We start from the raw sequence: 416,988 nt of genomic DNA on the forward strand, positions 1-416,988 counted from the left end.
CATTATGCTATTTGAAACTAGGAGGTTGAAAATTCTAAATGATTTTTAGGATTTGGTACGTTGGATGTCTGGCAGATAATTGGGCACATTTAGTATATACTGTTTAAAAATGCTTTAGTTATTCCAGAATTTTCATGCCTCTCTATTAAAACAGAACAAACAAAACCCAGAGAATTCCATACCTGCAGATATTTTATAAATGTTGTAAGAGTATGTACCTTTTTCCCTGTGTCAATCACCAATCTGCAAGTACTAGCACTTAGGAAAGGGCATCGTGCTCATGCAGAATGTAGATTGTAGCTCCAGAAGCCATGGTTTTTGATGTGCTGACTCTGCGCTGTTGGCCTTGCCACCTATTTCATTAACACTATGTTTCTCAGGTATTTTTTCTTCTTTGTTGTCTTTGTGCATACCCTATTAAATGCATACTGGCTGATAAAAAACATTTTATATCTTGTATGCTTATAATTAATTTTGTAAGTGTTCTTATTTTTACTTAGTAACAGAAGTGTTTTAAATCAAGTTATATCTAAATAATATATTTAGGGGTTTTTAATGAGCAAAATCTATTATCGACATAAACTAAGTATATAAGTATCCATATATATGCCCATCAGGCTCAAAAAAATCAAACCAAAACAACAACAAAAACACATAGCAGAAATCTTGTTGAGACTTTAGGAAGAAAGGCTATACATAGACCAAAAATGACAAATTTTTCAAGCCAGAAGGGGAATGTTTTGAGATATTATAAGCATAATAAGGAGGGTGTGAGAACTGAAATGGTCACAAGTCTCATTCTGTAACAGGAACACTCCAAGGTGTTTGCAAGACCGGGTCTCTATTTTTATAAGGAGCGTTACATAATATCTAAGTGGAAAAGTATCCTATCCAGTGGAAATAAAAACAAACTGCCTTCAAGATTACATAATAAGTCAGCAAAATATGACTCATTAGTGTTGTGCTTTTATTTGCTGAGTATCTATAAAATAAAGAATTTTAAAAGAAGTGTGTCAGAAGTACTATGCAGTGAAAATCTGGAGCTTATTTATTTTGCAGTACATTTACGCGTCTTTTTCCCGTCACAATATCATTTTACAGAATCCTGTAGTACAAGATTAGTTTACTTACTCCCTTTGGGTTTTACTCTGCCTCTATCATTCATATGGGGAACTATGATGTGGGGGGGGTAATGCTGTCGTTTCCATATGACTACTAGTGTATGCAGTAAGTTAGTGCCAAATAAATTTAAGGTTGGCAGCAATTAGGAGGTAATGGGTATTGCAAAACATAGTCACAGGCTAACGTGCAAACAGCATAAGAAGCAGAATGTCCTTAGAAAGCAAACCCCAATTTTTGCCCAAAGAATACGTTACCCTGACACAACAGTAAAAGCCTATGAACTAGACCAGTGTTCCCAGCTGAGTGAGACATACCGACAATAATGGTGGTTTTCTGGTCCTGTCAGCTTCAGCTCTGCACACGTGCTGAGGAGATGCAAGCAGCAACTCAAAGCAGGCCTGAGACATCACAGGAAGTCTTCAGGAGCAGGAAGGCCATGTTGGAAAAGCCCCAGCAGGGGCAAGCAGCAGCAGGAGCCTGGGACATGTGCAGGAGGACGGAGGCAGCGGCAGCAGCCCAAGGGTATTGGTGCTCAGGCATTAACTCTCTCACAAGGACCTCTGTGAGGCAGGGCAGGCTGAAGTGGAGCTTAGAAATGTAGAAGAACTCACATTAAATTCAATAAGACTATATAAGTAAGTAAATACCACTCAGCCTGCACATGGTTGTGGAACCAGACACAACGGAAAGGTCATTAGGGTAGGAGCTATAAATCAATGTATATGTAGCACAGGGGGATGCCTGCCTGGCCTTTTGAAATCCCTAATTGCCACAAAACTAAAAACGTCAGAAACAAAAACTGGCCCTAGTCACAAATTAGCTTCTAGAGTAAATGAGCAGAGGGTGAACTGCAGTTCATTCTTGATGCACGTGGGCAGGTTTATCCCCCTGCACTCATATTTGTGCACAGAAAGAGCGTGGAGTGACTAGGCCAGGAAATCATGACCATAGGGAGAAAACTGCATCTCAGATTTTTACGAGCGAGACAAAGCTTTTCTTAGAAGGTTAGGTCAGACTGGACAAGGACAGGTTAGCACCTATAGAGCTATGAGGGTGAGAGAGTGCCTGTGAGTTGCAGAGGTGAGGGACCAGGACGGTAATAACACAGGAGAGAAGTGAAGAGCTACAGCTTGGTCTTGCTTTGGGGATAGAAGTGTCTCCTCTGTAAGTTATTTGTACTGTTATCTGCTTTGCTGGTTCACTCCTCATAATCCAGCCCATTCTGAAGTGCCTGGCATCTCCATGGACAGGGAAAGCACATTCACTCTGATTCTAATTCAGAGAAATATGAAAAACAGAAGAGAAGTCCTTTGACTCTACTGAAATCCTGAACAGAGTCCACGGGACAAACATTGTGTTTTGTAAGGAAAAGCTAGCTTAGTTCTCCTCCTTCCTCACGGAAAAAACAAACAAACAAAAAACAAACAGACAAACAAAACCTGGCTGACATCTTGTTCATTCACTGACATCTACCTAGGGTTACTCTAAAATTAGAGGCTCTACAAGGTATTATGTAAAATTACAAACCTAAGTGTCCTCGCTTCTGTGTTGTCCCGATTACAAATGAGTATATACTTTGTTGTGTCTGTTAGCATCAGGAGTTAAAAAGCTTTGTAAATACTTCGTAAGGACGTACTAAAGTAGGAAAATAATTTGCAGGTTATTTAAAGTATTCATTCATATTACTGTGAATTTTAATGCAAATCACTGTTAAATCACATTAAATTAGAAACAAAGTCATATTCATAAAAAAAAAAAAAAAAGGGACAAAGCCTGCTGTTAAAAGTTGGTTGTTTTGGAATAACCAAAGAGCTGTCAACAAAGAAAGTGTATGGGGAGGATTTCTTTCTTTATCATTACCCAGGTAGAGGCATAAGAAGATAAATTTAAGTGAAATAGCTGAGAACCTAAGACCAAAGGCTGATTCGTGGCCTGCTGAAGTAACTCCCTTGGACCTAACTCTAAACTGAAAATCCTGGTCACATTATTTTTGAGAAGAGATGATAAGTAGACAGGAGAAAAAAAGAAAAAAAAAAGATTTTGCAATTTGGACAATCTGTATATAGTAAAGCCTCTATTATTTACAGAGAAAATAATTTATGTTGGTAACTGCTTTTGCAGTGAAACATTTGCGGCATGGAAAAAGTATGGAAAATATGATGCGAGCACATAGCTTTTTTGGTCATCCTGCACTTGCTGATTATCTGGTACTGGATAATGAATCGCCCACTAAGCCAACCTTCTCCAGGGATGACTTCTTTCCCCAAAGAAAGTTCACAAATGAACAATTGCTGTTTCATAGAGTTTCTAAGTATTCAGAAGAGGTATGCATACAGCCTAAGCAAGGCTGTCATCTGAGAAAATACGATACGTTTGGCATCGTCTTTTCTTATGAAAGAATATTAATGGTATGTTGGAGACAGTGATACCTCCCCAAGGTAAGGCAGTTCTTGAGGACGAATGACTCCACAAGCCATGAATGACTCTTTCCAAGCCACATCATTAAAAAAGTAATGATTATGGAGACCATATGTTTTTCTTGTTACAGAATTAGTCATTAAATTGTGCCTTTTCCAGTTGTAAACTGATCTTGTAGGCAGGACGACAACTTTATGAAGAAAATAAAATAATCACAGAGTTATAGTCTTTTTTATATGTATGTATTCTAGTAAAAGTTTTTTTTAAAGAATATGTAGTTGGGTTAGTATTTTTGCCAGTTTCATATACTTCAGCAATGAAATATGGACCCACAAATTGTTCAATTTTCGGCTAGTGGCTAGCCAAAAAGCAAAGTAATAGGATATAAATTTCCCAATTGGCTGTTAGTACAAATACATCATAGCAGAAAGAAGAATGCCAGATAGATTTTAAACATACAGGACTATTTCAGGAATATTGTCTGACAATTACATTTCAGCCAATGACACCGAAAACTCCTTTATCAATAGCAAATGTGATATCTGATAAGCAGAAGCAAGAAGCTGTTAAAGTAACACGAAGCCCATCTAAACCAGTAACTACACAACAGCAACAGGCACACCTAATAGGATTTCTCCACAAACTAAAACTTTTCAAGGCAAGATCATAACCACAGTTGATGCTGTGGCTGTAGCTCACCATGTTGCTTCTTTTGCCTGAAGCAAGTATATTTTTTGCTTCTGAGGTACACATCTGGCAATCTGCACCTGCACACATGACAACATACAGGAGCAACAATTTCACTGTAGACCATTCATCCATCAAATCTGGCACACACAGGATCTTTGCGAGGCTTACCACGTTTTCAAAAGCTTCCTTGGACTTCTCTTTTTCTCATAACGGTCCTGGGTAGGTCAACCTGTGAAACTTTGGAAATTTCAATTTAGAAAGCCACAGTTCATACCACCACCCTAAATTCCTAGCCGCCAAGTTGTCACGGATGTTGTTGCTTTCAAATGCTGCCATTTGCAAGCACAGCCCTTCCTTTCCCCAAGTTTTGTTAGTGCTCACGTGAGACAGCAGTTTGCTCCACAGTTACACTTTGAGCATCTTCATCGCAATGCGTGTATTGGTAGACATGAGACTACCTACAGCAGAGCACTGATTCCAAAAGTAAGCTACCTGGAGAGAGGAGTAAAGTCTTGTCTCTTAATGACTCGCTTTGACTCTTAATGCGTTAAATCACTGGCCAAATGTCAAATAAAACTGAAGTACTAAGTAAGCCCTCTATTACTGTTGCCTTCTGCTCCATTTACATTACTTGATTTTTTTTTTTTCAGTAAACATTGTAATCTGCTCTTCAGTGCCATTAACTCTTCAACAAATTGAAGAAATGGCACCTATTTTGAAAAATCTCCTAAGCATCACAAAAAAGACAAAGTCAGCTTAACTTTAGTTCCACCCTCTGGCATTAAAAAAAAAAAATAAAAGAAAAAAGAGAGTCCAATCCTGATGCTATATTTAAACACAATAGGAGGAGCTATTGGGTCAAAAAAGCTGCTACAATTGTTCTTGTAAGGCTCTCCACTTAAAAATAGAGTTCTCAATGATAAAAAGACCTTGACTATTTGAAATTGGTTGTATAAAATCAGAAGATCTTCATCTCTTCTAATGAAACAAGTTTTATCAGATTAAAAAAAAAAAAAAAAAGCTAAGATGACAAAATGGATTACAATATAGTTTTCATAGATTTTAGGATCCCTTTTGAATTTAAACTTCTGGATATGACTGAACACCCAATTCATGCAGGCACTTTGCAGCATAGCTTATCAGACCACAGATTTATAAAGGCCGTTTACTTGTATCAGCTCTGACTCAAAATTGATACATTTTTAATGGATTGTTATTGACATTTGCTGAGACCAGCCAAAACGATGCAAACCAAATTGAAATGGATTTAAATACCCTTAAAGTTTTCTACTGTCTTCTTAAAATCCACAAAAAAATGGACACTTTTTATTTAGCATGTAAATTTCCATGTAGCCCAGACTCAGATTTACACATTTTCTTTTCAAAAAGGTTTAAAGCCTTTTATAAATTTTAGAGCAGAATTCTGATTTTAATTTCAATTTTTCTGAAATGTAAATTGATGGAAATATTTATCAACATACATTTATCATACGAAATATTATCATGGATTTTAAGAACCCTAGTTTTGCTTCATTAGATGACAACATACGGAGCCACCAAGCTGAATGAGCTATTCTGTAAATCTCCATGTTAAGTCATGCTATCTTCTGCTTTGAAAGTAACCACCCTGCAAATATTTACCTTCTTGTTATGCTGCATACCATGGGATGGCTTGAGACCGACAAAAAGATCACTGCTGCAAGTACAATAGCCAAGCTGCCTAAAGCATATTCAAGAAACTGTGTTTTACACTACTGCTACTCCTTTTCTGTTAGGATTTGAATTCCGTCGTGGCTAAAAATACCAGCATGGTTTGCCACTATAGTTTCTTTACTGATACTTACAATTCACATTATAAGCAGCGCCCCAGAAAGCGAATAAGCAGAGAGTAACACTCCCACTTTCTTTTGCAAGGATTTGGCTTGGGCAGGGTTTTAAGAAGAATCTGGGCACAAGTGGAACTGCATGACATCTTCGGCATGTTCTTCTAAAAGGATAGAGAGAGTGGAGAGACTGAATGTGAATGAAACCCTTGGGAACTTTTAGAGCTTTTCTTCGATGTACAGTCATTGGCCCATCCCTAAAATGCTGTATGCTTCACTGTGGTAGCACGCAAACTAGACTCAGTGACTTATATTGCTCTTTTCGCTTTCATGTTTCTTCATCTGACCCTAGTGGCAAGGAATGAATATTTCAGAGCTAGAACCTGTCACATCTCCCTTGAAAGTACACTTGAAATCACACCACGTAGTTCCGCTGAACTCAGTCAATACAAGGCTTCCATTTTTACACAGGGCCAACAGGCAGATCTTCAAAGAAACCGAGAAGCTAAAGGTGCAAACTGACATCTTAAAGCATCCTGCTAGGAGCTAAATCTCAGTGTCTTTAGGAAAAACAGATGCATGGATGGTCCACAAGTACTCTACACACATACCTTTGTCAAGCATTCCCTGATGCTTTCAGTGCTCTGGTCCCAGGTGACTTCTGTTGACCCATTACACTTCTGAGTAACTTACCCAGCTGGATGGTCCGCAGACCAAAGTGTAACTGCATGGGGTTAACAAGATCAGACCTCAAATGCTCATAAAACAGCTTCGTTTCTAGTGCTATGATGTTGCTGGTTTCATACATTGGTTTCTTAAAAAGGCTTACAAAATCCAAAAAGAACCCAATGCGCTCCTCTGTATCATTCATTTAATGAGAGCTGCTTACCTTGAGTCTGTAAATTTTTATTTGTTTTTACTAAAAGGCAAGTTATTTAATCTGGCAGGATCTACACAGTCACAATTTTTTGCTGAAAGACATACTACAACTGCGTGTTTTAAATCAAGAGAGTCTCAGGCAGAACAGTAAAAGAAAAGTGTGCCTTAGTATGGTTTTCAAATGTTTATTAAAAGAACACACAAACTTTTTCATCCAAACAGCGATTCTGCCTGCAGTATCCGTAACAATATTACCCCAAGTTGCTGATTACATAGTGATGAGCTTAAAAACCCAAACAATCCTCCCCCTCCTTCCCACTGGGCACTTTTGCTATTGTCCAGGAGCAAAAATAGTTTTATTAATAGCTTAGCTAGCAAAAGTACAAAGGCGCCAATGGGAAATGTCACTACGTTGGAACAGACAACAACTTTTTGTCTGCTTTAGAAACACGCTCTAAGAAACCCTGCTCTTCAATTTTGGATCTGAAACTGCAATCGCCGCTAGAGCTCCTTCTTACTATAAAAATCTGCATCAGCATTCTCAGGATCTGACATAAGCCTTTTTGGCTGGCTCTTGGGGTTACGATAGCTCAGAGTCACAGATAAGCAAGACCATAAAGAGTACAAATCCTCCTGGAATAGATCCCGTCTCTCACAACGCAAATGGAAATCACAGCTTCAAGTTACGTAGTAGAACAACATTTTACACGAGTAGAGTACATGCCGTTACAAAAGTTTAAGAAAGTTAACAGAGGGTTCACCCCGAACGAGGGGGTAACAACGAAGCGACCCAAGCTTCTGCTCCGCGCGAGGCTGGCGAGGACCACGGTGGGCGACGAGGCGAGGCGTCGAGGGGCGCTCCGTGGCGAGCACGGGGGGCTCGCTGGCAACCGCCGGGGCGCTGCACTGCGGGGCAGTTTATCGTCGATACGTGGATGTTAGCTTCAACGTACCCCCGCCCTCGGGTTTCACAGAGTTTGGGAAGCCCTGTGCAATAAATAGGCGTTTCCAGAGCGCTCCCTCTGGCCCCGGGGCTCAGGCGCGGAGATAGTCGTTCTTGAGGCGGCTGAGGCGGGCGCCGTGGCTGCGCACGGTGAGGGCGAGCAGGTCGTGCTTGTCGCGCAGCCCGCTGGAGATGTCGCGGGTCTCGCGGAGCAGGGCGCGGGCGTGCAGCAGCAGCCCCAGGAAGCTGTCGCCCAGGCGGGCCTCCTCCCGGCCGCCCTGCTCCTGGCCCTGCCGAAACTTGCCCTCCAGCTCGCTCAGCGAGCGGTCCGAGCTGGAGTAGGCGTCGCTGATCTGCGCGGACTCGCGGCGCAGGTAGGTGCTGTAGCTCTCCTCGCCGTCCAGGTCGTAGGAGATGCTCTTGCCGATGCCCTCCAGCACCCGGCCCGCGTCCTCCACCTGCCGGCCCAGCACCGTCAGCTCCTCCCGCAGGCTCAGCCCGCCGCCCGCCGCCGCCGCCGCGCCGCACCGCCGCTGCTCGCTCACCCTGAAGAGCAGCTGGCACCGCTCGGGGTCGTCGTTCTCCTCGTAGTCCCCGTCGGGGACGAAGTAGTGGTGCAGCGTGCCGTTGGACATCTCGGGGTACAGCGGGCCCTCGAAGTACCCGCGGCACAGGCTGCACAGGCAGCCGAGCCACAGCAGGCGCAGCGCCGGCATGCTGCCCGCAGCCTAGGGCCGGCCGGCGCCGCGCTGCCCCCGCCCCATGGGCGCCCTCCGGGACGGGACGCGGGGCCGCCGCCGCCGCTTCGGGCCGGGCCGGGCCGGGCCGGGCCGGGCCGAGGAGGGCGGGCGGCGGCGCGGAGCCTGGCGGCGCTCTGGTGTCGGGTTGCAGCGCGCCGCCCTTAAAAGCCGGGCAGCGCACGGCGAGAGCGGCCCCCGCCCGCCCCCGGCCCCGGGCATCGCCCTCACGGCGGGGCCCGCCCGGCCCGGCCCGTGGGGGCCGCCCCCCTGTCCCCTCCCGCCCGGTGCGTCCCCGCTTGAACGCTTGAAAGGGGAAAAAAAAAAGCGGGTTCGAGTGTAAGGGGGAGAGCGCTGAGCCCTGACAAGGTGGGAAAATTAATGCAACGTGGGCAGGCGCCGAGCTCTGCTCTGCAACAGAGCCGCTGAGGCGGCTGAGGGAAACCCAGGCGCCGTGGGTCCTGCCGGGCTGTGCACCTCTAGTGCTTCTCTTTGGTGAAACAACGTTGCGTGTGAATCCAGCAGCTGGATTACAGCAGGGCTGAACGTTGCATGTTGCACGTATAAATCTGCCCTTACCATTTTTAAATCGTCAAGGTGAGACCACAAAAGGAAGGGGTCTGTAAAGTCGCCAGGTCCTTGCACATCGTCTGTTCTCTTTCATGGAAACAGCCACCAGCCAGCAGAGATTACACCAAATCCTGCAGCCGTCCCCAGTTAAAACTCCCACTGCAGTTCATGAAAGCTTTGCACGCAGAAATATTTATACCATCTCTTTAATATAAATATTTAACCAGCATCCAGTGCTGATCATCCCCACCTTCTGCTCGTTGTAATAACTCATGTTTACGATAAACTTTGCTGGGAAACAGGTTGGCCTCTTCTGTTGTGTCTCTGCTTTCTTCACTGTTAGGTTGGACGCTGTAGGTTAGAGCCTTACAGGGCCCTAGGGACTGTGGCCCTACCATCTGTTATGCTGCCACTACTTTAGACACCTGCATTTCAAACCCCTTCCCTCCTCTTGGCTTCACTCTGTAAGCACAAGCTCTTGGGCTGCCTTCTTCAGGGCAAACACGAGGCAAGGAGCTGCTGCAGAGGCCAGCGGCTCTTCTGCACCTTAGAGCCCAGAGGCTACCCCTTTCTTGCCCTGCAGCTCCTTTAGAGGCCCCAGTGAGGCCTCACAATTTTCTTGTGGCTCACTTTCTGGAAAGCGTGGCTCAGAAATGGCAGCATAAACCACCCCTGCTCTGATAGCCGCCTGGCTCCCCTAACCCAGAGCAGGTGGTCACGCGTCGGCTGTGCCAGCAACAGGACCCCGAGCCCTGCTCTTAACTGAGCACCCTATACAAGGCCCTGCAGAAATGCCTTAGCTCTTTTTGTTCTCAGTTTTGATTATTCCATGCAAACTGGAAGAGTTTCACCCTAAATTAACTGGTTGCTGACAGACTAAGACACCGGTCAGGAAGCACTGGCCTTGTTTCTCTTTGGACCACAGACCTAACCGAACCCTCTCACATCTTTGCTGAACGGCCTTATGGCAGGGCTCAGAGCAGAGGGCTCTGGCTTTATTTTATCAGAAGGGGTGTGGTAGGCCTCTTACTCCAGGACTGCAAGTCCCAGTTGCTTTTCTCAAGCAGACGGCTGCACTTCCCTGCAACCTAGAGATGAATGAGGCTTAAAACCCATCGTCTCGGTATTTCTGTTTGTCTGGCATTGGTGACTCTGCCAATTCTGTTTTCAGGTGCCTCTGCTACCAATTGTGATGTCAGTATGGGTTCCTGGGAGCTCAAGTAATGGGCTTAAGGACATCGACAGGTCCTTTAAGGTAGGACACAGCATTCTGAACGCGAGTCCTCATGGTGAGCGTGGCCCAGAATATTTAATGATAACCTACAGTGTCAGTGTTCCCAAGTATTGACCTGAGAACCTACTGAAGCACTTTATATAAACACTGAGAAACAGCAGCAAAAGATAAAACAACCAGTCAGCCAACCAAACAAAAACCTAGCCCAGGACAGCAAGGGTAATAGCTGGACCCTTCACCTACTGGATTGCTCCAAGTAGTCCTTCCAAGCCCTGGAGTCCATTAAAGCTGCATACGTATACACCTCAAGGTGTGCAGTGTTTGCAGAGTGTGGGCAACTTTTTTGCACTGCTGAAAACCCAAGCCAGACAAGCTATCCAAACAGAAACACTCCACACATTGGAAACATTTTAAATTTGTAATTAAGCTCAGAAAACACTAATATAAATAGGTTGGATTAGGCTAAGCTTTTGTGCTTCAGCTTTCTATAAAAGGTTTAAAGCTTATTCAATGGAGCTTGCTTGGCATTTGTACTTGGTCTCTGTTTGCCAACAGGGACTCTTTCAAGCAATTTTATTCCCGGGGTGCTCTTGTTTCACCTAATATTTTATTTGGTTCCCAATTCTTTGCCAACTGTAGTATTTTATCTACATAAATTTCCATCCGAGCTGGCGTTACTGCCAGTTGACTGGTTTGGCTGAACTTGAGCTGTGGTGGACTCCACTTTTGAGGTCTCTTCGTGGAAGTACCACACTGTAAATCTCTTAGCTATAGCTTTGTCAGCATGGTTATGCTTTCACCAGTGCCACAGTAGGTGAAAAACTCAGCCTTAGTAAACAATTTTTTTCCCCTCTCTTCATATGTTAAGAAACTAAGAGGTGTTTGTTGCTCCCTGCTGCAGCTGCCTACTTCTGGCCATTACTGTTTTCAATCCAACATGCATTATCCAAGTTTGTTTAAGTTTTATACCAAAGTAGTCTGTCCCTAAGTAACCCACCTGGAATGTCTGCTGCTTAAGTAAGTCTATAATATGGGATCTGCAGCTTTGGTGACTCAGTGGGCAAACCATTCATAAAAGTTTGAACTTGATGAAAGACACTCAACAGCCTGCACTATGGCAATACTTTTATAGATCAGGATTACAGTGCAACAGAATCCTATGTTCTAACTGAGGACATAGGTAAACATCAAATAAGGGAAAAGATGTAGACTCATGCTAACAGAACAATATTTTGTAAAAGTAGCCATTATCATTCCAAAATCACATTTAAAAGAGAGAGCCTTAAGAACGTATCAAGATAATCTGGATGCTTTTACACTGTCCATAAAATTATGGGCATACAAATGAAAATCAGATTTTTTTATATTTTTTTTAAGAAAGATAATGAAAGTAACATTTACCTTTAAGCACCAAGACCTGAGTTGAAGGGTCAGATATTTTCATTGTAGTTACTGTCATCAGCAACACCATAGCAATGGCTGAAATAACAACGTAAAAATCAGTGTCAGTGCAGAGTTTTTTAAAAAAAGTTCTGCCATTATCTGCGAGGTGCATGGGGAGGACAGAAGGGAATTTCTCTGGAATACAAGAAATGCAGGGTGGAGAGAACGGACAATTTTATGCTGAATGTTGCATTTTCTGCTAGGAACCCATAGGGGTAGTTCTGTGAGATGAGAGATCTGGGGAGTTTTGGGGATGCCTCCAAGAAACAGATGTTCTTTGCGGCACGCTTGCATGAAGGCCTTCATTGAAATCCTAGCATTGTCAAAAGTCCCACTGATTTCACTATGACAGTATTTTACCCTGTGTGTCTGCTCAAGCAATTTTACATAAATTCCTTTTCACAAAACAAAAAGAAAGTACTGGAAACAAAAATAAAGAAGGATACTGATACTGCCTTTTTACAAATACTTGGCATTATATATTCTGCTATGGTAAAGCCATTGTTTTTCCAGTGGACAGCATTAGTTTTATAATAATGTGAAGAACAGCAGAGTTTGTTCTGCTGAAAAAGTTCTTCCTCTTTTGCAACAGCACCAAAATCGGCCTCCAATTTTGTCCAGAAATTGCCAATGAACTGGTCGCAAATATGAAGCTTAGTGCTGGATTTCAGGCAACGCTTGCATAATCTTTCTCTGCAAGCAGTGCTTTATCTTCAGTTCTTGGCTCGCATGTGCTTGCTATTTCTGTTGCAGATCATGGTAAACTTTGCAGCATCAGAATATTTCAGATGTAAGCAGTCAGTAATTTAGGGAACAGATATATGTTATATGGTCCTAAAGGCCCCACAGGCTTTAAGGCATAAATGCTGTTTGCTGACTACTGCATTCTGTTTTCCTGCTGTGAACTGTTATATAGTTTTTTTATAAAAAGGTACCTTGTTGAAACAGGAGACCAACAAGTATGTAAGTGTAATTTCTAATTGTAGGGCGTAGTACCAAATGCTCAAATGCCATCAAGTTAGGTGTGCAATAATAGCTTATATATTTACCCCCGCTAATCACGTTCTTCATCAGTTATTGCTACTGTTATTCTATTTGTGATTACATACATACATATTTTTTTTTTTAAATGGGCCACAAAGTTACTGGAAAAATTTAATTGGGCACATTGCTAACTTTTCCGAATGGAACATGCAAATAATGTATGGGTGGTGTTTGGGTGAGTAAGATGCTAATAGGAATATCAAGAAAACTGAATTTAGGGGCAGTAGATTTGCACTGTCAACGGTCAAAGTTACAAAAGGCAAAATGAAGAATAGGCTTTATACTTAGATATTGTATCTACATATTAAATGTACAGAACAATATTATTCTGACTCATTATTTGTAATAATTTTCAGCAGTTTGCCAATATCCAGCTGTTACAAAGCTCCATAGTAATAGTTTTTAACATGAATAATGCCCTATTCAAAATTTAATAAATTGCCTTCTAGATGTATACTTTGCTGAAGTAAAGAATTTTGTTTGGATTATTAGTAGTTTGCTGGTTTATATCCCTTAAATGCACTAGCAACTTTAATAGTTCCTCACAAACGGGAATGTTGAAAATACTGCCAGACTGAGCAAATGCCGGACAACTTAAACACATGAGTAGAAATACTGGCTTTTCCCATGTGGCTCTACAACAACTACAGCAGTCACCGCTGCTTCATTCTGTGCTTTCAGGTTTATCATTATCAGTTGAAGGGTATCTGTTAGGGATACGTGTAAGAATAATGCCAGTTTTTCACACGAGTATTAGGAACATTGCCATAAGAGTATAACTAGAGATCTTGTAGAAAAGATTAGATTTGTAAAACGAAACTTTTATAAGACACTTAATATTCACTCATTCAGTATAAATTTGGAATATAACACAAACTAGGAATGAATATGCTGAAGTATAACCTGTGCCAAATGTTCCAGTACCAGAATGCTATCTGTGCCTACACTGAAATTTGGAGTTTTTCAGAAAGGTAAGCTTAATTTAGAGTTGGAACACCTGAACAAGAGATTTCTCACATACAGACTGGTAAAGAAACTTATGCTTTAGCTGACAGATTCTGATAACCTTCTCTTTCTTTCAGGATCAAACCATAGCTGTGACTGGGCACAGTCCTCTGAGTCCTCCAGCACTAGCCCTTCTCGGATAAGTAATACAGAAAATTGAATTAAAAAAACATGAGTACTTACAGGCAGCATCAGTAAATACAGCTAAATGTAAATACAGCTAATAAAAAGTGTGTGCCAGGCTGGTTGTCTCAGAAGAATATGCAATTAGCACTGGATCTACCTCAACTTTAGCCAGCACCAAAATGATTTCAACCTTGGCAGAAAAATGCAAAGAAAAACATTTTAACACAGCCTGTCTCTGTAGTGGCTGCTGTTTATATAAATATAATTTGGCTAAAGCAGAAAACTAGGGATGTGCTTAGGTTATTTTTGAAAAGAAAAGATGTGTGCTTCCTGGTAAGGGAGAGGATTAAAAGAGAGAAGAGGAGCGAACGTTTACTGGTATTATACTAGTGCTGCTGTTGAAAGCCCTCCAGCCCCATAAGGGATATCTCTACTATTTCTTCAGTAAGGTTCCTGAAGTGGAAATAATAACACTTCCTCAGTGGAAATGAAAACGCTTTAAAAGCATCATCACTGGCCAGCACATGGAGAAGTTTTCCCATTACTGTAAATGTGGTTTGTCACAGAGTCAGCATATCATACTGTTAAAATGTTGATTTGATTTTCAGTCCTTTCTATGTTATTTTTAACGCTGTGTGTGAAAGTGAAAAGGCTGTATGTGAAAATATATATTTTGCAAATGTTACAGAAACATCGTTGACTAATTTCTCATGATAACATATTCTCCATGCCTCTAAACGTGTCAGGAGAAAAATTAGACTCATTTTAGGATTTAAAAAAAATACTCGTCTTTCGTTTTCTCCTTACCTCATAAAACAGAAAAAGCTTAAAACCTGGCATGTTCTGCTCTGGCAGGGTTGGAAAAGAATGTGAATAAAAACTTTGGAAGAAATCTAAGACAGTCCAGTGGGGAAATGCTGATGTAATTTCAAATGGGATTGAAATTGATTTGTGTGACTGTATCCCATTGATACAGTTGCAGCCCTGTGATCAAATACATTAATTTGATGTAGGATCTTGAAAACATCTAAATTTTCAGAAAGCTGATTTTCACCAGTCCTGTTTTCTAGGTCAGTTCCCTGATTATTTAAGCAGATTTCACACCATATAATTTCCAGTTTTGCCACCTTTATGAGGATGGCATTTTCTGATATACACACATAATCTTATCTATTAAGGTCAGGGATGAATTCCTGAACAGAAGTTAGTTCCTGACAAATTTTATACCGATTAGTCATTAAATTTCCTCTTCTCACCAATCCTTTAAAGTCCGTAGTGGTGACTTTAGAGTGTGAGCCTACATAATCAGCCTAACCAACTGCATGAAGTTTTATTAAATGTGTCTCCGCAATAGTTTAATTTTTCTACGCTCTGTTGCAGCTCAAACTGAAACATTCATGGTAGTATCTTTTGTGCAGTTAAAAGTAAAAGATGGAAAGTGATTTAAAAAAATAATCATAGGACTTAACTGGTTAATCTCCTCTCCCATACTCTTCCCAATGTGGCAAATAAAAAATAAAACAAAACATGCTTCCATAGTAAAGTTCACTAGTATTCCCAGATCTGGTTTTTAGAAGTTGGAAAACATCCATTTTGTATCCTAGCACATTCACTCAGATTTTTCTTTGGGTGTTTTTAACAGTGTATTAAATTTAAAACTAAACTCACTTTATATTTGAGCAGCCTAAGAACAAGCATATGGTTTCAATTGAAATATACCAAAATCTCCTTGTTAAAAAAATCATTCCCTTTAAGAAACATTCTTATAAAATTCTGCTTGAAGAAGCAGGTGAAGGGATACTATTTACGGCCTGCTCTATATTTATTTTTGTGCAGTCATGGTTGACTGTTCCACAGGTTTTTAATGACTTTGTGCACACAGAGCACTCATTCAGCAGTCCTAACACTGTGTTATTCTCTTATGCCTGAGGTTTGCACAGAATATTGATAGGGAATTTGTGCCTCCTACTGCAATTTATGACTTTCATGTAGAGTGGCATGACTTCGGACCTCACACTCGAGACGACTTGCTTCTGGTGTTGTGAGCCCTTCTATGGGCGATGCAAAACGCACCGTGATAAACCTTACCCCAGCGCTGTCATTTATGAAGACCCCCCTCAAACTGAAGCACACAGGCAGCTCTGCAGGAATGCCACGCGCCTGCTTCCACATTCATGGTCAAGAAACCAAGACATATGATTGGCTTTAATGGAAAGAAGTTGGATTGAATAAAGTTTGTGGGTTAATTTAGGTTTAGGAAATATTGCGTGTGTTCCCACTTGGTTGCCTTGGATGAGAAAACCCTGGGCCCGCTGCAGGCATCAGAGCCTCTGCTTGAACACCACATTCGGTCGCGCAAATCAGTCCCTTATGGAGCTATAGCCCCCCCGAAGTTAATGGAATTGAAGTTTGTGAAAATGACGCTTGAATGACTTTGCACAAGAACACGACTGAGAACTTTGGTGAACTGAAACCTCTCAACACAGGAAGGGATGGGCCTTGCTGCCAATGCCACCGCTGTCCTACAGAAGCGGGTAATCGCTGGGTGCACCCCTAGGGGGGAGCGATGCAAGCTGAAGAGCTACGTGTGCCAGCTGCACTGCCTCCCACCTCGAGTGGGGTGAGCCAGGACGGGGCAGTAGGTTTATGCTCTCAGAGCCTGTGGCAGAAGACGAACCTGTTTTTTCCTGGGGCTTGTTTTGCCGAGAGAGCAGTTATAGAGCTGTGGAAGACTCGAAAGGATTTCCTCCAGGATTAGACAGATGATGCCTGAGCTGAATGTGCTGAAGGGTCACAGCATCCAAACACACCCAAGTGCAAAATGGAGCAGCTTCTCACTAGTAACAGAACAAATGGCTTCGTTTTACAGTGGGCAGCTTTGGAGGTGTTTAAAAAGCTTTGTGGAGCCTTAAGAAGGTTCAACCAAACCAAAACAGTGCTGTGATGACTGTTTGAAATGAAAATTCAGAGGGTACGTCAGGAGAATGAAAAGTACCTGGAAAGGGTACTAGGGCAGGAAAACCCATCCTCTACAAGAGTAACTCTCATGCAGAGTACCTCTGCAGCTTAAATGGCTGCAACATGCTCTGTTTGCTCTGGGCTAGCAGCGTTTGGAGCAGAGGGAGAGTGTCAATACGTGGTTCCCTCTCTTTCACCTCCCACGTACAATAGAAGAAGCGATCTACAGAATTAACTTTCCAGCAGTAAATCTGCAGGTGGCAGCACAACGGCTGAACAGAGAGGAATAGCAAGAGTGTGTGGCCTCTTTCACCATATTTTCCAAACAGCTTACGGCAGACACATCCAGAAGCACAAACAGTGCTTTCAAAAAGTCAATGCGTATTCCCCTTTCTGGCTCCCCAGTTGTATGTTATGATATACCAGCCATAACTCCCAGGTAAATCCTGGCCCCTGGCACTGTGCCATCCATTTTTTCTGGGAGGTGGGATTTCACCCTTGGTTTCAAAACGGCTAAATCGCTAATTCTCTAATTACTTTGCCCTCTTAAAATATATTTTGCAGGTTATGTTCCTGTAGTAGTATGTCACTGAACTTCGGTTCACTCCCTTTTTGTAGAAAGTCTGCACATGAGATGACAGCAAGGGACGACCCATCATCTGTCTTCTTAACCTCTTACATTTATATGTAAATTTGATGAAGGGGTAGTTTACCACAAATAAAAGTGCTTGGAATAGCAGCAAAGATTTCTTTGGATAATGAAACCATGCAGGTTTTCCTATTTTCCACTTATTTTCACACTTACCTCACAAAGATCCTTTTGCAGAATACAGTTTTGCGATGTGCTTGACCTTTGTTGCACCAGGAACTTCTGCTTTCAGAGGCACTGCGGGGTTGGCTCTTGTCTCAGGTACAGTTCTGATGACTTGTCATTCCTGCTGCAAATTATGGCATTGCCATTACATGTACTTACATGCTGTTATGTATTTAACTTCAAAGAACTACATTTTGATCACATTCTCCTGTTGCTGAGAAATATTTAAAAAAACACATTATACATATGAACCGATTGAAACTACAAAGCGTTAGGCAAAGCTAACAGTACTTTCTGAAAAACCATGGAGAGTAGATTGTAATCTTTTGGTTACTTTTAAAACTGAAGAATTTGAACTAACAAGGAGATCTGATTATTGAGATGGATGCACTAACCAAAGCATACTCAGAAATATATTAAAAATAGCCAACCTTTCTTTGTAGTTGTACTCTCCTTGTAGAACTATGAGCTGCAAGCTGCAAACTCAAGCTTGTTTTGTGATGTTTTCTGACATTCTTGAAAATGTATACACAGGATTTTCAAGAGTGTTAAAGTGAACAATGAGCATTATACTACAGCTTTCAGGAAGACTTGCAGGTTATAAATGGTAGCTAAGACCACTAGTTCTGTGGAAGTTATTTAAAACTTATTTGCACTTCAGAAAATTTCTGTCTTATTCCATTAGTCAACTTCCCACCCCCCCTTTCTTTTTTTTTTCTTAAAGGGATCAGTTTAGTCTTAAGTCATTGTTGAAAACGTGAGCACACCTCTGAGCATGGTAGCTGGACATTTGCTGCTGTTGCTTCTACAACATAGACAAAAAAGGATCAGGAGTCCAAAGCTGCTTCAGAATAAATGGATAAAGTACCTACCTCAATAACTAAGATACTTAGAAAGAGATATTGAGAACGGTATTTTCTAAAAATATTTTCTTTAACTTGCTGAAGGTAATGAGAACTTTACCTGTATCTTCAATTGGACAGAGTCAAAAGGGAATCTTGGAAATATTTTGCTTTATATTGTAACTGGCTTGCTTGCACTTGGCTTACTTGCAAATTGCTTGCAGACAGTAGCCTTTTTTCCTTTCCTTTTTTTTTTTTTTTTTTTGGTTTGACAGCCATTTGGGAACCAACACAGTGAATAACAGAGGAATCATTATTTGTTTCTGGAAACACAAATTTCCAGAAATGCTAGGCATTTCCAGATATGAGTAATAATTCCTAGATTGTTCATTGTGTTAATTCCAGATGATTTACAACAAAGAATTTGTTATTGATCAAATTATGGCTTACATAATGCTTCCTAGCAGTTCTCTTTGACCACCAGCTATTTGGCAGTAATTGTTGATACGTGACGGTTAGCCTTGGGACAGAGTTGTTGCATAAGAAATAGCATCATAGCGGAGAATACTTCTGGAGCAGATTTTCGGACGAGTTTCCTTTCTGCTGAGGTGTACAAAAGTGTTGGCATTTACAAGAGTTTTTGGTTATCAAATGTTCAAACAATTATCTCAACGATTTGATGAAGAACAGCTAGGTGATTAAAACATTCTCTTGGCTAATGCAAACAAAATACTTGATCGCCTTATGCATACAACTGTAATGATAAAAAAATGTAAATCTGGTCTAATTTGGAGACTAAACTGTATGCTCTGAAGCCCTGTTTGTTATTCTGGTGCTCTCCTGCTAAAAATTCCATTTTCATCTCTTCATCAAATATAGAAATCTGTTACTGTAAGTAACTGCACATATAGTCAGTCATGCACAGTAATGCAAGAACAATCCCCTCCAGACATCCTAACTTTTCCAGGTTACTTCATTGGTTACCAAATATCTCTTTTGTCCAGATGTTACAGCAGTAAAGATATTGGAAGTGGAATGCACTAGCAAATGAAAACGTGTCTAATGTTCTCTGGAATGGCACAGAACATTCTCTTTCATCATATTCCCTTTGTCTATTAGAAGCAGAAGGGCTTGTAGGTGTAGTATGACTGTATGAAGAAAACCACATCCCACTTGTTGAAGCTAATATATAACAGTTAATAAACAGAATACGCTAATACTTTGAATATGCATAACAGTTCTGACACAAGAAGATGGGACTTGAAGAACTCAGAATAATGATCTATCTGATGTGCCTCTAGAATCATTCAAACCATAGTAGATCTCAGTGGATTCCCCAAGGTCACGCTTCTGGGCACTAGCATCAGCAACTGGGGGACCTGTGACAGACTGAACAAGCACAGCAAATACATTTCCAGTCCTACCTCCTCTCCTGATTCGGACTGGATGTTGACAGGAGGCTCCACTGCCAAGTCCAAGGCTCTGGGTCTTGCAGGTGACTCTTTGGAGTGGATGCACACCAGAGTTTGAGGGGGATTTGAAAGCAGGCTTTTCTTCACTCACGGTCATAAGCACCAAAGCATTTGAGACCAGCCAGCACACATTTCACTGTAACAAAACCCAAACCAAGAGTTCATCGGTAGTCAACACCTGTAAATCAGTTGCGACAGTGAAGAACAGCACTAGATTGCTGGACCTCTAAAAAAGAGGGCAGCAGAGAAGTATGACAGGCAATGTGTGATTGGAGTTGTGCATTGTGCCTTGCCCAGACAGGCAAATGCATCTGCAGTGCCTGTTTAGGAAGAAACGCTTTGGGCAGCATGCTGGTTTGAGAGGAACGTGTAGTATTTGTGCAGGGTGAGAATAGTGGTAACTTTTTTTTTAAAGGAATCTACAGGAATTCTGATTTTCTGCAAAAGAATGGGCAGTGTCCATCAAAAAGAATAGAAATATTTAAGGCTATATCTTGGCCATGTTGAAACCAAAGAGATAACAAGAAGTGACTTTGGACACACCAGTGTTCCATCTGTGCACACTGCTGTATGAGAAGATCCTTTCAGCTATATCTCAGTGGCTTCCAGACTGACATGAAATCAGGACACATTCCCAGCCCTTCTAAATGCTGTCATCATTTCCTTCTGTGTGTTTATGTATTTTATGTGCCTGGCTAAAATAGTGTTAGTTCCTACATACGCTGAGGTGGGTGAGGGAGGTCATTCTGACGTGTTAATTCATATAGACTCATAAGGAGAAAAAATGGACCCGCTTTTCCATCTGTGCCCGGGGACAAATTAAGGCTGAAGATGACATTCCAGTGTGTATTTACCTGTGTCCTACCAAACTTAGCAGTGTTAGTTGTATTCAGAAAGCGAAGCGTATGCTGAGTCCTCCCAAGACAAGGGTCTAAGGCAGCAGATGTTTTTTGTATGATCATCCCCACCAGCAGGTCACCCAGGTGAGGCAGCAAGTTTCAGACACCATGGGTGATCTGCTGAGAGGAGTTCCAGAAAATGTGGTGAGCCTAAGTCCCTTCCAGGCATCTCAGCCATCTTTCCCTTTCCCACTAATTGCTTTATATTTCTGAAACTGTACTGGTCAATTTAAGGGTAACCCACAAAACAATCACAGAAATTTTGTTTTGCCACCACATCTTTTCTATCTAAACCACAAGTAATACTAGAAGCTGACCATGCCAGAACAAAATACAAACAAGTATAAGCCAGAAAAAAATGTGGAAATAGCATTTTCTTACCATGACCCTGAAGATGAGAAAGATAAGTGTGGACAGAAATGCTTACAAATCAGAAAAAAAAAAAAAAAAACACAAAAAAACCACCATATGTCAGGCAAGTATATTTTTTCATTCATTTAATGGTGAGTGTTAGCTATTTTATTTCAGCAAAAATCAATGTAACAGATCAATAGCTCAAATTCATGAACAACTTCTAAGGCTGACAGCTATTTAACATTATTAAAACATTGTCTTTCAGTAACCTAATCTACTAAAAAATAATACCCAGGATTGCTGCTACGTGCGCTACTCAGACATGAAAAAGAAAGTGTCAAATCTTTCCTGAAAGCTTTGCTGGATCCCAAGGCACACTTGGATGCAAGCTTGGATGCTCCCATGCTGGCAAAGGTCAGAAATACCAAGGCTTTGTACAGCTGCTTGCTTGATTTGTTCTTGCTGCACTTGGGCCAACTGTAAAAAGCTCAAAGGCTCGTATGAACACGTCAAAAGCAGGTACAAGTAGGAACAGTCTCTCCCTCCCCATTTCTCATCCCCGCTGCTGTGCTAGGTCCCGGGCAGCGTGTGCACTCGGCTGAGCAACACACGTGGCCTCTGTTCAGCACGGGGACATGGGCAGGAGGGCAGCTGTGGCAGCCTGGCTCATTCGCAGGCATTCGAGCACTTAATCTGTTTCTAAATCCAGTTTTAAAAGAGTTTCTTTGATCAGGCTGAGTGCAATTCTCACAGTGTATTATAGTCTGGAATCATCTTTCATTTTGCCATCAATACCTAACTGGGTCTGGTACATGGTTTGGGATATTTATCACAGAAATTTCAGCTGCTCTTAGTGTGTATGAGACTAGTTACCTCCTTGAGAGGATACCTTGATATCCAGGGAAGCACTGGAAGTAGAAATTCATAGATTCAGAGGTGTTAAGACTATTTTCTAAGCAGTCACTGACACATCCTCTCTTTTTGGCTCATCCCGTTGTAGAAGACAGATCACAGTACATATGTTTTACCTTACTGGATTTTGCAAGGATTAGTTAGTGGGTTTTTTTTTATGTGTACTTTGACTTTTGTGGACTGTATTTGGCAATGGGAGAATGGCAGCGTAATTCCTTGTAACCGCAGGGGACCTGTGACTTGTGCACCAGGGGTGTGTGGGGATGTATGGTGTGCATTACAGCGCAGGCACAGACCCAGCTGCTCCGTGCAGCACACCACTTAGAGGCAACGCGGTAGCTGTACAGCTGAAATATTTTCTTACCCTTTCCATTAAGTTTAAACCAGCAAAAATAAAGAAAAGGACTCACTTCCTGCCATGACATCACTATGAAATATTTAAACCATACACATTTCCTCAGTTTAGTCAACTTTCCCCTGCTGTTTGAATGCAGTCCCTTTTATTTTGCTAAAATGTCTGAGGACAAGCAAATGTTCAGACAGCATTTGCTGCCAGTCTGTGCCTTGCACTAATTCTTAGCCATGCACCCAGCTCGAATCAGTCTACAGCAGAATCTCTTCGGTGGCAAACAACCAAACTTAAACATAAACAGGGGCAGGCTCGCACAGTTCAGAGGCTCACAACTGAAGTGCCTCAGGGCTCAGTAGGTGCTTGCCCCTGGCCTCTATTTCACACAAGTTTTGTGTTTTAGCCACAGTCTTTGCTCCCCACCAGCAGGCTCTCACACCTCTGCCCTGGCCAGGCTGCTGCCACCTGCGTGCCACGGGGCTGGCGGTGCTGCCGGGCACTCCCATGTCAGTCCGAAGCCATCGCCCTCCTGCACGGCAGCCAGCTGACACAGGAGGAAGCCTTCAGAGTCCCTGCTTTCATTTGCAGCTCGGGCAGCTGTTCCTTGTCTCCTCCAGGAGAGAGGCTGGGGCCACATCTGCCTGTGGTGGAGCCAGCTGGTTGGACCATGCTGACCTAAGCCTCAAACGCCTTCGTAGGGCAGCCAACTGCGTAGCAGCTACGTTCTGCTTTTCAACAGGACAGGAAGCATGGAGAACGGCTGCAAACAGATAAAAGCACTCCAACGTGTTCTTCCTATCAGAACAGGGTGGAGACCCACTGTCTCTCTCTAATATCACTCCAAATCTTGTCTGGTTGATGTCGTGATCCACAGGTTGCTATAGACGTCGCACACAAATACACAAGATGGATAAGCTGTCCCTACAGAAGGAAGCTGTCTCACCCCACAGCTCAGCACAGTGCTCCACTGGTTGTTGCAATAGGACCTCTCCAGCGGATGTCCAGCCAGGCCCAGAAGTCCCCCAGGTGGCACCTGCTGTGCAAAGGCCAGCTGACAGGCACTAGCTGCACACTTCAGCATGCTAAGTAACAGCCTGGGTGGAGAAGCTGGCAGTCCCAGCAGCTGCCTGAGCAGTTCTTCCTGTTGAATTAACCAAGCCGTGCAGAGAGAATTACAAATACTCAGTAGGAACTGCTCTGACTGATACAGGAATGTTAATGTAGGGCGGTCTTCTGTACGTAGCTAATGTAGTCAGGAGATGCCTTTTTTTTTTTTTTTTTTTTTTTTTTTTTTTTTTCCAGTTTAAGCTAATCAGTAGAAACAGCTCTTGCATTTAGCAGGGTGGTCTGGTGGTAGGACCACAGCCTGGCTGGATGTAAGAGTGCAGCAGAATAGCATTTTGGAGAGGCTCACCTGATTGGGCCAAAAGATGCTGTTCCTAGGACCTTTGCAGTGGAGTCTCCCATCACCATCCAGAGAGCAATTGACCATCATCCTCTTGAAAAGATCTGCTCCCTGATGTATCACCTGTGCAAAAGATACCAATTGGTTAGGGTTTTTTTGTTTTGTTTTGTTTTGTTCCCAATAAATGCTATTTCCACAAGTCTGTGCAATGGGAAGGAAAACACGAGTGCTGAAAGTCTGCAGTTGCAGTACTCAGTATTAGACATCAAAGCACAGCCCAGAAAGTCCATTCTGTCATACGTGGTCCATGGCAGGTGGGTTCAGTGCTGAAAGCCTTCATGGCATGAAGCTAACGGCAGCACTCATGCAAGATAAGGTTTACTGGTAGGCCGCTGAGAAGCAGTGGCCCCCCTTCCTCTTCAAATTTGCCCAAGGGGAAAATGCAATGGCTTCCAGGCAAGAGTGGGATGAGATTCACTATTTTTACAGTTTTTTACCCTCTGAATTGCTAGGTCGCTTTCTCCCTGAACAACAGTGAACATGTGACATGCAGCTGTTGCCCCAGAGTGAGAGCCACTTGCTTACTTTCCCCAAATGACTATTTTGTAATTCTCCTTAATAACAAGAATTGTTCTATGACAGTTAAGTATGTGCCTCTGGAAAAAGAAAGGATCTCAGTTTTATGGACCTCATCGTTGTTTAGGTGCAACAGCATGCTCCACATCAACCACATGACTCTTCTAGGATATGAGCTAACAAAGATCAAGCCATACAATTCTTGCTGTATTTTTCTTGGACACTTGCTCTTCCTAGACAGCAGTGGGAAGCTGTCTTGAAATTGCTTTTATAGTCTGCAAATATGGCAAATTTCTCTGTGATCCTGAGTGCTGCCTGAAATGAAACATATAATTGCATTTGGAAATGATGGACGTAGTGGCACGAATCCAGCAATTTCTGAGAACTTGGAGACGTTAGGGAAGAAACATCAGTTTAAAGCAAAAAAAAAAAAATAAAAATACTGCCATCAAGAGTTCAGCGAGACGTGCTCTTCTAACTAATTGCCTGCTGAAGGTATAACTACGAGTCCTTGGGGGAGTCATCAGAATGATAACCTTGGAAGCTGCATGCCGTTAGCTGATAAGTGAGATTTGGGCTCTATGCTGGGGAAATCTTTGGGATTCCTGCTGTCTTTGCCAGCAGTCAGAAAGCACCAGGCTGCCATATACAGGCGTAGCTTCTAGCCTTGCATTATCTTGGGTACTGATAGCAGCTGTTTGTGGCCATATTTCAGGTCAAGATAAACATCCAAGTGTTTACCTAGCTTCCCCCATGACACTGCAGATTGCAGTGAGGTCTGTACTGCAGAGGCTGTGCTGCTAGCAAACAGTTATTGAGCTGGCTGCTTTACAGCTAGCCCCTCTGGCTGCCCAGCTGCCCCAGCGATGCTGACATTAATGCGACTAGAAATGCCTTTGCAAACTTAAAGCAAGGTTCTGTCCCAACACAGGGTAAAAAGGATAAAGCACAACCTAGCCTGGAATCGCTTAAAAGAGTCTCCCTGGAAATACCCCGTGGGGATGATAGCAAGGGCAAGGTTAAGCACTTTGTCTTCCATCTGTTCATTTTTTTAATCACGGCCACTGTGAGAGAAAAACGAGAGCAGCTTGTATGACAGAGGCACCGACAGAGCATGGGAACTTTAGCCGACATGGAGATTTCCTTTATCGCCAGCTGTTATCAGTGAACTAGGAGCAATGATGAGGTGATAAAAGCCCAGGCAGCCTTTATGGAGAGCACACACTGAGGAATCAGGCAGACTGAAGAAATCAGTCTGGTAAGTTTAAACCATTTACAGAAGGCTTCCACAGAACCCAGAGGAAAATTAAATTCCCACATAACTCACCGGGCCAGCACCATGCTACTGAAAAGCTGAAACCCCCCAAATCTTTTCAGTTAAAACCCCAGAGCTTTCAGCTTTTAAGCCCTTTAAAACAAAATACCTGAGAGGAACAAGGCAATTGTTAACAACAGCTCAAGCAGTTAGCAATCGAAAAACCATCTCGCCGTGCTTCAGACCGGCTCTGAGAAAGGGCTGAGACCACTTCTGAAACTAGGCACATTTGCTTTTTCCAATACACTGCTGAACACAATTATTTCCCTGGTACTTTCCACTTGTATATAGGGGAAATGAGAAGAGATTCATTAACCATTATGAATATATTAGTGTAAGCAGTTTTCATTTTAGCATAATACTGTACACTGAAATAAGATGATTTATCTACAGGGAGAAATTTGCTGGATTTGGAAATAAAGGTGTCTAGGAAACCTGTAAATGCAACTCATTAGGATTTATTTCTATTAGTAGTTAACCTTTCTGCTTTACTTATACTTGTCTTTTCCATAGAGCTTCTGCTATTGCAACCTCCTACTGCCTGGGTGTGCAATCCCCTCCGATTCTGTGCTAGCACAGCTGCAGCCTTACCATTACTGGGCACAAAAGGGAGCATCAAGTCCAAACCAGCTGAAGCCTTGTGTATGTGTAAGCCTTGTGTATTGTGTAAGTGCTGGTTATGTGAAACGTGAAGAACAGACTGACATTCATCAGGCTGTTGGGTAAAATTCTTACCCTCCCGTTGCCATTTCTTATTTTCTTTGCACAGCGAGTTCTGCTTATAAGACTATGCAGCAGTAAGTTCTGAACAAATGACAAAAAATGACAGTTTCTGCCCAGAATAACTTATACACTAAATCATCAGATCTAAAAGAACTAAAGGAACTCCTGTTTAGATAGACTTCAGAAACTTTTACGTCTTTTACTCAAACCAAAGAAATTAAGACTTCTGTCAATTTTTCCAATGGGAACTTTCAGCTTGTTTTTCACAGTTTTTTTTCTTTTTTTTTTTCTTTTTTTTTTCTTTTTTTTCCCATTTTAGGAAACTACTACTTTCTTTAGCTTGTTTAATGGTTTAGTCTAAAATATTCTATTTCCTTAAACAATTCTTTCTTGTCTCTGACCAATGTTTTGAATTACCATACTGCGGCTTCGTGCTCATGTGACCAGGAAATAAAGCTGTAGGCTGTGGTTGCATAATTCATTATAGACTCACAAGCTCACTTTACCAGCAGCACTTTTCTACAACAGTCTAGTCTCATTTTTTTGTTTGCAGTTACCATCATACCTCCATATATTTCTCCAACTCTAGGTAGCTTCTAATGGATTCACAGTTCCAGTGCTCCTGGGATAGGAAGCAGGGATAAACTGAAGGAATACAGTCTAAACTATTTGACATTTTCGTCATATCAGGAAAAAAAAAAAGACACAACAAAATCCTGTGTCAAAAGTATCAGCTAGGAAGGACAGAGCTTCAGTAGGCATCCAGCACAAAAATCAATGAAAAATGCCAGGTTGAGATAATATCATTCTTCTCATAGCAGTGAGAAATGCTCATGTTCAGTTTTCCCAGCATGTCTGACCCAGTTGTGGCAGCTTTGCCAGTCAGGGATTGCAAAGCATTTTTGCTTTTAAGGGGCTTGAACTCAGTTTGCCCTGAAATTTGGTATGCATTGTTTGGTGTGCTCCGGGTAGGGCTAGTCTCCCAAATTTCAGACATTTGGCTAAAAGAGTCTTCAAAGATACATATCCCCAAACTCTTATTTTTTCTTAAGCTTGGCAAATTATAGCTATTTGGGTATGTGCATACTCTGATCTGTTCAGACCCCAGACAGCAACCCCATCTCCTGCAGAGCACTCACTCTCCGGGCAGGGTAGCACTGCTGAGACTCATATTCACAAAAGGGCTTTGTAGCTGCGAGTCTCAGAGCTCAAAACTAGCTTGAAACGGTATAGCTGGGCCAGAGGAGTCAAAAAACTTTCCAGTTCATCCATTCACCTCTGAATACGTGTCATTTTTATACAGCATACCGCTGCTTAAAATTGAGTGTAGGCAAACACCTTTACACAGACAGTTCTCGTCTGGGTGCAATTTTTTTTTTTTTGCTCTGATGTCTGAAGACGTACAATAAAATATGTCTTTTCATCAACAAGATAGCCCTGCTATTGCTACTTTGTTCTTGCTGCCTTACTCTGCAGGAAACATTTGGTCTATTTGCATCTGTTTATGGAAGGAGAACAAGCATTTCAAGGGAAACAGAAAAAAGGACAGCAAACTGGGAAAATGCCTTCTCTGTCAGCACTACCATATTAATAGCGCTTGCCGTTTCACTCAGTAATAAATAACAAGCCATTCCTTCCTTAAAAAAAGAAGCAAGAACACACCCTCAGCCAAAAACATCCCAAGCAGAAAGGCCAAGTTTCCATAAGTGCAAGACTACATTAATTATGTGTCTAAACAGTCCATGGCGTTTGCAGAAAGCAACCCATCTCTTTCTGAGCTGTTACTTTTAAAATGTATTTTCAGCCCTCTACAAAGTGGTCGCAGTCCCTCAGCAAGCAGATTTGCTTTTAGCACTGTGCAGAGCTGCAGGGCTGGGAGGGAAGAGGAGGGAAGGGACAGCCCCCACGCCCTGCCTGGGCACCCCAGGCACTTGGCTCAATTTCAGTTTCCTCTCAAATCAAACAATTCTGACTCGAATCTCTGGTTGCACTAATTCATAGAATAAGCTCAATTAGCTCCTGCTAATTCATCGCTGCAAAATATCAGCATTTGAGCCTCCCGTGGCTCAAGTTTCTTTCTGCATCCATATATAGTTGCAGAGCCTCTGCCGAGCAGACTTGCTGATCTATCACAGCTCTTTCCTTTGGAAAGTCTGACATGGAAAGCAGCTCTGTAAAAAGTTAAAAAGGCAGTGTTGAATGTACTCACAGCAATATTTATTTTCATGTTTGTGTTTATCCTCTGTTGCTAATGGTAAAGATTCAGGAGTCTGTAAACGATCTCTTTCTTTGCTGATCAGGCCCATCCTTCAGCAAGTCAGTAACATGAAGATTTAACTCCAACAAAGTGCTCTAAGTTAAGCATAAACTTCTTTATATTATGAAATGAAGAGCAACTATGGTGCAATTATTTTTGTCTTTTTTTTTTTTTGTGTGTGTGTATATAGCAATTCCTTTTGCAAAAGAGGAGAAAAATTCTATTTAATTATGGGATTTTCTACAAAAGTACATTAAAAATGGTAACGTGTGAGTAATACATACTTGTGCAAACACATCTGAGGTGTGATTAAGTTTATAACCTTTTTCCTGCTCTTTTCCAGACACAGAATGAGATTTGCTATTGTTTGCCTCAGTCAGAAGGTACCGATTCTCTTTACATATTGGAGCAGTTAACCAGTATAAACAGTGTATTCTGAATCAAATTAACTTTAATCACAGGGTCTAAACTAAATTGCATTCATTGTATTTCTAACATGCCATGGCTAAGCTTTTTATTTTATGAAAAACCAGACAGAAAGAAAACATTATCTCAAAGATGTCAATGGCTTTTAATGTAGATGAGTGATTTAGTGGCAGCCCTTCAGGTGGTGAAAGCTTTGCCAACGGCGCACTAGCTTTAGGCAGATCTGCTCCAAGACCAGTTTCCACATCATGAAAAGGCCCATGAAAAGGATTTTGCAAAATGATAATACTGATCGCTATATACTACTCATAACTGAAGTTGCAGTGACATGTATCATTTTCATCTTCGCATTGGCTGCTGTAGCAAACTAATAGCAGAGAAGAGATAAAACAGATGCCATGTGATGAAATCAAGGCATCTTGCTTGATGCTAAGAAGAGCATACAGCCTAGTTCCTGGCCTTTACGCATGTTCTTAGCTTAAATGTACATCTCCCTATACACCTTTGCTTACAAAAGCACTTATCTCTACAAGTTAACAGAAGGCAAGTTAAAAAGAATTGGAAAATTACGGCATTATCTCTTCTCTTCCTCTAAGCTCACTTAAGCAGCGCTGGGACTGGAGGCCACGCAGCTCTGCAAAGCCCAGGGGGAGAGATGGCCTGGGGGCCAAAATCTGTTATCACTCTGAGCCATCACAGACACTTTTTTTCTTTTTCTTTTCGTAGTCCTAGATTAGATTATAGTGAAATATTTCCCCAGATAACAGTCATGTGCATAAGTTTTCCCTCCTACCTTTCTTCCTTATTTAAGAATGAAAATCTTGCATTCCCACAATTCTGAGCTGTGCACTGTCACCAACGTGTACCAGTTTTGGTGATGAAAGACTACGCTTTTTCCCCGACTACCAAAACGTACTGCATAGGACAATCGGTTGTTTATCTTCCTTGATACTTACACTATCATAATTTACTGAGTGGATGTCTCCCTCACTCGACCTTGCAGGGGTTTGCAGGTGAGAAAGAACTTCGCCTGTTCTGCCTGATCACGGCAAGTGGTAGAGGCAACATGAGTTAGGAATCCCTCAATTTTCCCTAACCTGATGTATTCCTGGCTCTGCCATTGATTTACTCTATACCTGCATGCAGGCCACTTCATTTTGTGTATTTTATATTTTGGGAGCTTGTGGGTGCTCCTTAGCACCTTTTTGAACAAATCACTGTAGGAACACAGTTTATCTCATGCTTTTGAACTCATGACCTGACGTTAAAATTTAGGTTATTGGCAGCAAGGTATTAGAAAACCACATGGGATTATATATATCTTGATCAGATATTACAAAGGTCTCACCTTATGGGGTCCAGTTCCTGGCACAGAGACCATCTCTAGTGGTATCTGAGCTTATGGACACAGTTGAGTCTCCTGGATGTAACTGCAATTCGAATAGAGAGTAACACTTAAAACAACATTGTGGTGACTAGCCATAGGGAATTCAGACACAAACGTGAACACAGGAAAAGAATCAAACAAAAGTATCCAGTAAAAGACTGTTTAGCTATGCTTTGTTGGAGTGTCTCAGTTTCAGGAAGTTTTCACTGACACCAAGGTAGGGGTTCCTGGATCCCAGAAGAGCTGTTCCCCTGAGCTAGGAGGATGCATTCCCAATTGAGATGCAGACACTACAAACAACTCTTACTCACTAGCAACAACACAGACAAGAATGAGTACTCCAGTGAGCAGCTGGAAGATCTGCCTTGTTAAAAACAGAATTGGACTCGGTTTGATTTAACTCAAGCTAAACACGAGGAAAACTTTTCCACGGGCTTGAAACCTGGCTTCTCAGGTTGCTCCAGAAGGGACTTTCTCATCTCTGAGGCTGGCCCTTTGCTGCTAGAGGGGCCGAGATGTGTAATCTTTTCCTTAACCTGACTGTACACCTTCTTTTGCAAGATACAGCTAAGAAAGACAGACACCTCAAAATATATTATGAACTATTTTACAGGAGATCAGAATTTATTAAATCACCTCTCACATAAGAAAGTATCTAGCTCTATGAAGAGAGCACTCTTCAAAGGCAGACTGTTTTTTGGTCAGTTCCCAGAGCTCTGCTTAAAGCATATCCATGTTCTGGCTCTGCTCCCAGTGCCCAGACCTCTCCCTGGGTACCCAAGGACTGGACACCAATTAAGTTTCCATTTCTAAGGCCAAAATGGCACTCAAGCGTTGCCTAACATTTATGCTGGTCTTCTACACAGGACAAACTTCCTCCTAAGAATCCAATACTCATACAAATAAATTGTTTCTTGAATATCATATTATACTAAATACTATCAAGTATGTTTACATTTCTAAGATAAGACTGCTATACTGTATTTCATCCTTTGATTACAGCTTTTCTAATAGCCATCTAGAATATGAAAAAGAAATAAGAGAAACTATAATATGGAGATCTTGTGGTTTACAAACACATCTTTTGGTGCCGGCAATGACTATTCCACGATCCCAAATCTGTGCAAGTACTGGCTGCCAGTTACCATCAAAGCAATGCACATTATCAGAAAACACTAGCTTGCATGTACATCTTTGAACTTACACAAAAAAAAGTTTTTGTCTAACACTAACTTGCCAGGCAACAAGATCACAACCAAAATTTAAGTAAAGAATTGTAATTAAAATGATTTTTAAGGACAGCTCACCCCTTAGAATTAACTCACATATTATTGCATTCTTTAAAGGTGGAGATAACATTTCAGATTTGAGGTAGGTCATTTTCAGACCCATTTAGTTAGACTGGCATATGCCTTTAATACTCTAAAGTACATTAACTATTTTCTGATAAAAACTAAAGTTCCTTTTTTTTTTTTTTTGATTTATTGATTATTCTATACAATTATTTTCTATAAAGATAGAAGATATATGAAGCACTGATACGCTTCATCCACTCCCTCTGTCCTAAGATGATGCAGATCAGTTTTGGCAAAGTTCTTTGCTGTGACCCTCTCATTTTGGCAGGAGGTAGCACGACTAGCTTATTTAAAGTGTGAAGAAAGACTTATGTCAAACCCCCTTCCTTTTACCACGCATTTTGGTTTGCAATGAAAAGAAGAGGGAGAATGCACACTGCATTGTCAGTCAAGCAGTTGAAAGCAGCTCATGAATTCATATTCTTTGAATTTTAGGCTAAGTTATAAGTTTCAATGGACCTGAAAACTGAAATTCAAACGCAACTGAGATTATCAAAACACTAATTCTTCATGGTCCTTGACATATCTCTTGCATGCACTAAGCAGAGTTGGGGAAAGTTTTGAGACTCATGATGAAAGGATTAAGTATTGGAGGATCTAAACATACTTAGAAGGATGGCAGATTTCAACTACAAATAACATTTGGTTGGTGAATGATGTTCTTCATGGCTTCAGCATTATACTGTCTCAATTGTCTCAAAAAAAAAAAGTACTGCATTGATAGGATTTTTTTTTATTTGTTGTTTTAAGGAAATGCTTTTAGGGGTAAAATCTTAGTTACGTTGGAGTCATCCACAAACCTTATGTAACTCTAGACAAGTCTCTCTTTCCAGAAACATTTAAGAGTTGCTAAGGGGTGGTAGCAGATCCACTGGTACTTGTATTGTAATAAGCTAAGGATATCCAACTTGAACAAGAAGTTTTTGAAGAAGTTATTGAGTTCTTCAGGAACTGCTCTTGGAACTAATATTTTTGTTAGTGATTTTGGTACAAAAACATCAAGGATATTAACAAAATATGGTAGTGCCATAAAACTGGAAGGCATACTCAATACAGAGTGGATCAAGAAGAATTTATCACTTGCAAACTGTAACAGAAATAAGATGAAATTTGGCAAAAACAAGTACTCTGGAACCGAGAACAAGAATTTCTGCCTTGAGCTTGGAACTCGGCAAAATAAATGGCAGAAGGAGAGAAAATACTTTGAGTATTACTCGATCACAGGATAACTAAACCACTCTAATGCAGCTGTGGAAGAACCAGTGTGGAGCCTAGTGTATTTCGACCAAGGTATTTTGGACAGAAACAAAGAAGTATTAGTGTGATTGTTAAAGTATTAGTTGGAGTTTATCTTGAAGTGAGTTAACAGTAATTTCTTACTAAAGCAAGATTATTTCAAAGTGCACAAGAACAGAGAAGTCTGTTTTATGGGGGACTGGAAGACACTCGATGCATTAAGCTTAGTAAAATAAAGCCTGAGAAGCAATATAGCTGCTTTCCATAAATACACTATGAGCTAAACATTAGGAACATATGAGAACCATTTAAGCTAAATGACTATATATACACACATACATGTAGCAAATAGACATAAACTGGATGGAAATGAGCCATCAAAGAAGAAAAGTTCTTGAACACTCTCCCAGTAAAACACCACAGGCCAAGGACTGAAACAGCTCAGAAACGAAGGTTGAGCAGTTTATGAAAAGAATTATATGCCACTGTTATCCCCCATGATATGGAGCTGGTTTCTATAAACCAGAGGGCTGACGGGGAGTGTGGTCCAGGTTCCCGCTGAGCTCATCCAACCCATTTTGATGAGCAGAGGAAAAGCCCAGGAACTGACCAGCACAGCATGACTGTGGCTAGCACATCGTGAGTGCTCATCACCACGACCCGTGGGGAAGCCAGGGTGGCATTGGGGAGGAATGCCGAAGGTTAATCCCATCAAGTATTGTCTCTAGGGGAACTAGTGCCACACAGACTGGTGCCTGCACGGTAGGCAGGAGGTGCCTGGAAGGGGAGTTGCAGTTGGCCAGAATACCAACTGGAAAATGACGTCTGTTAGTTCTTATTTTCCAACTGCTTAACTTGACAACCTGGACTTCATCTTGAAAGTACATGAACCTGAAAAATCAGATCCTTCTTGCCTCACACGGGACACCTCTGGATATTTTGTAAGTTAGGTTCTCCCTACCTCAGCTGATTTAGAATCTAAATGTAAACATTCAGTATCTTCTGTGAAATACTCTCTCACAAATGTTTCATTTCCAGTTGAACAAACGTTTAATTTAAGGATGTATTAGCAACCAAAACATTTAAGCTTCATAACATTTAAAGACTTTTCCCAGGAACAAAGTCCCTGTGCACTCGAGTGTGTTGTTTCCCAGGCTGGCTTTACAGGAAACCAAACTGAGCCTCAAAATACATTATTACAGCTAAAATATCAAGATCTATACCACAAACTTGCAATATCTGATTTAACTGATGGCAGAAGTGGCCTTATTTGTGTGGTCAGTATAGTGAGATGAGTCACATTTTCAGAAAGAACTTTTGATTATTATTAATTAAAAAGCAGAAAAGTACTGGAGTAAGTAAGAGGAAGTACTCTGTCTCTGCTGCATTCTGACAGACTATGCCATCCCTTGTATATACCCCCCCCATACTCTTTTGCTCTTCTGCCTTTTTGTCCTATGGTCATTTGCCACCCAAGACAGGCATCAAGTGTACTTAGGTTCCACAAGTTTGGTCAAAATTTGGTATAGCCATCATGACTGCTGGTAAAATCTCTCAATTAAAAATGTAGCTTTAGTCTAGACATGCAAACAGTTTCATACTCATATTTGCGGAGTCCAGATCAGCTGGAAACTGGCAAACACCATACTTTAGGATGAAAGACATTATTTTTCAGGTAGCACGGAGTTTTTTGAAAGTGTAATGCATACCTGAGAGAGATTTTCTGTTTGCAGTGAAACAGAAGTGGAGCTCAGGGCTGGACACAGTCTGCACCAACTTGCATTTGGAAGTCTCGCACCAACCGCATTTGGAAGACGCGGTAATGGTACTCTCAGCCTGAACTGATTGGCAACCTCAAGAGAGCTGCCAAATCAGGTAAATACAGACACCCCTCCCCAGCCCATCAACAGGCCGTGCACTGCAGCAGGAGCAGTCAGGCATTGACTAGAACAAAGACATGGGCCTGGCCAGCAAAAGCTCATTAGTTCTCCCAGACTATTAATTTCAAAACTCAGGCTTAGAAGCTATTGCAGCTAAGCAGGTGGCTGTACCCACTGAAGAGTGCCCTGGCAGATGCTGGCTCCCTCCAGAGCAGGAGCAGCTGGCTGAAATGTGCTTGCTGGAGAGGAAGAAAGCCACCAGAGAAGCTCTGAGAAAAAGGGCTACAGCAGTGACTAACATCAGCATAGCCTGCAAGAGCTGAGACCACACAGGAAGGTTTAGATTTAATGCTTGAAGCCTTTGATACGCATACTGTGTTGGGCATGCTGGACTGGAGAATTTGCATCCCGAGGGCAGGGGGAGATGGCAGAAGGAAGCAAAGAGATGGTACCTGGAAAAATTGTTGCAGTCTTCCTAAATAGCTGCCTCACAACAGAACTACTGCCAGCACAGTTCCCATATATAGCGCTCTGACGCTGGCAGCTGACCAAGCCATTTCAGCCTTGCTGTCCATATGTGGCTCCTAGACAATGTCCAAATGCAAGCCAGTTTTCAGCTGTCCAGGTAAGTATCTTCCTCAGCAGACAGAGCACAGACAAACAGGACTTTCAAGAAGATTTGGCAGTTCTCGCTCTCTTCTCCCCATAGTCTGCTGCGATGCTTGAACAGCTCAGTTACTTGGCGGTTTCTCTGGACCCTTTGCAGTCTCCACTTGGGACTGAGCACGTGAGTCTAAAAAAGGCGATCAGGACCCGACTATCTGAACTGGGCATGGGCATTGCATAACCTCACAAACTCCCTATCCACAACTATCAAAAGGGGCAGAGCCAAGAAGATTCAACTCCAAAGCTCTGAGAAACCTGTAGGTAATATATTATGGATTTATATTATATATAAATCACTATCAACCCTCCAATTTTTCCTGCTTCTCACAAATGACCATAGGTCCATACACAGTTCCCTATATTTCTCAGGAGTTCCCACCTCCCACCTGGGATTTTGCTTTCCCAGCAGAAAAGCCTATGTCCTTGACTAAAATTGTTAGAGAAATCAATTATCTGATTTGGCCTTGTGTGATAATAATTAGGAATTTGGATTCTTGTTTGATTAAGTTTATTTGAAGTTACAAAAAATAAATAAATGAATAAATAGAGAACCATAGCAATTTGCACTTGTTTGCAGGCTACTTTTTATAATAAAATGTAGACTTTTTCTGTCTGGTTATCTTAATTTGTTGGTTGTCTAAAAAGTTGTACATACTATAACTAAAATTATATGTAAGCTTTACCAATAGAGCAAATTGATAAAATCCTGTGGTTGTTCCCTCTTTGAAAATCTAGTAAACATAATTGGTTACAAAATCCTATATATGTACTTGTGCAGATGTGGCTTTAGGCAATTTCTAGGTTGCGTGATTTTAGATGAAGTAAGTTAATCTGTGATGTCTAGACTTTCTTTCCCACATGACTCCAGTATGGAAGGTTTTGACCAGCACTGTCCTAACCTGAATAATTTATACATCTGTAGTGTATTTGCACTGTACACAGGCCAAGTTCCTAGAGTAATCTTTGCCAAGGAGCTTTTCCAGGTCTTGTTTGATCAGTCAAGCCACGATTCTAACACCGAATCCCTTATTACCAAACAACAGGAACCAAGTGCAAATTTTCTACATAATGTGTTGTCCACTTTGTTTAAAGTATAATACAAAACAATCTGATCTTTTTGTTCTTGCTTCTGTAAAGGATTTTTTTTTCCTCTAAACTTGTCAAGATATTTGTTGGTGATAGAAGAAAAAATCTGTTTGATTGCTCAGTAGCTTTTTATTACATTTAGATTTCTTGCAGAGATTCTTGACCTGATATAATACATACATTATATTATAATAATATAATATTCTAAATATATGGAATATAAGATATATGTTTGGTTCAGGTATTTCTGCCTAGGGACAGTCTTAAGAGTTCTACTAAAAATAACCAACCTTAAAAGATATTTACAAAAACTACAAAGAGAAAATACTGACAATAAGGCAAGTCTAATCTCTAACATCATTTCTCTTGTAGGTTCAGACCTCATTTGGACATACAAATAACACTATGAAAATATTTTTATTCACTATTAAAATGATTGGCTTTGTGGAAAGGAACAGAGTGCCTGCCTTGGATTTACTTTAGCCTGCAATTTTGTGTGCTTTGATTTCACCTCACTAACTTCAGTCTACTGGTCCCACTTAAACAGTGCAGGGACAATATTACATATACAAAATACTTGAAGTGTTTTATCAGAAATATGACTGAAAAAGACATCAAAATGATTTTACTTCTAGGGCTCCGTATTAACCATTTTTGTAGCAGCTCATTAGGATGGGCATCTTGTGCTTAACTGGCTGAGCTGCAATCTTGAAACGAGGATGTAAGTACCATTAAGGCCTGTATTTATATCCTCCTGTAGCTCACGAAGCAGTAAGACTCTTTCGGAAAACAATGGTTCACACTGAAGTTCATTACTATGGGTTGAAACACTTGCTGTTATTAGAGTAACCTGAATGCCCAACCTTTTACTTGTGGCTGTGTGTTTCACCAGCAAGAAAAGGAGAAAGGCAACTAACCCTCGAGATACTGACAGTTTCCAGCACAGTGAATGCTCTCTAAGGAATTATGCAACGAAAAAGAGAGATGAAGTATATCTGAAGAAATGATGTATCTCCTTTCTGAATCCTTCCCCTATCTCCAGGGCCCAGCACTGCATTCTGGTCCTAACGTGTCTGGCTGCATCTTATCTACCTTTTCTGCCAAATCTCTGAAGTTCCTCTGGGGTTTCTGTAACAACTCAAGATGATGAGATAGAGCAGATGTCTTCTTCCCTGTGAGATTTCTGGTGTCTTTTTGGAGACTCAGGAGGTCTGGGACCTTCTAGCCCATTTTGGCTAACCCTGCAGCTCTTGCACTGGGAATGGTGCTGGCAGGGATGTCTTGGGAGCACTACAACCCTCAACCCATGCCGCTCCTGAGCGCAACATTTTTATTTGTCCTGTTCCTGAGCTGAAACCAGGGCACTTTGCACCATCACTGTTAGAGAAAGAGTGGATTTGACTGGCGGTCTCAAGTGCTGCATGCCCAAGGCTTGGCATAACACATTTCACTCATCATGTAATCCCACAACAAAGCCTGTGACCTGACAAAGAACTATCCTGCCACCCTTCCAGCCCCCAAAGAAACCCTCCTGCAGCAAGTAAGGCTTGGTTATGCTTACAAATAAATGTTTCCTACTTCATGATCCTCCTGACACCAATGTTGGCAGCACCAAGTGCTTCTGGAACAGCCTTTTCCAGGAAAATGGGATCATTTTCGTTAGCAGTCCTCCATGGGCTCATTTGGGTTTGAGAGTGACATGTGGAAAATCCATGAAATCATACCTGTCATTATGAAAGCTTCAGAGCTGTTGCTGTGCTTTAAACAACCTGTTTCTCATGGATAGTTTTTACTAACTGATTGTGCTGCTGGCAGGGTTTTCCAGTCTTACAAAACCGATGTACCAATCATCTCCTCAAATCTGCTTGCCTTCAGGATGTACATCGTGCTCTTGGGACTCAGAAAGAGCCACCTGCATCCTGCTGTCTGGGAACACTACATGCATACACACATACACGCACACGTTTATAAATACAGATATAAAACACAATCTTGTTGTTGTCCCTAACCAGAAGATACTTTAAGGGCTCCCACTTATTTTTCTTTGAAACAAATACTGATGTAATTAAGTAATTTGTGTTTATAATTACAAACATCTTGCTTTACAGCACTGTTACAAGCTACATTTTTCATGATATAGCACATGGAGAATGAGCCATATGTCTGCAAAATGAACCACGTAGGTCATTATGTAGAAGCAGTATTTTCAATTTTAAACATAATTCACAAGACCCTTTAGGTACTTAATCATTCCTACACCCTTTCTCCGTGGATGCATAGCCTAAGATAATGTAGTTCAGATGAGTTTGCTGTGATTACATCGGTGTGAACGCGTTTCAAAATCTCAAGACAAAAGTTTATAACACAGACTCTTCCAAATGATAATAACCACGCTACCGATGTGCTGCACGCAGGAACACGAGGCTCGTTCTTCTCTGCAGCCACCCACCCTCCATCATCTTCCCTCTCCCTAGACAGATTCATGGCAATTTCCCTTTTAGGGTGAAAGCTTATCCCTCCAGTCTAGCCATAAAAACTTCCTCCACTGGGGTAGTGTGGGTAGTTGAAAACAAAAGAGACCTTTATTTTCCCTGGTTTCAGTGATAAAGGATCCCTCCGGCACAAGGTTAAGCCAGTTCCCCTGTGGCCCCCAGCACACAACTCGTCCTGCTGTCCGCACACAGCAGCCAAGGGAGATTTCTCCCCTCTACCCAGAGCTCCAGCTCAACAAAAGGGCTACACTACTAGCAAATTCCTCTTTTCCACAGTTCCTCTCAACTATTTTTAAGTCCTCCTTGAGGACTTAGCTAGGACCATTCTGGATTTATCAGCTTTTTGGCAGAAAATACAAAAATTACTCGTATAAATAGAGAGGAAGTTTACAGATAAACTTAGACTTACACAGCTTTGACTGTCACAGAAATTGGAGTTCCTTCTTTTATTGGCTTGCCTTCAAATTTGAAGACAGCTTCTATGAATAAGAAACTTTCTGTTTACTCTGGTGACTTGTAAGATACAGCCACCTGAGCGGCTGAAAGAAAATGCAAGCTAATGATTTTAAAATGATTCTGTTTTCTGTAACAATCATGGCTGATAGTTACAGTTTTCTAAAATATGCAGAGCATAAAGAATCACTTGCATATGCTGAGTATTTAAGGTTTACATTCTTCGGGACGCCAAAGAATGCCATGGAAATTACGTGCTGAGAAGCAAAGCTAACGTTCTGGGGAAGGCAGGGAGGGAGGGCAGTGGGGCTTGTAGTAACAGTAGTGAGTTACAACCTTTCGGCTCTACAGTTAAAGTTGTGAAGGGTTACTCTTTAGTTCATGAGCCTTGAAAAACTTTTTTTGGTAGCTGCAAGGAAGACTGAATTTGTTTTAACAGATCCCATTCAATTTTCCATGCTTACTGAGCTCCTGACATCAGATAGAAAAAAAGAGTTTGATCCAATATTTCTTATCTGCTGTTCTTTGTTAGCTACGGTAATATGCTAGCTAGTCTTTGTTTTATGTTCCTGAAAACAGAAAGAAAACAACAACAGAGAACGGCTTGATTTGTATTTTACAGTTATTAAACTTTGCCTCAGAATAGTCTAGAAGCAAAACATCTCCGTATTGACATTGCTACGTGGTGCCAGTTGTAGTAGTCAGATGCAGAAGCAGGTGTGAAATGTCAACATGCTTGAAGCTTTTTCTATGCAATCATAGTTTAGTATTACCTGCCAAATGTAAATTCTTACTTAAAATAACTTATCTCAGCTTGTAAGAGCTTTAGAGGAAGACCGTGACTGGCAGTGAGAGCAATGGTATTGCAAAGTTTGCTATAAAGAAATCACATGAAATAGCTTTAATTTTATTTTGTTTTGTTCCTCTCCATCAGGCTTCAATCTTCAAATATTGTTTCCTTCTGTTGCACAACTCCGCAGTATTTGCAGAAGATCAAATGCCTGGCATGATGTCTGTTGCCTTCTTTAAATATCTAATTGGAGAATGATACAGACCAATTTAATATAGTGGGTCAAATTTCACTTGGACCCAGGTCCTCAGTTCTGTACAGAACAGTCAAAATAACAGCATGTAGGTATGCCAGAGTATGGTTCCAGAACATGAGGGTTTTATCCTGAAAACACAAGTGCAGATATATGCCTTCTTTTCGAGCGCAGTTACATATTGAGTGCCTCATGCATAAAGCCCTGACAACTCACCTTGGTTCTACACCTTTTGGTATCAGGTTGAAGGGTATTTGCTTTCCATTACAGCCAAGGGTGAGTACAATTTAAAAACTGTCTCTAGTGCTCCCCTGTTTTAATTATTAGAAGAAATATGCCAGTAGAGCCCTGAATTTGTTATTAGCCTGCAAGATAATTTATTCCTCATGATGATGCAGCAACCTCGGAGGCTGGCTGCTGAGAAATCTCAATTTGCCTGCTGTAGATTTACCTGCAATTAAATCAGTTTCACTTGAAACTTGTTCTGAAGCAAGTAAATTGCACACAAACTGTGAAAACTTGCAGCTCAAGGCAAAATGGAAGCCCTGAGCACCAAACTGCTCGCTCACTTGTTCAGACTGCAGAGTGCCAGTGGCTGGTTTAGCTCACCTGCCCCAGGTCGGCGCTGCTGGCACAGGCAGCAGGGAGCTGGGCATCAGCCCAAAGTGAAGAAACGAGGTTTTATTTCTGGTCTTAGCCTGTGGTCCCTCAGCAGACAGACTGGTGCCAGAAAAGGAGCATCTGGCAATAAAGCACAAAGTACCGGTGAGTTGGCACTGAAGCGACATCAGCCCAGGGCTCCTGGACAGGGCTGTCCCCCCCACCATCGGGTCCACGGGCAGGGGGAGAACAGCTCCTACCCAAAGGCTCGCCTCCTCAGACTTGTCCCTTCTTTCTTTCTCTCGGGAAAGAGAGGGACCCAAAGCAAGAACTGTTGGCATGATGCTATTACAAGTTTTCAGTATGCAAAGAAGTAGTAGAGGTGCCCCTTGATGTAGATTACAAACGAGCACAGGTTTACAGAAGCATGCTTTACAAGCTTCCAGCAGTGCTCAGAGTTAAAATGCATGCTCTGATCCAAATCCTAGCTCATGAGGTGGAGTTCACTACCTGCTGCTTTCAGAAATGACAAGAATAATAGGAGAAGTCATACATAAATGCCAGGAATAAGAGGAGAAGCCATACCGCTCTAGCTCTCGGTTGCAAAGTGATAGCCACCCACTGGGACACTATAGCTGCAGGGCAGACCAAAGAATATTAGTGGCTTTGGGATTTAAGCCTCAGGGTTATAATAGCCTTACCACAAACTGAAATCCCAGGAGTGTCCTGGAAAGAAGAAAAGTATGATGCCTTTGGTTTTGCATTCTTTCTTCAAGCAAGATAGAGCTTTAGAAACAAATGTTATATTAATCTGTTCCACTCTGGAGCACTTTTTTTTTTTTTTTGAAAGGGAGATGGCTTGTGTTTGCTTTCCTCCTTGTTCTGCAGAATGATCCTAACAGATAATAATTGTGAAATGTGTAGTAATCCCAACACTTATATATATATATACGTATATATACACACGAACACACACATGTAAGTATAATAGATTAATGCCCCATTACAATAATATATTATTCCCAATATTAGAGTGAATATATTATGGCTTCAATAGCCTTGCAGGTTGGGCAGCCTAACGTTAGGGATAGGTGCACAGCAGCACAGAAGGTGCTGCAGGTGCTGCACATACTAGCTCTAAGACCCTGTCACAGGAGCCAGGTTGAGCTAACGCTGGGATGTTGCATGCCCCGGCTCAGGCACCAGCTACACTCACTGCATTCGATTTCCTACCACGGGGTCCTTCAACAAGGTCCCAGCCACAGCTCTTAGCTAAGCACAGGCAGAAGTGGGAGACGTCAGAAAGTCTGAGCTCAGTTTGGAGGGGCTTATCCGTCTGGCAAGCAGTCCCACTCCAGCGGTAAATTGTCTTACTCTTGGCCAGCAACCCCAGGGCCCAGATGCCAAAGCGTAGAGGCTATTTCCCCAGCAGCAGCTAAGCTGATGACTGCACACAGACCTTATGTTGCCAACTCTTGTTTCATATCTGTCAGGAAGAGCTCCCACAGCTGCCTTGTCCTCCCAGATGCTAGATGCTTTCGATTGACACCCTGTAGTATTTCAGGAGAATTTATTGCACTTTCCTGACATAGAGTTGCTACTCTTTGTCACTTGAAAGTGAAACAAATGCTTATTGACCTGTTCTCTCTTTTTCTCTTATCTTTAAATTTCAAGACCGACTCATGCTGTCCAATCAGGAACTCTCGAGTGCACCTTCCAACCTCTCCTTGCACAAGCAGCGCTCCTAACCACATCACCCAGCCTCTAAGACTGGTGTGGGACAATTACTGACTTAACTGCCAGTGCCTCAGGAGCATACAGAACATCATCGTGGCATGCATAGGAAGGAGCCTAGTCTGCCATTTCACTCCCCTGCTTACCTACAAACCTCACTTTTTTTTAGGGTTGCAAGACAGAATTCAAAGGGCTGACGCAAACAGCAAACCATTGTTTCCCCTCAACGCTGCAATTATGTGTTATCTGAAACACACTGAACAAGAAATGACATGAAATTTAATATCACTATAGGGCAGCCATGCATTATTCATTGAAGGGTAAAGGTCCTAACAACATAAGCATGTGCACTGCTATCATCTTTCCTAGAAAACCATCCCCCCAAAGCCAGCAGGAAAACTTCATAGGGTAAAATTTCACATGCTATTTGCAGTTTCAGGTCCTAATTAATTGTACAGATTTCTAAGTTCATTAAAAACAGAGCATGGGGACTCAAAATGACTTTCATAGACCACAAAGCATGGCCATGATCTGCTCAGCTGGATCAACCCCAGCTCTGCTGCCGTGAGAGCGCCCTGGCTAGAGCAGCACAGCACAACCATCCCCGAGCGGGCTGCTCTTGGCTCACTGCAGGATGGGGCACGCAGCTGCTGGCAGAGTTGGCATTGTGTAGCCAACATCCAACAGCAGAGTTTCTATGGGGCAAATCAAATCTTTCATCTAATATCGGCATCTTCCCAACACCCCCTGCAAAAATTGCCACGAACACTTGTGTTAAATGCCTGCCACATCATACCTCTGCTTTCTGTCTTGTTTAGATGAGCTTGCTATAGATGAATGCATACTAAATAGTGAAGATGGTGATAGTAATTCTTTTTAGTTGTCTCATATCCACTTCAAGGCCCACAGCATGATGATGATAATCATAAAAAATCCAAACCCTTGTAAGTATTGATACTGACTTTCTACAAAAGCATTCTCTGTCTCAGTCTCAGCTACTGATGGCTGTTGTGACTTCGTGCGTTGTTTCTCCCGGGTGATGCCTCGAATCACCTCTCCCATGGCAGTAAACAGATTAATTGAAGATACTGAGCTGTGAACATTTCACAGAGAAAACACCCTGGTACCATACAAGATTGTTTCAACATCAGATTATGATTTGCAAGTAATTCAGAAACTATGTCACCATCACTAAACCAGTTCATCAGCTCTAATCAAGTTAAACTCATATGCATAAGCATGTACTGGTGACTGATGTAATTTCTGGAACAGATTCAGAAAGCAGTCACCAACGTCTCAGGCTTTTACAAAGTCTGCTTGACTTTGCTTCCAGACTTCAGAGCAACACGCCAATCAAACAGTGCTTGTTTCAGCTACATTCAGTTATTGCACCGCCCCGTATCAGTACAATTGTACCTCTACAGATCAGAGGTAGTATTCCCAGCATGATACAAGTTTCCAGGGAAATGTGCATTCAAGGATTTCAGAGACTTTCACAGCAATAAGACAAGCCTGTTAGGGTTCTCAGCTTTACACATTGTTTGTTAACCTGTCCATCTATGATAACTATTGAAGTGGTCACTCAGACCCAAACGACATGAACATTGGCCAACAGCCGTCAACGATGCTCCCCAGCCCAGAAGATCTCGCTCCCAGCAGATCTGATCTAAAAAGGATGGGAGGGAGGCAGGAGCTCAGTCACTCTTCTGCAGGCAAGAAGCTAAGGATAAAAGTGACTCAACTGAAAGCTCCAAGCATACCCTGGGTCTTCTCTGCCTTTCACTTGGGCTTCAAGATTATGTCTTCTGCGGTGACAGAATGAACTCTGACAGCTTAAATAAGGATAACCCTGAATCGCTTTTGTAATTAAAAACATTAGAGAGTGCAGCCTTTTAAATATTTATTAATTTAGAGTTATTTTGTGTTTAAGGAAAATATTGGCCCAACTCCAGCAGGATGGAGCATGCAGATGAGTTGTTGCCATTACATCTTGTCTGGGCAGACGAGATGCTTTGGGAAAACACCTGTGATGCAAGTACACATCATGCTGAAGACCTTTGCCAAAGTAAATCTCTAATCCATGCGAATGCTGCACTGCTCAGTCCTTTCTTCTTTCCCCTCTTTTACTAACAAACCCCTTCTCCGCTAATTATAGAATAAAAAGTAAAGATGTACTTAAAGTAAATGAAGCCCCACAGGCAGGACTTGCTCACTCAGGAAAAACAAAACAAAACAAAACAAAAAAATGGAATAAACATCCTCATATTCTTTTGACATTCAGCACAAATGAAAACAGCTCGGGAACAGGCTTGTGGCCAAGTGCCAGGACTGCAATTCTTTGCAACTGGAAACACTCGCTTTTGAGTTTCTGAACTTGAGGTCTCATTATTGCTGTACAGTGGCAACTCCTTGGGCAACTGCTGGGCTTTACAGAGCACATTCCGCTGGCTTGTCTGAGGCTTCTGTTGGACAGAAAACACTTAAAAGCAAAGGCTTCAAAAGAAGACAAAGGGGGAATCCTTACCCTCCCACGAAAGAAGTTGAGCACTCTAAATTGAAAATAACAAGACTAGAGCATGTTCTGTGTCCAGAGACTGCAGTACCGTTCTGCACAAGCCACAGTACGAGACATACGATGCCTAATCCTGCTCTGGCCCTTTGACACTGATCTGCTGTAAAAGAGCAGCTGAAGCTCTTCTGGGCCCTGGTTTAAAGCCATTTGTATTTTGCTTACTGTGATTGCCAAGTTGAGAAACCTGCCAGAGGTCTTCAGGGTTAGCAACCATTTTTACTAAGCTGACAGGAAAATGATGAGTTCAAGTTTGTCTGTTAATAAAGGGGAAGTTTGCAGAGGCAAGAGGCATCCTGTATATACAGCAGGGAGCTAGATACAATTGGCTGCAATTTTTAATAGACTGAAGTAAAGGGGGAAAAAGGGATGATCAGGAAGGCTAACACAGTCCCCGTAAACGTGTTATGATAGATGTTAAGAAGAAATGTTTGTGAGACATGAATGAAGAAGTGGAGAGTAGCTGAGCTTTTTAATCATTCTGGAAAACATCTGTTTGCTCTTTGTTACCTCTCTTTCATCTAAATGGCTTGTGGGAGCAGAATGATGCAGGCACGCTCTGGGGACATTTCTCCCATCATAATCAATACTTTTGTTTTGTTTTGTTTCCTGTTAGACCTATGATGTACTAAGCATTTCCACACTCAAAGGAATTCATGGTTCCAGCCTCAAGATGCTCAGTTTCTCTGTAAATGATATACAATTAATTCCAATTGGCTCCTTGCATTTGGGAAAAGCTCTCTATCAAATCAAAAAGGGAGACGGAAGTCCTTCTGACATAAAATCCTTTTCATTTGTTTCTAAAGGGGATCTGATTACAATTCATTCCAGGTCATACTGACAGCAGCTCTTCAGCTGGGAGCAGCAGCAGCACAGCGCTGCTGCGAATCCTGCAAGGATGCCTGTGCATGGTACAGGGACTGAGCTGGGAGGTGGGGAGCAGGGGCCGTGCAGGTGGTGCTGTGTGTGTGCTCTGCACTGGCTGCACACCTGGGACACAACGGGGCACCTCAGCACCCCTGTGGGCTGCCACGAGCCACAGTTGCACGGTGTGGCCTAGAGCAGAAGCCCACAGCTTGCTGGTGATGTAGCTCCAGGAGCCTTTGCCCCGACCACTTCAGTCTGCTCATCCATGTCACTCACCCATGTAGATATAGTCTTATGTCAACGCCACAGCACCCGCACTCAGGTGTAGTTTTTGAACAAATAAAATGGATGTCTGAAAATGTAGATACCAGATTATCCAAAACAGGTTGCAGACTGGTTCAGAGTCTTGTGTTTTGTCTGCAAAGTGAGCTGCAGTTTTTGTTATCAAACAGCAAACATCACAAAAGACCCGCTGCCATCTACATTATGACTTCCACAGGACCTAATTCAAAGCACATTAAGCTCACTCACTGAAGAAATTCATTGGACTGCAGCTTCCTTCATTTCATCTTATAATACTCCACATGTTTGGGTAGAAGGGAATGCAGGACAGATTCACCCAACACAAGTTTTCCAGTTCAGGAGAACACAATACATTTTCTCATATATATGAGCCAATGAACACCACATTCCCTTTCTGACACCAGCTAGATTTCTTTCAAATGACACAAGATGACACAAAACTGGCAGGTTTTGGTTCCACAGAAGCTCATTCCTGTAAAGCCCTGATCACCTTTCAAGACTCTGATACAAGCAGGAAGGCGGTTGTGTTACCTGTACTGACACGTGGTAAAGTCTCACTCTTGTCATTCCATTAAAAATACCCTGCAATACAGGAATCTAATGAAAAGGGAATGTAAGATAATTTATCAATGGCAAATAAAATGGATATATCTACATATTAAATTATTATTCACAACCTTTGCATCAGTATAGCAAAACCCCAGCTTGCAAGGCCATTCCAGTATGAAAAATGACAGAAGAATGGCTATAACAGCTATGAACACAAATAATTTTTCACAAATATAAGTAAATTATATGTGCAATTGTCTTCCTTCAATGCTCAGATGCTCTAGTTGCACAGACAGCTTCATAGCCTTGGCAAAGTGTGATCCTGAGCTTTGCATGAGTAGTTTAAAGCATTATCTTTGATTTCAGTGCAGCTGGTCCTGAAAAGATCTCCTCTCTTGTATTTTCACAGCAAAATATCTAAATGAAAATACATGCTCAAAATAAAGTAAGGGTTTCGGCCTACATCCATTCCTCTTTGCGGGGAAGACCTTGCAAGTTATAAACCATGGTAGTAGAGCCAGCTTTAGAAGTGCCACTACAATTGCACATTGTGCGAGATCTGACTACAGGTCTTTCTATTTGTGCTAATTCCATTGGTACAGTTTAAAGAAATATAACTGATGGGTAGAAAAGAGAGTTCTTGTAGGGTTTTAAGCTGGAATCAGAACCATGTGGTTATTGCCAAATTGCTTTCAGCCAGCCACTGTCCCAAGTATGCAGGACATACATCATTCTTCTTGCCAAAAAGAGCCTGAACATGCAAAATGTCAACAAAACCCTAAACAAACACAGAGTGAAAAATGAGCATTAAGGACAGTGGTTTTAAGTTATGGAAATGTAGATGATTTGTTTTACTTATGATGATGGTAAAATATAAAAGGCTGCTTTTGTAAATAATAATAAGAATGAATTCACCCAGTGCTAAGCATAAGTGCCCAAAAGACAAACCAGTAATATTCAGTAGAGCCAAACAGTTGAGGAGGGAAGGCAGCTGCTTGAGAGAATTGTGAGGTGTAATGGCTGCGGAATACGTTCAGACAAAGAAAGTCTGCCTGACTTTGCTGGACTACCCCTCTGCGAAAAACATTCAATACAAGTACCTTTCAAACACATTACAAAGACAGACACATGTTTAATTTTACATATGAGAGCATTCCCTCTGACACCGGGATGGAAAGTCACGTCCCATGCTACTAGGACAGGTTTTTTTTTTTTTTCCAAGCTGTAGTCATAGCAACTAGCATTCATTTCAATGTTCTTAAATTGTGGAGCACTCCCTCTTGGAGAGGGATGGCTTAATCAAAGTGGATGCAAGAATGTGTGCATCTCTGTGGTGCCAGAGAATATGAATTGCATATGGAATATATGTGTCTAAATGGGATAGGTAAAGCACTGGTTGAAATGATATTGGTTACAGGAATGGACATATGTTAAAATACTTCGCTGAATTTGGGACTATAGATAGCATTCAGAGGAAGATTACCCTCAAATCTGCATTACTGTTTTTCTTTGTATTAGCAAAAGACTAAAATAAATCCTAATAGTTCAAATAGCTTCCAGAAAAATCCTAGAGGATTTAATACAGAATAACTCTTTTTGGTGTCTTCTTCGAGAGTTCCAGAGTATTAAGTTTCCTCTATAAATGGTTAAAATACCTACAGAAAAGATCCCATTATTTCTTAACATGCCAGGTTTTTGGAATAACAATCTATTTATCTATAGAATTATAAATAAAATCTGTTTCATCCTGTTAAACGTGTTAGCATTTTACCAGATCCATGAAATGAGAGAAAGTGTGATTTAAGGAGTATGGTTCTTATTGTAGCGTTAATGGAAGAGACATCAAGCAATTATGCACTGTCAGTTCCACTAATGTGTAATATATAACAATCAATGAGAATCACCAAGGAGATTTCAAAATTATTTCCAATATTTAACGAAGAATGACATTTTTATGAAGTTCTATTGTCTATGGGCTTAATCTTAAATAATATGCTCCTATTTACCTTTCTAAAGCTGTAATCAAGGACTATATTTTGTTTCTGTTTAATTACAAGATTAAGCCTATGTTTGACATGTTTTTTGTAGAAAGTAAGAAAATCAAATAACAGTATACCATAGAGTCTATAATTTTTAGGCAGCACTGCAGTTAGTATTGCATATGGCTACTGCTAATGTTTTTTAAAGACAGCACCCAAAAATCTCAGCAGAAGTTGTATATAATGTCATTTACACATTGCCAAAGTGTACGTGCGTTTCAGTGACCAGATGAATGTTTGTGAACATAAAGCCTACAAAATCTCTTGGTAAATGACAGCAAAATTCCCCAAAGACTGTAAAAAACTCGTGCACCCTTTCTCTTCATCTTTGGATATCTGAGCTTTATTAAGTGACAGAACTGGAGCATCTACCCCCACCCCTCAACCCCCACTTCCCCCTCTTTTTTTTTTTTTTTTTGTCTGGCTGATTTTACTGTCTTCTGCTGCTCTCTTTTTACACTGCTCATATGAATGAAGGAGACCATCAGTTCAGCACAGGGGCTGAGCAAGCGAGCTAATGAATTTCAGAGAATTGTTTTCCACTAGTAAAACACATGGCCAGCAGTTTCTGTTCAAAGGCGTTAGAGTAATGTGCTCGTGGAAACGTGCCAAACCATTTTACACACGGTTATGCCCTTGCTTTAATGTGAAATCTTGGGAGTTTTGATCACAGCTGCATTGTAAAGTGGTGAGTATTCAGTGGTCAAACACTGAGATAAGCAGTTTGCTATGACGAGATGAACGTATACGCTGGTATGAACGCATTCTGAGCACCAGCAAATGTAAAAACAAGACTTTATCCAGAGCTAAGTGATCCATTTCCCCCCTTGAGGATGGAGAAAGGTATTTTGCAGATATATTGAAAGATATATTGACTTGTAGAAATAAAAGATATAAAAAACAGAGCTTGAAATCCTTGGATCAAATTCAAATGATTGTGCACACCATCACCATACAGGCAGGAAAGTACAGACTCTTCGGTATATGTAATAATGCAAAAGAGCCTCAGGAAAGTGATTTAGTGTGTATATGAAAAATAACTTCAGGTTAGGATTAAAAAGACAGTAGGTTAACAGCAGTCCGATAGCCAATCCTCTTGCACGCCCCAGCTGAGGAAGCATTTGGGGCTATCAAGGCACATGTTTCCTGCGAGCAGTACTTTTGTGTGTGTCAGGGAGCAAAACCACTATGTCAGGACTGTATTCCCAGAGAAACAGCAGACGACAAATGTCACGTTTGTGCTCTGAACTCACGTTTCACATTGACAATATTTTGATATAAGGCACTATGACAGCATGAGCCCCCCCACCCCACTCCTTTCAATCACACTGATAACCAAGCAATGTGGCAGGGCTTGTCTACCTTGAGATTTCGGCTGCTACTGCTGTGCATTTGCTACTGGCACGGTCCAAAACATCTAATTTCATTTTCTTCCTACAAGGCATGGAAACCACCAAGATTTGTGTCATCTCAGTCCAGAACAAACATAAATTTGGAAGGCGCAAGCAAAAAAAACCAACAACCCCAAACCAACTTTCATATTCTTTCAAGTGGATCTTTTCTCCAGAACTGAAGCTATTTTTAAATCCTATTTTCTCAGCGTTAAATATACCTTGTCTTATTGCAGGGAAAAAAAACCCTCCTTCATACCTACAAATAAAGTTGCTTCCTCTTTATTTGCACAGGCCACTAAACCATTCCTATGTTCTTTAAACTGCACAAGGTACAGATTGCACAAGGAACTGTTATATCTGGATTACATCAAGTAATATTAGCTCCAGTTTGCAGACGGCAATTTCCTTGCCAAGTTTTATGTTATTAATCCCTTGGTAAGCTGAAAGGAAAAATATCTGGTTCTAAACTCTTCATAAAACGAAGAAGGGAAATCCATGCTTTTGGCAGGGGGCGGTGGGGATCAAACCCTTGGAATGTTAACCATATTTATTTATGACCACTGCTGTTTCAAGAAAAAGAATAGGAAGAGCTGAAGTAAATTTCATCTACTTATAAATAAGTTATAGTATTTACTAAAAGATATGGATTGTTTAGGATATTGAGATGATTCCAGATTCACAAGCAGGTCTTAAATAAAATAATTTGGTCCAGATATTTTAGGTATTGCCTTTCACCCATATATTGTAAAATTCATCACCTAAGCTTCCCTGGCTGAATGAATGTAGAAATGACCTAGGTGTATGTGGAAACAATTTGCTTTGGGTGAAGACATTCCAATACAGACATGGAAAAACTGCTGAATGTGCACATGTGCAGTTTATGACAGGAGGTAACATTTGGCATGTCTTTTAAATTTGTATATTTAATAAAAAAATCTTTTTTTTTTTCTCCCCTTCTGAAAAAAATAAAAACTTGCACTAGTACAACCCGTTAGGCTAACCTGACTTCTATCCAAAGGTCATTGATCCTTAGCAATAGGGGCTGTAAGGATTTTTGGCTGGTGGAAAGCACAAGTAGAAATTTTGCAGTAGGCTTTCTTATAAATGGGAGTGCATTTAATGTAGTGGGAGGCAAGAACAGTAGAGGTTATTCATTATCAAGATAGCACTGACAAGATGAAACTAGTTATTATGGGTTGGAAAATTTAGAAAGCCATAATCTTTTTGTAGGCTGTGCAGCTTTCTCCCACGCGTGCCTGTTTGGGGGTTTGGGAACAGCCAGGTTGTGGGTTGCTCCACAGGACAACACATACCCAGCAACTCTGCAACAAGTTTAGTTATCAGCAATACCCCTAAATGAACGGAAACCTGTTAATGCTCAAGCTGGACCCTCACCCTCACTCTATCTGCCCAGGCAGGAGGATTTGGGGAGCTTTGCAGGCTCTCCCTTCTGCCCTGGCCCCGAGCAGCTGGACACCTCCTGAAGCTGTTGTCCTGAAGGGTCAGGAAGCCAAAAGGTGGTCTGCCCCCTGTGCCCGCCCACCAGCCTGGCCCCACAACATGATACTGGTCTGCGGCAGCACTGATGATGGTTAGCCCCGGGGAACTTGGTAGCAGGTTGTGCCACCTCCTTGGCACCAGGACACGATTTCACCTTATTAATGTTCCAGTGGTGCTGCTTCCTCCATCACTAAACATATCTTCTCTACCCAGACTTTCCTTAAAAGGTTTCTTGGAAATTTCTTTCATACCAAGGAGAAAAAGAGATGCCGGTATATAATTTAGCTTGTGGGATCTGATAGCTAGTGATGACATGACAAAAAAGAAAGACATATGGATTAGGTTCCTTTGGGACATCCATGAGAGCAGAACAAGGTTATTAGGCAGAAGGCTACATACACATGGATGCCTAATATTTCTGAAAAGTTTAAAGTTATTATTTAAGTGTAATTTAGGATTTAATGTGCCTTTATGTGCCATACAGCTAAGTGACTTACACAAAAGCATGTATCCCTTTTAAATTGGAAAAAAAAGAGTTAGAAAAATACTGATATTTCATGTTTGCATCACACTGCTTCTCTGATTAGGTTTATGAAAGCTTTTTTTTCAGACAACAAGAAAATTGCCTGGGCAAATCATCTAAATGAGTGAATTAAAAGTTAATAGTATGGCAAACTCCAGCATGCAATTTTGAAGTTAGTCATTTCTGAAGAATAGCACTGCTTGTGTGCCAAAAGGATTTGAATCTATACAGACATTTGCAAATGTGTACACTTTAAAAAGAGTAATTCCTCCCACACTCAGTGTGCGCTGAATTGTGATGACTGCATTTGTGTTTTCGTAGCCCAGTAAGTCAGCAGCCTGCAGTGCCCTCGTTGCTGGTCCCCAGGTACAGCGCTCTCATGGGGGGCACAAAGGACATGCATATTTCCCTCCCTGCATTACCCAAAATAAGAAACTTGTGTAGGCTTTATATGTATATATATATATATGTATATATATAGGACAGTCTTTATGTTACTTAAACCTTTCTGAGGGTGTTTGTAAGAGTAGCAAGAGCCCACAGGGCAAATACTGTTGATACTGACACTGTGCGCATTTTCAGGCACAAACCAGCAAACAAGTAACACTTCAGTAAAACTGCATTTCATTATTGCTTACTTCATCAGAACCTGTTTCAACCCAGGCTCTCAGAGGTCATTGCTACAGTGGCAGATTGTGCACCGCAGTCCCAGCACGCTGGTGGGTGCAAATAGTGCTTGGCGCAGTCAGAGGCAAGAAATGTTTGCCTTGGCGTTAACTAGCAGCCCGGCGTGGATGCTTGGGTTGCACGCAAGCCAAAGACAAACCACCTATTCAGCTGCCTGGTTAGTTAGCTCCAGCACGCTAAGTGAAAATGCAGGTTTAAGCACTGGAATACAGCACTATAATGTATAGGATTTCAAGAAGAGTTAATTTTTCCTGGCGTTCAGTTTTCTTCCATATTATCCCACTACCTTAAATCTCTCAAATACCCCCTGGTGTAAACTATATGTCTATGAAGTTGTTACCAAAGTAACATTGCAAAGAAAATACCTTTGCAGTAAATGATATACCAGAATATTTAGGATCATTTGTCTAGATGATGCTCACTATCAATAGCAAGACTGATGCTACCGAATAAATGCCCAGAGGCACAGGTTTGGGTATTTCACCTGTGCTTCCATTGCTACAATTCTCCTAGCTCCTTGTATAAATATATTAACTTCTCTTTTTGAGAAATTAGTAAACCTCTTTGTACTTGCTAAGCTTGTGCAGTGTACTGCTTTTCTATTTGATGGTACACAGCCCAGATCAATCTCTGTATGGAAAAATAAAGGTAAAGCTCAGTCGCTGCTCAGCCAGCAAGGCCCCTCAGACCGAGCCACCTTCTGAAGCCTGACTTCACATGTCCCTTTGCAACACAGAATACCTTTATTTTCATTATCACACAAGACTGCTAAAGCATACATTTAGGTGGAAAATGAATTTTCCAGCTTTCAAAACTCTGTGTGAACCACTACAGAGATACAAGCATATGGTAACTTCCCTATGGGACAGGTGATTAAACCTCCACACTGAGATGAATGCTGTACAAACTCAAGATAGCAGAGGGGTGTGGTGTAAGGAACTTGAACGGGTCCCCAGGAGCTCTGAACTAACTCCGCATTATATCTCCTAATCATGAACAAAATACAATGAAGTACTGTGCCTCTTTGGGCAGCCCTTCCACAAAGCACGCGTCTTTTCCTTCATTTAAATGGTCTTAACAGAACATGCTCTTAATGGTTACTGAAGTAAATTTTTTTTAGGGCTTTATCAGATCCCAGTAAAACGGATGGAAAAACTGTTTCAGAAGCCTAGAGCAAGTAGTATATAACAGTTATAAAAATAAGATGCAATCATTATAGAAAAAAAAAAAAGGAAAAACCACAAAACCACATCTGTTATGCAGTTTGCTTGAGCTGATCATAAATCATCATTAAAGTAACTACTAAAACACATGAGTTAAGCCCATTTCACCTGAATATGGATAACAAGGTATGCATAGATGAAGTAATATTTTTTGCCTGGGGTGGTATTCCAGAATTTCTACTTCTGATCTCTTTCATATACCCCATTGGGATGAACTGCTCCATAGAAATGCCTATTTTTCTCCACTGACTAGATCTAGAGCAGAGGTCTTAATGTAGGTTTTGTTCTGTACAACTTTTATATGGTATTACCTTTACTTATGAACTCAAGTGCAATATTCTAACCTAGTTCATTCATATTTAAAGAGCAGGATGCAAGGCTGTTAGAGAAAAGAGGGCAATAGCAACCCCAAAAGTCATGCTGCATAGCAAAAATGAGAGCTTTTCATGCCTGGTGTGCTCTGTTTTTCCACATTAAAAAAAACAATACAAAACAAAACAAAAACACACACACACACAAAAAAAAAAGCAGCACACCTCTCTCCAACCCCACGGTAGCATTTGCTGCGTCTGACAGGTAGTTGACTTCCCTGAAGCTGGAAGATGCTTTGCTTTGCTCAGAGCACTCCTAGGACACATGCCATAGCATGAGGCTAAACTCAAAGTTCATTGCTCCTAAGTGATACAGCTATCACTTCGCTAGTCTCACAAGCGTTGGTTCCTTAACGAACACAAAACATAAAATACAGAATAACGCAGTGGGTAATATTCATACAGTTCAGTGTCATTAATTTTCAAGAAAGAAAGCTTTTATTTCTTGGCTTCAATTTCTGTAAGCTAAGCCCTTCGCTGGCTTATACGTAATTTGGTTGTTTGAAGTGTAAATCAATCTGAACAAATGCAAGATCTACTTTTTTAAGTTCCTGATTCATTGAAATTTTTCAACCCACAGCTGATTATAAATGTGGTCCTAATACCATTAGTATTAGATAAAAAAGTATTGAAGTCGTGAAGAATACTTGCACAGGTCTGTACGAACTGAGCACAGATACATCCTATATATACATCCAAAGTTCACATAAAAATGTAAGATCACAGGATGGGTCTAAAAGAGCCATCTGGAAGAGTCCTACTACTGAATGACATAAAAACAATATTGTTGCTTACATATATGTACAAAAAAAATTTACATGTCATATCGTTAGACTTATCATTACACGTAATGGTATTTATCCTTTTTTTTTTTTTTTTCTCCCCAAAAATGTCCTTAGATCGCTACCTGCTTTACATCTCTACAGCTATGGACTGGTGACATAAAACAAGTGTCACAGGACTCTGACCTTTTCAGCCAGAATCACAGAAGCCCCTGTGTTAGCGTAGGAAGTGTCCCTGCCCCAGATCCAGGCACAGGCGAGCTGTCTGCCACCTCGGCCCACTGCTCCTGATCAGCAGGCAGCAAACAAGCTCTCTGGCCATCATTCAGGAGTGGTGGAAAAATTTAAAGCTGCTAGAATTTACTGTGCCAGAATCAGGTAGAATTTATCTTGATTTTAAATTGAAATAGGGATTTATTATTATTATTTTTCTAGGATAGGGGATTAACGTGGTGACAGAGCAATAAATAGTCTTGCGTCTTTTCAGATGTGAGGTATATTATTTACACAAAGTCTCAGCGTGTTTGGAGGGTCACTGTTGCAAAACAATCCTGAACCCAGTGGGTATAATAATAAAACATTTCATAATTTAGTTTACATAACTTATTGCTATAATAGATCACTGCTTACGTTTACAATCTCTGAAGAATTTAGCTGTATTTTAGTTCTGCTTTTTTATTAAATTAGATGTCCAGACAAATAAACGATACCCCAGAAATATTTTCCTTTTTGTTTGCCACACAAAAATTCTAAAGCATCCAAAAGAAAGAAAAAAAAAAGAAACCACTATTGTCAGTAATCTCCTACTGTGGGTGTGATGTCTTTGAAAAGCAGGGTTTTATTATTTCTGTTTTGCTTCAATTTTCTTTGCTGTTCTCTTTTACTTAATTTTAGGAAGGCTATCAGCTAAAACTGGCTGTTGGAATCTTGACTTATACACAGGTTTTTTTTTTTTTTTTTTTTTTTTTTAATTCCCCTTTTTCCACGTACAGATAGCACACATCCTTCCTTAAGTGGCAAAACCATTTTCTGGTCAACACTGAACTGAAACCCTACTTTCATAGTGTAAAGTAGGCTTTTAAACAGGATGCCAGTTCTGAAGACAAGGGATGCACATCTCTGAAATGAAACTCTAAGTTGCTTTAGAGTTCCAGCTTCTCAAAATGCAAGACTATTCTATCATCTACAGTACCTATAGGCATATACACAGTAGATGGGGTAGTGGTAGTGGTCGCAAAGTTTTGTAATCACATTCATAAACCGTCTTGACCCATTATGTATATATTTAAACATTTTTCATAATGTCTTTTCAACCAAAAGCTGTATTTGAAGTCCAAAAATTGTCTCATAACAGGTAATTATTTTATAAGTACTATAAGCTACTCAAACTGAAGAAAAACTCTAACTACTAGAAAACACTGAGCCAAATATGTTGCTTATTTTTGATGCATGTTTTCATGCTAACTCTGGTGGTTTCTCTTGGAGATGTATATTTGCAAGTGTTTCATATGAACTGTATGCAACAACCTGGCACTTTCTTTATGTGAACTGGGAAATTAATAGGTGAAAATATTTGATGCTTTACCTCTATATTGCTTTATACAGCTGAGTGTAATTTTTTTCATTAATTAAAGAATGGCTTTTTGAGAACTTGTATGTACAGTCATCATCAAAGTTTAGAAAATTGAGCTTCCTGTCCACATATTTTAAAAAGAGAAAGTATAATGATTTCTTGAATTGCGGTTAAGTTTAAAGATATTTTTAGAAGATTAAGTATATATAAATTTATTCCAATTTCACAGTTGGAAATACAGCTGTACAAAATATGCCTGCTTGGATTAATGTAAACATAGTTTTAATTTAGGAAGTTAAGCTCAGGAAATATATTATGAAAAAAAGAAAATGCTAAGGATATTAAAACCTTAAAGGTAAATACTGTCATTTTCCCAACAGCAAAGGTGAGTGCAAATATGCTGAATATACATTTAACTCCCCCTTGAGCTGTTTCCAAGACCAGTCTGTTACGAAACTGTGCCAATGAATAGTTAACCAGAACAAAGTTAGAGTCCAGTCAGACGGGAAAAATGCTTTCCTTCTGCGCGAGTGTAGGAATCTCCAGCCTGAGGAAGCTGCGTCCTCCTGCTCTGGCTGATTTGCAGTGAACATCCTGTCCACTGCAGCCTGCAGCTCCCAGCCAAAAAAATCAGCAAAGAGCAAAAGATGCGACAGCGTCCAGGCCTCCGCATCCCTGGCCGTCAGATGGCCTTGCCAAGCTGCCCACCCACATGTGGTGGTGAGATGAGGCTGGAAGACATGGCTGGAGAAATGCGACTCAACGTTTTTTTTTTTTTCTAGCAGAGACTTTTAGGGAACAGAAGTTCCATGGCATGGAGAAACATGAGCAGGTTCTCTGGTGAAATATTAAAACGTTTAGAGTGTATTGCAGGAGATAAAACTTGAGGTAGCACTTGGGAAGCAGGGAGAGGTACAGGGCATTAACTCAAAGATTGTGTCTCCCAGCGGAGATTTCTAAGTGGTTGACAAATACTGGCTTTGCTCATATAGGAACAAGTGAGAGTTTCTTATTGCATTTGTATTCCCCCTGCAAAGGTTGTTCTTACTGCAAAATGCTAATTACTAGAAGAAAATAATTTTTTCCTCACCAAACTTCACAACGGATCTGTACATGACAAAGGACTTGCAGATCACTGGGGGAATAGCTTTGTTAACATATCACAGGCAGATCTGATCCAAGAGAATGTGTCTGGAATAATCATGGTTTATTGATTTTGTTCTGTCATGCTTTTAATTCTCCCGTTCTTCAGTATTGAAACTAATAAAAATTAATTCTTGGGATATTCTGGCTTGTCTTTGATCATCACGTCGCCTGAGGGATTGTATAAAGAACGCACATAACTAAAATAGCCAGAATCACATACTTGAAACAGCATCAAAGATAGGCGTTTACCAAGATCCTTATTTTCTTCTCTGAGGATGCAATGTGATGCAATCAGGCAGCTACTTAGCAGAAATAAGAATTGTCAGTTACTGAATACAATACAGCTCCAAAGAAGCAGGAAAGGATGGGAAATTTTTTCACTAGTATTTTTTTTTTCCTTTTCTTTCTTTGATAAGGTCAGGTATTTCTTCTTTTTGAAGAAGGAATTAAATATCAGTTACAGGCCTGATCTAACTTCACAAAGGAGAGCACTGCTGTAATTCAAACGACAGCATGCTGAAGCTACAGATGGAATCTATAAAAGAGAAAGAAGGAGAAATAATCAAAGATGTGAGAAAGGAAAGAAAAATTTCAATTCTTATGACACTATAAAGATCTCCCTAGCATAAGAGATTTCAATTGATTTGACTCATAAAGCAACTTTAACAGTTAAATAAAAGTTATTTAGCAGAACAGTGGCTTCAGAGTAGCTTCACTGCATCCTGCCATCGCAAGGTCGGGGCGATGTACTGTGCAGTGTTAGGAAGGCAAAACAGTTTTACATCTGTGAAGAGAAGTCAGAATTGCATGGAGACTGCTGCACAAAAAAGTTCAGCAAGTATGTGTCGGTCACCTGTCTCCTTGAGGTATGATCTGATTTAGGGGAGGAAATAGTGTATCGAGTTTAATCCTGATGTTTGAAGGGCTGAGTTTTATTCTGTTGGCAGTGCTATAGTGTATTCATATTCAGTCGCTTTATTCATTTTATTTTCTATTTTGATTTTCCTTTTTTTTTTTTTTTTGGCATGGATTTAAGATGATGCATAGACCTATAAACTCTTGGTAATATGTTTACACTAAAAATGAATTTGCTTGGAGAATACATGACAGTGCTAATGTGTGTCTCTGGCTGAGAGGCACCTACATGTTCCAGTCACACATCCCTTTGAATTCAGCTAACCAAACAGAACTTAGAACATTGCATGTTGCTCAGCTAAACAAATACGAGATGAGAATAGCCTAGAACAGGAATAGCCAATATTTACTTAGATAGAACATTAAAGAAACAAGCAATCTTGTTGATCAGCCCCACAGCTGAGGGCATATATTCCTTCAGATTTATTTATAAAATCTAATAAATCTAATATATATATTTCCATAGTTTATCTGATCAAATAGTTAAATTTAGGCCCTGCGGATAATTAGCTCTTGCAAATTAACTGGCTTCCTACAGAAATATATTTGACTAATAAAATATCAATTCTTAGTCCAGTTTCTATTAAAATAGAAAAAAAAATACGTTTACTTGACAACTTTTAGTACAGTTCTGTAAAACTATACCCTCCATACATCTTGTCCTCTTGTCCATAGCTCACTGGCAAATCCTGAAAGCAGATACTGAATTATATTATGCTCTACTGCTTGCAGGTTTAATTCCCAAAAGGGAAAAAACCAAAAGGTTTTCCACTGAGCTGCATGGGAGCATAGCTTAGCTCATTTTGTCTGCTTTTCAGCACCCTCCGCATCATACGCATCTCCAATTCCTTCTGAGAACTTCATGAGGCTGTATTATATTTTTATTTTTCAGTTGATTCAAACAGATACTTCCAAACTTAGTTATCCTGCAATAGTGAAGGCTATAACAAGGAAAGGCCCTGGGTAGAACTGTGGAGGAAGCTAACCTCCCAACCTCACGACTTACATGTTCCCCTCACCCTTCCCATCAGTGCAGTCTGTAAAAAAATCATGTTTTTAATTTTTTAAATTTAAATTAAAAAAAAAATAAATGAATCATGGCTGTGCAGGTGATGCTATTAACAACTGCATGGCAATGGATCGAGTAGCTTCAAATCATGTTTCAGACTTTTAGCTTTCTTGAAACAGAGAAATGTTTTTCTTATTTCTGAATATATGTTTTTTTGAGTTTACTTGTAATGAGACCCATTTCTCATTTGTGACCTAAAACATTCCAGAAGGAGGAGGCATCAGCAAGGCAGGTGAATGCTCTGTAGTCATGCAGTCTTACTGAAATCTCCAACAAAATGCCCAGATTATGACTCTTTAACGCAAGCTCAAGTAGCTACTAGGTAAGCAGCTAGTTGAATAAAGATGAAAAGGCACCCTAAAACTGAAATCTGGTGGAAAAACATCTGGATATGTGGAAACATCAGCTCCTTTACATGGCAATAAACCAAAAAAATAGCCTCCTACTTTAGGAAAAAGCTTGTGGGCTTTTATTTTGGAACAGTTAATGCAGAGTACCTAAGACTATTTTGGGATTTCCAGATAATTTGTATACTAGTAACAGTAAGCACAACAACATCAAAATCACTTATTTACTTCAGCAAAAACAATCCCGTGAAAGTTAACACACAGCCTATGTGTAACACGTAGTTATTTGCGTTATTTATAGTCTGTACAGATGGCTGAGAGAAATAGTCATTTTTCCCTTTGTTTACTTAATTTACTCAAATTGCAGTTTCTGCAGGGATTTTCTCTTGCCAACTAATTTTAATGAAAATATACTCTTCATGAAGGAAATTTTCTATAACTTTCATTAAATACGAGATCAATGAGAAATGTAGTTTGCTTACAAAGTCTTAAATGTCAATGTAGAGGTGAACATAAAAAGCACAGCTCAACTACAGCTCTGATAAAACACTACAAAGCTCATTTGTGCTTTTGCAAAATCAAAATATTCAGACTTCACATTGCAAAAAACTGTGATATTTCAGCTTTTCTTCCTGCCTATGGACAGCACCAACACCTCTCATGAAAAAGAAATTCTGCATTTTGAACTTAATTAATCTATTCAATCTGTTTATTTTCAGATCATGAGAATAAAAATTAAAAAGATACAGGTCATTATTTCTAACCTAATGAATCTCATTTGGAGCTGCAGCACAGCAGCAAATGCCAAGTAGATACACTCTTTGAAGTACTTGAGTATTTCATCTGGGATTATGGCCATTTATTTTATTTATTAGTCTATGTGGAGCAGTTTAGCTTTAATTTATTCATTTTCAACTAATCTGTGCTTGAGTAATTTCTGATCTCATGTTGTGAAGAAGGTTGAGAATGGATTCTGGTCTCCCCACAGTTGTAAAACTAGGAATTTTCTTTTCCTCATTTCCTTGTAAAATGATGGAGAGCAAAACACACTGTACTCCTGAAAAAGGCCTTGTGCATTAGTTGACCTTCCGAAACAAATGCATGGAAATTTCTTAGTACAAAGATGTCATATTTAGAGCCATACAAGTATCATTTAACTAAGGTTATTAAAACAAACAAAAAAAAAACAAAAACAGAACAATCTATATGCTATTTTAGGGGCAAAACCATCTTTTCCAGAGATGGTTCAAAATACTCTGCACTGTCCTTTCCCCAGTAATCAAATCTGCACTGGTCTGCAGGTTTGTTCCCTGTCACAGGTCTGATTAAGCACCAGTCCCAGTTCCTAAATTCACACTTGACTGGTTACATTATTTTTTAATATAAAACAGGCCTTGCTCATGCTCTAGCTTGCCTAGTTTACCCCAGAGTTTTCCTTCCTCTCTCTCTCTCATTTCTGCCATGCTTTTGTGTCTCTGTTCAAGAAAACCAATTTAGTTCAGATTCTGCCTAAAATCCCAAGTTTCTCTGCTTCATCAGCCTTCTTTTACCTTTCATTCCATGCATATTATTGTGTGCTCGTCTTTTTTTTTTGTTTGTTTTGTTTTGGTTAAAAAGAAGGGAAAAATAGAGAGAATTAGCCACAGAGAAAACACACAATCTCCGTCCAGCACACAGCGGAGATAAAAAAAAAAAAATCCAGACAATGAATTTGTTTCACTTTCCAAACCCTTCAAAACCTTTCACTGTTCTAAAACTGGGACAGCAATCATATAAAAATAGATCACAAGTACAACAGAAGTAAATCAAAGCTTTTTTCTTTCTTTCTTTCTCTTTCTTTTTTTTCTCCTCCCAATAATACCTAAAATGTATTTATGTCATTTGTATCAGTATTCCTGTTAAGAAACCTGCACCAATATCTTCTTTTGAGCTTATATAATGGTTCTGCTTGGCTTTTATGTAGCATTCCCTCTTTTGGTGTGTTGGAAACAATCTGGAAACTGCAGGAAAATTGTAAGCTGAGTAAAAAGTCTCAATTACAGGATATATTTTGGCGAGTGTCAATGCAATGAACATCTGGTAAATATTTAATTGGCCAACTTAGCTGTTGATGTCGTCAGACCATAGTATGAGTAGGAATCACTTGTTTGGGGGGCCCTTTCAAGACTCAGTAACGTGAAGTTTGTCTGAAACTGCATACGCAGAGAAATAAAGGTGTTGCATAAATTGGGAACAAGAACCTGTATTTTTTTTTTGAGATTGGAAAGTCCAGAAAGTTTATATTTCCATTTTCAGTGTCTGTTTCCTCCCTCTGAAGCAAAAAAAGATTGATGATTTCCAATTTCATTTAAGTTTATAATGTGTTTTTAAAAGCATAATTACATATGCCAAACATTTGTCTTTGTCCTACAGAGTCTATATAAACTGCCAGTAGGATTCAAATAGACTTGGCATCAAATGACAAGTGGACAATCATTTGGGCTCTGAGCAATTACTGGAAAAGTGGCAAGGAAGTGAATATCAATTTGCTAATTTTGACTTTCTTCTGGAGAAAAGGATTCTTTCTTAAACCCTTTGGAAGAATTAGAAAAATCAGTACAACAAATTATTACCACATGAAGAAACCCAAGCTAGCTGAACAAACCTACGACTACAGTGTCATGGAGTGGGATGGACTTAAATGTCAGAAACAGCACAGTCTCTGCACTAGGCTGTCCTCCTATAAAGATTAAAAAGTTGAAAAGTCAATGGCTTAGGGTATCTAAAACCAACAGATGCCTTCTAGAAAGCTTCACAGAGCTCTTGCACCTCTTCTTTCATTAATGGAGCCTCCAGGAGCATTGCACAAGCCAATGAGAAAATGCTAGGTACTAGATCACAGTTTTCTGTTTTGAGTGAATCAGCCTGACAGAAACCTGAACATGAAAAATAGATGACGGTTCCGCATATTCTCTCTTGAACTTAGCAGATGAGCAATCCAGAATTTTATTGCATATTGATTTCATTAAGTATTATATATTTAAGTGAACTTTGATACATGCATTATGATATTTAGTGCTATGGGCTGAGCAACCGATTTATTGGCATTTCCTGAAATGATAAGAAATGAACTGACTTCTTTCTGCTACAATAAAGACACAATGTACTGAAGATAACTTGGGAAATTACTGAAAGGGTTGTTTTTTATCAAGCTTATTGTACTCTTTTTATTTATTTGTGATTTTATTTCAGTCTAATAAGCTAATAAAACTCCATAATATAATTTATCCTGTCTCGAAGAGGATTTAAGCACCCTGATATCCTCCCTCTGTTTAGAACACAAGACATCTCTGTATTAGACATAAGCCTTGAAGAAATTGTATGAAGTTCAACAAGGCCAAGTGCCGGGTCCTGCACCTGGGGCGCAACAACCCCAAGCAGAGCTACAGGCTGGGAGATGAGTGGTTGGAAAGCTGCCTGGCAGAGAAGGACCTGGGAGTACTGGTTGATAGGCAGCTGAATATGAGCCAGCAGTGTGCTCAGGTGGCCAAGAAGGCCAACAGCATCCTGGCTTGCATAAGAAAGAGTGTGGCCAGCAGGGCTAGGGAAGTGATTGTCCCCCTGTACTCGGCTCTGGTGAGGCCGCACCTCGAGTACTGTGTTCAGTTTTGGGCCCCTCGCTACAAGGACATCAAGGTGCTCAAGAGAGTCCAGAGAAGGGCGACGAGGCTGGTGAGGGGTCTGGAGAACAAGTCTTACGAGGAGCGGCTGAGGGAGCTTGGGTTGTTCAGCCTGGAGAAGAGGAGGCTCAGGGGTGACCTTATCGCTCTCTATAGGTACCTTAAAGGAGGCTGTAGAGAGGTGGGGGTTGGTCTATTCTCCCACGTGCCTGGTGACAGGATGAGGGGGAATGGGCTAAAGTTGCGCCAGGGGAGATTTAGGTTGGATGTTAGGAAGAACTTCTTTACTGAAAGGGTTGTTAGGCATTGGAATGGGCTGCCCAGGGAAGTGGTTGAGTCACCATCCCTGGAGGTCTCCAAAAGACGTTTAGATGTAGCCCTTAGTGATATGGTTGAGTGGAGGACTTGTTAGTGTTAGGACAGAGGTTGGACTAGATGATCTTGAAGGTCTCTTCCAACCTAGACGATTCTGTGATTCTGTGAAACCAGTATTATAAAAAATAAGCACAATTCATTCTGTATCTAGAGCTAAATATGCTTCACTCCTTGTAATGCTAGTCCTAGTCTACGCTGTCATGCAGAAAGCCGCATCTGGTACCACCCTCTTTGTGGTAGAAATGATAAATGAGAGGTGAAAAACAATTTATTTTGACATTTAAAACATTTTTATATATTTATTTTCAAGATAAAATCTTATTATTTGGGAGACCTGGCTCACATGTTTAAAACATTTGTAATTTGAATCACAGTATGAGAAACAATAGAAACAGTTGTTCATTAAAAAAAAAAATAAATCTCCAGATGAACTTTTTGGGATGTACACATTCAGCAACTGAAATAATATTGCTAGCTCATATATTCACCATCCTAGCATGCAAAAACATATGGATGTAGTTATTAGTAACTTGAAGCTGCTTTTAAATTACAGTAAATTAAATATTTTTGGACTGTTGAAATTGCAAGTCGTTCAGACACAAAATTAGGAGATATTGTTTAGGCATGTTTTGATAACATGGACTATACATGATTTCTAAATTGTCTTGCAAACTTGAAATCTCTGGGACTCAATCAATCTGTTACAGTAATAGGGAGTTCAAAAGATGAGACAATAATACTAAACACGAGGGTCTAGAAACTGCTCTCTGCTCTTTCTTTACTGTCCTTTTTCAGAGACATCCTTTACAACTATCAGCATGCTTTTGCCTGAACAAAGACCCCTGACTGCATTTACTGATAAAACTAGAATCGATGTGTAAACTAAAAAAAAAAAAAAAAAAAAAAGTACTAATAATTAAGTACTTTAAGAGTACTTTAAGAAAAAAGAGGTCGCTACAAGTTGCATTGCATGAAGCAACTGGCTAGACCAAGGCCATTTGAGGCTGAAAGCTCTAATGAGGCTGAGACGGGCTACATTAGATTTACGTTCCTCTCCCAACTGTGAATCGCCTCCCGAGTCGTCAGCTGTCTTTCCTTGGGTCAGTAGGCAATCTATCTGCCCCAGGCACTGTCATGATGACACGGCAGCTGCCAGACCCATGCCAAGCCCCGTGCTAGCCCCATCAGCAGGTCCGGAGGACTGCCACTAGGCGTGGGACAAGGCCCTCCTTCAGGAATATGAATTTTTAACTCCACAATGTTACTCCAGTGAACACCCCAAAGCACCTGAAAACCCCATAGCGTGATTGGCAGCAGCCACACTGCCAAATTCCTCCACCTTAGCAAAAAGGGAACCTATGTTCCCTGAAGGACCCTCTGCTGCCCCTCCCCAGGTGTGGATGTGGTGGTCCACAGCAAGCAGCTATTGTGCAGATGCCAGCACACTTGGGAGTGTTAAAATTTCATGCAGGAGCTTTCCCGCTGGCTAAGAACTAAATAGCCTTAAAGACATGCTCTGGCATCACTAAACCTGGCAGCTATTAGGAACTCGAGAGGTACAGCAAAGGGCTGAGACGCAAAGCTGAGAGATGCTTGTCCTTTTTGTTCTACACACGAGTCCAGACCTGAACCAGGCAGGCACGGTGGTCACACACGGGTTGGGGTAGCTCGGCTGTGTTTTCCGTCTGAAGACCAGTAATTACAGGCTTCCCACTCAGAAATTCAGAGATCAGAAAATCCCCCTGCTGCCTCCCTGAGATGGTCAGTCCCGGCTGTGGTAGAGCAGACTTAGCTTGTGCTCTCCAGCCTTCCCCACTAGCAAAAGGGGAGCAGAGGGAGAGGGGACCATTTGGTAATGGCTGTCAGGGCTCCATGTGGTTGAAACCACCTCTCTGCTGATGTGAAGATGGAAGAAATTTTTTCCGTAGGATACTCAAGGCTGTATGCCTTCTGAACACATTCCTGCAGATTGATCACAAATGAGAAACAGAGAACAGCTTTTCCAGTGGTGGAAGGAGGTGGAAACATTTGCAGGTCTCATCTGCAAACTTGTTTTTGAAACCTTTTCTAATTAGGTCCTAGGAACAGACTCAAAGGCCAAGAATTTAGAAGTATCTGCTTGTCTGTTTTATTCCAGCTATGTTCCGCTTTCAAAGACGGTACAACGTGCAGAAATTTTTCTTATGTTAAAACCTGTGTTATCCCTACACTAAAAGTGTTACCTACTTTCTGTTAATGGTCTTGTTCAACCCCTACGAGTCTCCCAGCTATGCTAGATTTACAGTCAGCCAAAAATATTTCTGTGTTAAATTCTCTATTTCACTTGAACATGAATGACTTATTTCCTCTCCTTGGTATTAATGAATACTCAAGTCTGGAAAAGTTCAGGCTGCTTCGAAATGCCAAGATAAACATGAGAAAATCACGTGCTTCCAGTTGCCCCCTCCAGCTGTTCCTTAGCTGCTCTGAACCCGTGTCCAAGCAGCCCCGTCGGTGAGATGATATGTATGTCACATTGTGTGAGCCTAGGGAAAGGGCACATTAATAGAACCTCTTCGGTAGAAAATCAAATTATTCAAGAAATTAGAAACAAAACCTACTATGAAGATCAAGGCCTTTCCAATGTTGCCAGGAAACTGCAGAGTGCATATGTGCGCATGTTTACGTACAGCACGTCTGAGAGGCTACACACATACATTTCAGAAATCTGGAGGCCACAAAAAGAAAACTTGCAGTTATTTACTGGGAGCTGCCTAAAAAGCTTTCCAAAGTGTTTATGGGCCTTTCACATCTAAACCTTAACATGTTTCTGTGATCAGCAGGCAGGTGTCCCAAACATTTCATTTCAAATGACTCAGTTGTTAAGGACCCAATACTCCACTCATTTGTACTCAAACATTATTGATATGTGGCCTGATCAATCTGAGGACAGAAAGTCACCTCATAATTTACAAAAGTACATTGGAAAATTTTTAACTTGCCTTGCACTCCACAGAAACCATACACGTGTGCATATGCAGGTCTTGGCTTTGACTCAAGATCCAGTTCTGCAAGGTATGCACTTCTGCAAGAACAACACCATGCCATAGCAACCACCGAGTTCACTGCATTAATACCACCTGGACAAAAATTTAAGATGAACTTTACCTTTGTATCAAGATCATAAAGTCTCTTGACCTACTTGCGAACCTCCTACTTGGAGGTATTTCATGTTTGCTCAGGTTAAGCCTAATTACTGGGAATTAGGGCTGCAGCTTAGGGTGACGTAGTGATTAACGCAGACATGACACCAGCAGATGATAGTGACTGCCATTAGTCTGGCTCCATCTGATAGAGCAGTATGCCGGGGTTTGTCTTTAGAAACCAACAAGTATAATGTCAGTTGTCTATGGTTTGCACTTTTAAAAACATTTTAATTAATTTATGTATTTTTATTTAGGACTGCCTTTGATTTTTTATTTTTACTGAGAGCTCCATCTGTTTCTTACTGTACAGCTGCTCCAAAGCTCCCTGAGGGCAGAGAACAAGGTACCTACTGAAAGCTACCCATGGTGATGCAGCTGACTGAGGCTTCTCCTGAAGGGCCAGGAAACAGCAAAAATATATTGGTAGTCAGGAGATACTGCAAGATTGAATAAACACCAGAGCAAACAGTAGCCACAAAACCAGCCTAGGTAAAATCAGCCTGAAAAAAATATTAGAACTTTTTATTCCATAAAACTTTTTAATATTTTGACCTCACTAGGAAGAAATCCTGCTTCGGCATCAGCTCCAGTGAACCACGAGGAATGCTCTACCCTCCTCCAGAGGAAAGCAGCCAGAAGGCTAAGTCTTCAATTCAACCATCAACTCATTGGTTGCCATCACTGACTTATAGGCAGCAGCTCAAATAAAATCACATTCTAGAAAATTCCCTGTGCAGCAAAAGTGGAGACACTTCTCAATGTAATACTGCATTCAGCTTTTCAACCTGAAGTTGCATTTAACAAACCCCTAATGATGTGCTGAATCCACTGAGTTTCTTGCCATGTTGGGAAAAACTCTGTGGCTTTGAAACTAGAAATGAAAAATATTTCTGCAGATCAATTTGTTTATTCTATTTTATAAATGAAAAATAGCAGAACTGGCTGCTGGTTTGCTAGACTGCAAGAGGAGTATGTGAACAGGGTGCCCTGAGCCAGGAACATGGGACTTGAAGTTCATGAGATTAAAGAAAACAAAAACCTTCCCCAGCCTGGCACAAAAGAGCATCTAAAGTACATACTGTGAACTGAACAATCAGAGAGGGAACCCCGTAAGCATTTCACCAGCACCCTTCACCGTACAGGTTCAATGTTCTCATTACCTGTCACTTTTGACATGAACAACACCATACGCACAAAACCTTGGAGCCGCAGTTCCCTGAAGTGAGCGCTACTAACTTATTGAAGCAGCTGTGTTTGACTTTTTCTTTCATTCCTTTTAAATTTAATTTTATTATTTTATGGTTTCTTCCAAGGAAGTAGAATATATTGCCGTACAAGGAATAGCCTGTGACTCTGCTTATCATAAAAAAATATATGCTGCCTCTCCAGAACAGGTGATCAGAAGCCAAGTGCAGAGACAATACAGCAATTAGAGAAATAGCTGTTCCCTATTTTCTTATGTGTGGCCCTGAGCCTTGCCTTAAAGGAGGCAATTTAAGGGCAGACAAAGCTGCAGAGACCTCAGGACAGGAAGGGCTGGAGGCAGCTCCTGGAGCGAGAGGCTCAGGGGCAGTGCTAGGAGAGGGTTGGGCTGCACAGGGAGGCTGCTTTCCCCCTGTCCTTACCCACCACCCCTCTCCTTCCACATGACTCCTCGAGACACAGAGTCACCAGCTTGTGCTAGCTGTGATCGTATCTCCAAGCATGTTTCAAGAGTGTTCTCAAGTACTTGGGAAATTCAAGCAAAGTGCCAGAAACCTGCCTAACTGAAACGGATTTTCTACAATTTAGGATAGTTTCTTCAACATTATGAACATACTCTTCACTGTAAACTCACCATATACTTCCAGATTACTTTAGTCATCAGCATCTCATTTGCTTGGAAACAAGATACCGAGATTTTTCATTGCCAGGGAAGTTGTCACTGCAGCGGGAAGTGGAAGGGCACAGGGGAACCCCCTCGCCCCTGCCTCTTAATTCCTAAACACTGCTATCCATCTAGAATGTGTCAGATCCCCAAATTAGGCTCCTTTTGTTTACCTTGGGGAAATCAACACTCAGACGTGCTGGAAAATGCTCCATCTGACAATGCTCAAAAAAAATGTTTTCCCATTAGCACTGTCAAAGGCCCTACGAGTTTGCATTGAAAAGGAGAAGACTGACTGCAATTTGTACAGTAAACTCTTTGCTGGGATAAGTTGTGCCTCCTCCTTGCCACTGGGTAACTCTTGCTGTTGTTTTCAAGAACACATGAGCTGCATTCAGTTTCAGTTAGTCACTGAAATTGATTCATTTCTTGTGCTATTACTTGACAACCGGTTAGGGTGCCCAGGGTATAATCTTATATGCATAGAATAGAACATTACGTGTACGGATATCTGTATACCTCTCTATATAGATGTACATACTTGGTATTTAACTTTGCTTATTCTTTTTGACAGAATCAGAAATCAGGAACACCTGCTTTACCGTTAGACTAAAAATATGTTCTTGCTAATTTGCCATTTAAAAGCTGTGTTTTAACTTCAATAGTGAATATTTGCATTACCAAACACAACATTTTTGTTGAATTATTTCTTATACACAATAAAATAATTTTAGATACTGTTCTAGTTTTCACTCTGACGTATACCTCACCAAATATTCTGTAACATATAAAAAGCCCTGTTCTTTCCATCATTCTTCCCACTCATTTATGAGAACTGTCTGGAGACTTCAACTCCCCTGTCTTCATTATGAATCTATATAGATGTTACGTTATATTTTAACAAGTCCTACAGGCTCCAACCTCGTTATGCTATGCACACATAAATAATCAATAGCATGTCCCACCTCACATCTCTTACTATGTAAGAATGAGACAACAGGTTAATACAGGGAACAAATGGGAGAACACAAAATTCAGAACATTGTAACATCAGTGATCACAGTGCAACCACCCGTTTGACCACAGTATTTCTCTATCCGCCCCCCCCCCCCCCCCCCCTTTTTTTTTTAAATCTTGTTTAGTTGTCCTAACAAAGATGAGTACAGGACATGGAGCCCAAGAGCCAAAGGTTGCCTTGCAGGTTCCGTTGGGACATTTCAGCCCTATATAGGGAATAACACCTTTCCATCCTTTTGGCAAAACAGCAACAGAGTCAACAACAGCTAAGACACAGATGTGAAGCAGTACAGACAGAGACAAGTACTTGGTATAAAACCGGTTGTTGAAGTCCTCTTAATCTTATCAGTAATGTATAGCATGAGTCAGGAAAACTGTCCTTCCTGTAATATTTTGGTAGAAGTTTCAAAGAAGACCAGACTGCATTTCTGAACTCCTTGTAGTTAACAAGGAAGGAGAGAAGCACACAGGAGTGAAGATTATTTTGGGAGTGGAGGACTGTGCAGCCCAGCCTTGTCACAGTGAATTTAAACTAACCTCTAGGCCCAGGGAGATATCTCAAACAAACCAAGATTTCAGCCTGAACAGAAGTAGCGAGACTGAAAACAGAGAGGTCGGTCTGGTAATCATCAATAAAGAAATGCTAGTAGAAGACATATTCATGAATGGCTTTGGTCAGCAAGATACAGACAGAGAAAAACAAGAATCTGAGGACGGAACCAATTTTAGAAATATAAAAAAAATATCTTGGAAACGAAAAATGAATCCCCATAACAAGTTAACTGAAAATATCTTTCCATTTTGAACAAGTTCATCTCCTAGCCAGTGTCTTCTGGGTTCTAGCCAGCTTACAATAAAATGAACCATTTTTCAATAAAAATACCCTTTTTCCATGATTCTACAATTTAGGTAACTCATGCAACTGCCAGCACAAAATCTCCAAGCAGTGAGATATTCCAAGTAAGCATTTAAACAAAGTTTGAATTATTTTAGAATTAGAACCAAATGTTGCTCGAGCCCCGACAGCATTCCCTTGCTCCAGATCCAAAGCACTATACATAGAACCAAAATCTGGACTGGACGTGAACAAGCTTGTAGAATTACAACACGTTTAGAGTACAGTGTCATGGAGGCTCTCTCTTCCAAGTGTGCTAAGGCAAGAAAAGTGATTTAATACAATTGTGTTTGGGAATAACTCTGAAAGCCCTCAGATGAGATCAAGGTACTCTCTAAGCGAAGTCCTATGAGATGGATGGTGAAAACCCTATATCCAAATATCATCGAAATGGATATGAGAGACAAAAGATGGACTGGGAAGCAATCTCTTGAGCTGCGTTCAACAGGTCAGCACTAGTGACACCTAGTGACACTCCTTCGGCCAACCCTCCTTCCTCTTCAAGCAGCATTTTGCCGGTCCAGCTCTCCTTGCACTACACTACAATCTCCACAAACGATTTATACATACAGAGCTTTGCAGTCAATCTCAGAAACACACGTCAGGTTTACTGAGAGCTCGTCTGTGGCCCTTCAAGCTGCCACTGTTTTCTAAGCTGCACGATACTTGCAATTCTGTCAAAGAGATTTGGACAAGGATTTGGATAAAGCCGGTGGCTTGATAAGGTAAGGCTTGGCAGCAACTTGCATTTTCTTCATGGATTGTGGAGGCCATGTAATGACAGAACTGAAATATTTCTTGTTTACTTGATATAATTACTTATGATAGGACACACCACAACACTTACGACACCAATCCAGCTACAAGCAATTTAAAAAAAAAAACAAAAAAAAACAACGAAAACACAAGCCAGCAGAGTATAAACATAGAAATAACTAATATTTTGATTGACATTACAGAAAGATCACAACATTCCCAGTGAAATATGCATTCTGATCTGAACATACACAGTAATTTTGCTGTTTAATGACTAAAGAGTGAATTCCCAAGAGAAGAAGGATGTCACCACCTAGCCTAGAACAAGAAGCAGTAGTGGTTTAGTCCTGTGTCATTCTGTCCCTAATCTGATGTCAGCACTACAGAACAGTCTCTCATGCTGAAATCTTATTGGACTCTTTTTGAAATGCAATGTTAATTACAACACTTGCATATCATAGTGTGTGTACCAACTGAAACAAAACAGCACTACACTTTTCTTTCCTAAGAAACATTTGTTGTCTGCTACACTATTGCTACATTTGTACTCTTTTGATTTGCCCTAAGTATTATTTCCATGCTTTTTTATAAGATGCAGATGTTAGACTGATGGTTCGAAGTGTTTCAAAGTGGCCCTCCGCTCCCCAGCAATTATTGGAATATTGGTACCACATTTATAACCATCTATATGTACCAAAACCTCGCATGAACTGAGAAAGTTTGCTGGCTTTCATTGCCTCCAAAATTTTCCTTCTCCGTCTCCTTTCAAAACCCATGATGAACATGCTTGTAAACTTGCTGGTTATCCAAGATTCCTTCCTCCCCTAATTTTATTCTGAGGTTATCCTGCTCTCCAGACATATACAGGAGCTACTGCTGAACAGCAGCATCTCTACCGTGTCATAAGATGTTCATGCAGCAAATGCAATGGCCCAGGTTTTAATTAAAAGCACCACTGCATAACTTTTTTTAAAAAATTATTTTTAATGTATTTATGTAAAACAGTGAATTTAGCATATTGCTCTTCAGAAGACTTCAGACCAGTTTAAACTGTGAATATTACTCATCCGAGGCTGGCCTCAGCGGGCTTCCAAGATGTGCATGGCTATGGGCGCCCCGGTGTTCTCCAGGGGAAGGCCATCACCATCTCCTGAGATGAGATCAGGGGCTTGGAAGCCTTAAAAGCATGAATGTTTATTATGTATCCTAAGAGCACTTGTTATTACTTTTGAGAGGGGAAAAAAAGATTTCAGTTTATTGTTTCGGATTCAGTAAAACTCAGGCCAGGAAGATAAATTACTTGGGTGATACAACTATAAGAAGCATCTACGGTATTAAATTATCTCCTGTCTGATCTATTTTGACAGAACCAGTTTTACTAATACGTTATAAATCTTCTGTATAAACAAGATCCACCCCCCCCCGCCCCCCCCCCCCCCCCGGACAGCATTCCTTTCAATCTGAAAGAATAATTTAGGTTAAATGAATCTGCATTGTAAAGCATACAATCTGCACACTTGTTAATTCCTCTCGAGAAATGCACACTGCCCTTTGCTCCATCTTCTCCTTTAAAAGAAACAGAAGGCTTTACCCAGGAAACCTTAATGTGGTAGCACCTGAAAGTGGCTGTTCAAGTTTTTGAGCAAACAAGAATTTGGACTACTATAATGAAGTTTACCTTTTGTACATAAGTAAACTAAAATAATCCCTGTAGTCAAATTTTCAGCCTTCAGACACATACAGCAAGCAGGAACACAAATTTTTCCCTACAAGACATCCACAAATCTTCATCAACTTTAAGAGGATTTACTTGTCTACTGCAGAAGGAGAATCAAAGCCCTGGGCAGAAACAAATTGCATTCCTAACTCTCAGTCACAGGACTCAGAAGAATTGAGAACATTAACAGAAATGGCTAGAGTATTGAAAAAATGATCTGCTTCTAAAGCTGAGGCACATAGGCATACCTGCATCAACACACGTACACAAGGGTTTCAGACAATTGGAAAACCAGGTTACATGATCCCTACACTAAGCACTTCTGTCTCTGGTCATCTTTTTCCATTTCTTTTGATTTCTGTTTTCCAGATGAGGAGTGGAGGGAAGGGAGTTGAAAAACTAGAAAAAATATTGGAGAAGGAAAGATTATTTCTGTAGTCTCCCCTTCTAACTAAATTAACATTAACTTTATTTTTTAAAAGTCCAAAGTGTTCTTGATTTACTGTTTTCTTTCTACCTGATTTATTTTCCAGATGAAGGACTGTAAAAGGCAGACAATTTTTCAGCATGTTGTGTTATTTCCTGCTGTGTTATTTTGTTAACCTAAGGAGTTCTCAGAATACGGGAAAGAAAATGAACATATGTCACGGTACCTGAAGAATACACATGCAGCCAGAAACACCTAGGGCACGGAATGACTTCTGCACATCATGGCATGATGCTGCAAGGGGCTGAGTGTTTTCTTCCCAGAAGAAGGAAAGACTGCCATTTTCTGCGGCACACTTTCTGGGTGCATGTGAAGACAAGCCTTCCGTGCATTGCTGGGTTCCCTAAGATCTTCCATGTGTTTGTGAGACTTTTAGTTTCTGGTACAAAAACTGGAATTATTGAGTGTTGTGGTTTAACCCGGCTGGCAGCTAAACACCACACAGCCGTTCGTTCACCCTCCCCCCTCCCTCTCTGGGATGGGGGAGAGAAACGGGAAAGTGAAGCCGGTGAGTTGAGATAAAGACAGTTTATTAAGACAGGAATATAATAATAACAATAATAATAATAATAGTGATAACGATAATAGTATTAATAATAATAATGTGTAAGAAAACAAGTGATGCACAATGCAATTGCTCACCACCCGCTGACCGATGCCCAGCCTATTCCCGAGCAGCCGGCCCCCCGACCCCGGCCAGCCACCCCTATATATTGTTTAGCATGACGCCAGATGGTATGGAATACCCCTTTGGCCAGTTGGGGTCAGCTGTCCTGGGTCTGTCCCCTCCCAGCTCCTGCTGCACCCCCAGCCTGCTCGCTGGCAGGACAGAGCGAGAAGCCGAAAAGTCCTTGGCCTGGTGTAAGCACTGCTCTGCAACAATTAAAACATCAGCGTGTTATCAGCGCTCTTCTCATCCTAATCCAAAACATAGCACCCTACCAGCTACTATGAGGGAAAATTAACTCTGTCCTAACTGAAACCAGGACATTGAGGAATAGCTACATGCATTATTCATTAACATTTGCAAAGTCCTTGCCAGAGCTGTACCAGAAGAGGTTTAAATATTGTAATAAAGAAGATAACTGTAAATAACTAGGCCATCATGAACAGCTATGACCACCCAGTCAGATTTCCTGTGTATGAATACGTTTTGTTTGAGTTAGATTAGATCTTAAATTGACAACCATTCTTGAAATAAAATTTTATGTAATAGACAGATTTGTGTGAGCAGTTTGGAAGCTGAAGAACATTGCATCCTTTGTTACGGTTTAGAAACTAACATTTGCAGTATGTTACATTGCACATTAAATTAGAAAAATGAAAAGATTAAGTCAGGCCTTCTTTCAGTCAAACAGTCCACATACAAGAAGTGTTATAACTCGGACTGCATTTGAAAAAGGCAAGAATTATGAACTGTTAAGACTAGAGCAGGAAGAAATATTCTGTGTGCCTACATGGTACTACTAAGAAGAGACAACTGCTATTTCTTTCATTCGCATGTTGGTATTTAAAATCAAGATAATGAACCCATTTCAGTAAGTAGTCTCCAAGTGGGGAGTCCAAGTCTGACATCTAAACGATCAACCTGTAACAGTTAGTTTTATGTATTTTGGCCAAAGGCATGACAAATAGCAGATTTCAACATTCATTTCTCTCAGGGTTAGGCATCTCATAACCTTAAAAGAACATGAATCTCAGAGCCACGGATGTCCTACAGCTTGGAGAATAAAAGGCATTCTGAGGGAAGTATGGTATTTTGACATTTTACGTATTAGTGTATAAAGTAAGAATATTGCACAAGGAATTATTTTTGCTATTGCTAGTGATAAATTGAACAGTCTTCCCAGACTCTACCAGATAAACACAGTGGGTCTGGGGGACAGCGGTGTTCTTTTTTATTCAAGTATTTTACTCTGAGAAGTAACATGATCAACTGAGGACTCCTTCCTGTACAACTGAGAACAGAACAGTTACCTACAATTCTGCCATCATTTTCAACTTTCTTCAGTTTTCAAAATTCACTATCTTCAGCTTCAAAAGCATACATAGCATGGAACAAATCTTAAGGTGTAGATTGAAAGCACCAGATAATGGACTATCCAAGAACAAATCAACACTGCCCCACACCCTGAAAAAAAACAAATCAAAACCAAAAAAAAACAACGCAGACCCCACAATCCCCAATTGATCTGACTATATATACACATATCTACCACTGCACTATCACTGATTAAATTTTACTGCTATCCATAGATCTCTTTTTATGTCTGCCTGACACACTGCCTGCTGTCTGACAGGAAAGGCATCTGCCCCAGAACATCTCTCTCAAGCTGTCTCCTGCATCTCATATATTTCTAGAATGATGACATCACAGATCATAGCAACTACCTTAGACAATGACGGGGGACATGCCCATGACTAAATCCTCTGCATTTTCCATGTCACTGTCAGTTCTTAGTGATGGGGAGATCTGTCAAGCAGATGCACTGCTTCACTTGAAAATCGACTGACACAATCAGCTCATCTAGTTTGCTTTCCCTGAGCAAGGTAGTCTGAATCAGTTTGAAGAAACATGTATTAACAAAGATACTGAGGTTTGCTGTAGTCATATATGAACATTTTTCAAAACCTTTCAGTGAAGACTTCTGGGGAGACCTTACACTTTACAACTATATTAGTACCAGATGCTGCCTGCAGTAGCGTATAAAGAGACATTTCCATTTTGCCCCTCCGTCTCCACCCTTCCTCCCCCCCCCCCTTTTTTTTTTATAATTGTAAACGATCAAATATTATCCAACTAACAGGCAGTAACAGGGCAGGACAGGGCATCTTACAAACTTACACACGCTTGCACACACATATCCCTTCCATCTTTGGTTATTTATGATGCCACAGACAACACCATCAGTAATATTCAGAGTTCTAAAGAAATAGCAGTGATTTTAAAATAATCCCAGTGTAACATACAGAAAGTAGTTTCATGAAGTCTGGGTCACAACTGTTCCTTTTACGGTGATGTTGCCCTAAAATTTATTAACCTAAAATTTATTAATAAAATTAAAAAAAAACAAATACAAAACACCTAAAACCAAGACCCTGTAAATTTTATAAGGACCCAAGTCCTCCGTACTCTACTCTATATGGGATTTTAATCGTAGCCCCTTGGAATGTGCTTTTGCCTCATCCCACCTTTTCTTTTGACTTACAAATGTCTTCACAGAAATGACATATATCACTAAAATGACACATGCACACTCACTATCACCAAGGATCCCGTACAGAAATAGGTCTACACGTTCAAGGACTCTGCTGAGTTCCTTGAAAAACAATTTCATTTTTTCTGTGCATAAAGTCTGGGTAAGGGAGTCTGGAGGCTCTATTTTCCTTCTATACTTCAGGTACTGGTTAATGGCATGCATACTATTTTCATTACTGATATACAAGATACAGATGAAACACTAACACTGCAAATTAAATCAGATTTTCAGATTGTTCTGTTTTAACAATTTAGGACACTGTTTCTTGCTCAGGCACGCTGAGATGGGATCTGAGTGCCCATATACAGAACCCAGCTGATTTCAGTGGGATTTACACAATTTCTTAAAAATAAACAAAGCAGAAACAAACAATAAGACAGTTGTGGTGGATGCCAGGGTTGGTGGACGGAAAGGAGCTCTAATGAATTGAAAGCAGTGACTGTCAGAACTCTTTTAGTGATGTTATCTTGACAAGCAATTTTGAACTCATCAGGACTACTTTGCAGTCTTAAAAACACGGAATTACACTCAGTTCTGAGGTCCTCTTGGCATTTATTCCCTCACAATTTCTGTATAATTATAATCAGGAGTGAAGCTCTGCCTTTCTGAGAAATAATATGAGTCCTTTTCCTCAAAGAATTTACAACTTGTACAAAGTCCCCCTCCCCCCCGGAAAAAAAGAGTAGAGAGAAAGGTAAGAGAAACAGGACTCACAACAAAGCAGGAAGAGAAGAAAGACAACATCACAAATATTTCCATTCTGTTTTGGTGCATTAATTAGTAAATGGAGATTTAATACCAGGAGCTTCATATACTGAAGAATTAAAACATACTGAAATAGCTTATGAAAAAGATCTAGAATTAATAAATAGCAGACATGATATGTGAAAGTTGAGTATGAGAAAAGTGCGTTAGTATGAATGTAGTTCATCCACAAAATCATCTTCAAAGCTCGGTAACCACCATTGTCAAAGTGCTCCTGTTGGGAATGCCAGTGGCTCTTTGGCAATTTATTTCCTAAAAATTAAGAGAAATCCTTGATTTGTAGTTTCTTATGTATAGAAACATATGTAGTTAATTAAAAGACCATTGTCTATGAATCAAAGTAATGTATCCTGACATTTACTGTGGCATCAAGTAGGTTACTGGGCACACCAGTCTGTTGAATTAAAAAGCAATTCCATTGTTTTCAAAATGTTTCCTATTGATTCACACAAGACTTAACTGAAAACAGAGTTTGCACTAAAGCCGTGGAGAACTCAGAGCTTATGAGATTGGGCAGCAGTATCTTGTTTTGAGGTATCTTGAGAATAATACAATCCCAGTTCTCCAATCTGACACGTTAAAAAAAAAAAAAAAAAAAAAAAAGCAACAACAACAAAAAACGTTTGTTTTTCCCCTCCAAACACTTCCAAAGATTGCCTAAGGAAATAATTTGTCTTTCATTTCACGTCATCCCACATGGCAAACCCAGGCAGCTGATTTGCAACAAGGAAAGCCATCTAGATGGGTTCTGATTTCAGTCCAACAGATGAAGAGTTAGGGCAGGGAAGCATGGCCTGTCCTTTTCCAGACAGCTTTGTACAGAACAGCAATAACCAAAGAAATCTTTCACTGAGCATCAAAATTATGTTTTACCTGAGAGTTATCTTAGGGATGACTGTAGCACAGGTTCCCATCAGTTGGCTCTTAGACAAAATTCTAATCATTGCTTACCAAAACTTAACTTATTTTTGGCTTCCGTTTATTAAATGTTTAAATTCAAGAGAGCCCAGTCACAGTCTTGACAAGTCTTTTACTGTTTTCTTTGCACAAAACTGCTCCTACTGAAATATTTGCTACACCTGTAAAAACTGTCTTAGGAGCTGAGATGGCAAACAGCAAAAAATGGATTGGGCAGCTGCAGTGCAAGATGGCAGTAAAATTATACTCAGTGTCAAGTAGCTTGTGAACCTTCAAAAAGAAAAAAAAGTATTTCCTCAATACTGATCGATTCTGTGTAACCCTGTGGGACGCCACTGAGAATTTTTTACATGATATATCCATACCTTGAATTATTCCAAACAACGGAGCACCTGATATCACAGCTCAGTATGGTTTGGGATTTAGCATTTTCTATTTTAATATTATTTTTAGACCATCTGAACAAAACGTGGCCACACTTACCTCCTGAACTATCAGGCAACTAATTTAATGCTGATACAGAGGCAGATAGCATACTGGCATGTGCCTGTACAGCTCCACTGACCTCTGCCCTTTTTATGTTATCAGAAGTTTGGTACGCTATCTCTTATCTCTGTGCAATAAGAATATGTCTGATAGATCAGTGTTTAGAACATAATGTTCCTAATATCACAGATGCTGATATATACTCCCAATGCCATTTATTACCTCAGAGTTATTTAATTTTGTCGATTACTGTTGCATTTAATTATGTCCTGCTTTCAGAGTTCAACTTCAGATTATCAAGCTTCTTTTGATTCTAGAAAAGAATGGAATATGAACATAGCCAACCCTTTTATTTATGACATCTTTAACTACTGTAGGTAAAACTTATGACAATGAGGTTACTTTAAAATTTTGTATCATTCTAAATCTGCATTTTTTTTAAAAGATATTATTAAAAAAAAGCTACATAAGAAGAATTTCTTGACTCACTAAATAACTTTCAAGTAGAATATAATACCTGTTGAATTCTGATGTTTTAGGACATGAACTGAATGACTGGTCATTCATGTCTCTTACGTTTTGTACAAATTGAAAAAAAGAAAATAAAATGCAAGACCTTGATGAACACAGCATCAGAGAATCACAAAAATAATGCATATAATTTTCCTTGCATACCATACATGCCAAAGGCTGAGCTTGATTTGAGGCTTTTGTGGGAGAACAGACCCTCTGTCTAGCTCAGAGCCTCTGAGCAGCTCAGCTGGCTACGCTCAGTCTAACATAAGCACAACCTCCTCTCTACCTGAGGTCATTTTTCTCCATTTCCACTTGTGTATGTGGGAGTCAGGTAAGATGAGAAATTAATATTTTGGGAGTTGCATCCCAGCCAAAACATCGCTTATAAAATATTATACCTTGAAGGTAATCTTACTGAAAATAGAGTGAGAGATTGAGTGTGCCAAGCAGCTACGGGAATGAGTTTTGATTTTCATCAACAGAAGAAATGGGAGCAAAGCCCCATTATTTTAAGGTAATGATTTTACTCCTCCATTTCACAGTCTTCTTGTCATATACCATAAGGGTTTGTATTTCACTCAGATAAAATGATCCTTCATCTCCACTTCCTTATGTATAACATTCACCCTGTGACTCAATTATTGGAAAGTCCCATCACATAACACCTCAATTATTGGAAAGTCCCATCACATCACACATTTTTCAAGGCTGTCAAGAGCTTGAAGTATTTCAAAGTGACAAGGACTGTACGTGCTCAGTTTGAGGAGCAGTGATGGAGGCTCTCCCTCCCCAGTCCTCCCGATGCCAGTGAGTATCCATTTTTAAAAACTACTCCCCCCAAATCCTACCCTCCCCCCCAGAAAAAAACCAACAACAAAACAACAGCAAAAAACAAAACTCCCCAAAAAACACCACAAAACCCACCTTCAATAATGTGTACTTCAGTTAACTGTATAGAAAAAGACTTTGGTTGTCCAAGAAATGAGCGATCACTGTAACACATGAAATGTATTTTTCCTAGTTTAAATTTTGCTATGTAACAGGCATCTTCAAGGTAGGAAGGGGAAGTTCTGTCTGCATCCAGACAGAGCGTGGGCTCTGATTTAGGAGGAGAGCCTGACTGTATTGCTATAGAAGAGCAATAAAAAGTCAGTAGGTATTAGGCAGCAAAATGTGAGCTGAAGAGGTTCTGTCTTCTGCTAACAAATGGAATTATTATGGGAATTCAGCTAGCACAACACGTGAAAGTGCACCAACAAGGAGGCTTCTGGTGTCTGGTCCAGTCCCTCAGTCCCTCCACCTTGTCCTGAGGCCATACGATCCAAGATCAAACAGTCCTGTGTGCCCAGTCCTGGCTTTCCTGCCAAGTTCCTGGGTTGGTTCCTCCCAAGTTTTGTCTTGGGAGCAACTACACTGTCTGCCACATCACCGTTTGCGGCAGCAAAGCTTTGTAGTGAAAGGAATAGGGAAAAAAACAAACAAACAAAAAACCCCACACCCTTAAGAGTACAGAAGCACTCTCTTGTGTACCACAGCAGCTATGGAGCACTCCGGAGCCAGGTGCGTGTGGCTTTGCAGCTAGCTGTACACACACTGTTGTGTTTGGTATATCAACACAGTAAGTTACGCCAACAAGTACCAGATAAACATGGACAAACTTCACCTAGCATCCATGCCCACACACACAGAGAGCAGCCCCTTCCAGTGTCTCTGAGACTCCTTATGCACTTTGCTCTTGCACTGAGAAACTACTGTCACTAGCCCCTAAGTGTTCAAGATGACGAGTAAATACATGTATTTTTCTCAAGGGTTTAACTGTACTTACAGCCAGTACAATCTTCAGGTAAAAACTGTACTTACAGTCAGTACAATCTTTAGGTAAAACAAAATTAACATCAAACAGCATTCAGGAGAAAGGTGACCAAGAAAAAAACATTTTGAGCTGCAAAAGGTTAAGCATTTGTAATTAATTTTCCAACAGTTAGACATCTAATTTCCCTTTTTCTGTTACATTTACATTCACGTAAATTAAGCACAAACGAAGAAGGAAACCTAAACATGCACTTGTGTATGCCAAGATTCATTCGTTACATCAAGACTGTTAAAACAGGCTTTTCTCATGCCAAAAAATCACTAACATAGAACCTTCACCTTCAGAATCAAGCCATGATCTTACATTAACAATACATCTCAACACATGAAGCACGCCTTGCCTTTCAAAGCTGCTGCTCAGCAGCACCGTGTCTTTTTCTGCTGTTATTTTTGAGATGTGGCCACTCACACATTTATACATGCTTTACCCCAATCATACTCAAGATATTATATACAGTCCTTAAGACCTTTCTTCTAAATTACCCAACTCTTAAAGAAAAAAGTTATGATATAAACATGAAAGTGAAGTTCAAGTCTTTTCCTGTGACTCTTGCTACTACTCAAATGTAAGCAAGATGCTTAATCACACTGCCTTCATTTCCTTTGGATCATGTAAAAGCAGAGGAAACCCTGTTTTATAAATTTCCCTCATGGCCCCAGTGGGAAAAGACCGACTCAGCCACTTGTTTTAAACCAATATTAGTCCAAGATTTAAATACAGCTAAATTCTAATTCCTATATTATCATTTCCAGATCATTTCTTTCTCATTTCTCCTCCAGCCACATCAGTTATCAGCTGTTTTTGTGTTATGGATTTGTACCTAGTCACCAAGCTCACCTTCTAGAGAAAAGTGAAAATGAATCATACGCTCTGCAAAATGATTTCAGAAAGGCTGAACGCATGCAGTGATAGTTGAGAGCAACAGCACTTCCATGAGTATTCATCTGCATTAGCATAATTGAAATACCAGATTAGATAATATTTTGAGAACCAAGTGTCCTACAGCTTGTTCCACAGTTTTAAATCAAAGCTACACAGCGTGTAAAGAATATTCAGGTCCTAACTCCAAATGCCTGCTGAAAGCTACAGATGGAGCTGAGAAAAGGAGTAGGGACAGAGCAACATGGGCATTTTTGCGTTATGAGTGGGATCTGGACACATCTGAAAGTGTTTCGCTGTGCAGCACCACTTAAGTGAGCAACAACCTTTGGCTACCTGTTAAAAGGCTGATTGATTGTGCCTTTTCCTACATCTCCATTTGCACATCTGGTCTTTTTTTTTAAAAATTATTATTATTAAAAAAGAAAAACACTTTTTCCTGCCCTCCTTATGGAAAAGGGACATGAAAGACTGAATTACCAACCCAGAGCTGTGCAGCCAGTCAGGAGGAGTGAGCATCAGATCAGAAGTCCTGTTTCCAAGTCTTCACCCGCACTCAAACACTATTTGAAAAATAAAACCAGAGAAACAGCTGCCTCTGTTTTGCTTTTTCCTCCATTCCTCCAAATGAAAAGCAATAGAGAGCTGCTGTTTCACAGATGTTGCTGTGCAAAACAACACCAAAAATAAAACATAAAAATATACAAAAAGCAGAAACAAATCCCCACCAAAACAACCAGGCTTTGAACCAAGCAGGGAAAAACCCAAACAGTCGTAGTAAACAGATTATCCAAATTTCTGCATACTGCTACTATATGCTGGGGGAACTATGTCCGGGAGGGAGCAGCAACAAGGTCAGTTGCAAATTTAAAAAGCCAACCAAACAAACAGAAGGCTGAAAAACAATTCATGACCAAAACAACCCCACGTCCAAGATTCTTGTGGTGTGAAATTCTCCGACTCCTCACAGCAAGCAACTTACCCTGAATTTTTTGGTTAGCCTGTCACAAATTCAAAAGAAATATAAAGAAGGAGAAAAGTAACTGATCCATTCTCAAGCCTGCAGAAGATTTATTCTACCTCTCATTTTCAAGCTGTTTGTCTATCATGGCACCATAGAGCCAACGTGCACCAAAGAGAGACGTCTTGTTTCCATTTAGATAAAAGAAGATAAAGGAAATGTTTTTCTTCTTGAAAGATGTGTTTCAAATCCACCATGTCTCATATGAGGAATAAAACCTCATCTTTCCTGTACAGAATATTCTGCATTTAAAACTGCAATTTCTCCACTGCAGGTCTTCATATGTAGCCAACATTTAGATCCAGAGTCTGTCAGTTAACCTAACTTTACTTCCAATACCCTTAAATTTCACTGCCTAATTTAGTACCGGTCCCGGACCACATGCTATCATTATATCTTTATTTTCCCAGCTTAACTTCAGGGGTTAGATTTCCAAAACTGTTCAGCATGAGTCAAGATTTTGGATGACAAAATGACCCAGCCTGAATGAGAATATTGTTCCATCTCTACAGTTTACACTAAGAACCACCCCAAAGAATTGTGGTATATAAACAAAACCACACAAAGAAAAAAAAAACAAGAAAAATAATGAAACAAACAAACAAAAATCCCACAAAATGCAACAACAACAAAAGTTCCCAAACAAACACTATCAGTGGCAGAAGAAACACACCAAATCTGAATGGCCCCTCTAATTCTCAAACATACATACAGGTGGGTACTTTATGTGCTTATATATGTACACACACACCTCCTCACACAAAGGAACAAAACAGAAGGGGGGGAACCAGGTAACTGTGAGGTTTACACTTCTTTTATAAGAAGATATGGTCACATGCAATATGATACTTGGGACATTTGCCAGCATACAAGAAACTTATTGCCAATAAATGATGATGCAAAACCTCTGCGATTCAAGAAGCCACCTAAACAGTAACACGATCTCTTCTTTTTCCATTACTTGTGAGAGAACAGCTCAAGCAGGCAGCCAGGAGGGAAGTTAGCAGCTCCAGGAGCTCAGCTAATTCAGAATGAAGCCCTAATTTTTACTGTAATTGTCTTGACTTCACATGGGGATTTTTCATGCAGAGTGTGATCCCAGCCCCCATCTCCCACCCACTGGGGGGATTTGCAGAGCCCCAGTTGCACCTCTGCTACTGCCACGGGCATGGCCCCAGTACCCCGTAAACACTTCTCCAGGGCCTCACCAGCATGCTCATTTTTGAAAAGGGAGCTTTTGTTTATGTACTTCAAAAGGAAGTAAAAAGGACTGCTGACGTGTGCATCCAGCTGAGAGGGCCTTTCCTTCTCTGTGGCTCATGCTAGCTGGGGCGACCCCGAGATATTTCTCTTGCTCATCCTGCCAAGACTGCCCAACGCTGCTGTGAGCTGGAGTCCTTCGCCAGAGCACCCCGAGTCGGTGCCTGACATGCAGCCTTTCTGCTTCCCCGCCTGCACCCTCCACCCCAAAACAGCAGGGCACGCATTACTTTAAGCTACCCCTAAGTCACACCTCTCATTTCCCCAAACGAGTTAAAATAAGCATCCCTGCTATCCTGCAGTCAATAGCACATGAAGAGCAGAGCGATTTATCAGAAAGAACAAACAGCTGGAGGAGTAATTGTTCACATAAGCAAACTGCAGAGGCTTTCTTACAGCTCTTCATGCTGCTGTGACATCCCTCTTCCTGATTTCAAAGCGATGACTGCGGCAGCACATCACACGTGCAGCTTGACAAGAGGAACAGAGCACACATTCAGCTCTTACAAACACAAGCTAATGTGGCGTGGTACATGAACGTGGCTGCTATCTGCTGTCTAGGGGCTCAGTCTGTTTTCCATTAAGGCAAACACATTTTCTCCAATTCCTACCGCGCGCTTCATGTCGCGTTACTTTTTGGTACCCTCCAGAAGTTTCTCTCTCTCTGCTTTTTGGCCCTTCAGGGATGAATATAGAGAGAGCAGTTTTCTGCAGCCTTAAAGATGGCTGTCCTGGTTCCAGTTAGGACAGAGTTAATTTTTCCTCCTAGTGGCTAGTAGGGTGCTATGTTTTGGATTAGGATGAGAAGAGCGCTGATAACATGCTGATGTTTAATTGTTGCAGAGCAGTGTTTACACCAGGCCAAGGACTTTTCGGCTTCTTGCTCTGTCCTGCCAGCGGGCAGGCTGGGGGTGCAGCAGGAGCTGGGAGGGGACAGACCCAGGACAGCTGACCCAAACTGGCCAAAGGGGTATTCCATACCATCTGACGTCATGCTAAACAATATATAGGGGTGGCTGGCCGGGGTCGGGGGGCCGGCTGCTCGGGGATAGGCTGGGCATCGGTCAGCGGGTGGTGAGCAATTGCATTGTGCATCACTTGTTTCGTACACATTATTATTATTAATACTATTATCGTTATCACTATTATTATTATTATATTCCTGTCTTAATAAACTGTCTTTATCTCAACTCACCGGCTTCACTTTCCCGTTTCTCTCCCCCATCCCAGAGAGGGAGGGGGGAGGGTGAGCGAACGGCTGTGTGGTGTTTAGCTGCCAGCCGGGTTAAACCACAACAATGGCCCAAACAAAGGTGTGTACAAAAGCTCATTTAGCACAATTTTAATTAATTAAGGAATTATAGCAAAGCAATAAGTGCTTTAGGGCTTCGGATGCAAGACAAAAGAGAAGGTCTGCTGGGCACAGACCCACAGAGAAGTGGCACGACTCTGCTCCTCCTCACCCCACACATGTTAGAGGCAAGACCAGACCAGGCGAGCTCTCTGCCTGGGCCTTTCAAGAGAAATATATTGTCTAGTTGCAGGCAAACTTGGTTTCTTTTAAATATTTTTTTTGCTGGACTATTTGTAACCATGACTAGCTTGTTATTTAAGGTTAGGAAAAAAATAAAGAAGGGCTAATAATTTGGAGATTACAATGATGATATGGAATATCAGAGTATTTCTGCAGACCAAGAGAAGCTATTCTTTTTGCAGAACAACACACAAAACCTTTTTGTAATGTGGTATTGTCGCTCAGTTAGCAACCTATATCAAGATAAGGATGTGCGTACATAAGGGGAGTGAAATTATACAGGCAAAACATGATGAAGAGATCCCTTAGAAGTATGTTCAGAAAGAAAAGTGAAAGCAATGCAAAAAGTAAATAAATAAAAACATGTAAAAGATCAACGGTTGATCTCCAGGTCCTGCTAAAAAAATCTCTTCCTTTGATTTGCGTTTTCTATGAAATATACAGGGAAAATGTACTTTGCACAGCACAATTTCATTGGAGTACGTGAAGCCTGTAATTCAATGAAAGATGCCAGGTCTATTCAGTGTTAAGCCACTTCGTTCCTCAGGAACTGTCTGAATTTTCTCTTCTCCTTTAGTATGATAATGCAGGGGTATATGAAGGTGGGTTGTGATCCTCAGCTTTATGCCAAGTGGAGACACTTATTAAAGCAGTCCACACACAGTACAGGATTTCATTAATGGTGATCCTCAAATGTACATCATTTTTGTATTCCTATGTTTGCTGTGAAACTGTTTCTAAGTGCTTTTTGCAGAGCTGAAGCAGTATTCTTACTGCTTATTAACAACTGAAGAGCAATGTTGAGATTACTTTGGTTTCTGAGGCTTTTAACAGCACAGAAATAGCGAAGCACACACTGCTTTTTTTATCCTTTTCAAGTGCACTCTGTGCTTCCTTATCCTTAAATCACCTGCAGCAAGATCTCATCTCTCTGCTTCCTTCCCAGTGGTGACATACTTCCTTAAGTGCTTTTTGACCAGACTGGTAACTCAGCATACATGGTGTTCTACTTTTGCTGCACGTTATCCTCATTTTAAAACAAGCTAGGGCACAACATTGCAATTTTGTTCAGTCTTTGTCTGCTGCCTTTTGATGAGATGCTCTGGGCTCAGCTGGATCATCCTGCTGTCAGTCCATACATCCTTTGCTAACAGGTAGTAAAACTTGTACAGTTAATGTAACAAAAAGCCAGCTAACAGTCTTCATTTGCTAAGCTACTTCTGTATTGAAATGAAATAACTTTTCTTATTTCATTAATACTCTGCTCTTCCTTGCCAAGCCCTGCAAGAATCTGAAACAGCCAATGCAGTACCTTTCCCCAGCTATGCCTTCCTTTGACCCCCTTCTCTTTGCCTTGCTCATCCTCATGTGCTCTCCCACTCTCTCTCTCTCACACTCTTTTGTTGGGAAAATTGGAAAAAAAAAAGAAAAAAAAGAACAATTCTCTAAGACCGATTTTGGAAACTTGCTCTGAAGCCTCAGGACTCTCAACACTTCCTGAACACAACAGAACAATCACAGGACTCATCACAGATAAAACATCCCAATGTGGTAACTGGGGAGCGATCCAAAACAGGATGGGATGTCCCCTAGTCCCACCTTTTAAGGAGTATTTGCCACAGTGTCTAGGTGGAAGACCGATGATCTGAAGGACAGCCTTATCTCCTCAGTGACAGCACCGTCCAGTCACCAGGAGCACCGCAGCCTTCCTGACTTCTTCGGTTTTGCAATCGGGTCAGCACCTCCATCCAGCTCATACCTGCTACAGGAGCTATTGCAGGGGCTCCTCGGCCCACGGGCTTGGCTGCAATACCTGATAACTTATTTTGACCCATATTGGGAGAAAAACTTCCTTCTGCACCATATCTGCGTCATTATTGGAAAACAAATCACTACCCTGGGTAGATAAATAGCAAGCTACTTTCCTATCCACTATTTCTCCCTCTACAAAAAAAAAAAAAAAAAAAAAAAAAACAAACGAAACTAGGCAGATTTGGGAAGGGCTGAAAGGCACAGCTGAGACTTCATCTTTTTTTCCCCAAAAGGAAAACACTGAGTTTTCCTAACTGTAACCCAGCACTGCCTGTACAGACATCAGAGTTCACAGAGTGCATTTTGGACTGAAAGTCAACCTCAGCTGATTTTTTTTTTTTTTTTGAGAACACCCCAATTATTTGAAATCCAATGTTCCAGATTAAAGCTTATTTTAATACAGTTCGCCAGCTCAGTGCCGTTGAAGAATAGGATCCTATTCTCGGTGCCAGTTCTGCGTTTTTCTCTGTAAGCAGGTATGCAACAAGAGCAGCCCCCGTGCAGCCCGAGTGACCCTGCTCAGCAAGCATGCAACTGGCTTTCCACATCTCTGGCCCCGTGCACCCAGGCATGCAGGAGGGGACGTGGGAGGAGTGCTGAGACTTGGCTGTGCCGGTGGGCACCCCTGGCTGGAAGCCTCACGCGACCCGGTGCCGCCAGGGAAGAGCGTTCCTGCGGGGAGGACTTCGTGTCCCGGAGGAATAAGCTATTTTGAAACTATATGCAATACCTCCAGTTCCCCAAATTACCAGGTTGTAATGATCTTTGTATAGATAAATAAGCGTGTCTTTGTGAGGAAAAAGTAATCATTAAAGAGGAGCCTCTTAAGAAAAGACAAAGTCCACCATAAAGGAAAGATTGTAACCTGTAAGTTTAACAGCGACTTCTTAGTGACACACCTTGGATTTTTAATGCATTTTGCACTCCAGAAGTTTGCTGTTTCTCAACAAATGAGTTACCATTTCCTTTCCAGCCACTTGCTTTAATACCTTTAATCCTCCAATGACTTTTTCACAGTTCTGTATTGAAATGTATTGAGTGGCAAGCTGAAAAATAAGTCAGTCGGGGTGCAGTGAAACACTTGCCTACTATATAGCAAAACAATCAGTTCATTATCTGCATTATCAGGGGGAAGAAGTGTTTTTCAAATATTTCAGCAGTGAACAGTTATTTACCTGACAGCCACACTGTAAACGCTTTTTGGTGAAAACAATATATACCAAATAGAGGAACGTCCTGATCCAAGTGCAAGAAAAGAAGCATTTAGAGAAAAATATGCAACATGTATTTTTATAATCCTACTAAGAGAGGCTGTCACTCTTTATGAATACTATTCAAACTCGACAGCCACAAGAACAACTTAATTTTGAAAGTTGAATTAGATGTATGTATAGACCTAGGCACTCGGAGCAGCACCAGCAAGTCAATGTCCAATGTTAAGCCTGAGTTGGTATTATCTTCCAGAATGACTCTCATGATTACAATAATTGACAAATCCCAGACTTGAGCATTTAACTCAAGCACCAGAGTGCAGAAACTACAATTTTTTTAGGCCACTTAGGAATGGAAAATTCAACCTCTTGTCAGTACTAACGATCAGTCTGTGATCAAGGGTCAGGATTTGGACCTGTTACTCATGACAAAAGTATTCAACAGACCAACTCAGCTGAAGCTAGTGAGAATATTCATGGTCTGATGATCGAGCATCAGACTACACGATACTTGGCTGCCTCAGAGAGGTATGACTTCTGTCATCTGAAACCAGCGCTTACTCCAGCGGGAAACATCTCCCATGCAGAAAAAATAATTTTTTACTTTCAGGGCAGTATGATAGGCAAGACTAGCTGCCAGTATTCGCATGTGAAAAACAGAAGTTTTGGAGCCGTCACAAAGAAAAATCATACCAGAAGATTCATAAGAACAGAAACACACTCAAACTTCTGTAGTAGCAGCCTGTGCATGTGTGCCAGCTTGTGTACTAGAAGATGCTGTCTGGACACCATTTGACTTGATTATGAAGTGCACTGTTCTTTATTCAGGATAAAAAATACAAAATAGGTAAAATCTGTTTGTCAGATTCAATATTTTATATATGCATTTGTAAAAGAGAATCTTAAAAATCTGTGTTTTCAGATACTTGGCTGCATTTTTGAGCTTTTATGCATAACATTTCCAACTTTTATCAATAATAAATAGACAACAGACAACTGGTACCGCAGGGGAAGGAATTCTTAAATATGCACTGCTTCCCCGTTGAGTTAGCCACATTACCTGATCAGGTTCCATAACTACTATTAGAGGCAAGGTTTGGGCTTTTTTCTTCCCACACCATGCCCGCAGGGTAAGCGACTGGATGCAGCAGGTCACCCTGTACCCTCTTTAGCACTTACTGTGTGTCAGCACGCTGTAACTTTTCCTGCTCAGGGAAAAGTTGGTATCTCAAGACAGTAACTCTCCAGTGCTACATGGGGATTATCATACAAGAAAAGGAATTTATCTCCAAGACCCTGAATTTCTCTATCATAAGGGAGAGAGGGAGAGAGAGAGCAGAATTTCAGGATGCACTTGTCTGTCTTCATTTTATGGACTTAAATAATAAAGTTACATTATTTCTTCCAAAAGCAAATTTTCTGTGACAAAGAGAAAGCCACTTCAGCACACCCTTATCTTGGATTAATTCTGTTGTTCGTGTTTGGTCCTAGATATCTGTTTAAGTATCATTGTGGCTACCTAATGGTAGCAAGTAAGGAGGAGGGGCTGGTCAAAGAGGGCACCATCTGGCCAGCTTTGTGCCACAGATCTACTTCCTCAATCAGATTCGGGTCCCATTAATTCAAGCCCTATTAGGTGTCTCAAACAGACCATTTGACCATCCAAGAGCATCTCCTGGCATTTATTGCTTTATACATTTACCTGCATGCACCTTTTACAACATACTTTGTGTTTGGATTTTCTGTGGGCTCTTCTTGTCCTTCTGTTTTGCAATCAGCATGCATGGGACCATTTTCACCATTACCTGCCCTCTTCTTTCACCACATCTAAAGATGTTGCCCAAAATCACTGGGAGTACTGAGTCCTGAATGGGCAGTTGCCAAAACCCCAACCTGTCACCTAGTCATCATTAACTGAACTACTGAATATGTTTTAGGTACTTCCTTAAAGAATATAATGAACCCTGCTTGTGATTTCCAGTATGTATTTATGTATTTACTGCTAATGAAGAAGGCTAGGATCAAAGAGGCAAGAAGAATAAAAAACTTTCTCAGCCTCAAGAGGAAAGCGTCATGGAAACTGTTCACAGAGCATTTCTTTATGCTTGTGAAGGCTGACTAACCAATCACTTTAACAGGGATGTTTCTACAGAACACAAAGGGATATTTTTTAAGAGAAGTCATTGGGCAAAACCAGGAAGGTGTTTGGGACTGAAAACTTATATTCTAGTGGTTTTGCAGTAAACTGTTTGGTCCTCTGTCCATGGTTAGAGCTCACCATTTTTGTAGATGCTGTCTTGCAGAAAGACTATCGCATTTTTTTTTCTTTTTTAAACAAAAGTTGTTACTTTTCTCCCATTGTTGAAAAGGAGATTCTACTTTACCAAAGAGTAAGGTTGATCTTAAAATTCTTAGCGTCTTTTAAGATGCAACAGGCTGCCTCTTATAACAAGAACCCTCTGCCCAAAATCAGACCCTCAAGACTTGAACACATATCAAGACCAATACTTGATATATCCTACTAGTTACAAATGAGCTAAGTTAGTTTAGGAGCTGTGATCTAGAGGGATATTTCAGATTGGTGCATTAGAATGTCATGCAAAGTTTTGATTGAGGAGTTTGTTTTACTCAATATAAACCACAAATATAGTTACGTATATGCAATTCTACTAAGCAAAGCTGCCTCTTCCCACACAACACACTCCCCAATGTGGAACTATTTACTAGAAAAAGGTCTTCCAAACTGAAATATGACTTAAAATTTTGAAGAATCTATGTAAGCATTAATATGATAAGATTTCAAATATTACCAATACACTAAAAATCTATTTACAACGAAGCTATTATCTCCCTTTTCAGACTGAAAAAGGGTTACAGCTAGAACTTGGGTTAATGGAAGCAGAAACTCCACTAGAGAAAAGTCTGAAAAATCAGTCCTACATGATGACATTTATTGAACAAATAAGACAAATACAACCAATTATTTATCCCACCCCCCCAAAGATGTCAAAATAGGTAACAAAAGTACTTAAAAGAATCTCACTGAAATGAACAAAAGCAGGTAACACACACAGCCTGAGACAGGATACAATTCCAAACAAATACCTGATGAAAAATATCCTCCTTTCATATGCTATCACCTGTGAAACACCACAGCTTCGGGTAAAGGATGCTAACTTAAAATATAACGGTAAAACATAACTCTTCAGAAATTCTTCACCTTACAATTTCCAATGATTTCATATATTATACATTTTCTTCTCTGGACATCTCTTCTCTTCTCAAAAGCCTTGAAGTCCTGCCATCAGTAGACTTCATTAGCAAGCAGCACGGAAGTCCATAAAAAGCATTTGTTGCAAGTAATCTCCCCAGCTATCTGAAAATCTACCGACAAATCCCTCACAGTGAGAAAGTTTAAGTGCTAATCACTTTTGAAATGCTAGTTAGTCATTGAGTATTGTCAAATATGGCCTTGAAGTGAGTGGTTTACACCCAATGCATGTTGTCAGTGGTTATGCAATATGACACCATCCCACGTGGATGGCATGTGGGCACCAAACCTTGGCAGATGTCTCAGTTCAAACATGTTCTTTCTATATTAATATCTAACTGGCCTCATAGCCTAATATGGATAGAAAGCAAAAGGACTTAACAAATTCAAGCTTGGAAGGTTAATTCGCCAGAAAATAAGGAAATCCCATAATTATTATAACTATCCAGATATGAGCTATCATGAGACACTACAGTCATTGAATTGATAGCAGGAGGATTTTTCTCATGCTTTAATGGAGTCTCTAAAGCAAAGCTTTTAATTGAAATAATTGCAAATAAATAATTGTGGCTAAATTAATTTAATATGATGAAAGAATCTAACAAGTGCTTAAATACTATCAGTCCAGACAGAAGAATCTAACAGATGCTTAGATATTATCAGTCTAAGTCTCCTCATACCTCTGCTCACAGAAAAAAAGCCAAGACAGTTGGATACAAAGGTGATGGTCGCCCCAAACACACAACTGCTTCATGCACTCGTGGCCTCACTCCATTAACCTGTGCAGCAGCAGGTTTTGACAACCGTGAGAATCCTACTGCTGAACCAGAATCTTCACGTTCATGACACGTGAAATTCAGCCCTGGATGCCCATCCAGCTGCAAACAGCCTCTAGAGGAAAATCCAAATTCTCGAGTTGGATTTCTTGTTCGGTCTTTTGTGGAAGGGTTATATGGAAACTTCAAGATATCAAGCTGCTTCCTTGGGCTGTCCTGGCTAAATGAAACTTCCATTTCACAGGGGTTTCCACAGGAAAAATATAAAACTATCATATTTTCCCAGGAAATACAATTTCAATTATTCCCAGCTAGGGATATCATCAAGAGAATACCAAGTGCTTGGTACTATTTTAAAATGATATTTCTCCTTTAGAAATTGTATTTTTAAGCTCTCTTTTATTTAAAGTGGAATGTAGTCTTTTCTGAACAATACCAGTAAGATATGCTGAAAATGTATCAGAGGGCTATAGCATCCTAAACATACAACTGACATTTCTAACTTGATTTCCAGTTTATTGTCCATTGACTTTTGCCTACTTTCTGTGCAAAACACAATCGCTCCAAAATACTTTTCTTCTTGAAAGACCATTTAAAAAAAAAACAAAGAAACAAAAGAGATCTCTGTAGGCCTACATTTATGCTAATAGGAATATTACTATCTGGAAAAGCTTCCTGGAATCAAACCCAAATTCCTGTGTGCTGAACCCATATTAGCCAACAGGCAGATTTATTTGTCATTGGGTGACAGCCTGGTCGGCCCAACTACTAATTAGCAGTACTTTTTGATGGCAAACAGACCATTTTAATAATGTGCTCAAGCCAGTAATAATATATTACAATACACTTCTTTTCCTAGAATAGATGTTACAGTGATCTTGTAACATGACTGGCACAGAAATCTCCTGACCCAGATTGCTGGTTTTTTTTATTATTATTTTAAATCCCAGACCCTACAAACCATGAACAGTTTTTCACCCTTTTCAGTTTTAGACTGATGCTGCCTTACTACAAGAGATGCAGTTTAGTGGCCCATTTTTAAGAGGAAATACCCACAAGTTCGTTTCTTTACAGCTTTTTGTGAATTCACGCGTCATCGTCATCACTGAGCTTGCACTGAGCTGTGGTTCACGGGAAGAAGCACGCAGACGCTCTGCTCACTTAGCCCTACATGCCTGCATCCATACCCCATTAAGTCAGCCTCCTGCCAGCCTGGGTTGATGTTTGACCCCAGAACCTTGCTGTTGTAATAGCATGGCTTTTACCGTTGCCAAAGACATTTATTAATCAGACTCTGTAGGTATGAATCAAAATCTCAAACCTGCAGCAAACGTCCATGCTCTTGCAGTTATACGGAGAGGAAGAAGAAGAAAAAAAAAAAGCAGAAGAAAGACTGACAAGTGAAAGTTAATGCTTTTTTGAAAGTGGACACACCTTAAGACATGTTCTGTACAAAAGAGAAATATTAACCAGTGATGGGGGTACACTTAGATAAATAAATTACTGTAAGGCGGTCAGATAAGTTTACAGAGCACTACCTATAACGGCTCGCTTTGATTGAACGCAAGTTGGTTTATTGCTCTCTCATCTGGTCCCTCCATCACGCTAACTGCAGGTTCCAGCACACAAACAATTGCTGTGGCAACAAACGTGGCTTTAATTAATAGCCCAGCTTTCTCAATGGCCTAGATTAGACCTCACAAATGTGTACTTCACTTTTTAAAAACTTCTGGGGACTAAAAGTTTTTCAGCTATAGATGAAGCATTGCCTTTTGAGAAATATCTTTGCATGGTCTTTTTTAAACTCACACTCTGCAGCAGCAACAGGCTTGGCCATCCCCCCTTTTATACTCAATCTTGCTGAAATCAGCTGCAAAAACTTTCCACACTCTGCAGAACACAGGGACAGAGGTGGAAGTCAGATCCAGCCACAGGCTGGATTTTCTTTGACTCTGCACCAGGAGCTGAGGGTGGCTGTGCATGTACTTCTCCTGAACAGATGGATAGGATCAGGCAAAACATCAGCTCTGGATGCCTACTAACTCACTGGGTACAACCGACACAGCAAGACCACCTCAGTTTATGGATAACTTAAGTAGGTGTGGTGGAGTGCATCCATCCTAAGGCAAGGCTGAAAAGAAGGACTTTGGCTATTAAAGGCTACCCCAGGCTACTGCATCTCTTGTGAGCATCTCTGCAATTGACCCTCCACCCTCACCTCAGGACTATGACTGCACACACCGCCTCTTTCTACAAGAAGTCCATCCTTTGGAATGACAAGTCATTGTCTGCTTTGGAAAAATGTATTGCCATGCTGTAGGCTGTGGTTGAATGAGTATTTATCTACTTAAACAAAAAAAACTAGGAAAACCTAATTCATTGAATTCCAGAAATTATGGCAAAGATTTAGTTAAGAAGTGTTGCTATTGTCTAAGCTGCTTCTCTTTGGCTCTGCAGGTCTGACCAAGCTGTCCATGGAAAAATGAAATCAGCACCTCTCACACAAATCCATATAAGCTATAAGTAAAACTGCTGTTAGTAGCCAACAGGGAAACTCAGGTGGTAAATGAAAGTCATCCTCAAACACAGCATGGCCCCTTTCTGCCTGTGCTGTCTTTTCAGCACATTTTGGTTCTGACATTGCTGGGGTAGCCGAACACATTGGGTTACCCAGCAAGAGGGCTATGGGGTTGAGGGAAGCATTAGAGTTACTTTGCATCATTAAAGCCTCCGGTTCTCTAGGGCAGAGCGTCCATCAAGGAACACACTTAAAATGCCAGAGGACAAGTGCAAACCCTATCGCTGATGCTCAAGTTTAGATTTTAACCATATGAAGGAATTGCTGCTTTGAAAACAAACTCACCAGTAGGGTCATAGGTCTGTACAACAAGCTTTCCTTCATTTCCCTCTCCTTTATTTATTTTTTTATTGCTCTCATTTTATTATTTAAAAATGCTGAGAGGTCAAAAGAGAGTCAGATCAAGTCAATATGTCAGGCTAATATTTAACCATAAATTAAAACCTCGCAGATAAAAAGGGAGTGTAGTACAGGTTTCACAGCTACGTCCCCCGGCCCAGCCTGCCAGAAACATCAGTAGCACTAGGGTCTAAGTGCATGCAGCACCTTCCGAACTCATCCCGAGCCATTTTTTTTTTCCCCTCATCAGAGGTGACCAGGATAGAAAAGTCCATAGCTGAATAGTCTGTTTATTATTTGTCGTTGATAAGCTGTTGATAAGCTACACCTTTGCTGCTAAGAGTAGATCTGCTCAGAGCAACAGCTACAGTATATCAGAATCCTCTATCAGAGAATTGCCCAGCTGGTGCTATGTCGAACTTTATAGCTCCAGAAATTAAAAAATTTGTGGCTTGGGACTATGTTGTTTTTGCTCTACTATTTTTAGTATGTGCTAGCATTGGAGTCTTTTTTGCAATTAAAGAGAGAAAAAAGAAAACTTCAAAGGAATTTTTGGTGGGCGGTAAGCAGATGTCATATGGACCAATAGCTTTCTCTCTCACATCTAGTTTCATGTCAGCAGTAACAGTTCTGGGGACACCCTCTGAAGTTTATCGCTACGGGGCATCCTTTGTTCTTTTCTTTCTTTCGTATACCATTGTCATCATTTTTACTGCTGAGCTTTTTCTACCTGTATTTTACCGATCTGGCATTACAAGCACTTATGAGGTAAGTAAATATATATACATTTTTTTTTTTTAAATGGCTTTTATTCCACTATAAAAGACAGTATGAGGAATATAGATATTTCTAGAGAACAATCCATGACAGAAAACTTTCTGCAATATTTTACAGAAAAAATGTACTGATACAAGAATTATGCTTAAAAATGGGTTGCATTATACAAACTAGTTAGTTACTGTGTAACTTGAAAGCAGAAGTTAAATTTTAAAACGCTTTTGTATATTTGGGGAACCCCTCCAGTCACTTTAATAAACTGCTGTAGATTTTGCTGCTCATGTTTATGGGAAGTTTTGGCTGAGCAAGGATTGAATGAGCAAAACTACGTTAGTTCAGAAGGAGCTTCTTGGTAACGGGAAGGCTGTCCTTGTTCTCTATGCCCAAACCTTTCTGAGGTTTCTGTCCTGTCAAACAGTTCTGCCAGGGTGTTTGGGAGTATTTCAGTGATAGGCAGGAAAAAATAAAATTGACCATCTATTCTCACTGCTAGGACTGACTGCATTTTCTAGCTGGTTTTGATGCAAGATCTGAGAAAGAATTACTTTTCTTATCTAAACCACGGGAGGTGTCATGACAGTCACAGTCCCTTGAAGTATACTAGAAAGATGGCTACTGAATTCCTGAATTAATTTTGGAAACAAGTCAAATTACATAAATAAGCTATTCATTTGTACAGCAAAGTGTGGGGCCTATTATGCAAGAGACAAAAGAGATTATCATGAACAAAATTAGTAAGAAACGGGCTGCTTTTAAAATATTATGCCTAGAGATGTGTAAAGGCCTGTGTCCAGTGTCTGATGGGGAACGCACAGGGTCATGGCCCAGGAAGAGACCCAGCCCACACAGGGCTGCCACATCTTTAGCAATGAAGACTTCATTTTTTAGTCAACTCTACGTAGAGATGTTAGGTGGTGATTATGGTTTAAAATTTGGACTTTTGGGGCTAGAGCTCACGTTTAAGTCGCACAATAATAAAGAACACCTCACTACTTCCACTGGGAGCCTGGAAGAACCTGACTTGTAGATCATAGGCAGATTTGGCTTTAGATTAAGACAAAGCAAATGACAAAGCCAGATTAGCTTGGGGGCAGTGAAGGCCTCTACACTGCTGCTCCTCCATCTGCTCCACCACTGTTTTTGTCCTGTTTCAATTAAAGATGACCTTAAGTTTCCTCTTCCGACAGTTGGAATATACTTCCATTTGAAGTTTTAAGTTCCTTTTTCTTTGTAGCTTCTGAGCTTTTTCAGGTATATCCAGTACAAACAGATACTGAATACTGCAACCCAGCATATAATTTTAACTATATTTTGTGGAGGAAGAGATTTCTGAAATGTAATTATCTCTATGTGTGACATCAATTATGCTCTCCTGTTCATTACTCACAGCAGTAGTTTCAGTTGCCAGTGGTTTTACTTGCACAGCAAGCTGTTACTCAGGAAGAACAGAAGGTTAATAGCTGTGTCACAGATGCTACATGTGCAATTTACTGAAATTCCTCTTTCCTAGTATTTGGAGTTAAGATTTAACAAGATTGTCCGTCTTGCTGCAACATTGATCTACATCCTGCAGACGGTAAGACGATATTGCCTCTTGGTTTGTGATAATTTCACTCAACATATTTATTTTGAAGTACTCGTGTTAGACTGCACTATTTTTTTTTTAAAATGAGATGCTTTAATGAGTTTTCCTTTTTTTGTACAGTTGGACTGTGAATATTAAAAAAGAAAGGATAGTTGCTTTCCTACTTTCTTCTTCCTGCTTATGATTAAAAAGGTCATTCTTTTTGCCTTTGACACTCGAATGTTCCGCTAAACTCGCACATCTTCTCCAACTGTCGGTCCCCCTGTTTCCTTGAAATCCCTCTCTTTCCAATAGAGTGAATTATATCTTTCTTAAGAAACTAGATGAGCAATATTAGGTACACTTAGTGCAACCATTACCAGTTTACAACACTGGGATGAGGCTATCCCATTGCAAGGCTGCTGCACGCAGCACCTCCTGGGGGATGCCCAGATGGCTCCAGCCCTGTGACGGTCCCACTGGCAACCCTCTTGGGGGGTAGCTGGGGTTTCCTCTCAGTCTTCTATCCAGGATAAGGGAGAGGCAGATGAGTTGGCAGCACCTGCCCAGCTGCTCCCACGCAGCAGGAGAGGTAGGGTCATCCAATCCCTGGTCCCAAAAGGGCTGATCCCAGCAACAGGTCTCGGGATCAAAGCCCAACAGACCACAGGGCAGAAATCACTGCTTAGCATGTACAGACTTCCACATTTATAGACTGCTCTACATTACCACACAGCACTGACTAGACAGCCAGTCCACACCGCTGCATATACAGATAAAAGAAATCATAACGTTCCTGGCTGGTGGGCAGAGAGGCTGAGCGGAGACTAGCTTTACTTACCCCAAAAAACACTTATGGAACTACCCAAAACACCACTGTAGACATCACAGAGCTTTTTTGCCCTTGGATATAAATGTTCACCAGGCTTCTCAAAATATTAATAATGTATTCGATGAAAACCTTTGGGACACTGGGTGACATTTCTTTTTACTTCCAATCCATTTTTATTAATTCTAGGACTTTTAGCAATAGATACGAATGCTCTTTTGCTTTCAGATTGTTTCACTTTCAGTCTGTCAGAACATATACAGGAAGGCATGAAGGGCATCACGTTAGCTACTCCGCAAGCAACTGAACAAGGGCAGTTTTATTTCCAAAATCCAATACAAGATATTCCCCCATCAGTGTGTTTTACTGAGTCCTCCTCTTCGTATTTGACAAGGATATTTTGGATGTCTACTCATCTTAGCAATGAATGAAATAAGAAATATCAAGATGGATAATAGTCCTTCCATGTGAAAGGAATTAAAACAAGCATTTTTATCTTGTAAAGATAGAAACAGTAATGCAAAGCAATCTAAAAAAGCCTCTAGATCTGGTATTCTGCTCTAAGCCCCTTTCTAAATAGAAGCATTATCACTGATGATTCACATACACTTTTGTTTCATGAACTTTTTCTCCTTCAGATCCTTTACACAGGAATAGTGGTTTATGCTCCATCACTGGCTCTCAACCAAGGTGAGTTTCCATGCCTACATGGCTACCCCAAATAACCACACCACAAGACAAGCAGAGTAACCAAAGTGAGCAAAGTAGATAAAAGTCATCTAACAAGAAAGTTCTCAAAACTTCTGTAGCAAGGTTTTTGCCTGCACCTAGAAGCTCTCAGTTTCTGACTCATGAGGCCCCTCTCAGACCAGTAAAGTAGCCGGTGTCCAACATTTGCTGTTGTGTTCTGCTTTGCACTTAGTAACAACACAAAGAAGTTAGCGATGAGCAATTTCTCAACATCCTGACAAAGTTCACAGTACAAGCTGACGATCCAAGACCATATTCTGTACTTTGATTCCTCCGTTCCCTGTCTCCCTGTGCTGCTATTACTGTTAGTACCTATGGCACAAAGCTGAGATTCTTCTGTCTCAAGGTGTTTGCAACTGCACAGCTGTGTGTATAGATGTGGGAGAGTAAGGCGTCTTACCAGTCATTAAAGCAGCTGGAAGCAGTTTCATTTAGAGATGATACTGAGTTAATGCCCCTATGGATGCTGAGGGAATTTTTTTCTGGCAGGGATGTAATCTTTCAGGCAAGATGAAAGTCGAGCTCCTGGAGGTAATGGTTATGTTGAAAGATCCTACTGCATTTTTGACACGATGCCAGAACTTGAACTCTCATTCTGATTCCCATGGGCCTAAGCCCATTCCTTGTAGCTGGATGCTGTGCTGCTTCACATACTTCTTTCATTTGTCTTGAAAACCAGGCATACAGCATCCATCACCATAGAAAGGATTAGTGAATTTACCATCACAGAGCACAGGGAACCACCCAGGCCTAACTCCTGGCATACCTGATTTAATTAAGATTGATTTGGAGGAGATTAGGAGGCTCTTTGCATTGTTCATCATTTAAGTTGCATTTGATTTGTCTGATACCACCTTTCACATGCCATCAAGTTTCCTCCCTCTGGAGCTCAGCTGTATGTTGTGCGACAGATGTGAGTCGCTGAAGTTCATGTTCATTATTAGGTCATACTGATAGAACCTTTATAAGTAGATGTGCTCTCACAAACTGTGCCTGATGGGAGAGATTTCATTATAACCCAATTGAAATTTGTACATCTTTTATATAGAAACTTTGTGAAGTGAAATGTACATGCAAAATACTATGCATTAAAACAATTCATCAGCAGTATGGTTTAGCATTGAAATGTTCTGAATCACAGGGAATGGATTTTTTTTTTTTTTGCATTTATTCTTATGCATTACTTCTGCACACTTGAAAGCTAATTTGCAAGAAAACAACAATGCAAAACAGTATCTAGTAGGGTTAAGAAACCTGAACAATCCAGCAAAGCTCCTAACAGACACAGAGATTATTATTTACGTTCATCCTTCTAGGGCTAAAGGATCATAGCTTTTCTGTTACCGTCCAGATAGCCTATCCCCATTTCGCTAATCAGTTGTTTTTCTTTGGTTTTACAGTCACTGGATTTGATCTCTGGGGCTCTGTTGTTGCGACAGGAATTGTCTGCACTTTCTACTGCACTCTGGTATGTAACATGCATAACCAAACAGCTTAAATACAGATTTTTAATTCAACCATCCTTTACACATGACAGCCTATAACAGAGGTAAGGTTTCTAAACCATGGTCTGAGTGTTTCAAGTAGTAGAACATGAGAGAAATTTCTTTCAGACTGTGGTATGAATAAGTCTATTCGGAGGGAAAAAAAACACTTAAATACTCTGCTATATGTCTCAAGGTTTAAGTCAGAGTGCAGATAAGGAAGTGATAACCTTCTTTTGCCATACTATATCTTTTGAGGTGTTTCCCTTTATCTTTTACAAGTTACAGACTGAAAAACACCTTAATAAAAAATGTGCCTCTGGTGTCACCCCAGATCAAGTGCAGAGTGATAAAACCTAGGAAGGATGGCCAACAGGTCATGGAGAGAGCTTTGCTTCTGAGAGGAAGCATTGTGAGACTTTGGGTAACAAAAACAAGATAAACACTGCAGTGGAAGTGGCAGAGCACTTAAGCTCAGGACACATGCAATTTCTAGTTGTCATGACATTACTACCACTAATGAATTTTGTCAGTATCTCCACTCATGCTGGAAACACTACTTATGCTGCTCTAGCACAGATTTGATAAAATATGAAAGTATCTACAGAAGAAAGCTGAGCTGCAAACATTCTGGGGGGTATTCTGCGTCATTAGTCTAATTGTGGACTACAACTAGGCTTTAAGAAATATACAGAGTGCTATGGGAAGTACAAACATTGGCCAAGTTGTACTCCCTAAGCTTGTTCCACACCATGATATATTCTTCAAATGTATATTAAGAAGGCAGAAAAAAAAGCATTTAACTGGAGGTCAGATATTCTCATATGATTCTGGGCAAGCCATTTAGGCTCTGTCTCATCATTTGATCTGCAGAAATACAACCTTTGTGGGAGGATACAAAGGAAGTTTAAGAAAAGGCCTGATTTGCTAGACAGACAGTAGTCCATGAGCTCCTGAAGTAAGGGGTACTTTTACTTGCTGCCGTATCTGAGCAACAAGAAAGAAGATGAAAACATACAGTTTCTGTTTGTTTCAGGGAGGATTAAAAGCTGTTGTCTGGACTGATGCATTTCAAATGGTGGTTATGGTGCTTGGCTTCGTGACGGTCTTGATTCGAGGAACTATCCTGAGTGGTGGATCGACCAAGGTCTGGGAAGATGCCTATGAAGGATCACGACTAAGCATATTTGAGTAAGAAACAAATGGTTCAAACCCTTTATTTTTGTACACTTAGCATATAGAAACCCTATGCTGACCAAGACACAAACACTCTACCATACTATAGTTACATACTAACAGGCAACCATCTCAGAAAAGCCTAGTCCTTATTTCTTCAGTTCTTGGGAATGCAGTTGACCTCCAAGGAGAGATAAATTCCTCTTTCCATTGCCTACTCTGAAGAAATGAAAGCCCTACCGAACTCAAAGGAAGCTCCAGCATTTTTCTTTGTGTAGTTACAAACCTACCCAATTATTACTTCCAATTGTATACATCTGTCATTTTCTGTTCATAGAAAAGGCACTTTATTTGAAGTACACTCACAACAGCAGTTAGAAATGTTGAACCAAGGCACTGGGATAGCAAACTTACCTTCGTTTTGCTGTATGGGGCATTGACTGAAAAGTTCATTGATCAAGGCAAGTCACTGACAGAAAATAGCAGCAAGGTCAAATGTTATCTGCAACGTGTATTAACAGAATTGCAAAGACGACAGATGTAAGACAGAAAGATGTTCTTGTAATGGTTAGAATTGCTGAGTAATGAAATTTCATTGTTAAAAAAAGATAACACTGCAGCTGAAGCAATATCTTTTAAAGAAAATAATACTTCAGGATGACATAACTGAAAGCTTGGTGGATTTTTAAGAGTTTAGTGTATGGCTTTATTCCTTGCTGATAATGGGGTCCCAGGCAGGATGGCTTGCCGGTCGTTTGGTGTAACATGCAGATCTGGAACTTGAATATAAACCTTCTAGATGTTATTTATTTCTTAGTCCTGACTCAAGCTACATAATATATATTTATCCTGACTTGACAGTACTATGTTCCAATATAAAAAAAAAGCTCTCCAAACCTAAAACAAAACACATCAGATAATATCTGTACTGCAAAACAGCATTATTAGTGCAGTACTTCTGATTCAGATGATAGAATGGATAAAATATTCCTGGAAAATCATCTACCTCTTGCTGAATGAAACTGTGTCACAGTAAGTGAACTGCTTCTCTTTTTCTTTTGTAGCTTTGATGTAGATCCTTTAAGACGACATACCTTTTGGACAATTGTTGTTGGCGGAGCATTTACATGGCTGGGACTCTATGGAGTTAATCAGTCCACAATACAGAGATGTATTTCCTGCAAATCCGAGAAGCACGCTAAGGTGTAAGTTACCTATCCTTAACCTATCCTAGCAATCAAACATACTGGCAGACATGGAATTATATCAACAGTTTGTCTAAATAAATATTGGAACAATGTTGGGTGGTAGTTAGCCAACTTTGGCCTATCAGTCTTTTCCCTCTGGTCCTAAACTACATAAAGTACATTAAGAAAGAAAAATGGGTAAGCTAAATTTGCAGTTCATTTATCTGGTGTCAAGCTGCCAAATTAATCTTCAGAAGCAGAGTTTGAATAAGACACCCAAAGAGAAGAAGCACTGACTGTACCTTTATTAGAAAAGCATTCTTTCAGGAATTCTACATTGTATTTTATTGATATTGGTTATTGAGTTAATGGAGTATGATAGAACAAGGCATCATCTAAGTAAAATAGGATCATGAATTATTAAAATTATAAAGCATACATTAAAAAAATGGAATTATTGGAGAAGAGTGAAACTTGACAATACAGACATCTAGGTTTCCAGCATGATAGCTTCCTAAAGTTCAATGTCAGTATGTGCATAACTAGACACACGTTGTACTAAGCAACCAGACTTCTTCATATGCCTAATGATAATTGCTTGCCCACTTGGTTAAAATAGCAACATTTTTTTCCTAAATTCTTCAAACACTTAATTTTTATTTTTTATTTTTGCTAGCTGTAGTCATACTCATTTTTCTTAACGTTATGATAGATTATATGAATTTAGCCTACTGAAACTCAGTCTACAAATGTTTGGAAGTGACAACAGTGAGAATGTCACTAGTTCCAAGTCCAGAAAGACCTTTGAGTCCCAGCAGCATAGCTCTGAACTGGAACTGGCCCTAGCCAGTGACCTTGTGAAAGGTGATGACCAAACAAAATGTAGGCTGTATAATATCTGGCAGCTCCCTGGAACTACAGGATTACTGAACCATAGTCAGACAACCTCCCCAACAGATGGTACCATTCATGTCCATTTCCCTGACTGAAAAAGCACGTTACTTCACATGGTAGCATCACAACCACAACAGAATCCATGCGCAATAAAATTCTGTACACCTTAGAAGGAGAAGAGCAACAACTCCGAACAGACAAAAATCCTCTCATATAGGTGAGTGGAGGGACAGTCCCAGGGTCTGCTGCAGCCTGTGCTGCACAGAACAGTTACTGACTTTGCATGAATCTTTTCCAATGGTACGTCATTATCTAGAACATGTATTTTTGCTGTATAGGTGAAAAATACAGCCCGTTTGTGCTTTTTTTTGTAGTACAGATAGCTTTGATCAAGGTGTCTCAAAAAATTATGAATAATTAACATGTAACAGTTTATGTTTAAAATAATAATATATTATATATATATAAAATATACATAATGTGTATTTATGTTGTATTAAATAGAATTTCTCTTCTGTTCTAGAGCACTTTACCTGAATTTATTGGGACTTTGGATAGTCCTGGTGTGTGCAGTATTTTGTGGTTTAGTGATGTACTCTCATTACAAGAATTGTGACCCTTGGACTGCTGGTTTCATTTCAGCTCCTGATCAGGTACAGATACAGATTATAATCTTTTGGAGCTGCTTTGGGCCTAGATATTGCATGAGTAAAGACCATTTAGATTTTGTGGGATGCTTCGTGTCTCTCTGCAGGCACTGAGGTGATTGCTCAGTCAGGACTAGTATCCATATATTCTAACACTCCTGCAGTATTAATCTGATAGAGTGTTTTTGCTACACAACATCAGCTTTTTTCAAAAATCCAATAGGACTTGTTAGCTGGAACAAAACCAGAATTATCCAGCATGATCAGAAGCAGCTAATTCTCTTTTGTTACCCAGGAAAATCTTAACTGATTTCTTATGTTGGTCTTCTGTGTCTTCTGCCCCAGCTCATGCCATATTTTGTTATGGACATTTTTTCTTCGATGCCAGGAGTCCCAGGACTATTTGTTGCCTGTGCATTCAGCGGAACGCTGAGGTATGAAGTGACGTTTTAGCTACACACCACTGATTTCTTGAGGACATAGAACAGGGCCAAAACAAGAAACACTAAGTAATACACAGCTGTTTTCTTAGCACATTCCGGAAAGAAGCAGTAGTACTTTGCCAGGTTGCATTATATTATACCAAAGTTTGGCTCCACATCTCCAATACCTTTTTTTTATCTCAAATATGTTTTAGAATAATGTGACCGACAAAGAAAAGTGTATAATAAAGTTGAGGAAATGCTTGTTCTCTTCAAAAAAGAGCTCAGTTAACTGAAATAACTGAAAACCTGACAGCCATAATATCAGAGTTAGGAACAGAAAGCTTTTTAGCAAGCCTATCTGTACGTGAAACAGACTAGAAGAGAAGTCGACAGAGTAGTTTTAGAAACTCAGAGGGCTGCATGCTATTGCAATTTCTACCCTCTACAGACCAAACGTCAATACTTCATAGGACATTAGAAAAGAGAAGGTGCAAATTCACAATGACATCCATTAGATGCCATAGAGTCAGTCACCAACACGCTGTTTTAAAAGACTCTCTGTATCTGTAGAAAATGCACAGCAAGGAGAGCTATCGAGACAGGGAAAAATATGTGTAAAGCCCACTGGCTGCTCTGGGCAGGATGGTTTACAGAGCAAAGAACACTGAGTACCAAATACTGTGATAAAGGTATTGATGCTGCATTTCCTACCATATTGTCACAACAAGGTCACAGGGATTGTGCTTGCCAAATACATATTAACTCACCTAGCTAAGAGTCAGACTACTTCTATTTGATATTTTTCAGTTGTGAGGGAAAACAACAGGCATCTTGTGGCAGTGTAGTACACTACCTCTGGAGTAAGCAGTACTGCGTATCTCAGGTTAAGTCACACCCCTTGGTATGAGATGCCAGTGTGCAAATACATGGTTGGGAGGATCACAGAAGTTAGTGCCTGCAATTATAACCCTGCAAATTCAGTGATGATTTTTCTTGATTTTACTGGATATTAACATTCTTTTACATAGCTGAGGGAGAATAAATTTGCAAGCCAGGACCCTTTACTACACATGCTTCAACATAATAAGGATGATGATGTTATATCCTAAATAATCACAGAATTGTAGGGGTTGGAAGGGACCTCAAGAGATCATTGGGTCCACCCTCCCTGCCAAAGCAGGTTTCCTAGAGCAGGTTGCCCAGGTAAAAGATGGTTATTCTCCTCTAGTAACGGTGAAGACATACTGCCCACATATCCATAGATGTATAGTCTGACTTATAACTGAGCATTTTCTTCATTTTGAAAAATCACTAAAAATTTTAAAATCTTTGCAGCTAAGTAAACTGAAGGGTCAGTTAGGATGAGTTTCTATCTTGTTCTGTATCAGCATGAAGCAGGGACCCTAGCAATCACAGAATGAACCAAAACCTCACCAGCATCTGCACCATACATAGCCAGACACAAGAAAACCACCTACACTTTTGGAAGGAGTTAGTCTTCATAAGATCTCATGCCAAACCTAAGCTTGCATAGTTTAACGCTTGCTATGAAAACAAATGAATCACCCTCACCCCTCAAATCCCCATATCCTCAGTGAAAACCTCCTCATTTGTAAAAAAAAAAAAAACTGTTCAAGAACCATACATTTTATAGTATTAATGCTGAAAAAGAGGCAGCATTTATCTATAAGTACAACTTCATTTCAACTTTGCATTTACTTAACATCATTGTTCTCTCCTTTGCAGCACAGTGGCGGCAAGCATCAATGCTTTAGCAACTGTTACCTTTGAAGACTTGGTCAAGCAGTGTTTCCCAAACCTCTCTGAGAAGAGGAGCACATGGATCAGCAAAGGTTTATGTAGGTAGCCCAAGTGGAATCCATCTGTGTAAAGGCAAAGGTCTCTGTCCCTCCCAATTGCTGTTATTACAGCAAAGAATAGTGCAGGTTTTTATATACTCTAGCAAGGAGCTTTATTGCCTTAAGCTTTCTACTCGGTCTATAGCAAAAGAAAGGCTTATATAGAGAGTAATCAGCCTGCCTATGATCTCTTCTACCCCTTGGAAAAGCTTCTTACTCCTACTCATATCTCTGTTAACCACAGAACAAGCCATCAGAGATGACGCTTTTAACTTAATTTTAGTTACTTATCTGAGGAACTTAAGTTGAATAGCAAGAAGTTACACTTCTTGGAACTGTGTGTCACAATATGGTCTACTAACATCTGAACAACCACATCACTAAGCTGCGATGTTGTCTCTGTCACATGAATTCAGGAAGTTTGCTAGTGAACATACGCAGTACCTACAGAATTGTGCTCCCTTCCTTGGAGTAAAATTAAGGACTGCATTGCAAGAACAGCCTTCGAACTATAAAGCTAAAGATACTTAAGCTAGTCTTTAGTTCGGGGACTAAAAGTGAAGAAAGGGAGGAACAAAGATGCCCATTGCTAGCTTGCAGAAGCCTGCATATTATTTCACATAGGACAATGAAACTGTACTGCAAAGCAAAGAACACCCAGCACTCGTTCAAGTAGTGAAGGGCAGTGCCTATACTGACCGCTTCAGAAATTCATTTCTGCTTTCAACCCCACCTCATCCTTTAAGCCTTCATCAGTCTAATGTTTCATTAAAGTTTCGCATGTTCTGTACCATATCTCATGGTACAGAAACAAATATAGGCTAACATCAACAAGGACAAAACACAATCTTTTTGAAAAGTTTCAAGTTTTTTTTTTTTTTTTTTAATGTACTGAAGATACTGGAGAAGATTCTGGAAACTCCTTTACAACACAAAAAGAATATCAGTGTAATTACCACATTGGCCTATAGCAGTATTACTGAATATTACTGAGTATTACTGAATATTACTGAATATTATTATTAAGTAGCACAATAAGACATTTCTGTTCAAGTTTAGAGAATCATATAAGCAGGTTTTCAATTTTTTTTCAGAAGACAACGAACATGTGAAAAAGAAAAGAAAAACTGTCAAAACCAAGTCCAAAGTGGTTTGAATTTCTAAGATAAGTTTTAGAAGCATTGCAGTAATGTCATAACCCTTGTACAAGTATTGTATTAACATCACAACCCACAATTGGCATTTGATAACATAAACCAGTTGATAACCAACCATATGATAACATAAACCAATTTGATAACAAAATCAATACTCTGTTTCCATAACAACTCCAACATTTTGTTCCTTCTTACTTCTTAGCTTTTACAGTTAGTACAGTTAGAACCATTTTTACATCCAGTATCAAAGGTTTGCTAGCACATAAGAAATTTTGTTGTTGAGTCTTGACTCAAGACTTCTACAACAGAGTTGTCTACCACAAGGTTAAAACAGGTGTAAAATGAAGAAAAAGCCATTTTGTTTATCATTGTTCAATTCATTCATTAGATCATTTAAAAATATTATTTCAAGTAAATAGCAATTGAAACATTTCTACAGGAAACATAACTTCTAAGTCAATTCCACTGCCAGATTCTACTTCATAAGAACAAACAAACAAACCCAATCAACTAGCAAAACCAACGTAACTTCACACAAGACACTGCTGAGTGCTTAATGGTCTGCTTTACATATCAAAACCCAAACTGCAAATTCCTCCCCGCTGCCCGGTCACTTATGACACTACATCAATTACAAATGGACTGCACTATGAACCAGCACTGACAATTATTCTGCCTGTTCTTTTTCAGGTATATTATACGGCGCCCTGTGCACTTCAATGGCTGCAGCAGCATCACTGCTGGGAGGAATCGTGCAGGTATCTAGTGCTTCAGAAATACAACAAACTGAACAGTAACAAACTGAAATGCAATGAACTGAACCAATAATACTGACATCCCTGGGGCCTTCTAGCTTACCTGAACAATTCCTGTAGATACTCATATTAATTCCTCATCTGCTAAGAGAAATAACTAGAAAAAAAAAAGAATCATAAAAAAGTCTCTTTTGCTACTTACTCATTGCTGAGAAGTGATATTGATTGCAATTCTTTCATGGTGTGCCAAAGTTACTGTTTGTCCTTTCTCCTCCACTGAAAGTTGCAGATGGCAATCAGAATTGCTTAAGCTCCCCCAGCTGTTGCTTAGGCTTACGTCTCTTCTCTATGTCCACAGGCTGCACTCTCCATTCATGGGATGTGCGGGGGTCCCATGCTGGGATTATTTACCCTGGGAATTGTCTTTCCTTGTGTTAACTGGAAGGTAAGAAAAAAAAAATCCTTATTAACTGAAAGAACACCTCAGTAAATTTTGGTTAAGACCCCACCATGAACATTATTTTGTGGATTTAGACTTGGATTTAGAGTCCAAGCTGGCTATCAGATTTAGAGCCTGAGAACTGTTTAGAAACCCCTTCTCACTGTCTGCATGTATCCAGTTTGAATTTAACTAACTGTGGAATAATTAGATGGACATTTGCCTTTTTTTATTAAATATTTCAATTTCTTCTCTTTTATAAAAAAAATAATATTCAACATAACATATGCCCCCCCACCCCCAAGCCCATACCCACCTTGGGAAGTGCACAATGACTTCAATCACTCTGCCTTCGCTACCTTGGGTTTTAACTCAGGTAAAGCAGAACATGAGCTCATTTCACGCTGCCCAGCGGGTGGTCCCAGCACATTTACCTGGTGATAAGACTCTACTCTGTCACTGTGGTTTTGATCAACACCATTTTGCTGCATCTCTCCTAACTAGAGGACAACAGGTGACTGTGTTTGACACCTTGGTCAAGAGAGAACCCAGATGATACACGCTGACAGGGAGACCGTAAACATTTGCTGAGATGTGCTTCCCAGATGCTCGCTGCCTCTGACTGTTCCTTTCTCTCCCTGCCAAGGGCGCTATCGGTGGCCTCCTAACAGGGATCACCTTGGCCTTCTGGGCTGGCATCGGCTCTTTCGTTTATCCCGCGCCGCCCACCAAGACCCTTCCCTTGGAGCTGTCGACTCTCAACTGCACGCTGGCAAACACTACGAGCCTGCTGACCACAGTGGCCCCCACAGCAGCTGCTGACAGGTATATCCCCCTCACCATAGGTTCAGCCCAGCACGAGCATGCCCCTTGGCAGCAGCCATTACAAGCGGCTTTTCTCTCTCTGTCACGTTTCCTCAGGCCGCTGCTGGCAGACACTTGGTACTCCCTGTCCTACCTCTACTTCAGTGCCATCGGCTGCCTGGGCTGTGCCATCACAGGGCTGCTGATCAGCTTTGTAACAGGTTGGTGTTTTATAAAAACAAAGCCCTGTTACACAAGAACCCAGCTCTGCATCTGAAGAGCAGCAGGGGGGCCTTGTGAGCAGCTTGTGAAGCCCAGCCTGAGGGGAGCGCGGCTGCTGCGGCCCCACCTCACGGGCTGGGGCAGCCGGAGCTCACACCTGCCTTTCTACAGCCGTACCTTCAACTTCCCTATCCCCTCCTTTCAGGCCCTACCAGAGGAGAAGACATCCCCCCAGTGCTAATTAAGCCGGTCTGCAACCTGTTCTGCTTTTGGTCTGAAAGGCTCAAAACGTTGCTGTGGTGTGGCGTGCGGCACGACAGCCAGGACGTGAGTACTCGCGCGGAACTGAGGAGCCATCGGCAGCCCCCTGTTACGGTCACACAAAGGCTGACTGCGTGACTGGAAGCGAGACTGGCCAAACCCAGGCTCAGCTCCAGCCAGCAATAGGTTACTTATTTCCCCATGGGTGGACAGGGCTGACCTCCCCCTCAGGCAGCCGAGCAGGGACAAAGCCGCACTTTACACCCTAGGGAGGGGTTCACCCAGCTGCTGCCTCCTTCCACCAAGTACAGGAAGAAAAATTTTAGCACTCACATGTCCATGGAGCTCTCCCGCTGCCATCCCAGCCTCCAAAGCCAGCAGAGCTTCTCCATGCTGCAGCCATGCTCCTGGCCAGCCCATCACGCAGAAAGGCAACCACAGGCACCTGGGCTACTGCCGGCCCCCTGGGGGAGATAATGGCTCCTCCCCAGGTGTCCCAGGGCTCTGTGGCTTGTTAGGGAGGAGCACCCCATTTTCTTGTGCTATCACAACATTTTGCATAGAAACAACATTGCTCCTTCTTAGCAAAATCTGCTAGGATCAGAAGTACAAGTCATCTACAGAGACATCTATGAGTATCTCAAAATCTTGAAAGTAATCTTTAGCCTGCAAGGCTTACAGTATTTGGCAATAAAGTCCCTCCCCACACAGCTTGCATCAAGTTTGACGCTACATTTGATGGTCTAATTTGGAGAACAGCTGTGGCTCTAGATTTACTTCAGCTGTTTGACTTGGCTTTCAGGTGTTCAACTGAGACTTTCCACAGAGAAATAAATCCCCATGTTAATAAAAGCAGAAAAAAAAAAGCCACACATGCATTTATCCCCTTGTATTTGCTTAAAATATAGAATAACATAAATTAAGTAGTTGCAGTGTGAAACCACTGAGGCAAGCGTAGGCCAGACAAAAAGACAGACCACTAAAATGCAGATAAATATGCTAACGATAAAAGAAGTTTCAGTGATTGGGAACACACCAAAAACATATTCCAAGACTTGTACATCAACAGAAGAGTTCTGAGAAGTTGTTTCTGTTGCTTTTATTTGATGCTTTCATTAGAGACTTTCCATGGGGGAACGAGAAAAATCAGTGACTGCTGGGGGGATGGGGTGTGAGTGTGGGGAGACGGGACACTAAACAGCGCACATTTGTGGGTCTGACAGTCATTTTAAGTAGTGAAGTACTCAGATCTGCAGGAAGGGATGTCAAAATTTCACCATGTAATGTGATACCCTCTAAGCAAAACAAAAAAAGCAGTTCATGCACTCTTCAAACTACTAGGGTATTTTTGTTCCTTTTTCAGGTGGATTTTGAAAAAAATCTGCCTACAGTTACTCCAAATAAAACTGGAACAGAAGATATCACCTTCAAGAATAGTGTCAATGAAGAAAACAGAAGCCAATTACCTGGTTATAATCCTGAGGAAAAATCCTATACTAATATGAACAGAGAATCTCGTCTCTAGAAGCGGAGGAACAAGGGACATTTAATCAAACTTTATTTCTCCAGCTTCAGAAATGAAGAGCTCTTTATATTGCATTTACCAGCTTATAGATGACCATGAGAGAACAATTGCTCTCTATAGCAATAAAGGCCAGATTTTTATGAATTTCATGACAGAACTGGGAAATCATAAAACAATAGGGTTTTGGAAGCACTGCTATTTCAGAAGAAATGTTTCATGAATCTTTCATGGAAACTCCTACTAGGAAGTAGCTGCGATACGTCTATACCACATTCTCTGTTCAGTAACTAGTCATTGAAGGGAAACGTGCAAAGGTGAACTTGTGATAAAGCAAGACTTCAGATAAGCTTCTAGGGTCTCTCACTAAGGTGAGACTGTGAACTGCCCTCTGATGGAGGGCATGCTCTCTCCACGGCTGATGGAGAGAGCCCAGGGGAAAGGATGGAGGTTAAGCTGACCTAGAATGTGCCTATTCTTATGTATTACAAAAAGCCTCCTCACAGGAACGTTGTATAGACCAGACTGGTCTTTTGTTGACTGAGTTAATCGTGCTTGCTTCCTCTGTGGAACAAATGTGTCTTTATAATGTCTTATTCAAAGCTATAGGAGAGGGTAACAAATTTTACTTCAAATCCAGGATTGTTCTTTATCCATATTAGTCTTGGAAAGACATCCTTTCAGCTTGAAAAGATTATCTTCAGGCTTATTGTTTGGTTGAATGTTTGTATATCTGTTTTTTTTGTTTGTTTGTTTGTTTTTTTAAGCTGCAGAATCCATTTACTAACTGTATGCAATAAAGAAAATAAACCCACATTCTGTGTCTCTTCATTGAGAATCCATGAATCCATGTTGAATTTTGATTAAAGGCACATGATTAGGTGAAATAATTTCTGCAGTAGAATGTCTTGCAAGAATGTACCTAGTCCACTAGGTTGTAAATCAAACTCAACAGACTACCTCTTACCTCGATAAATTTATGGAAGAACTTTTTTTTTTTCCAAATCCACCATTAAATGAAAAAGACGGAAAATATCAAAGTCAATTCAGCCAGTTACAGACTCTGCTGATACTTAGCTCATGTTTCTTTGAAGAAGTCAGTTCTTGTTTTTGTTTAATCAGGGACCACCTTTATGATGAAGATATAGTCCTACCTGGTCCTCCAAATTACATCCCCTGTCTGTATTCATGCCCTACCTCTGGGAACAGTCCCAGAATACTCAATTAGAAGACAAAAATAACAGTTTCTAAGTGACACTGTCTTGCTTGTGGGAGACACTTGGTCAACAAACCGAGAGTTAAGTCAATATTTGCGTTAATCCCTTTCACACCACTTTTATAATCTCATAAAAGCTTGCAGCTGAATCCAGCTGGCAGCCTGCTGTCTCACGTGGCATGCTTTCTGTTCCTGCTTCTATCCTTGATACAGTTAGCAAGACAGAGGTCGAAACTTAATGACCACTACTGCTATAACTTTTATATCTCATGGCCATACACATTATCAGTTAAGCTCTTTTAATATAATCTGTTATGCTTAAGGATGTAAGTCAGTGAAAGTTGTTCAAAACACCAGTGTCAAGCGACATAGCTAGACAGTGGATTAAGAAATCCCTCTGTACTGGTAGTGGGAGGATATGTAAGAGACATCCAACTGTGGAAACAACCAAATCCACTCTGAATATTTATTGAGGTATCTACTCATTGCAGTATTCTTCCACTCTATATGTAAAGAATGCCTGGTTTGCATTTTTCAATATTTTTTTCACACGTTTAACAACAGCTTTGCATTATATTTGCCAGAGACTTCGTACCTTCCAAAGTCCTTGTCACAAATAAATAAATAAATAAATTCTATTTGCCTACTTAATGTGAAAAAAAAGAAGTGAGAACTGCATTCTCTCAGAATGCCTTTGCAGAAATATGCTGAAGAATCTATCTTTAATGCTGTATTTCTGGACTAGGTTTGTTTCAACTAAAGCTGCACATTGAGCCCAAATGTGTTTTGTATTTGTAAAGGGGTCAGACATTCCACAGGTTTTTGCTAAGTTCAGCATGTGGCCTGATATTTGATGGCTAAAATTGTTAATCAGTAGTTCAATATTCAGTCTTTTACTAAGATTTAAGGCTAAATTGGAATTCAGAAAAAATTACCATTCTGATTAAATATTCAGTGTTGATTAAAGCTGTCATCTTCTTGCTTGTTATATGTCCTGAGCCATTGATCTTTACAGAGTAGAGCTAGCCTGCGCAGCTGAGTGGGAAAGAAAAAGAGATTAAGAAACCAGAAACATGTCTATTCAAACAGGAGCTTAAATTTAAGAAATTATTAGTCATTAGTGAAAGCAGTAGACCATAAGTGACTGAAAATTTGAAAAGCGAGTCTAAAGGTACCCTGAGACCACAGTATTTGTTAAATGTTTAACAAGTGTCTGACTCAAGTTTAATCCTAAAATTACTTCCTTACAACATATGACTTGAAGGCATATGAACGCTCACTATTAGACTGTATATTTTTTTCATAACTTTGAGTACTTGTAATAATGAAGCTCAGTCTCCTCTCCTTCAAAGATATCCAAGTTTATTACTGAAAAATGCAATATTCAAATGTGTATGATACAGTAAGTAGTTGCATTTGTACATGTAAACCTTGATAAAGTAAACAGCATCTCAAAGACAAATTTATGCCAAAAGTGTCTTACAATAGTTAATCAGATCGACAGTTTTTTCCTTAGTGAATTCTTTTAGTTCTGGGGTACATACCGGCTTGTAAAAGTAATCTTAAACACAAAAGAAAATGAAAGCTGAGAGGACAGAGGAACTTCTAGCTTGTAGTGCATAAAAGTCACTTTTTCTGAGACACTTGGTGGTAATCTTATTCTAAATACTACTTACAAAGTTTGGATTTATGAATAGAAAAAATAGTTGAAGTTGTATTCTAATTTCTTACTTAGAAACCAAGTTGTATTTAAATATTACATAAATTTCAAATATATACACACTTTAAGAAATCTTTTACGATCATGATATTGCAAGTTAGCCAGGACTATCAGAGTAAAAATGACTGAACTATGTTACGTAGTTAGATTTTACATGAGATTATTTCAAACAACTGAAATTTCAGTGATACTACTCTAGGTAAAAATTAGAGTCAACAGTTTCGTCAATTTTTCAGTACAAAATTCTCAGTCATCTAAATAGGACATAAAATAAAAAGGTGATCTGATTTTTTTTTTTTCATTATTAACAGAAAAACCATCATGTTCTCACTGTTTAAAACCTCATTAGCTTTGGACTGCATTGGGTTTAATCCTAATTTCTCATCTAGTAGCATCTGAACAACTATTTCATGTCAATAAGAGTGCAAACTACAGGGAACATTTAACATCACAGAGGTTACGGCAAGAAGTTAGAACACGCCAACAGAACTGACAAAAGATAATTTCCAGTGCAGCGAGGAGGGAATATACCATTAACCATATACCATATAAAACAAAATCCCAGTCCCGCATTAAAAAAGTTCCTGCATAACACGGAGCAGCAAAGTGATTTCTCTAGAGTTCTTTGTTGTGCTGTTATAAATTTGTGCTGCTGTGGGAACATTGTGCTATCGCAACTATGCCAAAATCATGCCAATACTAATTTTTAGTAAATGTGGTTGCAAGGTCAAAATTAGAGAAAATTGTCCATACTCATCTATTCATTTACATTTAAAAATGCCAGAATTGTGTAGGGTCTTCAGGATGCACGTGTGCGTGCAAGGAGGGACAGAAGGAGTGCAAAATGCAGTGCCTGGGAAAGTGGCAGACGGGACAGATGTAGCAGCACTTTGTGACAAAGGTCATGAGACCTTTGCTTCCTCATGAACATGGTCCCACGAACATGAGACCTTTGCTTCCTCTGATCATCCCCAGCCTCAAAATGCTGGTTGGTTCCATGTCACTCTAACAGGAGGTGGGCTCTGCTGGCAGGAGGTTGAGTACCAACAGATACAGAGAGCTTTTAAAGCTGCTACATTTTCTGCCACAGGAATTAAGGTTTGCAAGTCACTTAAACATTTGGAGAAAGTGTTACTACATACATTTTAGTCCAACTAGACATTAGAACTAACAAAATAACTTCATCTTTCTCAGAAGTCTAACTGGTGAACTCTGAATTCTAGTGTCAGCTGTAACACTGAATAAACATTATTACGACAGGTTGCTTTTAGATTCGGTTCAATCTTTACCCCCAGTAACCAATGTTAGCAGTGGTTCATGAGGATTACAAAAAATAAAATGCTTCTGGAGGTACTACTGTAATTGTAAGTGATCACTGGTACATGGATTGTTATTTTTCCGAAATTATCTATTTTTTGGGGGAGTTTCTTCTCCAATATGCAACACTCACTAGAAAATATGATTGATTTTCCATTAACTTTACTGCCTTCATATTTAGCTGTTTGTACAAAGTGAGTTTACTTAACCATTGCTCAGTGTATATAAAAATCTAGTTTGTAATAGTTCCAATAAAAAATTTGTAATGCATTCAAGTTAACTATGTGAGAACAGCTCATTTTGTTTCCTTCTTATGGACAAGGATCATTTTCAGTCAATCAAAATTGTATGATGCTTCTAAATAGCTTCTAAATAAGGACGTACTAATTTGCCTCTGTACAAACTCAAAGATTAATAAGCCCCATGATGTCACATGGGACCTCAGAAGTAGTGTCACCGGACTCCATAGCTCCAGCAGTTCTCTCTGGCAGCACTTGCATTTGGAGTTTGAAGCAGAAAACAGCTGTGAAGGAAACTGCAGATGTGTACTACTTACATTAGACTGGTCATCTTAATAAGGTTAGAAAAAAAAAATCGCTAATTTTAACCTTTCCGCTTATTAACACTCACCCTAAAGCTGTGTTTCCCAGAACATTTTTCCTCCTGTACAACTTTTGATGAAGAAAACCTCAGGAAATGAATGAATTGATGCATTAAGGTAAGTACCTATTAACCTACTTCCAACTAGACCCTCTAGACTTTTTTCTTTTGAGTTTTCTTTAGATCACTATGGAGCTTAAATGAGATCCTCAGAACATAATTCAAGACTAGTTGCTGTCAGAAAAGGGCATAGCTGATGTGTCTGCTTTGTAGGTCTGAAGATATGTACTTCTAAAGAAACAAACAAAAAAATCAAACCCACAAACCACTTATCGTCCATCATCACACTCGAAATTTTAGCCTTGTCATCATCAATATCAGCTTAAAAGTTCAGCTAAATTTCCTCTATAAATCCTTAAATATAAAGTGGATTGGAAAGATAAAAAAAAAGCCATTGTGTAGTCTGCTTTGTTTCCAAATATTAGCACTCTATCAGGACACCCAATCATTGCATTGTCTTTTTGGTAAGGAAATTAGATGACAGCATAACAAACAGAGAGCCTTTGCTCAAACTACAGGCAACCTTGCTGGCACTCAGCTGTGAATACTGAGCAGTGGATGAATCCCTCGCTATGGAGAGGGACGCTGAGCCCTAAGAAGGAACTTCTCATTAGGAAGGCCAGTGAAACAGAATCTTTGTATGCATTCAAATTCCACACATTTTTTTTTTTTCATTTTTACTAACCAAAATTCAGATCCCACACATTGGGCACAAATTTAGAATGAGAAGTAAATAGAAACGTGTATAATGTATGTGGATTTTTTGCCATTTCTGAAATGAAAATTTCTTTTGTCTGAATCAAAACACTGATTTCGGTTAGGAATCATTAAGACATTTTGGACTAATTCTTTGTATTTAAAAATATCTAGTTGCTCATGCAGTCTCTGTAAGGGCGCATGCATAGAGCAAAATTGTCAGATTAGATCTAAAGCATTTTTGCACAAATTGAAGTTCTAAAGCTTTGTCAGATTTCACAAATGCAGCTTGCATGCACAGTCTATTCATACTGGTCATTTTTTTGGAAAGACAATACTTAGAATATGAAAAGATCATTCACCATTCATAAAATACATTATTCCTGAGGACAGTGTGTGCCTTATACTTTAGTAAAATGACGTGCAGTCTATGCAAACAGCATACTAAACGAAGTCTAGCAAAAAGTTCTCAGCTTAAGCAAATGGCTACTAGTGGCAAAACTTCAGACATTGTTCATGTCCTTCAGAAACAAAGGAACACACACAGTGTTTCTCCAAAATTTCTTGTGCTTTTCCAGTGCATAATCTGCACTATGTCAGATCTACATACTTGCCTTTGATATATTTCTGTACACCAGTGCTGAAAATCATTAAGAATATATATATATTTAAATCCAAAATCATACTCAAATACAAAACATCTTTCTTTCATATGCACTTGGAAATTCAGTTGCAATTTGCCTAAGTATATTTTCACATGTGGCAATATTGACATCAGAAATGAGAAAGTATAAAATAATCAATATTTCCGATTTTTGCCAAATTTTATCCTAAATCTTTATACCTTGGGCCAGCCAAGGCATTTTGTTTTTAGAGAAAACATTAAAAAGAGAGCTCATCTGTGACCTTTTGAAGAACTGAAGTATTATCACTACCTGGCACAAAAATGGGACCTGGGACACCTGGTTAATGCTGTCAAGTGGTGCTTGATACTCCACAGTATGAAACAGAGAGAGAATAAATTAACTTAAATAGCAAGAACCTATGAGCACTGAGGAGAGGGCTGATATTTCTGATAAGGACTCCTGAGGAACTTAGCGTGCAACCCAAAATATGAAGGAAAAAACCCAGCCCTTCCAAAATATGGAAAGCTGAGTTCCATCAGCCCATTATCATAGATCTAATGGCTAATACATCTGATTTGATCATACCTTCCAATCTCCTTCCTCCTTTTTGTAATAGTGCAGATATTCCTATAGTTGCCTTGTCTGGTCACAGAGAGCTGGAATTAACCACAGAATTTCATGAATACGGTGAAATGAGTAAAGAACTTAAGGTATGATGCTAGGTCCACTGGCAGATATTACTCATCTACTTTGATGGGCTCTTGACTCTTAAAAATCATTTTTATATAGCATAATACAAAAAAAAAAGTGATTGTTCTAATATATGCAAGTGAGTACTGGAATCATACTTTTTGGCTCAATATGTTATTTTAACAAGTAAAATTTCATGTCTTTTCATATCTGTCAGCAGTGATTTCATTGCAGCTTTATCCCTAAAATAATGCTAAAACTTGCAGCCTTTATAGTTCATGTGCTTTTGTTGGCTCTTTTATTTTTTCTCACCCAGTATAAAGAACGATTATTAAAATTGCAGAAGATAAACAGAATGACTGTAACTTGGTTTCCCCACTCCCTTCTCTGCAAGTGAACACTGCCCGCTTGTTTTGATTTTTTTAAATTAAGTGCTTATCTATTCCCAAATTATGAAACGTTAATACAGTTCCATCACCAAAATGTGACTGACCATAAGCAACACTACCCCATACTGTATGCACATAAAAAATGAAATTTGATTCTTTATATATGAACATCTACTTTTTAGAGTGATTTTATCCAAAAAGGCCCCCAAAACTGTAAGAAGGCATACAAATAATAATAAAAAATCTAAAAGTAACCACTGTGTGTGTGTGCTTTTATATACAATCTGTATAGATATCTGCCTGCATCTAATTCCCATGCTTTGACTTATTTAGCCCAATAAAAGAAGTGCACATTACTGGAACATTTACTATTACAATAAGAAGAGCATTGTTATAAGGTGCTCTGCTTCTCCTTCCCTGAACAAGCAAGTCAAAATGTTATACGGTATGTCTGATATATATCTGCATAAGCTTGCATACTATAAATAGTTAATTTTATATTCAGAACAAAGTCATTTGCACTGTATTAGAATATTTCAAGTTAGCATTCTGTGAAGTCATGGAATCACTGCTCAGACAGTTCAAAGAGAACAGTAACACAGTTGGACATCTGCATGATACATTAGAGCATGGAAATGACAGTTCTTTCATCCTGGATGTGTGTGGAGGTGGCCTTTCTGCACATAAAAGTGGAAAGACAACTCACAGCCATGTCATTTTCAAATACAGCTGCAGTGTGGGCAATGCAATGTGTTCTCTTAGTGCTGCTTTCTCTTTGAATTTAGATTTTTTGGTTTTCAACTAGAAGGATAAATTAATGACACTGATGTGCAAATCTTAAACTGCATAGTATATATTAAGCAGCCATATACCCCTTTTCTAGGGTAGGACCACATCCACAATCTCAACAAGAGACTAGGACAAACCTGACAAAACAGTAAGCCTGAAAGCTCATTTATATCAAGTTATGGCCACAAAGGCAACAACTGCTTTTTTCTTCAGAGGCATTACAGATGCAGCTGAGCAATCAGAAGCTGTAGTGGATATCATGTAATTTGTTTTTGTCATGCCCATACTGTGTAAGTTTACAGGCAATTTTTTGTTTTCATTACGCTGTTAGTACCTTCATGAACAGCACAAATGTTCATTGCCTTTTTAAAAAGCAGTATCCAAATTTTTAATCCGTCTGCACATTCCTGAGTGCCAGTACTTGGTGCTCCCCACAGACCAGTTACTGATAACGCTCTTCATTTTCTTCATTGGAAGCACCTGTTTTCCGCTTCCTACCAAAGCCTGCAACTGTACAGCCCAGCAGGAACATATATACATTGCCAATCTCATAGACTGATGACAGACTGACTTCATTTTGAAACTGCACTCTTCAACTTCCAAACAGCGTTTCTGTTGCAGCATGGTATTGACTAAGGCCATTCATGGTGATATTGTTTCCCATTCTTTTTTCTTTCTCTCTGCAAATGCTCTAGTTCAGCCTCATACATCATTTCCTGGACTAAGTATTTCTCTCTCCTCATTCTGTCGCACAAGTCTTTGGGCATGTCTGGAATCAGGTAAGCAATGAAAGACTTGATTCCAAAAACAAGGTGCTGAAAAGAAGAAAGAAAAGAATTGCTTCAAAGATGCGTAAATACTCATTTCTAGAACCAAATTTTAGGGGCCTAAAAATCAGCGGCAAATCTGTAACAGGGATTCGATTCGTGACTGAAAAGTGACTCTTTTTTTTAAATCTCTCTCAAAATAATATATATTCACACACACACATGTGTAAATAGTCTGTCGGGAATGGGAAAATGCTGCAGTCTTAACAAAAGTAAAACTAAGGGTATAAGTAGTGATCGAAATTAATATGAGACAGCAGGATCTGCTGGTTAGAGTAATGATAGCAACCATTACATATAAGCAGTCTTTGTTAAGAACTTGTAGTCAAAGTAATTAACCAGTTCCCCACACAGCATACCGTACCTTCTTCAAAATTAGTACACATTTCTAGTTTTATATCAGGGTACAATCACGCATCATTTTTCTGACACACACTTGAACTTGTAATAAGTTTAATGTACACAGAAGTTGAATGTCTGATTTTTCAATTAAACATCAATGGTTTTGTTGAGAACCAACATTATTTATAAGATTACTTAAGAAAATATGATTTTGGAGGGACTGAAATCTGCACATGCTCTGTCAATTCACTTTGAAGCAGTTGATTGACAACAGTATGGGGGTGAGTGATTTTTTTTTCCTCTTTCAACTATAACGAACAAGCAACTAATGATAATGACACTTCCTTTACAGGACTATTATAAAAAATCAACTTGAACTTCAAAGAGATAGAAAGGAATTGCTCCTTTCCACGACTAACCTCAAAAACTATAATGAAGGCCAGCCGTGCTGCCAGGACATGCCAGAACTGCAAAGTGAATTCATATGGAGTTGAACTCCATGGTGGGGCTCTGTAATCTCTATACCTGTAAGACAAAGAAAAACTCATTAAGTTAGTCTGCGCTCAAAACCCAGAACATGATGAAGAGCTCTCAAGCTTGTCCCAGAGCTGCCTAAAAGGACAGAACTTGAATTGAAAGCATACTTCAAGAGTAATTCAATGAAAAGTAGTAGTCTATAATACAGGTATTAAATACAGCTGCTTATAAGATGGTACTGTTTGGTTCCAAAAAGCCATAGCAAACATTTCCTTTTCTTGTTACACAGCTGACACCTTGGAGTATCAAGTTCAAATTCACTGGCTCTAAATTGATTCTCATCTTTTCTTATAAGCAGTTGAGATTCTCAAGACAAGTCTTGTATAAACATAGCATGACTGTAGAGCTTAGCGAATCCAAGATAACTCTCACTATAAAACTAAATCCGAAACCTGAAGTAGTAAAATTATGCATTGTCATATTTAATCTTTATGCTGAATTTCTCGTATTCATCTTGCATAACTGTTTGGGCTGGGTTACACGCAAAACAAAGATTTTACTTGCATATTTTAATTAATAGACCTCAGAGTGCTGAACCAAAATGAAACAAGACTTTTTAGCCTTATTTACAGCTGGGGAAACTCCCAAATGAAATAATTCATACAGGCCTGTAACACATGGCTTACTGGAGTCCTGGAAAAGCTAAGAATAGAACATGGGTTTCCAGCATCTTAGCATTGCATCCTGCAACACAGCTTTAGCATCTGAGATTTCCCTGTTGAACAAACTTGAACTTCAATACTTTTACAGGCAAAAATTAAACTCTTCTGCCAGTAATTTAATCACCGACTTTCCATTTAATGCCTATAATAATGTCTGTGTCTACATTACAGCAGGGGGAGCATCTCAATATACCGGCAGTATCCTGAGTATCCCATTCCAAGTTCACTCAAATCAAATACTGATAAGCTGCTGTTGACATATCCTTTTAAGCATCTGAAAGAAAAAGACATAGCATCAGGATTTTTTTTATAAAGTGGTTATATAGCATAAATTCTGTATGTAAGCGTATTCTGCCATCGCATATCGTGAACATACTGTTTTATTTGCTTATTAAGACAAAAGCAATTCTAAAATTTTATACACAGAGGCCAAGTGTTATTGGAAGAAATCAAGTAACTTCTGTTTCAGGGATAACACAATTTTAAAAAATGTTTTGAGCACTTCTTGTTTTTTTGACTTATCTACTAGCAGCTATAAAACAAACCATTTTGCTACAAACAGCGTTCTTCACTGTTGCCTCTTAAAAATACTGAACTTACAAAGATGGATAGAGAGAAAGAGAATAGAGTAATTTCATATCCTTGCATAATCTGCCACTAGTCATGCAACATATTCTAAAAAAAGACAGGTTTTATGAACCAAATCAAAGAACAGTAGAGAGAACAGTGTATATATACCAAATAGACATTTGGAGGTAACAATTTTTTGGTGTTAATGTCAGAAATCACTTAAGTACACTGAATTATCACTGCAGGAGTGTAATTTTTTCATGTCCCTGGAAAACCAGACACCTAAGCCATCCTGTCCTACTGAAAGTGTGTCCTGTAATGTAAAGAAGGGGCTCCTGAAAGGCAAAGAACATTTAAAAAGACAAGGTATCTGTTATATCCCCTGAGGTTTGCTGTACTGAGCCCTGAGGACTTCCAATCACAACAAGAAAAAGAGTAAATAGGATTACACAGTTCTCTATTAAACAGGCAGTCCTCATTAAAGAGAAGCCAATGAGGAGAGGTGCTCTGCTGGATCTTACTCTCACCAACAAGGAGGAGCTGGTGGGGATTGTGAAACTTAAAGGCAGCCTAGGCTGCAGTGATCATGAAACAGTGGCCCGAGAAAACTGGTTAATGTTCAAGGAACACCTCCTTCAAACTCAGAGACGTTAGTAAGTATCTGGAGAGAAGTTTAGGAAACCGGCCTGGTTATGCAAAATAGGAAAGATACTTTGCTTGAGGCCAAGAAGCATTATATAAGGAACTAGTCCAAAGAATGTCAAGGCCAATCTTTCCGGACCTTGGCAGAAAGTATTTCTGGAGAGAAATAGACAGAGAACGTTAGGATACAAGAGTGTTTGGGAACATAGATGTGTGTGTGGGAAATTAGTGGGAGAACACGGAACAAAACCATGGCGGAAAAGAACAATTCATCTAGGAAGTGCCTGAAAACTGTGGGCAATGTATACTGAATTATGTAGTATGCATTTAGAAGAGAAGCAAGGATTTTCTGCTGATATAACTGTGGAGCTAGTCAGCAAACACTCTGGAATGGCTAAGTTACTTGCACCAAACACCTGAAAAGGTTTGTAAAGATGTAAAGGATGAAATATTACTGATGAAGTATGTTAACACAGAAAGACAGTAGCACAAGTGTGCTTCCACTGAAATATGCATGTATATTTAAAAAAAATCTTCATTACTTTTCTTGTCTGTATCCTTGATCTGTACAGGGACCATATTTGTATGCATAGACAAAACGTGGAATGTAGTCGGAAGTAATGGCAATAACAAAGGCATTAGTGATGACAGCCAGAACTCCAATTCCTTCAAGAATCCCATACCAGATACCTAGAAACAAGATAAATAACAAAGCCATTAGTTTTTAATAGTGATATTGAGTCACAAAAAGTCATACTGGTGATATTATTTGTCACATACTTTTCCTTGCTTCTTGAAAAAGAAACATTGAGTCAGAAAAAACAGTCAAGATTAAGCCACGTCCTCACATTCTTGCCATGACAGGCTACACCCGAATGAAGTGCCTGGCAGAGAAGGACCTGGGAGTTTTGGTTGATAGTCGGCTCAATATGAGCCAGCAGTGTGCCCAGGTGGCCAAGAAGGCCAACAGCATCCTGGTTTGCATAAGAAACAGTGTGGCCAGCAGGTCTAGGGAAGTGATTGTCCCCCTGTACTTGGCTCTGATGAGGCCGCACCTCGAGTACTGTGTTCAGTTTTGGGCCCCTCGCTACAAGAAGGACATGGAGGTGCTCGAGTGTGTCCAGAGAAGGGCGACGAGGCTGGTGAGGGGTCTGGAGAACAAGTCTTACGAGGAGCGGCTGAGGGAGCTGGGGTTGTTCAGCCTGGAGAAGAGGAGGTTCAGGGGCGACCTTATCGCACTCTACAGGTACCTTAAAGGAGGCTGTAGCGAGGTGGGGTTGGTCTGTTCTCCCACGTGCCAGGTGACAGGACAAGGGGGAATGGGCTAAAGTTGCGCCAGGGGAGGTTTAGGTTGGATGTTAGGAAGAACTTCTTTACTGAAAGGGTTGTTAGGCATTGGAAAGGGCTGCCCAGGGAAGTGGTTGCGTCACCATCCCTGGTGGTCTTTAAAAGACGTTTAGATGTTGAGCTTAGTGAAATGGTTTAGTGGAGGACTTGTAAGTGTTAAGTCAGAGGTTGGACTAGGTGATCTTGGAGGTCTCTTCCAGCCTAGATGATTCTGTGATTCTGTGAAGTCTGGCACACCCTATTGAGAAGAAATATCTAGGCAATGAACACAATAAAGGCCAAGTACAAGACTTTGGAAAGACACTTCTGTATTTTTATTTAATTCCATTGTGAAAAAAAATTGAATTTAATTCTTATATTTCATTTTAAAATTCAATTGATTTTGGAGAGCACCTTGGATCTGGAGTTTCAGAAATCAGAAGTCTAATGCAAGGGCCATTTAAGCAATACCATTTAAGCATCTGAACAAATGGCCTGTTTTCAAAATTTTAACTGTTACAATCCCTTATCGGAAATGGAAAGAAAATCTGAAAAGTCCTTTTAGCTAAGCAGCTGAGTATGTTTTTGTTGCTTAACAGGACAGTCATCCTTGATATCTGTAGGTTACATGCCAGTTCAAGTGACATCAAAGACGAAAACAAAGAGAGATGGTACCAGACAGTGATAGTTAGGTTCTCTCACCTATATCTGTTGCTCTTGCAGGCATAGGTCTTCTCCACTGAGTGACAAACTTATATGCATCTAACCTTATTTCTATGATATTGTTCAGCAATGCCAGGAGAGGTGCCAGTGGGAAGGCAGCAACAAAGATAGTGGTGAAGCCAAACTGTAAAACTAGATAAGCATTTCTGTGGTTAGAAATTGGATGTGCAAGAAGTTCTTTTAACGTAAAACGTTCTCCTCCCACTTGCCCAGCCCCTTCTCATTAAAAAACAACAACAACAACCCTGACATCTCTATAAGTTTGCTTACCCATCTCCAAGTATTCATCCATTAAGCCATGGAGATTCATAGGCTGCAAATTCCAATCTTTCTCCCACTGAGGTAGAGAAATTTTATGCTCCATTGATTGTCCTCTCCTCTTCATTTTGCGTCGTGACCACCAATTCTGTAATAAACTGTATTAGACGAAGTATTATTGACTGTTCTTGCTCAGTAATTTGCAATACTAGCTGCTATTGTTTTGAATGGCACCTAAGTGTTAGGTATTTTTTTCTGGAAATATTTACAATATTGTGTAAGATAAATTTCAAATAGTTTTCAGACCTTTTCAACTTTTCATGATGATTTAAATTTTGTCTTTAACATAGCATGTCAGGCATTGTACAAACAAGCTTTTCAGAATACAGAACCTGCCTTTTTTTTTTTTTTTTTTTTAAGGATTTTTACCTGTATCAATAAAAAAGAACAGGAAATAATCACATATACTGAAAGCATTAAAAGAAAAATGCTTTATTTTTAATACTGTAAAAGACAAACCAAGTAAGTAGAGCTCATTAGGAACACTGGCACTAGAATATTTTGAACAGTAGAATATAACTGCTATTTTTTGAACAAACCTATAAATCTAAATGTTGTTCAGAACATTTTTCCTTTTGAAGCAGGACATGGTATCCAAAAAGATGCTGCTAAAGACTTTTTTTATGAAGCTGTGCAGAGGTCCTTTCACAAAGCAGTTATAAATATTAAATGGTCTTATACACTGAAGTGTTATACATAGGAAAATATTATCTAGTACTGACAAAGGTAGCACTAAAAGGCTATTATTTGTTTCTAGATATTACTGAAAGAAAAAAGAGACCAAATATGGGAAATCATTTTTATAAGTATTTTTATTATTTTTTTCTGCTCAAACTGATTTAGTGCTTCACTCTTGATTGTCTTGTTACTGAATGACCTCAGTTGCAAACAATGGTTTTGTGAAAACAAAACACTGCTTTCCGTAAAGGAACACAAGCACGTTCTAAAATAAATTCTCGACAGTGTTAAGATACTGCTGGGCTGAGAAGACAGGAAGCCTGATACTTCAAGTAGATTTCTTCTTTTCAGAAATGCACATCTCAAAACAACGCAGTAGCAATGATTTGCAGACTGCCTGCACATTGTAAGCGTAACCTTTTCTGACATTATCAAGGTTGAGACTTGGATTAAATTAATATTTGATGAGCAACCTTTTCTTTGGCTGAAAACATATTTTTTCAGTTTCAAAAGAACTGTAACTCTTAGCCCATTACTCTTTTCAGTAGTTGGACAGCTCTGTTTGTATTAGGGCAAATGAACTTAAAATAAACAATTTAGCTAGTTAATGTAGCCTGAGAAACTTTTTTTTTTTTTTTTAAACTGCTTCCCTTGGTAAAGAGTAAATTTACAGTATGTGATGGTGAGATGCAAACACTATAAACATTCTCCAGGCACGTGTTGTTCTTGAAACAGTTATTTTGGCAGAAGTCTACTATTTTTACTCTATTTTTTCTTACAGCACGTAGGGAAAGAACATAAACCCAGTTATGTATTTCACAACTGTATTTTTAGGCCTCAGAGCTAGTACTGAACACAAAACTAAGTAAATACTACTAACAATTTCTTGTCACCCTTTGGGGATGGCTGAAAATCAACACTATGTTTTGAGTGATAAAGCAAAACACTTAAACCTGAACCTGCTGAAGAATTCCATTTTATGTCCTTCTGAAAATATACTTCTAGAGATCAGCAATGCACCTGCACATGATTTTTGTCAAGACGATGATAAATTTTAATTAAAGGTGATATTTTACCCTCCATTCATATGAAGACGTTCCCCTGTTGCTGAATCAGCACTAATATGGAACCACTATCTGTAAAACAAATATTAGCAACAGAACTTACGGATAGCCTAGCTCCATGAAATTGTTCCACATTTGTTTTAAAACCATAATAACTCCCATCTGCAGACACAGATCTATCAAGCAGCCACTGGGATGACACTGAAATGAAAAAGGAAAAGATTAGTAGTTCAAGTCAGAATATTCTGTTAATTTTTATTTTTTTCACAGGGTGAATGGAAAATACTGAAATAAGTATGGAGAAAAATACTCAAGAAATATTAAGAAAAATATTAATAACAGAAGTATTAACACAGAATTTAATGGAACACTCTTTAGATATTTTATTTTTCAGAGAACTGGAGCGTGTTACCTGGCCTAAGGGCAAGTGTGCTAGATATATGTTAAACAATATAGTTCATTTCATTTAGACCAATACATATGTTTTGATTTAAAAAGAATGAAGTAATATTTTATTTGTAATAGCCTAGATCCAAACTGAGACTTAGCAGCAGAATCTCTGCTGCCAGTATGTTAACTATATCAATTGCCAAAACAGTGTATGCTAAATTAAGTAACATATTAATGTGTGTGGCAATTACAGCGTTTTTTTTAGACCACAAAGTTATAGTATTTACTCTGTGGCTACCAAGTCTCTGCAGAAGCGTGTTTTTCAGAATCAGGAGATAGCTTCAGCCATGCTACTCTTCCCAAGGAAGGTGCAATTCTAACATACTTTCAAGCTAAATTTTGAAAATATTACTTTTCATCTTTTAAAACATTTCATACCGGTAAGAACTTAAGGAAATGATAAGGAAAGCTGATGGCATTATGTATATGTCCTCTATCCAAAAATTCCACATACCTAGGAGATCACCTAGGACTCAGTAGTGCCAGGAAGGTAAGAGAGTATCACTGTTTGCTTTTCAAAGAGAGAGGCAGAAGGGATTGCGTGTGTTGTGCAGTCACTCAGCACAGTGGAGAACACAGAAGGAAAAACACATCTCCTGTTTCCTATCCTTTGCTATAAATAAGAGTTTACACTCTTCACCACACTTAGATGGAATAATAACTCTTTCAAACTGGACATAGTTCATGTCCTACAGCCTTTTCCTTTTTACTCACGTAAATTTCACAGGAACACAAAACAGGACTGCTTACCTCTTCCAGTCTCCATCTGTTAAAAAGCTTGTTGTACTTTCCTGGGCGGCCTGCAAATCTAGAAAATAAGATTTCTGCTTCTCAGTGAACATTCCAAGAACGCTCTGTATCAGTAGTTATTTCACAACATCCACTGAGCAAACTCATGAAATATAAACAGATTAAATCACACAGGCTTAAATCTGGTATCTGTGGGATATGGTAGTTTCAGAATGCAAACAAGCAAAGGAACCATCATTTTGCAAGCAATCCTAAGCTTTTATTATGTCCGGAACAAAAATCCTAGCTTCAGAGGTTTTAGATGTTAGATACTCAAACTCTCTAATCTGCTTTTAAGAAGATAAACTATTGCAATATGTAGGAATTTACTGCAGCACAGAGATCTACTTGGCCGAGTGAAATGTGCACTGGATTGCACCCTCAGACATAAAAGCATAAAATGACTTCCAAATACATCATGACTAAACCTTTCTTAGAGATCTAACAGATTCTTGCATAATGAACTAAATCAAAATTCTTAATAACCTCAGTGACAATTGCAGATGAGAAAGAAAAAATAAGAGGTCTGGTCCTAAAAGACACAATACACAGCAAGACACATTAATTTAGAAATTGTATGACGAATGTATTGCTGGATGTAACAATCAGGTGTTACCAACAATCTTTACTTAAGTTTTTTTCTTTCAAACAATCTTGAACTTAAATTACATTATAAAACATTACAGAAGCTACTCAGAAATCATCTGTAGGTTCTGTCAGAAAGGCAAATCTGATGGTAGAGCAACTCAGGTGAAGATGAGGTTAGACCTGTCTGGTAACTCCTGCTCTAAGCTGAAGAGACACACAGGACATGGATCCAGAATTTTTACCTCCTAATGTTGTATAATACCTTCCAGTGAATAGTTAGTATTTATAGAAATGGGTCCTAGGAAAAGTAACCAAAAGTGAATAAGGGAGAAAAAAAAAGAATCAAGTTTATTAGTGCAGCGCTGAATACAGATGCACATTTAGGAAGGAACTGTATTTTCTTTCACTTAAAAAGTAGACTTTTCACTGTCTCGTTTCTGAGATTTCAAGAGTCCAACCCTTGCATGCAGTTAGAAACAATTTGTACTATTATTTACGCTCAGAAATGGTGTCAAACCTAAATCTTAAAGTTTGAACTGTCAATGTATTTTCTTGAAACCTGTAAAATTACCGAGGATTAGAGTTCTGTGTGAACTTTACTTTAAAAGCAGTTAGCAAAGATAATTTACCTGCCCAGAAAAAAGGCAATGTAAAAGATAGAACTGTTCAAGTTGACAAACTGGAAGAGGAACATTTTCAAGGCAAAGCTGTTTTCCCATTCGGATTCTGTTCTTGGGTGCTCTATGGAAAGACACAGTATATATCATATAAACAAAAATTAAATTGAGTAATGCCTTACTGCACACAGATCAATCAACACTAACAAAACAAGTGATGGTTTCAAGCCATAGGGCCCCACCCAGTTGCATTTAACCTTTTTTTTTTTTTTCCCTCCAAGTATTCCAGCTGCAGGTCACAAAATGCCCAGCTCAGGCTAGGATGGCTCTGTGCGGGAACAGAAGAGACAAGTCCTGTGGTACAGGATAGCTCAGAGCGAAGATACGTCTCATAGGAGGTATATTTTCACTTCTATGAAAAAGTTCTGAATTCAGCGTGAATGTTTAATTTTAAGGCTAGAGGAATCTTGATTTTTCACAGTTACACAAAAGCATGTGGTATCAGCAGATCAATAGACAGGGACTGCCAGGGAAAGCAGATGGAAAAGAGACAACCAATGGTCAGTTGGTTTCTCACTCAAATATCTCACCCTCCAAATACTTCCATAAGACCGCTAATTCATCCTTGACACTTCCTCTATCATAATGCTTGTGAAGTTTAAAACAATTTATAACACAATGAAGAAACAATGGAGTTCCTTCTGTGCTTTTGGAAAGAACTGTAGAAATGTTTATCAGGATTACAAATATTCTGTGTAGGTTTACACTGACTTGGATGTTTTTCCTTACAGTTTGCAGAATGTAAAGAAATCAGAACAGAATGCAGAATGTAAGGAATTAGAACAAATGCAGAATGTAAAGAATTAGAACTAGACACAAATGATTAACTTTTGTGTGTGTGTGTGTAAAAATTTCAAATTTCTTTGATGCATCAAATTTGGAGTATAGTACATTGATTAAAATTTCCAAATATATATATGATTCAGAAATCCAAACTGCCTTGATTTTTTAAGTTATATTTTGTACTATGTGATTGTTTACCTCTAAAAATGCAGTCTGCTTTGAAATAAAACATTATACAAATTTAAATATACTGCCTCTCCATATGGACACTGATGTTCCTCAGAAGGTAGGATTCTCTCCTGCTCTTGGAAGCAGAACACTTTAGGAAGAGCTACCTATTTCACATATGGAACCTGATGTTTCATCATGCTTAATTCAAGACAAACTGTTTTTATTTAAAATGTATTGTGGGAAAAATGAGGTCATCTATGTAAATAAAATCACTATTTTCTTTCCCATTCTCTGGTATGTAACAATGTATTTTAAAATTTTCGTTAAGAGAGAAAAAATTGTGATCTGAAAAAAAGTATTTTAGTATTTTAGTAACTTGAATAAGTTGACTACACATACTGAATCTTTCTAATCTGTTCAACTGCTTGTTACCCGTAATGCACAAATTTTTAAGCATGTTGTTTCATGTATGCTCTTCAGTATTTGAACCAGAAGAGGGAGCTAATAAATTTAAGCAGCGAGGTTGCTTTTAAAATATGACAAGATCAGCTGTGTACTTGGACATGGGATAAAAAAGACACCGTGTGAGAAGAAACACTGAAAGATAACATTCACATAGTAGGAGATCTTAAATGCTGTCTGGAATTTCTTGTTTTCTATAAATTAAAAGCGTTATAAAGAGCAAAGAGAAGCGTTAGCATAAATTTGTAATGTTACAGAATTAGAGCTACTTTAAAATTTATGACAACATTTTTATCTTAGACCATGTAATTTTATCTTAACATAATTTTTCCATAGTTAAATTCCAATTAAAAAAATGACAAAGCTTTTGGATAGAACTAAAAAAAAAATCTGTTTTAGTATTGTAACAAAGAAAATGTTTTGATTTTTGTTATAACAAGTTTTTTTCATTTTACACTATAAAACATAAAAAGTATGTTTTCTTTTTCTTTTATCTTATTTCCTTAACAAAGTCGTCATAACATTTATTTCTCAGATATTACCGATATGCTAACAGAAATGCCAGTACTTTGGTATGCATAGGTGAAGTTTTCAAAAATCTATTTTATAGAAGTATGAAGATATATATCACTGCTAGTAAGAACCATACCAGTAATAAAGACGTACATACCTAAATCTGTCAGGAGATAGGCAACCTTCTCGTATACCTAAAGCAGAAATAAGAGGTAGTGTAAGTACAGAAAATCCTGTATGTTGTGATGTCAAACACAGAATGAAAAAAACATCAAAGCATAGCTGTTTTGTTGCCCTATGGCATCAAGTTATCAGGACAGTGAAGGGAGTACAACATCTTAGCTTTGTCCATAATTTTGGTCTGATTGTTCACTTGAATGAACTTTTTATGACATAGGATTATCATATGTAACAACAGAAATAAATATATGACAGCTCTATTTTGAAGATTGCTTTCTTACTGCATTAAGTAGGCAGTGTCCTTAACAGAAAGAAAAGCCATTGTTTGCTGTGCTACTATTCTGTCTTACATATTTGTGCCTGCACATGAATAGAAAAATAATACATGCTCTTGCACTTAAAGAAATAAGAGTTTATATCAATGCACAGTGTGCTTCCATAACCAACAATTAAAGCTGTGGTGTTACATGACAGGAAAAACTTAAACCAAAATCATATATCACAGTCCTTCTAGGACTAGGCAACAATGGTATCACAGATGCATTTTGAGTAAGAAAGGGGAGATTTCAGAAGCAGTCAATGAAGGAAAAAAAAGAAAAAGATTTTACTTCAAAAAAATAATTTAGATCCATTTGGAGAAATGACGTTTTGCAAAAGGTAATGTGAAAAATAAAAATGCAAATGTAGAAAGAAGTACTCTGTATGAATGTGACTTGGTGACATAAGCAAAGAAGTGTAGTGACAAATTAAGTAGGAAGTAGAGAAAAACACTGACAAACACAATATTAGAAGAGGAAGAAATCCCTGAAATACTAGCTTTGAACATTGCTGTATAAATAGACAAGAACATGTATACTTCTGATATAGAGTAAACTCAGTAACCTTGTATAAATTGCTTTTAAATGAATCCCTCCTTTAAATGAATTGGACTTACAACATTGAGTGACATGATGATCATAAAATTGATACAGACTCCAGTGCCAGATGTTGCAAACTGCCAATACTTCTTGATGAAATACCACTTGAAGGAAGCAAATTGTTCCATGGCTACCAGACGATACACAACAACTGCAAACACTGCAGTGAGGACCAGTGAAATCTACAGATAAATGTATATGAATAGAAAAATTAGAACAAAGAAAAACATCTGAAGTAATTTCTACTGACTCAATAAATTAACAAGTGTTTTAATGACTCCGATTTGTTTTGGTGAGCAGACTTTGAGAGAACCAAAATAGTAAACTTCTGAATTCCAGTATTTCTTTGCCGTACTTTTACAACGTAACTATATTACATCTCTTAAAAACAAGATATCCCTAAACAAGCAGTAGGATTGAGCCGAGCAGTTCTCCTGATATTACGTATATCCACTAATCTTCAGGAATGCATTCATGATGTATATTACTATCCACATCAAGATAAGATTAAAGACTACAATAATTCCAATATTATTAAACATTACCATGAAGAATATTCCTGAGACAGACACCATCAGTCGACTGAGCTTATCAGGGAAAGGCTGAAAAGGTTCAGGTTTTCCTGTGATGGGATTTACTCTTTCCACTTGGGAATATTTAGCTTCAAACTGGGGGCGCAGTTCTTCCTGGAATGACAGGAGATATTCCATTTGTTGTACCTTTTATGTTATCGAACTATCAAAACCAGACATATATCTGATATAAGAAATTTATACTGATACCAATTCTTTTTTTATAGTGTTCCAACTCAAATATCCAAATAACTTGCTCTTCTGAAAACGCTCAGACACCATGCCAGAGACCGATGAAGGAGAGAAACATTACGAGCCTTCCCTACTATGTGAGAGTATTAAAAGGATCGTGGCTCATAGTGTTTAAACACTAGTTTCTCTGCAGAAATTGATAACAAAACTATAAATTAATGTCAGTTATGATGGTACTTTTTGTGATATGAAACCATTTATTAAAGCCCCTAGCTTGTATCAACAAGTCTGTGGAAAGCTATGAACTAAGTCATGATACAGTCTCTATTGACTTATGCTGCACGTGAATCACCAGTTAAATTACATTAAAGCTATACTCACTAGTGCTTTATAGAGTGAATAGAATCATTTGACCAGTGCTGATACTGACAGCAGAATGTAAATGAATAAGTTATGCCTCTCAGAGGGATTTAAAATCTACTCTCTGTGCCTTTGTTTGTCCTGGTTCTGTTTCTAGACAGGATTAGGAACTTTCAGTACAAGAGACCACAGAATCGAGAATCTTGTAAGGATCTGTGCTGACATCAGTCATAGCTCCTGTCCTCTGTATATGCAGCATTTCACTTTCTGTTGTCTAGTTTACTTTCACTGTGGCATCCTTGCCTAGATGTGTGGCTAAACTGAGCTGTCCGTTCACCCAGAGCCCCATTCATTACGAGATTGGGCCTCTTCACAATCTTGTGTCCCAGGAAGGAAAACCATAAACATTCTCCCCTCTTTCCCAGAATATACTGATGTCCATTGCAGACATCAATCACTCCAAAAGACTTAGAGACTCGATGGCTGGGCTTGCCAGGAGCAGGACAAAGCTGAAACTTAGAATTGTCCTCATCATAATGAGGATCCACCTCATTATTACGGCTATTACAGCTGGGTTTATCATCTCTGTTCAAGAAACCTTTGCAAGCTAAACAAACAAATAAACAAAATATTTGTGCTCAATTTTTCAAAGGACACTTTTAGTATTTAGAATTGTATTTGTAACGCTAGCCTCAAAATACACAAGTATTCTTGTATAGTCTCAAGTACACTGGCGTATTCTACAACTCGTGTAATAAATGCAAATACAATTTGAATGGCAAATTCAGATTGCTGTCATACAATGTGTTGTTATTTACACTTAAACAGTGGTCATTGCAAGATCTACAGATTTACTTCTGCTTTGTCTTACCTCTTCATCTTCCCAGTCTATAAGGTCCCAATCATAGGTTAATACAGCTCTCCTTCTTTTCCAAAACTCTAGAAAGACTGTAGCTGTGGAAATGAACTGCATTTTAATTATGAAAAAAGAAAGAAAAAAAGGCCATGCAGATCTCAAGAAAATCAACAATACATAAGATACGTAACACGGTAACTTTCCTTAATCATTTCCTGTCTGGTTTCCCACAGAATCTGAAAACTGTAAGTAACTTCAAGATAATGACTGTTAAAATTGGAAAATTATTTGACTATGTTCATCTAAGAATTTCCATTTTTTTTTTTGCTTTCTGCTATATCTGTAGAGATAGGCACCTGACAATACATCACCCTTTTTACGTTATTTTGCTTTTAATTTTATTCAAAATATATTGTACAGTTTAAAATATTTCTCTGAAGAAACAAGCGTACGCATATGCAATGGTATCTATTAATGCAGAGCTAGATTTTCATCTTGATTTATTCATTTTGAGTAAGGACAATGATGCTTCTTTCACAATTATACCAGCTTTGTATTGGTGTAGCTTTGCTATTAAGATTTTTTTTAAATAAATATTTTTATCTGCATAAGAACATAATCATAACCTTCACGTACTTAGTGTTTTTGGTAGGTTCTATCAATTACAACCAATAAATAACTCTAAGATTCCCAAACAATGCAGTCTGCCATTGAGGCTGCCTATTCCTTACCAAAGAAATACTAAGAGAACAAGAGCTAGAAAGGGTAAGACACCTTGTTTTGGTGGGATTCCTTATAAAACGTGGGTTTGCCCTTCCTGAGAAGGACTTTTTATGCAGGTAGATAGTGATAGGACATGGGAGAATGATTTTAAACTACGAAAGAGGAGATTTAAATTAGATGTTAGGAGGAAATTCTTACTCAGTGAGAGGCCCTGGAAGAGGTTGCCCGGAGAAGCTGTGGCTGCCCCATCCCTGGAGGTGTTCAAGGCCAGGTTGGATGGGGACCTGGGCAACCTGGTCTGGTGGGAGGTGTCCCTGCCCATGGTAGGGAGGTTGGAACTGGACTGTTGTTAAGGTCCCTCCTTCCAACCCAAGCCATTCTATGATTTTATAATTAAGCAGCGTAATCCTTCAATAATCTAAGGTTAAAAAAGCCTTTTCTCACTGTCCTTGGAAATGCTATCACAAGAAGTACAGTGTGAGACTCAGAAATGTTACAAAACCCACAACTATGCAAGAAAAATCCTTTCCCAGCATGAACTCTGTGAGGACTCAGGAGCAATGTAAGCCCATGCCATACAGAAAACAAACAATGATTTTCTATGTGACCAAAACAGGTAGGAAAAATACAACACATTCTGTAAAACAGCGTTAGATGGTCCTCTATTTGTCAGCCTGCTCTAAGAAGCATTCCCAAGATATCCATTAGTCTTCTGTCAGAATAGATATGCTTGTAATTGTACAAATTAAGTTGTTCACTTAGTTACATTCGGAGGTAATAGAAGTTAAGGCAGTAGCCCATTTATCACAAATAAAATAACAAATCCTAAATCCCACTGACATAAAATACCTGAGTCAGAGAAACCAAAACCAAGCAACTGTCCAGTTCTAGAGGAAGCATGTATGTTTCCTGGTTTGCCTTTATTTCGCTCTATTACTCTGCTAACGTCACCCGTCAGACCTCCTTGCAATCGAGCCCTTCCAGTCCCCAGTTGCTAGGCACTTCTTACTGACTCAGCTCAGAAATGCCAGGCCTTGACTTTTATCCATTACTTCGGTAGAAAAACAAGACATACAACAGATGACTAATCCAACCATCTCGACAGCAAGACAAAAACATTCTTGATCTAACAAGGCGTTGACAGGGCAGAGCTTCTTTCTGCCTAATCTAGCTGCTCAACACTTCCGGGTAATGGACAATTTAGAGGATCAAACGCAAGCTTCTAGTTCCCTAAAGGACACATTCTCTGGTGCCTCCCCTGCTTTCCCCAAGACACACTGCTTCCCATTTTACAGCTCCTATTGTAATTTGGAAATGTAAATCTTGGAATATGTAAGATTTTTTGTTTGTTTGTTTGTTTTTGGTACAGCATTTTGGTATAGGCGCACTCACTTAGGACTTTACTATTAAGGCTTTGCAATACAGTTTGCAGTTCTGTCAGTTGTGCACTTGTAAAACTTTCTCTCAATTCTTATTTCAATTACTTTATGTTTACTGCCCTTCCACCACCCCTACTTGTACTGAACTAAAACCTCGAGGCATGTGCTTTACTCAGTTTTTAATCTTCCAGTAGACAAAGGATAATGTTTGCTGGCTAGGAAAGGCAGGAAAGATTGTGGTTGTGCTTTGATACAATCTTAAGTATAACAAAAAACTGACATTGCCAAGAAGAAGAAAAGACATATGGTTGCTGTTAAATGCTATTAATGGAAATAAGACAGTGGAGAAATAAAACAAAACAAAATCTGGAGAACCCAAGACTACTACGTGAACATGTCTCTTCCGATTTTTTTTTTCTAAGAGTCACTGCGTCAAGATGAACGGTGTGCTTGTTTCCCTAAAAAAAAGTCATTGCAAAGAGGATTTTTAGTAAGGAGTAAGGGAACCATCTCCACTGCCTCTCTACAGAGCTTGCCCACGACCAGGTAGGTCCTTTCTGAAAAATCTGCCCCACTACTTGTTCAGTTTTAATCAGAAGGGCTCCTTTACAGAAAATCTGTGCAACAAAAGCAGTCCTACAAACCTGGTACCACACAGACACGCTCTTCAGAATTGAATCTGCTACTTAATAGATGCAGGTTACAGCTGAATGACAGCCTAGTCTCATCTCCCATGCCTGGAGTACCCCAAACCACCCTGTCTCCAGATGGCCACAGCTCTGCATCTGTTAACACTTGTGCTCACTGCAGGAGATCTCGTCTTCCAGGAACAAAGGGCCAGCATCCTGGCACTGCACTGCAGGTATAGGACACTTAGCCAAGAACTGACTCACAAACCGAGCACCTCCCCATTAGGCTGTAAGTCACTCACGCAAACAATTTTTACTTTTCATAAGAGGTGAATTGAACTGCCAACAAACCAGAGAGAGAGCGCACCCTAACACGCCCCGTGCTGAAACTGAGGGCAGCACTAGAGACTTTCACACAACTGTAACATTTCAACAGAACTGGAGCCCTTTTAATGCTTTTTAAGGTCTTACTAGTTTCAAATACCATGTGCCTATAAAAATATTAATGTTTGTGCTAGTGGGAAGCATACTGCTGACCCTAATAATACCACTTGTCATTTGGTTAATGCTGCACAAGATACAAATTTGGACAGAAATCTGTGGTGTTTGTTTTCACATATCCCGATCAATCTGTTAGATGCAAATTCACCCAGACAAGCAAGAAATTTAAGTTTGAAGCTTGTTGATAGACACTGAAGAAAATCTCCTTTATGGGAATGCTAGAATTCAAAGAAAACCAAACTCATAGGATCAGACTCTGTACTCCCTCCTCTTAACAGACCACCACCTCGTGTCAGACAATTAACTTAAAGGGTAGAACTTGATCCATTCACAGAAATCCTTCTGCTTGTGCACTGCAGTATTTCAGGAAAACGCCACTACTCGTTCTATATAAATATCTCCTTTATATGCCATATCCTCAACACTTATCTTGATGACAAGTTATGAAACAGCATTTGCACTTGATTCTTTAAAAATTTAAAGTGGATACAGATAACACCATCATGGCATTCCACTCAAAACAGTAACGCAATACTGAAAACACTTCTGAGTCACTCTACACCACATACCAGTCTAGAATAAATACACACAAAGAGCAAAAGAATAAAAAAATGATAAGCTAAATCAGTACATAACAAGTTAAAATAGATACAACTTTCTAACAGCATACTTTTCTTAACTTATTTTTCTGCTTGATTTTGTAGAAGCCTTTTTTTTTCAGTTTTCCTCTCACAAAGTATACAGTAAGAAACCCTGTGATACTAAAAAGTTATTTTTTGTTAAATTATTATTTGTATAGTACATGGAACAATAGTTCCTACAGTTTACAAAAAAGCAGTCACCCTTCTGAAAGGGTTCAAAAGGCTTTCAAAGGATTAAGCAACAAGTACTGCCTACCCACTTTAGCATAAATACTGCAATTTCTGTGAACTCTGTAATGATAGAGCTCAGGCATGACAACGGGGAAGTTGTTCAGTCTGGTTCCCAAATGCTCTGTTGTGTTCAGAAAAGCACTGCCCCACCTAACTTTACCTGTACTGTGCATTCCTGACAAGTGTGACACTGTCACATGGATAGCACCTGCACTCCAGTGTTCCCACCAGACCAACTGCACTCTGTGCCACAGCAGTATTTCAACAGGGACTTGCATATCTCGTAGAGCTCAAAGGTAAGTCTGAGGCGTGTTTTTAAAGCTTATTAGTAGTGAATCTGATTAATAAATACTGTATTCTTTTATACGGTGGTCAGGAAGGCACTAGGTACTGCTGCAGCCATATTCTATGTGGAGCATACTTCTGAGTCAGTTCAGAGTCCATTTTAAATTTTGGGGGTGGGGGGGGTGGGGAAGTATTCTATGCATGCTAACTTATACCAAATTTCTGTAAGGAAAGGTACTGCTGGTCTATTATTCTTTGTGCTTTTTAGTGACAATGCACACTTAAGCAGCTCCGCTAGTACATACATATTACGTCAGGTTGCTAGCTATTAACAGAAGAGAAAAGTTAACCAAATTATAGAATACAGTATTTATACTCCATTTTATAATTTACTAAATAGTTATAAATTATTTTCTGAGTTCAATACACAGATACATTTAAGCTTGAAAATTTTAATATTCATTGCTTAATAAATTTAGAAATATCTAATCCTTGGAAAGCAATCAATTTCAGAGCAAAGAGACACTGGAACAAACATCCAACACATTTCTGGCACCATCATTTGTTATTATTTCTTCCTGAAATCTAGAAGAGAAACAGTCAATATTTAGCTTTATATTTGTTCCATCTATTTTTTTTTAAGTAAAGGTAAAAATCTACTTTTGTGAAGCTTAAAAAGCACAGTACATATGCAAGCTCTGCAAATCCGAACACTTTACTCCAGACCACGAGAAACAAAGAAGTACCCATTAATAATTTGCTTATCACGTTATTGTTTACTACATAAATTATAGTACTTTCTAACCCCTACTGTAAGGGAGGAAAAAAGTACAAGGCTCAGTTTACTGACATGCAAAAAAAAGATCCTTTTAATTTATAGTTCTAAAGATTATATTATTTACCCATAAGAAGTTTCAGTGATTATTTTCTCAATAGCTGCAGAGTTTTTGAAGACTTTACACCTACCACTGTCAGGCGCTGGGTTGGTGTATTCATAAAATACATGTTGCGATTTTACTTATTATGCCAAAAATCTATTTTTAAAAACTTACAATACCACTGAATATACACAGAAAATAACCACATAAGCATTAAGATATATTTTTCAATGTGTGGAAGAAATATTCAGTGGAAATCTGAGCTATTTAAGGAGAAAAAGCCAGATACAATATCAACACAACCTTCATGGTGAAGTCCATGACCCCAGTGGAGTCACAAGGAAACTTGACTTGAAGGGAACCAGGGCTTCCTCCAGAGCATAGGTGTGCAGATGTGCATGCACATATACTAATAGCTTCAAATTGACTCTAGCAGCAAAGCAACAAGTGAAGAGTGAAAAATCCACTAAAGAAACATGGTGCTGACTGTCTCACGTAAAAATTTCATTCTTCCTGCTAAAAAAAAATAATCTGCATTGATTTCAGCTGAATTGGTACCGGTTAATGTGAGCACCCGTAAATCAAAACGAAAGACTTTTTTTTTTTTTAAAAAAAAAAAGCTAACAATTTATTCATAGCTTCCTTAAACGCTTACTTGACAAGGTAACTTAAGGTTTGGGCTCTTCTGCAAGTTTTTACTAGTCTACAGTACTGCTCTTTTTTTGGAACAGCACTATTTGCATATTAAGCTCCAAGGGGGGTGAGCATCTTCAAGGAACTTCAGGGTTTGTCTAAAGTTTATGAACATTAACATTGCAGTCAAAGAAGAAGAGTTAATTACTACACACCAAAGGGTTTACAGGAAGCACAATTCATTACAGCCTTAGAGCTACAGTATGCAATATTCAAAGTAAAGAGGTTTCACTGTTTTGGTCCCCCATAAAGAGAATTACCAAAGAAAAAGACAATCACAAAAAAAACTACAAATAATTTGTTCAGCAAGGATGTTGACTCCTTTGTACACTGCTCTACAAATGAAAATTGCAGCTAGAGTCCACTGAGTGCAATTTCCCTACATAGCTAAGTTACAGCAAAGGGATAACAAGACATGACAAAATTCACTTTGCTGCCTAATACGACTGTTAATACAAGGAAGGAAAGGTGATGTCACTGACTTAAAAGCAGCGTACTGTCAAAATGAAAGAATGTTTGAAAACTTTTTAATATTGACTATTTTTTTCATTGTTTTGTAGGTATTATGAGCACTACCAAATAAAAATCTGATTCAGATTACACAGCATTTCATAGTCATCTGACAGCCTATCACTCAAATTGTAAACATAACTGGGGCTCATCATTGAACTCCAGAGGGGTTTTCTTTGGTTAGCTCATTTGGGGTCAGAGTGGTTATCCTGAGTTTAACTGAAACAGAAGTTTCATTTTTTCTTATTTTTTGCTAAATAAGTTGCATGTTTTTAATGAGCATGGATCTTCCCTGCCATTTAAGTGACCTTAACTTAAGAAACAAGGAGTTTTGAGAAGAGGATCAAAATGTTAATAAGCCGATTAAGCAACATTTTATAAACACACATGCATTTCAAGTAATGGTACCACTTTCTAACCACAAAACTCAGCATTTAATAGAGCACAAACAAAATAAGAACAGATCCAAACTGAGATACATTGACATGATAAGTAATTACCATCTACCCATTGATATAACATTACCCACAGCTGACTGGTATTTACTGTTACTTTCAATTGCCCTGACCACGTAACATACAAAGAAGCTAACCTGGTGAAAATGCATAATTAAATAAATAATAATAATAAAAGACAGGAAAAAGTACAAGACAGTAGGAAGGGAGGCTGAATATGAAAAATATAAAGTTACTTTTCCCAGATGTACACCTCCTTTCTTCAGACGGTAAAGTACCCACATACAGGGACACCTAGTTAATTAATGAAACTGAAGATACAACTTACCTATAGTTTTTACTGCGCTGTCACGGAATAGGTTATGTATGGCAGTCAAAAACAGCACGATCTCAACTTGTCTCAAACATAAAACTGCCCCACATCCACCCCCCCAAATCCCTGATATACTGAACAGGATATCTGCTATGATGAAGGGACTTCAAGATGAATATCCCTCATTGTTCTCAATATATTTGAAAAAGATAATGTATAATATGAAGCTTCCAGTTTTCTATAGGAAAAGAAGCTTCCATTTCACAGATTCAGCATCCTCCATAATTCCTGGACTGAATTAGCTTTCCATTTGCTCCTGGCAGCATTCACATGACACTCTATTGCCCAGAGTCACAAAACCTTACCCACCAATTTTCAGGGCTAATTGTAACAATTTTATGTCTTCACAATGGAGCATAACTCTTTAGTATGCTCTTAGAGTTGCTGCCTGCCCAGTAAATATTGCCTTGAACGTGCCATCCAAATATATATCACTACTACTTTGTATACAAAGTGGCTCTGGATTATTCCCATCTTATTATGAAGCTTTTTTATAGAAGCATGGAAGTTTTTGTGCAAAAAGCTTTTGTTGATAATCAGTACTGTTTTAGGTCAATGTTAAGGTCATTAATACTCAATGTAAAGTTTTCAGCATCAACATGTGGTGAACTACTGAGTTTTCTACAGTATAAGACTTTTTATTTTTATTTTTAAACAAGCTTATGTGGGTCTTAACCAAGTTGTTCTGTTTCTCAGAACAATAATAATAATAAAAAACAACAACATAATTTCTTTTCTTGCAGGTTCTCTGTGTAACAAAACAAGTTTTCAAGTCAATACTATGCAGCCCTCCTATGGAATCACTTTTATTTTTCTGTTTGCCATAAAACCTTTTGTTTTCAGTTATGCTGCACCAACAAATGCCAGTGCAAATGTAACGAAAGGAAGAGAGATGAGCAGTCAAACAACCAGCACACCTCTGATGTCCACTACTGAAGCTACCTATTTATCTTCAACATTCACGATGGTATTAAAAGATGGAATAAATAACTCTGCCACAAACTTCAAAAGAAACTCAACGTCTTCATCAACGTTTACAATACCAGGTGACTTTTCTAGAGTCACCACAAATGCTGCAGCTAATTCTACTGGTCTACCACCCACAGTGACACCAAGCAACTCCACAGTCACTAAGGGTACCCATTCGGCTGCAGCACTCCCCAGTTACACCTCTTCGATCAACCCCACCACATTTCCCATAAGTACTGCTCTGACATCCCCCATGGTGAAGCAGGACAGTCCTACAACAAACTTCAACACCATTCAGCATACTACAGAGCTGAATTATAATTTTACCAACACTTCTACTATATCATCTAATCCAGAAGGTACCAATGAAGGTAAACACCTAACTAAAGTGGCTTAATAACTTATAATGCTGAAATCAAACTTTTTTTTTTTTTTTTTTTAAAATTGAACAGAATGCTACACAACCTGTGTAAATTAATAGGTAACCTAGTCCAGACTAAAAGTCACCCAAAACAAAACAGAAACATATATTTTGGGAGTTTTCTCACACGTCAGCTATAAATTAGCTGACTCTTTTTACACTTTATTTAGGCATAAAATCACAGTTCATACAATCCTGCAATACCCACTTTCAACATCTCTGGAGTTCATCAGTGTGGAGCACAGAATAAAAAGTGATTTAATAACTTGTTTTAAAAAACAAATTATTTGATGTTTGCTAGTTTGTTTTACAATTCCAAGAGCAAATAAACATAATGACAGACACTGCTCATTCATCTGGACCTACAGTAGTGGACGTAAAAAGCAGATGTATAGAAATAACATTTTAAATGTTAAATATATCAACTTATGTAAGTTCAGAAACTTTTGTGACCAAAGATGACTTCTTATAAATACTTCCAAAGGAATTACTCATTTTGCATTTAATTAAGTTGAGTATGTGTGGGAAAACAATGGAACATAAAACTGTCAACGCACTTTTCTATCCTGCTGTTCTGAATTAGGTCTTCAGGAAAAGATTACAAGATACAGTAATTTTTGCCCTGAATAAGCTTTCAAAGTTTTTCACACAGGACTGAAAGGCTTTTCCATGATATCTAGTAGAGTACAGTTTGTACTAAGAACTGAAGGAGTTCCATGCTTTCACATTTTCTATCATAGTTCATATCTTATCATAGTTCTAACAACTACAACTTTCCCTATATTTAGATAACGTGACTGAAAAGGAAGTGGGGTGAGAGAGTCAGTTCAATTCCAACAAAAACAGAATACCTTGAAGAAAAGTTTTACGAGATCTGAGGAAAATCTTGAGGAATGCAGTTATTCTGCTAACTGAACAGGTGTAGAAAGCATTATTGGACATCTTACCTTGGATACTTAAAAACTGGTACTCTAAAATTTAGTCACTTGAAATTCAGAGACTGCTATTTTAACTGCTGGTTTACATATTTACAAGTAATTGCATTCAGAAAGTGGTTGTTGCTTGTTTCTTTAAATGAACGGAGAGCATTTGATTCTGCTATTAAACTAGGAAGCTTGTTATTTGACTCAAACTCATTTGGCCATTTTTTTTTCCCTTCCACTCCCGGTTACTCCCTTCAAAAGGAGGCAGATATCTGTTTTCCTTTACAAAGGCAGATAATTTCAGCAGAGAGTTTGCTTTAGTCATAATCTGCAAAGTGTTTCAGATCCTTAGAGATTTCATGCCACTGCTATAAAGTGCGGGTGAATTATCTGATTTTACAGTTTATTATTCTCATTAAACTATCCCTTCCTTTCTTTATCTCCTAGAGAAAACCAACAAAGGAGGAGTAATATTTGGTGTCACAGTAGGAGCCATTTTGGGATCTATATTAATTGGTCTGATTGGATATTTTATATGTGGTAAGAAAAGATCTGAATCATTTTCCCACAGACGGCTTTATGATGATACAAGAAATGACCCAGGTAAGAAATAGCACAAGAGTTTTGCCTAAGAACATTTAAATTTCTGTACATAGTCATTTAAATGATCTGGTCTTATTGAATTGTTAAGCATTGTATAATTGACTCCAGTCAAACGGTTTTTTAACTGACAGTACCTGTTCTTTTTTCTTTTTTTTTTTTTAAATTATAACAAACATTTCTCCCCTTAACTCTCTGCCACCCTCTTCCTTCCCAATAACTCCTTGTAAATTACTATAAGACGGAAAAAGTAAGCGCTTTCTCTCATTCCAAACAACCCTAAACATAATACTAAACCTAACCCTAATTAGGACCCTAAAAACATGTACGTCGCCAGATTCTCCCATCAAAAAGTGCTCCCAATGGAAGCCTTTGGGTGGACCTGAACTCCCTTTGGGAGCCTTTACGCAACCCCACACACAACACGACTGTGCTCTTTCTCTGTTTCCAAACAACCCTAAACATAGTACTAAACCTAACCCTAATTAGGAGCAGAAAGTCAGATTAGGAACTAGCTTTTCAAGTCGACCACCCATGTAGTGCTGAGTGGGTGTTCCTGGGAGGATATTTTATCCTCAGATTTTGTGTCAGGGCCTTCACCTTCTCCTTACTCAGACCTCCATACGTAGAAAAGAAGTTAACTGGATTTAGCTGTGATAGACTGCTGAACTAAACCGTGATGGGGATAAGAATCTTTCAAGGAATATATAAACCATAATCACATTACCCTTACAGTTCTCCACTTAGACAACTCGCTTGGACCATATGATACAAGCTTTGGAAGTGCACTTGGGGACCAAACCAGCACAGCAGACAAGGCAGAGGGAGACAACGCAGGGTGCCCAGGTGATGGCATTCCTATGGCTGACATGACACCATCCCATCCTGCACCGTAATGTTTGCTTTGGATTATATTCCCACTTGTTACCATGAGATACACTGACACTTAACAGGCAGGCAGCACTCTTCTGCTTTGTAATTAGATGATCGACTCGCAGTTTTCCTGGGAAGATATTAGACTTGCTTTCTCAGGAATAATACCGGGAAATAGTACACAGGTAAAATTCTCCCTTGTGTAACTTTAGCCAAAAATGCAGGCACTGCAACAGAGCAAAATTCAACTAGGACTACAATGCTATTTTAACAACGATACAACCTGCTTCTTTCTCTCCCCACTCACCCAGTTTAACTACTTTAAGGAGAAAGTATTCCAAATATCACTCCAATCTGATTAATGACTCAGGGCATTATTTTCCCCACTCCATGTTTGTACCTCCCTCAGAGAATAAGACAAAAAGAATTAGTTTTATTTGCATTTGTCAGAGGCTGAAGTTTGCTGGGGAGAATGGAAATGGAACTACCAAGTAACATGGACTAAATTTAACCTCTGACTATGACAATGCAGTTAGAAACACAATCGAAGGGAAAAATGAAAGACAATTTCTATTCATTTGTAAAGCTGATCTGTTGTTTGCATTGCAGGCTAGATCTGTAGAAACGATGCATGAAGTCTTGTAAAGGTTAGACAAGAAATAATTGTCTCAACATGAATGAAAAGAAACCATCTCTGATATGTATATAGGTATCCTAAAAAAAACATGCTCTGTTTTTGTCCAGCTAACAAGTAAAATTATGGCAATAAAATGCAAACAATTGCAAGGTTTGTTTATCTGTTTGCAATTTCCAGAAATGTCTACATAGAAAGAAAGAACATGAAAAAGACACAACTGTAAAGACAATAACGTAACAAAAGACATAGCATAAAGAGAACAAAGCGCAGAGAAAAAAACTACTCACATGGAATACATGCTTGGTAATATATATCTTACAGTGTTTGAATTATTGAGGAGGCTGTGGGTAATGTTGATGGAGTGATCTCACTAACTCACTGGGAATGTTGCAATGTGGGTTCATGTAATTTGTGAGTACATTACATGCTTGCACACACCAGACAGAAACAATGGCAGTCACACAGCAGATGAGTGAAAACACATATTTGTTTCAACTTATTTCAAAGATTACAGAACTGGGTGTCTAAGTGCAGTGCTGCCATTCCTACAGTGGTCAGTCATGAAATCTGCACGTTTCCCATCTAAATCAGAACCTGATTTCTAACATTGTTTCCAGCGTGCTGTTTACAGACTGAAAAATTGAGACACAGTCACCTTCTTGAAATGACCAAAAACGTACTGCTCAGATTTTGGTTTTATTAGCACACATTATGCCATCTTTCACGATAACCATAAACAGCATCATGTGTGAAAAATTCCTCACACTTTAACCCTGGCCTCAGCTTAAAATGAAGAGTTCTCTCTAAGGAGAACTCAAAGATAGATACAAGGAGACGCTAAGAAGCTACCAGTGTTCTCTACATTATAATGAACCGTAACACCTATAGTGCAATGTACTTTAGGAATTTATGAAACAAATTATTAGTAATTGCAAGGCTTAGTAATTATTATTACAATTAGTAATTGTAATTAGTAATTATTATTATAATTACTTATTAGAAATTGCACAGCAGTATCAGGAGCCAATGAAGAAATATCATCAAGGCAAGCAACTGAAGCGTGCCCTTCAGCTAGTGTGTTGATTTTTAACAATCAAATTATGATTTTTTTGTGTGCATGTGTGTGCTTATCTTATCCTGTGCTTTGATGTTTTGCTTCTGCTTGTATATTGGTTTTAATTTTTACCAGGCCAGCCTCTAAAATTTGTAACACGTTCGTCCTTTGTTGTAAGTTAGAATCATTAATCCTTTCTTGTACATGCTATGTAAATAAAGATGTTTTGTGCCATTTGACTATTTGAAATTGTAAAACACTGGCCTCAATTCAGACAGCTGTATGTATGTGATCTGGTGTTTTTATCTCAGGGTCTGCACAGACAAATGTTTATACAGGTAAAAATTAATCATGTCCTACATTTAATACCAGTCTTTCCTCCTTTTCAACAGCGAAGTATTATTGTATTCATTGAAAGCTAATTCCTCCAAATATTTCATGCTGGAACCATCGCATCTGTCCTGCCACCCTACTTCATGCCCCATGACGTGGTGTGTGACGTTAGAATGAACATAATGAATAGATATTTAGACAGAGATTTTGAATATAAGTAGTTAAACTGCTGTAAACATTTATCATCAAATCTTCCCTTCATTTCCCTCTAATTAGCTCCCACAAAGCACTCATTTATTCTACAAGAATTCTCTATAGACTGTGATTTTTGTATTGACTCCAGACCAGTAAATTACCCTATGTGTTTGCCGCTGTAAAAGACTCTTAACATGCATGGTATAAAATTCGAGCTTAAAGATATATAAGATACTAAAGACAGTCATCACATTAACAACAAAAGGTATTACTTTCACATACTGTTAGCAGAGAAATTGAAGCTGATGAAAAGAGGAAAAAAATGTTTGTGTGACAAAATCATTCTTTAATTTTTACCATGAACTATAATCTCCTTTAACTCAGCAATCCCCAAAAGGGTCAGTTTGATTAAAACCAAGTAAATTAAAAATTACTTACCCCAGATTGCCATGAAAATAGCAAAGAAGACAGTCCCTCCATTATCAAACAAATGTGTAACCTGAATAGAAAATAAATACATCAGGAACAAACACTATTGCCACCTTAACTTCTGCCCCAAAGAAGCCCAGAGTACGTAACTGATGGCAGAACTTAAAAGCCAAGCATTCCAGCAAGAAGGCCTACTCACACGTTTCTTCTACCAATGTTTGTCCCACTCTTTGACTGTTGTTTTCCAGGCTATCACTTCAAGCATCTCCAGAGCACTTGCTTCAGAGACAGTAAGATCTGCTCTCTGTCCAGACAGGCTAAAAATTGCTCCAGAATTCTCCTCGTATCCTGGGTCAAATTTCCATTTGATGTTTTCTATTTTAAGATTTTCATAAGCTTAAATCGCTTCAGACTTTTCACTTTTCTTCTTCTATATATTACTTAATGTCCCTTTTGATTTCATTTTCTACTTCTAAGCTATCCTGCAATTTCTCTGTAGGTAAGAATAATATATATTCGTTTTCATCCAGAAATCTCAGCCTCTAAAATTGTTAGCGTATTCTACTTCTTAAAAGGCTAGCGTCCCTCAACTCCCACAAATATAAAATAAATTCTAAAAAACTGTTGGAGAAATGCAAATCTAAATTACACACTTAATTTCACTTCACGAATGCTTTCCTTTTTGTTGGATTTATCTTTTATCTCATGCTTCCTTAGAAGCTCATCTGCTGTAAAATCCAAGATTTACCAGTAGAAAATAAGGAGTAAGTAGTTTTTGTAGGCCTATGGAACGCACTAAGCATCTGAATGAGTGAATGTGATGTCTCAGTTCTTATGCAAACATCAGAATTTATATTACAAAAATCCAGAGCTTCTTATATTCAAGCCATAATAAGAAACAGTATTTAAGAAGCTGAAATTAAGATCAATGCACTTTCAACAGATTTAAGGTTGCCAGCGGACAACAATGTAATTTATCCATGGACAGCGGGCCTGAATTTCTTCTAATGAAATGTGGTTTAAGAAGCTGCTGAGCATTAGTAAACGAAGCATAGGTTTCACATTCTTATATTTATATTCACATTCTTATATTTATATACATATAGGTTTCACATTCTTATATTCTTTTAAAAAAATTTAAAACCCACCCAAAGCACAAACTATTGTGAGATAATAGAGCAAACCAACTTGTCAAAAGGCATATGTTAGAAAGAGGATCACCTGAAGAAAAAACAAATAAATAATAATAAAAAAAAGTGCAGCAAATTGTTCTGAAATGTATTGTCCTAAACCATTCAAAAAGTTTATGACTATTTCCCGCTCTCTGAACTCAGAATAGAACATCATATTCTTGAAAAGAATTTACTTTCACTGGTGTCAACTCTAATGAAGATTGAAGAACCAATCATCATCTTCTCATGAAAAGGAACCCTTCCTTATGCCAATGGAACTGGGCAGGTAACCAGACTGAGTTGGGCTGTACCACGACTTTCTCTCCTATCTGAGGTTACTCTGGCCAGCAGGCACATCCTGCACACAAGGTGTTTGGGGATGCAGCGGCTGGCAGCCCGCCTCCAGCAGATTACCTAACGGGCTCCAGCAAGGGTTGCCCTTGCCCATGCGGACGGATTTTCATTCTTTCAGAGAAAGTTGGCTTCACTGGGTGAGCAAGATCACTTGGTAGAGAAAACTTAGGCAAGCAAAAAAAGTTAATAGTAACAGTACTGCTTTTGCCTCTATTTTATTTCTTATTGAGTAAATTGACTCTCATATTGTGAGAATTTACTAAAAATACCACATAGATTTAATCAGTATGTCAGTTTTTTGTTTTGTTTATTTTTTAAGCTTCTGAAGAAATGGGAATTTACTATCCATATTAGGTATTAGGTATCCATAAATCCAAAATGGTCCCTGTATAAATCGTATAGTGGGATCACTTGTACGTAGAAATATGTCCAAATATGGTTCCATAAAGGAAAATACAACCATAATGGGTATGGTGCCAAAAATGTGACAGGTGAATAAATGCAGTAGAGTACACTTGATGAATACTTTCAGTTTTGAATATACATGCGTGTGAGCAAGTGATTTTGGATATTCTGTTCAGTAGAGTGCATCTTTCCAAGGAAATCAAACAAATAAACAAACCCAACCCAACCCAGCATATTTAGTATTGTTAAAAGTAGAAAATATGTATCTTGCTCTTGACATAGCTCTGTCTTGAGGAAAGGTGTTTGGGCTATACTATTCAGCACCACACTCAGAATTAAGATTTGACTGTCTTACAGGCTAACTGCGCAGTTGGAGTAAGTGTTGACCAGAGCCCTCCAAGCAGAAGTGAAGTACTCCACGACTCAGTGCCAGTCAGTCAGCACACCTGACTGATATTGTCACCATCACACATGACTTCACACTTTTCAAGTCCACCCTGATTTAATACCCTGCTGCTGGGCCCTAGGGCAAGGTGTGCTGGGAGCAGTACCAGCCAAAGAGCCGTTATGCATTGTGCTAGTCACCTCTGCTCGTCAAAGAATCCACCTAATGTGGGCAAGAATGAGAGTTAGGGCATTCAGCAATTCAGATTACAACTCAGACGTGGCATGCCCTTCTCTTAAATTACGAACTTCATTTTTAATGGGGTATTTTTAAATGGATGAAGAAAGAAGGGAGGGGGTGAAAGAAATGGGCAGGAGCAAGAAGGAAAAATGCACCTTTTGTATTTTGTCTCCCAGCCTTGCAAGAAACTTGGATGAAAAAAACAATTTCAAGTATGTGATTTGTTCTGCATTACTTTGTGTTATCCAAAATACTACTCTAAAGGGAAATTTGGGAAATTTAGGGAAAGAAAGGGAAATTTAATGAAGGAAATCCTGACAGCAGTTCTAATAACATGAAATATGAACCCAAGTCCTTGTCTAAATGAGGCAGGTCTCATGACATGAGCAGACCTGAGGAGATAAACTTAAAAGTTACTCAAAACTACTCACTTTTCCTAATAAACTCAATGCCTTTCCCTGGAATGAAACAGGAAAAGCTTCTCTTGCAAACAGCCCTTTGATTGTGTGTGGGGAAGATGAAGAAATAAGTCATGTTCCTACAGCAACAAAACCAGAAGGAAAGGCAGACAAGCTCCATTTCAGGAACAGGAAAGAAAGGAGGAAACACCATTTTCATTTCTCAGAAGATTTTATGCCTTATTTTCGAATCGATTATTTCTGTCTATATTATTAATGGTGCTTCATAAAGTACAAAGGAATATGTGAAATCAGACCGTAGTTCTCTAACATTACAGATAGCTTTCATTCACTGCTTTCTGTGCAGGCACAGAGGAATTGCTGACACACGTTTGGGTATTTGCCGCTCCACTTAAGCAACACAGCAGCAACCAGCAGGATCACAAGCCCTTCTGGAAACCTGGTGTTTCCTAGCGAGAGAAACGAGTGAAGTTGCAGTGTAATTTTCTTTAGAGACAACATGGTGAATGAAGGCATTACAGTTATATCCTCAGAGTTATAAAAGGTTCATTTATTTGCCACTGAAATGGCCAGATGGTAATCATATTCCTTCCTAAAGAGAAGTCTTTCTCTGCCCCTTGAAAATCAGTTTTTTGAAGTACGTTACCCATGTATGCAGAAAACATACATAACATGATTAGACCCAACTGGGGAAGATCCAGAACAGACAAATCCTAGTAGAAGAAAAATTTTGTTTGTTTTCTGTGTAGCAATCTAAGGCTGGCCAGTTTTTCAGAGCAAAAACATTGGCAGGAAAAATTGGGAGCCTATGTTATTTTCCCCAGGTTTTGCGGACGTTGGGAGAGTGCTTGTGAAGACGGAATATGAGTGCTTACTACTCATCTTCCCCACATATCATCTGATTTTGTTTCAAGGTGACTGGTTTAAAAGTGTGCAGAAGTACGGATGAAATGCCACATTTTTTCTGCTACATTTAACTATTCACAATGTGACATTAAAATGCATGACTTAAGCACAAGATAGATGTAAGCGTAAATATACATGAGAGACAAAATCAGCTTCTATTAACTGGGGATGTTAAAATAATAGGACCTAAAATTAAAGGGATGCTGCAATACTAAATGTACTAATTTTCTGTCACGCTGGAGTGGACTACTGAATAAGTTACTCGTCATATTCTAAAAAGAGACATTTCTCACATGGGATGTATGATTTGCATAATGTTATTTTAATTAAGAAAGCTTTTACCTTTGGTACATGTAAAAACTTATGAAATGAGTTTAAAAAGCTAGGAAAAGAAATTAATGCAGCCATATTTCGCTATAAAGTTGCAGCAGTATTTAAAAATGAAACACAGGTTGGCCTTAAATATATTGTATTTATATAATATATAACATTATAACATAAATGAAAAACAACTTGTTCATTAAAAAATAGAAAGCTAAATTAAAAAAAATACAAATAATTTCTGTCAAGATCATATGTTTTTCGAATATTGCTTCACACATACTTTTGAAACATTGAGTTTCACTCCAAGTCCTGTCTAAATACCAAATTTCAAAATCTAATGAAAATTGATTTTTCTCTTCCACTTTGCTTAGTTTTGTTGCATTGCCACAACCTAGAGACAATCACCGTTCCATAAATGTAAACTTCTGAATAAGATTTGTCTTATGGGCTAAAGAATTCCAAGAAAAATGGCAAGGCTGCTTTTCCAGCGTTATGAACACACTAGCACGCATCAAAATATATATTACTCACTTGTTAACATTGCACATCCACTGAAGTACTTATGATTAGTTAAGTCTGAAGGATAGCTTCTTGTAGCAAAATATTTAATTGTGTAAACTCTTTGCATTAGTTTGAAAAAGCAAAGCACACCACAGACACATTGAAATCCTAGGCAATGCTAGAGAATTCCTTTAGCAGGAGCAGAATTTCAATTACCAAGCAACCAAGGAAAACAAAGCAAGAAGTTAATTTTAAGGGAAAGTAGGATAAACCTTCCAAGAGAAGTTTTGTTACTCAGGCGACTTTATAAGTCGATCAAAATATTAAGGATTTTGGAAGGAAATGTTTTAAAAGAGTAAAACAAGTTTCAGAGTCATCTCTGAATATTTCAGATTATTCGTGTATTAGAAGCACGGATTGCAGAGGCTGAAAACTCTGTAGATAAACAACACATTTTGCAGTCTTTGCTGGAACAAGGGCTGCCATTACATAATAAAAGTGGACCTTGAGACAAAAATTATCATGATAGCAGTAAGCTATTAATTACCTTGGCATATATGCAGCTTTCATTGAGTTTTTGTAGTGTGCAATTGCGTTCACACATAGGGCACATGATGGTTTCATTTGCCTCGCAGATCTCTTTGCTTTAATATAAGATAGGAAAACAAAGATTACAAACAGGCGTTTAGTATTCTCAAGATTTTCTGAGGCTGCACCATTTGTGGCCTCTATTTGTCAACAGCATGCCTACACCATAAAACTGACTCAATAAAATAAATTAGAAGTGAATGTTTGGCATAAAAAGTTTAATCCCAACTTGGTCACCACCCTAAAACTGTGGGCCCTAGAGTTGATGCAATATCTTATTGATATTTATCTGATATTTATGCTTGTAAATACCCCATACTCTCCAAAAGAAATATCACAAACTGAAGAACAAAATTCTGTTTACTACTTGCCAAGCAAATTACTGCATGTTTATCCATATGATGTAGAAGACACCAAACACTAGCAGATGGACATCACCGATTTCAGTCGATTATCCCACTTTACATCAGCTGAAGGTCTGTCCCACAGTATGATTGCATACGTACCTAGGTCAGGAGGTCACCGTGTAAAACCCCACTGACAGGCATTTCTGGCATTAGCAGTTTAAGTCTTTGCATTTTTATTACCTACGGAAGAACTTATGTTTATAGCTAATAAAAAAAAGAACAATTTACTATCCTGTTTTGGGGTAAAATACCTTCAAACGACATTCTACTGCTTAAAGATCTTAAGATTTGGGGGTTATGAAATCTCTGACTTCACTGGGATTATTCATATTGAAAACATAGTACTTAAGTGCCTTGACATAGGCAAAGTAGAAGCACCAGAAGTGCAAAAGGAGTTTAAAGGCAAATTTTAACTGCAGTGAGTAAGTAGAGAAACTCAGCAATCACCTTCAGCAATGTTGACATGCCTGAAATCCTATGTCACACTAGGAAAGTAGTACTATAAAGCAAATGCCAGGAAATTACTCTCTTGGTTTGTTTTAATAAACATTATGCTTTCATTCTCCTCCTCATAAAACCTGAATTTACAGTTCTAATACTATATGGAAGATTATGTTTATTACCAAATGAATGCATCTATTAAATCCTGTCCAACATAACAGTATACAGAAATAAAAGATTAGTGTTACCCAGATGTCACATTTGTGATCTTTGCTCATACTGCACATAACATCACAACCAGTAATTCACTAAAACAGTACAACATAATGTGGGCTTAAGAAATTGTTCTAAGCAACCCTGAAAGCCAGAAAGAGCACAGCCCGTCATTTCAGAAGTGCAGAGTAACAGCTTACAGTGTGTCACAAACGAGAATTTTCTTGATTGCATTTTCATGCGAATAAGTAAGCATAGAAAATCATATTTCAACAAAGTGATATAATGGTTTGACAGTAATGTAACCTGTTGTCACATATAAGGCCAAATTCTACTCTATTTCAAATTTAAATTCAACATTATAAATGCTATATTCTATACCTTGAGTTACAGTCTATGTTTGTTTTTGATAACATGAAGTTTCAGCAAATTGTACTGCCAGTGACAGGCTACGTGCTTGAGCACTAGTCTGTGAAGACACGCATTGCACAAGTGTTCATGACAAGTGCTATGTTAATTGTTACTGCAATTCAAATCTTCACCATAACAGAGCAAATAAACATCTTTGGACTATTCTCACTTACATATCTGAAATCTGACAAGAGCACACGTTGTGGATATGCCTAAAGCTGTGCTGTGTTCATGCCTGGCCTTTCTGTTTGACTGACAACAGTGTGACAAATTAGACCAGTGATAATTAATGATGCGTACAGATGCACTGAAAGCAACCTTCTTTAAAATCATCAGACTTATTTTATATAGAATAATCAACATGTAATAGCTTGATAACTAACTTAAGAATAAAGATGTGTAACAGATACGCCACATAATTTGTTTCAAAAAAAAAAAAAAGAACCCAAATGAAAGGACTTCTAAAGGACTATTATTTAAGCCCTTCCATATGACAGACCCATTGTTCACAGTTTAACTCAATTAGGGCAAACAGATCAAAATATTTTTAAAAGTGTATGAAACCAGATATACATGTTCACATTCTTCATTTTTTCTTTCTGCATGTCTGAGACTTAAAAATGTAATCCAAATTTTCTGGAAGCTACTGTGGAGTTCTCTTCAACTCGAGACTCTTTGATTTTTGGTTATGTTAATTTCACAACTGAATCCTAGAACTAGTGGTTGACACACAGTACCCTGGGGAACCTCAGTGCCAAATCCTGGCAACGAGAGTATTACCAAGCTTTATTCCGAACTCATGCAAGAAAAACAACATCTTCCATCCCAAACTGCTTTCAATAAAACTGCCATTCTTATGTAACTCTTTTACGTTAAACAAGAAAAATGTCCCTAACTGGGGAGAAACTTCTGCTTCTAAACATGGGACACAGGTGCTTATTTTCTTATAACAGTATATGGGCCCTGATATCACAGTGTATCAGGGTTTTTGTTATCTCATCTTACTATTTCACCTTCTTCCTCCCTGCATAATACATCAGAATCATTGAGTAATTCCGTTTGATCTAAAAGTTTATTGTTTTCCTAAAATTATATCTGAGGAAAGGAGGGATCCTCTCCAATAAAGGGCAAAAGCAGCATGTGAGAGGGCTACTTGCCCAGGAAAAGAAGGAAGGGTACCACCAAAGGGGATCAAATATATCCTCAGCTTCTGACCTGCTTGTGGCAGCCAGGGATGAGCTACACAGACTGTCTTTATACTGCACGGGGCAGGGACTGACAGCGCCGGGGTCCTGGGCCATGGGCATTCAGCAGCGAGAGCTGCCCCGTGACAACCTCATACCAGCCCCTGGGCATGGTGCAGAGGCAGGCACCCATAACATTTTGTAAGCAAGACAAACTACTTATTGGATGTGACAACGTTCTTCACAACACCCTAGTTATTGTTGCACAAAACCTCTGGCTGGCACCGCAATCAATATTCGATTCATGGCACCGTAACATGTATGTGCTCATTCTCTGCTGAAAGAATAAAACGTTCGTTTTCTGCCTGCAGCCACTAGAGGGGGATTCACGATAGCTACCTGCAAGCCAACCATCCCGAAAGGCGCCCGGGCATTACTGAGAAGAGCATGCTTCCACAAAAATAATTTGATCAGTTGGTAAGTTCAAATTTCGTGGTAAAAGGACACATGAAAACCATTTTTCCCCCCCCCCACAGAATTTATCATACTGTAAATCAACACTTCCTAACATCCACTGATTCCTAATTACAGATATTAATAGGATGAAACCTCAGTTTCACATGAAAAAGCACTACGCTGAATAATACTGAAGTTGGGGTAATGCAGCATTTAAAACATTGCCATAATGCCCTGGCACTAAGCCTTAATTCCGAATTGTGACTGCAATGCCTGTGCTTAGATTTTGCCAGAGTCATGTATCTGACTCAGTTTCTTCCGGATGGCTGATAAACATAGTTGTTTGCATATATTTGTAGTGGCAGTGCTCAAAATCAAATAATATATATCAAAACTAACATGAACGTTTACACAGTAGTTTCTTTAAATGATTGCAGACACAGCAGAACCAATCAGCTCACATCCCCAGAATATGGTGATAACAACTTTAGGTTGTGTGGTCTCTCTGCCTGCTTATGAATGGCTCCTGTCTCCTCTACAGGTGTAAAGTTTCTGTCTAACCCTCACTACCTTCTTCCAGGTTAAGCAAACAAATAAGGCAAGGAACAGCATCTGCTGTCACTGTCCATTAAAATTACAGAATTACAGAATGGTTAAGGTTGGAAGGGATCTCTGGAGGTCATCTGGTCCAAAGACCCTGCTCAAGCAGGAACATCTGCAGCAGGTAGGTAATGAGGTGAAATGGGTGATACAGAAAATATCTACATACGTTTTATCAGGTCATAACAGTCAACTTGAGTTAGGTAAGCTCTGTTCTTGAATCTGCATCTCACCGCATGTCTTACTCATTTGGTCATAGCAATGCACTGAGCTGACACTACTGTGTCACGACTAGTCAGAGTGAACGCATGGATTCACACCTTCGTAAACAGAGATGACCTTCTGCCCAGAATTAACACATCCAGATTACAGATGTTCTGGGACTGCCATAAGCACACACCAAGGGCTTCTGCATTAACACACCCTCTATCAATATTTTGAAATTAACACTGGTTCATGTTAGCTATAATAATATCACAGAATCATAGAATCATCTAGGTTGGAAGAGACCTCCAAGATCACTGAGTCCAACCTCTAACCTAACACTAACAAGTCCTTCACTAAACCATATCACTAAGCTCAACATCTAAACATCTTTTGAAGACCTCCAGGGGTGGTGACTCAACCACTTCCCTGGGCGGCCCATTCCAATGCCTAACAACCCTTTCATTAAAGAAGTTCTTCCTAATATCCAACCTAAACCTCCCCTGGCACAACTTTAGCCCATTCCACCTTGTCCTGTCACCAGGCATGTGGGAGAACAGACCAACCCCTACCTTGCTACAGCCTCCTTTAGGGTACCTGTAGAGTGTGATAAGGTCGCCCCTGAGCCTTCTCTTCTCCAGGCTGAACAATCCCAGCTCCCTCAGCCGCTCCTCGTAAGACTTGTTCTCCAGACCCCTCACCAGCCTCGTTGCCCTTCTCTGGACTCGCTCGAGCACCTCCATGTCCTTCCTGTAGCGAGGGGCCCAAAACTGAACACAGTACTTGAGGTGCAGCCTCACCAGAGCCGAGTACAGGGGGACAATCACCTCCCTAGCCCTACTGGCCACACTGCTTCTTATGCAAGCCAGGATGCTGTTGGCCTTCTTGGCCACCTGAGCACACTGCTGGCTCATATTCAGCCGACTATCAACCAATACTCCCAGGTCCTTCTCTGCCAGGCAGCTTTCCAACCACTCATCTCCCAGCCTGTAACCCTGCTTGGGGTTGTTACGCCCCAGATGCAGGACCCGGCACTTGGCCTTGTTGAACTTCATACAGTTGACCTCAGCCCATTGGTCCAGCCTATCCAGATCCTCCTGCAGAGCCTTCCTACCCTTGAGCAGATCGACACACGCACCTAACTTGGTGTCATCTGCAAACTTACTGAGGGTGCACTCGATCCAGATGATCCATCCAAATCATCGATAAAGATATTAAAGAGATCTGGCCCCAGCACTGAGCCCTGGGGGACGCCACTAGTGACCGGCCTCCAACTGGATTTAACTCCATTCACCACGACTCTTTCGGCCCTGTTACCCAGCCGGTTTTTAACCCAACGAAGTGTACACCAGTCCAAGCCATGAGCAGCCAGTTTCTTGAGGAGAATGCTGTGTAAAACGGTGTCAAAGACCTTACTGAAATCAAGATAGACCACATCCACAGCCTTTTCCTCATCCACTAAGTGCATCACTTTGTCATAGAAGGAGATGAGGTTCGTCAAGCAGGACCTGCCCTTCATAAACCCATGCTGACTGGGCCTATTGCCTGGTTGCCCTGCAAGTGCCACGTGATGACACTCAATCTGCTCCATGAGCTTCCCTGGCACTGAAGTCAAACTAACAGACCTATAGTTTCCCAGGTCTACCTTCTGGCCCTTCTTGTAGATGGGTGTCACGTTTACTTGCCGCCAGGCGACTGGGACCTCTCCTGATAGTCAGGACTGCTGAGAAATGATGGAAAGCGGCTTGGCCAGCTCTTCCACCAGTTCTTGCAGTACTCTCGGGTGGATCCCATCTGGCCGCATCGATTTGCGTAAATCTAAGTGCTGTAGCAGGTCACCAACCATTTCCTCGTGGATTATGAGGGCCACATTCTGCTCCCCATCTCTTTCCACCAGCTCAGGGTACTGGGTATCCAGGAAACAACCGGTCTTGCTGCTAAAGACTGAGGCAAAGAAGGCATTAAGCAGCTCAGCCTTTTCCTCATCTCTCATCACTAAGTTTCCCCCCGCATCCAGTAAAGGATGGAGATTCTCCTTAGTTCTCCTTTTCGTGTTTATGTATTTATAAAATCATTTTTTGTTATCTTTAACAGCAGTAGTCAGATTAAACTCCAGATGAGCTTTGGCCTGTCTAATTTTGTCCCTGCACAGCCTTACAACATCCTTATAATCCACCTGAGTGGTCCGCCCCCTCTTCCAAAGATCATAAACCCTCTTTTTTTTTCCTAAGCTCTAGCCACAACTCTCTGTTCAGCCAGGCCGGTCTTCTTCTGCGCCAGCTTTTCTTTGGGCACGTGGGGACAGACCGCTTCCGAGCCTTTAAGATTTCCTTCTTGAGAAGTGCCCAGCCTTCCTGGACTCCTCTGCCCTTCAGAACCACCTCCCAAGGGACTCTGCCAACCAATGTCCTGAACAGCTCAAAGTCTGCCCTCTGGAAGTCAAGACAGCAATTTTACCGATCCTCCTCCTGACTTCGCCAAGAACAGAGAACTCTACCATTTCGTGGTCACTCTGCCCAAGACAGCTCCCGACCACCACATCTCCCACCAGGCCTTCCCTGTTTGTGAACAGCAGGTCCAGCGGGGCACCCCCCCGGTAGGCTCACTAACCAGCTGCATCAGGAAGCTGTCTTCCACGCTCTCCAGAAACCTCCTAGCCTGCTTCCTCTGAGCTGTATTGTATTTCCAGGATAAGTCTGGGAAGTTGAAGTCCCCCAGAAGAAAAAGTGCTGGCGATTACGCCAGCTGCCTGTAGAACTGGCTGCCAAATGGCGGCGACGCCTGATTTGAATGGCCCGCTGCTGCTGCTGGCACTGCCTACGCCTCGTCAGCCTCCCTTGAGAGGGCGGCCGGGTCCTGGCGGCTCGCTCAGCTGCTTCGAGTGGCCTCGATGTGGGAAAAGAAATCCCTGTCTGCCTCGATCTCCAGCTCTGCTGCACAACGTGTCTGCCCTGGAGCCGATCGCCTAGGCGAGTGGATATATAACTACTCCCCTCCCCTTGTAGGCATCTGAAGCTATACAGCAGATCATCTAACTTTCAGGCTCTTGCTTCTGGAATACAGTCCAGAGCCTCTGGTTGGTTCCTCAGCATGACACTGAGGCACCTCAGGACAGGATCTGAGACAACCAACCTCCATGGAGAGTAAGTGAAAATCTGCCTCTTCAGTCTGCAGCTGCTCAACTGCATCCAAAAGGAAAGATGGGAAAATATGAAAGCTAGCCTACCTCTGCCCTCATGAGATTCATACCCTGAAGCCTCCTGCAAGCAGGGTAACTGTGCATAGTTTCCTGGCTGATATTATTGCATTTTATTGCATTTAATGCAGTCTGAAGCTGTCAAGTCTCTCAGGAGTTTGGCGTAAAACAAACTGCCTAAAAAAGCCTTAATTGCAGCACTGCAGAATATAACAACTGTCAGAAAATAAAGACAATTCCATAAAGAAATGTAAAGTACTGCTGCTCAAAGGCCAAGAAACACTTTGTATGAAATCTGATTTCATTGTGCTTACTGCCTAAGAATTGAAACTGCTTGGAGCAACAGCTGCAATTGCAAAACCACTGATACCCTTCTGTCTGATGATACCTGATGTAGTAAGGGCGCTTCCTCCTGTAACGGTTCCTAAAAATACAGCCAGCATTTAACTCTAACACTCTCATCACTATTTTTAAACTGACATAAACCACTCTCAGAGCAAATCACAAAAGTGATTGCAGAAACTGAACAGAAACTTGAAAATTTGGTTCATTTCATGTGGTGGCAATGTCCTTGAAGCTGTAATTCCTGGCCACAGTTTACACCAACAGAAGTAAGAATTTTCTAAATTTAACACTATTAACATTTGTATAGAAAAAAAAGCATACCCAAAATAAGTTGAAGTTTTACAGCTCTACTACACTCTAGAGGTTAAAAGCAAAATGGAATTAAAGAGTAAAGTATGTCTGTATTTTTCGCCCATGAGCCTTGACTAGAATGATAACCATTGCAGTACATGTGACATTAGAATCAGTATTTGTTCTTTTCTCTTACAGACAGAATTGGAATCATTGCAGATGCAGTGGTAAGAGCACTTGCTGTAAATGTTATGCGCCCAACTTGATGTAAAACAGATATACAAAGTGGATGCACTTGATTGAAGAACCCACTGCTCTATTTGGTTAGAATTATGATTACCATATCTGAAAAGCATTTAAAAATAAAATGATCTAACTTGTGCAAGACTGTTAATATTCAACAGGCTATTATAATATTTTTAAATGGCATTTTACCTTACTTGGCTGGAATCCATTGTAAATAATCCATAAAGGAAAACAAAGAGCCCAACCAGGGCAGCGGGAATCAGCATTCCAGTATACCATCCCAACCAGGCAAAATACAGTCCAATTTTTTCACCAAAATATCGCCTACATGAAGAGGAAAAGCATACATTTTTTAAAGTTAAAACTTGTGGTGAACAGTATCTACCTTCACAGTAGCAGAATAACTTTTATAAGCCATCACCATTACAAGCTTATAGTAAAACTATTGTCAGGTTACCAAAATGTTTTAATTCGGGCTAACACAACATTCTAGTGATACTAACTGCAGACTTACTAGAGCATGTATTTTTTAAGGATGTAACTGAAGCGTGCTGCAATTTTCACGTCCTTGCAATGACTAAGTAGATGCATTAATTTCAACGTTACTAAAATGCAGGAGACTTTATTTACACGCACAAATACACAGATACACACACACAGTTTCTCAAAAGGAATAATGTAAGTTTGTATGGCCTAAGTATTCCATTATAAAAATAATTTATGATGGATAATCATAGAGTATGACATATTTCAAAGTATTACCAGTTAGAAAATAATAGATTGAAAACACAAGCTGAAGTTTCAGCTTTAATTCTTCAAAATGTGGATATCAGTTACTGTAAAAGATGAAGTAGCAGTGAACAAAAAGTAAATCCTGGATCTGGATGATCCTATTAGATTAGCACAGAATTGTTGCATAGCACATTCTTAGCTCCACAGCCTTCAGTGGAACAATATTGGGCATAATGATTGTTTATGATTGTCATATCAGGAGTAAAAACAGACATCAATGAAAACTGAATTACTGGTATTCAATGTCCAAGTTGAGGAAAATATGAAACCCAAGCAACCCAGTTACTTAACTGCAATTAAAGATATTTCTCTGCTTTACAGTTGGGAACCTATGACATTAATTATATGTATATAAACAGAATTTTATTTAAACCTACATGGAAACTTCAGATCCCCAGTGGATCTGATAACTCTGTCCATGTGGGTAACAGTCTCTACGTTCAAAAGTGCTGTCATGAGGGGCAGGTGTCTCTGATCAGCAGCCCACTTCATGGGTATTTTCACTCTGTGAACTGTAAAGCAGCCGGATCTATGTGCCTTTATTCAGCCTCACTTGAAATCAATAGCCTTGCACAGAAGACCATCCATAAGAAGCAATTTAGAGAACTCCAGTCTTCCCTAATCATAGAGAATAGCTAAATTTTACAGTGAAGTGTAAGGACAATGGATTTAGCAGTATGGTTTACGTGTTGTTATCGGGCTACTTGTATCACAGAAGCAAGCTGCTTTTCAAAGTACTAATACCTGATTAAATCAAGAGGTTGGTATTTGTACCACATTCCCCACCGTGCCCAACGCTCGTATAAAAGGTGTCTGTGATTCTGAGCTCCATGTGTTTTGATGGGATGTCTGCTTTTGTGGCTTCCCTGAAAAACACAAATAAATAACAATATATTTCCAGACTCTATGGAATATAAATACATTTCTTAGATATTTGAATATAATTTTAAATTATGATTTCACTATGCTTATTAAATAAGTTTCAATTTGTTATGGACAACTCTAGGAAACGTCACCTACAGATAACATGTGAGCCTATGAGAGAGAGATGGTAAATACACTTCTGAAATGGCCAATTTCTCTAAGAATTAATGACAAAATCATACTAGCACAAGGCTATAAAGAACTACCCAGCTCTATATTACTTCAAGAACAGTTTTTCTACTTCAATTTTTAAAAAAATTTCATGAGATGTGTTTGTGGTATCTTTTTGTTTTTCCTATAAAATTTCAGAAAATTCTGGTAGGTCAGCCTGATCCTCCTCTCCTAGACATTTCCTATGACTGTGGTACATATTCCTTAAGATGACGGAAACAACAGAACTGGCATTATTTTGAAGCCTGCACAGAAGTCTCAGAGGCATTAAAATCAAAACAGAATCAATCTGGCTCAAAAAGAGTCCTTGCCTGACATTTACACACCGCCTGACAGCCTGAAAGAACAGCCTCATGCCCAGCAGCTGAGAAGTAACACAGATTCACTAGACCCATCCTAAACAGAATTGCTTGTATTTGCCATTTTACCCCAATTCTGAGGCAGGACGTTTTATTTCAACTTCTTACCCTCGAAATGTCCTTTCATTAGACAACTCTCAGTTATGGTAAAGAAAATTATTCATCAAACAACTGCAAGTAATCCAAACTACTTCTTGGTAAGAGACAGATTCGTGAACCTGGTAAACTCAAGCTGTTTAGCCATTTAGATTTTTATAATTTATTTGAAATCTTGAACATTCCTCACACTGAAAGAACGTTATTTACTTGTTGGAGTCTGCTGACCCCTCTGGTTTAAGAATGACTTAAAAACAATGTTCTGCATTAAAGTTGGCAAAGAGCCATACCAAAATGTTAGCACAGAGTGGCCTTTGCAACATCGAGAAGTTTCTAGGAACAGAATATCAGCTTATTCTCACAGTCACCTGAATGAGTGCAATACATAAAGCATTAGCCAGCATTGTACATTTTAGGTATTTTTTTCCTGCTTCTTTCTGCACTGCTTATCTATGACAGAGTCCAAGTCTCACAGTGTTCACTCTGGGACTGAATTTCTCATTTTCCTGTGTGATTAAAAAAAAAAAAAAAAAAGCGGAGGGTGTTTAACCACTATCCTTAGCACCAGTTAAGCTGCAATTAAGATGAGTGGCTTAAATATGTGACTTCATTAAGCTTATACTGAAACTCTGAAATTGAAGCTTGTGACATAACAAAGGAATATATACAGAAAATGCATATGAGAGCATGGATTTGGAAGCCAGAGAAAGCTTCACAGTTTTTTTTCTGGCAGTATGACTAGCTTTTTCCTACAGTCAGTAATGCCCTACTGAAGCGTTAACAATTATATTCAATTATTTATCTAAAATATTCTTTCTCTGTATTCCCTGCATTTAATTATTTATACCATATAAAAAATTACTTTCAATTTGTAAAGCATAGGCCAATCCTTTGAAACACAAGATCAAGTCACAGTATTCAGCCAATCAACCACAGTTCACGGCTGCAATTACAGCTACTGATCAGCATTTATGATGACCAAAGATCTGTAGCTTACTTCTTTCCTTTCAATGCACAAAGACTCTCTGATAACCCTCTGAAGACAAAGACAAGTTTTTCACTTATTTCACAGCTCTTCAGTAGACCTTAAACTAGTAGAATTATCAAGTAGAAGCTATCCTGAACTATACAGAAAGGATTAAATAGGAAATAAGTAAACTGCTTCCCTAAATTTTATCCATTGAACAACCTATTTAAAAAAAAATAATATTTTGAATGGTGTCAGGGATAAATAATTTAATGCAACTAATTGCAACAATTTAGAATAATTAACATTGCCGTTAAGAACTCCGTAGGCACTATCTGCTTAGAAAAAACATAGTAGTCTAGATCAGTAAGAAAACGTTCCAGGATTATTACAATGCATTACATAAAAATAAATATATATTTTTTTTTAATTTCAAAAAGCCAACATTAAAGAGCTGTTAGTAAAAAAAAAAAAGTCTCAATGCTACTTAGTGAAATAAAACATTTGCAAGACAAAATAGAAAACTATAATAGTGAAATACTAATGCAAGCTTTTATCAAAATATAAATACAAAAACAAAACTAATGAGTTTACCTCATGTGGTGGAAATGCTGCTTCATAAGTTCCATTATTTAGTAATCTATTAATACCTAAAAGGAAAAAAACACATTAGTTCAAACATGATTTTTTAATATATATTTAACTTCAAGCAGCAAGAATTAATTGTCAGGTTATGAAACGAGGATGCAACTTCACATTAGATGCTCGGGATGCTGTTAAACATGACAGTCATCAATTGTTGCACCGACCATGGGTCTTACTGATACCTTAAGCATTCTAGTTCTGTCAAACTACATCTTTCTGAGGGCCAGTGTCTTCAACTTTGCTTTCATGGTCGGGTTCTTGTGCTAGATCAAGTGTGAGAAGGTAGTTACACTCATGTTGTATTAATCAGAGCATACGATACAGATTTTATGGGTGACCAAATGATCTGGCACACACAGAGTGGCATGGACAATCTTTGAGGCAGCAAAACCTCTGCAGGGTTAAAAGCTAACCTGTTACTTTTAAATATGAACCAGCTGAAGGAGTTTGTATCAGATCAATGCTCTGCTGCAACATTTTGGATCAGTTCCTAGAGTCCTCCTAAAGCCAGATATATTTTACTATCAAAGCATGTTATAAAAAATAAAGTAGTAACCATAATAATAACAATAAAAAGATTCAGTTGCCTGTGATAGGATACCTATATAGCCAAATTTACCCAAGAAATAAATTCTCATGACACATTTCAGATCTGTCCATTCAAACATAACATACAAATTACACTAATCTCAAGATGAAACTTGTCGTCACCAATTTCAATAGCATTAGATTTCAACCCTCAGTTTCTAAGATTTTCTTACTACTGCTTTTCTCCCAGAAACTCAAGCAACAACTTTCTGTAATTGATATCGTCTTTATAAGGCTTTAGGTGTCTATGTATGTATTAAATTCTTAATTTAATTCTCGTAAACAAAACAGAAGATCATACACACATTCCCTGTTAATTGCAAATGAAAATGAGTAACTAGACCTTCTGAAATACAGTACTGTAATAGAAGTGTCAATAAAAATTGAATTGCCTTTAAATCAACCGTCTCTAAGCTGCAGTGGAGATCTCAAATAATTTAAGTGCAGCTCTGATTGATTCTGCTGGACTGGCACTGCTGGGTTCTACCAGTATCAGGGCCAGTCCTAAAAAACTCTTGTAAGTTTTCTGGGGTACACATTATCTTTCTTATGGCTCTTGATCATATAAAGCTATTATAATCTCTCATATTTATTTTAAAAATGAGTATTAAGTGAAAACTATTGCTATTTTTCACTGAGTTATTTAACAGAGCAATTGCTTGCAGCTTTCATTCAACTGTATTACTGGTTGAACAAAGATTTCAAGAGCATGGCAAAATTAATCAAGTTTACTCCACTAAATACTATTTCAGGCAAGTAAAGATATAAAACGGGTTAAAAAAAAATAAAGCATTCTTACCCATTTTGGATTTTCCATCTTCATACTTCGTTCTCTGTAGCATGTGATGCACGATTCTACTTCTCGTGGAGTTGCTGAAGAAGCTGTCTTTATTGTTTATTGTAAAACTATAGAAATAATGAATGTCTTTCAATATTCAAAACAATGCACAGGTGTTGAAATATAGCTGCTCAATGTTTTCTTCTTAGAGTGATTTACTGTATCTTTACACTTCTTGGTTACTGCACAAGACATAATATTTTGCATTCCTAAAGCATCTTCTCAGATAACCCCCCATATTTGTCTTTATCACAGATTGTTGGGGAAAATGAGCAAATAAACTAATTCTTTTCTAAAATGTCCTACTATCTAGGTCATTTCCATGCTGGATATAAATTAAAAAAATAATATTCAGAAGTAGTGATCATTCTGAAATTCATGTTACTGATAAATTGGCAGAGGTCCAAGTCATAGAACTACTACCATTGTTACTTGGGGAAAAACAAACAAAAACAAAACAAAACACGCTTAGCTCCAGGCACTGGACACTTCAGTAGCAGCTCCACAGAAAATCCTAGGATGGAGCCAGATAACGCAAATATCCTTTTCCCAGATGGCTCAGGATTCTGAATGCCAGAAATCTGACATGCAGGAGCTTTTTCCTACTCAGCTGTGCCAAAGATTACACTCTTGCAATTCATAACGTCAGCTGAGCTGGTTGAGAAATAACACTGTGAACAACTGATTGTCCCAATGCAATATAGCTAATTACTAAAAAAATAAGAAATAAGATGATAATGCAATTATTCTGTCCTTGTAGGACATAGTCAGTCCACTAGCATATAGCTTCTTCACTTAGAAGAAAAAAAATCTGTTTAGCCCAACTTACATTTCTGTTTTATATCAACTTTCATTTCCTGAAAGACTTATCACAAAATAATTTAAAAATAAACAAATAGCTAGAATATTCAAGACTGCTTTTGTCCTTAAAAAAAAAAATTACGAAATGGTTAAACTAGATCATCATCAAGGTGGTGATTTGAGCACATAGTTTTTATTTGGGGTATATATATATAGTGTATATATATAGGTGTAAATATATATACTTATATATATACACTGTATATATTATACTATACATACTATATATATATATATATCGATTCCTTCAGAGACAAAAGCATTTTTCAAATGCACATTTGATAACAAAAACCCTGGCACTATTTTTAGCCCATTTCCAGGTGTTTCTACAGTTTCTACAGCTGTCTCAGGTTTTGCCTAAGTAAAATACGTTATTAAGCTAAGCAAACTTGAGCAAGTATTTGCATTTTGTAATGTAATGGAAAGCAAAACTTCTAAACCAAAAAGGTGGTGTTGATTTTTCAGTCAAATTTTTGTTCATACTACTCACTGTGACTGTCATACAGCAAGTAACGGAGAACAGATTTTAGCTTTAAGAGTAAAACCATAGAAAATACCAGACATGATACTGGGTATTTGCCAGTGACCATCTGTTAATGGCTGCCTGTATGGCACTTGCTTAGTAGTGAGAAAATAAAAAAAATCCTTCTGGTCTCTGGCACTGTATTTCTAGTTCCAACACTTACTGGTGTATGCGTGCACGGCTAAAGGGTGCTGTGTAGCAATCCGTCTCTTCGAGATCAGGTAGGGCCTCCTTATCAAGCTTCATTGGATTTCTGGGCAGCCAGCTTTTCAGCTCTCTCATATTCCTCTGCAAACTGAGATAGCAAGAAATCAAATTTACCACCTCTTACCTGCTTGCTATTTCTAACTCCATCACTGTATATTTACTGACATCATACTAGAAATGAAATGAAAGCAGGAAATTTCCCCATTAAGTAAAAGAATATAAGGAGTTAAGGAGTATAATTAACAGTTGTTTTATTATTTTTATTTTTTCATTTTCTATTTTTTTTGTGTGATCTGATCTTGCAGAATTGACTCAAATGCCTCTCATTCTAAAATCAGTGGGATTATGGTTCTCCCTCTCTTCCCTGGCTCCCTCCTTTCCCTGGTATTTGGATAGTAAAATTCAGAAAATTTAAAGGTGAATACAAGATTTCTGTGTCAAATTCTTCTGTTTTTCTGATCTAAATAAAGCCTTCCCCTGCCTTTTCATCAGAATCCAAGGGCTGATATTACCTTAGGAAACCATATACTGATACATCAAATGAAGTAAAAGCTACACTACACAGAAGTTGTTACACAGTCTTTAGATAAGCAAACAAAAAACTCCAACAAAAACAGCAAAAACCTGGTATTGCTTCCTGCAGTTTCCTAAAAACTGGCATTGTAACACAAACAGAACATATTTTTTTATTCCTGATCAGATCATATACTGGTAACATAAAGGTATTTCTTTCACTGACATCCTGGCTAAAAAGTATCTCAGGACAAGTTTTAGAGATGGAAAAATATGGCGTAGTGCAGTTAATTTTCAAGCAAATGTTAGAAGTTACCTTATTACTTCCATTTTGCACTCCTTGCTGACCTTTATTTTTCTCATATCGAACTGCTATAAAATGTGGCTATTTAAGGAATAGGTCTCATTACAGTATGCTGTATTATGAATCATGTCTGAGATCTTGACAAAAATTGGATTTTGGAAAAACATTCCCCATTTAATAACGGTCAGTGGGATATGGGCCTTACTCAATTACCATGGATGCATGATATATAAAGCATAGAGATCTCAGAGCCACAAAAACTGTAATGCTTAGTACTAGATTTTTATTTGAGTGGAGTAAGTAACTGCTTGTGCTAAGCAGAAGCACAGCTCCCCATTTCAAAATTAAGAGGAATAAATGATAGCAGCAAATTGCTCTCAGGCAGTAAAGCCACTTCTGTGAAAATGTGCCTCTCATTATCAACAAAAACAGCAAAAGGTGTACCTCTGTTTAACACTATGTCAGACAGAAAGCTAAACTAAATGTCGGATCATAATTTTACATTTACATTTAAAATCCTCAATATATTCTTCTTGCTATATATTACCAAGGAGTACGTGCACACTCCATATTTAATTGGTACTGCACTTGAGGGACAGCACTCTATTGATACTAAGCAGTATGAGACAAAGAACTCATGTGAACTATATTCATAAAGCTGAAACACAAAAACCAATTCCTACGCAGGTGCATCCCTTCAGTGCCTCCTGTGCCAGTTGATTATTTTAATGGTTTCAGTGGAAATTCTTCCAGCACAAACTTATATACAATCCATGCAGGTAGCTTGCACTTGATTTTCTTCATTTTTTTTCTCGTTATACACATGCTGACTTTTTTTTTTTTTAGATTTAAAAACAGGCTTTTCTTTTTAAGAGGAAAGTACACAGATACATCAGGAAGAACAGTAACCAATGCAACTGATATCAGATTTTTGGTTATGAAATTACTTTAGAATTGGTCATGCAAAAAACCTTGACCGTGTTTCATCTCCAAAATTTAAAAAATACTAGTCAATAATTTTTATCTTAAAGAAATCCACCCTTTAAAAAAAAAAAGTCTACTTGTTTCAACATGCAATGTGATGAAGACCACTATTGGAATAAACTAAAAATCATGTCTATGTTACATATGCAACTTTTCTTAGGAGACAAGAAGACTTACTAATCTAAGGTGCGATTATTTTTCATTACCTTACTTATGGTTGGTCACTCCAAAACCCAGTCTCTTCAGACAGCATAGAGTACGTCCATTGAAATTTACATCTTTCCTCATACAAAAACTAATTCAGCAAACAAGCCTCTTTTCTTGGCTCACATGACTCTACAGTTAATGAAGACATTAAAGATTCATGGAGCTTTCATTCAAAGCGAAAACAAATTTCAGATAAATGTTTGACTGAATGTTTGAGGACTATACATTAGCACGCTTAGTCAGAGTGACTTTCCAGGTCAAAACTAGCTGTTCAGAAAGATTCCTGACGATCTGTTCAGTGTAGCGTATTCAGTAGGAGTGAAGGCAGACAGATCTGGTCTGGTGAAGTCACTGTTGAAGTCAGTTCATGCAATGAGATTAAAAACGTCCTACTGGAAACACTGCTGGTCATTCAGATACACTCTTACTGAAACTATGAGACTACAAGACGTTATTCTGAAACATGCAAGCATTTTATTCTTAGACACGAAAATAAATATTTTTGAAGAAGCTTGTAATTTCAGCTTTGTTCAACTTTTGTGCTCAAATGTACTGTTACATTCTGTTTTGTTGGTTGTTGTTTTTGGAGAACTATTTAGTCCAAAAATCCTTGTAGATTATGTTTCCTCAGCAGGCTCCAATGCAAAGAAGCACCTCAGAGGTGAATTTGGTGCACTGAGAATTAATCTAACATGACTAGGCTGTCCAGGGTGCCTGCAGTTTCTAGGAGTCAAGGAAGCTTGATCTACAATACATCCATACTACTGCTTTATTTGCAGAACAGTGACCTTCTGTCACTCCTATCTCTTTCTCACAGCCTTTCACTCTTTAACCACACTGACTGAAAGGAGCAATTACTTCTTCTTATAAAACTGCTATTGGAATTTTCTGACCAGGATTCAATATTATAATGGAACAAGACACCAGAACTGAGCAACTGCCATTCTTCAGGAAAGATATTTTTGACAGTGATCACCAGCCAGTAGCTTGCTCAGTGTTTGCCTCTTGTACACTGACAAAAATGCACAAGACTGTGGTCAAAATCGTCAACCACATGCCATCAAATTGCATAGACCTTGTGGTATGCTTTGTAATGGTAAATGCATTATGGTTGACAATTTCAATATAGGGACACAATACTGCAACATTTTCGCCACCAAAAAAAAAAATCCACAATATGTGTCCTATGGAATGATATTAACAGATTTATTTCAGTGTGCAGTTTGAAATCAAAAAGGTTTTAGAAGTCTTTTTGCAAAGCAGGATACTGCAGCTAAGTTGCTAAACAAATTCATTTTTGGTTCTCTAGCCTTACAAGTATAAAATTATTTTAACATTTCACCAGGAAGACTGAACCTGCATACTGTAGCAACTAACTTTTAATTTTCTTCTCCTTAATGTTATCCCTTAACCAGTGTTGGGGTGTCTGATATGGCACATGTAAGACTGATTCATCAGATTATTCAGTCATAAATCTGAGGGAGTTCAGACTATTTTTGATACATGCATTATTTACTTAAAACTATTAAAAATTAAATTATTAAATACAATTTCTGTAGAGTAGCCCTATGAACAGAAATCAAACTTCACACTACTGAATACAATTTTGCCTTTTTTTAAGCTATGTAAATAAATAAATAGGCTGTATATAGACACCATGTAGACATCACATATGAGAAACAGTATATCAATAAGCACTACATTTACCTTCATTCTTTTAACCACGCACCTAATAATCTTTTGTGGACTTAAAGACATGTATAGACACATATATCTACCATACTACCACATCAATAAAATTCAGGGAAGTGTACATGTCACAGCAGGGCCTAACGTAATAGTCTAAGCCCATATTCTTAATTATAGAAACTCAGTAGCATCAAAATTTTACCTTTGATATACAAATATTTTTACACATTCCTCATCCTAGCTGTTGTTAACTCCACTTAGAAATATTAAAAACTATTTATTAAAGTACAGAGAAGTTAGATTTGAAAAGCTTTTAGATGCAGGGAGACAATGACAGTAGCAGAAGTTAGAATGATGAGAGCAAAAAATGGATGTGTCAGCAATTTTACAGTTAGCTTGCAACTTCAGACACAGCTTCTTTTTCACACTGTTCCTCTGTGCACTGGATTGTATCAAGTGCCAGAGAAAATATTCAAAAAATACAGATTCCCAAATTCCAGGTAAATTCCAGGTAAAAACATTTCTTCCGAATGTAGAATCAATCTGGCACTAAAATTGTTTATTACTTTGTTCACGGGTACTGCGCAACTTCAAAAGCATGTTTCTGTCCTTCTAAATAAGGAAAATAAATTGATTTCATATCTAGGACTCACCAAATGGGTTTCAGAGAAATTAAGACAATTTTGCAATAAAGCTCTGTTAATTTTGCCTTTTCATTACAAAGCACATCACTTACATTTTTCATAATGCACGATAAAATGGAGCAAGCATGTGAATGACTGGGAAGAGGAAAAATGCAGTTGTAAATTTATGTAATATTTTGTTTTATTTTAATATATTTTATTTGCTTACGCATTTTTTTCTTACTTTGATGTTCAGCAGTGCTTTGTCTATTTTTGTTAAAACATTATCTTGCAAACTGATACCATGAGACCATATAAATTATTCCTGAGAAATAATGAGAGTTCTTCATCATCTAAAGTAAAAATGGGAGAACCTAAATTAAATGTAATCAAGATTCATCTCAAGAAAACCCACCACAGAAAACTCTTTCGGGAGTTTTCCCTCACATAAAAAAAATCACATCTTTTCTGTTGGTAATTTGGATTTACAAGACATCATTATGCCTGACTAGAGCAAGAGGGAGCAGTTACAGCTCACAGTGTCCCCCATCCTAGCTCCTCCAGGCTTTGTTCAGCAAACAGCAGCCGCAGGTGAGGTTTGTGTGCACTGGCCTTCATCTGGCAGCCCTGACATCCCAGCCTGGTTACTCACTACTAGCTCCCTGGGCATTAAATGCTACAGCTGGACGGTTTTCAGGAAAGAACGCCACTTATGATAATGACAGACTGAAAGATATTTTAGAAGATAGTAACCTCATGAAATCTCAGAGTTAAAAGTCTTTCACTGCAGCAAAAATGTTACTGTCAGCTATCAAATAAGAATTCAAACCAGCCTTCAGGGCATCATCGATGCAGTCCTGATCAACAGGATGCACATGAGAGAAGTTACATTTATGCATTTAAGGAAATAGCTGACTACCAGAATTTACTTAAGACATGCACTCAAAAGTATCTTCCGTGCTAATGTAACATGTCTTAGTAACAGCAAACGTAACTGTAGAGATAGATCCAGTATTAAATCTTTGCTGCCAGGATAAGGGCCACTTTTTTCCTGGCATAAACACTTTTGCATTTCTAAAATGAGAACTGGCAAAGCTTTAGAGAAATGCATCTTGTTACAGATGAATATTTTATCACTTGGAGCTAACATATCTTGAGTTTTGAGGGAAATAATCTAATTTTCCAAGTTTCCTGGATAAATTTACAACTGCAAATGGATTTTCTTTAGCAGGGCGACTATTTGACAAAATTAGAATCTACACATCACCCACCAACCTGCCCATGGTTTTGCTCCTCCAGTCAGTGTAATAACATTTTTTCCTGAAAGAACAGCAGAAATCAGCTGAGAATAATCAAGCAGGAGACAGTTGAAAAGGACATGTACATCATAAAAGAACATTGGACATTTAAAAACATACATTTTCATAGAAAGATGAATAAAGCACTTTAAAATACTGAGACCTCACATATTTTCAAGTTTAAAATTTGCTCCAGAGTAAAATTTACTTCTTAGCATTGTAGCTAATAACTAATCCATGATTCATTCACGAGACACCCTTTAGAGAAGGATCAAATGCTGTCATGCTTGTATTCATTTCATGACATCTTTCTTAGCATTTTTTTATTCCATAGAACTAATTTTAGAAAATTACCAGGACTCCCATGCTAATAAATGCTTTTTGCACCCTGTGCATTAAATACCATAAGCACTTAGCACCATTAGATCCCACTCTCTGAAGTGGCGTACCATCACCTTCCCTTCCCTTGGCTTTTTGCGTCCAACTGAAGAACAGCACATGGCCCTCCAAATCTAAGAGCACTAACTGAAACAAAACACAATTATGTTACAGTTCTTTTCTCTCCACCAGTCACTGGTCACAGTAACTTCAGAGAAACAGTATCAGAAATTGCCAGTGAAGTCTTCTGAGTACAGTTTGTTTGGAAAAAATATAGAGACATATTTGCTGCAATGTCATACCTTCCATAACTTGTTTCAGTTTTTAATTTTCCTCTGGCCTTCTTCTACCCTTTCCTGCCGCATTTCAGCTAAACAAAGGCCTAGATCCTACAAATTCCTTGGGGTATCTGCATCTTTACCATGGCCACCATCGGGGACAGTTAAGTTTGGCACCAGGACGTTTTTTCCTTGCTTAATTCATGTCATACTTTACATGTGCCTAAACCTTTTTGCCTTCTGCATATTTTATTTTTTATTAGTAATTAAAACAAGTTTATGTAGATACATTAACATGAGGGCTTAACCCTGTTGTCAGTTGCTATTTCCCCCGACCCTTCATGGTAACACACACAAAAATGGCACTTCCACTCTGGATACTTAGTGAATGAAATCTCCATCAGAGGAGAACTTTACCCAGAACCAACATAGTTAACAAGATCTGCAACTGCCCATCTCAAGAGTATTTGAGATTCATTAAGGTACATTACTTACATTAAAATAATAATAAAATGATTATAGTGAAAAGAGTGAAAAGGAAACAGAGTCTAGGAAATAAGTGGTCATAGGAAAATTATCTACCAATCTGTAGACTGTTGGCAGCCTGATATTTAGTACCACTAGGCAGAATTTTAAATGAAATAATGAAGAATTATTACAGGATTTTGACATCAGATATTTGAAAAAACACTTTCTTCATTTCCTTTAATCACCCTTAGCTGTTTTGCACAGATTGGGTCCAGCTAAGCTACAGAAACAAATTATTTCTTCATTATACACATTGATAATTTATGTTTCACAAGAATTTCCTTTAGACACTGGTAAAATGAAACTTTTGTCCGGGTTTCAGAACCATATCAGAGAGTTACATTTCTCCTGTCAGAACACATATTTAACAAAAATATCTACAAATTATTTAAAATCAAAGTATAATCCAGTCATAATTTAAACACTGTCCTGTTTGAAAGCACATAGACTGTAATGGTGATTACTGTAATCTGTTGAAATGCTAGAAAACTTTCCTTTTGTAATTGAAACACTGAGATACCATCTTAGACCGCATATATGACGCATACTATGTATCTGCCAACACATTTAGGCATAATGCCATGCTAAAAATGAGTTCCAGGATGCTGGCTAGTCCCTTGGTCAGATAAAAAAAAATTACTGTTACTTTTCAGTAACAGAAATACTTCTCGTGTAATAAGAATACTGATTTTGTTTCAATTCCTAGATTGAGCAGAATGAACCTAAAAAGTACGAGTATAATTCAGGAGACTTCTTCTTCATGTATTATTCATACGTGGTACTGATATCTCCTATTTTAAGGAGTGTAGCTGAAAGCCAAAATTTTGCAACACTGTGCAAGAGGATAAGGGTATACTGCACTGAAGCACTGCAGGGAAGGTTAGCTCTCTTCTTCAATTACGCATCCAAAATAGACAGACAGAAGCTGCTGATAAATCAGACAAAGCTGAAGAGAAATAATCTGCTCTTAGAAGGGAACACTAGTTCAATGCAATTACAACACAATGGTATGATTTAAGCTTCTTCTGTCCACTGAAGAGAGAAAATAGTTACCTCAGGAAAAAATATATGCCTTCCAGTTTAGTAAGGTTTAACTTAAATAAGCAAGCTCAATACTTAAGTGAATGACAGTGCTTTTGCCAAAACATGTAATGAAATTATAAAATGTGTGACCATGTGATGCTGTAATAGAAGCACAAGTGGCTATTTTTACATCCATGAAAAGGCCATCAGGGGCTAATAAAAACACACATGAAGACAAGTGCTGTCTCAGAAAGTCTCTAAACCATAGAATTCTGGAACCAGAGAGCATCATGAAATACTTCTCTGCTTCTGTATTAAACATCCCAGACTGGCTGCTGGCAAAGCAAGGTGGACCTTTGTTCTAATCTGCCGTGTCCACTTTGTGTTCACAATAAAACTACCACACTTATTGCTATTTTAAAAAGTACAGAAATGAAAGAAATAGCTTATTTGAAATATTCACACAAGTCTGACATTGCAATTTCATTTTAATTCCTTCTTAAATCTTTTCTCAAGACACAAAGAAATGGTGATCAATTTCATATTTCTCACAGAGCTGGAGGTGGGCAGCAGGCTTCTTTCTTTCTTACCAAGTAATTGTGTTTTACTCTACAAACTAACGAAGTCAAACAGTAGAGTTTAGCATTTTAACTACTTTTTGTGTATCTGAAATGCCTGGGATAGAAGAAAGCTGAAGCATCGACCCCAAACCAAAGAAACATGGCTCAGACACTTTGGAAAAGACAATATATTTACACGTCAATTAATAACACAACAACTAAGAATGGCTTCAAAATGAAGTAGTGTTGTAGAAGTTAACCAGTATTTTCTGAAGGGCACTACTGATCTTCGGGTTTACTAAAATGAGGAAGAATTCAAACCACGGCTAAAAGCTATCGTTTGTGACTTCAAGTATTAAAAGCAAGAAAGAACTCTTTTGGGAATTGGAATTTAGTTTGTTTGTGTGCGTACACATATGCAAACACTTCTATATTTAAAATGTAAACAAGAATTATTCAAACCAGGGAAGCTCAAAGGGCACCATAATAATATTCGTAAGCACTCAGAAGATGACTGATACAGAACACATTATTTAATGGAAAGGACTTAATGCAATGATGTGGAAACTCAGTATAAAACTGGGTATTTGAAACCAGCTTTGAGCTAAGGACGCTTCACAATGACTAAGTTTCTGGCTTAGGACTAATGCAAGAGAGCTGCATTGTGATAGCTGAAGTCAGCAGGGACATAAGAGGTAGAGCAGTTGGCAATTTAAGTGAGAAAGGAGTTCTGTAAGGGTATTTTCTGTGAGTCACACAGCTTTAGCATCTGGTTACCACTTTAACTCCTGATGAAGTTTACAGCACACAACAAAGCTCTTCTCTCTGGAGAAACAGCTTTAACCGAGTTTGAAAGGAACACTTTCTCCTTTTAAAATCTGTGTTATTACAGGAGATATTATCTTGTCCTACACTCTTTATTGCAAAAAGGTACGATAAAGTTTGTTTGGCACACGGATGAGGAACTGAGTTGAGGTCATTACTCTGGCAAAGGAACATTAGAGGACCAAGAATTTGAGAGTTCTCACTAACATGTCAACTATTAATAATACTTTCTAACAGTCTATGTTTGATTTGACTTGGAAGATAAGCCTGAAAACAATAACCACAGGCAAACGTGAAAAAGAGCAATGCCTATTTTTTGTTTCTTCCTCTCCTCTTTCCTTTTCATCTCAATAAATTAAAATATAAACATGCCTGACCATAGTGCAGCAAGTGGACTGAATTTTAGCGTTAAGGTAAGTAACAAAGTTGTAATATTACAAGTACTAAATTACAAGTTCCTTAAAATGGTTTCCACAATACCTGAAAGGCATCCTGATGTTCATTCTTTCTGCGTATTTGCACAAAGTCTCCCATGGACAGTGAATTTTAACAAACATGATATCACTGTTTGTAACAGCTGGCTGCAAAAAGAGGTAACAAATAAACACATATTAATAATTCAAACCCACATGGCATTCATGTTTCTAAAAGCATTCTTCAGGGGCAAATTCTGCTCTCCTGCATGAAGTTGCTGTGCAGATCTGAAAACACTCTAAGTGCTCTGACCCGAACAAAGGAAAATTGATAAAAACCACTCCCCAAATCTTGTAATACGAATAACCTAGAAACTGTCAAAAGGAACCCGCAGGACAGATCTTTGCTTATAAACACACCATAAGTAGGGAGAGGCTTTATGCAGCATTTTGGCATAGAATAAATTAATTTAACATCCCCTCAAAATCATCTTTGATGAGCCATTTCATGACCAATCAATGCATGTCCAATTCAAGAAGAATATAAGAGCCACAAAAACAGCTGAGAGAATTCTGCAGGTCCCACTTGGCCTAAATGGAAAACCCAGGAACAGTTAAGTAACTGTGATGCCTTCTATCAACTTATAAATGTCATCTCTGTAAGAATTGAGATCTTTCATAAAATTACAAGGAATATTCTACACAAATGTTTTGTGTAATGTATTTATATGAACACAAAACAAGAATTTCAGCATTACAGGTTCCTAAATTTATATTTTTTAATCAATATTTCCATTTTAAACTCCTCTCCCAGCTATATTTGCTTAAGTGTTTGGACAGCGCTCTCAGACTCATGGTCTGATTTTTTGGGTGGTACTCTGGGGACCCAGGAGTTTGACTCGATGATCCTTGTGGGTCCCTTCCAACTCAGGATATTCTATGATTCTATGAATTTTTATGTGTAAATATTTTGGTAGAGTTGAGTCTGATTAAAGCCACTCAAAAACTTAAGTAACACAAGGTTTGTTAAGTAAAGATAAAATTCAATCGAAGAGTTAATACAATTATAAATGTTCAAAATTTTGCCTATTAGTGACATAAGGTCATGTCATAGTTCTAAAATATTGCTTCTAGGATTTCATTTTTTGCAAAAGATGTGGAAAAAGTAATATTGTAAAAATTTAAATAACCTGATATGTAGAATTACTATCTTATAAAAACACATTTTGCCTGAAAGGTCAGTGCTTCTGAATTGACTCCAGATGACATTGTTCTAATTTCAGTAAATATCCCAAGATCAGATTATTTTTTCTATTAGACTCCAATCTATTTTTAAAAACTTAAAAACAAGTTTTACAATACCATCAGGTCAGTTATTTATGAATATTTAACATGCTTTATTCTCAGCCAGTACTTGCAAGGACTTCCAACAGTTAAAACCTCATTGCTTTAATACAGAACATGCAAGGTAATTCTGCTGAGCTGAAGAGTATAAAACAGGATAAAAGATACGTGAAGTATAGGAGCTTATTTCAGGATAGAGTCAATACACGTCTGCTTTTTAAGTAATTCATGAAACAGCAAAATTCCAAGGCTGTTTTCCTGACTCTGTTTTCCTTCATTTTTATATTAATGTTCTTACTGATATCCCAATGACAACAGCAACAACTTAACACTTTGAAATATTGCAATGTTTTTTCACATTTCACAGTAGGAAAATGAAAATTCATGAATATCTACCACAGTGCAATACAGAGCAGCACTCAAACTAAGACACAGAAAGAATGGAAAAAGAAAATGGAAGCAGACACAAATATATATATTTTTTCTGACAAAGCAGAGAACATTTAGGTTTTAGTATTCATTTGAAGATTGACTGTGAGCACACAGAAACAAATGTTAACCTCCGTAGTATCAGCAATTGTATTAGGAGCCTAAGGAGACATTCACTTGGAATTTGGGGAAAATAAATTATTACAGATCGGAATTAAGATGACAAAATTCTTCCCTTATAGCAACAACAACAACAAAATAATTCCCCACTAATACCTGAAGTTCTTAGTCTTTAGGAGTTTCAGCATTTAAAGAAAAAGGGGGATAGTATTGAAACTTGGCACAAAATCAGGTTTTCTTCTTAATACAATCAGAGTAACAGGCTAGTCTTTTTTATTTTATTATTTTATTTGTTTTCAAGTGTATCGTGGAAAATTTAGAAGTCTGAACAGTAGCACTTAAATTGTAAACTATTGTAGCTCAAAGAGCACAATGCAGATTAGGACACACAAAGTAGGGATGGATTAGTTTGACATCTTTAGCCCTTTAAACATACAGAGGGATTTAATACCATGCATCCTGCTGAAAGACATAGAGGTTATATATTAAAATAACAATATGGGTTACCGAAGCTTCTTCTGTTTTGTAGATGTCAGGAGCCGGAAGTTTTCCTCGATACTGCACTAAACCTGCTCCTATTTAAAACTGATTCTATACTGGCTGGGTGCATGCATGTGCACATACGGATATAAGCAGGAGCAAAACATGTTAAACACATGCTATCAAACAACTGTTAATATAATAGCATTAAACAAACAGAGGGACCAGCCTGACTGCAAAGACTTGCAAGACACCAGGAAGTTTATAAATTCAACCAAGTAAGACAGTATTTTAAATACTTTATACTATATCTAAATAGATAGCTTTATACCACGTAAGCTACAAAACTCACCTCTCGTTCTAACATCAGCCCTTCTGCTCTCAAATTCTTCTCAAATGTGCTTCTTTTTTCTACCTGTAGACTTGACTTTTTGTAGACCAAGATGTAATCAATGCGCTTTTTTCCATCTTTGAAGAAGAGACCTGATGATGCCATGGCATCAGTCTGGATAAGATAAAATAAAAATATGGTAAATATGTCACTCATGAAGATGAACAGACCCGTCATGAATTCCGTGCAACACAGCATTTCCTAAAGCATGGAAATGTCCACATATCCACAAGATGAATATATAAAGAACAAGTCACAAGAACAGACAGTTCTTATGCATTGTTAGTCCAGGATTTCCAATCAATTAGAATAAAACAAACTAAAATGACTCTATATCAATCATAATCTAGCCATTACTTTCAGCTGTACAACCCCCCTAAAATTACTGTATAGTACATATAGATGTGAGCTCCTGTTAATACTTACTTTCCAGTTGGAATTAATAAAATTTAAAGGCAAATAAATTAAACCAAATTTCAATAAATTAGAAGACAAACACGATTGATGTGAATGTTTACTTGGATATTCCAGTTGAAGTGCTTTTTAATGCCATGTTAGCGATGCTTAAATCTTGTCTAGTTCCTTCCCACCATGCTTGTAAACACAAGGGATTCTCTGACCTTGATATGGAAAACCCTGCTTTACATGCTGCTGCTGAAAGCTATTTTTACATTGTTTTTGCATGAATCACAATAGACAGTGACTATATCAACTGGTGTCATTCTATGAAGAGTTTGAAATTTGAAAAAGTAAACTGAGAAACAGTTGTTGACTTCTGGAGAATGCAAACTCATTTTAACAAAAACTGTCCAGAACACGTATGGTAGTTTTACGACCGATGTATCACACACACGTGCATGACCATAAGTCTATTCATAATGCATTATCTTTTAGCAAATAGGATGTTAGCCATGAAAATTCACTGTATTTGGATCGTTTGATATGAAATTTATAAAACTTGGAGTTATATCCAACGATAACACTCTGCTTTGATAAACAGAACCATATGCTAGTGTGTGATATCAGCAGTACAAATACTGGATACCAGCTCATTTGTTTTTTTTTTTGTTTGTTTTTGTTTTTTTTTACTCCCACATACCTCACAGCTAACTTTACAAATTTAGTGTTTCTGAGAATCTCTCTGTCTGCAAAATCTGAAATTTTTAAAGAAGATTCTTCTTCGTGGGTTTTTTTTTTTTTTTTCCCTCCCAAAGCCAAAACCAAAGAAATATTCTTCTCAGACCACCCAGCATTACAAAATTGCATCATCACACCTCTGGGAACATTATTAAAATACATTAAGCTTCAATATAAGTACAATTAAGCTTCTTTTTCTCCTCAGCAGCTGGCAATGGCATCAATTGTCTTTCTTTTCCAGATGTTTTTATGGTTTGTTTTGAAAAGTGTCATCTGTTACCTCCTCTAAGCATACCTGCTTGTGTATTTTATTAATGAATATGTAAAAACAAAATGTTTTAGAAATCCAAACTTTGTCCTACTTGCCTGAACCTTTGCTGCCACTAATTCTTTTAATCACCAAAACCAAACAAAAAAACACAAGCAGAAACCCACCAAAAACGTGAAGAAAGGCTTTTATCCCCCCCACCCCTTTTTATAAACATTCCATAGACATCTGACCAAAAGATAAAACATTGAAATCTTCAGTGCAAACTTCAAAGTAAATTGGAAGATGTTTTAAAACTTATACTAGAAATCCAACTTGCATTTCAAATTATGACTGGAGTAGCACAATCCTTATACACAGGCCCACCCATTCTCATCCCGTACTCATTCTATTTAAAGAATGAAATGCCAAAAATAACATGACATCTTCTATACTGCAGAAATCCTGTTTCTATACCATTCTGCCCCTGGAAGACAAAATTCAACAATAAAGCAGGGTTGCTGGATTTTCCTAGTTTTGCCTATCTTTCTGGGCTTTTACAGTTTGGATTTGGCACATTCTCTGGCATGGTCTTTACTGGCATCACTGGCAGGTCTAACTACCCATTGTCTTAATGACATCCCTCTTTTTAATAACTCAGACCAATCAGACAGCCTCACTGAAGATGACAATCTTCAACTTGCTCCTATATTCTTCAAAGGGTACCAGCATCAGTGCCAAAAGTGCTCATTTGTACATTTTCCTTGCTGCTTGCAAATTATCTTTCATTACCCCTTCTACCTGTTACGTCCTCCATCTACCTGTCCTCTTTGCAATGACTTGACTGCTTTGAAAAGCATACAAAGAAGTATGCTTCTTTGGAGCAGAAGTTGCTCTTCAGCAATGAAGCATAAGTAAATCACAAAAGCAGACTAGAACTGGCTTTTTTGGTCCGCACATGAGGCAAAATCACATATGAAAAGTCTGCTCAAAAGTTCCCCACAGGGGAGATCGGGAATATTTCTTACAGTTTCTGCTGATGCAGTTTCTGTACAGATATTCTGCAAATTAAATTTACTTTCTTTTGTAAGACCCTTCCATCTTTTTTTTAGATGATAATTTTTAGCCTTTTTTTCCCCCCCTCAGTTCTGAAACACATGCTCTTCTTCTGTCTTGGGAAAAAAACACATTACTGCAAGGACAATTGACACAAGGTGAATTAAGAACTATTGTTTCATTATTCTGATTAACAGCAGCATGCAAATATGCCCTCAGGTTCATCTGCACTGAACAGAAATCTTTGGGGGCAGCATTCAATAAATAATGATCTGCACTGTCAGTAGGAAGAAATTTTCCATCTGTTCATCTCAAACCACTTTCACGGGATCTTGTTCTTACAAATGCACAGATGAAACGTGCAATAGTGCAGCCATTTACCACAACTGTGCAGTGAACCCAAACTACATTGATTTCAGGACTTCAGTGCTACTTCCACTTGGTTAGTTGCACTTCAGTGTAATTCTCCAGCAACACTCTCCACCTATGCTAGGAGGAACACCTGTGCCAGTAAGATAACTGATCTGGTGACTAGATGCTTCTTGGGTTTATCTGAAGGAGCTCCATAGTGTGTAAGGAGAACATGGAACAGTAATTTCAATTAAATGTACCAGTCAAGGTATATTAGCCACTAACTACACCTAGTGCAGTGAGTCAGTCTTTTGGTATAATGGGCAATAGCACATTTATTATTTAACTGTTGGCTTAGACCAATAACTCTGAGATTCATTCTTTTACCCTTTTGTAAGCACAGTGGAAAAGAAAAGCATTGAAGGAAATATTTTGTGCCAAGTCCTTATCTGCCTCTTTCTTTTCAAGATTTTCACTTGGAAAGTTTATTTGAAAACAAACAGACCAATGTTCATATTTCTCTCTAATCCTGCTCCTCCTTCCTATCATCTTAGTTTCCCAGTTTTCCTGAAACAGTATCCACCTGCCTTTTTTTTTCTTTTATTAAAATTCCTTTTGGAGTCTTGCCATATAGTTCATCTTGCAAGCTCAAAGTTTTAACTTCATCTTGTTCTTCAAAAATCTTTAAACTCGAGAACTTTAGAGTATCTAGGCTGTGAAGCATTTCCTCACAAAACTGTAAACTTGTTTGTAAGACAGAGGTTTGCATCAGAGTGAAATACTGAGGCTTATCCACTACAGATATTCCAAAATTCTTTGATTTTCTTCATTATTTGCCACTTTTTTTTTTTTGATTATTTAAATCTTTATTATACACAGCATGACACATTGCTTTGAAGTCTGAAAATATACAATTCAAAATACTGACCTCATTCAATGAATTTCACGCAAGAGAAATTTTAACAAAAAAAACTAACCTCTGTTGGCAAGAGGAGGAGCTGGATGGTTTAAAATATTTTTTACCCTTCTAATCTGCATGCAATATACTACTACTGCAAACACTATCCCTCAAGACACTGCCTGAATTGCTCCATGTGAGTAGCACAAGCAGGGCTCATATCACATAGCTGTGACCACTCAGCATCTGTTTGCCTTAGAAGACAGGCAGTGTGGAAATCCGTATACTGGCTCTGCAGTAGCCACTGAGAGAAATAGGATGCAGTTTCTACTCTTTTTCCATTCATGCTTTGGGGAAAAGTGGTGAATAAGCCTCTTCGTGTACAGTGCATGTAACTGCATTTCATTGCTGATTCTAGATCAGTGTATATAAATACATATATATAACTTAAATGAAAATAAGATAGGTTAGTAGAGATGGGCACAAGCAGTTTTAGGAGATTTATTGTTGAAATCTGATTGCAGATTATATGAGACAGAAAACAAGTTGATTGATTTAAGAGAAAAAAACATCTTTTTTGTCAACAAAAAAAATCAAACAAAATGTAACATAAATATTTGCCAAAGTTATGAAATAAAAAGAGTTTGCATTTCTATCCAAATCTGATACAAGTAGAATTTCCTTGGATTTAGCCAACATGATGGGATTTTTCAAGACACTATTTTTCAGATTATAATTAATATGCAAAGACCTCTTTACAGATTGGGAATAGCTGTTTTACAGGCCTTTTCTCTCCCCATTTAATTTAAATAGCATCACTTAGAGCAATTAAAAATATTTTAAATCCACTGATTTCAGTATAACATTCTGCTCTGTAGATTAAACTTCTGCCAACTTTTCACCTGACACATAGCAACAAATATTCTAGAATAGCAAGATGGAAGCCTTTCAAAAACAGTAAGCAAAATTATAGAAGCATTTAAGAACGAATGACATGTTATGGTAGGCTTCAGGTTCAGTGTGTTTCATTAATAGAAAAACCACTAACAAATTTTGAAAATTACTGAAAATTACGCTGCATTGTAATATATCGGTACACTGTCTTTTTTCCCCACTTTATATTACTGAAAAGTTTAACTTAAAGATAGATTGCAATGTAGCTTTTCCACTAGATTGCAGCCCTATTTTCCCTTCCTGCAGTTATTTCAGGTCCCTTGGTGGAAAGGTACCACACAGGAACTGAGAATGACCATTCCAATAACCCATGAAAGGTCAACAAATTTTTCAGAAATCAGCAGAACCTTTTAGCAATAATCACAGACTAAACGAAAATATTAGCATTTTTTAAGAGACTCAGTTCCACTGAATAAAAATGATGAAAATAAACAGAACAGAATAGAAACTTAGATGCTCCTCTTATAAAACAACATCTAGCAACAGCTGGACAGCTGAACTCAGGAAACCGTACATAAACATAACAACAACCTCTTTGAAAAAATCCACGTTACTAGGTTTTCATTTTCCCAGTTATGGAAAAGTAGCTGTGCTCTATAGTAGGAATATAGTAGGAATGAGAGATTCCCATGATATCTCTAGTGAAGCACTAAATATACCAAATTGAGTTCATTGGGGATTGGCAGCAGCTTGCTGGAAATCCTATCAGTACATGACAGGAGAGAAATCTAAGAACCTTATTTGCTATTATAACATCCTGAATCCATGCAGTATGTTTCACACTTTTCTGTGACCATAATAGCATTTCCATTACTAATTCACAGATCAGTTAGAATCAGACAAATTAATTAATCAATCCCCAATGAACTCAATTTAACATTAAATTAATTAAAATCCACGTGTTGAGTTCCTGCTTTAAAGTTAGATAAGAAATAAATAGAAATGCTTGAAAGCCCCACTGACAACACTGATTTAACATAAAATCAAGCTGTGCAGAAAGAAACCTCAGCAAGGCCACCAGCAACATTTGAAGCCTTCTCATTTACTTAGGTTACCTGAGGTGATTGCCAAAATTGCTCAGTTTCAGCAGAGTAATAATGCCACGTCCAACCATTTAAAAGTCAAATTTTGCAATCACTAGAATGCCTTAAAATGCAACATAAAATGAATATATTCATAACATAACTGTAATCAAACTGGGGCAGGAGATTGTTTTTCCGATGTTTTTTTCACTAATCTTCCATAAAAATACTTTTTTTTTCTTTTTTTTTTTTTTTTCTTCAAACAAAACAAAACAAAAGCAAAACCAGAAAAAAAAACTACAAACTTTGGGAAGGGTGAAATGGAAAAATACTTATCCTAAAGCAACACCATGATTGCAGAAATGGCAGTTCAGAGAGGACAAACACCCCCACCCAGATACAGCCAGAGATTCAATAAAAAATAAGAACCAAGATGTGAGAATGCTGCAACATTCTCAGCTTATTTTCTGCCGTGTGTGTAGAGGTATATTCTGCGTATCATAGAATCATTAATGTTGGAAAAGACCTTCAGGATCATCTGGTCCAACCATCACCCTACTACCAACGTCACCCACTAAACCACGTCCCTAAGCACCACGTCCAACCTTTCCTTGAACATCCCCAGGTACGGTGATGCCACCACCTCCCTGGGCAACCCGTTAACTAGACCCACATACAGAGACGACTTGTCTGTTGTAACCATTTCGTGTTCACTCAGCATTCAAAAAGCCTCAACAAAGCTAGCATAACAGCAAACGCTTAAAGGCTGACAAAGTCTCTGTAGGTTTATTTGTGTTTTTTTATTTATTTTTTAAATCTTAAATAATTATTTGCTTGTAGATGTGGGACTTATGAACTACCCTGTTCTCAGACAGATCAAGTGGTATCTAAATGCAGATACTCCCACTCCCCCCTGCCTATAATTCTCAGTCCCCTGGTTCACAGGGGGATGATGCTCCAAATTCTTCACTATCCCTCTCCCAAGCTTGTTTACTCTATATCACAGCCTTATTTGCTATAGGTAATTGTATTTCCATAAATACCTCACTGAACATTGTTGCACTGGGCAGAACAGTGAGAAAAACCTGCTACTTTTCAAACCAATATGCAAATTCCCATTGACTTCTTCAAATTTTTACAACTTGAGCTGTGCAACAGCAAAACCACAATGTTTGAAGTATATTCAAACCATTATGAAGTGTTATCTCTAATTTGGTTACAAATAGAAGTTACAGAAAGAAACCTGTCTAGGAGAGAGCGTGTACTAGGAAAAGTGCTACTTCCTTCTATTTCCAGCCCAATATTCAGCTAATTTCAGCTCATCTTTCTGTGTATTTGGTAATATCCTATGGAATTTCTCTTACATAAATAACGCTGTCCAGCTACCCCTGAATCCATGTAACCTTTAAGTTTCCACAACACTTTTCATAAGGATTTCCACAGGTCACTTCTGGGAGAGCCATCTTGTTTTCTTCGTTTTGAACCTGGGTGAAAGTAACTTCAATTGCTGCTTCATGGCCATAATCCTACAAATATATGTGGTTTCTTAAAATATGTAATATCATTACTGTGTAGTGGGTTTACGTGGCAAGGTTTTGGTAGCAGGGGGCCATAGGGGTGGCTTCTGTGAGAAGGATCTAGAAGCTGCCCCTTGTTAGGTAAGGGCCCCACTGCTGACCAGAGCCGAGACAATAAGCGATGTTGTTTGCACCTCTATGAGAGCATATTTAAGAAAGGGAAAGGAAAAAAAACAAAAACAAAACAAAAAATGCTGCCACACAAACAGCCTTGCAGGTGCCAATGTCAGTGAAGAAGGAGGGGGAGAGGTGCTCCAGGCGCCAGAGTAGAAGTCCCCTGCGGCCTGTGCTAAGGACTATGGTGAAGCAGGCTGTCCCCCTGCAGCCCATGGAGTACCACCGTGGAGCAGGGTTCCACCCTGCAGCCCGTGGAGGAGACCACGGTGGAGCAGGTGGACCTACACTGACGGAGGCTGCGGCCTGTGGAAGACCCCTGCCGGAGCAGGCCCCGGGCTGGAGCTGCAGCCTGTGGAGAGGAGCCCACGCAGGAGCAGGTGACCTGGCAGGAGCTGCTGCCCATGGGGGATCCAGGTTGGGGCAGTTTGCTCCTGATGGACCCCGTGGTACAGAGCCATATCTGGAACAGTTCTTGAAGAGCTGCTGCCTGTGGGAAGCCCACACCGGATCAGTTTGGGAAGGATGGCATCCCGTGGGAGGGACCCCACAGCACAGGGGATGAGAGGGACTGAGAAGGAGTGGCGGAGACGAAGTGCTATAGACTGACCACTATCCCCTGTTCCCCCGTGCCACTCAGGGGGAGGAGGTGGAAGAGGGTGGATAGGGTGACAGATAGGGTGGATTTATGGTGACAGCAGGAAAACAGTCACTAAAACTTCAGCCCTGGATATGGGGAAAGCAGACTTCAGGCTGCTCAGGGAACTAGTCAGCAAGGTCCCCTAGGAAACTGCTTTTGAAGGCATTGGCGTCCATCAGTGCTGGTCAGTCTTTAAGCACTGCCTCCTAAAAGCACAAGATCGGGTGATTCCAAAATATCGGAAGTCAGGCAAGCGGGGCAGAAGGCCAGCCTGGCTGACCAGGGATCTTCTACTGGAGCTTAGGCAAAAAAAGAAAGTGTACGGCTGCTGAAAGGAGGGTCAGGCGACGAGGAAGGAATACGGGGATGCTGTTCGTGTTTGTAGGGAGAAAATTCGTGTGGCCAAAGCCCAACTAGAGTTGAAGCTGGCCATGTCTGTGGGAGACAATAAAAAAGGTTTTTTTAGATATGTGAACAGAAAAAGGAGAACCAAAGAAAACATAGGTCCTCTACTAGATGGGGAGGGTCTCCTCACAGACAATGACATAGGCAAAGCAAAGACATTTAACGCCTTCTTCGCCTCTGTCTTCAACACTGATGATGGGCTTCGGGACCCAGGGTACCCTGAGCTGGTGGACCGGGATGGTGGGAACGACAAACTCCATGTGTGCGGGAATTGCTGCTCCACCTGGATCCATACAAGTCCATGGGTCCAGAAGGAATTCATCCCAGGGTGCTTAAAGATCTGGCTGACGTCATCGCGGGGCCTCTCTCAATCATTTTTCAATGATCTTGGGAATCTGGAGAGGTCCCATTGGACTGGAAGCTGGCAAATGTTGTGCCAATTTTCAAGAAGGGTAAGAAAGAAGACCCTAGCAATTACAGGCCTGTCAGTCTCATGTCAGTGCCTGGTAAAATTATGGAGAGGATGATCCTTGAAGTTACTGAAGTGCACCTGGGGCACAATACAGTCATTGGTCCCAGCCAACATGGGTTCATGAGGGGTAGGCCCTGCCTAACAAATTTGATTTCCTTTTATGATAAGATCACCCATCTAGTCGATCAAGGGAAAACAGCTGATGTGATCTTTTTGGACTTCAGCAAAGCTTTTGACATGGTTTCCCATAGGATCCTACTGGACAAAATGTCCAGCATACAGTTAAACAAAAACGTCATGCGATGGGTGAGCAATTGGCTGACGGGCAGGGCTCAAAGGGTTGTGGTAAATGGGGCCACATCTGGCTGGTGGATGGTCACTAGTGGGGTCCCTCAAGGCTCCATTTTAGGGCCAGTCCACTTCAATGTTTTTATAAATGATTTGGATGTAGGACTAGAAGGTGTTTTGAGCAAATTTGCCGACGACATCAAATTTGGAGGAGTTGTGGACTCGGATGAGGGTAGAAAGGCCTTGCAGAGAGATCTGGACAGATTGGAGAGCTGGGCAATCACCAACCTCATGAAGTTTAACAAAAGCAAGTGCTGGGTCCTGCACCTGGGACGGGGCAACCCTGGCTATACGTACAGACTGGGCGATGAGACGCTGGAGAGCAGCCCCGCAGGGGGGGATCTGGGGGTTGTGGTTGACAGCAAGTTGAACATGAGCCAGCAGTGTGCCCTGGCAGCCAGGAGGGCCAACCGTATCCTGGGTTGCATCAAGCACGGCATCGCTAGTCAGTTGAGGGAAGTGATTGTCCCGCTATACTCTGCGCTGGTGCGGCCTCACCTCGAGTACTGTGTGCAGTGCTGGGCACCACAGTACAAAAAGGACGTGAAACTGTTGGAGAGTGTCCAGAGGAGGGCGACGAAGATGGTGAAGGGCCTAGAGGGGAAGACATATGAGGAGCGGCTGAGGTCACTGGGCCTGTTCAGCCTGGAGAAGAGGAGGCTGAGGGGGGACCTCATCGCAGTCTACAACTTCCTCATGAGGGGGAGTGGAGGGGCAGGTGACCTATTCTCCATTATCACCAGTGATAGGACCCGCGGGAATGGTGTTAGGCTGAGGCAGGGGAAGTTTAGGCTAGACATCAGGAAGAGGTTCTTCACCGAGAGGGTGGCTGCACACTGGAACAGGCTCTCCAGTGAAGTAGTCACTGCACCAAGCCTGTCTGAATTTAAGAAGAGATTGGACTGTGCACTTAGTCACATGGTCTAAACTTTTGGGCAGACTTCTGCGGTGCCAGGAGTTGGACTTGATGATCCTTATGGGTTCCTTCCAACTCAGGATATTCTAGGGTGAAGGTATTTTTTTTTTTTCCTGTTTCTCGCTTCTCTAGCTTGTTAGTAATTTATTGCCTATCTCCCTACTCTGTTTTGCCTGTTACGATAATTGTTGAGCAATCTCCTGGTCCTTATCTCAAACCTTGAGCTCTTTGTGTCATATTTTCTCCCCCTTCCTCTTCGAGGAGGGGGAGTGAGAGAGCAGCTGTGGTGGAACTCAGCTGCCCACCCGAGTAAAACCACCACATACTGTAATACTGTTAATGAAACAAATTGACTGAAATATCCATTTAAAATTAACTGCACTCTTAACATACCTTATTTAAATGAAAAATCATTGTTTCAAAGCAACCACTACACTTTGGCTAAACGTGCAGTCTTCCTCTTAAAACAGACTTCATTAAGAAACTTCACAATTACCTACACTCAGACACAACCTAATAACATAAAATATGATCACAGGACAAATATTATTATTTTCATTACAAATATATACAAAATACACATATACAAATATATACAAAAACACTTTATGCATATGCTATATATTATAATAGTATTCTATAATACTTAATACTGAACAATATATTAAATATTAAAAATATTAAAAATTGCCTATATTGTAACCTGAAGTCAGATTTTAATGTTGAACCACACTAAAAGCATTCAAGCCAAGGCAAAAGACCTCATAAAACCTCATAAAATTTCCCATCACGATAAAAAGGAACCTCTTCATTGAAGTTTCATTTTCTTAAGCTCGCAATTTCAATCAGTATTCATTTGACTGATTTTAGAAATAGCCCATTGCAGTTTGTATTCTTGTGTTCATTATTCTAAGGGATTAATTAACACCCATTTGAGGACTCAAATTTTCTTTGCATTCATTTATACAATGAAATAGTACAGACAACAACTGACCAGATACACGGAAATCCCCAACTGAAGTTTTACTTCCACATATTGGATTCATCAACCTAACATTTCCCTAAATTCATGTCATAACTGACTCTAGTTTGAACAGTGACAAAATTTTTATTCAGGCAAAACATCAAAGTACCTAACTGTGAATTTAACCTAGGAAAAGCCCTATTACTAGATGCCACGTGTTTCTCTAATAAATTCATTTATTCTAACTTACAATGTGCAGTAAATCAGGTCTGTCGTGGAAGAAATTGACTAGCTTTTTCATTTTACATATGGTTTTCATTTACATAATCTAATATATGCAGGCTAAATGAAGAGCTGGAAAGTAGACCTTTAGTAATTATATTTTAAGATTTGCTTCATAGGTTCCTGAAATTTGACAACAATGACAATGAAAATGAGCACAATTTCTACTTAGTTTATACACATATACATATCAACACAGAGGCTGACAACTATTATTGTTAGCAGCTTGCCGCTGATGCACTTCTAAGTTGCGTTAAAATATATTTCAGACATAGTTTTGTCTACCAACCTCAAAATTAATAGTCATAAATAACACGCAGACAAAAGCACAGGGCAAGTGCTAGTCTGGCAGCATGCGCAAAGTGTCTTGGACTCAGCCCAGAGCAGGTTATTCTGACCCAAGGTACCCATATAGCAAGAAACAACATTTACATTGGGGTGTAGCTCAGGCAGAGAATAATCTGTGTTTCAATTTCTGACTTAAAGGACTGTCATGTTCTTTCTAAAAGGAACCTAAGGAAGTTTCACATTTATAAGAACATACAAGAATATCATTTCCCAGCCATAATCAACAATGGAAGCATTCCGTTATGTTAGTGCTGACCAATATAGCACACAAAAATTAAGACCCCACAGAACGTTGTTTATTTTGCCTCTACAGTAGACACGAAGTTCAACTTCCTTCCACATAAGTGGTGTAATTTGGATTTAAATTTGTAAAATTATGTAAAGAAAAAGAAACATACCAAGAAAGTAGAACCTATGATCCAAAATATAGACGGCTGCAGACAGCTGAGCCCCAAAATTCTTCTTACAGTTGAAATTTACTAAATTTCTGTCTTCAAGATCTCTTTATTATAAAGATTTTGAACATAATTTCCTTCCTAAGACAGCTGGTGAATTCTAACAGCTAAGTGTGTTGGGGAATAATAATTTTGATAAATTTACCATATTAAAAACGGACTTATTCAAATGCCTTTGCTTCCCCCCAGTCCACCAGGGAAACTATAAGAAGAGAAGGGAAAGGAAGAATGCAACAACAGAAAAAGTGATGCTGCTACTGGATGTGGAAGCACTGAATCCAGACAGTCTCTCTGGTAATGTAATGCATGGTATTTAGCAAAGACAATAAAAACAGAGGTAACTTTAAAGAAGACATGCGAGAGAAGAATATCAAAAACTTTTAAATTTGGTTTGATTCTGGTAAACGGTGTGGCTCATTTTTTTTCCCTTTCATAAGTCACAATGTTTCATGCAGACATTTTATGATGTATTTACAATTCACATTTCTGATGTACAAAACAATCTGTATTTCAAATGGTAAAGATGACTACATAAATTAAACATAAAATGAAGTTTTAATTATATAGTCTGTATAAGTGATCTTTTCTGTGTTACCTCTTCAAAAAAAAAAAACAAAACAAAAAAACCCCCCACAAAACACCACCAACAAAAAAAGAAACTAAACAGCAAACCTTAAATATTCTTAATACAATTTCTTTGCTAACTGACACTCTAACGCATACAAAATTATAAACATTAGCATAGATTGAAAGCAGCTAATTGTTCTCTTGCTTGGTCAGTTCCTACTACCCCTTGGGCTTTGGTAAGGCACTAGGTAAGGTGGAACTTACAGGTTTCTGTTTCCAAGTTCACAGCTTTACTTTCTTTAATATTAACACTTCCCCGCAGATAGTCTGTTAGCTGTCAAGGTCACTTCAACCATGTCTAGATAATGCATAGTATCAGTTAAAGGAGCAGAAACAGAACTCCCACACACAAGAGGGCCGTGGAAAGCAATTGACAATATTTCCATCCAAGTCAAAAAGGCTAAAGAGAAAGTAAATAATTTGTCCAGTATCATTCACAGACAATTGGTGGAATCACAGAAGGAATAGAATATAATTCAGGTAAACTAATTTTCGTGCTTTACATTAAAGGTTAAAAGTATTCCTCTCTTGAATTCTGTAGCACAGTATTTGTACCTTTGTCTAGCATCTATACCAAGTTTAAGGTCAAATTTCAAGTGTCCAGGTTTGAGAAGTTCACTTGAGGTACAATTTACCCATCTAACATCCTATTTTATCATAAAAAACAATCAATCAATCAATCAACAACAAAAACAACAAAAAAAACACAAACAGAAAATATCCAAATAATATATGAAATCTTGGATAAAATACTCTGTGCTATCCAAAATGGTAGCAGTTACTCTGTGAATACAAATTATTAGCCTCCAGCGTATAAGCAAATGTGTAAGTATTCATTAGATATAAGCAAATTAGTTTACAAGTGAATAGTTGTTCTCATTTTTAATAGACCTTTCAATTTTATCTTCAAATAACAGACATCACTGTAGAAACTTAATTGAGAATAATCTATTTCAAGATTTTGTTAGTACTATATCAATGCCTTCCACATATAATAAAGAGCACATACATTTTACTCTGTCCCATCATCACCACTCCATAATAGCACGACTTTGACAGTAGCTGTAGAACCAAAAAACATTTGAAGAACACTGATACAAACCTAAATAGACCTTGAAATGTTTTTGCTTCCTCATGGAAGCAACAATATGTTCACTGACCTACTGATGACACACTAAACTCTATTATAAACATCACCATAAAGCTTATTGGCATGGAGTCTTACAGCCTAAATAGGGCTGTGCAGAACACTCTACAGCATATAAAAGCACTTTGTGTGCTTGCAGAGAAAATCTGCTTGCAATGGAGGAGTGAGAGAAGAAGAAAGAAGCTTACAATTAAAACACACTGGTAGTCAAAGGTGAGGCAAAGAAAAACAGTTTTCTGTATCTCTTCATCTCTTGATTTTTAAGAGATGCTTCAGAAATAATAATGGATGAGTTCAGGACTATTAAATCATGTATGAGATTGATGTAGCCATGGAAACAATTTGAGGAACTAGGGCAGAAATGTGCTATGTGAACTTCTTAGGTGATATAACCACCTAAAATTGCAAGATCTAAATGAACAGCTTTCCCATTCTAACTGTAAGCAGAATGGTTATTCTACCAGAAATACAAGATTTTTTTCTGTCAATACAATTTACTCCTGTTCATTAAATGTTATTACATAAAGAGATTATTGGCTGGTTCATGAAAAACACCTCTCTTATTTTCATTACTAATTCTCCCTAATACTGTTACCATGAACTTAGCATTAACATCTTAAGTAATTTTCATGCCTAAGGATATCATCATTTCAACGGTTTGTGTCTACATTCAGATTTTATGACTCAACTCTTAGCTTTAAGTATTTTCCGGAAACAAATATGTTACTAAAGCTAATTACAACAGGCTGATTTCCATAACGAAAGTGAGATTCCAAATTAAAGCTTACTTTATTTCAGGATGTTTAAAATCAAACCTGTAACTCCAACAAGACAACAGACTTCTTAAGTTACATGGAACTAGCAGTGAAAACATTTTAAAAGATTTTAGGCTATAGCAGTGCACTTAAATAAAATAGTACTAGACTCATTTTTAACATTTTTAAAATCATGTTCTACTTAAGAGTAATCCAAGATGTGCTTTTTGAGAAATTTTCTAAGGATATGGCTAATTTAGTAACCATCTTGTGCTTAAAGAGTTTGGGAATGGATAAACTAAAGTAGATTTTTATGTTTATCCTTTTCATTACCTAATTCCAAAAATATAGAATGATTGATCTTAAGTGTATATTGCTCTCCCCCCAGCCGTGCTTTTTTGAATCACCACAATAAACCAGAACAGAAAACTGGGGACCTATTTGTATTTGCAAAGTTATCCAGACTATCTTGGGCATCAGAGACAGCATAGCTTGGTTAATGTGACATGCTGCCGTAATTACCCATGCTAATGTATTTCTGCATATACCACATTGTACTGTGCAGAACTCAGGCTGTTCTCTGAACTGAGAGGAAGAAATATCTTATCTCCCCAATAAAACTGTAGTTTAACGTTTAGGAATAAACTATACAACTAGTCGTTACCTTATTTTTTTCACTTGTTTTTTCCTTTTTGCTTTATTTAGACTTAGGATGTACGTATGAAAAATACATGTGTATATAATATGAAAAATACATATATTTTAGTTTCAGGTTTATGGGATCTACTGCAAAATATTGAAAGTCTGCTCATTATTACTATAGGGGGAAGTGGCAATGAAGGATGCTTGGACAGGAGGAGGCTTTTCATTTTAAATATTCAATCGCCTCTATTTGCTCTTTAGGTCTAATAGGAAGACCTAAAGAGGAACTGACATGACCACTGAACATTTTTTTTTTTTTTAAAAAAAAAAAAAAAACTTTCATCTTTCACTGTGATTAAATTTCTCACTACTTTCCCTTCATTTCCTGATTTTTTATTTTTTATTTTTTAAATCACACCTCACAGCAGAAGAGAACCATGCACTGGAAGCATAAACATGAAGTTAACTTGTGTTGCACTTGACCATGTCATTCTATTCTGGGATAATGATTTTATCTGTTATCATTCCTTTTAAACTTTATTTACTTTTCTGTTATTAGAACGCATTAGCAGACTACTTATCTATTAGACTCCCTTTGCTATTCTCCTTTCCAGTACATCGTTGTCAGCTGACAACATCTTGTTCTTATTTATACACTAAAACAACTCTTCTCTTTGAGCATGCATGTCTGGCCTCCACTGAACACAACAGCAAGGTTATGAGTGAAATTATGTAGATGAATTTAGTGATAAATTGACAGGATTAGAACATATAGCACAAATCAAGTTTAAGAAACTGTGCAACTCAATCACATGCACTTAAACATGAAGAAAATGAAAACAGAAGATAACTATTGCAAAAGAGTGGAAAAGAAAAAATAAGATTAAAAATATACTTATTCTATAGATATTAAATTTGATTTACTCAAATTTTCCAAACCACTGACATAAAATTTTGAAAAGTAAATATTTGTTTTGCATAAAAATGTAATGGATATGTTCAGAGTCCAAAAGAATCCAATAAAAAGCATAAAAAATATATTTCAGGTTTTTACTGGTAGTTTTAACTTTTAATAATAACTGTAATAATCTACGCGGAACACACTGAGTTTTGCTCAAATTATATTGAATTTTCAGCATTATGTTCAGCTAAATGGAAACAATTCTCCATGTTTTAGGCAATTGTTTATTTAAGGTCTTATTTAAAGTTTATTAGAAGTCATATAACATTTCCAGAGACTAAAAGAGAACTTGTGTCAGATCCTATCCAATACAAAGCTGGTTTGGACATGCAGTATTATAGCAGGTATCAGTGGATACTACAAAAAGCAGTAAACTAGGGTACTATACAGGTACATGCTTTGCAGTTCCTGAACCGATAGTGATAAATATTGGAAAATATCTCACATATTCCTCTCGCCACTGTACATGTTAAAGTCATTGGTACAGAAAGAATTCACTGTTACTGACCTCATTACTTCATTAGGCATATGTTGCTTCCCATTTAAGTGATAAAATGTGTGTAGTTCACTTTCCTTTCTTCATGAAGCTAGAACATTTCAAATATCAACTTTACCATTAGGGACCTGCTTGCTCCCTACATTTCATCACAATAGCAGATACTACTTATGCCATATTCTGCTCAGCCGCTACCTGCTGGCATTACCCATCTGCATGAGATCCCATGATGGAATCACATACATGAAGTCATACTTCCTACACAATCTCAGTAGCAGTTGGTGCTGAGAAAACAGCAGAGATAGCTAATGAAGATAACTTTTTAATGGTTCTGAACAATTTCCAGTTTGTCAATACAAAATTTGTGGATTTTGTACTGATCTCACCCTATCACACTAAAGGGGATTATGAGTTATACATCATAACAAAGGAAATGAGTAAAGTAGATGACTATCAAGATGAATGTTGGCATCCAGGTGCTATATCTAAATTATCTGATGTTTCTAAAGATTTAAAACTGCAGTGATGCAAGTTAGATTTATGGAGAGTGCACATCATATATGCAATCTGAAACACCAGACAATTAAAAAAAAAAAAAAAAGAAGTGTATTGTCTTTCATTGTGCCAGCAGGACACTGTCCCTGAAACTCTCAGGCGTTATAAAAAAAAAAAAAAAACACCTTCCAAAGCAATCCTAAATTAGAATCATAAATAAGCAGAGAAGAATAACGAGCTTTTATCCTTGTACACTTTGTCAAGGCAGTATTTCTGATCTTCATTTTCTGATCAGACTAAGAAGATTTTTTTTTTTTAATATAATGATAAATCAGTTAATTCTCCAAATATATGAGTACTTACCAGCTGTAAAGCTCTCTACTCTGCTTTCCACTGTAACTTTCAACCATCTCAAAAGGAATCAGAAGACTCCTTTTGCTAGTCTTATATTGGTTTAGAGAAAGTTTCCCTTCAATATTTTCCACTAACTGCCAGAAGGACTTGCACAATATTTCAAAGGAAGACTAATAACCTTCTCTTCTACTACATGACTAATAAAAATCTCCCTTGCTTTTTTCCTGTGGAGGCAGGCAAACAGTAAAAAGGAGAATCTTGCTTGGTTGCCTCATTTACAAAAACAATAGAAAAGCCAAAGGAAGCTTCCTAAGTAATTGCTGTGATAAAAGTTGCTGTCAAGGTTAAAAGCCAGGTGTGGCTTCAGAAGATTTAGATTTAGGGTAAGGAAGTACAAATACAGACACAGAAAAACTTTTGTTTAAACTTCATATATATACAAGGGTACCCTTTGAACTTTGAAAGAAAGTTAACTTACTGGTTGGCTATAAACTTTGTATCAGTCCTAAATGCATTGCTTGGGGGAAACACAGGTAGTGGTTGTTTTAGATTTTACATGAATATAGAAGAGTTATCTTGTGTTAGCAGAATGAAGAGTCAGTTGAAAAGTCTGTTACTAGACAGACATTATCTGCCAACTAAGCCTTTTTTTTTTTTTAATCTGCCTTACCTGTTATGCAAATTATATGTCAATAACATACTTTAAATCCTGTAAATTCTTCATTTTTTTTCTTTTAGCTCACATTTAAGATATTTAAGTAATTACAGTAATTAATTTAAGTCATTACAAAATCAAATGAAATTTTGTTAAAAAATAAAATGAAAGAAAAGCTTTTTCTGTCTTAACTCATCTAGCCTTGCAAAAACAAAGAAAAATCTGTCAACACAACAAGTTCTCATTGCTGTGGTTCAGATTAAAATATAAACCTTCTCTGCCTTTACTAAAGCTTCATTTTCAGGTTCTAAGTTTCCAAACTGTAAATACCATTATCTGCAAACCAATCTAAGTGATTAGGTAGCTATTATAATTAAAACAATAATAACAACAAAACAACAAAAGAACAACTTTTTTTCCAAAGCATCCCATAAAATGTGGTCTCAGAGATCACATCAATCTGTCTTAGAGAATCCTGTAGTAATGATAATACAGCGTGACTGAGAGAATAAGCCTTACAATGAATAAAAGACTCTTCATGAAGCATGCATTCAATGATATAATCACGAAGTACCACAAGCATAATGGGTGCCAGAACTGCGTAATGAACGTCCTGCTGATGGGTACAGTCAATGAACAACAGACTCTTTAAGTAACTGAGGTGGTTCTAAGATCCATAGCACAGTAGCATAGTATTACCGACTTTTTTTTATATACCAAAAAACATAGAATTGCTGGTAAAAACTGTACTGCAGATTCCGCTACTTGAAGATTGAAATCACTAGTGCTTGAAGAAAGAAATAATTCAGAATTTCTTGAGAATAGGTCATTTGTCTTATGTTTACAAGAAATTATGCTTGATAGAAAAGAAAATTAAGGGTCTCCCAGTCCCCAACAAGAAAAAAATAAACAAAATCTGTTTTGAACTGAAAATCAATCATAATTCTTTGGCATTAGAAAGGATGAAGTGTTGTAGAAAATGCCTTGTGATGAATACTATGATTAGCTAATTACTAGGTGAGATAACTTGTCAGTTTTATCTGGAGAGATGTTTTTTTCACTTATTTAGTTGAAGTTCCTACACTTTCCTATAAGCAAGTGAATTTTGTCTTTCATTTAATGTTTCTACCTACCATGTGGATTTTGCTTAGAATGAAAACCCTACACACTTCAGATCACTTTTGACTGATCATCTGCAACACATAATAATTTTTCTAAACTCTCCTAATTTCTTGAGGCCTCCCAGCTGACATAATTTTTTTTCACTCCATTCTGGGAGTCCTATGTCATAAATGCTCTAAATTATATATTTTTTAAAAAGAAGACTACCGTAATTTAAATGAGTCAATGCAAATCATTAGAACCTTCGATCCTACAAAATTTTGGTCACTTTTGCTACAGAGAATTCTATTCACTGCTTCTGTAGGTCAAATTGTCATACAGGAGCCTCCTACATTTCTTTCTGTGAGATGTCTATTTATTTAAACATTAGCTTAACCAGCCCATTAAAAATCATATTTTAAAAAATATCTAAGCTATTATGGCAATTGATACAATTTAATAAAGTTTTCTGTCCATTACCTTTAAAGATGATTTAGTCCGAGGTTCTGTTTTCTGTCTGGCAAGCTTGTTTTGAATAAGCAATGACTGATCTGTACGAACATCGTAATTCCCATGCTCTGAATCATCTGTGTATGTGTCTTTGTCCTTTCCTACATCTGAAGGAAAAACAGAAGAAAACAGTAGGCTCATTTTAGGTTATCGTGGAAAGAAACTGACAGTAAAGTTATATCTGCAGTGGAATACTCCTCTTAAGTGTTAAGTTTTCAATAACTTGTATTCTATCCTTTCCTGCAAAAGCTTTTCATTTGAACTGGTTGTCTTAAACTAGAATTGACTTCCTTTTCAGTAGAAATCCTACTGACAATTCTCCTCTACTACCATTTAAATCAGAAAATCCCACAACATCCTTCACAGTAGTTAAAACCAACCAAACAAAAAACAACCAACCAACCAACCAAAAAAACACAATGCAAATATTCAGCTCTTTTGTGCTTGACTCATAACTGTCAAGACTCAAAATGTGTAATTAAATTGGCAGGTGCATCCTGGATATAGGGTAACGTTATTGCATGTTTTTTTAATTACAGAAGCAATGAAAATGCTTCTGCTATACACATGCTGCTCATCATTACATATAGTATTTGAAAATTTGCATATTAAGGTATTGCGGTGAAAACTTAAGAGGTGTACCCAAAGGTAATAGAATATAGTTGACACCATGAAAAAAGTACTCTTCTTCAGTGGATTTCCTTTTAATCACTCAACAAAAGCGTTTATAAAAATATTTGCATACTCCAGCATAGTTGCACATGACTGAGGTCCTTCATCAAAGCTTATTAGGATCCACTATTAGAAGTTAGATTTCCTTCTGCATCATGACCGCAGGCAAGACTGTAGTTAAGTCTCTGAGTCACCCTATATCCTCCATTGGAAGGAGAATTGTTCTTCAGTCATTGAATTTCCTTTCACATTCTCCATCTAAAAGATCATGACAAGGCTTACCATACACACTCAGAGGAGTAAAATGAGGGATAATGCCTGTACAATGTTGGATCATATAACATCTACTGAATGCTGGAAAATGGTTAGCTTTGAAAAAAAATATTTTAAAGATAAAAAGATGGAATAATTATTCCCACGCAATTATATCTTGGACAAATTGCAAATAGAAACTATTCAGACCAAAAAGTTACCCATAAATCCTGAGCCAAGTTCTCATCTCAGCTTTCATATCAACATGGGAAAAGTCAAGGGAACTGGGAACAGCATTTATCCCAGTAATTCTAAACCCTAAATAGAAGCCAAGAAACAAGCCATGGTTGCTGTGGGAACCACAATCTTGAATTTCCTGAATTTTATATTCAGAATAGCTCATCTACAACAACAAAGTATTTTTCATTAAGTTGTCCCTTAAATTCTCCACAGTAAATATTACAGAAAAAAAACAATCACAATTATCTCATGTAGCTTAAACATTTCTGAGAAGGAATATTAAACTGGAACATTTACAGAAAGCTGTTTTTTTTTCCCTGCAGTTTAGCTACTTACATTATAATTGCACAAAATGAGCCCTCAGTGATTTCCGATGTTGATATTAACCTCAGTAAATCTGTGAAGGGACTTTTTAATATATGAAATAGCCTGTTTTGATTGTGAGAGCACCAAACTTAGCCTTTATTTAATCTAAAGAAAGTTTTAACCTAATATACAGGTTACTCTCCAGACAACAAAAGGGAACGTAGTAAAAAGACTGCAAAATGCTTTAAGTAGTACAAGGTAGGAAATAGGATACTTAAGCAAATGTGCTGATCTGACTCACTCCCAGATGTGTAAAATGAAAAGAAGGAAAAAGTCCTATGAAACCTAACCTCTTACACCTAGATAAGCCATTTGAGTTGAAAGAAAGACTTTACTTACATTAAAAAGTCCACTTATACAGGGAAAGTTTTATAGGATTAGAGACTTCGAGTACATCTCAAACAAAAAAAACTTTGCAAAAGTATATTGTTTTATTTAAATAATCTTAAGTTATGAAACGAGTTTTATTGCTCAATATACTTTAGTTACTACACGTTTTTTAAATTTTCAACGCCATGACTTTTAAAATGTACCATCCATTTTCTGTAAAAAAGATTACCTTCCATCTAGAGGAACCTGCTACGTTGTCTGAAATGTAGACTGGAAAGATTTTAGCAATGAAAAAAACCACAAATTTAGAATTAAAAAGATTATAAAACTTAACAAAATCTAGCACTGTACATTTTAACAATCGATGACTTATTTTATGCACTGAAAACACTATTCCGCAAGGTAATGGTATCAATATAGTAAAAATGGGAGGAATTAAGATTAACACACATTTAATTATTGCACTAGAGTATATATTACTTGCTTGCAGGGCAAGCAGGCGATCAGGCCCAGTCAGCATGGGTTTATGAAACGCAGGTCCTGCTTGACGAACCTGATCTCCTTCTATGACAAAGTGACGCGCTTGGTGGATGAGGGAAAGGCTGTGGATGTGGTTTACCTTGACCTCAGTAAGGCTTTTGACACAGTTCCCCACAACATTCTCCTCAAGAAACTGGCTGCTCGGGGCTTGGACTGGCGTACGCTTCGCTGGGTTAGAAACTGGCTGGATAGCCGGGCCCAGAGAGTTGCGGTGAATGGAGTCAAATCTGGTTGGAGGCCGGTCACTAGTGGTGTCCCCCAGGGCTCGGTACTGGGGCTGGCCCTCTTTAATATCTTTATCGATGATCTGGATGAGGGCGTCCAGTGCACCCTCAGTAAGTTTGCAGATGACACCAAGCTAAGTGCGTGTGTCGATCTGCTCGAGGGAAGGAAGGCTCTGCAGGAGGATCTGGATAGGCTGGAGCGCTGGGCTGAGGTCAACTGTATGAAGTTCAACAAGGCCAAGTGCCGGGTCCTGCACCTGGGGCGCAACAACCCCAAGCAGAGCTACAGGCTGGGAGATGAGTGGCTGGAAAGCTGCCTGGCCGAGAGGGACCTGGGAGTATTGGTTGATAGTCGGCTGAATATGAGCCAGCAGTGTGCCCAGGTGGCCAAGAAGGCCAACAGCATCCTGGCCTGTATAAGAAGCAGTGTGGCCAGTAGGGCTAGGGAAGTGATTGTGCCCCTGTACTCGGCTCTGGTGAGGCCGCACCTCGAGTACTGTGTTCAGTTTTGGGCCCCTCGCTACAGGAAGGACATGGACGTGCTCGAGCGAGTCCAGAGAAGGGCGACCAAGCTGGTGGGGGGTCTGGAGAACAAGTCCTACGAGGAGCGGCTGAGGGAGCTGGGCTTGTTCAGCCTGGAGAAGAGAAGGCTCAGGGGCGACCTCATCGCTCTCTACAGTTACCTTAAAGGAGGCTGTAGAGAGGTGGGGGTTGGTCTGTTCTCCTACGTGCCTGGTGACAGGACGAGGGGGAATGGGCGAAAGTTGCGACAGGGGAGTTTTAGGTTGGATGTTAGGAAGTACTTCTTTACCGAAAGGGTTATTAAGCATTGGAACGGGCTGCCCAGGGAGGTGGTGGAGTCACCATCCCTGGAGGTCTTTAAAAGACGTTTAGATGTAGAGCTTAGCGATATGGTTTAGTGGAGTACTTAGTGTTAGGTTGAAGGTTGTACTCGATGATCTTGAGGTCTCTTCCAACCTAGAAATCTGTGATACTGTGATATTACACCTGTCTGAAAAAATGTCAGAGACATAGCATACAATCGATATTTAAAAAGTATATCCAAGCGTGCACATTTTTCTTAACATTAATATGCATTAATGTCAGGAAGCATGCTTTGCAGATGCTTTGAATAAACTTGCTGTCCTGTTTGTCTCTTCTGCAGCATACTTTAAGACAAAATATTTAATATAAATAATAAAATTCCAGAGAAAAATGTAAATGGATTGCATGGCATTTATATACCAGAACAGGCTAGATAGAATAATTGAAACGTGTATGGTTTTGGGAGGCATGTTTTGTTTCTTAAGTTGAACTTCTTATAAATTTCTTTTGAACAGTTCCAAAATTTGTGAAGAATACAAAATGAAATTCGTTCATTTTAGAAAAGGATCTTGGGAGATCATGAGATGAAACTTTAAAAAAGCAGTCAATGCTATTAGTGGAATTCTATGACCAGGTGCTTCTCCTATAATAAGGTAACCACCACTTCTATTAAAAGATAAAGTCTCTCTTGGGCAATTGACATGCTCTTAAAGATAAAATTATATGACCTAAGTTACTTTAAATTCAGTTCTTACTAGCATCACCAAGGCATGCTACATTTTATACAAACACAGTCATTTAGCTTCTGCAACCTTTCCTAAATAACTGCAGTTTTAAAACTTCCATGACATTTTTGGATTATTTTAGTCTATAAAGTAACACTATTTTCTGCTATCCTTTCCTCTACAATCTCTATTATTTATTTATTTTTGCATTTTAACTGTCATTTGGGATCATCACAAGCCAAAACAAGATAGCATCTCTGGATGTTGTGGCTGGAGCTGTACTGCTCAGGGATGAAGGATGTTTTTAATGCAACATAGCCCAAAGGCAGTGAAATGGACTGTTTCTCTCTTTCTCTTGCATTATAAGCACCCACCTTTAAATTCAAACACAGAGACTTGATTTGGCTGCAGCTCCACAAAACATCACGAGAAAAGCTCGTGAGCTTCAAGCTCTTCACTCTACACTGTGGGAAATCCACTGTTTACTTCATTTCATTTCTTTATTTCCCATCATGCCTTCCCTGGCCTACAACAACTAAATTGGTTGTTATTGGTTGTTACTGCCGAGAACAACTGCCAGCTTACACCGCTCTTGTGGTTCTTGGATGGACTCTAGTGCCAACCACTAACTAGCCTGCCTGATTTGGGGAGGGGCAGAGAGTAGGCAAGAAGTCACCAGAGGAGCAAAAAAGGAAAACTGAGTTCACGTTGCTCCTTAACAGACCTCAGGCAACTGCCTGCCTCCCCCCAAATTTGTTCTCTTTTCTGCTGGTAACAACTCCTGTCCTACATGTGCTTTGCTGTTGTGGTGGTTTTACCCTGGGAAAAAGCAAAAGATTAAATTTTAAATAAAGACGAGAATATTTAATCAGAGAAAAGGGTGACAGATCCTAATTCTAGAGGCAAAAACCAATGATATTTCAATTTTCAATGAAGTCAATGGGAATTTCTCTATTCAATTCAGTAAATCAAGGACATCTCTTTAATTGGGTATGTATTTATAGCACTGACACAATCGTTAGCACATCTGAACATTTACGTCCATCTGTACCATCAACCTGGATCCAGATTTAGGTACAAAATGATTTTCTTTTAAAAAAATTAAGCATTAATCAAGCGGATAACATCTCTTACTCAAAGCAGTTTGAAAACCTACTTGCTAGTCTGTTTTTTTACCTTGAACACAGGAGCAAGATGAATAACTTCAGTCTTTATTCATCACAACAGATATCTACCATTTCTGACATACAGTTTTATTAAGATTGATGCATGATAGTGAGACTTACCCTAAGGGCACTTATAAGAAAAAAAAAATGATGGAGAGATTTTCATTTCTAGGAGTCTTTTACCCAACAGCACAGAAGCACTTAGAAATTAATTTCCAGGTCCACAGTTTGCATTTTCACCTTTTGTCTTCTTCAGTCCTTAGCTACCTTTCTTTCTATCACATAATTCTGAAGGGCCAAGAGTGCATTTTAATTTTATGATAATTACAACATAAAAAGTATTTGTCCCAATTTCCCTGCAACATACCATCCATTAATATTTTAGATAACTGGTGTAGGATAGAAGATCTTTTTCAACTGAAACCTGACACTATTACTGAAAGGGAAAGTCATATAAAAATTATTCCTTGATAGTTTTATTTCACAAATTCTGATAAAACGATTATTATTGGACCTTGTAAGCTTTAGAAAGAATTAGATTATTGGTCAAGAAGTTAATCCCCTTTTGCCCCAATTTTAGTCCCAGAAACAACAAATAACCTGCAGGAGGATATCACTAGACACTCAGATAAATGAGGTTGTGATGAATTTAGGCCATCTTAGTTTATTCTGGTAGGTACCTGGAATGCTATATTGTAAACATACCATTAAAGGCTTTTCAGCTACCTGCATATGCATACTTATATACCAAATGCTAGCATAGTTGACGACTGCAGGCGTTTCTTAGTGTACAATTTCTCACAAGAATTGTAACCATTACACAGAATATATCTAATTTTTAAAAAGGGAGCCAGGCAGGTTTTTAGCTATCTGGAGGAGTTAAGATGGTATACAGAATTGGTACAGGCAGATTAAACACCCAAAGTACTTAGATATTTTAAACCTCAATATTTTACTTTCAGAAGACTAATCCTTACCTACTTCCAGTAAGCACTACACTCCTAATGGATCGCTTAGCTGCATTACTCATGCTGCCAGCTCTCCAGGTGTGAACCAGCTCTAGTGTGGCAGCTGGACAATGCCCTCAGACACTGTGTACATTACAAAGTATCCTAAGGCAGATTTTCAGCCATCTCAGCACACAGTCAGAATAGATGTCACCACACTTAACCCATGGTGAACGTTAGCTGAAGATCAAACAAGCTTTTGAAAAATGTATTCTAAGCATCACAGTGGAAACATCCCTTTTCTGTTGAAGCAGAAATTGAGCCCGAGTCATATTCTTGAATCATATTCTTCTCAATCTCTGCATTACCATGCATAAAGCACTCATAATTGACCTAATTCAGAAAAAATAATATGAAAAAGAATAAATGAATTACAAAGTTTTGTTTTAATTGCTAATGAGGCAGCTGATAAAAACTGCCAAATAAATTAAAATTAGATGCTCATTATAGCTAAACCCTGAATGCCAATTTCTATTGATTGTATTATCCATTACTCGTTTTTGACATCTTAATTGAAATGAGACATTTCAGCATGTCATAGTTCTGCCTACTTTGACACAGTTTAGAAAGCTACTTATATGCAGATATTTCTGTTAGAACGAGCAAATTGGATTTTCAAGTTAACAAGTAGACTGAGCATCAGATTCACAAGTTTTTCCTCCTAGTTTAACTGCACTTTCAATATGGTCTAACTTCTCAAAATCTTCATGCCTTAGCTACTTATGCGATAAACAGGAATTTAAAAGGCCTTAATCTGTATTGCAATAAGAAAACCCTTTGTGAATCTGTTTTACAAGTTTTGCAAGTGGACATAAAAGAATTCAAACCTGGCAACACTAATGACAGTAGTTTTAACAATGTAAATGAACCTAGCAGGTAGAAAAACATGCCACCTATCTGTCCAAATACTGCCACTGCGCTTCTGCTCCTACTGCTGAACACAGAGGATGACTCGAGAAAAGAACACACTACTCAGTGGAAGATTATTTCCTGTTTCTGTGAGCCTTTGCACCTGACATAGTTCTTTTTTTTTATTTTATTTTTTATTTTTTTAATCCATACTACGCATTACAGGAATGAGCTCATCTCCTTTTTGGCATTTCACTTTCTGTATGTGGTGGCTCCTACTAAATATTTCCCACTTAATTACTTTTTCTAACTCTAACTAGAGCCACTATTATTGGTAGCTGCAGTAAAGGCAAATTTAGTAACTGAAATCAAACCTTCTATGTCATTTAAATCCAGCTGGCACTACTGAACTAATTGCTGAGCACATCTTTCAGAAGAAAAACAAAGCACAACAAAATCAGAAAAGGACATAAATACACACCAGTATTTTCAAGCAAATATCCACAGGCAGAAGACTTAGAAAGAAAGCAAAATGCTGAATTCCCTTTGAGAGGGTGAATGACAACTGCTTGAGTTTCATTGGTGTGACTTTCAAATCTATTAAAAAATGGATGACATCGTAATAATATTTTGTCATGGTAATAAGTTCAGTAATATTAATGTCCATGTTCTTGTGTAACCCAGATTTTCATGCATCTACATATACAACACATGTATTTTCAAATTTTCTTCTATTTACTTATAAGATCCTGACACTCAATTCTAAAATAGCATGGGAAAGGGTTTTCTCATGTTGCTATAACTACGCATTTTAGGTATTTGTGACTATCGCATCAACATAACATGCATTGTCTCCTGAAATTTAATTTGTGCAACATGACACAAAGTCATACAGAGCCTGTAGCTTTCATCACAAAACGTATGGCCATATTGTTAATATGAGAATGCACCGCAGGTAAGTGCTCTATCACAGACATACTGTTCTTCTTACCTGAAATACCACACTGAGACAGCCTGAGTGTTTTTGTCATCCCACATAAGCATCTCCCCCATGTCTGGCATCAAAGATTTTAGCTAGACAGTAAATACTTCTACTGTCTCTACATCAGTTGCTCTGAAGTTTTCCAGTTTGATACTAGAACAAAAACTTCAGGCATCTTTCAAGAAAAATTCCAGGTATTACAGACTGTAACGATGTCACCAAGTTGCTGTGCGTACCACTCTTGCAGAAATCTGTAACTCAACTCTCAGCCTTCCACTCCCTGACAAACTGCTTGCCTGTCAGGGTACTGGTTACTCTGCACGTCTCCCCCACTGTCAGAAATCTTCTTCCACAGATATTTTCAAAGAAGTCTTGACGAACTGGGATTTTCTCATCAAGAAACTTATTCAGAAAATTCCCCCAGATGCGTGGTTACTGGATTTGACTAGCTACTTGTAGCTAAATGAGTTGACATAAATTTATTTCTGTTGAGAATAAATTTGCTGTAACTGGTTTTTCCACGTACTCATCCAGAATTGGAGCCATACTATATTGGTTAGCAGGCATATTTGTCTCTTAGGGAGGGTCTTAGGTAAAAAGCCATTTTCTCAACAATCAAAAATCAGGAATATTTAACTCATTAGAAAAGTAGAAGTCATACAAGAAGCTGCCCTGAAGCTTGAGTGATTAATGTCCTTGGTGAACAACAAGCTCAGATTTTAGATTTGTCTATTGAAAACTCAAGCTAAAATAAGCGACAAGGTCAGACAATTGACAAAAAGAACCTAATACTCTTCAATAATTCAAAAACCTAGGAAGAGAAGGAACATTTTCAAGGAAGTCGAAGCAACAGCATGATTTTGCTCTGGAGAAAACAGAAAATTTCTACAATCACCCTTTGAGAAATACAATGGATCCTGTTTATTAAAGGTCTCCAGAACCAAGCATCGGGTGTTTTCCACCTTGTGTAAGATCTGAAAGCCCTGATGTTAACCTTTGCTGGATGTGAATTTCCACCAAGCTTTGGCTAAGCACGGAGCATTATGGCACATCTGAAACCCCACAGATCACATTATACATTACAGAAGCTCAATGCCTATTTCTTTCCTTGAATTCCCTGATTCCTCAAATTAAAAACACTACTTACCACCTAAAACTGACAGAGGAAAAAAAAAAAAACAACACATAAAACCATTATGTCCTCGGTTCTGTTTGCCTGTGTTATCTGTAACAAAGGTGTAATACATGATTTGCCTACTTTACAAATTCATCAGCATTACTGACTAAATAAATCCAATACATTTATGGCCCTAGCTACAATTTCAATTAATTAAAGGAGAAGCTTTCCATTGAATTCAAATAGTTTATCTGATGCCTATTAGCCCCTTTCTCACAAAGAGGTAGAAGACCCAGTCGGTTACAATTCTGAAAGAGAAGAAAGCCATTTGGTCTACTTTGTGTACACTTCCGCGATACTGTCTAATTAAAAATTCACCACATTCACTTAATTCAGCATTCTTTCATGTTCTCAGGAGAGCAGTTTGAAAAGGTTTCTTAAAAAGATGATACCCATTAATCAGACTGTTTTGCAAACTCCATCCAAGTGCCAGAATGCCGACCAAAGCTTGGAGCAGCACTGCATCATTCTCACTTCCTTGGTGATCAAAGCTCAAGCAGCAATACTCCCTTGACTGTTCAGATTCAGGAAAAAAAAATCTATTTTCTCTTTGGTTTAGAATCACAGAATGGCTTAGACTTGGAGACAATTTCTTACCCACATAAACAAGATCCTCAAAAGGAAAAAAAATGAATTTTGAAGGTTTATAGAAAGTTTTTTTTTTTTTTTTTTAACTGTCTCTGATTTCTCTTGGTGAGCTTAATGCTGATTTTATCTAATACAATCCCTACTACTCCTTTCTGGGATTTATTTATAAATACTGTTTTGTGCCTGTAGGTGAAGATCCCAACCAATCACACTTCTCTAAACAACCAATCACACTTCTCTAAATATATAATAGTTCCACTGATTTCAGTGATATAATTGGGGAGTGTCTCGATTTACACACGCAAATTAACAAACCATTTTAGAAAAAGGCTACCATTTAAGTATTTTCTTCTGTCTCTTCAAATAGCATAGCTATAGTCAGAAAAGAACATCCACAGAAAAGTTTAATATAATTTTGAGCTGATGGGACTCGATCTATCTTTTCCTCAATCTCTGAGGTCTCCACGTTTATTTTCAGGTGAAAACTATGTGAATATGAACGAAAAATAGTGCATCACTTACTAAAAAAAAATTTCCTCTACCACACATAAATATGCAATAATATCAGTATGTGTATATGTGAGCAATTAGTTGAAATAAAATAAAAGAACAGGATTAAAAAAAAAAAAGAAACTAAGAGTAACAGTGTAAACTTCTCATACCCATACTTGCCTACCCAATGAAACCAATTACACTGAGGGACAGCACTAACTTCAACAGGAACCTAACTGAGACGTGTGGTTTTCTAACACAATCTTCATGCCAAGTTTTTGGACTCTGTCACAATTTTGAAACATTTTTACTTTGTTTTGGAGGAACTATCAGGTTCACTCACATTTCCAGTAGTCACTGCTTTAGGAGACTTTGAAGAGTTTTTTCTCTATCATATATTTTAGGAAGCAAGAAAAATCAATACAAAAACAAGTGAGAGCTAAGCAGAAATAGCTTTCTAAAAGCAAATCTCTTTCCTTCAGCATGAAGATACCATTTTTAGTTGGATGCTACACTGACTCTGAACAAAAAGAGCTTTCACAGTAGTTATGCAAGGTACAGCAAAATCTTTATGTACTTCTAATGGGGGATATATAGACAGGGAATTTAAAAAATAGTTTTGGAACCTACAAGTTATTCCTTTTGTGTGTATATAGTCTCTGACATTGCAAGGATGACATTATTTTAAGGCTTTTCTACTTTCTTTGGCTTTAAGCATCTGAATAGCATAAGTGCAGGTACAAATATGCCCCAATTACAGCTATTTTTCTGTGTAACCTTTTTTTTTTTTTTTGCCAGATACTTTGTTTGTGAATATGTAGAGCAAAAACAACACAACAACTGCAACCATGGCAATCCTGAACAAAGTAATATACAGGAATAATAATAATAGGAGAAAACCCCACAATTTCAAATGAATTTGTAATGTATGCTTCAAAGTGGTTGTATTATGAAGGACTGTTATGGAAACAGGTTACATTAAATGTATGAAAAAATACATGTCTCTTTAATCGCTATTTACTGTTTGTCTAAAAATTGAGAAAGTATTACGAAACTTTCTGAAATGTCTCCCTTAAAATATCTATGATAGCACACATTTCATTAGTCACATTTATTCTCCCATTTCAAAACAACCTGGCAGTTCAGGATAAGTATTGCTCTTCCACACAGAAATACCACAAGTGTAATGGAAGCATCGGCAATTTGTTATTACTTGAGTTCAGACATAAACTTACCTAAAAATGGATCATTGTATTCTGTATTAGACAGCTTGATCAAGTTGTTTTCCAAAGTCTCCATCACTTTAGCTGGAATAAAAGCAATAGTCATATCATCATACACATGTATGAAGGCAAGATATGCTTTTTAAAGCCATCAGTGACTCAAAACATAAGAAATACGCTCAAGTGTTGATAAGTACTTTCCGCTGGCAGAAGAAAAAACAATCACTTTACTGAAGACTTTCACTCTTCCAGAGAAAAGTTTAACTTGGTAAAATAACTTACTAGAGTAACATTTAGTGCCTATCGACATTAAGGAAGGACTTTCCAAAATTTAGCTGCAGAAACCAGCCAATTCAATCTATACAGGTTCACACAGATTTGACAACAGTGTTTGGCAATAGCTGGCAATAGGGTACATACACAATGACTGAAATCTCCAGCTAGACTAGTCTCTCTGTTAAGGCACGCTTATCTATTAAAATAGCGATCATAAAATAAAAGTAGAGCCTGTGCCAAATACAAGCTAAAATTCATAGATATTTTCTCCCTTCTCTCATTCTCTTCATAGCACTCTTCCCTGCATCGTGACAGCGAATGAAGAAGTCTGCTCCAACATGTTCATACTTAAAGACTTTTAGTACAGAAAGCCCGGTATTTTTTTTTTTCCTCTCTCTCCTAGGACAGATTACTGAAACTTTCATGCTGTTTCACAGCATATGTGAGCAGTTCCTTGTCTTATTTTCAGCGAGCACAAATAACTTGCAATTTAGACAAATAAGCAAAATTTTTTTAAGCCTCACTTCAAACATTATAGGGATTACACTCAAGAACTCAGCACCAAGGTTCTTCTAGCCGTTGCATACAACTCTGTCACTGTCTCTTCAACAAACTGTACATACCCAAACATATCAAAGCTTATCAGATGCCTCTGTAATTTAATGGAAGATGCTAAAAAACTGATCTAAGGTATCACAGGACTATGAATAATGTTCCCAAAGATCCCTTCCACACCCAGTGTTGGAAGAAGCTGCTGAGAGACAGCCTCTTACCTCGTTCTGACACTACATCCACTGTAGCTGTAGATGTCCCTGCACTTAGGGGCTGAGGCCGAGGCTGTGGCTGCACACGATTTGGCTGCAGAAATGAAGAATGCTTGCTCAGACTCTGAGGATGAGTTTGGCTCTGAGCTAAGCATGGCAGCGATCTTCTAGAGGGTTGTAAGGGATGTTCTTTCACCGTCTCACTCTTGCTGGTATTCATACCTGGAAAAGCCAAAAGAAAAGGAAGCTGTATTAAGCAACAACGAAGACAGACTGCTTATTTTGAAAATTCAAGTTTTTTCATCCACTTAATAAGCAACTCTCCGACTAAACAAAAAATGTTTAAAATATTTCAAATTTGAAAGAAGAATGTTGAGCTGAAAAGAGAATCCAGGAATTCTTCACCTACTCTTCCATCAAAAACCAAGGATTCACACTGACAATATTCTTAATCTTGTACTTCCACAGTACATATGTTATCCAGTCATTAGGAAGCAAATGACAGTACCCAGTGTTAACCCCGTTACAATGATTTGTCTACCAAAATTTCATGAATAAAAATACTCAAAGACACACACACACACAAAAAAAAGACATACAAGCAAAAAATGTTCATGAACTTCCCAAAGGATTCATGACCAGCTTCTTCTTTGAAATATACCTAAAAAGCTTCTGAGTTATGACAAATCTATTAGCTAATTCTAGTTTTTTTCTTTTGAGACGCATGCACAATCATGGGCTTTCATATGTGTTGCCTAGCTTCAGGTTCAGGTCATTCATTGACACTAGTCAATTGTGTAAAACCAATGAGAACACCCGAAAGAGCAGATTGTTAATTTAAATGAAAAAATGTGAATTGCAGATCAATGCTTTCAGTGAATCATCTAAAAATGATGCAAATATCAATCCCTGTTCTGAGTTTGCCCTATTCTAACATCTCAACTCCCTGTTTCCAAAATACATCTCACAAATTTTTAATAATTAGCAAGTTCTCTAATTGTATCTCCATGTTGGGGACATAACAAGCGATACTATAATTGCATATATTTCCTGTCCACAAACAAGAGATCATCTACATTTCCTAGACTTACGCTTAAAGTATCAGACATTAAGATTGTTACCAGCCATTTGAACATCTGCAAAATATTTTTAACTCATTTAATCCTGAAAGACTTTATATAAATTGTAAAGCTTGTTAACACTAAATTGCAATAATGTAGTAATAATATCTAAAATTCATATTTTTTCTAGAGATTGAGGGGAACGGTAAACAATCCAAGTGCACTTGTCTAAGAAAAGTACAATCGATTATATTATATTCGCAAGAAATAAGGGGAAGACAAGACACAATTTACGGCTTCTCTGCATAAAAAGTTCTTTGCCAGGATGCTCAGAGTCCACCTTAGTCCAACATCAGAACATCCCCAGTCATGGTCACAGTACAGAATTGTTCAACACACACTAAAAGAAAGCATTATCATCATCTATGTTGGCATTATTAGTCTTATAACTTCAGATTTAGACATCAAGATACCATGAAAGAATTATTCTTTCCTTAATAGATCGAGCACTTTGAAAATTTCTCATATTACTTCAATTACACTGCAGAAACGCAGACATTAAATAATTTAATGGCAATTAAATACACACACTCACCGAATAGCAGGCATTTCATGCAATAGTGTGTGTCAGAAAATATAGTAACTTGCTTTACTGACTAGATTGCGTTTGTTTTGTTTCTTGCAAATGAAACAGACATTTAAATTTAATATTTTATTTGTCTTTTTGAAGGCATTTGAAATGAAATGCTAGCTACAGGAAACGAGCTTCTTTGAGAACTGCTCTTCCTATGGAAATATTGACACTAGAAAGTCTTAATGAAAACTCACAATTCATTTTTCTGTATCAAATGCAAATTAGTTTGTCTCAAAAAGAAAACCAAGCTTAAGATTCTGTGCTTCAGTACCTATTAAAAGCAATATATCAAAGAATTAAAAAATAGCAAGGAAAATGATTAAAATGAAAAACTAATATACCACTATTTGTTGGTGACATGACTTTCTTGTCTCGCGCATTTCTGAGTGGACATTAAATCTTAAGATGAATATTGCAAGTCACATATGTTCATTAACATACTGGGTCCTCCCAAAACATTGCTTTTGACTAAACTTAGCACGCTGTTTTATTTAGCACTCATGTTTCCATCCTTTTTGATGTGAAACTGATTCTCAGTGTTGTACAAAAAAACAAGAAGGCCATATATGTTTTCAGAAGACATGACAGGTCAAGCATTTTCTCAAGCAGTAATTTAAAATGTACAATTTATCTCTGCATTGGATAGTCTTATGGCTTGCTTATGAAGAATGCTAAGGCCCCCTATCTGTATAAAATCAACAGATCTTCTGTGATCGCTGTACACAGTGTCAAAGATCCTCAGACAATTAATGAAGAGAGTCCACTTTACGACATTACTTCTCTGCTTGAGTGCATAATTTACACTGTAGCACTTCCTTAAAAATCCTAGTCTCTTAGTACTGTATTTTACCTCTCTCCATTTGTGCTATGTAAACAACTAAATCAAAAAACAACAACAACAACAACAACCCCACCACGCAATCTAAACCTATCTGTTGCTTGGAGTGCCATGAAATTCTGAGGAATTGTCCTCAACAAAATCTGTGCCACTCGAAGAAGCACGTCACACTCAGCAAGGATGTCTCTTCTCTGAAACTCAAATGGGAGTCCATAATGAAGGTCCTTTGATTAGCAGGATAGTTCCAGTATTAATCTACATTGGCTAAAGGCTTAAAAGAGCCTTTCATTTCAAAACCTCCCTGAGCTCACTGACCATGCTTTGCACCAGCCTAAGCATCGCTTCACCAGGAAACGCAGAACTTCATCAGTCCAATGAGGACAGTTCTTCCAGATCTGCCACACAGTGTAACTGCTCTTGGTCTTCCTGCCTCGGAAGGTGCCATGCATTCTTAAATAGCTATGAGCAGAAAGGGCTCTGCTTTTAATGACTCTGAAGTGAAGGCTCAGTGCCAACAGAGTGCGCGGTGGCACTGGGCTATAGCCCCCACCCTGTCCTGGTCAGACAGAGCAACACCAGACAGTGGCTGCCAGGCTACTTGCAAGTTTTCTGGGAAGTCTTCTTTGCAGTGCTTCATAAATGGACATGTTTATAAGGCTGAAATCTACAGTTAGAGCAATGGATACTACCAAATAATATATAAAGAGATGTATTTTGTAATTGTTCTGGGTACTGATCAGTTTCTTCAGCAGCCACATACCGACAGAAATCATGGACCCTAATGTATAATTATTCATGTTGGCAAAAAAACGTTTTTTTGCATTCTTATTGGAATCACTGTACGTAGCATGATGAATCATTTTATTACCAAAGAAATTTAAGGTAATGCAAATAACACACACAGTCATTCAATTTTGACAACAGTTTAAGTGATACACATTTTAAAAAGTACAATTCTTTTATGAGGCACTGCCTCAATTTAAATGAAAATTACTTCCTTTTGCTCTCTCTTACTTCGTATTCCTCCACATCATTTCAAGCTGATTCCTTAATACATACAATGCTGCTTCTGCTTAGAGAGAATGAGTCACATGAGAGGATAAAGAAAATAACCTCATTGCACGTTTGCACACAGCAGTATGTTCTGCCTCCATGATTCAAATTTAACCATTTAATCCATTCTCTTCTCTGGTAAAGCATCACAGTCCAGATCCGTGACCTGCTAGTTTTGGTGGCATTTGCTATTGCACGCCAATGCTTATTCAGCTCTGGCACACAAACAACTTGTGGCTACCATCATAAACTGGGTCACTAAACTGATTTACTGAAACTCTCTTCCTCTCTTTGCCGTAAGTTTTTGTTGTTTTGTTTTGTTTTTCTGGAATCTGGACCTTTTCAACTGCAACTTTACAATACTTCACTTGCTCAGTCAAGGATATTTGGAACTGCAATAAAAGACAAGTAACCACTTGTCAAATTTAAGGGAAATGGGATTTCATGGAGGAAATGTTTATGACCTGTGCAAAAGTTTTCGAACGTGGTAAAGATGACAATCATTTGTATTGTAGCAATATTAGCATTGCAACGAAATGGTTGAAACACATGGTTTAGACAGCTTTCAGGCATGCAAGACCATGACCTGAAAAAAATTCATTTGTTTTTCTATTCAAACTGCATTCATTTTATCTTTTCCTATAAAATATTTCCACTGCACTTAGCATGAATATGGAAATGAGCGCAGCATGAGTACAGAAATTTCTCACATAGGAGAAAAAGGTGGTTAAAGTTTATGGTGTAAGAGAGAGTTTTTTTTTTTCTGCGGGAAAGGAGGGGATTCCTGATATGTAGGCAAATCCCCGCATGGCTCAAAGCCAGAATAGCCAGCTGTACTACATCTCATAGCTTCCTGGCAGAGCAGGCAGGAAGGATGGAGCTAGAGTGTGATGAGCTTTTCTGATCGTTAAACCAGTACGCACAATTTAATGCACACTCAACATTATGCCCATCTTGATAAATGCTAAATAAAGCCAGCTCTCACATGCCTTCTGGATTTGGCCATTAAAAACATAAAGGAAAAATTCTCCTAAGCCTCATTCTGCGAAATACAGCTAATTGTTTCTACTAAGAGGTAACAAAAAATTTATTTGCATTTCATTTGCTCTGCATTTTATATGAGGAAAGTTTTACGGGTAGCACATACGCACTGTCAGCCTAATGACAGAAGCACACTTAGCAAGACCGGATCGGTGATAATTTCAAAAAGAATAGCCTAATAACTATTGCCTATTAATCCAGCATAAAATTTAGTTTGAAGCAGGACTAACTGCTATAAAAGCCAAATCAATAGCATCAACTTTAGAGATGCAGTATATAATAACGTCCACAATCAATATCAACAACATACAGGTCTTACCAACAATTCACGTCATCATAAGTTTTTCTTGACAAAAATGCCCTCTTAATTGTAAAAACAAAGCAAAAAAAGGAAGAAAACCAACTATGTAAATCCTTTGGCTTCACATACCACACCAGTCTAATTAAAATGAAATAATGAAGTGTCATTTGCAAAACACATTAAACAGACTGAGAAACAGAAATTTCAAATGTTTCTGTCAGTGTCACCATAATTAGGTTCTCTAATGAAATACAACACAAAGAGAAGTTGCAATGATTTTCATGACATTTAAATTTTATGTGAAAACATATTTCTAGAGTATGAAGTAGAAAACAGCTCCAGTCTGAAGAGCACTATAAAATTTAGGCTTCGATAATCAATGGATATAACAGGTACTTATTCCTAAAGAACAAGTTTAGTCTGGTTGGCAACAGTGACCTCCAAAAGAAAACAATGTATGATAATTTCTTTATAAAATTCTGGAAAATTATGATCGAAAGATACCTAATAATGAAGAAACAATAAACTATTTCAGTACCACCAGATACTAGTTTTCTCATTTATTTGTAAGATCTCAAGAAATACAAAGGGTATTATTCAGTTTCATACATTAGAACTATAATTGACTAAGAAATTTACCCATTTTCCTTTTTCATAAAAAAGGTAGAACCAAACTGGAGAACATCAGAGCTCATTTATGTTCTTACAGAAAAACAAACTGATGTCAAGTATTCTTATTATATGGTAAACCCAACTAAAAAGCCTGAACAAAACTAGAGAAAATTAGCCAACCCTTTCCTTGTGAAGAGAAGAAAAATAAGACACACAGTAACCAGGCAGAAAATAGCCTTCAAAGATAAATCTTATTTCTCTTTTATACTATCAGTGCATCAAGCAAGCTTATGAATCCCAATTTTCTAAAGGTATTTTTCCAGATTGCCTTTAACTGTCTTTTCCATTATGAAATGAATAGGTCAACATTATTTCTATTAAACGTTCAAACGTAGCCACTGGGCAAATGTAACTCCTAGGCTAACTAATAAATACATCCTGAATGATAACTCATTGTTAGGGTATTTTTCATTTTCATCCCACACCACAAATAAAATTGATTTATGAAGGTGCTTATGAAATAATCAGAGGTTTAATGATATCATCAATCACGCCTTTTAAGATTGTTTCCATTTAATACCATGATTTTTTTCCCAGTTACAAATATTGTGAAAAGAGGAACAAAAATGAATAAGTAAACTGTAAATGCCATACTTGTGCTAGGTTTTCTTTTCCCCAGTTACATGTGAGAAATAACCTTCAGAAATGGGAAAGGAATGAACTGGTGGGATCATCTAAATGATCTTCAGTACAATATAAAAAATAAGACTTCAAAAAAAAAAAAAGAAAAAGTTTAGTTAGTGGTTATTTCAAAATACTGATTTGTGCTATAGTGGTTTTCAGTGGTGAACTGGATTTCCTCCAGATGTCTTTCCAGTAATAAAGTTTTGTTATGCTTCAGTTTCTAAACTTTGATTTTATAGTGCTTTATCTAATAGATTAAGAAGCAGAAAGCTATTACTTTACTTTTTCAAGTAGCCATAGATTTTCACATTAGATCCAATTTTTTATCTTTTTTTTTTTTTTGATGAGCTATTACATACAACTACAGTATAAAACTATAATGAAGGACTAATGGAACCTTATCAACATTTTGTGTTTCTTTCTTGATTTGGCAGTAGAACAGCACACAGCTTTCCAACACCACTGTAACAGTGGCAAACACAAGGGCTCCGAAGTCATACTAGCCCTCCTGGCTATAGGTCTTCCACGGACAGTGATGATCTGTTGTAAATAGCTGCCACTTGCAAAAATATAAATCCAAGACACTGTTTCCCAGGAAAAGCCTCCAACTTCTGTAGTGAAATGCTTATTGTTGGCCGGTACTCAATTTAGTGCTTCAGTCCTCATGACCTCTGCACACTACTGCAGCAATGATTTTAAGTAAACTTCCAGTTCACTACTAAATATAGCAAGTATGGTTAAAAATGATCCCTAGAGGACTCTGCTGGGAAAGAAACCTAGCCAATAACTGTTTTACTATTACTAAGTCTGCTATTTGGGCTTGGGCTTGCATTTAATATCCCTATCAATATGGAACTCTTTTTAGTCTCTAACGAAACCATCTCCACCCAGACACGTCGCCTTTGTGCCAACAGAAGCAAACCAATAATGCAACAACACTGCAGGTTTTAAAGAACCTAGGTTTAAGATGTTCCTCCCATTTAAGTTACTTTTGGGAACAATATTCTCTGTTTCTATAGCTTTGATTGTAAACTCTATTTAAACAGACACGGCCTTATTTTTGTCCTAACTATACCGAATGGAGAGTAAAACAAACAAAAAATCCAACAAAACACACACAGATCTACCACATGATCACAAAGAATAGGAAATTATGTTTCTTCCATTCTATATACCTCATGCACTCAGGCCTATGAAGCAAAGACCTATTTCCTTATGGAGCAGCAGGAAATTTAGCACCAGAATCAACAAATTACCTACATCTGCACAAACCTCTCCTAAATTTAGCAGATGCCTGACCTTGATCCCACATGGTGTCTATTAGGATAATTCCTATAACGTAACAATCAACTGAAAATTAAAAGGAGGTCTACTACTTTAAACAGCTTGATAAAAAATACATAATTAACTCACAGGATGAGAGACAAAAAAGTATAGCCACGTTTTCATGTATGATTTTATCTAAGAAATGTATAGAAGTTGTCCCAGATTGCAAGATTTATAGAAGCAGCCAATACCAGCCAATGAAGTGCCAGTACTTAAGGGTCACTGTAATAAAACACCATTAGAACGCTTTTTTTTGAAATAACAATTTATTTCATGAAATCTGTAAGCATCCCTTTGTACCTTATGTTCATGGAATTGGCAAAAAATGCAGGATTCTATTATAAAACACCATGTGTAGGCCCCTCTGGCTCTTATTTGAAGACTTTTAGGCCCCTGTATGGTCTGGATAGCCACACAAAGAAAAAACTAGTAGTGTTCCCATTTAAGAAAAACTGCATTACCTCATTCAGAATCAATAATATTCAGCTTACTTTAGAAAAATGCCTTTTTTTTTTTTTTCCCCCAGATCTTCACACCTTACTTCTTCCCCTTATATTCTTGATTACATAATACAGGCCCCAAATCCATTCCTTCTGTATATCTGAGAACTGGTTTAGACCACCTATATATTATTTTTAATGAAAAAGGTATTAGTTGGTTTTTTTTTGGAGAGCCAAAATCAAAGGAAAAAAAAAGGACAAAAATAATTTAAATAATGACATCATTCCAAAGCTTTATACAGTACCTTCTATAAAGCCTATCTCCAAGAATATCTGGTCTTATGTCACTTAAACATTAATTTCAATGGAATGAAATGGGTGCCTGAGTCATCAATAACACTTCCCATGAAAATAAAACAAAATATTTTTGTGCTTAACTGAACACGGGAATTAAAAGGCTTCAGCAGGCTGCTAACTAGTCTGGAATATCTCCAACGCTGTAACAAACACTTCTGCCAGAAAACACTAGAAATGAAACAAAATATTGTATTTTCTCTTCCCCCCGAAAAACAACAGTAAATCTTGAGAATATTCATCTCAAAGTAGGCTATTCCACAGGCCTCAGTCTTGAAATTCTTCTGAAAAGGCTTTCTCAGAGAATCCTCAGGAGACCAGAACTGCTACAATTGCGTTGATTTAGCAAGAACATAATGAGGTTAAGGAAAAGGAAGAAAGTGCATTATTGCCTTTTAATAGAGCAAGATATTGCTTAAATGCTCCAAGCATAAAATTAATAGGTATCAAGGGGTTTGAGTCCAGTTTTTTTTTTTTTTTTCCAAATAATATGTATGTGCTAGCCAAACAAAGGAAAAATAACAACAGAAGCAAAGAGCCCCAAAAGGAATAAAAGTCAGGAAGTTGGTGCTTTCTCTCACTGTATCCCAAATGGCTCCACTTCCTTTTCACCTTACAAGATGAAAGGTCTGTAGCAGCCAGCTCCTTTACAGGCAAGGTTGACTGTGACATGTCCTTTTTGAACACCTGTGTTCTGTCATGGGTGGTCAGATGAGAAGTCAGCAAGACAGAAACAGGGTCTTAAGACCTAATGCACACTGTAACTGCTGGTTTTGCTCAGCTTTCTGCATATTCTTTGCAAAACAATGTATCAAACCTATGTGAGATCTGCCTGTGGTAAAAAGGACGATGTGGTGTGCAGAGCAACTCTGAGTTAAAATGAGTTGCTTAGTCAGTATAGAAATACCCTGGTATTCCTCAGACTTTGGCACAAATCTCTATGGAATTTAGTTCTTTAAGAGAAGTAGGCAACATCATCTTGCAGATTACATGAATTTGCATTTGAATTCCAGAAATCGACCCCAAAGTAGGAATGGCCGGTTAATTACACATCACATTCAATTCAAATTCAAAGAAACCTGCAAGTACATGGATTATATTCTGTCGACAAAGTAATGCCTGCAAAATTACAGTTGAGAATTCCAGGCAGTTGGAAGGTACTCTGAATGATGACTTGACTGAGGCTTGCAATTAAACTGCTGCAATGAAACAAAACAAAAACCTGAATTTGTGTCAATAAACAAAAGAGATTTGTTTTGGAATAATATTCTGCTTTGGATTAAACGTGACTATATTGAAGAGCAACCATAAAACTAGTGTTCTCAGAGAAAAATCCAAATATTGTTGAGGAGGATTAGTATATGTTTGGCAGATGGAATGGTGTAACCGAAGAGACTATGGAAAAAATACAAATATGGTGAACTTTTAAGACTAATGAGTAAATAAAATAAAGTTTAACATTTTGTCAAGTAATAATAATAGTAGTAAAAAAAAAGCTCTCTGGACATTTTCACATTTGTCAATAATGTTAAGATGAAAAGAGATCAATGCAGATGGTAATTGACAGTTTTGCATGGATGGACAACATAGCAGAAGTCAAAAGCATTGCACAGTGCTAGAAATAGACTTTTTTGTGTAGTGCAGAATGAATGGGCCTTTTGCAGAAGTAAGCAAGCAGTTCTGTAACAGGCACTTCAAAAGCTGCAAGTAGTTTCTTACGGCCAGGCAGGTTACAGAATACGCAGCATGCAAGACAAAGCCCTGGAGTATGAAATAAACTATTTCTAGATGCAAGTATACATGCAACTCCAATGGCTGTAAATAGTAAAAGATGAGATTTGGTATAAGACAGCACTAAATCTTAATAGGTGTAATTAATGATGGGCTGAGGCGAGCTGTATGAAGTTCAACAAGGCCAAGTGCCAGATCCTGCACCTGGGGCACAACAACCCCAAGCAGAGCTACAGGCTGGGAGATGAGTGGCTGGAAAGCTGCCTGGCAGAGAAGGACCTGGGAGTACTGGTTGATAGTCGGCTGAATGCGAGCCAGCAGTGTGCTCAGGTGGCCAAGAAGGCCAACAGCATCCTGGCTTGCATAAGAAGCAGTGTGGCCAGCAGGGCTAGGGAAGTGATTGTCCCCCTGTACTCGGCTCTGGTGAGGCCGCACCTCGAGTACTGTGTTCAGTTTTGGGCCCCTCACTACGAGAAGGACATCGAGGTGCTCGAGAGAGTCCAGAGAAGGGCAACAAAGCTGGTGAGGGGTCTGGAGAACAAGTCTTATGAGGAGGGGCTGAGGGAGCTGGGATTGTTCAGCCTGGAGAAGAGGAGGCTCAGGGGCGACCTTATCACTCTCTATAGGTACCTTAAAGGAGGCCGTAGCGAGGTAGGGATTAGTCTGTTCTGCCACATGCCTGGTGACAGGACAAGGGGGAATGGGCTAAAGTTGCACCAGGGGAGGTTTAGGTTGGATATTAGGAAGAACTTCTTTACCGAAAGGGTTGTTAGGCATTGGAATGGCCTGCCCAGGGAGGTGGTGGAGTCACCACCCCTGGAGGTCTTCAAAAGACATTTAGATGTAGAGCTTAGTGATATGGTTTAGTGAAGGACTTGTTAGTGTTAGGTCAGAAGTTGGACTCAGTGATCTTGGAGGTCTCTTCCAACCTAGATGATTCTATGATTCTGTAATGTAAAAAAAAAAAAAAAAAAAAGAGAGAGAGAGAGAGAAATTGCTACTTTTGCCGAGGTAGGTCTCACAATAAAGGGGCAAGAAATGGTCAAAAATACACATATAACCTAAAGATCAGTATCAAAATAAACTAAGATGAGATATTTGAAAAACAAAAAAAACAAGAAACAAACATCTAATAGCTTTAATATTCTGTTTAGATTGAGGTGGTTTTTTGTTTGGTAGCTTGATTTTTGTTTTCATTTTAAAAAAGCAACGTAAAGCAAACAGTACTGAGGAAATAATTTGGACAGGTCTAGCTGTCTTCCTTCCTTCTCCAAGGGAGCCATTTGTGCAAGTTCCAGCAGAACTCACGCAATGGATCTTCCTGTCAATCCTTATGACTGAAAAAATCCCAAATCTCAAAGCAACATTTTACAGAAGGAATATGAAGTAAAATATAAATAATCAATCTAAAAGTTCCTAGGTTTGACAGAACCTGTGCTACATAATTTCAGTCACTTTTCTTGTTGCAAGAGAATTACTAAGACATTCTTAAATCTAATTACAATTTAAATCATATTCCAAATAAACACATGATTTAAATAGATTTTTTAAGAGACAATAAAATAATTTGGTATTCTTGAACAAAAGGTTAACCTGGTAAACATGAAGAATGACACATTATTTTTTAAAGACATTAAAACTAAAAACTTCTCATTTGAACACTACGCCAATACAATCACAGAGCTCACACTTTTCCACTCCTGTCTGTAAGTTACCCTGTTACTATTCTAAAGCACATTTCTCTTAATTTTTATTTTTTTCATCTGTCGGATAAGAGAGAAAGATAATGAGCTCATCTAGCACCTTAACACTGATTTGTTGCTTATACTAGCCATGCAGATGAAAGGGTATATGTGTTTTCTATAGGATGCGTCAGCCTAATAATTTGTCACCAGGAAGGAGCTGCTGTACCTTATTTATTTCTCCTCACGTGTCCGAAAATATGAAGATAGTGGCAGGAGCACTGCTCACAGAATACAACCTAGTGAAGAGCTCTGAGATGTGATTCCATTTAATCACAGCACTGTTCACTTATAAACATTGTGAAATTGTGGGAACTAAATGTGCCTATACTCTTTGCTGCACAACCAGGTGTGCAGTTACGATGCAAACACATTAGTGAGGACTTTAGGGTCAGCATCTAGTTACATAAACCAAAAGATGCTCACCGACATGATTACATGTAACAAAACGCAAACAGATTTTAAATGTGTTATTCATATACTGCAGTTTGGATAGGTATTCTATACTGAACAGGACCTTATAGGCCCCTCCAAAAATCTAAGCTTTATTGTGACAACAAGTGGACCTTTAAGGGCGCAAACTGTTTCTTGATATGGTGCCAGATCATCCCACACTACCCACATGCCTGCAGCTCTCCGTGTTGCAGAAAGCAAAGACAACTCTGGTGCGAGTTGTGCTACTGGAAATAGCAGAAGGAAGAATTTTGCTTCTGATGTGAATCTTCTCGTCCTCCTCTCTTTGTTATGTAGATGTTCCTCTCCTGGCTTGCACTAAGTAACAGTAATGGTGTTAGAAAATTTGGGGAAAATATACCTACCCGAGACAAATTACAAAAGGCACCAATAAAATTAATGCCTAAAAACTCCTATAGATTGACAACCAACACTTTACATTTTGAAGTTTCATACAATTTTGACTAAGTGCATCCATTTTGACAACATTTTGGGGGGAGGGGGAGTGATGCAACCAAAAAAATGCTTTATCTGTTTCAAAAGTGTTGGGAAAAACATATTTGCTAATGTTAAAAAGAATTCTTCTGACATTTTCACTGAATTGATATCTTGCCCACATGCTTTAGGAAGGGGATATATGAATTTGCAAGAGCCTTGCTTTTAAAGTGTGGAAAAAAAAAATACACCCACATTTGGTCAAAGCATAAACTCCTGAAAATCTCTAGTATATATTAAATAGTTTATTCCACAGTTATGTACTTCATCCATTCTACCCTCCACCTTTTTAACCTTGTACACTACTAAATCAGACATGCTCTAGCCTGGTCTTTTTTTCCAGCTTTATTGACACACACATGAGGGAACTCTGATAAGCAACTAAAAGCACACTGCTGGAGTCCAGGAAGATTATTGGAGGTGGAGTGGGGTGGGTGGTGGGAGGAGAAGAGGGGGGAAAAACAAAAAACAAAACAAAACAAAAAACGAAGACATATGACTGTAGTGAAACACACTGAAAAAGGAATTCTGGTTAAAAACCTTTGGAATTACCAGAAATACAAACACTGATCACAAAAAGAATATAATTCTCTGAGAGAGCTTGCTTACATTATTTTTCCTAACCTCTTCAGATTGCAAGGATCTGTGGATGGTCGGTTGCACACCGCTGACCAGAAGGAACCCAGAAAGTCAAGTGGATGCCAGTACGTATATCTCAGGGACAAGTCATATCACCCTGCCCTGTTTTTATTACTAAAATAGAATAACAGGTCTTGTGGATGTAAGGGAAGCATACTGTATATCCTCTTATCCTGATTTTGTAAAGATTTCGATTATACTTTTTATGCAATTCTAATTTCAGAGACTATGCAAAACTGTCATTGCTTGGATTCAAAAGCAGTCGGCCACTACTCTGAACAAAGGTCAAACATATATATGTACAGGCTTTCTCATTAATAATGTATGACACTACGAACTCATTGAAATACTTAGCATTTCTTTTCAGAAAGGAAAAATGGATCACTTAGTCTACAAAGCAGGATATGAGATGGAATTAGAGTGAGCACACATGACCAGAGAAGAAGTATTGAACAAACTGGGGTTGTTTAGTTAACAGACGAAAGACACGGTAATAGTCTTCAAGCGCATAAGCTTATGCATTTAAGAGAGCCATCAATTGTTCTCCCTGTTCGCAATGCTTAGGGAAAAGAGTAGTTAGCTTAAGTCACAAGAAAACCAAGTTCCATACTAGGAAAAACTTCTTAACAGGAAAGATTACTAGCCCTAAAAGAGTGCATTTTTTTTTTTAAACCCCCCCCCTCCCCCCGCTTTTTAATCATTCTTGTTTAGAATAGGTTGAAATAATATATCAGAAATAATAAAGTAATCACAACTTATGGATGAGGAATATTCTAGTGATCTCCTGGGGACCCTTCCAGCCCTGTGCTGTGATAGAACGACGGCATTTCCTGACTGCGGCTGTTAACAGGTCCCCTGTGAACTCAAACCCAAAGTGAAGCTGCTTTAGGCTTGTCTGCCTAGGTGTGCTGGCAGTGCCTCACACTTGAGCATCATCCAGGAGCATTTGGATGACGCTCCACTGTGTTTGCAGGTTCTTCTTCCAGTCAACTGCAAGAGAGCTGATTAAACGTGGCAGGATGTGCCATCCGATACCTGCAACGGAGGCCGCAGAACCCACTTACCTTCTGGCATTTCTTAATGGTTCCAGGAATAACTGAATAAGTAAGAGTTAACATAGCATTATATTAAATACAATATGAAAAGTTTCAGCTATTTACAATTTATGTTCGTAGCGAGTTCCCTATCAACTTTTGTAAGATCTTAAGACTGCACCTGGTGTTAAGCCTTAGTTGCATTTAACACACTGAAATCGCATCTTCTAGTTTCCTTTTACCTGGCTTTTTAATCTAAAATCAATATATTATTTTAAAGTTGCCTTCAACAGATGATTCGGGAAAGTTCTTCTCCAGCCTCCGGTACCCAAACTACAAAAAGGACGTTAGTTGATACGCTTGGAGAAATATAAAAGAGTGGAGAAACTGAAGATGTGCTTACACGGTGCTTTTAAAGGTTGGTACAAGCAGAAGTCTTTCCTTCAGATGGCCTAGTTTTTACAATAGTTCCATTAGGATTTCACAGCCTCACAGGCTTTATCTCCACGACAAAAAACGTGCTACAGGCTTTAACTCTTTTGGAAGCAAGCTGTGGACCAATCTTCTAGACAAAATCTAACGTAAGATGGAAGTTTCAGGGGTGGCGCGGGGTGTTTTCAATTTTGTTGTGTGCTTCCACAGCTGAGGATCAGCCAGTCTTCCCGATTGCTTAACTTACCAGTTCTCATCTACTTTCAAAGATGACAAACGAGTCCGCTGCTAAACTCAATGATAAGCTAATCTGTAATCACCAAAAAAACTGTACTAAATTTCACATGAGGATTTAATAGCTCATCATGTGAAGCAGTCAAATAATCCCTGGATATAAGAATCCCCAAGTACTTATCTACAACAGTGGCACTAATGGTTTAAAAGCTCTTTGTGCAGACTTATAATATGCATTTATATGGTTATGTGCTTTTCAAAATGCCTCTAAATACTGTCACAGTAATGAATACTTAATAAAAATACGCAAAACATACAGAGCAAAGACTAGGAATCATCATGATTTATTTGGTGAAATAAAATTTCTCAAGTATATCAAGAATAAACTCAATTAAAGAAAATTGATCCAAATCTGTTAAGGGAGAACTAAAGCACTCAGTATTGCAATCACTCAATATTTTAAATGAGCATTTAAGATGAAATTATATTACCCATTATTCATTGGGGGATGAGTAAGATAAGGGTTCAGGATAAGAAAAACTAGGTTTCTTGCATGGTTTTCACCAGCTTGATAGACAATCCCTGACAAATGGAGAAATATTGCGGTCATCCTTTATGAAAAACTGATTCAAAGTCTATATACACTGAAAAGTATTTACTATGGAAAAACAGAGGTCACCATGAATTCAGTTGTGCGCTCACCAAAATCAGTATTAAATTTCACTCACCCCATACCGTTCTTCTCTGCGTACAGGTGGGCTTAAGCTCATGGTTTGAAAAACAGTCAGGATGCTCCAGTAGACACTGAAGCACTACTGAAACACTGCAACCCTACTCCCACACTTATGTATTACTTCTTTTGTTGTTGTTGTTATTGAAGGCACATGCACTTAAAGCTGTCAATTTTGTCTTCAGAAATTATGATTGTTATCTTAACAGAAGATGTTTGAATTTAGTTCTAATTGGAATTAGTAATTTTCAAGCCTAGATGCACAACAAATAATTTATCATACGATAATTTAGAATTTAAGTGCCATGCAGGAGAAAGGCAATCTGCAATATCCTTTATAAAATATTTAGAGGTAAAACCTGATAAAGATGACTAGAGCATACGCTTAGTAACATAATTCCCATTTGAGAAACAGAGAAAACTGCTGGATTTTTTTCACTATTCATCTGTCCATGCTTTTCTTACTCACGCTGCCCTTTTTAATTGCGTTAAAATCTATACCAGCAATTTTAGAAATAGGTGATTATTAATTCGTGCATGCTTATGTCACCCTGCACCAAGAAAATCTAAGCCTGCCTTCCCAATCTGAAGTGAAACCAGCTGTATTTTTTTTAGAAGCCTCTATTGCCACTCATCTGAATCACCCAAGACATTGGCAGGGACCTCTGGAGGTTGGCTGGTCTGAACCCCTGCTCAAGCAGGTTCTGCCCCTCTGCTGAAGGCTGCTTACCCACTGTAGCATGCCAGCACTACATTCAGTACTAAACCTGATACTTGCTGCCTGGCTCACCGTCTGTCCCACTAAAGCCACTTGGCTGTGTAATGAAGCAGCCATGGCGATGCGATCACGTTCCCATTTTTCACTCTCCTGGGACTTAACCCTCCAGCAGACACTTTTACTCTCCCAAAGCAAGAATGTCCATAAGCCATCGCCGTGAGCCATATTTCTGTTCCCTTTGACTGTGAATCATTTAATGACACAGACTGAGACAATAAATGTCTACCGGAAAATACTTATGGGTGTGCAAAATTTATGCGTCCATTTGAGCATGACTTCTGTACTCTCAGAGCTTTCAATGTGGTGACAGGAGAGAAATATTGATGCCTACAGTAATAAAGATGATGTTGGATGAAGCAGGCTATTCCAGTAAAACCCACAGAGACAGAAACCAAAATCTTCTGCCAGAAGTTGGCTGCATTTTTCTGGAATATGTGGACTACTCAATCAATACTGTGGACCACCGAGACAGATTCCAAATCAATTCCTACAAAAAAGAACACTTACGTGCTTCAGAAAGTGATGACCTTTCACAGTTTGAGTCCTGCTCATTTTCTGAGTATTTCTGCAAATCACAAGCAAGATGCCAGATACTGGTTGTTTGCAGTCTGAAACCACTGCCTGCTCAGTCAAATGCACACTGAAGGCATGACAACATTAACACATTAGTATGAGGTAAGAAAAGGACATGGAAAAAGAAATCAAAATCTGAGGAAGTCTCAACATACAACTGTCTTCAGGTATTAGCACTGAGGGTAAAGGCTACATTATTATAGGTATTTCTCCCACTGGGAGAAAGCACAATCACAAGTGAAGCCAACACACAGAGTCATTTAAGCGATCGTTTCTTCTTCTTCGTGAGTTCCAAGCGCAGTGATTTCCAGTACTATTATATCGGCTTTATTTGTGCTGATAGGAAGAGTATGCTCAGCAGAATACTAGAAATGGAGAAACGCCTGGTTTAAATTCGAAAGGCTGGATATATCCTTTTATCTCATTTACTCTCTGACATCTCTGTTTCCATGAGGAAAGGACATATATTGTGGATGGCTTTTAAAATCAATTATGCATGTATTTTTCAAGTTCTTTTGTTTCCAAGACAGGTCAGTATCTGCAGCTGTGTGGGCACATGCTTTTGAGAAAGACAATGGGAGCTGGTGTTTGGCACTCTGCCATAGTATCTTTAAAGTCTGTTCTTATTCTCTTAAACATTAATATCATCCCTAAGGAGACTTTTGCTTTACTCTGAGTTATAGCCGCTATTATGTAACTTGTTCTCCTTTCGTATTTTCCTGCAGCTTGGAGTGAAGCAATTCTGTTCAGATTCCTTACTACCTGTACAAATGATTATACGTGCCCTCCTATGAAGACTTTTATGTGCTTAGATTTAAAGCAGTGACTGCTGCCTGATGGCTGGGTAAGAGTACTTTGTATGCCAAGCACGCTCCTGAGTAAAGTAAGATAAATCTGAAACAGATGTGGTATTAGACGGCACTCAGAACTAAATCATTGGCAATTCCTACTTTGCTGGTACATTGTTTCTGGAAGAAATTTGATAAAATATGTCATGTATGAGACACAAATGAGGTATTATAAATGCTTATTATTAATATTACCTGGTTAGGGGATACAGTACTTCCATATTTCATTAAAATCCTTTAGATTAGAATCAGAATTTTACAAGAAATGTGTTTGAATGATTGCAACCTCCATTTGGTTTTATACATCACATACATATCACTCTCCCAGTGTTTGGAATCTAGGCAAAGTCTCAGCCACCTTTGGCTTTTAAAAAAAGACCTATTAAATCAGTCAGAGAGCCTCTTGAATTACATTGGAAATGGAGTAAAAAAAAAAAAAAAAAAGTAAAACCATTGACACTACCCTTCTTTATGAAGTCCCTTAAGCCCCTGACTGGGTAGCATAACCTGGATTTCCACGACCAAGCCACGAGACCAGAGAGCTAGCCAGGCACTTCTGAGCTGTGCAGCCAGCATCGTGGTGAACTTGCTGTGCCTACTGTAAGGAATGCAAACAGGCAGACAGCTTCGAGCTCCTGACAAGGTCTCAACACTGACAAGAAACCACTACAAGCAAGAACTTAATTCTCCTGCTCATAGTTGGAGCTCTACAGCTTTCTTTTCTCTTACTTCAACCGTGCCATGCAAGGTAGAGCTCTGGCAATTAGCCTGAGGAGCACATGAAGATAGCTGCTTGATTATCATCGCAGAGAAGGAAGGAAAGGCTGCACAACTGCAGCAGTGACTTAAAATACGAGCCAGTGGCAAAACGTGGAAGCTTTTTCATCACTTTGCAAGGAACAGCCACACACTCTCATTCCAACAGACAGAAAATAGACACGATCCCTTAAGCACTGTCATAATACCTCTTGTTTTGAAATTTGTTCTCTGTATTATGGAGCTGTGACAAGCATCTATACCATAAAACAAAAAGGCGATAAAACAGGAAACAAACAGAGCAGTGCACGGCACCCTTCTCTGAGCTAGCGACTAACACCCATGACAGAGCCCTCCTGCACAACAGGATCAGTCACGTTGGGTTTCACAAGCATGTAAAACAGAGTGCTATTAGACTGCTCCTGGTTTTATTTTTTAATACTAAACTATGTTTGGACACTGGTTTGCTGATATTTAACTAGCACAGGCATTTCATAATGCTCACAATCAAAAATAGTTTTATAAATTCTGGATAAAAAGTTACAATCTTTGGCACTTCAGGAAGAGAAATAGGTTTTTGACTCAAAGTGCAAAGCATTTTGATTCCTGCAGTCAGAAGAATTTCTTCTACATTCTAGGTACGCGTTTTCACTAATCAATTTTATTTACTAAAGAATCTACAGAGGACTTGACTAATATCAGTTATATATTTGGAAAATTTATCAGTGAAAACTGAGGCATACCGTTTGTTTTTAACAGCACATTGCTGAATTAGCTACAGGGTACGCGTGGCACAGTATTGCCAAAGCTCTTCAAGTCTTGCCAGGCTTTTGAACATATGCTTTGCTATTCTGGCAGGTATCCACTAAATCAGTGTTCAGCAAAGATTAAATCTAAGAAATTGTGGTTGGAGAGTTCTTTCCTAAGGCTGTGTTTCAGATTGATGCTATGCAATGGTATGTATTACTTACGCTTATTTTAATTATGCCAAGCAAATAGAAAGATACTGCAATATATGTTATTGCATCATGGTTTTCCTGACCTTAAATTCCTGTTAAGTTGCATTAGTATAGGACTAAATACGTTTGAACAATATATCAAAATAGCTGTCTACACACTTAAAATACTCATCTTCCATTCCTTAACACTAAAACAGAAAAGAAGATAATGTTGCTTCAAAAGGTGGAGTGCAAAGGAGGTGCAGGCAGAGGGCAGTGGGGAAGCCAACAGCCCTTGGAACACAAAGTGACTTGATCACCTTTGTACAGACCAGCCCATAAAAGCGCTTAGGCAGGGGAGCTGATTAATGTAGACCGATCTATGGCCTTACCCATTATTAAAGGCCTTATCCAGTATGAAGCCACAGTTTCGAAATATTTAAACCACATTTTCTAAGCCCCTTTGACTTTCAAGTTCCTGAATTCCCAGTTGTCTGTTAGGTTATGTTGATCCCCGAAGTACGACACAGCCAGAGGCAGCGCTTCCCAGCAGGTTTGATGTGCGCCCAGCCAGAGCAGAGCACTCTCCAGTTGTCACCAGTGGCATCCATAACGAATGCTTCATTAACTAGACCGTATCCGAGTACCCAGGTAGAAAATTCATCTTGTAAATACAGGAGAAATTTCAAACAATAACATGAAAGCACAAAACTAGATTACACCTTAGTTTCAATCAAGGCAACTAGTTAATGCCACGTAACTCCAAGTGTTGTACTCTCCCAGCTCCCCAGCTCGTCATGCAGAAACAAAAAATAATTCCAGCATTTGTTTGCATATTTAAAACCCTCTGTTGCTCACACAAATGTTTTTTTCTTCCCATCCAACGCAGCTATTTTCACTAAGTCCCTCTCCAAACAGCGTTTCCCATGACCCCACTGCCAAACCCACGCGCCGTACCTCCAAACCCGCAGCCTGGGTAACTCCGTCTGCAGGTCGTGCACATCGGGACGTGCTAAACACCGCCGGACGCAGGCAGCTGGCCTCTGACAGAAAAGGTGGTGCCTTCTGTCGGTAGCCTAACAAGTACCCCAAAGCATTCAGTACTGCAAAAGGCAAGGCAGAGACTCAGCACAACCACAATGTATCTGTCTAGATTTCAGACTGAAGCTGTTTTGCATCCCACTGGTTTAGAGTATAGAGGAAGAGCAAATGCGCATCCGCACACGTTGCCTAGACACATGACAAAATTCTTGAGTCTAAATGATCCAAGCTGGCTGCTTGTAAAGTCTCTGAACAGCTTGCGAACACCATCCGTTGTTACAAAAGCTAAACTTTCTATTCCTCGCACAGCATCACATCAATGTTTGTATTCTGCTTCATTCCAAACACAGAAATATTTACTATTTTGCCTTGCGTAGCCCTTCACGATCTCAGCCTGTAACAAATAAGGGCTCTTTCCCTTATGGCAGCATCTTATTCACTTTATGTCATTTGTGATAGTTTTTTTTTTAATGCTTTCTTGATGCCTTTAAACCCTACTGACCACTGGTATTACATTAGCTGCCTTATTAGCCATTTGAATTTTACACTGGCAACTTAGGTTCATTGCTGTTCGCTTCCCCTCTCAATGCAGTCTGTATGGTGGAAGCGCTGCTCCCACAGTTCCTTTCTATCCGATGGAGTTTCGCCCAGAGTAATTTGCTTTGTATTACTGGAATTGTGACTATGCAACAACCAGAGGGATGTCCTGAAACAACTAGTTTTTAGTAATACTGCCCAATATAAATTTCGTGTTCTTACTTGATTAAGCCAGTAGACAGACACTTCAAGCCTTCAATGGCTCATTTTACAAGGTTTTCATAGCTTGCTGGTGCTATCTTTTGTTTGAACAAAACCACTATTTTTGGCACAAGATGAATGATAATATTGTGGATTTTGTTTAACCCTCAAGAGGAGGCCCATCACTATATTTAACTGTTACTGGTTAGAAAATAAAACTACTTTTGAGTCTTATTTCTACTATAAAATGTGACAAGGAAGGACTGGCAGCATGAATGTCTTCCAGTTACTTGTCATATTTTTCTTCCCGTAAGAGAAAATGTTTACATTCTTTCCTAACTACACCTGGCATATTTCCTATTTGCATCTAGAAGATAGGATAAAAGCAAAACTGTTTTAAATGATTTGAGTTGTATCATGTACTCCATCAGTGACCCAATTGCTTCAAGTATTTAGAAGTTCAATTTCTAAATATTTCAGATCCTCAGGTTCTGAATTATCTCTCTCTTGAGACTGACTATGTCAAAGATGCATTCACCCATTTATTTTATTTTAAGTAACAATTTTGCTTCAGTAATTTGTTGCAGTTATCTGTTAGCATCCGTTTCTTCTTCTAAAAAACCAGGAAGACACATCAGACAGACCGACTTGCAGCACCTGATCCCATGCGCCCCAAGTAGAGACTCCCTCGAATGACGTCCTTTGGATCCCAGAGCGTATGCACTGGTCGGAAGCTGAAACAATGTCTATGTATGCAATAGCTATGCTGTAGATAAATTACTTAGCTCAGTCTTGAAGGAATTCAGTCCAATATGTTTTTAACTTAATAGCATTTTTTTTTCTTTAAGCGCACTGTATATCGACAGTTTGCTTTTCAGCTGCCGTGGTGATACTTTTTCACTGTCACATGGTTATCTGAAATGCTTTGGTCTTATTATTAAGGGTAAAAAAGATTTTGCAGAAAAAGCACATATATTTTACTACTACTTTAAAAACACTCCTGGTAAGGTTAACATGAAGAATATAAAGCCCTGAGAGAGCATAACATCTGTCATTACTAATGGCTACACCAATTAACTACCTCATGAAAACAATCTCCATTTCTCCTAATTAATAATGTCTGTAATTAAAAGAGACAGCTTTTTCACAGTCACCTCATCACTGAAAAGCATGACACAGAGGAAGAACACTAGAAACACTGTGCAGACAAGTTCTGCTGAGGAACTTAAGCCAGCCGAGACTTCCTTGGTTCTAAACTGAAGATGCCTGCAGCCTCCGCTCCCTACAGGTATCTGTAGATAATGAGGTAAGCTCAGACGCATTTCTAGGACAATAATTTCTGAATTTGCTTGTTATGTAGGTCTACTCATTCATGTGAAAATCTAGTATAACTCCAGAACTTTTTAAAATGGCAACTTTCAATGTTGTATAAAGTGAACACTGGTGACAGAACCAGTAAAACCCAAGTATTGCATAGCACTATTTAGAACCAGTTACTCACATTTCTCCTGAATGCCTTCAGATATGGTACAGAAGTGGATGACTGCAAGCCTGAGGTTACAGAAAGAGGCACACAAAGGCTGACCAAGCCGATACAAGACCTAGAAGAATTGACAAGTTGTGGCACCTAGAACAGAAAACTGTCCTTAACCCCAGTAGCCAGTTTGCCTCTATGCAAGTGAAATTCAGTCTATGTTCTCACATGTTTGTGCACACAAACTGAGATGTGATTCTCTTGCTTATAGGCCAGAAATGAGCTACCAGCACATGATGAAAATGGATTTCATCGCCGTGCAACTCTTGTTTGCCTGCAAATCACCACAGCTGGTGATGCTGCAGAACTAAAGAATTTTTTCTTTACCAACTGTGGTGTAGCTCCCTGCTAGCTTTCAGTGACTGACGAGATTTAGCATGTGACAAAGACTTCTTAGAGCAAGATACAATGAAAAGCCTGTTAATTAGATGGCTTTCTTTAGCCCCCTTCAGCAACCTTTGTACCAATTTCGAGTCACCTACCTGAACATCAGGCCCACGTAAGACAGCTCAATGTCTCTTGAGACATGCTGTGGAGGTGTACAGAGCTATTTTAAAAATCTGTAATTTTATAATTTTCCAAAATTACAGGGGAAAAGTTGAGATCATTACTAAGGCACTTAAAAACTCTAAAGGTTAAGTATCTGAAAAACAATTACCAGTGCTCTTTTCAAGTCTGTGATTTAAAAAGAAAATGATATCCTTTCAACAAATACAATTAAGCCAACTGTACAGAACTATGCAAGTTTTCTCTATTCATCTATGCACCTAATTTAGATTTTTGTATTACTTTAAGATATTTTTTCCTTTCATGAATAATGTCTTTTAAGAAATCAAGAATAATGTATTTTATGAATATTTTTTAACTTTATGAAATGGCAAAATTGCTCAGCTGGAACATAATTTCTATTTCTCTATATTAAACCCAAGTGCAAATACATTTTAACCGCTATTTTGTCACATCTCATAATATCCACTGCATCTCTTCTCACAGAAAGTTGAAACATCACACACACAAGAAATTAGTTTAGATGACAAAAGGTCTTTCCAGATAAAGCTCTTCCACTGAAAACAGAGAACAGGATCTAGCTACAAAGACTGAGCTAGATTATAAACTAGATTGTAGACTTTGTACTAGATTGTGACTACAAACAAAGCATCCTCCTGAACCTATCATGCATATTACGTTATCCTTTAAGAGTGAGACAGATTTTAGACTCATTCTTAGAAAAAGATTTTAGTCTGACCTCCTGCTTAGCCCAGTTTTTGAACTGAACATATTTTCATATAATATACTGTGGTCACATCAAAGAGAATTAGTTTACAAGAAGATGACAGCACAGCAAAATGGCTGCAATTTTACTCTGTATAAAATGCTCCAGAAAATATGCTTTTTTTCTGTTGCTATATAGTTATCTAACGCTAAAAGAAGAAATTAATCATAGGTGATGCTACTATATTGTTTATCTGTTTGTTAGAACATTTGGTAATAGAGAAAGTATTCATTTGTGAAAAGTTAAGAGGATAATGGAGTGCAGAAGAAGAAAAAAATCACGTTTAATACGAGAGAGAGAAGATGTTCTGGGTAAGGCAGAAAAATTCACAGATATTAAATTCAAATACGCATCAAAAAATAGTTTCTGACTTTGTTTAGCAAGCAGCTCTCAACAGATACTGCAGCTGGAGTTGCATAAAATTTAGTGGAAGGTATTCTGAAAGTAAAATGTACTTTGAAACTATTCAGTACATAACTTAATACTTCTATTAACCCTCAATTGTTTGACTTCATACCTAGAAACAGAGACAGGCAATCCGAAAAAGTTTCAACCTAGCTTTTATGTTAGCATTTACCTCCTTAACTACTACATTGCAATGCTCCATAGCCTCAACTTAATAATACACAGAGCCACCCATTATCTGAGAGGACTACTGGTGTGCTCAAAGTTAACAGACAAGTATTCAAGATTTTGAAAATTATTTCATTAACATCAAACTTTCCTATAATAAAACAAGTGCATGCCCACAGCCTTCCAATATCACAGCATAAAATTCGTAACCACAGTGGCATAAAAGTTATCAAATAGCAAGAAGCCCATGATCAATTTAAAATTCAGTTAAATCAATTAGACCTTCTGAAAGACAAGATAGTGGACGCTGTTTAATACGTTACTAATCTCACAACTTTTTTTTATTTAAACTTGAAGTTCGCAGCTTTTATTTAAGACTTTAAAAACTGCTTACATGCTTAGAAGCTTGTCTAACTTTTCTAATTAGACTAGCTAATAAAAGATATCTCTCCCACTGCAAAACTTGCCTCACTGTGCTCTTAGAGTTTTGATGTTAGAATTAATATCATCACATACTCTGTGCGATTAATGATCTATTTAAGGTACCAAATGAATACTCTGTGCAATTAATGATCTACTTATTTAAGTTATCAAATGAAACCCTTAAGCTTAATATTTCACTCACAAAATTCTATGCTGACCAATAATTGTTTCTAAAATAAAAAATAAAGAAGCCATGTTACATTGTATGGTGTAGACATGAGCACATAGACTTCATTACTAGAGTGAGGCACTTCATTCCTCAGAAAATTAAACCTTTGTCACTATGTGAGGTATTTTTGTACTATTTCAACATAAGTAAGTTAATGTGGAAGCAAAAAAAATAAAAATTATGGGAGCTGGGCATGCAGAACTATAAAAATGGAATTATTTAGGTAAGGAACAGTGATTTCTATATCTTGGAAGTAACCTATAAAGAAGATTTCTGTAAGAAGGAGTATCCTTGAATTTAGGGATCTTTGTCAAAAAGTGTTCCTGATAATCAAAGTCTCAGGCAAGAAAGCAGTTCCCTCTCATAAACACGTTAAAAATCTAATCTGCTTAAATTTTTATCTCATTTTGACACACACTTTCCAGAACTAATGGTTAGAATTACATTCATAAAATTTGTCAGGAGTGATGAAATGTAAGACAACAAATACTTTTTTTTTTTCCTATTTATTTTTTCTCTGAAACAGACATGCTATAAAATAAGCTAGTAGAAAGAAAATACTCTCACATTTGAAATCATATAAATGATTTGCTAACCACAAGTGGAATACAGCTGCTTTGAACATTGTAAAGATTTGACTGTATTTCCAGACAGTGAAGGCAGGGATGCAGATACATAACGATTTGAGGGTTTAAGTTGTAAGAGTCTCAAGTAACTTCTACTGTCTTGAATAAACTGATGCAAATGAAATTCTTACCATGACGGGATAAGGAGGGCTACATACCATCAACTAGTAAACAATTAAAAATCAGACAATTGGTTTTAAGGGACGATAATTTTTAATGCATATAAGACAATTTGGTGAGTTTTCCTCACCTAAAAGACGACAGAGAAAAGGCATGGGAAAAAAAAAAAAAAAGATGCTATTTTATGAGGGAAAGACCAAAGCAAGAGAAGAGTTTTGTGAATATCCTACGTGTATTCATTGTTTTCAAGTGTTTTGGAGTTTGGCTGCCAGAAACATGGGGAAGAATCCACATCTTACAAAAACGTTTATTGTGAACTAATTCAATAGATCACTCCTTTAATACTGTAAAATTTCTGTATTCTTACTTGGCTTTAACCAAAAGCTATGCAGCTGCACTCACTATTCTGCATTTAAATTTGTTCAGGTAATATTGCAAAAGAAATAGGAAGGCATTTTAGAACAGAATGTGAAATGTCAATACTATTGTTTCATCTTTTCTTCCCTCAATTAATGTACGTAGTAAGGCAAAATAATTGCTCTTATTTGAAATTTGAGTGGTATATAAAGAGAAAAATAGCTTTCAATATCAACTACATTTCCACTTACACCACAAAAAGAAATCCAAAACTTCACAAATGAACCAAGTTCACCAAATGTATTTTCTGCCCTGCTACTGAATTAATACTACAGTACTGTATCTGATTAAATGCTTAGATTCAATATGAGATAAAATAAAAACTAATCTTACTCTGTACTTGCAGGAAAGCCAAAAGGTTAAATATTTCTGCTGCAGTGATTCCAACTGTCTGTCTTCACAATCTTACAGCTTTTGACTTCAAATGCTGCTTCTGGATACTAAAGAAATGACATTCTGCTGATGGAAAACCTTTTCACACTATCCTTAGAAACACTTTATCACTAACTGTTCATTTTGATTACATTCTTGCTGGACTTGTTACTGAAACAACAAATATCGATGATAATGTAAATAAATATCATCTAATTTATCTGAAAAATAAAACTTAATAAAAGGATATATGTATTATTTTATTTTTAGAAGGGTATAACTCTACTGATTTCAAGAAGATGACCTCAAGACTTTATACAACAAAATAACTAGAGCATCCAAAATATATGTAGACATTTTTACGTTAAATTATTATTTTTAAAGAAGAATTTGGAGACTTGCATTTTCAAGTCTTTCAGATTAGATACTGGCAGGTATTATAGCAAAAATAAGAATTAATTCAATAAGATCAAGCAGTAAGAACAGAATTTTAATTTTCAACTCATTGTCCAATCAAATGAAATTTTAAGATACATCTTAAAAACTGCTACTTAAAAATTTTGACTTCTTCAGAGCTTTGTTCGCCTAAAAAAAAAGCTGAATGGAAAATTGCTTGCAATCACATACCTCCTAGTATTGCCAAACAAAATTGGAAGAAGCAGTAACAAGAAAGTTTACATTTCCATAACTGAAATTTTCTTAAAGATCTTCAGTTGTGCAGAGGATGGAATGGTGACTGAACTCCGGTTGGCAAACTAACTCTTGTACGCTTAGGAGACGGATCCTTGAGCTAAATATAAAACATGCCTTGCCGTTACAAAATCTATGTTGTAGAAATGGATGTTAGATGCAACATCTGAGAAGTCATTGCATACAAAAGTGTTGGATTTATTCCATGTAATTGTGTCAAGTGAAGGTGTCTTAAAAATTCTGATCTCACTGAAAAATTAATGTGATCTTCATAAATAAAACTCTTGTAAAGGTCCAGTAAAGCTATGTCTATTCAATACAGCCACTGTTAACAATCATCAAAAAAACATTTTTAGCAGAAACTTTTCTTTCAAACACAACCAGTAAAAATAAAAAAAATGTAACTTTGGGTTTAGCCAGCACATACTTGAAGTGATTTGAATCTAATGTGATATCAGTACACAATAACAGAACGGTTTAATAGCGTCACAAAGCTTTTATTATATATACACTATTATATACATATACTTCTTAAAAAAAAATAAAACACTGTAAACAAAAAGGCTTTGCAAAAAAAATAAGTTCATACTTCTTGTTGCAAACTAGTATCAGACAATACCGCCTTGTGGCAAACAACATCTAAATCCTTCTGGCTCCCTCAACAACTTGAACAGCTATGGTCACAAATATGTATTTTATATCTCTTTAGGCTCATTAGCTGCTTCTGTTAGACATAACTGCTCCTCTTTAGTGCACTCGCAGTTGCCTTCAATGTTTTGCAAAGCTCTCTCTGCAAACTCTACTTCACTCCAGGAGGCTGGACCACTTTCCCTAGCAGCTCAGTGTTCTTAAGCACGCAAATTTCTGATAGAGCCTGACATCTGACAGGCAAATTATTACCAACAAACTAATGGGAAATGTGCTATTAGTGCTTCCCCCCATCCCAAACAAACAAACAAACTCAAAGGTTGCTTTGGGGAGGGTGGGTTTTGTTCTTTTTGTTTTGTTACTGGTAGAATACATTACTTGATTTTAAGTGCTGGCTTTTTTTGTTTGTTTGTTTTGATGGCAACTTTTGAGGCACTACTCTTTCAGTATGTTGGGTTTAAAATAAATAAAACCAGCAGAGCTCATCTATAGTTGATGACCTGCCCTTCCATGAGTCATCCACACCTTTGAGAACTTCTGACTGCAGCCAAAATGTCAAATTAAAGGGCATTCAGTATTTGGAGCCTTGAAACCAAAGTTTTCTATATGACCTGCTACCTGTTCAAACCCTTAAAAAGTTTCGGCATCTCAAGACGAAAGCTAGCCAGTCCAGCAGCCAAATCAGTCATCATCCCCCATCTGGTCAAAGGATAGAAACATCTGTATTTCTTTTCAATGACTGTTGGTGAAAGCTGTAATAATTGTTGGAGCGAACAAGATATACTTACTATAATTAATTTAATTTAGAAATTAATGGTGATGGCTATTGGCCATAGCAGCTGTCAGCACACCTACCAAAATGTTGACTCCCAGTGCAGTCAGCAGTGAGCCCCTGCAGAAATGAAGGCTGAGTCCTTGTTGAGCTACTTTGGCAAAAGCGCAGCCGGCACACCATGGGAAGAGAATATTCCCCTCCCTTGATGCTGCTGTGGCCACATCTGGAACAGTGCCCAGTTTGGGGTCCTGCCTGTACAGGAGACATCTACACCCTGCAGAGACTCCAGTGGGGGGCTACCAAGACGGTTAAGAAGCTGGGATGTACGGGATAGGAGAAACCAACACTTAGCACAGCAAAGAGAAGTCTGAGAGACAAGCTAACTGCAGGTCCACTCCACTATTTGCAGGTAAGTCCACCACCTAAAAAGGGGAGTTACAGAGAAGAGAGAGACATAGATGCCCAGCAAAAGGACAAGAGGCCACAAGGTGCAGAAGGGAAAATTTCCAACAGGCATAGGGAAATTATTCTTCACTGCGCAAGTAGTGAAACACCGAGACAGAGAGGGCTCTGGAACAGTGGATCTTCAAAACCTGACTGGATAAGGCTTTGAGCAACATGACATAGCTTTGAAGCTGGGCTACTAGGAGCAGAATTTTAGAATAGATGCCTCCAGAGGTACCTTCCGACCCAAATTCTTACTCAATTCCAGAAGCTTTTCATCAGGGGGAAAAAAAAAAGAAAAATAATGGAAGCAGAAGGGGTTAAACAAGTAGAGCAATTGCGGCAGAATGAAGATGATATATAAATATATATATTATATACTTATTTGAAGTGAAACTGGAAGTTCAAAATACGACAACAGAAGGGGAAACAAAGTCAACAACTACAGATTAAGAATAGTGTCCTGAGTTCTGCAAACTAATGGGGAAAGAAAAAAACACAAAAAAGAGAAGTTGTGAAGGGGTTGAGATGTCCTTTGACATGATCACAACTTGCAAAGAGTTTCCTGCAAGGAAATTACCTTTGCTAGTCAGACCTCCATCAAATTCAAGGTGTCTGTTACTGAAAATTACACCAATTAAAATTAAAACTCTACCTTCTGTTTCTGTAAGATTAATACTGCAAAGTAATATGGCAGATGATCCCACTGAACTCTATCTTCACAAGATTTGTTAGGGATATTTTACTGTTCAAACTGAGCAATCTGGTCTAGTGGAACGTGTTCTGTGGCAGGAAAGTTGGAATTAGATGATCTTTAAGGTCCCTTCCAACCAAAACCATTCTACGGTGCTATGAAATATCTGTCTACCATTTCGTAGTATTTATGCAGTTATTTTAAAGATAAGTGTATAATTTTTTACCTTGTGGTAGTTAATAGCTTCTTATTAAATAATAGCTTCTTATTTTAGAGTTCTGCGAAAAACATAAAAATTTGTAAAATCTGAAAAAATAGAAATCCTGAGTCTTTAGATTTGCCCAAGTGGTCTTTTGAGAAGTGCTGTTCCTCCTACACTTTTTAATAAAAATATTGATGTCCATTTTGGAGAACTTGGCTACATACAAAGTTGCCTGAACTCTGCAGTTACAGTTATATACGCAATACTCCAGCTGCATCTAGTCTCAACGAAGCAACAGCTTCCAAACAGCAAGATGACAGCTCTGTGCAAAATCTCACTGCAGAAGAGAGTCAATGCTGCACTTCAGGCAGTTCGTTTCCCATTATCAGACTGAGTTTTCACATAACCTCCTGCACTGGAAAAAATACTACTTGGGGAAAATTGACTTTGTGCCATGTATTCATTCAGCATCTACAACTATGAGACTGAGAAACAGCTCTGTTCCTTAAGCAGTTGTCCCATTTCCTAGTACTGGCCTCAAGATAACACTTTTTCATAAAACAAAATTCATGCAAAACCTAATCCCTCGGCACTACTTTATCAAAGGTTTACAAGGCAGATTTGCATTAAACTGAGAGAAATTCATCACAGAAAAATAGAAGGATTGCACATCAATGCTTTCCTGACAGAATAACTTCTCACACGTCATTTATTAAAGAAGTACCATTTTCCTACATTGACAAGTAGCGATTTTTCCTGCACTGGGAAAAAATATTCCCATGGATATAACCAGCATGCATGGGATCTTCTCTTTCTCTGTCTCTTTGTGGGCTCTTGGATGGGAGCCATCAATAGTTCTGTCTGCATTGGCTTCTATATAGCAGTATGATAGAGCATTTACCTATTGGATGCCCAAACTAGTGAATTATTAGGAAAAGATGAAAATGAAAAAGAGCGATTAATTAGTATAGTGAGATTTTTTCAGCCACTGTCTGTCTATAAATGACTTGTGGTTTTTGGTCAGGTTCTTGTGAAAACTGAAGACTAGGAACATATTTTACAAATCTGAATTGGACCAGAAGTGCTGTCGTTTTAAAACTTGGACAAAGAATAGGCAACCTGCTATCAGTACCCTAAAGCTATAGTGTACTGCTGATAGATACTGAAGTAGTTCGCATCAAAGGGATTATGTTGGTTTACTTCTTAGCATACTAGGCCTCAATAATCAGTTATTACTTTATTAGTACCCATAAGGCTAAATTTTACATTGGAAAAAAAGAAAAAGTTCTCAATAACAACATACAATGAACTGCTCACTTACAACTGCATATTCACTTGTCCAGCAACATCCAGAATTACTTGCAAGAGAAATGCAGATTTGCATCTGCTTTTTGACTCGTTTTAGTATGCATTTAAAAAACATAACACAATTACTGACTCATCATTTACTGTTTAACATAAAACGTGTTTTCATCCAACAGTTATAGACAATTTCTACATTTTTTAAGATTACTTCAGCGCTCATTTCTCAAATATAAAATGAAAATTCAACAGAATCAGTAATGAAGACATTGTGATTACAGAAGATATATTATTACAAGAAATGAACACAAAAATTAAAAAAAAAAGGCAAATAAAAGAAAGCACATAACCAAAACTACTCTAATACACACTTTCCTGTGAGAAACTTTAAGAAATTACCATCTCATAAACACAGGGAGTAAAAATGAATGGGAGAAGTAGCAACAACAAAACACGCAAAAGGAATTTTATTCCTCTCCCTTTGCTAATCCTGAAAACAATGAATTTTAAATGAACAGAAGAAAAAAGAAGAGCAAAATACCCTAGTAAAGCTAAAACTAAGAGGTTAAAGGCTAAAATCTCTTAACTAAAATATATTTTTCTTGAAAGTATACTTTTTGGAGATATTATTGATGCAATCTATGAAACATTTTGGACAAAACTGCTACTGGTTTGAATTCAGCTGACATGATTTTCTTCCTCACAGTGTATTACTGCTGACATGATTAACGTACAAGTGATGGTTGAAGAGGCTAGCATCTTTTTGTAGATGGTTTCTCTGAGGTATGGTTATGTGTACAGGACATATAAATGTATATTTGGCGGCTTAACAAGTGTTCTGGAAATGAACTAAAATCTCCTAACTACACAGAAATAGGCTGTGTAGGCCCCAGTGTTACACAAGGATCTGCAGATGAGTGCAGAGGAAGAAATACCTTCTCGTGCTCAACAGAAAGAGACTGCTACCAAAGCTTTAACCATGCTTTGGTCACACAGAAGGACCTAGTTAGGAACAACACCAAAATAAATATTGATGTGGTAGGGAAGCCTAGCAATAAAGTCTTCTCGTCCTTGGTGAGGCGCACACTTTCATTCCCATCATTTCTAACACCCACCATTTCAGGCATCAACAGATAGCATAAAGCCACTAATTTTCTTTTGGCTCTTCGCTATATGTTCTGCTATCTGGTGTTATGTGGTATTTTTTCCAACACCTGCAGGTTTATAAAATTAGATTGCCTGATCACTTCAGAGACAAACCCTCTCTCTTTGGCTCTATATTACAGCTTCAATTTATTAAATACTTTCTTGACAGCATTTCCCAGTTGACCAGACACCAAGTGAAGTATCCTTGGAATCCTTCTGTCACTTTATGCTTTTTGGTTACCTGTTCATCAATTGGTAACTCCACCACCAGAACTGGTCAGAAATGTTCAAAATGGTGAGTCTGCCACGGTAAGACCACATTTTCAGGGGACCAGAATATTCTCGAAACATCATCAGCTCCTCTAAATGGTCACACTAATGCAGCTTTAAAGTCAGCTTATTAAAAAATCCAGTAAAAAGAAAGTGACTGGCAGTAGAAACAAGTGAATAATTATCAAAACCAGAAAGAAAATTAAAATAATGATATCCTAATTATTCCACCTCTGCATAGCACTTGAAGTTGATGCCTTAAAATCCATGTCTTCTGGGAGCCTCAGCATGAACAGGAGAACTGTTCACAGTTAAAAGTTAGAAAATAAAGCAAGTGTTATTTCTATTTTTTTTTTCTACAGTAGAACTAAAAAAAAAAAAATCCACAGCACAGCCTTTATATTCTTGTTCCCACTGATGTACTCTAAACTACAAAAGTCATCTTCCCTCCACCCCCCCATTCATGGGCAAGCATCACATTTCTATTTCTTCCACTGCCTTTTGTTTTTACCTAATGATTTCTGTATTTTTGAATTAATTGCTTTACACTGAAAAAAAAAAAAAAAGGAGAGACTGAAGACCAACCTGAGTGCTCTTTCTTTCAGGTTGAATTTTGAAACTTATGTGACATCTTAAAAAATACCCAGATTTCAGCTGTTTCTCTTTTTCCAGTTTTCTCTTTTCTTTTTCCTGGTACTTTATGAAGTATTTAGTTTAGAAGTCACATGCCTAATACTTTTACTGATTGTACTAATCATTAACCACCCATACCAAAGACGTTAGTTAATTTTCTTTTTATTACAAGACTTTCAGACCAGCCCAAGGCTACTTTCAAAGAAATTAAAACAACTGCAGGACCTGAGTGGAGATTGTTAACCTCAGACAGAATTCAGCACTTATAAAAATGCTTTTCTAAGTTTTCTTTTCTAAGGCAGATTTCTTTTCAAGGCCTTTCTCTTCCTCTTTTCCTCTTTTTTTTTTTTTCCTTCTTAAAGGAAAAAAAAATCATTGAATGGCAGCTTTCATCAAGTCCCTTGCCTTTTCATTCCATCTTGCTAAAAAAAACTTGGATTCCATCTGGATAAAAATTCTGACCGTGAATACCTGCGGATGTCCACTAGATCTGAAATGAAAGATTTCTATGAGATTACATATAAACTAGATGATAGAAATAGTAGGTAACAAGCACAGCTCCTTTCTCTGCTTTAGCTGACCATGAGCATATCAGACGTGGTCAGATCCTCCAAGAGCAGCAGCTCACTCATCCTGCTGCCGAAGTGATGCAGGATTTGAAGGGGGGCAGGATGGCGGCTATTTGCCTGACCGACTGACACACCTGGGAGAGATGCAGCAGCATCAGAAAGGTCTAGGGAAGTCCTGTGTGATCTAAAGAGAAGCATTAATTTCCAAATCTTACCAAACTGCATCATTAAGTCTAATAAAGGTTAAACGAGAAATGATAAAATAAATAAAAATAAAATAAAATCACTAAGATGTCACAAGACTGCAAAGCCACGGTGATATTGATTTCTTGTGATAGGTATTCAGACAACAGTACAGAGTTGTTGTATAACTCTTTTCAAATAAAATGAATATTGGCTTTTCAGAAAAAAAGCACTTTTTGGTTCATTTCATCCTGTGAGAAATCTGGTGGTTCACGTGATTTGCACTTGTGGCGCTTGTCTACATCGCCAAGCAAGCAGGCATTGCTTCTACAATGTACAAGTCTTATTTATTTTTTAAGCACCACATATTTATTTCTATTAGCTCATTCCATTTTAATTGCTGTTCTCACTATGCAAATTGTGCAGAAAACCAATATGTGATGACAATGAAAAGCAGAAAAAATTACGAAAACCTATTAATAAGTATCCTGAACTAATTTAGGATAACTTTATAACTCATAGTCAGGCTTCTTAGTCATCTAAAAAACAAAGAAACCCTTTAGCAGTCTAAATATATTTATTAGTAACTCACGAGTTCTCATGTTAAACCTTAGCTGAGGATCACCATAGCTTCCTTCCTATTTATTTTGCTTCCATCTTAATCTTGCTACTCCAATTACTGAAAATGTTACAGAAGCTCTGTAAACCTTCCAGACGCAAACATATCATTGCAGGCTAATTAAGCAATGGGCAGTATAATTTTCTGCTGCAAGTCAAGCAAATGCAAGTCAAACTCATCCTTATTTCTAGATTTCCTACAACATATAGCAACTGAAAGTTGGAGAGGCTCCTTTCCTACAGTACAAAAGAAAAGCAAGCTGGGATTGATCCCTAACAGCATGTTATTTTTACTTCAGAGTAATATCCTAAAAAGTAGTTCATTCACAAGTCAAATTCCCAGGCACAGCACTGAAATCCCATTGCTATCAGTGAGAGTACGTGGGGCTTCTGTGTGGAGTCCATCCATAAATGTATTTATTTATTTTTAATGTTCAAGGATGCTCAAGATAGCTTCCAAATCAATTGTCACGAAGTTTTTGTGATGGACCTTTGAGCCCAAGCAGCTTTCAGGCAAGACAGCAGTAGTAAGTGCTTCCTTTTGACAGGCTGTTTTTCCATTCAGCTTTTCCATTTTACTTAGATGCTGGATTCCTCAAACAGCAACTTCAAAGCTCTGCATTTCTGAAAAGTGTGAATTATTAATAGCAATATGGTTAAGCTCCTGTGCATTATTCATTTATTCTTATGGACTATTTGTGCTTCTGAAAATTCTCTCCTCCTTTTTTGCTCAACCTTACATGCTAAGGTACCTCACAACAGCATGAGCAATGCATTGGCGATTGCTGGAAAGACAACAGCACCTACTTATTGCAATATAAGCAAACTGCCAAGCAAAACTTTTTTGCTGAAAAATCCTTGCTTTTGCACATGAAAAAGAAATAAATTATTGTGGTTGTAAAACGCTGATCCCAAACCATGCTGATCCCTCTTTTCCTGCTTTGCTTCTTCCCCTGGTAAGTCTGGTACAGTCCCCAGATGCTCTGCCCCTGCATCCCCAAATGTGCCCCAGAGAGCAGCTGCCAGCGACCCATGGTAACGAGCATCGCCCCCAGCCCACAGGACCGATGGCTGCACTGGGACAGCCCTGGGACTCACCCCAGGGCACTTGGGGTTGCCACCGTGCCTCTGGGCTCCTCTCTGTGTGTGGGGACAAGCCTTCATTGGGCTGATGTCTCTGCCGTGATTGGCCTGGCAGCAGCTGGGGCAGTACAGCACTGGGTTTCCCCTACCCGGCACTGTGCTGATCAGCTGCTCCCCGTATGAGGAGAACCCAAAAGGTGCGACCTTCCACCCGCACTTCAGCCCAGTGACAGCACGTTCAGGTAGATGCAGGCTGAAGCTACCCAACACTCCTGCTGTCGCAAGCATACGGCGACAAAACTTAGCAGAAGATAACCAGGAGAGGCTGTTCCACCAGTCCCAGACAGCATTTTGTCTTCTTAGGCTGCATTTACTTCAGTGATACTCACACGCACTATCTGCAAGTTAGGCTCATAAAGATGGATGACCTAAGATAAAATCTGAAGCTTTTCTGAGATAGCTCTGGCTGTAGCCATGACTATATGAGGAAGAATGCATCTATAAAAGAGTTAACCAGGAATAGTTATTCACGTCTAAATTCATATTTTTGGGAAAGAATTGACTGTTCTGGTTAAGAGACTCCTCGTTTAAAAAAAAAAAAAAGGTTTTATATATTTAAAGGTCAACTTATTAAAGATGTAATTATTGGACTGCATTGAATTCCAATATCTTTTAAACAGCATTAAGTATGTAACTCCTAACAACTACTGCACATTAGGCATCCAAGTGCCATTCAAATTCCTGACAGAATACTTGCCTGCATCTTGGAAAATCTTAAAATCAAAATCTGGTTGTGAGCAATCCAAAACCCCTAGGTGCTACAGCACTGAGTGGAATTTCACCCGAACAGCTTGGAAATCACAACCTTCCCCTACAAAGCATCAGCTTACAACCAGCCTTTAAAGATGTACACATGTTCATTTAATGCTTCATATATGCTAAAAGTCAATTTTTGTATATAGACTAATCTCTTATCTATCTTTAAATGTATCTACAAGAGGGAAGTATTCTGCACAAGGGGAATTTTGACCCCCAGGCCTCTCCACCTCGACGATTCAGCATCCAGCAAGACATGTCACCACACTTCATTTTTAAGTATGATGCCCACAAAGCCACATTCATTTCAAGTGGGAGGAAAAGGTAGTGCACAATGTTGCGTTTTCCTTTCAGCTGAGAAATCCAGCCTCTGCTGTGTGTTCAGCCATACTCATTTTGCATTCAGATGATACCTGTTTATTTCTCCATCTCAAGCCTTTGGCTCTACGCCCACCTGCACAGGATACTATTCCCATGCTCACTGTATTACCCCTTAGCAGAAAACTGTTTCTATCAGCTACTTTGTTCCATTTCTTTTGGCAACTGACTTGGAAATCAATACTCATTGCAGCAGCTGGCTGCAAGGCAGGGAGTGACGAGGCTGCCATGGTGCAGCAGCTGAGCGGCGCTGCTCACACGCACGTCTGTGCTTGCTACCTGCTACTAGCTACTATTCTATCTACCTGCCTCTCTCCCCACCTACCATCTCTGTGTCTCTGCAGTACTACTCACCTTTCTACATTTTTTCATTTACTCTTCTGTGCTTTTAATTTTCCTCCCTCTAACCTCTCAATGTGTTCCTAAATTCAGGAAATTCTTAGGACTGACTGCTTGTTCTACCATTTTCACTGCTCAACTCCCTTTGCTCTTTTGCTGCTATTTTCTCATACCACGAAATTCCTTTTAGAATGACCACACAGAAAGGAAAGGGAACGGAGTGCCATGCAATAGCCCTGAGATAACAAGGACTTTTTTCTCCTAAAAATTTGATTAATGGTTCAGGAAAATTACATGGTCAAAGGTACTAACTCCACTGGTTTAATGAAGCAGAAGGAAAACAATGCCAATGTTGCATATATCACACCTTCTGACTTGGAAAGGCATATCAAGTAAGTTGCTAAACAAACAGTAAGAAGTACGTAGTTTATCTGAGCAAGAGTAATTGTACTAAGTCAGACCAGTAGTGACATTTCAAACACTTTCCAACTCAAAATCTTTCCATCGTCACAGTAATTATCTGGAGTGTGCGTGACTAGCTACAGCTCTTCAATAACTGTGATGTAATTATGAATTTTTCAATGTACATTTGCGAGCGCTCTACTTTCTTTTGTTTGTGCATTTCCCTTGAGCAATCAGTGCTATGCTGAAATCCAGTAAGAATTGCAGCAAAGCAGCAAGAAAACCCATGCGTCGTCTTGCTGTACTTTATTACTAAATAAAAAAACAAACACCATACAAACAGTGGCATGCCGTTGTTCAAAAGTGATTTTTGCAGATACTCTTCATACAGAGTGCTCTTCAAGCTATACTCCCTTCCTCTAACTGCAAAGACAAGCTAATTCAGCGTGTTTCCGTGGGTTCTGTTTTTTTCAAGAGCTCCTCCCTTTAAACAGATCAAATAGTTGCATCATAAATGTTACTGTTTTCCTGGCTCTTGCATATTGGAGATGACCCAAAAGCATAACTAAGATATCATCCTCTTCAAAACCCCATTTAAAATAGTCAAATGAATCGTGAATTAAGCTGCGGCCTCACCAGTCAGGGAAATGAACAATTCCTCACTTAAGTAGTCACACTGGCTTCAAGCCCTCACAAGCCAGATGATAACCCAAATTGAGGCAGACTCAGAATCTCATTCTGAGCAAACAGAGATGAATTTGCATTCATTGAGGCTCAGAGTTGTTAAAACATATTGCTGTACACTGTAGCTTAGTTTTGAGTTACACTCATCTTCAGTAAATAGCCTACCATAGAACTGAAGTGATTATAAAATGAGCTTGTAAAGGGAGTGCAAGATTTGTATCCTGAGTAATGCTATACATGTATCATTCTTTCTGCAAATCTCATCCAGTATCCAACTCTAGACAATACAGCCACCCTACCTTCTTCACTGTAGACAGGCCCAAGCAGAAAACCAGACTTGTTGCTTGTCAAACGTGGATTTAGCACAATTAGTTTCTGCTATCACAGCATACCAAAAATGCAAGTCGTTCACCCCAACTTTTCAATGAAAAAACACATCACTTCGTTCACTGCTACCTAACTGCAGAGCTTGGGATTTGGGACTGCCTCTACTTGAGACAATTGTTCAGTTTGTCACGGTTGAAGCCATAAAATATACTTAATCACAAACTGCTGACTACTGCTAATTTTTTTTGCAAAATTTTATAAAATCAAATCCAGTATACTAAAACTATTATTACAAATACTCAAGAGAATAATTCACACTGCCAGACTTGTTTCATTAATCTTCTTCACTTAGCAGATTTCAAAACTGAAAAAAAAAAAAGTGAAAGAAACCAACCAAAACATGGAGACAGGCCTGGAACTTGTACTTTTGTGGTGATGTGCAATGAAGTATAAACGGTAAAATGAGAGCCCTAAAGAAAATCAGTTTTGGCACAGGATGCCTATTTTAACAGGTCCTTAGTGAGGGAGATACGAAAAGCTCTGGAACAGGTACAAGGTTTGACCACAGATAATACCCTGCTAAGCTGTACTTAAATCAGCGTGTAGGAAGCTAATACCCAGACATCTTACCACAGGGTCATCATCTGCAGCCAGACAGCAGAGCAATGCGGCAAACCAGAAACTCAGATTTCCTTTGGTTTCTCATTTTAAATAGTTGCTCAGTGAGGAAAAACATAACAAGACTTCTAGAGCACTGTATAATAGGAGGTTAAACATGCCATATTTAATGACTATTTTCAATTAAGTTCCATACCACAACAGCACAGTCTGGAATAAAAAGACTGATTATGGGCTCTTCTAAGATGTTTGATTGAAAAAGACGAAGCGCACCTTAAACTGCGTAGCTGTACCAGGCAACAAATATAAGAGCAAATACATTCAGGTTTAAGTCTTTTTAAAAAATTAGGCTTGGCTTTTCAGTGCACTGACAGAGCATTATAAATGGCACCATTTGAATATGGTATCCTTTTAAAGGAGTGTATTAATAGCTGTGCTGGTCTCAGCTTTCAGAGTCAGGATGAGGATAGCTTTGAAATTTTCAGTAGATGCTAGTTTGCTCCTGGGAATACAAATGAAAGAGTTGAGCCCTAAAAATTCTTTTCCTCATGCTAATATGAAAACTTGTTCTTTCTGCTCCTGCGAAAAACAGGTAAAAGACAACTTCTCATGAACTTGCAAGACAGAATGCATCTTCTAGTAGCTTTCAGCAGCTTCTTTGGATTACTAAGTGTACTAGGTCCACCAGAGCCAATGAAGTATCAAACATCCTTGGAGAATTCTCCAAGAAAATCCTAATTAGAACTCTAAATTTCTGAATGCTGAAAACTCTGGAGCACTATAAACACAGGTGATCTTTACAAACCCTCCTTTAAATTCACAACCTGGATGCAAATTGAATTCACAAGTTACTTTAGAAGTAATGCAGATCATTAAGATCTTAAAATTACAGTAAAAAATAACAACAAAAATGCTCTACTCCAAAACAGCAGTGCTCCTCTAAGAAGCTCAAAGGTGTTTGTTCATTAACAAAGAGCAGTTAATGAAGTAACAAGTGCTCCCATATAGGGAAGACTGTAGATTTTTAGAGGTTCTCAATCCAATCCTCAAACTATCTAAAACACACTACAACTTCAGATAACAAATTTAAGAAATTAAACAAAATATTTGGCACTGATCAGTTCAGATCTTGGAGTACATCCTTTGTGGAAATGCCCAATTTGCTCAGAAATCAGGCAATTCCAAGATAAATCCCTCGAGGAGCTAAATCAGCACTCACTAAGAAAAGCCACGCTGTGAATTGAAGTTGCTGAACACCTTTCTGTCCTGTTACACAACTTGAACAGAAAGAATGAGAAGTACCTCAAGCTAGGCACTGGATTTAATCTGCAATCCATGTCCCTAAAACTCATACAACATGCTAAAAAAAATCCTCAGTTTTACAGCAAGAATATATTTTCTTTTATTTCTCCCAGCCTTTCTCTCTCATTAAAAAGCTTTAATAGAGGCATTAAAAAAGAACAACAGTCAGTAAGAGCACCCAACAGAGCACACAGGAAATTGTGGTCTGTTTATCAGGGCTAAAAATCTAGATTCTAAAATTTGAAGGCATCACTATGGCCTTGACCCACACCCAGAACGTAGGTTTTTACCTTCTGTCAGGCCAGAAACATTCAAACCCACTCACAATGAAGTGCCTGTTAAAAGAAGAGCCTCTTCCAAGCCTTGGGTTGCCTCTCCTTCTGAAGCATTTTTCAGTGAAGCTTCTTAGGGAAACAAGCAGTTGCTTTGCACCAGACCCTTATCCATTCCAAGCTCCACAAAGTCTACCATAAGGCCACCACACACTTTGATCTTCTGCATTTAAAAGGATGCTACTTGACTGTGCTTGAGATCAACTACCAAATCCCAGCCAGCTGTCTTTCCCTGGAATTATTAAGCTACAAAGTGTCTATGGAGACAGTCTTTGTCTTCAGCAACTTTACCTCATTCTTGGTTGTCCTTCCTGGACAGTTATTTATTACTTAGAGGTATTAAGCAAAACTGCAAATTAACATCTGATGGGAGATTTTTCTCTTCTAAAGAACTAAGAAACATTTCTTCCTTTTCCCCTCGACATAATTCTTATGAGGCCATAGGTTGAATCCCCCTTTGAAAAGATAAGAAGTATAAAGGTACGGCATAGTATATGAAATAATGACATATTTGAGAATATTTCCGAGGAAAGTAATTTCAGAAAAAGCAACTTCTGCCACAACAGAAGTTAAAAATAGCAATATTCTACAGATGGCTCAACAGATCTAATGCACTACTGTGCAGACACATGGATTAGTCTACCTTCTGCACATTGCTCTTTTTGATAGGGATACCTTCAGATAGGAGAAGGGGAACAAAAATTGTAGGGGTGAACGAGATTCTTTCTTCAAACCTCACAGCGTTTTCATAACACTATGCTGTGCTATACTGCTGCTTTTGAAAACTGAGAGTTTCACTCTGCGTATACAACCTGAAGCGGCAGCAAGACACAACCACACTGGCACGTTACAGTGGCAGCCTCCTACTGTGAACACCTCCTCACTCTGCCAAGGAGGAAAAACAGAAGAAAGAAAACAAACTCCAACGAGAGACAAATCCTTGGAGTATAAATGCATTTTTCTTGGTTTTCTTCTCTGTTGAGGACTCCCACACACCCAAGAGCCTGGCGAACTTGGTTTTAATTCTCTCAAGCCTTGTAAAGATAGCTTTGGTACAAAAAATGCTATTTGTCTTCTCAGCTAGTAAAAAGCACTCAGAGCAGGTAAGGTAAAGAAACACAATGCTATCTAAGCCATTCAATCTCCTATCTTAAATGTTACCTCTCTTCAAGTTGGTTTGAATATTGCATTATACGGCAGCAGGTATACAGCCGCTGCATCTAAAAAGGTTAACATCAATTTCTGGTTTTTTCATCAACTATTGTTTTTGTTGCTTTATACCTTTCCTATATGATTGAGAATCCACATTAAAGTTATGCCCCTTCAATCCCCCGCAAAAGAAATGAAGCTTGGTCTTAATGCAAGTGAAGCATGTAAGGCACAGCTGTGATGGGCAGTTGGCCATTTCGTGGGGATTACCACTGATTTTTTTAAAAAAAAAAAAAAAAAAAGGGAATTTAGGGCACAGTTCTGTGAGCAGCTAGAAAAAAAATAGAGCATTTAGTCAAAATCTCAGCTACGCTAAGTTAGAACAGAACTTTACTGGAATCTTAAAGTAGGAGAATAACATAAAAGACCGAGTTTGGAAAAACTGAAGGCAATGACATGATGCTCAGCTTCTGCGATCAGTTTCCGCCAACGACAAGGTGCCAGATTCTCCACTTCTTTCAAACACCTCCTGATTAGATGATGAGTTCTTGATTGTGATTTATGTTTTCTTAGTTTTTCTGTAGCCTTTCACCCAAGATTTCATGCTGTCCTCCCGCATCCCCAGAAGCAGCAGGTTGAGAAAAGCTGAGACCAAACTCATTCAGATAGATTTAGCACACATCACACTGCAGATGAGGTTATCAGGAAAGCGATGCACAGCCCAGTTGTGCTGTTTAGGCTACATAGCTCCACAAGAGCATTCTCCCTTTTTCAAAATCTCAGTACTGGCTCAGTACCTTACTCAGGATTTCTTCAGGTGTAAGGAAAAGAGAAGGATCTGCTTCTCAGTAGGTTACTGGTTAAAAACACTAGATTATTATTAAGTTTTATGACTACCACAAACACACAATTTCTTAAATTGTGCAGCGCAGCTTGGTTTCAAAGCAATTAAACATCTTCCCTGAGCTAGAATATGACGAAGTTAGTTTGGGGCTATTTTTTCCCCAATATTATTACAAAGCAGCTGAACAGCTCCTGAAGAGCCTTGACAGGGACTCCAACTAATCATTACTGTAATGTAAAAAAAAGTTTTCTAATTAAAAAAAAAAACAACAAGAACAACAAAAACCACAGATTTACAACATAGATTCAAATCACTTGATGCTTTTATAAACGCATCCATGGCACTTGAAAAAAAAGATTTTCTTATCCTGTTTAATTAACTTTGTACTCGATAAACTAGATGCAATGTGTAACAGCACTGCTTGTTACTGCATGTAAGATAGGCAGTAAATGCAAAACCTCTACAGCAAGGAACTAAATTTATCATGGGATTACCAGAATGGAATAAGTGCTTTGAATTATTTATTTCTCACTAGCCATTCAAACACAAGAACTTGAATGAGGGCAAATCCAATAAGTGAGCCCATGACTTATGTATGGAGAGCGCCGTATTAAATCATAATTTATGACATACTGTACTCCAAAAATAAAGAGTTGTTTAACAACTAAAACTAGAGGAAGCATGGAAAGATGCTGATTGTGAAACAAATCTGGGTTTCGTGTTACCTGGCAAAGGAGAATTAGAAGAAAAAGAAAAATATAACGCAGGAAAAGAGCATGGGTTCCACGATTAGGAAAAAATACTGGGAGTTTACTGGGGAAAGGACCGTTTACCATCGCAACCACAGCAAAGGCTTCGCAGCATCCCTAACCCCAGCGGAGGACGTATTCACCATAGCGCTTGCTGGCCAGCACAGCCCGTGTTCTGCCAGCCAAGGGGACCCGAGGGGTGTCCTAGGGGTGTCCTAGGGGTGTCCTCTCTGCACCCCTGCCCCTGGTGGGAGCGCGGCGGGCAGCCCCCCGCAGCCGCTGCTCCGCTCCCGCATCCCAGCGATGGACCGCCCGTCCTACGGGGGCAAAACTTTTCTCCCCGAGGAGAGGGGAGGGGAGGGGAGGAGAGGGGAGGGGACCCCGGCCCCCTGCAGCCGCCGCAACCGCGGAGGGCGGCGAGGGGCTGCGCTGCGCTGCGGCTGCCGGCAGGCACCTGCCGCAGGCGGCGCCCCCGCAGCCGCCCCCCGCCCTGCCCCGCGCCGCCACTGACCTTTCTGCTGCCGAAAGGACTGGATGGAGCCCGAGTGGTGCACCATCGTGCCGCCGCTCGGCAGCCCGCCGCCTCTCCCTGCCCGCCGGCCGCGGGAGGCGGGAGCCCGGCGGCCCGGCCCGCCCCGCCCCGCCCCGGGCTCGGCCCGCCCCGGCCCGGCCCGCAGCCCCCGTTGCTGTGGTAACGGGCGGCCCGGCCCGGCCCGCCGCGCGGCGGAGGCCTCGGAATGGCGGCGGGCGCCCCCGAGGAGGGCGAATGGGGTCGGCTCCGGGCCCCGCTCCCTCAGCCCCAGCCCCAGCCCCCGTACGCCGGCATCGCCCCCGGACCCGACATCACCCCCCGCTGCGCTGCCCCTTCCCTTGAAAAGAAATCAGGTGTTACACGGGAGGCTAAGGAAAGTCACCTAGAGAAATCGCACCTCCTGCACGCAGCAATAAATGCCCTTACATCTGTGTAACTTGGTATGTCAGCCGCTTCTTCCTGTCATCACTCCATAAACTCCTGTTATGTCACCAGATTTTTTCACGTTTACAAGCTTAGTCTTCGTCTTGCTACACATAGCTTTTTACAGAAAGACACTACACTGCACACTTGAGGCCTGCTGCGTCCCATTGCTATGTTATTTATGTTCTAATTTTCCTTTTCTCCATGACGGATGCCAACAGGATCATTCAAGATAATGAAAAATGCAAAATTATAAGCGTTAATTTCTTTCCCTACCTCCCCCTGCTCAGGGCTTGTGCTGCGCTACGTTTCGAGGTAGCGTCACTCAACCTCTGTTGAATGTTGTGTTGCCATTTTTTTTTCTGACCACAATAATCTGTTTCCTTGTTCTTCCTAAATTCGCTCAGTTGCATGCTCAGTCCGGTATTCCACCCCGCTTCCAGCACTATCTAGCAACCCTTTTCTCCATTGAGGGTCACACGCATTACTTAACTCCCAGAAGTAAATCACCTGTGCAGCTGGTGACAAAATTTGTTTCGTTCCTAAAGAGTCAGTAGGTCTGCTTGCGTGCTAGAAGGTGCACTAGAGATTTGTCTGGTAGTAAAGCCAAGCTAAAACTTTTCCACAGTTGACTGGGGTTTGTAGCATACCATCTGCTTAACAAATGACATGTTTGCCACCCCTTACTACAGGCCGGTCTGTACTAGGAAGTTGTACTGCTTGGTCTGTATCAGTGCAGTTAAAAAACTACTATATATATATATGTATATAAATATTAAGATTTTTTTTTACATTATGAAAACATACTAAACAGCTGCACATAAACAAATACATCCATACAAAGGTGCTTGTACATAGACAGGTTTTTTTAAAATGGCAGGGAGGTATTCTCCAGGAATTTCTTCTAGAGTATACCAGGCAGCACTTATGTAAGACGAAGCTGACAGTTCCAACTGTTATCGTAATTCAAGAAGAAAAAAAAAAAAAAAGTACTTACCTCCTCAGGATAGCTGACCAAATGTTGTGGGGTGTTTTTTGAACAGTTGTAAAAGGTTTGTTGTCAGTTTAAGAAAAGATACAGAAGCTATGGTGCTGTTAAGACATGATCCTACTCGTCTGTCAGTCTCTGGTGTCCTTCTGCACACTGAACGTAAGAGATGAGACATTGCTCTGCACTCCTGCAATCTCAGGAAAACTGCTTCCAAAGCTGCTGGGAACAGCTCTTTCCTGCTGAGAGACAGCACTATTGGTGTTGCACAGCAGAATAAAGCAAGCGGAGCCAAGAAGCCAAGCTGGCTCTTGGTCATCAACCAATGCTGAAAAATCAGAAGCAGGCCAAAAGAAATGGTAGAATTAAGTTCTTTGCTTTCAAGCTCTAATTACAACATTAGAATGAAGAAACAGGGAAGTAAAACTTAAATGTAAACCCAGTGACTGACAGACGGGGGGGGGGGGGGGGGGGACCAAAAAAAACCCACAAAAATATAACATAAAAGATACTATAAACTTAATAATAACCAATCATATATAGTCTGCAAGCAGCAGATGTAGTTCTTCATTGTAATAGTCTAAACCTTTGTAAGGCTGTAGAGGCTAGACCTATTCCTACAAGAGACCTTGGCTGACACTTCTGACTTAAAGGTGAAGTAGAGGAGAAACACACTTTCAACTCCCTTCATTAACAGAGTAAAACCATAAGAGAACTGCTCTTGTATGATAATAACCTACAATAAGGAGAAAGAAAAAAGGTGCTAGTAAGTAAAAATACAGCCTAGAGAGGTTCTCTTGCACACCCTCGGAAAAGAGTCCATCAGCTACGTGGTACTCTAGGCCATCCATCCCATTTCTTGTCCATGGTCCCATACGGAGAGTTACAGAACTCCTGAATTCAGGTTGATCCAACCCTATTAGTACACGGAATGATGGGGAGAGAAAGACTAAGGCTAAAACTAAGGCTGTGATCAGAAACCCAGCAGAGGAATTAAACCCGAGGACAGAAAAGTGTTATTCTTCTACTTGTTTCTTAATAATGCAATTCTATTTTTAGCAGTATGTAGCACATATGCATGAAACTACAAATACAACAGCTGGGGGTAAGATCTGCAAAGAGAAATAAAAATACCTCTACAAAGGTGGTTTAAATTAAATGGTTGACACTGTCAACTGAGTAAGCTTGATAGCGTTAAAGTATGGTAATATCACAATCTGGAACATTAATTCTTCAGAAAAGGAGAGATATTGGTCCAGTTTAGATAGCTTTTTTATATTATAGATAACAGAACAATATGAATTAATGGCTAAGAAATATAGGAAATGCACAAATTCTTAAGCTTCATATAAACAAACATTGGCTCTGAAGGTTAAAGTAAACTCAAAAATCCACCCTCACTCCCTAATGAATACTCTCTCTTTTGAAGTCATGTTAAGGTAAGACTCACACTATCCTTCAGTGTGACATTTTGTAAACCGTTTCTACAATAGATCAAAACTGTGGACTTGATGAAGAGATCAGGATCAAACAGAATTAGACTTAAACTCTCCAAGTCTATAATCACCAGAATCAAAATTGTGACTCAAAAGTTAAAGTTCATATGCCTGTACATCATCTTGAGTTTTTGCTCAGGTTTGAGGTACTCAGTTTCGACATGAACTCTGTTTTATAGATAGATTTGCAGACTCAGACATGTCTTTTTCATGAGACGGAGTCTTTGTCAGGACAGATTAGAAATTAAGAGTTCCTCATTTGGTTTCATTTGATCACAGAACGTGTAGCTTTATGTATATATCTACTTCTTGGGATCTGTAAAAATTTCACCTGATAAAAGGAAGATTGAGTCTCCAGATTTTACTTTCGACTTATCAGGATGTTGTTTTGCTAGGAAAACAGGCTATGAGAGAGAGATGATTTAAACTGAAATTTGTACTTTCACAGTACTTTTCAGAAAGCCACATGAAATTAAAACTTTATATTAAAACATAATTATCCTGTGATAAGTGGCATACGCCAACTATTTCCCTGAGAAATGTAGCCATATCAAAAAGTAATTGTAGCCAGCTGTTACCTATTGCCCAGAAAGAGAACTAAACTTCCTCCAGCAGAAACTCATGAGGTTCAACAAATGCTGAATTCTGCACCTGGAAAAACCCCGTACATCAATTCAGCCTGAGCAGCAGCACTGATGGGAAAAGACCTGAAGGTTATGGGAAACACCAGCTTGAACAACAGCCAACTAACAGTGCACTTGCATCACAAATAAAGCAAACCTTAGGAGAAATGTGGCCAACAGACCAAATGGTTATTAACCTTCCCTTGGCACTACTTGAGCTGCATATACAATTCTGTCTAGCTTTGCTCCTCCACACCCTCTCAGTTCAGGAATGGTTTTGAAAGACCGTGTAGCTGTTCTATAGAACTTCTCCAAGATGATCAGGGGTCCTTAATATGTGAACTGCAACAATTATAAGAAAATGAACTCAATTGGAAAAAAAAATAAACAAACTAAGGACTTCTAGCAGCCTACAACTAACTTGAAAATAGTTACGTGGATGACAGTATAAAACTCTACTTAGTGCTAGATGATCTGATTAATGACAACAGCCATGTGCGAGGTTTAGATTGAACATTAAGAAAAAAAATATTATATTGGTAATGCACCATAAGAACAGGTGACAAAGTAGTGAAATATCCATTCCTGAATATTTCCAAAACAAGGCTTGACCAAACTATGTCTGACCCAGGTTAGTAATGACAATGGTAAAGCTCCAAAACAGGAGGGTGGATTAGATGACCTCCAATGGTTTTAACAAAATACATAATAAGAAGCAAATTCAAAGAAGTGGGAAATAGCAAATTTAAATTATGAAGAAAACACACAATTTGGAACTGTTATTAAAACAAACTATGAAGTTATGCATTTTTTTCCATATGTTTAGTGAAGGACTTGGTTGAATGCATACTTATGTCACTCATTGAAGCGTGAAATAGAAAGATGATGCTAAATGGTAATATACGGTAATATTTTGCAAGACCTTTGAGAACACCAGAGCAATTCCTTGGTCTCAAATGTTGTCTGACACTGCACGTTTACAGCACCATCCAAAATTATTGATTTTCTATCAACAGACTTAAATAGTATGAAAAAATAACGGTTAGAGAATTGTTGAGCACAACTCTTGCAAGGAGGGCATTTCTGTACTATTTTAAAGCTCCGCAATACAAAATTCATCTTGTTTGATATTTGCCAGTTTTCTTTAGCAGAACAGTAAAATTATTCGCAAATGTTCTGTTCTTACTGAAAACAGTAGGAATTTTGCCATAGGCACGAGCATGATGAGGAGGTCCCTCATTAAGTCTGATAAAGCTGTCAGTCACAATGGAGAAGGTCTAGAAAGCAGATTACAGAGCTAAAGTTTGTAATAGATGAATTAAAAAATGGAACATTTCTATAAAGATTTTACTTTGTGTTGCTAAGACACAAACCCATGAAACTCACTGATTTCCATATTTTAATATTTAATTTCTATGGTAATTTAATAGACCTTTTCTCTCTAACTAGGTAGAAATTTCTTATATCCACAAGGTCTGTGTTTTCTGCCTGATATAAAGCATTTGGGCTTTGATTCGATAGCTCACTGTACTTGCATGCATATTTTTAGGCTTATGCTTTATAGATTCATATTTACATCCTTAAATAGAATTACTTTTCCAGCTTTGGCCATAATTTATCCATCTAAAACAAGGAACAGAGACAAACTTATAGTTAATTTTTACCACAAATTATTATTTTTTAAAATTTATTTCTTCTTATTTTTTTTCAGCAAAGAAGCTCCATTTTGTTATAAAAGATTTGGGCCAAAAGAGAGTTTGGGATCCTTGAACGTGGAACATGCTGTAATCCTTGGAACAGACCTTTACAGAAGTGATATAATCCTACTGCAACAATACTAAAAGATCATAGAGAAAGCACTGAAGTCACGAAGCAGGTGAAGAGCATGAAAGATAACTATAGTAACAGCATCCGATATATAACCCTATCCAAATTTCCTAAGTAGGCAACTTTCAACAGTCATTTTTATTTCATATTATATGTGTGTTTTCTTATTTTGCTTCTTATCTGAAGTAAACAGCACAAGAGATTAGTGTTCTCCAGCTCTGCAGTATCAGCCTATGAATTGCTGCAATGCAATTCTGTTTCTGCTTAACAGCCTAATTTGTTAAGTAAAGAACATATAATATTGTTTATATGAACATAGTCCATAATTTGACTAAAAAAATCACTATCAGTAATAAACCGATTGTATGTCTGTTTCCACTGTTTAGATCTATTTTGAAAATCTGTGCATCTTTTCTTTAAAACCATGTTCCTTGACAATGTCTATAACAATAACTGAAACTTTTAAAATTTGTCAGTTCTTAGCCGTGTAGTCTAAATCTACAGCAAAAAAAATAAAAAAAAGAAAAGAAAAAAAAGTTATAAGATGTTGCTTAGAAGTTTGCTCCTAGATTTGCTACTGTTTTTTTGGGTCATCAGCTTCTTGGCTTAGATATCAGTCCTCTGTTCCATTTCTGAGAGCCGTTCATGACCTCCAAGCTAGTTTTGTTTAGAATCTCATAGTTATTATTTGGAATTATTTGGCCACAGACCTGATTCTTTTCCAACTACAGTTTTTTACTCCCTCCTGCAAACAAAAAAAGTCAGGAAAAGGCACCTTTTAAACTCTTAAAAGGAGCAGAAAGAAAACGGAAAAGAGAAGAAGAATGAACATGGTTTATGAGCATAGCCAGCCACTTCATACACAAAACCTCTACCTGCAAGTCATTTGGCTGTCTCCATGCACAGCAAGATGAAAACAGTAGGGCAAGGGTACAGGAGTTTGTCACACTACCTGCATGTGTGGAAGAAGTGAAATTAATTGCTAAGGTTCATTCAGGAAAGGCAGATTTTCTTGCTTTGCGATTCTTCAAGGAAGTCAAACCAGCAATCTCTAAGTCTGCGACTGCAAGTCCTAGGCATTACAGTAATGCGGACAATAAAATGTTTGAACCAAAAAACTGATGTATCCTCTTGGCAGCAGCTAGCACAGCAATGTAATGCCACTACACAGCAATATCAGACTTCTCCTTTCCAACTTGTATAAAGCATTGACGCGATCAGACATAGGTTCAGACATGATAATTTTACTTTTAAATTTATCTCACAGCATGCCTGCATTCCTTGTCAGACAACCTGCCATCCTCTGAAGCAAAAGAAACCACTGAGAATTTTTTCAAGGATGCCTATTTTTTCTTTGCATTTTCATCAACAAAATTGTAACAGGGTGTTTCAGTTAGCATCTTCACAGAAATTTCTCTCTTCGGTATCATGCTCACATACAGCTTTGGCCTTATTTCCTGCTGCATGATTAGGCTGTTTTATGGCTGCATAACCCCATGCTGGGCCTTACATCCTCATTCGAGCTCTGCCACTAGCATGTATTTTCTCTGACAGCAGCATCTGAGAGCAGATCGATGCCAAACGTGTGAGCTGTGAGCCCCCCCACGCATTTACCATGCATCAATCACCTCCCCGTCATTTTGGAACAAACATACTGAGGTGGGTTAGCCCATCCCACGGACTTCTGCGTTCCACCACCACACAACTTGCCTGCTTGGCTATACCAGGTCAACTCCCACAAGACTCATGCCTCCTGCCATTAGTGCTATAGGCAGTGTTCTGTATCCAAAGTGGTATGGTGCCATCTGGTCTAGCCATCCTATATCCTGACCTGGGGGGAACTATACTGTTACCTAACCAGAAAAGAGGCAATAATGATAGCGCAGATGCTCTTTTATATATTATGAGTGTCCTTAAAACTACAGAATTTAGCATCAAATCCAACTGCAATAATGTGGGTTTTCAAAACAAAAGGCTTTTTTGTTGTTTTGTTTTTCTTTTATTACAGAGCTTTGTTCCATAACTGAGTATTTTACTTAGATTTTCATAATACCTGTGGCTGATAGAAAGGTGATGCAAGATTTTCAAGCATACTTATGATCTCAAATTGCTTGTGATTTGGTGGTGATGATTTATCAATCTGGCTGAAAGTGTCAAATAACAAAAATATGCTTACATATTTCCCTTTTAAATGTCATGAAGAAAAATATTTTAGAATTCAAATACCGTCTTGTCAATTTTCAACCCAGAAAGTCCAAGTAATACATGACTGCATGACACCCAAAGAAAAGAGAGACATCAGGAAGTAGATGATGGGAAAGGAGAGCTTTCCTTATCTACAAGCACCACGCTGATTTAATGGCACTGTCATAGACCTCATGAGCTAAAAGGACTTGAGCCAAAATAAGCCGTAAACATTCTCAAGGATGTATTTAAAAAGGTAACTAGATTATGCTTTGTTCCTATGCACGCATAGTCTATTTGTCTGTAAAATACGACTTGTCCTCAGAAGATACATTTATTTCTACACCTCTAACATGATCCAAGCAAACTCACTGCAGACAGGATAGTTGTACATTACTTGCATCCCAGACAAATAGTTATTACATGCCAAACACTGAAGAAAAAAAATTCTTGGAATATATAGTACATACTGTTAAAGAATAATATACTACCGTATGAATGCTGACACTTGTGGTCTACTAGCTAGATGCACCTGCAAAAACAGAATTCAGGTCAGAATTACCTAAAATCATATACATATTTTTTTCCTCTTCATCCCCACTTTCTGAATTTAAATTCTTATTCTCAGTTTCTCTAAGTACTATATTTTCATGGTTATCTCTGTGTATTTTTGCAGTTGCCTACAAAAATAGTCTTATCCTCAATCTTTTGCATTTAAATGATGTAATATTCTGAAAAAATAAGTATACATAATATATATTTATTTTATATTTTATATTATATATAATATACATATTTATTTTATATTTTATATTATATATATATAATATATAATATAATATATATTATATTTATTTCTCCTAAGAGAAAAGTGGCATTTTTCTTTTTGCTTTCGTGGTAGATGGAAGGGCATAGAGCAGTTCTAACATGGTTTTCTTTAGACAAAGCAAATAAAAAGTGAAGAATTTGTTCTGCATCCCTTCCTCACACTATTTCCCTATAAGACAACTGTGCAAGAAGCATGATATCCTTTCATACCATTTAACTGTGGGGTGAGAAGATGAAGGAATATATACAGGTACAGATAGTATGTCTATATCTAGTCTATAGGCATTTGTGCAGGCTCCTACGAGTTGGCGAGGGGACCAGTTAATGGCCAGGGCCCATGCTGGAAATGAGGAACTTTCCGATTCTGTCCAAGTTCAACAGAGAAATAGGAAAAATGGATGCTTCTTCCAAAACTTGTCCTCTACAGCTTGGGTTGCTAAACTAAGCCTATTAAGAAACTTATTACCATATTGTTTTACACCTTTCATTTCTGGGGTGGGATTAGAGGAGAAATAGGAGTGTATAAGGGGTCTGTAGTTCAAGACTGGATGAAAGTCCACGAGGTTCTTGCCTTTAATTCATAGGATATGTTAACTATCCTGAACTAACAAAAACCTAGAAGCATTGCATACAATATCTTTGTTTTAAATATAAGAGATTATTTACCTTTGAGTCAGTAGGAAAATAAAGTGTGCACAGACACTGCTTCCCAAGTCTACCTTTCCTTTGTTGTATAAAGTCTAGTCTTCAAAATTCTAATTCAATTCAAAATTCTAGCCTTCAAAATTTTTAGGAACAGTAACGTTGTTGTTATACATATATTCATGATTATTATGCAAGCTTGGAACTATCCTGATTACTAAAAACAAGGAAGCATTGTGCAACTAAATTATCCATGATAGTTACTCTGAAAAAGTATTCTCATAAATTAAAAAAACTTTTTTGAAATGCTCATCTGTAGCAGTTTTGGTCTCTCAGTTAATTTGCATGCATTGTATTAAGAAACATATGCTTGGTAGTGCATGAAGAGACATGAGTAATCAATTCTATTTCCATGATCATCACAAAAAGAAAATTAAAAACCAACATGTACCTATTTCTTACTTGCATACTGCATTTTGATTTTACATGTTCTAAATTGCTGTCTCAATAGCCTGCTCAGCTGTGCTCAGCTGTTTGTATTGCTCTTTAAGCAAACACTGTTCCTGAATATTTCTGCTGCAAATTATTATTGCTGCAGAAGTAAGGTGAACTGTCTGCATTATATCTTATTTCAGCATCGTTTAGAACTTCACAGTTGAAGCAAACTATCAAGATCAGAAAAAATATTTGTCAGTCTCAAAGCACCCAAGGCAAAATCTGCAAGTTGTTTCCACACACTCGTTGTAACTTTGTCTTTGAAATATATACAAACACTTTGCACTTGAAACCAGTAGATATCATTTCCCCCTACCAAGTGAACACAACAGCTACACAGTACTTCTGTAGCTCCTCATTGTCCAAATCCAAGCACTGCAGTTTCTCAGAATGAACGTGCCAGCTCACCTCAGTCTGTCACACACTTCTTGTTTCTGTGCATATCTCAAAAGCACATGCTGTCAGCACACAGCAGAAGCACTCAATGGCTTTATGATGTGCACTCAGAGCCGTAAGAACAGTGGTATAATATTTAAAATGAATACTGAAGCATTCTTCTTTTCCTTACTCCTTTAGAAGTACGAAGAGATCATATTTCAGCAAGATTGCATTAGGAAGCTTATACAGTGTCTCTTGAACCTAATCCTTCAGTTTCCCAAAATATTGTAGGAGAAGAATGTTCCAGAATATGTCCCCAATACAACATGCATGTGGAGACAGAGAGGCTTACGTGGCAAACATTTTTCTCCCCGCCAGCCTGTATTTGCATCAGAAAGGCCAGTAGGTAGGTAGGATTCAGCCAATATACCCTCTATTTTAAGATTCATTTTAAGATTCAAAAAAGCAGTATCATATTTTTAACTACTTCAGGATTTTTTTTATTTATTTTTTTTTACCAGGTTACTAGCAAAACCTGATTTTCTAATTTGGTTAAGACGTGTAAGATGGCATGACTAAAGCAAGAGGCTCTGGAACATAAGAAGAAAAGTGGCAAGGTGCTTGTGGTGAGGCAGCAGCATCCCTACAAATTGGACATTTTAAGAGAGGTAGGGCACACTGTCAGCACCTTGAATTTAAACGGGTATTGCCCTAAATTAAAAGCCCCATGTTTTTCCATGTTTCTCCTGTTAAAGGTCTTAGGAATCGAACAAAGCTCAGTTCAACATCAGCTTAGAACTTTACCTGGGAAACCTTATAGCTGCAAAACCCATAGTCAATGAAAGCTGTTAAGAACCACCTGGATGGTTCTGGACAGCATGGAGTGGAAAGGATTGCTCAGGGAACACCTGCGGATTGGTGAGAAGTTGAGCTCTTTACTTACACAAATACGTATGTACAAATATACATATGCATATTTCTCACTGCTTTTTCCAGGAAAAGAGTCACACTAACAGGACAGTCTTTACAATACTTTACTATGTACCCTATCAAGGGACTGAGTTGGGATTTAAGATTCTTCAGGGGAGATAGATGTCAAGTAATCTTCAGAGCCCCCTGCAACTCATACTTTTTTCTCACCACTCTGCCATCTCTCTGTCTCTAACAGCAACACTTTTTAAGTCATGCATGACAGCTCAGACAAAAACTTACATGCATTTTAAATATATACATGTGTGTATATATACATAGTCTGTGTGTGCGTGTGCATATATGGCTTAGATTTGGCATACACCCAAGCAATCCTTCTGTTTAAACTAACTAGCATTCCAACAGCAACGAAGAACTAAAGCCATGAGTTTTGTGACTGGTAGTTGACTGACAAAAGGCAACAAAAAGCTGTCAAGAAGATATCTTAGTCTGCTACCTCATGTTGATTCTGCTTTTCAGTCCACTGTGCCATTACACACTCCAAGATTTTATTTATATATATATATTTTTATCTTTGCCCAGTATTTTTGGAAAGTAGCTTAGGGTACTATCTATTGCCATATTTTTCAATTGTAAATGTAGCTTCTGTGTAGAAGATGTTTCCCTCCCACCCCATGAGCGGCTGCAGAGGACCGTTACCTGCCTCTACTCACCTTCTTCTCTCCTACTTAAGGGATTCACAGCAATGACAGTTTATAAAGAAATGTGAGCTTTTTTTTTTTTTTTTTGATTGATGGCACTATACGACGTTACACACGGCTATTTTTAGTCAGATTTGTATCGTAACAGTGACATCCACAGGCCAGTATAAACAGCACCAGGTTCTTTTCTGCTGAGTAAACTTCGTAACTGATAGGGATTTTACATACCTAAACAGATTCACATGGAATAGTGTAAATAAAACTGACTGTAAATTATCCAGAAATATATGAAATTTTTGAGATATTACGGTACTGTACTACCATGCATTTTACATTTCGGCTTAGTGTCCCCAGGTAAGGTTAAAAAGTATAACTAAATCACATATTGCAGCAATAGAAATCCAGTCTGAAAAATAATCCTTATAAAAAATAGTAATGATTATAAGATACTTTTTATTCTGAAGACATTAGCTTTTTGGTCAGTCTAATAAAAAAATGCAGAATTTCTTGGCATTTCAAAATTTAACTTCAGGATATTTCTTCTTAATTCTGGATATTTCAAAAGAGAGATTTATTTTTCACTAGGTCAAACTAATACCAGAGGTAAAGATAGTGTCATAACGATATAATATTACTAGCACAATAAGCAATGGCAAGAACAAATCATGCATCTGTTGTAATGGAGCAAGGACCAGAGCCACCTCTTTAGAGATCAGCTGACGCTTTAGGATTATGAGTTTGCCAGACATTTACCACCCCCCCAGAATGTCAGAAGAATAAAATATTTGAGAAATCAGGTGAAAGTAAAATTGGAAAAAAAAAAAGAAAAAAAAGAAGAATATAAATTACTTTCCTCTTTGCCCATAGCTCATGAAACCATCAAATGGAAAAGAATAAAAAGATGACTATGTATAAAAGCACTATATACATGCATTCGTCTTCTGAACAAAATAATGGAAAAACAGAATAAACCTAGAAGAGTTAAGCTAACTTCACAGCTGGCATTGTCAAGAGTGGTTAAAGTGAGTTCAAGTTCTTCACAATTTCTTTAAAACTTAGGGCTCTGATGATACCCCACCCTCTGCCCCCCAAAGAAAAATCACGCTGTACTCTCTGCAAACTGTCTCTCCTGTTAGGATGGGGCACAAACCAAGACAACCCCTACTGCTACAAACATTGTGTGCCTGGAGCTCTTCCCTCTACTTCAACACGAGGACCACCCCAGCGACACGTGGTGGGGGCAGGAAGAGCACAGCAAGGATGGCAAAAACATACATCAGTTAATCGTGGTGTTGACGGGTCATTCTGTAGGAAAGGGCTCGCAGTGGGGAAACTGTTTACACTGCAGCAAGGAGCCTGTGCTCGCGGAAGAGAGCAGCAGATGAGAGTGGGAGGCAAACGAGGAATGGAGGTTGGGTAGCTGAACTTTATTCTGATCTTCATTTGTATTCTTTTTTCAGTACTGGAGAAATAAAGTGTGCCAACCCACGGTAAAGTATGGGGGGTAGAGGGAATGCTCACTGACATCTAGCCTCAATAGCTGTTTGTGTAAACACGAGGCACTTGTCATTTGGCCGCCACTGCTTTTGTCCGAGATGCAGATTTTGAGACAGGCGTCAGGAACAGAAAGCTTGCTGCGGTTTCCTGGTGAGCCTCAGATGTATTTGAGATCAATCAGTTCATTATTTCCGTGAGTTACTTGTGCCATGGGGTCCTCCTTCAGTTAACAGACTGAAGCATGAGTAGTGAAAGCCAAAAGTCACCCTCTCAGGGAAGAGCTGACTGCTACTGCTCTTCCTCTTTGGCAGGGGTTAGCTCAAGCTGTGCCTGTTCTACTTCATCAGTCTAGCACCTAGCAAGCTACGTGCACAGAGACTGATTTTTTTACTTCTCGAAACCAATGCAGGCATGGGTCCTGGAGTAGCCAGAGGACCCTGGGAGAAGAGGACTACACAGAGGTGGCGGAGCTGGCAGGAGAACATTGACACAAGCTTTCTTATCTGTAGGGGGGCTGGAAGCAGACCCCTGCCTGCAGAAGGCAGGAGCTGACAGGAATTATTCCACCCTCAGAAAGGCACCCTGGTTCTATTTCCTTAACCGGCCTCAATTAAAAAATATCGAGCCATTCACGGTTAGTACTTGCATTTCAACCTTATATTTCTAAAGAGATACTAATACACGAAAGTCTCAGCATTTATTTCTTTTTGAAACAAGCTGCTGAAACCTGAAATTACAACCAAGAGTGATGAATATAACCCAAATACAAGTAATTGCAAAGAAGACAAACCTAGAAAATGTATACCGTCATGATCCACCTATTTTGTCCTCTGTGAATCAACAGGACTAAGGTTATCCCTATTTTAGCAAGCAGCAGAATGAGAAATATAAAGATATTAAAGGCCAAGTTTTCAAAGGAACTCTAACATTTCCTTCCAATGCCTTCCTTGGCTTGGGCACCGTCCCACACCTGTGCGTTCAGCCCTACATTTTCCTCTCCTTTTCCATGGTTATTAATTTAACTGCATCTGCCAGCACTGAACAGCCATGAGTCTCATGATTAATGTTGTCCTAGAAAGCATAAGGAATAACTCAGACCAGCTCTCCCCAAGTCTACTTCACTTCAATTAAATATTTGTGACCACAGGAGAAGGTGTTTGATAGAATGGGATTTCAGCTGGGTGAAAATTGCCATTATGATAAATACTTAATTTATACAAACCAGTGCCTCTTAGAACAGTAAGAGGAAAGGAAACATCTGCTAGACAGGAGACACCTGGAATACAGATTTACTCTCAGCTACATGCTCTGAGACATAGTGCTCTGAATCTTTTAAGATCAGTGTTGCACCCCTGCTATCACAGACAGCTACGACAGCTTCTACATTTTTCTCTCCAAGGCCCATGACCTATCCAGCTGCTTTGCTGAGGTGGGAATGCTGGTATGCCGTTGTGCAGAAGCTAAAAGCATTAAAGCGTTTCCTGAGGAGCTGGACTCTGTGAGTTACATCCAGCTGAGGCTTTGTGTAAACAGGCAGACAGCACCAGGCTCCAACAGTAAAATGAGGCATGGGGTTGCCCACTTCCCAGGTTCGGGCTGCTCTGAATATGTCTGTTCACAGAAATGTAAGCTGGGGAAGCAGCTTCCCGGGATTCAGGCCACAGGTGGTGCTGTGGAGGCTGGCCAAGTCTCAAAGGAGGCTAGGTTCCACTCTCACTCTTGTTCTGTGCAATACCTTGGCAAAAATCTCTTGCGCCTCTCAGATACAATTTTTCCTGTTAGCTTTACCAAAAGATAGACACATGGAGAGCAAAACTAGCTAAATATAATTTTAAATTGCTAGAAAAAAAATCATTCAACGTGCTCAGATGTGCAACACATGCAAATCCCTTATATCCTGTACCTGAGTTGTTGAGCAGGGTTCCAAATATGTGGGTTGCAATCTACACAGGTGACACAAGGAAAATGCAGGATGGGGATACTGTATGATATGAAATAAAAGAAAATATAAAGAAGAAACTAAATCAACAGATTTGAAATCAAAATTTTATAGAGATATGGAAGGTAAGATATGTTTATGGATGTATTGCCCTCTATACTCTTAGCATTTTGAATCATTGGGAGATGTGGTTTAATCAGACTGTTGAAACAAAGCCATTGGCGAACAGCCTCTTCCTTTGTTGAGAGTGCATTAAGTTTAGACTCTCCTAAAAGATTAAAGCAATAAAAAAATGAGTATTAATAAAACGTAATCTCATAAACTCAATTTATAAGGAGTTCAATAAAGGACAAAATAGCTTAAGGGCAAATGTTTACACTAAGGTTACGTGTAATTACTTGAGCACCTGCAAGGCCAGTATCTAAATTAAAAAAAAAAAAAGTCAGAAACTAAGAAGGGATTATATAAAGTTTAAGTAACAAAAATCACTGGTAGCAAAGAACTAGAATCATCAAATTCTTCTGCTTGGTCTGCTCTAGAGCTAAATTAAGATTATGCAGTAACAAAAATTTGTCTTCGAGTTATTTTATTGCACAAATTGAAAAATAGCAATGAAAGAGTGTGAGAAAGGAAAAATATCAGCGGTCTAAAAAACTATTTGTGGAACATATCAATTCTCCTACTGCCTAAACAAAGCAAACTGTTATCTTGCCCGATATGGGGGGTCAGCCAAATATATATGGTATTTTAGACCCATCTTTAATCCTCCAGACCCAAAATCTACTAAAGAAATAAAATGACTATGTATATTAAGGCCATCTAATCCCCTCCTGCCAGTACAACACTATTTTACACAATATATTCTGGAAAAAAGTTAGAAAGCAAAACTCATTTTTCCCTCTTGCAAATGAGATCTTGCAACTAGTCTTCCTGTCAGCATTTTAGGTAAAACAGATCTATGATTCCAGTTTCACATTATTCAATATTTGAAAACTGCGGGCAAAGAATGGTTCAGCTGAAGGAACAGATCCTTAACTTGCCCTACCAAAGGTAAGGTTGAAGATCGTAGTCTTTTTTCTTTCCCTCTTTCCTTTTAAATCTACACATTTATTAAAAGGATAGCATATTTCAGTTTTTCATAACTAAAGTCCTTCCAGCAAAATGTGATAATGTACCACTGAACTATGAAGCCTTCCAGTAAAGAGGCCTCAAACCAGTGATCTTTCCTACTGTCATGTCCTGTTATCATCAGACTATAATCCATATCTACATTATAATGCCTTTATATGTTTTTAATGCATATTAAACTACTCATAATGTGGTTTAACAAGATATTTTACTTCCAGAAAATATTAGACTTCAGTATTTTTTCCATGAAAGTGGGTGGAAATCTGCTGAAAAAATGAACAGAACTAATGCATTTGGCCTGATTGCTTAATCTCTATGGTCTTCTTTCTACAATTAATGATTCTTTCTCTCATCCTTGTAAATGCATTAAATAGATATGAGAAGGAAAGAAAAAATGCTTTGAGATTTGCAAAAACATTGACATCGTATGATGATAAAAGCTAGAATCACAGCTACATTAACATACTTTGTTAGACCGAATAATGAATCTCTAGTGGAGAAATTCTTTCTTCCTTTAGCAGTGATATAGCTTTTTATTTTATTTTAAGAAAGAACAGTTCCAGAGTACAGAGAACCAACGCTTTTCTTAAAGTGCAATTCAACTTACACATGGAATAAAATTAAAATGTGCTTTTACATCCAACTAACAACATACAGGGACCATTCAAGTCGATACTGTTCTAGTCACAGTAAACCTAACAGAAAAGTAAGAGCATGGTGAAGAACCATTCATTCCCTCTGGAGCTAGTCTCACAGTTTTCCGTCTAGCTGATAGCAGAGCAGTAGAAAGCACTTGGCCTTGAAACAGGATAATCTGCAAATAGTAATAATTCCGCTATTCAGGCCAGTCATGTTCATTTCTAATAATTATTGGCTTGAGTGAGCGAGCTTTAAAAGTTTAAGTTTTCCCTGGAAATTCATTCTAAGATACCCATTATATTCCTATTTTACTGAAAATCTTTTTTCTTCTAGTAGGATACCGTTCCATATTTCTTCTTCTTCATATCATTAGCCTACATGGGGATAGTAGATTGAATCTTCCTTTTGGGTGTATACTTCTACTTTAAGTTGTAATTGTAGTAATGGAAATTGTAAGTCTCCTCAATACATTTCAACATTTCAAAAAAATCAAATGAACATATGGGAAGACTTACTGAAAGCTGAAGTGTAATGTCTCTGGACCAAGAATGGTACTTATGACAGTGAAGCACATCCTTTACTTTTCTGTTCTTTGATATTACCAATTTTGATAGTATCACCTGAGCACATCCTCAAAACTCTGCAGTTTCATGCACACAAATCAAACTTGCAAGGCTGCAAACAATCTCACTGGATGTAGCATGTTGTAGTTTCTTGTTTCTGCTTCATGTCACAGTTTTCTGGTTTGCCAGGGTGCTAGCAAAGTCCTTCAAATCTGTCATCCCAGCTTAACAGCAGCTACCAACTGCAGCTTCGAGGGGGAAGCAAGGCTGAGACAACATATTGAAAATTCAACAGGCCTACTTTGTCATCTTAACAACGAGGAAGAAATTTCTTTCTGAACTTATGGTTGGCAAGTCATACCTTACCCTTTGTAACTTAAAGAGGCGGATGCCATTTAAGAGGTCTGGCCTGATGAGCCAGGAGGTTCACGTGCTGTTGTTGTTCCCAAAGCTTTTAAGAGTGAAACATGGATCATTCCTACCTTCATCACAGTGCTAAATTTCATAGCTCGTGGAGCAATGTTTTCAGCTTTCAAGTTTTTTTGACAATTGAGTTTAAAGAACTTGAGTCAGTTTTTCCAAATTAATATAAACTGTACTTCTGTTTTCCTAAAGAGTGGCAAAAGAAGGTTCCATGATTTTTTTTCTCCCCAAGTTTGTCTGCTTTTCTTTTTTGAAATACCAGTTTAACATCATCCTCCCTCACCCCCCCCCCCCCCCAACATAAATCCATATTGTGTCACAGTGGATCCCAATCCACAATCAGCTTTCCATACTATTTTCAGAGTACTAAATTTGAATGTAACCATCTAAATATTTGGTGAACAAGTCCCATGGAGGAGGTAGTGTATATGGATGGCAGGGCATTCAAAGTACCCTGCTGGGTGCTAGCTGTTGAAATGATTCCTAGAAAGTGCTTAGAAACTAAGAGAAAATGATTTTTACATTCAAATTGTGGACACATTTTCCCTTACTACTGCACAAGCCCAGAATAGCTGAGAAGTGTAGCTTAGAATCTGCCAAATATAGAAAAAAAATTTCCTTTTATTTTTTCAATACATATAAAGTTTTGTATATATATGATTGCCTTCATACATTTCTTCCTTTGCATAGTTGCTGCCTCCAAGCACGCAGGAAATATGGCCAATGAGAAATAAAGAAGTACAAAGAAGAAAGCAATTACCTATGCAAGATTAAAAGTAAACTGACAGGTGTTCAACATACTACCTATTTACAACAGGTTGATGCATCAGCTGTATGATTTATTAAGTGTTTGAATTTGTACAAATGTCAACAACATTAAAGAGGGAAACAATACATAATAAATCTCTTAAATGGAGTGCACAACTGAAATCAGATCTGAAATCAGATTGTGCAGATGAATAGTCCTGTCACACTGCGGTGCAATCCCTTGCAGTGCTGGGAGTTGGTTTTGAATCATTACAGAAATAAACTTCCTATCTAGTACTGATATGTCAGCAAAGAGTATGTTGAAAGTTCTTTGTTTATTATTTCTTTGAAAAGTCTGTAAAAATCTCCAAAGACTTGCGAAAGGAAAACCACTTTTCTCTAAGAGAGAAAGCAGTCCACTGCTTTGTGAACTTTTCCATATGAAATATTCTGTGTAAGTCTGGTCTTACTCACTAGACTCAGTGTGGCTGGGGAGTGTATCAGAGGTAAGCTGGACAGTGGGTCTGCAAACCTCTTTGCTAGAGGATTGCAGAATAAAATGTGCAGTTCTAATGTTTCCTGTAGCAAACATGTCTGCAGAATTACAGAAATCAGGAACCTGGACCATGATGCCTGGACTACTTCAGGCACTGAAACCAAATTGTCATCTTTACCTGTTCACACCCCTGATAGATTGAAAAGGGTCCAAAATCTATAGCATGGCATTTCTGTAGTTCAGATTATACAAGCTAGCATTTAGTACAAACCTTACGAAAACACTTCAAAATTTGTCTAAGAAATATTAAACAAAGTAGAGCTCCTGGACAACTTCTGAATGTTGGAGGAAGACAATTCAATGAATTGAAAATTTTTCTATGAAGGAAGCAGGCAAACAAAAGAGTTTTTTTGGGGTTTAAGCCACTCAAGCACCCTGGGTATTGTGGTGAAATATATGGGAAGTGCTGCTGAACAGAAACAACAGTATTACCCTGTGACTATATAAAGAAAAATCACAAAGTTTTAGAATAGTAGAACAACAGAGAGGTAAGTTGGAAGGGACCTGTGGAAGCAATCTAGTCCGAACTCTTTCTCCAAGCAGACCTCTCCATGTCAGGGTGCTGGGCAGCCTCTTCCCCTGCCTGGGCGGTGGGTGCTGGTACCTATGGCCGCTCTGCTTTGGGCAACCACAGCCTGGGACCAACTGTGGGCAAGGAGCCACGTGAGACCTCAGCAGGGGCACGGCCCCAGCTCGTAGCCCTGCATCATGCTGGCTGCAGGCCTCCTGACACCCTGGCAGCCCAGCTGCAAAGGCTGAGCTGGTCACTCATTGCCTAGGGGATGTACAGCTCTACAGCCTCCCTGAGCAACTCTTGCAAGCAAAGAATTTTTCCTTAAATCCCTCTGAATTTTTTCTTGCTGTCTCTTGTGACTCCTATCCTTTTGCTGGATACCTCTGATGAGAGTCTGGTCCTGTCTGCCCCGTCATGCACTTTAGTTAATGCAAAGTAGCAATTAGATCCTCTCTCGGACTCCTCTTTGTGCTGAACAAACCAGCCTCTCCTCACAACTGACTAGGTAGGTCTACCAAACCTTCTCTCATTTTGTCAAAAAAACGATGTAGTTTTAATGAAATATATCTGCTTCTGTTGTAGTAAGTCTGGCAACAAGAACAGTCATATTTTTTCCTTAAACAGTATAATTATATTCAGTTCTGCTTGCCATTTAGCCCTTTACAGACATCTTGTCAAAATGTGCTTTGACTCTATGATTATCTAATCAGAATTTCATGAGACTTCAGTTTATTAAGCTAATAAACACATGAGAAAAGTTTTAGAACAACTTCCACATGAAATTTATGTCCACGGATCAAAATTGTGCATGCTATTAACTCTTATACCCTCACTGCTGCTAATGGAAAGCCTCAGGTCTCTTTAATTTTTGTATTTCCATCGGTAAAATTGCTGCCTCTGGTTAGCAGGATATTTGGCTCTATGTTGCTCATTGCACCATATATAGAAAGGAAAGAAAAAAAATTGATTGCAACCATGTTAATTTGGTTTCTAACAAGTTACATCACCGTTGTGCATTTTCTAATTCTCATTTCAACATTAAGTAAGATGAACTACTCATCTAAAGCAGTCCAAACACCATTTGCTTGGAAAACCCATCAGATCTGTGTGCAGAAGTTTATCGAAAGGCATTTTATTCCTTTAGCTATGCTTAAATAGGAAAAGCACACAAACCTATCATCTTTTTACTTCCCTAAGATACATACCATTATTCCATTATCCAACAAACAGCATTACAACATGAAAGAAAACTGCTGAGAATCTTTTTCACAAAACTTAGCTAAACTCTTCCATTTAATACAAGCTTATTATTCCTTATTGAATAAACAATTTGCAACTGCAAAATTCCTGCACATTGTTTGGACGGGGCGCCAAAACAGCAATAAGTATTAATATTTCAATACAATGACCTCGCAGAAAGAGTCCTCAGAGGGACATTTGAAAAGAAAGCAGTAGGATAAGGTCCTGAGAAATATTCCTGATACAATTGTTCATTTCCTGAGCCTGCACCAGTTCTTCAAAGAGCACTTTTTTTTCTTTTTTTTAAAGAAACATCCAGTAAAAAAGATTTAATTTAAAACTCATACAAGACGACTTTAAAAATGAACTTTAAGTAAGTTGCCAATTTTCATTCTAAGTACTATCTCTGTCCTAAAGTGGGAGTATTGCCATGGGGGTCGACAAGTTCCATGGTTGGTGATAACATCGGACTCTTAATGATGAGACCATGAGGAATGTAAAGAGTTTAGAAGGAACAAAGAAGGATGGTTCAGGAGACACCTTGCTGTCTCAGACTGCTTGTTCTCCAGCCGTTAAGACACGGAAGTTGCTGGGTGTTTGCTGTTGCCGAGCAGTTATGGACCAATGAATAGTTAGTGGAAAAGTACTGCTGCAGAGCGAATGGTATAAGAAAGGAGCCTGTCCTCAGTAAGAGTTAGTTGAAGTTATGTCCTGAATAAGAGAGTTGAAGTTATTGTCATCAATAAAGAAGAAGTTCTTGATCCTAAAAGAACCCTGGTGTCTGTGTGGTCCTTACGCCACAAAGGGCGCCCGAACGGGGACATGAAGAACATAACGCCACATCCTAAGGAAAACATATAATAAACCCATCAACTTCACAGATGTTCTTTCAAGAGTATATGCAGACTAAGAAAAAAAAGTAGAGTCTCTAAAGAATCACGTACTGAAGCCTAAATAATGTTTCAAGAAGATATTTCTCCTGATAGCATAGGGAACAAAAGAGAGCCACGCTCTTCCTGCAGTTATCCAAACAAAAATTCCCCCAAAGCGAGAATCTGGTACTGCACCGTATCTAGCAGAAACTGCTACTGCATTAATCCTACTTCCATCTCTCTGACAAAGACACATGAGGGTCAGAGATCCTGCAGATCAGTGATAAGATTAGGGGATCATACAAATCAGCTCAAGTTGAAACAACCCTTTGAAAGCACCAATTAATAACATGGTCAGCACAGACAAGATTTGTAAAACTAACTAGGAGAAGCTAACTTAGAGAAAATCCTATGGAAAAGACACCATACCATTTCTATTTTTTAAGTATTCTTATAGAAAAACTTAGAACCTCTTGATTCCTTTCTGTCTCCCTTAAGCACTTTATTAGGCACAGGCACTCAGTCAATCCAAACTTTTGCAGTATTTCACTTTATAAGTGAACTCTAGAAGGTGTTTGCTTATGCACTTTCAGTGCTGAATGACATTTACTAGCTGCAATTAAACTCTGAACTTTCATAACAAAGTCCAAACTGAGATTTTTGAGGGGCAGAAGCATGCTTAATGAATGCCAGCATGATCAAACCCAACAGCTAGAATTAAGCTCGTCTGGATTTGGCCTTAAGTAAGGGCTACAAATTGCTGTCAGCATCAAAACTGAACAATGTCTATTAGCAGAAAGAAGCATTTAAGTAGGATGCAGTCAGTAAGTACCTTGATTCAGCTGTTTCTGAGGCAGCAAAACAAGAGCCTGCTGTGGTCCCGTACACTTTAAACACACTGACACAGGACTGCACCCAAGTGGAGATGCCCTTTCTCCTTGTAAGTGTTGTTACTTCAGGCAAGGAAGCTCAGGGCTAGATAAAGCGAGCCCATCTGTACCTCTGCCCAACAGAAAGAACAAACCTTTTTATTCTTCTATAACAGCACTTCCAACCATATTTTTCCCCTATAAAATGGGATGATACCACTTTCCCTTAGGTCTTATCTATGCTATATTTAGCTCATAAGCACTTTGGAACACTGGTTATTTCTCATACAAAAACGCATGTGCCTTTCCTATTATAGTGAGTGTCTGATTTTGTTTGGGCTCTCTGGGCATTGACAGAGTGAAGAAAAAAAGACTGGGTATAGGCAGACCGGATACTTCTCTTCCCTAAGTGACTTGGGACAGATCTGATTTTGGCCTAAAATAGAGTTTATTTATATCAACTGACGATCTGAGCCTTCCCTGTCCTCCCCCTTCCACCCTCCAATTATTTCTCAAAACAAAGCCAAAATTAACCTAATTGAAGGACTCCTTGACAATTCTTCATATTCACAGCTGTCAACATTGTTGCGCCAAAATATCACAGGGGAGGCATTTTGCAGGCTAATGACTGGAGGCAGGAAATAATGGAAAACCCATGAGAAACCAGATTTGGCAAGTTTACAGGCCCAAGTTACTGAGACACTGTACTTAAAAGTAAAAACTTATGATTTCCCAAGCTGAACCTGAACTATGAAACTCATTTATAAATAGTCCTTGAAGTCCCAGAGAAAAGAAACAGAGAGAGGGACTATAAATTGGTCACAGGATATTGGGGGTGAGAAATGGGAAGCTGCAGAGCACAGCAGTGAGGTTATCTGGCTGGTTGGCCACAGAACATGAAACAACCAGACTGCACTTCAGGACTCCTAGTGGGTGTACTTCCAAGAAAGGGTGTTGGATTTAGAGTGGGGGAAAAAGTACATCCATAAATTTGCCTGGCTAATTGGCTTGCTATTGGCTTGTGAGATTTACAATAAAATAATAAAAAAAATCAAGCAAATACGCTTTGCCGACTGAAAATATTTAAGTCTAAGCACTGCTGACAATAAATTGCATTGTATACATTTTTATGTCCAGCTGTGCCTATTTGCATCTTGTTACAACATAACTTCCAGACATTAAATCAGGGATGAATTTAATTCAATATACATTCACACTTTATGTTTTAGTTTATGCAAATCATAACAGTGTCTCAACAATCAGTGGGTTTTAGAAAGCAATCATCTTTCTTGTGTTCTGTGCTGAGGTAGTGTTCATTGCCAGCAGAGAGCCTTTTTAAACCCTTTCCCCTAGAACTACCCAACGAGCAGACTCCTTAAAATCAAAGAAATGAGGCATTTGTGAAGTGTCAGCAGTAATTGCTGGAGAATGAACACCAAGTACAGTTACAGTGCTATGCTCCTGCATTGTAATGAATACTTGTCAGGCATCTCAGAAGTGATACGATGCTTCTAAAAGGAGAGAGGATGGTATCATGGCCACGAACCCGTCCACACGCATGCACACGGATGGACACCTTCCACAGGACACCCACTGTGGCAGGGAGCTGCTGGCAGGGCCCATGTTGGCACCCGTTGCTCCAAGGTCACCAGGTCCTGGAGACCTGGTGGGCTGTTGCTGAAAGTCACTGTGCAAGGCACTGTCAGTACTAAAGCCTCTGTACTCAGTTCACCTCCAGGTTAATTACTCTGTTCAATTTCTGTGGAAGACATTCACAATGGAGAACATAATCACGTAGGAATTTCATCTGCCTTCTCCTGTTTATCTGTGCTGTATTCTTTTATCTCTAAGTGGTACAACAAAGTTGTGTGTTTCTGTTCACATTGCATATAATTCCTTATGAAAACAAAATCCATAAGGAAAAAATGCAGTGCTCGATGCTCTTAGTTCTCTATACGGAATGGACTTGTGGTCTGTTTTTGACGGAGTATAGTTACAATAACCCTGTACAGAAATCAAGGAGGTGTTAGCAAGCCATAAACAGTAGCAAAAGGTACCAGTCTGTGAGATTTAATTGTAATGCTCAACAAAACTCATTTTCTACCACACTCTTGCATTAAAAAAACATAAATAGGTCAAATCACGGCTTTCAGCATTCCAAATAAGTTAGATATTATCCAAAACCTGAATTCAATAAATGCCTTCATGATTCCTTTTCCTTTACAGCAAATCGTGATAGAGCTTTCAATACTTTCTTTCTGCTTACTTCAGCTCAAGTTAGCAACTGTGATCTTCCTCTTGTTTTTGTTGTGATTTGTGGTGGTTTTTTTTTGGTTGGTTGGTTTTGTTTTAACCATTACCATTGTCATTTGATTTAGCTACTGGTACAAGCCAAGGTACAATTTCTGTTTAGCAAATACAAATTCTAGCTACATGTAATAGCTACTGTACAAGATAGTTATTTTCCCTATTCTAACATTCCTTTCCGTTCTTTAAAGCCCAATTTACTTCATACTTAAATATAGCATGCCAGATAAATGTACTGAAAGATCTAACTCAAGAAGCAAAACCCAATTACAGTTAGTGCAACTACATAAGCCATGTGCACTAAGAAGCATTCAGTCTCAGAAAAAAACTCCCTGTGACTATAGTCAAATGGCAGTAGTGTTTGTTTGTTTTTTTTTTAAGTTCATAACAACTTGCTCAAACAGCTTAATAATGTGACATGCTCCTACATTTGAATTATCCATACTTGTTTAGTAGTTTTTACTTGATGTACTAATGTTTGGTTTTACTTTAAAATTTGAGAACTCAAAGAAAACACTATTTTGAAATCTCACTAGAGGGAGCTCTAAATTTATTTATAACTAGGCACGTATGGAATCGCACCTAGTATATCTTAGTACAATTTATACGAGCTTCAATAACTATTTTACTCTCTATCCAATTATTTCAATAAGCAAACCAAAGGGGAGAAAAAAAAAAAGGAAAAAATCCCAAAGCTTCACTCCAGTATTCCTGGGATGAAGTGAAAGATTACAAGCATTTTCCTTTTTCCCTAGTTATGTTTTTCATTTTTCTCTCATAAAACAAAGATAAAGCCCCTTGTTTCAGTTTTACACTACCTCAGCCAGAAGACATAACATTTCATAGCAGCCCTACCACAATTTTACTACCGAACAGTATTCTGGATTTGCCAAACAAACAAATCTGAGAGTCGCAGAATTTATGCATTTTATCATTCACGAAATATTATCTTTTTTTTATACGTTATGTCCCCTCCTAAATTTACATATTCACAAAAAGCTAAGTAATCATATCATCTGAGTTCCAATTACTTCAGATATTGACTATTTCACAAGTTTTCTAAGATCATCTACAAAATGTAATAGGAAGTGGTTTAAAACTAGAACTCCTTCCCCTGTTCCACCAAAACACACATCTGTCATAATTTTTACATAAAGTCTGTTTTAGTTATACTGTGGGTAGCAAGTAATATAGAAGATAAGATTTAGGGGAAAAGAGGCAAAGGGACCTTGAAGTTCATGCCGGATGCGTTCAGAACAGCCCAGGGCTTCCCTGGGGGCACGTATTCAGATTCCCTAAAATTCCCTACACTAGAAAAGGTTTGCACAACCACCTAGGGTGCAAATGATGCTACTTCTGTCCGATCTACTTCTAAAATGCCATATTTCTGTCAGGTGTTTCTTCTATGTGTCAGGTGATGAGGAAAAAAAGTCATTTAACACTGCTACACTGCCCTGTAACATAGCCTATCTCTGCATCATCCTATACAGAACCAAGATCACAATCAGTACCCTGGAGGAGGTACTAGGAATGAAACACTATAGCTTCTCTGAACAGATTTCTCTGTCTCCAGGAAAAAAATAAAAAAAATCCACTTCTTATTTCACCCAGAGCAGCTTCAGGAGTCTATGTGCAAAGATTCAGAGATGAGGATGGATGCAATTCTAACCATGGAAATTTATGTATTTTGGGTAAGCTAGATTCATTTGAATGAAGCTTAACGTTAAGGTGTTAAAATTGTGTTAAGGACTTATGATGAATGCATTTGGAAAAGAGCAGTCCAGCAGTCAATAAAAACTTGCCCATTACTATCTATCTACATCCTCATTTCTGGAAAAAAAAAAAAAAAGGAAAAAAATTTTCACTGTAACCTCTGAGAAACAGAGCCCAAAAGAAATAATCATAAGGCCAAACATCCAATGAATGGATGAAGATCTTTCTCTTACCATCTACCCAGAGCTCATGCTACACATCCCCACTGCATGATAATGAATTACTAAAAATAATTTCTAGTCCTTGGTCTCGATTTGGAGAGTTTAGTTCCTTCCTGAAATACAGAGCTTCATCCGGGTTACTTGGCTTCAGGAGAAATGTAGCTGTGTCATTATCATGAGGTGAAAACGTACAGCCATGTGTGTCCATGGAAGCTTATGATCATGGCTTCCATCCTTTCATATCTATGTTTTTTGTTGGTTTGTTTGAAAGTATGCATATGCATGAGAAAGACCCATGTCAGAAAATCAAATGGTCACACAAGCTATACGTGCTAAAGAGAAGAGAGCCCTGGCTACAGACAAGCAGTTCCCCTCTGTTTCCCCAGCAGGAACAGGGGGACACAGCGGTGCTTTCCATGGATGTCATTTCACTGAGATTCTTCAAAGACTCATAAACACAACATTTTAACTATCAAAGGAGTATACTTTTTTTTTTTTTTTTTTTTTTTAAGCATCTCAGTTTCTCATTTGAACGTTTTACTGAACTGGTAACTACAGAATTATTGCCAGAGTGAAAAACCCACACCCCAAAACACTTGAGAAAAAAAAAAACAGATCAATCTGATTTTGAAATCTGGTCTTTAAGATGACCAGCTTGCCCCTGACCTCAGATGGGAATTTCATCACAGACAGTAATATGCTGCCTCGTAGAATTCATTATTAACATCTCAAATGGAAGGTGTTCGAACATATTATAGAAAACCATTTCCTCTCCTGACTAATCCCAGCTTGAAAAATTGCATCTTGCCATGATTTTTTCTGCAGGCATAAACTGATTTTGTTGTGTGCAGAGCATCAGCTGCAGTGTCTTAAGTGAGCCGATGGCCCCACAGTGCACTTAGTTCTGCTTTCCACAGTAGCATAAAGGCTTGAAGCCTGTTCTGACCCATGGATCAAGAACATCAAAATGACCCAACAATTGCATTTGCTGTAATTTTTCCTTTCCTTTCCTTTCCTTTTTTTTTTTTTTTCCATGAGCTCTAACATTCATTTTTCAGTTCTGTACTCCAGCAGACCTGTAGATTAATCTAAAAATTGAACTTCGACCTGTGTTTCTGCTAGGTTTTTGGTACTGATTAGACCTACAGTTATTTATTTATTTTTTTATGTTCTCTAGTGACAGTACCATTTGACCACGTAGAAGTGAAGCAAATTAACAGGAAGCTCAATGGCCCTCTGGAACGCTGAAGATAAAAATATAGGAAAAAAGTGAAAACCATAAAATGCTGTTTCCCCACAGCCCATTTTCTCATCATTTCCTTCCCTTCTGTTTCTTAGTGTGAGGCTCTGACAGCATGATCCTACTTCACTGCATAGCTCCAACAGTTCCTGTTATATTTATCACATTAACAGCTGGAAAGAGAATCTTTTAACACAATTGTGTTAAAGGCTTACAGTCCTCCTAGGAATTTCTGAAACTGAAGAATAAAGGAAAAATAGTTTTAAGCATGGCTAACATACATACATGTATTTAAACAGAACCACACAAACTACTCCGGAATGGTCCTCGACTATGTTTAAAATAAGACAAGTTCCTGAGTTATTTTTTTCCCACCCTGAACAAATAAAGGTCTTCCAATGAAGTATCACAAGAAAAGCAGATAGTCCAGTACTTCTAAATACTTGATGCATTTTGGGAAGATATCTTCATTCATCTTTTTAATTATTTTTGCAGCCTGTTAGTGCAGTTTGCACTCACTTATGGTTGCATAAAATTTAGAGTTGCACATCCTTAGTATACAACCAGTTTTTCTCATAGTATATCCAAGATTCTATAACACTTTTAAAGTAGCTAATAAAAAAATGTATTAGTGCTGTATTTGACATGCCTTCAATCAAAAAAATCACAAAAAGTTGCAAATTCAAGTGCAATCCAGATTAACATCTTCTGCACACTGTCTTCTATTATTTAGCACACACTTTTTCACTCCCGTGGGGCAAAATTGCCCTGGATGTAATTCAAGTTAATTTCACAGGGGAGAACATCTATTTTTGCATTGTCAGCTTCAGGAGCACAATTTTCTAATCCTTCACAGAATCACAGAATCGTCTAGGTTGGAAGAGACCTCCAAGATCATCTAGTCCAACCTCTGTCCAATGTTTTGATTTTGCAAGATTCTTTTAACACTAGCCTTAAAAATTTAATCCAGTCATGTAAAAACACATTGACTTTCTGCCTTGGTCATCACATTGCTGTAACCACTTGTTTCACAACAAAGTAATCTCCATTGAAACTAAAAGTTTGCCTTCATGTCACACCTAAAAATTTCAAATAAGTAAGACTTATACATTTTTCCCCAATCAATTGTATTAGAAATTCTTCAAAGTAAAATCTATCATAGGAGCAAATAAACAATAATTACTAACAGATCACAGAACTATATTTACTGTACACTTCCAAAGTGATCAAATTTACTTTTTGTAGTACTGTCATCTGTTGGAAACAAATTTTACAGATTTAAACTGACAGTTACATGGAAAAAGATTTTTTAATCACTATATATTTATTTCTGTATCATGTTTTTGTTATACAGCTTTTGCATTAACTTGTTATCACGGCATCTTAGAGATAATAGTATTGGATTCAGAAGATGAACCTGATAGCTATTCTGATTTGAATGGAAGCTCAACAGTATCTAATATGACACTAGCTTAGTTCCTGTCATGAAGAATAATCATGTTACTAATCAACCTAAATCCAAACTAGATTGAAATTTCTAGGTATAAAACATGCCAAAGTACCACAAAAATACAGTTCTCAGAATGAAAAAGGATAAGATCAACTAGATAAGGTCAACTTTTCCCAGTATGAAAAACTATGTGAACCTCTGAGCAGAAAAGAGCATCTTTAAATTCCTCTTCATGAATCTGAGATAATATTTTAGTAATAAGCTGGTCATTTTCCTCGGAAAATGAATAAACTATTCTGTAGATTGCTTCTTGCATTTTCCTCTCCAATCAACAAAAATGTTTGGGATAGTTGTATCAGTTGCCTTCATTATTGGTAAATATCTAATGATCGCTTTTTTTTTCATATTGATTTATAGGTCAAACAAAATGTATTCAGTTTGTAGGAAAGACTGAAAATTTATCTTATCCCAGTGAACTGTTGTGATACTAATTAAATTCTCAGGTAATTAGTAAAATCGATGCAGAGTGAAATGCATTCATAAAGATGAGTGAATATTTCTTTTATTCATCAAACAAAATGAAGCTTCAAGTGGAATTGATAACTTAAACAGCATCATAACTGTGAAAAATGGAGGTCTGCAAACATATCTAATGTTACAACTGCTGTCAGCTGATGCAGCAAAAACCAGATGTGCAGGCTTGTGCCTTAACAAATAAGAAGCCTTTCAGTTCCTTCAAAGGTCAGTTATGGCATTTGCGGGGCTAGGAAGGAATGCATAATTATGATTTACAGTAAACAGAGAAGTTGCTCCATTCTAACAAGGAAAAGTCATGTAGTAGAAGATTAAACTGATAGATGTACTTGACATTATATTTTATTTTCTCATGAGGAATTTTTTATAATGTTTATTTGAATTATAGGGCAAGGACTAGTTCTGCAGTGAGTCTGGAAGATGGGTGGTCTGAGCTCTTCTCCTGGATCTGCAATGAACATACGGCATAATAAAGCAAGTTATTTAACCTCTTCCAGCCTTTTTTTTTTTTGTGGATATGAGTCATGACTCATAACAAAGGGAATGAGCACATCTCATATGAAAGGGAATAAGCATGTAACTTAAACCTTCATGTAAAGTGCCTTGCAAATTGACATAGCCAAATTAAACCAGTGGATTATCAATTGGTTATCTTAGTTATTAACCAGATATAGACAATCTTGACTGAAGATCTGTGCTTAGTGTTTTCTTTAGTTTAGGATGAACACGTAGCATAAGAAGAAGTTTAGCTTGATGAGGACTGAACTAGCTACTATTTAAGTGTGTAGTCTGCTATCATGCTTAAAAGACAGAAAACAAAGAGAAGCTATGTAGGAGGACTTCCTGAGGTTCTGTGAGCTAAGTCTAAACATCAGAAGATTGGGTAAGCAACAACAGAAGTCAGAAAGTCTCGCTTGGGCCAAACCTACTCAACTTGTCCTAAGATTTTTCCCATGGGAAAGGCAGATTCTCAGCCCTTCAAATGGCACGTGTCAGTGGTGTCACTTGGAAGTAACTCACAGCTCTAAAGACGTCTCAGTCATTTCTACAGTCAAACACAGAAGGATTTATTAGAGCTGTAATCTCATAATTTTAAGTGATTTATATAAACTCATTTGTTTAAAAATAATAGTATCCAATAAAAATGCCAAGAGTTGGTACTAAAACTCTGATATATGATGCATTATTTTTGTATGTATTACTAATTACATCAATATGCTTCTGAAAAAGAATCCTTTATTCAAGGAAAAGGCCTGTGGGATTGCCTTGGACACCAGCAAATACTAGTCATCTTCTGTATGAGGAGAACCTAGGTTGCAGAGGTGTTGATTGCAACTAAAACTTATTTAAATTTGTCTTCCTTTGCATTGATTTCAAGAAAGCTTTGGGCTTACTTGGTAAGAAAAACAAACAAAACAACAAAGCAGAAAACAAAAACAAAAACCAACCCATCTTCTGTTGTTCTCAATCCATACTTTCCTTTACCCTGTTAGCAAGAAAACCCAGGAACTGTTGGTTTCCTGCCCAGGATCTGTCCTGTAGAATGCCGTCTGCGTTAAGACGTCAAACAGAAGGATGTGCAGCTTAAGACATACAAACTCTCCTCACTTTACAGGCATGTTTGCTCACCGACCTTGAACTGCCTGAGATGCAAGCATAGAGCTCCATCACAGTGTTTTTTCTCACAAATATCCGTAGCGAGGAGCAGTTGGCTCACCTTTGCTGTCCTCTGCAGAAGAGCAACGTGGCATCCAGTCTATGTTGCAGCTGAACAACTAGACTTCCATTAAAAAAAAAAACAGCAGAACTCTGTGGGTGCCTGTGGTAGCATTTTACATAAACCTGCCTCACATGTGATTGAGATAAAAAGCATTCCTAAGGTATTCCTCACTTAAGCATTGTATATCTCCAGAGTATGTACCTGGGTTTCCTTAACAAATACCATCAACCATCCTGCTTTGTATGTAGAAGATTATGGCACAGCCCCCCCCCATTTCATCTGGATCAATTTGTGAAGAAGTGGTCACACAGAGGCAACGGGACAGCCAAATGTCTTCCAGTGACCACTGTGACACTGCAGGCTTTCTGAGAGACTGGAAGATACTGGGGTACATGAGACTTACAGAAATAGCCATTGCCAGGCTGACCTAGCATAGCTTAAATCCTCAATGGACTATCAAGCGCATGCTGGCTCAGGAAAATGCCTCTCTAGCCTAGTTTATGAGGGGTATCAGCAGAGAGATATTGGAAACAGTATACGGAAAAAGGTCAGATTGAGATTATTTTTCTCCTAGCAAGGCCTGCCAGCTTCCTGCGGCGTGAAGCTTGCAGCTCTCTCACATCAGTACCAGGTTTTCTGTGGTCCCGACATACCCTCTTTATCTAATCCCATTTCAAGTCTCTTGAATTCTACAATACATTGCAGCAAGGCAAAATGTCTCCTTTCCTGTTTTGTTTTGTATTTCTGCTTGTTCAGTCCTGTCACAGTACATCTTCCAATGCCTGGGTTACATAAAAAAACTGCATCCCTCCCCTCATCACCTTCTATCTGATCTTAGTTGTCAGATCCTTTCCCTGTCCGATTGCTTTTAGCCATTTCTCTCCTCCCTGGCACTTTTGGCTCTGCTGTGCTCTATTTTAGATGAGGCATCCAGGACCACATAGCGCACTCAGGATGTGAGTACACTGTGTTATGCTAACGCTTAGTTGTGCTTTGTTTGGGTTGCTTTTTTATTTTCTCCAAAATTCTCATTTTCTGGGCATGTGTTTGTTTGAGAAAACAACGGTTCTGGCAGTAACAGAAAATAGAGTTCCTCCCTCTATTGAGGCTGTATTTGTTTTTTCCCCTCCAGCATTATTTTGATTTTTATTAAGTGAGGAATCCATAGGTGAATGTTAAGTAGCCAGACTTCTCGCACCACACAGAGCAAACAAATATGGATGTCTCTCCAGAAAGATCTTGCTATTACTTTTATCCCAGTGGGGTCAGCAACATTTTCAAGGATGCTCAGTTAGATCCATTTCAAATCATTGTACTAATAAAATCAGTAGTTACAAACAAATGAATTCAAACACGAAGTGCTTAAATACATTTTGTTTTTCTAATAGTCTTGTCAGCATGTTTAACTCTCACTGACAAGATCAACATTAGAAAAAAAAACAGGTAAAATAGAATACTTTTAGCCTAGTCTTTGATATTTTTTTTCTATATCAGAAAGAAGTTTAGCTTATTTTTTAGCTTTAGATGTTTTCACGTTCTATATATGTAAACATTTACATAGCACAATTTGTCTCATATCTAATCCTTAATAATCTATTTTCCTTTCAGTCCTCATTGCTTTGATCACCTTTTCTAACAGTGCTATGAGATGTTCCACACCTTAAAACAGTTTCCCAGATTTCATTGTATTTGACACACAGGGTAGAAAATTAATGACATTTAAGGGTATGGAGCCAAAGTTACATCATCCTGAGTTGATCTGACTAACCTCAAGGATACAACAAATACTTTTTTTCCTGTTTAATCGTGCGTTTACAAATTTAGCTTTTTGTTCTTCAAAGCCTGCAAATTCTAAATGCACCACAAAGAAATATCAAACAACAGAAAACAACCGGTATAATCCTTAACTTATAGAAAAAATGGAGCAATCCCACTGGCACAGCAACAATAGCAAGAGATTTTTCCTATCATTTTTGATTTCATTGACAAATATATCTACTATTGAAATAAATATTTACTAGATTCGGTAAATAACTCGGTACGTCTAACTGCATATATATACAAGCCACCAGATCTATCATGGATGTTTACATACTCATGTATTATGAGAACATCTTGATTTTTTTGTGGGTGTTTTCCAAAATATCCCCATCTTTTAAAAAATCTTCTAGTTAGAATTTCAGTTGTGAATACCAAAACCTGAGTATCTGATTTGCCATGTTACAGGGCAGAGGATATTACTTTTTAACCTTAATTTGCCTGATTGCCTGTATGGACAACACATGCTCTTGGTAGCTTGTGAGTTTCCATAAATTCAGAAAACCAGTGGTCAAAAGATGAAGTGTCGCTCCCATACACTGCTCATTTATATTTCACACTCAGCTTAGTTTTGTGATGCTATAAATGCATTTCACAACACAGCAAGGAAAGTACTTGCCAAATCAAAAATAGCATGCCGTAATGAAATCAGATTCTTTCCCAAAGCTGTATATTTCTTGCTTACTGTATTTGGCTACAGGGTTTGGGGAATGGTTTTGGTTTACCTGAACACAGTTATTATTAATTTCTTAAGTCGAAGGATCAGAAATGAACGTATAAACTTCTGTTAATTCAGTGTGAGCTCTGAAAAGACTCAACAGATGTGATGACAGTATATCATATCTGACTCGTTCATACAAGTTATTTACTCTTTGATCCTCCAATAAGCTGTTTTCAAAATGTAACAGTACTTTATGACTATCTTTCCTATCTTATCATGATTCAAACCAGAATGAACATTTTCTGATCCACAAGAAAAACAGCAGGTTAGGCAAGATTGAATTGTACTTTAGCATCATCTCTCTCTCAGTGAACAAAAGTGACATTTTATCTGTACTTTGTAAGGAACATTGTGTCAGCACAACTGCAGCACACAGTAATTCTCTTGCACTGTCTACTCACTGCTTACAAAATTAATGCCTCTACTGTGACATACAGGGGTTTTGTAGAATTGGGAAGATCCAAAGATTTGCGTGTTTTAAAAGGGAAGAATCGCTCCTAAAGAGAAGAATACAATCCAGTTCTTTTTCGGTATGTGTCCACTCTGCATAAATGCAATGGAGGAACATGGTAAAACTAACTCCTGCATTCCAGAGCTATTTTCAATTTTGATTCTCTGAAACTTGTCTGATTTTGAAACTATATCCATTTGACCAAATACTTTTTTCCAGTTGGTTGCAGGAGTATGATTTATATTTTGTTTTATTAATCATATTTTGAGGTGGATAACACACGATGTACAGTTTGTGTCATAAAACCACTGCAAGTGTGGAGTGGTTACCAATTTTATCCGTCAAAAAAAATGCAAAAAGTGCATGGACAGAGCACATTCACCTAAGGGCACTCATTCTACCAGTCTGGAATTAATCACATGCTTCAACCCAGGCATTGCCTTACAGTCATCTTTTTCACTGGACTAATCACACAAAATAGAAATAATAAAAATTAACTATTAAAAGAAAGCCAATATTTCCCAGCCTTTGATACACTTAATGAAATAGAGCTCAGAGTAGTATTCAGGAATAGGTCTGTCTGAAAAATCAAAATAATTAGAAAACTAAAAACAAGTATCTGTTCCGATGAGAATTTTAAAATTTGTTTTTATTTCTGTATAGAAGGATAAATAGGAAGTTGTAGGACTATCTGCAGTGGCCTATCACTTGAGATGGCCCCCGTGTAACAGATATGAAGAGATCAAAGGTGACTCCGCTATTTAAACAGATCTGTCAGGTACACCCTGGAAATGCTGCACAATAGCTATTTACCAATAACAATACAAAGCCTCATGTATTAATTAGTAATTAAAAAAATAAAAAATTAAACAAACACAAAAACCCCAAACTACAAACATTGGTCTTGAGCATACAAGTCATGTCTCAAAAAGCAGAGAAGCATACGACAAGCATCTGACCAAGCAGACAAGCATGTGACTAGTTTTTAAGCTCTTATAGTACGCTGTTGTTTCCAAAAACCTTTTAACAATTTATCAAGTGTCTTAAAAAATCTCTTAAAAAAACACAACAAATAATATGACATGAGATACAATGAGCTTTTTCCTTAAATAGATTGATACCTATTAGAAAGATAGTAACAAAAAATAAGAAAAAATGGCTAAATTGTATGAAGGGATTAAAATTATTAGTGGATACTGTAGTGGGACCTAAGTTGTTAAAGGTATTTGTATATGAGCAGGAAAAAAAGGGTGAAACAACATCACTTATTGCTGATAATAAACCATTCATGGAATCAAAGGTCAAAGAAGGAACTGCAGAATGACATCATGGTGCTGAGTCATTGGGTTAAAGAAAAGTAAAATAAAATTCAGTGTTATTTCCGCTTTAATAAGAGTAGCATGGAAAAAGATTTTTACTGCCCCAACCTATTTAAAAAAAAAAAAAAAGAAAAAGGTTTAAAACAAAAAGCTTTTTTCATTCAAAGCCTGATTCAACCGCTAAGCTGGTTGAACACAACTATGATATCATGACACTGTGAACTTCCCTCATGTATTTTGCGCAAGTGAGGTTTTGGGAATGAGTTGAGTAGATACTGATTTTGGGACCTATCTAATACCTGGATTAAAGCCGGGAGACTCATGCTGTGAAGCAGTTGTGCTTCTCAAAGGGCTTAGAGAGTACAGAAAATAGTTTTTGAACAATACAAAATAAAGCTAGATGTGAACCAAAATTAATTCACTTCATTTGACAGACAAGTGAGGATTCCATTTTTCGTAAGGAATGAAAAGATAAAATGAAAAATATTGTGACAAAACAATATCTGAAGCCATCCAAATCAACACTAAGTCAACAATTCTTTATTAGATAACTGAATTCTTATTTTTAAAGCATTTGCTATCTCTGATTAGCAATTCAGTGTTATCAAACTTAGCTTCTCTATCTCAATGGCTATGGCTTTTATTACAGTTGACATAGAAGACAATTAGCTAAAATCTTTGAGTACTCAGTAACAAGGCAAAACAATAATGCTTGGAACGAAATCACAGTAACTACTCAGGGAGGCCATCCATGGCTTAGTGGATTATGCCATAGGCCCAAGTCTACTAAAAGCAATCCTAAACACCACTCAGACATACAATAGGATTCTTTACATGGGCAAATATCAAGTAGTGTTTAGCAGGAAGCACTTAATTCACCTGGTCAATCAGTCATTACAGAAAGCACAACAAAATCCATTTAACACTGAATGCTACAATACAAGAAAACACTGGTGCATACACAGCTACATTAGCTGGTGTTACAGGAAAACAGCAAAGCTTGTGCCTACTGATAGGCATTCTCCAAGGTGTGATATTAATGGAAATACTTAGGTCTACCTTACACTCCTTTATTCCCCCCCCCTCCCCCCCCTTAACCCACATGCACGTTGTACTGTAAGTCCACAGGATTCTATTGATTTCTTTTCTGGTACACTTATTTAATCTCAACTCCAATATTTCATTTGGACAGTTCAAAGCAAGCAGTATTATCCCACAGAAAATCCATTGGCTTTATAAGGACATGAATAGCTCTAGTAAGCTATGTGAATTAAAGGAAAGAGTACATTTCAGCAACCAAAAATTTTAGTCCTTCTTCTATCCAGTAGAAGCATATTCTAGCTGTGGAACAAACATATTTTTAGACCCCAGCATCTACAGCATACAGATGAAATCTCTTAAAGGGTTTAGACGTGTACAACAAAACCTCATGTCACTTCAAACTGCTCACGGTTTTTTGATAGGTATAAAACCACTTCTTTTACTACAGATGTGCATTTGATGATACATTGATGCTGACCTTCAATTTTTCATCAAAAAGCACGAATTTGAAACACTACTCACATACAATAGGTTCATGGCACGCTTAAACCATCCTGTCAGAAAACTGCAAATCCCACAAACGTTACATCCTCTCACTGTTTCAGACTCTACAGTATCCTGCTCTGAACTAATAAATGTCAGGGTTCAAAATACTAATGCTCTTTAAATTGATGAAAATGCTTGCGTTTGACAAAACATTTGTACAAAAAACACATATTTGTTGTAGAATGAAGGGAGAAGCAATATTAGAGATGTCTTTAATAAAGATGCACATATCTAACCCTTACATGTTTTAAAACTCAGAACTGGAAGAAGAATATAGCGGTGACCAAGCCTTCAATTTTATTAGATTGCTGCACTATAAAATACGTGAGAAATTTTAAGAACAAAGTCTGAAGGAGTGTGTACTTTTACACATAGCCTGATCCAAAATTCTGCAATGATAGTCAATGCTCCTGTACATTAAACTACTGAAATTTTCCTAATTCAGTAGGAATAGAATAAAATCTCAGCTTTCTCTTCGATACAGAGCAAGTGTGGTAATATATAAGGACAGGAAGTACAAAGCAAATAGATGTCAGCAGGACTTCTCCTACGCTCTTTCCAACTGAGCCACAAGTAGCACAGTCAACAAGTGGAGAGGAAGTTAATGAAATTGTATGTCATTGTGCTTATCTGTACTGACAACAGAAGTTCTCGGCAATGATGAACATTTTGTTAATGCTCAAAGCATGAGAAAATAACTACCACAGTCTCCTTTAGACAGCCTAGGGGAACAGTTTTGACCTGAAATATGAAGAAACACAGAGCAAGAAACCTTCGCACAGTACAGGATCTAGTTTACCACAACTTGGATTTACATGGCACTAGACTCGGCCTTGGTTTGTACAAGGGTAACAAGAAAACATGTTCTCAGGTGCCATTAGAGTCTAAAAGAGATTAAAGCATCACAGAAGATCACCTGGATTGTTCAGCCCAGAGCAGAGCAGGCCAAGGGGAGGCCTCATGGCGGCCTGCAGCTCCCTCACGAGGGGAGCGGAGGGGCAGGCACTGAGCTCTGCTCTCTGGGGACAGCGACAGGACTCGAGGGAATGGCATGGGGCTGGGACAGGGGAGGGTCAGGCTAGGGGTTAGGAAAAGGTTCTGCACCCAGAGGTGGTCGGGCACTGGGACAGGCTCCCCGGGGAGGTGGTGAAGGCACTGAGACTGCCGGAGTTGAAGAAGTGTTTGGACAACGCTCTCAGACATAGGGTTTGTTTTTCATGCATAGACCCAGGGGTTGGACTGGATGATTGTTCTGGGTCCCTTCCAACTCAGGACAGTCTACACTAAGAACAATTATGTGCTGAAGGAAAACGGCCAACTGCTCTGTTCATTTGCCCCATATCAGTGTATCATAATAGTTTGTTAGTTTGTTTTGAAAGAGTGCAGTTATAAGAAAAACAATTGATCTCCCACATTTCTGTGAGGAAGCTTCCATACCTGTTGTTTTGTCTTTCAGACTCTGCAACTCCTTATGAGTCACACCTGATTAACCCACATGTTTATGGAAAGAGACAGAAAGGGAGCAAGTATAGCCCAGCATTCCGATGACTATCTCGCCTGCCATTTATGTAGAAAATTCTTAAGAACTGAAAACACAATAGCTGTAAATTCAATACAACAGAGTAGGAAAAAAAATGTTAATGGTGAGGAATATTTTGAATTCCGTGTAATGTTGCTGTCCACAAGCATCTAAGAAGGGAAGAGAACAATAGAGCCCACGCTGCACATACTGTAACCTCCAAAGGCAAATCTGGGAGCTATCAAACACGTGCAGGCTGACCACCCACTTGAGATGATGTACTGCAGGATTTCCTCCAGAGATTACGGATGTTGAGAAGAAAAGGGGAGGAGAAAAGTACCTTTGTGTACAGAGAAGCTTAATAAGCTGTTACCTGCATTATCATTTTACTTAATGATCACAGTAGAAAGTCATTACAGTTCAATAAAAGAGTAAAGAAGGAAGACAAAATGAAAGACAGAAACAATCTTTATAAACTTCAGGATAGACTTCAAAATCTGTCAATGCTGACATCTGCCACAAAATGAGAAACTGGTGATTTAAGGAGAACAAGCTATATACAGCTCTGGCAGCAGTAAGTCATTCCAGCTGGTAACAAAAAGCATTTTATTTCTGCACCCCACCCCTATTCCAGCCACACGCTCCTGCTCTGGCATCCATCAGGCCCCTTGCTGGGCTGCTGCAGTTAGTTAACATCAGCCAAAAGAAAAGGCTTGTCTGCAGGGTTTGCAAGTTGAATCAGCTCAGCAAAGAGCTCAATGCACGTAGGAGCTTGTGCATATTGCAGCTGACAGTGAGCACAAGGAACAGGAGGGAGACGAATGCGAGGATGCCGCTCTGCTGCCACAGGGTATTGCTCGCTTCCATGATGCCCACCAGCATCACAAGTCCTACAGACATGCCATCTTATAACACTGACATCATTCTAAAATCCACATTCCATTTGCATTAAATCAGAAAACACAAATACACCACGCGATGCTAGAAAAAGATTGTAAGCACATTTGCAAAAGCGAAATTATTTGGTACTTAAATGGAAGTGGCTTTCTAGGCCTTTCAGATGCAGTTTAGCTTTTGCTGATGTGCTCCAAATAATGTCAAGGATTCTCCTATCATTTTAATAGTAAATCTAAACATAATCCAACACAGGGAATTCTGCCATACCCCTTCAATTGGGCTGGCATATACTTACACAGAAGGGTAAACTTTCACAAGTTATAAGCTCAGCACCAGTTCTACTGCTGTAATTAAAGAAAATAAGAGTATAATAACAATAACCTTTTTTCTTGATAGCCCTATCATTTCTGTTGTTTTGGACCTTCAGTTCCATGCTGCTGGCACTTCATTAAATACCTGTAACTGCAATGACAACGCAGTTATATCATGTTACTTTGATATAGATAACCTGTTTTTGTTATTGTTTCATATATACATATGTATATAAAATTTGCCTCCCTATCTCCCTTTTGTGAATACATTTCTAATTATCAGCAATAGTCGTATAAAATATAAAGTAAGTTCTTTTAACTTAAATAGCAGGAGGCACACAACAACCTTAGACTGCAAGTATCACAGCATTTTTATGAATGAGTAAACAGAGTTTTAAAGAGCTCAGCTGATTTACTCAAAGCCACCCAAGTAAATCTGTAGAAACGTTGAGAAGAGAATTGAGAAGCCCCAACGCCCTGATCTAATCACTGGACCCCAGTCTTTCCTTTTGTAATGCGCCGTTAAACTTCATCAACACTGCCATAGTTCAGCAAGCTTGTACAACCTTACTTCTTGCATCAATGTTTACCACTTTTCATAAAATAACTCTGTTACCACAAACTAATGCTACATTTGCTTCTGGAAACTCAGCTGTAGCAGAAAAAACATATGAGTTACTGAAATAAGCAAAAGCATTGAGGGGGGAAAAGACCCAACATCTGCTGAAAAATGGACCCATTAATTCCTATTTCAAACCCTCTACCTTCTTTAGTGACTGAAATCAGTGTAATACATAAAACTGATATAGCTAAGCTGATTAGAGAGAAGAAACTAACCTTTGTTTAAACATTACGGCATAACCCCAGGAAAATGCATGGTGCCCCTTTTAAAATATTGGAGAACTTAATGTAAACTAAAAAGTAGCCCAGGAAAACATGAACATTAATCATGGAAATGGGGCCTGCAGCCATCTCTCATCTTTCCATTTCCATTCAGCTTGCAAACAGCTATGTGCTGGGAACAGTGCTGACCTTCCACGAAAAAGTGAGCCTGTGTTTCACAGCATACCTACATCCATCAACTGCCAAAAAAGAGTGATTGTGCCAGGAACTGGTCGATAGGGAAAATTAAATATTGCCATGCAGAGCCTACAACTGAAAGGCGAGCCCTGCAATTGATACGAGAGGCCAAGACAAGTGGAAGAGGTCAGAGGGAATCCCTGAATAGAAACTGTACTACAGTCACCTTGCATCAAATAATTGGAATTGGTTAAGCAAAAAGAACATCAGGTAATCTAAAACAGTAACTTATGGAGACAGATCAGATCATAAATACAACAAGAAATGCAAACTATTATAAGTAAAAAAAGAAAAAACACCAAATGTTGTGGTTTAACGTGGCAGGTAGCTAAGCACCACACAGCTGTTCGCTCACCCTCTTGTCTGGGATACCCCTGTAACTCCAGAAATATAAATGGGTTCTGCCCCTTTATAGCTGGATGACATTACAGTACATTGTGCACCAGTGTCTATGAAAGCCTTATACTTCTGTGGGTCTGACGTGCCAGGCCATCAAACCCATACGGTCCAATAAACCTGACTGTCCCTTTCCTCCTGCTGGCTGGAGGCAGGATGCCTCTGTCCTGGTCATAGTACTCACTACTGCATCTGGGGGACTGCCCACTAGAAATTGGAGCAGCAATTTTGTCAGACAACCACCCTAAGTTGGTGGACCTCTTGGTAAAGCTTCTCCCAAGCATTCTCTTTGAGTTGGTGCACCTCTTGAGAAAGCTTCTCCTCCGCCAGCCTATTTGCCCTGCTATCCCAGCAGTAGAACAGCCAGGTGACAATATGCTCACCTGGACGAGGACTGAAATCTTTTCACGTATCTTGTAGCTCATGCTGGGATAGGCATCAGGTAGTTATTGATGCTTTTATGGCATCTTCTTCTTTGCCCCCCTGTTGGTCCGACAGCCCAGCCACTTTGGAGTAGCCTGCCTTGTCGTCTTCTTCCTCTGCTGTCTGAGAACAAGTTCCTTTGCTTTCTAAACAACCTGACTTTCTTATCCATTGTTTCACCCTGCATCCAGGGACAACAGATACTGGCACAGTTTGGTTCCCTGGCCCAGCCTTGGGGTCTGTCACACAGGTTGGAGTGGCTGCAGGGCCTGTCGCAGGCAAGGGTTGGAGTGGCATTGGTTGTGGCTCAGTAAGCATAGGCCAATACCCAGCACATTGCAGCAATTTGTGTCACTTTGTAGCTGTCACCTTTTTTAAGCATTCTGCCAGTATTTATTTTTTTTTTTTTTTTTTAGGGATTATGCACTTGTTCAGGAGTGAAGTTCCAAAGCACTGGAGGTGACCACTGTTCTAGGTGCCTGCCCATATCCTCCCACACTCCCTGCCACTCATAACTATCCTGCCTCAGGACAGATCTCTGGATGGCATTCTAACAATAAGAACATGCTGGTTTGAACATCCCAAGGATATTCAGAGTTTTGGAGAGCTATCCTAACTAGCCTGAGGAAGGGGGAGGTGAAGGAGAGAGGGAGACTGAACAATACCGTTTAATAGGACAGAAAAAGAAAGAAAAAATAATCATGATGATACTACTACTACTACTATGTACAAAATATGTATCCTCAATCCAAAACACAGCACCATACCAGCTACTAGGAAGAAAATGAATTCTATCCTAACTGAAACCAGGACACAAAAAAAAAAAAAAAAAAAAAACCACACCAAGGTGAAATGCATTTGAAGTCAGAATAAGCACAAAGGTAAAGACTTTCTACAATATCTCTGTGCATCGAGCATTCCCAAATTTTTTTGGAGATATTCTTTGACTCAAACAATGTTTTTCCAGTATCTTCACTTAAGCAACTGAAATGTAACAGCATCACAGTTTGACTCAGGAATCTAAAAAGTCCCAAAGGACAAGACACTGCAAAGCATTAAATGAGGTTACAAGATAGGGAAATATAATTGAGTTACATATATTATTCTAGTGATGCTATTTTAAAGCGATAAAAATAAATCCAAATCCTTCACGCTGGAAAATCAGGCCCAGAATGTTTAACAAGATACAGCGCAATTGTTCTTCTATATAAAAACATTGGCATCTTGCCAGACGGATGAATACCGAGCTTTCATTAGTTTTTCATTTTTGTTAACACGGCTGTTATTAAACCTGAATGAATTAAGTGATCAAAAAAGTAGAGTTGTCCTTATCATTATCTTATTGTGTAATTTCATGCAAACTCCTAGGCTCTGTATTCAGTTATCCATTATTATCCAGGCACAGCATAAGGCTCAATTTGACTAACATTTCTAATATTTTCTACTACACTTCAGGCATTTTATGCTTGAATGAAGAATGCAGAGAGTAACTACTTAGCTGTGGAAATCTTTTCTGTTTTATCAATGTCTTCATTTCAATGCAATTTACTTAAAATGTAATTTTCACATATCACCTAAAGAAACAATAATGATATAAATTTTACCATGCAGAATTTTATAGTGTTTCTACTTCTATTCACTGGAAAAGGTACCTGAAATAGCTGAGTTGCTAAATTATAGAGTAACGTAAAACAGACTGAACTCTATGGTGGCTGGTAACGCGGGGAAAAAAATCTTATTTTATTATTGCTTACAAGATTTCAGACACTGCTTAGATGGTTTTCAAAAAAAAACTATGCAGCTTTCACTTCTAATTGTCACTGACTAGATGAAAGGAATGCATTGCTGTATTGAAATGCATTTGGAATGGATTTTAGTCTGGATATCTTACATAATACTACTGGTCTTAGTTTTCCTTTGTTTCCCTTATACGGGATTGGAAAGAAATGGAATAGTTCTAGTGACATTATCCTGAGGTCATAATATTCTTAGAGGAAATACCAAGTTTAGTGACTTTGTTCCTTCCAAGAACAATTAAAATCACTAAAGGTTTTTTACAGTGCTATTTGCAATAGCAGTCTTTAAGCTCCCATAAACTTTATTTTGTTTCCAATAAATCTGTTGAATTGCAAATACCAGCAAATTATAATGGGAGGACATATTGTACCATTTTCCCTCCATATCTCTGGATCATCTGAGCTGAAGTTTCAAGCCACTTGACTTTCGATCCAAGATGACAAGAGTTCTCCTAAAAATACTAATAAGGAGATAGCACAGCTGTGTGTAAACTGAGGTCAGAAAGAAGTAGAACATACCAAGAGCTTGGTGTTAAAAAAGAAAAAAAAAACCTTAAGTGACCCCTTATCTCTGTTCCATAAAGCCAGTTCAGAGGATTGACCACTCAAAATATAAAATTTAAGGCAAATATTACTGCCCAGTCACATTCCACTCATCTTATATGGTACAGTTATAATTTAACATATATTAACCCGAATGCTTCCCAAAACATTTCAAAGAGCACAAATCTCCTCTAGTACTACTGCACACACAATCCAAACACGCATCTTTATAGCATGCTATAGTTCAGTTATGAAAAATAATACCATGCAGAATGAATTCTGTACAAAAATTGAGCATAACTATTTTAAAAATTGAATGTAGTCTATGACTGTCACAAAATTATTAACTACGTATTTTGCAAATAGAAAAAAGTCACACTACTGTTATTGACCTAAAACATTAATCAGCCAACCCCCCTATCATTTGAATTCAGTAATACTAGAACAAAATACGCTACACTCCTAATGGTAAATAGGAAATACCAACATTTGCTGAATCACCTTTAAACACTGAAGCTACCTGCATGTGGAACTGTTGGGATATTCTCTAATGGAATACCTTAATGAACAGAAAATGACTATTTGCCCAAATTTAAACATTTTACAGAATGCGCTGGTTTTGATAAGTTTATGGCATGCTATTTCTCAAGATCAGCAGAAAGCTTCTCATGAGAAAAACAGTAGAGTACTCCCCTCAGAACAGCTGACACACAGATTGTCATGAAGAAGCTTTGGAAATAATTGAATGGGGAATAGAAGTATCAGTAACTTCATTTTCCCATATTTCAGGTGGGTACTACAGTATCTAGTTGCTACTATGGTTGAGTTTCTGTCTTGCCCTTTTTTATTTTATTTTTTTTAAATTAGCTTTCCAGAAAAGCTAATTCTTCCAGAAAAGTGTTGTTTTTGATCTGCTCTCAATAGAACTGTTTTTTTTTATTATTATTATTTTATTTATTTGTTTTTTTCTGGAGGAAAAGCTATATTCTACCTAGGCGGACTCTACCAGTGGCTGTGTTAAAATTAAATCCGTGGTATAGAGCCATGAAGACTAACATTTTCCCTCCAAATTGTAATTGACCACATAACTATTTGTAAGCAGATAGCTGTGCATGCATAAGCTAACAAATGTATATGAACACCTACACAGAATTAACATTCCTATCAAATGATGCAAACTGTGAAGTTCAAAATAAATGCAAAAATAGACCTCAAACATTTTATTGCCTATGTTGTTTTAATTACTGCATTTTGCGTGCAATAGGTTTTCCTAAGAAACCTGCTACTGTCAGCTTGAGACTCCTAGGCAGACCCAGTACAACAGCATGTTCAGAATACTTTGGTGCTCTGGAAGATCTGTTTTCACAATAGTTAGGGTATGTAAAAGGAAATAACTGACGTTCTTAAAAACATTTCGCTGACACACATTACAGGAATATATATATATATATATATATTCCCATTCCATATACTTTTTCTTTTGTAAATGTATAATGAAAAGATCTAGTTTGGCCTGTATCACACATTTTACCTCTCCTAGATAGTTCTTCATTGGAAAAAAGGCAATGACAGCATAAATTGCCTGTATTTTCAAAGCATGTAGTGTGGTGAAATGTTTAGAAGTTATTTGCTACTGAGGTTGCTGCTTGGCATTTTTCAAGGACATGTACTACAAATTTGTGTTGGTCACGTTAGCTGTTTCACACCACACTTCTGTACTATAATGAGTATTTTAAGTGTTATGTGAGTAGTAACAAAACCATTCAATTTATTAAGTAATTATGACTTTAGCAATTGTCTTCCTGTTATTCTGTATTTGAAATTCCTCTGTATGCATGGGTCTTTTGCTCATAAACACTGAGACAAGGCTAAGCACAAAGCAGCAATCAAACCTCATAAAATTGGGGTTTGGAAATACATTTTCTATCTAATTCAGAGAGATCCTTCCACTTATTTTATTTCTCTGAATAATTAGTAAAGTCATAATAATGACTTTCCCAAGCAAAAACAAAGAAACAAACAAACAAAAACCAAACCAAAACCCCAACACCCTGCAACCTGGCCTATAAGACTCCATCTCTTATCCTTCAGTTGCTCAACTCTATAAACAGTTATGCTTACATTAGCCAGAGAGATTCGAGGTTTTATTTTAAAATCCGGATGGTGCTTGCTGGAAGTGTAGTAATATAAAGTGAAGTTCATGTAATCTCATCTGGAAAATCATGCTAAGAAGTGCTACTTAAACATTTGCAAGAGTGAACTATCTGTTGAAGCTGTAATTGTTGATAGATAATAACTACAGGTTACTTATAAGTAAAGCCTTCTTGGTTTGTCTCTGCACATAGATCTTGGTCAGATCACTCTTACACCTTTCCTCCCAAATGTAATCACATCTTTTAACAGTATTTACAATATTTACACCTACTCTCAAAGGCAACACACACAGGATTCTGCAGGACATTATGCCAGCAAGCCATCTACAACACCAGATGGCAGGGGATTTCTTTAATGTTTCCCATCCCATCATCAGTCATCTCTGGCTGCTTTATATATGTGCGTTGGGCCTGATCCAAAGTTCATTGAAGTGTTTTAATTCACTTGGGCATGGTTTGTAGCAGACAGTATTTCCATCTCAAATCTTCCCAATGCTGTCACAAGCATCCAGGGATGCTCCAGCACAGCAGAGGACTGTCCCCGGGACAGCCAGAGCACCGAGCGGTGCAGGGACAACAGCTGGGAGAAGCAGTAGGGGCCCTGCATTCTTGCAGCCACAGAAGAGCCCAGTTTGGTGAGCTAATGCTTCAAGTGTGTGGGTAAAGTACAGTTCCCTTCAGAAAATTCTCTGTGTTCTGTATACTGTGAAGGAAAGCAGATAATTTTATTGAGAAATTTTCTAAACTGTTTAAAGTCTGCAAATCTTTGGTTTAAAAGGTTAACATGTGGTTTACATAATGCATAAACTGTTAATTGTATTCAATTCTTCTCTTCAAGAACTAAACACAGCAGAGTTTCTGTTTATTTTAAAGGCAGAGATGGCATTTTATCAACCGCTGACAGCGTTGGGCTTTTGAAATATGACATCTATCAAGCCAAGTTCAGTTACACCCTTGCAAGGAGACCTTGGTTATTTCGTTCTGGCATCTAAGTCAGGAAGAACTTCTGAAGGACTGAGTTCCACTATTTGTTCCTTTGTGCTACCCTCACATTGATTCCAGAGACCTGAAAATAGCCAAAGGCCAGTGATCTCTGGTCAAGGTCTCTCCTGGGGTAAGAACTAAGGGCAGGGGCAGCAGGAAAATATTAGGTCAACCCTGCAGTGGCTGAGGTGACATCTAGGCAGCCTGGTAAACCTTGTCTGTCCTTCCTCAAGTCACTTTTATGTTTCTAAGGTAACACAAATAGCAAAAGCCATGAAAACAGTCTCAAGGTGGTCAATAGCCATAACAATTTTCCCCCTTAAATCCCTTAGTCTTCAACACCTCTTTATGAAAGAGGACACTATTATACAAAAACTAGAGATAAATCCTGACAAATGGTTCTATGCACAGAAAAACAAACAAACAGAAGTTAAAAACATAGGTTGAAAAGAATCCTCTAATCACCTTGTGCCTCACAGGAATAAAAACAAACTTAAATTTGTGCTATTAAAAAATAGTGAAGACAGCTTTTCTGACACCCAATGTGTTTACAAAGAAAGTTGAGCTTTCCATCAAGAAAATCAGTCCTGCACAGCACAAGAAGTTTTCAAATACCTTTTAACATTTTGAAAATTACCTTTTTATTACTTTGTGAAAACAACTGGTATTGAGTATAACTTATTTGCCAGGAAGTTCATAACATCAGTTTTGAAATCCCTTTTGCAAAGGAAATTGGCTACCACAGAAATAATTAATGAATATACTTCCTTATAGTAGATGAAATATTATATTGCAGAACAGTAGACTGTAGAATAATCATATGAAAAAGCTTTAAAAACATGACAAAGGCCAGTTTTTAAATTTGAAACCTGTTGTGAACTATAAAACCGTGAGGCTTCTTGATGCATAGATATCCTAAAATACCATACTTGTCACTAAAATGATATTTGAAAGACAGAAGATAGCATAAATGAGAAAAGATAGCTTTTAAAAATCAGTTTAAATGAACCAGGGAAGCAATTACTGCAACACAGGAATGACATGACAAAGTGCTGCCCTGTCCTTTTTATAAAGGTAATTACCTAATCCCAGACAAACCTGAGCCAAGTTCAGAACTATGGATGAGATTTCGATCTTCTGCAAAAGCACCACGTGCTAATCAACACCATTTTGGTTTATTGCTAGCTAAATTACTGTTTAGTCAAAGACTAGAACTGAAGCTAACAGACAAAGGTAGGCTACACTGAAGAAACCAAATCACTTAAAAAAAAAAAAACCACAGTGAGCAAGTCTAGAACTGGATAATTATTTTTTTCTGCCATTAAAAAAAAAAGTTTCCTTATTGTGAAGAAAGATCCATTTAGATTAGACTTAAACATATACATTTTTACCTTCTCCAAAAAAGTCTTACTGGAAAACAAAAAGGACCATATTCATAAATAGGATATGTTCTTTCATAAACCACAATCACTCTACTATTCTGTTTCACCTTCAAAACAAAGGATGACAAAAAAATGTCAGCTGAAAAAACTTTTTTCCTCTTCTTCAAAAAAAAGGGCCTGCACATTGTTTTTTTTTTTCCCAACTTGCCCTAGGAAAAATATTTAAGTTTTCAAAACTAGTATGAGTATCATCACAAAATGATAAACTGCTCCACTCTTCCTCATTTGTGCATACCAAAATGTTGGAAACCACAACTTTGCACTATTTGCAATAAACACTTGAAGGCTTGAATAAAATCAAGCTTTCATCAATACCCAACATCTAATACTATAAAGTGATTAACACAATAGTCAGATTTGATGTGGGTCCTGTATTGCTAAGTATTACTCCAGTATCAATAGGGAGCCAAAAAAATTTACTCTGATAAAGACAGCAACGAGACTTACAGAACCACAGGCCAAACTGAAGTTAAGGAAAGTTTACAGTAAGAAAAAGAATAAATATATTCAGTTTTGAACCTGCACTTCTCGGACCAGTGTCCATCCAGCATCTTCATTCCTGGCATCATTTTATTTGTGCTTGCCAGTTATGTTTTTATGGGTGACCATAAGGGACTCCAAGGACCAACGGTTAAGAACAGTGAGCTTGACAAAACACGTAAAATCTATTTTCTTAATACAGGGACTGTCGCCAGCCACTCACTGCCTATAATCATATATATTTGGAGGCAACAGCACAGTCAAGGACAGACATACATGCTTCAAATAAACATGTTAGCCTGGAAGCAGAAGAATTATTGTATGACAAAAAAAAAGACGAAGTGCTGTCACAAAGGGATTTGCTCATTTTAGTTGGGAATACTGGTATGTAAGAGGGAAGAACTGAGTTCTTGCTATATGAAGTAGCCATACTACATAGATTTAATGAGAGCTTTGTGTTTGTTAACAGGTTTCTCATTTCCTCCTTTTATTACTTAAAAATGTATAGAAAAAAATGCAATTTTGCTTCTTAGACAAAAAGCTCGTTTACATTTTACCTTCATAAGTAATTTGGATTTTTGGAGCAATTTGAAAAAGAGAAAGCAGAGTAAAACGGTCCACTTTTTCTTGCTTTCCTAATATGGGCAGTTTGAAATGGGAGGCTACTCCATTACTTTCCTGCATGTTGCTTAAATTCAACGTAAAGCATGCAATAATGCATAAATACAACTCCATACATCATTTTAGCAACATTTGTTCTTTGAAGACATATCTAAGCATTTACAATTTTTCTACTAAGTGGGATTACCCATCTCATTTAACTACCGATTTCCTGTGTTGGTTCACATGGAATATTTTAAATACAAAAACTTTAACTGGTAGAACCTAAAAGTTCTACCTACTGATATCTACCTTTCTCAAACCATACTTTGCATTTAATTCTTAATTTATCTCTAAAGCCTTCGATTTTGTTTCTGTCAACGCTTACTCCAAAATTTGGTATATTTTTAATCAGACAATTTCTGTTTCACAGTATTTGGAATTTGAAGTCTCCCTGGAAAACGTGTACATATTGATAACTATTCTCAAAATGAAAAATTACTAAAAGAAATTCTTGTTATACCTTCCCGTCTCATCCATCTGTTCCATAATATTACAACCGAAGCTTTTGTAATGTTGCAATAGAAATAATCTGCTATCCCTACAGGTTACTTTTTACTAAACCTTTTTTACTAAACCTTGCTTGCTTTTTACTTGTTTTGTTATTTCAAAGGTGGAAAACTTCTATTTGATGCAATGTCTATAGTTAATCAATCCTTTCAGAATCAGTAGTATTTATTCTCTTTTCTTATCCAAGCAGCAAAAGATTCCTGAAAGGTTCCAAAAAAGTTCCCTCCTGTACCAAATTCTAATAGGATTTCAGGCATTACCTCCTATATCCAAAATGCTAAGAAAATCTTCTTTACAGATTTTACTCGTCTCATTTACCTTGAAAGGCCAGAGTATACTACGTGTTTTGTCAGTATAAATATTTACATTAAGTTGAATACCACTATGAAGTTGTGAAGAAATCTGAGTTTATACATGTAGTCTGTTTGATAAAATAACTGCGTAAATTTTGTCAAAAACTTCCTTGCTGCATGTGATCAAAATACACCGGCACAAAATAAGATGGCTCAAGATAGAGAGAAGTAATCAAAGAGGAATAAAAAATACCCACAATATAATGATCATGCTAGGTTATAACATAGTTACTTAATTTTATAAATAAATTATGGCCATTAAAGGATAAAAAGAGCTTTGACAAAGAGTGATTCAGAATGGTTAAGGCTTATGACATGTATTTAGACTTTTTTTTTAGGGGGATCTGAGATTTTCAAACCGGGAGCCCACTTCAGGTGGATATAAGGAAGTTTCATCTCAATAAAAAAAAAATTACCAAAAGAATCAGATTTATGAAAGTAGGGTGCGATCATTGTAAAATTAATACAAATGTTGATTTTTCAAGAAGGAAATAAGCCGAGATTAAGACAGCTATAGAACTATAAGTACAGATACCTGAAACTACTTCAGCTAGTACCTATACTATCGATTAATTATACAGTTCCAAAAAACAACAGAAAACTCACACAGAACAGAAACACGACAAATCCTTCTACAGAACAATTATCAAAATAAGTCTCTCTGAAAGTCTTCCAGCTTTTAAAGTGAATTGATTCCGGCTGACTGTTCAAATAAAAACAAATAAAATAATAAAAAAAAATATTTCTTAAGAAACTTTTGTTTTGGAAAATAAATGAACATGAGATACATGGAGAAAATCACATTGTGAAGAGCAATAATAATCACTCATGTACACGTTTAGATCACAGACAAGATCATCAATTGAATTGTTTCATTTTGGCGCAGCAGGTAGTACAGATAAGCAGCTAACAGAGTAGGTAACACAGCATCTAATTGTCCAGTCCTTGTCCCCCAAACACATAATAGTGCAGCTACGTTTTCAAACACAAGAGCGAGATTAACTGAAGTTATTCAGGTGCCTAAAGATGAGCCCGAGTGGAAGGATCAAAACATCTAAATATCCACAAACATCTAATATTCCTAGGGCATGTAAATGCAAACTAACGCATTTACATTTTTATCCTTCAGAAAATTGTGCTTTCAGGTTAAACAAACTAGTTTTCCAGTTCATGGAGTAGAGAACTAAGATGTCTTTAAACAAAGACTAGGACAGTAGTGAAAAATCAGACCAATCCACTTTAATCTAAAAAGATGTAAAGAATAATAATTTTAATTAAATCCCTCTGGCATCTAACCCATTGTGTAGCAGGAATGTAATAACACAAACTTTAGATATGAAATTCTGGAAACAAGATGGTTAAGCTGTCCCCAAAAATATGGGACCATCCCTAAAGCAAGCTTTTGGTACAAGACAGATTATTACCCAATAAGAAGTAGAGTTTAGCAGTCAAACTACTCAGACTGTTTAGGAAGCACTTAGCTTAAAAAGAAGACAGGGAGGAGGAAGGAGTTAATCCCCCAAGAAGAAATCCCATCTGGCAACTTCTGGGAGAACAGATCATTGTGAGATCCATTTCCCCAAGGTCTTGCTGTTTTGTCATAAACGCTGTAAACAATATATATCTTATGAAAATGGGGTTTTGATTAAAAACAAACAAAACAACCAAACAAACCCAAACAACAACAGAAAGAACACAAAACCCCTCCCCCCTTCCAGACTGCTATGTACTACAAAATAAATGTTTAGCACGTAAAATGAAACATTGCATGTCCTGTGAGCAACCTTTTAGAGGGCAAAACCCAGTTGTTTTAGTTGCTTTCTCTATCCTTTCTAGACTAGGAATTGAACAAGGAAGTAATACTTATCAATATCATTTTGGTTGAATATGCCTGTCTTCTATGTAGCTTCCACATGCCAAAGGTCTGAGGCCATTCCTCTCCAAGCAAATCAGTTGTGGGAACAAGCATGTGATGGTCTTTGCTCTTATACGGTTAGCAATGTGGAACATAATAAATTATTACAATTTCTATTACAACAAACAGTTTCTGGCACACTGAACAGCCAACACGGTGCTCCCAAACAATGCCCTTGCACAATCCAGAAGTTAACATGGTTCAGTGGTTACCAATTATTAATTTCAATGGGACCATGCCACTGGCTTATTCCTGAGTTCGTCCCTCAGCACTATTCCAGGAGATGTCTTACCCTCCACAAGGACCCCCACATGCTCAAGACAGGACCAGACACAGTCCTGGTATCATCCTCATTATATTCGTGAAAGCTATAGACAAGTCCTCGTTGTTTTCCTCTTGCTCTAGGACAAGAACACTGACTGCCAGTAATGAGTGCAGAATGAGGACTTCTGAGAAACGTGGGATAGAGAAGGCACACAGAGAGGGGCGTCTACCTTGTTGCTTATGGCCAGCGAGGCAAATGGCTTTGTGTTGCCAATATGTCTACTTACTGCAAAAAGAAATGGATAAACCTTAAGAGATCAAATCAGGTAAAAGCTTTAACTCCAGCTCTGTGACCAGGACCTGCCTAGGCTGCTGGCTGGCATACCCTAGGGACAGGGGATGCTGGAGGTGCAGGACTCAGCCTTGCTGTACCCACTCCAATGGCAAAGCTCCCCAGCCTGCTTACAGAGGTAGCACATATGCAGTAGACAGAGATAATGTGCAGATCATTGACTTGTCTATTCAGTGTTTCCTGTGCCTTGAATGACCACCAAAAACAGACTCACTGAGATGTTACTGTAAGGTTATCATCCTTGTAACCAAACCTCCAAGACTCAGAGTTGAAGCAAGGGCCAGCCACTGCACTAACGGCAGTGCAAGCAAGCTACATCTGCTTCAAGGAAACCTTTTCCTCTCTGCTATTGCTGTGAATACATGTGTTCAGTGTATGTAATCTGACTATAGCAAAATTTCATGTCTATTCTACAAATACAATCAGAGTTGTAAGGGCTACTAGCTGAGGGAACAGTAGTCAATGTAATCAATTTACTTACAGGAGCCTGAAAAAGGAGGCACAAAAGGGGTGCAGATCTCACTAAGATGAGCTCTCTCTTCTACCACTCCATTATGGAGACTGGGCCAGTCCAAGAACCACATGCCCTTACCTGGGTGGCTGGTACAGACCACTTGTAGCTAGGTAATGTGTTTGACAGCTTTAGCAACCTGTAATACTTGCCATTTTCTGCAGTCCTACTGAGCCCAGGGGACTAATAAAAACTAGGGATATCCGCATTGCAGGGACGGGCTCACCAAAAGCAGTGCTCTGGTTCCAAAAGGCCAGCACTGTCTCTTCACTCAGTGTCTCCACACAAAGATCCTGCTCCCACAGCTGAACACATCACATGCACAGCGCTGCCTGATCTCACTGCTGGGTATTTCTCGGTCAAAGGCAAGAGTAGGATGAGGATTGTTGGCTCTGCCCTGCACAGGTTGATATTTTGAGCTTACAGATGTGGACCTGAACAGTGCTCATGGCCCCTCTTCCCTGTGGAGAAGAAACGGGCCCCTGGTGCTGGCATGGCCCAGGGCTCATCAGACAAACGGAAAACTGCAACCCTTCCTGTCTTGAAAATGCATAAAGACGTTCTGACATCAACCCATAGCAGACAGAATGGTATGGCCTTCAGGGACCCCAGGCATCATGAGATGGTCCAGTAAAAGCTGGAGGAGTCTGGTCCAGTAAAAGGAAGGACTGAGTGCTCAGACTGCTGATCTAAGGAGGAATATTTTTCCTAATCGGCTCAAGATTATGCAGGTTATTTCACAACTGCGTTTGAGAAACCATGGAAGTCATGAATAACGGGCAGATAGAGACATCACTTCCCCTAGAGAATATAATTTGAATTGGCCCCCAGACCATATTGGTACTATTGTCTGGTTTTGTTTTTAACACCTGTGCAATACTATCTGAAAACTGATAACAAAGGATGAAGAGTAAAAAACAATCACTTTTTAATTGATAATTTTATTGTAGATTGAATGGTCTTCATTAGCCTCTGCAAAGCGTACCTCTACATCTTTGTCATTCTCCAGTAAAGGACAAAAAAGCCAAGGTATTAAAACCTGAAACAGCCCTCTGTATGAAGTCACGAGGAACCAACATTTCACAGTCCTATTATCCAGAATTCTGAAAATTGATTGGTTTTCATACCTCTGCATCCTCAATTTAGCAATAGAGGATCTTATTCCAATTTACAGATGTGGAGCTAAGTAATCAAAGCTGAATATCTTTCCCAGACTCCCATACAGTACGACTGAGATAGTTAAGATCAAAGTCAGGAGAAAAAGCTGAGACCTAATTTTGCACGGTTGAAAAGGACTGTTTTTACTTATAATTTACTTCATCTCACTGGAAGTTGTAGACATTGTCCTTATCCATCTAACTATGTTAGTTCTCTGTCATGGATGCCTTGTTGCTTATTTATTTATACATCTTAAAACTGAAAATATTTGATTGGTGCATATTTCTCAAAAAGTCATAAGCCCAAACTATGCAAGCTCAAACAAAAACAGATGTGGTTTTGTTTGCTTTCAGGGAGAACAGTAAAAGCTCTTGACTAGAAGCATGATGAACATCCACTTTACCTCCAGCAACTGCAGAACAGTTGCACTTTGAATTAGTAACCAATTTCAAGCCATTATAATTTAGGCTAAAAGTTAAAATCTACTTTAAAGTTTTATGTTGTAGATCATGAAGATTAAGTAACTTCAAACCAAACACTAAATAGACTTAATTTTTATTAATTATACCGTTATTATTATATGCAACATCAGAGACTTAGAATTGGTCCAAAAAGAGATTTTGCAGAAAAAAAATATCCTTGGAAGTTCAAGTTCCTTTTCATTCTTCATTTTAAAGTTGATGTGTTGAACTATCAGCCACACCAGTTCTCTATTTCAAGTTCTCTCTAAGATGAGTGAGAATTGCAACACAAGAACATGAACTGAATGGCATATGAACCGTGAGGACAAGAATATTATTAATAGGAGAGAATGTTAAAAATCATGCTTTAAGTTGCTACCTCCAGTTGGTGGAGGCAGTTTCCTCAGGTTTCTCTCAGACTACTTCTTAGGCTAAGGTTAAGGCAGGGAAATAACACTTTCATTTTTCCCTGTTAGACTCTTCTTGGCTTGGATATCGCCTAGCTAGTCCAAACACGGCCTGCTGGAAAATGCTATTTGTACTGCAGATAAACTGAGTATGCAACTTGCTGTTCAAAGGTTTTGAGAAAGCAAAGGTTAAACTTTTTTTTCTTGTCACAACACCCTTTTTACAGAAAAAAAAATGAATCAACAGTACTACTAACACAGAAATAAGAACAGGCAAAGCACATTTTACCCAGTACTTATTGATCTGTAGTGTCATATTTCAAGGTACAAATCTTCCATCACGTTAATTAAGAAAAAATGTGAGTCAAAAAGGTTATTGATATAGGAATACAGAGGATGAGAAGAAATTAGCCATGAACCTATGCCCGCATTGATCATTTTTATGTTTTACAGACGGATTGCATGATGAGAACAGAGGATGAATGTCTCAGAAGAACCATATTAGCGTAGCCATTTTTAGTAAAGCAAATCAAAGACGACTTCCAGCATCAAAAATAAATAAGCAATATATTTCATTAGCTAAGTGACACAATGCTTATTTCTTTTTAATGATTGATTCCAGAGTCTACAAGTCATTGATATACGCATAACAGACTGGTTTCTTTACTGAAACTGTGGGTTCATGTTTCCAGTTTTGAAGATGCGCTTCCATCACCATCAACAGTAGCTTGCACACTGCTTTCTGTCTTTTGTCCTAACCAGTTCACAATGAGCTACCAAGTTCAGCCATGGACTCTGCATTTTAACTCATTAGATTTACCACAGTTTGACACAAAAAAGTTAGCTTTTAATCAAGGTGTTATTTTTGAAAATATCAAAAATACAGAGATGACCTCTATAACTTTTGTCTATAGTGCAATAACAGCACTATTTCTGAGTTAAAAAATAGTGGAAACTTCATAACCTCAGTATCAGTCACTTGTGCATTAGTACAAATTACTGCCAGTAGTAGAAATTACACAAATTCTACTGGTTCTGTATGCCATCCTGAACACCATTAATTATTCTGTGTATGATTTTCAGAAATAGAATCATACCAAACAACATGCACTAAGAAAGCAACTTGTCCTTTGTCAATGAGTACAGACACAAGAAACAAGCCTTGAAGACAAGCAATTTCAGATAGTGACACAGGATTGCGAGCAGAGTGCACTCCTCCTGTTACACACGTGAAAATAGTAACACGAGTAGAGTTTATCAGTAGCCCATAAGCAGCATGAAAGAGGCCAAATGGAAAAGAATGAAAAGTAAATAAGGAAGTCAAAACTTAAGGTCCAGTTGTTCCCTTAACTAAGTCTACACATTGCCTCCCGGTTTCTGTGGAGGTTGTCCTATTTGAATGCATTATGAAATGTAGTCATTGTGAAAAAAAATAATGCAATAACTATTCCTTAAAAGATAGACAGATTTTAAATACAAATTTGTTACGTGTATAGGTAGAGAGAAGATGAAGTAGTAGTAGTTTGATCATTACTTTGGCACTTCCCATTTCCTGAACTCTGTAGAAAGACCTATATGTAAGGCAGTTAGCAAAATTGCTATTTACAGAGTCACATCTACTAATGATTTTGTAGACTTATGAGATTATAGGAATAACAATACCACCAGAGCAGCCTTCACAGATTTCACAGATTTCACAGATTTCTCTAGGTTGGAAGAGACCTCAAGATCATCGAGTCCAACCTCCGACCTAACACTAAGTACTCCACTAAACCATATCCCTAAGCTCTACATCTAAACGTCTTTTAAAGACCTCCAGGGATGGTGACTCCACCACCTCCCTGGGCAGCCCGTTCCAATGCTTAATAACCCTTTCGGTAAAGAAGTACTTCCTAACATCCAACCTAAAACTCCCCTGTCGCAACTTTAGCCCATTCCCCCTCGTCCTGTCACCAGGCACGTGGGAGAATAGACCAACCCCCACCTCTCTACAGCCTCCTTTCAGGTAACTGTAGAGAGCGATGAGGTCTCCCCTGAGCCTCCTCTTCTCCAGGCTGAACAAGCCCAGCTCCCTCAGCTGCTCCTCGTAAGACTTGTTCTCCAGACCCCTCACCAGCTTGGTCGCCCTTCTCTGGACTCGCTCGAGCACGTCCATGTCCTTCCTGTAGCGAGGGGCCCAAAACTGAACACAGTACTCGAGGTGCGGCCTCACCAGAGCCGAGTACAGGGGCACAATCACTTCCCTCGACCTGCTGGCCTTGATTCAGTGCAGTGTGTCAAGGGAAAGTTGTGTCACACGGAGCCCTAGTCATTTCAGAGTACAGTTGCACAAGTAATAAATCATTCAGATTTCAACTGTTTTTCAGCTAAGCCAACCCCTTGCCATGTCATCAGCTTTTACACGTTCCACCTCATTCTGCAGTGTTCTTCAAATGCAAAGTTTGTTATAAAAAGGTCTTCTAATGTAGTAGTTCTCAATGTACATCATGTCATTAACTACGCTACGTGTCATGTGAAAAATCTTTCACACATGAATGATTCAAAAATTACCCTTTAATACTGCTTAATTAGTTGATATTCTGACATCAACAGCCAAGTCTGAGGATTTTCCTTACAAATATTAACTTATGCCAAAGCTAAATAAATATATTAGTCAGAAGCAGTAAAGATGAAGAAATATCTTGTCACTTCTTATTCACCAGTTATGTTCTTTGCTACGTCCAGTTTCTGCAGTAAATGCCATTTGAGTGAATGCTGTGGAGCAGAATGCCCTTTGTTTTGCTGCACAGCTGACTTTCTCTGTTCTTTCAGACATTTTCTAAATACTGCAGCACTATAGCATAGCTCTCATCTGTTAAGAATCCCGATACTGGGAAACATTCCTCATCGACACAAATGCAGAAACCCCAAACCCAAGGCCCCCCTTACTCACTGTGAAAGTGTTACTGGATCTGATAGTTTGAGATAAGTTAAAAAATGCAGTGAGTACAAAGAAATGATTTATATCAAGGTTTCTTAATTAAATAAAAACTACAGTTGTGGGTTCAATCTTCAAGAGGCTGTTAAAAACATTAAAACATGCCATTGTCTTAAAAGGTATTTCACAAATCTTTGTTCCATGTCTAGGCTAAAATTGCAAAGGCATTTATAATAATGAAAAAAGTGTCAAGAATGACAAAGATTCAATTGACATGCATTGCCGGTGGAAGTTGCCCTTGGTAATGGCCATTTTTAACAAGTTATCTTCCCCAAAAACCTATAAACTCTTTTTTCTTACAGTTTATTTAATACTTAGAAAAAAAGCTTTAGTCAGGAAACATCCATATTCTGTCATTAAAGAACATGATGCTCACTATTGGTTTTCATAGAACAAAACTTTCACAAAATGCTGACTACGGATGATCAAGCTTACAACTCTCTGCTGCACTATGTGGTACTTAATTTTAACCGCACTTCAAAATGCTGATATCAGATTTTAGCCTATACATAAGTTGCAAGAGCATGGCCAAGTTAAAACTCGTCATCTGAACTTCTTGCTGATTTGAAGACTATGTTGGGATAATTTACTGTATAACTCCTTGCAAAATTTGACTTTGTTTTTGATTTAAACTTTCAGGACAGAATAACAAACGAAGGTACATGAATTTCATGATGTATAATTGTAGTATATCAATGCAGTGAAATTATTAGCCGCTGGAGACATTTAAGCATTAACCAACATTCAAATCAATCCAATCGCAATTTTAACTTGCATTGTATCCCCGTGTTGTGCTGCAGCTATCCGAGGCTGACACTTAAGAAAGCAGGCTCTCTCAAACAAGCAGCCTCAGAGCCAGTGCTGGTGCGTGCCAGCACAGAGGGTGGAAACAAAGAACTTGGTGCAGTCAGGCTGCTCAGTATCCGTTTCACAGAAAATTTTAGATACATGACACTGCAGAAGAGAAGCACAAACAGCTTTAGACAGTGCTGGATACTAAGCCATAGTGTAAGCAACGTACTATATCAGAATATACTCACATAGCAGCAGTTTCAGGAGCTGAGTCTTCTCCCATGAGATTGCAAATAAGTTGCTATCAATAACAAAAAGTTATTTGCATTGCTCTTTGGTCCTTTGCATATTTCTGTAAGGTTATAAAGGAAGTCTAAACATAATTCATACTGTAATGGTAAGAGGAAAATAATGAGACGAGTGAAACTCCACCTAGGGAACAAAATTATCATCTTGACTCTAAACACTCAAAACCTTGATTTGATATAAATAGCTCTTCCAAAATGCATTTGGATATCTTGAGAGAGCATTGTGCAGTAGCTTTTGTTCACATCTGATCATCTTCAGAGTGAGGAACGAAAGTACCTTTGGAGTTGCTTTGGACACTGGGATGCTTGTTAGAGTAAAGTTGTTAGCTTTCTTATAATTGGCTTTATATTGAAAATGCACTATTGGATGACAAGTTCTACCAAAATTTGTAGCCTCATATTTTGTTCATGACAGTTATTTTAAGTTTTTAAACACCGTCAGGATTGTGTTTCTGTATCCCCCTTTCAATTTTTTAATATTGTTTCTGCAGTCAATTGAATCTTCAGGTCTGGGCTGTACTCAGGTAGTCTGACAGCAAGTAGCAACCATAAAAAAAAGGCAATGCTTTACTAATGAAAGCTCGTGCTGCAGAACAAGTCTGCAGAAGCCTGCTAATTAACTAGCAAGATGGCATGTTCTTTCAGGTGTAAAGAACATATTTAGGGCTTTTCCTCCTACTTAAGGAAAAGAGATAAATGAGAAAACTTTTGCCCTTCTTCCGTGTGCAGAGGCAGAGAGGAGGAGCTTCATGGCATCATTACACCTGTGGCATTATCATCAGAACGATTTTTGGAGGACAGTTTGAACAAAGCTCACGCGCCAACTTGGAACATGTAGTAGCTTCACGTTTCTAAGATTTTTTTTTTATGCCTTTTTTTTTTAAGTATCTTTTCAAAAGGTGAGAAGAAACATTCACACACGGCTATGTATGACTTGCTGTTACCAATCCAAAGCCTCGACTGCACCCACACCTTGGTTTCATGCTCACATTGCATGTGCTGCAAAGAACAAAGGAGTGCTGACGGTGCCAAGTGGTCGCCTTCCCAATCTGTTCTCCAAGAAGTCAACATATGTATATATGCACTGTGAGTTGTTCCAGGTTTTAACGACATCTCAATTCACCACAAAATTCTTCAGAAAGCACATTGTCACAAGCTTGGCACATCTAAGAGATTCCTTGGTTCACTCCCTTATCTTTTCAGGAGGAAAGGCTATACCATTTTTTTTCACTCTAGGCTGTTAGTTACAAAATCGTTTTTGCAAAGCTGTCTGTAAGCATTCCTCCCTCCAGAGAAATCAATTTGCATTTCTAAAATAATAAAAAATAAAAAGTAAAAACCTCTTTGAAACTCACTTCATCTCCTCCTTTACAAATAGCTAAAGATGCTATATGATTATTATTATTACTACTACTTAAAACAAAGATCAGTGCTTAAAGTATAGGAGTATCAGTAAACGACTACTTTATTACACCAAAACTATTTCCTTATGAAGATTAAACTACAATTTTCTTTCTTTAATTCCCTAAATCACTTCTTGCAAGTGTTTCACTTGATTGTTCAGATGATTTTCTGCTCACAGTTCAACTTCCCTGTGGTAACATCCTACAGGATTAAAAGCTTTTTATGTCTGCATGGTGAGTTTGAGGTAGATCACTCATCTGAAGCAAACAGGTGTAACTCTGTGAACCAATAGTGAACTCAGCCTTGCACTAGCAGGAAGCCTTGTTCTTCCTTATTGTGCCTATTTTTGAATGGGAAAGATCAGCTTATCACATGGAAATAAAAATGCCTTTCTAACTCCAGTAGTGGTCTTCTCTTTGGACTTACCAGAGTATACCCTGATTCCATGTGTATATTTGCCATTGTGAGAAGGGGTCACTGATACATTCAAATTATTTTTGCTGTCTAGAGTCAGAAAGTGTTGTTATAGGGACATTTTATTCTTGAAGATCATCCAGTAAGCATTATATAGCACACCAAATAAATAATGTAATTTTGGAATAGTTGAAAATACACACGCCTATGTAGACGTATGTATATTAAAACCCACAAGCAGCTCTATAGAACTTAGATCTCCCAGCTGCTTTATGGGCTTGGGCAAATGAGTCAGGACCTGTTTCCCAGAAATACTAAGGGGTCCTAATTCTGTGTAAAATCAGAAGGAACTTTAATGTTTATTTTATTTATTTATTTATTGATTTGAGGCTCCTCAATCTCTTCACATCTCAATTTTCCAGAAATTGCCTAACAGCAATTTCCTTATCACTGAAGACATTTAAAGTTACATAGATGGCATACATCACACCAGATCTGGTATAGTTTTGTCACTTGCACCCAAAAAGTCTAAAAATATCAATTTCAAACTCTTTTCCTTATTTCCTCTTCTTCCTCCCCCCCCCCCCAAAAAAAAATTACATGTACAACTTTGTAGACTTAAAAAAGGAGAAAATAAGTTTACTCTTTTCTACTCAGAAATAATATCAGTAAAATTATGCTATTGGCACCAGAAGCGAAAGGGAAAGTAACATTAATTCAACGTAAGTCAAAGTATTAAAAGAGTGGTTAAAAAAAATAAGGTACAGTTAGACAACTGGTTTCAAGAAATGGACTGAATACCGATGTTTAAAGCCTATGATATACTTGGATAAGTTGTCATTCTAAAAGTGAGAGGTGTAAAGGAATGAGCAAGAAAAATGTTAAAAATAAATCCAGACATGCCATGTGAAACGTAAAGTCATAAGTGAGATGAAACCAAATAAAATTTGATGGACGGATGACTAGTTATGCAAAGGTCAAGAAAAAAAAAAAAGGAATTTAGTAAGAGAGGAAGACTGTTTCATGTGCTGTATATTCAGTTGATCAGAAGACAGAAGAGAACATTCTCTGACCCTGAACAAAGAGAGAGAGAAACAGACCAGCTGAAATTGAAAAACATGATTTGCATAAAAGAGAGTCAAAATCAGTTTGGAGGCTTTTCAGCGTACATCATAAGAGGATCATTTTTTAGCAGGTCTTCCCCTGCCCCCAGTCCATTTAAGTACACTTTATCCCAGTTCTGAACTAGCTAAAATCAGTGATTTGGGAACTTCAGTCTCAAGCGACCCAACTGTGCACGTGTGAGGTTGACGACTGATTTTCTCAAGCTGGGTGCCATACCTCCTGCAGGATTTCATCACTGTTTGTTCTGATCACATGGTAGGATATCCTTGAGGACATACTGGAAATATGGCCAACAGGATGTGTTCCTATTCTCCTTTCCTTTGTAAGGGCAGATACTGACCCATGCCAGAAACAGGATACCAAGCGAGGTGGACTTTTGACATAAATAAGGGAATTCCTTCAAATCCTATCAAGGACAGAAAAGCATAACAATTCCCCTCAGAGATCCCAAGTCATCTCTGCTTTCCTGGCAAAACAAAGAAAATCAGAAGGAAAACATGTGGAAAGGTTTCCTAAAAATAAAAGTCCTAAAAACAGAAGTTGCACTTAGCAAGTTTAGGTCCACTGTAACTGATAATACAAACAGAAATAACAGAATGTGGGAAAAAATACAATGTATTTAAGACTACGTGGATCTGAGGCTGACAGAACATCTACCAATGGGATACCTATCTGTATGCTTTTCAGTGCCCCTCTATTTCCTTCCTGACATTAATGAACAAGCCAGAAATACATCCTGTGTGAGAAGTGTGTACTAATGACAAAACTGTTCCTCCAGAAATAAGGAAAATAATATAAAAACATGTTACATCATTTAGTTAAATTCAGAGGACAAGGCCAAGATCCTCTCAAGGAAAAAAAAAAAGAAAAAAGATGTCAACATTTGGAATAAACTTCATTCAACTTAATTTTTAGATCCTTGACTTCTGAAGATTTATGGTCTCGTTGGGTTTTGATAAACAAACCAAAATGGCACTAATTTTACACACGCACAGTTCCTTAATCCTGAATAACTCAATCTTTTGTCTTTCTTTTTGACAGAAAGAAAGAAAATATCTGCGCTACCCAGAACATACTTGCTATTTTTACTACTGTTTATTTCTGAAATAATATTAAGTTTTGTCAATAGAAATGAGCAGCAACCGTCAGAGCCTCATAGCAGGCATTCCACAGGGCCACATTGACCAGCCAACACAAACGTTATAGCAAAACTAGGTTCTCTCTTTCAATAGCTCTTTGTTTTCTCAAACACAGCTTCCAGAGTCTGTGCATTTTTTTAAGACAGTCATTAAAAAAACACAGATGAATATAATTACATTCTTGATTGACGTACATCAGGAATTGCCTCTCCAAAAAGAAAAGTGACAATCCAGTGTCAAAATACCATTGAATAAAAAGTCATTTTGGCTTGGCAGGGCCTCCAGGCTGAGGGCCTCTATTCATTTTTGTCTCTCTAAAGCTCCGCAAATAGAGCTTGCCTTAGCAGGGAACCTCAGAGAAAACCGACACATACCTCGTATATCTCACCCCTTAGCAAAATAGTATCTGACAACAGGAATCTTGAGCATAAACCTGTGACACAGCAACACAGGACTTTGATGGTGGTTCATTTAAATAATTCATCTGACTCCTTGTTGTTCAGGTTCAGCAGCATGATGTTGGAGTGAAGGAGAGATGGAGTAAACAAATATCTCCTGCAAGAGCATTTTCCTTTAATATTTTATAGTCTTACAGAAATGAAAACTTTTGAATGGAAAGAGGTGGGAGCAACTTTGGAATGTCAACATCAAAATGTCTGGAACATAGAAGGCAAAGATATACCAAGATGAAATGAGAAAAAGCTTGCAGAATAGGCTCTAAGTTATTTTAATGACTTCAGACAATTCTACTCTTTAGTCATCTATCAATGCCTATGTAAGGAAAGAAGAAATCTGTTTTAACCTCTTATTCACAGTTCCAATGCTACTCCCTGTATGGTATCTGCCAGCAACCTTTGTAATCATAATGACTGAAAGACTGGTTTGAGCTGTCAATCCTTATTCTAGAAAGAAAAGAAGGGAGAAAAAAAATAATTAAGGAAAAAGATAATTAAAGCAACTACCAGAAAACCAAACAACAAACAAAAACATGCTGATAAAGGCGAGAGAATTTCCTTTCTAAAAACTACAAAAAAATTCTTCATTTCTAATCATACAAGGAAAAGGTACTATGGAAAGCAGATTGCACTTCAGTAGTCTGGTAAGACCAATCAAGTTCATTTCAATGGACATCATACTGTTCCTTGGAAGCAAGTTAACTAAGTGCTGTTTAACTGCCTTTCATTTTAATAACATTCTGACAGAAATGTTAGTTAACTACAATATGAGTTTCCATAAAACACATAGCATTACAGAGCAAAACAGAAGTAGAATAGTAGCGAAATAAGGTAGGCTATTACTTAAAAGACTTATGATGCATCATCTAATTTAGGATGCTGGCCTTTTTTTTTTTTTGGTTGCAAAGAAATACGTGCTCTTTAATTTTAATATTGAACAGGATGTATGTATTTTAGAAGTAGTCACCTTCAGCGTTCAGTCAAAGCATTAAAACAGACACTTGACGTTGATCATCCTCACAAAATATACGCAGTTAAAGAGATCTGGCATAATTGCACTGGCTCAAGAGATGCCTGTATTTGGATCTAAGCGACATGCCTCAACATATCCCCCAGAAGTCAAAGCATAGATACAATGGAGATCTAAATAATTAATAATACCTTTACATGTACAAATGCTTAATTCGTAAAAATACCATCTCAATTTATTATTTTACTAGCTAAACAGAACATTTGAGGATTGAGACTAATAGGCAGCCAAATTCTTTCTCACCATGTGCTCTTGGAAAAACACACTCGACTCTTCCAGCACCACTCAAAGCTCTTTCTATTTATAACATTCATCTGCCTGCACAGATAACTCTCTCTCTCTCTCTCTCCCATGATGTCCCTTCTAAATATTACTAAACATGTTTTTTCAGGAAGTTTTTGTGTTTTTTTTTTTTTTTTAAATCAGATTAATTGAGGACATAGTATATAAAGAAATATTAATAAGGTCTAGCAGAACATGAAACTAGTAGAGTTTCTGTGTATTCATGGTGGTGTAACAGAATCCCAAGTGTGTTTTTTTTTCTCTATTAAGATAAAAGAAACTGAAACTGATTCTAAGCAATAGCTTATAGACTACGTACTGACATCATTTGTTTCCTCTTTGTATGCTGTCTAGACAGAGTTGTCAAGCTTTACAGTAAATAGCCTTCAAATATCAAATACAAATGTATTCTACATTGCCTGAAGAGCATCCTTTATTACTCAGAATCATAGAACGGCCTGGGTTGAAAAGGACCTTAAAGATCATCTAGTTTCAAACCCCGTGCTCTGGGCAAGGTTGCCAACCACTAGAGCAGGCTGCCCAAAGCCCCATCCAACCTGGCCTTGAATGCCTCCAGGGATGAGGCATCCACAGCCTCCCTGGGCAACCTGTTCCAGTGCCTCACCACCCTCTGAGTGAAAAACTTGCTCCTAATTTCTAATCTAGGTTAGAATTTACCAAACATATTTGATATATTAATAACTTACCAAAGTTATTAATATATCTATTCTGTTTATAACACTCACAACATTCAGGCTTTTTTTTTTTTTTTTTTTGGAAGTCAGTGCCACAAAACATCATTTTATTTTAGTAGCATACAAAGATATATCCTTACCCTAAAATTTTTAAGGAAACCTTAAATACAACAGTGACCTCCCCCATCTGTGCTGTCATCTTGCATCCTTATGGCATACTGGACACTCATTTGTCAATATAAACTCATTGTTTAAAGAATAAAAGAAAGAAAAACCATTTAGCCTCAATTCTGCTAACAAGACGCATGTGTTTCATTGCTGTAGTCAGCTTTTCCAGGCTTCAGATAGCGTGCTACAAAAAGATTGCTCGGGCCTGATTCTCGCTCTCATTGTTTTGAGCTTGGTTATTGAGTCTATACTGATATTTTATAAATGTTGACTTTACCTTTCAAAAAATGCCAAGTTCCTGAAATACCTGTGAGGGTAACATTCTTTATGTAGACATATTTCATCTATTGCTACTGAGGGAATTTGGGAAATAAAACCCGTGATTATAAATCATTAAAGTATCTTTACTTAGAGTTAGTTAACCTACCCCACCCTTGAACCAAAAGTAAATAGCTCGTTATAGGAAGGAAGAGCACAGAAGAGAAATGATACCTCCGGGAAAAATTAAGTTTCTATTTTCAGCTTAGTTTCCATTTATTGTAGCTATGCGAGGATCAAAGTCATGACCCCCAGGGGCAGAGGTGAATGCCTCAGTACACTCAGCTTCTATATGATCTCTGAATTATTCATTAGCTACAGGCTTATTTTACACATTATTAATGAACTTTTTGATACAGAGGGCAGTGCCGAAATGAACCATCTTCCACATGTACCTCTAATACATCTTAAGCTTGAATAGCAAGACTGACTCTTCTCAGTACTAAAGCCATAGCTCTACTGAGAGCATTCTATGCAATGTCTCAAGTTCCAGCCTCCATAAATACAGGAACACAGATGCTTTCTACCCCAGTTTCCCTTCTCCTGCAATCCCTACACAAGATACCTATTTTGTTTTGAAATTGAGAACTTATTACTGATCAACGACACAGACATAACATTTGTTTCCAAGATAAAGTTTGAATTCAATATAAGGGTGAAAAAGATAGGTAGTAATTATGTTTATCCATAAATAATGAAATCCGTACTGCTGCACTGAGGGTAAGAGACTAATACCATTTCTGCTCTATTTCTCATGTCATTAAGTTGCCTGACGGCTTTCAGTGAAGCAGTGGTTTGCTGTGGCACAAGTAGAAGGATTGTTTCGGAATATTGATCTTCAAACCAAGATCTCAGTTGCTTCTTGAAATCAAGGAAAAAACTCACACTCCTTGACCTCTTATTGTGTAAGAAGAAATGGAAGAAAGTAGAAAATAGCATCTAACCTTTGTGCAATCATTTGTTACAATTGTTGATTTTACAAACACTTGGATAGTTTCAAAAAATTGGGTTAGTGGAAGAGTTTCAAGCTCTGATTCTACAACAGGCTGCAGCTTCATCCAAAACTGATTTTAATATACAGACCTTCAATTGCACTGCAATTATTAGACATAGCTTTTTGTCTGGTGTTTTTTTCACTTGTTTTTCCTGTAAAGTCTTATTTTTCCTGTATAGTCCTACTAGGAGTAAAGCAAATCAGGGGTGGGGTTCAGGTGACTCCTGCAGGAAACTACAGCTTAGTTATCCAGTTCTCTGGACACTGCACTGCAAACAAAGCAGTTCTCAGAAATTAAATTAAGGGGAGGAGAAAATTTGATTCATAAACTAAAATTTGGTAAACTTCAGAAATAGGAAACGCTAGTTTAGGAGGATTCTTCTGATGGTCCAGTGGAGATGGAAACATGTTTTGTCAAGCATAGTTAAGCAGGAGTTATGGTCATATAGGGCTTTGTACTTTGCAATCAGAAGAAACTCACGAGTAACTTGTAGGTTTTGGATTTTTCACATGGTAGAATTATCATTAAATATTTCAAATTTTAAAAGTAAATGCTCCATTTAAAAGACAGGGGTCTACCGCTCTGCGTTCTACTTTCAGCTGATATGATAAATAATATAACTTCATTCTTATGAGGTGAGACTGCAATTTGTCCACTGTGAGCTCTTCCAAGGAGGTGAGTATAGCAAGTTGTCTAGACAGGTTACTTAGAGGGCTGTTACTTAAATGGGTTGATAGAGAGCACTCGAGTTCAGTCTGCTGCTCCCTCTTATAACCATTTCAGAAATGAAAAAAGGGGGTGGTAGCTGCAGGGGAGGTTGCTCATTTACCACTGCTTTAACTCCCAAAGGCTATTCAGTCTTCTAGCTTTGCTAAAATACAGTTGTTACTATGTATGCACACCTACTACATTGATGGTCATGGTTGCCCAACTGGTAACTACTGAAAGCGTTTGATTTCTATCTTCTCTACCCATTAACTCACATTTTTCTTTCCTTGAGCACCCTATTAGCCTGTTGTCTTATGCCACGAGAATCATTCCACGCATTTTGCAGGAATATATCCTTCAATGTTCAAGAGTAACCCTTGTCAGTCGCTATGATTTGGATACCTGGTTTTGATCCTTTGATGTCTACATTAAGTATCTAGGGGATTGCTAACAAAAGCAGGCCAACTGTGGAAGTAACTTAGGTAAAATAGCATTTTTATCTGAAAAATGTGAGATGCATTCCCCAAAACACTCATCAGTAGGAGGATCACAGAAAACAAAGTTTGTTCCCAGCCTGAACGTTTCATTCCTTCTTGTGTGAATAGTTCTGACAGAAGTCATAGAGTCAAAGCCATGTCACTTATGACATTTCTCATTTCAGGAGGGTCTGAGGGCTGTACTCCAACCCCACTTATGCTCATGTGCTGATATTTAAAAAAAATAAAAATATTTATTCATGAGAAAGTTATACAAAACCACATTCTGGCACACATTAGAAGATAAGTCAAGAAATGCTTGAGAATGTTTTCCGTCTTGCAGTCATAAAACAAAAATCAGGAGATAAGGCCATTATTGTAGGTTGGATGTTCCCAGTCACTTCCACAATAGTGAGATGAAACAGAACAGCACCTATCAGTGATAAGGTTTAAGCCTGAACAAATATTTACAGCTAGAATATTGAGGTTGGCTTCACTTCTTGTGAGAACTCTGAACTGCAAATACAAAGGTCCCGAAGGTACTTCTGCCCTGGCAGATACAGAGATCTAGTTCTGTATTTCTTTAGCTTAAATAACCTTCAGTTGCCCATTGGTCAAGACAAATTGCTCCATCTGCAACATGGGCATTCATGTTATCTCATGTTATCATGTATTAAAAATAAAGTTCTTTGAAGTTGTTTTTTTTTTTTAAATAAGGTATCACTTTATTTTCTTAAGGATTGCTTGGCTTCTTTAAAAACCATCAGCTTCAACATTATCCTGTGTGTTTATAGGTATGTGTGCTCCACTCAAGCTTTCACTCAGAGTTTAGCTGACCTTAGTGCCATGGCAATCAGTTGACATTAGCCTTTCACGTGGTCACTAGGCATTTTATTAAAGAAGGTCAGTCACTTGTTTCAAAATTCTATCTTTTGAAACAGTCTCAATACTACGCTATTAGTCAAACCATAAAGATGGTCCATGTGGAAAAATCAGGACACACAAAGGTTGACAACACTGTCCCTCACATTCTAGGATATTACTAGTATTACTAGTTACTCTGTTACTCTGGAATATATTGACATACTCGCAGATCCCAAATAAAATATGCCTTGGGATTGGTACCTGCATCAGTGATGAAGACAGTGATATACAGAAAGTTAAGCATATATATATATTTATTTATTTAAGAAGAGTTGCATAGGAAAACAACTGATTATTTATATCCCATTGATAAGGTTAAAGTGGGGAAAAAAAACAAAGTTAAGAAGTTTTTGTGTCCCAGTAACTCTGAATAAACACCAGGTCTAATGAAAATTCCATTTCCTGTTTATAGAACATCATACTATTTCAGGATACCACTTAACTTTGTCAGAGTATTCACTTTTCTGCATTAACAGAGCGCCATGCTTATAATTAAAACAATCGGCACGCTACAGGAGAAGGCTTTCTCTGAAGCAACCATGTTTTTATATTGAATTCTGTTTTGTACATGTCATGGCACAAGCATGATAATTTACTTCTCAACAACAACTCATAATACATGTGAACAGAAGAAAATATTCTAATGCTTCTTCCAGGTTTACACTGAGTCCTAATGTTTCATACCTTTATTTGTTGGTGCTCGGTATGATTTTAGAACAGAGTTCTTCAAATCCTTTTCAAAAATATTTCATTTGTTAAAAAGCATAGAGATTACGTGAAAGATTTGGAATCTTTAGAGAGTAGAATACTATGGCACACAGGAGCCAGCACCAGCAAAACCACGTGCAACACCCTGATGTATGATGCATGTTGATGTCTTGGAAGATTGTTATACTATTGTCATCGCCTGAGAGAAATGTTTCTTGTTTCCATTGGTCAAAGGTTTCATTTTGTCTATGAGACAACATGCTAAGAAACAGATGATTCTTGAAGAAATCAGGTTCATTTTAATACAAGCAAAAGCTTTTTTTTTTTTTTAATAGCTATGGGTGAGCAAGTAGAAGTTCCTTTTAGGAAATGACATGTGGAATCCCAATGCAACTTAGTCACTGTTTCATTCAGATTTCTGCCAACCCAATGCAAGACTGAACTATGGATGACTTGCTTGCTTCAACCACTGGCAAAGTATATCAAGGAAAATTTTCAAAGAAAGAGAAACTGCACTAGCACTCCATTCCATGGACCACAACCATTCATTCAAATCAAAAATATGAAACATATGAAGCACCAGCATTTACCTCATTCTTCCCATGATACAAAAACAAAAAAAAAAAATCCCCCTAACACATTGACAATGCATTTATACAAGATGATCAATATCATGCAAGCCCAAGTAAACCATTTGCAACAAATAATTCCAATAAGTAATTCTTTGAAAAAGTATGTATTTTCAACATAGGACTCCCACAAGGAGGTTTTTTTTTTTTTACTCTCTCTCCTGCAAATGTGTTACCATCCCACTAAAAATACACTACTGAAGCTGAATATTCATTTTTGATTTGGTTGACAGGATGGCCTAGAACAGATTACTTGGACTTTCCGGTAATGTAGCAAAGCGCATCACCTACTGCAGGCACAAGTTCCTTAATGACAGTTTGGGGTAGGAGAGGTAATTTTAAAGTCACATTGCAGGATCCCAGGGAACAGACACAAATGCAATTCCTGAACTTGCAAAGACCTGTTTACACAAAATCCCCAGATTCCACAAGCATTTCTACTATGAAAAAATATAGGAAATTTAGTCAACTTGTTCATAAAAAATAAATTTCTAGTAAGGAAAGCACAAGATATTTTTTTCTTGCAACAGATCAGATAGCATGACATCATTTGTCCATTTTCAGGTGCAAGAACTGAATTTAAGGACCAGCTGTTCCAGAAGTTCTTCACAGAGTTGAAAATTTCAGTTATTTCCACATTCACCTACTTGAGCTGAGTGGAAGTTGCAGTCTTCCAGATCTTGCAGGTTGTCCTGTCACAGGACAAGTGTTACATATTCAGATATTACCTATTTCTCTTGCTTACATTTTGTTCCAGTGATCATAAAAAACATGAAAATAAAAAATCAGATTATCCTTTGGGAGCAGTGCAAGTCCAAATACATGTAGTCCACAAGATATTGGAGCAGTCATCCTTACAAGGGATTCCTTAAATATATTTCCATTCAACACTTCAGTAGGCATTAAGGACTTAAGTGAGATTACATTGATCAACTGTGGTTCTGTTAGAGATTGAGACAGACTCATTCTTTATGTTTTCATGACTGAATTTTTAGAGAAACTCAAGTTTCAAGATGCTCAGTTAATTGACATTTTGGGGGGGTTGTTCTAGCTATATCAGCTAGACTAGCTATATATAGCTATTTTAACACCTGCCCCAAAATAAAACCTATAGATGAGTCATAGTCATGGAAGAGCCTTACAGCATGCACACTTACCACTTTACAAGCCCTGACATGATAAAAAAAAGCCAGAGGAAAGCCAAAGAGGAGGCACACCTTAGGTACGCACTGTTCCAAGCGTAATGCCAGCACAGCTCCTCGGGCTGCTCTGATTTACGTTAAGAACCACATTAGCACCCACATACAGATCACGATCAATGTAATACAAGGTAACAGCCTCTTGGGCTCTTCTAGCAGTACCTTGTATGCTGGAGTGCTCAGAAGATGCTGAAAAGGGTGTTTGTTTGCATACGTGTTCTACCCTTTATCGTAAGTAAAAGTGACTTCAGATTGCATACATGTGACAGCAAAGACTACCGTGTTGCTCATCTGGTCTTTTAGTTCACTCACATGTTACAGGAGTCAATGAACACAGAGCTGAGGAAACAGTTCATATAAAGGCAGGCTTACCAGCTGGTGCAGAACGTGAGCAGTGAAGTTGAAAACCTTGATGAACAGCACATAAATCACTTGATTTGCCTTCCTTAAAGTCTGACTTGGAATCCTCTTTGCTCTCAATTTCATCTGAAGAAAGTTTATCCAGTTCAATTAGCACTGCTGACATTGTGAGACAGTCTCGGCGTAACTCAATAAAAACCAGTCAATAAAAGAACAAGCCACCTTAACTTCAGCTTATTTGCGGTGTGGGGAAAAAATAACTTCCTATCATAAAAATATTTCCCCAAGCCGTAATAGTGCAAAATGCTTTTAACTTCCTTAATGACTGAGAAACTCCATTTCCATGAAGCTGTTCTTCCAGCTCTGCAGCGTTTGCTACATAGTGCAGCTCTTCTTGAGTGTCGGAAACTAGTTCTTTAACAAGTTCTCTTCTCGGAGTGACAACAATATTATGACATTTCTGTGGAGCTGGTACAAAAATAGAAAAGGTAAGCGGAGACATCTGTATCTCCGCTAAGTTCTGGACTAACTTTAAGAGTCTTATTCCCATTTTGTTACCCGCTGGTCCAGCTGGGAGGGGCTAAGCAGTACCAATGAACACAAGTGCATCCCGCACGCCAGCCTGGCAGCTGCACGGGGGAAGCTGCTTCTGCCACAGCTCGGTTTCCTGGGTGAGCGCTCAGGGCCGCGTCCGGGATGCGCGCAGCAAGATACAGACACCCCACACGCTCCATCAGTCCTTGAAAACAAGCAACAAACAGCTCTTGGGTCCTCTGTTCCATGTTTTTAAGCCTTGATTATAGCAAGCTCCTTTTTAGGAAAACCGCTTTTAGTAACGTTAAGCAAACCGGCTCAGTCCTGTAAGCTTTCTCTGCACTTCTCCTCACGCTTAGATACAAATAAACCCCGGCAGAACTCCGGAGACCCGTTCAGCTCCTCTCCCCTCGTTCCAGCCTCTGCCTCGGCGGCTGGAGACCCCGCTAACCAGTGCCGAGGGAGGCACCCACCGGTGGCGGGGGAAACTGCACGGCTCCAAGTTCCCCTGCAGGACAGCAGAGCTGCCAAAGCAGGAATCGTCATTCCTCCAAGTGCACCACACACCAGTTTGTGCTAGGAAAAAACCAAGCCTGACTAGAGAAAAGGCACCTGTGGATGATACATCAGGTATTAGCTGCCTATCACTTGCTTATCTTGTTTGCTAGCAGGAAAGAGAAGTAAATGCAGAAACATCTATGCGGCCACGCAGTTTGTAGGAAAAAGTCCCTGAAATGGTACCAAGGGGACAAATCCCTAATCTGTAAACTCAAGTTGATGGAGAGAGAAATTGCCAGGGCAACCCCAGCTAACATTAGCCTCGTTTAAAACCAAGCCTTTGGCAGTTACCTCTCCAATCCCTGTGCCGACTGGGAGCAGGTAGAGCTCCCCTGTGTCTGTGTGGGAAACATATCCTTAAGCAGCACCCAGCTGTCAACCAAGAAAACCCCAAACATCCAGTGGGACGCTTCTCCAATTTACGGGAGCTTGCAAGAGGAGACTGTCTAGGTGACTTACAACCAAAGCAAGAAACCCAGGTGTAGAACAAGACTATTGCTACTAAGTAGAGAAACAGGCAAGTGGCACTGAAAAAAGAATTTCAGTCACAGGGGAGGCTTTCCAAGAGGCCAGAAATAATTTGAAGCAGTTCTTTCATTTCACTTCAATTAATGCACATTGGGGTGGGGAAAAAAGACAGCCTGGTCAAAGAATCACAGCACTTCCCCAAGCTTTAGAAATGGTTATGTAACAGGGAAAACAAGCAAGCCAATGTTACATAGTTCGAAAGGCAATTCCAGCACAACTCACGCCAAGAAAGGCAAAAGAGCAGAACAGACATACAGCAGTGTTAATAGAACCCTATTTCAGTTTTTAATTACATGAAGTCTGGTTATACTGCTATTGATAGCTGAAGTAACATGATGATATTCTAAAAACCATCTTCCCCCAGTTGAAAATGCTGGCTGTTAGTGACACATTTTCCTACGCTTAGCTGGGTATCTGCGATTTTTTCCAGCATATGCAAACAAATTTACTTCCTGTACAAGTCTGTATCTGATGTTTTAGGTTTCTCCAAAGACATTGAACTCAGCATAGTTTACTGTAAAAATGAAGCATCTAATTATGTTTCTATTATGTTTTCTACATAGCTACTGTGTAACTCTGAATACACAAATCACTCTAAGGCATGTCAAATCTTTAGCAGTATGACCGTTTTTCATTTGTATGAGCTTTTTTCTTTATTTTACATGTTTATACATATGTTAACAGTAGGCAGTGCTTTTCATCATTTTTAAAATCAATTTAGAGATTCCCCAAACTGTTTTACTGTTTATGCATTACAGAGTGTAAATACCCTGAAATACATGCTAACTGTGCTAACAAGTAAGGATCATCCTTTTTACAGTGGCAGAAGATGACAGCATATTGTTCACAACTATTTACTTTTCATTTGTTTATGTACTGAAAGCAGTTACCTAGTGGTGAAATTTGATAAACCCTACTCTCCTTTTCCCTGTGGCCCATGGAAGGCCTGAAAGGCAGCAGATGCCTATAGACATTTCCATGTTAGTAAAGCAAAACAGAGGTGCAGGGCCTAACACTGCACCTGCTTTGACAGCGCAGGGCTGAGCCAACCTGTGAGCAGCTCAAGTCCTGTATGGTACAGCATCTTTGGCATCTCTCCCTTAGCATCCTCATTCCTCTTTCGACACCAACAGTAGTAGATGGCAAAACCAGGAGCCTGATCTATTTTAATACTACTTTTATTTGCCAAAAGGTTTAAAGTAAGGAGGAGGAAAAAGAAACACTATCCAACTGTCCCTTCTGGCAAGGTATTAGAACAAAATCTTAGCAAATAGCATAGGAACAAACCATTTTCAGAACCTTAAGTGCCTGAAGGTACTCATATAGGCACTTAACTGAACAATCAAAAGCACCAAAACATGCTGTTCCTCGAAAGTCTCTAAGTAATTTGACTCTTAAAGTTTCTGTGAATAGATACTCTAACACATCTGGTCAAACACGTATACATACTGGCAAGTTATTTACAGTAATCTCACGGTTCTCATGCTTTGTCAACAAAGCATAAAAATTTGCAGGTTTTGGAATGTGAAAGTAGGGTTTATACCACTAGCAGTATTTCAGAGATAATAGAAATTTAATTATCATGAACCATTCAGATACTATGATCTAAAACTCAAGTCATGCCGAACCAAGCTATGAATACTTGTTCCTCAAAGACTAAAAATGAGATAATGTCAAGACAAATAATTGTCTTGTGTGAAAAAACTCTTAATTCAAGAGAAATACATGTTTATACGGTAATGAAGATGCATTGACACAATTCTCCCTTAGTCCAAGGTTTCAGTGCTTAGGCCTTCATTTAGTTGAAGACTCAAGCTTAATGACCTCAGCTTGGACAGAGCTGTGCCTATTCCCTGGGACTATTCTGTTAGAGTGTCAGTGGGGAGTCTGTGTGTTAATTTGAACCTCTTGTCATACCTATTTGAACCACAGATAAACAAGATGTTCAAAACAGAGGAAATGAGTTATCACCTTCCTAGAACAAGGCTACACACAAGAACACAGCAGACAAGAATATTTGCTTATATTACAAGGTTAACATGCTCCAACCACTGATAATATAGGAAGTAATCTAGAGATTGCTGTGTGGCATCTGCTTAGAATTGCACTGTCTTTATTTGAATACATATTCATCAGAGGTGTTTGGCATCTCAACTCTCATGTAATAGTTTTTATCCTTACTACATTATTCAGGAAGCCAACTGTAGTCTAACAGCAATTGGCAAGGCCTTTGCAGTGAGGATGTCCTGGTTTCAGTTAGGACAGAGTTAATTTTCCTCCTAGTAGCTGGTAGGATGCCATGTTTTGGATTTAGGATGAGAAGAGCGCTGATAACATGCTGATGTTTTAATTGTTGCAGAGCAGTGCTTACACCAAGCCAAGGACTTCTCAGCTTCTCGCTCTCTCCTGCCAGCGGGCAGGCTGGGGGTGCAGCAGGAGCTGGGAGGGGACAGACCCAGGACAGCTGACCCACACTGGCCAAAGGGGTATTCCATACCATCTGACGTCATGCTAAACAATATATAGGGGTGGCTGGCCGGGGGGGGGTGTGTGGGGGGGGTGCAGCTGCTCGGGGATAGGCTGGGCATCAGTCAGCAGGTGGTGAGCAATTGCATTGTGCATCACTTGTTTCGTACACATTATTATTAGTAATACTATTATCATTATCACTATTATTATTATTGTTATTATTATATTCCTGTCTTAATAAACTGTCTTTATCTCAACTCACAGGCTTCACTTTCCCGTTTCTCTCCCCCATCCCAGAGGCTGTGTGAGCGAACAGCTGTGTGGTGTGTAGCTGCCGGCCGGGTTAAACCACAACAGTCCTTTTGGCGCCCAACGTGGGGCCCGAAGGGTTGAGATAACGACAGATTTGACCAGAGTGTGTTAAACTAAAATTGGTATAAGTATTGGACCCGCTTAATAGTTGCTAGTCACGATGTTGATTGCCTTAATCTCCGGTCTGCTGTGCCTGTTTTCCAAATTGAGTTTTATAGCGCGTTACTTTCTGTATGTGCTCCCTGTCACGCTGTTTATCCTTTCCGGGCCCTGGTTTAAGATTGTTATGGTACTGTGCGGTGTAACAACGGCTTATGAAATGATGAGATTTCTGGTCATGACTCTAACCTGGTATTTGTACTCAGCACTTGTCATCGACTCTATACTTTAGAAACCATATCTGGGAAACTATTAGCAATTACACCTATTGCCTTTTTTTGTCAGGGAGTCAATCTGTGGACAGGACAGGGGAAGATATTTTTTCCTACCCGTTCATTCTCCCTTTCTCCTTCACCACCCTCTTATCCCCCGAGCTAGTTATGGTGGTTCTCCAAGATGTTGAATATCCTTGGGATACTCAGACCAGCATGTTCTTGTTGTTATGTCTCCTGAATGCGCTTCAGGTTTTGTTTAAGGTTAAACAACTACTTAGCAATCTCATCTGGAGGTCTGTCTTGAGGCGGGATAGTTGCGAGTGGCAGGGAGTGTGGGAGGATATGGGCAGGTTTCTAGAGCAGTGGGCACCTCCAGTGTTTTGGACATTCACCCCGGAACTACTGCAAAATCCTAAAAAACTGGTAGAATGCTTGAAAAAAAGGTGTCATGACTCTGGTAGTTCCAAAGTGACACAAATCACTGTAGCGTGCTGGGGTCTGGCTTGTGCCTATCGAGCTGCAATTGATGCTACTATCAACCTAGTGACAGACCCTGCAGCCGCTCCAGCTCCCGCAGCTGGGTCAGAGAAACGAGCTGTAGCAGTGCAAGTTGCCCCTGCAGAGGGTATTCCAACCCCTGTGGCTGGGTCAGAGAAAAATGCTGTAGCAGTGCAAGTTGTCCCTGTAGACAAGGTGAAAAAAATGGTATAGAGACTCAGGTCGTTTAGAACGCAGACAGTCTTCTGCTAGGTCTAGGTATAGAGAAGACGAGGCTGGGCCATCAAAGGTGCAGGAGGATGAAGATGAGAATGTCAAAAAATCAACAGTAACTACCCGAACCCTATACCAGCGTGAGCTATGAGATGTGCGAAAAGATTTTGGCTGCTGCATAGGTGAGCAGCTTGTCACCTGGCTGCTCCGGTGCTGGGACACCGGAGCCAATTGTGTGGAATTAGAGGGCAAGGAAGCCAGGCGGCTGGGATCCCTTGCTAGAGATGCAGACATTGACAAAGCAATTGGAGATGGAGCACGATCTCTCAGCCTCTGGAGAGGTCTCCTGTCAGCTGGGAAGGAAAGGTATCCCTTCAAGGAAGAACTTGTATGTCTACCAGGCAATTGGACCACCATGGAGAAGGGAATTCAGTACCTGATGGAATTAGCCATACAGGAGGTAATTTATAAGGACCTAGACGACGCACAAATATCCACAGATCCAGATGAAGTCCAGTGTACACAACCCATATGGCGGAAGTGTGTACAGAGTGCACCATCATCATATGCCAGCTCATTGGCAAACCTGATAGAGATCAATGGACAAAAAAAAGCAGAGGCTTCAGTGCACTGCAAGGAAAAAAAATTGCATCTGGCCACACGTTTCCCAGATGAACCAAACAACATGGAAGAGAAGCAGTAAGATAAGCATTGATTAATCAGTTGAATTAATTTGTCTCATTCCTGGATGTTTGTTGACCTCAAACTGTGAGAAGGCAAGAAAGGAACAAAATAGAACTAGTTCTGAATTCCTACCTTTCAACTCCTAACAAAGAAAATCTAAACAGGTCCAATATAAAACAATGTCATTTCTATTATAAATAGCTACAATCCTTATTGAGGGTTTTGGTCACAGACAACCCACTACATCAAGGGCCAGAAAGAATTTCTCAACAGAAAAGGCATACAACAGAAAAAGCATCTGACTCAAAACATCTTTGCACAGAGGCTCTCCTTCTCAAGTCACATCTTAACATCGATGATTTCAAAAATAATGGTGTTGAGAGCAACTGTAAATATCTGTACCAGAGACAGCTTCAATGCATAGAGAAAGAACTTCATTTATACCTAAAGAACAAATGCTGTTTTACCTAATACATAAAGAGACCATAAATACAGCGTGCTGTAATGAACCAGAACAGTTTTTAAATAGCAAAAAAGTTTATACTACCATAGCACATGTTTAATGTTATCCTATCAATTATTTCAAGAGCTATCTGTTTAGATTTCCACAGAAGTGGTTATTTACATTGTAAGAAGAGGTAAGGAAGAAAACTCCATCTGTCTTCTGTTACAGACCCAGGAATACCTCAGACTGTCTGCTAAATCAATTGAGGCACTATTTGAATTTGATTATTTTACTATATCATCTTTATCTTTTTTGAGCTGGTAGAAAAGTGAGCCAATTCTGGCTACACTCTGCTGATGAATTAACACATTTAAATGTTTTGCAAACAGCTTTGCTGGCAATATTGAATAATCCATCTTAAAAGCATAGTTTTCTACTTCCCATTTTCTTATTTAGGGTTGTTGGGAGGAAATATTTAATTATGAATTAACTATCCCATAAAAACTTCAATTTCCCTTTTGAGTTTACTGCAATTCTTTGTTTTAAAAGCATTACTGCATGATTCAAAGAAGACCCGTCCTAAAATAGGACACAGTGACCATCATTCTCCCCAGGGAAGAAAGAACAAAATTAAGTAGCCAGACAGCACACACTGTGATCACCTAATTTTACCAATTATAATAGGGAAATAAGTTGGGGAATACCATTAAAAGCAGACATGCACTTAATGAACTGCAGTCCAAAAACCGGAAGGCTTTTTAATCTTAACACTTCTTAGTTGTAGAAATACGTTATCTAAATTTAATTTAAGCCAAACTTATTATATCTTGCCAGCACGTATATATATACAAAATGCATCTAGAACATACTCCGTCATTCAAGTGCAAGAAGGATCATTTATACTGCTGAGTCTTTAAAAACCTATTTTGTCTTGAACAAAATGCTCGTGTTTTTGTTCCTAGATAATGTTAATACATTTCTAATTATGTTTGATTTTGATTTTTAACATGCAGTCAGCAAAATCGATCACAAAATGGATCATTTGCATTTGTGAGCAACAGTGACAGCTGGAATTAGTTTACATTACAGTATTATCAATAAGAAAACAATACTTGGAAGTTTGCGTTAATTTACTTTCTAAGAGGGTGAGGGGAGACCACTAATGAAGATATGCCAGATAGATATCAGATAGATATGCTGAAGATACCAGCAAGCTAAAACCAGGATGACCTATTACACATTACTGATATTTATCTAGTAACTACTTTTCAGCATTGTCTAAAAAATCTTTTCTGGAAACAGGAAGAAAGGAGGCACATAATCCTAACTCTGCCCTTATATAGATGCATTCACTGTAATATCAGATATTTACTTGGGTAAGAGACTTTTCCCATAGTGCACTATAAACCTTATGCTTTGTCACACATAAAGACCTTTTGCAGTTGCTAACAAAACGTTCACGTGGTTGAAGCTATGTGCTGTTTCCACTGAGGTGTTGCCTGTAGCCTGAAGCAAAGACCGAAATACCAATAGGAAAGACGAAGAGTCTTGCCCAATTATGGAGAACAGTTGCTCTTCCAGGCATTTCCTAACCATCTAATGAGGTGATTTTTGAAGCTTGTGGCATGTAAACATACCTTTCTCCACTTGCACAGGAAACATTGTAATCTAATTGTCCTTAGAGATAAATGAAACAAAGATCAGCCCCATAGGAAACTGGTGGCAAAGTCCAAAACCGAAACATGCCCTAGTTACAAAGCAATTACTCCTCAAATCTCCTCTACAATGCTTGACAAAGTTCCTAAAGGCCTTCATGTATTTTTCTAGTTCTGAGCTACTTTCTAGCGAAAACAAAATTGAAAGCTATGCATTACTTCTAGTAACTTCAGCTAAATAATTTTAGATGTCAATTGTGGAATTTAAATATCATCTAAGGTATTCACGGGTGCAATAGAATGCCTTGGAGTTTAAAGAGACCTCCGTGATAGCTGTAACCTTACAAAGTAGCATTGGACTGTAAAGGGCATGAAAATCAAACCAGGTCTCTTTAACGATTTAATTAGTCTATAGCAACTCTTATGTGCAGACAAACATAGATGCAGGGCAGGTTCTCCAAGACTAATCTCCACACTTCAAATCACACTGACAGAACTTAGACTTGATTCAATTTAACGGGGTTGAGTTTTACATGTTTGCATTTCATGAACATTTCAGCATAAGAGTATGAAATCAGTCATCCCAATTCCCATTTACTTATATACAGAAGTCTGGCAAGTGCTTTAGGAATTAACAGCTGTTTTTTTTTTTTTATGAATTGCAAGCTTTCTACCAAATTCAGTGTGACATTTTAAAGGTTTTGGGCAAGATGTTTTCTTAGGGTTCAGGCTTACTGGAGAGGTGGGTTGATACCCTAGCCTATCAGTGTTAGAGGGGCATCTGGATAATGCAGTTAATATACTTCAACTTTTGGATAGCCCTGAAGTGCTCAAGCAGTTGGACCTTTCCAGCTGAGCTATTGAACACCATCTCCTTCCATAAGCCTTTAAAAGTTGACCGAGCCTCAGTTCTGCTCTTTAAGATAAGCAAATTTTTGGACTCCTAACATCTTTTTCCCCCTCAGCCTTTATTTCCAGCTTACGTTACTCATTCTACCCATGGTAACTGGATCTAGTGTATCAGGGAGTGATTCGATTGTACACATTGAGAACACCATACCATGATGGGATGATTTGATAAGATGATTTTTCCCCCATTTCTCGAAATGTTAGCAAATCTAGTAGTCTCACTCACCACATTTTTTGTGGCCTTTCCTTAACCTGAAGACAAAATTCTCTAACTCAAATTGTATTTCTAACAAAGTCATTTGTATAATCAATAACATTTACAGCATTCATCTCCTCAGAAAGCTCAAGGTCTCAACCCCACCGGCACTGTGTACACTTAAATTTACAGCTTTAAATAGTCGTCATTAAGTCCTCAGCATTTTTGAATTTGAAGGATCCATAATATTGACACAAACAAAAGGATGAAATTGTATACTACGCATAAACCTCAATCAAGCCTTTTTAAGGTAGTCAGTAACCAGATCTTATTTGAACTGCACATCCAGAGGCTAAAATCTCTACTACTGAAAAAAAGCCAACCACCACACACATCAAATTAAACAGAATAAAGTAAATTTCTAAATGAAGACTTATCTCATTAAAGCAAGTATCATAATACAACCACAACTTCACCCAAGTTTTGAGATTCTATACAGCTGTTTTCTGTTTCCAGTAATGACCTCCTCACAAACAAAGGCATCAAGAATATCGTTTCTACCTTATTTATGATAAAAGTAGAAACTATTAAAGTATATTTTATTTTTCATACTTTAAAGACCCACACAGACAAGCATATATTCAATTGGTTTCCAGAAACATTTAGTTGTATGAAAAATTTATTTTTATGACAAAACAGAGATGCCTAGGTTCACAAAACTCTAGGAAGATAGCCTATTAAGGAACTTGACACATTAAGCATAACATAGTAAGTACTCCCTAAGCAACAGGAAATTAAACAGTCCTCAAACCTTCACTTACTGCTTACTTAAAAATAACATTTTGTAAAATGCAATAGTATGTCCTTACAGACAATTCATGTTACTCAAAGCACTAAGTCATTCAACTGTTTATTTCACATCTGCATTTTTTCAAGTTGGATTTGCATTTACCATCAGATTACTGAAGTTGTTTCTTGAAAAATTCACACATACAATCTTTTAGATGCACACTATTTCCTCAGTGTCAGGCAGCCACTTTGAGCATGCTTAGCCTATGAATGATAGGCTTGCTCAACAACTTAATTTCAAGTAGACACTAGGTGTCTGACTTGCTTCATGATAGTATATGCTTGTTGTTGAACAGAAAGGTAATGGGAAATATCAGAGAGCAATTTAACCAGAGAGAAGGCATTCCCCCCGACCCCCCCATCTGGCTTTATCTTTTAGTAACAGGAAGGCCTACAGTATGTACATCTGAAATTTGGGGAGGAAACAAACACATGTAATTTTGTGACTCAGCTCTTTGTATCACTGGTTGCAGTTCACTGTCTATAGAGAGCATACCACTAGCCAAAAGTAAATGTCAGAGTCAGCTCTGGCATTTCAGTGATGTTCTCACAAGTCCCAACATGAAGGAATAAAAATTTTCCATATTCCCCCCGCCCCACAGCTGTTGTGTTCAGAGAGCTATTACAATGTCAGCAATTGTTTTCTTGGTCCCTTCCTCTCAATCCCTGATCCTATCTGCCTGTACTGTCAAAATCCTTCCGTAAATCACAGTATATAAAAACAATGCAACTGTTTGCCTACCAGAACGTTCCTGCTCAGAGAAAGAGCTGAAGAACTACTTATTTTACTGAATGCAGTGTTATTCCATAATTCCACCAAAACATCAGGGCTTGTTTAGAGGAAAGAATTCCTTTTGTACCTCTTAGAAATTAGCTCTTCATTACCAGGGAAAAACACTGATTCTAACTAACCTTTTGGCTGGCATTCTGTGATTTCAGACTTCCAAGGGGTGACTATGTTAGAAGTTCTGCTCTGGAAGATGCCTCTGATAAGGCAATTCATGCATTCAGTTGCACTAGGATAGTGAGAAGCATTGCACAGACTGCTTAACATTCACAAAAAGTTTTTCAACACCATTTGGTCAAAGACCTGCCAAGTATAGAAACAGCTGAACTATTTTTGAAAATTATGTGAGCTCTCAAGCTCTGATGTTCCCCAATATTCTGTGTATTTCAGTTTTCAAAAACTGTTGTATGACAAACTTTGACTTAAACATCCTACATCACCAATATAACAAAACCTGAACTGCTTGCAGCAAAACTTACTGTGGACAGTTTTATACCAAATGTTGGAAAATTTGTTCCCTTGTAACTTACAAAACTGCAATGGCACATGCATTGCCTGTCTGCAGCCTCCTCCTGTAAGTATTTCCATAGAGAAGAGGGTACAAGCAGGGGTAGGGAACATGGCTGGAGCATGCACATACACAACAAACAGGCCTGTGCGGCAGCTCCGGAGCCTGCAGAGCTGCACCTTCAGCATGAAGTTTTCTCCAGAAAAGGACTGAGGGACCTGTGTGTCCCCATGTTTCCCTATGCTGAATGTTTTTCTCCCTGCCAGCATGATATCATACCCTACCAGACACTTTGGACAGGCAGCTAGAAGTGTGTTGTTTCAGATAAAAGCCTTTGGACATATTAAAAGCCTTAGAACTGCCACACCTAGTCATTTTTTAATTCTTTCCCAAACACTTTTTTTTTTAAATACCAACCTCAAAAATTACAATAATATAGCTCTCTTGAAGTTAGAGTGAAAATGAACATAATCCAGTTTCAACACCACCATAGCACACACTGATTCTCTGAAGTCTGTTCAACCAAATCCTCATTTCACCATTATGCTATGGCCTCTAGTCTTAGTGAGCATCCCTTGAACTGCTGACAGATCTTACTCTGCAAAAAGATGAGGCCAGATGCCTCCATTTGCACTCATTCTATAGAGTATTATTATACAGGTGATTCTGTAGAGGGGGATAATAATATCAATTACAGTGGAAAGCTGAGCCAACAATTGAAGGTATGCTCCAATAACAAAATCACTCTCAATTGCTCCCTATAGCATGATGCTTTTCTACAGTGTACTCTAAGGGAGTTAAATTTTCTCACCTTAGAAGAGAAAACATCTTGGATACAAGCAAACCCAAGCAATACAATACACAGATTTAATACTTCAGTCTACTTGAGATTATTTTTTTTTTAATAAAAGGAACACAAGATAAATTCTAAAGACATCCAAGTCCTCAGAAGATGAGGACCAACGTGAAGACTTCAGGAAGCAAAAAGACACCTACAAACAGCACAAATCCTCTTTGTCAACACCAGTGAAGGGTACCAAACACTTTTCTAGCCCAAGACAAAGACCTAATGAGGAAGAAAAGGCTATAAATGAAAAAAATTGTGCTGACATTAGGGTTAGTTCATTTGCATGAGAAAGGAAGAAGCTTTCAGGAACAGGACCTAATAGCTTGGGAGAGAAGGAATCAAAACAAGCCTAACTACTTGAAATCTTCTCATATTTACTGAAATCTGCCCAAGGCATTTTGTATAAGCTTAGCTGACCTAGCTGACTTCCGTTCAGTGATAACAGCCTGCAGGGCTATCATGGACTTGAAATAAGAAGACTTCAAAATCCTGTCCAATGTATAAGGATCATGTGTTTCAGTTTCAGAAATGACTGATTCTTAAGTGGCTCCCAAGGGGATCATTTTTACTACTGAAAATTCTGTTTCAGAGCTACATCTTTACCTCTGCAGTCAAGTGAATGGAAACTGGAGTTTGACAAGTTTGTGTTGGCAAACAAGGACAGTACAAACCACTCAAGTCTTCGAACCTAGTCCCTGGTGGTCACGGACAGCGATTCCATCCCCTGTTTTCAGAGAAGACAATGAAAGAATCATTAAGGAACCTTACGACATGTCATGCAACAAAAGCTAAGCACTTCTTGATTCCTGTAAGGCAAGATATAGTCACAGAATTATATAGTGCAAGTGCTGCCTAATCCTTTCACAACTTTTTGAAGATATCAAGGAATTAAATCAATTCTAATCTTCCCAAGACCTTCACCTACTCTGTTCTTTCCATGAAGTTACCTAGCTCCTCCTCTGTGTAAGTTGTATTCTGCACCCAGTCCCACCAGGAAGATTATTCCACTACTTGAAAATCTAGATAAGATTTCTAAATTACACAAGGACCAGTTTTAGAGTATTTAGTCTTGTGGCACTACTTTTGCTTCAGAAAAGGAAAGGAATTAGCTATATTGTATGTACTTGTAGTTGGCTTGGAAAACTACCTTCATTAACCCAAGACAAGTTAGTCAGCTTTGTGGATTTTATATTTCTATTCCGTAAGATCAGCAGCCTGTTTGGATTCACTTATCTTGGAAAATTTTAGTCAGGCTTTAACACAGTACTTAGATACTGTATAGCCTCAAGCTGCAGTACTAGCACTTCCCTAACTGCAACAGAGATGTATCGAAAAGTCTTGCCTGATATCCCCTAAAATTACATTAGTGCCTTTCAGAGCTCCATCACGTCAGCAGCTGAAAGTTATCCATTGATAAGCTTCATTCCAGTTCCCATTGCTCTCTCAACAAAGTCACATAATGTGAGATGCTGGGTTGTCCTTAGCACAATAAATATTTTTACTTTGTCTCGTCTATGGTTTTCAGGTCCCTAATGAATATTCAGAATCCCCAAATTCATTATTTAAGAATATCACTGCTGATCTCTCCCAAGGATTTCAACTTATCTACTGTAACTTCCTGTTCAACCCTTTCTTCTAACACTTGGGATGAATCCCTGTCATCTTCAACTTCAAGAAGAATTTCCTGTAGGGAACCACATCAAGTTCTTAAATCACAAGATAGTTTGTCATGTCTAAGAAGAAAGAAGTTATAGGAAGAAGTTATAGAAAGACCAGTGTAGTTGCCATTTCCCTTTCAATAACATTGCACTGTAACTTCCTGACACTTTCAGTTCATTTCCACATACAAAACGACTCCACCTCAAAATACACTCTAATTTTCTCACAGTATTCAAGTTCATTGCATCTTCCTTCTCTTCCCCACTGTTTGTAATGCAGTTACAAGGTTACGTATAACCAGTCAGAGTACTGCCTCCAGTTTGAGATCAACTATGTCACTTTCCCATTTGTGACACTGATTTTTTGACCTCACAGAATTAGTAAGACCTGTTGATATTGTCACAGGGTGGTTATGCCTCAAACTGCCACATCGCATTTCAGATCTACTTTGCATAGGCATTGCAATAACTAGGTTGCCAAAACCAAACTACCTGCTTCTGCTGGACCAGGTAGGCAATGGAACCAGAGCCTGTTAACATGCTGTCCTAGAATCCCACCCTCTGAGCCCCTGCCCTAAGGCAAGCGTCCTTTTAAATGATGGAAAACAGAAGGACCAGCAACACAGCTGCTGCTTGAGAAGACTATTTTCACTCATTTACACTTAATATTTTCACTGATCTGCAATAACATACACCTCTGTTCACTTATAGTAACCCTTAGCCTTCAATTTGTATCAGGCTAGCAAACTCCTGTTTGTTCATACAACTGAAACTCACATAGGTGTTAGAGTGTAAGAGCTAACACTCATTATCTGCTTTGCTTCCCTTACAACATAAAACAGACCCGGACAGGACACAATCTGCTACTGCTCAAATGCCTTCTCCCCTACCTCTGAGAAGTTTACATTAACAATTTATTTCCCCCCAAATATGGCAAGAGCCAGGAACTCAGTGAAAAATTTGAGCTATTAACATTTATAAACCATTTGCATTTTCAGATCTTAGTTTTCTATGCAGAACTATTCAATTGGTATAGTTTCTGCAACTTCATATATTTTGAACATGTTATGAAAGATTCAGTGCACGATTTCCCTCTGAAAACAAGATTTATGAATACTAAAGAAGGGAAATCTTGTAACAAACATTTGTATTCAAATATACATTAAGTATTATACCTATGTAAGCTCTACTCTGGCTTCCTTTCAACTGTAAAGAAAAAGAGGTGTTTGTACATTTGAAGATACAAAGAAAGAACAACTTCATTGGTGTTTGCAAATCCAAAATATTCCTCCAACTTGACAGTATTTTTAAGAAGTGCTGCTAAAGAATGTTCATTTTGGGGGTTTATTCTTGCTCTAGCATATGATGTCTTCTTGTGTAAGGAGACTCTGGAGCACATCTGTGTCTACACGAGCTTGGATATCAACTTCTACTGCAGAGTGCCAACCATCTTCAAGGAAAATGAAGAATTCCTTGAGAACTCCACACTGTTTAGTTCCCAGAAGAAAGATGAAGTCAGCCTGCAGAGTTTTCACAATCCAGAAGGACCTTAATTGCTGAGATACAGAAGCCACGTGGAAAATTAAGGTAGGTCTTAATCCAAGGTTGGCACAGTTGTTTCATCTAGGCTTTAAAGCAATTAAAGCTACATTGTAGACTATACGCAGCTTTTAATTTCTACTTAAAGATCTGTGTTTCCATTTATCTTTACCATTTTTCTCTGCTTTTAAAGCCTTATCATTTAATCCTTGATTTACAAACATCTTCAGCTATCTGTTAGCATAAGCCCTTCCAGACTGTTTATAATTTTCAGTAAGTCAGAGGTTTCACATAATGTTAGAGGGCATACTTCCATCTTTGAAATTTATACTTAAAAGTAGTTAATAGTTCCAACAAGTTTAATAACTTGCTACTTAGGACTCCTTTCCATCTGCAAAAGTCACTATTTTACATGAAAACTATAAACGGTGTTTCTAATAGTGCAGGAAAAAGCCTGACCGATGCTAATGGAAAAAGATCACTTGTAACAAAAATCCTTATTGTCCATGCAGCCACTTACATTTAATAGTACTGATCACTGTGCTATCATCTACTAGAGGCCCAGAAGTTTGCCTCTAGCATTTAGTAAGTACATTTTGTCCAAATTTCTGATCACTAAGTTTTTTACTTCATTGTATGCAAAAACCTCATTTCCTCATTCAAAACACTTTTTGTTTTTGAAGCTGTCGAGTTACACTTATACATGGAGGAAAAGTATAAACCTAGAGACAAAATGAATACATATATGCGCAAACACTTTGTACAGAAGTAATAGAAAAAACACATTAAGGATTGCTCAAATCCCTTTCCAGTTTCCCGTAATGGTGCATCATAAATCCACACCAGCTACTCATTTAAATTAACTCCCACATTTTATCTGGGAAATACACAGGAGAAAACTGAAAGCCCTTAGTTCTAGTTTTATAAAGTAAAACTAACTAAGTGAATGTCAAGTTGTATATATGTAGTTTGATACTCAGATGAAGATATTTCTCAAAGAAAAGCAACCAATTTCCATTGGTTTCTATTCCTCTGTGGATGGAATGATTTATTTTTTTTTTGCATGTATACAGTTTCATTTTGCCTTTATCTTTCCCCGGTACGATATAAGCACAAAGCCCAAGAAAAATGACTTCTGGTTTACATTACTTATTCATTTGTGTTTGACATGTACCAAAAAGGCTTACTTAGCATACTGAAATGCCTGGTTTTCAAGCTTCACTCTTTCTATATACTCATATCTCAAGTATTCAGTGAAGATTTTGGTTTCAGGTGGTTCTCATCTCCACCTCTCATTCACCCTGACCCCATTTTTTTTTTTTCCTATCACCTCTTATCCTTTCCTCATTATCATTATGCCCATCACAAAACTTCTGGTAAGAAGAAAATAGCACTATACAAGTTACTAGACTTGAAATACTACTTTTTTCATTAGTTCTTCAATAAAAAAAATCAGTCTGAAAGTACTTCTGGAGATTCTATTAGATCACATACTGCACTAGACATTTGCTTAATAGAACCCTTTGATCATGTTGTATTACACATCACTATTTTCAGAACTTGGACATTACAGATGTACTATGAGACAAACATTTCATTGAAACTACTTAGATAAAAAGAGGAACAGCAAAACATTTTACTCCCCAAAAATCTACGTTGTGAAATAAATGCTACTTAGCTGAAAACCTGAATTCTTTTTGCCAAGTACTGTTTACTAGTCTCGGTTATATTTACTACTGTACCTGCAATGCTCTTAGGCACAGATTTCCTGTGCAGAGTATTTATTTTTTGGTGAAGTAGGCCTTGAGAGTTTGCACCAAGATGGCACCAGTGCACTTCAAAACTGAACACTTGGTCTTTACTAAAGAATAGTTTCAGCAAGAATATCAATATCTACTTTAGAGAGTACATTGAGTATGATTAAGAGCTATCATTTTGCAAAGTTATAGTTATATTCCCAGTCCTAGAACGGCTCTGGTTGGAAGGGACCTTGAAGCTCACCTGGTTTCTCATCTCCTGCCATAGGCAGGAGGTTGCTCAGGCCCTCATCTAATCTCGACTTGAAAACCTCCAGGGATGAGGAATCTGCAACCTCCCTGGTTGTCCTAACAGATCTCTCAAGATTTGAGAAGTCCCACCTGAATATGGAGTATAGATCTCAGCAAACTTACTAAGATAAAAAACGCTGTTTCATAATTCTGAGTAGACACACCACTTTGTACTACTAATTATCCTGTATCATGGGTTTTTGGAATTACACAATACAAGGAAATTTATACAGTATTAAACCTTGCCAGGGTAGGGAGGGGGAAGTACAAGAGAAGTTGGACTTTTCAGCCATAGGAAGCGCTCTGTGTAAACACTTGAAACAGCAAAGGCCTGCAGCCAACGACGCCATCATCCCAGCACATGCTACTTCTCACATATCCTCTTCAGCACCAAGGCAAGCTGCAGCACTGACATCACCTTGCCCAACCCTCCCACCACCTTCAATTCAGCTGGGGCAGGACAGCTCTTGGAAATTTCTTCCTTGTCCTGGACTTTCAACTCTTCACAGAAATTTAATTTCAAGGACCCTCTGGAAATCATCTAGCCTACATGCACACACAAGCCTGTTCACCCAGAACAGCCTGTCCAGGATTATGTCCAGACAGCTGGAGATACAGATTCCATAATCTTTCTGGTTAAGTGTTTTTAATTGTCTTTTTTTTTTTTTAAGTCATGCCACAGTGATCCAAGCCATAAACAGATAATACCAGTTATTCACAAATTGAGCCATTAAGCTAGGAATTTTTAAGGAACTGTACAACTTTTCTATGTTACTGTCATAAAACCATTTGGTACCAACAAACATACCAACTTGAACAGCAAGCACTCTATGCATGGGACTGCCATACTGCAGCAGAACAAAGTTATTTGAGCCAGGGGAATCATTTGTTCCATTACACACTCAAAGCTGAATGTAATTACCTCATAAATAACTAAAATGAGCCAAGCAGCAACAACAGGCCTGAGAGCAAAATGGTTGTCATACGAAATGATGGTTTTGAATATAGAACTTGAAGGAGGTAGCTTTCTTTTAGCACATTAGTCCACCCTGGTGGCATTTCGCAGAATTCACTGCGAACATCCTGCCCATGCTCCTTATTTTAAAAAGAACTTGTTATAACAAAAAAAATTTCTGGCTTATGGAAATGCTGCCTTCTTTCAGTTTTCCCTAAGAACTGCTCATTTATGCTTTATTAAATATGTGTTTTGCAAGGGACAGTTCCTAATGCTCATGAATGTGTACATTTGCCACAACACTATAATTCTTCATAAGACAAAGTCTCTACATTTTGCTTTCTTTATAAAAAGGAAATGTTTTTTGACCTGTGGAATTGATTTCCTCCTCACAGTAGTAAAAAACGCAGTAATATAACTGCTACATGAAACAAGGCTTCTGCTTTTGTACTAAGTTCTTAATCTACCATAAAACAACAATCTCTAGAGGAAAACACATGAGTAAATGCACAAATACTATTCCTGCAAATTCATCTTAGTGTTTTCTCTTTCCATCTACTGCTGAACCCACATAACCAGTTTCAGGTGCAAAATCCACATGCTTCCATGCAGTCACAACAGATACTGAAACTGGAAGAACTGGAAGTTTTTGACAGAAAGTACAAAACAAGGTAATTAAATTGGTTTTAGTTGGACATTTAATTGCTTTTCCAAGTGTTGTGTGCAACAATCACTAGCGTGACTGTCAAATGCATGTTTTGTATAGGAACCCTTTGTATAGGTGCCTAGAAAGGAACAGGAACAGTTTTAAAAACCTAGTACAACTACTGGATGTTGAATGCTATAGGCTCTCAGTGAAGCTGTAGATGACAGGATACAGACTTCAACTGAATGCAGTTAATTCCTGGTACTAGGGGAAAAATAGAAGACGCTAGCAGAAGTTACAAGATGAAAAATATGGTCAAAGGCACAAAGAAAAGGGATAAGTCAAGTCTTTTAGGAGTAGAAGGGTAAAACAACAGGAAACACTCCAACAGGTGATAGTCTTCAGTTGTGTGAAAATGCTAGGAATAAAACAAGCACTGGGAGCAGTAACAGCTTATCACATCATGCAACTTTGAGTGCAGACAGTCACTTGCAAACCAATACAAGTATCTTTATCTGATTAACCCTCACTCAATATGAAAAAGTAAACCAAGTATTTGCAACTATAACAACACGGGTATCTGTCTTTAACAACTCCTTGGCTTTCACTAGCTTTTCAGTAGCTTGAAAGAGTCACATTGCTCTGGATTTTAAACATTGCACACATTCTGAGAAAAACACTTCATGCAACTTCTTAACATTGTGACCATCAAATTTGACATTGTGGTCTGAAACTTGTTTCAATAAGGCTCAGTATTTAGATATTCCAGCCTAAAACATTTTTCCTTTATTTTTCTATTATCAACAAGAAGTAAAAAACATTTATTAGCACTGATTTCTTGAACTGTTTCTCCCCAAAGCATTTTTGCAAAAAAACTGTGGTTGGTTCCTTTTGAAAACAGTGTCTTTTATAATTATAACCCACCAACTTATGTAAGCACTCGGAAGGCCGTGTTCAAGAGTTTTGGTACAAACCCTGTAAACAAGCATTCATTTATGCTTTCTTTTGAATACTTGATGAAAGAAACAACAAACTGTTACATTTGTGCCTTGACTTATAATTAAGCACTGAAGAAACTGAGAGATGCTAAAACAGTCCAAATCTTAAACCACTCCCACTATTTCATTATTTATCTAATATTCTCAAAAGCCAGTGAACACCTTCCCCTCTAAACTTGGATTACTGTAGCAAGCTTTGAATAATAATTTTTACCCAAAAGTTTTTTTTTTTTTTATATATTTCTAATCATGTGTTGCTTGCACTGATTGAAAGGAGTTGATGATTAGCCATAGGGACTTCAAGCTTGTGCCAGCACTTTTAGAGTCAATTTCTCCTCTTCCATCCAATTAAGCTATCAGATCATTGACCCATAGTTAATCATACTTGGAGTTCAATAGCTTTCTCAGTTCTTTTGTTTAGTTCCCTTAGAAGGCATGTTACCTGAGATTGGAAAAACAGTTAAGAAAACTGTGCCTAACGCACTCAGAAGCCATGCAAATCACTTGATCTGACACTACTCAAAGCTATAGCTCTCAGCACATTTTCAGAGTGGATGTTAGCATGCAATTTGTTTAAGAAAAAACAGATTTCAGGCTTTGATCTGTAAGGCAAATCTTTCCTGAAGCATAATGAATTGCTCTTTACACCTGTTTTGCACAGAGGATTGATGTCTTGAGTCAAGAAATTTCAAGTATGAACTGTAGTGACAAACTGGGATTACATTCAGATGTCTGAGGCTTCCTTCTGCATCAGTGAAAAGATAATCAAGAGAAGATAATCCTGTGACTGCTTTTTTAAAAGAGTTTTCAACATACGACATCCTGCAATAGATCATGAAAATGAAGACAGGGAGGTCTGGCAGTCAATCTTGAGTTTGGTATTTGAGAGGAACTCTGCACAATACTTGCATTATTTACTCCAGTCCCTATATATAATAGAAAGAGTAGTAAAGCAAGCGTTTCACACAGCCTGCATAATACTTTCTCCCCAAGTCAAATATGCCCTGTTTTAGTGGTACTGCTCTTGCTTGTTCCATCATTTTCCTACAGGATCTGATGCAAAAATTTCCATACAAAACCTGAGCAGCACTACATACCCAATCAGCATTCACTCTGATAATTTAACCTGAAATTTATCAAATAATGAACCATGATGCAAACTCCTTGCCTTATCTGACCTGTAGGTATTGAGATGAAAATAAAACCAAAGGTATTCTAGACCTGTCATTGACTTTGAGTAATCCATGTCCTATAAGCTGTTCTAACCCCACACCCCCAAGCCTGTTTAGATGGCAGTGAAAAAACAGTGTGCTTACTTGTTTTTCCCTTTAACACTTCATGAATATTAAAATTAGTACAACACCAGAAATACAAGTGGGACAATGTTTTGGCAAACTTCTTACTTACTAAGGGTAAAATGGCATTTCTAAAGGAGCTAAAGCCATTTATGATTTATGCTCCCTTTCCAAATAGTCAAACCTTCGGGAAAATAAAATTTTTAGGACTTGCAATTTTCCTTTCTTTCATGTCTGACAGTGATCTGTTTACATGTATAGTTAAGAGCATATGTGAATCAAGCATGATTATAGGAAATCTTATCTGGACATTGTTTAACCATATCTATGAAGTCTGCATCTATAGCCAGAGGAAAAATTACAGACAGAACCAGAAATCAGGGCATACTGGTGGTTTACGCAAAAACAGAAATCCGTTTCCCCAATTACAGATAGGAACATTTGGAGTTTTTTCCTCAGCCCAACGAAGGATGGACTGATAAAACCCTAATCCTAGAGATACTTCTGTTTGGGAATGCTGTCAATTCATATGTACTATGTTCTATTTTTGTCTGTTTTGAGTTGCAGTAACACCTTGATCATAGGGCCTTCTGAGGCAGAAATGCAAAATTAAGACACTTCTGACATGTTTAATATGTCTGAATAAATTTGACTCTGCTGCACAATTGCAACTTAAGCCATAACCTTACACATATAACAATTACCCAAGGAAAAATCAAGTCCATAACAGGTGTAGATTCACAGATCTGTTTCACTACCTCTTTTCCTCTCCATTGCCTTGTAATAGCAATAGTACATAACACACCACACTTCATCCTTCACCCATGACACTTGAACATATTTTCATTTTTACAAGGGCTCAGTTTGATCGGGATATGTCAGTTATTTGAGGGAAAGGGGGTGTGGAGGGCTGTCTTCCAGTTTGTCAGCACTTGAAGGGAGCGATTTTACTGCCTCTTGTAGATTTGAACACGCAAGCTCAAACCTCAGTAAGTAGTTGGGTGTTCTGAAGAGACTTTTTGATATATAGAGAAAGCAAATACACTGAGCCTTTATTAGGCCAATGGAACACATGAAATAAATAAATAGGAAAAAAATCAGATGTCCCATGGAAGGAGCTCAAAAAAATCAAAGCAGGAATATGCACAATATTGTTTTTGTTAATTAACAACCAGTATTTGCACAACCCTTGTTCCAAGGGAAAATCTCCAAGGTTAAGCTTGCCAAGGGCTTGAGATGGTCTATGCCACCCATAAAATACATAGGTAATACAATGAATATTAGAGCATGCTTTGTACATAGAGCCAAGCCCAGGTTTACACCCAACTCCTTAGGGATGCTCAGAGTTCATCCCTCATCCTGCCCCAAGCAGGAAATTCCTTCTGCTTTTGGTAGCTGCGTAGCTGTGGCTTCACAGCTCTGGGGAACATTTCTCCAAATGTACTTTATGTGAAGTTCTCAAAAATTTTATGATTTCATTAAATCTTTCCTACCTTTAAGAATTGTAAATCCTAAGAGAAGGAAGAAAAAACAACTGTGACACACAGCATTTTATTACATGGACAGAAAAATGTAAGGACAGTTGACAGATTACATCAGTAGCAAACACATATCACATCGGAGAGTGGCAGTAAGTGCATAGCAACACTGAAAAACAGAAAGTGGAAAGCAAGTTAGTTTTTCTTTGTTCTGGAGAAGTGTTCACCTTTCACCATTTTCCCGTAGGTAATAAGCACATGAGAAACATCTGTGTGTGCATGTGGAAGGGAGGTTTACAGAAAAGTTGTAAAAAGGAAGATCATGTGAAAACTGGAAATCTGAACATGCATGCACTGATTTATGAAGATTTATACTAACTTACAGGTTAAGTCATTTGAATATGCATGGAAAAGTAAGATGTGTTCACCATGGCTAATACTGATGTTACATGTTTGCTAAACTTACTCTATAGCTAAAAAATACAATGAAAGCTCAAGGTAGCTAGCGATAAATATTCAGTATCATTACAAGAATTTAGCTCCTCGAGCTGAGAACTCAATGCAAAGAACTTATGGTCCAAAGGTATATTGAAGTTTTCTCTTTCTGAAGTTCAGTCTTGACTGCATTAAAGTGCTACAGGACAAAATCTTGAGATTCTGTTCTTAACAAAAAAGGAGTCCAGGATCTTATAGGAAAGATCACCGCTGTGCTTACTGGTACAATTTTAACTCACCCAAAGCTCCGGCCTCAACTGTGGAGGAACTAGAGTCAAGATCCATAGCGGAGAAACCAACGGATGTCAATACTTTTGTTCCTCTGTTATAGTTTATAAACCTTTCTGAAGCAATTTATCTCAAATAAATGTTTGGACTCACTGCTGCATATAGACTTTTACTTATAGAAGTAACTTGCAATAATACTCAATAACAGAGGACTTTCCATTTTCACATCTAAAAGCTTCAACTCAAAATGCCCATGTGTTATAACACTGTACAGAAATGACTCTTGCATTAAGCCTTCTTGTTAAAACAAACTATTTCTTTTTGAAACCTGAAAAAAGAAAGCTAGGAACAAAGTTCCTGAGGGCTTTCCATATGCTGGCATTTTAATACCTGTTCTGCTCTAGGGTGCAGTTACTAAGATTAAAACCTAACGTGTTCATTTTCACATGAGTTGTATTTATGCTGTTGTCACTGCTGATAAACTTTCACTGGAGCTAATGCATTAAAGCAAATATCTAATTAAGTGAATAACTTCTAATTACAAACTGGTATTATGATCTGCATATGCAACCCAAAAACCAAGGATAAAATAGTGCTTCAGAAAAAGTAAAAAGCCATTTCACAGCAGAAGCAAAGGAGGAGTAAAGCAACTCTCCAGTAGCAAAAAGGTGAGCAGAGCATCTGGCTGGCTGAGAGCTTGCCATCTCAGGTGCTTGTTTCACCTGGTCTGTTACCACCACCAGGCTGAACAAGGGATGCTGCTTGCAGCCTATCCGCTTGTCCATCTCCTTTTCCACTTGAGGTAGTACCACCAACTCTGAGCTGCAAACAGACCGTGAGCTCATTGTGCTAAACCAGCAACATGAGCAGTCTGGAGAGCAGAGTTTTGCATGATCAAAAACTGACACAGAGGTGAACAGAAAAAGTGGGGGAGGAAAGCACGGGAAAAACAAGATTTAGATTGAGCAAAGCTGGGCAGAAATCAGCTGGGTAGCAGTGACCCAGATTATGCAATTAACATGGAAAAATAACTCATAGGCAAAAGAAGTACTCCAAAAAGGTTACAAGACTGTGCTAAAACTTGCTCCTCCCACCCCCCCCGCCCTTAACAACCACTACCATAGCATCATCTTAGTCCTTCAATCCATCTGAGAGATGCTGTTGGTTTTCTGGTTTTATTTTTCACGATGGCTGAATCAATGGGATGTAATTTTATAACAGAAAATTAAGTCTTTCAATATCTAACATATCAACTATTATCATTTACCTAACAACTGACTGATGGGAACATATTTAATCTGTTTGCAGCTCAGCAGATACACCACTGAACTCAGCAAAATCACAAGAGGAGGATAAATCACCTTCCTCTTTAGGAAGAGTAAAGCATAGTAGCCATCTTTTACCAAATAGTAGAACAAAGCAGGTTTTTTTTTTTTTTGATTTTTAGGAGACAGCTTTATAGTTCTAATATTAACATTTGACTCAGAGCCCTCCCCTGCCCTCTACCCCCCTTATGATGCCTCCCAAAATTGAGTAACTTGGATGTAAAATTTGGAAAAGAGCACAAGGCATAAAGGTTAAAGAGGAGAATGGAAAATAAAAAGGAACCAGAGCAAGACATGCCTGCCAGAGATGTACAGCCTATGAGATGTGTGTAGAACAACCCAAAACACCCAGCTGTGAACAACCCAAAGCCTGTACATCATTACAGAAGGGGAACCCTTCTCCAACAAGGCAACAAAAAACTCCTGGAGAATGAGGCATTGAATTTGTGGGAGAGAAACTACAGACTGCCTGTTTAGTCTGGTATTCACAGCCTGGAATCTACAGTTAAATGTGAGAGTCCATCTGACTTAAAGTCTAAGGTCCTGTCTTTTCACATGTGCTTAGATGAAAGGCTAATCATCTCTCATCGGTTAGGTTCAGCAGTTCAAGTGCCTGATTTGTGCATTTTCAGGTTGAAAAAAGCCATCTGAACTACCCACCCAGACTGAAAAGACAAGACATTGTACTCCTTGCATCAGAGCCACACAAAACAAACAGTGAGTAATGAACTGTAACTGCACTGAGAAGAACAGCAGCTATGGACATGATACCAGCGAACTCATTTAGGGTGACTAAAGGCCTAGAATTTCACTTAAACCCAGAAAAAAAAAAAACCAAGTATTTCTGACATCCCTAAGTCTCCTTAAGATGACAAACTCATCACAAGCTGAGGTTAAGTAGTCACATAAGCCTTCTGCCTTTCTATATTCAACTGGCAAGTACGCCAATAAAGTGACATTTCAGGAATAGATGGATAAGCCATCTGTCAGTAAGAACTAGATTACATAGTAGCACCTGGAAAAGGACATTAGCTATGTAACATCATTCAAGAAGAGCCTGCTGAATGCAAGAATGATTGCCTTGGACAGTTTGTCTTCTGACAAAGCAATTACTCCTGCTTTTCTTTTGCACCTATGAGATAATATTGAGGTATGAAAACTGTACAGCTACGAACTCTTACTTGGGAAACATGTTCTGAAAGCTCAAGACCTCTGGCGGAAAAAAAATTAAATCACTTAAAAGCTATGAAATTTTCACCCGTGCTTTCAGTTTGTTACATTTACTATAAGCATTCATACTTCCCCATGTGGATTTACACCGGGAACTGTTCTGTTAGCAGTTGCTGTACATCACAGGCATAATCTCACTGCACAAACTACAGAAAACGTATCCTGTACATATGATTTTAAAATATTTGACAATACAATGACAGGCAAGGCAGTACCTCACTAGACATAGGCCCAGGGCAGTATTCCGTACATATTAAAAAACAAGACCAATAAAATATGACACTCATACCATTGACAGCTCAGTCACCTGATAACTCTACAGAGAAAACCCTCTGTCTTCATCCCAATATGTAATAAAAGGGTTACTACAGCTCATGCTGATTCAGTGACATCTAACAAGACATTTACATTTCACTGCATTTCACATGCAAAGCACAAGCACTCACTGAAGTGATTCTAAAGGAAAGTTTTTTTTAACGACAAGTTAATTGGCTAAGTTCATTATCATTGTCAGGTGGAACTTTCTTCAGAGTCCTACTTACAATAATGCAGAAAACCCAGATGAATAGGCTAGCTTTACTTTCAAGATGAAAACCAAGCAAAGAGACTTGTACAGACAGCTGAATCAGAGTAGATTCCCACATGAGGTAGTACAAACTTTCCTGGCTTGCATGTACAGCTGAAGGACCTCTAAACAAAGATCTTTCAAAATTAAGAGCTAAGTACAAGCTGAATTGCCATTTCAATACATCCATTCATTTTGCTCAGACTAGAAGACTAAGTATAAAGCATGCACTGTAAAAAAGAACACCCCTTGTTTATACCAGTCACTGTTGCAGTTCTAACTCACCAGTTATTCCCATCTCCCATCCGATATTTGAAGAACTCCTATCATCTGCACCATTGCACCAATAATGATGGCAAGCGCTCCCAGAACAATGCCTTAAACCATTTGTACTGGATGTGCCCCTTCCATCACATTTATCTACTGCACATCGATTTACTGTACACTGGTTACCTCCCACTGAAATCTCTTGACTTGTGCTCTCCAGGAGGATTTACCTTATTCACAGTACTATCCCCCACAATTATCCTTGCCTCATGCTGGCTTGACATTCAGACTTTCAGCAATTGCTCTTAATGAGAGGAAATTGCAGTTCATTAAATAAGTTCATTTTATCCTAGATACACATTTGTCTCATCAACTTGCATCTTGATAAAGCTTATACTTAAATGTGTGTACGAGAGCCACTACACCAATATAGGAAGTTGGGTTTGTTTTTTTTGCTTTCCCATAATAAATGCAAATTCTACCATATGGTGTGCACTGCTTAGCAACTGTATCCCTAAATTTATCCCCGACTATTAAAGGATGCAACTTTAAAGGATGCAGCTATAGAACTCTATGTCTTAATACAGAAATAAGGGTGAATTGCTAAACTGCTTGCCATGGGAAAATGACAGCAGAGGAAAATCAGTCCAGAAAAAGACTGCTGATCTTTCTTGTTTCTTAGGGTTTCAGTAGCTGGCCAGAAATTGTAATACCAAGTATAAATCAACAGGCCTATAAAACTAGGAACCAAGCCATTTACTGTTCAACATACTGTTCAAGCATGTTGTTTCCGTGTTGGTCAGTGTTTCTCAAAAAAAATTTTTTTTTTTTTTTTTTTTTTTTTTTACAAAGTCTGCAGTTTCAGCTAAAACATTTGAAGAATGGTTTAACTGCAAAACTCAGTGAGTCAATGTTTTGTTACAAGACAGAATATTTAGTAACCCTTTTACTGTTCCTCAAGTTCCATTTTACAATCTTTGTAATTTATCACTAAATATGATTGAACCAGTTTTGTTTACTTATGGAGTGGTCACACATGCATTTAAACTACAGGGCTTACAGTTGCATTATAAAGACCTACATGATACAGAGAAATCCATCCACAGACTCAGACAGCACTTAGTTCTTAGCTGACAGTTAAAGGACACTTGCTAGTATTTTATATTTAGACATTTTGAACTCACCTCATAAGGTTTGGCCATAGCATCACCTGACTCAGTATATTAAACAAAAGAATCGGTAGAAACAAAATACATCTTCTACAATGATAAGATACTATTAGCAACCTCAGTCTGTTGAAAGCTTAGCATTTACTAAATAACCTAATGTTATAAAGACTTTCATAAGTGAGCCAACTCTAATCAAACCCAAGCAATGTATCAAGTTACAGAAAGTTTTGTCATTAAGGGTTTTGACCGTTCCCACAAAAGAGATGCTTATATAGATTCTTGTTCTCCATTACAAGCTCCAACAACAAACTCCAGCCATCTCCCCTACAAAATATTTAGCCATTTGCAACCACATGGCAGAAATTTGGAAGTAGCAATCATCTATTCATGCAAGCTTAAATCCAGCCACCAAGGAATACACTACGGGCAATGGGAAGAACTAAACAAGTGCTAATACACAAGCCAAGTATCACTGCCTGGACAAGGAGCAGCAGTTCCTCTGCAGCACACTTGGAGTTCTTGGAGAGTGCACAACATTTCCCGATACTCTCGCACACTGCAAAACAGCCTATTTCTTCAGCTGGCTTACATATGCACTTCTCATAGCACCAAAGATACTGGCATTAGGTACCGTTCTTCTCATTTAGTGACACCATACTCCATCTTCCAAGCTAGCAACTGCTTTTGCTACCAGATTCATTTTCATCATATTTCAGTGTATATTGATATTTATCATTATTCCATATTCTACTCTGTCATTGAAGATACTTCAGGATGTTATTTTGCAATTTACAGCACAGCTGGCTAGTAAGTAAGCACATACCACATAACACCAAAGCATTCACATGTCTAACAGCTGGAAGTAAGGAAGAAAGGATTGAGGTGTCAATTTACTTCAGTACTTCTCAAAGGCTGTTGACAATGGAAGACTGCTCTTCTTAAAGCTGGTAGTGTTTTTCACCTGCAGTAATTGTGAAAAATAAAAGCTAGATGAAGCATTTAACTGGTATCTTCAGAAGTACTTCAGAGAACATCTTAGGATGTTGAAGTTGTCATGAATTAAGGCTGATATTATTCAAACTAAGAACACTTGCCCCCACCCCCTCCAAGTGCCACAGGCACTTGATCTTCTTCCACTCCCCTGTTGGTAGAGCTGTACAAGACAACTGAGAGGATAGTTACAGAGAACTCTGGTCCTCCGCCTTGATACAAAGCATTCGCTTACCTGTAGAGGGGTATTTTACATTTGATTCTTTGCAAATATGACATGTAGAGGAAAGGAATTATCTCTTCCTCCTCTGACAATTCATATTTATTTTGATTAAGTCCTTATAAAGCAAAGACATCCCGTATGCACCTCTGTGGATCAGATGGACCCTTCATCTGAACGTAGATTAGTGATTCAGAATTTGCAATAGACTAAAGCAAGTCTGTGCATACAGGCATGACCTGTTGTAAATCTCATTGTTTTACCAGTTAGGATCATCACTGGGTGGACAAAATGCAATATGGTGTTGGCATTAAAGGACATGTTTGTTAGACTTCTCCAAATAAAGTAGGTACAATAGGTAAAAATTTGAACCCCTGCTGAGGAAGTGGAAATGAATTCCTTCGGGTGAGCAAAGTTTACACTGTTCCTTGAAAACTAATACCTAAACATCAACGTTTTCTTGAAATGTAATTAATAGCTATCTTGTCAACCTTACAGAAAAGTCATTTTCTCCAACTATTTTTAAACTATTGAAGCTCTTTTAAACTTGGCAGTTATGTCCAGAAGTAGAATATTTAGTTGAGTTTCCTAAATAGCATCATTTCTAGTAAGCCAAGTCATGTTTCATTTATGGAAATAATATATAATAATATAAATAAAAGCAGAAAGTTGCATTTCAATCATACAATATCCTACATGTCAAAAGTACACTAATAAGAATATATTCATCAACATATGATTACTATAGCACAATTTTTTCAGAACACAGAGTGAGAAATGAATCAAGACTATCAGGTGTTTAGATAGATTTGGTATATTTTCTAGGAACACACTATGCAATTTCTCCTATTTTCTAGGTCAACAGCCTTGGTATATCTTATGTTAACTCCTACAAATAGAAACTAGTGCGGCAGAGACATCAGGATGACAAAGGATCTCTTCTATATTATTAAGAGTCATGGTCATTATAAATGATTGAAAGAAGCACAGAAAAAAGCATCTAGTTCTGCAATTATAGTATCCTGCAATACTAGGCCCTAATAAGCTTTCTGATCTCATGATCTAAAAAGAAAATCAAGCAGCTTTTTCCCCCATTTGGCTCTTACGCATACATCCCCATTAATTCTCAGTCACAGTGTGGTCTGCTTACATTTTCCTTCTAACCTGGCCAACAACTACAGCTTGGAACCACACATAACAAATATATATGGAATACATGGATTTATCCTCAATATCCTTAAATGCCTGGAATCTTCAAGTGGCCAAAATCAGTTCAGGTTAGACTGTACTCGATTTCCCACATCTGATTTGAATAGCTAAAGGTACATCTACACTCCATTATTGCTTGTTTTGGGCAAGCACTCATCTTACAAGGGTAAAACATACTGCAGAAAAACAATACAATTTAACAAATACTGATGCAATAAAGTAACATCAAAATAACCACAATACCAAGCTAAAAACTTAATCATTTTGAGAACTATACATCTTAGCTATGACCTGCTATGAGCTGAAAAAATACTGTGAAAAGAAAAATACAAAGCTTTATGATGGGGTTCAAAGACATTTCCAATTAAGGTGGCAATCGATATGTAAGACTGCTTTTTTCCCCCCTCCCTAAGAAACAGTCAAGGATATGCTTTTAATCCGTATCCTGAACACAAGCAAAACACTGGTTCCTCGCCAGAAACTTCACTGACCTCACCTTGTTTCCCTAGTTAACAAGGTATTACCTTGGTGCCCTTTAACAGAAGTTATCTTAGCCTGTATTTTAGGAGGCTTACCACACTTAATATATTGTTTTTATTTGCAACTTGAACTTCTTCAATGCCATTAAGGTTTAATATGAAGATAAATTATCAGCTTTGTACACCTAAGATATGCATGTTAATAAGGAAGTTGACAAGCAGACTAGACTGCGGGTCCAAAACAATTCAATTTAAGTAGCAATTCATCTTCTGAGCCATTGTCTTGCTTGAGAACAATCAGTATTTTCCATCATCTAACACTTGAAAAACCCAACCGTGCTTCTCATTTCACACTAGTATCTATCAAATTTGCTCCTCAAAAACACTAAAAGCACAAGCTTCCATTCACATCAGTTTCAAGACTAGCAAAGTATTTTGATTTTTACCTACGCATGGTATTTATCAGATAGTACTGTTATCAGCTACTGTTATCAGCTCCAGTACCACTCCTCTGTAGAGTCCATAACCTCATTTTCATTTGAGAGTTTTACTCTGCAACTTACTCTGTTGTAAGCAGAGGAACTGTTTCTACCCTTTCAACCCCAAGGCATTGCAATGAACTGAATTCTGACAATGTCTGCAAAATATTTCATCTTACTATTTTCCTTCTCACGCCAATGAACAGAATTGCTTTTCTTTTCATTTACTACAAGTATTTTAGAAAAGATATTAGGATACTTCTTACGCAAGATTTGAGTCTGAGGAAATATACTATTACTGTGCTGGTTTTGAAGTACTTTCTCCCTATAAAATATGGACCTTCTTTCAGTTAAGTTATTCCTTGGAGCTCAAAGAACACATAAAAGGAAGCACTCACCATTTCCAATATACACTTGGCTTTTAGATTATTCTGCAGATACCATTTCAATCTGATCTCAGTATGAAATGTGTAGCAGCTTTTTCCACTTTAAATAACATTACACCCTCCCCTTTTTCTTTAAGGCCATTTTTTGCGTACTTGTTAGGTGTTGTAAATTTTGTCCATTTTGTGTTGCCAGTGAATTTAGCAAGCTCTTGGTCCCTCATCCACTTAATTCACTGACAGTAATATTTTCTATAAGTGAAGTGTATCTAGGACAGACCCCTGCAGAAAGGGCTCAGAAAAACATTCCTGGTTTAAAGTGACCTACTTCATAAATACTCTGTGGACAGTGAAGCCAGCTGTTCAGACACCCTGCAACCCTTGCATTAACAACACACGCACCCTCCTCCACCCCTTGTTGAGGCTTAGCCCAGAAGAGTCACCACAGAAACAGTTTTTCCAGAAGGTGAAGTGCACGGTTAAATATTTATAGCAAGAAGCAGAGAACAGTGAGAGCTTTTAAGGACCTCAAGCAGCCACAAACCCCTCCAATTACTTTTCCAAAACAGGGCCCTGTCTCTGCTTCTGCAAGCAATTACACATTTCTTCAATGAATGAAGCAAGTGTCTTTCAAGTCATCACAGCCTGTATGTTTAGCTTTTTAGATGCTACGTTGTCATCCCTGTTTTACTGGTTTCCAGTGATGTGATTAAAGCATTTCTGTCAGATCATCTACTAAATGCTCTACAAATCATTGTTAGAAATTGAAGGAAATGAAGTCTTGCATGAGGCTCTGTACTAAAATTACTCCTGCACAGAACTACCTGAGACAGCTTTTTCAAGCTTGTCCAGATTTCAAAAATGCAAGCCACAATACAGTCAGCTTGTTTCTGGTGTACTTGATCTCCTATGAAAAAATGCAAAACAATATTCATACAAATTGTCATCTAGCAGCTACCTGCAGAAAAAGTGATTTCAACTTCACACATAGCAAAAGTCGCTTTGACATAGCTCCTGTGAATTTACACAAACTGGGGCACTTCGAAAATTTTAATTCAAAAACCAAAATAACTCACTGCCAAATTACTGTCTTTGCAATTTCTACAGGAACTACACCACTGGACCAAGTCCATTCCCCTTTAGGGGAATTATTCCAAGTTAATATTCACAGTTCTGATTTATCTCACATCTATTATGAAAGTAGAATAAAAGTCTATTATATCCCTAGTCCTGAGCATTCAATATTTACATGCTTAAGATAATGAAATGGATTTGATTGACATGGCAAATGCATATGGAAAGTCTGTGCTGGGACAGGCAGCTTTCACACATCAGCTCTGTCACCAGAACATCAGTGTGAATCTCCCTTTCCAGAATAAATGCTAAGTGATTCACTATAACTACACTTCTTCCCCTCACGTGGGACAGCACAGCTATTTTCTCCTCTGACAATCTTCTTCACTCTTAAAGACTTGTCCTGTCCTCCGCATCTCTACTGTTTACTACTGAATGGGAAACCAAGTCTTGGAAAATCATCTTGCCCAGACATTCCGAAAAAGCATTAAACTTGCATGGATAGCCAGTAAAATAGAACCTCAAGTAAAATACTGGTTCAGTATTAACTTCTTCCAGGAGTTGACTAACCAAATAAATACCTTTCTTAAGCAGCTTTCATCAAAACAGATCAGTCAACATCCATTTCTGACTCCTCTCAGACTTCATTCTTGGAGTGTTTGTAACCTCAAGGGCTTCCCACATCTACAATGAATACCACAGCTGCAAGACTATTCAGCATAATAAGGTTTCTTCTGAACATTTAGAATAAGAACACTTATATACTGTTCTTCCCCCACCCCAAATCTTTTACTGAGGAAATGACAGTGTCTCCCTAGAGATTCTCTTCTCAGACTGATCATTAAGTTTTAAGTATTCATAGATACTCCACTCCTATTTAAAGACCTGTCACAACACCAACTTACTTTTAGACAACAAAAACAAGATTCTCAGTTGCTGTTCTTTCATGAAGCCAAGTTGAAAAAAAGAAAGACACATACTAGGTACATAGTTGCTCAGTTGTTTTATGCAAATTATTTTTAAAAACAATTTTTACTAAGCAGCAGAAGAGATTGAATGACTACATTGTGCAATATCAAGACATTTCCTTTAAATCATATCAGCTCATATACTGAATAATGATTATAACTAGTGAGGAAGTTTTCAACTTATTTTTCTCGACTCTAAGGGTACTTATCATGGATGAGTGTAAAAAGCAAGGTAACATCTTGCAGCAGGTAGACTGTGTGAAAATGCATTAAAGCAGCTTTCTCTTAAGTGTTCGTTTAATCACAGTTACCTACGAAGAAGAGCAATAGATCTTTTCCTGAAATGGTTTTTCAACCGAAGATGGACCTTTCAAATTCTATGGGACAAAAAGCAAGCTTCTCAAAGACAAGTAGACTTACTGTGGTTCACCCCCCACCTCCTCTAGCACAACAGGGTAGAACAGGAAACATGGAGAAAACACAAACCTCTGTGGTCAACATTACAGAGCTTTTGGGTAAGTGGGTCAATTATCCATACAATGGTATTATTTAAATATCCAATAGTTTTAGGTTTAACTAACCCTTAGAGGCCGACAAATCAGTGAAATGCAATCTGCTCTTGCGGCTGTTTGTGTACTGGACATTTTGATAAGCCACCTAATAACTTAACCATAGTAACCTGCCTATGTAGAGCCATGATTATCACAAGATTATCACAAGAGGGCTGATTAAGAGAAACAGTTTTCTGGAAGCAGAAGAAAGTTTTATGCTTATTAACGAATATAAGGTAAATTGAAGCATATCATGTCTTTAATTGAAGGACATTTAAATAGTAGCTCTTCAGTTCAAACTTGCTAATTTAACTACTCATTGTACCTTGCCAGGCTGGGAAGTTTGGTATACAAAACACCAAACTCAAATACAAGTTTGGTATTAGCAATAGCAGTTGGATTGAATTTTCAAGGCAAGTTAATCCAACATTAAGCCCTAGTTTCTTCTATAAAGATAGAAATGACTGAAAGAGCAAGTTGTCAAGCTAACCATATTTGTTCTTTCAAACTGCTTAGTCATTAAATAATGCCGAAAGGACAAATTTCCAGAATATCTACATTACACAGAACACTCATTTTCTACTTCAAAGCACTACAGTTGTCAATGCTAATTTTCCACTACAAACCAAAATCCAATTCCCAGCAATGACTACTCATTAAGTGGCAGATATCAGGTAAAGTTCTCTGCAATTCATTTCGACAAATACTAACAGGATTTCCCCAAAACACTTCAGAACACATACTTCTTTACACCGTAATTGCCAAACAGACATGCATTTTATGAGCTCATTGGGTGAGAAAGGAGGATATGTTCCACATCTCAGTCCTGCATCAAAAATAAAGGAATATAAACCGCTTCCACTTTCAGCACTAGTCTGAATTTCAGAGATGCAACACAAATGATTAGCCCAGAGGCCTTCCAAATTCAAGGGCATTTGTTCTACTACACAGCTCCCGAAACAAAGCAGAATCTCCGTGGAAATATAACCCAAATTAGAGACTTCTTTACTGCAGAGTACTGAATGGAGGGAAAAACAGCTTCAGTAACATTCCCCTCAAAAATCTGTGTTCATTTTACAATTCAACATAAAAAATACAGCACAAGCAGTGACATGACTAATCATCACATTTCTCTAGGTGCCAAGTAGCTTCCTGTGATGTCCCCACTTAAAGCAGGATTAAAAACAAACTTTTTATAGGTGTTTGGGATGATTTTTTTGTTCCACTTATATGGATTCTGGGATAATTTAGGCTAGAAAGGATCCTTGGATGTCACTTTTGGTGTGACCTCCAGTGTTTGTACAAGCAGTCACTTGGCTAAGATTTGAATGTAGGAGGGAGCTACTGAGACTCTATTGGCAGCCTGCTCCATTGTCTGGTCACCCTTGTAGTTAAGAGAACCTGGTATCCAACAGCAGTTTCCTATTTTTGAACTTGCATTCCTCATCTCTCACCACACTACAGTAAGGCCACTCCTTACCTTTCTCTTCCTCTCACGGAAGCACAGCTCTCTCAGACTCCCGTGTGTAATTTGCTCCAGCCCCCGAGTATCTTGGTGGCCCTCTGCTGGACTTGCTCCATTATGTCAGCCTCCCTGTGGGGACAACCAAACTCAGCACAGGACTGTGGGTGCTGTTCCAGAAACACTGCAGGGAGATGAACAAATACTGCCTTGCCATTCTACTCCTCTTTACAGCCCCGTGGAGCCTAACCAACTCTCTATTCATCCTTTAAGTCTGCTAACCAACCTCTATCTCACCACTCTGGCTATCAAGATTCTCTAAGACCTTGTCAAAGGCATTAGAGAAAGCCAGGGCATACAACATCCACAGCTCTTCCAGGTTTAAATCTGACAGGACAGGTGAAATTTATCATCAGTAAATTGAAATGCAATGGTCAATCTGTCCTGTTCCCAGTTACAGCTTGAACTTGCTTCCAGCAGCATTTGCTCCACAGCCTTTCCATCTAGAGACACATGAAGCCCCAGGAAATGGAAGATATTTACCTGAGTCCTATATCACAACAGGAGGCTAGTGTTGAACACATCTGACATTTTAAGAAAATGATGGCACTCTTAGCCTTGATACCCCTTAACAAGACAAGGTGAATAATCATTGAATGAACTGGTGGAAAAAAAATACATGGCCTAATACGTTTAAGGAGTTCCTTTCCTGGACACAATTTAGGATGAAAGGAGTATTGGTGACCAAGTTCAATAGTAAAACACACATCTTCCTTCATTGTACATCAAATAAATAGATGAGAACTACACCACAATATATAGTTTCCAACTAGACAAAGATATTTAATTCTAGTAAATTAAACTTTGAGTACCTTAACTAAGCTTTATATATCAAGGTACAACACATCATGGTTCCTCGGACCATTTAATTTTACATTGCTGATGATTCTGTCCTACTACAAAAGTAAAAAAGCAGGTATGAAATGAGTTTACTCTGTTGTGAAGTGTTAAATAAAATCACCTGAGGCAAACTGTATAGATCACTCCATCTCTAAGAATATTCAAAACTCAGGTGGAAAAAAACCTTGTAAAAGCAGCATGGCAACTAACCTGTGTAATAACTGGATATTAAGCAAAAAAGAAGTCATTTCCATACTTTTACATTAAAGAATACTTGAAGCAAAACTTGTCATGTGTTCTCATGAGAATTATTCCACAACAGGAAAAATCAACATTTTTTCCATTGTAACTGCAGAGAAATATGTCAACCCTCCTTTTTTTCCTTAGGCCTATTAGAATGATTTAGTGAAGCTTCAAATTTTTATTTATTTATTTATTTTTATTTTTTTATTTATTTTTTTTTACATTTTCACAGTATTAACCTATCTTCTACAAGCTGAAATATCAGTTCATGGGGCAGTACACATGCCCCTATGACACAGGCTCTTCCACTTGCTATTCTGAGGAATTTCCACCTTTCTGAGAAGAGCCCTTCATTGTAGAATTATCATAAAGAAAGCGTAAGCCTACAGAAGAACAAAGAGCATTGGATTCTTTAACCCTTACCCCAGCATCATGTGAGGCACCTGAACACTCAATACACTTGATAGCTTATGCATACTAATTGAAATACTATTTGGTTTTCAATCCAAAATTATAAAGCAACAATTTCCTAAACTTCTTCATCGAAAGTATTGGTGGGAGGCCACCTGAGACATGGCTTCACACTTCAGTTCAAATACCAATGCTACTCGCACTGATCTAAGTTAATTATTCTCACTTACTCCCCAATTAACCTGACTGCATTAGCTTCTGATTTACACATCTCATACAAAGAACAGGAATTGACAACTACCAAAATCAAAATCCTGTTTCAAGACCTCTACTCATTCGTATTTCCATCCAGGATTCAAATCATTCTTCCTGTGTGCAGCCCCAGACTAATTATTTTGTAAAAGACTTCAGTAGTAGTAATCGTACTTAACATAATGTAGAATCCAGTACTGATTGAAGACTTCTAAGCACTTAACTTTTGGCCACTATAACACAAATTAAATTCAGAAGGCATAACCATGCAGGCACAAAGACACAAGGTGGTCCATGGCAGTGTCAGTCACAGACCGGACTTCTGGAGAAGGACATGGCAGGTGTCTTCTGCAGCTCTGACAAACAAGCAAACAGAGATCCTCCTGAGAGCCACTAAGCTTTTTTTTTTTTTTACTGCAAAATGAGGAGTTGACTCAACTCTGCAAAGGTTACCTGTATGGGGCTTTCATCTACCATTTGAGCTGTGAGGAAGCCAAACAGTTTCCATGGAAACTAGTAACATAAGCAATTTTGCTACAACAAAAAGAGAAAGGAACTACTGGGATAAATTCAGGATTGTAAAAAACACTGACAAAGGAAGGGTCTTAATATAGCACTAAGTCACAATAACATCCCTCTGACAAGTCATTTCAGAACTCTCAAGTAAGCATTGGTACAAACTCTAATGCCCCCCATCCAACTTAACAAGTGCAAGTCCCAGACCCCACAATATGAACCCAACTGGTCAGCAGAACATGTCACATAGGGCAGGCTAGTAGCTTTCCAAGCTTCCCAAACTCTAAATGCTAATTTTCATCACAGAACAAAACAGCTCACTTAGGAGCTGAAAAAAACATGAAAAACCCTCCAGAAACACCAGGCTGACAGCATCAATAACCCTAGGTTACCAACCCCAGCAGGTTCAGAATTTCTCACATAAAACCAAGTTAAACTTCACCTTGCCAGAGATTTCTTCAAAGAAAGCTTCCCTTTTGGAGGAGAGTAGTAACAAGCTGACAGGAAAATCTTCTATGGGTCCCAAGAAATAGGCAAGCATGAGCTGACACCCTGCAAGATGCACCTGCAGTGATTTTGGTTCATCACAAACCTTGGGTGTGCACTGCAGCCTCTCCCTGAACGCTCATCTCCACCAATACAGATCATGTTATACACCCCTCCAAGAACTGTTGTAACATTTCATTTACAGTAAAAAAAAAAGCAATTACAACAATTTCTTCAGCTTTAAACTACCTAACCAAACAGAAATATTTTATGCTATTTAATTCCTTTCCCTCCAACTTCCCTTTGTTGCCTTGAGCATTAACACAAAAGCATGCAACAGTCTTTAAGGCATGTACTCCAGAGGAACACTGCCTTTCACTGAAGGAGACAATCTGAAATGTACTAATATCACTGAAGTGTTAAGTAAATGCAATACAGACTAAATAGGAAGAGATTCAAGTTGAATAGTTCTACTCTAAAAACTGAGCAACAGCATGTGAACACCCTATAAAACCATAAAGTTACACAATTTACATAGATACTAAGTATTATACAATAAAAAGCAGAATTACAGACTCCTTGTACAAGTCATTCAGACATGCATACACATGAAGATAACCTAGAGGCATTTTTAATGGCTCATTTTAATGGATTAGGGCTGCAGAGTCCCTTTGGAGGACTCCGCAAAAGAAATTATCAAGTTCTGGTACAATAGCAGCAACCATTCCTTTCAATGTTACTTTGTCATAAGACCTTACCTTGACATTTTTACTGATCTAACCATAGGCACACATGATTCTACAACAGAGTTAGACTTGAAGTTTTTGCCTTGAATCTCCAATTGTCACTTTTTGTTCTGATCTTTCCTTCTATTCTTTGTCTTCTGGTTAGTCACTACAGCAAAAGCAGCACCCAGAGATCATCAATAACTTATTTATTCCTTTCCCTCACAGTACATATAAAACAGCCATTAAAATATCATTTCAAGATGCTGGTGAGAGAGGAAACGTATTTGAAATGCAAAATTTAATTAAGCTTCACACTTAGAAAATTTACCATTTACCTTGCCCTCCCAATATTAAAGCATACATTGCATAAATGGATAAAATATAGATCCCAACCTCACATAGTAACAATGGAAAGATTGATTAGAGAAGGGATTCTAAACAGAGGCAGAAGTCACACAAGAAAAGTTAAAACTAGCCATAAAAAAATTTCGCTGGAAATTAGTTGGGAGCTTCTATTCATCAACAAAATGAAGGACAAGTCTCCTAGCAGCAGAGGTTGAAGCAAACACTCCTGCATCAGATCAGATGAGGTAATAGATGCAGGAAGAAGTCCTCAGTCTGTTGACACTTCACAGACCCGTGATTCTATTAATACCTTTAGAGCAACAGAAGATGAAAAATTTCCCAGCATACCTAAAAATGCTCATTACTGTAATTCAGGGATATGTTGGAAATACAAAATAATGATGTCTAACTGGTTTATTAGGAAAAATTGCTTGACTACACAGGAAAACGGTTTCTGATCCCTGAAAGAAAAGGCACTGCCTTAAAAAGAAGCACTTTTGAAGGGGAGAGAAGCAATGAGCTGACCTACTTTCTTTTCTGAACTACCAAGCTATAAATTATTGACTTCTGTCACACATATTTCCTTGTGGTTCTCTGTGGAAATAGGACGACCAGAGTCTCCATGCTGCAAATAAGAGCTTCTCATGCCATTATTAGCAACTCCTTTGGGGTGGGAACAAAGGGTTACAATGGTCTAGAAAGTATCTGAGCACCCATGACAAAGTAACAACAGACAGGTTTCTCAGAGATGCCCAAATGAGAAGCAGCTATCCGTGCCAGCAGCACCCTATCACAGAGCTGATCATCACCAGCAGTCTGCTCAACACCCATCCCAGAGCACCTGAGCAATTACAAAACTCAGCATTCCAAGGCTTCAGACTGCAAACTGGCATCTAGGACTATTTGAATCCTGTTTCCTCTTCCATTTCAGAGCTAAAGTCAGATACTGTCCATATGTACAACAGATTTATCCATCCATCTGCTAAAATTGCATGGAAAAGTATAATGCACAGGAAGGGCACCAATGGAAAACACAGACCAAGCCCATTTATCACCCCAAAACCTACTCTATCCCTTCTGAAGAGGTGCTTTCTGATACTTGAGTATGATTACAGCTCAGCAGCAATCTGCTAACTGACTATCACACAAACAATGTTCTGATATTCCCCCAGCATCCTCTCTAATTCTGCTCTTGCCCCACCTACAGCCTCTCCAGGATTCACCTGTCCAACATCTCCAATAGCAAGGTCAGCCCAGTTAGAGCACACCTAAAGAACAAATCAGTCCTAAAGACTGTTTCTTCCTCAGGTTATGAAGCCACTTACTTCAGGGAAATTGTTCCATGTTTATCTCAGACTTGAAGCATTTTCATATATTTAATCTCATTGTCTCAATCTCTGAAACAAGGCATTTCTTTAAGCAGAGTTATTATACAGCAAGTACTAACCAGATTCCCATACAGCATAATGTACTCAGGCTACAAATGCAGTTTTTATTTGCATCCTTGAGTAAATAATTACAGCGTGTGTTATTGCAATGAACTACAGCAGCATTTCTTTTCCACCACTTTTTTCCCCAAAATGCAAAAACTCAATTCAGGTCCATTAAGTGCTAGTATGTGAAGTTGGAAAGCCAAAGAAGTGAACTTCTCAGCTGTCAAGTTTATATCACTTATACAAGGGGACAAGGATATTTGAGTATTAAAACAGAGATGCAGTGAATTGTATCAAGTATTACTGCAAAGCAAATGAAGCATGAGACAGGTGATATTTACTATTGCTATAGAGTATTACCAAGACACTTCCAATTTCTCTGCCTGTCAGGAGACTGTCCATTTGTGTTTCTGGATGCTGGAGACTTGAAATCCTTCATAACTGTTACAGACCCCCGCTTATTTCACTGTCAGGCTCTTAGCATAGAGGAAGGAGGTCTTGGTCCTGGCTGCAAGGGAACACCAAAAGAAGCAACAACCCAGGTCCTTGTGAGGATGCCTGTCCTTCCACTTCACACAACCTGAAATTTCAGGTTTGAATTTTCAGTACCAAGTGCCCTCATTATTTATTCCTCTGGTAACTGAAACTCAAATGTTTTTTAAAGTCATTTAATGATGGTATACATTAGACCCAGGCATAAAATCTTGTTGTTTAACTAAAATGAATTTTTCACAAACACTGCTAATTAGCTGACAGAAACATGCATATCATTCTTTTCCAAGCACAGCGTTACCTGGAAGAATACTAATTGGAGCTCTTTCAAACACACACTTTGGTACTTGAAATAAATCACAAATCGCATCAGAGAACAAAAATGCCTGGAAGTGATTTCTCTGCCAGTTCAACATGGTGATTTTGCAACTGTACATATTTAGCAGTAAATTGTCAATACAAGTGAAATGAACCTGACTACAGTTATTTAAAGGAACAAGAGAACGAGTGGCAGTATAAAGAAAAGGATCATCAACCAGCTGTTTTAATTCACCTATACACACACCAAAACAAGTGTAGAGTAATATACTTGTAATACAAGAAAAAAAGATGGGCAAAGTAGTGCATAGGGCTTTTCTGGTTGGTACAAATTGCGCTCCGAAGTGGACAACCACTGACCCCCTCCAAACTCAGACTCACACTGACAAAACCTCCCTTCAAGGTTGATGCCATCACAGATGCCAGTACAAGTGCACGCAAGTGTTACATGATGATAAACAAGCTTTATGACAATTCCTAACTACAACTCTAAATATAACAACTTGAAAAAATGGCAATGATATTCACCCCAACTTAAGCTCCACATGCATTGCCGTTGCCCAAACTTCACAAATTTTAAGCAAGAATCATTTATTTAAGGTGCAATGACAAGTCCTTTACTTCCCTCCCTCGGAACATTAAAAAAAACTCAAAGTACTCTTTATTTGATCCTTTCAGGTAGTGACTTAGCAAGGAATAAGGAAAGCACTACCATCACAAGAGCTGAATTCAAATTAGTCAACAGGTGTGCTTAAAGCTTCTGGGTACTCTAACAATAAAAACCTGGCACACAGAACACTTAAGGCAATAAAATGAAGACTTGGCACAGAAACATTTGCATTTGCCAAGAACAAGTACTCCCTTTGAGTGAAAATAGAATTGGAGCTGATCAAAAGGTTTTTTTGTTTTGTTTTGTTTTTAAACCAAGTCAAGAGAATACTATATGCACCAGAGAAGACTCCTAACTGCAAAGAACTTGCTTTGGACTAGAAGACCACATTCATAATCTGGAAAACCACACTCATTTAGCTGAATCTACTTTTTTCAACCTGTTATTTTGGTACAGTTGGTCAGTCACTTACCCAGTCCTATAATGAAACATCACAGGCCACCTGCCTGGGATGCTGCTGCTATTTCAGCATATACAGCATTTCTTATCTCAGAAGTATTTCATGCCTTTACTTCAAATATGATGTTAATTGCATTACCTAAAAAATGAAAAAAAAACTCTGTTCTGGATTCAGTTGTATGTAACCCACAGTAATGGAGTAGCTGAGGAATTTTTCAGTTTAACATCTTGTTGGGCAGACACTAACAGAGAAGCATAACTGAATTTATGCAACAATCATTACTAGAAATCCCCACCTTATCAAGGTAACATAGAATGAGCCAAAATGATGTTCAGGAAATCAAATGAAAACCAACATGGATTCAGTTCCTGCAAATGAAATACCTCTGCTTTTTCTTGTTGGGGGATAATCAAAGGCCCTTCATACAGAGCTTTGAAAGATAATAAAAATACTCTAGCTATCACACTGAAATAGTTACCTTGCTTCAAACCATACCTTTGTGGCCTAAAACCGCAAACCTTCCACATTCATATGAAGTCTGCTTTTCACACTGATTAAGTTTAACCACCTCCACTTTCACTACCAGCAGTTGCTTAAAAATCCTGCAGCACAGCCTACTCTCACATAGAGAAACTTCCTCACCAGAGACACCTGTGATATGTTGGGGTCAGGTTATTATCAATTCCACACCCACATTTTGAGTGCTATTGAGCACCAACTCCATATTAATTAATATAAGCATAAAACAAACACCATGGAAGTTAGAAAAGAAAGCTTTTTTCTCCCCTCTACACTTCATACTATCTCTTCATATATGAATTTTATGTATATTTTTTTAACCGAAAGAGGAACAGGTGAAAGTAATAAAGCTTTACTCTCTCCCATTGCTTATCTACCTAGAAAACCACATTTTATTCACTACAAGATTTTTCTGAAACAAGTGAAACCAGCATATCAATAATGATGACATCTGGAGCAAGACACCAGATAAAGATAGCAAGGAGGACACATAAAGCCAAGAACCTGGGACATGAAACAGAACAAGTAAAGCTAAGCTTTGCAAAGCTCTAAAAGAGAAAGAAAACACAACGGAAGTCACAGAAATCAGCAAAGGCCCCCAGGAAAGAAGAAAGCCAAATTCCCTCTCAAACCAATGGCACACAACATAGCTTTACAACAGCAGAAATGCTAGAAATAACTTTATCACCACCAGCAGCATTAGTTTGGCATACCTGTTTGCAGAAAGGCAGTCAAACATGTCCCACACAGAAGCATGCTCCCTTATGATCCCCTGCAAGGAAAGCCTGAAAACCTGAGCTCAGAAAATCCCTTCTAAAGAGAAAGGCAGACTTACACCCTACACCTTAAAACTCAGACATTCCCTAATTCCCCAGCCAAACAGGACCTGTGCCCCCACCTCCAGCTTTTATAGCAGAGGGCAGCACAGGTAGCAGCACTCAGCGTCAGGGCTGCAGCAGGAGCCATCAGCAACATTGCGCACACCTTTGTGGCTCCAGGCAGCAATCAGGGTGTATGTGCTCACCCTCATTTTGTGCCCCCTGAAAGATGGAAGCATAAAAATACACAAACTTAGAAACTTCCCCAACTGGATCTTGTCGTGCGCTTTGTCCCGTGCAAAGGAGGCACCGAGCGGTGCTCGGGTGTTCAGGCAGCACAAGCAGGCACAGCCCCTCTGCTGTCCCTTTGTCCCCCCATACCTTCAAAGCAGGGGGGTGTTGGAGAGCACATCCTGATGCCCCTTTTCGGTACCTCTTCCTGGACTTGTTGTCCTGGTATTTGTCTAACCCCCTTTATTTGACACCGTCTCCCTCCACAGAGGACAATTACAGAAGTCTGTTAAACACCATGTATTTGCTCTCACTTGCTTTAAACTGAGCTGGTTGGGGTGCCCGGTACCGAGTGCTTAGTGAATAGCAGTGCCACCTTCACCAGCTCTGTCACCGTTGGGGTTTGGTGAAATTAGACCCCAGCCTTCCCTTCCCCTCACCAGGCATCGCAGCTGCCCCATCCCTTTAGTCACTTTGCTGACCCTTTTCTGGCTCCGTTGGGACTTTCCTGAGGTGTGAACACCAGAGCTGCACACTGGTCAGGAGTACGCCAAGGCTTCATATAGCAGCAAAATGATACCTTCTCTCTTGTGTTTCACAGCCTTTCTGCTGTGTCCAACATCTTGATGAAGCAAATATCAAATCAAATCCAGTCTTCTGTTCATACAGCAGCAAAATGATACCTTCTCTCTTGTTTTTCACAGCCTTTCTGCTGTGTCCAACATCTTGATGAAGCAAATATCAAATCAAATCCAGTCTTCTGGACAGGGGGCATTTAATATATTTCTGACTGAAAATGTTGTTGGCATCTCATTCTGTTCCACAGCTTCACACGCAGTGTGACTGACTTGTGTTTAGAGCCATACACTACAGGAGTGTTCAGGGGCAGGTTTTTTTTTTGTTTGTTTTGTTTTGTTTTATGGGATTTGTTTCTGGTACTGTGAGTAATTAGAAATAAAAATGTTTTTCCTTACATGTTGACCCACCAGCATGAATAATATTCCTTTGAGTAGTAAACTAAACTGCAACCAGCTTCCATAATAGGATTACCCACGACAGAAGCTTCTAAATGTTCTAAATGTTCTAAATGTTCTAAATGTTCTAAATGTAAGAGTAAAACAGGATACATCTGATGCAGAGCATGCCCCTGGCATGGCAGGGTCAGGCCTTAAGGCAATATTTGGCCCTGGCCAGAATGAGAGCTGAAATCCAGATCCTCCTCTCTCCATGGACGTCCCATATCCTTGGACAATAACCATATATATTTTTTTAACCTCTGGGGTCACTTATTCCAGCAGAGGAGACAGAAAAAAAATATATGAGTAAAGGGGCAATAAATATTTGCACAGCAAGTCTGCTTACATCGGACCTCCACCACCAGCCAGACCGGTGCTGTACAACACCAGCGCCTGACCCTTCTCGGAGAAATCCCTCCTGTCACAAAGAACAGATTATCTGGGAGTGGTAGGGGCGCAGGTGGGACATGGCCACGATGAGAGCAGTGCTGGCACATTGGGATGGCCAGGCCTGCAGGCTGTGGTTGAACACCTCCTGCCCTGCCCTCCTGCGCCTGGGCTGGCAACCTGCACGCGCTGTTTTCTCGAGAAGAACTGAGTAAAAATATGTTGACTTAAATTCCCACACGGTTCATAGGCACGTGCCCTCGCAGAATGCCTGTTCCCAGGCTGTGTGCCACAGTACACAAGACATACAGAAATTTTGCCCACCTGTGATCACAAACAAACAAAAAATTCTGGCCCCACTGCGCGGTGTGCTTTGTGGTCCCTTTACACTGCATATTAATTTGCTTGGTGCAGTGCGAGAAAGTCTTCTTTCTCACCTGTCAGGTAAGACCATAGAACAGCATGAATAAAAATAAACAGAACAGGTGGTGCCTTGCCTTGCCATCCCTGTCCCTGACCCTGTCCCTGTCCCTTTTCATTTCCCTTGTTTTCCTTTGTTTTCTTCCTCCTGGTAAGATCTTTGGCTTGTTTTTATATCTTTAGTTTTCAATATTCTTCTCCCCTTCAATAAGCACTTCAATAAGCCCAGTACTTTTAATATGATTTTAAGCCTGCTATTTGCAGGAGAAATATTAGAAAGATGTAAAAAGTCCATTTTCAGGGGATATGTATGATGTGCATGAACATATATGATGCCCTGTCCAAGGATGAAAACCCCACCTAAATATTTACCAGATGACTGTATTGGGTGATGCAGCATGCGTTGTTTCAAAGATACCCAGACTAAGTAAAAGCCAGTATGGCTTTTATACCCAGAGCTTGTACTTCACAGTCCCTGGGAACAGAGGTTCCTCATATCATGATTTTCAAAGCATGTATTTTCAAAACAATCTGTCACGTTTAATCTTAGCTATACCTTTGAACTTCCTACCCTAAAAAAGAGTTTTCACTTCTTGAAGTTACCATGAAATCTTTTCATGAATAAAGTACAGGGATTTATTTATTTATTTACTGCGTCTTTTAAATAATATATATAACTCTGGAAAACTTATAAGGGGTTTTGTTACTTTTCAGTTTTTCTGGCAAGTTTTTCAGTTACTTTTTTTTTTTTTTCTGGCAAGTGCTGTGCTGTATTTTATTTCTTTCCTTCCTTCTTAAGAGTTTATTCTAATTCACCGAGAAGTGAAAATAATTAAAATGTACTCAAGGCAAGCTTTAGAGAGGAGTATTATGATGAATTTTTCATAACGAAACTTTCCTTGGGCCCTGATGATGTTTCAGCTGCGTCAGACTAAAAATAGAAACGCATAGTTCAGCTTCCTTTGTCTGTTAAGATTTCATTGTTTTTAAAATTATGTGATTATCAGTCATGAAAGGCTGGAATCAGCATCGCTAAGGCCTGAAGAGACAGGTCCTGAATAAAGACGCTAATGAAATTGCAATAAAGTTTAATGACAGATTGTGTAAAATCATGTGGCAAACCAGCCTAGCTTTTTCACTGAAGTTTTTTTTTTTTTTTTTTAAATCAAATACTGTGAAATAAAGGAGAAAAAATGATCTATATCCTGCTGACAGCAGGCTTCTCATTCTGAAAAACCTTTTCTTAGGATGGTTTTGTTCAGTGTGTCTCTTAATCAAGAGTTTATGCTGTACAAATGCCCACAAATAAATAAACTAAAATGTAACTGAAAATTTTGGCAAATTTAAAGGGGCAAGGAGAAAGAGAAAGGATTATAAAACAGACCGACAGCAATGGTTGTCCTTTCTGGGATGGGCATGATGCACTGGAATCAGAGCAGCGCTCTGCTCTAAATGGAAAAGGTAGTCCCTGAAGTCTACTTGGAAATCTATATATCTGTAATTGTTTTCAAAAATTGAGATAATAACACTTCTTCAGTTGGTCTGCCCTCATATCACATTACAGTAGACAGGTATTGTCTATTCTGTTTTATCCACATATAATTTCTTTGCCTAAGATAGTCCTGAAGGGATACACGACCTCGTGCAATGGATGTGCACCAATTTCTGCAGTTTTTCTCCAACTAAATACTCATTCTGGGGAATCATTATTATTATTATTATTATTTTGTCACTGAAGATTCAGATTCTGTCAAAATAAGATACTTTCCAAGAAAAGAAAAGAAAAGAAAAAAGAAAAGACTAAACTAACAGCGTTATAGAAGAGATTGCTTGTATAAACAACAGTAAAAGCATTTAACAGAGGTGATCATGTTTTGACCTGATTCACCACTGAAGTAAATTAAAATAAACTTCCTCTGGGTTCACATGTCGCTCACTGTAAGGACATTCTCATAAATAAACAGAGATTTATTATGCTCTTCTGGCTTGCGGTCTGTTTTTAGGATGTGTCAAAACTGCAGTTTGGAAGATAAATATTATTATGAGGTAGTCCTTCACTGAGAAAAAGATATTGGTTGTCAAAACTCTTGCTTCATCTGAAAGAGTACTCAGTTTCAGTACAATTTATTATTTGTTTTTATTTTTTAAACAGTGAGTGAAAAATGTATGCATAACATTCTCTAATGTTTTTGAAACGCCCAATTTCAGGAAAAAAGTCTGTGAAAAAGAAATTAAAACCTCAACCTTAAGACATTCGTCATTTAAGCATTCCCGTTCTTGAATTATTCAGTTTACAATACATATAATTCATAGAAATTGATGTTACATTGTTAAATTAGACCATAAATGTAGTAAGGCAGATATATTAAATCATCATAAACTCTCAGACAGAAGTGCTACTATTTATTAGGTTACTAAAATAACCAGACGGATTTACAGATTTCACTTGAATACATTTCCATCCTCTGTCATTGTGGGTATTCTCTAGCATAGCTTAAATTACACTTTGGTTCTAACTCCTTTTTTAACTCGGTTCTTTAACTTCTCTTTCTGGATCACCTTTTTATACATTTTTATGTTAATTGAGTGTGGTTTTATGATGATACATGCTACTTTAAATAAAATTAGTGCACATAAAATTAGTGTACATTCCTCCACTTTTTCTAAAGGACATGCATAAGTAAACAGCTTAGCAGTACTTGCAACCATTTTTTTTAAATGTATATCAAGCATGGTTTGTTTTGTACAACTATGTTATCTAAGCTATATGTAGAATTAAGATAAAAAGAATCTCAAAACAATAAAAATTACGTTTCATTTTGCTTTATTCTATTGATACTAATCTGCTTTCTTCTTCAGAAAGAATTTATTCTCTGAAGTAATTTATTCACTTTTGCAAACAAAATCAACCTTGGGGGCAAAATATATGGCTAAATGAAAGAAAAGTACCACAGTCACACCGGAAGGCAAGAAGAAAGACCATAAATGCAGTTTCTACTAACTCACTCATATTGCAATATGTTCCACAGTAGTGTACGCGGGTTGTCATTAGGGTGATAAAAGTTGTCTGTAGAAGCTCAATTCATAGGTACATCTGCATCTTAGCCGTAACTATAAATCTGGTTGCCCCTGTCGTAGTTTTACTCGGGTGGGCGGCCAAGCTCCACCACAACTGCTCTCTCACTCCCCCTCCTCAAAGGGAAAAGGGGGAGAAAAATACTATGCAAAGGGCTCAAGGGTTGAGATATGGACGGGGAGATTGCTCAACAATTATCGTGATGGGCAAAACAGACTCAGAGTAGGGAGACAGTAAGATTTATTGCCTATTACTAACAAGCTAGAGAAGTGAGAAACAAAGGAAAGCAACTTAGTCTCCACCGCTCCTTCTCAGTCACTCTTGTCCCCTGTGTCGTGGGGTCCCTCCCACGGGACGCAGGCCTTGACGAAATGATCCGGGGAGGGGGGGGGGGGGGGGGAAGAGGGTGGGGGGAGGCTTCCCACAGGCAGCAGCTCTTCAAGGACTGCTCAAGATATGAGTCCATACCATGGGGTCCATCCCTCAGGAGCAAACTGCTCCAACCTGGGCCCCCCACAGGCAGCAGCTCCTGCCAGGTCACCTGCTTCTGCATGGGCTCGTCTCCACAGGCTACAGGTCTGGCCCGGAATCTGCTCTGGCAGGGGTCCTCCACAGGCCACAGTCTCCATCAGTGCAGGTCCACCTGCTCCACTGTGGTCTCCTCCACGGGCTGCAGGGGGACAGCCTGCTTCACCACGGTCCTCACCACAGGCCGCAGGGGACTTCTGCTCCGGCGCCTGGAGCACCTCTCCCCCTCCTTCTTCTCTGACCTTGGCGCCTGCAAGGCTGTTTCTCACTCCTCTCTCTCTCCCAGCTGCTGTGTAGCAGCATTTTTTTTTTTTTTCCCTTTCTTAAACATGCTCTCACAGAGGCACAAACAACATCGCTTATTGGCTCGGCTCTGGGCAACAGTGGGGCCCTTGTCTAACATGGAGCAGCTTCTAGACTCTTCTCACAGAAGCCACCCCTATGGCCCCCTGCTACCAAAACCTTGCCACGTAAACCCACCACAGCCCACCACCACCAGTGATAACCTCCTGCCAGCTATTCCCTCTCACAGAATGCTATTTTCCTATAAAAAGGAAGTCCTCCTTCTTCACCCACTCCCTTTTCTTCGTGCTTTGCACCCGCCCCGCGCACAGGCTGGTGGTGCTGGAGGGAGCTGGGGCACTGGTGAGGAATGCTAGCTTCCCCCAGCAGGGTCCACAGTGGCTGGCCGAAGGAGCAGGGCTGCACCTTAAGTCCAGATCGGTCCCCTGAGGATCCACACCTTTGGGTCCACTGCCATCACCATACTTTCTATCTATGGCAGCGAAGCTACTCCCCCCATGCCTGGCAAACCATGAAAAGAGCTTCTTAAGGAAACTAAAATATCTGCAAACAGTTTTTAGTCACCAAACATATTTGGGCCTACACACTATATCCAAATTTCATTTTAAATATGGATACAGGGCACAGCAGAAGCTGAAGTGGAGTAGTCATTGCAGAAAGCCCCTCAGAAGCCAGACCAATAGGTCTAGAAAGCAATGAACTGGAGGAAAGTCAAAACGTAGAAAGCACACTACAAGACATAACATGCCCCAAAATAAAATAACTACACCTTAAGTGAATTAAAATTAATTCAGCCAATAGCATTGTTAACTCAGTAGGGAAATAACAAAAATCCACATTTTTCTAGCCCTACCAACTAAACAGATGTAAGAGCTCCATCATCCTAATTTCTGTGATAATCTGCAATCGATCAGAAATCAGTGTAAAATGCAGTCACCTGTAGAATGGGAACTAGTTAAATGATGTTTTCTTATGATGTGATGCTGTGAGAAAAGTGCAGAGTCCTGTGTATTGCATATTGAAACACAGGAAAAGGAAGCAAGGCAATGGTTAGAAACTGCAAGAAGGAATATTCTAAGAATATATATTCTATAGAAAAGGGAAAAAACTATTCACAGTGACAATAATTCTTCAGAGGTGGTGATAATTTTCACCAGGAGGCATTTTTCTCCTGTACAACCTTCACTTTGGAAACTCAGATTTTAACAATGTCTTCAACAACCTGACCAGCTTTCAAGTTGGCCCAGCATTGCACACTGGGCAGGACCAGGATCTCCAAAGGGCCCTCCAAGCTTGAATTTTCCAAGGCTCCTTGAAAATATGCTGGGCTACCGATCCTTTGTTTTTAAAACTCAGGTCACTTACCTGTGCATGCAATTCCTAAAATTCTTAACAAAACAAAACAAACAAACAAATACCTCTAGCTACATATGTTGGATCCAGCGTGAACTACCAAAGAAGATAACGTAAATAATTTAAGCTCAAAAACATACCTTTTAACTACATCCACAGCTGCACACAATTTGATTGTTACAGATGAATTTTATGACTCATACCATAGCTGTTGCATACTTAGAACTGCCTTGCAATATCAATAAATAAAAAGAAAAAATATGTACTCTCAGGTAAATGTATTTTGGTATTTCAAGGCAAAATTAATGAGAAATATATGCATTTCTTTTGTTACGAATAACTTAATCAGACTACCAAATCACTTTAAAAGTTATTTGTGTCAGAAACAAAATTGCTTTCCATCTCCTGTTGACTGCAATCTTAATTGGGACTGGAGATGGAGTAGAAGTATTTTATTAAAGATCCCATCATATAGAAAATTACAGTTTAGCATTATATTTTATGTGTAAAGCCCTGGTTGATGTGCCTTGTTTAAGCACTAGTGAATTATAAACACATTGAACGCTGCAGCTGGTATTACTTCTTCATTTAAAGAACCACTGATGTAAACATTTTGTTCTCAGCTTGTTTTTTCTGTGTTGTGTTGGAACTTGCTGAGCCAGTGCCAATAGCAAGTTTTAGAAGCCAACACCGCTCCATACTTCCCAGGGAAAAAACATTCACATTTAATTTCTTAATTTAATAAGCGAGCCGCTATATTTTCTTGCTGGCTTGGTTACTTTTCTGTATGTTTTACCCCTTCCCTGCATGCTTGGAGTGATGGATACCCAAGGAAAACCCCTGCAGACCGAAATCTTGTGTTTATAGACAGAGAAGTTCGAACCCATTCCGTCTCCTTTATATCTTTATTTTTATTTCACCCAAGAGAAATAGAAAGCCGTCAGAGGGAAGAAATACTCGAAGTGCTTTTGTTCTGTACACCTTCAGGGAACGGGGGAGTCACAAGCTCCCTAAGCTGCGAGAGGGTCAGGCTCGCATTTCTCACAGGAGATGTCCTACCACATGGTATTGGGATTCTCACTCTCTGCGTGTAAAAAAGTCTCAGTAAGACACATTACTTCTGCCTAATTTCTGCACACTTTGCCAACTTGTACCATAGTGCAGAGATGTCGGACAGTTGTGACTTGGCTTCAAGTCTTGGCTGTTTTGTATATTTAGGACGAACATTCATCTTGGATATTTTGCAAAATAGACTTACAGATGGTTCTGCTTTGAAACATGGCTTCTGGAGGTTGCTATCAGACCATACTCTGAGAGGAGGTAGCTTTTTACACCAGGATCTGTCAGCCACCTGAAGCAGGAGCTTTGTGTGGCTCAGAAGGGCAGCTCACATGGGGAGCGTGATGCTGTCTCCTGGTTTTCCTCCTGCAACTGCTCTTCTTATGCCCTCTCTTCCTTTGAGGCTCATTTTCTGTGGAAAACGGCATTTGTCAGGCCAGATATTTTGCTTATTAAGCAGTTTTGCCTGTGTAAAGCCCCGAGGTTATCCTTTGTGTGCATCTATGTAGCATGCTCACCCAGTTCTGTGGCTGGTGAGAAAAACAAAGGGAAAAGCAAGAGCAATGCAGAAAAATTCTCAGGGCTAGAGCTGAGCAAGGAAAGCCCTTTTCCTAGAATAATTTTGTTTATTAATAAATATTTTATTTTATTTTATTTTTTTATTTATTTTCTCTGGTGTTTCCCCAGGATGAAAAGATTCACTTACAGGAGCATATTTTCTGTGGCTATTATGAAAGCTTGTTTTTAATTCCCACATTGAAACACAAATTCTTTCTACAAAAAAAGAATCGGAGATTTGACAAGTAATACAAATGATCCCAGATAACCAGTGTTTTGGCTTTATATTCTGAAACCTGAGAAGATGATCTTTAGAAAGGTGTTTGCATATGCATCTCCTCTTGCAGTACCTGTTCTTGGTGTTCCCACTTCTCCTCCAGCTTGGCTGTGGTTTCATCCTCCAGAACTGGTCACATTCTCCTAGTGGCTTGGTCAGTGTACTATCTGTTTTGTCTTTTACTTGCATGTCAAGACTCTATCTTGAATAGATTGAAGGCATCCTGTCCAAACCAATGTTGGGGGGAAAAAGCCTCTGAACGGAGGTGAGGCCTACACTCGGTGTAGGGAATGCGTGACCACACACAGTTACCAACAGCACCTCGTCAAATGGCCTCAAGTTGCACCAGGGGAAGTTTAGGTTAGAAATTTGGTGACACTTCTTCTCAGTAAGGGCAGTCAGGCATTGGAACGGGTTGCCCAGGGAGGCAGTGGCGTCACCGTCCCTGGGGGTGTTCAAGGAAGGGTTGGACGTGGTGCTTAGGGACATGCTCTAGTGGGTGATATTGGTGGTAGGGTGACCAGATGATCTTGGAGGTCTTCTCCAGCCTTAAGGATTGTATGATTCTATGAAAAGTTACCTTCTTTAGCCAGCTGAGGAGCTGCTCCTGACTGCCAGTATTACCTTCAGCTGCGTGCAGAGAAGGGGGGAAAAAACACATGCAAAGACATCTCACGGCCTCAAGATGGCAGAACGCAACACCTGTCCCTTTTAACTCTCAGATGCCTGCTGGGCACGCACAGCTGCTGAAGAGCAGCATGCCAGATCTTCCTTCATCAGTGGAAAGGGAGCTAGTGCCCTGCCAGCAAAACTAGGTGCCTCTGTCAGCTGCTTCAAGAACTCTCTCTGTCCCATACCTTGAGCACAGCAGCCATCTGTGTCCCCCTTCTGGGAGTTTCTCTTCTGCCTCCCTCCCCTACCCCTGCTCCAGTCCTTCACTGCAAGGGAGATTGCTTAGCAAACACTTCTTCTGTTCTCCTGCGTAATCATTTCCAGCTTTTCTAACTAAATATCTAAGTACTACTAACACATTATTTCATGTACTTTCTCCATGTATTGGGTTTATGTGGCAAGGTTTTGGTAGCAGGGGGCTGCATGGGTGGCCTCTGTGAGAACAGGCCAGAAGCTGCCCCATGTTAGGTATGGGCCGGTTCCAGCTGGCTCTAAAGGGACCCGCTGCTGCCCAGAGCTGAGCCAATAAGCCATGTTATTTGTGCCTTTGAGAGCAGATTTAAGAAAGGAAAAAAAACCTGCTGCGCAACAGCAGCTGGGAGAGTGAGGAGTGAGAACCAGCCCTGCCAGACCCCAAGGTCAGCACAGAAGGAGGGCAGGAGGTGCTCCAGACTCTGGAGCAGAAGCTCCTCTGCAGCCTGTGGAGAGGCCCCTGGCGGAGCAGGCTGTTCCCCTGCAGCCCACGGGTCCCACACGGAGCAGATCTCCACGCTGCGGCCCGTGGAGGAGCCCCCGGTGGAGCAGGCCCCGGGCCGGAGCTGTAGCCTGTGGAGAGGAGCCCACGCAGGAGCAGGGGGTCTGGGGGGAGCTGCCGCCCGTGGGGGATCCGTGCTGGAGCATTTTGCTCCTGGGGGATGGACCCCATGGTACGGAGCCATGTGGGAACAGTGCTTGAAGAGCTGCTGCCTGTGGGAAGCCCACACAGGATCAGTTCAGGAAGGACGGCCTCCCATGGGAGGGATCTCATGTGGAGCAGGGACAGGGAGTGACTGTGAAGGAGCAGAGATGAAGCATGAGGGACTGACTGTAGCCGCCATTACCCGTTCCCCTGCGCTGCTCGGGGGGAAGGCATGGGAGAGGGTGGGTGGGGGGGAAGTTGATTTTAGGTTTGTTATTTTTAGCTTCTCACCGCTCTACCTTGTTAGTAATAGGTAATAAATTACATTAATTTCCCTGTGCTAAAGGCTGTTTTTGCCTGTGACAGTAACTGTAGAGTGATCTCCCTTTCTTTATCTCAACCCTTGAGCCCTTTCCATCGTTTTCTTTTCCCCCCTTTCCCGTTGACGCAGAAGAGTGAGAGAGCAGTTGTGGCAGAGCTCATCTGCCCAGCTGAGTAAAACCACCACCCTGCAGTCCCAAGAAGTCATCTCAACAAAGCCCCAAGTCATTTTTGCTTTGCTTCATAACAGGACTTCCAAAGATTTGCCTCTGGTTCATATCAGAACCTGATGGGGAGCCTCCCTGACAATCTGAGCTCCTTTGTTAGCCTCTACCGGCACCTTCCCTCCTCCTAATCCAGTCACTTGAGACAAACATGATTCTTCATGAGCTGGTTGGCTGTGGTAATAAATAAAAACACATCTGACATAAACTGTAAAACCAATTAAAAACTGTAGTGATCTACAGCATTCGGGTTTCAAAGGCACTGAACCCAGCACGAGTCCAGATGACAACTTCCAAATACAATGAAAGCCTCTGCTACAGAAAAGTGTTTGCCAAAGAAATGCAGCATCGACAGCAGAATGAGCTCACACTCCACCATGTCTCCAGTGGTCTGCTTACCTTGTTGTAAAACACATCTCTGGCCTTTCCTCCTATTGACTGTTTGCATTATCTCAATTAAACCTAAGCTTTCTGGGTCAGGAGGATGGTGCCTGATTCCAGACTTATAAATGTCACTGTGGCAGCAGGTGCAGTATAATATGAAAAGCACCAACAGCAGTAGAAGAAATTACAGGGAAAAACATTTTCCTCTCCTAGGGTATTCATTCTTTAATCCCATGTCCCCAGACACCCTTCATTTGCCACTCTTTATATACTTAACACCACATACTGAAAATCTGGCTGGGGTCACTCTGCTCTTTTTTATATTCCCATTTTTGCATACCTTACAGGGTAGTATTTGCGAGGTTCAGACACGTACACAGAGTGTCTCTCATGTCTGAAGCTGGCTCATGTCTGGCTTCCCAGACAATTTTGCTTAAATCAACCAAGCATCCTGTGGTCACAATTCTCACACCCAGCCTAGCAAAAGCTGGCACTTAGGTGAGAGAGCATCAGTCACAGTGTGCATAGTGCCAAGCTACACACAGCCAGATAGAAACAGAAAACATCAATGATGCTAACATAAAGACAAAAACAGTTACTTTAACATTTTTGGGATGACTCTGAGGCTATCGTGTCTCTGCAGGCAGCTCCTCCTGCTGTTATTTCACTTCTGCATGCATACGTTCTCACCGGGGCAAAAACTGCTCCATCATGTCACAGGCACAGCTCTTCCTCAGCAAATTGTTTATACTCATGCACACGGCGAGATTGTGTCAAAAGAACAATATCTGCTTCCACTGAAAAACACTTCTGTCGCTGTTGGTACTGTCAGAGACATGGGGTCAGGGACGTGAGGCACACGGTTCTCAATAACAGGCATTGCAGCCACACTTTGAGATTCTAATCCCAAATCCAATAAAATCCCCAAGAGGCTTCCAGTGGAAATAAATCCAGAGAAATAATATGAGAAATATATATATATATATATATACACACCCCCACTATAGCCATTTTGGTGGTTAAACTAAACCATGCAAAACTCTTACACTGATAGGGTTATGTATTTAAACGTACTATAAATAAACCAAGTGACATGCAGCAACTTATTGAATAAACGTCATAGTTTTATTATAAGCACTTTGAACATCTTTTTATTTGTTAATAAAATGTAAGAACACAAAATTTAGATGAAATAATTTACATTATTTTATTCTACCTTAATAAATTGCCTTGTTTTTGAATCAGTCATTCCTTTGATGAAAACATCGACTTCTTAAATGCATAAATATGCCATAAAAACAACTGGGGTTTGGACAACACATTGCCTCAGGTTTCTGTTAATTTTATTTTTTATCACTACTGTCCCCTACAAGAGAGTTTTTTAAAAAAAGATAAACTGATAGTGAGGACAATATGACATTTCTTTATCATGTTTATAGACTTTCTCTCTGATGGATTCACACAGTCTCTGCTGTGATTAAAGTAATTGCTATTGGGTGTACACTGCAGAATAAACAACAGGGATTCATAAAAAAGCAACTGTTATTTTTTTTTCCCCTCTCTTTTTCATGCTTGGCAGTTTCCGCTCTCAAGAAAAAAACCTCACAGTAGTGATATATAAGCCTTATTACCCTAAGGCCTAAGCAACTCTGCAACACATTGCAAAACAATTCAGAAAAGCAGAAAAATCAGCACTGATCACAAAATCTTTCATAGGGAGGCCCAGGAACGAGCATCCTGTGGTACTGCTGTCGTGCGGATCTGCTGCCTTGAGGCCCAGCTGCCCCCACAGCGAGGGGACATCACCTCGTCCTGATCTGTCAGAGGTTGCTGCCGACATTTTGCTCTTTCTTGGCCAGCCGAGATGGCAACTGGTGGTGATGGGCAGCCAAAAGAATATCTCTTCCTGTCCCAGGCTGCTGCAGAAGAGGAGGAGGGCGTCCATCCAACCCCTCAATGGCAGCATCATCAGTCAAGCTTTGCTAAGCGATGATGGAGGATGAAAAGAAAACAGAATTGGATACTTATATTGAACACAGTCAACAACAGACTTTAGTCTGCTGTCTAGAATGGTTCACTTCAACACAAAATTGCTGAGAAATATCAGAAAGCCCTTTCTAAAACCTTTTTTTTTTTTTTTTCCCTGAATTTGCAGGTACTTGCACCAGTCAAAAGACAATCTTTGTCAAGGAAAAGACTTCTGCTTCCATCCACTGCTTTCAGAGATAACTTGCTCTAGTATGAATAAATGATGTGTTTTCCAGGAGATGAAACATTCTGTGGTCTGTTTAGCACGCAGAGAAGAGTGCTCTGCTGTGGACTACGTGCTGCTAGGACACGTGGCTATCTGACCCGTCTGTAAATGGAGGCCCTTCATTCTGCATGCTATCAGCGATTAGGTGCAACAGCAAGACCTTTACGCTAGATATTAGGATAATTAAGTCATCTTCAGGTACAGTAATATATAAAAGTGATGTACAAATGGTTAGAGTTTGAGTATCATTTCATTTAGAGAGAAAAATAATAAGTATGGTATTGAGAAAAGGTCAGGAAGCAGTTTAGGTTTAAAATCTAATGAAAACCCATTCGTGTTCCACAGAAGGCTATAAGCTGTATTATTTTCTAGAGCTCAAAAGTAGTATCAGTCAGTTACCCTTTTGCAAATCAGGGGTTATAAAGTGCTATATAAACCAGATGAGACCTCCTTTTAAATGTCATACTGAAATCAGGATGTGATCAGCATGGTAGGAGCAAAATTAAGAGTACAGTAGGTGAAATTACATGCCTTGTCTTGTTAACAGCTGTTTGCATAATGCTCTGCTGATTTAAAGGCATCTGTTCTTCTGCAGCCCATCATCTACCGCTAATATCCCCTGTATTAGAAATCAAGCCTCCTTTGTATACACAGTTTGTGTCCCTCATTTTTGTTGCTTATTTCAGTGTTGCTATCTGAACTACTAGAGGAAGCATGCTGAAATTCTAGTCACGCACGCTGAAACAACATGAAGCAACTACCGTTTTTCACTTCCCGATCACTGGAGTCTAATGTGTCTCTGCATCTAAATAAACTATTTGCATGATAAGTAGACATCTGTATGAAATTGTTAGCATTCAGTTAGCTAATATCTTTCTGTGGTATTTCAAATGCTGAATCTTATATCTCATTTTAGAAAGACCAAACTGGTGCAATATATCTATTAAAACTGCATTTTTAGGAATATTCACCCTATTTTTACAAATAAAGGGGAAAAAAATGAAAGAGAAAGCACTTAGTTTGTTTTCAAAAGATTATGCAAATGTTCTCAGATCATATTGCATATTTTTGTCCTACTTTCGGTTCCCTTTTCATTGCTGTATATCTTAGAATTGTTAAACAGCTTAGTGTTAGGCTTTTGTTTGATCATGTAGAGCTGTCTGACAGCTCCTGGTTAATTTATGGGTCTTCAGCTTAAGAGTTAGGGCTCCAGCTCACAAACTGTGCTTCCTGAGCCCTTCAGGTCTTATTCTGATGGGTAAAAACTACCTGGACAAAGACGTGAATTAACAGGAAACCGAAAAGAGCTGCAGTGACTGAGTTGAATTTAATCCGTAGAGGAAATGTGGTTCTCTCTAGCAAGTCTGCATTTCAAACCTTCGCCTTCAAAACTTTAATTAACCTTGATAGGAGCTTAATGGCTGGATCTCTACATGCTGAGATTAGAGTGTAAAAATAGGCAGTTGCTCCAGTTTTCTGGGGTGAGCAAACACCATGGCTTTTACTTTTCTACTAAGCAGCCCCTGAAAGCAGTGACAACACACACTGCAAACTGCATATGCTGCAGAGTCATTTTTCCATAATTTCATCTCCGAGATAACTGACATTCAAGTCAGGACACATCACAGTGGAAAAAATGTACAATAACCATTAGCAGTAATGAAAGTGCTTTTCTGTGGTTATTCAGAAGGAGACATACTAAAATGAATAAACATTTTTCCTGCTGAGGAAATGGTCAAAAATAACAAAGATAAGGTACAGAGGTGTCTTTTTCTCATCAACTGTGCTATTACTCAGGTGTCAGGACTTTCCCCAGTGGCATATGAAGAGCTGCCCTTCAGTGGGCAAGTGTTAGGTGGTCAAGAAGAACACAGCAAACTACCCTGGGGAATCCTCCAGCTCCACAGCAGTGGACAGACATCGTATTTTGAAATGGGAGAATTCACAAAAACAGCATGAGCATAATTTTGTTCCCTGTGTGAAGCAGTTTGCAATTGATTCTCTAACAGATTATATATATATATACACATATATATATAACACATATATATATAACACATATATATACACACATATTACGCATATATATACATATATATATACACACATATTACACACACACACACATATATATATACACACATTTATATATATATATAAATTTCCATGCTTACTCTTTCTGATTTAATGACCTTCCTTTTTTTCCTCTGATTCTAATCTAGCGTTACAGTGTGTTCTCCAATGTGGTTTAAGTAAATTTGCTATCTGTACATTACCTGGGAGGTGAAGGCCAGAGCCTGATGCTGACTTCCCTCTCCTAAAACACGCAGATTCAGCACGAAGAAGGGTGGCAAGGTCTTGTTGTTCACATGAAGGATGATAGTCCTCGTGTCCCTTTTATTGTATGCTACCCACTGGAAATATAAAAACAATTCAGTTATCGACAAAGGCAGAGCAAATACCTGAAACATATGAAGTTTTCTTTAGGACAGGATCAGATATTGTGTTACAGATTTTACCCCTCCCCCCAGGACCTGCGGTTCTGTGTGCAAGTGTTAAAAAGAAGTTTTGTTTCATTGAGAAATTGAGAGTCGTTTTATTCTACAGAAGTTAGAGTTCAGCAGCTTATGAGAGGGGATAATTTAATTTTCCTGTTTAACACACATTAATCAGCAATGTACACTGCTTCCAATACTCCAACAAAAATTTACCAGAGAATTGTGTTTTATATATCTAGAAACAAATTTCTGATTGACATTTTTTCTACTTGAAAAGTTTGGACAGCATTCTGCTGAATTTGAATGTTGTGGTCTTTCTCTGATCCCCAAGAAAGTCAGGCTGATGTTCAGAATCACAATAGGGATGAGATTATTTTTTTTCCCCTGTTGAACACCTTATTCTTTTTTATTTATTTTTTCTTTCTTCAATCTCTGAATTAGTTTCACATCAGCTTCAAAAAGAAATAGTAATTCATAAACATTCTTGTTGTCCACCTCAGTACTTTTGGTCATACAATTTGTGTTAAACAGGTGTGCAAATCTGGATTTATGAAATGGGGTCGGTCTTGTGACTAAAATGTGAAACGCTTACATGGAGACTTGTATCACAGCAAAAAAATGCTCTGTTCAGGTAGCTTAAACCAGGTCAATATTGAAGCGATTTATTGATTAATGACATAATTACCCAGCAATCAGGGAACTAAATCTTCTTAATCCATATCAGCAAAGCTGTAATGCTGGGTTTTTATAAAATGTTAACGTGCCCCTGGCAGTTTCTCAGTGCCCCTCAGCACCTCACCGGAGGAGCCGTGCGGCCCACATGCCCCAGCTCTACCCCGGCGCCAGCTCCCTCCATCTACAGATGGGGGATCCATCCTGCTGCCCACCGCCCCAACTCACACCCACACCCCTGCTTTATTTCAAACCTAGCAAACCGCAGCTTCCTTGTGCCCGTTTCATCTGCTCGACATTTGCCTTCCTCTTGTTAAAGGGTGACTTCTAGGCAAGTGCTTTCCCAGACGGTTTGGGCTGTCCCAGTTCACAGTCCCCTCTTAGCAGCAGCTGGGACCCAGGAGATTTGGCCAAGCGCCCCCGCAGGTTTACCAGGCTGGTTTTACAGTATCTTTTTTTTAATTTATTTTATTATTGTTATTTATTTTTTACAATCTTTTTTATTTTTTAGCCTAGTTTTTGAATTTGCTTTAACATTTAACTTAAAATGTCCTTCAGCTCTCTGGCAATGCTATGTATAAATTGTAGGCCAGACTCTCATACAGGAAGCCTGACTATTCGACTGAATAAGCTCATGAATAATTCCATGAGCTGCTCTGAAGAAGAAGGGCACCTGAGCTCGATGTATACTGGTGGACACTGGACAGTGCTGCCAAGCAAAGCACAGCACCCCTCTGCTGCAGTTAGTGTCCTCCTGCATGACTCGGCCTGGAGAGCCTCCAGCCGCTGACAGGACAATTTACCACCAACCATCCCCTGCAAAGGACAGCTCCACATATTCCCTGTTTTAAAGTATTCTCTGCTCTAACAAGACCTGATAAAAGCCTATGCGCTCTGGTTTAGGCACCAAAATAAATAGCAGTGGGGGAGCCCTTTTCTTCTCTTTGTATTTCAAGGAAAGGGCCTACCTGGATCTGCAAAAATCTGTTTTCAAGGCATACATCTACTACTTTGTTCTGGTCACATCTGAGTATTTCGTCCATGGTATATTCTTTGACAGAGACACTTTTATCCTTCTCTCATTTGTTCCCTATTTTCTGCTTGTTCACATTTCACAAGACAGAGCGAGGAGACAGAAGTGCCCTTTGAGGTGCTACCTTGCTATTCCATGCATCTCCGGGCAGTGCTTGAGGCCCTACAGATGAAGCTATTTTGTTTTCTTGAACATTCATGAGAAAAGACAGGGGGTGCCCATTAGATAAAGAGTTTAGATGTACACTCTGCCTCTGAATTAGTGTGGAGGTTTTTATCCCGTGAGCCTGTTACGTACTGAGGGAAGAGCACACCACCACATCCAGTGGAAATCGTTAGACACTTACTAGGGAATAAGAAGTCTCCTCGCTACCTTCATAAACATCCTGAATATCCTTTGCCTCAGTTCTTTTATGCCTCTTCCAAATAGATTGTTTTTTTCCCCGGTGTCCTCTTATGTCCATTTTTTTTTCTGCCTCTTCTCAAGCTCCTTTCTACACCTTTCTCTTTTTCTTTTCCATCTCCTCCCTGGCCCAAAATTTTGTCTCACACTATCGCTCTGCCTTTGAAGCCAGCAACTCACAGCTCTCAACTCTTTATACTAGCTCAGCCTAACATACTTTGAAAAAGGGCTCAGAAATAAAACAGTCAATGAATTGTAAAGGGTCAAAAAAAGACTGTTTCAAACCTTTATCTGATCCTAGTAACATAAAGCATCTTTGAAGTCTTGCAGAAATGAACATACGAGGCAAATGTCGGGTTACTTCTAGGTCTTCAGAAGTTTCTGTAGAAATCTTCTCCCTTCTCTTTCATCAGTGAAGGAGCAACTTCCCACAGACATCGTAGAAACAAGAGTCAACATCTCAGAGCACCATGAGCAGTGCCCATGTGTCCCTGCGAGGAACTTTGCTCAGCCACAGAGAACCCGCACTCTTCTTGGGTCCACAGGACCAGAATAATTCTGTCACATTCATTACTTATTATTTTCCACCAGGAAAACAAAAACAAACAACCAAAAAAGCCAAAACCTTTCTGTTCAGTTTTGGATGAAAATTAAATATACATAATACACTGACATTTTCAGAAACATGAAGCATAAGAAAAAAAAAATGCATTTCACCCACCCTTACTGCCACCATTGTGTGTTTTTCAGTTCAGATCTGTCTGCATTACACTGCAGAGGCTTCTCCTCTGTAGTTAAGTAGCACAGGTACCACAAGCTCTCCAGTAGGGACAGCGGAGAGCCCACTACTGGGTGAAGACCAGCGAGTGACTGGGATTTTTACTCTTCCGGGACATCGTGCTGCTGTACCCTGCTGATCAAGAAAAACACTGCATTCATCCTGTGCCCAGAACAGTACCAAAGCCTTGACTTACCTGCACGTTGAAGCAGTGATGTGAGATCGTTTGTTTTCCTTTGAAATCCTCTCCATCACACTGTCTCAGGCAAACCACTGAATGCCGACGACGTTTACAGAGAGAATTAGGAAACCTGCCCCTATCAAGTACTCTTGCCTCTGGCAAAGCAACTGGCATTCCCGTAGCTTGACCACCCTTGAGAATAAAGCTCTGTATCTATCTTCTTTAAACACGGCATTAGGTTTAGACTGTTAATGTAACTTAAACAGCTCAGCATTCTCTGTGAAAAATTTAGGGGCATTACTGTTAATGAGCAAATGGATGTTTTGCATGTCTGTGCTATGGCAGAAGAAGAAGATTGTCTCACAAATAAAACTGCTGCTCTAAAACGTGACTTAGAATCATAGAATCGTTAAGGTTGGAAAAGTCCAAGATCATCTGGTCCAACCATCAGAGTAACTTGCTTCCCTCAAAGTAGATGCTTAAAAAAGTCAGAGCAAGAAGGTTAATATTTTTTCCTGGGGAAACTTAGTTCTTGCCACAGCTGCAGGCATAGGCACCATGCTTACACTTGTTGCATGTTCATTACAGAGGATAATACAAGTACCTAGAGTTCCTGGTTTATCAGAAACGAAGGAAATAAAACCCAAGTTCCTAAAAATGAACCGACATTTTATCAACAACTTTAAACCAATTCATTTACTTTAAGTTGAAATTTAAGATGAACTATATGCAATTATTATAAGAAGAAATACAGTACAGCATCTATGCAGACTTAAGTTCAGAGAAGCCTCATGGCTGCATATGTTGCATGAGCATACTTTGCTGTCATTAGGCCTTTGGATATCGTTGTACCATCTACATATACATTTTTAAAGCACTCGTTACGTTTTTAATTTGGTTTTAACACTTTCCAGTGAGATTTACCTCTAGATGAAAAGTCCACTAAAATAGTTACAACTGAGTCTGTACCATTTTCTTTTATACTGTGTCAAGCATAGGGCACTTTTGATATTAACTTTGAGTCCCAAATTAGTTTATAATTTGCACTATGTAATTATATTCAGTGTGTGACTTAAGAATTTTGTATGATATTCATTATAATTTATATGAAGTTCTAGTAATTTCTATCTGCATAAAGATAGTCCCATCAAAACCAATTTCTGCCCTGCACCAGCATAAGATACAAATTACACTGAAATCACTGGTGAGGGTTACAAATGTGGTTAATATAAAAATGAAAGATTTTTGCTACATATGGAGAATGTGAGAAATATCTGCGATATTTTTAAAAAGAAAAGCAGATTGCTTGACACAGGTGGTCTGTTTGTACTAAAAGCAATCCAGAGATTTATGTCTTAGTGGGGAATTAGGACATTTAATGCAGGTTACTAGAGCTTCCAGGTTTGATTTCTAGGACAAATTCTGTTGAAAGTTGTTTATATTTGTTGTCTCAGATTATTTTCAGAATGTAGACTGGGAAAAAACAAACAAACAAACAAAAAAAAAAACACAAACAAAAATCAGACAAACAATGACCTGTAGGGTTGCAGAACATTCAAAACCTGGGCTGGACACAGAGAGAAGCAACCCCATAATGAGAGACCTGCCAGGGGTACAGAGAAGCACGGGGCACCCGGGCCATGGGAAAGCAAGACCTGCCAATGCCAGCTTGACCAGTTCATTGCCACCAAACTGTGTCTCATATTAAAAATGATGTCCTGCCAACTTGAAAGCATGCATTGGCTTGATTATTACTGAAAGCGTTAACTCCAGTTGAACTTCCAGTTTGTTTAGGTGGAGTCCTCCTTTTTAAAGGAGGACTTCATAAAAACTGAGTTTCATGCGAGGCCTCAAGAGTTACACCACTGCTCCCCTCTGCCTACTGCTCATCTTTACCTGTGACAAAAAATATTTTTAGCACTCATCACCTGGGCTCTACATGGTCTCTTCCACCACCTCGTCTGAAGGCACTTTCCAGCTTCTTTATCTTGGGTTGTGCGCATGCAATGCTGCTAAGAAAGGGACAGTGATTCGCTTTGCAACAGCTTGGGTTTTGTTCACTACTCCACAGTAAGCCCTATATAATAAACAGATCTCTACATATACTTGAACCTAATTTGCTAGTCCATAACATGTGGCCACCAAGGCTGCATCAGGGAAAAAAAAAAAGCTCTGAAATCCCTTTCTTCTATTCTTTACTTAGCATATGCCTTCCAGTTTACATCACTTTGGCAGGATTTTTGGCTCTGTTACAGCGTTCTGCAAATCACACAGATGTGATAATCATTTGTCATACATAAGTCATCAAGCCCTGAGCTGCTAGTGTGCAGCCTGCCCTTTCACAGAGGCAGCACAGGCTACTCGTGTTCCTGGTTCACTTCACCGCTCTCCTTTCTCTCGTTATTTTGCTCTGAGAGGAACTCCTAGGACTGCCCAGCTTCGGAATGAAAATGCGCACGTTTTCCAAAGACTGTACAAAGGCTGGATACAAGCTTATCTCAAAGGTATCTGTGAAAGCATGCAGAATAAACTTGGGACTGTTCTGAGGAATAATTTAAATCCATAAACTTACTTCTGATCGTGACCAATCATACCAAAATTGGTCCATTGTGTTTTGGGTCAGTTTTTCTCATCTGTGATATTTTCTGCTTCTTTGAATCATTTTCAGTTGTCATTCCCACCCAGTGCCACACATGGGGATACAACCTATTATAAAGGAACTTGTCCATTAGTTTGGCTGTTTGAATCTTAAGTTAAAATACCAGTCTTGACTTACTGACATCTTTACTTTGTATGCTACTCACCAGCACCAGAAGGTAGTTTATTTATTTCAGATTCTCATGGAAACAGCTGGAGCTGTTTCAGTGGAAATCTCTATTGAATAAAACTTGAAGCTGGTTCATTTCTTTATTACTTAGGTCAGACTACTTGTTCTGCACCATTATTCATTACATCAAAAACCTTACCTGTGCTGTTTTGAAGGCAGAGTGACCCATACTGAATTTTACAGTCAAACTGTATGTTACTTTTTAACAAGTACAAATTAAAAGGAAATAGTTTCATAATAAAAAATATTTGATCAACTTTACCAAAGCCTTCATAATACCATGAAAGTAAAAGTAGTTTAGATGTCTTAAAATACGAGTTCATCCAAAATAACCTAATGCTACTTGTCTACACCCTTTCTCTCTCTCTCTCTCTCTCTCTTTTTTTTTTTTTTTAGGTTACAAAATCGTTTTCTCTAAGAACATTTGGCAAATTAAGGTTCTTCTAAAAGGTGCTAAAGGACAGAGCTCTGCTAAAAAAATTAATATAGCGTAAACCTTCAAGTAAGTAACTGAATGAAGAATTTGCAGAATATAAAAATGTACAGAGCATTAAAAAGAAAGCAGATATGAAACACAGACACTACCTATGCATGCAGCCCTTAAATTCTGCACACTGGTTTTCATGAAGTTCAAACTGCCTATTTACATTATTGCTAAACACAGCATTTGAACCAAAGACAGTTCTTGCTCAACACTAGCTCATTTCACTTGAAAATAAGAAATGTTATTCCAAGTATCTTTAAAGCTCCAAAGCAGACTATTATAATGCTGATGACATGCCATATTTGATGGGATTGAACATAAACATAAACTAATTTTATTGGCTGGCAAAGATGAGCTGAAGACATAAATATGTTTCGTTTTTAATCACTGCAAATATTGCTTAATTGTAGATGCAAATCTTAAAAATATAGCCTACATCCAGCTGACAGAATATTGTCAGCTTAATTTTCTCATTAAAGAATAAGATGTACTTCACTGGATGGAGGAAAGAACCTTGGATTTTTAACGCCCACCGAATTTTCAAAGCTCCGATTTAACTTCCACTGCTTACGCTTTCATCCTCTGTCCCGTTCTGAAGAACACCATTAGCTTCGTAATGCTGGAGCCAACTGATGTGTTCACTACATCAACATTTCTGTTCAGATGAGGTGATACTGTTGAGGTAAATCTCCAAATCACCTGCCCTTACCCTGCTTAGTTTAAAATGAAGAGTAGTCCCTGAACACAATAGTTGGATTAATTTTGCACAAAATTAAATCACATTTCCCCAAAGGAGGCACCCAACTGCTAACTAGGATTCACTCCATAGGACCGGACTAAAGATAACCCAAAGTACAGTCCCTGAAACGCTTTGACCGTGAAATCATGCCAACATTGGTACCGTCATCTGTACTCATACAATTAACGAGTACTTGTACCAAAGCTTCAGGGGATGCATAAGGAATTTCACACTGGACCCCAGGAATGAATCACCCAAAGTCTCTTACTGGAGATAGAGACCTACCCACGACTGCAACATTTCTGATGACATCTCTGCACTGCACCTGTTAATGGACATGGCAGGGAGAGGAGAGGGTGCCAGGATGCCAGCACATGTGGCGTTTCTGGTGTTAGTATAACCCCCAATTTCAGGTGAAATAGGCAACAGTTTTGCATGAAAAAGAAGGAAGATTTTTCAAAATTATCTTTATTTTATTTATTTATTTAACCAACTATTACTAACCCTCAAATTCAAGAGAAGCGCCCTTAGGAGTTTGTGGTTACAGAGGGTATGGATAAGCTGTATATTTCTTAGCTTAGATGCAGTCCCTTACTCTCAATGCTTTATATCAAATTTGGTTTTGGCAGGTATATTCAGACAAGTTCAAAGCAAAAAATTTGGTTTTATAATTTAGACCAAGATGATCATAAAGTACAGCAGAGCTTGGAAAGTCAGAAGAATTTACTAGGTAATGTAAACATTCATTATTTTCCTTTGATTATCTTCTTGTATAGCTGACTGACTACTCAGGCATCTGCATAAATGTGAAAAATATGGTGATTTTTTTTTTCCACAAGTGTTGACTTATCTATAGGCCATAATAATTTCATTATAAGACCTTAAATATTGGATAAAGAACTTTTTCCTTTCCTTATTGATGACTACAAATTTGCTCAGACAAAAAAAAAGTGATAAAGTGAAGAAAAATCTGTAATAATATGGTAGTTGACAAGTAAACGTACATTTAAAAGGCAAATTCATAAAAAAAAAAGATTGCTTGGAGACACTTAATTGTCATTTGAACTATGCTATTAACATTTAACATGTAATTGAGTTGACAGTATAGTGATAGTCTACTCTCTGATACATAACTGATATCCAGTTCTCAACTTTTTTGCTCTTGCTAGAAAGTTCAAATAGAAACAAAATATTGCCTTCATATTTCTCGATTAATTTCACCTTGGCAAGAGAAACCCCAAATTGTAATTCAGGTCCAAACCAAACCAACATGAAGAATTATTCAAATACATTATGGCAATGTTATCAGAATATTCAATGGGGTTTGACCTAAGTGGGTGCATCCAAATAACAGTCATAGTTTTGAAATGCAGAACAAACAGTTTTCCTCTGTATGGAAGAAATCACTTTTTAGAGGAAACTTTCAAGTTGGGCTGTTTGGGTTTAGATTATCAGAAGGAAAACATCTCTGTTTTTTGTGTTTATATTTTCAACTTCCACATGCCTTCTCTTTTCTGTGTATTCCCTTCCCTTTCCAGCCCTACAACTCAGCTCAGAAGAACAGCAACAAAAACAAAATTATACATTATAGCATCAAAACCCAGAAAGTCTGGTTGTCTTGGGTTCTGTACCTGAAAGCCAGTTCACCTTTCTGTATAAGAAGGTGCAAACTCCAAAATTAACCTCTTCCTCATTTGGGACACTTCAAAGGATTCTGCAGAAATTGCAGATGAAAGAGGCACATTAAACCCTCTTGGACCCATTTAGACTTTCTTTCCTGTAATGAATAATTTTTTTATTTATTTTTTTTTTAACATATAGAAGCACTGAATATCAAAGTCCTTGAGTCCTCTCACAAAATTGTCTGAAATGGGCCAACGGGACCAGACATTCTTAAGCAGATACAGAGGCAAAAAAGCATACTTCACAAGAAACAACTAAATACCTGACAACTAAGTACTTCTCGCTTATCTTACATAGAAGACCTTTTTCAAAAATTTAGAACAAGAAATACAAGTCTTTTAATGTTTTATCTGAAAATTGAGAATATTGGGAAAACCACTAATTTCTTTATTTTACAAGCAAACGAAAACGCTTAAGAAATTACCAAACAGCTAAGATTGCTTAAAAACGATCTTTGTGCTACTTATCTAATAAAACAGGAGTAAAAATGCCTAACAAAGTGTAGACAAATCTAAAATTTAAACAAGTAAATAAATAAAATACATTTAAAGTTTATAGAAGATCTGTGAGGTAAAAAGCTTAGTGGAATTGAACCAAAGTGTATTCCGGCATTTACAAGCAGATACTCTTCTTTTGGAGTCAATTAAACTTCTAAGTATAATTATGAGTATTCTGTTTAGAAAATTATTTTTCTCACAAAGATGAAATCTTGAGTTAGTTCAAACTATTTCTATTTATAGAAATTAGAAATATAATATAGAAATATAATTTCTATTGGTACTAAGGAACAAGTAGAATTGAATAGAGTATAAACTCTTATTTCAAGTTTCAAGCAAATTCTTGACAATCGGTACTGGAGGATTATCTAAAAATGCAGGAACTTCCACAGAGAAATACTATATAAAAATCTTTTGCTGAATTCTTTGAAACATCTGATTACGGTCTCTTGTCAGCAACAGTAGTTTGTGCTTATAAAGGATGCTGGAAAGACAATCCATAATAGCTCTCTCTTACTTCCTTGACAAACTCCAAGGTGCCTTTATGGAATTGCTCACCCTGTCAGTGCTGCTGGCCTGGCCAGTCTGGCACAAAAATTAAGCGCTGCAAAATGTCTGCTGTGCACATTTGGAAACTGTATAGACTGTCTCTGCAGCTGTGCATGTCCTCTCTGATGATGTGCTATAGTCCTTTTGTTAACAAAAGGAAATGGAAATAAAAAAAAAAATGCAACAATTGTTTCCCAATATATAATCAAGATGGGTTGTTATTATAATTGTCACAGATTCTCTTCCAAAATATTTCACATTCAGTCCCAAGCACAATAGATTCTGTGAAGTGCTGACAGGTTAAAACTTCATTATTAATGTTGCATAAATCCCATATAAAACAAAACTAGCTCTATCCTCCTAATGTGCCATTTTGACAAGTAGAAATAACAAGTTCCAGGTCCTTTACCAACCACAAAACATAGAAACTGTTCTATCAGAAAGGGAAGACTGTATGAATTACAGCTCAGCCTGTATACTCTTTTAACAGCACAATTTCCTCTTTACTGGTATGTGTGATGCATGGCAATTTTGCTTTCTCTCCCCATTCCTCTGCTTAATTATCATGAAAAAGATGTTCCTTTCCATTATTTGAGAATATTCCTTGCTTCTATAGATGAGACTGTAATTAACGAGACTGCAAGAAAAGAGAAAAACAAGAAATATGAATCCTAAATTAATGAGATATTACAGATATTATGGATTAGAGCTGTTCAACCTTGCCAAGTAGAACAATGGCAGCCAGACAATGTCTGCTTTCTTCTGCTTTTATTAAAAACATTTTTAATTAAAAGACACTGACTGAGTGGAGAGAGAGGGTTCTTTTTTATTCTCCAGTAACCTGTGATTTCTGTTTTTAACTTTCCCTGCTCGAGATGACACTAAGAATGTTTGCCTAGCAGTGCAATGGGAGGTGACGGGAGAAAGCACACAAAATTACCGTGTTTGACATTTCACCACGCTTCACTGTAACATCAGTGCTGAGCAGCCTCCCACACTGCTGTCTCAGCCCCTGACGTGGGGCTGATCTCACCCGTGCTCTCCTCTCGTTCCCACTGCCGGATGGCTGCATAGCAGCAGAACAAAGGCAGCACCCCACAAGCATCCTGCCAGCTGAGCCATCCTCTGATTTGGAGACAGAATTGCTAGGACAGCAACCAACTTAAAATGGCTCTTCCTGACTAAAATAGATGATGAAGAGAGAAGCAGGGTGTGCCTAAAACCACCTTGAAAAATGACACCAGAGCTGTGACCGATGTACATACATACTGTGGAAGGACAGCGTGCATCACCCGCCTTGAATGGAAGGACAGTGTGCATCGCCCACCTTGAAGTGCTGGGGATTAAGGAATGGGGGGAGGGAAGGGTAAAATGGGTTCTTCAGATATGCAGAATGAATGTGAAGAGAGACACTGCCCATACTTTGACACCTGGTTTTAATGTCTTATTGAACAATCATAGTGAGAGTATCAGACTAGAAAAACAGGGCAGAGCTGGATTTTTTGTTTTGGCATTTTTCTTACCCTATCTGTTTTCCTCCCTTCTACCTTGTGCTCCCCAAGACTTGCCTTTTTCCCTGGGTAACTGCCAACAAGCCTACTGCAATGACAGGTCAGATCCATTGCTTCCTGACTAAGGCATCCCTGATGTAACCTGGTGAAGACATTTTCAACAGTCCCCGCTGAAGGCAGTGAAAGTTCCTGGAAAACAAACAAACAAAACAAAAACAAATTAAAAGAAAAAAAAAAAGTTAACTTCTCTCTCAAACCTACTGTACTGTTTGTGTGTTTTTCCTTCTGTAAATATTTAGCTAAAGAAAAAATGGATCAGTATGAAAACCCCAATGTGTTCTCCTCCTTGCTTTTTATTTGGACTGCTCAGAAATCTAATTCTGCTTGTAGACATTCTTAATGATAATTGCAACAAATGCTGTCTTACAAAAGGTATTTCACAGACTATGTTGGGGACAGTTTTTTTTTTTTTTTTTTAATATATATATATTTTTCTGTATACTACCTGCGGCAAAATCAACCTCCAGTATATGACTGAGGCTCCTGGGTCCTACACTGGGAAATGTATATTTGTCATGGAATATTGCCATGGAATCGAACTGTCTGTCCATGAGCATATTCATATACACGTAGCAATGTGTGCTTATATTGGATGAGTACAATTTTATGTGTTTTTAAGTTCGGTTCTCTGGATTGTAGCTAAGCTCTCAGAAAAATGAGAAAGTAAGAGTGCAGACATCATCTAAGTTTTGGTTCACTTTAGTCTTATCTTTTGAAGGAAGAATTCATTTTAATTTTGAAGTGAATCCAAGACCTCCTATTGATACCATGTGCAACCAAGGTAATAGGTGCAAGCTTGCAAACCAGGGAGGCCAGAACGATTCCAGTGATTATCAGAGCATACCATAGTGATGTTCTCACAGATTAAAGGTTGAGTACAAATATTTCAAAGTACAAGAACCTGAGGAAGGCATAATAGTGCCAGTAACAAATTTGTAACTGTAGAAAAGCCTTCTAGTGCCTCTGTAATAGCTGCTCATCAAATTTGCAGCCTAGCAAGACCACTTTCTACCCAAGTGTCCGACTGGTTTCCTCTAAGATTAGTGAGATATCTTTACCATATAAATATTTTAAATCCAATTTTAAAAGCTGATTTTTGAGCGTTAAGGATCTTATCACTTGGCCTATGGTTGACTGTTCATGTCAATGTAATTACATTGCTTATACTCTCTCTACTGTATGAAGTGTAGAAGGGTTTGGGGGTGTGTGTGTATACACACTAATTTTAACAAATATATTTATGAATTAAAAGTAGATGGCAAAGTATACAATAAATTTTTATGTACTTACTCACATGTATCTAGACATCTGAAAATTATTTTCTATATCCCTACTAATTTTATGGAGTATGGAAATCAGATTAGCACAGGAAAGATGTAATGCACAAAACCTCTGTCTTTAGCACCATGAATTAATCTGTCCTTACAGGCATATAATTACAGGAGTAGTTGAATCTTTCATGCTTTTTCTGCTTGCTATAGAAGCCATGTTCTAGCTGAATCCCAAGTGAGTGAATAGATTTATAAACTTAAAAGAAAATGTTATGTTAAGAACCGCGTATTCCAAATATGGTGTTGGACTGTCAAAGACTTTCATTAACTGCTACAAGAAGATAAATACGCACTTTTTTCTTTTTTTTTTTTCCTCAGTGCCATGATGTACAATTCCCCTTACCTGGCAGCACACTGGAATGACTAAAGCTCGACTGACAAAACAAAAACAAAATACTTTTTCCCAAAAGTCACTCTCCAAAGTATTTTCATTGCTTTAAGTTCTGAAAATAAAAGGTAAAACAATGAACCCAAAGCTATCACTTCAAGGTAGCATTGCGTTTCAGGTGGTAAAACAAAAATACAACTGCTGAGTCATTGTCTGCATCTTTTCTCCTTGACTGTGCTTCACTGAGCAACTATAATTTGGATCTATGAAAGTTTTCCAAACCCAAGTTAGCAAAAATATTTTTGGTTTTGCTTTTGCAAGCTTTTTTGAGTCGATGAATTATTTTTCTCCATACAGTAATACAAACCAGTACTTTTCCCTGAGGATGATCATTTCTTTTTTTAAGCCTTCCCCCACCCCCCCCCATCTGAAAGAAGGAGAAGGAAATGAGGAAAGGAAAGAGACAGCTGTATTAATCACTGAACAGTTTTAAAGAGCACTGACTACCTCATTTCCAACAAATACTTCACATCCTGATTTAGGAATAATAAGAAATTAGACTTCACATACTGTGCATGAAATAAATCCAGCATCATCCTCCTTTTTGACAGTTCAGGTTTATCAGGAGATGAAAAGTCTGGAAAGGTGAGAGAAAGCACCTATAGGGTACTGTAGGATAGTAATGCAGAGCAACATACAAACTAAAAAACAGGCTTATTTTAACAGACTTTATAATATAGGATTGTCATCTGTGCACCACAGACTGGCAATGAAAAATTCACTACTCATGCAGTACCCTTTTACCCCATCAAAGACAGTTCTTCAATATTAAGGTTATTATACCCTGAGAACAGGACCCAGCTGGCACCTCTAAATTTAGCTGAATATTAGGACATGTGGGAATTTCTTACAGATGGCAGCCATCTCATCTGTGCTGGAAAAGGTAAAAGCAATATAATTTCATTACTCGCAGTGAGCTTTTGCCTGTCACATTTGTGGAGCAATGACACCAGAAGATTTTTTAAAGTATGAGATTTCTCTTGACTAACAGAAACATATAACAGCGTCACTTTGCATGCTAATAACATAAGAAATTGGTCGGCTTATCAGCAGCTGAAGACTATATATTTGAGTATGCTAACACTGTAGAAATAAGTAATAGACGTTTTATTACTAGCAATCACATCTGCAATCAGAGCTGTAACACTATTATTTAGCTCACCTCTGTTTATTGATTAAGAAGCATTTTTAATTAAAACGACCAAAATTCTAGTCTTGTTCATTAGTTACATAATAGAATTAAGATGAAAAAGGGTCAGTTCAGGGTTTGCTCTGTGAGTACTAATTAATTCTATTAATCAACAATAGTTAACAAATTCTGTTTTGAAAATGATAGCTAAATTAACAGAGAACTAAAGCCGAAGTGGGAACCTCATATTTGTTTCAATTTAAAAAGCCTAAATTACAAACTGCCTCATTTCCAAGAGAGAATGGAAACCTCACAGCTCTAGCAGGGCATAAAAATGTGGAGATGTTTAGCTACAAGCCCTCACATTGTGCACATGGCTTCTCAAGTCAAGCAGACAGGTGCAAGGAAACACTTAATGTAAACAGCAGTATATTTAACAGTGGCTTCAATAGTCAGCATCTAAAGCAGAGTTCACTGCAGAAAAACAAACAAACAAACACTCTCCTTCTAGCCTCAGAGATTATATTCAGGAGGTTAATCATAATTAATAATTTAATTCCATCTGCCAAATTCACATTGAATTTTCAAGGTAGTTGGTGTTCAGCTTTTAAATTCTGTTGCTTGTATTAGTAAGAAATAGCAAAATGCCCAGCTAAGAATTCTAGTTCTAGGTCTTGATGTTGAAGAAAAATAGAGAAATGAGCAGATTCTCCAAGCACGTACAGATCTCCAAACTGAAAGGCCTCTCTTACTTTGATATAAACACTTAAGATGTAAACTTTTATAAAAAAAATACTATGGATATAATACATACACTTGAAAAATAACTTGAAATTGCATTCATGTGGTTCAGTTGTGCTCACTTTTGCTAACATGAAACATTTTGCTAGAATTATTTATTTATTTATTTATTTATTGTGGGAGCCCACCAATTTTAGATGTCATATTTCACTATATTACACATTACATCTTATTATGCTGTTCAAAATATCACAATAGCGATCTTTTGCTAGATCTTCCATATAATTTGATATGCAGAATTATTTTTCAGAAGTAATTTTAATATTAAATTTATATAACAAATTGTATTCATCATACATTCATGAGTGTTATATAATTTATATAGTCTTTGCTAACACTGACATTACTAAAACATAGTACTTTATTGTCTCTAAATTTCAAATTGGTAGAATTTTCACTTTTTTTTTTTTTAAATCAAGAATCACAGTACTTTTCAAGGTAGTAAATTTACCAAATGAACAAAAATTCTGATCTTCTATCCACTAGAATTCTAATAAAAATATTTATACACTAGTTTTAATACTCGTGCTTCCTTTCAGGTCAGAATGTTTGTTCCCAAAAGCTTATCTGATATCACATAGTTTAGTAATAATTTGGCTGAGAGATCTTAAACAACCATCCATAGAAAAGAACAACATGGAAACTACCACTTACCCTATCTGATTCTGTTTAACATCATCTTTAATTACAGAACAAGTGCCTTCGCAGTATTTGCTGTGAAGTATGCCTGCCACGGTGCCTGTGTTAACACTGTGGTTCAACGCTAACAGTTTCTGACGTGATACCTCAACCAGGATGCCAGATGCTCATCCAGCAAGGTCCGTGCCAATCAGCTGTCCAAGGTCAGTGACCTGAGGGATATGACTAAATGTATGTGCAGAACATGTATTTTGTCAATGGAATGTGACTGTGGCATTGTATTAGCAAGATTTAATAGGAACATCATCCTTGAAACTGACATTCCAGCTGACAGGTTGACAGGAGAAAAGACGGAAAGACAGGGGGAAGAAAGCAAGAGGATATTATCTGATGCATAAAATGAAATCTGTCTGAATGTTACATCGCTTTATACCGCAGGTCAATATTTGACAAAGACAGATGTTTAACCAAATGTTTCCTGATATGCCAAAATATTAGTTGCTTGTCATAGTGTTTATCAAAACTATTCCTATGAAGTTAGAGCTACAAAGGGAGACATTCATGCCAAATATCCATGTTTCCATGCATTTGTTAAGTCTTACTGCTATTACTGTTATTATTTTGAAGTTTCAGTTAAATACTCCCTGATTCAGCGTTGTATGCAGGAATGCAGCATGTTTGCCATACGCATGCATATACACCTACATGCATCATTACGTGAACCTTGCTCATCCGTTTGCAGGTATAGCTGTGAACTGACAGGACTGCGCAAATGCAAACAGCAGACGTGATGCTACCTGTGCTCCGGTCCTCGGGATTATTCTACACTTCCAATTATAAGGCTCCACTTTCAGAAGCGCACAGCTTTAATTGCTTGAATTGTTGTTTCCATCTGGGGCTCCTAGCCCATCTATAACTTTTCCTTTAATTTCAGCCAAAACAATTTAACTTCTGTCCAATATATGTTCAGGGAAAACTGACCTTTTTCTGATTTAAAATTAATAACAAAAATATCCTCATGAACTTTCAGTTCTTTAACTTAGTAATGACTGGGAACATGCCAAGGATATACACTTGTATGATTTTATTTTTTATTTTTTGGAGGGGACCATATCTGCAAGACTTGAAAATTTACACTGGTGGGACTGACGTTCACCACAAGGTTCATCATTTGTGATCCTACCATAGATTACCCAGAGTTAAAGCACTCGACATAAATAAATGCTTTTTGCTGTTTTCTAGAGATGAAGGGAGCCTGGCAAAGCTTCAGCTGTGCCAGCTGGGGGAAAGCAAGGTAGTGAAGAGCGAGCTGGTGAGCTGTCAGTCGGTCAGGAGGACAGCCAAGAGAAGAGCCCTCTGAGAAGCGTTGGGAGGAGGCTGCCGGCTGGCTCCCTGCTGGTAGAGGACTGTTCTGGGTGAGCTGCAGAGGAAGGGTGTCCAGATGTCCCTGTTACCTCCATACTGATAGAAAACTGATAGGTTGAGGAGAGGTGCAAAGAGAAGACAGAGGAGCGTCGTTGAAACAGACTTTCAAACTCCCTCTCATTGTGTCTTATTCAGAAAATTAGTTTTTCTCTGTTTAAGAAGCTCTTGCTTTTGACCATTTGTAACAAAACCTAGATTTTTGGCTGACCTCCTATTGAGGAAAAGGTGCAGGCAGATACACCTCAAGTTGCTGTTTGAGCTGGGCTGCTGTAAGGCATGTATTTATTAGATGCTAACACCCCTGTTTATATAGGTACCTATATATATAGGGCGAAGTGCTGGCTTTGCTAATCTTGGTCTATGGTTTCTTCTAAACGTCTATTGTGTCCTGTGTCTGTACATAGTTGGATGTGTCGCGCCGCAACTACATAAATTAATGACAATTATAAATAAATTGCTACTTTTGTTTACTTTCATTTAGATCACTAGGTACCAAAAAATAATTCTCATCTCTTGTGTTAATTATAGTGAGTTTCTAAGATTGAACTATTAATCATGATAAAGCACAGAGGGATCACTGCATCATTGTAGTACAAGAAAAACAAAAGAAGAAAAGTAGAAAAACAAAATTCTCATTATCTTTCTTACCCTCCTGAAGCAGTGTATAAAGAATTGTGGGACCTTGTTGTCCTACGGTGGAAACAAGGTTGAAAGCATTGAAGTAAATCTCCAAGATATTATTGCATTTGAAAATAACCTACAAAAATTTAAGGAAAAACACTTTCTGTTAGACAACATATTTGTAAATTACCAGACCAACCAAACTATGCTCACAGTCAGTATGTGATTTACTTTAGGCCCATGAATTTTTTCATGTCTTGAATTAAGATGAAAATTATATAATAAAAATATATATAAAAAAAAGATGAAAATATTACAGTAGAATCAAGTTGAAGCATTTTATAGATAATTAATTTGTATAATCTTGATTCACAACACCATTAAGAATTCTTTTCAAAGAACAATTTTATGGTCTCTCAGTATGGCTGTTTGTTGCTTTTTTTTTTTTTTTTTTTAACTATTCATTTGAATAAGCTAACTAATTACTAAGTGGAGCCAAAGTGGGATTGACTTTTTTTTTTTTTTTAAATGGATATCTTTTCAACATTTATAGAAAAAAGAATGCTCAAAATACATAGAATGGACGAAAAACAACTAAAATAAGCATTTCTTTCTACTATAATGGTTTCAAGAACTTTCCAGAAATCCACCCATTCTGGAGCTTCCCTTTAAGAAATTCATTGATTGATTTATTTTTTAAATAAGCAAGCAATGAAAGGGTGCTAATATTTCCTATGTTTATATAACATCTTTTAATCTGAGGATCATAATTTGACTTAAAACAGGAAAGTAAGCAATTTAATCCTATAGTGATATATCCTCATTATAGTAAGTAGTGTATTCTATCATTCTTACTGAAATACTTACAGAAGTGAGGCAGCTTTCCCCCAAGTCACGAGGTCAGGCAGACTCGCAGAACTTGATGAAGTGAGAGCCTCTTCCTGTTCATATTCAAAGAAGTTCTTGTTTAAATAGAACGGTCAATCTTTCTGACCGCATTGTAACACATGCATCTGAAGTGGACTGCCACTGTAATTTCTGGCTTTCTATAGCCCATTATTACTGAAAAAAATTAGACTTCATAGGTTATTGGATAAATGAATAAAAATGCCCTCTCTATATAACATTCACTATCAAAGTCAACAATGAACTGGAAATTTCTTGTTTCTTAAGCAGAGAAGCACTAAGATTTATTTTTATGCTTCTTAATGACTAAAATAGAAATCAAGTGTCATGAAATATGTATGCTCACCCTAACAAAATGATATACCATGCACTACTGAAGAAAATTACCCATTTTAAAAAGAAATAGGCTTAAACATTTATATATATATATTTTTTTTTTTTTAAACAATACAATTAGCAGAATGTGTTTAGTGCTCTATTCTTGTATACAGGCCTTACTATGATCTTTGTATTTTTGGTAAATTGAGCACCTCTTAGTTACCAGTTTTATCATGCTAAGTAATACCTTGTCAGGAATGAAAATTCACTCCAGATTTTTAAGTTTACATACATGCTCACCCATAGTTGTGTAGATATATGCATATTTATACCTAAATTTATGTAAATAAGTATATGCACGTATATGTTTACAAATACACACAGACTGATAGAAAGAGAAACGAATTCAAAGGTGAAGTCTATTATGTAAAAGCAAAATTGAAATAGAAGTTTAAAATGGCCTGCTCTGATACTGGAAACTGCTTTTAACTGTTAGACTTGGGAATATCTAATAGAAAACTGTTATACGTAATCCTTATTTGCAAAGAGAAAGATATGGTCCATGACCTGGTTGCCAAGCAACTGCATGGCATTACGAAACATTTTAAGATGTGCCACTCTGTGGTTTGTTGGGTCCTCGTAGGGAAGTAGACTCAGCCACATGGTTCTCTGCGAATCTGATCATAAAAAGAGTTTTAGAGTATTCTAGAGAGACCAAGTAAGCAGTGACTTACATTGTATAAACTCAAGTTCCTTTATGACCATGTTTTCGGTAACATTGAGTAGCCACAAATCAGAGGAAACAGCAAGGTCTGTTTATTTTCATCCCAGTGCTGGGATGTGAAACTACTCATACTCATGGCTGGAATGAAAGAATGGTTATTGATCCACTGAGGGAAAACATAAACACTTTTTTCTGGTTACAAGTAATGTTAGTACAAGGAAGCATTATTGTGAGTTGTGTTTTTTTTCCCCTTTTCAAAGATTTTTCCAAATCTCCTTTCTCCACAGAAATTCTCATACATTCTGATGTATTTTTGAAACCTTTTTTCCCCATCTGTAAACTGAACAGAAGTTTCCTCTTCAACTGAGATGTTTATCTTTTTGCATTGTAGTTCTCTCTCTATATATGCATATAACCATGAAGGACAGACTTCACTTTAGATGTGTTCCACCCTCTCAGTGCAAGACTAGAGTCTTCAGAATAGCAGTACTTAAACAATACCAAGGAAATTTACCAGATATACCATACACAGATAAGAAAATCTATTTATCCTTCATTATTTTTCTTAATTCTGAATCACTACGTGGATTAATCTAAAAAGGTGGGATTTGATGATGCTGGTCAGGATCAACTGTGAAAACAAGCATCTCTGTTCTGATTATCTTTGTGGCCAGGATTTCATTTCTTCGACACTTTACATGGATGATCTTTTCTTTGATAATAGTGTGACTTTGCCATTATTTAATCACGTCACAAGTTTCTTTTCTTTTCAAAATCGTTGAGATTTCTCCAGGCAGAAAAACCTACCACTCTGCAATATCCACTTCTGAGTAGAGAAACACATGCAAAATGTCAGAATGAAATGCGTTTCACACCGGGGAGGAACGGACAGCTATTGGATGAGACTGTTGAAAGATAGATAAAATCTTAACAGCTAAAACCAGGACAGAGAATACCACTAAATTGAATGAAACATTTCCTATTTACTTTTTAAACTGATTCAAAAGCAAGGAAAAGCAAACTAATATAAGCAAATTGCTTTCAATCTAGTAACAGTTGTAATTCACTGCTGTGTGCTGTAAGAGGGAGCTGGGAGTTTACGAGTTATAGCTTTCTAAAACACCTCATGCAAGAGGAAAGCACAAAAGCACTGTGTCAGACAGTGAGTTGTTCCTAAGGCACTAGTTCTTGAAAGATTTTCAGCTCAATCATACGAGGCACATGAATTCCTAAATTAGATCGACAGTGATGTGTACACAAAGAAGGCATTCTACCTTGCTTTTCTTCCCTTTCCCTTCCTTTCTGCTTTCAAACTCACTGCAGTAGAGTATGTGACCCATGAGAAAGTGGAAGAATCATAAAAGTCACAGAGCACACCCCAACCAAAATGCTCATCTCTGCTGTAGTGATCAAGATGCCACCTGCAGGGGTCAAAATGTGTTTTCACCATTTAAAGTATATTTATATTGCAAAGGTC

At 38.5% G+C, this 416,988-nt stretch overlaps 6 protein-coding genes and 1 long non-coding RNA gene across 39 annotated transcripts; 3 read left to right on the forward strand and 4 right to left on the reverse strand.

Moving 5' to 3' along the window:
* Positions 1-7,101: 7,101 nt before the first annotated feature.
* Positions 7,102-8,748, reverse strand: FIBIN (fin bud initiation factor homolog). Its single transcript, XM_080593120.1, has one exon. It carries the CDS (start codon positions 8,589-8,591, stop codon positions 7,968-7,970), a length of 624 nt encoding a protein of 207 aa, XP_080449246.1. The 5' UTR covers positions 8,592-8,748; the 3' UTR covers positions 7,102-7,967.
* A 1,676-nt stretch (positions 8,749-10,424) lies between these two features.
* Positions 10,425-114,286, reverse strand: LOC308195530 (uncharacterized protein). 10 transcript variants are annotated; one of them, XM_080593124.1, is made up of 6 exons: positions 113,146-114,182; positions 111,842-111,959; positions 111,289-111,524; positions 30,685-30,766; positions 24,049-24,162; positions 21,517-23,775 (listed from the first exon to the last, which is right to left on the reverse strand). In XM_080593124.1, the coding sequence occupies exons 4-6, from the start codon at positions 30,715-30,717 to the stop codon at positions 23,470-23,472; spliced, it is 453 nt and encodes a 150-aa protein (XP_080449250.1). In that variant the 5' UTR covers positions 30,718-30,766; positions 111,289-111,524; positions 111,842-111,959; positions 113,146-114,182; the 3' UTR covers positions 21,517-23,469. The 10 variants fall into 10 exon arrangements, 8 of the variants coding, with proteins under 8 accessions (XP_080449250.1, XP_080449252.1, XP_080449251.1 ...); XM_080593126.1 differs by lacking the exon at positions 113,146-114,182 and adding an exon at positions 112,810-112,848; XM_080593125.1 differs by lacking the exon at positions 113,146-114,182 and adding an exon at positions 112,484-112,578.
* SLC5A12 (solute carrier family 5 member 12) lies at positions 97,450-115,148 on the forward strand. Its single transcript, XM_080593092.1, has 15 exons — positions 97,450-98,350; positions 99,870-99,935; positions 101,391-101,442; positions 102,903-102,970; positions 104,023-104,177; positions 105,227-105,367; positions 106,767-106,896; positions 107,236-107,324; positions 109,062-109,174; positions 111,022-111,089; positions 111,445-111,531; positions 112,172-112,350; positions 112,447-112,550; positions 112,757-112,878; positions 114,176-115,148. Exons 1-15 carry the CDS (start codon positions 97,994-97,996, stop codon positions 114,335-114,337), a joined length of 1,893 nt encoding a protein of 630 aa, XP_080449218.1. The 5' UTR covers positions 97,450-97,993; the 3' UTR covers positions 114,338-115,148.
* Positions 115,149-116,895: 1,747 nt separating this feature from the next.
* On the reverse strand, positions 116,896-379,436 carry ANO3 (anoctamin 3). Of its 22 annotated transcripts, XM_080593085.1 has the most exons (32): positions 379,250-379,407; positions 378,030-378,155; positions 370,842-370,955; positions 347,784-350,326; positions 335,305-335,485; positions 334,759-335,214; positions 216,651-216,863; positions 215,614-215,685; positions 203,914-204,050; positions 183,976-184,128; positions 181,318-181,418; positions 177,223-177,267; positions 171,584-171,715; positions 169,998-170,104; positions 168,560-168,615; positions 166,193-166,314; positions 164,846-164,980; positions 156,622-156,718; positions 151,378-151,438; positions 137,652-137,734; positions 136,202-136,342; positions 135,674-135,838; positions 134,717-134,753; positions 132,583-132,694; positions 131,327-131,384; positions 130,230-130,327; positions 128,337-128,482; positions 128,046-128,198; positions 126,560-126,707; positions 124,999-125,079; positions 124,026-124,131; positions 116,896-123,252 (listed from the first exon to the last, which is right to left on the reverse strand). In XM_080593085.1, the coding sequence occupies exons 6-32, from the start codon at positions 334,910-334,912 to the stop codon at positions 123,070-123,072; spliced, it is 3,096 nt and encodes a 1,031-aa protein (XP_080449211.1). In that variant the 5' UTR covers positions 334,913-335,214; positions 335,305-335,485; positions 347,784-350,326; positions 370,842-370,955; positions 378,030-378,155; positions 379,250-379,407; the 3' UTR covers positions 116,896-123,069. The 22 variants fall into 22 exon arrangements, with proteins under 22 accessions (XP_080449211.1, XP_080449214.1, XP_080449204.1 ...); XM_080593088.1 differs by having other exon boundaries at positions 334,759-335,485; positions 378,030-378,077; positions 379,250-379,390; XM_080593078.1 differs by lacking the exon at positions 379,250-379,407 and adding an exon at positions 378,513-378,656 and having other exon boundaries at positions 334,759-335,485.
* On the forward strand, positions 137,783-150,650 carry MUC15 (mucin 15, cell surface associated). 3 transcript variants are annotated; one of them, XM_080593113.1, is made up of 5 exons: positions 137,783-142,036; positions 145,678-146,274; positions 147,695-147,850; positions 148,583-148,693; positions 149,535-150,650. In XM_080593113.1, exons 2-5 carry the CDS (start codon positions 145,716-145,718, stop codon positions 149,546-149,548), a joined length of 840 nt encoding a protein of 279 aa, XP_080449239.1. In that variant the 5' UTR covers positions 137,783-142,036; positions 145,678-145,715; the 3' UTR covers positions 149,549-150,650. The 3 variants fall into 3 exon arrangements, with proteins under 3 accessions (XP_080449239.1, XP_080449240.1, XP_080449238.1); XM_080593114.1 differs by having other exon boundaries at positions 137,784-142,036; positions 149,330-150,650; XM_080593112.1 differs by having other exon boundaries at positions 137,796-142,036; positions 148,583-150,650.
* LOC308195537 lies at positions 237,700-244,955 on the forward strand. The gene is made up of 2 exons (XR_013951597.1): positions 237,700-239,453; positions 243,689-244,955. It is a non-coding gene; the product is annotated as an uncharacterized lncRNA (long non-coding RNA).
* A 12,741-nt stretch (positions 379,437-392,177) lies between the features above and the next one.
* On the reverse strand, positions 392,178-409,299 carry LOC308195532 (uncharacterized protein). Its single transcript, XM_080593132.1, has 3 exons — positions 398,642-409,299; positions 395,592-395,729; positions 392,178-393,043 (listed from the first exon to the last, which is right to left on the reverse strand). The coding sequence occupies exons 1-3, from the start codon at positions 398,654-398,656 to the stop codon at positions 392,882-392,884; spliced, it is 315 nt and encodes a 104-aa protein (XP_080449258.1). The 5' UTR covers positions 398,657-409,299; the 3' UTR covers positions 392,178-392,881.
* Between the last annotated feature and the right edge of the window lie 7,689 nt (positions 409,300-416,988).

Source organism: Anser brachyrhynchus, assembly GCF_964034855.1.
Source record: "Anser brachyrhynchus genome assembly, chromosome: 5".
In the NCBI taxonomy this organism is placed as follows: Eukaryota; Metazoa; Chordata; class Aves; order Anseriformes; family Anatidae; genus Anser; species Anser brachyrhynchus.

Coding starts and splice junctions, on each gene's coding strand:
- FIBIN (XM_080593120.1), bottom strand. CDS start 8,591: ATGCCGGCGCTGCGCCTGCTGTGGCTCGGCTGCCTGTGCAGCCTGTGC.
- LOC308195530 (XM_080593123.1), bottom strand. CDS start 30,717: ATGGTCTCTGTGCCAGGAACTGGACCCCATAAG. Junction 24,163..30,684: donor CAGGAACTGGACCCCATAAG/GTGAGACCTTTG, acceptor TCTTTTGCACAG/GTGATACATCAGGGAGCAGA. Junction 23,776..24,048: donor GCATCTTTTGGCCCAATCAG/GTGAGCCTCTCC, acceptor TTAATTCAACAG/GAAGAACTGCTCAGGCAGCT.
- SLC5A12 (XM_080593092.1), top strand. CDS start 97,994: ATGTCGAACTTTATAGCTCCAGAAATTAAAAAATTTGTGGCTTGGGAC. Junction 105,368..106,766: donor TCCGAGAAGCACGCTAAGGT/GTAAGTTACCTA, acceptor CTTCTGTTCTAG/AGCACTTTACCTGAATTTAT. Junction 111,532..112,171: donor TTCCTTGTGTTAACTGGAAG/GTAAGAAAAAAA, acceptor CTCCCTGCCAAG/GGCGCTATCGGTGGCCTCCT.
- MUC15 (XM_080593112.1), top strand. CDS start 145,716: ATGCAGCCCTCCTATGGAATCACTTTTATTTTTCTGTTTGCCATAAAA. Junction 146,275..147,694: donor TCCAGAAGGTACCAATGAAG/GTAAACACCTAA, acceptor TTTATCTCCTAG/AGAAAACCAACAAAGGAGGA. Junction 147,851..148,582: donor TGATACAAGAAATGACCCAG/GTAAGAAATAGC, acceptor TTACCCTTACAG/TTCTCCACTTAGACAACTCG.
- ANO3 (XM_080593070.1), bottom strand. CDS start 334,912: ATGTCAGCAGTGCTAATTGAACTGGATAAACTTTCTTCAGATGAAATT. Junction 215,686..216,650: donor GGATGTAGTGTCAGAACGAG/GTAAGAGGCTGT, acceptor CTTTTATTCCAG/CTAAAGTGATGGAGACTTTG. Junction 184,129..203,913: donor GGACTAAATCATCTTTAAAG/GTAATGGACAGA, acceptor TATCTTATCCAG/ACTGATGCCATGGCATCATC.
- LOC308195532 (XM_080593132.1), bottom strand. Junction 393,044..395,591: donor CTCTGGCCTTCACCTCCCAG/GTAATGTACAGA, acceptor ATCATCGCTTAG/CAAAGCTTGACTGATGATGC.